Raw genomic sequence first — 506,416 nt, forward strand, 5'->3', positions numbered from 1 at the left:
GCGCCTTATTATGCTGTGGAAATGGGTTGGTGATTCCCGCAGCAAAATCTTTGTTGAAATCAGTTAAGGACTGTAATGTAATTCCAGTGGAACTGACGAAAGCGCCAATCCATGCTACAGTTGTACGGACTCTGACAAGTTTCTTCATTTCATAACATTTGTCATCAATGGAATTACTGGAAGTTGTCATGTCAGCTAGTATTGCATTAAAATTCCGGAAAAAATTCTTTAAGTGGTCACGTGACCAACAAGCTCTGAGCATGAAAACCCGGTTAATAAAGCATTGTAACAACCAACTTAAATTGATTATCCTCCAAACCGTTATATCCGGTACGTAGTCTAGTCCTACCCAGAAAGACGGGATGTACCGCAGGATGTTCAGACACGAAATCACCGTGGAACAAACACAGAACCATTTCCAAAAAGATGACTGACATTTCTCAAGGTTTGAGGATGTTTCTTCTCTATTTTCCTTATGGGTATCTTAAAAGAATACACCAAAGATCTGCATTGAGAAATGGATTGGTTTGAGGATACAACACATTGGAGAGAAGTTCAAACTGTCGGAAGTTTCCTGGATCGAAGTCACCTTATTTCTCATGTTTATGTGTATTTAGAGATTGTTGTATGAATTATCGATATTCTATTAACCACAAATCCGACCTCCTCAACACCCAGTCTTTTAGTACATCTGCCACAAATCCGACCTCCTCACCACCCAATTCTTCAGTACATCTGCCACAAATCCGACCTCCTCAACACCCAATTCTTCAGTACAATTTGACCGCTTCTCCAGGTGCTTTAGTATATCCGCTACTATCCTAGTTATCACCAATTTCTCTATAACTAAGTATAGGCACTATACACACAATATTTTTATGGACAAAATGATGAGTTAAACAACAGATAGAGTTGTTTCGTTCACTGGAACTTATCAGTTTATTGGACGTCCAACTGCTTCGTAAAATCGTTCCGCTCTATTTTTTACTTTGCCTCTTAATTCTGCCATTAACTAATATGATGCTTCTGCAACGAGTATTTTTATATAAAAAAAAAGTCTGCATAAAAATCAGCCCTTTGGGCTGTGGATGAACATAACTGGGTTACCGACGCTCAAAACGATGCTGTCTGATCTAAATCCATTGTTGTGTGTTATTTAATATGACATATATTCCCATTAACAGTGTAAATACACATGAAATCAAGGACCGGTATCAGATTGTTTGCAATCACAGTATAATCGCTTTAGTGTTTCATTCGTAATGTTGTTTGACATCATTTCTATTATGTCAATACAAGAACCTATCAATAAAGGAACGAACCTATCGATTGCTTCACCTACAGACAATACCCCTACTTTGCCTCGCCGTAATTAGAATTTATCCATTAATGGTATCTAGCTTCATAGCGTCGTTTTAAACTAAGCCCCTAGGAGTCATGGACTAGTTGTTTTGTGTTGATATATGTAATGCTCTAGGGTCGAGGAACCTTTCAAAGCAATTAATGCCATCGAAAATATTTCATTAATGATCTTGGGTGGTGTTCGTGAATTGGATGACCATGTTTATTCATGAGACGTTATTAAATAGAATTATAGTCCTCTGATGAATATAGGGTAGTGTTTGATGCGCTCAACTCCAATACACTTATAGACTGTCATACGTTTTACATTGTCTACCTTCCAGTCTACCTGAAATGAACGAAGCGATCTGCATCATTACAGGTGTGATATAATGGACATCACGACATGTTTTTGGTATAAACATTTTATCATTCGTGTGCCTGATAATAATTATATTGGGTTTCAATTTATTTACTATCCATTTCTTTTCACAATTTTTTTTAAAGAAAAAATTCTAAACTCATATGAGTTTTCCTTAGCTCTATCAGACCTTAACATGACATAAAATGATATCAACATTTCACAGAATATCATCATTATCATTCTGATATTTTTCTTACAGTGACCATTCATATCAAATGGTTTTATCAGCGGGAGTATTAAATATTTCCACATGTATCATTGTCGGAATGTTTTAGGTGTTTACCTCGTGTTTCATATAAAACTCTGAACATGGGAGTAACCGTCCTTTACACTGTCTAAAACCACAGGCGCATGCATAGAAAATGTCATTTTCATTTTTTTTTTTTTATATATTCATGTTTGTATATAACGGTTGTATGTGTACTCTGTTAAGAACAAGGTTGGCAACTCCGCCACGAGCGAAACGGCACCATATCTCACTTCAATTGACTAAAAAACACAGTTATTTAAACTGACACGGCGCATACTATATATACTACCGTCATCTAGAAACATTCATCTTTAACCTACCATGTCACTCAATACGAATTGTTACATCCAAAACACAATAATCCGTGAAAACATCGCCAAATTCCTCGAACAAAACACCATTTTTTAAACTGCTCTCTCAGCCTGTCCAGATTACTCATTTGCATACGGGGTTGAAAGGTCATGCGTTTATATAATCGATTGTCACCAGGTGCACTTGTTGGGGTCATTTCGGCATATCTTACCTTACAGGTGCATGTACAGGACGTCGTTTGTGAGATCACGGATTAATTAGATAGCATATTTGAATGTCAGTGATCGGCCTTTCCTTTCCTTCAACTGCGACATTTTGTTGAAACTTCGTTTTAAAATCGAAAGATTGCATGAAACAGTGCTCAATAACTTGTTCAAGAGAGGGCCTGGGCATTATACGTATACCATGAACTAGCAGTATCGGTTGAAATTTTTCGAAGATGTTAAAATATGGACGCGGTAATAGCTAATAGCTGTAAGATATTTTGTTTTCAAATTGAACTTGCCATCTATTTAGGGTTATGCCTATCTTCAATTAATTTTTTTAATGGACCACTACTAACTAGCTGTAAACATAGACCACACACAACACAATACCGAGACTGCTCTTATTAGACAATATAAAGTATTCTTGATGTGGCAAGAAGACTGCTTTTATGAAAAAATGTTCAACCGTTGAGTTTGGGGTAAAATAAGCCTATTTCTGAAAAAGGCTCCAAACTCACCAGTTTAACAAATTGACTTCAAAATGTTCATGTTACTATGATAAGATGTCTTCAAAGTACGATATAGGAGTATTGTTATTAACTGAAATGCCTCCTCTAAGCCATATTTATGTAATATTATTCTCAGCCGCCATTTGCATTTCAAGGTCAAAACAAAATAAGTGTTTATACGTACATACAGTAAAATCCGGTCAAACAAATGCTCCTATCCTGTGCTATAGACACTTGTGAACATAACAGCATGGCTATTTTTCAGGTTTGATCATTTTCGTGACTTAGAATTATTCCATGCTACATCTTACAACAAAGTTACTCTATAGAAGAAACTGGTAGCACCTACAGCAAATTATTGGTGATTGTAAGAAGCTACATGTCCAAACAAACATTTTGGTATATTACATCACATTTTTGTGTAAATCTTTAGGTATTTATTCTTATTTGAAATTCAACACTATTCTGCTATATAGATGACCCTTAAGAATAAGAGACTTCAGTTTTGAAATCAGCATTGTGGGACTTAATAACTTGATGATGGATCACTGATCACATAACGTACACATCGTTTGGCAGGTCTGAAGTATGATCTTCGTATTTGACGACGACTTGATATTTGTAAAATTTGTTGAAATAAATGAACCGGCCTGAAGTAAGCAATGTTGATATACGTTCCAGAAACCTGATGACAGCTAGTCTTATTCGTGATATACTCTTCTTTTTGTTCGTCATGATTTCAGCAAAAGTTAATCCTATAAATAAGCATTTTGTTCTACCTTTGTGGCAAAAGTCTGCTGATCCATTTACCTTTCTATTTTTTTTTCTAAATTTTCAAGTATGAAATGTCTAGGCCTACTACGTGAATGTGATTTCAGAATGGACATTCTTGACTTCGTTTACTTTTCCTGTGTACTACCACATTCGGTGAACGGGACGCTCACGTTCATAATGATAAACATTCGACGAAACTCTTCAAATAATCGTAAATTAGACGAAACTTTTCAAAGAGTGTTTTCCGGACAAAATACATGCGGAGATGACCCCAAAAAGTGCACCTGACGACAGACGATTATATAAACGCATAACCTTTCAACTCCGTATGTAAATGAGTAATCTGGACGGGCTGAGGGAGCAGTTAGAAAAATAGTGTTTTGGTTTGAGTGATTCGGCGATGTTTTCACGGATTATTGTGTTTTGGATGTAGCAATTCGTATTGAGTGACACGGCAGGTTAAAGATGAATGATTCCTGATGACGGTCGCATATAGTGTGCACCGTGCCAGTTTGAATAAATGTGGTTTTTTTTAGTCGATTGAAGTGAGATGGGGTTCCGTTTCGCTCGTGACGAAGTTTCCGGCCTTCCCTACTACAAAGTACACATACCACTGATATCATTTTTTTTTTAATTCTCATTTTCTATGCAAGCGCCCGTGTCTAGAACAACTAAAAATGAATATCAATAGTTCTGCTGACAATTGAATCATAGTTGATCGAGAATAAACCGACTACTTCATAACTTCTGGCGGGCAGAAACGAGTATTTGAAGCCTTTGTTTTGATAACGTCAAAATCTGCTCTACAAATAAACCAACAACATATTTGCATAATATTTTTCGTTTAATCGTAAGGATTAAGTTAGATGGTAAATCAGGTACTTGTAAAAGTAACCAGAACTGAAATTCAATCTACATCAGCGCTTTGGTATCAGTTATAATGTTAGTTTTGGATTAAACGTCAAATAACTAGGATCAATATCGTATGGGGATGTCTCTGGGACAACATCAGAAGTAAACAAAGTATACTTGATATAATATATACGAAAGATAACCATCCCTAGTTGTGAGGACAACTAATTATACTGCGGTAATCAGACATCAAAATACCAATCTATTATATTTTTTAACAATGTAGTTTAAATATTAAACTGCAACAGCAAGAAGAAATAGGTCAATACGACTCCCGTCAACTGCAACAAATATAAACGTGATATTAGGACAAGAGAAGTCAGAGAGAATTGATATTAGTACAAAATATATCAATAAAAATGCCTGGCTTATCAGCAAGTACAGATACAAAAATGTCAGTTTGAGAAGCATATAACTATTTTAAATAAAGGGCTACAACAAACAGAAACAGACCTTTCTTACTTTCGATTTATTAAAGAAAAATAATGTTGAAATAATAAATGTTAAACTGAGTATTGATAGACTCTTAGAAGGACAAGCTGTCAAACTATTTTATATATGTTAGATTGATTAAGACATTGGGACATAACTGTTCGAAGCGAGAGATATACAGAATCATAAAGTTGTGTATGACGTTTTCTAGAAATTCTACAGAAATTCCACTCACAGTGAGAATGAGCTCCTTAGTAATGGTTATTAGGCCCATTACTGTAAATCCTATAGCTGGTCCGTTCAGCTTGGACAGAAACAGCTGTAACTGCAACACACAGAACAACAGGTAAACAGTTTATTAGTGCTCTTCTAAATGTAACAACGAGTATATATAGAATATTGATATTTGATATGTCAAAGTATGTAACAAAGAATGTATCAATGTGAAATACTAGTTCTCCTATAGCACCATTTATGCCTGATCCCAATAATAACGCGACAAATCATATACATTGCAAGGGCGCGACCACGCCGCGGACTAACTTAGGTGTACTCTGATCAACGTAGTCGCTCTGAATGACCACGCCGTGCGCCTGCAAGTGTAGCGCAGACTACAAACGCGCCCCCTATCGGCACGCATTCGACATAGGATAAAATGATTTTCGTTCTAATTTGTCTCCTCAGCCGATCAAAATAATAATTTAGTAGTAAGGACAACATTTATGTATAAAAAAGTGTATTGATTATGTTTTCCAAAATGTATAATCTTTGAAAGCCGTGAATCCAATATTTATGACAGGAATTCCTTTGTTCATGGAATACAGCAATGTCCATAATTCGGAGTGTATTGCATGATAAGATAAGGTTTATTGATATAATAAGGTTCTCTTACATGAGTTCATATAAAAACACACACTTTAGAAATATATATGGTATATTACAATTAAACAGTTTATATTGGTAAAAGTTAAAATACACAAAACACTGCCATAATCGTTCAGGGCTTCTAATGAAATGATAAACAAATACACATATAACAAGATCGAAAGGCAAAATAAAAGTAATAACCTTAAAACCACATAGAATATTACGGTCTGCTTCTTCGATAATATTGTTTATAATCTAAACAAAATAACCTACATATGTAGGCTAGCATTTCATGAAACAATACCATAAACTTAGAAACAGCGTAAATACAGCCGTGCTCTTCATGGATATTGTAATTATCAAGCTTCAGTGTTTTCTAAGGTGTTCTAGTTTACATCCGTTATACTGACATGGTATATCTCTAGGGATATTGTAACTATCAAGCTTCAGTGTTTTCTAATGTGTTCTTGTTTGGTTTTAGTTTGTTTTTGTTTAACGTATTATTAACAGCCGGGTCATTTCAGGACGTGCCAGATTTTGAAGGTGGAGGAAAGCTGGAGTACCCGGGGAAAAACCACCGGCCTACGGTCAGTACCTGGAAACTGCCTCGCGTAGGTTTCGAACGCGCAACCCAGAGGTGGAGGGCTGGTGATAAAGTGTCGGGGCACCTTAACCACTCGGCCACCGCGACCCCTTGTGTTCTAGTTAACATCCGTTAATATCTGTTTTTTGGATGTTCTGGTTTACAGGACTTGTACTGGCATTGTTAATACATAGGGTTACTGTAGTTATCAAGTTTCGGATATATGTGATTTACCTGTAACGCTTCACTCCGAGACATATCGTCCATCTCCACATCAAATATATAGTCTAATGGAGAATGAGCCTGAAATCAACACAAATAATGTTTATTACATATTATATCAGAATATTGCAAATGATGGTTAAAATGGTGATACAACTAGTCATATCTTTGTCAGGAAAGAGAAGTTATCATGTCGAACGTTATTTTCCCATAGCCTCCAAAGAAACATTAAAAGGTCCTTCTGATCTATCTTGACCTAGCTGAGCAGGTAGCAAAACACATATACATAGATTGCCTCCAAAATTGAACAATTTATTTTTCTGTACTGTCGTTTTTAATCAAACACAATCTGTGCGTTGGACATGTTTGACATGCTGGAAAAAAGTAATTTGTCAGTTTTCAAAATTTCTCAGATTAATTATGTAGAAAGTATATATATGTATGGGAAGTTTTTTAAAGAAGTACAAAATAAAGACTGTGATTACAACTATACTAAATATTTTCCGAAAAAAAATATAAACCATTTATTGGCTATTACTGCTATGAGAATATCAGGCTTTGTTGTCAAATTAGTATAAGCATAATTATGTTTCCAGTATCTCTCAGGGATTTATTATAAAAACAAAAAAAAGGTAATATTTTCAGACCTCTTAGGTCCATGGCAGACTTGACTTGGATGTGTCTTTAAATAAACATATAACCCTTGGTTAATACAGGTTGGGAGGGGGTGAAATTAAAACAAACAAGAAAACAACACCAAAACAAATAGAAAAAAAACTGAGAAACAAAACTGTAACTTGATTTATATCAACATGACTGAAAAAATATGTCAATACATAGTATAATGATATTCTACATATAATAACGAAGTATCACAAAAGCTTACCTGTTCGTTGACCTGTGCCGCCGTGATTGACAATGAGGCTATAAAGCTGAAATTCATGACAAGCCAAAAGCTGAAGGTAATATATCCCATTACAGATATTGCCGAATTCGTAGCAACAATTTGATACAGGATGAAACATATCAGGAAAATATTGGTGCAAAAGTTGACGGAGATTAAATATTTGGTGTCCTGTTCCAGAATGACCACGGCTTTACACAACTGGAGATGTTTTAGTCGGATGTCCTTGATCTTCTGCCAAAGATTTATATTTTCGTCTTTCGTTAATTTACACAGTTCGTTTGTATAGCTTGAAAACTTATCTCTGAGAATGATAAATAAGGTGACCTGCAAACCAACGGGAAATGTCCACGCTCCCTTTTCAATGGTATGCAAAATAAAAAAGAAGATTTTAACGCCCATAATTTTATCTGGGAATGGATTGCAAATTGTTACCATGTATTCTGGATCAGTGGAAGTGAAAAATGCGTTAAAAGTAGTTGCCGATATGATGACAAACCACGCAAGCACGGCGATGACGATTGAACACCATCGAGATTTGTTACAAGAAGGTTTGAGGTGTACACAGCAGGTGTCTGTCATGAGCTTGTCGAAAAAGCTAAAAAATTCAGCCAGGCGATTGGGGGACCAACATGCTCGAAGAAGGAAAAGTCGATTCAAAAAGCACTGAAGAAGCCAACACATTAGGATGACTCTTGTTACAGTCAAGTTTGGGACGAAGTCTACACCGACCCAGAACGAAGGAACATATCGGACAAAGTTAACTCCGGAGAGCATCGTAAGACATACACAATACCACTTGACGAGGGCTATCTTCGGGGTGAGTTTAGACGCATTCTGTTCAGTATCAGATTCATGGTCAGTTGTTGGTGAAGTGTGAAAATATAAACCAAACACCCTCATCATATACAGAAGTGGTTTGATCACATGTGAAATTGAGGAGTATTTTCCACGGAAAACATTTTCATCTCCCTGTTCTGTAACATATGTTGCCATTCTGATATATCTGAGGGGAAATCTTCCTGCAAGTCGTAACGAACAGCACAGACGATGCCTTGCTATAACAACTCCGCTGCCGAGTTCGTCAATGCACAAACATTGATAGCACAGACAGAAAGCACATTACTGTATAAAAGAACAATGATATATTGTGAGTAGGAGATATAAAACCTGATCAATGAAAGCCGCTCGTAATGTCTCATATATCATGGAAGCTTTAGACCCCCTGGTGTGAACGGGAATCGGTCGCAAACACACAACCGTTAATGCCATTAACGTAATTATTGAACTAGAACATTTTTCTATTCATATCTTCCTTTCTTGACAAAATCAACATCATATACTTGTACGCATACATTAGCATCTTCATTCCTTGATCTAACACAACTGAGAATATCAACATTGAAACGATGAAGTAATCCTAACTTAACATTAATAAAACGAAGGCAATACGAACCATGTGTTCTGGACGGGTAAGCGTCTTGATTGAAAAATCTGGGTCAGATGCAAATCAAGGTCAAATCTGGGTCAAAGCATATTCTCAACATGAGTAAGGGCGGTAAAATACCAAATACGTCTGTCATGCTTATCACAAAGCTTGGTTGTTAGCCGGTTATGTTGTAAGCAAAGATTGAGGTACATGGCTCATAATGAAGATCCCATATGAACCTTTAAAAAATCTCTATTACTTGTTCAAGCGCATCAACCTTTAAGTGCACTTAGTTCCCATGTTTGCCAATGTTTGTTGAAAAAATGTTTTCGATCCAAATTTCAATCATGCTCATGATTTTATCTTCGGTAATTCTTCTGGGTCCTTGTCGTATGTTAACGATGCACGCTCCAGTGGAGTTCACGGCTACATATGCACTGAGATATCGCCATTCTCATACCTAGAAAAAAGAATGCTCTCACGAGAAAAAAACGTTTTCTCACTGGGGATTGCAGTGTAAGGAGTGGCAAAACTCAAACGTTTTGGATAGAAGAGACGTTTATAAAGACGGATGTAGAAGCTTGATTTAAAGCTCTTTGGAGATCTTCAAAATCCATATTCAATCATTTTAACTGATGGGGTCAACAGCATCCCAATACGTCAGCAGCTCTGACGTAAGCCTAAGAATAGATAAAGGCTTAGTTAAGCAACTTCTGCCTTGTTTATCAAGAAGGAATGTATAAAAGTATCAAAGTATAAAAGGAATCCGGTATAAGCAATGTAGACCCCCGTCCTTATCAGAAATCGGTATTATGGAAACTAATATATCGCCTGTAGGATAATTGCCCAGGGTATCAAGCAGGTATAACTTAAGTTACGGTATTAGGTGCTTTATCTGAAAACACAACCACAAATCTATCATGTAGATTATAAAGTGTGGCTTTAATATCGAGATCGAGACATACATGCATATGTTTTGTTTTCCTTTAGGATTTTAATCCGTTCATTCTTTTTTAAGCATTATGGACCTAACGGATGACCATTCTGACAGTAAATCCAATGTGAAATGTTCTCGTGAATCTTAAAAGTATCCTGAAACTCCTGTGTCATTGAAAGGAATTTGTATGGATATGATTTAAACTTTCCATTCATTAAATTTTGATAATACATAGATTGCCAGTTAATACGTATCCAACCTGACCTCAAATGTACGGAGTAGTGGAATAGAAACATGTTGAAGGAGGAATCATTCGTAGGTCATCTAAATTCAGCTGCTGCAGTGTTTTCTTATAATTGAAAGGTTTGGAAGCATCGGACGTCAAGTAATTATAAGAAACAGCAGGTATTATTCATTGAAAGAACGGTTGTATATCAGCTTGGATAAATTGATGGTGAAGAAAATTACTGTTGTTAATAGAATATAATTCCGTGTGGCAAATGCCACCTTCAAGAAATACCGAGTCGCCGGAGCACAGTGGCTATATGTATGGACAGGTTGTAAAATCGTACAAATGTACTTGTAATACCAACAATGAATCTAATACAAAAGCATTCAAACATGGTGGACACCAAATAGATTAAGTTGACACACCATCATATCTTTAAAGCATATCAGGTTGGAATATCTTTTGAGAATGACTGCGATGACGTTGTTGTCTCGGAACATTGCATTTGTTTGACTGCATCATGTACAGGACAACGAATCCAAACGGTCATTTCATCCATATGGCGAAACAGTGCAAAAAGTCTGATATGGTGTCCCTGTGGTGTTCTCAGTGTTGGGCTATGATATAAACGGATTTTTTCCCATTATACGATCAGGGAGGTTGAATTTTTGATACAAACAATAACTCTCTCCAGGTACACTGCAGAACAAGGAGCATTCTTTCATTGTCGTAATTGTCCTTTTGTACCACCTACATTTTCCCACACATGACACAATCAATGCCATAGGCAACGTTTGAGATTTTAGAAAGCATAGGTTCAGAGCCTCTGATACAATATTCTTCGTAGGGAAGCAACTGCTGTACTTCTTGTCAGTAATATGGATACTGTATGTTTTACCATTTTCGTTTCACATTTCGAAATATTAAAAACCTCTTATGAATCTGATCCGTGAGACAAATCAAAAGGTCAATTTCATGACCTTTATCTTTACCAGAGAGTAAAAACTTATGTAAAAGAATCAGAGTGAGGCCTGAACAAGGTTGGTAATTTCCTTGAAGACGATTCAAGGTGCCATCTTAATTCCAATAACGATAGCAGTATCCATAAGATAAGCCATTGACTCATCCAGAATGATGTTGTTACTATTCTTAGCCATACTTGATACTATCAAATTAGTTAGCGAAGGGCGTTCTGTCCACAAGCAGTTGTACTCGCCTTGTGGTAATTAAAAAACATATTAAACCTGCATTATGGAAGTATATTTTATGTCTAAATGAATATATCGTAGCAAAGTTATTTTGAACAATAAATTATTTTTCTCTTAGATCTGTAAGTGACACTTGCGTATATTTGCTATAAATATGTCACAAACCTTACAGATACCGACAACTTCAAGGTTATAAAGGGTCATAACTCTTATAATATGAGTAACATCATACCATACAAATGATACGCATCAAGCCTAAAAACTCTTCGTTGGAATCTCTGATAGCAATGCTCAAGCAAAGGGCAGGTAACTCGTATCAATATCTTAGAAACGCTTTAAAACACGTACCCCAATTATAGAGTTCCGGAGGATACGCCGAGAGACCCTGGCCTAGGCGGTACACAATACACATTTTCTCTCTAGTTTTGTATGGAATCCATTAGTTTGAATTACACAACAAACAATCAAATCAATTTAAGCATCAATATTAAACAAATGAAAAGTTTACAATAACAGATGAACAAATCATTTCATTGACGAAGACTCAACTCATATCGATGTCAACTTGACCTAGTTTTGAATGTACGCATTTACAGACTTATTTTTTGTGTCGACTGCAGTTTATCACATACCAACATTACTATAATTTATTTATATATAAAACACAATTAATTAAATCGTGGTATAGCTACACTGATGTGTTTATACTACTTCGTTAAGATATTTGAATCTATATACTTTCAGTTTCACTTGTTAAAAATTTAAGAATGGGAGTAACTTCCACTTAAAATGGTCATAATGGAAGATTTTACGTAAAATATCTTGCATAAATATAGAAGAATGTTCTGTTTTTAGTTTGAATATTAAAATTGGCCAATGCTTACACCATTTATACAAACAAAATCATATTCAACTTATCACGAGGCATTGAGTACACGTTTTTTGTACATTTAAAAAAAATGCAATTTTAGGACAGTGGATTTTCGTTTTTTTTAAATCGCATAGAAAATTTGTTTTTCAACCGATTTTTAATCTGTTTTCTGTTTTGTAATGAGAAAACATAGACAAACAAAATAAAATACAGTTTATATAAACACATATTAAGCATTGCTATCTCTGATTGCTGTCACGAGAAATTGATAACAAAACAGCCAAACAAAAACAGAGCAAACAAATGGACAATTGAGAAAAAAAACATGTTCTAAATAATGAATTCAAACAATAAATCAACACACAATCGAATGAAATTAGAGGACATCATAAAAGGTTACCTGTTCGTTGACCTGTGCCGCCGTGATTGACAATGAGGATATGAAGCTGAAATTCATGACAAGCCAAAAGCTGAAGGTAATATATCCCATAAGAGATATTGTCGAATTTGTAGCAACAATCTGATACAGGATGAAACATATCAGGAAAATATTGGTGCAAAAGTTGACGGAGATTAAATATTTGGTGTCTTGTTCCAGAATGGCCACAGCTTTACACAACTGGAGATGTTTTAGTCGGATATCCTTCATCTTCTGCCAAAGATTTATATTTTCGTCTTTCGTTATTTTACACAGTTCGTTTGTATAGCTTGAAAACTTATCTCTGAGAATGATAAATAAGGTGACCTACAATCCAACGGGCAACGCCCACGCTCCTATTTCAATGGTGTGCAAAACAAGGAAGAAGATTTTAAGGCCAAGATGTTCTGGAAACGGATTACAAAGTGCCACTATGTATCCTGGATCAGTGGAGGTCACCATGTAAAACACGTTTGAGCTTGTGGTAAGTATGATGACAAACCATGCCAGAATGACGGTGACGATTGAGTACCATCGAGACTTGTTACAGGTAGGATTGAGGTGTACACAGCAGGTGTCTGTCATGAGCTTGTCGAAAAAGCTAAAATATTCAGTCAGGTGATTGGGGGACCAACACGCTCGAAGAAGGAAAAGTCGATTCAGGAAGCACTGGAGAATCCAACACATGAGGATGACTCTTGATACAGTCAAGTTAGGAACGAAGTCTACACCGACCCAGAAGGAAGGAATATATCGGACGACGTTAAGTCCGGAGAGCATCGTAAGACATACACAATACAACTTGACGAGAGCTGTCTTCGGGGTGAGTTTAGACGTATTTTTTTCACTATCAGATTCAAAGGCGGTTGCTGATGGGTTGTGAAAATATAAACCGAAAACCTGCATCATGTACAGAATTGGTTTGATCACACGTGTAATTGAGGAGTATTTTCTACGTGAAACATTATCTTCTTCCTGAGGTTGTTTGAATTCCGTAACGTACGTTGCCATTTTTGTATGTCTAGCAAGAAATTGTCCTGTAATGTTAACTACACGGACACTGGCAAGTTACTACCACTCCACCGCCACCGAGTCAGTTAATACACCCAAGTTGATGTCACGGACACAAAACATAACTGTATGGAGGACCAATTCAATATATTAACGTCCATATTGTGATTACGATGAGGTTAAAAGCACGATCAATGAAACGCTAATGAAGTTCGCACTTTGACAATGTATCGCGATAGATCTATTGTCCCCTGATGCGATCTGTCTATCTAACCAATAATTACTTAAAACAGCATGCATGATCATAAACAAATATTATACGCACTCGTTACTCGATCTCTTCCTTTTGTGACAGAAAAACAAACATCATATTTACTCATAATTCAATCTATTCCCGTCACATGTACTCATTTTCCCTTCATTTTCTCTCCCGATAAAACAAATATGACATAACCTATGACTTGCCATACATGTATATAACCCATTAAAATTACTTTCTATTGTTAAATTATAAATAATCGTTAGATTGATGAATCCCTACCTAAGGTTAACGTGATGACATCTTAGCTCATTCAAAATAGTGTATTCCTCATCCGGACAAAGTTGTTCAAAAGGTGGTTAGACTTATCACAGTTTAACAATTTACCAGTACTTCTGTTTGTGGACAGCTTTGTCCAGGAAAACATCCTTGATAATATCATGTATGGAATAATACCAACATCATACTGGATGACGGATGGATGCCTAGTATAAAACGAACCTTATGTGAATCATATGGGTACTGGTAAACAGTCCTGACCAAATCAGTTATCTATATACTACAATATACCAGCTACTGAATACATGAGAAATAAAATATTTACTCTGATATAAATGAGATCAACTTGTGATCGACTTGAGAACATCTTAAGAAGATCTTGAAAAAAACCCAACTCCTGTTGGGAAACTGCACGTGCTGTGACGTTTCTGCCGAATAAGAAATTGTGCCATTTTCTTTTTGTTAATTTCCAGCTGATCCATCGTATCAGCTGTGAGCCGGAAAACACATACTGAGTTGTACTACTCCGCCTAAAAATAGTCTTTCAGATTGATTTTTTTAATTAAAAGCGCATTATTTGGAAACAGAAATATATTGAAAGACGGTAGACACATCAACAAGTGCTTCGTTGCTGTTGAAACTTTTGTAAGTCGACAATGTTATTGTTTACAATTTAAAATTGACTTTCGTTCAAAACATAAATGATGAGTAGTATATACGAGGGATGATTGTGAGCCTCGTATTTAAGGGGGTACTCAAGGATGTTCTTTTTAAGTCCTATTCTCTGACTATATAGGATCGTGTACCCAAGGACTGGTCTCATTTGGTTAGTTTATATCGAAGAGGTAGCACTCTAAAGTAAAGAAGACAAGCGGCTTTTGCAAAATGGACAAACTCGGTGAAAGAGCAGTGATCCAATATTTGCATAAAAAATGTTTAACACCTAAGGATATCCTTAATGATCTGGTAGCAACTCTAGAAAAAGACGCCCCTTCAGATGCTACAGTGAAAAGGTGGATGGCGGAATTTAAGATGTGTCACAAAAAGATATATAGCAAGTAGAGTTGGCATTTCACAGGAAAGAGTACATCCTTTCTGACCGATGAGAAATGAGAAAGCTTTCGGCCCGATGGGTACCGAGACATTTGACAGTTGATCAGAAGCACCAGGCATTATCGCGTGCTTATCTTTACCTTTTTGAGGAAGCTCCTGCCATCTTTCTTCAGAGATTTGTCACTATGGATGAAACATGGGTTCATCATTTTACCCCAGAGGCCAAACAACATTCGAAACAATGGAAGCTCCCTTGCTTTCCCCTGCCAAAGAAGGCAAAGATTGTTCCATCAGCTGGAAGGTTATGGCCTCGGTTTTCTGAGATGCAGATGGTATTCTGCTGATAAATTATCTCCAAAAGGGACAAACAATTAATGGCACATACCATGCTTCACTTCTGAGGCAGTAACGCTAAAACATTAAACTTAAGCGCCGCGGAAAGTTCACTATTTAAGGTATGTTATTCCATCAGGACAACCTTCCTCTTCACAAGTCTGTCATTGCCATGGCTACCATTCACGATTGTGGCTTTAAATTGATTATCCGCCTTATTTACCTGATCTCGCTCCATCAGACTTTCATCTATTTCCAAAACTAAAAAAACAGCTATTTGAGGCACCCACTTTCATTCTGATGATGATGGCATACATGCAGTGGATAACTTCATGAACATTCACGAAAAGGCGTTCTATAAAAGTGGCATTGAGGCCCTTAAACACCGCTGGCAAAAGTGTATAGATACTTGAAAAATAATACAATATATCAGACAAAATTCAAATCCGTCAATATGAGGCTCACAACATATCAACCATCCCTCGGAGATGATAAAAAGACAATCACACCATTTTTCCAGTGGCTGTCGTTTGAACAAAATTTCTCATCACTCGCTCGTGGACGAGATCTCTTGGCCGCCTGCTGTTGCCCCTCGATCTCATCCACGTGCTCACGATGAGACAATTGTTCTCACGACAACCACAGAAAAAACAATGTGATCATTGTAATTCTGGTAAAACTAACTTAGTAAACTTTTATGAAAATATAGCATCTTTTCCGACCTGCCTATTTTAAGGAATATCCATTTTAAAGTAAAGGAGAAATGAGATATTAACTAAACAAGTGACTAAGCTAATCACCATTTGAACAGCTGACCTAGTGTGTACATATGTTACTGTTGATATTTGTGGGAGGCGGCAAGAAAGTAGGAAAAGGGAATATGCATTAGGTTGCCAACGCTTTTTAAATATGCAAGGTATCATGAATGAGGATAAGTTTTAATAGTTTTAGTAAGTACATATTCAAATTCCATTAACTGGCCACCACATTACATTTTATCCCCTGTCCAACGAAGTTGGGGGGGGGGGGGGGGGGGGGGGGTGTATATACAAATGGGTTCCGTCTGTCCGTCCGGGTTCTCTTTCCGCACGATATCTTTTGAAGGAATGATCGGATTTTTATGAAACTTGTTTGGTAGAATTATTTCCTAAATTCCTTGCCCATGCTCGACTATCGTCATATTCCGCGCATATTTAATGAAGTTACTGTGACCTAATTGACTGATTGCTTTTTGCACAATATCTTTTGAAAGAATGATTAGATTTTGATGAAACATGCTTGGTAGACCTGTTACTAATTATGTTGATTACTTTCACATGAACTTGATGACTGAACACAAATACATGTAATCATTCTAAATGCTATGTCATGTGTTTCATGTTTTTTATGCAGTTTACCCACTTTAAATTCATGTAAAACAATATTTGCATGGGCGCGGTATCTTGACAACTATGTTCTTGTTATAAATCGTAATACAGTTTTGAAGTGTAGCTGATTGAACTGTGCGTGAGATTGCTGCCTCCTGTTGATACTTGGACTTCCGTATTGTATCGCTACACTAACACAGGGTATTATGTTCTTGGAATTATTTTAATGAATCTATGATGAAATATCAAAATGAACTGCAATATCAATGAGCATGGACAAAATGAAACGTTCAATACATTAAAAACTTGAAGAAAAACAAAGGAGGCGATTACAGGAGGAAAACACTTCAAACGATAACCACACGTTCTCTTCCGTCGCTATGTTTTAACACTATAGTTTTTTTTTTAAAGCTATGCCAATGTAAATAATATGCATGAATGCATTACGGAATATTTAGCAACATTAGTATGGAATATAAAGAGATCGGTTATTACATCAATATCAATACTAAATATACAAGTGTTGCACAATACAGAAAAACTAACCACACTACCTCTACCACAGAATATTTCGATATTTTTCACTCGTGATTCGCACTTGTGAAAATATCGATATTCTGTCATACTCGTGAAATATATGTTATATTAAACGGGAAACCATTCAATATCCTCTATATATTGACGATTGTTTTTTGCTAACTCATCAATATCGTAAAAATAAATATTATCTAACGACGTTCAACACGCGCAAAACAGATTTCTCGCGTATTCAAGATAAAAGAAAGTCTTCATACATTTTTATTGTATACATTTGTATTATATTGGTATATCAATTAAAACAGACGATGTTTTTGGATCTTAGATCCTAAAACGTTTAAGCATTACTAGCTAATATTTTGTCTTTTGAAAAGAATATGTTCTACATGTAATGTAATTAAATTGGTTGACAAGGCTCCACTCAATAGATGTTTTTCAGTACATTCACGGACTCTTTCATACAGATCTTTGTGGTATTGACATCGAGATCCAGAAATAGACGATCAATATGGCAGTGTTGGCCAGTCAAACACCGTTCAAAAATCAAGTCTGTAACTTAAGTGTTAATGGACGGTTAATGTTTTAAAACGCTTTGCTATCAGACACTTACCGATATCGAAAATAATAACAACGTCATAGTCGGTCACAATTTATTGATTTATTTTATTGTAATAATCATATTTCGGAGTCCGGTATTGAGGACAAAAGGTCCTGCACTGGTAATAAATGTATCTATCTATCTATCTATCTATCTATCTATCTATCTATCATCTATCTATCTATCTATTATGAAACATGGTTTTCAGGTTGGTGTGTCTGATAAAGGTGACAGTGTATGTACTTGTGAAGTGTCAAAGACCAAAGACATTCAGAGTCGGCAAAAAACCATTCACAGTCGGCAAAAAACCATTCACAGTCGGCCAAAGACCATTCATAGTAGACTAAAGACCATTCATAGAGAGCCAAAGACCATTCAGGGTGGGCCGAAGACCATTTATAATCGGCCAAAAACCATTAATAGTGGGCCAAAAACCATTCAGGGTGGGCCGAATACATGCATAGTGGACCAAAGAACATTCAAAGTGGGGCAAAGTGGGGCCATTCATAGACGGCCAAACATTATTCACAGTCGGTAAAACACTATTCACAGTCGGCAAAACACTATTCACAGTCGGCAAAACACTATTCACAGTCGGCAAAACACCATTCACAGTCGGCAAAACACCATTCACAGTCGGTCAAAGACCATTCATAGTCGGCCAAACACTATTCACAGTCGGCCAAACACCATTCACAGTCGGCCAAACACCATTCACAGTCGGCCAAACACTATTCACAGTCGGACAAACACCATTCACAGTCGGCCAAAGACCATTCAGGGTGGGCCGAAGACCAATCAAATTGGGCCAAACACCATTCATTGTGGACCAAAGACCTTTTATAATCGACCAAAAACCATTAATAGTCGGCCAAAAACCATTCAGGGTGGACCAAAGACATTCATAGTGGGCCAAAGAACATTCAAAGTGGGGCAAGGACCATTCATAGTGCACCAAATACTACTAAGTATCCATAGTGGGCCAAAGACCATTCACAGTCGGCCAAACACCATTCACAGTCGGCCAAAGACCATTCATAGTCGGCCAACACCATTCACAGTTGGTCAAAGACTATTCATTGTCGGCCAAAAACCATTCATAATCGGCCAAGCACCATTCACAGTTGGCCAAAGACTATTCATTGTCGGCCAAACACCATTCACAGTCGGCCAAAGACTATTCATTGTCGGCCAAACACCATTCACAGTCGGCCAAAGACTATTCATTGTCGGCCAAAGACTATTCACAGTCGGCCAAAGACTATTCATAATCGGCCAAAGACCATTCATAGTCGGTCTATATTCTGTTTATTGAATTTTGGTATTGGTAGACAAGTGTTGTGGTAAAGCATGTCAGAGGGAAAGAAAAACGCGAGAGAGTATAAGGAGATTTAATATACGATAGAGTGTTTTGGAGACTACAAGTGTAAACCATATCATTAAAATGAATCGAACACAGGAAAATGATACTTCTATAATGGTGATGGTGACCACAAAACATACATATACCATTAGGTTCTCTCGAAACTCGTGCTGGTCGTCAGCGGGACATTTGTCCTGGAGGTCCATTTTGAATAAACACACGTCTACCGTTGTAGATTCAACGCAGTGAAGTTGTGATAAATAAAACCTTTAATAGGTCGTTAAAATTCGACTATTAAAACCGATAATCGTGATTTATACCTCATTTTACTAACTTTTTTATTCAATATTGTTGTCTCCAACTTGCTAATTATCATAAATGTTGCTATATTGAAACAAAACAATGGAATTTCAGTATTTGTGATTAGTCACGTTTACTTACATTTATCAGAGGAGTTTTTTGTCGGATATTGGTTCACGCCCTGATAAAACAATAGGGACGGTAGCAAGCGCGGATATACAAAACGGATTTTTAAATCGTGCGTACTCTCCCGGAAGCCTGATTCAAGTCTTTTTTGCATAAACATATAATATAAAAGATTTTTTTTTCTTTTCGCGATGAAATATGAACGTTTTTGGTGATAAGAAATTTAGAAGAGGTAGACCTGCATAGTAATATTTCTTAATGTTTCTAATAAAATATATGTAACCCTTATAACTACTTTCTACATGTTTAAAACTTATCAAAATACACACTGGAAGATAGGAGACATAATTACAATGGTATCACAAGGGCGGGCCATGTGAAAAATGTCAACTCAATGATTCAAAACTTCAGTGGTTCCAATACAGAATTTTACATAATATTTTGACAACAAATTCATTGCTTTTCAAGGCAAATATTGTTATAAACCCTCTTTGCACATTTTGTAACTCAGAGTCCGAAACCATAACACATATTTTTTGGGAATTGTCAAAAAGTACAGGATTTATTGCAGAGTCTAGAAATACTTCTGGATGTACTTTTAATTCCTTTTACTATGAATAAACAGTCTTTTATCTTTGGACTCCCATCAGTTAGAAATGTGTATGATAAAGTTGATAATGAGATAAACATCATCATTAAACATTATATCTATAAAACCAGATGTCTGAACACTACCCTAAATTTAAATGCTCTTATCAATTCAATAAGAGAAAACCACAATGTCAAAGAGTATACAGCACACAGGGAAGGGCGAAGCTTCTCTTGAATGTTTTAACAAAGGGTGGGGGAAATGGGAAAAGGTTTTCCTTTTGTAAGTATTTATTACATTGAATATATTTTTTTCTCAAACTCTGTCTGTTTGCAAAAAGCCAATAATTTTTCATCATATATTTTCAGCAAGTATTTCTTAAAAGTGTTTTTAATTCAATTATCTTTTTTTTTCTTCCGAAGACCTGTTTATGTCTGAAATGTCTGTCTTGTGTTTGTCTGTTTGTCAATTTGTTTGTCAATCTGTCTGTCCTTCCAATTATCTGTTTGTGTTTGGATGACTTTATAGTTGTCCGTCGGGTGTCTGTCTGTCCTTTAGTCTGTCTAGTCTTTGTCCTAATAGATGTCTGTATGTGCTTATATTTTGTCAATCTGTCTGTCCTTGTAGTTGTCTGTCTGTGGTATCTGCCTGTCTCGTGCTTGTCTGTACCGTGTGTCTCCCCCTTTAATAATAATAATAAAAATACACATTTCTATTTTTGTTTGGATTTTACTTCACTGTACATGTATAGAAACATAAAATATTTCTTTCTCTAAGAAAATAAACGAATACAAACATAGTTATGTAAATGTCAGTCATAATGATGTGTGTATATATATACTTCCATACTATACAAATATTCAGATATGATTACTTGAATACGTATGAAAGGAAATAGTATGCAATGGATGCTTATATGTATCAAGAGTGTTTGAATTTGTGATATGAAAACAATTAATGTAGGAAAAAGGAACGAATGAATTGTCAAATTGTGTCATGTGTATGTTTTTTTTTTTTGAAAACTGAATAAAATATAAGTTATAAAAAAATATGTCAACTCTAGATCTATCACCTCGTGAAGGAACAATATTATTGAAAAAAATGACCACTGTAATAAAAATGTACCTTCTTCGTTCAAAATTAACTAGAATCTACCATTCAATATCGCTAGATAAAATTGATGCTGGAATCAGCTAGCGTGTTGTCTATATAGTTCCACGCTGATAATGGTAAAACTGTGTCATTCAGTTTTGTCGTCACGTAACCTTGTTCTCACTTTGAGAGTGTTAGATAATGTGTGGCTGATCTCGTCGTTGACCGTTGTCGGATATCCACGGTTGATTGAGTATCCGACGATGGTCGTTGATGCAGACGGGTATAATTTCGGTGATCTTTTATGAACAACGTGGGATTATGTCTATAGTTGCGCGTACGGTTTTTCTTTCATCTCGTTTCATATATATCTAGTTGTCTAACTGAAAACATAATTTCTAGTTCTAGTTTAGATATTTTTTTAGTTAGAACATGTTTCTGATCGTCGTTTTTTTATTCTTTATTTCTTTCTGTCTTTTTATCGTGGACTATAATCAATTCAAGACAGTGATTTTTTCATTTCTTCACTTTCTTGTTTTTTATTTTGCTTAGTTTTTTTTAATCATTTTATTTCGTTATGATGTTTTTCATGTGAGCTGCAGTGCCTTAATTTCAATAATAAGGTGACAGTAGTGAGTACCCGGATCACCAAACTTTTCGTCCGAACTGTTGAATCGAACGCACCCAAGAATATTACTTAGCGCCACCTATGAAAGTTCGTCTGCATTTCCCGTTATTATCAGTTTCCGCAGCATTCATCACATCCGTGTATGTTACACTTGCCTGGCAGTTAGCAGCTCATTATGTTGATATATAGTTTTGATTTATACATTATTTAAGCAAAAGTGTGCTTGCATGTTAACTGATGACAGTCTGTATCAGTTTTTGGGGACATCACATCACCTACAATGTACTGTCTGACTGTAGCTTTAACCCAGTCAATCTCTGTAATGTACGGTATAGAGCAGAGGAATGTAAACAAACTCTACCAAATATTTATATCTAAACATTACTCATCTGGCCTAAATAAACAATATAGACTTATAGACTAGCATTGCTCAAATTAAGTCTGTTGCTAACTTATCTGACTCATTTTATTTCTACCGGCCTATGACATCACTCTGGTTTGTGGTACAATTAGACGGAGTGAAGTTCATAGAAATCTAATGCATATTCTAGCTACAGTACCGTACATGTACAGTAGGCCTATTTATTGACTCAACGTTGTAGACATTCAAAGGTATATGATTCTATTGTATTATTTAGATCAGAGACCTATATACTAATAGTATATAGGTTTCTGTTTAGATTGAAAAAAAAATAATTTAAATTGCCCTGTTACATTGTATGTTGAAAAAAAATGTCAGAAATGATAGGTGTCATTAATAGATGAAGGATAAACTAATATGTGTATGGGTCACATACCAATGTTTTTGTTAAATCTATATGTCCTACCATCTAAATTTTCAAGTTTTCCAGAATTTCTATGGGTCCTAACAAAATAGACAGTGAAACTGTTTTACAGTGAAACTGGTCTTATGTCTTGTTTATTCAAAGTAAATTAGAAATTTAATCTAATAAAATATTACTGTACATTATATTGTATATTGATTGATTAAGATTTTTTTTTCTGTTTCAGATGTTAAGTGGAATGTTATTGTCTACACTGCCATGTGTTCTAGGATGGGTCCTGTTCAATGCAGATGTAACAGTAGCGAAACTTGGCATTGTGGAGGCAGTGATTCACACTTGCAGTATGAAAACATCTCAGCATGAAGAAGCTTTGAACGATTCTTGTCAAGATAGAATTGATATTATATTGAAGACATCAGTGAAATTAGTGAGATTTGAAAATTAATGTATTCTTTACGTATTGTACAAAATGCATTGCTGAAACATTTCATATTGAATGCATTTTTAAGGAGAACATTTTCAAAATATTTCATTTTTTTTTTTCATTTCTGAATATTTGAGAAGTAATCTTTCTGAATATTTGAGAAGTAATCTTTACTCATTATAAGTAACAATATCTTTCACTCACATGACACTCTGCAATACTCCAAATTGTTTATAACAGCAACACATCTAGGCCAGCTAATTTTCGGGTGATTTATTGATTTTCAATTCTGCCTAATCTCATGGTTCTTTATATCAGAAGGCATATGAAAAGAAAACAGCAAGAATGGAGACATCACAGCAAACTTACAATGATTCACTTTCAGATAAATGTTTTAATGAATATTATTTAGCATCAGACAATCAAATCATAAAATCACCCCTACTTATACCAATAGCAATACCATAATTTCAGTGATGAAAAAATATGTAATCCGGTTTTTGTGTTCTATATGCAGAAGGAATCTCAATTTGTCACTGTAAATAAAGTGTACAGTCCAGATGATCAGGAGGATGTGAAACTGCTTAATCCTTTATTGATATATGTACATCTAAAGAATGCAAGACTGATCTACCCACTCAAGTACTTACAGGTCAGTGTGTTCATTAGTGAGTAGGTTTGTGTAGGATAACGACAAAATTACACAGCAGAATCATTTATATCTGTGAATGTTTTTCAGTGGAAGATCAATGAATTTGATTATTTTCATTCTTCTGATATTTTTTGTATTTCAAAAGTTTTTAAGAAATGACAAGGTTACAATATTATTGAGTGCCAATCTTTTATTCGGTGTCAAAGTTGAAGGTTTGACAACATCAGTTCTCTGATTTCAATAAAGGCATAGTTATAGTATATTTGCATCATTGGACTTGTAACGGGGTATTGTTAGATCTTGTATTGCAGTGTATCGTAGAGGAGTGAAAACTACAAGTCTAATTTTAATTAGATTGTGAAGATACCGTGCATTTGCCTACATGTACATTTTTTCTCTCTCTTTTGTTTTTTATTTCCCAAACAGACAGTTAACAACAAAGCTTATGAAGTGTTCTTTCACAAGGACAACACAGAAAACTACCAAGGTTGTAAGGAAAGTTCCATCTGGAAAATGTGTGGGAAAATGTCTGGGTCTGATACCAACAAGGTAAATTATTTTGTTGATGAACAATTTTATGATCTCTAATTATTTTGGCTGTTTGCCTTACATTCATACATAATATTGTACATGTAAACCTAGAACATACATACTACTGTGTATGAATATGTTATACCTACAGTAGAACATACTTTACATGTATATCCAGAACATACATCTATAGACATGGTTATAAATTTAGGAGGGAAATTATAGACTTAGAGTATTGTATTTAGGATAAAGTGATAGAGAAAACAACACCTTTTCCTAGTGTGATAGATTTGATAAACCTGTAGTTATAATGGCTTCTAATCATAAAAGGCAATCAATATGCTTTTAAATGTCCCTTGACATAGAAAAGACCTTGAGATCTAGCAAGCTAGTTCAAAATCAAGGAAATATTTAATTAAAATAAAATATAAAAACCTGATAATACAGTTTCCAAACAAAAAGTGTCTGGATAATAGGACTACCTGTTTACCAATAACTCTTCATAAAGAAAATATCAATCTTCCCTTTTTGGATGGATGTTAGGACAGCCAGATTGGTGAACCAACGAGCAGAAAAAATATGCATGCTTTTAATATTGTATGAGTAGACTAATTGAGAGCTAGGGACCCTGAAGAATCAAGGTTGGAGGTGATTTCTCTACTGTCATATGTTTAGAGGACAGCCTGCTGTATCTTACTGCATGTTATAATATACTTCCTTGCAGGTTTGGGGTTGATTCCTCTAATGTAATCTATAAACATGTATTGAAGAGCTAAGACCTTCTGTATCCCACTGTTTGTCGATTGTATCATACAACTAAAAATCCAGCTTGATGATGTCTTACTGAATGTGTCTTGATGATAAAACATTGAAAATGTTTGATGATCTTTGTGTTGATGTAATTGGTATTACAGGGGTTTGGTGCTCCTCTATTGTTTCTATTGATGTTACAGGGAGTTGGTACTCCTCTATTGATGTTATTGGTATTACAAGGGTTTGGTGTTCCTCTATTGATGTTATTGGTATTACAGGGATTGGGTGCACCTGTATTGATGTTATTGGTATTACAGGGTTTCTTTGGTGTTCCTCTATTGATGTTATTGGTATATTACAGGGGTTTGGTGTTCCTCTATTGATGTTATTGGTATTACAGTGGTTTGGAGCTCCTCTATTGATGTTATTGGTATTACAGGGGTTTGGTTCTCTTCTATTGATGTTATTGATATTACAGGGATTTTGTTGCTCATGTGATGACTACAGAAATGACATCTCCTATCACATCCGCAGTGGACAGGACTGCAGTGACAAAATCACTCCCTGGCAGAAGGATCCTAGTGCCTACCACTCCAGTACTCATTGTCTCAGATATGACTCTGTCTGGTAGGCAGTTTTTATCAAATTATGTAGGAAAGACTGTGTGTAACTGTTAAATATAGAAAAGCATACAAATGCTATTATGCTATCACAGAGATATAAATTTTCATTTGACTTCTTGTTATATAAGAAGAAAATAATTCTTCTACTTGGACTATAGCTAGAAATATGAACATTTCAATGTTAAAGAATGATATATGTTAAAGAATGATTTAATTGTTCTGCAAATGTAATACAAAAATATATCAATACCATTTAACTAAAAGATTCCTAATTAAATCACTCAGCTGCAGTTTCTGTGATCAAAGGTATTTATAATCTTTCCACAAGGTACCATGTTTACGGGTTGAAGAAACCTTCAAAAGAATATGACATATCTGTGGAGATATACACATTCAATAAAGCAGAAGGCCTAACACCTGTCACAGAGAACAACATAGTGGTGGGAACGTCCTCTTCCAGTCTCCTCTCCAGTAACAACAAGGTATAGATGTCTATAGACAACATGGTGGTGGGAACGTCCTCTTCCAGTCTCCTCTCCACTAACAACAAGGTATAGGTGTCTATAGACAACATGGTGGTGGGAACGTCCTCCTCCAGTAACAATGAGGTATAGGTGTCTATAGACAACATGGTGGTGGGAACGTCCTCTTCCAGTCTCCTCTCCACTAACAACAAGGTATAGGTGTCTATAGACAACATGGTGGTGGGAACGTCCTCCTCCAGTAACAATGAGGTATAGGTGTCTATAGACAACATGGTGGTGGGAACGTCCTCCTCCAGTCTCCTCTCCAGTAACAACAAGGTATAGGTGTCTATAGACAACATGGTGGTGGGAACGTCCTCCTCCTCCAGTCTCCTCTCCAGTAACAACAAGGTATAGGTGTCTTTAGACAACATGGTGGTGGGAACGTCCTCCTCCAGTCTCCTCTCCAGTAACAACAAGGTATAGGTGTCTATAGACAACATGGTGGTGGGAACGTCCTCCTCCAGTCTCCTCTCCAGTAACAACAAGGTATAGGTGTCTATAGACAACATGGTGGTGGGAATGTCCTCCTCCAGTCTCCTCTCCAGTAACAACAAGGTATAGGTGTCTATAGACAACATGGTGGTGGGAACGTCCTCATCCAGTCTCCTCTCCAGTAACAATGAGGTATAGGTGTCTATAGACAACATGGTGGTGGGAACGTCCTCCTCCAGTCTCCTCTCCAGTAACAACAAGGTATAGGTGTCTATAGACAACATGGTGGTGGGAACGTCCTCCTCCTCCAGTCTCCTCTCCAGTAACAATGAGGTATAGGTGTCTATAGACAACATGGTGGTGGGAATGTCCTCCTCCAGTATCCTCTCCAGTAACAACAAGGTATAGGTGTCTATAGACAACATGGTGGTGGGAACGTCCTCATCCAGTCTCCTCTCCAGTAACAATGAGGTATAGGTGTCTATAGACAACATGGTGGTGGGAACGTCCTCCTCCAGTCTCCTCTCCAGTAACAACAAGGTATAGGTGTCTATAGACAACATGGTGGTGGGAACGTCCTCCTCCTCCAGTCTCCTCTCCAGTAACAATGAGGTATAGGTGTCTATAGACAACATGGTGGTGGGAATGTCCTCCTCCAGTATCCTCTCCAGTAACAACAAGGTATAGGTGTCTATAGACAACATGGTGGTGGGAATGTCCTCTCCAGTAACAATGAGGTATAAGTGTCTATAGATAACATGGTGGTGGGAACGTCCTCCTCCAGTCTCCTCTCCAGTAACAATGAAGTATAAGTGTTTATAGACAACATGGTGGTGGGAATGTCCTCCTCCAGTATCCTCTCCAGTAACAATGAGGTATAGGTATCTATAGACAACATGGTGGTGGGAACGTCCTCCTCCTCCAGTCTCCTCTCCAGTAACAACAAGGTATAGGTGTCTATAGACAACATGTGGTGGGAACGTCCTCCTCCAGTCTCCTCTCCAGTAACAATGAGGTATAGGTGTCTATAGACAACATGGTAGTGGGAATGTCCTCCTCCAGTATCCTCTCCAGTAACAATGAGGTATAGGTATCTATAGACAACATGGTGGTGGGAACGTCCTCCTCCTCCAGTATCCTCTCCAGTAACAACAAGGTATAGGTGTCTATAGACAACATGGTGGTGGGAACGTCCTCCTCCAGTCTCCTCTCCAGTAACAACAGGGTATAGATGTCTATAGACAACATGGTGGTGGGAACGTCCTCTCCAGTCTCCTCTCCAGTAACAACAAGGTATAGGTGTCTATAGACAACGTGGTGTTGGGAACGTCCTCACTAGTCTCCTCACCATTAACAACAAGGTATAGATGTCCATAGACAACATGGTGGTGGGAACATCCTCTTCAGTCCAGTAAAAACAATGAATAGTTGAGGAATCTTGAAATGGCACAATTCATTCATTTGTTAACTTAAAATATCCTTCTCATTCCAAACCCATGTATTTGTCTTTTTACATCCTGAAAGGTTTCTGTCAGCATCCTCAACATACAGACCAATCCAAAGAATGAGGATCCACTTAGCTACAAAAGAAATGTCATCTTAATTCCTCAACAGATTGGGAGGAAGGTGGACGGTGAACAACTTCCTCTTCAGTTACAGGTAAGTAATCTCTAGTAGTAGTGAATAAAGAAAATTGGTATCAGGAAATGCTGCTTATTTAAAAAAGATATTCCACTTCAGTTTGAATATTCAAAGATAAAAATAAAACACACACACAAATATCACATTGATCATACCATTTCTATTTATTGCAAATCATATTTTTAGTGCAGCTTCCTGATCTGGGACCTTTTCTGCAACTTTATGTGGTAATAGATTTTGATCAGTGATTGCCTAATGCACATTATATCTTTCACTACAGGGAAATGCTTCCGAGTTTTTGGTGCTGAATCGCGACCATTTAGCTCTGAGTGGTGGTGTGTGTGATAAAGTGGGCGTGTCTTATAAGGCCTTTGTAGACCAGAGACACAGATGTGGGAAACCTGCCCAGAGGTATACAGCCCATCAGAGATATATTGGCTTGCTTTGTTTTATTAAAGACAACCAAAATATAGTTTAAATGCTCTCACCAATCTAATATGGATGTGATTAATGCACTTATACAATCTGAATCAGTTGTCAGTCCCAGTAGAGGGAAACAAACACAAAAGTGTGAATTTACACGACAAAAAAATTTGCCCTTGTCATATCTTAGCATCACCCTGCTGCTTGACATCATGTTTACTGTTTTCAGTTGAATATCAATACAGTACTAAATTAACAAACAAAAAACATGCAGTAATATCACAAGACTGTAACTGTATAACAAGGTATTCATGTAATACAATATTTAAATAGTAAGCATCTTTATTGTCCTTATGATGTATTAAAATGCAGTAATTTATGTTTCCAGTTGTCTTTGGAACCAACCAATGCAATTCTGGCTACATGATATAGTAAGTACACATATATTACTACTGTTAGTTTGATATACACTGTGACACTTGATCAGAGATTTCATTTAACATCCACGAAGTGAGTGATATAAGGTGTTGACTTGTGTACATGAATATGTGCATTGTTTTCTTTAATACATTATCCTTAGAGAACAAGTGTGGTATTATTGATAGAAACAGAAAATTAGGAAAAAATCACTTGTTCATGCATGTACACCTGGTCCACTTTTAATTTGTTTAAATTGATATTTTATTATTATTCAGCATGATTCCTTTATTAGATACTTTGGTGTGTTTTAGGAGAAACAGCTACAAAGGAAACCTACTAAATACTTTCTATCAGGACTTGCTGAGATAAACAGTGATCCTCTTATACAACAACCTTCAAGTTTGGCTTTGTCTGTCATCTCAAAGGGAAGATTGACTGCTAACCTGTTCATTCAAGTCAAAGTTGGCAACACCTTCCCAGCCAGACAAGGGTAGGTCTGTGTATCTAGCTTGATCATCATCAATGCTGAACTGAACCACCCTGCCATCTCAGTGATGATTATTTCTAGAAAACACTGAAAAGTATTTCAATCAGCATGGTTTTATTTGGGAAGTTATATACAAAAAACTAGGTTATTTTAATCATTTGAGAATTTTGAAATCTTAAGTCTTGAATCTAGACACATTGAGCATTAACTACAGATGTTTCGTTTACATACAGAAGTTATTTGAATAACTTTAATTTGACCATCAATTTATTTTTCTATATCACTATAACAAGTAGAATGTTCTGATATAGGAGAACAGCACAGATTACAAAGATTGCTCACACTTATGAAGGGAAGACGAGCACTGTGAGTGTGTCTGTGTACAACCCTGGTCTGGTGAAGGAGACTTACACTGTGTCTCTACACTCCTGTAACACCAGTCGAGTCACATCCCAGGCCGCACATGTTGCTGTCCCAGCCCACCATTCTAGTGACGCTGTCTTCAGGTTTAAGGGTTTGGCTGGCCACCAATTGATAATATGTACAGGTATGTTCACGTAATACTGAGTAAAGTATGACAATGCTACAGATGGCTAATGCGTGGATTGTTATATTGTGACCAAACTAACACCACCATGTGGTATACTATTTATCTATTATAACCCTCACTTTAGTAAGGGAGTATATCATAATCAATTTGTACCTGTGTCTGTTCATTCATGTGTCCACTTTAATTTCTCTTTAACCCATTGACAGATTTAGTTAACACTCACACCACAACATCTCAGCATAAAGATTCTACACCTAATTAGATTTAGGTAGTCACGTACCAGTCAAGGCTAAAGATCAATAGTTGTAATTAACCACTTTAAAATATTGAGTTTGTGTACATATCTCATGAACTACTAAACATATTAAGTTCATATTACCGGGTAACACCATAGCATCACACCATCAAAGTCTACACCTCATTAGATTTTGAAAGTCATTGGTCAATGTTAAAGGTCAAAGGTCATACTTAACCACTTTTAACAATACAATATTCATGAACCCCTGTACAGATTTAGTTCATATTGAAACCATAACATCACATGACCATCAAGGTCTATGGTGACCTGATTAGATGTTGGTCATTAGTCAATACATGTCAAAGGTTACACTTGACCACATTTGAAATTAAGAAGCTTGTGGACAAGATATCTCTTGATCCCATTGACAGATGGTCACACCATATAACATCTCAGCATCTCTACACCTGTTTTAATTTTGGTGGTAATTTGTCAAGGTTTAAGGTCAAAGGCCGCACTTAATTATTTCCAAAACATATCTCAAGCAACCCCTGAATAGATTTATTTTACTGATGAAGGGAGGTGGGGCATATCTATGTGAGCCACACTCGCATTGTTTTTATTCAATTTACATATGGTTTCATAGTTTTGGGGCAATGCTTGTGTGTTTTTTTTACATAGAGCTTGAGAGTTTCAGGATGCTTGCATATTTTACATTGAGCTGGAGCATTTCGGGATGCTTATGTACTTTACGTTGAGTTTGAGTGTTTTGGGATGATTGCATACTTTACATACAGCTTTGGTGTTTCTACCACTTTATTAATTTCACCATTTTAACTGTCACTTACATCATGATGATAATTGCTACTTAAATCAGCTTATGATTATATGTATTCCATATATTATATATATATATATATATAATATATAGTACCTTATATTTGTGTCACTTTTGATTTTGATATGCATGCCACACTTGAATTTAGCCTTATTTGGTTTGGGCACATTTGGTGAGTTCGGTGTTTGTTTATTTTGGCAGTGTCTGTTTCTAACCACCTTCAGCACAACGTGAGTGAGCGAACCTTTTGGTTCAGAGAAGAAGAGACTTGTATCTGTATAGAGAACATCAGCTGTACAGTAAGTGATCAGCTGACAATATAAGTCAATCATCCTCAACATCTTGTAATGGAGAATCATCTCCTAGTTGTGGGGTTCATCATTTGAGGATTTGTGTGTTTATTGAAATGCACAATATCACTGAAAACAAATATACTATAATGATATTATTATGATAAATAAAAATTTACTATAATAATTGTATACAATGTATATTGTATTATACTAAAGTGTGAATATTTTACTGTTTGCAGTGCCAAAGTCAGAGGTTCCATTCTAAACTTTCTATAGAAGCTGGTGTTCTCCCTTTTGCCCAGACGTTACTACTCCAGGGCTACTTCTCCGGACCAGGTGATCGGAGATTTGTCATCCTCCTTATAGTGCTGCTGCTAATCATACTAGGTAATTTACTTCTGATAGCTAGTGCTGCTGCTAATCATACTAGGTAATTTACAGTAAGATATGATAGGTCTATATTCTTCTTTATTCAGTTATGAGCTTTAACACGTGTGAAATAAATTCCATATCCAAAAATCACGAGTCATGTGACCTGTTTCTACCACAATAATATCGGCTTGAATCAAAGGGAAATGTGGCTAAGTCTTATTTTGGCACCCGGTGATGATGATGTCAATATCAATTGCAGCTCCTGTCAAAGTTTGAATTCTAGACCAATCAAAAGACTGGAACATGAATATATCCTATAGTCAGGACATTTATACAATGGCTTGAGAGTGAAATAACACAGGGTATTGTGATAGAAATTATGATTATATCATTAAGTACACCTGTGTCTTTAAGAAAAATTTAGCAATGCATTAATTGAAACCTGAATACAAATATTCTACTCATTATTGATCAGAGGCAAAAGTTTGGTAGTACCCAGAGGGTCTGTCAGTCTGTTTGTTCACAATTTGTGATCTGTCATTGATTCTATTAATCTTTTTCAAAGACCTCTCTCAAATATTTTCTGTACAGTCGTTATAAGCCTGTGACTATGGTATTGTAATTGAAAAAGGATGTTATCAGGTAACTAATTCTTCTCTTGTCTCACTTTATCTTCAAGGCTTTGTGAAAGGTTTACTGAGTTTAGCCTTCCCAGTACAGATTGGCCAGTGTGGTCTGTGTCTGCTGCTTCGAGAGAAACCCCTGGATACTTACTATGAACGGGAGTTGGAACCATTTGATATAACATACAATGAGGAGGGCATTCCAGTTCATCCGGTAAAGTAAGTTCATTTTCAAGATAGACATAAGTACAGCAATATCAGCTTTCCTTTAAAATTTCTCTTCTAAAAATAGTGAATTTACTTTATGGCAGAGTAGTTTCAGGAATATTCCAATAAATTAAAATATGTGTTTGAAATGTTTGTATTATATACAATAAGTGTATAATACATGTACATTGTATGATGCTAGTTCATCTTCTTATTGCTGACATTTTGTTGTTGTTCATATCATCAAAATTTGTACAACTCTTTAAAACTTCATATTGGAGTAAATGACAGAAATATGGTGATTCACAATAAAAAAAATACAATAAATTGAATTCACAGTCATAAGCCATTACAGTTGCTGTCCAGATAAATAACTCTTGTATTCACAGTCATAAGCCATTACAGTTGCTGTCCAGATAAATAATTCTTGTATTCACAGTTACAAGCCAGTACAGTTGCCGTCCAGATAAATAAACAATTCTTGTATTCACAGTCATAAGCCAGTACAGTTGCTGTCCAGATGTGAACTGATGTTCCTCAATCTGTTTTTTGGGTTCTACATTATATTCATCCTTCCACATTATCTTCTGAACAAATGTAGACGACACAGACACCAACCACCATGTCCAAAGGTAAGGGAATAATCTAGTGGCAATAATACTTGAAATGTTATGGAGAATATGCCTTAAACCGGATAGATTTTCATTATTGGTGTTGTCACCTAATTATGCTCTCCTTGTACTTTTTCAAGAGTCTTCATTCAAATGTATGTTTTTTGTTCACATTTTCGCCTCGTTTTGTCAATTTTGAGTTAGAATTATAGTTGCCTTTAAAAATCCTGTGTTAATGTTATACTGTATATTTCTGTATCATTACTAGTAGGAGTATACCTCTCTTCTGTAGAATGTTACGGAAACTAAAGTGGATTCACCAGAGAAAACTGAGAGACTACAATCAGTCAAGCCACACAGTTTGTCCCAGATCAATCTGAAATCTTCTGTTATGTCTAAATCAGAGAAAGAGCTGGTGATGGAAATCTATAAAAAGCAAAAACAAAAACTGCTGGTATGTAAATACCCTCAAAACATAGATTTCTCTTTTTCCTTTTGTTTTGGATACAAATAAGTATGGGAAAAAAACCGGTTAGTGCTTTGTTCAGAGAATTAAATGTAATCCAGCTAATTGACACTCCGTACTGTTTTCTGTGGCAATATTGTTGATGCTCCGATTCACCTCATTATGCTGGTATTTAAATTGTGTATGGGTCAATGCACTATAATTAGAGTGTGGTAGAATATGTACAATAATAATTGTGGTATATTGGTTAAGGTTTATACAATTTTATTTTTAGCATCATAAAGAAGTTAGCAAGTCGTTGTCTAAAAATGAGATGGGATCATACCGATATGACATTACTCCTCCAGATTCTGGTAGGTATTTTCTACATTTATCTAGTCTTTACTAGTTTATCTAGTCAAGTTGCTTTGTTGAAAAAAAATCAATGAAATGAGAACAGAAAAAAGAATAAAATTAAATTTGAAAGACATATATAGGGCCATCCAGTAGACCCTTAAGAGTATGTTTTTGACTCCCCAAATTGATATCTGACTCTTGAGTTTGCATGAACGGACATGTCTATTTGACATGATTTGACCCTTCTGATTCAGTTATTTGACTTCTAAAATTGCTAAAAGTGAAGAGTCAACTGGATGCCCAAATGTATTTTTCTTGAAAAGTTCCTTGGTAACTATTGTTGGTCTATTGATTTTGCAGACATTGATGAATCTCCTAATAGAAGAATGACAAGAATTAAAGAAGCCCAAGGTAGTTATCTTCACATTTACATTAGCCATAGGCTGTCCTCTACACAACAGTCCAGGTAGTCATCTTCACATTTACATTAGCCATAGGCTGTCCTCTACACAACAGTCCAGGTAGTCATCTTCACATTTACATTAGCCATAGGATGTCCTCTACACAACAGTCCAGGTAGTCATCTTCACCTTTACATTAGCCATAGGCTGTCCTCTACACAACAGTCCAGGTAGTCATCTTCACATTTACATTAGCCATAGGCTGTCCTCTACACAACAGTCCAGGTAGTCATCTTCACATTTACATTAGCCATAAGCTGTCCTCTCCACAGAAGTCTAGGTAGTCATCTTCACATTTACATTAGCCATAGGCTGTCCTCTACACAACAGTCCAGGTAGTCATCTTTACATTTACATTAGCCATAGGCTGTCCTCTACACAACAGTCCAGGTAGTCATCTTCACATTTACATTAGCCATAGGATGTCCTCTACACAACAGTCCAGGTAGTCATCTTCACCTTTACATTAGCCATAGGCTGTCCTCTACACTGGAGTCTAGGTAGTCATCTTCACATTTACATTAGCCATAGGCTGTCCTCTACACAACAGTCCAGGTAGTCATCTTCACATTTACATTAGCCATAAGCTGTCCTCTACACTGGAGTCTAGGTAGTCATCTTCACATTTACATTAGCCATAGGCTGTCCTCTACACTGGAGTCTAGGTAGTCATCTTCACATTTACATTAGCCATAGGCTGTCCTCTACACAACAGTCTAGGTAGTCATCTTCACATTTACATTAGCCATAGGCTGTCCTCTACACAACAGTCCAGGTAGTCATCTTCACATTTACATTAGCCATAGGCTGTCCTCTACACAACAGTCCAGGTAGTCATCTTCACATTTACATTAGTCATAGGCTGTCCTCTACACAACAGTCTAGGTAGTCATCTTCACATTTACATTAGCCATAAGCTGTCCTCTACAAAACAGTCCACATAGTCATCTTCACATTTACATTAGCCATAGGTTGTCCTCTATACAACAGTCCAGGTAGTCGTCTTCACCTTTACATTAGCCTTAGGATGTCCTCTACACAACAGCCGTGTTCATATATGTATTGATCACATACTTTTGTAGATAAAATTGTACTCATGAAGATTTGATATCTACTCAATTCATAGATGAATTGCAATTAATCCAATATACCTAACCTGTCTTCAGTTAGGCCTATACTATCTGTTTCAAGTTTCAGGACGACAAACTGGACCCGATTTATTTACACACAAGCAGACCTTAAAGTCGTTATTACAGACAGATCCTGTCTACTGTAATATAGATGGTGAACCTTCAGTCTACCTCAAGGTGATAACAAGTTCTACCTCTAAACCATGGTTGATGTATAGAGTTAGTGTTATAGTGCGGTATTCCTAATTTTTTAGTCAACTTTTGTCTTCGAATAGCTTTCTCTAGTTCTTGAGTCAGACCTCATCATATAACAGAGATCATGATGGAAGAAGAGAATACGATAATGCTACTATTATGATTACCTTTGGGATCTGGTCCTGATCTTGTGGTGTACTTCATGTCCTTGTGTTAGCATGGAAATCACAGACTCTACAATCTTATACACATATGCACATCTCGACCAGATTACAAGATTTTGCAACCATGGAGACAATGTTTCATTAGCAGTATTTTACCATGATCAGTTATGAATACTTGTGTGAGAAATGCAAACCCTCTGGGCCTCTTGTTTACATTAGTGATAGTCTGATCTAGGTCTTGGCATACCAAATATCCAGTAACAGAAACAAAAGAATGTTCCCTTAAATTTGATAAGCCTCAGTGTTCTATTTTTAAAAGTAAATCATAAAATGTTACCGGTATCTTTATTTTAATTTTGCAGAACTCTGGTGATAAGTTCAGTCTGTGTGGTACCCTGGCAAAGGAAAAGAGAAAATTTGTCTTCCAGTTGGGGGATTATACATTACAGGTCAGATTATAGTGTTTAGCTCACTTACATGTAGGGGCCAGCAAGTTAATGGTTTCATATATAATTTCTGTTATTTGTTAACGTGTTCCTTAAAAATATTTTAAAGAACTGAAGAACAGGCCTTGATCTCTGGATAGTAACTTGAGACAAAGACAACAACAAAACATATAAAAAAAAAAAAAAAAAAATATATATATATATATATATATGTATAATATATATAATATTTAGATAAACCGACATACTGAAGTTCACGGATATATTTATAACAATATTGAATAACAAGTGAGTGATACATGCACATAGATTTTGGTTTATAAAAGATTAATGACATATTCTTTTGATTTTAGACTTATGAAAATGTTGGATATCCAAAGCTGTTGTCCAGACCACAGAGAATCATACATCCCATCAGTTTTACAATGTGTCTGACATCAGTCGGTGTCCACAGGATGATAACAGCTGAACCACTGTATCCATGTCTGAACAGGAAGTCCTGAGTAGTCCCACTGCTGTATCTGTGTGAACAGGAAGACCTAAATGGTCCCATCACTGTAACTCTGTCTTGACAGGAAAGCCTGAATATTCTCACTGCTATATCCTGTTAGATTTATAAATTTTCTAGTCAAAATCCTTGCCAATATTGTCTTGATAAATATATTCAAACACGATTGCAATTATGACCCTATAGTCCTATACAGAATTAATTTAAGTATTTTATTTTAATGAAATGTATTATGATTACAGTATTTGACATTTTTATTATTTGTTATTTAAAGTGCCATAGTGTTGATGTTAAATTTGACTATGTTTGTATTCTTTTGTGATTTTCATGAATTTTTATTTAAAGTGCCATATTGCTGATGTTAAATTTAAATTTGTTTGCATACTTTTGTGACATGAGTTTTATTTTTATGTCACCTGAAATGGGTCTCAAGTGACTTATTCTCATCACCTTTGTCCATCCTGCATCATTGGTAAAGAATTTTCATTTTCGGCTTCTTCTTAATGAAATTTTGCATAAGCCATCCATGGCCAAAGGTTAACCAGGATTGTGAATTATATGGTTCCCAACCCCCAGGAGCCTGAGGGACGGGACAAAAATTTGTTAAATTGATTGAAACTTCAAGATTCTTCTCAAAACTGAAATAAGGTAGAATAACCAAAATCATAAATTTCTCGATGGTGAGGTTTAACATTTATTTGCCCGAGGGGAGGAGATTTACACTTTAGGATAGTTTTTATAGGGAAATCACATTTTTGACCATCATTTTTCAAATATCTGTTGGAATTAATTCAAACTTGGAACTATCAGTATGTGATAGCAGTTTGATGCACATATTAACCCTAACCAACCCCAAGGGCTAATGGAAAGGACTAAAAACGGTCAGATCGAGAGAAATAGCAAGTGGTTACCTTTATCATATCTTAAATAATGAAATCATATCTTTAGCCCACCATCATGATGGTCAGATTGTGGGCTTGGTGTTCAAATCACCATTTGTCTGTCCATCCATATACAATATCCTTGTTAGTGTTATTTCACGGAAAGTTCTTGATAGATCTTTCTCATATTTCATATGTAGTTTCCCCTTGATCCCTACTGTGCAAGTTCCATTTTGAGATTGATCAGAAAACAAGATAGCTGACAGGCAGTCATTTTGAATATTGACAGTTGAATTGAAGTTTGTTATAGCCATTATAGCCATTTCTCAAAGTTGTTCATGGATCTTTCTTGAATATAATTTATCTGTTTGTCTTACGTTTAATTAATTAATCTGTTTGTCTTATGTTTAACTTAGTTTAAGTTGTTACCATATCTGTCAGTGTTAATAATGAATCTTAATCGGATTTTTTGTTTGTCATTGTTTTTATTCACATTACTTGTTTGACAAATCTTATGTTATTTTTTTCCCTCAGTGAACAAAGGAAAGTAATTAATGAAACATAATTAACCCTTTGTCCTTTTAAACAAAATATTAAAATACATGTATGTTAAATTATGTTTCTTTCAAGCTTGGTTATCATAGTAATGAATAGCACTTCATTTATATGTAAATGTTTTTATTCATCTGTTCAGTATTATTGAATGACCAAAGAAATATTTTTACTAAAAAGTGTAGTGTTGTGTTTTAAATATTTTTTGTAGATTTTTTAATGTTTCTAGTTAAATTTGATAATTCTTTATTGTTAATGTAATCATTCCTCTAGGCAAGACTAGATCTGATCAGTCCACATACATTCATCGATGTAAGAAACGTTTAGTGCAGATTGTTAATTCATTTACATTCCATATAATAAGTATACATCAAATTCACATGATTGTAATTTATCTATATATATCCCTATGAGTCTCCTGTGCTATACAAACTGTGTTTATTTTTCAATGTTATGGGAGATTATACAAATGTACTAAAGTCGTATGTTATATATAAGCCCTGTAAATGTAGACATATGGTAAGCAATACTCTACTTGTAAAGTAAATACTGTTGTTCAGTAAGAATACCCTCATTTGTAAATTCATCGTCCTGTAATAAGCCTGATTTGGAGTCTGAGTTTACCTGGTAGGCCCATATGTTGGCTGATTACAGTATAAATGCTGACTTCCATCTGGTTCATTAAAAATCAGTAAGGTATCCACCATCAGATGTTTAGAGTTACTGCCCTTTATTTCTCAAGCATTGTCATATGTATTTGTCCATCAAGCATGTTTTTATAAATTAGACTTGTATGCATTTTATGGACAAGAGGGATTTTTAGTTGCATTTGAATATTAATTTCAGTTAATCATTTGGTGTACATTTTGTGCAGGAAGATGATTTTGAGGAATAAAATGTGTCAAAGTAAGGATGTCGCTATTTTATCTTGTTTTTTATGAATAAAAATTAAATCAAGACTTTGCCATGAATATTTGAAGTTTGACAGTATAAGAAAACATTGCAAATATGAAACAGTAATTACTTTTTTATTAAAGTACCATGGCCAACATGAACACCACCATTTTACATAAAACAATTAGTACAACTGATTAAACCAACTTATATTGCATCACATTGTAAATTAAAAAGTGGAATGGATTCTCCCTACTACAGACACTTAGATATGCATGTGATTTGGGGAGATACCACTGTACATGTTACTGATATGATTAATACATAAATAAATCTCATCTATAATATCTGACAGGATATTCAAATGTAAATATATACACAACCTCAGATCAATGGAATGATGGAAGAAAATAAATTATTACTCCTGAACTTTGATTACAAATCTCATTCACTAATACTGATCGACTAAAGTTTGATGTAATGCTGTTTTAAACAAGAGCAACAAAATCTGTGTTGTGAACAGAAGACCTGTTGGCAGAGTTCCTAAGGTCAAGGACATTGAGCCCAAAAATAATAACCGAAAGTTTTTTTTATAGCACCTATAATCATAATAAATTTTTTATTAATGATTTTAAAATAAAGAAATATTAATAATTAATTTACTAGTCTCTTGTGAAGTAAACCATCACAAAATAAAATGCTACAATCAGAGTTTCACAAAGGTGCCTTCAAAATAAACAATATAAAAATAATTCAAAGAAATGAAGAATGGTTAGTTTGGACCGAGATTCATTGTCAATGTCAGTCAATGACAATCATGTAAAAATGAGATCACAGTACAATGAATGAAATTTATGTTGTTTTGTCTTGATAATTCCTGGTTCAAAATTAATACTTTATTTTTTATCAAAATATAATAAATCTGTAACAACAAGCTAGCACCAATGACCTAAACTTATAACAATGTGATGAAAGACCCCTATATATAAACACCCTACATCATATCCCCAAAAACAACACATCCAGGATGTGATTCACAGGAGACAATGGAACAGAAATAAGTTTGTTGATATATTGAAGACTAGAATGCATCGAGGCACGTTTTAAAAACTAAAAAAATACAAACGATTGGGATGACTTCATAGTGCATCAAAACTGATCAAAGATCCTTAAGATGAGAGCTGATGAGAATTCAGTTAAAACCAGCTATTTTTAAAAAGCAAAAAGCTTTTCAATATTTGATTTGTAACAATGACGCCATATATGACAATATAAATGGGAATAGTGAATGTTGTTTTATACTGAATTTCAACACTGTACCTAAATATTTATTCTGACAAAAGTCTAAAAGCGGAAAAGAAAAACATTCTAATGATTTCTATACCTTACTTCCCTACAAACTCTCCACATGCAAATACAGCAGGTAATATTATAGATACTATCAACACTTATATACAAAACATTTACCAAGAGATTTCTATCAAAAATGGTTGAAAGGGACTGTGACTCTCAGGCAAACTGCAACCCAAATAGTGGCATCCCAGTAGAAATAACTATGACTTAGTATTAATTAAAGATAGTTAAACATTTCCAAATATTACTTTATATACAGTGTTATTAGGTCTCCTGAAGTTAATCTTTGTCTTTTGATTTTTGCAAATAAAAGGATGAAGTGTTGTTATGTTTCAATATCACAATTTTAATAATTTACTCCTTAAAAAAATATATAAAAATCATTTCATAATATCAGCATATATATGATCCCTTTTCCATTCCGTGTCATTCATACTTTTTTTATTTCACCATTTCCGAAAATAAATTTTGTTGTTTTTTTTTTAAATCAAGAATGATTCATTCCTTAAACTCCTTATAAAAATTGATATTGCTATAGTTACTTCATTATAATAAAACTGCAAAAAGGCATGGAATCAAAAACATTTATACATATTTTACATTCCTAAATCAATTGATAATTTACTGCACTCAACATGTATTTCCCTTCTCCATATAATCGACCACTGAACATGTAATTTCATAACCAATTAATTTCAATAACATCACAATCTCGTTAAAAATATATGAAAATATATAATAGAGGTTAAAAAAATCAGCCTTATGAAATTAGAAAAATAGTGCATAATATTTGAAGTCATAATTTTGAGAGTTTATAAATCTTCCTTGAACCTGTCCTCAAATGTTTTTTCAGTGAAAGTGTCTATAAGATAATCCATGTAGCCAACCACAGGGTACTTCTTCTTGTACGTACCAACAAATACGTCATCTAAGCCCTTCAGGGAATCGTCACTCAGCCCACTCTACAATATAAACAAGGTAAACAGATAAATGGGCATGGAACGGTTCAGAAAGGATAACAGTTTAGAGACATTTCTACAGTACTGTTGTTCAGATCCCTGCTGTAAACATTTCTACAGTACTGTTGTTCAGATCCCTGCTGTAAACATTTCTACAGTACTGTTGTTTAAATCCCTGTTGTAAACATTTCTACAGTACTGTTGTTCAGATCCCTGCTGTAAACATTTCTACAGTACTATTGTTTAAATCCCTGTTGTAAACATTTCTACAGTACTGTTGTTTAAATCCCTGTTGTAAACATTTCTACAGTACTGTTGTTCAGATCCCTGCTGTAAACATTTCTACAGTACTATTGTTTAAATCCCTGTTGTAAACATTTCTACAGTACTGTTGTTCAGATCCCTGCTGTAAACATTTCTACAGTACTATTGTTTAAATCCCTGTTGTAAACATTTCTACAGTACTGTTGTTTATGTCCCTGCTGTAAAAATTCTTACCGTACCATTGTTTAAATCCCTGTTGTAAACATTTCTACAGTACTGTTGTTCAGATCCCTGCTGTAAATATTTCTACAGTACTGTTGTTCAGATCCCTGCTGTAAACATTTCTACAGTACTGTTGTTTAAATCCCTGTTGTAAACATTTCTACAGTACTGTTGTTCAGATCCCTGCTGTAAACATTTCTACAGTACTGTTGTTCAGATCCCTGCTGTAAACATTTCTACAGTACTATTGTTTAAATCCCTGTTGTAAACATTTCTACAGTACTGTTGTTCAGATCCCTGTTGTAAACATTTCTACAGTACTGTTGTTTAAATCCCTGCTGTAAACATTTCTACTAACAGTACTGTTGTTCAGATCACTGCCGTAAACATTTCTATAGTAACGTTGGTATGGTCCATGCTGTAAATATTTCCACAGTACTGTTGTTCAGATCCCTGCTGTAAACATTTCTATAGTAACGTTGTTATGGTCCATGCTGTAAACATTTCTATAGTAACGTTGTTATGGTCCATGCTGTAAATATTTCTACAGTACTGTTGTTTATGTCCCCACTGTAAACATTTCTACAGTACTGTTGTTTATGTCCCTGCTGTAAAAATTCTTACTGTACCATTGTTTAGATCTCTGCTGTAAACATTCCTACAGTACTGTTGTTTAGGTCCCTGCTGTAATATGTTAAGTACAGGCCTAAAATGTTACAATATCACTATCACTAGATACCTCTCAATAATTGTCTGTACATACCAGATCGTGGACCATGTCTTTCTCTTCCAGCGACCAAAGAGCTATGGCTCGACTTGCGTCACGTCCAACAAGGGCATGGTATCCTGCTCCAGGCCCGTAAAAATCTGACAAAATCAAACGAACATTGTCATTTTAATAGTTTCATACATTTTCATATATTTTTTACATAATTAATCTTAAGTGTGTCTGCTCTTACACATCATGAGCAAAATCTTATATTGGAATTCTATAATGCTCAGGATATTTCCACCAATTTCCCTTGTCTAAATTGTCCACAAGAAAGATATTTTTAAACTGACAATAGTTTTTAAAGTTATTAACTTATTAGGAAGTGTTCTAAAAAGGTATAAATGTCCCTTGAATGCAGAATGGACCAATGATGATTCTTAACTGAAGAAACATATAGAACCTGTCAATTTAATCTAGTGTACTTACAAGAGTGACCATGACGGACAGTGACTACAGAAAGCTCTAAGCTTTGAAAGAAAGTTGTAAGAGGTCTAAATAGCATTCTGATTGTACATTCCTTTGTTTCAACTTAGTCATTGTCAGTCCAGTAATGGTCAAGCAAATAAGTTCATGTTTCAGGGTGATAGTGTCACAAAAAGGTTACTGTTCCTATATATGGAAAATCTTTGTCAGTGCTCTAGTGACATATTTTGATAAAACTTCGCATAATGGTCAAGTATAAAAAACAGTTCACAATTTAGGGTGAACCAAGTCAAGGACAAGTTACTATTAATAGAAAACTTGTAAGAGGACCACCAAAGTCTAATAGTTGACCTCAATGATGTGATGTTTTGGTGTTAACATGGATTTGTAAATCTGCCCAGTGGTTCATCGATCATGAGACATCTTGTACACAAGCTTATCATGGATGGATGCACAACAGTGATTACTCTAAATCCTTCTTACTAAATGGGGGGGGGGGGGGGCATATAATACTAACAAGAGGCCCATGAGCCTTTAACGGTCACCTGAATTTTGATATATTTTGGTAGATTTGATTCCTGTGACGTTGAATACGAGGTAAATGTGTTCACTCCAGCATGCTACATGCCCAATATCAGGTCTCTGGGCCTCTTGGTTATTGAGAAAAATGTCATTTAAAGATTTTAGCATATTTGACCCCTGTGAACTAGAATGAAGGTCAAGGTCATTTATTTGAACAATCTTGATAGCCATTTACCCAAGCATGCTACTGGCCCTTATATCAGGTCTGTGGGCCTTTTAGTTATTGAGAAAGAGTCATTTAAAGATTTTAGCATATTTGACCCCTGTGAATTTGAATAAAGGTCAAAGTCAATCATTTGAACAATCTTGATAGCCCTGCACTCCACCATGCTATAGGCATAATATCAGGTCAATAGGCCTCTTAGTTATTGAGAAAAAAGTCATTTAAAGATTTTAGCATATTAGACCCCTGTGACTTTGAATGAAGGCTACAGTCCCAATATCAGGTCTCTGGGCCTCTTGGTTATTAAGAAGAAGTCATTTAAAGATTTTAGCTTATTTTACCCCTTTGACCTTGAATGAAGGTCAAGATCACTTATTTGAACAAATTTTGATAGCCCTTCACCTCAGCATGCTATTTGCCCAATATCAGGTCTCTAGGCCTCTTGGTTATTGAGAAGAAGTCGAAAATGTAAATTGTTTATGAACGGACGACGCACGATGACTGGCAAAAGGTGATTAGAAAAGGTCACTGAGACTTTGTCTCAGGTGACCTAATAAAAAAATACATAAATTTATTATTAAAGTCAGCAAGATCTTAGAAAAGCAACTCTCATGTTACAATATCATTTCATACCTTTTCCGTCTGACACATCAAACACAACACCTCGTACTGCCATCAAAAGGGGCTTTTTTGACTGGAATATAAAAAGTATGAAATAAGGACATTTACCCTTGTTAACTGAAAAACGAAAAATTAACGCTTTATGCTTTAACAAAAACACAAATTTTTACATCAGGGATTTATAAGGTAGCATCAATACTAGTACTTATTGATTTAATTTTTTTGCATAACCTTCCTAGAAAATCTGCATTGTAATAATTGTCTCAATGTTATTGTTCTTATTGTAATGAGGCCTGTTACATAAGTCCACTAAACTACGTAATCCAGCAGACTTTAATGAAGCTAATATAGAAGCCACAATATACCAATATTTTCCCACAAGTCGTAATACATCTAAACACGGTTCATTGGATATTAATTTCAACCAATCAAAAGCCAGCAAATGGCAGTTTTTTCCCCCAATCAGAATACATATATAAACATTGTTTCAGGTCTCGCATCCCATTACATACATGCATCAAATTTTCATCAAAATCAGACAATATCTGAATTTTGACCAATCGTACAGAAGCCACAGGTGGCCATATTGTGAATAAAAAATGGAGGCTAGCATTTTGATACAACAGCTACATACTTATTTTCATCAAACATTGTTGACAATGTCAATTTTTTTAGAGCCTGTGCCATACAAACATAAATATGAGAAGAATATGAAGAAAAATTTGTTTCACATTGTTAATTTAATTACACAAAATATATGAAGTACAAGACTCCTTATAAAATGTGCGAAGCCACTTCACCTTGTTGGCCTTTCACCTGATAGCCCTTAAATACATGTGCACATGATGCAAAAATGCTGCAATATGCATGCATAGCTGAGTCACTGCATTAAAAAAAATATGAAAGAATTCACAAGGAAGAAGTATATAAATACAAAATTGCATGAGGAACAAGATACCAAAACAACAATGATTTAACACAATTAATTAAATGATCAACTGATCTTATTTCAGTTCTACATGTCATGGACAAAAAGAGGCCCAGAGGGCCCGTATCGCTTACCTGATTGGATTTGACCAAACAATAAAATAATAAGATAATGTCCATGTTCAAGTCATTGATAGCTCTATTAGTTGTTGTCGAACAATGTTATATATGGTTATGGGGTGGGGATCTCAACTGCTTCAAAGATATAACAAAGAAACTATGTCCCTAGGGGTGGGGAAAGACCCTAGGGTGTATACAACAGGACTGTGTTTATCTCTTGGTGCACAGCAGTGCCATTTATGGTTATTGGGTGGGTATCTCAATGGTTTCAAAAATACAAGTAGTGATTAAAAGGATCTGTTCCTTTCCTCTAAGGATGTTTCTGGCCAAATTTGGTAAAAATCTATTCAGTACTGAATGACTAGTAGCAATTTAAAAAAAATGTTGGTGGACGTCGGACAAAGGATGATGTGCCATGGCATAAGCTCACCAGGCCTTCGGGCCATGTGAGCAAAAGATGATACACACTATTCTATGACACAAGCTGATCAATGAATCCTTTAGGATCAGTGAAATGGCAAGACAGTCATCATACCTGTCAGGTGGCTGTCATCATCATTAGGTGTCTAGTCATACCTGCCTGTGGCAACATGATTAACAGTACTCATGTGATAATACCTCAGGCAAACTTCATTTATAGTTTCCTTGTATTTTATGTTGATAATATATACTATTTTTTTTAAATTTCAATTCACTCTTTTACAAATTTGCCAACACCAATATCTATGAAATTTCAAAAATACCCTGGTCAAATAAACTTTACTGTTGTTTGCATGAAGATTTTAAAATTATGTATGACATCTAAACAAATATTAGGTGTAAATCAAACTTACATCTCTCCCGTCATATCCTCGAATCTCTGCTGCAGTAAACCTTTTTGCCTCTGCTCCTTCTGGACCAAGATCTACATCTATTTCGACTTGCTTGTAGGCACCGCCTATTAAAATGAACAACTTACATGTGAGCACAGAAGTAAGACATGTGCAAAATGTTTGAAGCTGTTTAACAGGGCAGATTGGATGTCACTTAAATTACATTTTGTAAAATTACGCATTCAAGATTTTTGTTCTTTTTTCATTATGTATCTGCAAATAGTTGATACCTTGACACACTCTAGATCTGTGCACTGAAAATTGAATCAAACTGAATTAATAGATTCCACAAATGACAGTAAGATATAACTATTCATTCCTCTCATTTTGACTTCAGCTCTTCAATCCAGTGCAAGTTGCATGTGTACATTAGTTGTAACCTGGATTGATTTTTATGAAAATAACCATTTTCAAATGATATACAATGATAGCAAGGCAGGATGTGTCAGCTATTGTAAGCAATAATGACATGCCTTCCATACCACCAACCACCTAGAATCTTTGTGACACTGAAGGAGCAACATGCATGCTCATTCCAATTCATTTCATCAATATCCAGATATTCAAAGAAATTCCCTTGGGCAGGCGAAATTCTAAACATTCTTAATCAAATATGAACAATAACCTCTTTAAAAAATTATTGCAGTGGAAACTGGTTAGCTATATTTAAACACATGCCAAGTTCCAATTCATTGAATGTCCTTTGCTGCTTGCAATCATATCTCCTGAGAACCGTTTCAGATATTTCTTTAATTCAGATGTGCTTAAGATCTTAATTTTGTCTGTTACTTCCTCTCATAGATCAGGGACATATAATCAATAAGAGAGTTCTTTTGACTACCAGTATTTTAGCCCATGATTCAAATTACCCTTTGTCCTGCAGTCCATCCCTAAACAATCTTTATTATCACTATTTCTTAAGAAGTGCAGGACGGTCCTTATATTAATTAGTTGTATCCATTGAATTTAGAATCTGACCAGGAAAACAAAATACCAGACAGGCAGTCATCTTGGATTTTGCATTTGAAGTTTGTTATTGCTCTTTCTTGAGAAGTATTAAGATATTTCTGAAATTTGATATGTAGGTTTTAAACAGATCATGATCAGGAACCCAATGATTACAAAGGTTCTCTTTGATCCCTTTTTGTGCATTGTTAATTTTGAGACTGATCTGAAAAACAAAATGGCTGGTAGTATAGGTTTGGTTTATTTGGTTTATTTTGTTTAACGTCCTATTAACAGCCAGGGTCCTTTAAGGACGTGCCAGGTTTGGAGGTGGAGGAAAGCCGGAGTACCCGGAGAAAAACCACCGGCCTACGGTCAGTACCTGGCAACTGCATGCCCCACGTAGGTTTAGAACTCGCAACCCAGTGGTGGAGGGCTAGTGATAAAGTGTCGGTACACCTTAACCACTCGGCCACCGCGGCCCCTTGGTAGTATAGGTAGTCAATCCATCTTTTATATTAGTTGAAGTTCGATATTTTGCAGAAATCATCTAATGTTAATTAATTGGTCTTTCTCAGATTTCTGATGTAGGTTCTCCCATTTACAAAATGATTGATAATTATGAGGAGAGAAAAGATTAGTCAAACATAGATCTGATTAAAGCTCATTCGATGGTAGGCACAAAGATGCCTTTGGAATCTCTTGGATCTTTTTTTTTTTTTTTTTTTAAGGTTCATATATGATCTATCCAATTTAAAAAAAAAAATCGTTTTCATTTGAAAATTTCCTTCCAATTTTTAGAATTTCGAAACTGAATTTTTTATTTTTCATTTCAATATAAAAAATATCATATAGATATTGCTGAAATCTATAGTTCATGTCGAATACTAAATTAGTCAAGTTCATTCTTAAATGATACAGTATATCTACAGTTTACACTTGTTGATTTAAACTAAATTTAACATTAGATATTCTACTTTTCTAAACCGGTTCTATGCCTATTGGTGTACTGAACAGGTTGGGCACATGTTAATTCATCACTTAATAAATAAATAATATATCACTATAACAGCTATCTATAGAATTACAGCTATATCAATTGACAATTTTTTTTGTATGAAAACACATGTGCACAAAAGCAACACCTGAAACTTACTGAGAATGTTTATAAACAATATTTGAACATATTGAAATCAATTTTGATCCAAACCAATAGAGCAATCATTTACTTTATATGAATGAAATCATTCCGATCGAATTATTTCCCGAATATTGTTTATAAACACCCTGTCAATTCCCATGTGTCGCTTTTGTGCGCATGCTTTCTTTATTGTCAGTTTGGTAGTAATACTGTACTCCAACTAAGCTAGACGATTACACGACGAAAAACGTATGACGGGCATCGTCGCGTCTGAGATGTCCATTGGCGCCAGAACCAAAAGAATACGGTTAGAAAAGCGACAAAGTATAACATGTGTCCAACCGGGTTAAACATTTCTTTGCGCACAAAACATCACATTTTAATACAAAGAAGCATTATCAGTGTTTCCTAATTAATAAAACAGCAAGTCTACTGTTGGGGAAAATGACGAATATGTTGGAATTCACGTATTTAAAGTAAAGTGATCACGAACAGCTGGTGAGTCAGCTGTGAGTGGTCAGCTGTGTTTATGTCATATGTTTGCATCGTGTTCCGACTAATGCACGGCCGATGTTACAATGACTTACAATATTTACATGCGGTCTTAACATATCTTACTTACCTGATTTTTTTGCTTTCTTGCAATATGAGGCGGAAAATAGAAGTGAAAAAACAACAAAAAACAATCCCACATTCATCGTCCTTCTACCGGCATCGGCCATATTTGACACGTGCTTGCCGAACTTTGTTGTAAACAGGCTTTTGATTGGTCGAAAACAATGATTCACCCAATCGGATATTTCGTTTGATCTTAGGGGTGTGAGCTTCCGGTACGGTTGATTCCGATGGTCTGAGAAAGACCGACTGAGAGGAGAAAAATCCTGCATCATCGATCATGGATGCTCAGGGAAGGAAAGTTGTCGTGTGCGATAATGGCACTGGTGTAAGTCTCGTCTATATTGACCACAAATTTGAATGTTTATTGCTCTCCGGATGCCAATATTTTGCCTTATTTACTTGACAGTTAGATACCCGGAAGAGAAACCGATTCAATATACAATCATAGCACAGGAAGTATTTGACATTACAATATATATAAGCTATTGTATTTTGGTCGGATTCACATATTTATCCTGATATCAGTTGCTACTTTGTCGATAAATGTGTGTTATATCCGAAAAAAATAAGCCCTCATTGACATAAGCCCAGAAATTAAAATAAATAAAGACCAGCAAATATAGGAAGATGAAATTGTACTTCGGAAACAAATGTTGCAGTACGTATACGTGTCCTATAGATAGCTTAGGCTATGCACAAAGCATGCATAATTTAATATATTTTATTTGCCAACGAAGATTTGATTGACACAGGTCTGTGATCCATAACAGGTACTATATTTTCATGTACTTTGCTTCACTGTGCAGCGTATGTACTTTGCTTCACTGTGCAGCGTTGATAAACACGAAATTTATTATTTCCCTATTTCGTAGCACGAGGATGGTTAGGATTCCCCTGTCGGTGATATCTTTTACAGCATTTTGAGTGGGTAAATTGATATATAAACAAAATAATAGCAGTAAGTATATGTGAGGCTGGACAGAGGAATAGCTAGTGATGCAACCGGAACCCCCTCAATATACTCCACTGTAATGAAGTAGGAGAGGGAAAATGCATCAGCTAGACATCTCGACTCTAGACAGACACTCGTACCTATCCAACTTCCTGGCCAATGGTATTCACAGCTACATGATTAAAAGTATTCTGTTCCAGACTTGGATTTAATTCTTGCATACGTATGTGTAACCCTGAAAAAATCTTAACAGCTTGTGCTTCCTGCTGACTCAACTAGGGAAGAATTTCTCTTCAATCAAATTTGGTAGAGTGTTAGGCTAGTCAGCCAGTGGTCCTGGTTTTATATCTAATGGGGGCATTCAGACTGAAAGAATAATGATTATAGTAACCACTGTATGCATTGCTACCCAACATGATGTTTGTAACCATGTTCACATACTGACTAGACTAGTAAAGCTGACTAAAACATTCAATGTGATTCAACGACCTCACATCCTGACACGTAATCAGGGCCTTTGGTCCTTTGATTAGTCAAAATCAAGCCAATTCGATATGTAAAAGTAAAGCTGATATAGATGCAGTAGACACAGTATAGTCATCACAATCACTGCCCTATAACATGTACCATTTCTCCTGTAATCTATGTTTGTTCTACATTCGTAAGAATTTTTTTATGTATGGAAATTATTCAGAGTTATGATTGATCATGTTGTATTAATTAACCATGATCAATGTTAGTTGCCATCGATATTGCCTCAATTACTATTGTAGTGCAGGGGATAGACGGATCATGGGCCATATACAAATTCTTAATGGCCTTCAGATAGAAGTTGGAGACTGTTGCATTGCATTGACAAAAAGCAAATGGCCCAAATGAATGTTTATAACTGGTAAATAGTCCATACCTAGACTCAGCCTTCCCAATCCCTGGTAGTGTTATTTTTTTTGTAATGTATTTTTTCAAAATATATGTCTCTTCTGTCTTTCAGTTTGTCAAGTGTGGATATGCTGGAGCCAATTTTCCTGCCCATATCTTTCCATCTTTGGTAGGAAGGCCAATCATCAGATCTGCAGAGAAACTTGACAACATTGAAATTAAGGTATTATTCTCACTTACATAGTAATCAGGTTATTCTGGTTTTGAAGAAAAAAAATGACCAATTTCATTTATAACTATAACAGCATGGCAAAGTTGTTCATTACATGTATTTAGGGTATTACCAATATGCATTTGAACAATCAATTCATGTAAATAGAATTATTTAGTATTTCAAAATATCATTCATGAAGCTGTTCCTTTGCTACAGGACCTGATGATAGGTGATGAAGCCAGCCAACTTCGTGCTATGTTGGAGGTTAATTATCCTATGGAGAATGGTATGGTTCGGAACTGGGAAGACATGGAACATTTATACAATTATACATTTGGTCCAGAGAAACTTGATCTAGATGCAAGAAATTCTAAGATTTTGCTTACAGAGCCGCCAATGAACCCAACCAAAAACAGGGAAAGGATGATAGAGGTGAGTTTAACATAACTCTGTCATATATGTAAGACTTGGATATGTTATCTGAGAAAATGTCAATTCTATCTTTTATGTCATTTATTATGTTGTTTACTCCCATGACCATCATAATATGTTTAAATCAATTGCTTGTTATGCATGTATGATAACGATAATTATTTTCATGTGTCTTTTTAAGTTAAAGTAAAATAGATTCCTTGGCGCTAACATTTCTCTGTGCTATCTATGATATAATTGATATCTTCTGTTTTCAGTACATGTTTGAGAAGTATGAATTTGCTGGTGTATACATTGCTATCCAGGCTGTATTGACACTATATGCACAAGGTAATATCTGTTATTCTCAATATCAACATCGAGTAGCTCTCACAGACCACTCAATCTCCTCCATTATCTTATAGCTCTTACAGACAACTTGACCTCCATTAATTCTACTGTATAAACTTTTGTCTTGACACCCAGACTTGTTCACTGAGATATCTTGGTATAAAAACAGTACTAAAATCTTCATACAGAAAGATGGTTTTTTTTTACTCTGACATTTTTGAAAAATAACTGTTTTCAAGGAATACTTTTAAATCAACAAGAGGTCCTTTATACATTTCACAATAACTTCTGTTGATGTAAATTGTTTTGTTTGTTTCAGGTTTATTAACAGGAGTAGTCGTGGATTCTGGAGATGGTGTTACTCACATTTGTCCAGTATATGAAGGATTTGCATTACCTCATCTCACAAGAAGACTAGACATTGCTGGGCGTGATATAACAAAATACCTTATTAAGGTATGAACCAACATAGAATCCACAGATTCAAACAAAATATTGAAAATTGTCTGGTTGGAGAATATGTGAAGTCTTATGTCGGTGGTGATGATTTGTTGTGACTGACTTGTGATGTTCCAATCATTTGTCCTCTAAGAAGTGCTGAACTGACAATGATATTCAACTCCTTTAAATTTGTAACTTAGTTTGAACATTTCTTTTTTCCTCCAAAGGTAAATATATAAATATATATGTATCATGTAGTAATATGTGCCAAAACATTCAATACAAAATGCCTAAATATTATTAGAATGTAATTTTCAAAATATCTTGTCATTTTCCTTTGATGCATTAAATGGTTTATATTTTAGCTTTTATTACTACGGGGTTATGCATTTAACCACACAGCAGACTTTGAGACAGTGCGTATATTGAAGGAAAAGCTGTGCTATGTAGGATACGATATTGAACAGGAACAGAAACTGGCTCTGGAGACTACAGTATTGGTAGAAACTTACACAGTAAGTATACAAAAAGGGCAGTGTCTGTGGTCTGTAAGGCTGTCACTGGAGACTACGGTATTGGTAGAAACTTACACAGTAAGTATACAAAATGGACAGTGTCTGTGGTCTGTAAGGCTGTCACTGGAGACTACGGTATTGGTAGAAACTTACACAGTAAGTATACAAAAAGGGCAGTGTCTGTGGTCTATAAGGCGGTCATTTGAGACCACAATATTGGTAAAAACTGACTAAACTCTCCAGGTTGATGAGATTATGTGGTCGTGGTGTGATATAGTTTTCAAACTTTTTGTCTTAATTTGGTTTGAAGCAAATTTGATTTGTTAACAGTTGGTCCGACACATCTCATGAAAACCAAAAATATTTTTCTATGTAACAAACATTCAAAGTTTAGTATAAATATTCCCGTTTCTGAAGTCAGTGATGATGATCTGTCAAGACTGATGTCTACTGATGTTTTTGTCAATAGTCCTCTAAGAAGTGCTGAACTGACATAGGTATATTAAAATGTTTGTCTTCGATAGGTATATAAGACAATGTTTTTAGGTAGGATATTATGGAAAACTGTGTATCTTCCATCTGTTAACAGAATTTTGTCCACAGTAATACTTTCTTACTAAATTTGAGACTTTGGAAACATGATCAGCAGCTAAAATAGTTGTCTGATTGCAATTGGAAACATGATCAGCAGCTAAAATAGTTGTCTGATTGCAATTGAGTTTTTCTTTTCAATAACTTTTTCCATTGAGTTAAATGCTTCCATAATTTTATATCAGGGAGGATTAAGTTAGCCTTTGGCTAACATTTCCTGTTTGGCTCTGAGGTCTTCCAAAATTGATGAACAGTAACTTAACATTCAAAGTTTAGTATAAATACCCACACGTTTTTTTATGTCGGTGATGATGATCTGTTAAGACTGATGTCTACTGATGTTTTTGTCAATAGTCCTCTAAGAAGTGCTGAACTGACATAGATATAATATATAAAAATTATTTTTAATTGTCCCTAATATCTTGTGAGAAGTATATGTGCTGAACTGAGGTAATTATAAAGCAATTCTTTGATGTGTAAGTTTGTCCACAGTAATACTTTTTTTTAATGAATTTGAGACTTTGGAGATATGATCAGTAGCTGATATAGTTGTCTACTTGCAGTTGAACTTTTCTTTTCTATGTTTTTCCGTTAAGTAAAATGCTTTGCATAATTTTATGTGTTAGAGGGAGGATGGAATATTAAGTAAGCCTTTGGCTAACAGTTCCTTTTTGGTTCTGAGGTCTTCCAACATTGATAAATAGTAACTTAACAAATGTAGGAAGTTCAGTATAAATATTCACGTTTCTGATGTCGGTGATGATGATCTGTAAAGACTGATGTCTACTGATGTTTTTGTCAATAGTCCTCTAAGAAGTGCTGAACTGACATAGATATATCAAAATGTTTGTCTTCGATAAGTATATAAGACAATGTTTACATCCTTACAATGAGTTAAGAGGTAGGGTATTATGGAAAACTGTGTATCTTCCATCTGTTCACAGAATTTTGTCCCCAGTAATACTTTCTTACTAAATTTGAGACTTTGGAGACATGAACAGTAGCTGAAGTAGTTGTCAGCTTGCAATTGAGTTTTTCTTTTCCATAACTTTTTCCATGGAGTTAAATGCTTCCATAATTTTATGTGTTGGAGGGAGGATAGAGTATTAGGTAAGCCTTTGCACTTGTGGGTTTCTGATTGATAGTCTTCACTATTCTCAAGAAGTTTTGAACCAATAGCTACTGTTAGTTAACAAACATTCCAAGTTTATAAATACTCGCGTTTCTGATGTCAGTGATGATGATCTGTCAAGACTGATGTCTACTGATGTTTTTGTCATTAGTCCTCTAAGAAGTGCTGAACTGACAGATAGGTATATCAAAATGTTTGTCTTTGATATGCAAGTTTGTCCCCAGTAATACTTTCTTACTAAATTTGAGACTTTGGAGAGCTTATCAGTAGCTGAAATAGTTGTCTGCTTGCAATTGAGTTTTTCTTTTCTATGTTTTTCCATTGAGTAAAATGCTTTCCATAATTTTATGTGTTGGAGGGAGGATGGAATATTAAGTAAACCTTTGGCTACCAGTTCCTTTTTGGCTCTGAAGTCTTCCAAAATTGATAAATAGTAACTTAACAAATGTAGGAAGTTCAGTATAAATATTCACGTTTCTGGTGTCAGTGATGATGATCTGTTAAGACTGATGTCTACTGATGTTTTTGTCAATAGTCCTCTAAGAAGTGCTGAACTGACATAGTTATAAGAAAGATTGTTTATTTGTCCCTAATATCTTGTGAGAAGTATATGTGCTGAACTGAGTTAATTATAAATCAATAATGATAGCCCGTCTTTGATGTCAATGGGAGAAGTGTTGGACTGAGAATTATTATTTTTGGTCTTTGATATGAACATCACTTGTGGGTTTATGATTGATAGTCTTCATTATTCTCAAGAGGTTTTGAACCAATAGCTACTGTTAGGTATCAAGCATTCAGAGTTCAGTATAAATATTCACGTTTCCGATGTCGGTGATGATGATCTGTAAAGACTGATGTCTACTGATGTTTTTGTCATCAGTCCTCTAAGAAGTGCTGAACTGACAGGTATATTAAAATGTTTGTCTTTGATAGGTATTTAAGACAATGTTTACATCCTTACAATGAGTTAAGAGGTAGGGTATTATGGAAAACTGTGTTTTCCATCTGTTCACAGAATTTTGTCCACCGTAATACTTTCTTACTAAATTTGAGACTTTGAAGACATGATCAGCATCTAAAATAGTTGTCTGATTGCAATTATCGAATTGAGTTTTTCTTTTCAATAACTTTTTCCATTGAGTTAAATGCTTCCATACTTTTATGTGTTGGAGGGAGAAAGAGTATTAAGTCAGCCTTTGGCTAACGTCTCCTGTTTCGCTCTGAGGTCTTCCAACATTGAAGAACAGTAACTTTTAAAACATTCAAAATTTAGTATAAATACTCACGTTTTTTATATTGGTGATGATCTGTTAAGACTGATGTCTACTGATGTTTTTGTCAATAGTCCTCTAAGAAGTGCTGAACTGACATAGATATATGTATATAGAAATTACTTTTATTTGTCCCTAATATCTTGTGAGAAGTATATGTGCTGATCTGAGGTAGTTATAAAGCAATAATGATTGCCCATCTTTGATGTCAATGGGAGAAGTGTTGGACTGAGAATTATTATTTTTGGTCTTTGATATGAACATCACTTGTGGGTTTCTGATTGATAGTTTTCACTATTCTGAAGAAGTTTTGAACCAATAGCTACAGTTGGGTAACAAGCATTCAAAGTTTAGTATAAAGACTCACGTTTCTGATGTCGGTGATGATGATCTGTCCAGACTGATGTCTACTGATGTTTTTGTCAATAGTCCTCTAAGAAGTGCTGAACTGACATAGATATATAGAAATTACTTTTATTTGTCCCTAATATCTTGTGAGAAGTATATGTGCTGAACTGAGTTAATTATGAAGCAATAATGATAGCCGGTCTTTGATGTCAATGGGAGAAGTGTTGGACTGAGAATTATTATTTTTGGTCTTTGATATGAACATCACTTGTGGGTTTCTGATTGATAGTCTTCACTATCCTTGAGAAGTTTTAAACCAACAGTTACTGTTAGGTAACAAACATCCAAAGTTTAGTATAAATACTCGCTTTTCTGATGTCGGTGATGATGATCTGTCAAGACTGATGTCTACTGATGTCTTTGTCAATAGTCCTCTAAGAAGTGCTGAACTGACATATATAGGTATATAGAAATTATGTTTATTTGTCTTTGGTGTCTCATAAGAAGTGCTGAACTGACATAGATATATAGAAATTATGTTTATTTGTCTTTGGTGTCTCATAAGAAGTGCTGAACTGACATATATAGGTATATAGAAATTATGTTTATTTGTCTTTGATGTGCTGAAACTGGAAGTTACATAAAAATAAAGTTTCCCTTTGTCTTGTCTATGAGCATCACTTGTGTAGTTCTTTGACTTTTGATTGTTGGATTCTGAATTAATTTGAAGCCATGTCAGTGGTGATGATTTGTTGAGACTGACTTCTGATGTTCCAATCATTTGTCCTCTAAGAAGTGCTGAACTGACAGCTATATTAAAGCAATTTTCTTTTGTATATTAATGCTCTTCAGTTATTATTATAAGAGTATAAATTAAGCTAATTACTTTCTCAAAGTATCAACACTTTTTTGTCACTAACAAGTTCTTGAAGATGTATGATGCAGTTGATCATTTTTAGCTCTGCTGTATATACCAGGGAGTATGTTGAAAGGTAGTAATATTTTGTAGAGTCCTGATCTGAGGCTAGCCATGTCAGTGGTGATGATTTGTTCTGTCTGACTCTTGATGTTCCAATCATTTGTCCTCTAAGAAGTGCTGAACTGACTTTGGCATAGGAATTTGTATCATTATGATTTAATGTATGGTAATGTGCAAAATATCTGCCACTGGCATAGAAATTTGTATCATTATGATTTAATGTATGGTAATGTGCAAAATATCCGCCACTGGTTTTCAAGTAAGAGCTGGTAAGCTGTACCTTATGATAGATATTTAAACTCATTAATTTGTTTATTTAATCAGATTAGCCAACCATTAGAGAACTTTAACAATCAAAATTTATAATAATCATTCCAGCTTCCTGATGGGAGAGTGATAAAGGTAGGTGGGGAACGGTTTGAAGCACCAGAGGCCCTGTTCCAGCCCCATCTCATCAATGTAGATGGAGTTGGTGTGGCTGAACTCCTGTTTAACACCATCCAGTCTGCTGATATGGACACACGACCAGACTTCTACCGTCACATAGTCCTGTCGGGAGGCTCCACCATGTACCCAGGTCTGCCCAGCCGACTAGAGAGGGAACTTAAACAGCTGTACTTAGAAAGAGTACTGAAGGGAGATACCAGTAGACTGTCGGTAAGTATATACTCCTAGCAAGGGACAATACCCTGAACTCTAGTGGATACTTGGTAGTATACTGGATTAGTTTGAGAGTTCATATGCTTTATTAATCATTCCATCAAAAAAATAAAACATTGATAAATCCAGACATTAAAATCACTTATAATGGCATATGGCTCTAAAATATAAATCAGGATCAGCAACTTAACTCAATCCTTGTTAGCTGTGCTGGAATAGATATTGGCCATTGTCGAACTAGACGTAATTAAACATAAAACAGTTCGCATTGGCTAGCCTTGGTTGTATACATTAAAATACATACCTTGTTAATTGCTTCACAGAAGTTTGTTTACCGTGACTTAGTGCTATAGATTCGGCGCCTTGTCACTAATAAGTACGCAATCATCGTTGTATCCTTAGATAGTAAGCATGGCTGCAAGAGATGGTCGACATTGTAACTAATTAGGACTAATAATCATAGATATAAGGAAGCAAGATTGGATTTGATATACAATGTCTCCAAAGTGGTATGGTATCACAAGTATATAATTTGTCCTAAACAGTAGATGTAATGTTTGGATGTGTCCTGGTATAGTCTGAACGTGTCCTGGTATAATGTGGGCGTGTCCTGGTATAATGTGGGCGTGTCCTGGTATAGTCTGAACGTCTCCTGGTATAATGTGGGCGTGTCCTGGTATAGTCTGAACGTGTCCTGGTATAATATGGGCGTGTCCTGATATAATGTGGGCGTGTCCTGGTATATTGTGGGCGTGTCCTGGTATAGTATGGGTGTGTCCTGGTATATTGTGGGCGTGTCCTGTATAGTCTGGGCGTCTTGTCAGTGTTCATGTTCTTGCACCACTTATGTCGTGTAGAACATTTGATAATGTATAGCTACATTAGAGACTTTATTGTGGTGAAAGAATTAATGTTTAACTGTTTTGGATGTTTTGAAAGTATTTGGATAGTTTAACTTGCTTGGCTATTCAAGATAATATTCCATAAAACCTAAATGTAAGAAATAGTAATGAAAATAATCTGTCATTTGTGAATCATGAATTTGTAATATTTCAGATGATTTATTTCATCATAGTTTCAATTTTTGATATATACTATGTTTAGAGAGACAAGACACTGTAGCAAAAGAGTTGTTTAGAAGACATCTGCTTTTGTTGTTCCTCTCTGCTTGTATACATGCTGGTCGTATTGATTTCTCTCATGTTTTTTCTTTTCTGTCTACTTGCCAGTCGAAGGTAACTTTACTTTTTTCATTATTAGGCATGTATTTTCTGTGATTAATTTAAAGTTTATTTTCATTTTTACAGATATTTTGTGCATGTGAATTAAGAGTGTTTCATTGTGCTGTGTGTTTTTGTCCCACAACTTGCACTTTAGATGTTGAAATTTTTGTTAACATAGCAAAATTTTACCTGATTTATTAATTTCAATTTACAGAAATTTAAGATTCGGATAGAAGACCCTCCCCGAAGGAAGCACATGGTGTTCTTAGGTGGTGCTGTATTAGCCGATATTATGAAGGATAAGGACAGTTTCTGGATGACCCGAGAAGAATACCAGGAGAAGGGCGTGAGGTGTCTAGACAAACTCCTGTCTCCTGTTACGTAAACAGATGATAGTGCCAATATAGATCACCATTCCAATCACCTGTGGATCCGACAGGAATGCATGTGTTCAACTTGGCATGCATGTTCTTTTCCTCTTCAAACATCATGTTATTTAATCTGAATTTTATCTTGATCAGTGCTACAGTTTAGAAAACTGAAGATAATTTATGTGGTTCTTTTTCGAGGAATTATGCAATTATATATTAAGTAATAGCTATTGATGATTTGATAAGTTTATTCTCGATTATGGAAACAGTATTTTCAGCAACTCCAAAATATCTGTTAGGAGTTTGAGGGGTGTTTCATCCATCTGTTTTAATACCTGGGTATTTATAATGAGAGAGAGCAGTGCTCCAGTTGAATTCTTCTATTTCTTACCTCAATGTAATCTAACCCGTTCACAATAACACGCATACTTAATGAATTCATTAAGACAATATTGACCACAGTTGCTGTTTTGCAATCATTCTATGTTTATCCAGGCAGTGCATGTATTCACTTTGTTCCAGCCCATCATTGTAACATTGTCATATTTCCTGTCAGAAAGAATGTGTTTATATGTGCATGTGATTGTCATCCAAGACCACAGCTCGCTTTCGTTATAGAGCATGTGTGCCAGTTTTGACTTCAGTCTGCCTGGTGTAGAAATCCCAGAGGATTTAAAATAGTAGGGTAAAACAATATTTTTTTTAAACATTCTCAACTGAAAGTAAACATTAATGTGTTAACTTCAAGTTCTGTTAAGACATCACAACATTATGCCAAGTCATATGATCCTTAGTGAGTGGCGTTTTTATGGTGCGACTGAAAACAGAATGTTTTATTTGAGAAAAACCAAAACTGAAAATCCAGTCTCCTAACCAAACACAAGGCATGAGTAAGAATGCTGTTCCTCTCGTCATTTTTATGACATCAGTTTATAATCACTACATGTTACTACATCAGGTATTGTTCTCAATAAATAATGTAACTCATCAACTTCCTAGTATTTACAGGTAAATAATGTAACTCATCACCTACTTAACAGTTACATGTAAATAATGTAACTCATCAAACACCTAGTATTTACAGGTAAATAATGTAACTCATTACCTACCTAATAGTTACAGGTAAATAATGTAACTCATCAACCACTTGGTAATTACAGGTAAAAGGAATTACAGGTAAATAATTTAACTCATCAACTACCTAGTAAATGCGGGTAAATAATGTAACTCATCAACTACTTAGTAATTACAATTACAGGTAATGATATATAACATATTGATTGAGGAACAAAGATATTCAGTCGTAACATTTAGTAATTATGAATGAGTGTATTCAATGTCTGCTTGCTTCTTCAGTTTACTTTTCTGTTTTACGTTTGGTGCAACTATTTGGTGCTTCCAGTGGCTTAGTGATATTTAAAACATCAGCTGTATGCTTGTCATCAGAATTCCAAAAGAAAAATCTGGATCACCTTGTGTAAGTGTGTTTTATCCTTCACATGTTGTGGTCCTACAGTAATACCTAGTGCCTTTGTGTGAGAGGATCACACCAATGTACAAGGATTGTACTTGATGCTGCTGTTTAGGACGAGGATAAAACCTGTTTTGTATTTAGTAAAGAACTGTGCGAAGCATTCCTCATACTCTTTCTGTCTTTTATAATGTTGTTCTGTTGGTCCATTGTCTATGAATACAAAATATTTATCTTTTTTTTTTCAAAGAAGAAAATAATTGGTTTTAAGTTTATCAAATGCTAAATACCAGGTATAATTGTCTCCTACATACCCATAATGCTATCATTAAGAAAAGAATGTTTACTATGTATTTCCTAATGGTACCAGTTATTTCTTTATGTTTATGTACAACCATATTTAATTTGTTTATGTTGTCTAGTTTGTATTTCAGCTAGATTAGAAACTACAATGTCTTATATGAATCAGAAAATTAACTCAGCGATGCTACATTGTACAGCATTACAATTCTTTGTGATTAACACCGGGTGTTCAATAGTCAATAGGATGTGTCCGGCCATACTTACAAATAGGGCACGTGAGGTTTTCTGTACTCATCGTAGACTATATGGCTACTCTCAATGCAAAACTTTAAATACATTTTCTCCAATAAGTTTTACAATCCTCAATGTGGTTTTTAAAACATTTGTCTTGTAAAAACACGGAGTTGTTGATAGAATACTATTGGCAGTTTCATCTTATCCATTTAATAGACTCTTTGTTTTTGACGATTACTTAAAAAAACACTCAATAATGTTTAATAGATTGCATATCTTTCAGATGGTAATAGATATATTTGAGGAAAAATCCAGCATGTTGATTAATTAAACACAAAAATGGGAGTCAATGCAATAAGTGATATAAACAGACGATATTTCTTGGGGTGCGATGCATCACAAAACAACAGCCAGTCGTGTGCAATGAAACCAGTATCTCCACCCACATGTTAAGTCCTGTGTCTTGTTTTATGTGTGATTATTTAATGCAGTTTCATGAATTTATGGTAATGTATGGATGAACGTATGTAGATTCATCTCTGTGATATATAAATATTATGAAGGCCATACATTTATGTAGTGTATGCCTGGATCTTTGTTGCCTATTTTAAAGAGAATGTAGAGTGTATGAAGTATAAGGATGTATATATAATTTTTGTATCATTATGAACAAATGATATAGTGTACGAAAACCATGATTAATGGCTCACTGTATAAACTAAACGACTTGGGGCGGCCATCAGGTGTTGTATATAAATTTTGTACATGTATTAAAAACCTTGATGGATTTGTCTGAAGTTGTTAAAACTAAAAATTTTGATGAAAAGATTTCATCAAAATAAAAATATGCTTTTATTAATGTATATGTGTTTCGTTTTTTGTCTCGTAGATAGGGTTTACTGAAAAGGCAGATTAATTGCTCTAGAGAATGAAAGTAGAGACATGTCATGAAATATGTCCAAAAGGAGACACCTGAAAACAATAACTAGAGAACAACAGGATCCATGACACAATGTTATCACGATTTATTATTCATTTCACTGAAAATGTTACCCGGCTATAATATCCACACATTGATCAAACCACAACAGGAACACTGAGACTGGTCAAAAGACCATTTAAGATGATGGGGAAATCTCCAGACAACAGGATGAGAATCATTGACGAACACCATTAGGGAATGAAGGTCATCGTCTATGTCAATATGATACTGGCCAACCTGAACAAAAGTGAAAACGCCAGAGAGGAGTGAAACGGAAGAAGATTTTCTATGTATTTTAGGATAAAATATTTGGCTCTACTCTGTGTTGGTAAAGTGACGGTAGATGGTCGATATCAATGAGTCTGTGGTGGGACAGGAGACGATGTCTGGTGGTAGTTTGTTCCACTCGTGTAGTTTTAGTTTTTCTAGTCGGGGTATTTGAATGGTGTATTTGAAAGGAGAGCTGATGACTGTCTGGAATACCTAGTAAGAGGAATTAGCCTATCGGGTTTCATTATAGCGACTTTGTTGTTTACGATATTTTATACAACATGATCTGACGAGCATCTCTTCGTCTGTCTGCTAGGGGCGCAATTCTAGGGGGAACCAGCATTTCGGACACTTTTTTTCTGGATGTGCGGTGATTGTACCGATATTTGTTCAGGATGTAGCGCGCAGCCCTGCGTTGGACCACTTCTATTTGGTCTATGTTGGATTGGATGTGGATTGGATCCGCGCCTGTGCAGGCATACTCTAATCATGGTCGTACTAGTGATTTGTATGCCTGCAGTTTGTCTGCAATCGTGTCCCGATAATGGATATATAAGGGTAATTTGGTCACACTATGGGAGAGTGACGCAGAAATATGCAGGACAATATTCAAGGGAATAACAAGAGCCCAAAGACACCGTCCACAAAAGAATGAGAATAGTCGACGAAGAGGATGAAGGCCATCGTGTTCCTTACAATAGATCTATATCACTGGAATCACTGGAAGACATCGATATAAGTCTTATTTGACTTCTTTGATGTATCTTGACGTTTTCCCACAACTAATGTTTGTCCATATGGACATTTCCATTATACATGTAGTTCTATCAGGATGTCTCCAATTTCAGAAATCCTCCAGGATACTGAAATAAAAACAGTTAAAACATTATGAAAATAACATTATAGTATACGTATTAGTAACAGCATTATACATTAGCTATTAAATGTCCATGTTATAACGGCACCCCTAAACAAGTTAATGGTAAGAAAGCATAGATCTGGGAAACCCTAGAGCAGCAAATCATCTGACAAATTACAAGACTTGCTACTGGGACGAAAGTTAATCGTTTGTCATACTGCTCGGTGAGGTGATAACGTCATGACCATGAAAATATTTAAATGTATTAAATTCTTCTCCAAGTATGCTCCCGGTATCCAGAATATTTAACGGTAAAGATTCCTATTGTACTTACTCGAGTTATTCCCCTTGTGTCGTTTGAAAATCTTAGCTAAAACCTGGGTAGTCACAGAAAATGTGAGGATATGTCTCGTTGTCTCTAAAGGAGAGCCATTTTGTCACTTACTCGACCTTATAAAAAAATAGTTGAAATTGTTATGGTATGACTGCGAAATGTGACGCTTACAGCACATAATTTTTTATCGTTTATAGGTCGATATCATTAATCTATAAATCATTGATAAGACATTAGGTATTTAAACGGAACCTTGAATGCACAGAATGAATGGTATTACTTCAATGACAGTCTAAAATTATTATAACTCGAGCTGCCAACTTATTGATTTAGGCGAAAGCAATACAAACAGCTGATGAAATGATTGAAGAATATCCGTAATATCTGATAATGGTGATCTTAAAATGTCACCTGTTTTGAGCATTTCATAATTTTCATTTTAACAGGAAATTATGTCCCAGTAACCAGCGCCGTATATATGAATGGCCTGTTCCTTCATTTGTCAACACCTTCCCGTCGTCCATGTTGGTGTTCTAGAAAATATTTGCACTCGGACTCTAATTGGACCCGAATCAATGACAAATGAAAAACCTGAAACGACAAGGGTCTTCACACTTTGACAGATAGACTTGGTAAGTTTTGTAAAATCCAACATGAATTTAGAGTGAAACTTTATCATAAGAAAATGCTTCTTTTCTCGAGAGAAATATTTTCTCCATTGAAAGTGTATCCCAGACTCCTGTTCCCACCCATTATATCATCCACAGTGCGTGTCCAATGAACAGCATCCAGAAGATTTTTGAATACATTTTTAAGTATGTTCGTTTTGTCCCACCACGTTCTTTATCTGAGCAGCAAATTGTTGATGGCACGACAATATTGTATCATTAGCTATAAGTATGATCACCAAACCGCCGTAAAACAGATGGTACCACGACAGTATTGTATGACCACCAAACCGCCGTAAAACAGATGGTACCACGACAGTACTGTATGACCACCAAACCGCCGTAAAACAGATGGTACCACGACAGTATTGTATGACCACCAATCCGCCGTAAAACAGATGGTACCACGACAGAATTGTATGGTCACCAAACCGCCGTAAAACAGATGGTACCACGACAGTATTGTATGATCACCAAACCGCCGTAAAACAGATGGTACCACGACAATATTGTATGACCACCAAACTGCCGTAAAACAGATGGTACCACGACAGTATTGTATGGTCACCAAACCGCCGTAAAACAGATGGTACCACGACAGTATTGTATGATCACCAAACCGCCGTAAAACAGATGGTACCACGACAGTATTGTATGGTCACCAAACCGCCGTAAAACAGATGGTACCACGACAGTATTGTATGACCACCAAACTGCCGTAAAACAGATGGTACCACGACAGTATTGTATGACCACTAAACTGCCGTAAACAGGTCGTACCACGATAGTATTGTATGACCACCAAACCGCCGTAAAACAGATGGTACCACGACAGTATTGTATGACCACTAAACCGCCGTAAAACAGATGGTACCACGACAGTATTGTATGGTCACCAAACCGCCGTAAAACAGATGGTACCACGACAGTATTGTATGACCACTAAACCGCCGTAAAACAGATGGTACCACGACAGTATTGTATGACACCAAACCGCCGTAAAACAGATGGTACTACGACAGTATTGTATGACCACTAAACCGCCGTAAAACAGATGGTACCACGACAGTATTGTATGACCACTAAACCGCCGTAAAACAGATGGTACCACGACAGTATTGTATGGTCACCAAACCGCCGTAAAACAGATGGTACCACGACAGTATTGTATGACCACTAAACCGCCGTAAAACAGATGGTACCACGACAGTATTGTATGGTCACCAAACCGCCGTAAAACAGATGGTACCACGACAGTATTGTATGACACCAAACCGCCGTAAAACAGATGGTACCACGACAGTATTGTATGACCACCAAACCGCCGTAAAACAGATGGTACCACGACAGTATTGTATGACCATTAAACCGCCGTAAAACAGATGGTACCACGACAGTATTGTATGACCACCAAACCGCCGTAAAACAGATGGTACCACGACAGTATTGTATGATCACCAAACCGCCGTAAAACAGATGGTACCACGACAGTATTGTATGACCACTAAACCGCCGTAAAACAGATGGTACCACGACAGTACTGTATGATCACCAAACCGCCGTAAAACAGATGGTACCACGACAGTATTGTATGATCACCAAACCGCCGTAAAACAGATGGTACCACGACAGTATTGTATGACCACCAAACCGCCGTAAAACAGATGGTACCACGACAGTACTGTATGACCACCAAACCGCCGTAAAACAGATGGTACCACGGCAGTATTGTATGATCACTAAACCGCCGTAAAACAGATGGTACCACGACAGTATTGTATGATCACCAAACCGCCGTAAAACAGATGGTACCACGACAGTATTGTATGACACCAAACCGCCGTAAAACAGATGGTACCACGACAGTATTATATGATCACCAAACCGCCGTAAAACAGATGGTACCACGACAGTATTGTATGACACCAAACCGCCGTAAAACAGATGGTACCACGACAGTATTGTATGATCACCAAACCGCCGTAAAACAGATGGTACCACGACAGTATTGTATGATCACCAAACCGCCGTAAAACAGATGGTACCACGACAGTATTGTATGACACCAAACCGCCGTAAAACAGATGGTACCACGACAGTATTATATGATCACCAAACCCCCGTAAAACAGATGGTACCACGACAGTATTGTATGATCACCAAACTGCCGTAAAACAGGTTGTACCACGACAATATTGTATGATCACCAAACCGCCGTAAAACAGATGGTACCACGACAATATTGTATGACCACCAAACCGCCGTAAAACAGATGGTACCACGACAGTATTGTATGACACCAAACCGCCGTAAAACAGATGGTACCACGACAGTATTGTATGACCACCAAACCGCCGTAAAACAGATGGTACCACGACAATATTGTATGACCACCAAACCGCCGTAATACAGATGGTACCACGACAGTATTGTATGGATCACCAAACCGCCGTAAAACAGATGGTACCACGACAGTATTGTATGATCACCAAACCGCCGTAAAACAGATGGTACCACGACAGTATTGTATGACACCAAACCGCCGTAAAACAGATGGTACCACGACAGCATTGTATGACCACCAAACCGCCGTAAAACAGATAGTACCACGACAGTATTGTATGATCACCAAACCGCCGTAAAACAGATGGTACCACGACAGTATTGTATGGCCACTAAACCGCCGTAAAACAGATGGTACCACGACAATATTGTATGACCACCAAACCGCGGTAAAACAGATGATACCACGACAGTATTGTATGACCACCAAACGCCGTAAAACAGATGGTACCACGACAGTATTGTATGACCACCAAACTGCCGTAAAACAGATGGTACCACGACAGTATTGTATGACCACCAAACCGCCGTAATACAGATGGTACCACGACAGTATTGTATGACCACCAAACCGCCGTAAAACAGATGGTACCACGACAGTATTGTATGACCACCAAACCGCCGTAAAACAGATGGTACCACGACAGAATTGTATGATCACCAAACCGCCGTAAAACAGATGGTACCACGACAGTATTGTATGATCACCAAACCGCCGTAAAACAGATGGTACCACGACAGTATTGTATGATCACCAAACCGCCGTAAAACAGATGGTACCACGACAGTATTGTATGATCACCAAACCGCCGTAAAACAGATGGTACCACGACAGTATTGTATGACCACCAAACTGCCGTAAAACAGATGGTACCACGACAGTATTGTATGACCACTAAACTGCCGTAAACAGGTCGTACCACGATAGTATTGTATGACCACCAAACCGCCGTAAAACAGATGGTACCACGACAGTATTGTATGATCACTAAACCGCCGTAAAACAGATGGTACCACGACAGTATTGTATGATCACCAAACCGCCGTAAAACAGATGGTACCACGACAGTACTGTATGACCACCAAACCGCCGTAAAACAGATGGTACTACGACAGTACTGTATGATCACCAAACCGACGTAAAACAGATGGTACCACGACAGTATTGTATGACCACCAAACCGCCGTAAAACAGATGGTACCACGACAGTATTGTATGACCACCAAACGCCGTAAAACAGATGGTACCACGACAGTATTGTATGACCACCAAACGCCGTAAAACAGATGGTACCACGACAATATTGTATGACCACCAAACCGCCGTAAAACCGATGGTACCACGACAGTATTGTATGACCACCAAACCGCCGTAAAACAGATGGTACTACGACAGTATTGTATGACCACTAAACTGCCGTAAACAGGTCGTACCACGATAGTATTGTATGACCACCAAACGCCGTAAAACAGATGGTACCACGACAATATTGTATGACCACCAAACCGCCGTAAAACAGATGGTACCACGACAGTATTGTATGATCACCAAACCGCCGTAAAACAGATAGTACTACGACAGTATTGTATGACCACCAAACCGCCGTAAAACAGATGGTACCACGACAGTATTGTATGACCACTAAACCGCCGTAAAACAGATGGTACCACGACAGTATTGTATGACCACCAAACCGCCGTAAAACAGATGGTACCACGACAGTATTGTATGACCACTAAACCGCCGTAAAACAGATAGTACCACGACAGTATTGTATGACCACCAAACCGCCGTAAAACAGATGGTACCACGACAGTATTGTATGACCACCAAACCGCCGTAAAACAGATGGTACCACGACAGTATTGTATGACCACCAAACCGCCGTAAAACAGATGGTACCACGACAGTACTGTATGACCACCAAACCGCCGTAAAACAGATGGTACCACGGCAGTATTGTATGATCACTAAACCGCCGTAAAACAGATGGTACCACGACAGTATTGTATGATCACCAAACCGCCGTAAAACAGATGGTACCACGACAGTATTGTATGACACCAAACCGCCGTAAAACAGATGGTACCACGACAGTATTGTATGATCACCAAACCCGCCGTAAAACAGATGGTACCACGACAGTATTGTATGACACCAAACCGCCGTAAAACAGATGGTACCACGACAGTATTGTATGATCACCAAACCGCCGTAAAACAGATGGTACCACGACAGTATTGTATGATCACCAAACCGCCGTAAAACAGATGGTACCACGACAGTATTGTATGACACCAAACCGCCGTAAAACAGATGGTACCACGACAGTATTGTATGATCACCAAACCGCCGTAAAACAGATGGTACCACGACAGTATTGTATGATCACCAAACCGCCGTAAAACAGATGGTACCACGACAATATTGTATGATCACCAAACCGCCGTAAAACAGATGGTACCACGACAGTATTGTATGATCACCAAACCGCCGTAAAACAGATGGTACCACGACAGTATTGTATGACACCAAACCGCCGTAAAACAGATGGTACCACGACAGTATTGTATGACCACCAAACCGCCGTAAAACAGATGGTACCACGACAAGTATTGTATGACCACCAAACCGCCGTAATACAGATGGTACCACGACAGTATTGTATGATCACCAAACCGCCGTAAAACAGATGGTACCACGACAGTATTGTATGATCACCAAACCGCCGTAAAACAGATGGTACCACGACAGTATTGTATGACACCAAACCGCCGTAAAACAGATGGTACCACGACAGTATTGTATGACCACCAAACCGCCGTAAAACAGATGGTACCACGACAGTATTGTATGATCACCAAACCGCCGTAAAACAGGTGGTACCACGACAGTATTGTATGACCACTAAACCGCCGTAAAACAGATGGTACCACGACAGTATTGTATGACCACCAAACCGCCGTAAAACAGATGATACCACGACAGTATTGTATGACCACCAAACCGCCGTAAAACAGATGGTACCACGACAGTATTGTATGACCACCAAACCGCCGTAAAACAGATGGTACCACGACAGTATTGTATGACCACCAAACCGCCGTAATACAGATGGTACCACGACAGTATTGTATGATCACCAAACTGCCGTAAAACAGATGGTACCACGACAGTATTGTATGACCACCAAACCGCCGTAAAACAGATGGTACCACGACAGTACTGTATGACCACCAAACCGCCGTAAAACAGATGGTACCACGACAGTATTTTATGATCACCAAACCGCCGTAAAACAGATGGATCACGACATTATTAGCTATAAGCATGATCACCATACCGCCTTAAAAGAAGTGAATATCTATGCGTCAAAATCGTGATTAAGACTCAAAATACGAAGAAAAGTCATATTGATATTAGATGAATGAGATAAGGTCCGGACACGTGCCTTCATTGAAGACACCCGATATGTAAAAAGTCACGTGTCTTCACCGACGACACCCGATATGTTAAAGGTCATGTTTCTTCACCGACGACACCTGATATGTAAAAGGTCATGTGTCTTCACCGACGACACCCGATATGTTAAAGGTCATGTGTCTTCACCGACGACACCTGATATGTAAAAGGTCACGTGTCTTCATCGACGACACCTGATATGTAAAAGGTCACGTGTCTTCATCGACGACACCCGATATGTAAAAAGTCACGTGTCTTCACCGACCGCACCCGTTATTTAATATGAATACTGGTTCGGTTCATATACATGTATGATATGTGCCTGACGATGTACTGAAATCCAACATTAAAGAAGTATGTTGTGTACCGAATTATGGGTGCTATTGAACCTCCCTATCTAGGGTTTGACCTATTTTAGTTTTCTTAGTTGCCTCCTAGGTATAAACACTAACGAGTCCTAGAAGGACGTATTATGTAGTTTTAACTCTTAACTTGTATTTCAAATTGCAACCATCTTGTATGTCTTTGGTACAATCCTTTATCAGGAACAAGGACATACAATAATATCTCCTAATATTTACCATTGTATGGCACTGCCACTATATAACCCTACCAATTCAGCTGCGAGTTCACCAGCCTATGAACTGCCAACAGGAAGTGATCTCTGCTACTGGTAAGCGGGGGAAATTTGAAATTGAAAATTTCAAAACAAAAATCGCATGACAAATAAAAAATCGCAGATGGTAAATATAAGAATTGAACGGCTTTCAGTTGGAATTCATAGTCAATATGAATTCCAACTGAACAGAGGCTATTTCAACATGAAGCGAATTTGCCTCTGTCCAGTTGGCATTCATATTGACTATGAATGCCAACTGAAAGTCGTTCAATGCTTAAATATTTACATTTACACTGCAGCCCCACTATATAACTTTACCAAGCTCACTTGGAAGTTATGAGTCCATAACTTCCAAATCTTTATTATGATGTCATTATTATAGTGACGTCATAATTGTCACGTAGGCGATAACGAAAGATGGCTGTTGAAAAGGCTGTTCCGTCTTTGACGATAATATTTTGTTCATTCATCGTCGGAGCAAAATTCCTGAATATAGTCTTTAAAAATCGTTGTCAAAAGTAAATATAAGCATTGAACTGCTTTCATTTGGAAGTTATGGGCTGATGAATGCCAACTGGACAAAGGCAAATTCAACATGAAGCGCTAGCGCGCTTAAATGACAGCATCATGGCGACCATAACATTGTCCTGTACTCTTGAACTGCATCGCTGGAAATCCCGTGTCGTAAGTGTGTCCGATAACAGTCGACAATCACCATAGACATTGTAATAATGGAAAAAAACAAACCCTTGAATATCGAATCAAGTAAGACAGTGGAATGAAAAAGATGTCATGAACTTTTCGGAGTAGAGAGTGGCACAGTTTGGTCTGATATGCATATCTAATACAAAAATTTGATCATACTCACGACGTTTCTTTTGCGTTCCTTTGGTATAGGGTATGGGCGTGGACAGATTAAACGTAAGCTCTGTAGAATTCTGTGCGTGTAGTGTCTCAATATGACGGTAACCTTGTTGGTAAGTATGTGTTAGATAAATATTAGTTAGATAACCACTATAAAAAGGTGTTCCGTAAAACCACGTTAAGCATTTTTTTTTGTCAATCGATCATTAGTACAAAATCGATGTCATTGACTACGATTATGTCGGCTTTGAGGGAACAAAATCTATAAAGTCATATTATCCCTGCGGTGTGGAAGCAGAAGCCAAGAGTTATTTTTTTTCATAGATGATATTAATGTTAGGATATTGTTCTGTTGTGATGGCGTCTTCCTTTTCCGGGAAAGGCGAACGGCTATATATGATTGTGAAATAGTGAAATATGCTTAATCGTAAACACGCAACTAAGACACACATGAATGAAATTGCGAGAACAATTGAAATTCAGGACGACAATATCTTTGTGGAGGTTGGTAGCAATGTCTTCCAAATCTGATATAACAACTGAACAACATAATTTTATTCGAAAAATACATTTTCTTCGGAACAACAGAACAAAAGAAATGAATTATTAAGAAAAAATTGTTGATGTAGTTTCATTTTAGAGATTAATAATTAAGTACTTACAAGTGTATATGCTTATGATAATTTTGTGAAAAGAATGACACATTAAAAAAAAATATTAAAGACTTTTAAAACTTTTGGGCAGTGTCGCAGTTTGAAAATTTAAATTAGTGTTTGGGATCGTTAGATTAGAAAATAGAGGATCATTTAATATATATTCCTCATAAACAAGTAACTAATTCTAAAGTATGTATTACGTCTATTGGTTTAAATCTAGATGTGTTACACCATTTTTGTTTATATTTATACTCCAAAGTAATTTCGATAACTCACGAAGCTTTTATCATCTGTTACGACTGACCAAGCACGTGTCCCGCGGACAGTCCTGACTGCCAACTTATACCAATAACGTCATCAACCGTGCGTAGGTGGCTCTACGGGTGCACGCCTGACGAACTCGTCTAAGACAAGAACAATCGTTTTGTTTATGTAAAAGTTCAGACATCCATCAATATTCATGGCGAAACAAAAATAACTGAGGGCATTTCAAACCTGTGATTCTAAATCAGCTCTAAACTACGTAGTTGTATGTTATTATTGTCCTTTACAACAAGGACTCCACAAATAGTGGGATAACCTTGTAATGTCGGATCTGATATCTCAGATTTTATACCAAGTGGTTCATCTCAGACTAATTTCCGTTGTCCAATTCTAAAAACAATATTTTCAAATTTGTTGACAGCTGACGATTTTAAAATAGTTTCTGTTTGCAGTATGTATAAGGCTAATCGGAGACAGCCATTATCGCTGTTTTTGTAATGCCCTACTAAGCATTACTTTCCCCGTGAAAATGTGGATCATATTCAGTCCTTGTCGTTGATGATTTTAGTCGATAATGATATTATCACTTGTGATGAGAAATTGTAGCTTTTCCGTGCCCGTTTGTGTTAATTTTATAATCCATAGTACACTATTATCCCACAAAGCTAAAATGGCATTGTTCTTATACGTCTGTAAACTGTCCCGTCAAATAATGACAATCATCAAATAATTGTGATATACTAATCGTTAATTTCATACTTCAGTATATCACGTGCTTAAGCTTAATGACATATTTTTTTACGTGTAAGTTAAGTTCTAAACAATTATAGATGGGGACGCTTATCCGTCCAGTACGCCTGGTCTTGTTCTCCTTGTACTTACCAATGGTCTCTGTACACATCTATAGTTTTTTTTTCTTTTTACACTCGTTTCATCGATTCTGAATTTGAATTACGGTTTATATTTTTGTGTTTTCTGTTGACGTTGTACAGCTGGAAGTTCTTTTGACTCTACTTTTGCTCTAAACTCACACAGCACAGACCAAGATTGAAAAGTGTGTCCATTGTAATAAACGACTAATATTGGACGTTCCAGAGGAAACATTAAACGGTTAATATCGGACGGTTCTGAGTAGACAATTAACAATCTTATATCGTATCCTATAGCTAATGATGTTGGGGATAATGACAAAATGGATTTTTTGTTGCAATATGACCCGCTGGTCCTATTACAGAAGCTGGGTACTTACGGGGACGACATGGTGACAGTGTTCGTATTAAATATTGTGAACGATATCAATAATTAGCTGTGTCAACTGCCAGAGGCGCGGTAACTTAGTTCATTCAAATTTCAGATATTCAAATTTTAGATATATTTATAAATAGCTAATATTTTTAGACTGCCTACATATGCTATGCGACCATGTTAAATCCCAACCGAATGAATTATCACTGTCAATTTCAATAACTGAATTACGAATTTATTATAGATTGAACATTTTAACCACAACCTGTTAAGCTAACAATGCTAGGATATCCTGATATCCTAATGATAATATTTTCTATGTTCACGTCCATAGATTTTCTGTACTGTTCTTTATGGCGTTAAATATCGAGGCCGTTAATTTGGACCTTACCGATGATTATTATATTACTATGAAGGGCTGTGCTCATCTGCAAGTAACCAAATTCAAATTATCACAAGGTAGACCGAATCGGGTTATGCATTTTTACCTGCCACAAACAATTATGTTTTATGAGGTTAAACATTGCCGAGCTCAATTTTGTATTCAGGTTGAGAAGACCTACTACTGTTTCATTTTTTCAAAGCGTTTCATAATCTTTTTGTTTTATATCAACTGATTACAAATATTCCACCCTTTTGATGACATCCTGCCAAATTAACTGAATTACGAGTTTAGTGAGCCCAGCCCTATCATTACTGAGTAGCCCTAGGAGGATAAAAAAGCTACATATAATCCCTTTTTTAAAAATTAGTATTAAAAGGTGTAATTCCACAATATGACGTCTACAATTTCATATCTGTTGCTAAAGTCAAATTGATGCTAATTATTATGTTTACGATTTACGAACACATCTTACGCATATAAGGGTGCATGATTATAGCGTCTCACTTTTAGAAATACCAGATATCATACTAAAATGATTCCTACTACGTCATTAACAACACACGCCAAGTTTATCTTGTTGAAATGCAATGTTCTCATAACTGGAGTAGTGTCACTGCGAGGCACGTTAACGAGATTTGAACACCTATTGAATTTGAGATACTTTAGTAGGATTATACGTCCCTGGTGATGCACTGTTTATGGTATCACCAATATAATTCAGTAATGTTTTTTTTTTTTTTTCTGTATTACGGTGAGTTTATGACACCGACATCTTTTTTTGTGAATTTTGCTCTTTGAAGAAAAAAGGAAGATAAATGGTTGGTTGAAAGTGAGCACTCGCCTCCCTTGGTCATGTCACATCGAGATTAATTTTAGCCAATATAGGTGAACCATTTATTGAATTGTATTGGTCCGTCGTCCTGTCCACATCTGTGGCTTGTCTTCAGCATTAATCTGTTGTGACAAAGTCTTCCAGAAAATAGGATATAAAAAATATATGAGATATTGAAGAAGACACGTGTTATATTCTCGCCCACATATGTATTAGTGACATCACAGACAATCTCCCTGGATCGAACGCGATACTGATCCCGAACGGAACCTTCCCGCTCCCAAAGGCGGTTAATATTGAGGTGTTGTCTACATCCCTTGGGATGCAGCTATTGATGATAATAACTCCTTCTCGCAGATACTATTTATACTGAGCAGTTTAACATAGATACTGACACACTTCTCTCTTCCAAATGGATGCTGACAAGGATGACCTCATCACACCAAACGTAATCATAAGAATAACTGCCCCGCAGTCAGACAGATGCTGAAAAGATAAATTTTCCAGAGACAAAGCTAACAATCGGGGAGACGCTTGACATTGTAAACTCCCCGGATGTACAGAAACAACAAGTGTGTACACAAGATAATTCGAACTAAAATATAAACATTTTTGTTTTATCACCAAAGACATCCGCCAGGCCAAAACCAGTCACGCCCTCAAACTGAGAATCGGTATAGTGAGAATGGAACCACCACACATATATCATGCCAGGATTTATATGGTATAAGGAAATGGAATTGTTCTCATTAATGAATGATAAATGTAACACGAAGACGTCCATTAAACAAATGAATATACATACAGTGATACCATTTTCAAACCATTAACATCCATTTTCTGATTAAATATAATGCTATTAGAGCCTACTTATAAACTTCTCACAGCAAAAGAGAATATTGGAAACGCTTATACTACATGTCAACCTTTCTTAATCAAAACAGATGCTTACGCTGATTAACGTGCCAGAGTCAAAGATATGCTTGTAACATTTATATCATGAAAGAGAAATGCATACTTTCAGTCTCCCCTCACATCGACACTATTGGGATGAAAGATCCTAAAGTCTCGCTTGAAGCCGTACCGACCATGATTATTTTCATCATCCTATACTTTCATTGGATAGGGATGTTGTTGCGAAGAGTGCCTATCGATTTAATTCTCCACCAGACATCATTTAACTTCATGTTTCCAATGGGACGATGCGAGAAAAAGTACTTGCCATTTCTAATCTAAAATTGAATTGCTCTTCCATATTGACAGCTATTTATAACTTTATAAGTTGTTTTACTTGATATTCATTTTGAAATGTGCGAAACCCAACTGAACGTGTTCTCGTGGTAAGTCATTGGACAGGTACATTTGATGGAGTGTTACCCCACACACAATACACTCTACCTACTGTATACGACAGATCACGTACCATGATAACGCGATGCTGGCGGCTCATATCTCACATTCTAAGGAATGTGTTCAGCGAGTCGTAAACTTAAAGGGCTCCCCTGGTACACAATAAAATCGCATGAGAAGGCTCCTACCTCGTTTTACGTAGTTCGACAAAATAAAATGATTAAAGACAAAGTTTCTTTTATCAAACACTCAGACCTATTTGTGTGATTAGCATTGGAAATACAATCTATGATGAACGATTCATAAACACCTGTCCCGGAGTAATCAAACGGCGGCTATAGTATTGCAGTACATTGTTAACAATTTCTCAGATATATTTCAAGCATAGAGCACTATATTTACGGTGCTGTGAATCATGTTATATGTAACTAGTTTGCGAATTATTAAACTGTTTAGCTTAAAAGAATAAGTGGTGTTTCAGTATGCAGTATGAGAGTGTGAATGAAGCTTAAATAACTTCGTTTTTATTTATTTACATGTAATGTGTTAGTGAGGCTAAGAATAATACCGTTAAGTAACAAAACATATTTAAGAATTGAAAAATGATAAAACGACAATCTGAACACAATGTAGATTTGCTTGAAATCTATGAAAAAATACGAGGAAAAATGACCAGATGTTCCGGAAGGGTAAGCGATTCTGCTTCATCGACAACACCCGCCGTATACATCTGTGTCAACTTAAGGACAACGGGGCTACCAGGTCTATCAACGGAACCACCAGGTATACCAATGGAACCACCAGGTATATCAACGGAACCACCAGGTATATCAACAGAACCACCAGGTATATCAACAGAACCACCGGGTATATCAACGGTATCACCGGTATATCAACGGAACCACCAGGTATATCAGCAATCAACGTGAAGAAAGTAGAATCCTTTCCGATGAGATGATGGTGTATGATAAAGAGATTCATTTTAACGAAAACATGTGCAAACATGCGTGTGTTAAAACATAGAAACATTTCCATTGGACGTCGTCCGTCATGGAAATCGTTCCCTATCACAATAGGTGGGTGTTATTCAACTCCCAATGCATTACAACTGTTGAATAACATTCAGTTTATACCAAATGTAAAATAAACTCTAAATGCGTTTTGATTGGCTGACAAGGTGACCTTTGAAAGGGACTAGTTTCTAATAACGTGGTTCAATGCAATTTGATTGGCTAACACTTGAAGGCCGCTTTACGATGTCCTGGAAATGATAACGTACAAGAAGTAGTTCGCAGTTGTTTTGTTATATTCTTAACAATATATAAAGATTTTCATCGTGTAACCTCTATTTATTGGGAGTAGATATTCAATGAACTATGATCTATTTAACCGTAGACAGTGATATCGAAATAGAGGTTACACAACGAGTGGTTGTTGCATGTGGTATTTCTTTCACTCGAATTAATTATTTTTCAAAAGTTACAAAAACACGAGCTTTAGCTTTAGTTCTCCTGTATTATTACTTACTTTGGCATACTCAGATTTAAGTACATCATTCGAAGCAATGATAAATTAGTACACCTATGTTGTTTGTCAGAATTCTCTAATACTAATGTATAGCAAAAGCATACAGGTATTACGTAAAAACCACAAAATATATATATATTTTATATAAATTTTCAAATTATTTGGATTGCAGTCTTTGGAATTTTGACATGCCTTACCAATTCTGTAGTAGACATACTATGATCCAGGTTTAAATGTAGACCCCGAGGGAATACTCTGACCTTTACATATTCTACCCAGCGAATTTCCCCCGACAATAACAATACTTCATGTTCTCAAAAAGATCGCTTCAGACGCATGGCGTTAGATAGATCTTATTTAAAGGTCGTAAATATTTTGATGTTCTGAAATTTCTACTGAAATGTTGCGCAGAGATATCTAGACGTCATGGTAATACCGTGAACAGTGACAAATGGCTACCTTCATCGTCACGTACGTGTTAACATAAATAGTTTTAGTAAGAAATAAATCTGTTAAAGAAAGTTATAAAATCAATCAAATTTAGCACCGATTCTGTCAGATATTCCACTATTTTGCCTCATTGCCTTTCAGCGAGTGAAAGTTATGTATTGAAAAAAAAATCACCATTTTTTCCTAAAACGATGAATTTACAACACTCCCAATAAATTTCACAATTTCCTTTGTCAATTGCTTCGGCTGTTTGATACTGGAGACTCGCTAGTCAGCCATGATCCTTCGCTTTCACAGAAACTTGCTATCGAATTACAGAGAACGTTTCAAGACAAGACATCTCTGTGGAATGACATTACCTCCGACCAAGAAAAAATGTAGATGATCTTAATTTGTACTTAGAAAACTAGCTTCATTTCACGAATAAGGAACTTGAACTTGAAATCAATAAAGGATCTGAAACATAGATTTATACTAAATATGCTGCCTTTCTATGTTTTTTTCACCTACTAGATATAGCTAAGCTACCTACATTGTATTAAATATATATGAACGTTGTCTTTGTTTCTTTCTGTGAATACTTTATGTGGAAAATCTTAACAAAAATGTCAAAAGTGAAAATATTACTGTGTTCAGTACACCTGCCGCTGAACATGTCTGTTACAAATTAAACGAACGTTCCGGATCGTGAATTATACATTGCGATAGTGAGGTATTATTATCGTTAGAGTGTAGTTGAATATCAAATATACGGCCAACAAACAATTGTACCTATCTCGAGATTTACATTTGTCACTTTTCCGACTTGACCACACTAATTCAAAGAATGCATAGTTTCTTACCTGTGTTGTTTTAAAACTACATTGACTGATGTACATCCGCGTTAGAACAATCAATTTAATCTGTTTTATTTTCCGTTCAATGCGTCGCTAAAAAAAACACATGTGCAGAGAGTTTTAATGAAACATTTTAGATAGAAATTCTGACGGAAGGAATCGCTAAAGCACCACACAAGGATCTTAGGTGAGCAGGGATGGACACATAGGAATGTAGTTTTTTCCATACGTGTCAACTCGTCAATATCAATATAGATATATGTCCATACGTCTCTAAACACCAACAACAGTAAAGATATATGTCCTTACGTCTGTAAACACCAACGTCAGTATAGATATATGTCCACACGTCTGTAAACACCAAGAACAGTAAATATATATGTCCTTATGTCTCTAAACACCAACGTCAGTATATATATATGTCCATACCTCTCTGAACACCATCAACAGTATAGATATATGTCCATACCTCTCTGAACACCATCAACAGTATATATATGTGTCCATACCTCTCTGAACACCATCAACAGTATAGATATATGCCCACACGTCTCTGAACACCAACAACAGTATAGATGTATGTCCACACGTCTGCAAACACCAACAACAGTAAATATATATGTCCTTATGTTTCTAAACACCAACGTCAGTATATATATATGTCCACACGTCTCTGAACACCAACAATATAGATATAGATATATGTCCATACGTCTCTGAACACCAACAAAAGTATAGATATATGTCCATACGTCTGTAAACACCAACAACAGTATAAATATATGTCCATACGTCTGTAAACACCAACAACAGTATAGATGTATGTCCATACGTCTGTAAACACCAACAACAGTAAAGATATATGTCCATACGTCTCTGAACACCAACAACAGTATAGATATATGTCCATACGTCTGTAAACACCAACAACAGTATAGATGTATGTCCATACGTCTGTAAACACCAACAACAGTATAGATATATGTCCATACGTCTCTGAACACCAACAACAGTATAGATATATATGTCCATACGTCTCTGAACACCAACAACAGTATAGATATATATGTCCATACGTCTCTGAACACCAACAACAGTATAGATATATATGTCCATACGTCTCTGAACACCAACAACAGTATAGATATATGTCCATACGTCTCTGAACACCATCAACAGTATATATATATGTCCATACGTCTCTAAACACCAACAAAAGTATAGATATATGTCCATACGTCTCTGAACACCAACAACAGTATAGATATATATGTCCATACGTCTCTGAACACCAACAACAGTATAGATATATATGTCCATACGTCTCTAAACACCAACAAAAGTATAGATATATGTCCATACGTCTCTGAACACCAACAACAGTATAGATATATATGTCCATACGTCTCTGAACACCATCAACAGTATAGATGTATGTCCATACGTCTCTGAACACCAACAACAGTATAGATGTATGTCCATACGTCTCTGAACACCAACAACAGTATATATATACATTTTTGTATATGTCCATACGTCTCTGAACACCAACAACAGTATAGATATATGCCCATACGTCTGTAAACACCAACAACAGTATAGATATATGCCCATACGTCTGTAAACACCATCAACAGTATAGATATATGCCCATACGTCTCTAAACACCAACAATATAGATATATATGTCCATACGTCTATAAACACCAACAACAGTATAGATATATCTATATGTTAGTCCACACGTCTCATAAATACGTTACAATAATCTGCGTTAATAATAACATATTTATTATGGAGATTTACAATACCGTTTATGTTCCGTCAGTAAAACATGTAACATTATCAAGCAATGCTACTTGCGGTCTATACCAGTAGCGGCTATTAGCCTGACTCTGTTATCTTGTCTCCTGTGGGTAGTTAGCGGTGTGGAGCATTCAGGTTCAATTGGTGTGATTTTCTATTGAGTGCTTCAGTATCTAAACTCGACAATATTAATGTAAATGTGTATTAATCTCTGGCGCAGAGGTATTGTCTTATACTGGACAAATGAGAACCATCGATAACATATTGTCAATTCTTTTTATGCGGATCTATGAAGCAATGTCAACGGTAGCATTTTGTCAGTCCTTAAATTCAAACACATTGTCAATTCAAGAAGGTGTAATATTCATAGTAAAACAATTTTGAAAGTTCACATTAAAAAAAATGAATACAATTTCTACATAAATGAAAGGCATTTTTAATATGCGACATAAAACATCATCACAGACTAAAGGTAAATATATCACTATGTTGAGATCTGATAAACATACAACGACAGTAATACACATTGAGCGGAATGTGGCACACAGTCAACAAAATAGTCACGTGATATAGAGCGACTCAAAACAGCAATGCAACATAATTATTTAATAACACATAGCAGCTAACATTTCCGTCTTTAGACAGTTTCGAGAGGATTTTTAGTGATCCGATCTTCCTTTATCACTCCAGGAGAGAGGTGAAAATAGTTTCAAACGTTTCAAAGAGATAATAATAAACGAACAGTATTTCCGGTTCGTAGACCAGTGGATGATAAAAGACATAATACCTATGCATACAGAATTGAGTTATTGTCTCCAGTGGCGATGAGATGTAATCAGCGTTAATGTATTTATTAATTAGATAAAGCGAATACCTGGTCGCTCAGTAACACCTCCATTCAAACCCACATATAGCACAAAGCAGTCAGCGTCCGATAGGACATCTTGGTTGTCGGAGGAGTATACGTCCACATAAATAAAATATATAACTTAATAAAGAACGGAGCACATGTCTTACTTAAAACTACTCACACGTTTGTTTTCATAACAAAATAAATTACTTTTTCTCACCCATGCAAAAATAAATTATGAATATTCTTCCTCGTGTTTTAGTTACTCCTGCGTCTCACATTTCTGTTCCACATATCCATGTTCAAACAGTCGATGTCGATACTCGTGCCCTCCGTATCCATACACAGGTTTGCACACTTTGCGCCATTGTAACTATGGCGATACGTCAGCACGCATGACGCGCAGTACTTCCGACAAATATGGACGCTCTCTTTTGAACGCTTATCCACGTCAAATCCTGTCTCGCATGAAGATGCTATACTTTTGCCATTTGTTTCTCCACAAATTTCTCGGCACATTCCTTCGTTAAATCTACCACCGAACTCGGCAGAGCACTTCGAACAGGTCGTCAGGCACATTCCGTAAAGTGACATACCGGAAGTAAATGAGACTGCGCACACTGTCACGACCAGAGCTGTCAACCACAACAGTTTCGTATCCATATCTAAAAAGAAAAAGGACGAAATTGTTTATAATAGAGGTCACATATGTAACATTGTCAGTGGAATGTTTAGGCACTATTCACTGACATTGAAAAAATGCATAAATGAATACAGGACGATTCCCAAACATATATTTCAATAGACTCACAGAACGGTTGTTAACGTGGAATTATTGACAGGGAAGATTAAGGTGTCTTTGTCTGCGCATTACGTTGTAATGACATTTAGAATGAGTTCAGAGGTTCATCATCCTGACAAAGGATTAAAGTGTGCATACTTAGTAAAGCTCTACGCCGGTAGTTTGTTTTGGATTGTTTTTGTTTAACGTCCTATTAACAGCCAGGGTCATTTAAGGACGTGCCAGGTTTTGGAGGTGGAGGAAACCCGGAGTACCCGGAGAAAAACCACCGGTCTACGGTCAGTACCTAGCAACTGCCCCACGTAGGTTTCGAACTCGCAACCCAGAGGTGGAGGGCTAGTGATACAGTGTCGGGACACCTTAACTACGCGGCCCCTCCACACCGGTAGACACAATTGGTAGAGTATTAGGAATTAAGACACACAATCAAAGATTCCATGAGTAAAGTGCGCGTGCTTAGTAAGACTCTACATCGCTTGACACAACTGCTATAGTTTTATGACTTATTTTTTTTTAATCATTAATGTTTATTAGTTATGTTTTAACAATAAAGCTTCTATTTCAGAAGTACAATGTCATTGTTACATTCCTTTTGTATTTAAACATATTTGTTTTGGTGATATCGTGTTTCAATGTCGGATTTAATATGTGTACATTGATATTTTCACTGTATAACCACTTCATGAATCATTATTGCCGAACAGCATTCGTCACGATAACTTTACAATTTTATCTCGTCAGAGGAACACTTTTATAACATACTTAAATTACACGAAAAACTGATACAATGTTTACACCATGTCTGACAACAATGCTCTATACGTTAACAAATTTTACATATAGAAAATAATAACTATTCAACTGTTCACACAACATCACGTGGGGTTTTCAAAATGTAGACAATTTAACACAAGAATAAGATTTATATAAACAGCTTCCGTGAACTCTCATAATATATCTGGAGGAGAAGCATTACAGCTGTCGTATTAATGATAAAATTAACAAAATAACTAAAAATAGAATTAATGGAATGTTAGCAGCTTACGATTTAAAGTTATAGCAATAAACATAACTTTATCAAGATTTACGAAAACAAAATATGAACGCGAAATGGTGAGCCTTAACAGTACTTTAGAAAAATCAACGAAACGTGAACGTCATGTTCTGAACCTTATTGATTAAAACAATAAACCGAAATATGAACGCGAAATTGTGAACCTTAATACTATCAGAATAAATAAATTTGAATGTCAATTTATGAACTAATACATTATCTACGAAAAGCCAAACAAATAAAAAAAAAAGAACGCTAAACAGTGAGCCAAAATCATATTAAAAAACTAAAACAAAATGTGAATTAAAAATGGTGAGCCATACCATTTAAAACCAAAATAATGCGAACATCAAATGATGGACGATTTTAATAATGTAATAAAATTATTTAAGAACAACCAACACCGTATCTAAATAGCACAACGAGGGAAAGTATCGTTTTCTGTATAGTAAAAAATCTTGCCATGTATTCTTAATAATACACAGTATTATCCTTAATATACCAATCCGATACAGTCTGTGAAACAATAGATCAGCTTTCTAACAATACCTGTCTGATTCAGTCTGTAAAACAACATTGTATCTTCCTAACAATACAAATCTGATACCTGTCTATGAAACAATATGATACCTTCCTAACAATACAAATATGATACCAGTCTGTGAAACAATATGAAACAATATGATATAATGTCAACTTACTACTTTATATCAGCACAACATCAAAACAACAATTATAGAGAGAAACCGGTTTAAAGTTTAGAAAAGATTATTAAAGATGAAAAATATGTTATTAACGAAAATCATATAATATGTATATCTAAAGCATGAACGTATTGTTAACTACTAGTAGTCAATAAACGATACTCACATGTAACCATAATCTATGTTGGCTGTGTACGGTGTGTGTATGCCTCCGTGTGACTGGGAAAGTCTAGATGGGAGGTGACTGTAGTAGCCGCTATTTATAGCACTCCCACAGCCAGTACACACTTAATATGCATAACACACATCGCCGGAAATCCAATTATGAAAACAACATATTTTGATTAATATTTCATTTGGGTATGGCATTGCCTAATTGGTTAGTATTTGTTCATATTAAACGGAAGTTGTATTACTATCAAACATGACACTATCATCCATCCTGATATTTGTACGTGAATTATTTATTTGTTTTAATTTAATTGTCTCGTTAATGCTGGGTGTCACGTCATGAGGTTGACAACCAGGACACAGCGTTTCAAATGACCGATAGCACGTAGCAGTTACGTCGTACAGTAACGTAGTATTTCAGGTAAAAGTTGAATATATCGCTATAAAAGTTAACATTGTGGGATAATAAGACCAGTAATTTGAGTAGATAATAGACTTTTATATATGTGATAAGTATACATTCATTTTATAGTATGTATAGTACATGTCGATTAATGGATATAAACTCTATCGTCCTTCTACGACTGACCTTTGATGGTAGGGACAAGAAGTGTGGGGATCCTTCAGGGAAATCAGAACATCTATAATCCCATAGTCAATCAATTTAATAATTACTTGTTACTTGCCGTCGAGCTCCTCAGCTCGGCAGCCTCCTTGGGCCTTTTGGTTATACTGGACCTTGTAGGATTGTAACTAGCTTGGTAGCTGCCTTGCCAGCTCTCATCTTTAAAGCTTTCATATCACGGTAATTAGCGATGCTTTCATAAACTCACAACTTCCATAATATTTCTATGATAAAGTTGGTGGTTAGTGGACGTAGTAAAACAGACCGTTGACGTAATACTGGTGTTATGGACTAGGATAAGGCGCCTGGGGGTATATTAAAACAATGTTCATTGTGGTACGCTTCAGTGACTAAAGGAAAATATCTTAATAAAAAAGATGAATGATAAAATACCTTTCGTACCTTTGATAGCGTGGCAGTGTTTGTAAAGCCGGTACTATGACGTACTAGTGATACAGCATTCTGTTATTATGCTTAGACCTGTCACTTATCCACTTGTATACAAACGTTACTTAATGGGACACATCAAAAAACAAAAACAACAAGAACAAAGCATATCTAACAAAAAATAACGATTTTTCAATTAGAGAAACTCTTTCAATTGAGAAAATATTAGGCAGCACTACTATTTAATCAAAACCGACGAAAATAAGTTATGTCTACGTTTCTACAACAGTGAATACCGACATTAAAACAAATTCGTAATTCTCAGTCAAGATCAGTAAAGAGATGGCAAAATGCGAACAAACATACAGATTTATAGGGAGAAAAAGGAGTTCCGGGGGAGTAAGTGTCTTCTGCTTCATCAATGAGACCCGATTTGGCATGAGATATGATGAACATTTAACAGCTGAAAGTATGGAACAGCGCAATGTTAACAAATGTCAGCTCAACAAGAGTCGAGTAAGATCAATCACTCTGTCTAAAATAATACTTTAAAACTCTCTCTCTGGTCAATTTTTTTTACTTATTCTTCAAAAATTGTGAAATAAATTGTAAATGAATGAGACTTCTACATTCTCTCCCTCAATATCCCTCTAATTATCACCCCATCTCTACTCTTCTTAAACTCACATTTTCAAAAAAATATTTGTGTTGTACAATTTATACTGTTTTAGGGAAAGGGCTTTATATAAGTTGGAAAACTTGTGCCCGATCCCTTTGTATATTTATGATACAACATGTTTAAACTAAAACCCGATTTACAAGTCTAAGTCCAATCCAGGTTAATTACATTCTCAAAATGGGAACTACAAATGCAGGATAGTGACAACGGAACCACTAGACATAGCAACAAACATAGAACACGTCCGTCTTCACACATACAGGAAAGTAGAGTGGTTAGAGAGAAACAAACATAGAACACGTCCGACTTAACACACACAGGGAAGTAGAGTGGTTAGAGCAGAGATCATGATGTCGAAAAATAATTTTAAAAAAAACCCTTTAGAATCTCTTCATACAGTTTAATTGTAAGCTGTCCCTGCTGGTTATAAGTAAATATCGAGGTAAGCGGCTGATGTTGAAGTCTGTCGTGTCATTGATTTCATGTTCTACCGGGTATATCTCATTGACATGGTAAATGAAGTGTTTGTTATTTTAAGATAACACATAGTTAATAATCTTTCGGTTAAATTAAAGGACTGTGAAAGGTCTCTGTTACCTGTTCTTCAATATAATCAACCTCGAATGACAACAACAAAATCAAATAAAACTGTTTGTTTCATAACCTGCTTAACATTTATTATTAATCTCTTGATAATAGTGTTAAAACAATTTGTTTTAATGATAGTTCACGAATTCCTTTAATATGACACTGATTTTACAAATTCCATTAAATTTCAAACTCAACATATCCAGTAAACACCCACTAATCAATCCATAAAGTACACGTCATAAATTGGCCAATTTAATAGTAGACGTGTTCAATGTTATATTGTACTGTAGGAACCATTTAGTAGCTCGCTAGACAATGGAGAGAGGTTTACATATCATCCACAGCACTCTAAGACAATTCCCTGTTGGTTAATGCATCTCTGACATTTGACGAGGATTTAAATAACAACATAATTTATCTCACAACTGACGACTTTACAACATCCATAGCAGAAAGACGTCACAACACTTATTTAAAGTTCTACAGCTGAACACGATTCTCACGTGTCGCTATAAATCGTACAGCCGAATGACTGAATGAAATTTTTTAAATATTATTTTGATTTTGGATTTAATAATATTAATTGTCTTTGTTCTTGTTTGAATGTCGAAATGATTTTTACATTAAAGTTCCAATAAAACGTATCTAGATTCATAGGTATATGTATTGGAACGTGACAAACATGAGGGAACAATTTCAAATACAATTAATTTTAAATGGTTATGGTGCAGAATGAATCGACCAGTCTTATAATGGTGTACTAATTATGTCACAATTATCCTAATATATATGCTACCATACTGCGGCTATACACGCCGTTAGGGACGTAAAGGTTTGGCCTACTATAAAGGTCATTCCTGCACACGTTATCATGTCTGTAGACCACGTGACCATCAATACCTTTACCCGTTTTTAAATGGTTTATTAATATCATTATCAAACAGAATTACAGTATTGAATATTGAATTGATAGAACGTGAGGAGCTCAGCTCTCGAGTATAAGCCGATGGACAGGAAGTCTAAAAGGGAAACACTGGCGTGGTCCATGGTCATTGATACGGCTGCTTAATGCGGCTTCGAAGTCGGAGCCGGGCCATCAATTAGACGCGTTTGCAAGTCGATGACAGTACACAGTACAACTGTTCTTCCAATTCTGTTGTAATTCATATAGACGGGAATTAAATAATGTTAATGATGATGTCATTCATCCATTACGTCTGTACTGTGAAAAGTTAGGTGTACTCGGCACCAAGGAACCCAACACGTAGTGATTATAAGCATGCTAAATATTCTCATTTCCTCGGTTCATCTTTGGGGAACGCGGTATAACTTTAATGCAATTGTCATTGTAGAAACAGGGGGCGTTTACCCACACGGAGCATTGGTCTATTAATCTGTACTTTAAGTACCCATATACATTTTATGTCTGGTAATGGTTTGATCGTTAGCTCCGTTTTGCGTTGGGTATCGGGTAGGATTTTGATTCGACGTTTTAATTGGTATAGAATGAACTAAGAGTTATGTACTTTTCGGCTTAATACTTGTTATTAAGTTGATAATATAGATGATCGTTGAACTCTCCTTCATATCAAAACAAAACAAAAACAACGTTTGCATTCAATGAATCATATTGCTTGAACAAACCAAACATCCTCTAAACCATGTTCAGAAACTGATGTTCACAGAATGTGACTTGACACCAATAAAACTAGGTACCAACATTGAGTGTTGATTTCACGAGGAAACACGTATGCCATGGCTACTGAACGAGACAAAAACAGACATTTCTCGAAATGTTTACATGTCCGAAAAGAAACGGAACGATTGTATTTCTAAGTTGGATATGATTATCACTGATAATACCAATTGATTTTCGCGGGATATTTTGTGCCTTCGTACATCTCCCTGGGATATGCTAGCTTTGTGTTAGCTACAGAAACCTGGAGAGCTTATCCTTCTTAGGTTCAATTTCCGGAATACCCTCAACACAAATTGGGTTTTCTCTCCCAAGGTTTAACGCACGTGGCCTTGTGTCTTTATGCGTCATTGTTGGTGTAGTACAGCAGTACACGGTCTTCACCTGGCCGTAACCGCTCTCATGAGATTTCTTTGGATTTTATCTTAAAAAATGACCTTTTATCTGCGTATCACTCTTCAAGTCATTGGGAGGAGTCTTCCGGACGCGCAGACAAAGATACACGTGTAGGAGGTCACGTGCGTGCATGTCAGTACCTCGTAATGTTAAAATGACGATAAAATAAAATGCGCGATCTTCAACAATACTCGTCTTATCCGTATAATAATGTTGATTCGTTTATGCAAACATCATCCGAGGATAAATACGAACGGATATATCAATAGACCTAAGTCTTTCAATACAGTTTGGCGTTTTCTATCCCATAAAAACAAATACGTGTATAATAACTATGTAAAAACTTAGAAAAATCGAAATATGGAACAGCGTATTATTAACAATGACTTGTTGCACGTGCTATCGAGGCGTGGACGTTATGCGGAAATCAAACTATCCTTTAATATGAAAAAGTTTCCTGGTGTTGTAAATGAGCATATTATTACATTAGATTAAGCACGTGGCGTGTTTTTAAGTTGTTGGCTATTTAAATGTGTTTCCGGACAGAATAATAAAGATATTGTGTGTGGTAAGTGTAACAACGCCGATAAAAGGGAAGTAGAGAGGGCGTGATCTTGAGAGCTTCAACAATACCCAAGGCCCTAGGATCAATAAACCAATAAGTTATTTTGTAGGTCGGGGTATTAATAAGAAATGTCACGTTAGCGTCCTGATTTCCGGGTCGGAGTAATATTGCACGTTTTGTCTACAAGGTAAACTGTGCATTACATCTTCGCTAGCACGCGCGGCTAGGAGCTTACTCATTGACCCTGGTAAAATGTCAGTCAGCACGTTTAATCATTTGGGGTTACGAGATAAAAGAAACAGTGACGTATTTTTACCTGATTATCTTAATCCTGTCGGATTAAAGATATTTCATAGGATATGATACAATTAAAACTAGTTTATGTTTTAGGCATCAAGGAAAAAGCTGTTGTGAGTTAGCGGTGTGATGTTGTACTCCCGGAGTTCGCGGTGTGATGTACTGCCGGAGTTCGCGGTGTGATGTTGTTTGGTGATGACTTACTCCCGGAGTTCGCGGTGTGATGTTGTACTCCCGGAGTTCGCGGTGTGATGTACTCCCGGAGTTCGCGGTGTGATGTTGTTTGGTGATGATTTACTCCCTGGGTTCACGGTGTGATGTTGTTTGGTGATGATTTACGCCCTGAGTGAGCGGTGTGATGTTGTTTGGTGATGATTTACTCCCTGAGTTAGCGGTGTGATGTTGTTTGGTGATGATTTACTCCCGGAGTTAGCGGTGTGATGTTGTTTGGTGATGATTTACACCCTGAGTTAGCGGTGTGATGTTGTCTGGTGTTGATTTACTCACTGAGTTAGCGGTGTGATGTTGTTTGGTGATAAATTTACACCCTGAGTTAGCGGTTGTGATGTTGTTTGGTGATGATTTACTCCCTGAGTTAGCGGTGTGATGTTGTTTGGTGATGATTTACTCCTGAGTTCGGTGTGTTGTATATTACGAGTGGTGGGTTTGGTGATGATTTACTCCCTGAGTTCGCGTGGTGTTGTGATGATTATCCGGTTCGCGTGTGTGGTGTGATTTACTCCCTGAGTTGGGTGTGTGGTTGCTGGCGATGATTTCTCGGAGTTGCGGTGATGTGTTGTTTGGTGATGATTTACTCCCTGAGTTCGCGGTGTGATGTTGTTTGGTGATGATTTACTCCCTGAGTTCGCGGTGTGATGTTGTTTGGTGATGATTTGCTCTCTGAGTTTGCGGTGTGATGTTGTTTGGTGATGATTTACTCCCTGAGTTCGCGGTGTGATGTTGTTTGGTGATGATTTACTCCCGGAGTTCGCGGTGTGATGTTGTTTGGTGATGATTTACTCCCTGAGTTCGCGGTGTGATGTTGTTTGGTGAAGATTTACTCCCGAGTTCGCGGTGTGATGTTGTATGGTGATGATTTACTCCCTGAGTTCGCGGTGTGATGTTGTTTGGTGATGATTTACACCCTGAGTTCGCGGTGTGATGTTGTTTGGTGATAATTTACTCCCGGAGATAGCGGTGTGATGTTGTTTGGTGTTGATTTACTCCCGGAGTTCGCAGTGTGATGTTGTTTGGTGATAATTTACTCCCGGAGATAGCGGTGTGATGTTGTTTGGTGATGATTTACACCCTGAGTTAGCGGTTTGATGTTGTTTGGTGATGATTTACTCCCGGAGTTCGCGGTGTGATGTTGTTTGGTGATGATTTACTCCCTGAGTTAGCGGTGTGATGTTGTTGTGATGATTTACTCCCGAGTAGGTGTGATGTTGTTTGTGATGATTTACTCCCTGAGTTCGCGGTGTGATGTTGTTTGGTGATAATTTACTCCCTGAGTTAGCGGTGTGATGTTGTTTGGTGAAGATTTACTCCCTGAGTTAGCGGTGTGATGTTGTTTGGTGATGATTTACTCCCTGAGTTAGCGGTGTGATGTTGTCTGGTGATGATTTACTCCATACGTTAGCGGTGTGATGTTGTTTGGTGAAGATTTACTCCCTGAGTTCGCGGTGTGATGTTGTCTGGTGATGATTTACTCCATACGTTAGCGGTGTGATGTTGTTTGGTGAAGATTTACTCCCTGAGTTCGCGGTGTGATGCTGTTTGGTGATGATTTACTCCCTGAGTTAGCGGTGTGATGTTGTTTGGTGATAATTTACCCCCGGAGTTCGCGTTTTGGTGTTGTCTGGTGATTTTTCTTAACAGACTGAATCCGCGAAACATTAACATTTTTACGACAGATACCTCTCCCGCATATAGAAAATGTGCCACACCTATATACATCGTGTTATCAGATCAATCTCTGATATACATTTTACGTGTTAAAACACCCCCAGCACTGGTTTACGGGACACGCGACGTATCAAAGGATACACGATTTACGTCAGACAACTTGTTTACACTCATAAAACAAACAAATCATGTTTATTGTGTCGTTACTTCCGTGACAAACATGTCCATGTGTTGAGGCTATTACTGTATACCTCACTAACACCACGGTCAGATTCTCTGTTAAAGCTGCATACTACCAAACAACCTACAATTCTAGGTGGACACATGTATTAATGGCAATGCAAGATGCTCATACACGCTCTCCTAACATTAAAATGACCCTTGGACTTGACGCTTGACCAGGGAAATCCTTGCGACATCAGTGTATAAAAATAACTCACCGCGTTTATTTTTATCGATAGATTTGTCACGGAGTCGAGAACGAGGCTGCAACAGCATAAACTACACATATGACCGTTGTTTACATATCGAGTATACGTGAACTTGCCTAATAATGCTTTCATTTGAACATATTACTTTAGTAGCGAAATATTCCCGGAATAACTGATTAATATAAACAAACATACAATTAAATACTTAACTTTAAAATATAGCAATATGCATACAACAAAACATCGATACAATTCAGAATGGTGAAGTTGACAATGTTCGAGGAATACGGTAAAGCTTACTAGACGTCCGGCGAAATCGGAATTCGAGTCTAGTTCTTTTTCTCTTGCCAATTTCCAACGAATATCAATTCTTTTCCTATAGAAATCCTGAGGTTTCGCCGATTCTAGTCCCTTCCACGTTTCTTTTTGTCAGAATGCACCAGTTGCATTGTGGGATTAATTAATTTGCATAAAATCTTGGTCCGTCGGTTTTGGGATTTTTCTGTATAATTTCATAAATACACAGCTTCCTCTAGTTTTTTATTCACAATAATTTGTTAGGTATGTATTTAATCTGAAAAATGTATTTAAAAAAAAATGATAATAATAATAAATATGAATCCTATTTTCACCTTAAAAAATACATGCATTTTTCACAACAATCATTTACATTCCACTTGATTGATTGAGTTAATATCTAACAGGAATGAATAACATTGCATTTCATACATAGGGTTCATATTTTAAAATCAAATATTGTGTCTTATTCTTGGATTATACATTGTATGAATGGAATAAGTAATTTTAACATTTTTTCACACGTGGTATCATTTCTGCAACACCGGTGCCAGATTGTAAGACAGAAGATCAATCATACCTTGAATTTTCTATCGATATGATAAGAAGTAAACTAGATCGGTACCATAAGTAAGTAACCTACAGAAATCTACGGTAGTTCAACACTAGCAGGTCATGGGATGACAGGAAAGTTAGACTCTTAGGATTCAAAAACTGACGCTTTTAAAATCCATACACCTGTTTTTATGTACATTAACTGAATTTCGGTTAGATTTTGTAAGATGTGACGATGCGCACGATCTTAAAGTTGTTGATGATATCAATAATGACAAGGCCGTCCTTGGTTGCCACACCGATTACTTGACTAAGTGCCAACTTTTCAGATTTAAACAACAAAAAACTGTTTAGTGTAATACATGCCATATTCAGATTGGTGATTGCTTAAATGGACTTTGCCTTCAAATAAGGCCGGTTTGCATGGCAAGAATACTATCGTTTTCATTAAACATAAAAGCAATGAATAAATTTGAAAGCTTAAAAATATATACACTTATCTGAATCAAAGATACTACTATATTTGGAAATAAAAATTGTTTATATGTTAAAAATGCTAAATTATGGAATATATTTCGATAATATTCATTTCTATGTACCACAAAAAGTTAAACAGCTCTTTGTAAATTAATTAAAGTATTTAAAGGTTAAATGCAGCTGTAATAGACAATTTATTTTACTTATCAGTTTGAATTTTCTTTAAAACGGGAATATTGAATGGGCTGCAAAAATTGTCATCAAATGTCTTTCTATTTATGGTAGTTTTGGGGTCCTTTCTGTTTGACAATTCAGATTTTAAAGTGGACGTGATTGAAAACAAAATGTTTGTGGTAGAATTATTGTATATCATAAACTCAAATTGATATTTTGCCTCTTTGTCACGGGTGAGTTTAGTCAGTCTACACATTAAGAATGAACATCATTTCATGTCCGACTACGACCAACAGATGGGCGAGTATTGTAAAAATACACAAAACAAAAATCAAAATAAACATTCAGATCTAATCATACCCTCACATCTCTATGGCATACAAGGCTTGTAGTAGGTTGAATTTAATGAAAATTTAGATTTCGCAGTTTGGCAATGCTCCGAATAATAATGACGTTTTGACGAATCTGTCACATAAAGTAAACAAAGTTTCCTTCGCAGTAAATCAAAGCATAATCTAATAAAACTTCCATATAAAACAAACAATGACGTTTTATATGCAATCTGTCTCCAATTTCAGTCCATATTTCTTGATATTCTAGTGATATAGACCAAGATACTAGCAAGCGCGTCGGGGAAGTGTCGATGGCCGCCATTTTGACTGTCTGATCATGTGATTATTTCCACGTTATCGCCAAATTTAGCCGAATCTCGTCTCGCATTTGTAAACAAAAATTGGTGAGAGGAAATGATTAAATACGGGAAAGAGGAATACCCTGAATAGCCAGGATAAAATATTTGAGTAAAAGGGATCGTTTGTATACCGCCAGGAGGTATGGCATTAAAGGAAACGGATTAATATTAGTCTTATACTTGTTTCCGAATCCTATTCACATTATGATTGTATGATTGTGTATTGTATATGTATGAATTGAATGAATAAAATAAAGTTTATATAGAGGTATGGCATGTATGTAGAATCGAGCCATGTTGCGGGCGGAGTTCGTGAATAATCCTGCATGGGTTGTGTTGTATCGTGGTTTGCTGCTTCAGATAATAATATAAAAATTCAAAATATATATATTTATATATATATGAACACAATACTCTCGTATAGAATACAAAAATCTTATAAATAATTGCAATTTTAACGGGGACTATATTTTAACGGGGACTATATTTTAACGGGGACTAAATTTTAACGGGGACTATATTTTAACGGGGACTATATTTTTAACTCGGGCGGGAAGGGGAGAGGGCTATGATTTAGAAAGAAGCAGGAAACAATACCAACTTAGTCATGACCAGTCCATTTATTATTTAGTGGTTTCAAATTATTTCTTCCTCGTCCATACTATTGTCATTTTAATGATATTTCAAAGTTAAAAGAAAGACAAACTGGAGTTAACATACAGTATAAATACATAAATACATTTATAAGTGCCGATGACTGCTGTTGAAACGAGGACAATATTTCGGCACGTGTCAAACTTGCGTGTAGTGAGAGGCCAGAAACCATCTATATTTACGTTTTGACGTTTTACGAGTTTGTTATATTCCATTCCGCTGTAAAATGTTGACGTGTCATATGCTCCTTTAATATGCCTCGATGTCACTCCCCGGCTCTCATTTTGAGAACCTGATATTATTTAGGTTTGGTCAAGGTGTGTGGCTTCAGTGTAGCTGAAGCTAAGACGTTTAGCCTTTCAGAACACCAGGTGTTATTTTCCTCGTAGATTTCTAGAGGTCTCCTCGCACACGTTTCATTTGTCAGCGTTAGGCGATCGTTTCATTGATTATATCAGTTTTATGTAGGTGTCGACATTATTCAACTATTTTTCAGTAATAGTATACTTGTGTGGCAGACATAATATTTTCGTTATTCTGAAAATATTGGTATTTCCAGTGGTATATTGATTTTTCAAGAAATTGACAAGAAAAACAAATATCTTTCTTGGAAAAATATTTATGCAAGAAACACAATAACTAGTTCAGTGCATATTATCATTTTGTGAAAACTTTCATCAATAAAATTACCCGTTGACGGGTTAATTGGTCTTTTTTCAAACCGATTGTCTAATTTTGGAACGAGCAAATGTTTTGTTGTTAGATCTATGCAAGGATTTGAAAAAAAGAACCAGAACTAAACACGTGTGTAACATTGTTTGGTTGGACATGCATTGGATCATGTATCAATATGAATAAATCATTTATGTTATAGTTAGTAGTATGCTAGTATACAGAATATTTATTACTAGATTTTTTATGTTTAATGTTAACATTGGAAAGCAACAGGGATTTATATCGGATATAAACGTATCTTGAGGAAATAATCATTGTATGACATTTGTATTGATTATACAAAACCTGGGTCCTATCCAGGAAAGATACAACGAAAAAAAAATGTTAATAAAAGTATTAATAGGATAGAAGTATAGGCATGGTTCAAATAACGATTTTTTCAGATTTAAGTCAATTCATGTTCAGCTTGAACCACATATACTTATGGAAACTAGGTGTCGAAATTCCCCCAGTATTATGAATATATTCATCGTATTCGTAGAGTACATACAAGTTCTCCCTTGCTTAACAACATGGAATTGTGTCGTTACTGTGGTGTGTTATACAGTGATACTATGATACATGTAATTCTTCACTGTGGTAAACTGCGGATGTTCGAGACGAATTCTGGTGCCATTTGATCCGAAATATGGGTATCAATTTCTTTATATATTACATGATTCATCAGACTTTGATTCAAGTAATATTTTGTTGGGAAGTATATCTAATTATGAATGGTCAACGAAGATATGGAATATTCCAGATTCACAAATTTAAGACTATGGAATGTTTAAAATATGTAAACGACTTAATTATCAATAATTACCCAAAGCCTTTTTACTTGTAAAACAACTATGTACATTTATATGATCCTGCATGCTGTTTGTACTAATATTCTGTTCATGAAATAATCATTATTTAGATGAAATAAAGAGAATAATATAAAGCAATTTTTCCCTGTTATTTTTCAATTTTGTGTTAGTTTATTCACACCATCTCGATTCCGACCTAGTCCTCTGCGCGTCACATCCGGTTGATGTCCTTAACGTGTAACCACAGGTCCTAGCCTCGTCTGTCAATACACCCAATATATAATCATTGGGTGTATTGACAGACGAGGCTAGGACCTGTGCATGAAGCGCCGTCTCCTTAAGATATTTTGACCAGATGGTATTAACTATTCAGTGCCATGGTGCTGTGTTATCACCGTGATATACAAGGATGAGCATTGTCCATTTCTGTTTTTCTTCTTCCTTGGTTCTTCTTCTTCTTTCAATTAATATCACATTGTTTGTTCAACTTCATGGTCTTTATGGATTACTAATCTTGTCTCGTGATTGATATTTTGCTTTTCTGAACATTTTTCATAGTTTGAAAACAATTTTAAAATCCTGATAAATCATTTCTGGTAAAACTAACTTGGCCAAATTATATGAAACTATAAAACTCGTCGGTTTCTTTCTACTTGACCATTTTAAGGAATACACACACTCAGGTTTTGAAGCAAAGGAAAAATGAGATTTTCACTAATCACCTATCGAACAATTGGGCCCAAAAAGTCAATGTCTGAGATAGAGAGCAAAGTTATGCATGCTGTACATAAAATTTAAGTATGATCGGCCCAAGGGAACTTGAATTATCGAACGGAAACAAATTTTCTATTTTTAGTAATAGTGACCTTGTCATTTGACCTTTGACATTTGGACCTGAAAAACAATCCCCAGCAAGATTTCATGGTTAGAAAGATGTGTATGAAGTTTGAGATTGATTGGCCCAAGGAAACTTGAGTTATAACACAATTCTATCTCACAGAAAAACTTGAATTATAGCAGCACAATTTTATCTTGTCAAATATATTTCTGTCTCACTTGATTAATTCAGAGAAATATCGATGCTTTCTCCTACTGTTGTTCTGGTTTCTCGAAATGGAACAACAAAGTGTTAGAAAATCTTTTAAAGCACGAGCCGTAAAATAGTTTGACAGAATCATGGCAGTCTTCAGTCTGTCCTATAAATCCTGCACCATTCTACATCTCAGTAAGGTCCACCGGGACTCTCAGAAACTGACGATCGAAACATTGTTTATAGTATCGTAAACAATTAAACACAAAGATTTAATCATCACACGCAGTCGTTTCTAAATACAGTTTAATTATTGGATATTAAATGACAACATTTATATGGTGGGCGTTACCGACGTCAGTACGCAGTCGTGTTGTGACGCAATGTTACCAAAACTACACTAGAATCGTGATTACTTCTAAGTATATTTGCCTTAGAACATTTTTTTTATCATTTTAAGGAATTTCTTTCAAAGCCATGTCAATGTATTACTTAGTCAATGCAGTTGTTATCTTCATATTAAATACTATTTATATATGATGGATCGAAATTTGTTTTGGCCTTATACTCTACCATTTGTGAAATATCTTTCATAGCATGGACAAACCGACGATTGATTTCACAGAAACAGGATCCCACTTCCAGGTTTGATCAGTGTTAGGATAATATATACAAAGTAAAATTGACTCGAAATACCACTTATGTAACATGGCCATAAAATCTTTTAGAAACTGTCATTGAATTTGAAGCTTTAACGAATACTTTTTAACAACAGCCTACTTATGCAATACCAATACAATATGAGAATGTTGTGGAAGAAGACAACTTCAAAAAGTTTACTCATGTGTATATAATTATTTTCTTTGTTTTCATGGTAAATACTCAAATGTGATTGGTCGAAAAATTCTTTTCATTCTTCTATGAAAGAAATTCCGAGAATGGCGCGAAAAATGTGACATCACAATACGACAATTGACGTTGCGTATTGATTTGAGAAAAAGAATCCCATTTAAAAACCAGTGAAATTGTACATAAAACATGTTTTAAATTAGAAAATCATTTTCAAAAATTAATTATACGCGTTGATGTCAATCATTTTTTTGTTTCATCGGGGTATGAAACAAATTTTGTTTGCAAACTTCTGTAAGAATCCGCTACGCGGATTCATACAGTTTGCAAACAAAATTTGTTTCATACCCCGATGAAACTAAAAAAAAAAATGACATCAATGCTTAAATATTGGTACTTTACACCCCTCCCCCCCCCCCCCCCCCCCCCCCCCCCCCCCCCCAAAAAATTTAATCAAATAGTTCATTTGTGATTTTAACTAGTGGCTTTATGTCTTTAAACGGAAGGTCATAAACAAGCATTGAAGATATGCAAATAGAATGGCTAAAGAAAAGCAGAATGATGAATGACATTACTCTCCCCAGAGGAGAAGGCAGATTTTTAGAATGCTAAATGTTACATTATCATGGCCTTTGAAAATAACAGAAAGAGAGAGAAAAAATAAAGCTTGCATAAGGCACTGAAATTCACAGGATGTCTGGTTAACTGAGAGCAGAAATTGACTGTAAACAAGGCGAATGAAGCAATTGTTTATACTGTATATATACTAGCAGGTCCCAGTTCTATCAATATTCCTTAACTTCAGGAAATTCATTATCTTAGAATTGTCCGTAAGAAAGCATTACGGAATATAAGGAAACAATCCTTAACTAAGATGTTTTCCTTAAATCCAATAATAAGAAATATTAAGATTTCCCGCAGTTAAGGAACGATGATGAAGTCAGTCCCTGGCAGTATAGGTTTTAATTTTTAATTTTTGATATTCTAGGAGAAACACATCAGTATCAGTACCTTACTGAACAATACAGAATTTGGAGTGGCACGTCTACAGACTTATCGGTATGGTCATCACTGGGATGTATATAAAACAAACTATGTAGAAACGTTTATATATGGAATATGACGTAATAACCACCATTTATAAGGATCATTTATTAACTCGATGTATGAAGACTTAAGACGGGTGTTGTCGGTTGTTTCGAGGATACGCTAATAAGATACGGACAGACTGTAAACACATGAATTATTTACTGATGTTTTTGTGAGATGTACCCAAGCCATTAACCAAGTCAGACACAGTATTAGATCAGGATAGATATGTTGTATAACTTTATGGCCTCCGTAACGAGATGACGGCAACGAAAACCTTGAATTAAGTGATGGTTAGCAATGCATTGACCAGTTAACCTTTCTGTAAAAGTCCCTGAGAGATGATGGACCAATGTTGATAGTTTTCAGGTGAGAGATTCAGATCGGGAGTTCTTCATATTTCTTTATAGGTAAAGATCATTGCTGTAAATGTGTACATGGCGCACGGCTTACAATCGTTTGTCTAACATTTTATAGTTATTAATAGCCTGACCAGTTCCTCACATACATTGTTCGTCGTTATCGAAACTGTTTACCATCGTGCTTAGTACTGTTCAACATTGGTTATTCTAAGACTTCAGAATTAGAACCAATGGAATGTGGATTTTAAAGAACTCCAGAGACCTTTTCATCAATCTTGAAAGTTTGCTCCTGAAAATTGTTTCTACCGTAAAAATGATTGATTTCCCCGCTTGCACACTACCGCTCCAAATTCAACGCAGATCATCGAAAAACTGCGATGTAAGTATATGGTTGTAAACGTTACTGGAGTCTATTTTGTGAAACTTGCCACTTAGGCTACTATAAGATATTCTGAGGATTAGAGCATGAGAATTTCTTTCTTTCTTCGTTTTCATGGTAAGATTTCCCAACAGACTATTGGCATGTCCATGGGAATGAGAGCTGATCAGAACAGACAAAACAGACTTTACAAAGTCGTCTTTCAATTTCACCTTTAAATGTTTTGATATGTTGTCTAAAAATAGCAAAACAATTAGTAATGAAATCGAAGACGCCAATTCTTCCGGAGTACTTGGTTCTATTATCAACCGCCCAATGAAGTTGACGGAGGATATACAAATGGGTTCCGTCCGTCCGGACTCGCTTCCCACACGATATCTTTTGAAGTAATGTTTGGATTTTGATGAAACTTGCTTTGTAGACTTATTACGTTAATTCCTTGCTGAAGTTCGATTATCGGTATATTCTGCACATATATAATGAGGCTGCTGTGATCTGATTGGCTGATTGCTTTCCGCACGATATCTGTTGAGGGAATGATCGGATTTTGAAGAAACTTGCTAGGTAGACTCATTACCTAAACCCCTTGCACAAGTTCGATTATCGGCATATTGACTGCGCATATTTAACGAGGCCGCTGTGATCTGATTGGCTGATAGCTTTCCACACGATATCTTTTGAATGAATGACCGGATTTGATGAAACTTCCTTGGTAGATTTGTTACTAATTATGTCGATTACTTTCACAGGAACTTGATGACAGAATACAAATACAGGTAATGATTAAAAATAAATGTTATGTCATGTGTTTCATGTATTTATGCATGTTGCCCACTTTAATTTCATGTAATACAATACTTGCAAGGGTGGGGATCTTGACGACTATGACCTTGCTCACCTTGTACTGAGGTATTATTAATAACCTAGATTAATTTAGCTTGACAGGGAGAATATCACCTGCATGGACCACTGAGTCTCGAAAATCCACAACATATGGAAAAGGACTTTTTTTCTTCCTTTTTTTTACGATAAAAAATATTCAAATATATATTTCCCCACTAGTAGATATGCGAAATATGTATATGTGTATGACCTTGATAAGTATATATATATATACTTATCAACCGATAGGAGTTGCCAAGGCTCAGCATCCCAAACAATATTGTGCAACATTGTTGAAAAGGATATCCGTTCTATCGACATTTTTGGTTTATGTTTTTTTACCCTCATTCTGGTTCTCATTACCCCTGTTCTTAATTTGAAAACGTACCATTACTTATTCATATCGATTTATTGGTATTCTTGATTCAACAAAACTTTAATACATTTACCTTTCTGGATTTCTAATTTTTATTTTGTGTGTGTATGTGTGTGTCTTCTTCTTCTTCTTCTTCTTCTTCTTCTTCTTTGTTTGTTAATTATGATTGACCTCGAATTTTAAGACCGATGTCGTTGATGCAGTGAAATCGATTTCATTTTTACCTTTCGTGAAACACGGTCTGATCATCAATGCCCTCGTGTAAATCATGTTTTAATTTTCTCTCGTTTCATCGATTTTTGGTCAAACTTATGTTTTCATATTTGCCCGTATGCTATTGTGGTATATTCACGGCTGTGTATGTTTACTTATTGTCATTTTCCCCCAGTATAAATTTTCGTTTTGGAACATCATATAAAGAGTACAATAACATATTTTTATATAACCTTATGATAGTTTATTGGCAAAAATATCGCTTCAATCCGAGAAGGCAAGAAAATCAAGCTAAGTGAAAATTAGGAATAAAAGATTATATCTTGACTATAAAGTACAGACGGATCTAAATATTTTATCAAATCGCCTGCGCATCCAATAAAGATGTTATATATCTAAATTGAATTTTAGAATTTGTTCGAAATTTCCACTTTTCTTATCAAATTGAAATTGTTTACTGCCACTTCTGTTCTATTGCTACAAATCGTCTCTAAAACAGTTTCTAAAAAATATCTACAATACTGACGATTCATCGTGCAATATTGACATGCCTTGTGCTCATCCGTCATATTTTCGTCTGCAGCCATCGAAAACGTCAGATATATTTTCTAGATCAGGTATCTTATTTTGAAATCTGTACGACTTCACAAAGAAATTGATTTTATTAGCGTTTCTGTTTTATCACAGAGTTGGACTTGAGGAGAAATTCCTACTCTGATTGCCCACGAGATTTTTATCAAACGACTGACAGGCTTCAGAATGCCATCGTTACATGCAAGTTTCCTTTCTGTCTGTATAGAATTTTCCAATTCCTACATTCTAGGTGACATAGTGGCAGGAGCTAGGATCGCTTCGCACACATTCGATGGCTTTGATACGGCGATTTACCGGTGATCTTTTGAACTTCGTAGAACATGAATTGACTCGGCAATATTTTGTGACTGTTTGATTAATGATTAATTATGATAATTAATGATATCCCTGATAACATTTAGATTTCTATTTCATTAGCTCCGTTACATTTTTTCCTTTCGGAATTTCAGCGAATCAGATTGAAGGTTATAAGTGTAGCGTAGTGGATGGCAGTCACCTGTGGTATCCGACGATACACATAACCATGTTCGAGACGAAGTAAAGGAACAACAAAGAATACCGACATACCTGTTTAACGAAACCATAACTCCAACTGGAAGTCGAAAAAATGAGGGCAAGAGTGAAAATTAAGAAGTACAAGAGCCTTCTGCTTCATCGACGACACCCGCCATACAAATCTAGGTCAAATCGACGACACCCGCCATACAAATCAAGGTCAAATCGACGACGCCCGCCATACAAATCAAGGTCAAATCGACGACACCCGCTTTACAAATCTAGGTCAAATCGACGACACCCGCCATACAAATCTAGGTCAAATCGACGACACCCGCCATATCAATCTAGTTCAAATCGACGACACCCGCCATACAAATATAGGTCAAATCGCCAACACCCGCCATATAAATCTAGGTCAAATCGCCGACACCCGCCATATAAATCAAGGTCAAATCGACGACATCCGCTATATAAATCAAGGTCAAATCGACGACACCCGCCATACAAATCTAGGTCAAATCGACGACACCTACCATACAAATCTAGATCAAATCGACGATACCCGCCATACAAATCTAGGTCAAATCGCCGACACCCGCCATGCAAATATAGGTCAACTCGACGACACCCGTCATACTGATATAGATCAAAATAGGTCAAATACAGGCCACATTCTCAAAATAAGAACAAGGGTGGTGACAGTGAAACCACTTGGCATATCAACAAGCATCTTACACGTCTGACTCTATCCAAATGAAATCATAATGCCGGTCATAAAACTTTCTCATGGCCTCCATCAAACTGTATCTCTGGAAACCTTGTGTTGTTTATTTCTTCGTCAGTAGCTGGCATCTGTTACGGAAATCGTGACAATTGGGACAAGCCTATGGACATCAAATCAACAGAGACATTTCACATATAAACAACGTAGAAAGGGGAAGAAAGGATGTTATTAACCAGAAACTGAATATTAATAATTGGGAAATTGAAATCATCACGACTTATGGTTGGTCTACCTACGTCCTGCGATCTTGCACGCATCACACTCTCAAAATTGCACTCAGTCCTTCTGTCGATAGAACATTCTTGGGTCGACTTGACTAGTAATTTGGCTATCATGTTCAAACTTAAGAGACCAATGTATATATTGATGGTGATGTGTCACTCCCGAGTGGGATACAATTACCGACTTTGTTATTCGGACTATCCCGTGTTATAGTGTCATTTAAAACCTAACATCCTTGGACGTTAGTTTTATCGACTAGGCCTAATAGCGCCCAACAGAACAAGCGGTCTGCGAGACGTGGTGGTCACTCAGCGATCTGCGAGACGTGGTGGTCACTCAGCGGTTTGGTTTGGATGATATATGGAGGTTTGGGAGAATTTTCAACTGAATTGTTGGCTCCTCGGAATTCTAGTCGGATATTGAAGGAAGCATAACGAACGAATTCGGCATATAATGTTCAATGGGGTCAATGAGTGTAAACAACATGTTTGGTAACTTCTCGTCAGGTGACTCAAATCCTGCCTGAGATATCGTCCCCACCTGGTGGATGTTAAACTCCGGCTCTGTATTGTTGAGAGATAATACCTAAACATATACAGTCAAACTTCGATGTTTCGAAGTTCAAGGGACTAACAGAAAAACTTCGAAACAGCGGGACTTCGAATTATTCATGGTTGACAATAGATCGATGTTTTCTTGATAATGACCATATCTGTTAACGTTACATGGCCTCAGTGTCTTCGTGTTGATCGTCGCCTGTCAGGCTCACATCGAAAAGTTTAGTTAATTTATACCTCAAACACAACAAAATAAAAATTATTTTCATTAATCATACCTAAGCATTTTATTAATTAAACAAAATATGTATCGGTTACAAAACACTTACATCGCGTTTAACAGATAAAGCAAAAGAAGTACAATGCACACTTACGTAAGTCGTTAGGCTTTTCTGCTAAAGACACGTGCGTTTACGTTATGTGCATATGAAATACGGAATGCCGATTGGTTGGAGAATGCATGATTGAATGACAAATAATCGATTTACTTGGATATTTATGTATAAGTTTGAAACGTGACACTTTGAATATGAGTGAAGCTATCGCTAATTGTTTGTGTTTAAAATTGGTCCGGTTGTTTTACAGTTCCGTAAAATTTACTTACCGACCGCTGATTTCAATGGCGGCGGAGATTATCAGAGACGACTACCGAAATGTTTTACCGGAGTGATTAAATGTCATGGCTTCTAAATACACCTTTTATCTATCAATTTGGTCTGATTATTAATTAACCCCATGACCGAGAGTGACAACACACGCTATCGTTATCCCTATTGTCAGTCAGGGCATTTGGGGGAGAGGTGTGAAATCTTGCCGCAGGGGTCACGACAAACACCTGTCCAGTGGTCAGTACAGGTAAATTTTTTGTTCGAATCATGAGATGTCAATTACCTATAATATCATAGCTAACGGGTCATGAAAAAAGTTCGATACATCGAAAACTTCGATTTATAAAAATTCGAATCATACATAGTTTCGTTAGTAGTGTTATATAGTGAAAAATTCGGGACCAAGCAAAAAGTTCGATACAGCGAGAAATTCGAATCAACGAAGTTCGAATCATCGAGGTTTGACTGTATTAAGTTTCCAACATTCGGTCGATTTTAATGTTTTATATTAGAAACGACAATTCCCACTGCGTACTACATACCATTAACGTGGAGGAAACAATTCTAAATATGGCTAAAATATTTCCCTTAATGGACAGTCGGGTTCTGATTACACAGATACTTAGTCGATCACAAACTCCGATTATTCTTAACGACAAATTATGTTATGGTTGACCATTAAAATCGATAAACATTTAAACACATTACACGTCACGTGTATGGCTGTTATTATCATAGGATTGTCCAAATGACGCATGCGTCGTGCTCAAACAGTCGCACTTGCTTACCCGATGCAGCATTTTTCACTTAGAGTCTAAAAAGATTAATTATGATATCAATCTAACTAATTAGTATTTTTTTCTCTCTCTCTCTCGATAAACGACTTTAAAGATTTTTTAAAACATGAACCTAAATTGCAGATTACGACCATGACGAGAAATTGGCAAGCAATCAATAAAAATTGGTTCAGATGAAATTCATCAAAAATTGAGTAGTGGAACACATGATGTCCAACTTGTTGACTACCGAAAAGAAGCGAAAAATGCTGATGGTTGAGAATTAAACGGCGAGGAAAGAGAGTCAATACTTCACCAGTTAATAACCAATCAGAGATCATATCCCACACGATATCACACTGAATTCTATACCTGGTTATGTTGTTTTAATTAACCCTTATAGATGACATACTCGTGTGTAAGCATTGACCATAAAGTTTGTTCAATAATCACTTAAATATGCCTACATATTCGAAGTATCATACTGCTACTGTAAATGTCTTAGATTTCGTGAGTTATTTATTTCGCAAACTTAATTCCACAGACAAATTCGCAAACACATGATTTCGCGAACGCTGAACTAACCGAGCCATGGACTCTTTTATTGGTAGCCGATAGCTTGGCCGCAATGCAAAGGTTTTATTTTCTTATACCTAATCTAATTTGGATTCCTGGTTGACTCTCCTCGCGTTTTAGCGTGAAATTAAATCCCACGCGAAATAGAAGTGATTCACAGTATTAAGTATTTTCAGTAAATAAAAACTGCAGTGACGCATTGCTCACTATATTTTGATGAATCCATAATGATGTCATGGTGATGACATCAGAACTACGCTGTCCATGGTTATCTAATTAGTTGACAGGATTGAGAACAGTTTGTTAGACAGTGATCATCATGTTTATCAACATTATCATTTACATTAACATTATTTTGAGCGTCAGTATTATGTTCGTGCCATGTTTTGTACCGTCGTCGTGAGTAGTATTGGCCTGTCGGGACACTCACTGCAGCCGTACCACTGCATTGCTTACGTCATGTGTACATCACGCTGCTACTTCCGGTAGCGGGCCCATTATTTACACAGCACGACAACACATATGGCGGGATTAAGAGGTTTGGGGCGTGTATCTTTTTCTCTAGATGTAAGTATACATTCAGAAAGACCTCTTCATCAACACGTTAGGCGACAATAAATATACATGATATATGAACGTAAAGAGATGCTAAAGCGGAACGATTTCACTTTCTGTCTCAAAACACACGGAAATACGACCATTTGGTAGGAATACTAAGACCTATCTTGACTGGTGTCTGTAACTTTGTATATGGTGCACATCATTAGAGGAACCAAACAGTTGTCTGCCATTCTGTTTTGGATGACCTTGTAACTTTTACTATCATTGAACAGCAAGTGGTTTTGTTGTTTTTTTGTCTATTTATGTATACATGGTTTTTATCTCAGAACTTTCTATATGTGTCTTGTTTATTTTTTAATACTGCCATTTTGTACAAAGTGCTATGGTAATACGAGACATCATTACCACTCACTCTGGCCATTTTAATTTCATTCTCGCTTCAGCTTTCTGATATCTACAGGTGTCTTGCACTGCTTCCATGACAGGTAAGCTAGGGTATCCTCGCGCTCCATGGCAATTCAAAACCAGCACGCGCTGTAAGTGTCGCGAGGGGAGTGCGAGATTACTTTGTACTTCCGTTTAGTGCCATTGAATACGCCAATTTATACCTTTCGCCAACATGCCAGCAATGTCCTCAAGGATGTGTTAAAGTCAAATGGCCAAAATTTCCTTTATTAGTTTTAATCTGGTGACGATGGTTTGAACGGCTATTTTTAAGAAGAAACTCTAAACTCTAAACTCCGTTTGCAACAACAAAAAAACAAACACAAAAACAAAAAAAAAACAAAAACAAATACAAGAATAATAATATTAATGAAAATGCCGTGTACTTTTATCCCTTTATTTGATTTACAATGTTGTGATATTTTTATCTTGTCATTAACATGTAGCTTTTCCTAGTTGATTTCCGGGTGTTTGATTTCCGTCACAAGTTGGTTGACCCGGACACATCTGAGTTTGACACATTATTATTGGTTTATGTAAAATGTATTCATTAATCTATATATACAGTTTCTATGACTAAATTTGTATTCCGAGGTGTTATTAATTTGTCTATTTATCTTCCATTACAGATATAAATTATCCAAAGGTTCAACGTTTGTGACGTTATAATAAATTTTTGGAATTCTTATATCTATACATGATCTCTTGTTTGAAGCAAATTTTCAAGTCTATGCCTGTTTTGTCCAGTCTATGCCTGTTTTGTCCAATATATGCCTGCTTTGTCCAGTCTACGACTGCTTTGTCCAGTCTATGCCTGTTTTGTCCAATATATGCCTGCTTTGTCCAGTCTACGCCTGCTTTGTCCAGTCTATGCTTGCTTTGTCCATTCTATGCTTGCTTTGTCCATTCTATGCCTGTTTTGTCCAGTCTATGCCTGCTTTGTCCAGTCTATGCCTGTTTTGTCCAATATATGCCTGTTTTGTCCAGTCTACGCCTGCTTTGTCCAGTCTATGCCTGCTTTGTCCAGTCTACGCCTGCTTTGTCCATTCTATGCCTGTTTTGTCCAGTCTATGCCTTTTTTGTCCAGTCTATGGACAATTCAATAATTATAAAGGGGAGACTTATTGCTATTGTTCCGCTATTACTTTTGTTATATTTGAAGGAACGAAATGAACCTGGCTGCAAGGGTTGTAGAACATTGTCAGTATTTTCAGAAGGGCGCCGTGGAATTAGTTGCCGGTGGTCAAGATTTAAACATTCCATTTGTTTGTGTATCGTGACTCTACGGATCAGACACTGGTTTTAACAAAGTTTCCCTGTCCAGTGATTGGTCGAAATGTGTATGTACATGTGTATCAGTAAACCACAAACACTGAGGACTTCCGAATCCATTTCTAACAAAACTGCTATTACTCCCTTGCTTCTGACTCAAAGTTAAATTATTTGATTAATATTTAATGATAGAAGAGGTACTCGTCAAATGAATATACAATCGTAATTTTCTGGAATAAAAGCTATGTGTCTATGATTATTTTATAACTCCGAGTTTCCTATGTACACAGTAACCTTAATTTTACTTTGACTACCGGAGCTCAGACAGATGTACGTACGACCAAGGAAAACGTGTTCAATATTTTGTGTAACAAAAAGCAATAACTCCTAAACATCACGTGACATAAGATCCTATGGCACACTCACTGCTGAGCTCTAAGTGTAAACCAATTACTTTCAAGACTATAAATGATTCGGATTTTCACTCTTGTGTTATTATTACCCTCTCAAGTGCTAAAGTAACCCAGATGATTACTTCAGCTACATACAGTACTTAAGTGTGTCACTTGAGGAAAGCAACACATTTGTTTTACCACCCTTTGGAAATTAACGCGTTTGAAATATCACAAATACCAAAAACTGGTCGGGTGTGTCCCTGCCCCATCACCAGTCGGATGAATCACGTGGTTATGACGCAGAAAAGACGGACATGTAACATGATTAGAATATGCGTTTTGAAAACGACAGCTTTAAATATGCATTGATTGCAGAGTTATAAATCTACAAATCTTCCCGTTGATGATGGGTCGATGGTGGAAAAAGCGTTTCCGTGTATCTGCTGGACTAACGAGTGATGAATCGGTGGTCGTCTGCTACCTAAACTGTCCGGCCATTAAATCTCTACCTCCACAATAAAATGAAATAGAGGCATCACCGACGTTTATTTCTAGCTTTACAAACTCACATTACTGAACGCCATAAAATATACGCTGCCAAACAGATTCGTTTGAGGGTCATTTGATTCGTTACGACAGATTTACCATCTCTGTATACCGGAAGTGACATCACGACTGGCACTTATATATTAGCTGTCACGGAGCTTGTATACTAAATGCTGTATTAATTATTAACGTTGCATGTTCTGTCATCAAATGAAATTAATGGTGCAGGCAGATTTTATATAGACACTATACGGCCAATCGTGATTGGTTTAGTACTACAATTCCTCCTGGGTATGAAACATATGCTGCTAAAATATTGCATTTGAAATCTGATAATAAACATCAATTATATCTAGCAATATCGTTAACCAGCCAAGCGGTATACTGTATACATATTGGTGAATTTCTCTTCCTCGTATCAAAAGAGACCTGGTAGTTAGCTTGAGAGTTGATTTTATTACTTCCGGTAGTTATAATTAGAGAGGTTTTGTATTTCCTGGTATTTCATATGTAATTATGACTAAAATATATTTCAAAACCATGTAATTAAGCTTCTACAGCCATTACCCGAAATCAGATATGAAATTTACATGATAAATACGAATACATTGAATACTCAGTTTACTTATCACCTGTAAGCAGATCGTGATTTCTTGATTGTGACGAAATACCATTTTATGTCACCATGCAGGATTGAAACATCTTCTATAATATCTGGAAGATAACTGCTACATTTAACTGATTTCGTTTTCACAAATGTAGCTAATTTTTTATTTGATCTACCTTATCGATATAACTATGTAACAACACAGGACCGCTGATGTCGTAAAGTCTTCGTTATAACAAGAAAATCAGGCTCTAATGATACACTACTGACGGTAAATACGATTATTATACAACATGGGCAGCATGTCTAAAATATAACACTAACATATAGTATTAAAGGAAAATAATATTTTCGTGTAAAAAAATCCCCGTATAGTTCCAACTACATACCTACAAAACGTAAAAATGCCACCAATTTAACACAGCTTTACAGATGTATTAGAAAAACAGCAGAAAATACCAACATAATAACAAAATCGTAATTCTAACTCAAACTCGATAAAACGGCCATATTTACATGGAGACTCGTGAACAGGTACAAATAAGACCAGGTGTTCCGGTAGAGTAAGCGTCTTCTGCTTCATCGACAACACCCGTCAAACAAATCTAGGTCACGACGACACCCGTCAGACAAATCTAGGTCACGACGACACCCGTCATACAAATCTAGGTCACGACGACACCCGTCAGACAAATCTAGGTCACGACGACACCCGCCATACAAATCTAGGTCACGACGACACCCGTCATACAAATCTAGGTCAAATCAACGACACCCGCCATACAAATCTATGTCACGACGACACCCGTCATACAAATATATGTCAAATCGACGACACCCGCCATACAAATCTATGTCACGACGACACCCGTCATGCAAATCTATGTCACGACGACACCCGTCATGCAAATCTATGTCAAAACGACATTGTTACTTGTTACATCTGTAGTCGAAATCTATTACGGATATCTTGATAATGGAAACAGGCCCTTGGAAATTGAATTAACTGGGACATGTAAACACCATAGGGTGGGAAGTGTGGATATAACTACCAAGAAATGGAAATACGTTTTTAATAAATATCGAGGTAAGTGGATGATGTTAATCACGAACATTACGATAAAGGAGAGAAAGCGTTGAACTCTGATGTTAAAACACCACAACACGGAGAAGCAGGAATGCGGCAATCCAAAAATGGAAAGTTCACTATTGGTTTGATATAAGGATAGAACATCTGATCTACATGAATTGCACACAGAACAAACTTATACAACACTTTGAGATGATATTGAAAATCAGACTTAATTTCCGCTCATGTTTGATACACTGCAATACAGTATTACAATGTATCGTAGAGTATCGTAGGAAGCGCAAGTTGCAAGTCTAATTTTGATTAGATTGACATACATATATATCCTTACATACACACTTACACCCTCACATACGCATACACTTACTTATTGAATTAATATTTGATGAGTTTCTTATTTCATTTACACCCATATCCTAACATATTTATGCTTACAATTAATACGACATATGACATTTAAGATAAGTGACAGGAAGAAAAAAAAATGATAGAAACTAAGGGAAGAATTATTGTGATTTTGTATAGCTATAGTTACTTACAGATATATCCTAGATTAATTATTTTATTTAAGTAAGAGAATCAAAAGATTTGGAGTTGATGAGATGTGGAGAGTAACGTCAGGATGTAGTTTTAACTATATGATACCATGTTGATTATTTCCCAGTATTTACTCCAGGTATTCGTTAATTTTCTTTGTAAAAGGAATATACAGGAGATTCAAAATTTTGTAATATATCCTACACTTTCTGGCACTTATACACCTTTGGAGTTACAGAAAGTATTTACAGGACTAACTAATATACCATATCTAAACAAACTAGAATTCGTGGTAAGAATATAATGATTTGCGATATTGAATCTATTTAGTATTCTTTGATAATTTGTGTGGAATTTTGTATATTCGACTCCTTTCTTACCAGTGACAACAGTGTGTTTTGTTAAAAATATCATCAAAAGAATTTCGTTAATACTTTGGAGAAAATCTGTATATTTGGAGGATAACTGGTATGATATTTTGGGATAAGAGGTCTAGAAGTCATTTGCGATCTGCGACCTTTGGACCTGTAGAAAATGTGTACGTACAAATGTAATTGATATCTTTGGGAAAGTTCTTCGAATGAAAAAAAAAATGCTGCAGTTGTTTAATTACCTTCCGGTCCTCACAATTCTCCTTTAGATATATTTCCATTTCCCTTTATTGTTGTAGTCTTTTAACCCACAATGATTTAAGGAAGTTTATAAAAACATTTCAATTAAAATTTTCAAATTTCCCTTACTCTAAACTCAAATCTTGAACAACAATGTTTTTTTGACTTTGTGAGTTTTACTCTCCCATAAAATCAAAAGAATAACTAATTTATTTCCTTTATCACCATTTCACTGGGGTTTGGAAGAGATATAAATAAGTGGTTAAATTGGGATATCATTAATGACTTCGTATGAATTTTCAAAACTAGCCAAGAGAAAGCCAGTTTGTTTCCACGGAAATGTCAATACTCTGTTGGAAGATCGGCTAACACAACAAAGATATCGTCCACCAGGAATTGAATCATTCTCACAATTTTATTCTCAGTATAATTCATCCTGGCACGTTTCCCTTTTTTCACGAAATATGCCTCGGCGTAATTATATATTGGTATTACGATCGCCATGAGAATACTCAAACCAACAAAGCATTCTACACCAAAGTAAACAGCTCATTCATGAATTCAGTAGCAAAGGTGACCGTTAACTTAGATCAGGGATGGGTTATGGTATTGTGCAGACGCCGGATTCATCAAAATGCCCTGAACTTTTGTGTCTCTAAAGACTTTATCCTTGAATATAATAATGCTTTATGAAGGGAAAAAATAAGTTTAGGAATTTTATTCAGTTCTTTTTCTCACTTAACTCAGAGATCAAAGTTTTACAGTATTTTGAGTTAAACTGGAAATGCTTAAAGCTGTATGCTTTTACAGGGAATGTTGATAAGGGTCGTTCAAAATCCACATGATTCATATATAGTGATACTGATAGTTGAATGCTTGATCTAGTGTGTCTTCGGGTGGCAGATCATCATCTTGACGAATTGTTTTAGAAACATATAGTGACTCCAGTATTTCATACCCGATATAGCACAAATACATGAACCATTATGTTTCTTGATATCCTTCTGAATTCCACACTTTGGTCCCCAATATCACCGACAAGTTTTAGAAGGACGAATAATGTTAACCCAGCTAGTTTAACAGTTACAGAAGTATTCAATGTTTCCCACGACACCCAGTATTCAAATGCTAATCGCGACACTCAGTATTCATATGTTTACTACGACACTCAGTATTTAAATGTTTACTACGACACTCAGTATTTAAATGTTTCCCGCGACGCGCAGTATTCAAATGTTCATGCAGTGATGTCGATGTTGCCTTCAATCTCCATTTTGTAACCGCACTAATGAGATGGTCTACATATTAGGGGATAACGCCGATGTATCGTTTATATGATTCTACACATCGTTCTAGATAATCCCCAGTTGATGTAGATTATAGTTCCGTCAGAAATCCTCTGAGTAGATTAATTGACATCAATGTGGAAAGGTTTTTAGGAGACACACAACAGACCGTTAATGACCTTGCTTAAACTGGCGGTCCTATTTTATCCACGATAGACCAAATATATACACAGTTAGCTGGTCAAATATCACAGGGCACATCAAAGGTCATAGGGCCTACCTAAGGTCACAGGAATTAAATGGGTCTGAATAACGACACTGCCAATAATTGTTTTACAACGATAAAAATACAACACGCTATTCTGGTTTAGGAAAAGGAGGTATAAAACGGGTAACAAAGAAAACGGAATCATCCCAGTGTGTTTAACCTTGACCTATATACTCCACGTGTAGAATCCCTGGTTACTCTACAGAGATTAATTACAGCATGTCGGGGTTACAACCACCTCGTTCACAGGAAAATGTCAAAGCATGCTCTTTTATCGAATTTGAATTCTCACTTTGATAGTAATGGTACGATTCGGAATCACTTCGGTGTGCTGTGTAAGAAATGTCGAGGTAGTAGATCAGGGTAAGGCAGCGACAAGTGTGTACTAGTACGCATGATCTCTCAAGGTAACAATAACACAGAAAAGACAATGGAATTTATTTTAATGATCACAATACGTTAGTTTATGATTCGGAATCTCCCACTGAATATTTAAATTTGACATCACAGTTTCGTCAAATTGGTAAATAAAATAGGATTAATACCAATTAGTTGTTCTGAGAAGTAATTGATCTGGACTGTATAATGACAGACGGACAGTTGTACTAATTGGGCAGATTTTGGATATAAATAATTATTGTCGTGTAAATGATATTACGGTAAATTTGAATTTCTAGCAAATGTCTTATTTGACCTATAATGAATAATCAAACCTGGACAAACACAATCGGAAGAGTTTATATAATAAGGAGTGTTAACCATAAATGGGTCGGCTGGAAGCAGCTAGTATATATACCGGGCTTACAACTCGTCCTCCAGCTTCTGGGGGTAATAGCAATATTAATGCTTGTACTCTGCAGGTTTTTAAATTAGCGCAGTTCATCATTTTTGATATGGCTACATTTTCGTACCAAGTGTCGCACGTAAAAATACGATAGTAATCTTAGGTTTATGACTTATAAATGGCCGCGTCAAACTTCCGAGGACTAATGACGATTGCATTGATGATCACTGCAAATCGATAACAACACTTCTGCAGATTTTAGCTAGGACTAATCATATTGTGATATTTTTCAAACAAAACTTGAAAAGCATTTGGTAAAGTAAGTATGTGGCATTATAGACCATATTTTGTTGCACTGAAAACCACCGATAACTTAGAAGTGTCTATGTAAATAATAAGACAAGTTTGAATTTCGGCAATTAGACAGTTTTGAATGTTTAGATTTAGTATTCTCCCATAACAGCATTGGCCTAACCATGTGTGTTGGAATATATTTTAAAAAAGGTTCGGGTCCTCATTAACCGGAAATAAAATGGAATAACAATTTGAGATTAGACAGCCTACTAAAATTTTAAATATTATTACAAACGTGAACAAGTGAATCATTCCTGAAATCAACCAGTGTCAGCAGAAAGGCCAATATCTCATGTGACTACAGAAGTACACGAGATGGACACTTTTGAACTAGATTTACATGCGCGTCCCTGGAATTCTCCATTGACATCGGTTCTTGTTAAGAAATCAATTCCATTTTAAATCCCTTTTTACAATGGACTCTAAAGGAAAACTTTAACACACACATGATCATGTGATTTGAGCAATTATATCGTCATTTCTGAAGGGATGGTTACGTAACCGGAAGTAGCATGACGTCACCACAGTAATCCAGTTTTTATCACTTTACAAATGTCATTACTGAGAGTTCGAATTTGATCATAAGAAACACGGGTTGAAAATGGATATTACAAAATCATGCCTATTTAGATGGAACTATATTCTGTCTGCGTAGATGCCTGGGAAGGGCCGTGTCACAACTATCCGGCAAAAATATGTTTTTCTATTGACGTCACTACAATGCAATAATCACGCAGTGTCTAGACAAATTCGCCGAGAGTCGCTAACGCGATTTATGGAATATGATTAGAAACATATTGTTGTTATCACCTCATGAATGTTGAAAAATAGAAACCATTACTTAATTGATCTCGCTGTCATTACTTTTTCATAAAAACATTTCACATTTATAAATAAGTTGGCAGCTGAAAAATGGCATTCTGACTTACCTGTTTACAGTCAGTGTTGTATTAAAACTGTTGCTATCCAATGGACGATAAGGTCGGCACTGTTCGTCTTGGATGATTCTGTGGCTTACTCGAGTTTTCAGGAACATTTCTCCGTAACCCGTGGCGCTCGATAGCTGTTAAAATCAAACTCCCTTTTGGGATTTCAGAGATTGACGAAAGCTGGCGATGATTGGACGATGGAGTTACTAAGCGATGCAAAGGGTCTGATGCGAATGTCGTTAGCACGGTCAACACGGTAGGGATGATAGACTCTTGCCTCTTAGAGACACGGTCACAAAGCTGTGAACCAGATGCACTATTTACTGGGACACGGTCACAAAGCCGTGAACCAGGGGCACTATTTTCTGGGATACGGTCAAACCACTGTGAACCAGGGGCACACTTTACTGGGACACGGTCACAAAGCTGTGAACCAGGGGCACTATTACTGGGACACGGTCACAAAGCTGTGAACCAGGGGCACTATTACTGGGACACGGTCACAAAGCTGTGAACCAGGGGCACTGTTACTTTGACACGGTCATAAAGCTGTGAACCAGAGGCACTATTTACTGGGACACGGTCACAAAGCCGTGAACCAGAGGCACTATTTACTGGGATACGGTCACAAAGCTGTAAACCAGGGACACACTTTACTTGGACACTGTTTAGTAGTATTCCTGTACTGACACTGTGACATACTCTGGTCCCTATATGTTTAGTAGTATTCCTGTACTGACACTGTGACATACTCTGGTCCCTATATGTTTAGTAATATCCCTGTACTGACACTGTGACATACTCTGGTCCCTATATGTTTAGTAGTATTCCTGTACTGACATTGTGACATACTCTGGTCCCCTGTACTGACACTGTGACATACTCTGGTCCCTATATGTTTAGTAGTATCCCTGTACTGACACTGTGACATACTCTGGTCCCTATATGTTTAGTAGTATCCCTGTACTGACACTATAACATACTCTGGTCCCTATATGTTTAGTAGTATCCCTGTACTGACACTGTGACATACTCTGGTCCCCTGTACTGACACTGTGACATACTCCGGTCCCTATATGTTAAGTAGTATTCCTGTACTGACACTGTGACATACTCTGGTCCCTATATGTTTAGTAGTATCCCTGTACTGACATCTGACATACTTCAACCCTATATGTTGATTTTGTTCCAAAGTTAAGGATTCCTTTGTTAATTTCGTGTGTAGTATGTTGAGAGATAATACTCGTGAACAATAAAGGCCGCTTATGCCATCATTATAAAAACATAACGTACACACGCGACGCCTCCTTAATACGAGCTATGGCCAGGAGCGTCTTTTTATGTCAGTTATGAATATCCAACCAACGCTCACAGGGTGTTAATCGAGAAATAGTTATCGGTCATTAGAGAAGGTACAGGGATTGCCATTCACAAAATGACCGACTGAATGTCTTATTTATGTTCGATACAACTGATATCTGTAATGGCATTCAGCCAGCCCTCAGCTGCCTAAATAGTAAAATAAGGCTCAGGATAAGATATAACATAAAGACAATAGGACCAAATACCTACCAAAATGACACGCCGACAAAATATACTCCCTAGCTCTGTAGCTGGCACGCCAATACAGTTGTCATTTAGGCACGCGAATACAGTTGTCATTTCCGCACGCGAATACAGTTGTCATTTAGGTACGCGAATACAGTTGTCATTTAGGCACGCGAATACAGTTGTCATTTAGGCACGCGAATACAGTTGTCATTTAGGCACGCGAATACAGTTGTCATTTAGGCACGCGAATACAGTTGTCATTTAGGCACGCGAATACAGTTGTCATTTAGGCACGCGAATACAGTCGTCATTTAGAGGAAACAGGACGTGAATGCAGACATGTGTACGAAACTCTAAATCGATAAAACGAGGACTATCAACAAAAAATAAAATCAAAAGAAACCCTTAAAACAGCGAAATATAAACTTAATAGAATAGGAAAGCAAGGGTGTTACTATCTAGAAGTGGAAAATAAACAAAAATTGAAACAAACGCGCTTGTCATACAGCTTAGTTGTAATATAGAACGATATACGCGGTTGGTGCTGCAGAGCTTGTAGTGTGTTTTGATGCTGAAGAGCTTGTAGTGTGTTTTAATGCTGAAGAGCTTGTAGTGTGTTTTGATGCTGAAGAGATTGTAGTGTGTTTTGATGCTAAAGAGCTTGTAGTGTGTTTTGATGCTGAAGAGCTTGTAGTGTGTAGCTTGTAGTATGTTTTGATATAAAGTTGTCCGGGACATATCTGAACAAGATATAGTCTCATACTTCCTTAATTAAAGAAGCAAACGAACCATTATGATATCAGTTTAAAAGTAAACAGAAAGGCTTCTCAAGGTCCTTGTTACCTGTTCTGATAAGATCTTCAATATAATCAGTCTCGTATGTAAAAAAAAAAAAAAAAAAAAAAAAGTGTCGGCCAACAGAGGAACACAAATTATTCCCATGGGCATTTCAATAGTCTGTTGGAAGTTATTGCCACCAACTAAACTGAGATGTTGTCAAGTAGAAATTAGATATTTCTCGCAATTCCGCCCTCTGTATATCTTTGCCTCCTCGTCGTGTTTTACGAACTACGCCCAAGGGTGGTTTACATCAATGAATTAGTACCGCTATTGGTCTCTTGGGAAAAAAGAGAGTGAAAGAGGTCCAGTTGATTCGATATTCAAGGGCTTGTCTCTATTATCACGACTTCCGTGACAGATGTCGACAACTGACGGACACAATAGAAACACAAGGTTTCGAGAGATACAGGTTGATAAAGGTTTCGAGAGATACAGGTTGATAAAGGTTTCGAGAGATACAGGTTGATAAAGACCATAGTTTTATGGTCGACAGCATACTCTCAGATGGAAATATTCTATTTCCCTATGAATGTGACGTCAGACGTGTTCTATGTTTGTTGATATGCCCAGTGGATCTGTTGTCACCGCGTTAGTTCTCATTTCAGGGATGTGACTTAACATTTGACCTGTCGTGCGTTTGTACCAGTTGTACCGGTACAAGTATGCTGTACTCATAAATTAAAGGAACGCGCTGTACTAGCAGAAACGAACCGGTTCCCGTGGATCGTTTTTTCAAACGTACCACTTGGATCCAAGATGGCGGAACTGTGATTCTTCATTTGTCATGCAAATGTACTTTTTGTTAAAAAACGAGACGGTGATTGTCATTTGAGATGACTTTAAAAAAACTGTCTGTAAATGTATGCCGGAACTATTATGGTATTGATTTTACAACCGTTATGTTTTTAAAAAGGGAAAAATATAGGTTTTTTATGTTTGAAGCGAGCGACGGCAGCCATCTTGAGAACTCACTTGAGATTCATTTGCGTTTCATTGCATGATACCGTACACATCCGGTACAATTGGTACGAACCCGATAAAGGAACAAACGACTAGACTGGTACAGTGTGTCTTCAATAAACACCTGGTCTTAATATCACAAACGGACAAAAGTATCACAGCGTCAACACACACACGGACAAAAGTATCATAGCGTCAACACACACGGACAAAAGTATCACAGCGTCAACACACACGGACAAAAGTATCACAGTGTCAACACACACGGACAAAAGTATCACAGCGTCTACACACACGGACAAAAGTATCACAGCGTCAACACACACGGACAAAAGTATCACAGCGTCTACACACACGGACAAAAGTATCACAGCGTCTACACACACGGACAAAAGTACCACAGCGTCTACACACACGGACAAAAGTATCACAGCGTCTACACACACGGACAAAAGTATCACAGCGTCAAAACGCAGTGATAATAATAAAATATATTACCTGTAAGTGATCGAGATCGGGTTATCTCAGTCGAGGGCTAAGATTCTGTAACATAATCCCAACCGAGGCGTATATTATAGCACCTTATGTACCAGTTAGACAGTCCTGGCAACTTGACGTTGAGCATCAAGACGACAGTTACCTCGCGTAAGTTCTACACGCGAGACCAATATAAAACGATATTTGCGCCATTGTCAAGTTTATGGCGTGGAATTGGACACTTTCTGAATGAGTACTGATTTTATACTACTATTGCTAAAAACTCATCGCCCCTTAGCGACAATGTTAGCACTATGGCGACTGTAATTTTAACCGGCGAGAGATTTTTCAGATCTTTATTGAGCATTAAAAGCTTGCTTTCATGTTATCAACACCGATAACATAAAGACAATGCGATTTTTATATGATTTATTAAGTTACACCACATAGTTTGTGTCGAAATTGTCCACGTGTCACGCGAAAGACACGTCACCACGAATACTCAATTCATGTACACGAGATTGATACCCGGACAATGTTATGTAGATTGATTCCGGGACAAATGACGTTCGGTTAATGTCTGAACGAATTCACGTGATACTGATAGTCGATGTCAGTTGATACTGATACTTTGACAATGTCACGTAATATTGATACATACAATGTCACGTCATATCGATATCTACATCAATAGCTGGATGATGTCGCGTGATATTGATACCTGAACGATGTCGCGTGATATTGATACCTGAACGATGTCGCGTGATATTGATACCAGAACGATGTCGCGTGATATTGATACCTGAACGATGTCGCGTGATATTGATACCTTGACGATGTCACGTGGTATCAATACCTGTACGATGTCACGTGTATAAAAACATGGATGATGTCGCGTGATACTGATACATTGAAGATGTCACGTGGACGATGTCCGATATGTACACGTTAACGTCACGTTGTTAGTTGTATTGTTGGCGTCTGGAAAAACAATGTCTCGTTCGAATTCGTTGGTTTCGCGCAGACGTTGATAGAAACATCCATTTTGTTTCGATTTTATTGTGTCTCTGTGATATACATTTTTGTTTATTTTTATGTAGGAAACTTAAGTAGACACCTGCACTGCTCGCGGTAACCAATAGTAACTTACTGTTAAAAAGTCGCCAGGTATCTGTAGTTTATGAGCGAGATGTTCCAAATGGAAACTCGATAATAAAACTAAGTAGAACAGTGTAGTCGCCGAAGTGCCGGAAGTTATACATATTTCTGTTAATTTTCAAAGATAAAAACACAATTCTACTTCACACACAAATCTATATTTGTGGCGTTTACACTATGTCTATCACTCGTAAGAATTTATTTTATCGTTTATTTTAAGTTGTCGTGTTGTGTTTCTTGAGCATTTCTGTTATTTATAGTTTCCTTGGCTATCAGAAACAGTGAGAATTGATTTTAAGAAGAATTTTGATTTTGTTCGCAATCAATCAGCTGAAAGTCAGTCGTCGTGTGATATCGAGTATGATGTATGGCGGCTGAGTGTACATACTACACGATGACAAGATGATTAAATATACCGTATCTAATCATCGCTATATACTGCTATACTTAATTACGTATTGTGCATGTATCAATTATTCTACACGGATACTAAAGGTCGCTTTAGAAGTATTAAAAACCTATCTGAAATCCTGATATATTGCTAGAATATATAGCGAAAATTGGCTTTTTGAAGGAAAGAAGTTGTCTTTGAAGAGAATGGGTCAATTACGACAAAACACTAACAATTCATGCCTCTTTCATTCAAATAGAAACACTTAAAATCGGTGTAAGTCACTGAGTGCGTGCAAATTACGGTAGGACCTGGACGAAAATAGCCCCCCATCCCCACCCCAGGGCCCCCACCACAACTACCTACTCCTCAACCACTGCGGTATGTCGTAAATCTCTACTGCACGTGATTTACGTGACAGGTAAACAGAAATATGCTTTTATGTGGTACTTATGACAGTAATCCGTGGTTAGAGGGTCAATCCCAGCCCCCCTTCTCCGTATCCCCCTCACGCTGCTGTTTGACGAGGCTACACAGTACACTAATTTATATTTATCAAATTGTTATTTTTTTCATTTTAAAGTATGGAATATTTTCTGAGTAAAACTAATTACACGTCTGCCCGGAAATAACGTAAAATATAAATTCACATCCATGGGCGCCTGGTCACAGTGAGAGGTCCACACTCTACCAACCGCCTACCAATATGGCCTCGCATTAGCCTCTCAAAAACAATTAGATTTTTATTGTTGATACTACGATTTTAAAAACAGGAAACATTGATAGCATTTGTTTAAAGATGGAAACACATTTCGACCTTATAATTACTTACACTTCCGTTAAGTAAGTAATTTGAAAAAATCAATGACTTGAGGGTTTATCACAAGTCATACATGTTGTTAGATGTCAACCAATGGGAGTTTCCAACACTTTGCTAGCAAATTGTATGTGGAGCGAGTTGCTTTCTGAAATGCCAACCAAACTATAGCTATCTCAGAAACAGTGTAACAATCCTTCTCAGCCAATACTTCGACAGCAGCAATGATCTCTTTGGTGTCGAAACAACTGGCCTTCATGGTCGTGTTTCCATTTTCGTATCAATATAGGCCTATTACCACTCTAAAATGTACTGACACCTGGTGAATGAGAATTAAGAGTTCTCAGTGGGACGACGGAAAAAATACAGGTGCGAATTTCAGATTCTAGTCCCAACGTTCTTCCTTCGACATTGGGATAATGAAATGCATCATATTCACCTGAACATTATTACAAATGTTGTCAATACCATTCCTGATTACCATAGTAACACAATGTTATATATCGATATCTAGTCACTCCTGATTACCATAGTAACACAATGTTATATATCGATATCTAGTCACTCCTGATTACCATAGTAACACAATGTTATATATCGATATGTAGTCACTCCTGATTACCATAGTAACACTATGTATACATCGATATCTAGTCACTCCTGTTACCATAGTAACACTATGTATATATCGATATCTAGTCACTCCTGATTACCATAGTAACTCTATGTATACATTGATATCTAGTCACTCATGATTACCATAGTAACACTATGTAAACCTCACAGGATTCATTCGGTGCAAATAGCTTTGCTTTTAGCGAAGGAATGAACGTAAATAAAAGTTAAATATGTCTATAAAAAAGAACAAACAAGCAAAAAACAACAAGAAAAACAAAAGCAAAAACTGTGAGTTGCACCTCAAGTCAATATATGTATACCACGAACCCCTACACCAGCAGCATCTAAACTTAGTTAGATTTCGGTGACCATCAGTCAAGTTTAAGGGCAAAGGTCACACATAAGCTTTGTAATCCCCCGCTAATTTTGCTTTCATTAATGGTGTTATTGTCTTAGGATGCGAGAAGATGCCGCGCACCTGTGATAAAAGAATCAATATCGGAACTGAGCTGTCAACGGTGACCATCCCTGGAATTCGTGACGCGAGACCTGGCCTCATCGTATGTCCCCTGTCGTTAAACTTGGCTGATTGAAATACACTTGTCATTTGTAACACCCGTGTTTGATTAGATTTATTCTTCTTCACTTGATAGACAAATGTCCAAATAGTGTCGGTATCGTAATCGTCCTCGCGCTCACGTTATTTCGATATTTTAAATGGACGTTTAATGTCGTTTGTATGTGAACGTGCCATTTGTATTCCAAATATGAACAAACGTCAACATTACCATCCCGTCCTTACCCCTACAGTTAATGTAAACAAACGTCAACAATACCATCCCGTCCTTACCCCTACAGTTAATGTAAACAAACGTCAACATTACCATCCCGTCCTTACCCCTACAGTTAATGTAAACAAACGTCAACAATACCATCCCGTCCTTACCTCTACAGTTAATGTAAACAAACGTCAAAATTACCATCCCGTCCTTACTCCTACAGTTAATGTAAACAAACGTCAAAATTACCATCCCGTCCTTACTCCTACAGTTAATGTAAACAAACGTCAACATTACCATCCCGTCTTTACCTCTACAGTTAATGTAAACAAACGACAACATTACCATCCCGTCCTTACCCCTACAGTTAATGTAAATAAAAGTCAACATTACTATCCCGTCCTTACCTCTACAGTTAATGTAAACAAACGTCAACATTACCATCCCGTCCTTACCCCTACAGTTAATGTAAACAAACGTCAACATTACCATCCCGTCCTTACTCCTACAGTTAATGTAAACAAACGTCAACATTACCATCCCGTCCTTACCCCTACAGTTATAGTAAACAAACGACAACATTACCATCCCGTCCTTACCCCTACAGTTAGTGTAAACAAACGTCAACATTACCATCCCGTCCTTACCCCTACAGTTAATGTAAACAAACGTCAACATTACCATCCCGTCCTTACTCCTACAGTTAATGTAAACAAACGTCAACATTACCATCCCGTCCTTGCCTCTACAGTTATAGTAAACAAACGTCAACATTACCATCCCGCCCTTACCCCTACTGCTAGTGTAAACAAACGTCAACATTACCATCCCGTCCTTACTCCTACAGTTAATGTAAACAAACGTCAACATTACCACCCCGCTCTACTACTACAGTCGATGTTAGGTCATCGTAACTGGTTCATACCTGCGAATAAAATTATCAGGTGTTGAATATTTCACCGAGTGCGAATACTTTAAGGGATACAATTTTTGATAGTGTTTTTTTTTTTCATATCCATTTTTGCTCGTTGCCGTGGACATAGGCCTACCGCATGGTTAACATGTTAGTAACTCTACACGATTCTTTACTGGTGTGGCTCCGTATAATCAATATGTCCGCTTTATTGGCTTATTAATCAACATGATCATAATATATCACAATGCAAACACCATTAACTTGATTGGTCTTGATAATGACGGCCAAATGGTCAGCGGATACATACAATATGTCCCCGCACGGTCGCGCGACCTCGTGTACGTCCCTAGGGGATGGGTTGACACGTGGTGTGGTCCTCCCCGGGGGTGTAATGTGTCGGTAATATGTACGTGCTACGCACCAGATATTTCCACGAGCTAGGTAATTAGCTGCTCCAATTTCATGTTGACAGTAACAAAGCAAACGACAGGATTGATTAGACATTGAGATTGACTGTCATTTGTAGTTGTTAGCGAAGTGTAGCGCCAGACAGATAAGTGAGGATTCAGTTACACAGCTTCATAGTCCCAGCATCTGATTAAGTAGGATGGGTTTTTTATGGAGATCCATATGTAGCATTCAAATTCAGCTAAAACCGCCATAGATTGAAAACTGATCTTCATGCCTTTCACGATTCTCAATGTGGCATCATATAATCTCTTACAGTGCTCACAACATCTCTGTCATCCGAGATTTCTCATCTCTTACAATACTCACACCATCTCTGTCATCCGAGATTTCTCATCTCTTACAGTAATAACACCATCTCTGTCATACGTCATTTCTCATCTCTTACAGTACTCACCATCTCTGTCATCCGAGATTTCTCATCTCTTACAGTACTCACATCATCTCTGTCATACGTCATTTCTCATCTCTTACAATACTCACACCATCTGTCATCCGAGATTTCTCATCTCTTACAATACTCACACCATCTCTGTCATCCGAGATTTCTCATCGCTTACAGTACTCCCACCATCTCTATCATCCGAGATTTTTCATCTCTTACAGTACTCATATCATCTCTGTCATCCGAGATTGGTCATCTCTTACAGTACTCATATCATCTCTGTCATCCGAGATTGGTCTTCTCTTACAGTACTCATATCATCTCTGTCACACGAGACCTCTCTCTTACTGCAGTACTCACATCGCCTCTGTCACCCGAAATCTCTCACCACCTACAGTGACCACATCGTCTCTGTCACCCGAGATTTCTCACATCGTCTCTGTCACCCGAGATTTCTCACATCGTCTCTGTCACCCGAGATTTCTCACATCGTCTCTGTCACCCGAGGTTTCTCACATCGTCTCTGTTACCCGAGATTTCTCGCCTCTTACAGTAATCAAATCGTCTCTATCATCCGAGATTTATCACCTGTTACAGTACTCGCACCATCTGTCACCCGAGATTTCTTATCTCTTACAGTACTCACACCATCTCTGTCATACGTCATTTCTCATTTCTTACAGAACTCACACCATCTCTGTCATCCGAGATTTCTCATCTCTTACAGTACTCACACCATCTCTGTCATCCGAGATTTCTCCTCTCTTACAGTACTCACATCATCTCTGTCATCCGAGATTTCTCATCTCTTACAGTACTCACATCATCTCTGTCATCCGAGATTTCTCATCTCTTACAGTACTCACATCATCTCTGTCATCCGAGATTTCTCATCTCTTACAATACTCACACCATCTGTCATCCGAGATTTCTCCTCTCTTACAGTACTCACATCATCTCTGTCATCCGAGATTTCTCATATCTTACAATACTCACACCATCTGTCATCCGAGATTTCTCATCTCTTACAGTACTCACACCATCTCTGTCATCCGAGATTTCTCATCTCTTACAGTACTCACACCATCTCTGTCATCCGAGATTTCTCATCTCTTACAGTACTCACGCCATCTCTGGCATTCGAGGTTTCTCATCTCTTACAGTACTCACGCCATCTCTATCACCGAGAATTCTCATCTCTTACAGTACTCACATCATCTCTGTCATCTGAGATTTCTCATCTCTTACAGTACTAACACCATCTCTGACATCTGAGATTTCTCATCTTACAGTACTCACATCATCTCTCTCATCCGAGATTTCTCCTCTCTTACAGTACTCACATCATCTCTGTCATCCGAGATTTCTCATCTCTTATAGTACTCTGTCGCCTCTTACAATTATAACATCGTCTCTGTCACCCGAGACCTCTCTCTTACTGCAGTACTCACATCGCCTCTGTCATCCGAAATCTCTCACCACCTACAGTGACCACATCGTCTCTGTAACCGGAGATCACTCACCATCTACAGAACTCACATTGTCTCCGTCACTCGAGATTTCTCACATCTGATAGTTTTCAAATCGTCACTGTCACACGAGAACTTTCACCTCCTGCAGTACTCACATCGCCTCTCTTACACGAGATTCCTAACCTCTTTTAGTTCTCACATTATCTCTCTCACCCGAGACCTCTCACCATCTACAGTCCTCGCATCGTTCATCTCTGTCACCCGAGATTTCTCACATCGTCTCTGTCACCCGAGATTACTCACATCGTCTCTGTCATCCGAGATTTCTCGCCTCTTACAGTCATCAAATTGTCTCTATCACCCGAGATTTCTCATCGCTTACAGTACTCACACCATCTCTGTCATCCGAGATTTCTCATCTTACAGTACTCACACCATCTCTGTTATCTGAGATTTCTCATCTTACAGTACTCACACCATCTCTGTCATCTGAGATTTCTCATCTTACAGTACTCACACCATCTCTGTCATCCGAGATTTCTCATCTTACAGTACTCACACCATCTGTCATCCGAGATTTCTCATCTCTTACAGTGCTCACACCATCTCTGCCGTCCGAGATTTCTCATCGCTTACAGTACTCACACCATCACTGTCATCCGAGATTTCTCATCTCTTACAGTACTCACACCATCTCTGTCATCTGAGATTTCTCATCTTACAGTACTAACACCATCTCTGTCATCTGAGATTTCTCATCTTACAGTACTCACACCATCTCTGTCATCTGAGATTTCTCATCGCTTACAGTACTCACACCATCTCTGTCATCCGAGATTTCTCATCGCTTACAGTACTCACGCCATCTCTGTCATCTGAGATTTCTCATCTCTTACAATACTGACACCATCTCTATCATCCGAGATTTCTCATCTCTTACAGTGCTCACACCATCTCTGTCAACCGAGATTTCTCATCTCTTACAGTACTCACACCATCTCTGTCATCCGAGATTTCTCATCTCTTACAGTACTCACACCATCTCTGTCATCCGATATTTCTCATCTCTGACAATACTCACACCATCTCTGTCATCCGATATTTCTCATCTCTTACAGTACTCACACCATCTCTGTCATACGCCATTTCTCATCTCTTACAGTACTCACACCATCTCTGTCACCCGAGAATTCTCATCTCTGACAATACTCACACCATCTCTGTCATCCGATATTTCTCATCTCTGACAATACTCACACCATCTCTGTCATCCGATATTTCTCATCTCTTACAGTACTCACACCATCTCTGTCATACGCCATTTCTCATCTCTTACAGTACTCACACCATCTCTGTCACCCGAGAATTCTCATCTCTTACAGTACTCACACCATCTCTGTCATCCAGTATTTCTCATCACTTACAGTACTCACACCATCTCTGTCATCCGAGATTTCTCACATCGTCTCTGTCGCTCGAGATTTTTTTACCTCTTATAGTTCTCAAATTATCTTTGTCACCCGAGACATATGTACTTTCTAAATTACTCATATAATACTGTCGATATCACTCGAGCTCTTTGATTTACCTAATACGGTATACCTATTGTACTCACATCGTCAATATCATACGAGATATTTGAACTTCCCATTGTACTCACATCGTCAATATCACTCGAGATATTTGGTCACGAGGTGTAACAGAAAGCGTTCAGAGCACTAGTTGATTTCTCATCATTGACGTTATCGGAGTCGATATATGTCGGTTCACCTGAATATTAGAAGCTATGAACTATATTGACACCTATGATTTTACTCTCTCTGTCTTCAATTGTACCTACATCCCTATATATAATCGGATATTCAAGGTGAAGGTCATGGACGATATTTGTTGAAGAATAACAGCCGAAAACAACCTAACGCCTTGTCCAGTGACAGTTGTGACCTTTCACCTTACGTCCTGTCTCCATACATCGACAGTTGTGACCTTTCACCTTACGTCCTGTCTCCATACATCGACAGTTGTTACCTTCACCTTACGTCCTGTCTCCATACATCGACAGTTGTGACCTTTCACCTTACGTCCTGTCTCCATACATCGACAGTTGTAACCTTCACCTTACGTCCTGTCTCCATACATCGAGTTGTGACCTTTCACCTTACGTCCTGTCTCCATACATCGACAGTTGTAACCTTCACCTTACGTCCTGTCTCCATACATCGACAGTTGTGACCTTTCACCTTACGTCCTGTCTCCATACATCGACAGTTGTGACCTTTCACCTTACGTCCTGTCTCCATACATCGACAGTTGTGACCTTTCACCTTACGTCCTGTCTCCATACATCGACAGTTGTGACATTCACCTTACGTCCTGTCTCCATACATCGACAGTTGTTACCTTCACCTTATGCCCTGTCTTCATACATCGATAGTTGTGACCTTCATCTTAGGTTCCGTTTACATACATCGACAGTTGTGACCTTTATCCTACGTCTTGTCCCAAGAGTGACTTTCAAATTAACGTTCTTGATTACCAACAGACCCGATCTTCACCCTATGCCCACTCTTTTTGTCTTTGAGAAGATAGCACTAACGACTTTCTCGTCATAACAGCAGTTTGCCAGGCACATGTTTTAACACCGATTGAGCGTTTCCAAGACAAACGCGATGTTCCCCTGTGTTGCATGACCGTCCACCTCTCACACGGGCGACTACAGGCGTACATGTATTTAGTAATTTTATTTTTTGTTAAAAATTCAGATCTGAATATATCTAAATGAAAAGAACTTTGGCCATCTTTACTAGCTTCCTTACAGGACTGACAGAGTACTCTCCCGTGATTTTCCTGATGGACAAGGAAAGATAACTTCTGACAAATAAATAGGATGTGAATTTAAAGAGTAATTTCACATAAAATTTGTATAAGGGAAGGTGCGAAACAATCTGAACTATTGGTCAACTGGAATTTGGATGTTCGGCAATCGCTCATGTTTCACGACTTTTGGTGTTACTTATTGGGGTACAAAATCGGACACCTATACCCCGGCTCGTGCACTGTAAGTAACTCAGTTTTGGCTGTATATACCATATCAAACGACAGGATCCGTCTTTTTTTTTTAAAGTTCGTTGTCCATAAATGTAACACGTTATGCTTTCAGAGGCTAATAATGTATTCTCAGTGACGTTTGATATCATGTACATCCTATTCACACTACTGTATTTTTAGATTGTGTAATTATACTGTTAAAATGCTGGGGGAAAAAAACGAATAAAAAACACATGAGAAAACATTTCCGACACTTCTACAGTATGTGGTGTCTTCTGAAACGCCAGTTGTAACATCCAAACTGTAGGACTATTTACGGTCCCAAGTGAAAAGATGGACAGACGTACGAGCGGAAAGGTATTCCTTTCCTGATTTTTAACTACTTTAGGTATCGTTCAATGTTTTAGATACAAATGCTATGGCCAATCATGCTTTATAGTGATCCTGTACCTTTTATCTATTATCATCCCCTCGACACCAATCCGAATGGTCCAGGTTGAAAACGTTCGTCCCTTAGTCACAGGTAAACCAAGATGCGCTTCTATCAGTAAATCTAACAACGGTGTCTCCGAGGAGGTAACAGCTTCGCCACAGAAAGTCATGTCTAGTTTATACCAAAGGTCAATGAATGTCATCAAATGTCACAGGTCAAATTGGTCATCAATTATCCATCAATTTTATTTTGCATGTTTTGCGACAATGTGAAGTAATGTCAAATGTCAAGATATTGGTTACCAAAAGTGGCAGGCCAAATAACCAATGAATCAAAGTGTGTGGTATATATACCTTTCATTTACTCATCTTATATCAAAGTTTTATCATAGATCACCAAAGGTCAAAGGTCAATGTTGTCATCAATTCTTGTCAATGCTGTATACTTTCCATTTGCATATATCTCTATACTACAGTGTATCAAGTTATTTCATCAATTATTATCCCTGGGGTACACTTTTCATTTATAACACTAACTTGAACAGCATTGTTACCATTCTATCAACAGCTATGGCTGTTTAAAAAACCGCCAATGCCGTTTTGGGAGGTTGCAGAATATCTTGCGACAGCGTGGAGCTGATGCCAACTATCTAACTATTATTATACAAATGTCTGTGCCTCACTGAAGCATACTACTGAAGACACCACTTCCGGTCACCTATAATGCCTTCCTCACAATGGTGAACTCTCAAATGAAGGCCAGATATTAGGGCATCAAAATGACACCAGGTAAAAATCCCAAAATCTACTCGCCTTTAACAATCGCTGTGCTCATACCTTCAAAGATATGTCAAGGTCAATATCTATCACCATAGGTCATATCTTGCACAGAGTTTCTGTTGAAGGTCAATAGTCAACGAAGACGGATCAACTCTTACACCAGGAATTTATGGCAAAGGTCAACAGATAGGTCCTAGGTCATTCCTCATATTTAGTATCAATGTAGTAAACGTTCCATTTATCTATAACACAAAGTTGTACCAAAGGTCATGTGTGAAATCTTAATTAAAATAACACCTAATTTGAAGTTGCAATTGAGATCAGTCGGATAAACAAACAAAATTGGAGGTGGGCACGTTTCCAACTTTTTCACTAGAATGACCATCACATACAGGACAGCATATATAATGGTGTGACCTTCTCTCACCTGTCAACGGCTTTTAATCTTATAGGCCTACTCCCAATGATTTTCTCTTCCTTCTGCATCTTGCATGCAAGGACTAAGGTGTGTAAAACCATTATCTTGTCATAAGATCATCAACCAAAACAAAGATAGCATTCTCAGTACTTTTTATTAACACCACTGCGACCAAAATTACTACAAATTTCTGCAATGAAGATCTAAGAACTTCAAGAAAGATAACAATGATGGAATCATTATGTGTCAACAATTCATTTTTATAATTGAAAAGCAATATAAGCACTCGCTAGCACAAAAATGATGTCTGTACAATTTGCTTTTCTGTCTAGTTACAGCACAAAATCTGCTTACAACAATACCAGTACATCTGATAATTATTGGCCCATTCCAAATGTTATGATTTGATTTGTATGTACAAGTAATCAATTATGACAAATCACATGCAATATTAATCCCAAAAATGACTTCACAGCAGTACTACAAATGACACGCATGATTTTAAATGTGAATTGCCCTATACAAGATTCCACCGACACCTTGTAACAGTCTGTGTCCAATAAAATATCACATTGTCATTAGCTTTAATCCACCAAGTTATTCACATCATGTTCCATCACAGTAAATGTAAGAAGGCCTCCTTCAGAAAAAATCAAAACAAAGAATATCCAGAATTGGAAAAGAAGTGCAGTACTTAAGTTTCCTGTACAAATATAAATATATATATTAAAGATAGCATACAATAGTGAGGTTTCTCCCACGACCTTGTGTACTAAATGGGGGATGTATACAAGGAATAATAAAATAAAACTCTATAAAAGTTTAAATGGCATCAATATCGATCTCTGGACCAGTGTCCACGGGCGCGGCAGGTGCCTCCGTCTGCTGTCCAACCCTTCCTGAGGTTGAATACACAACCTGTGAACAAAACAAAAATTCAAGTCAGAAATTTTCAAAGTGCTACAATACCAGCTACAGAATTTAACCATTTCTGTTTTGTAACAGGAAATAGGCCTAACGAGTGCATTTTACAAAGTATATTTTTACCACATTCATACTTAATACATACACATTATCATCATGTGGAAGGGTATCACTCGTGTCAGGCACGGAAAACAAAATCATATCAGTGTATATTATATGTTTTCATATCACCAACAAGCAGCAGTTGCAGAGAGTCCAAAGCATTTTGTCGAAAAATTAACTATGAACACTTTGTGTTCAAGCATATCCTTTAATATTTCACGGACATACATAGAAATTTCTGCGTATTAAAGTAATTGTGGTTATATGATAGATCTTGAGGAGGAAACTGATGGCAGAGTTAATAATTATGGTAAGCAATATCCAATATTAACAGAAAATGGATAATTATTCAGCCATATTAAAATTTGGGTTGTGCTATCGAATACATAACACATGAACTCCAATGCGTAACCTGTCACTCAAACTACAAACCTCAATATTCTCATCCTCTTCCCCGCTTTCACTTTCCTCCTCCTCGGCTTCCTTAAGCCATTTAATGAAAGGTGCAGCTTTCTCGTGTATTTCCTGAACCACTTTCTTGTCCTGTACATACTTCTTGGAAACCTGTCAACCATTAAGTTACAGTGTTGAATTTAAAGTACTATGTACGTATTTTATAGATAGTGATACAGACTTGAATTAACTCTAGTCTCAGAGTAATAATCAACAAGTCCACTACCCTTCAGAGCTCTTTCACCTGATATCTGATTATTGGAATATACTCAACTGTTGAACTTACAGATTACAAATAAGAATGAAGATTAGATATTGTGATCATTGGATCCAGTTATAAATTACCTTCTTGTCCCAGTCAAGGATAATTTCCTCCTCTAGAATATCCGAGTCGTACAGGGCCTTAAGAATATGTGGCATTTTGGGTAGCAACAATTCAGCATGCACTTTCCCCACCAACTGCTCCAGTCCTCCCATCAGGTATTTTTGTGCTTTGTGGTTTTCATGACAAAACTACAAATCAAATATGTTTAGATCACAGACAAAAGTCAAATAGCAAAACAATAAAACAATTATAGATACAAACAAGTCAACTACTACCTTTTGTGGCCCAACAATGGATCACACAGACTCATAGAACCCAAAGTTCTTCATCAATATTTCTTAGAAAAGCAATCCATACCCTTAAGAAAAGACGGCGATGCTGTTTGATCTGAGTCAGGATCTTTGTGTCCAACAGCAGTTCTACCAGAATCAGAACGCTTTTATCCTTAACTTCCAGTCTCTCTGCCTCTGCTACGATGTCCTTCTCCACGGCAGCCATGTTGTTACTGTCGCGCTTGGACTGCAAAGTTAAGTATTTTGTTAAAGTAACTAAGAATCTGAGTATTACATTTTTTTTATCTACACTTGAAAACATCACTGATAGCTCAATAAAGTATTCATGGTTCCTAATGGAGAACCCTATAATGCAATATTTGTAGTGAAATAATGTTTTAAAAACAAGAGGTGCAAAGTTCCATCAGGTCAGGTAAGGATTATTCAATCATAGAATTCTGTAGGGGAATCCAAATGATATTTCTTCATACCCCGATGTAAACCAAAGCACTATACAGTTGAAAACCAAAGCTTTCCAGGAATTTCAACTCTAGTTTCTGCAGTTCAACAAAAAAATATCATGACTCTCTGCTCATAATGTAATTAAATTTAAAAGTCATCATGAAATACATTTTAACAATGGAATATTTATCTATGCTCTATCCGATAGCCAATGTAATCATAACAGAACCATATAATCCAAGATAGCAAAATTACCACAATTATACACATAAAAAAACCATTGATTTGACCTCGAGAATAGATAGATTAATACTGTAATATATGTACATAAATGAACAGCAAAATGGACTAATGTCAAGCAAGTGATGCATTTTTTAATGAGAAATAGAACTGTTGAGTCCTCACTTTGCCAAAAACGTTTCAGAATAATAAGTAATATTTGACGTATTTCATAATCTGAAAAGTTACTGGAAATATATAGAACTACCATCAGGTCAGAAACGGATTATTCAATCATAGAATTCTGTAGGGGAATCCAAATGATATTTCATCATACCCTGATGTAATCCGATTCATTATACAATTACAAAACCAAAACTTTCCGGGAATTTTACTTCTGTTCCTGCAGTTTGACAGAAAAATATCAGAACCCTCTACTCATTAAAAAAAAAATTTAAAAAAAAAGAAAAATTAAGATGACACATTTTAACAATAGTATTAATTAACAAACAGCTGAGGGTCAATATTGTTATGCATCCAAACAAATTGATCATGTTGTAAAAGAATGTGAAGTTAAGTTTCCTATATGATATAAATTTGTAAGAAAATGTTTTCATCTTTGCTCTATCTATTCAATATGCTTTGACCCTTTAGATTTCAAAGAAATGGTGATGACTACTGAAATTGCTAAAAGTCAAGGGTCAACTGCAAGCCCTGTGTTAGTCAATACAATAATAATGGAGCTGTAGACTATGATAGCAAAGATTGCGAAAAGAAAGCTTAATACTGTAGTATACAGAAATGAACAGCAAAATCAACCAACATCAGTACAACTACTGAGACCTTATTTTGCCAACAATGTTTCTGATTAAGAATGGTAATAGTTGATGTATTTCATGATCCGAAATATTACTGGGAATATACACAGAACTACCATCAGGTCAGAAAAGGATTATTCAATCATAGAATTCTGTAGGGGAATCCAAATGATATTTCATCATACCCTGAATATAGTCAGTGATGTAAACCGATGCACTAAAAATTAAATATTTCATAGATTTTTATTGAATGTAATTTTAGTCAAATTAAACTGCATCATAAAGTAAATGATGAGCTTGATGTTTACCTTCACAAACTGGTAAAACATTTCCAGTCGGTCATCTTGAGATTTTTCTAGGTCATCTGACAAGGCCATAATCTTTGCAGCATCACTGAGTTCTTCCATCCTTTGTTTAATGGCATCTGCTGTTATATCTTCATCTGGAATCCAGTCTTCTCCATCATCATCTTGATTATCCTGAGGACAGAGTTTTATAAATCATTTTTTTCCCCATCACTTGAAACTACATATATCTATCAGGACCGAGGGTATGTTTTTGACTTCCCAAAATGAGTTCTTCTTTTAAAGGATATGTAGTACTTTTCTGTTTCATTCAGATTTGCAATTGACTTCTGAAATTGTGAAAAAGCTGAGGGTTTGCTGAAAATCCTGTCCAAACTTTTACATTTATGACACTATTTGTTGAACACATTTTTTAAATTGTATTGGTAATGCCACTGAAATTTCCTTCTGAATTCACTACCTTGATTTTTCTTCCAAATAAACCCTTCTAATCGTGTTCCAAATGAGGAAAAAGCATTGCATCTCAATATTTCATACATGCAAGAAGTGGCAGCAGCGGAAGCCATTACATTCTTATTTTTCAGACATGGTACTTACAACTTCAGGTGGGGCATCCACAACTCCCCCACTTGCACGCTGAGCTGCCATCTGTTCCTGAGCATTTGCCTCAGGGCTAGCACGATCCTTCTCATCAGCATCCCCATTCACATGTTTCTTGTTAGATTTCTCTTTCTTGCTTTTCTTACCACCTTTAGTTGGTGTAGCAGCTGATGGATCCTACAACCATAATAAAATTTCATAAAACTTCAATGTAACCTACATCCACAAATATACCATTCATTACTCGCATTCAGACTTAAAATAAATTAATCCTTAGTTCATGAAACAGGCGTTGTCAGAAGACAACAAAGTTTGATGAGGGGGTTGAAATTCAGAATAAGGTGTCTAAAAGGTAAGTAGGTCAAAGGTCATGGCCAAGGCAAACAAATGTAGTACCATTAGGAAGGTCTTGTGACAAGGAATACACATGTGAGAACTTAAGCTGTATCTTCATCAGTATTGACACAACACTGTTTTGTAAAAACCTAGGACTTCATCCTGGCGAGCAAAGAAAGGAACCAAATATGCTTACAGTATCAATATTCTGAAATTATTACCAGAAAATCATTATTTGCCCATTTAGTTTCCTTTTGATCAACAATATAATTAGAAAGAAGATAAATGTTAGTTTGTGTAAAAGTGAAAACTTACAAAATCAGGAGGGTTCTTTAAGATGAATGTGGTCAGTTTATGTCTCATGTCAACCTGGCCTGAAAAGCCACAAGCAATGCACCGCTGGGCAATAGTCGTCTTCTTCACTGTCTGTAATAAAATTTAATAAAGACTACATCCAAAACGTTCACTGTGTGTTTGGTTGTTTGTAAACAACAGTTTTTCCCCTGACTATTTTATTTATTTTAAGTCAGTCAAGTTGTTATCGCACAACAGACATGATCTTTCTTTTGATTGTTTTTCACATGATGTACTTGAATGAAATATTGGTCAAGACATTCTCAAACACATGTATTTCAATGCATTTCAGTACACAATGTCAAAGATCAAATTCTATCAGTATGCATCGCATCCTCTGAACATGATGTATCATAAATATATTCTTATATTGGCTTGAAACAAATTTCATAACAAATGCACACATATCCTATCACATGATTTGTTTGAAGCAGACGTGTAAGAAATTAAGCAACACCTTTATGTTTTTATAAAGATCAATATGACAAAAGAACAAATCACCAAAAGGATTTAACATCAAATGATGTAACACAAACACTAATTTTTATTTATTAACACTGTCAAAACACGTTCGATACTTACAAATTTAGTTTCTGGATTTGAACATTCTGGACAAAGCACAAATCTTTTAATGAAGCCATCTAGAAGTAACTGAAGCTTTTGGGCATCATGTGAACCGTTAACAATGTATCGCTCATTCTTGTAATCAAATTGAGTTTGAGCGCCAAGTTCACAGCCAAAATATTTGGTGGGATCTGGAAAAAAAGAATAGTTCATTATATTCTTATTTTTCTTTTAAATGTGATATGTACAGAATTCAAGTAAATGAAAGCAGTCAAGATAAAATTTGAGACATTCTAGGACATTGCCATGCCATCTTATCAATCAAAGGGCCAAAGGCCCCGAGAAACGTCAGGGTCTGAGGTCATATGATAAGAAATCTAAAATTGAATTTTATAGTCAGTTACATTTGTATCAGATGAAATGTCTTAATCTGGTTATTCCTATTCTATATATATTCAAGAAAACGTGTATAACATATTTATCTGCTGACAACTTTCCAATAGCTGAGTATAGTTCTTTCCCTATTTCTTTAATGCTTGTGGAAGATTATTGATAAACTCCTGAATCTGTAAAGCTGCTTGTAAACTTTGAAAAAAATCAACTGAACGACAAATTGGTCTATTAACAGAACATGTTGTACTACCAAAGATAAATTCCACGATGTACACAGCCCTAAGTTTTTTAAATTTCATTTATGCTATAAGATGTTAATTAGGCCTAGCAAACATCTATTTTATGACCCCTAGTAACATATTTTAACTCTGATAGAAAATTGCGGTCACGTTGTCCGACGAGACATATCTAGTTTTGACATTGACGCCAGTACATCAGTCACGGATCATAATCATTAGATTCCTTTCAAATAAACAAATAATAACCTTATTTAATAAAATCCTCACGAAAAACGGCAATGTAGTTTGTTACAATGTTACAACTTGCCTTCAATTCCTGGTGATAATTATTGCATATTCTAGCGACATACAAATGAATATGAAACTGCAAACGGTCGTTGGTTTCGTTACATTAGACATAACCGCCATTTTGGCCGATTAGTGATGAGTCACGTGACAGCTGAAGTTATCTCCTGGAATGCTCGGGTGCATTTTTGACTACGTAAATAGGGTTGGTTTTAGGCTTATATGAAATGTTCCTGCATATAAACTCAGGATGAACATACGAGTCCAAGACATGTGGATAGTTTCTCTGTGAATGCATGTAAATTTCCACGACGATCAAACTGATTTTTTTACTTTCGTTTTCAAGACAGGATCGGGACAGAACTACGTAATCCTACGCCGACAAAATTACATATACTGACGAGGAAAATGTTTATATTTATACTCTAAAATAGTCTAGAACATTCATATTTCATTTTGAATAATTGCAGTAAACACGGTTTACATCAGTTAAATCGTGTCAATAATTGCTATCAAAATTGGAACTATATTAGGCTGCGGATGTATATCATTTGTATGACAGAAACCGGAAGTTGTTAGCCGGAAACATAAGTGTCACTAACAACATTTTCCTACCACGACTATAACGGCAGGTGCCAAAGGCATCATATGTTAAAAATAACCAGATAAAAATTACTGAAAACCACTGTTAATACTTACATGTTGGTGGTCGGTCCAATGCTTTGGCGACCTCAACCATATTAACAATGACTGTTTTAATTCCATTGCCCTTGCCTTCAACCTGTTGTTTAAATCATAATGTAAAATTAATTTTCATTGTGGATATAATTAAATATACATAATCAGGGCATCCAGTAGACCCTTGAGAGTATTTTTTTGACTCCCCAAATTGAGATTAGACTCTTGGGTTTGAAGGGACATGTCTATTTGACATATGTTTTGACCCTTCAGATTGCTCAGAAATAGTGATTTGACTTCTGAAATTGCTAAAAGTCAAGGGTCAACTGGATGCCCTGATAATGAATTATTTGAAACAGACAAGGACAAATTAATTATGACCTAAACTCTATTATATACAGAGATGAAAATGGACTAAGGGCAAAAAGGCTGAAAATTAGATTACTCAATCTTTTCAATGGGAAAAATTACAAGTTTACATTTTAATACACTGATATTCTCAAAAAGGCTGAAATCAGCCAATCGGCTGAACATTTTCATCTCTGTATATATACACTTGTTCAAAAACATGATAAAACAATTACCTTAGCTAGGAGACGAGGCATCTTGTACCTGTAGAAAGGGTCGGTGACCTCACTATTGATGTTGAGGCTAGCCATTGTGAATTACTTGTGTTAGACGACCTGTGCTTTCTGTGAATTCCACTGCCCGTACAAAACAAATGGCAACAATACCGTTGGAAATTCATAAAACTAATTAAAGGGTCTATAGTTTGATCCGAATGTGTGGAAGCAATCTTTCCTTTGTGCCACGGCAATGGCCCTGAAACAAGAGTAGCAATGAAATGACACATTGGTATAAAAGTACACTGGCTCATTTCAACTTTAATTGGTATCATATCTGGTTAAATGACAGGAAAGTTATTTGTTTAAAGATTCCTTTGACTTTAGGTTTAGAATAAGATAAAACTATCAAACCTTGATGGTTAAAATTCTTTTGAACAAACATAAAGATTAGTAATGAGACATGCTTGGTATTGTTGAACCGTTATGACAATATATGTATGTTTGTATATGTACTGTCATCAAATTACTTCAATGTATTCAATAGAATTGTGCAATAGCCGTTAAAGTTTTCAATCCCAGTCGAGTATATATGACAACTGCCATATGGTCAGTAGAAGAGGTGAATTCTATTAAAAAAAATCATACATCAAAAGTTTATTTCATTGGAAATTTCTGTTAAATCAAGAATACCCAAAATTGATGATGACGCACAGAATAACAAAAATATTTCATGTGACAATATGGTAAATGTATAAAATTTATCTCTAATCTTAGTCTAAATTATTTCGAATCAAAATTCTTTTTATTTATTTTTTTCGATACGCAATTGCTGGTGATTACCCAATATCCTTACTTTATTCAGAACGGAATAAAGAAAAGAGTAATTTCATGGATGACGTAAATATCAAGTCAACATAATAAGTTCCGTTCAGCATATTTTATCGACAGCCAATGGTCTCTGCCTCTGGAAACGCGCCAAAAATTCTCACACTAACTAATTCATTGAATATTTTCAAACATCAGTCTATCTTTTAGCTTACCTTCAATATGTGAGATATATATAAACTGATCATACGAATGAAAAATGTTTCGTCAAATTATGATGAAAGTTTAAACCAAATGAGCCAATCCCATGTCCACGTGTTTTCAATATGGCCACTTTGTCGCGACAAAGTAACCTTGAACTGGATTTATAATGAGAGGAAATATTCCAACACCAAAGCAAAAGATTTATGTTTCAAAACTTGTTTCATTTTATGTATAATGTATACTCACCGTCAATACTCAAAAACGTCATAAAAAAGGTTGTCAAAGTGGTGTTATATGAAAAAGATATCCGGAGCCGAGGTAATGCCTACGCAGGTTGCTGGGACTTGTCCCAATATGTCGATATAAAAACGCCCCGACGGAGCCAAGATGTTTCGTCAAAATCTGTGAAAAGACAAAAAATTGTTGTAAAAAGTCAACTTCTGTAACAAGGCAATTTTTTCGAAAAATAAAGGACTGTCAGACAACAATTTCAACAAATTATTACGAACACGTTCGACACTCACCCAAGAATTCCAACTTGTGCTGGTCACGAGATCCCGGATGTAGACTTCGTTCTCGAGAGAATTAAAGTTCCGCGATAAAATGCGAGATCTAATACATTCCGCCATATTGCCAGGATGGTCACACGGGAAGGGGAGTGAGGAACCTCGACAGAAAGATCATTCCAAATAATCTGAAATGCAGACTTAAAAATGTGCGATGTGGATTGAGAAATCGCAAATGTTATGTGCGTTCGTGAGTGGATCGTTCAGGTCTATGATCTGGCAATATAACTGCAAAATAAGACAAGTCCTTACGGAAAAGTGTTTTTGACAGATTACCACCTCATCAAACGATTTGTTTACCAAATCTCGAGCCATCTCTGCCTCCTGTTATTTTTGACAACTTAGGTGGGTTGAAAAGAAAAAATGTTAGCCAGTCATGTCTCCCTTTTATAGTTTTAATATCAGTAATTGCGTGTCCTTATAGTTTTACCGGTATTTTTGCAAACAGGTGCTCTTGGGACCGTTCGTCAGCCGTCTGGTTGCATTGGGCACGTGAATTTATCGCTACTGTATATATATATAGCCTAGGCATTTAGCTATACAAAACTGGCGAAAAACAACATTTTTTGGATTAAAATGCATGCGCGTAAAAGCTACACATGAAACTCGCTGGGGGATGTTTATAAACATTTGAACATATTGCATTGAAATTTTAAACGGAATTTATTCTGATGAAAACTATACTTGCAATATGTTCAAATGTTGTTTATTGACATCTGCACGCATGCATTTTTATCAAATGAATCTTATATTTTCGTCAAGTCACATTTGAAAATGTCTTTTTCGAATTCCTCTTGCCCGACCCTATGTTTTGAACTTGCAAAGCTATATAATAGTTGGTAAGGATTTTTTTTTCAATAATGAAGATATTAAATGCTTATGGAGGTATGAATACATTGTTTAATACACTCTTATAATTGAAATAAAAAAAGAAAGAAATTGGAACAAAAGTAAAATGAGAGCTTATTATTATCAGACTGGAATTGTTAAATGGTATCATGTAAAACAAAATGAAAAAAAATCTTATGACAATATAACTTCAGACACTAAAGAATTTTAAAACATTGAATATATAAACTGTCAAAAACTACCAGAAGTATAAACCAAAAAGAGGTTGCTTCATTTAAGGAATCACTGAGCAAAACAGACATTTTTTTAAGAAAATCCTGCCTCGTCGATCATGTCTTGATTAATTTCCTGCCATGTCGTATTGACATTATAATCTAAATTCTTGCTCTTTTATCAGGGTTTATGTTAGTTTGTCACACACAACATTCGCTGACAAACATATTGTAAAGAATTCATCGTCTAGCGCTGATTTCTGCTTTAGCATTGTCAATATTTTAGACGAAAAAAACCCAAGCATGGCAGTGTTGTGGATGTCTTGTTCGTTCCCCATTAAATGTCATCAGCTCTGAACCTCAAACCTCTGTGGTTGATGCAAATTACAGATTGCAAATTTTTTTAAAATCGAAACGAATAAAAAAAAATTATGTAAAAAAATATTCGAGTCTGCAGGATTTGGTGGGTCGGTCGGGTAAGGGGAAACACATATTTTAATTGTGGCCTTGGTTTGGTATAGTGATATATAGCTAAAATTGCTGTTTATTTATGTTCTTTTACTATAGATATAGTTATTCTATTTAAAACACTTTATCAAGTAGGGCGAAACCACAAACTTGCGTATGATATGCAAACTAGCCTATTATTTGCAAGTTGGAGCAATGTATGTATTTCTAAATACAAATAGCCAAATCACTATAAACGTTATTTTCCCAATGTATTTTTGGTGTACGGCGTATTTTGTTTAGTCGCGATACATCACAAATTGCAAAAATAAAATGTATTTGCATGTGGGAAAGTATCAAAAAAAAAAATTTGTGGTTCATACACAGGCCTACTTTCAGCATCAACTATAGTGACTATAAAGATGACTACCCAAATCAGCTGAGCTTATAATTAACTTTATCACAGGTGTACATGTTGTGGAAGCTACAATTGGGTTCCATGTGCACCAATGTAGTAAATCCTTGTAATGTATGTTGGACATACTTACCGTATTTGACCTAAGCAGGGTGCAGGTAATTGACTGTGGGGTTGCCCTTATTAAGAGTAGTTATTCTGAAGTTTTATGAAACGGACTATACCTTATAGCAGAATACCCAAGGCTGTGGAAACTGTAAAATATACAGTCATAAAAATATTTCAGATGAAGATATCTATTCATTATCATATATTAAGCTTAAAACATCACTTGAATATTCCTGTAAACTTGTAAACCATGCCAGCTGATCTTTAGACCGGAGAATCGTGTGTTCCGCCATTTATGTTCAAATGGAACTCTTTTGTGTTCTATATATAGACACAGGTGATTTCCCAGATCATATCAGACATCGTTTTCTTTGACCTAATAATTGATTCACAATGTCTTTTACTAGCTTTCTGTTCTGAACAAAAGTTATTTATCAACAAGAATGAAGTCTTTTACTTTATCTTCATATAAAGATGGCAAGTTATTATTTGTATGTGTGTTTAGTTTTGGGTGCTCTTTGCACTAACATGTCATCTGTAGGAATAGACAAAATGTGGCGAAAACTTGTCTTCCAGTTACTTAATTTGCTGAAGAAAATTGAACACATAGAGTAGCAAAACATTTCACATGAATTATTACTTTTGAACACCATTTTGACACTCGGTCAAAGATTTATTTCCTTGAAAAAATGTAGGGTGCCCTTATTAGGTCAAATACGGTATTTCAGTGTAATTTGGCGAAAATAGTTTCCTTGCCAATCTAGGATATATTACAAATATTACATACATTGAGAAATGACCTACATGCATGTGACATTATACATTTGTATTTATGTTTATGGATATGAATGGTATCTCACATGCATTACCATAAACCCTTAAAATTGATATGATATGACAACTTAGTGTAGTTTAGGACATACTGTACTGGCAAATATATACCATACTCACTGATGAATGTATGTATTGAAGTACATGAATTAAAATAGTAATGCATTTTAGAGCAATAAAAGCTGATTAATAGTACCGAAGTCTGGCGTTGTTACACTAGAACTTATAATTATACCCAGTCGAGGTGTTAGCTGAAGGCTGGGTATGTATATTCTTACTCTACCTCAGGTCACCAGACAAGTACTTATCATTTTGTTCATGAAAAAAGATCCATTTATGGTTATCACAGAAGAAGAATATCAAAATTGTCGTCAGTAAATTAACTATTTTTGGAACGCTTTTACGTCACCAATTATCTCTTTTTGATGTCGGTTCCTGAGATGGTTCACAGACTGATCAAACTATAGCAAAAGTGTACTCATTTTGGTTACATGTAACAGTAATTCTGCATTTGGGCGTGTGTACAAGAAGTTAAATTACAATGTCCATGTCAAGTCACTGTGGCTCGACCATAGATTTCCTTTGGTCCAACTACAGCATCTAGACTTCACTTGCACATTTGTCACCATTTGGAAGCACATCAGTGTTTGGTCGTTGTTTATACAAATATACCGGGTATATACATTAGTTGAAAAAGTCTGACTATAGTAAATAGTTGATGCTCAAAGAAGACCCGATGCTGATCTATGAAAAGTTCTTGATTTTCAGTCTTGAATTTCGGTGTTATGCTTCCAAAAGTCTTGGAATTTGGACTTGAAAAGTCATTGAATTGATGTCTTTTGAGTTAAAATAAAATACAAAAGATAATTATTTTACTTACATATTCACAAAATCTGCATAATCAATGTTGTGATTATGAGGTATATTCATTCTCTTTTTTTTTAGTGATTGTCACAGTTGATGTGTATTTAATTGTACTATGATATTGTTATGCAATAGAATGTGTTGAACTTTTTACTGTGTTATATAACTGACTTAATTTCAACAAAAGTTGATCACTTTCCCAACTAAGCTAAAAGTCTTAAAAAATTCCTTGAATTTAATGACATGAAAGTCCAGGAAAAATCTTGAAAAAGGATTCAAATTTTCTATAAACCATAAAGTTGCAATATATACTTCTGGTTCAGATACATCAAGTTTCTAACTAACCAATCTTTTCAGTATTAAATATATCTTTCAATGTATTTTTTTCACCAGGTAGTAAATTATGCAACTTTTGATCATATATAATATTGCAGAGGTTATTGTTCCAGCAATTTTTGCTGTTGTTAGTAACAGCCTTTGATTATTAGAGTTGAAGTGATCACTATTTTGCAAATCTTGATTTTCCCATCTTTTTTGTAAATGCAAAATGGCAGAATACAGACTGACCAGTAACAAACTGTCTCTGATGATTATATATATATAGTTCATATCCATACAATTATAAATTTGGTGTACCTAACACTCCATTTTACAACCATTTTAGCCTTGGTTACTTTGTTTACCATAAATCTTGTTATTCCCTTTCAGTTGATGGCATCAGGATGTAAAAATAGGATGAAAATGTTTTTGTTTCAGTATCCAGATCAGGTTGTTTTCAGTCTCTTGATTAGGTCTTTACAGTATTGATCCAGATCAGGTTGTTTTCAGTATCCTGATCAGGTCATTTTCAGTCTCCTGATCAGGTCGTTACAGTAAATTAAAGATGTCCGAGGTTTTTGGTTTCTGTTGCACGATATCACATAAAACTAATGAAAAATATAAGAATAATCCACTCCAAGACTGAATTTAATGTAGTTTTATTTAACAGTATGAGCTATTGTGAGGAGATTAGTGTAAATTAAAAAAAAGGTAAGATAGGCTTCATATTATCAATGTTTATAAGGACTTTTTTTAATAAATGAAGTTGCATGTGTTGAGACTTGTTTGGAAACTAATAACCAGTAGCTGAGTTAATGCCCAATTTAAACCAATAACCAGTAGCTGAGTTAATGCCCAATTTAAACCAATAACCAGGAGCTGAGTTAATGCCTGATTTAAACCAATAACCAGTAGCTGAGTTAATGCCTGATTTAAACCAATAACCAGTAGCTGAGTTAATGCCTGATTTAAACCAATAACCAGTAGCTGAGTTAATGCCCAATTTAAACCAATAACCAGTAGCTGAGTTAATGCCTGATTTAAACCAATAACCAGGAGCTGAATTAATGCCCAATTTAAACCAATAACCAGGAGCTGAGTTAATGCCTGATTTAAACCAATAACCAGGAGCTGAGTTAATGCCTGATTTAAACCAATGACCAGGAACTGAATTAATGCCCAATTTAAACCAATAACCAGGAGCTGAGTTAATGCCTGATTTAAACCAATTACCAGGAACTGAATTAATGCCCAATTTAAACCAATAACCAGGAGCTGAGTTAATGCCTGATTTAAACCAATAACCAGGAGCTGAATTAATGCCCAATTTAAACCAATAACCAGGAGCTGAGTTAATGCCTGATTTAAACCAATAACCAGGAGCTGAATTAATGCCTGATTTAAACCAATAACCAGGAGCTGAATTGATGTCTGTTTTAATGCTCCCAGTATTAATCATTACTGCATGCTGATAAAGTATTTCTTAATCATACTGTATTAAATTGTTATATATTGCACATGATGTGACATAACACACTAGTGCTAAAAAATATTTGAAGTAAAGTAAAATATGTACCTATACAGTATGAGTTTCCATTGAATCCTCTCTATCTTTTTGAAACACTGAGAGCGGTGCTATCATCCATTTTCATCCACTGCATTGAAATCTGTAAATTTGTCTGCTAGATATATGAAGTAAAGATAAAAGAAGTACCAGGTAGTTGTATTTGCTGCATACATTATTGTTAATTATAATCAGATAGGGTATACCCATTTGATAATAGTTTTGTAAACAAACATGCAGGTTACCAAATGGACCTTCTATTTTTAAGGGTGATGATCATATAATTGAAGATATTAGAATGATGTCAATGTCTTCTGGTTTGCTTCTTTTTCATTTCTTTGCAGATTATTTTTCCATCTCCAAAAATGAAAAAAAAATACCTGTAGAAAATTTTTTGTTTGCAAATTATTTTTTAGAAAAGTAGTAAATATTCTCAATATCAAAGACTGCCAATGTGTGTCCTCTTTGTCCTGTAATTTGAAATATTTGTCTTGCTATAACACTATTAAACGGCTTTAAGTAGACCTTTGAATTTAAAATAAAATTCTGAAGATCAAAACATGTCAACTATATGTGCTGTCAAAACTCTTATTATAATCATAGATATGAAACCTAGCAATGGGTAGAGTAATGTAGGTGGTATTCCTATTATTGACTAATTATTAAAGAGTGAAATCTTGTTAGGGATACTACACACCCTCAACTTAGTCAAGGGCCTACTGAACGTCCTTCCTGCTATTATACAATAATACAATATGACATGCAGATAAAGACATTAAAGATATTTCTGCTTGATTGTTGTTCTGATCTGTTGTATTTCTGCTTGATCATTGTCCTGATCTGTTGTATTTCTGCTTGATTGTTCTGATTTGTTGTATTTGTTTTACTGGTTCCCTCCTTAGTTCTCTACTCTCCAACTGGACTGTTCTCTGCTCAGAAGACAGTAGTGGATACCAAGTGGATTCTCATTGGTTAATTTCTATATCCAATGACGTATTCATTGCTAATTTTAGACACGGAAAACCCCAATGCACACGAAGGGATAGATTTCGGAATAAAGATTAAATGTACTTTTTGGCTGCTGAACAAATCAAGAGGATATTAAGTTTGGCTTAATTAAATGCCTTCAGGCAAACCGTGTCTAATGTGCATAAGATGATGGCAGCTATATTGACCCTTTTTGCTACTTATCCTCTTTGTAGAGCATGCAAGGGAGATAACTGAAGAGGGTGCCAGTAAACTGTATTGTTTTGATCGGTTGTAATTTTGGTGTCTGGATATATTACTGCATGATATATATATCCTGCCATTTTCAGGCAATGTATACCTGCCTTTAACCTGAAAGCATGGACACCTCACAGTCAGCAGGGATGTCTGAAGAAGATAGGTAAAACTAATTATCTATATCATATTAATATAGCAAATATATGCTTATTGATCTGCCCAGTGCCTAGAAAGCTTACAATTATAGCAAATTGTTAACATTGTATATATCTGTTGCAGCTTATTTTTAGACAGTTATCCAGTGAATTTGTTTTATTTTTCAATGTATACCACTAGTGTAATATACGCTGGAGTGTTTTTCAAAGGCTGATCATGAGCCAGCATAAAACAATTTTCATGTCAAAATATGAACGTTACACCTCATAAAGTTAAACCACTGTTGATTTTGCCTTCCACAATTTGACATTAAAACCAGTCAAGATGCAAGTTTTCTGAGATATGTGAAAAAGCATTTTGAATTTGGTGTCATTTCATGAGATTAAAATAATCTTATCTTTTTAGGTCACCTGAGACAAAGTCTCAAGTGACCTATTCTAATCCCCTTTTTTCCGTCGTCGTCCGTCCGTAAACAATTTACATTTTTGACTTCTTCTCCAAAACCCCTAAACCAAATTCAATGAAATTTGGCTGGAAGCTTCTATGGCTAAATATAAAGGTCAACCAAAATTGTGAATTATATGGTCCCCACCCCCTAGGGGCCTGAGGGGCGGGGCTAAAATGGGTCAAATTGACTAAAACTTCAAAAATCTTCTTCTCTACTCTCAGATATGGTGGAATCAAACACTCTTCATAGATGGAAGGGTCTTAAGGTGCTTTACCAAAATTGTGAATTTCATGACCCAGGGGTCTCAAGTTTGCCCCTGGGGAGGGGGTAAAATTTAGTATAGTTTATATAGGGAAATCACATTTTGGACTCTAATTTGTTTGATTTCGATTTGAATTCATTCTAACTTGGTTAACATTATCAGCATGGGATGACAGTTTGATGGCATGCACATGTTGGCCCTGACTGACCCAAGGGGCTAATGGGCGGGGTTAAAAAGGGTCAAATTGACAGAAATTTCAAAAATCTTCTTCTCTTCTCTCAGATCTGATCGAATCAAATACTCTTCATAAATGGAAGGGTCTAAAGGTACTTTACCAAAATTGTGAATTTCATGACCCTTGGGTCTCACGTTTGCCCCTGGGGAGGGGGTAAAATTTACTATAGTTTATATAGGGAAATCACATTTTTGACTGATTTGTTTGATTTTGATTGGAATTCATTCTAACTTGGTTAACATTATCAGCATGGGATGAAAGTTTGATAATATGCATATGTTGGCACTGACTGACCCCTAGGGGCTGATAGGCGGGGCCAAAAAGGGTCAATTAAATTAACTGAAATATTTCTAATCTCAGGTGACCGTTAAGGCCCATGGGCCTCTTGTTAGGTCAAAGGTTAATTGAGTGCACAAATATTGAATGCCTAATTAGGAAGAAGGGGAGACATGTTTTTGTTCATAAAAACATTCCCAGGTTTTGAGACCAGTCTATTTTTAAGATGACCTCATTTTCAAGATTTTGTGTATGACAAAAAGAAATGTTTGCACTGTGACTGTATAGTGTCAGCTATTTGTATATACTAGTAGTCTTTATAGTTAGATGACTATTTGTATATACTAGTCTTTATAGTTAGATGACTGTCAAGGTCCATAGGCATTTTGATCCTATATGATTGTTGTCTTTCTAGTGGCCATATTTCTTAATAGATTTTAATAAAAACTGATGTTTGTTTTGAATGATAATGTGATCAGTCAAAGGTCAAGGTCACTTTTTTACAAAAAAGTAGAATTTGCACCATTATGTTCCCTTTCATCACATTAGGGGTCTCATTTCTGGAATCATTTTGGAAAAGCTTCACTGTTGAAATTAGAGGGGTTAGGGCGTAATAAGAAGGTGGTTTCTGATGTTTTATAAGTATAGCTTTTTAAAGAAATCTGTTGATATGATATTTTTAAAAGGCTGATCTTTGAAATAGAGTTTCATATGTGTAAAATTCTACCTTCTATTACTGTATTACTGTGAATCTGTGTTAGCTATGAAATTCTGTTGAGGACTGCTATAGCTATGAAATTCTGTTGGGGACTGCTATAGCTATGGAATTCTGTTTTGGGGACTGTTATAGCTATGGAATTCTGTTTTGGGGACTGTTATAGCTATGAAATTCTGTTGGGGACTGCTATAGCTATGAAATTCTGTTGGGGACTGCTATAGCTATGGAATTCTGTTTTGGGGACTGTTATAGCTATGAAATTCTGTTGGGGACTGCTATAGCTATGAAATTCTGTTGAGGACTGTTATAGCTATGAAATTCTGTTGGGGACTGCTATAGCTATGAAATTCTGTTGGGGACTGCTATAGCTATGAAATTCTGTTGGGGGACTACATATGTTATAGCTATGAAATTCTGTTGGGGACTGCTATAGCTATGGAATTCTGTTTTGGGGACTGTTATAGCTATGAAATTCTGTTGGGGACTGCTATAGCTATGAAATTCTGTTGGGGACTGTTATAGCTATGAAATTTTGTTGAGGACTGCTATAGCTATGAAATTCTGTTGAGGACTGTTATAGCTATGAAATTCTGTTGGGGACTGCTATAGCTATGGAATTCTGTTTTGGGGACTGCTATAGCTATGACATTCTGTTGGGGACTGCTATAGCTATGGAATTCTGTTTTGGGGACTGCTATAGCTATGAAATTCTGTTTTGGGGACTGCTATAGCTATGGAATTCTGTTTTGGGGACTGCTATAGCTATGAAATTCTGTTTTGGGGACTGCTATAGCTATGAAATTCTGTTGGGGGACTACATATGCTATAGCTATGAAATTCTGTTGGGGGACTACATATGCTATAGCTATGAAATTCTGTTGGGGACTGCTATAGCTATGAAATTCTGTTGGGACTGCTATAGCTATGAAATTCTGTTGGGGACTGCTATAGCTATGGAATTCTGTTGGGGACTGCTATAGCTATGAAATTCTGTTGGGGGACTACATATGCTATAGCTATGAAATTCTGTTGGGGGACTACATATGCTATAGCTATGAAATTCTGTTGGGGACTGCGATAGCTATGGAATTCTGTTGGACTGCTATAGCTATGGAATTCTGTTGGACTGCTATATATAGCTCTGGAATTCTGTTGGACTGCTATATATAGCTCTGGAATTCTGTTGGGGACTTTGATAGCTATACATGGTTTCTATATTGGGGACTGCTATAGCTATGGAATTCTGTTGCAGACTGCTATAGCTTTGGAATTCTGTTGCGGACTGCTATAGCTATGGTATTCTGTTCGGATTGCGTGTGCTATAGCTATGAAATTCTGTTGAGGACTGCGTGTGCTATAGCTATGGAATTCTGTTGGCGATTGCTATATCTATGGTATTCTATATTGGGAACTGATAGCTATATGGTAGTCTATATTCGGGACTATGATGGCTATGGTAGTCAATATTGGGGACTGTGATAGCTATGGTAGTCTATATTGGGGACTGTGATAGCTATGGTAGTCTATATTGGGGACTATGATGGCTATGGTAGTCTATATTGGGGACTGTGATAGCTATGGTAGTCTATATTGGGGACTGTGATAGCTATGGTAGTCTATATTGGGGACTATGATGGCTATGGTAGTCTATATTGGGGACTATGATGGCTATGGTAGTCTATATTGGGGACTATGATGGCTATGGTAGTCTATATTGGGGACTGTGATGGCTATGGTAGTCTATATTGGGGACTGTGATAGCTATATGGTAGTCTATATTGGGGACTATGATAGCTATGGTAGTCTATATTGGGGACTGTGATAGCTATGGTAGTCTATATTGGGGACTGTGATATCTATGGTAGTCTATATTGGGGACTGTGATAGCTATATGGTAGTCTATATTGGGGACTGTGATATCTATGGTAGTCTATATTGGGGACTGTGATAGCTATGGTAGTCTATATTGGGGACTGTGATATCTATGGTAGTCTATATTGGGGACTATGATAGCTATGGTAGTCTATATTGGGGACTATGATAGCTATGGTAGTCTATATTGGGGACTATGATGGCTATGGTAGTCAATATTGGGGACTATGATAGCTATGGTAGTCTATATTGGGGACTATGATGGCTATGGTAGTCTATATTGGGGACTATGATGGCTATGGTAGTCTATATTGGGGACTGTGATAGCTATGGTAGTCTATATTGGGGACTATGATGGCTATGGTAGTCTATATTGGGGACTATGATGGCTATGGTAGTCTATATTGGGGACTATGATGGCTATGGTAGTCTATATTGGGGACTGTGATAGCTATGGTAGTCTATAATGGGGACTGAGATGGCTATGGTAGTCTATATTGGGGACTGTGATATCTATGGTAGTCTATATTGGGGACTGTGATAGCTATATGGTAGTCTATATTGGGGACTGTGATGGCTATGGTAGTCTATATTGGGGACTGTGATAGCTATATGGTAGTCTATATTGGGGACTATGATAGCTATGGTAGTCTATATTGGGGACTATGATGGCTATGGTAGTCTATATTGGGGACTATGATGGCTATGGTAGTCAATATTGGGGAGTGTGATAGCTATATATATATGGTAGTCAATATTGGGGACTGTGATAGCTATATATATATGGTAGTCTATATTGGGGACTGTGATAGCTATATATATATGGTAGTCAATATTGGGGACTGTGATAGCTATATATATATGGTAGTCAATATTGGGGAGTGTGATAGCTATATATATATGGTAGTCAATATTGGGGACTGTGATAGCTATATATATATGGTAGTCAATATTGGGGACTGTGATAGCTATATATATATGGTAGTCAATATTGGGGACTGTGATGGCTATGGTAGTCTATATTGGGGACTGTGATAGCTATGTATATCGGGGTTGTTGGTGTGGGTTGCTACTAAAAAATACATAAGAATTAGATAGCAAGATTGGTTTATGCTTTGTATGCTATGCTTTTATATGGTACTGAAGTTTAAGAGGAATACAATTGATCATAGAACACTGAAAAATCCAAACCAATCGAGAACTTTAGTCTTATGATGAAACCAATATACATATTTGACAATACACTAACAAACTTGCAGCTATATGTTAACATAGTAATTCTGTGGTCTTTGTGAGCTTTAGGACCTTTGTGTGTAGTACGCATTCAGAGACCACTTGACTTGGGTGTAGACAATAGACACAGTGGTTAAACTCGGAACTACGATCAATGGTAGATCCCACAGCAGCAAACTTTCTTCTTCAACCCAGTCATGTGCAGACTGAATACATTTACATTTTGTTTTTATGTTCATTTCCCAGAATATTATTGATATTGACGTACAGGAATTCACTGCCATGTTACAGGGTTAGACTAATCTTCTGTGGTCATTTGCAGCTACAAATACATTCATGATCGATTGCCATCCTATTTTTGCAATTTACACATAAAAAATTGCACATGCTATATATTTCCTTAGCAATAATAGAATATTCATTGGCATTTTGCAAATGACCTTAAGGAGAGTTTCTTGGTGAAACCAAACAACTCCAATGATATCTCTTCAATGTACACATACACTGATGACCGTACTTCCCGTGGAAAAATCCCGAATATTTTTAATGGAATGCTGATGATGTTTTACCATTCCTTTGTCCGTTTTGAATATGTTATATTCTTATCAGTATGGTTATGGATCTTTTACAAATGACATTGGAGATCAGTGTTACATTATTGTACATTGATGAGCAATGTGATATTGATGTTTGAGCCTTCATGAATGACACAATGAGTGAAATGTTTCATTTGTGTATACTGTAACATATTATGTATACTCCATAAACATAAATTATTCAAAAGGTGACATCATACCCCAGTACAGAGCCTGCCTGGCTCCTGGATCAATACATAGTTCTGTATAGTACAAAATCAATAGCCAGCATCTGGTTGTGTGGAGAGCATTATAATATGTGACTAGCTTGCTGCAAGCTCAGGGATGGTAGAATCTGGGTCCAGACCATTCACAGTACAGGTGACACATCATCCCCCAGCTTTTTCTTACCTGCCCTAAATAAACTGCAGTGGCAAAACTTCTCATTTCTAATGAAAAGGGAAATTTTCCCAAGCACTTTTGTTGGTTGTAAGACAGTATATGACAATAATTGGCGATATTTATTGACGTTGTCACTACTTGCTACCCCTTGGTAAGCATGAGTTTGGGATGTCCTGTATTCTTGTGGACTGCTTCTGCCATGGTGGCTATCGTGTGGATCCTTAGGACGTAGAGGCGATATTGGAGTAAACCCTACCTCGCGTCATGGAGACAGAAACTGTTAAGGCCTACCGAATGTAAGTCTCCATAGATCTCTACCTCTGTTTTTCTAAAGTGTGGGTCAGGATGTGTCGTCTTTAGAAGGTTATCCAACCAGTCTCCTCAGCCTATGCTGAATCATGCATAATCAGTGATGTCGTAATTTGTTGCTATACACTCCTGTATTAGACATGATTGTGGCGATTATTTTTTCTGAGAGATTTGTTAGATATGGCTATCGTGCACTACCTGCATAGGTGTATAATACATTGTGATTTTGACGGGCAACATTAATCATATTTTGTACATAAATAGGACATAAACATTCATGATGTGGGTTGTGCTTGCACGAGTAGGTAAAATATGACGATAGTATAACGTCTTGTGATGATACGATTCATGAAAATCATACTTTTTATTCATCTTTTGAAACTTGTCTTTATGTGTATTCTGTTGTGTTGTGTGTATACATTAATGAGAATGTTCATCAAGCGTATACAGTATATATACATGGCTTACCTGCCTGGCTGGTAAGGTGTTTTATATTCTCCCTGAGGTATGACCAGTAGTTGAGTCACCACCATGGTATACATATAGGACTCTGGTTTAGGTTGCTGCAGCCTATATTGAAGCACAGACTTTTATTTGTTCAGGTAAATTATAATCGACAATAAGATGTAAATATCAACCTTATGGCGTTGTCATAGAAGTGTATAATCAACCAATCAGATTCATCCACTTCCTCCTCACCTGATGCAACTACGCGAGTAATCACAATAAACCATTTTATCCGACAGCCTGAAAGGAACTTAACTCATAAAAGGAAATTACATTGACTTCACCATTTCTTTATAAATCATCATAATTTATATCAGGAAAATTCTTGTCTGTAGGGATATATATAGTGTAAAGAGGATTAATAGTCCCCAAGCACTGTTCATTTAAGCTGAGTATATATAGGGAAATCGGGGGGGACATTAGCTTTGCTTGGTTGTGGGGAATTAGCTCCCCTGATTCCAAGTCTGGTTCTGGTATATAGGAGCTCCTTCATGTCATTAAGGAATAAAGTGTACAGTCACTTCATGTTCTTACAGTTATTGCTTAAAAGTTGGTTCTCTATCACAGATTGTCACATACATTTATGTATATATTAACTCTCTCTCTCTCCCCAAAAATTAAACATATGGTATTTCATTGGTTAATAAAGTAATTTTAGCTATTTAAGGCAGGGCTACATATTCATATTACTGGTAGTACCTTGTTAAATCATTGCTTCCTAATTTAATCTGCCTATATACATGTTAGGTTAGGACCTTTGTTGACACACCTTGTGTCCTGTATATTGTTTGCCTGGAGACATGCCAGGTTAGGACCTGTGTTGACATACATTTCGTCCTATATTTAGTCTGTCTACATACATGTCAAGTTAGGACTTATGTTGACATACGTTGTGTCCTATATTTAGTCTGCTTGGAGACATGTCAGGTTAGGACCTGTGTTGACGTACATTTCGTCCTATATTTAGTCTGTCTACATACATGTCAAGTTAGGACCTATGTTGACATACGTTGTGTCCTATATTTAGTCTGCTTGGAGACATGTCAGGTTAGGACCTTTGTTGACATACATTGTGTCCTATATTTAGTCTACTTGGAGACATGTCAGGTTAGGACCTGTGTTGACATACATTGTGTCCTATATTTAGTCTGCTTGGAGACATGTCAGGTTAGGACCTGTGTTGACATATACCGGTATTTGTTGAAGCAATTAAGCCACATTCATTGCATTAATTGAAGGATTCAAAGTTGTCATTAGGTAAAAACTAGCCAATGGCTTAAATTACCTTTTAAAAGTTTCTGATCTGTCTGCACTTTTTAAAGCCCTAAGCCCTTTATCTTGCACTGCAGATTTGTCACTGTCTAGAACTACATATATCCTGAATTATACTGGATAAAAAGAAATACTTGAGTCCCATATTTAATATTATTGTAACATTATGATATATGCATTATTATGCTGTGTTAAATAGTTGGTAGGATTATTCCTGTTTTTGGCCAGACTGTCTAGATCTGCTGCTAGATTTATTTCGGTCAAAAAGGACTAGTGTTAATTTTCTACTTGGCACTTTTCCGGAAATAAATTATACTTTTCAATGAACAAAATTATGGTCACATTTGTATTGCCTTTGTGAATATTATCAAATAAAATTTGAATTCTGTTTTAAATTTAATGGCAATTATGGAAGAAATGTGTAAATATTGTAAGAATATACTGTACACAAAAATAAGTTAAATAACCCAGAAATCTTCCAAGTTTTGGATTTGATATTCGTCCAATGTATTATTTAATTATTTCTCCTTGTAACATGATCTCATAGCTATACAATATGATTTATCACAGGTTTCCTCTTTCAAATATCCTTTACAACATATTTGGCAAGATATAATGGTACATGTACAGTCCTAGCTGAGGTATTGTGCAGGTGTTGACTTCTGATTCTCAAGTTCTGCGAAGGTCAATCTAGCTCTATGCCAAATCTTATAGATTTAATATAAAAGGTGTTAGACTTCAAACCAGTGTGTGTTACAATAATATATACTCGTGGTAAATACACTAATTCCCTCTGTACACAGCATTAGGTTATACTGCAAGGAAAGTGTGGCTAGCTAGTGAGTGTGAAGTGGTGGGACCACAGTGTAATTCCTCCATTGCCCCCTATATAGCTAGGTATGAATACTTACTTAGTGTCACTGATATGTCCTAGAAAGACAAAACACCTGTATGGTGCAGTTTTAATTTTCCTCTCTCTCTCTCTCTCTCTCTCTCTCTCTTTTTTTTTTCTTTACTGAATCTTTCTCTTAATTTGTATTGAAATGTATAATGCATGTATCTTGAATGTCTTAGCTTGTGCAACCTTCAACTCCTCATACTCCCCAAAGTAATATTGATAGTGTAACGACGTTATTGTTGACTAATACAATGTAAAAACTCGTACAATGAAGCAAGTGCTCTCTGTCTATAGTGATTTATATAAAGTTGGTAAAATAGAGTTTAATTGAAAAAAAAATATGATAAGATAGTCAAGAGTGTGAAGAAAACCAGATGTAAATACAAATGATTGCGAGTTTTGTTTGAATGCTGTAAGCTTTGCTATCTTGGTATATATCATCATCTTCTGGACTATTAGCTAGAGGTTTCTATACACTTTGTATCTGGATAATATAATACACTTTTTAAGAATTTTGTTTGTTTGTTTGTAATTATATAATGTTATGTCAGAAGAAGAAACTGTTTATTGGAAGTGTAAGAAAACATTTGCAACAAATAAATAAGCTTTGTAGTGGAAGAAAGATTTTTAGCTCACCTGCCCGAAGGGCAAGTGAGCTTATGCCATGGTGCGGCGTCCGTCGTCCGTCCGTCCGGCGTCAACTTTTTCATTTAAACAACTTCTTCTCAATAACCAAGAGGCCCAGGAACTTCATATTGGGCCTGTAGCATACTGGGGTGAAGGGCTTCCAAGTTTGTTCAAATAATTAACCTTGACCTTCATTCAAGGTCACATGGGTCAAATAGGCTATAATCTTCAAACGACTTCTTCTCAATAACCAAGAGGCCCAGGGACTTGATATTGGGCCTGTAGCATGCTGGGGTGAAGGGCAACAAAGTTTGTTCAAATAAATGACCTTGACCTTCATTCAAGGTCGAATGTGTCAAATAGGCTATACTCTTCAAACGACTTCTTCTCAATAACCAAGAAGCCCAGGGACTTGATATTAGACCTGTAGCATGCTGGGGTGAAGGGCTACAAAGTTTGTTCAAATAAATGACGTTGACCTTCATTCAAGGTCACATGGGTCAAATAGGCTATACTCTCCAGACGACTTCTTCTCAATAACCAAGAGGCCAAGGGACTTGATATTGGGTCTGTAGCATGCTAGGGTAAAGGGCTACAAAGTTTGTTCAAATAAATGACCTTGACCTTCATTCAAGGTCACATGGGTCAAATAGGCTATATTCTTCAAACAACTTCTTCTCAATAACCAAGAGGCCCAGGGACTTTGTATTGGGTCTGTAGCATGCTTGGGTGAAGGGCTACCAAGTTTGTTCAAATAAATGACCTTGACCTTCATTCAAGGTCATATTGGTCAAATAGGCTATATTCTTCAAATGACTTCTTCTTAATAACCAAAAGGCCCAGGGACTTAATATTGGGCCTGTAGCATGCTGGGGTGAAGGGCTACAAAGTTTGTTCAAATTAATGACCCTTGACCTACATTTAAGGTCAGAGGGGTGAAATCGGCTTAAATCTGTAAACAATAATTTTGCGATAGCCAAGAGCCTCCTAGACCAGATATTAGGCCAATAAGATGCTAGAATGAAGGACTAGAAAATTTATTAATATGAATAAACCTAGCTTACTATGATAATCAGCATAGTATCTGTAGAAATGACCTCAATCAACTTCAAAGTTGCTGTAGAGCCAGGTGAGCGATACAGGCCCATTGGGCCTCTTGTTTAATGAGGACAATAGTTAACTTAGTTTAAAAGGAGAGGATTCAAATCCAAATTTGAGCTGATAAGTTTAGAAATAATGCTGCCATGTAATTCCCTTTTATTGTATACAAGATTTTACAAAGTAGTAAATATGAATCGTTTGTGGAAAGTAAGTTTTGCCATGACATATCCTAAGATGGTTAGGAAATCCCATATTGGAACTCCTTATGAATTCCGCAGATAAGTAAAATAGGTTTAGAACTCCGTGTTTTTGATTCAAGGTGCGTGGTTCAACAATTCCTAGCTGCGACAGCAAACTGTATGTTGTTAGTGAGGTAGTCATCAGCTACTACAAGGAGACCCTTCTCAAAATAATCCTGGCTGTTCACAGGGTGATTAACCCAACAAACAAAAGTATGTTTGAAGGTGACAACTAATGTTGTTGTCTCCCCTACAGAACCAGGAATATTTCCTGTAGAGTGGACATCAGAGAATTGATAAGTAGGTTTGATGCATTCTCTTCAAATATTCATGACTGTACGTCAAGAACAAACTATTGATTCATACAAATGAATGCTGCGGTATCACAGACAATCTATCTGTTTGGGTTTTTAGATAAACCCACTACAATACGTAGTTGATGTTTGTCATGTATCCCGATCAATGAGTAACCCTACTTAGAGATATAACTCTCCTGGAAGTAGGTAGCTATAAGCTAGCACATTTTCTACAACGCAAAATGGGCAGTCAATTTAGAAATAATGTCAACCCTGGTTTTACATGAAAATTTTAGCCTGATTTTCTTTTGAATTTTTCTATATTAATTTTATCATATTGATATATTTAGGTCAGATTACAATATATTTTATAATAGAATGTATAGTTGGACGGATGTTGAGTGAACATTCCACAAGTGACAGTCATTGTTGCATCTCATGTACAATATACTTAGACATAAGTCTCATTAATATGGAAATATACCATTAAAGTATTATGTGTAAACATGCTTTATCTACTAATATGACTTGTCAAGACTGATGAGTGATATACTGGCTGAATATTGACTGTGAACTGCCATCTTTTTCTATACATAGATCTAGTTGCATGTATGACAGGAGGGTGTGATCACTTTTTATATCTATGAAGTTTAATTACAGATAAATCAGAATTGTTTAACAGCAAAAATCTTCAATGTAAAATTTGATTGGTAATGGCTGCTGTGATATTGATACGCTTCAATACCATCAAGATGTTTGATGAGGAGGTTTTATTGATCTGTGACGTAATTAATAGATCAGCCCTACTCATGCTGCCCTTTATAGAATATCAACTTTGTCAGGAATGTTCCAAACCATACATGCTATTTAAGTGTTATTACTGATTGATTATATACCTGGCTGTAGACGTAGAGGAGGGAGGCAGAAGTACATGGTCACTAATCAATATTTCCTATCCATTATCTTCTCTTTTATGGAATTCGAACGTCCAATCCAATGTTAATAACAAATTACCACCCATCTTTTGTATAATGGAGTGGGTCATGTGACCTGGCTGTTGTGAGGACACTTGCCCCTGTTGACCCTTTGTCTTCCTCTGTCCTCATATGACCCTGGCTGTTGTGAGGACACTTGCCCCTGTTGACCCTTTGTCTCCCTCTGTCCTCATATGACCCTGGCTGTTGTGAGGACACTTGCCCCTGTTGACCCTTTGTCTCCCTCTGTCCTCTTATGACCCTGGCTGTTGTGTGGACACTTGCCCCTGTTGACCCTTTGTCTCCCTCTGTCCTCTTATGACCCTGGCTGTTGTGAGGACACTTGCCCCTGTTGACCCTTTGTCTCCCTCTGTCCTCATATGACCCTGGCTGTTGTGAGGACACTTGCCCCTGTTGACCCTTTGTCTCCCTCTGTCCTCATATATATATGACCCTGGCTGTTTTGAGGACACTAATCCTGTTGAATGTATGCTCTAAACTACAATATACATACTCTATACCAGGTACATTGTTTCAGTTGATTGAGATTCACTGAATTATTATTTACATATAGGAAGAAATTTATCTGATTTTAATAATATGTCTAGAAGTTCCTTTGTGCTTGACCAATCTCTCTATTTCAATGTAAAACAGTAATGTATTCCTAATGTAATCGTACTTTCCTGCTGTCTCTGTAACATAGTGTAGACCCTTACGTGCTTGCTAACAGAATGTGCTGCTATCCATGATTCCGTACAGCATGAATTATAATGTATTAAAGCCTAATTCTATCTAATTCCCCGTAGTCTGTCCCTGCTTGTTTTATATATGATTATTACTATAACTTTTTGTTAAAAGCCTGTTGTAAAGCTGGTGTCTCTCCAAAAAACTTAAAACGGGGATCTTTCATCAACGTCATCTTCAAAGAGGTCTTTTTTCTTTCTTTTTCCAGAAAAAAGATAGAAGAAATTGGCAAGATGACTGCCCTTTCCCAGGAGGAGATATTCTGTAATACCAAGACCATTATTCAGGGCCTTGACACACTGAAGAATGAGCACCATCAGATACTCAATGGGCTTCTTTCCTCCATGAAGACCATCAAACGGGAGAATGGAGATACCAATCTAATGGAGGAGAAGACAAACAGACTGAAGAAGTCACTGGAAACAATAGAACTGGGGCTTAGTGAAGCTCAGGTAAGTTGAGTCTTAAACAATAGAACTGGGGCTTAGTGAAGCTCAGATAAGTTGATTCTCAAACAATAGAACTGGGGCTTAGTGAAGCTCAGGTAAGTTGATTCTCAAACAATAGAACTGGGGCTTAGTGTAGCTAAGGTTAGTCGAGTCTCAAACAATAGAACTGGGGTTTAAATTTAGTGAAGCTCAGGTAAGTTGAGTCAAACAGCAATAAGATCCAAGTCTCTAAGGTTTATTAAATTGATAAAAATCTTGGAAATTTAAATATAATCTAATAACAGATGATCGTGTCTGTTTTGTAAAGATAACATGTACACTACATTGAAATAACACTCTAGTAGTGTGATATTTACATATATCCCCAGAGACTGTAATGTATATGGATTATTTGTCATCGCAGACTGTTAAAGTAATATGCTAATTCCAACAAAGTGATTAGCCACCTCACAAGTCCAGTCAGACTTCCCTCACGTATAGGTGAAGTAATAAACTCTTTTACAAATCAACAGAAGGGTTTTCAATTCTGAAAAAAAGTACCAGGCCTTGTTAAGAATTCTCACAATAAAAAGTTTTGTAATGTTGATATACCTGGGGTATCAAGTATACAATTAATTCTTCTTTTGTCATAAAAGTCATAGCAATGTAATACCGATACATAATGTCTCTACAACTATCACAGAATAACAGCTATCATCATCTAAAGAATAAGATTTTATGTTCAGTTGGCAGATTGAACATGACCTTGATAGTCTTGTCTGCAATGTAGACCGATAGTTGCGTTGGTAAAGTCTTGGGGAGATATGACAATGTACTAGAACTTTTACCTTACATTAAGTGTACCAAGACAAAAAAAACTACAATTGTTTGGAGAACTCAGATAAATGGCGCATTATTGACCTCGGCTTAAAAAATCAATAATGGTGTGTAACAGGCTCGTTAACATCCGATGAATGACATCACTACACGTCCACTCGCATAGCCTGCCAAACAACATCACTACACGTCCACTCGCATAGCCTGCCAAACAACATCATTACTCGTCCACTGGCATAGCCTGCCAAACAACATCATTACTCGTCCACTGGCATAGCCTGCCAAACAACATCATTACTCGTCCGATCACATAGCCTGCCAAACAACATCATTACTCGTCCGATGACATAGCTTGTTAAACAACATCATTACTCGTCCGATCACATAGCTTGTTAAACAACATCACTACACGTCCGATCACATAGCCTGCCAAACAACATCACTACACATCCGATCACATAGCCTGCCAAACAACATCACTACACATCCACTCGCATAGCCTGTCAAACAACATCATTACACATCCGATCACATAGCCTGCCAAACAACATCACTACACATCCGATCACATAGCCAGTCAAACAACATCATCACGCGTCCACTCGCATAGCCTGCCAAACAACATCACTACACATCCGATCACATAGCCAGCCAAACAACATCATCACACGTCCGATCACATAGCCTGCCAAACACCATCACTACACATCCGATCACATAGCCTGTCAAACATCACTACACATCCGATCACATAGCCTGTCAAATATCACTACACATCCGATCACATAGCCTGCCAAACAACATCACTACACATCCGATCACATAGCCTGCCAAACAACATCACTACACATCCGATCACATAGCCTGCCAAACAACATCACTACACATCCGATCACATAGCCAACCAAACATCACTATACATCCGATCACATAGCCTTCCAAACATCACTACACATCCGATCACATAGCCTTCCAAACATCACTAGACATCCGATCACATAGCCAACCAAACATCACTACACATCCGATCACATAGCCTGCCAAACAACATCACTACACATCCGATCACATAGCCAGTCAAACAACATCATCACGCGTCCACTCGCATAGCCTGCCAAACAACATCACTACACATCCGATCACATAGCCAGCCAAACAACATCATCACACGTCCGATCACATAGCCTGCCAAACAACATCACTACACATCCGATCACATAGCCTGTCAAACATCACTACACATCCGATCACATAGCCTGCCAAACAACATCACTACACATCCGATCACATAGCCTGTCAAACATCACTACACATCCGATCACATAGCCTGTCAAACAACATCACAACATATCTGTAAACATCGATTACTGCACTGTCTGTAACCATAATTTAATCGTCAGACATTGCATCAATAAATGTTAGTCTGGTAAGAAGAATTAAAGAAGACAAACAATTTTCTGATTTCTTACAATTGTACTGTAAATAAAGTAAACATTTACAAGTTGATTGCCTGTAATTGATCATTGATACTAGTATTTATTAATCTCAGTGTAAACTAATTATTATATGCCCCGCCATTAAATTGGGGGGGGGGGGGGGGGGGGGGGGGGGGGCATATAGTGTTACCCATGTCTATCCTGTCGCGGTCGTGTCCCGTCCCGTCCCGATGCAATGTAACTAGCTGTCTCGGGAACTGCTAATGCCATTCTCACCTAACTGTTTCAGGGTGTCAAGTGGCAGCAAGGGCATTTATCTCTTACAGACATTTTCTAGTTTATATTCTGTTGGGTACATTGTAATTAGTGTGCTGCAGATTTAGACTTATATCCTCGTGACATGTTGTAGATAACATGCTTTGATGTGTGCTGTGATGAAATGGCACATCACACAAAATTTTGTCAGATCATTTTTTATCATTTTCAGTCTTTGTTAATCACAATACTATTACTGAAATGAAATTATTCTCTAAAATTCAAAAGAAATCACAAAGGAAACGACAAATAAAAAGTGAAAACATGTGCAATGCCACCAGATAAATACCTGCTCTACTTCTTTCATGTATATGATTAACCATATGATGTGGTAGTATAGAGCATGCCCCATTTGTAAAATATTTCTGTTGATAAAAATGTATTTCCTTTTCAGGTAATGATGGCACTTTCTAATCATTTACAACATGTGGAAGCAGAAAAACAAAAACTCCGAGCACAAGTAAGAAGGCTGTGCCAGGAAAACGCTTGGCTTAGAGACGAACTAGCAAACACTCAGCAAAAACTACAAATGAGTGAACAGAAAGTAGCCACAATAGAAGAGGAGAAGAAACATTTGGAATTCATGAATGAAATGAAAAAATATGATTCATCTGATCCCCAGCAAACTAGTGTGGTAAGTTTGTCCACAGTCTCATAATAGTTATAGATAGTTGTGTGTGCTTCACGACTTTACACATCAAAACCAAATCACATACTTTTTCCTGTTTTCCTTCGGTCATACTGTCTTTTATTGCAAGAACAGCTGCGTAAGATATTAATCATAAAGAGAAATTGTATATTCTATCTAAGTTTGGCCCTCTGATACTCTATGTAAATCATCTGTACAATAATAAACTTAGTCACAGGGAAGAAAATACCGAAAAAACGTTATACAGTATATACAATGAAAATTGCTCTATGAAGGAAAATCCCAAACAAACATTAAATGAAATGGAAGTCCTGTGGCTATAACCAGATATATAGCCAATGGTCAGATAAACCTACTCGAGGAGAAGACTTTGCTGCTATATTTGAATGGCTTTTTTGTTTGCCAGTCTTTACCACGCTCAGCTGGAGGGGTTGGCTCAGTGGTAAGTGTTTTGGCCGTGTGGTTTATACACACTGGGTAAATGTTGGGTAGATGGACTTCATTTAGATTTTGGTTACTATTCTACTAACACTGTGTGTTGCTGTTGAACTGCACCAAAAGAGAGATTTAGGCTTGGCTTTCACATATTTCTCAAGAGATAATGTTTTGTTTACTTAATCACTATGTATAAACATAATTATAGATGAACTGTTTTATTTTCATTAACAATATTTTGAAATTTGAAAAGTTCATGAAAAGTAATTGACTGACGAAAAATTGAAAATTGATCAGTTACACAACCAATTTGTATTAAATATAAATGTTTAATTTAATATATTTAAGTTATTTTCTGTTAATTTCTGCTTCTAAAACGCTACTCAGAAAGTGTTGTTTAGGTAGATTTACTCTGTGGATTTCTGGTAATGAAGAGAAAGAGAATATTATTGATATAAGATATACTCTAATTATTTGGTAGCATACCAAATTTTCAACACAATGAGGTTCTCCTGGCCAACTACTCACTGACCAACAATTAAACATCCCTAGCTAGCTGATTGTCGACTATAGAATAAATTAACCAATTCACATCACTGTTTAGAACAATTTAATTTCTTTGAACAACCTATATAAATAATCTTGAAATTGAGATAATGGTATGTATAATACAAGTATATATTTCTCAGTCTAAACAATGGATAAAATCAAATCAGTACTGATCTACAGTCTATGATGGCATTATACTGGTATTTTCTAAATTAAAATCTATCAAGTGTAGACAATGGTTTTCTACACATGATTTTTATACAATTTTAGGGATTTCTTATACTTTTTACGACTATCTCTGAATTCTTTTCTCTGATGGACTAATACAAGTGGGGAAACATCTAATATTTACTCTCTTGTGACATCTAACAGGTACTACTGTGTGGGAATTTAATAGATTTTTACCATCTTTAACTTGAATTTCAAATTTCTTTACTTTAACTTTGAAGCATGATACTTTTTCTGAGTTCTGAGTAACCAGACTGACATTTTAGAACGTTAATCAACCAACTTTTTCTCTGTTTTACAAATTTTTCAATGTGACAGATCGATGATCTCAAAAAAGGAAAGAAAAAAAAGCATGGATTTCAAATCTCTTACCATATTTCCAAATATCTCTAGTTAGGCTAGTGTTTTGTCTCTATAAAAAACTTGTGTTTCAGGAAAAGCCCTGCAAGCTTAGGGCAATGGGCCATTTCAAGGCAATGTTAAAAAGATAAGGAAGGCCTCTCTATGTCTATTTTGAAACAAACAAAAATGGAGTGGCCAGTTTGACTTTTAAGGGGCCCATGGCTATAAAGTTTATGTTGAATGTTAAGGGTTTTTTGCACAATTAAATTGTGGTTTTGTCTCTCTTACGAAGAAAGTCAAAGTGAGACCATGATGTTACTTCTGGGTGGACAGCAGTACTAGTGTCGTCATACTAAAAGTTTTGTGTCTAAATCTGTTGTGCAAAACAACACAAAAACTTAAACAAAACTTGTATTAAAAACCTCAGATTTTACTTCTATATCATATCAGATTATTTTCTTCTCTTTTCAGAAAGTGATTTTTGGGGTAAAAATGTCTTTTAATAGGTGAATTTTGAGAATTAGTGATTTTGCAAACTGTGGTATTTTTTTTGCAATGCATCAATATTGACACGTCTGTAATATTTACAGGGAGGTTTTTGGTTGTTACAGGAAAAAAAATTCAAGTTAATTTTCAATTAGAACGTATGATCATGACATCTTATGAAGTATACCGACAAAGTGGGACCTGCGAGACAAATAATTACATGTTATTCTTGTGGTTGTGAAGGCAGTCATGGATATTAGTGTTAATATCATATAGTGTGGCTGTTCTGTAGTATTTATACATTACCATAGATTGTATGATCATTACATTCCAAGGTTCACTAATGAATTTTTAATTCTGTGTATTATGTGTATCAGGCACTTAGCTTTCCAGAGATGTACCATCACTAGCTACTTGCCAATTGTGTGTATATTGTTATTTCCTGTTTTTTAACTCAATTTTCCACATATCTTATGGAGTTTTGGTACTAGAACATCTGAATTGAATTTTTACCTCACCTATGAGTCTGATTTGTTTGTTTACCTACTGCACATATCTCAAATCTGTAGAATATATGCTAGCTGGGTACGGCTTTGTGATATGCATGAGGTAAACGAACATCAGGTGATGTGTGAAACAAATCAGATAATACATAGTCTCGCTATGTCTGGGTTCCATGAGGTCTCTATTCAATCAATGACTGCAAAAGGTGATTGATGTGACAAACTTACTAATGAGATGGCTGCTTCAACACCAAAAAATATACCGGATGATGTCAGATTAGCACCCTTGTATAACCTGGCATAGCTTTTCACTTTAGTTGTAAGGGTACCGTAACTACAGGATTTGCTATGGCCTAACTCGTAAAATTATACACAGCTGTTAGAACCTAGGCTTGTGGTACACTTCCTTGCTAAACCTGTTGATTTGGTCAGACCTTGTATAATGATCGTTATTGAGTGTTGACCCTGAATTGGTCAGACCTTGTATAATGATCTTTATTGAGTGTTGACGCTGAATTGGTCAGACCTTGTGTAATGATCTTTATTGAGTGTTGACCCTGAATTGGTCAGATCTTGTATAATGATCTTTGTTGATGCTGAATTGGTCAGACCTTGTATAATGATCTTTATTGAGTGTTGATCCTGAATTGGTCAGACCTTGTTTAATTATCTTTGTTCAATGTTGATCCTGAATTGGTCAGACCTTGTTTAATTATCTTTGTTGAGTGTTGACCCTGAATTGGTCAGACCTTGTTTATTTATCTTTGTTCAGTGTTGATCCTGAATTGGTCAGACCTTGTTTAATGATCTTTGTTGAGTGTTGACCCTGAATTGGTCAGACCTTGTTTAATGATCATTGTTGACTCTATACACCTGTAGTATACTCATGTGTTACAGCTGTTGATTTGGTCAGACCCTGTATAATAATGAACATCGTTGTTGACCCTGAAGTATACTCCTGTGTTACAGCGGTTGATTTGGTCAGACCCTGTATAATAATGAACATCATTGTTGACCCTGAAGTATACTCCTGTGTTACAGCTGTTGCTTTGGTCAGACCCTGTATAATAATGAACATCATTGTTGACCCTGTAGTATACTCCTGTGTTACAGCGGTTGATTTGGTCAGACCCTGTATAATAATGAACATCTTTTTTTGACCCTGTGGTACACTTTTGTGTTACAGCACCAATCAACAGAAGAAAAAGAACAGGACCAGTCCACACAGTCACTAGAACTTGGCTTTCCTGATGATGATGAAGATTCCCCTCAACCTGAAGGTCAGTCATCTTTTTATACTCTAATGGAATATATCTTGATATAATATACAATATAATTGATAAATATACAATTGTCAGTGTTAAAGTTGTCTTTCCACTCTGCCAGGAAGTTAGTAAACCAATGGCACAATATTGCTGGTACACTATAATGAGAGTGGGGAGAACTCTGAGGTGTGTGTGTCCTTCAGGTTTTCATTCCTAGATTACAATATAATTATTAATTATTATAATTTCAAACTTTATTTCAAGTTTTAGTAGTTATTACGTTTCCAATCTGAAGGTGTTTCCAACACTGATAAAATATGTGAAAGATCCTTCATCATTCAGAATTAAGGTAAAAAGAAGAGTTTTAAGTAAACTTTCATCAGTATTGTACATAATATTTGATTTCTATGTTGTAGTTCTTTCCCCCTCCCAACCCAGTGCAATGGCTCAGGCCGCCAGTGGGGGTTATGAAATCCCCGCACGGTTACGCACTCTCCATAATCTAGTCATACAGTATGCGTCCCAAGGCCGATATGAGGTGGCAGTGCCGCTCTGTAAACAGGCCCTTGAAGACTTGGAAAAGACCAGTGGCCACGATCATCCAGATGTAGCCACAATGTTAAATATACTAGCACTTGTATACAGGTAAGTTGATACAGTGTAATGGGTATATGTGTGGTAAGAAGTTAAATTAAGAACAGGGCATCATTTTAAAAGAAATGTTTATATATATATATATGTGCATTTGAATAAGGTAAACAAAACTTCAATCTTAACTGAAATTGTTTCTCAGACAATTTTGTGATAATTAAATTCAAAATTTCCTTTTAAATATAGTATAAGATTGTTCCTTTGATAATTCAAAGATAATGAAGTTAAATTTAAACTTTTGGTGAAAATTAAAACAGAAAAAAAATGTACCTTTTTAATTTATTTCTAATGATTAACTAGAGAGGATTATATATAATACTTAGATATTCTTTTGTATTGTTTCTATTTGAACACTTAGTTATACCTGGTATATAGATCATTGCACCTGTTACTTTGCATGGCCTAGTTCTGTAGGGACATGCACCATCTTCCCTCAGCTACATCCAGTGTTTTTTATCGTGCTGGTATTATGTGCTATTTGTCCATTTTGGTTTAAAGAGGTAGGTCATAATTATAGATCCGTTTTGTGGTAGTGTTAATTTACACAAAGAGAGATGACGATGGCTGAATAAGAGGGGGGAGGGGATGCTTTTCTGCGATAAGATATGTTTGAATAAATCAAATCTATATAGATTTTCAATGTTATAGTCTTATATATCTATTTAGATAGTTTTCTGCCTATATGACACCAAAGTCAATATCTACAGGGAAGAAAGCAGTTTAACAATAGATGCAGTAGGTTTTTTGTATAGATCTGGTCTTCAGCTATTGCTGGTACAAATGTATGAATAGAACATTCTTCTGACACTTTCACTTGAATGTTGTCATGTTATGTATCATTTATGGGTGGCAGCTGGTGTGATTTATTTAGAAAGTTATTGATTTTAGCTGTGTACAGTGACAGTACTGTGATAACCTGGAGCTAGGACAAGTGACAGATGTTCACACCAAACATCACACACAGTAGTTAGATTGGTCACTAAAAAAATCTACAACTTTCAATGAGAAAATTGATGTATGTGCTGCAGTCTTGCACAATCACCCAAACTCCAGTCACCTTTTGCACTTAACCATGATGGAAGCCGCAGGACTCGAGTGATCTCCCTTACCATCAGTCTTTATTGTAAATCACTTGGCAACTTAATGGCAAGAGTTATCCTCTTCCCTGTTCATTCTTCAAATTTGATTTCAGGGTTAACTGGGCTTGCTTAATCATGCTTACCATTACTGTTGATCATGGTAAATGCCACTGTTCTAGAGTTATCTTACTTACTCTCGATCTTAATCAAGTATGGTCTCTACGGTGTCACTTCCTTCCTCACCACTATCATACTCAGCTTTACATGTCACTTATGGCTTCATTTACCCCAATCCTGTCACTCTTCATTAATGTCAGGCATCAGATACACTCCTCTCAACTTAATTGCTAGTTTTAAAACATTTAAGATGTCTGTCAAATGAAATTCTGTCCTAATTATCAGGTTTAATCATATTTGGAATCATTGAGCTAAATTTGTTTGCCTCTCTACATTTGAGTTGTATCAATCTTCATCATTTCAAGGAGTCATTTTCTGTCCACTCTCCATCATGTGAGGTATATCACTGAATCATTGTTAACCCCGCTCCCTTCCCCCCTTTCTGACATTACTTGTCATGGAATATGTCACTGATCTAGAGTTCTCCCCCTTTCTGTCACTCTTCATCAAGGGACATGTCGCTGATCTAGAGTTACCCCTTGCATCAGTTTTCCTGTTAAATGCCTCTATAAGAAACGACTGGCTTCCTGTCACCTGTAATCATGACATATGCAAGAACTTCACCATGTTGTTCCCATGCATGTGCTGCATGTCCATTTTATTGTTCCAGAGATCAAGGCAAATACAAAGAAGCGGGTAATCTTTTACACGATGCATTAAAAATCAGAGAAAAAACTCTGGGCTCTGATCACCCTGCAGTGAGTGTTGAGTTTGTGCCCTCCTCCCAACCTTGTCTCATCTCCTGTGCTACAAGTGTGCATGATCTAACATCATGGTTTTGAAGTATGAAGTAAAATCTCACTTTTACTACATTTACTTCAGAACCATGCCATTATAATCTGCCAAATTTGAACCCTTAATTTCAAAACAATACAAATTTAAAGCAGCATTTCTGAAGTATCGTAAGAGAATGTATGTGGTTGAGATTTGGCAGATTATGCTGTTAGCAGCAGCTAGGCTTGGACTAAGGCACTAACATTAGATAATACTAACTCGAAGGTAGATCTGTAAGGATGTTTTAACAATTTCAGAGACCAAGGAAAATACAAAGAGGCGGCAAACCTACTGAATGATGCCTTAGGCATTCGAGAGAAAACCCTGGGATATGACCACCCTGCAGTGAGTCTATACAAACTAGCTCTCCATGTTGTCACTGCATGCAGACTGGAACATATCCCATATCATTTAATTTCATACAATTTTAATGTCATTTTGAGTTCTCTGTTAGTTAGCCTTATTTTTGTTAAATGAACATTGATAGTTTCGACTAAGGTCTATTCCAAAATATATATTGTTTTTTACGTTCAAAAGGAAACAATGGACATAATTTTATGTTGAACAGATTACATTTGTTTGATGCTTAGCATATTAATGTTTGCCTTTCAATGATTAACTCTCTTTTTCTTTCTTTCATCTAATGACGTGTGTGGTGTGACTATAGTGTAGACTGTGTGTTTGGTTTTTGTGTGAATTTAGTGTAGATTCTGTGTCAAATGTAGACTTCTATAATAGGATTATAGTGTAGATTTGGTGTCCAGCTTTCAGTTTATCAAAAATTACAATGTAAGACAGCAGATTGTAGGATGTGACCTATTGAACGACTGGACTTTCTGTCTAAGGACTTGAACCTCTGTCTAATTGCTTCACCTTTTGTCTAATGACTTGACCCTCTGTTTAAGGACATGTTCCTCTGTCTAATGAACTGACCCTTTAATAACTTGACCTTCTGTTTGAGGACATGACCCTCTGTGTAATTACTTGACCTTCTATCTAATTACTTTGCCTTTTGTCTAATTACTTGACCTCCTGTTTAAGGAGATAACCTTCTATAAAATTACTTGACATTCTGTCTTAGGATAAACCTTCTGTCTAATAACTTGACCTTTTGTCTAAGGATGTGACCCTCTGTTTAATTACTTCACCTTCTTACTAGACATGACCCTCTGTATAATAACCTCTGCTCAAGGACTTCACAGTAACCATGAAAGGAAGCACACTTTTCAAAGTAATGTCCATGTTGCCGCTGCTGTTTGTGATTAATTGAGTGTTGGTTTTACTCTGAAGATTTCGTGTAATGTTTGGACACAAAGTAGGGTATTGTGTAATAATCTTTACATCTTATAGTGATCTCATCTGTACAGAACCATAATGTTTTATCTTAACATTTGTCATGTAATTATTTCATCTTTACATTTAACTCATTATTATTTCATCTTTACATTTGTCATGCAATCATTTCATCTTTACGTTTGTAACAAAAAAAGATATAGTTCAGTTCTTTTGTTATGTAAGCTTATTACTATTTACAAAATGGAAAGGTAGATTTGTCATTTATACAAAATATTCAAGAGTCAAAAATGAACTTCCATAAGCAAACAATTAGTAATATTATTACTGTTATATATACATGTAATAGAAATGTTTTGATTATTGATTTCTGACCATTGACACAAGGATTTCTCTGCATTGTAGGTAGCAGCCACATTGAACAACTTAGCTGTATTATATGGAAAACGAGGCAAATACAAAGAGGCGGAACCCCTGTGTAAAAGGGCACTGGAAATTAGGGAAAAGGTGTTGTATTATTGATAAGTCCAAATAATTCACAAAGTATTTATGTATGTAATTAAAACTGAGAAATTCATATGCTTAATATATGCATTTTGGTGTAAAATAATTAACTTTAAAAAAAATAATTAAATAATTGATGTCTTATTGAAATGAATATCCAGTAGTCTATGTTTACTGCTGTATATAGAAGCTACATAGATTGAAAACAGCTATTCAGCTTTAATGGTTGAATCTAAATTCTTACATACAACTTGAGTGACTTGCGGTTTAAGTTTGTTATTTGTGTGACTGCACTAAGGGAATCTGTCCTAAGTGTGTTGGTTATCCCCATGTAATCAGTGTAGGCTATAAGAGCGATACAGTGCAGATATTGATTAACTTGCGTGCTGCAGTAAATATTTTTTTAAGCCGTCTAGACACACTGCAGCACTTCTCCAGGTAGATACTGCGTCACCTAGTCTGGTACACTGTTGGCTTGGTATTTTGTATCTTCACCAGACCTCTTGTGCCCAGTTCATATTTGTTAGAGTTGTTATTCTGTATCAGACTTAAATAATGATAATTATGCCAATTCCAGGTACTTGGAAAAGACCATCCAGATGTAGCCAAGCAACTTAATAACTTAGCTCTACTGTGTCAAAATCAGGGCAAATATGAAGAGGTACGTTATATAAACAAACAGAATACTGAAGATGTATTAATATATTTATGAATATTGCTCATTCACTGTTTTAATCTCAATGAGTTTCCTAATACTTATGAGAGCGTATACTGGTTGTGATGTTGACTTTATTTTAGTATGATTTACATCTCGACTGATGTTGACTTTAGATTTTAAAGTTTTTCATAATTTCATTGTTAACACATATGTTGGTGAATTATGTATGTAGACCTAATAAATAAACATGTGTGTCGCTCTGTCTATGCTCACGCTGGCCCAGGTGGAACAGTACTACCAAAGGGCCCTGGATATTTACGAGGGTAAACTGGGCCCTGATGACCCAAATGTTGCTAAGACAAAGAATAACTTGGTAAGAGACCCTCCTCCATGTCTATATGATCCGCATGGAATCTCTCTGGATGTTGTAGTTGTACAATTTTTGGTGTATTTTTCTTTCCTCCATTTTTGTATGCACCGCTTATTTACAACTTTTCTTGTTGTATCGTTTGTGTGTTCAGTTCCAGGAAGATGGATAGCCGCCATTTTTGTTGTGCCAAAAGACCTTGCCTGTTTATTTTACTTTTCTTTGCAGTGAAGTCTATGTACTTTGTACCTACTTCTCAGAAAGCTCTTTTGAATGTTCTGTGTGGTATTTGAAAATTACATAAAAACAATGAAAAAATCTAGTCAGGCAGACACAGTCACCTTTTCTGTTCTAGAAAGTATATTTAGAATTCTTTCCTTTAAAATGTCCAAAATTTCATATACGTCTAGTTCAATATTGTAATATTCTGGTCGTGTACACTGACTTTCTGAGATGTAGATATATCGCCAAGGTTTGAGCGAAGCCTTGGAGGGTTGCTTCTGGTGTTAATAGCTTCAGATACAGCATGCATGTCTGACTCTGGTCTTGTGTAATTGCTTGTAATTTGCAGGTGGAACACTATTATAGAAGAGCATTAGATATATATCTGAAACGCCTTGGTACAGATGATCCCAATGTAGCCAAAACCAAAAATAATCTGGTAAGGTTGTGGAACGGGAAGGATGTGTATATGCTAAGCTTGGTCTCTTTATAACACTGACAGGAGAAACAGTTCTGTGAGATTTGTAACCAAAACTCAGAACCAGTTAAATTCTATATTTGGTCAAATTAATACTGTAAAGTGTGTTACTTTTTAATCAGATAAGTAAAAAGCACCTGCTTGATATACTTAAGAAAGAAATTTTACTTAGTATCTCTTTGAAATCAGTTTGAAGTGATTGATATTAAAAAGATAGGATATCTGCCATAGCAGAAGAGCTGGTCGATCTTGTGTTGCACATTTGATGTTTGTTAGCTATTGGTCGTAGTAGGTTGTACATTTGATGTTTGTCTGGTCGCAGTAGGTTGTCAATATGCATGTACTTTTTGTACCTTTCTGTTTATTTCTCTGTTATCTATATAAAATCATGTATACACTCTTTATTATAGATTATTTCATCCTAATTATAACCTGTTGTTACATTATCTGTACTGATACAGACAATTCATCAATCTTATATTTTGTAAGAAATAGTTTTTGTTCTAGCTGATTATAAATGTTAGAGAATGATAGAAATAATATTTGATTTTAAATTTTGGTCAATTTATACCTGATATAAATACCTAAGAAAATGCTGTACATATAATGTATGTTAAGAATCATACTGTGGCTTCAACAAGCCTATCTTATTCGTTAAAGTCAGGGTAGGCTATGAATTTCAATCACTGAGTAAGAAATCTGTTGATGTTTTGCTCAATCATTTGGTTTGTGAGATTGTCACTTTTCAATTAAAGGCATCGGCATACTTAAAACAAGGAAAATACAAACAGGCCGAAGCTTTATATAAGGAGGTCCTCACCAGAGCACATGAAAAAGAGTTTGGTAAAGTTGATGGTGAGTTCACATTTACTCAGTTTAAATCTGCCTATGTATTGGAAAGCTTATCAGTTGTACAGAGGAACCTTGAGACTCCATTTTTATTATAGAGAAAAATAATCAGAATCTAGCTAACCACTATTTGTATTTATATTGTAATAGCTTATTTGCAATTATAGGCTTTGCTTTATATCTATATGTATAATTAATAGAAGAAGAATAGTAAACGTTAATCCCTGTGTAGCCTGTTTCTGAAAATGAACACAACACCCAGTATTTATTGTAAAAGAATGAGACCATGCTAAGTAAAAGTTCCAGGTTAAGACTGTCTAGGTTAAATTGTGTGTGGATGGTAACTCTGTGCTGTATTACAGGAGAGAACAAACCTATCTGGATGCAGGCAGAGGAGAGAGAGGAAAATAAGGTAAACAAATCTTCATCAACATGACACACTTATGTTGGAACAAGAGTGACACTGTTGCCCTTACATAGGAGCTATACTGTCATGTACAGGTTACACCCTTACAAAGGAGATATACTGTCATGTACAGGTGACACCCTTACATAGGAGATATACCATCGTGTATTGGTGACACCCTTACATAGGAGCTACACTGTCATGTACAGGTGACACCCTTACATAGGAGTGACACTGTCGCCTTTAAATAGGACTGACACTGTCGCCCTTACATCAAGTGACGCAGTCTCCCTTTCGTAAGAGTGACACTGTTGCCCTTACATCGAGTGATGCCGTCTCCCTTTCGTAAGAGTGACACTGTTGCCCTTACATCGAGTGACGCAGTCTCCCTTTCGTAAGAGTGACACTGTTGCCCTTACATCGAGTGACGCAGTCTCCCTTTCGTAGGAGTAACACTATTGCCCTTACATCGAGTGACGCAGTCTCCCTTTCGTAAGAGTGACACTGTTGCCCTTACATCGAGTGACGCAGTCTCCCTTACATAAAAGTGACACTGTTGCCCTTACATCGAGTGATGCAGTCTCCCTTTCGTAGGAGTGACGCAGTCTCCCTTACATAAGAGTGACACTGTTGCCCTTACATACGAATGACACTGTCGCCTATGCGTAGGAGTGAAACTGTTGTGTACAGGTTGACACCCTCTAATGAACTGGTGGATATGACACTGTAATGTCAGTGATGTAGGTAGTAGACTATGATAATCCATGTGTTTTATGATAATTGGTAAAGGGAATCACAGTACTACCTGTAGCTTGTTCTGTTATGTCAGCTGTGCTTGGTGGCAAGGTGAAGCTATTGATATACTGACTGGAGGCTTTGTAACATGTTAATACTGATTTTTCTTGCTGTATTAATTAACATAGAGGTAAAATCAGTGAATAAATTCGGTTTACTTTCTATGTTGTGAGTGATATAAATCTGAGCTGTACACAGTCAACTTATCCCCATATAAGAACACATTCCCATGATGTTATTGTCTGTCTGGTTGATAACACCGTCCTGTAAAGAAGGTTGGACAAATCAATATTAGAAAAAAAGATTAATATTAAATAAGAAATGGATGTATGTTGATGCATGATTATAGTAAGTGTTTTAATATATCAGTGTATAAGGAACATTCTGCAATTAATAGGGAAGTAAAAATTACCTGTCATGAAGCTTGATCATAATTTGCTAATGCTGATCATGTTCTGTATATAATAATCATAGTAAAATCTCTCTCACCAGGTGAAAAAGGTATGTGTTGGGATAGTCTTGGTTGGTACTTATAGAAATATGCCTTGCATTATAATTACTAGGAAAAATTCCTTGCAATCCCAAACTTTCTATCAAGTTGCCTAAGTCATGTCTCCATTCTGAAATATTTTCAACTGTTTATTTATTAAGAACCTATTCTTACTGTCCACTCTCAGTAGTTAAACCTTCTGGTGAATAATTCAAGTGTTTTTCCTGCCTATTTTGGGAAATTGCCACCTAGTGGAAATTTGGAATTGTTTGTGCAGCAAAAGTGTAACTTTAATAAGGAAATGGAGAATACATTTGCCAGATTTCTGATCCTGGAACAAAAAATACAAGATTTAAAAGATTTTCGGAATTTTGATGACTTCATTCTTATTGGGGGGAAAAAAAAATCACACACACAATAATGAATGGGGACTTAATATATAGGCAGGAAAACACTGAATTTCACAGTACAATAGTTTCTGTTTGACACAACTAAAGAGTGAAAATGAGAATGTGTTACTTTTAAGGTGACATAAGAAAATTAAACAGGTTGTGTTTTACACAAATTTCTCATATATAATAATAAAAGTACTACTGTAACCAATTTGAGAATAAAGTCAAGTTATAGGATTGTTAACCACAGTTGAATACTTAGATCCAACCTTTGGACTTTAAATGTACTTTCAGGTACATGTATAAAATGTGTGTTTTGATCATTCTACCAAAACTTGTTAAGGGATGTGGGGCAATTGTTGTGTTAAGGACTTGTATCAGATGTATTTACACCTATATATAACATACCTAATCTCTACACCTGTCTGTTATAGACCTGGATATACAGACTTAGCATGGCCTTTATACTAACACCCAGGATTGTTAACCTTCCCCATTTCTTTGTTGCTGACACCACAGACATTCAGCCACTAGGTCTGAAGATTATACAAATTTTATTGCTGCTGATATACCTAGTGTTAATGCACAGAATGATCTCCTACCCTCAGCTATTATGATACTATAGACAATGGCTCTGAAACCACCAAGTTAAAATACGTTTTTATGTTACATTAATGGAATTGCCTTTTTGATGTTACATTGGCTTGGAATAGCGACTTGTTGTGGTATTAGAGCTATTCTGTACCAGGAATGTTCATGCTTCAGTATATATACAATGTATAATAACTATAAACAGATGTCCTTGTCTTTTATAGGCATGTTAAGCTTGCTTCTTCAGGAGGCTGTATTTGTTAGCTTTAACCACAGCAATGTGCTGTGTATTACAGTCGAGGATGTGTGTTGGATAGACTGGGTACCAGTGTCAAGCCAATTTGAATTTATTATAAAGGTTTTAATGAGAGGAGATTCATAATTTTTAATCAAAGTCAAAGATAAAGTTTTCTTTGATAAATTTGTGAGTTTTGATTTATAAATGTCTTGTTAAACATATATGATATTTTGATTGTTCTGAAGGTGATACCTGGTTTGACTGTATCCATACTGACAGAAATTTAAACCTTTGATTCTTTGTTTCAGGGTAAATACAAAGATGGAACCCCTATGCCTGAGTACGGAGGTTGGCACAAAGCTGCCAAAGTAGACAGGTAAGTTTCGGTACTTATTTATTCTGTAGAACTCCTCGGTAAATTAGTTTTCTAAAGCTGAGTACACGTACAGAAATCAAAAGGTCTTTATCTTCCGTAGGTCATTTTCAATATATAGATGACAATGACAGCAGCAATATGTTAATATCCACAGCCCCACGGTGACGACTACCCTGAAGAATCTTGGTGCGCTCTATAGGAGGCAGGGAAAGTACGAGGCCGCTGAGACACTAGAGGAGTGTGCCATGAGGTCCAAGAGAAATGTGAGTGTTTTATCTATGCATGCTCTGCGTACTCGCTATATACCCCAAACCTTTCATACGATTCGACCACTGGAAGTCACATCAGAGAATTAATTGAATATTCTGTGTGCTTTGAGGTCGCTTTACTTTTAAACATATTGTACCAGAAATAATATTTTTGTATATGTTATTTATTGGGAGTTGGGTGGACAATTATTGGTCGAGATTAAGATTTGTATGGAAGTTTGTTATTTCACCTTATTTTGTTTCTTTAGTGTGTCTATCTGTAATTTAATATGATGATAGGTGTAGGTTGTTATGGATGTGACTTCCAGCAGGTGTTTAGTTAGATATTCATTGTAGTTAAGACCACAGGTGAGAGATTATATCTATAATACCTGTATGGTCCACACAGGACTCCTTAATCCTGTCGCCGGTGCCCCTACAGCGGGCCCTGGACAAACACAACTATGTAAGTACGGTAGACCAAGACACGCTAGCTGCCCGAGGGCAGACTGGCGTGTGTTACTGCAGCCTGGAACTCTCCTCATCCAAAATGACGAGAAAGGCTGCAGGTCTGGTAGCTAATAGCTTTGGATTTGTGTGGCTAACTGTAACAGCAGGCGTCGTAGGATCACAGCTTGTAGGAAGGGTTCTATACAGCCTGACCAGGACATTGGTTGTTATATAAAGTCTGATACTATTATGTTTATGTGACAAGGCAAGGCAAGGCTCAGCAAGTGACACAGAAGCAACTTCACCTACCAGTATGGAATTCTCAGTCAGGACATTTTCCTTTCAAATCTATGTAACGTCTGAAATGATGATTCCACTTAAAACTGCATTGTGTACATCACAATTCCTATATATCAACATAAATATTTATTACAATGCCCCACCAAGTTTATTTTTTTAGTTGAAAGTTTTACGTTACTTCTGTACGTTTTTGCCCCTGTCTGGCTTTGACGCGGCTTGTTTTGGTTTTACGCTAGGCTCTGGATGTAGTTAAACAGACCAAAATTGCCGAAGTTCTAGGCAGTGACTATAAGGAACACCCACCAAACAATCAGGTCCAGGGGTATAGACGTCGCTCTAACAGCAGGGACCGAATTCCCCGTCGGGACCCCGTGGATAGCATTGATAATGGTGATGGTGAAGATGTGAGTATAGGTCTCTGATGGTCAGGGAGGGGCTCTGAGTAGGGCCATTCGTCAAGTAATTCACAGCCAGTGTCCTTTGTGAAATAGGCCTCCAACACGATGAATTCTTCCAAAATTGCAGAACTAATTGCTTGGGCAGTAAATCAAATTCTACTAATACTGTAACATGCTTCAGTCTACATATGACAACGTTGGGACTCCAGAAATGTTTTCTGTTTGCTAAAAGTGTAATTATACAAATATTAAAATGAAAAGTAAAATAAGTTGGAACTATTTCCCATTTGTTTCACAAATAAATCTAGAATATTGTGGTCAAACTGTCCATGGGCTATTATAAGACAAATGTCCATCTATTGGCTCACTCCCATCTTTGTCTGTTCCTGCACCCCCTCGGAATGATAACCTGGTAGTGGGATTTCTTCCAGTTTTAGTCCACCTTAGCTTTACCTTGCTTGGCAGAATATCATTAACAATAAAAATAATTTTCCTCATAGTTTTCCTCATAGTTCCAGAGCTTATTTTACTGCATGGTAGTTTTGGGTTGGTTTTTTTTTCTTTCTCTTTTTTTTTCTTGAAAATTTGGATGTTGGGGATTTTTTTTATATTGAAATTTTGTTTTTTTGATCATTGAGAAGATTTATTTCGAAATTTAGGCAGCACTTTCCAATTAGAATTTATACATGATATGCAATCTTAAAAAAAAATAATGTAAACATTGGTATTGTAGGCAAACATTTTTTTTTACTGCAGAGGGCAGGGGTCACTAAAACGTGCTTATCCCTCTCCGTATATTTACTATAGAAGTATCTCAGATAACTGTCCTTAAATTTGTTCTGTTTATCAGTAGATAAATAATGTATGAAGCTTTAGTATGAAACCAGTCCGATATCATGATCAAAGCATGCCTGTTTGGGATTGGGATTTGCATGAGGAACACAACCAATTACCTACTACAATCATTTCTAGTTATGATAAATTTGCCTGCTTATACAATGAAATGCCTTGGTAGATTTTGTCAGTAGACTGGGTGAACATGGCTGTGTATTACTTGCCTCCATCTGACCTAGGACCAAACACAGTTTTGACTGACCAGCTTTAGCCTCCAGTAGACTGACCCCTTTTGCACTTACCTCTGATCCCTATGTCCACCATATTAGCTAACATGTACCGCCTCACTACCCCATTCTCATCAAGCACTTTGAAGACTAAGATCACCATCAGCATCGCCTAAACAGACTGCATGCATGTTGATTGTTAGTAAACACAATAAATACAGAGTGACAGTTTGATTTCACCAACATTAAATTAATATGTGAGGGAGCTGTTCTTGTCCCAACTTCTGTACTTCGAAGAAAACTACATGTAGGAGTAAATTAAACTCTTCTCGTCAAAGGTTGACTAGTTTTTACAGACCTCTGTTGCTGTACTTCTGTTTTTGAAGATAAATGCTGATGGTAGTCTAGAATTTCTTGTGTTGTTGTATTTCTGTAAATTCTTTTGTAAATTCTTTTGTAAATGTATGATAAACTGAGAATGTTGTAAATAGTGGAGCACTAACACCCTGCGGGCTTCCCTGCATGATCATCTTTTGTTCTCTAACTGAATCATCTGTGTTGTTGGTAAAAGTCTACAGTAGAATATCTCTATAAGTTGTCGCGTTCTTCATTGACTCCTTATATGTATAAGTTCTAATATTTTTGTTTTATTTCTGTTTTGATTTTCAAACGGCATCCTTCACTTTGATGTAAGTTTCAATAATTATTTTCCCTTTTTCTTTCTATACTGCCACCAAGACTTAAGTAATAATTTGATTTCCTGTTAATCTATTTTTAGGAGTAACCATTTGAATATGTTATCAAAATTATTTTTAGTGAATAACTGAAAAGTCAGTTCAAAATCTGATATGCTTTTAGAAAATTATGACAAACTGTCACAATACAGGAGCAGGCTTTCATTCTGGAAACAATAAAGATTTCATTGGCTCCAAGTGTTTTTTTTAGTGGATCACTAAATGCTGGCATCCTGCATGCAGAAATGGTCTGTCAAAGACTATTGTCAAAGAAATCCGTACAGGACACGCAAATTGTTACGGTAGCCTTGGAAGCAGAAACAGATTTAAATGTCCTCTGAGTTAAGGGATAAAATTATTAAATTTTAAAAATCTTTTAAAAAAATCTAATAAAAAAATTATAATCTGTTTAAAAATGAACACAAAAAAGAGAGTGAAATATAAAAAGGAATTTTTCCAGTCAATGGTAGTGGGTTTTGATGCCATTTCTGTAAAAAACTGACATCTTTAAAATTTCCTCTCAAGGGGAAATTAAAGCGCAGTGGCTCATTTTCCAAACTGAGAGCTTCCATAAGACGAAGCAGTGCTAAATTGGTGCAGAAATTGAAAGGAAAAGGTCCAGGGGAAGAAAATTCCGGCAGGTAAGCAAGCGACTTTGTTACTACTTCTTCGCTAAGAGGAAGTGTATTCTCACTAGACCTTGTGGGTGTCAATGCAAACCTGGGCCACAGAAAACGTCTCTTGGTGTTAGTAACTATGCCTAGCCTTGCCTTGCTTATGTTATAGGTAGTTTCCTTGTAAATATTGTCGACAATATGTATGCGACAGGACCCTACGCTGTGTTGAGGACGTGGTATTTACCTTGTATTAATGTATACTATTGAGGATGTGGTATTTAATTTGTAAAAACATATATTCTTTACAATGTATAGATATTGTAGAGAATGTGTATTTATCTTTCCAAATATATAATCTTTACGAATTGTTTTGAGGGTATGGGATGCCTGGTACAAATTATTATGTTGTTATCTGCTAGTTTTACACAAGGTATTGCTGTGTACCAGTTTATGTGATATTGTTGGTGGAAGAATTTATTTTGCAATGAATCTTGTTTGACACATCAATATGCTACTGTATTTAGTGTAGATTTTAAAAAGAACTGGTACATTGAAATATCAGGCTTTGTTAACTGAATTATGATTGATATTAATTTCCAAATTAGAAATAACTAGTAGAGTGTCAGACTTTGGTTTCACAAAGTATATCATCTGTCATTGTTTCCTCAAATTGCCCTATAGGGAAATCTTCACCTTCTAAGGACTCCCACTTAGGGAAATCATTACAGAAGTTTCCCAGTAGGGAAGTTTCCCAAACTTTAACTTCCATGTCAAATTTCTTCATAGTTCAGGAGGTAACTGTTGACCAATCTTTGTGAAGCCAAGACCTGGTTGTTACATCTGGGTGTAGTTTTGGATTTTGTTTTTCCTTTTATGTTATAACTTACTGATTTGTGTTAACATAATAAATACAATATGTATGTACATAATCAAAATACTAGAATATTAACATTGTTCTGATATAGACTTAACAGGTGTATACATCACACTAGCTTACATATACTAGCAAGGCAAGGAATTAAGTCTTTATTTCTTTGTTACTTTCCCCCTATTTGTCTATTTTATTTTCTTACTTTGAGATTGTTATCTTTTTTTTATTTCAACCTTTGATATAAAGTTCTCCTTTTTTGCTTGCTTTTCTACATTTTCTTCGCCTCAACAGTTGGTATGACACACCCATACCCCATTACTGGAATTCGTCCGGGTCAAGGTTTGTGTCTCGTCTCATAATGCTTTCACTATCAGACTCTCCAAATCATTATCATCCTCCCACAATCAGACACGGCTAAATTAGCATTATCCTTTTAAAAATCAGACTTTGCTAATTAGTATTATCCTCCTACACCACAATCATACTGTCTAAAACTTAAACCATCAGACTTTCCAAATAAACATTATCATCCAACATTCAGACTTGGCTAAATTTGAATTATCATTCCAAAATCAGATTTGGCTAAATCAGATTCATCTTTTAAAAATCAGACTCTCCAAATTAGCATTATCCTAATTCACAAACACTGCTTGTGGAATGATAAAGCTAATTTGGAGAGTGATTTTCAAGTTAGCATTATCCTCCCAATGTCAGACTGCTGAATGAACATTATCCTCCCACAAATAGATTCTCCAAATTAGCATTATCCCTCCTAATCAATCTCTCCACATTGGCATTGTCTTTCCACAATTAGAATATCCAAATTAGCTTTATCCTCCTACAATCAGAATATCCAAATTAGCTTTATCCTCCTACAATCAGACTCTGCTAATTAGCATTATCCTCCTGCACTCAGGCTAAGCTAAATTAGTATTATCCTTCCGCATTCAGACTCTGTTTAAATTAGTAATATCCTTCTATTAGTAATATCCTTCTAAAACCAGACTTGACTAAAGTAGCATTATCCTACCACATCCAGACTCTCTAAATAAGCATTATGCTCCCAATATCAGACTGCTAAATTAGCATTATCCTACCACAGCCAGACTCCAAATTAGCATTATGCTCCCAATATCAGACTGCTAAATTACATTATCCTCCTACAGTCAGACTCTGCTAAATTAGCATTATCCTACCACAGCCAGACTCTCCAAATTAGCATTATGCTCCCAATATCAGACTGCTAAATTACATTGTCCTCCTACAGTCAGACTCTGCTTAATTAGCATTATCCTTACTAATCAATACTCTCCAAATTACTTTTGTCCTTCCACAATCAAACTCACCAAATTAGCTTTTTCCTACCTAAATTATACTCCAAATTAGCTTTGTCCTTCCACAATCAGACTTGTAATCCTTCCACAATCGGATGGCTAAATTAGTTTTTCACTGTCAGCATTATTTTCCAAAATGAAGTAATTGATTTTTCCTGAAAGCTTCAGATCTTTCAATCACTTTGACCTTAGACCTTTTGGTATATTACAAAATGTAATTCCATTCTAACATATTGTTTTACAAGATTTAACATATTACCGGTAGATGTATCTGTATCCAGAATAACAATGCCTGACTGTACAACTTCTATCTTGAATAATGTAGTACAATGTTATGTACTTCAGCTTCAATAAAGTATTGTTGTTTTGTTACTTATATTCTATATTGTACCCTGTATACCAGCATTTAATCATTACACAATTGTTTGAACATAGACATGATACACAGGCGTCTGTGTATGCTGGTTTTCATAGTACAACCAGATATTATAGGACTCCCTGCATACTGGTAAATCATTAGTCAACACTTCTGTTCATACCTACTGTTCATTTTGAAAAGCATGTAACATTTTTCACCTGTTTAAAAGGTACCTGGAAATATTTGTCATTATGCTTTGTAAAATCTTCAGTGTGCTAATATATATGTTGATGGAATTTTTTTTTTTTATTTTTTTTTTGTGATGAGGAAGAAATATATGTACCAAGCCCTGTCAGGTAACCATCACACACGGACTGCATCCAAAGTCGTCTTGTCATCTCGTCTTATTAAAATGGGGAAATGTTGGGTGTTATACAGCTAGTGTTTGGTACATTTCCAATTATAATCAATTATTGATTATGGTGAATTCCCTGTCATGAGTTGATGACTCCAGAGAAAACTGATTTTAAAAATATTAGATTGATAAGTTAAGAGGTGTGTACATTTACAAGTAAATTAAGATTATAATAGAAGTCAGCCAATTGAAAACGATGAAACATCACGTTAAAACGTTTCATTGATCAATGAGAATTGATGATTTATGTTTAATCTATAATCAATTATGATTTTGCTCTCAACTCCGAGCACTAAATTCATGTATAGCAAAGCTATCGAGTCTTAAATAGAAACATATCATTGCTTGTCCTGTGTATTTAGACCTGTAAACCAGGATATCACCATTACAAACCAAAATGCACACCTTTATTTCAGAGAATTGGGATTATTTTCCAGATTGATTTGGATTCATTTGGAAAATCAGATGTGAACTGGTGAATTAAAATATTTGCTTTCTATTGTTAAGAATGTTGCAATGATAGCCATGATTTTAGAGCTGTTTATGAATCTGTCTTTGTTTTACAGTGATATAAAGAGTGTAAAAGAATAAATATGGTCATACCTCAGAAAAAGACTACAAAGAAATTTATCCTCTGATTAACTTTATTTAAAAGACTAAAATCAAATCAGATGGACAACATATTTATGTTCTTGTTACAAATATAAATCAGTAGAGAAAGTGGTACTACATGTCCCTACCGACCACTTTAAATATCAGAGGTAATATCCTTAAAGCCTATGTTATTACTGAACTATAGATGTTTTATATCGTCTCATTCTTATGTTTTGTAGTATGAAAAGGGCAAGCTCCTTGTCGGTTCTCAACAACTTAAACAGTAGCAGGGATGATAAACTGAGTGTAAGTATAAAATGTAGGAGGGATGATTGAGTGAAAGTATGTACAGTAACAGGGATGATAAACTGAGTGTAAGTATAAAATGTAGGAGGGATGATTGAGTGTAAGTATGTACAGTAACAGGGATGATAGACTGAGTAGTGTAAGTATGTACAGTAACAGGGATGATAAACTGAGTGTAGTATGTACAGTAGCAGGGATGATAGACTGAGTGTAAGTATGTACAGTAGCAGGGATGTGTAAGTATGTACACTAGCAGGGATGATAAACTGAGTGTAAGTATGTATAGTAGCAGGGATGATAAACTGAGTGTAAGTATGTACAGTAGCAGGGATGATAATCTGAGTGTAAGTATGTACAGTAGCAGGGATGATAGACTGAGTGTAAGTATGTACAGTAGCAGGGATGTGTAAGTATGTACAGTAGCAGGGATGATAAACTGAGTGTAAGTATGTACAGTAGCAGGGATGATAAACTGAGTGTAAGTATGTACAGTAGCAGGGATGATAATCTGAGTGTAGTATGTACAGTAGCAGGGATGATAAACTGAGTGTAAGTATGTACAGTAGCAGGGATGATAGACTGAGTGTAAGTATGTACAGTAGCAGGGATGATAATCTGAGTGTAGTATGTACAGTAGCAGGGATGATAAACTGAGTGTAAGTATGTACAGTAGCAGGGATGATAAACTGAGTGTAAGTATGTACAGTAGCAGGGATGATAATCTGAGTGTAAGTATGTACAGTAGCAGGGATGATAAACTGAGTAAGTATAAAACATAGCAGGGATGATTGAGTGTAAGTATTACAGTAGCAGGGATGATAAACTGAGTGTAAGTATGTACAGTAGCAGGGATGATAAACTGAGTGTAAGTATGTACAGTAGCAGGGATGATAATCTGAGTGTAAGTATGTACAGTAGCAGGGATGATAAACTGAGTAAGTATAAAACATAGCAGGGATGATTGAGTGTAAGTATTACAGTAACAGGGATGATAGACTGAGTGTGAGTATGTACAGTAGCAGGGATGATAGACTGAGTGTAAGTATGTACAGTAACAGGGATGATAGACTGAGTGTAAGTATGTACAGTAGCAGGGATGATAAACTGAGTGTGAGTATGTACAGTAGCAGGGATGATAGACTGAGTGTAAGTATGTACAGTAGCAGGGATGATTGAGTGTAAGTATGTACAGTAGCAGGGATGATAGACTGAGTGTAAGTATGTACAGTAGTAGGGATGATAAACTGAGTGTAAGTATGTACAGTAACAGGGATGATAGACTGAGTGTAAGTATGTACAGTAGTAGGGATGATAATCTGAGTGTAAGTATGTACAGTAGCAGGGATGATAGACTGAGTGTAAGTATGTACAGTAGCAGGGATGTGTAAGTATGTACAGTAGCAAGGATGATAAACTGAGTGTAAGTATGTACAGTAGCAGGGGATGATAAACTGAGTGTAAGTATGTACAGTAACAGGGATGATAGACTGAGTGTAAGTATGTACAGTAGCAGGGATGATAAACTGAGTGTAAGTATGTACAGTAGCAGGGATGATAAACTGAGTAAGTATAAAACATAGCAGCGATGATAAACTGAGTGTAAGTATGTACAGTAGCAGGGATGATAATCTGAGTGTAAGTATGTACAGTAGCAGGGATGATAAACTGAGTGTAAGTATGTACAGTAGCAGGGATGATAAACTGAGTGTAAGTATGTACAGTAGCAGGGATGATAAACTGAGTGTAAGTATGTACAGTAGCAGGGATGATAATCTGAGTGTAAGTATGTACAGTAGCAGGGATGATAAACTGAGTGTAAGTATAAAACATAGCAGGGATGATTGAGTGTAAGTATTACAGTAACAGGGATGATAGACTGAGTGTGAGTATGTACAGTAGCAGGGATGATAGACTGAGTGTAAGTATGTACAGTAACAGGGATGATAGACTGAGTGTAAGTATGTACAGTAGCAGGGATGATAAACTGAGTGTAAGTATGTACAGTAGCAGGGATGATAGACTGAGTGTAAGTATGTACAGTAGCAGGGATGATTGAGTGTAAGTATGTACAGTAGCAGGGATGATAAACTGAGTGTAAGTATGTACAGTAGCAGGGATGATAAACTGAGTGTAAGTATAAAACATAGCAGGGATAAGAATCTGAGTGTAAGTATGTACAGTAGCAGGGATGATAAACTGAGTGTAAGTATGTACAGTAACAGGGATGATAATCTGAGTGTAAGTATGTACAGTAGCAGGGATGATAATCTGAGTGTAAGTATGTACAGTAGCAGGGATGATAATCTGAGTGTAAGTATGTACAGTAACAGGGATGATAAACTGAGTGTAAGTATGTACAGTAGCAGGGATGATAATCTGAGTGTAAGTATGTACAGTAACAGGGATGATAAACTGAGTGTAAGTATGTACAGTAACAGGGATGATAGACTGAGTGTAAGTATGTACAGTAGCAGGGATGATAAACTGAGTGTAAGTATGTACAGTAGTAGGGATGATAATCTGAGTGTAAGTATGTATAGTAGCAGGGATGATAGACTGAGTGTAAGTATGTACAGTAACAGGGATGATTGAGTGTAAGTATGTACAGTAGCAGGGATGATAAACTGAGTGTAAGTATGTACAGTAGCAGGGATGATAATCTGAGTGTAAGTATGTACAGTAGTAGGGATGATAATCTGAGTGTAAGTATGTACAGTAGGAGGGATGATAATCTGAGTGTGAGTATGTACAGTAGCAGGGATGATTGAGTGTAAGTATGTACAGTAGCAGGGATGATAGACTGAGTGTAAGTATGTACAGTAGCAGGGATGTGTAAGTATGTACAGTAGCAGGGATGATAAACTGAGTGTAAGTATGTACAGTAGCAGGGATGATAAACTGAGTGTAAGTATGTACAGTAGCAGGGATGATAAACTGAGTGTAAGTATGTACAGTAGCAGGGATGATAATCTGAGTGTAAGTATGTACAGTAGCAGGGATGATAAACTGAGTGTAAGTATAAAACATAGCAGGGATGATTGAGTGTAAGTATTACAGTAACAGGGATGATAGACTGAGTGTGAGTATGTACAGTAGCAGGGATGATAGACTGAGTGTAAGTATGTACAGTAACAGGGATGATAGACTGAGTGTAAGTATGTACAGTAGCAGGGATGATAAACTGAGTGTGAGTATGTACAGTAGCAGGGATGATAGACTGAGTGTAAGTATGTACAGTAGCAGGGATGATTGAGTGTAAGTATGTACAGTAGCAGGGATGATAAACTGAGTGTAAGTATGTACAGTAGCAGGGATGATAAACTGAGTGTAAGTATAAAACATAGCAGGGATAAGAATCTGAGTGTAAGTATGTACAGTAGCAGGGATGATAAACTGAGTGTAAGTATGTACAGTAACAGGGATGATAATCTGAGTGTAAGTATGTACAGTAGCAGGGATGATAATCTGAGTGTAAGTATGTACAGTAGCAGGGATGATAATCTGAGTGTAAGTATGTACAGTAACAGGGATGATAAACTGAGTGTAAGTATGTACAGTAGCAGGGATGATAATCTGAGTGTAAGTATGTACAGTAACAGGGATGATAAACTGAGTGTAAGTATGTACAGTAACAGGGATGATAGACTGAGTGTAAGTATGTACAGTAGCAGGGATGATAAACTGAGTGTAAGTATGTACAGTAGTAGGGATGATAATCTGAGTGTAAGTATGTACAGTAGCAGGGATGATAGACTGAGTGTAAGTATGTACAGTAACAGGGATGATTGAGTGTAAGTATGTACAGTAGCAGGGATGATAAACTGAGTGTAAGTATGTACAGTAGCAGGGATGATAATCTGAGTGTAAGTATGTACAGTAGTAGGGATGATAATCTGAGTGTAAGTATGTACAGTAGGAGGGATGATAATCTGAGTGTGAGTATGTACAGTAGCAGGGATGATTGAGTGTAAGTATGTACAGTAGCAGGGATGATAGACTGAGTGTAAGTATGTACAGTAGCAGGGATGATAAACTGAGTGTAAGTATAAAACATAGCAGGGATAAGAATCTGAGTGTAAGTATGTACAGTAACAGGGATGATAGACTGAGTGTAAGTATAAAACATAGCAGGGATGATAATCTGAGTGTAAGTATGTACAGTAGCAGGGATGATAAACTGAGTAAGTATAAAACATAGCAGGGATGATAATCTGAGTGTAAGTATGTACAGTAGCAGGGATGATAAACTGAGTGTAAGTATAAAACATAGCAGGGATGATAATCTGAGTGTAAGTATGTACAGTAGCAGGGATGATAAACTGAGTGTAAGTATAAAACGTAGCAGGGATAAGAATCTGAGTGTAAGTATGTACAGTAGCAGGGATGATAAACTGAGTGTAAGTATGTACAGTAGCAGGGATGATAGACTGAGTGTAAGTATGTACAGTAGCAGGGATGATAGACTGAGTGTAAGTATGTACAGTAACAGGGATGATAAACTGAGTGTAAGTATGTACAGTAGCAGGGATGATAGACTGAGTGTGAGTATGTACAGTAACAGGGATGATAGACTGAGTGTAGTATGTACAGTAGCAGGGATGATAAACTGAGTGTAAGTATGTACAGTAGCAGGGATGATAGACTGAGTGTAAGTATGTACAGTAGCAGGGATGATAGACTGAGTGTAAGTATGTACAGTAGCAGGGATGATAAACTGAGTAAGTATGTACAGTAGCAGGGATGCTAGACTGAGTGTAAGTATGTGTGGCATCACTTGTTCAGTATATTGAGTGTAAGTATGTGTGCACCATTTCAAGAAAACATACTCTTAACCATGACTTTAAGTAAATCCAACAATAGCTAGAAAAACAAAAACAAACCTTTAATAGAGGTCAATGAAAAAGGAGAATAAAACCAAGTCATCTGGAAGGGTAAGTGTATCCTGCTTTATTGACCACACTCTTTCAATTAATGTCACTTTCTCAAATTAAGAACTGAGGTAGTGGCAATGAATATTATATTTTGATGTTACTCAGGGTTTTTGGTGGTGTTAAATGTTAGTACAGCATCAAGTTCTAGTCAGTTGTTGAATATATGCTTAAAACAAATACCCTGGATATCTATATTCTATACTTAACTTAGTTTTAAGGAGTCATTATCAAATTTGAGTAATTGTGTTAGTTCACTCATCTGTCAGGCCAGTTACAACAATAGAAGACATTTTTTAAAGCATGTTTACATTGTGTTATTACAGGAAAGTCGGCGATCCTATGGTGACTTAAGTACGCGTGGACGGACAGCCAGCTCAGACCAGCTGACGAGTCGACCCTTTTGATGTTAATCGTGATTAAATAACACTTAAAAACAATGTACAGTGCATCCTCCATCTCATCATTGTCAGCAAACGTGTCATCCTCATCGCACACACTGGTCTCGTTGGCTTCAAGGCTTATTGGTTTTGTCGCCGTCGCAGTTGTCTTCTCTTGCCGTGCTGTTTGTACTACTCTTGTGACATCTGTACACAGGCTTTTACAATGTATATCTTCCTTACATTGTATAGAACACAGTTCAGTGTTAAACATTGTATTACAATAGTGATACAACGTCTGTAGAAAGAATACAGTATGAAACATGTATTTATTATAGCACATTTTAACATCTATCATACTGACCACGGTAAAATTGATACTTAGTACTACATGTAGCAAAAATTGATACTTTGTTCTACAGTGTTGGTGCATCTCTATAACACTTTGTTTTCTCTAGTATTATATATACTCGTTTCTTAAATCACAATAAACAATTATATAACTGTATATCAGGGTATTATAACTAATCTGGTAATACTGGTATATTACTGTCTGCATTAGGTTGTCTTTTACTTGTGCATGGATGACAAATATAATGTTTATTGTGTTGAGGTCAGACAGACAGATACACATGCACTTGTAGACACCCAGAAATGCTGTACTGGGCTATAATAGTGTGTTAACAAAAAACTAAGAAATTACATTCCGAACAATGATATATAACTATGGTATACATAATCAAGGTTTACCCAAAGAAAGATTGAATCCATTTTAAAATTTATTCAGTGTGGGGTGGTTAAAAAGAAAGTTATTTATTCTTTTTGAATTTATTTCATTTAACTTTGATTTTAGTAAATTTTATTTAAAGCCATCTTGTTGAACTTGAGTACGTAGGTATCACATAATGGTGAAATTATTTTAAAATTTTCACCAAATAGCACAGTGACCTTTCCTCAGTACCAACATGAAGCTGTCCTGACTCAGAAACTTGTATTAGTAATTTTGTTTCTTTTTAATTAATGAATTGATTATGATTGGTTCACTGGTGTGAGGGAATAAATACTTGCATGCCTTAAACATTATGTTGTGTGCAATAAAATATAAATGCGGATATTTTGAGTGAAAAAGAAGTTTGAACAAACCACGTTGTAATACAGCTCCTCCAGTAATCACCTGTGAATTAAACTTTTAAGAGAAATATACTAATAAACCAAACTGATAGTATTTAATTTGATTTAGAGTTTTAACAATGAACATGTTGTGGTCTGAGTCAGGACACAGGTGAAATGTGGAGGCTCGGTCACTGGGCACCTAAAAAACAGAGTTCTTTTGTTGAAATTATGAAAGACACTGCAGGAAATTTACCAAGTGCTTATTAGATATGTATGTATCTCGTTAGTGTTGCCACACTCAGACAGTGTGTTCTACAGTAGATTTGTGATGACTGATGCTTTAATTCATCTTTACGTTAGTGCAATACAAGTGTGACATTAACAGCCCGTGGCTGTTTCATCTGTAGTAAATCTGGACCAGTCGGTCAGGGATGAGTTAGGACTCCCATAGTAACACACTCGTAGGCCTCTAACTAGGCTGTCTCGTCCACCAGTCTCCAGACAAGTACCAACAACTTGTGTAGAAGTCATGAGATGTATGGTATCAATTCAGTACTTTGTTATCGTTGATGTATTCAGTATGACTTCCACCACAAATCAAGGTTATTGATGAAATGTAATTCCTGTAACAGTATGAGGAAATGTTGATCCTTATTATACTTGACATTTTGTATGGCTTTTTGAAAGATTATGACAGGATTTGTTTTGTTATTTATATTTAAAGGCTGCTTCGAGTAGATTATTCTTCAGGAATTGGTATTTGTTTGTCTTTATAAAGGCTGTTATCATATGTCACTTCATCATCTACCTAGATTATCTTAATCACTTGATCAGTGAAAAGCTCCCTGGTCCTTTACTTCAAAACTATGTGTATTCCTTAAAACAGGCAGGTTTGGAGACACTGATGAGTATTATGATTACATGAAAGTATGTCATGTTAGTTTTACCAGAAATGATTTTATCAGGATTTTAAAATTGTTGTTTAACTGTGATGAGCCTAATCACCTTGAACAACTGGGTGCTGGAGATAACTTAAAAATCTTACCCTTGGATTCCAACCTAGATCCACTTTGGTCACCTCACTCTTCATTTTTCATTTTTCATTGATACTTAAAATACATGGAAGAACAAAAAGGTTTTTTTTTTTTTTGTTGGGGAGGGGCGGGAGGGGGATTTGTTGTTTTGTTGTCATGGTGACTTGGAGGGAACTTTTTCTTGCAGTGTGATACTTACTGTTTGAAGATGAATGAATTATATAGAAGATTCTTTAATTAAAATTAAATATGCCCATGACATGATTATTTAAACAGAAGTCTGTATAGGTAAACATAGAAGATGGTTTACTATCCTCTGAATCTTCTCATTAGTCTAAATGTTCATTGCTCTTAAGATTCTAATATTCACAGGATCAGTTTTCATGTTCAATATTGCAATATATGGATTGGAAGGCTATGTTAAACTTGGAGGTTTTGAATGCATGCGATAAAATATACCAATCTGAGACGGTAAGGTAGAAGTTGTCTGCCCTTGTTGCATAGCTATACAGTAGAATGTATTAATGAGACGTATAAAGGGTCACAACTCTATTCATTATGATGCGGTAGTTCACGCTCAGGCTTAAGATTAGTTGTAAGTGCGAGTGTCTGATCACAAAGAATGTATGAGTGGGTGGAATTATATACAATTTAATGCAAATATTATAATCTTTGTGTATGTTTTGTTATGGAAGTTGTAACATAAAATGCTGGTGATTTTTGTCATTGTGATAATTATAGTATTCCTTTTCAAGGAAAGAACAAATAGAAACTGAATTCCTTGATGAAGAGAAAATGTTGATCATTGCTTTGGTGTCTTGTTATTTTGTGCAGTATAATCTAAATGATGTGCTTTGGAAATCTGAAGCTGTTGTAAGAGCTTCAAAATAAAACCTGTAGTGTGTATCTCACCTCGCCTTTTTTCATTATTTTGTTGTGGGGTTTACCTTAATCCTAATTAATGATGTTTAGTTTTGATCTCATCTTTTAAATTATACCTTGGTTTTATCAATATTTTGTACTACACCTAAACTGGGGCTCGTAAGCATTGAAAGAAGTTAAAATTCACACTACTAAAAAAACAGTTTATTTTCTGTTGGTCAACACATATTGTCGGGTTTCTTAGTAGTCCTAGAGATACGATTCAAAGTTAAAGGTACAGCTATATATGTTGGACGTAATTTGACAACCATACAATGTTTGTATATAGTTTTACACTGCATCTAATGCAATATATATGTGTAGCCTTTACGAGGTGGTAATGTATGCAATATCACATATCTATGATAAACCTGTAGGTTCTAATCCCATCTAAACATACCAATATATATCAGACTAAGTAAAACATTTATATTGGTACCAATTAAATTCACATAAAAGAAATATGCATGTAGTTAAACTATGATATTTAAAAGAGGGAAAACAAAAATGGCATACATTGACACTGTTTGTCGAGTGTTCATCAGTTGTGAATAGAACCGGCTGCTACACTGCATGTTCACTGATCTAGCTTCCCACAGTGTTTTTTAATTCTTATTATGATAACCGATTTGATTGGTTGTATGCTTGTAAATACTACCACCATTTGAATGGGTTGCTATTTTTGTTGATGGTATGATTGAGTTGTTTGTAAGTTTCAGTTGCCGGCTTTCTACCTCTGTGTATTAATGAATGGAATACAAACAATTCTAGCCAGTCTTTTTTGTCACCAACTGCCAATCATAGCTGTGTGTATGGTTGAATGGAAAACACACAATTCCATGATTAATTTATTAAACTACATTTGGTCATACACGTGTCTTTGTTATTATTTTTGTAGATGGTATACAGGTTCTACTCAGAAAACAAACTGTTTCAGCATATATTTTGTATATATGTTGCATTGTTTTGAAGATAATGAAAATTAACTTGTTATACAAAAGTAACATTTTAATGTCTAATGAAAAGCTGAAACTTGATTTATTCACTGACAGCATCAAACATGACTTTTAAGACAGACTTCAGTATCTGACCTGACATTGGCTACAAAGTTATCCACATTTACTGCAGATTTTACCAATGCACTGCTGTATAATGTCATCTGTGGACACTACATCTATATATTGTGTTTGTGTTATTGGCATTTAATTCCTGAACATTGCTCAATACAAACTTTGACATCAAGGGGAAAGAACTCTACAACAAAATTAATCTAGACAATGCTGCTTCCCAATTAAGATATCAAACGAGGACAACATGCCTATATTATCTCACCTATCTGAAGGGGAAAAAAGAGCTTAGTTCATGGTGCATCATCAACTTTGTCTTTGTATCCATCAACTCTACCGTTTTGAACAGTTTGTTCTCAATTTTGAGACCCAAGATCATGAGTATATAAGCATACCGAGATGAAGGGCTACCAAAGTTGTTCAAATGAAACATCTTGACCTATTTTTAAGGTAACCAGTTAGCCTACTGTCATGTTGGAATGGCAAAGCATTCACATAGATGCCCGGTGTTGAGCACTAGCACTGTAGTACATACTTGCCAACTTTCCCGATTTAGTCGGGAATTTCCCGATTCCAGACTCCCTGCCCCGTCTCCCGATCGTATAGATAAAACATAGTGTATTCTCCCGATTTTGGAGAATATGTCTTGATAACCCCGTATGGAGCCCCTATTCATCTTGTTAGATTCACTTAGGCCTATGACAGGTAACGCTTGCTGGCTGTTGAAAGACATATGTGTGGGGCATTGGTCAGTTAACTGACCTGCTCACAGACCGTAACGAAATTCTGAAACTTCACTGACTGCAAGGGTGACAATACCCCGATAAATAAACAATTAATTAAAACCAATTAAGCTGAGGACGCGTGATGGTTTTGTAGCAGGTCAGTCATGGTTGATTAAACGCTTGTAAATGGCTTCGTATACTGCCTTTGATGTCAAGCGCATAAACGACCTCTACTCGACAGTATATCTCGGACAGAAAAAGTGAAAACAACACTGGCAATGTTATCAACGGAGTATCGAATGTGACAGATTACTTATTGAAATGTTAACTACATTTAAACATTGGCTGATCTTTAGATAATTAGCACAAGGAAATAAATTCACAATAACGACCATATAGACCGAAGGCCTGGTTGCCGGTAGGTAACGTCGTTTCAATCACCGTATCATCAGCATACTTAGTGTCAATTAGCAGAGACTTATTTTGGCAGAAACTTTCCCAATTCACATTTTGAACGACAAAAACATGTCCACAAATATTCACTTTCTTAAACTAAATACTGTCATGTTAAAACTTTGATTTTAAGTATCAGTCCCCACCTACAAAGCACAGAGTTGTAAGCCTATAGTGATTACAACTGCTGGTACAGCCCTTTTTATTTTTTTTGTATTATTGTCTTTGTTGTAATCCAAAGAAACATTTGAAATTTCATTCAGATATTATATTGTACTCTAGATATTTATCGTGACATTTTAGGTATTTTCTTTTGAAGTTTACTGCCAGAGAGAAAGCTTGATAGAAAGTGATATCATTGTGATAATTTGCATTTAATTGACTGACATCTATCTTACAACATACTTTTCATAACATATCTAAGTAAATACTTTTATTTAGAGTGAACAGTGAGTTAAATCATTTCCAGAAATAATTAAAAATGATGTAATTTTGCAGCTATTTTTTGTAATTTGTTGCTTATATAATTATCTTTCCAAACTTAAATAAAAAAGATCATTGGCCAAGTTTGAAATAAGGTTTTTTTTTCACCCTTTTTTTCAGTGAGGGAAGGAAGCTTAAGTGATCATGCAAGGAATTTATTTTCCAATAGCAAATTATCTCCCCCTTAGTTTTTGTTTGCTATCTGTGTCGCGCGTGAAATGTGTTTTCCGGTCAAAAATGTCGCTCACGCACTTTCTCCCCCATGAGAATTTTAAAAAGTTGGCAAGTATGGTAGTAAAACCATGAAAAATGCATTTATTCTTTGGATTAAAATTAATACCGCTTTTAAATACCATAATTTGCATGGAATTGATTAACATTGAACGAAACTTTACGTGAATCATTAGACTTCCAAAGAAAGAATTATTTATTTTGCGTGACCTTATATTTTGTCATTACATTTGCTTGGCCTTTTTTCACGAGGAGATAACTCTATACCGGAAGTGTTATGGGCAGAAAAATGGCGGGAGAAGGAGAAAACATCGAGATGGCAAATACAGAAGAAAATGCCGACGACACGCCAAGTCAGGACCCCGATGTTTGTGATTCTTCAGCACAAGAGTCCAACTCTAATGAGAGAACAATAAAACTTCCAATGTCAAGAGTGAAGGCCATAATGAAGAGTGATCCCGACGTTTCTTTGGCCAGCTCTGAGGCGGTAGTGGCTTTGGCTAAAGCAACCGAAATGTTTATACAAATGTTATCTAAGGATGCTATCAACAGCACTATGCAGAGTAAAAGGAAAACGCTACAGCGTAAAGACTTAGATACAGTGATAGACACCAGGGATTCCTATTCGTTTTTAGAAGGAACGTTAGACGGTCCTTGACGAACGTCGACACAAACATAACGGCGGGGTCTGTGGAACTCTCGCCCTCATTTTGCGGTGTCGAACATTGAGATTCCCAATGCGGTTGTTGACGAACTGCGACGCTGACGGTGCTTACATGTCACAGGCGGTCATCTCTGCTAGAGGCCTATGCAGTGACGTGTCGCACAGACCTAAGCATCTGTTAAAAACTGAATAATAGAACAACACATTTATTAATGTACCTTGGTATACGTACTGTACATGCAGGCGGAAATGAACTCAAATTTGATATACAGTGACGTGTGAGACGGAGAGTTTAAACCACGTGACAGTGTATAAATAACTGATAAATAGTAATTCCTGTGATTAATATGTATAAAAAATGTTTACAACAGAAATATAATATAGTCTTGACTCATGATATATAGTCTTTGTTGTACTCGACAAAATATTACAACCATATGGTAAAATTACATCCTAACCAATTACCAGTAACGGTTGGGAACTCCTGGAAATGTTGATGTTTTATATAAAAGCACATTCATGATCAATTGTAAAAAAATATTTTCAAGTTCTTAGGAAATTGAGACTAGACTTTCTAACAAGTTCCCAAATTGTTAAGACTTCCATAGGTACCGTTGCCCCTGCACCAATTGAATGTCTATAAGAATAATGATAAAACTAATTTTTTCCACAAGCATCTAAAACAATTATCGTTGTATATATAACTAGTGGAACTGGACTGGGTCAATCGTCTGCGACCAGGCCAAGGTAGCTAGATCAATATGGTAGAGCATCTGGCTAGTGTTCGGAGGTTCCGGGTTCGAACCCTGGTCTGGTCGTGCTTTTCCCCTCTTCTATAACATATAGCGCCCAACTAAAATACCCACGGAGGTGGTATCGGGTCTCATGCATGTGTGTCTTCGTGGTCAAAGACTTTGTTGAAGGAGGGAGGAATATAGCAGAACTAGACTGGGTCGATCGTCGCTGACCAGGTAGCTCAATTAGTAGAGCATCCAGCTACTGTTCGGAGGTCCTGGGTTTGAACCCCGGTCTGGTTGTGCAATTTTCCTCTCCTATTACATAACATTAACATGTTGACAGTATAAATCATTTTGGCTGGAATGATGCTTTGCATATGAAAGCCTTTCCTTCTCTATAATTCATTTGGTATTTGAGTACTAGATAAGTAGGCCAGTATAGTCCTGGTGGAAGTATCAAATCTATAGAAATGTGTCGCACACAAGGGACCCTGAAAAACAGGTGGAGCTTGAGAATATAACCCGAGTAATATAATATCATATACAGAAGAAAACAAATAAATATGTAAGAATTCTATATTAATTCATGGATTTGAATACTTCATTTATTTGATTAAATATGGGGTAAATATTTCATGGTTGTTCCAGTCAGAAATAGTTTGCCGATAGTAAATTTCACTTAATACAGACTTAAAATATTCTGCAGTATATTTGATCATGTACATTTGTATGTGTATAGCTACATATATATTTGCTAGGTATTTATTTTTTGAGCTGTATTCAAATGTCGCGATTACAGAAAATATATCCCATGTGAATGAAGGAACCTGGAAGTCCCTGGCACGGTTTCTTGAAATTATGGAAGGATGATCATGATCAGTAACAGGAAATTCTCAAATTATTCCCATAATGTGCAGTTACGAAAACGAAGAAATTCTTTGCTGCAAGCTGCAGTTGTGCATGCCCATAATCTGAACTGATTTAAAAATTAATTAGATAAACACTGGGGGAAAATGTTAATTTGAATGTGTCATTACAATGGAATTTTGATTAGGAAACATTATGTCTGGTGTAGAGGATAATGTATAATCCTGTACCAGAAAGATGTCACTAAATTAGATATCTGCTTGATTTTTTACTGTTTTGCCCCAGGAGAACTGAGGTTTTATGAAGTTTAATCCTTATTAGCTTTCTATAAATGGCATCTTTGAAAAATAGCTTGTCAATCATCCTGGATTTTTTCGTTGGCCTTTTGGGGCCAATTGAAATTATTTCATATTTTCGCCAAATTCCCAAAATTTGCAGATTACTCTTGAAAAAATCTTTCCCAATTCACCAACTTTCTTACCAAAATGAGACAAAAAGGCCCTATACAAAAGCAGTGTGAAAAAGCCGTGTCATCAGATGGTAATCTGGCTCACAAATAGACACATGGTACAGTATGTTCACCATCCATTGTACATCAATGTTTTGGCTAGCAACTTATTTGGATGGTGTTGCTCATATTTATGACAATGACCAAAAGGGTCGAACATGTTTAAACTTGCAAGAATAATCTTGAAAACTCAAAAAGCATTATAAGTTGCAGACAGTTCAAACATCATAAACTTCATCAATCTTCTTTTCTAGTTCTGGATGATCCAGTTGTAGGTACATGTATCAGTAACTGGGGTAGGTTGCTATAAAGATTCTTTATAAAATTTCAAGGTCACAGTCTAGGGGTCAAATATATGTACAACAGACTACCGAGGGTATAATGACCTAGGGTCATGCAATTAGCCAGCAGTTACATAGTAGATAAAAGTGATGGAACACAATAAGTAAAACTTAATAATCTATTGTTCAATTTCCAGCAAACTGTTTGACCTTGACATAAATGACTGCAAGCTTATTTCAGTACATTGTTGCCTGTAGGTGAAGGTATGTTTCAAGTTCCACAAGGTCTTCTGTAGTCTTCATATGGCCTGGCAGAGGGTATAAAACCACATCATAACACAAGCTTAACAGATAAAACATCATCACTAGGTTAAAACAAGAGGCCCATAGGGCCTGGATTTAAACAAATATGAGCTGTTTCAGAGAAGAAGTTGTTCATATCAATTTAGCCAAATTGACCCCTTTTGGCCCCACCCCTCAGCCCCCTGGTGGGGTCAACTCTAAAAGGAGGTGGTGCATGGCGGCCCACGGCCGAATCTTATTTTATGCATGATATTATGATAGACTTTTACCAAATACATGTCATTTTAGACACTAAAATGAAAATTGGCAAATGCTGTATACGCAGCGCCACCTAACATGATTTCTGTAAAAAATGTGTACCCTCCCTTTTAAATTAAATATATTTCTTGTACAAAAGTACTTGATAAATTTCATATTGCATTGATAGTCTCATGTGATGTTATATTATATAAAAACGTGTGTTTAGCATGAATTTGTATAATAGAAAGTGTAATTACAGCTTTTTCAGCAAAATTTTCAGTTAAAAATTTACCTTCTTGAAATTTTCTTTTATTTGTTAAGTAGATAAAATGTAATAATCGTTGGAGTACTATCAAATTTTGCTTTTAAAAAACATGTTTGCATATTAATCTTAATACACAACCAAAAAAAATCATAAAAAATTACTGGATAACAAAAGATTTTTGCATACAAAGAAAGGTGATGAAGTAAATTGTATTAAAAAACCAAGGGTTAAAAAGGAGCACCCTGTCTGACACAAGCAGTAAAGTCTGATTGCATTGTTATTTTTGTTGGATTTTTAGCATTTGCCTCTATTTTCAGTACTTTCGGTACTTTGATATGTTGTCCAAAATTGGGGGTGTATGCATTTAACAATAATAAAATCTTGGCATATCCAGTAATTCACCAAATAAAGTTGTTTCATTAAATGTTTATGAATATCCATAGATTATTTCTAACCGGAAATTTTGATAGTACTCCATCAATAACTTTGTGGTATTAGACTTTAAATGAAAAGTTAAAAACAATGATTTTCACAAAGATGACATCAAATTAGGCTGAAATTTAATTTAAGTGTCACGGAGCGTGATGATTCATATACAAAATTAAACCTTAAACAAATGGGGTGAATTTGTTTCACAAATAGGAAATAAAAATATGTTCTATAATAATTAGTGGTCAAAACATTAGCTTCTTATGCAGTTTGATGGGGGAATAATGAAATCAACAAAAAAAGAATATATACATTGAGAATTGGAAATTAATTCCTCCCACATAATCGGGGATATTATGCTTTTGACAAAAATATGTTTCCGGGAAAAAAATCGCTGTGGGCTGATTTAGCCCTCCTATGCACCACCTCCTTTGTACAATTTTGAATCCCCACCCCATGACCATGCTACCATACAAATGTGAATGATATCCATTGCTTAGTTTCAGAAAAGAAGTTGTTTATATCAATTTAACCAAATTGACCCCTTTTGGCCCCGCCCCTCAGCCCCCTGGGAGTTGGCCCTGTCATTTGTTAGCTCACCTGGTCCGAAGCATAGTGTCTGTCGTCCGTCATCCGTCCGTCTGTCGTTCGTCCGTCCGTCAACAATTGACTTCTTCATAACCACAGATCAGAATTTGACCAAATTTGGTCAGAAGCATCCCTATGGGGTGGGGACTCAAAAATTGTTCAAATGGTGGGGCTGACCCCCCCAGGGGCCTGAGGGGCGGGGCCAAATGTGGTCTATTGGGCTATATTGATATAAACGACTTCTCTGAAACTGAGCAATGGATATTGCTCATATTTGCCTGGTACCATCGCTATGGGGTGGGGATTCAAAATTGTACAAATGATGGGGCTGACCCCCCAGGGGTCTGAGGGGCGGGGCCAAAAGGGGTCATTTTGGTAGAATTGATATAAACAACTTTTTCTCTGAAACTAACCAATGGATATCTCTAACATTTGGCTGGTAGCATTCCCTTAGATTAAGGATTCAAAATTGAACAAGAGGCCCAGAGGGCCTGTATCGCTCACCTGGATTTCATGAGATATGAAACAAGAATGAGGATTAAGTATATTTGTCACTGGTATTGCTATGTCAGTATATCATAGGCATTTGATATGGGTACGTGAGGTTTTAATGCCAAAAAATGCATTAATCCTTCGGACCAGGTGAGCTAATGAAAACTATGCAATTCTTTAACCTTGAGATCGAGGTCAGTGTCCTAACAGATCAACACTTATTAACAAGACAAGGTTATATATATACTGAAAACTGCACTACTTTGACATTGAGATCAAGGTTTTCCCATATAAATTGTTAAGATGTGCCCTTGTGTTTCTATATATATTGTTAAGCCCTTGTGTTTCTATATAAATTTGTATAAAGAGATGTGGTGGAGTAGTCCAATGTCCTGATGGTGCTGGGCGGTGAATAATTCGGTAGAGGAACTTATATAAATTTGTTAAAATGTGACCTTGGTTATTCTACACTACCAGGTATTTAATCCAATAGATAATCATATTCCACTAAACCCTCAACATCTGAATACAAAACAAACACCATAAAATCATTACAAAGAATTTATTATACGAAACTTTCACACGATGATTATGGATTTGTCACTGCAAACTACAGATTCTCAAACCTTTTAAAGAGAACATGGTCATTTTACTAATACCTGTACTGAGAAACATTTGAGTTGTTAGTTGATGTCCTGTATAAAATGTCCGATAGATAAGACAGTATTGGCCGTGAGAACACCTGATGTCAGAGCTGATACACATGATGCTGACAAATCTAGAACTACATCCGAATCCATTACAGGGATCCTGGAATATCCAGGCTGGTAGAGTTTTGGACCCTGTCTGTTCAACAGTACCAGAAAATTCACCCAGATAAAACAGTTGAGAAAGGTTTTGTTTGAAGGCTCCACAGGAACACTCCAGGGCTACATCAGTGTTGGAGTTACTGCCCTTTGGTAGGCACCAATGATGACCGTATTCCGAGTCGGACATATGGTCATGTCCGTCATTCACTGTTCCTATAGCAATCTTTTCCAGAGTGTTGGTGAAGACTTTACAAGCCTGCATTAGAGACTGCATTGTACAGCCTGTCTTCTTCATAATGTCCACTCTGTCTGCTTTGACCTGAAACCACGAGAGTAATGTCGGATACCACAATATCATACCAAAAACAGGGCGGAACAATATACGTCCATCAAATTTCATATATGTAGTGTAATTTACTATCTTGCATTGAAGTCAAGATTTGCATCACCTTACGTATGGCATGATTTAACCCTCAACTTTACTTTCATTACAAAGTCAATGTTTAGTTTTCTAACAGTTTGAGAAATACCATGGCCAGTGATCAGGAGTTACAAAAGTAGTCTCCAACTCATTAAACTCAAAATCAAGTTTCAAAGAAATCATTCGAGGATCTCAGGACAAAATAAACAGAAGAGAATAACTTAAACAAAAATAGCTAAATCAAAATGCTTCTCAAGAAAACAACTATATAACATGATTATAAAGCACAACAAGTTTCAAAGAAATAATTCGAAAACGTAGCTCAGGACAAATAAACAGAGGAGAAAACTTTTGCGAAAATAGTTTAATCAAAATGCTTCTCAAGAAAACAACTACATTTTATTGTTTTATTTTTATATGTATATATATATATCATGATTATAAAGCACAACAAGTTTCAACGAAATTGATTGAAAATGTAGATCTCCAGAAAAAGAAAAGTTTACACAAGAAGGATGGACAATGTAATATCATAATACTATTGTCAAATTTGACAAAAACAAATAAATGAAATGAAGCAAACTGTAATTTTATCAGCAAATCCACTTCACAGAGGATTTGTGCATAAACCAAATAACCAAAGGCAATTTCTGTAGAATAAATCGGTTTTATACAGCATGTACTAGTGAGGCATTCCCCCTGGATGTTATACTGTAAAAGTGGAAATGTTTGCGGCGTGGAAATTCTCACTTATTTCGCGACCATTAAATCGTGAAATTATCTACACACGAACATAATAACACATGAAAATATTGACACGCGAATATTTCTACCAAATAAACTAATTACAATAAAATCCAAGAGGCAAGTTTCAAGTGGTATACCATATGTCGGCATTCAAGCGTCATATCGCCCGTAATGTGTACCGTTGTCATGGTCGGTCAAGAGACATGAATGGATATATATACTAATTTAAGTAATGTGTAAAATGATAGTATTTTATCTAGTTCAGTGTTTATTTATCATTAAATTTTCTTCGTTTCACGATAATTGTGATCATTACTACGTTAACGTTGCTGTACAGATAAATCCCGGAGCAGCTTGGCCTTTTGTGGCTAGAGACCCCGAAACAGCACAGGTTTCATTTGTTACACAAAACATAAACTTACTTGTAATAGAAACGTAAAGTCTTTGCACGGTGATATGTTTTAGCTGAATCTGACAACTTCGATACATTATTGCAATGAATGACTCGTTTAATATAGCAAAGTATACATAAGCTGTTGCGTTTAGGAAAGGGCTACTGTAGAAATAGGTACTGTATATATGTTGGAGAAATAGGTCAGACATCAATATGTCTGCTTTTAAATTGCCCAGTCGTATTTAAATATCTAACATATTTGATACCTACAAAATTAACCATCGCTGATTGAGACACCTGCGTTTGTTTTGACTGGACATGAATGCTTCTCACAGCACTCAGCATAACCAGACCGCCGATCCTTTAAACTTTACCGTGGGCGGCACCTCTACTTAGCGTAAGCGAGGAGGTTTACATGTTGACAGGTAATACCATAATTGGCAATAATTAAGAGATGTTTAGTCGCAATTAAATAATCAAAAGACTAAGTTAACACTATATTTGACAATACACGCATGATTTCTTGATTAGTTTGCCATACAGCACGAGTACTGATATCGTACATCGTGATGTACATTGTCGGGGCCTAAATTTAGTTGCAATCAGCTACCTCGTACGTGGTGTACTTTTCAACGCAAAAAACTGCATCAATGCTAAAATGTGTGACATATATATTTTTTCTGTCACAGACGTACTGCAAAGATCACACATACAAACCATTAACCTATTGATCAAAGTATTGGTATTTTTACTGGGCCGATCGATGCGAGCTTTCAATGGAGTTTTCCGGAAAAAAATCTTACATTACGTACATGCCCACTGACATGGCAGCGCGAAATATTTTTTCATCATGAGTGACAGCGCAAAAATATCCACACCCTGAACAGTTTGGAAGCTGACTAAGCGAAAATTTCAACTCGCGAAAATATCCACTTTTACAGTATATAAACATGTCTGTGTTTATCTTGTATGAATGGGAGTCTACGGTTGAAATGAGGTAGTAAATGGTTGAACAATAACCTCCAAATTATCTTAAATTACCAAAAAATAAAGTATATCATTGGTTCAATGTACCTTCTTTTTAAGTACAGCTGAGAGGTGTGTCTGCCAGCAGCCTGCTCCAAATAGGGCGTGGGGTGAGTGGACAAGTCGACGCAGAGACAACAGACAGGTAGAACACAGGGTCTGAAAGTAATGTAATACTTCATCAACAGCACTTCTCAATGCTACACTGCACACAAAATTGCTTAAAGCAAATGTCAGTACATTGTATTTTAAATGTACAAGTTATTATTGTTTCAAAGTCTAATATATCCACCGGATGAACAAACAAGAGATCCCAGAGGGATCTTGGCGCCCACCATTGAATGATCTTTATAGGTTCCATGTCAGATTGATCTTTTCCCTACTTTTCCCTTCCTCTAAGTCTTACTTATCTGTGTAAATTCAGAAACAGCCCTCGAGTACTATTCAAACAAGGGGAACCTATATATAGAATTTAAGATTTAGCTATAATGGCTGTCTGTCGGCCATGTTGTTTTCGTATTGGTCCCAGTATGCAAAACTAGGCACTGACGGGAACCTACATATGAAATTTGAAAAAGATCCCTTCAGTACTTTCACAGAAATAGCGATAACAAACTTCAATTGTCAAAATCCAAGATGGCTGCCTGTCAGCCATGTTGTTTTCTGATTAGTCTCAAAATGCAATATGCATAACTAGGCACTGAGGGGAACCTGCATATGTAATTTCAGAAAGATCCCTTCAATACTTTCTGAGAAATAGCGATAACAAATTTTAATTGTCAAAATCCAAGATGGCTGCCTGTCAGCAATTTTATTTTCCGATTGGTCTCAAAATGCAATATGTATAAGTAAGCACCAAGGGGAACCTCCATATGAAATTTGAGAAAGATCCCTTCAGTTCTTTCACAGAAAAAGCGATAACAAATTTCAATTGTCAAAATCCAAGATGGCTGCCTGTCGGCCATGTTGCTTTCCGATTGGTCTCAAAATGCAATATGCATAACTAGGCACTGAGGGGAACCTGCATATGAAATTTCAGAAAGATCCCTTCATTACTTTCACAGAAATAGCGATAACAAACTTTAATTGTCAGAATCCAAGATGGCTGCCTGTCGGCCATGTTGTTTTCTAATTAGTCTCAAAATGCAATATGCATAACCAGGAACAAAGAGGAACCTACATATGAAATTTGAGAAAGATCCCTTCAGTACTTTCACAGAAATAGCGATAACAAACTTCAATTGTCAAAATCCAAGATGGCTGCCTGTCGGCCATTTTGTTTTCCGATTGTTCCCAAAATGCAATATGCATAACTAGGCACCAAAGGGAACCTATATATGAAATTTGAGAAAGATCCCTTCAGTACTTCCTCAGAAATAGCGATAACAAACTCAAATTGTCAAAATCCAAGATGGCTGCCTGTCGGCCATGTTGTTTTCCGATTGGTCCCAAAATGCAATATGCATAACTAGGCACCAAAGGGAACCTACATATGAAATTTGAGAAAGATCCCTTCAGTACTTCCTCAGAAATAGCGATAACAAACTCCAGTTGTCAAAATCCAAGATGGCTGCCTGTCGGCCATGTTGTTTTCTGATCGGTCCCAAAATGCAATATGCATAACTAGGCACCAAGGGGAACCTACATATGAAATTTGAGAAAGATCTCTTCAATACTTTCTCAGAAATAGAGATAACAAACTTCAATTGTCAAAATCCAAGATGGCTGCCTGTCGGCCATGTTGTTTTCCGATCGGTCCCAAAATGCAATATGCACAACTAAGCACCAAGGGGAACCTACATATGAAATTTGAGAAAGATCCCATCAGTACTTTCTCAGAAATAGCGATAACAAGAATTGTTTACGGACGGAGGGACGGACGGACGGACGGACGGACGGACGGACGGACGGACGGACGGACGGACGACGGACCACGGACGCAGGGCGATTTGAATAGCCCACCATCTGATGATGGTGGGCTAAAAAACCTCAATGCTACGATATCTGCTTTAACAGTGTATAAATTAAATCCAACACAGATTTAAGGATATTTTTCTCTACAGACTGATTGATCTGGGGCTGCCTTCTCTCTTCTGACTGGAAGACCTTCGGCTGCCTTCTCTCTTCTGACTGGAAGACCTTCGGCTGCCTTCTCTCTTCTGACTGGAAGACCTTCGGCTGCCTTCTCTCTTCTGACTGGAAGACCTTTGGCTGCCTTCTCTCTTCTGACTGGAAGACCTTCGGTTGCCTTCTCTAAAGACTGATTGATCTGGGGCTGCCTTCTCTCTTCTGACTGGAAGACCTTCGGCTGCCTTCTCTCTTCTGACTGGAAGACCTTCGGTTGCCTTCTCTAAAGACTGATTGATCTTGGGCTGCTTTCTACCTACAGACTGATGAACCTTGGCCCTACATCTCTACAGACTGATTAACATTGGCCCTACGTCTCTACAGACTGATGAACCTTGGCCCTACATCTCTACAGACTGATTAACCTTGGCCCTACATCTCCACAGACTGACGAACCTTGGCCCTACATCTGCACAGACTGATGAACCTTGGCCCTACAACTCTACAGACTGATGAACCTTGGCCCTACGTCTCTACAGACTGATGAACCTTGGCCCTACATCTCCACAGACTGATGAACCTTGGCCCTACATCTCCACAGCTTGATGAACCTTGGCCCTACATCTCTACAGACTGATGAACCTTGGCCCTACATCTCTACAGACTGATGAACCTTGGGTTGCCTTTTCCCAACAGACTGATGAACCTTGGCCCTACGTGTCTACAGACTGATGAACCTTGGCCCTACATCTCCACAGACTGATGAACCTTGGCCCTACGTGTCTACAGACTGATGAACCTTGGGTTGCCTTTTCCCAACAGACTGATGAACCTTGGCCCTACGTGTCTACAGACTGATGAACCTTGGCCCTACATCTCTACAGACTAATGAACCTTGGCCCTACGTCTCTACAGACTGATGAACCTTGGCCCTACGTCTCTACAGACTGATGAACCTTGGCCCTACGTGTCTACAGACTGATGAACCTTGGCCCTACGTCTCTACAGACTGATGAACCTTGGCCCTACATCTCCACAGACTGATGAACCTTGGGTTGCCGTTTCCCAACAGACTGATGAACCTTGGCCCTACATCTCCACAGACTGATGAACCTTGGCCCTACATCTCTACAGACTAATGAACCTTGGCCCTACGTCTCTACAGACTGATGAACCTTGGCCCTACGTCTCTACAGACTGATGAACCTTGGCCCTACGTGTCTACAGACTGATGAACCTTGGCCCTACGTCTCTACAGACTGATGAACCTTGGCCCTACATCTCCACAGACTGATGAACCTTGGGTTGCCGTTTCCCAACAGACTGATGAACCTTGGCCCTACATCTCCACAGACTGATGAACCTTGGCCCTACATCTCTACAGACTGATGAACCTTGGCCCTACATCTCTACAGACTGATGAACCTTGGCCCTACATCTCTACAGACTGATGAACCTTGGGTTGCCTTTTCCCAACAGACTGATGAACCTTGGCCCTACGTCTCTACAGACTGATGAACCTTGGCCCTACGTCTCTACAGACTGATGAACCTTGGCCCTACATCTCTACAGACTGATGAACCTTGGCCCTACGTCTCTACAGACTGATGAACCTTGGCCCTACATCTCCACAGACTGATGAACCTTGGCCCTACATCTCTACAGACTGATGAACCTTGGGTTGCCTTTTCCCAACAGACTGATGAACCTTGGGCTGCCTTCTCTCTATAGACCGTGGCCCTACATCTCAACAGAATGAAGGATCTTGGCCTGCCGTCTTTATAGAAAAAAGGACCATGACCCACAGTACCTCTCTATACAGACAGAAGGACCATGACCCACCGTACCTCTCTGTACAGACAGAAGGACCATGACCCACCGTGCCTCTCTATACAGACAGAAGGACCATGATCCATCGTACCTCTCTACAGACAGAAGGACCATGATCCACCGTACCTCTCTTTACAGACAGAAGGACCATGACCCACCGTGCCTCTCTATACAGACAGAAGGACCATGACCCACCGTACGTACCTCTCTACAGACAGAAGTACCATGATCCATCGTACCTCTCTACAGACAGAAGGACCATGACCCACTGTACCTCTCTCCACAGACAGAAGGACCATGACCCACCGTACCTCTCCACAGACAGAAGGACCATGACCCACTGTACCTCTCTCTACAGACAGAAGGACCATGACCCACCGTACCTCTTTATAGACAGAAGGACCATGACCCACCATACCTCTCTCTAGACAGATGAACCATGACTCACAGTACCTCTCTACAGACAGAAGGACCATGACTCACTGTACCTCTCTCTACAGACAGAAGGACCATGACCCACCGTACCTCTCTCTAGACAGAAGGACCATGACTCACTGTACCTCTCTCTACAGACAGAAGGACCACGATCCACCGTACCTCTCTATATAGACAGAAGGACCATGACCCACTGTACCTCTCTCTACAGACAGAAGGACCATGAGCCACTGTACCTCTCTATACAGACAGAAGGACCATGACCCACCGTACCTCTCTCTAGACAGATGAACCATGACTCACTGTACCTCTCTACAGACAGAAGGACCATGACTCACTGTACCTCTCTCTACAGACAGAAGGACCACGATCCACCGTACCTCTCTATATAGACAGAAGGACCATGACCCACTGTACCTCTCTCTACAGACAGAAGGACCATGACCCACTGTACCTCTCTATACAGACAGAAGGACCATGACCCACCGTACCTCTCTCTAGACAGATGAACCATGACTCACTGTACCTCTCTACAGACAGAAGGACCATGACTCACTGTACCTCTCTCTACAGACAGAAGGACCACGATCCACCGTACCTCTCTCTACAGGCAGAAGGACCATGACCCACCGTACCTCTTTATAGACAGAAGGACCATGACCTACTGTACCTCTCTCTAGACTGAAGGACCATGATCCACTGTACCTCTCTCTACAGACAGAAGGACCATGACCCACCGTACCTCTTTACAGACAGAAGGACCAAGACCCTTCGTCACTCTCTCTACAGACAGAAGGACCATGACCCACCGTACCTCTCTCTACAGACAGAAGGACCATGACCCACGGTACCTCTCTCCACAGACAGAAGGACCATGATCCATCGTACCTCTCTACAGACAGAAGGACCATGACTCACTGTATCTCTCTACAGACAGAAGGACCATGACTCACCGTACCTCTCTCTACAGACAGAAGGACCATGACCCACCGTACCTCTCTCTACAGACAGAAGGACCATGACTCACTGTACCTCTCTCTACAGACTGAAGGACCATGATCCATCGTACCTCTCTCTACAGACAGAAGGACCATGACCCACTGTACCTCTCTCTACAGACAGAAGGACCATGACCCACGTCACCTCTCTCCACAGACAGAAGGACCATGACCCACGTCACCTCTCTATAGACAGAAGGACCATGACCCACCATACCTCTCTGTACAGACAGAAGGACCATGACCCACCGTACCTCTCTCTAGACAAAAGGACCATGACCCATCGTACCTCTCTGTACAGACAGAAGGACCATGACCTACTGTACCTCTCTCTAGACAGAAGGACCATGACCCATCGTACCTCTCTCTACAGACAGAAGGACCATGACCCACTGTACCTCTCTCTACAGACAGAAGGAGCATGACTCACCGTACCTCTCTCTACAGACAGAAGGACCATGACCCACCGTACCTCTCTCTAGACAGAAGGACCATGACCCATCGTACCTCTCTGTACAGACAGAAGGACCATGACCTACCGTACCTCTCTCTACAGACAGAAGGAGCATGCCTCATCGTACCTCTCTCTAGACAGAAGGACCATGATCCATCGTACCTCTCTACAGACAGAAGGACCATGACTCACCGTACCTCTCTCTACAGACAGAAGGAGCATGCCTCACCGTTCCTCTCTCTAGACAGAAGGACCATGACCCACTGTACCTCTCTACAGACAGAAGGACCATGATCCATCGTACCTCTCTACAGACAGAAGGACCATGACCCACCGTACCTCTCTACAGACAGAAGGACCATGACCCACCGTACCTCTCTACAGACAGAAGGACCATGATCCACCGTACCTCTCTACAGACAGAAGGACCATGATCCACTGTACCTCTCTACAGACAGAAGGACCATGATCCACCGTACCTCTCCACAGACAGAAGGACAATGACCCACCGTACCTCTCCACAGACAGAAGGACCATGATCCATCGTACCTCTCTACAGACAGAAGGACCATGATCCATCGTACCTCTCTACAGACAGAAGGACCATGATCCATCGTACCTCTCTACAGACAGAAGGACCATGATCCATCGTACCTCTCTACAGACAGAAGGACCATGATCCATCGTACCTCTCTACAGACTGAAGGACAATGACCCACCGTACCTCTCTACAGACTGAAGGACAATGACCCACCGTACCTCTCTACAGACTGACAGGTATGAGATATGATGTTGTGTCTAACATTTTACGTTGTGACTTTTCCCTTCCAGGAAGACAATTAAGTTGATAAGTTCTATCAATATCTATGTGAGTGGTCTGAGTAGTATTTCTTACCTTTAGTTCGGACAGCTGTTCCTCGTCTGGACTGTACAAGATCAAGCTTACGACACACTTGTCTGCTAAAGGTGAGAGAAGCAAGTAGCTCTTGTCTTGTATAATCTGATGTTCTACAGCAGTCACTTTTCCAAACCATTCCACATCCAGACCATGAAAAGATCTTATAGGAACAGCACCTGTAAAATAACATTTCATATAGATCCTCAAAACAGATTTGATATACATCCCTGTTACAGATTTTATACACATTGCTTGTAACAGATTTTATATAGTCACACCCCTGTAACAGATTTTATATTGTCACACCCCTGTTACAGATTTTATATAGTCACTTCCCTGTTACAGATTTTATATAGTCACATCCCTGTAACAGATTTTATATAGTCGCACCCCTGTAACAGATTTTATATAGTCACACCCCTGTAACAGATTTTATATAGTCACACCCCTGTAACAGATTTTATAGTCACGCTCCTGTAACAGATTTCATATAGTCACACCCCTGTAACAGATTTTATAAAGTCGCACCCCTGTAACAGATTTTATATAGTCACACCCCTGTAACAGATTTTATATAGTCACACCCCTGTAACAGATTTTATATAGTCACACCCCTGTTACAGATTTTATATAGTCACACCCCTGTAACAGATTTTATATAGTCACCCCCTGTAACAGATTTTATATAGTCACATCCCTGTTACAGATTTTATATAATCACACCCCTGTAACAGATTTTATATAGTCGCACCCCTGTAACAGATTTTATATAGTCACATAGTATTTGTTTCTACCTGAAACATCCTGGATATACGGTGTCATGATAGCACCAAGTCTCTCCACCACCACAATGGACAGTTCTTTGAATCGCTGTTTCAGTCGAGGATGAACTACTCGCTGACAAAGAAGAATTCCCACATTATTCGCTGCCAATTTTTCGCAGAATTCCTCCAAAATGTCCAGTAAAAAGTATTCTGTGTCCACAGACACATCAGACTCAAACTGCATGCTGCCTACCTCCTCTGTATCACCAGACATTGACGCTGTTACCAAGGCAACTAGGACGTGAGAGGAATCACTTGTGGCCGTTAATGTATGTATGTTTTGTTTGGAATGTGACGCTATTTCTGGGCACTGAAGAAGGAGTCCATGAAGAACGGAGGATTTCTCCATTGATTCCCCCTCTATTGCCACCATGTTAACACAGTCGGACAACTGCTGCACGGCATTACAGTTGGGTAGCGATGACAGGAAACTCTCCAATATCAGGTTACTATATAACCTCATGTGTTTCATTGAGAATCGACACTGAGGTTTGGAAATAAGGATGCTTTTTACCACTGATGACATTTGTTTTAAATCTGAGAACACAACATCTGTCTGAATATCACTATTACCTCTGAGATATTCTACACACATACCCAGGAAGATTTCATATAGATCAGTTAGTATTCTCCTGCTTGTGTCTAGCTTTAATGATTCCAATATCAAACTGAGGCTGACTGACATCAACAAATGTCCACCATCACTAAATGTTTTTAAATGTCCCTGTGCAGTGCTTACAATCAATTTTACTACAGGATTGGAGAAAGACATTGCATTCAGTAACCTTGATGAAGTAGAGGTCATAGTTAAATGGCCTCCAACTGAGTTTTGTACCATTTTGACTTTGCCCGAAGGTCCTCTTGAAGAAGATGTTATTTGTTCCATCAGTATTAAACCGTTCAATATCTGGTCATTCTCCAGTGTAAGGGGATTTATGTGAGACTCTGTCTTTGCATCCACACGATTTGTCGTCTTCGACTGTGATTGCATTTCTGAGTTTGGTGACAATCCTGATGATGAATTTGAATGTGTAATGTATCAACTGACAGCTCTAACCTCATTCATTTCCAGTAACCTGTCAAAAGAAACATTGATAGACAAGTCCTTACATTGTTACTTATGTCAGCAGGAAAAATCCCATCACCCAATCTTCCTCCCACTTTGGTGACTTTGAATTTATCTGGGTCACATCCTGAATCATTGTCTGAAGATTTGATTAATTTGAAACTTTCAAAGTTAATTATTAACAGTTTAAATGTTTTAAGCATTAATAGACCCATGTCGCCTTTCCATGTATCTGCTAAACTGTTACATATTACATATATTTCTCAATATTCTGAAAAAGTTGTAACTAGTTGAAAATGAACAATCTTCTGTTGAAACATAGAAAACTTATTTTCTGTAAAAGTATCATTTACAGAAATTTACTACAACCTAACAATTTTTGTTAAGCTCAGAACTGGAATAAAACTAAAAACAGGTCTAGGCTGATGTTCAATCCATCGATGAGTAGACAAAATTTTGTTGAAATTAAATACTAAAAACACAGAACACCACTGTAAAAAAATTAACTTTACTTACATTGTTAACTTGTGGTCTACCATCCCCCTAAAACTTCTTTTCTGCTTGCTCTTGACGCTCTCTCCTCCTTTTTGCATCAACTCTTTTCTGTAGTTCTACCACTTCTTTGTATTCCTTAGGAGTCCCAAACCATTCTTCACCATTTTTATATAAAGCATATAGTCCAACACCTACAAACACACCGTAGGCCAGGAGTCCCCTCGCATTCTTGGTTTTTAATAATTTTGATAACGGTGTCTTTGCCTCGTTCATTCTGGAATATTCAGACTTTTCAGTTCTGTAAAATAATCAAAAAGAAATATTTAACAATATGAAACATGTTGCCCAAATGGCAGCCCTTTCGTCATTCATCTGTTTTTAATTTTAACTAAATGTATGTTTATGGAAGCATATTGAACAAATAAAATAAAACGACCATGTTCATTCCAGACAAGAGAACCATGGGCCTTAACGGTCACCTGAGTTCTGAATTACATAATGATAGTTGATGCTTTTGTTCGAAAATTTTAAAAGAATCTTAACACATATGACCAGTGTGACCTTGAAGGTAGGTCAAGATTTGTTACTCTCATTCAATTTAACAAACTTTTTAACAAACAATTTGTTATAAATCAAAGCATTTGACCTCTGTGACCTTGAAAGTACATCAAGGTCATTCATTTAAACACCTTCGGTAGCCCTTTATCCCAGTATGCTACTGGTCCAATATCATGGCCATAGGCCTCTTGCATTGGTTAATGACAAGATGTTATAAATAAGATTTTACCATATTTGACCACTGTTACATTGACAGTAGGTCACAGTCATTCATTTGAACACCTTTGGTAGCTCTTTGTCCCTGCATGCTACTGGCCCAATATCCTGACCCTAGGCATCTTAGTTTATGAGTAGTCATCTAAAGATTTTAACACATTTTACTCCTGTGACCTTGAAAGTAGACCAAGGTTATTGATTCAAATCAACTTTGTAGTTCTTGGATCATTCCAGCATGCTACTGGCTAAATATGATGACCATGGACCTCTTGGTTAAAAGTCTAAAGTGTACATTGTTTACACCTGACAAACGGCGATCACAATGGATCACTTGTGACTATGTCTTAGGTGACCTAAAATTGCGATCTATCACCCCTGCTTGCAGACAAGATGCTTCAAGTACTAAGGAATATCAAACAAAACTTCTATCAAAATATCTGTACTACATGACACTTATCCGATATTTGGGGCCTATCTGCAATAACAGCCTAGCAAGAGTAAATGTTTAGGTGTTTTTTTTTTGTATTTTAAAAGCTACCAAATGAAGAAACACCACTGTGAGACTAACATACTGCCTATTGGCACTGCATTGTCCTTATAATATACACTTGATCAGTTTCATTATTTACTGGTAACTTATCACAGAGATTAGTGTTTGGAATTGCTATCAATTTCATAATCAATCATCACCATTAATCAAAGGTCAATTATTGATCGATCATGAACAGAAAGGGAAATATTTATAAAAATGTTAACCAAAATAGGGGAAAATGTTGTGGATATGTTTTAAGGCATCTAGGTATGTTTTAAAATGTTGTTTAAATGCATTTTTATTTCAATTTACCAGTGATATTGTTCATTTATTAATTTTTGAAGTCAGCTGTAAATCTTGAAAATTTTCATGTTATAGTCAAACCAGGATCGATCATAAAATTTGTGATCAATCAATTGTAGTCAGGGGTAAAATGACTAATCATTGATTAAAATGATTAATCGGAACAACACTAACAGAGATTAAGTGAAATCTACTGCCCTATAGAGTAAAAGATCACATCTAGATTAAATAGCAGATTAGCAGTCGTCTAGAAAGTGCTGTCAATGACTTTGATCCATAACGGTATCCTGGGCTTCCTAACACCCCTTTGGACATTAATGATTCAAGCCATTTGAGCTAACTGGCAAACAGAAAAAAGTATTTGAAACTTTGACTTCAACACTAAAACCTTGCAACCAGTGTTCAGTCCAGTCAAGTTATGCTATACATTCATCCAACAGGTTTGGAAATCTCTCTGAAAGTTAAGGAAGTATCAATTTTGTGAGACCTTTTTGCATATATTATGATCGAGTGCACCCAGGGCTTATTTTCACTACTTTGGGAATGGGGCCTATGGCTTTGGGATTGGGAAAAAAGGACATAATGGTAAAAATAACATGTAGACACAAATATGGATCTATGCTATATTTATTTAGACTCTAGAGAATTATCTCCCTTTATCAGGCCAGAATAACCAATAAAACGTAGACGTGACGGCACCATCCAGATTTTTGGAGACATAATTTTTTATAGATCATTTGATTGGGAATTTTAACTGGTCGGATTGGGAAACTTATCCAATTTTGCCGTGGGGAATGGGGCCGAAATTCGGCCCCAAAAAAAGCCCTGGCACCCCATTTAAAACATCCAAATTTTGCAAGAGTTTTTTATAAGATACACCAAAATCCAATTTCTTTACAGTATGTTTTATATATAGCGCAAAATAGAGACTGTCTTGAGTTTCTGAGGGAGTTTCCAAATCCAAAAGTTAACCTCTTCATATCTTACCTGAATTAAGACACAAGATATCAGTATATACCTACATGTATAACATCTTCGTATTAGCCTTAGTAACAACCAGGCCAAAATTCGAAAACACGGGATCTTCGAACTCTTGACCACAGGGGCATGTCTAAGTCTTATATTAAAGATTAGCCAGAAATACCTTTATATAACGACTTAATACATTTTTTTTTGTAGGTCTATTTCTAAGGCTAGACATGCCCTTTATCCAGACAGACACTTTTACCAATCACTTAAATAAATAAATACACAAATTACATTTGCAGTGAAACAAGAACGCTAGACCCAAATGTGTTTGTTATGAATTATAATTACGATAATAATCCATATTAGGGACAATATACAAGTGTATACGGACTGTACAAACCCCTGTGCTAGACCGGTCCACCGGCCAATCACAGCCGGTTCGTTACAAAATAAGTGTACTGTACATCATTTGTAACAAATCCCTGTAGGTCAACCCAGTCAGCTAAAAATTACACATATGAATAGTCGTATCCTGGAGTCTCAATCCTGATGTTTACCTTTCAATTCCTCACCTTGAAGCTTCTCATTGACATGCGGCTGTACTCGTGTTACAGAAAAAGCTTTGCACAGACCAACCAGCTGATAAAGCGTTTGTTGGCTCCTGATTTCATGTAGGGTCCGAGTTATTCCGAACGTGTTGCCGCTTTCCGATGATTGGAAGTTATGCCGCTAAACAGAATATTTACAAAATTCTTTAAGGTATTTGGTGATTTAACATTGATGTCAGGAATTATTACAAGTGTGTAGTTAACCCATTAATGGTTTATCTGCCATATCACTTCAAATTTGTCTAAAATAGTTTTTTTTAAAAACTCTAAGCTTACAGTACAGCTTACTGTTATGTTACACTGTTTGACTGTACAGTGTATTGACAGTAAGGCACTGGCCTGTTATCAGTTGATGCTCTCATTTGCCGCCAATATTCCAAGTATCACACTATTCTAAATGTGATGTGCCATGGGTGTCGTTTCTTGATTTAAACACCAAGCTAAGGATATCACTGATTTGGATAATATTGTGTTAATGTAATTCTAACTAATTATTTATTTTTAGTATATTGTAGCAGGGACATATATATCTTAATATTATACGTCCCTGATTGTAGTATTTTTCTATATTAGTGTACTATTTTTCTATTTTCTGTTATACCATCTTCACTTTAGGAATTTTAATAGCCCGTCTATCTGTTGACCGTTGGATGGGGGGGGGACACGTCGGGATGCTAATCTGTGAAATAATCAATTCACCACACCCTTGGATGGGGGGGACACGTCGGGATGCTAATCTGTGAAATAATCAATTCACCACACCCATGGCAGTAATCGGCTGTCTGGCTCCCGTTCATGTTTATTGCCCCTGTCAGAGAGGTATTAATCGCCTCTCATCCCTATTACCCACTACAAATGGCTGGACCCGTCTGGGAGCTCCAGCAATGCCCCATCTATGTTACACATATGGTCAACATTTACTCGCGGCTAATTGTTTTTCTAAGTGTTAAGTACATTGTTATTTCCACATTTAAGGCACCGGTGCGGAGGGCTCCTGTACAGGTGCGCACCGCTCCTGCAGGGCTCCGGCGCTCCCACACCGTTCCCGCAGTGCTCCTGCAGGTTTTGGTATAAAAGGGGTGAAAGCGAGAGTGGAAGGGGAGTTTGAGTTTTGCGTGCCTAGGTGTTACTTTGTTGGATGTTACTACGTGTTTTGATGAAAGCGAGAGCAGTGTTGCTAGTTATATATGCTCTGTAAACTGGAACTTTACAACGGTGTTGAATTGTGTTTCTTGATGACCCACACTACTTATTTCTAAACTCGGGTATTGTGGCGGGTGTCTGATGCTACCTCGAGGACACCTAGGCTACCGAGGGCTGCGGGACTTTGATTATAGTTCCCCGGTTATTTCTCTACAATATTTTTAGCAGGTTTTAATTGTACATAGGTGATATGGTCGCCTTCTAGCTTCATGCTAGGGGGAATTTCCCTTAAGCTCAGTCGGTAGAGCGACAGACCAGTAAGCTGAGGGTCGCTGGTTCGATCCCCAGTGGCGACACACTACTCGCTTTCCTGTTACATATTATTATTACACTGTATGTTATTTTTAATCAGCAGTGAGAAAGTATCACACTATTTTAAATGTGATTTTAAGTAATTATTTATTTTTAGTAAATATTAGTTAGACCTACATTGTATGTTATTTTTAACCAGCAGTGAGTGATGTGAACGATGTAGTTTTTTGCTATCGTTTGGATTTATATACCTTTGATTTTGCTCTATAACCTGACATGGGACCCATTCAAAAACATGTTGCTAGCTGTTTTGATATTTAATACCTAAAAAGCAGCATACTCCAAAATAACCTAAAATTCTAGTTGTTCGCATGTATGATGGCAATCCAAGATGTTCATTCACACTCTACTTACATAAAAATGACCATTGGACTGGACACTTGAACATGGAATCCTTGCGATATCAGTGTATAAAAATAACTTGCCGCATTTATTTTTATCGTAAGATTTGTCACAGAGCCGAGAGCAAGGATACAACAACTTAAACTACACATATGCCTATTGCTTGCTTACATATGTATAAAGTATACATGAACTTTCCTACTAATAATGCTTTCATTTGAACATCTCAGCAAAAAAATCTCATAATGACTGATCAATATAAACAAACTTACAACTAAATACTTAATTTTAGAACATAGCAATATGGGAGTATGAAGCTTTAAATGTTAATAGACCTATAAGGTGGTTGATACTGAAATTTGAACCCAATCACCAATCATTAACATATACATGTATAATAACTGTGGAATTGGTCAGATTTATACAACATTTATTTTTTCATACTTTCATATAATCGGTAAGAGATATATATAAAGAATGATTGATGGTAATTCACTGATTTATAATAAGTGTTTTATTGTTTTTTAAAGGACAGCATTAAAAAAAGTGAGAAGTCAGAAGAACATCTGTTCTGTCAAGAACTCCTGTAGAATGATATTTATGAGATACTTTATTTGCTTTTATTAAACATTATGATTCTTTTTCAAACCTGTATGCGATTCAGCTGGATGAAAAAAGAGCACTTCAGGCAGAGTTCCATCGTATAGGTTCCAAACCAGGTCCACAGAAGTGGCTCCCAGAGGATCAGTTGTCGGTAAGTAGGGGTGGATACACATGGCCATGTCTCAACCAAACCAGTTACTCAGTCTCATAGTGATCCTTGTCCGTCTCTGTACTCGGTAATTACCCATTACTCAGTCTATATTATTCCTGATCTGTCTGTCTCCATAGATACCAATAAATCAGTGTAATAGTGTTCTTGGTCTGTCTCCATAGATACCAATAAATCAGTGTAATAATGTTCCTGGCCTATTTTAATAGATACCAATAAATCGGTGTAATAGTGCTCCTGATCTGTCTGCCTCCATAGATACCAATAAATCAGTGTAATAATGTTCCTGGCCTATCTCCATAGATACCAATAAATCAGTGTAATAGTGTTCCTGGCCTATCTCCATAGATACCAATAAATCAGTGTAATAGTGTTCCTGGTCTGTCTCCATAGATACCAATAAATCAGTGTAATAGTGCTCCTGGTCTGTCTCCATAGATACCAATAAATCAGTGTAATAGTGTTCCTGGTCTGTCTCCATAGATACCAATAAATCAGTGTAATAGTGTTCCTGGTCTGTCTCCATAGATACCAATAAATCAGTGTAATAGTGTTCCTGGTCTGTCTCCATAGATACCAATAAATCAGTGTAATAGTGTTCCTGGTCTGTCTCCATAGATACCAATAAATCAGTGTAATAGTGTTCCTGGCCGATCTCCATAGATACCAATAAATCAGTGTAATATTGCTCCTGGTCTGTCTCCATAGATACCAATAAATCAGTGTAATAGTGTTTCTGGCCTATCTCCATAGATACCAATAAATCAGTGTAATAGTGCTCCTGGTCTGTCTCCATAGATACCAATAAATCAGTGTAATAGTGTTCCTGGCCTATCTCCATAGATACCAATAAATCAGTGTAATAGTGTTCCTGGTCTGTCTCCATAGATACCAATAAATCAGTGTAATAGTGTTCCTGGCCGATCTCCATAGATACCAATAAATCAGTGTAATATTGCTCCTGGTCTGTCTCCATAGATACCAATAAATCAGTGTAATAGTGTTTCTGGCCTATCTCCATAGATACCAATAAATCAGTGTAATAGTGCTCCTGGTCTGTCTCCATAGATACCAATAAATCAGTGTAATAGTGTTCCTGGTCTGTCTCCATAGATACCAATAAATCAGTGTAATAGTGTTTCTGGTCTGTCTCCATAGATACCAATAAATCAGTGTAATAGTGTTCCTGGCCGATCTCCATAGATACCAATAAATCAGTGTAATATTGCTCCTGGTCTGTCTCCATAGATACCAATAAATCAGTGTAATAGTGTTTCTGGCCTATCTCCATAGATACCAATAAATCAGTGTAATAGTGCTCCTGGTCTGTCTCCATAGATACCAATAAATCAGTGTAATAGTGTTCCTGGTCTGTCTCCATAGATACCAATAAATCAGTGTAATAGTGTTCCTGGTCTGTCTCCATAGATACCAATAAATCAGTGTAATAGTGTTTCTGGTCTGTCTCCATAGATACCAATAAATCAGTGTAATAGTGTTTCTGGTCTGTCTCCATAGATACCAATAAATCAGTGTAATAGTGTTCCTGGTCTGTCTCCATAGATACCAATAAATCAGTGTAATAGTGTTCCTGGTCTGTCTCCATAGATACCAATAAATCAGTGTAATAGTGTTCCTGGCCGATCTCCATAGATACCAATAAATCAGTGTAATATTGCTCCTGGTCTGTCTCCATAGATACCAATAAATCAGTGTAATAGTGTTCCTGGTCTGTCTCCATAGATACCAATAAATCAGTGTAATAGTGTTCCTGGTCTGTCTCCATAGATACCAATAAATCAGTGTAATATTGCTCCTGGTCTGTCTCCATAGATACCAATAAATCGGTGTAATAGTGTTCCTGGCCGATCTCCATAGATACCAATAAATCAGTGTAATATTGCTCCTGGTCTGTCTCCATAGATACCAATAAATCAGTGTAATATTGCTCCTGGTCTGTCTCCATAGATACCAATAAATCAGTGTAATAGTGTTCCTGGTCTGTCTGTCTCCATAGATACCAATAAATCAGTGTAATATTGCTCCTGGTCTGTCTCCATAGATACCAATAAATCAGTGTAATAGTGTTCCTGGTCTGTCTCCATAGATACCAATAAATCAGTGTAATATTGCTCCTGGTCTGTCTCTGTCAATTGCTATATGCCTGTTCTATCTCCCTGCGTGCTGTAAAAGGCAAGTTATTGTGTCCCTCTTACCTACAGCGTTGGGGTGGGGGTTCTCCATTATCTTCTATTCAGGGAGCAAAGGATAGCCCTAGTTCCACTGTATCCCATTGTATCCCATTGTATCCCATTGTATCCGTATCCCATTGTATCCCACTACATGTTGATAATGGAAGGTGACTAAAAGAGCTTGATTGGTAAGTTGAGAGTTTTGTCTATGGGAAGACTAAACAAGTATGACATGTATCATTTTCTGTAAGGATTTTCCTGTCTTTCATGGACACAATGAAACCTTAATTGGCATGAAGAAAGTAGGACACAGTGAACTAATTTTTATATATTACACTGGCCCTTTCCGCAGCGTTTTATTTTGGAAATTTTGTGAATTTTAATGTTTTTTTGGGGGAATAAAATTATCAGTTTTCATCTCCCAATGAACAAAGAAAGTGATCTAGAAGTAAACTCCATTCATTTGTATGCACGGATAAACAGATTTGTACTGTCTGGGCAACAGGTACATATCTAATACATGTACATTAAATTAAACTTTCATCAGTTATGCACATATGGATGCTTTGCTGAATTTCAGTTATGAAATTGATGTACATGCAGCTTGATATATTAAAATTGTGCCCTGACCCTAGACCTGTTGATTTTTCAGAAGAAGTCATTTGAATATTTTGACTTGTTTTTTTACCTCTGTTCTTAAAGAAGGAAATTAAGGTTCTTCATTTGAACAACAAATGCTACTGGCATCATGATGACTTTGCTTCATCTAGTGGGTTAACATGCCATACTAAAACAGTTCACATAAAAGACAGACCCCGAACAGTGCAATATATCTGCCACAAGAGATTTAGGACCAGAGAAAATCTCCACTCACTTCATCACTTACAGTTCTGATCATTATAAATCCTACCATTGTCAAATCTGTGGAAATTTGTACTCGGTCGAAAGCGGCTTTAAATCACACCAGCATCACATACTGTAGAAAAGAAGCAGATTAAGTGTTATATCTGTGAGAAAAGTTACTCAAGCAAGTCAAATCTGATTGTACATATTAGGAAACGTACACAAGAGAAACCCTACACTTGCATATGAAGTCTGTAGGGAGAAAAAGACATGTGCAAGTACTGCACACATGTATAAATACTCGGATGAGCGTTAATGTAAATGTTATAAATGAATATAAAAGTAAGAAAACTAAAAAATGGCCACTACAGTATGAAAGAAAAGGCTCAGACTGCAAAAAAAGACATTGAGAGTACTAAAACCCAACAGAGACAATCTAAGGCAAAGGTGCACATTGTAGAAAAGGCACCATTGGTCCTTAAACTCTGCAGCGACAGTCTAAATGCAAAGGCTCATACACTGGGAATTAGCTGCTGATTCCATTACATGATAATTAGATGATGGGTATTATAGACTCCAGGACATTATAAAGTGAAAGTATGCAGTGTAGTTATTCTGTAACAAGTAGCTATGTACTACTATAGATTACCTCTCAAAATAAATATTGTATTTTATTAACATAGTCATATTGCAAAACATTGTCATATATTGGTTTATTTGCAAATTCATTGAAATTAGTGGTCTTTGTACGTGAGTGACTGTACTTCAGACTTCAGAAAATTTGAATTTCCAGTATTATTTGATGATGGAGTTGGAATAAAGTGCATGGAATCATCATGCTGAAATAAGAAAGGAAGAAAATATTTCCAGGTACCTGGTATCTACCTGGGTAAATATCTGGTACGTCACACTGATATCTGGTGGGGTCCTGATCACAGATTATTCAAAACAAGATGTTTCATTGTAAATTGTCATGGAAATACAGAGGCACCCCTTGTACAGCAATATTTCACCATAACTTCTTGGAACTTAAACCTCTTTATAACAAAACAGTACCAATGAATGACCTTGTCCTACTTTGAAGGTTACTGGCACATGTATCGGGTAAGTTTATAGTTTCTTCTGAATAAGTTCATTATAACCAATCTTCCAAAATATTTGGCAATATGCTCGCATGAACAACCTTGATGTAAAGAGGCACCTAGGTCAAATATATTAATTCCAGGGTGATTACAGGTGTTTGGAATCTGCTTGTTGCATTCTTTTGTTTTCTTTTTCAGGAAATTGAAGACTTATTGCATGATATAATTCAGAAATGTTTGAATGACAAAGGGAAGACAGAGAAGAAGTCAGAAAAATCTAGTCAGATTATAACAGGTTAGTAAGTCAGACTGAAAGGGAGGCTGAACGATCCTGTCTGATTATATTAGATTAGTAGTTTGGGTTGGAGGGAGGCTGAAACATCCTGTCACATTATATCAGGTCAGTAGTCAGAGTGAAAGGCCCCATCAGATTATATCAGTTCAGTAGTCAGAGTGAGAGGCCCTATCAGATTATATCGGGTTAGTAATCAGAGTGAGAGGCTCCATCAGATTATATCAGGTCAGTAATCAGAGTGAGAGGCTCCATCAGATTATATCAGGTCAGTAGTCAGAGTGAGAGGCCCCATCAGATTATATCAGGTCAGTAATCAGAGTGAGAGGCCCCATCAGATTATATCAGGTCAGTAGTCAGAGTGAGAGACCCCATCAGATTATATCGGGTCAGTAGTCAGAGTGAGAGGCCCCATCAGATTATATCAGGTTAGTAGTCAGAGTGAGAGGCCCCACTGATTATATCAGGTCAGTAGTCAGAGTGAGAGGCCCTATCAGATTATATCAGGTCAGTAGTCAGAGTGAGAGGCCCAACTGATTATATCAGGTTAGTAGTCAGAGTGAGAGGCCCCACTGATTATATCAGGTCAGTAGTCAGAGTGAGAGGTCCCATTAGATTATATCAGGTCAGTAGTCAGAGTGAGAGACCCCACTGATTATATCAGGTCAGTAGTCAGAGTGAGAGACCCCATTAGATTATATCAGGTCAGTAGTCAGAGTGAGAGGCCCCATCAGATTATATCAGGTCAGTAGTCAGAGTGAGAGACCCCATCAGATTATATCAGGTCAGTAGTCAGAGTGAGAGACCCCATTAGATTATATCAGGTCAGTAGTCAGAGTGAGAGGCCCCATTAGATTATATCAGGTCAGTAGTCAGAGTGAGAGGCCTCATTAGATTATATCTGGTTAGTAGTCAGAGTGAGAGGCCCCATCAGATTATATCAGTTCAGTAGTCAGAGTGAGAGGCCCCATCAAATTTATCAGGTCAGTAGTCAGAGTGAGAGGCCCCATCAGATTATATCAGGTTAGTAGTCAGAGTGAGAGGCCCCATCAGATTATATCAGTTCAGTAGTCAGAGTGAGAGGCCCCATCAAATTTATCAGGTCAGTAGTCAGAGTGAGAGGCCCCATCAGATTATATCAGGTCAGTAGTCGGGGTGAGAGGCCCCATCAGATTATAGCAGGTCGGTAGTCAGAGTGAGAGGGCCCATCAGATTATATCAGGTCAGTAGTCAGAGTGAGAGACCCCATCAGATTATATCAGGTCAGTAGTCAGAGTGAGAGGCCCCACTGATTATATCGGGTCAGTAGTCAGAGTGAGAGACCCCACTGATTATATCAGGTCAGTAGTCGTGGTGAGAGGTCCCATCAGATTATATCGGGTTAGTAATCAGAGTGAGAGGCCCCATCAGATTATATCAGGTCAGTAGTCAGAGTGAGAGGCCCCATCAGATTATATCAGGTCAGTAGTCAGAGTGAGAGGCCCCATCAGATTATATCAGGTCAGTAGTCAGAGTGAGAGGCCCCATCAGATTATATCAGGTCAGTAGTCAGAGTGAGAGGCCCCATCAGATTATATCAGGTCAGTAGTCAGAGTGAGAGGACCCCACTGATTATATCAGGTCAGTAGTCAGAGTGAGAGGGCCCATCAGATTATATCAGGTCAGTAGTCAGAGTGAGAGACCCCATCAGATTATATCAGGTCAGTAGTCAGAGTGAGAGGGCCCATCAGATTATATCATGTTAGTAGTCAGAGTGAGAGGCCCCACTGATTATATCAGGTCAGTAGTCAGAGTGAGAGACCCCATCAGATTATATCAGGTCAGTAGTCAGAGTGAGAGGCCCCATCAGATTATATCAGGTCAGTAGTCAGAGTGAGAGACCCCATCAGATTATATCAGGTCAGTAGTCAGAGTGAGAGACCCCATCAGATTATATCAGGTCAGTAGTCAGAGTGAGAGGCCCCATCAGATTATATCAGGTCAGTAGTCAGAGTGAGAGGGCCCATCAGATTATATCAGGTCAGTAGTCAGAGTGAGAGGCCCCATCAGATTATATCAGGTCAGTAGTCAGAGTGAGAGGGCCAATCAGATTATATCAGGTCAGTAGTCAGAGTGAGAGGGCCCATCAGATTATATCAGTTCAGTAGTCAGAGTGAGAGACCCCACTGATTATATTAGGTCAGTAGTCCAGAGTGAGAGGCCCCACTGATTATATTAGGTCAGTAGTCAGAGTGAGAGGGCCCCACTGATTATATCGGGTCTGTAGTCAAGAGTGAGAGGCCTCACTGATTATATCGGGTCTGTAGTCAAGAATGAGAGGCCCCACTGATTATATCGGGTCTGTAGTCAAGAGTGAGAGGCCCCACTGATTATATCGGGTCTGTAGTCAGAGTGAGAGGCCCCACTGATTATATTAGGTCAGTAGTCAGAGTGAGAGGCCCCACTGATTATGTCGGGTCTGTAGTCAGAGTGAGAGGCCCCACTGATTATATCAGGTCAGTAGTCAGAGTGAGAGACCCCACTGATTATATTAGGTCAGTAGTCAGAGTGAGAGGCCCCACTGATTATATCGGGTCTGTAGTCAGAGTGAGAGGCCCCACTAGATTATATCAGGTCAGTAGTCAGAGTGAGAGGGCCCATCAGATTATATCAGGTCAGTAGTCAGAGTGAGAGGCCCCATCAGATTATATCAGGTCAGTAGTCAGAGTGAGAGGCCCCACTGATTATATCAGGTCAGTAGTTGGGGTAAGAGGTCCCATTAAATTGTTAATGTCAGTAGCCAGGAAGGCTAAGCGATCCTGTTGTAGGTATGTAGCTAGTGTGAAAGATTTTAAATTTTACATAGTTTATTCTAATGTTTGTGTGGTTAGAGGACTTTTGTTCAAGTCCTTAAGTGGTAAACTATAGATTTTACGAATATTGATGATCATTTATTAGACTGAGTTAATTTCTCTAATAACTGAAGTTGTGTTTTCTTTTTATAGGAAACACTGTGAAAATAGGATGTGTGTTAAAGAAGTCACAGTCTGGTGATCTTTTGTTAGAGGAAAACAGTGATGGTGGTAGGTAATTTACATTACTCAAATGAAGAAATGTGAGATCAGAAATAATAGTTTCATATCTCAATCAACACTTGTAAATTTATGGATCTGTAATAATGTGTTCTGCTGGTTAAAAAAAAGTATACTGGTTTGCTGATTAATTTCACAGATTTGTAAGAATCTGTCTCCCGATCATTGTACTGACAGAAATTGATAGTGTATGTGTCTTTCAAAATCTGCCTACCGATCATTGTACTGACAGAAATTGATATTGTATGTGTATTTCAGAATCTGCCTACCGATCATTGTACTGACAGAAATTGATAGTGTATGTGTATTTCAGAATCTGCCTACCGATCATTGTACTGACAGAAATTGATATTGTATGTGTCTTTCAGAATCTGTCTCCCGGACATTGTACGGACAAAAGTTGATTGTGTATGTGTATTTCAGAATCTGCCTACCGATCATTGTACAGACAAAGGTTGATTGTGTATGTGTCTTTCAGAATCTGTCTCCCGAACATTGTACGGACAAAGGTTGATTGTGTATGTGTATTTCAGAATCTGCCTACCGATCATTGTACGGACAAAAGTTGGTTGTGTATGTGTCTTTCAGAATCTGTCTCCCGAACATTGTACTGACAGAAATTGATAGTGTATGTGTATTTCAGAATCTGTCTCCCGAACTTTGTACGGACAAAAGTTGATTGTGTATGTGTCTTTCAGAATCTGTCTCCCGAACTTTGTACAGACAAAGGTTTATTTTGTATGTGTATTTCAGAATCTGTCTCCCGGACATTGTACGGACAAAAGTTGGTTGTGTATGTGTGTCCACTAGAACCAGGAAGTCCTAACTGTGGATCAGAGGTAACAACTACGAACTGCTCTGACTGATGTTCACAGACTCCTCAATAAGAACATGCAGTAATCATACCTATTATTGTCAGTAACAGGTTTACCCCATCATAAATATAATCACAGTCAAGTCCTGTTTATCGCTAATCACACAGGAACAGATCTACCTGATGTCATTTTGTAGCATTAATACATTTGTTTCGGATTCCGTATCCTGCTGGTTATTTTAGGAATGGATATCATTTTCCCTCACCTTAGTTTGTATGTTTGTTGATCAGCCATGCATAAAAAAAACGGTGTGATAGGTTTTCCAACAATTTTGTAACAAGACAACAAATCTACCTTTTTCTCTGTAACTTTGGCCTTTTTATCTCAGTATTCATATTTTGATGTGGATAAGACAGTAATGTGTTGTAATTATAATTAAGCCTACAAATACTATCTGTCACTATTCGTTCTGAAATTAGCAAAACAAATCTTTTCACGAATCTCATCAGTGTATTATTTTTGGTTGTGTCCCTTTAATCAAGGGGCTGTATTGAGTTGTACAGTATTAAGAAGTTTTTGCAAGTGTCACTTTTCTATTCCTCATTGATGTCTTGGATTGTTAGAATTGTTTGTTTGTAAATTATTGTCATCATGCTTGGTCAGTTAATATTATACACAAATTGTCGCTAATATACATCCAGGTGTGAAAATATTTTGTACCATATTCACATCACCACATACAGTCAAACCTGTATTTAGCGGCCACCCAAGGGACCGACAGATATTGGCTGTTTAAGACAGGTGGCTGCTTAAACCAGGTTGGCCAGAAACGGCCTGTTGTTTAATTCTTTTTTCAACAGTTTATAGAATTTATCATATTATAATTCACTTATTGATATTGATAACAATATACCGTGTACAGTGTATTTTGAAATGAAAACCAACAAAGATCAAAGTTTTGATGAATTTGATAAAAAAAATACCTGGTCATGTTATCATCGGGAATGTCTACTTCCGGACAAAATGGCCGCTTAATACAGGATGATACAATGACTCGAGGCAGGTTTTTGTGGCCATTGGCCGCGTAAGACAGGTGGCCGCTTATTTAAGGTTCATTATATAGTGTTTTCCATTGGGCAGACCACAGACTGGCCGCTTAAGGGAGGTGGCTGCTTATTCAAGGTGGCCGTTAGAGCAGGTTTGACTGTAGTTCTAAATTAAGCACAAAATTTGATCTAGAACAATAGGGTATGCCAAGAATGGTTATTGGTTGCTATTCAGGAGGGTATGGGTTAATTAATTAGTGTGATTAAAATCAGTGACTCGAACTCTTAAGTAATCAGTTATAACCAGCTGTATGGATTTTGTTCTGTCCAGAGCCAAAGAAAATATGACTGGGCTATCGCCCCATCCATGAACGTTTTATGGTTTCATGCACAATATTCCTAAATTGTTGCTTAATTATAAATAAATTACAACCAAGTATGCATCATATCCACCACAACATTCGTAAAATATTTCAAACAATTTCTTGGATTTATGTGAATAACATTGATTATTTTTGCATTCCTATTCACTGCAAATACAATTTCTGTGTTTTCATGATAGAATAAATTTACTACAAGTTTTTCAACAGTAGATAACTTTTAAAATGTATTAGATATTTATAGATTTGCTTGTACATAAATATATACATTCTTTATAGAAAGATTCAGTGGAAATGATCCTGTCAAAATCCTGTTTCTTTAATCCTGCCGTTCCACTGTCTGGCTACTTTTCACTTGATTATCAGAGCTTGACTGTATCTGGTGTATAGGTAGCAGTGTACAGTAAAAATGCCAAATTCTGAAAAATATGGCACATGTTTTAGATATGTAAACATTGCCAGTTAACCTTACATATAACCTCTAATAAAGTATATATATTTGAAATCTGTACAACATTTGCAATTTTAATAGAACTCTGAAGGATAAGTAAACTGATATTTTCTGTCATTTTTAGAGCTGTGAATACCATGGTAACAGCTTAAAAAATTCTCAAAAATTGCAAAATATTATGATATTTGACCCAAAATGGCACAATTCTCTACACAATTTTTTTTCTGAAACCTATTTAAAATTAAATATCTCTATCCCAAAGACAGAATTAATCTTGTTTGGACATATGTTGTAAATTAAGTTTTTCCGCTATCTTACCTTTTCTGTGGGCTGCCATTTTGCGCTGTAGGCAAAACTAAATTTCCTGTGTAAACACACGTTCGGAAAATCCGGATATTTAAAATCCGGAACCAATTTATTGATTTTTGTTTTAATAAATGTGAAGCCTGTATGTACTACTTCATACTGAATATACCAATTATAGTGTACATTTATTTTTTCATTTTTTATGCATATCATAATACAGGAGTTATTTGCTTAACAAAAAAATTGCCCATGGCCAGGCTGTCTTACTGTGGTGTGCTACCTTATACATCACTTTTTTAAATTCTAATTTTACTAAAAACCCCATGAATGTCTAGAACATGTTCCGACGAACAAAATGACATATCCGGTTACTGTGTATCTTTAATAGTCATCGAGTATTGCTGATTTCCCTGAGAGGTGTATTTTGACAACTTTTTCTCCCAATCCAGTAATAAGGGGAGGTAATTTTAAAGATGAAAACTCCCATAATTCTGTATATCTCTTGAATAAAGTTGTGTTTTGAGTTGAATGTGGTACTTTGAGTCTCTGTGCATGTAATCAAGCAAAGAATACTGTACAACTATCAAATTTAGCCTTGTAATATGACGTCATAGTTACCATGACGTCATCAGTAACTATGACGTCATCAGATGGTATCTATGACGTCATAAATACTCAATGGTGTCATAATAAATAACCAAATTCCTTTCCAAACCTCAGCTTAGCAACACATGCAATATTCTAACTGATAAATCATGGCATGACATCCAAGATTTCAAAATGTCATGCCTATGACATCACAATCATCTGTTTCCACCCCGGTTATTCAGATATGTACCAATGATCATATGAAAGTGTCCGCTGATCCCAATTTATGCGGAAAATGCTATTTTTTCTGCTTTACCTAAGTGAATGACCATAATTGACAATATTGCATCAACCGTACACTCAAGCCATTGAAATTACATGCTTACCATTGTATAAATAAACTGAAAATAATGGTTTCACCAAATATTTCAAAAAATAACACTTACTGTAATAGTTTCCATGGATACGGGGTAATAAATCGGGTAAAACTAACCAAAATTCAGTCTATATGGTTTGTTAGATACCCAATAAGTTATATTGGGTTTGTTATAAAACATAGAATATCTTTTCAATTTACACTGACTCATTAACATTATGCTTAATTAACCCACCCTTAAAATGGGTAGATATGCGAGTTACCTCCCTTGATTCCTCTAATATGACAAGCCAGATAATAAACAAGTTTTAGATTGTTTTTATGCATTTTTGAGCAATAATGAATTAAAATGAAGCTTAATCAAGCATAATTAAGCACAATTTCCAAAAAATAACATTTTTCAGCCCTTATAAGGTAGCAGTGTACAGTAAAAATGCCAAATTCTGAAAAATATGGCACATGTTTTAGATATGTAAACATTGCCAGTTAACCTTACATATAACCTCTAATAAAGTATATATATTTGAAATCTGTACAACATTTGCAATTTTAATAGAGCTCTGAAGGATAAGTAAACTGATATTTTCTGTCATTTTTAGAGCTGTGAATACCATGGTAACAGCTTAAAAAATTCTCAAAAATTGCAAAATATTATATTTGACCCAAAATGGCACAATTCTCTACACAATTTTTTTTCTGAAACCTATTTAAAATTAAATATCTCTATCCCAAAGACAGAATTAATCTTGTTTGGACATATGTTGTAAATTAAGTTTTTCCGCTATCTTACCTTTTCTGTGGGCTGCCATTTTGCGCTGTAGGCAAAACTAAATTTCCTGTGTAAACACACGTTCGGAAAATCCGGATATTTAAAATCCGGAACCAATTTATTGATTTTTGTTTTAATAAATGTGAAGCCTGTATGTACTACTTCATACTGAATATACCAATTATAGTGTACATTTATTTTTTCATTTTTTATGCATATCATAATACAGGAGTTATTTGCTTAACAAAAAAATTGCCCATGGCCAGGCTGTCTTACTGTGGTGTGCTACCATACCGTTACACAGCTGATTACTACTCTATTGACTGAGTTATATGGGTTTTTTCCTCCCTGCAGCTATACAAGGCAATGGCAAGGAATGAGAGTGGAAGTAAGATGGTGAAGATCAGTTCCTACTTCAGTAAGGCTGGGGGGACTGGTACTCATGGTAGAGGCCAGGCTACAGGGGCCACATCCTCCACAACATCCTCATCCCAGGACCAGAAAGATGTCATCAAGAACATGTAGGTTTGCATTAATCTTGTCACATTTGTTGTTTTAGAATAGATACCTGATCATATTTGACCCAATATGTTTTTCTGTAGAGAAAGCTGGAAACAAGATGGATATAGGAAGTGAGAAATGATAAATAAAGGTGGGCAATATTAGTCTGGGAAGTGAGGTGAAAGGTGAGGAGAAGACTTCCATGTATTAAATTTGTTGTCATAAGTCGTCATGAATGACATTATACGCATTTTTAGAACCAGAAGGCTTAGGGTCATAGTTGCCATATTTAACAGTATAGGTAGCTATAGGGCCAAGGAGAGCCATGAATGGTTTTCAGATATATGAACTTGATTTTACACAAGTCATATAAAACATGAGATCACAATACTGTATTCAATATTCAATAGCTAGGATTGATGGCTATCAAGGTTTATTTAAGTGACCTTAACATCAAGGTAGATTTGTAACCTACAAAGGCCTTTTTGTATGCAAGTACATTATGTAAAATTCTGGAGTGTTTATTGAAATTGAGTCTACGCAGAATTATGCCCTTTGTCCCCTGGTCATAGTTCCAAATTTTGTATGTGAGTAACTATTAAGTAATTATATTTTGTAGATTTAATAAACAAAGTTTGTTATAAAGTAATACTTTAGCTGTTACTGTAGTATGTGTTTGAAATTTTTTTTAATTTGGACAGAATGAAACGAGGAAAAATGTCAAAGCACAGCAAGAAAAAAAAGTCATCAGCTGGAAAGAAAGAACAGCAGAAAGACACAACACAGAACACACATACTACTGACCAGTTAAAAAAAAGGACATCCACAGATGACAACATTAAACATAGTATAAACAGCTGTTCTAAGTTTCCTCAGACTTCAGCTTATGTGGACATTCAAAGTGATGACGAAGATTTGGAAATGGAAGGTTCCTGTGTCAGTATGTATAGACATAAATCTAAAATTGATAACTCACGAGAGAAGAGCAATTCCATGGCCACTAGAAATACTCATGGTACAAGTTCTTTCAGTACTAAACAGGCTGATAATGTAGGCGAGGGGAGACATTCTATAGCCTCAAATAACACTGGAAATGCTTGTGTTAAAAGTGCTCTTGGAACCATAACTGTTTGTGATGTTTCTTCATCTTCTTCACTGGACTGCCCACCTGATGATGAACCCACCATTACTGTGTATAGTGCAGAACAGGTACAAGAGCTCAACTTACTGGTGCAGCCTTCCTGTCCTGCTACCTCTGTGACAGTAGACAGGTGTGAACCAGTAATGACTACCTCAGACCCCAGTCCGGAGTCAGGACAAGATGACTCCAATGACAGTATATTACCTTCTTATAGTTTTATACAGCAAAAACCTGATGCTAGGTCTGTCTGTGAGGACAATAGTGAGTTAGACAATAATTTAGATGTAGACAGCGATCCTCTTTTTCATCAATATGTTGATGTTGGTGTTGACTTTGATGACATTAGATTTAGTGATTCCTCTTGTGATGATAATTCTCCGTCTAAAACTTCTCCCTGTAGGACATTGGAGGGACAGGACAAACCTCCACCAGACAACTTGGACTCGGATAGTGCTGATTGTCTTATCGCTTTAAAGCGACGCATGTCTAGAAAAAGAGTTTTACCCAACTTCCCAGATGAAACAAAGTCTGATGAAGAAATGCCACATAAAAGACAAAGGTGTGATTCAGATAAAAAATCTTCAAATCGGGCTAATGTAACAGATGATCCTAATGTGCAAACAATGACTACTTCTATATCTCAGTCTGCTGATGACTTACCATCACTGATGAGAAGTAGACATGTGCGTCGATCTCCACGAAAGTTTAAACAGGCTACCCTGAAATTACAGGGCGGGAATCTGGCCATCACAAAGAAACAAACTTCCAAACCACGTGTATCTCGGCAGGACGAAGAGGACTTCATGATGATGGAGGACGAGGAATCAAAACGGCTAAGATCAGACCTCCGCCGGGAAATAATACATGCTGAGTGAGTTATTATCTCATAGTAAATATTACTGTAGGGAGTTGTATCATTACAGATATAGCCGATAAATACTCTCAGATATAGCCATCCATGGATGTAAAAGTAATAAAAGCTTGTGTTATACATTCACACCAAACATACTGGTATACTGCTGGTCATTCGTGATGAGGTAAATCACCAGTTATCAGAGGATTAAACTTAAGGTCAATGGAATATGAAGCTTTAGATAGCATTGACATCGTAAAACAAAAAGTATCAATAGTATTGTATGTTAACTTTGCACTGTGTCTATAAGTCAATGAAAAAATGAAAAGTTATGGCTAGCTAACATGTTTTCTTATACCATCATTTTAAAAAAGGTCAGATACTGTTGTCTTAATCAATATGTATCTTGTTCTTCAGAAGTGTAAAAGATTTAAACGAACAGCATGTGTGGTTCCTTGTTCAAGAAAATAAACGATACTTGAAAGATATTTTTGAGGGCAAGGTAAGTCTTTGTTTCTTTAATGTTATGTTGGATTATTTAGATAGCCATTGTCTGTTTTTACCTACATTACTATGAACATGTAGGGAGAAATTTAAAATGAAATATTGACATTGTAGGGTAAAAACACAGCTTCGTTATCTAAGGTTTATGATAATATGAGTTTATTTTTAAATATCAGATATGAATGAGCCAGGTAGGGGAGAATCATCATATGTTGTGTGGTTCTATGAGGCTCAGACGATATCTAGGCATTGTTTTCTCAACATGTACATGAAAAATGACAATGTAGTCTGGATATTTCACAAAATTCCCTTGTATATATAACTTGATTGATCAGTTGATGATCAGACAGTTTGACAAAGATAAAATCTAAAACATATAGAGTGTTGTAAAGTCAAAGAGATCCTGAGGACATTGTTTTTACCACATTACACAGTAGAATATCTGGGTGGTTTTTAGCTCACCTGGACCGAAGGTCCGGTGAGCTTATGCCATGGCGCGGCGTCCGTCCGTCCGTCAACATTTGCTTCATATCGCTACTAGTCAAAAAGTTCTTATTGGATTTTGACCAAATTTGGCCAGAAACATCCTTGGCAGAATGGGAACAGATTTTGCATAAATGGTGATTCTGATCCCTGAGGGGCCAAAGGGGCGGGGCCAAATATGAGAAATAGAGGTAATTCCTCTAAAACGCTACTAGTCATAAAGTTATGAATGGATTTGAACCCAATTTGGTCAGAAACATCCTTGGGGGAAGGGGAAGAGATTTTGCATAAATGGTGGCTCTGACCCCCGAGGGGCCAAAGGGGCGGGGCCCAATAGGGGAAATAGAGGTAATTCCTTTAAATCACTACTAGTCATAAAGTTATGAATGGATTTGAACCCAATTTGGTCAGAAACATCCTTGGGGGAAAGGGAACAGATTTTGCATAAATGGTGATTCTGACCCCCGAGGGGCCAAAGGGGCGGCGCCAAATATGGGAAATAGAGGTAATTCCTCTAAATCTCTACTAGTCATAAAGTTATGAATGGATTTGAACCCAATTTGGTCAGAAACATCCTTGGCAGAATGGGAACAGATTTTGCATAAATTGTGGCTCTGACCCCAAAGGGACCAAAGGGGCGGGGCCCGATAGGGGAAATAAAGGTAATTCCTTTAAATCGCTACTTGTCATGTAGTTATGAATGGATTTGAACCCAATTTGGTCAGAGATATCTTTGGGGGAAGGGGAACAGATTTTGCATAAATGGTGGCTCTGACCCCAAAGGGGCTAAAGGGGCGGGGCCAAATATGAGAAATAGAGGTAATTCCTCTAAATCGCTACTAGTCATAAAGTTATGAATGGATTTGAACCCAATTTGGTCAGAAACATCCTTGGGGGAAGGGGAACAGATTTTGCATAAATGGTGGCTCTGACCTCCGAGGGGCCAAAGGGGCGGGGCCCAATAGGGGAAATAGAGGTAATTCCTTTAAATCACAACTAGTCATAAAGTTATGAATGGATTTGAACCCAATTTGGTCAGAAACATCCTTGGGGGAAGGGGAACCGATTTTGCATAAATGGTGATTCTGACCCCCCGAGGGGCCAAAGGGGCGGGGCCAAATATGGGAAATAGAGGTAATTCCTCTAAATCTCTACTTGTCATAAAGTTATGAATGGATTTGAACCCAATTTAGTCAGAAACATCCTTGGGGGAAGGGGAACAGATTTTGCATAAACGGTGACTCTGACCCTAAAGGGGCCAAAAGGGCGGGGCCCAGTGGGGGAAATAGAGGTAATTCCTTTGAATCGCTACTAGTCATCAAGTTATGAATGGATTTGAACCCAATTTGGTCAGAAACAGGGGAAGAGATTTTGCATAAATGGTGACTGACCCCCGAAGCGCCAAAGGGGCGGGGCCCAATAGGTGAAATAGAGGTAATTCCTTTAAATTGCTACTAGTCTTAAAGTGATGAATGCATGTTCTATAAACAATTCTTGAGGTCTTTCAGACCTTAGAGAGTCTGGACTTCATTAATCTTTAAAGCCGTTCGGATTCCCACACTATAACCATATATAGCATTGTTAGAGTTTTACAAATAAAACAAATTGAATATGAACATTATTTCGACATTTGGTCTAATCCAACCAGGTGAGCGATACAGGCCCCATGGGCCTCTTGTTTTACCTCATTACACAGTAGAATATCTGGGTGTTTTTTACCACATTACACAGTAGAATATCTGGGTGGTTTTTACCACATTACACAGTAGAAAATCTGGTTGTATTTTACTACATTACACAGTAGAATATCTGGGTGGTTTTTACCACATTACACAGTAGAATATCTGGGTGTTTTTTACCTCATTACACAGTAGAATATCTGGGTGGTTTTTACCACATTACACAGTAGAATATCTGGGTGTTTTTTACCTCATTACACAGTAGAATATCTGGGTGTTTTTTACCTCATTACACAGTAGAATATCTCGGTGGTTTTTACTACATTACACAGTAGAATATCTGGGTGTTTTTTACCACATTACACAGTAGAATATCTGGATGGTTTTTACCACATTACACAGTAGAATATCTGGGTGGTTTTTACCACATTACACAGTAGACTATCTGGGTGATTTTACTACATTACACAGTAGAATATCTGGGTGGTTTTTACCACATTACACAGTAGAATATCTGGGTGGTTTTTACCACATTACACAGTAGACTATCTGGGTGATTTTACTACATTACACAGTAGAATATCTGGGTGGTTTTTACCACATTACACAGTAGAATATCTGGGTGATAGTTCCTTTCCTGTAGACCTAGGTAACCTGAATGTTTTATGAACCAAATTCTGTGGAAGATTTGTAATTTAGAAGAAAAAAAATCTTTTCTATTAAAAAAAAGTTATATTACCAGGCAGTAACTTTATTTTTGTGTTTGGACAGATTCCATGTGAAAGACATAAGCAGTTCAAGCAGGGTGGGAAAACGAGATGTAAGTACAATATACGATGCAGAGCATTACTGGATTTAGCTTTGTTTAACACAAAGTGTCAGGGTTTATGTCATTATCCATTGTCAATATATTACATGTATAAGGTAATTAAGGTAAAGGTCATTAGGAACAAAACTGTATTAAATGTTTCAAGACATCTAATGAACCATGAGGTGTAAAGACGTAGTTTCCACTCTGTCTGTCCTGTACATACATATGTAGGTATGTATGTAACACCAAAGTTTGTCAGCACTCTTTCGTTTACATTCCTTGAGGGATTCTGATCAAACTTCACACAATTATAAAGGACCATAATATCTCGGACTAGTTTGAGTTTCAGGGTTGTTGGGACATGGGCAAGGTCACCTTTAATATCTTAGAACAATCATTGTCAGCACTCTAGAGGCTTTATTCCTTGAAGGATTTGGATCAAACTTGTAAATGAGCATAATACCAAAAGCAACTATTTGTATCTATATATGTGTATGTCAAAACTCATGTGACCATTGAGGCCTGTGGATCTTGTTTCCTGTACAATTGACATATTAATATATATAGGTAATTGGAGTGTTTCTGTGTTAATACAAGTCGATTCTTCTAATCACTAACATTGATTTATCTTATGTTTATGTGCTGATGATATCATCTGCTGAATTCTCTGTCTATGATGTTCTTTCTCAGACCGTTTGAACTACCAGGTTTACCTCAGTCTCTTCACTGATGAACAGCAGGATGTTGTCATGGAAGCACTTATGGCCATATTTTGTAAGAAAGATCACGGGGTAAGTAAAGGATGATAACTTGAGAGAAAATCAAGCTTATCAGAAAATGTAGATAATCATCGTGGTGCGAAAATGTTTAGGTAAAATGTTTCCAGTTCAGAATCATTTTATAAATAAGAACATGTGTGCTTTTATCTCGCATGACCCAACAATATTTGCGAAAAGAAATTACCTTGATCCATATTCAAGGTCACAGGGGTCAATTTTTAGCCCACCATCATCAGATGGTGGGCTATTCAAATCGCCCTGCGTCCGTGGTCCGTCGTCCGTCCGTCCCTCCGTCCGTCCGTCTGTCCGTCCCTCCGTCCGTCCCTCCGTCCGTCCGTAAACAATTCTTGTTATCGCTAATCCTCAGAAAGTACTGAAGGGATCTTTCTCAAATTTCATATGTAGGTTCCTCTTGGTGCCTAGTTATGCATATTGCATTTTGAGACCAATCGGAAAACAACATGGCCGACAGGCAGCCATCTTGGATTTTGACAATTGAAGTTTGTTATCGCTATTTCTCAGAAAGTACTGAAGGGATCTTTCTCAAATTTCATATGTAGGTTCCCCTTGGTGCCTAGTTATGCATATTGCATTTTGAGACAAATCGGAAAACAACATGGCCGACAGGCAGCCATCTTGGATTTTGACAATTGAAGTTTGTTATCGCTATTTCTCAGAGAATAATGAAGGGATCTTTCTCAAATTTCATATGTAGGTTCCTCTTGGTGCCTAGTTATGCATATTGCATTTTGAGACCAATCAAAAAACAACATGGCCGACAGGCAGCCATCTTGGATTTTGACAATTGAAGATTGTTATCGCTATTTCTCAGAAAGTACTGAAGGGATCTTTCTCAAATTTCATATGTAGGTTCCCCTTGGTGCCTAGTTATGCATATTGCATTTTGAGACCAATCGGAAAACAACATGGCCGACAGGCAGCCATCTTGGATTTTGACAATTGAAGTTTGTTATCGCTATTTCTGAGAAAGTACTGAAGGGATCTTTCTCAAATTTCATATGTAGGTTCCTCTTGGTGCCTTGTTATGCATATTGCATTTTGAGACCAATCGGAAAACAACATGGCCGACAGGCAGCCATCTTGGATTTGACAATTGAAGTTTGTTATCGCTATTTCTCAGAAAGTGATGAAGGGATCTTTCTCAAATTTCATATGTAGGTTCCTCTTGTTGCCTAGTTATGCATATTGCATTTTGAGACCAATCGGAAAACAACCTGGCCGACAGGCAGCCATCTTGGATTTTGACAATTGAAGTTTGTTATCGCTATTTCTCAGAAAGTAACGAAGGGATCTTTCTCAAATTTCATACATACGTTCCCCTCAGTGCCTTGATATGCATACTGCATTTTGAGACCAATCAGAAAACAACATGGCTGACAGGTAGCCATCTTGGATATTGACAATTGAAGTTTGTTATCGCTATTTCTCAGAAAGTACTGAAGGGATCTTTCTCAAATTTCATATGTAGGTTCCTCTTGGTGCCTTGTTATGCATATTGCATTTTGAGACCAATCGGAAAACAACATGGCCGACAGGCAGCCATCTTGGATTTTGACCATTGAAGTTTGTTATCGGTATTTCTGAGAAAGTACTAACGGGATCTTTCTCAAATTTCATATGTAGGTTCCCCTTGGTGCCTAGTTATGCATATTGCGTTTTGAGACCAATCAGAAAACAACATGGCTGACAGGCAGCCATCTTGGATTTTGACAATTTAAGTTTGTTATCACTATTTCTGAGAAAGTACTGAAGGGATCTTTCTCAAATTTCATAAGTAGGTTCCCCTTGGTCCCTTGTATTGCATTTTTGGACCAGTCTGTCCTGAAAACAACCTGGCAAACAAACAGCCATTATCGTTAAATCTCAAATTTCTTATATAGCTTGGATTCCCTTGTTTGAAAAGTACTGGAGGGATGTCTCAATTTGCACAGATTAGTAAAATGAAGGGAAAAGTAGAGAAAAGATCAATCCGACATGGAACCTATGAGATCATTCAATGGTGGACCTCATTACACAGTAGAATATCTGGATGGTTTTCACCTCATTACACAGTAGAATATCTTGGTGTTTTTTACCACATGACACAGTAGAATATCTTGGTGTTTTTTACCACATGACACAGTAGAATATCTGGATGGTTTTTGCCACATTACACAGTGGAATATCTGGGTGGTTTTTACTTCATTACACAGTAGAATATCTGGGTGTTTTTTACCACATTATATAGAAGAATATCTGGGTGGGTTTTACCTCATTAAATTGTAGAATATCTGGGTGTTTTTTACCACATTACACAGTAGACTATCTGGGTGATAGTTCCTTTCCTGTAGACCTAGGTAACCTGAATGTTTTATGATCCAAATTCTATGGAAGTCTTGTAATTTAGAAGAAGAAAAATCTTTTCTATTAAGAAAAAAAGTTATTTTACTAGGAAGTAACTTTATTTTTGGGTTTGGACAGATTCCATGTGAAAGACATAAGCAGTTCAAGCAGGGTGGGAAAACGAGATGTAAGTACAATATACGATGCAGAGCATTACTGGATTTAGCTTTGTTTAACACAAAGTGTCAGGGTTTATGTCATTATCCATTGTCAATATATTACATGTATAAGGTAATTAAGGTAAAGGTCATTAGGAACAAAACTGTATTAAATGTTTCAAGACATCTAATGAACCATGAGGTGTAAAGGCGTAGTTTCCACGCTGTCTGTCCTGTACATACATATGTAGGTATGTATGTAACACCAAAGTTTGTCAGCACTCTTTCGTTTACATTCCTTGAGGGATCTGATCAAACTTCACACAATTATAAAGGACCATAATATCTCTGACAAGTTTGAGTTTCAGGGTTGTTGGGACATGGGCAAGGTCAAGAACAATCATTGTCAGCACTCTAGAGGCTTTATTCCTTGAAGGATTTGGATCAAACTTGTAAATGACCATACTACAAAAAGCAACTATTTGTATTTATATATGTGAATATCAAAACTCATGTGACCATTTAGGCCTGTGGATCTTGTTTCCTGTACAATTGACATATTAATATATACAAAAATGTATAGGTAATTGGAGTGTTTCTGTGTTAATACAAGTTGATTCTTCTAATCACTAACATTGTTTTATCTTATGTTTATGTGCTGATGATATCATCTGCTGAATTCTCTGTCTATGATGTTCTTTCTCAGACCGTTTGAACTATCAAGTTTACCTCAGTCTCTTCACTGATGAACAGCAGGATGTTGTCATGGAAGCACTTATGGCCATATTTTGTAAGAAAGATCACGGGGTAAGTAAAGGATGATAACTTGAGAGAAAATCAAGCTTATCAGAAAATGTAGATAATCATCGTGGTGCGAAAATGTTTAGGTAAAATGTTTCCAGTTCAGAATCATTTTATAAATAAGAACATGTGTGCTTTTACCTCGCATGACCCAACAATATTTGCGAAAAGAAATTACCTTGATCCATATTCAAGGTCACAGGGGTCAATTTTTTAACATTCCAACAACTTCTTCTAATTAACTCAAAGGCCTCGAATCAAAATTTTTGGCAGGTAGGTTTCATGAAAGGACACATAAAAAAAGTTTGCAAAGATGAATTACTTTGACCTATGCTTCTGATTCAAGAGGTTAATAAGTGCAATCTGTCATACCCTAGGGATTAAGAGAGAAGTTCTTCCCTGTTAAACTGGGATGCAAACAGAGAAAGGTGGGTAATATGTAATAACATGTTAACTTGTTGCAGTTCCTGGATTACGTGATGAAAGTAATGTTGCCAGAGATTCTCATCAAGATCTACATGGAGGTCACCGGCTTAGATCATGACGAGGTAGACGAAATCATGGCTAGAGGAGGTAAATAGATGGAGATCTGGTGGCCAAGAATGGAAGACTTCACAGCTTTAGGAGAAAGATATTGGATATTGTCACTGGAATATAGAAGACTTCATAGCTAGATGAGGAAGATATATGTCGTATATGTCACTAGAATATGGAAGACTTAGTGGAGGAAGATAGAATCACAGGGATGCAGAGAATTTCACTGTTGAAGTAGAGGATGAAGTCATGAGGAGATATTTACATCTAGAGGATGTTGTGTAGTACATGTATGTGGTTTATTTACCAGGGTTTGAACTCTTGTACCAGTGATCATTCATGTCTCCCAAACATACAAGACAGTAGATCAAAATTAACCATGTCAAGATGTTCGGCAAGACTCTAAAAATCTTTATTTTAAGTGTTAGTTGTAATGCAGTGGGAATAAGTGCATATAGGTTATGAGTTATGTTTTTATATATATTTAGTTAGGATATATTAATGACATTTTGACATTTCACTTTTAGTACTGAAACAGATAGATGGCTATATTGTTTTGAATATTATATGTATCTTAGGAATTCTGAAGCCAAGAGGACCCAATCTCTGTACCTGGTGTACAAGTAACACTCAGTTGTCTGTGTGTTCTCTACAGATTTCATGTTGACCTATATCTAAGTGTTGATCATGAGATTCATGTTACAATGGTCTGTTTTTATTCTCGAATTTTGTTATCCATGTTTTCCTTTGATACATGTTCATAAATCACAATGATAGAATAAAAGTTGTGATATCAACCTGTCTACTGAATCTTCAGGCCTTTTAATTTGTTTACTGAATCATACAGGCCTGATAGGCCTTTTGCTTACTGAATATTGGACTCAGTAGGCCTTTTGTTAGGTCATCTGAGAAGAATTTACTGAAACCTACAGACCCAATATGCCTTTTGTTTACTGAATTCTACAGACCCAATATAAAACCTTTAGCACAGTGTCATGTCTTTTGTAAACTTCTTACTTTTGTCCCAAACATTCTAAACAAAGTTGACAGGGATCCTGATATTTGTCAAGTTGCGTGCAGAAATGGAGGCAATCAAGTTTGTTTAAAAGAAATAACCTGGACCCACTTATGAGGACACACATGTCAAATGTATTTAAATCTTGCAGCACCATCTTTCGAATAATAAAATGGCCTAGAGGCATGGTATAGGGCCAATAGCATGATTGGTTGATGAGATAATAAATTTGATCAAAGGCAATACTTTTAAGGTCAAACAGTTGAGCGATACATGCCCATTGGGCCTCTTAATACAGGAATAAGTCTTCTTTCTCTTGTAACTGGTCAGTTTGTATGTGTTAATACAAAATAAATGAGTATTCAGTTTTTAATGAAGAACAAATAAAAGATTGTCAACAAAATAGTAAAGTCTTTAGAGCTTCCTTGGCATCATTTGGCAATTAATACTTTGGCAAATTCTGAAACAAAAACAAATTGTATGTTAATATGTGATAAAATAATGTTTCTGCTCTTGTTATATAATATTCATGTTCAAGATGGTTTACAAAACCTGGAAAAATTACAGAACTTTTCCTAAGACCTGGCTACCAATCTACCTTATTGTCTTCTGAAAAATGATAATTTGCTGATAGGTGAATACTAGTGTTCAAACCCCACGTGTAGATTATTTGATGCTTTGAATGAAAAGATCTTTGTCGTGATGTGACTAAAACTTTAATCAAGCCATCATGCTATGCAACATATTGTAAATTCTTCACCAATTTTCTTTAAGAACATCTGTGCCTATTCATGGTCATTAGAAGTTACAACTGACTTGTAGTACAAAGAGTCTTGGTATTTTTTTAGGTTTGAAATAACTATAGAAAGGTTACAACGAAAGCGAGCGAGTGCCTGAAGGGTGAACAATTCAACACAATTAAATATTGTATGATATTCTTATTGTTTCATCATTTATAGAAGAATTACTACAAAATAATTTCTTTATTGAGCTAGTGTTTTAAGATGTCTGTGATTTTACCTTGGTAGTTGATATGTCCGTCCCCACTAAGGTCCGCCTCGCGTATCATGTCATTCACTTCCTCCTCCAGTAGTTTCTCGCCCAGATTTAACATAACATGTCGTAGTTCAGCAGCACTGATGTAGCCATTTCCTTCTTTGTCAAATACTCTAAACGCATCAATGATCTCATCCACTGTACTCACATTGTTGATATGTCTGGCGAACATTGCTACAAACTCACGGTACTCGATCTTACCAGTACCTGTCAAAACAGGGAAATCGACAACTTCTAAGTCGGAGTCCACAACTGACTTCCTTAATAACCATAGATAGTCCTTACAGGTAATGTATATGACACTAGAATGTATGTTTACAACTGCTGTACGATACCTACCGTCAATGTCGGCCTCCCTGGCCATCTGTTTAACCTCCACTTCAGATGGATTTATTCCTAGGGACCTGACAAGCGAGCCCAGGTCCTTTGTAGTCACTCGTCCATCCCCATCCATGTCAAACAGACTGAAGGCCTCTTTAACCTCTGTAACAGGAACGTCATTAGTATATAGGCAAGATGATTTCAGACGAATTTAGTGTCAAACACTTTGTTCTATCACTTAACTTTTCCTGGGTCATGATTGTGATGTTTTAATTAAGTCAAACCTATGAAAGACACAAAGAACTTTTACCAAAATTGTTGTTAAAGAACTTTGCCAAAATACTTGTTTGAGAAGATAGTAAGAAACTTTGCCAAAATAGTTGTTTGAGAACCTACAAAGAAGGTATTACCAAAATAGTTGTTTGAGAACTTACAAAGAAGGTATTAACAAAATTGTTCAGAACGTAGGGATCATATGGTGGGCTAATCATTTTGCCCTGTATCTTTGGTCCGTCGACTGTCTGTCTGTAAACAATCCTTGTTATAGCTATTTCTAGATGGATATTCCTCAAACTTCCTGTGTAGGTTCCCCTTTTTCCATATTTGTGCCCAATCAATTGAGATTTTTGGTCGGAAAAACAACATGGCTGACAGGCAGCCATCTTGGATTTTGGGAATTGAAGTTTGTTATCACTATTTCTTGAAAAGTACTGGAGGGATATTCCTCAAACTTAATGTGTTGGCTCCCTTTGGCCCTTTTTTGTGCCAATTTAATTGAGAATTTTGATCAGGAAAACAAAATGACTGACTTGTGGCTATCTTTGATTTCGAGAATTGAAGTTTGTTATTGCTTTATTCATGAAAAGAAGTGAAAAGATGTTTCTCAAACTTCACATGTATTGCACTTGTTCTTGTTATCAGATTATTAAGAGGACAAGAAGAAAGAAGTAAAAAGTAGAGACAAGATCAGTCTGACTTAGAACCAATAAAGATATATTGATGATGGGTGCTGAGATTCCTCCGTGATCTCTTGTTTATTTAGGAAAATTACTTGTCTTAATGAGACATGCAGTACATTACCTCGCAGTTGTGAGTCTGTCAGTTTTTCACCCTGAAATAAAAATGCATATAAATAACTATCAGGATAATGAAAGTCTTTCCTTCAAAGCAAATAACATCTTCAGAACAAAGATGTGGGCCCAATTACAATATATCTGAGGAGACATACTATTGACAGATTGCAGTACAAAGAAATATTCAAATGGATGCCAAGAAGCTAACAAGCAGTACAAGGCGCCTTTCTCACCAAAGCTCCTTAACTTAAAATACCCTATTGGAAAGCATTATAAGATTTTAAGAAAAGATCTTAATTAAACCTTAAATTCTGTAATGCTTTCTTTTCGGAAAGTTTAAGTTAAAGAATTACCTTAAGTAAGGAATATTTATGAAACGTGGCCCAGAAACTCTGTCTTTTGGAGAAATCACTTGTTTACTCTTAAGTTAGTGAAAAGTTAGTCAGCATTTATCTGCAGTATGTAGTTCATGATAACCACTTTGTCTGCAGGAATAAGTAGTATAAGTACACATGCTTCCCAAGGAAATAATTGTTTGATATCAATGCATGTACATAAAGTTAAAAATTATATTTGGTAGATTAGAAGTAGATTCAGTGGTAATTAGGTGAGAAGCAGTTTCATGGAAATATTGGCACTTACCATTTCAAATAATGTTGTTAACGAAACCTGAAATAGAATTGGATGATATTTAGTATGGAATTAGTATATATTTAGTATGAAACCAGTATATAGATAGTATGGAATTAGCATATATTTAGTATGGAACCAGTATATATTTAGTATGGAACCAGTATATAGATAGTATGGAATCAGTATATATTTAGTATGGAATTAGTATATATTTAGTATGGAATCAGTATATGACAAGTATGAAATCAGAATTAAGTATGGAATCAGTATATGACAAGTATGAAATCAGAATTAAGTATGGAATCAGTATATAGTTAGTATGGAATTGGTATATGTTTAATAGGAATCTGTAAATGTTGAATATGGAATCAGTATATGTTCAGTATGGAATCGGTATATGTGTAGTATGGAATCAGTATGTATTTTGAAACCAGTATATGTTCAGTATGGAATCAGTGTATGTTTAGTATGGGATTGGTATATGTTTAATATGGAATCAGTGAATGTTTAGTATATAATCTGTATGTGTTTAGTATGGAATCAGTATATGTTTAGTATGGAATCAGTGTATGTTAAGCATGGAATCAGTATAATGTTTAGTATGGAATGGGTATATGGTTAAGCATGGAATCAGTATATGTTTAGTATGGAATCGGTATATGTTAAGTATGGAATCAGTATATGTTTAGTATGGAATCAGTATATGTTTAGTATGGAATTGGTATATGTTAAGTATGGAATCAGTATATGTTTAGTATGGAATCGGTAAATGTTAAGTATGGAATTAGTATATGTTTAGTATGGAATCAGTGTATGTTAAGTATATAATCTGTATGTTTTAGTAAGAAAGCATTGTATGTTTAGTATGGAATCAGTATATGTTTAGTATGGAATCTGTAATCAGTATATATATAATATAGTGGGAATCAATTACAAACGTATTTCAGTAATAGAAGTGGGCAGTAATAATTTCATAGTAGAGAGTGTCCGTGCGTACACGCAGAATCTCAATTTCGTCATCATTACTCAGGTACTTCATTTGTGCATACAGGATCCCACACTTGTCCTCAGATTAATAACGGAATCATATAATATCACAACCTCGTCCTCAACACATTATACGGTAGAGAAGGAATAGCAAACTTGTCCCTAACACTTTGTAAAGGGACTTACAGAGGATCGCACACTCCTCGCCGTCATAATGATGATGCATGTATTTAGAGAATTACAAACGTATCCTTAATACATTGTAACGGAATCGGAGTATTACAGTTTTGTCCTCAATACATTTTTTTGTATGTAGATAAAGAATCGTAAACCTGTCGTTAATACATTGTAACGGAATCGGAGTATTACAGTTTTGTCCTCAATACATTTTTTTGTATGTAGATAAAGAATCGTAAACCTGTCGTTAATACATTGTAACGGAATCAGAGTATTACAAATTTGTCTTCAATGCATTTTACTGTCTGTAGATAAGGGACCGCAAACTTGCCCCAACACTTATAGAGGAACACAGTGGATCGCACACACTCTCTAACTTGTATGTTATAATCCATACATTTAGAGAAAAATTACAAACGTATCCTTAATACCTTTAACAGAGCGGTAATTGCATCATAAACTCGCCCCAAATATATTATAATGCATGCATACATAAAGTGGTTCAGCCAAGTCGACTCGTCCCCAGAACTTTGTAATACAATTATATATTGAAGGTTCCAAACTCGTCCTCATACAAAAATACCGCCAGTTGTACTTTGTCGTATATTTGAAACATTGTTGTGTCTGGCGTCGTATACTTGTTACAGTAACAACTTCACACATCACCCTGAAAACATTTATGTCACTTACCAGATCTGTGGAGTTAACCCGTCTCCTGTAAACACGCTAGGATGATTGGGTCCGTAGTCCAGTATCCCCAGTAATCAGTACCTTTATCTATTACTGGCTACAACCTGTCACACGGAAACAACAGTACCGCCCGGGCCTGCTCGTTTTATCTAAAGCTGTCCTTATATGATTATCACCATGACGTTCCCAATTCATCTCTCATGCTGCACCAAATGCAAAGTTTCAACATCTTCCCATAACAGGTGTACAGAGGATTTTTGTATTTAACAAATTCGTGGTATATTGTACAGTATGACGGATGTACAACAATCCACACATTTATCACATAATTTTATCACATTTGGTGTGATTTCCGTACTCTCATCAATCGTACAAGGAAATATCCAAAGCAAGCCAGGACGGCGTATTTCCGACTTCCGAGGGACCTGGGCGAGGACCGCCAGAGTACGTTACATAGAGGACCGACAGGACGTTATAAAGAGGACCGCCAGAGTACGTTACATAGAGGACCGACAGGACGTTATAAAGAGGACCGACAGAGTACGTTATAAATATGATTGCCAGAGTACGTTATAAGGAAGAGAAGGTGGTGATCTATGGTTGCACGCGGTGGCCTCATTGTCTGACCTTACGAGCCGACACCACTCGAGTAATATTTTAGACACGATATATCCGTCTAGTGCCTTGAGTGTTGCACCATGATCAGGTGATCGGCCATCAGAACCCGTATTGTTTATTGATGAGGAGAGATGGTCATACATCTCCCGCTATAACACTATCGCTTGCCTACCTCACACAAAACTGCATCCTGTAAAATTAGATTCAGCACATGATAAATTCTCGCTGTATAGAATCATCCTTCCATCGTTTGCAGTAGTTCCCTTCACCTGGTGAGCTATAATATTGTAACACGTCCGTGTACAGATGGACTTATCGCCGAAAAATATATATTACACAGAGGCTAATCTATACCTTGTACATGCAGAATGTGACTACTACAAATAGACACAACGCAAGCATAAGACAGGTGTAACTGTGACCACAGGGAACTGGTCCGACTTCCCAGCCCACTATCTATATATAACCTAAATGTAATATAGTATCTTGTAATACATATGGGCCATATACTATATTAATGGACCGTGGATAAGGCATTCGTGCTAAGTTCTTGTTGTGACCTCTTTGACTTTCATCGAATCAACTGCCAATTGATCTTAACTAAATCTAGAGTAAGCTCAACTATGAATAGTTCATTATGTGAAACACGCAAAAGAGATGGTTGGATTGTCCTTCACGATTATCATGTATTCACGATAACTGGTTGGACCCCCGGGTCTGTAAAATTAATTGATGGCCGTGAGATCTTCCAACAGACTATTGCATATCATTGGAACAAACCCGGCGTCCCTGGCTCTTGGCTGACTTGATTTTATTTTACCACGCTGATTATATTGAAGACTAATTGGTACAAATAATAGAAACCTTGCAGAGTCCTTCAATTTCACCTATATATTAACGACGGGTTATCTTTGAATAACAAGAACTCTGTTGACTGTCTTGGTCTGGTATTTCCTGCAAAACTTGAAATCAAGGACACTGCACTCTCTTAAACTTCGGCTGCTTACCTAGATCTTACAACTGAACAGTAAAAGAATGATGATTTCAATATCTAACTGATTTTCTATTTCTAGATAGTAATATGCCTACTTCCCCTACCTATGGTGTTTACATGTCCAAGTTGATTCGATTTTCAGAGACTTGTTCTCTTTGAAACTAGTTCCGTGACGAATATCGACTACTGAACGAAGATACATATTGATTAAGAGTATGGGATAGTTTTATGGTCCGTCGATATCATGATCTCATTTTGAAAATATTCGATTTCCTTATACGATATGAAGTCAAACGAGTTCGATAATTGCTGATATGCCTGGTGGTTCCGTTGTCAGCATCCTGTCTCTTTTTAGAATCTAACATTACCCTGGTTTAACCTAGATTTGCATGACGTGCGTCCACAAGAGGCAAAAGACGGTTAACATTCCGGGGCACCTGGTCTTCTTGTACCTTCCATATTATGGTCACCGTCATCTTGTTGACTACATTGCCATATTGTGGTGTGCACATTTAAAGTTTTAAAATAGTGTATACAGCGTACTTACCAATAACATCTTTAAATTTAGTTGAATGAGAGTATTGAATATGTCAATGCTCTCGGTGGCAGCAGTGTTAGTGGGCAAGGCGTTCCAGACTCTGGTGGTTCTTGGATAGAATGACCCTCTTCCTATTGTTGTTTGCGTGGAAGGTATCTGTAAAGATCGATCATGCATATTGCGTGTTTCCTATCTGGTGGTATCAACATATACAAGTCTGTTGGTAATCTGGTATAGCATGGTGTGTCGTGATCTATTTCTTTCTTCAAGTGATGTCCAGTTCAGTTGTTGAAGTAGAGAACTACGCCACCGACGGGTGATCTAGCGGTAGAACACAAAGCTCCGTGACCGAAGACTAGTTCGAGTCCCGGCACGGACGCTGTGTTGGATCCTTGAACAGACTATGCCTTTTCTTCTTCGTTGTGTTCCAGTCGATTCAGTTGTAAATGAGTATGTATGTACGCTTTTCGCGCCGAAATGTCAGCGCCGTCTGTATGCTCCCCGTACAGTTGAGAAAAGCATGATTGGCTGGTTGCTGAAGGCCCAATAACCATGGATACAGGTAATTATTTGTGAACCGCTTGAGGTGGCTATGTTGTGATAAAGTGGTATATAAAACTCAAGAATTTATTATTCCATATGGGGAGATCGGAACGTCAATGGCAATTTGATAAATTTCAATAATACAATAAACAACTGAGTTGGGGGTTTTTTTCGTAAAAACTGCCCGGAAAAAAATCTTTTGAAAATTTTGATATTTGTTTTTTGACATTAAAGTTCCTGTCGGTTATGTGTCAGTAACTTAACAGATTAAGACAGGGAAATATATATTCATAACTCGTATTCATTACTTTCAGAATTTCTGGTGAATTCTATGATAAGTATTTGTTGTTATTTCATATATGTACGGAAACGTGAAATTATAATCAGTAAAACAGTTAAATGCCTAGGCCCGAGTTTCCTCTGGTGTAGGTCCCCTTCATATCATGGTGTCAGGGCAAGAGAAAACTGGGCTATTAAATGCCATAATTTTTCGAGTCATTCTGCGTCTTGTAGTTTCGGTGATATTGCCAATTTTGAATTGTTTTCGTCAAAACTTTTTTTTAAATTTAGAATTAGATTATATTTCCTGCTCCATTAATCGGTTGGGCATTTACCTCAGTAACCTCTATTTTCCAGGGGAAACAGAATGTAAATATTAGTCAATGTATATCCTCTGTACCCTCCACTGAAAACCTGTCTCTTATTCCCTGTAGGAACTCAAGACTATAGTCGTATCAAACCTAATCCGAATGCTTCTGGTGTTTTTCGGCCTTTTAACAAACTTCTTATAGTCGGTCCATATCAGATTTTTAAAAGGCTGATAAAACACCAGAAACATTCGGATTACATCATACACAGAGATGTTTTCCTTGTCATTAAACTGCTATCCGAGTAGCACAGCTATTGTATTATGATTGCCTTTATGAAGGATATTTTATATGTTCATGGCATGGAGTGTTTCATTACCCTCGGCCATGAACCACGAACAGTTTCTGGAAACTATTTATTTATTATCATAGTCCAGAGACCTATATTAAATAGTTTAATTAGTATATAGGTCTCTGCATAAACTAAAACTATCTTAGGGCGAATTTGTTCTCCTAAAACCAGTTTTAGTTTCGAACCGGTTCTGTAAACTTTCCATTTGTTGAGTAAACCAGTTTCAAACCACATTTAAACTGAAACCGGTTCATTCATTTGTTTCTGATAAACCTAAACTAGTTTATTAAACCATTCAAACCACCACCGGTTGTGGTTTGGAAGGTTTCGTTTCTGAAAACAAGATGGCGAATGTTGTCAACACACATGCAGAATGTGCTCTTGAAGTGCGCTACGTGCTCCAAATTTGCCAGCTATGGCTTGTAGTGTCATTTGACTGGACAAATAAAATATAAATTATAAATATAATAATTGTTTTCCCATTGGTATGACAGTTTTCCCTTGTGTTTGAAAGAAAGTCTTGCTAGAACTGCATGCGTTTCCCTGTCATTGAATTGTGGAAGTATGTCTTCAACATAATTTGGGATTCGGGGGATTTTTGTGCGTTCATGAGGTATTAACGTTTCAAATACTGCTCTGAAGCTTTTTCTCCCAAAGACACCATATTGAAAACTAGAATTTCGCATTTGTTTCTCAAGAGCAAACTAGTTTTAGTTTACAAACCGTTTTGAAAACCAGGTTTAAACCATAAACCCAAACCTAAACCAGTTTATTTGCAACAAATTTGCCCTTACACGTTTTATATCTTCATGTAATATGCTCACGATATTTGTTTTCTAATTGTTTAGTTTCCTCCATATTGCATACAATAAAATAATCGTAATTTATAGCTCTACTATATATATATATCTATATGTATAAATTATGTTTTTATAAGAAAAGGGAAATATCGGATATTGTATGAAAAATCATCTATGTTGTTATATTCCCTTTTGCTGGCCCCAATGAGATTTTTATCCAATGAAATTTCAGCATAAACGACTGTTGCGGAGCCGTCTGTCAATGGCGGCTGTTTTGATTATTAGAACAAGTTCAGGCTCATCATTTTATTTTAATATCTCATGTGTTATGTTACTTTAAAATCTACAGCAAATTAATTGCACCATTTTAATGCATGCACAGAGTTGGTCACAAACAGGACTGATGTCATGTTCCACAGTCCTTGTACCCAAGCAAATCGTAATTCAATTATTATCATTTGTTGTTGTCGGTGATTTGTAATGAAAACAAAGGTGTTTGGCAATTTGACACCTTCACTGCAGACAGCTTTGACAAAGTCTGTTGCTGATTTCAAGACAGACCTTTTTTGTTTGGCAATTTGGCCCTTTCGATTATTTTTTTGTTCATAAATTATGCACGAATTAAACAAAGGAGACAATGTCGTCTTCGTGTGGCCGAATGTGTTGCCTCCAAAGTTGAACATGAATGAACATGTCTGAAATCCCGTCACTGGTAAAGGATTCCTATGAACGACGTGACCTAGAAACACCGGGTTAACGGATTTCTGTTTTACCTCACTGAACTATTCAGGAAATGTAGACCGAAATGTACCAAAATGTGACGTTTTGTGATTAGAAAAATAGCATCATAATAACTCGATATGAATTTGTGAGGAAATGAAAACAAGGCAGCTGAGGCTTCATTTTTAGCCTGTTCGTGGGTAAGTGGTTCTTCCAAAATTTATGAAGAAGTAATAGCCATATATGACAGGATTATTAGGTATTAAGAGGATTAATATGAACTGTCTGATGGCATTTAATGTTATCAAATTACCATGGCTTCTGCTATAGTTTGCATTTTAGATCGAGGGTCGTCCTATAAAGGGAAATGTCCAGATTGTTTTGGAAGATTTGACATATATACTATTATGGTGGACTGTCATTGGAAGTTTGCAAAATGTGAATAAACTTGTTTGTTATCATTAGTATGGGTGTTAATTAAATTCAACTGACAAAGTAAATTTTGCAAATCTTAATCATAAATGCATGTACATATATGATATGTCAAACAATAGTTTTGCCATATGAAGAGGAAAATATTGGTGATTTGTGGAGTTGAATTTTGGTGGTAATGGGGGGGGGGGCTGAATAATCAGTTAAAACATGTAAAATATGTTAGCCCTGATGTTAAGATTTAAAAAATATTGGAGATGGGCCGTGCAGTTCACAAATAATTTCACGTATTATGATTGTGTCGCTATATTTCAACTTCTTCAATTTTATTATATTATATTGATACAGGGTGAAGAATTTTTAACAATGGATGACAGAATTCATCAATTAACAGACAACTTACAGGTGAGATACAATTTCTGTCCTCAGGTTCATAGCTAGAGCATTTCCAACAATATTGTCAGCAAAATGTTTTCACTTTATTATTTTAGGTTAGTCTTTGCTGATGGCATATCATGATCAGTGCAGAATAAACTTTAGTGCATTTATAGATGCTCTACAAATCAATGGTTTACCTGTCAGTTCTTAGCATGATATTTGGTGGCACTTTTATAGGTAAAACACCATTTTATGCTAGGACAAGCTACTTGAACTGTTTTATGATGGATATATAATTTCAGTATTTTACAGGGATTGTTTTATCAAGTGCTAACTGCTAAACTAAAAAAAAACACCTGTCCATGTCTGTATGTCCTGTGTTTTAATGTTCTACCTACATATTTGAAGCTCCCTTGTTTCGAAATAGGGTCAGCATGTACACAGTTAAAGCATCAACTCACTAGAATAGCCAAGTTTTTGTGAACTGAGGACTGTACTTCCAACAATATATTTTTATTTGTGGCGTTAACCCACCTGATACAGTACACATATAGACTAAGTACCTACTCCTGTTTATTATATACACCATCAGCTGGGATATTGGAGTTGTGAGGGCAGGACGTACAGTACGTTCTGTTAAAAACAATGTAAGAAAGGCTTCAGAAATCAAACCTAGGACACGTATTTGAAAAACTAGAGTGTGATTTTACTGATTTATGGTATGACTTTGCTGCCAGATCCATAGAAATAACTAAGTGGTTTATATCGTACACTTACCCACAATTCTCTCGTAATAGATAGTCTCTACTAGTAATATTTCTCTTCTATCTGTAATTAGGGACCATGATAGCTCAGTCAGTTAGAGTACCAGCCACATAACCTCAGTTGATGGTCCGAGGGGCATGGTTTGATACTCCCTATCCATAACCGTTTGTATTTCTCAGGAAACTGAAGTTGTGACCTAGCTTGGACAAGAAACTTTACCCTAATTGCTCGAAATGACATGTGACGGGCCTCCGATATGTTTAGGGAGATAATCACCAACTACTGCCTCAAAATTACCCTGGCTGTTCACGGGGCAATATACCCAAGAAATAAACAATCAAACTACTGTAGGTCACAATAATTGTAAAACATACTTGTCTCTCTATCATAATCTAAGCAACATATCTATGTGTGTGTGACATGGATGTATTGACCCCTGTGAGACATTTAATGTATTTCTAGCTGCATCCTTATTACTTTGAAGTTGTTTCCTTTATGAAATCATCTTCACTAGCCAAGGCTTCTGATTCAGATTACGCTACACTCCACAAACCCTTGGCAGATATAGTCGTGCTTAAACCCTCGCGCCCTGGAATCCCATCGCGCCCTGGAATCCCGGGGCATCCAATTGCAATCAAATCGCGTTTTACATTCAGGCTTGGTTTCATAGTAAACAAAAATTGCGGCGCCCAGTACAGAGCTACTTTGTCTACTATGTCATGGCATTTTACCTTAATACAGAGATGTACAATCTTTGGAAAAACATTCACAGTGTTTGATGTTTTGATAGAAGTTGTTGATCACATATCTCATCAAAATGACGCAATCCTCCATGTGTGTTTGTAAACAACATCGATTAAGTACATTGGTTACAGAGTGTTACGCTCGTTTTAATTAATTGAAAAATTTCATTCGTAAAGGCTGGTAATTTCTCCGCTAGAGGGCCAGAACTGACTACTATATCTGCCAAGGGTTCATGGAGTGTTACATTATCAGAAGCCTTGGCTAGCGAAGATGTTTATGAAACATGTCTGATTTTGATTTCATGAAACACTGCTTGTGATTTAAATTTCTGCATGAGATAATCATTTACAATAAGTACTTGTAAAAAGTTACTGATAATTCAATATAAAATAGGCACTAACTATTAGGGTACATCCCTGTTACCTTATGTACTCTGTTGAAATCAGAGTACATCTCTCCTAGACTGATGTATACCCAAAATAAGGATGCTAAATGTACTTACTGAGATGTATGAGGTGATACCTGGCTATCAAGTATCGTTGATATATGAAATAATTTCAATAGGAATGGGGCCCATCAACGGCCCCAAAAAGCCCCCCCAAAAAAGCCTGCAAAGTATAGAAGGAATCACAAAATCTAACTTCTGGAAAAAGTCTTCTTTTTTTTTGTGAAATCGTATTACATGACAACTATCATGTACTTCAAAGGTATTTAAGAAAAAAATACTTACTTAGTCGAAAAGGAAATTAATACCAATAGGAAAAATCATGTGTAAATGCCTTCAAAACAAACTTGATTCATTTTTTATAACTACCTATAACCAAGATCCTATAATTATAACCTTACATTTGGACAAAGTGTATAATAATTACATCAAAGTGCCGTGGAGCAAAATAAGAATTAATTTCTTAGATGTCCTCACACATTTTGTCTATCTTACAGTGTTCTTTTATAGAACCCTAACTTTTTGTAAATGTTCCCCATTAACTTATAGTTTGGTGCAAATTGACCCGGACTGTTTACTAGGTATACTCCTTTGGCACTTGGCAGATCTTACGACAAAATTGAAGTTTTCGCTGCTACATTTTGATTGGATGCCGTTAGATTTAACCACATCCAATGCAATGGGAACTTCAATTTTGTCGTGAGATCCGCCAAGGATGAAAAGGAGAGAACCATATTGAACACTTTGGCTAGTGAAGTTGGTGGATGTCATGAATAAGTATATATCATATAGATTTTACTGTGATAAATTAATATTTACTTTGAATGAAGCAGAGTCTTCCTATTGTCAAATTTTGGTTTTTAAAGGTACAACTACAATCTTGTTTCCTTCATCATTTAGGTGTTTATGTCATGTATCAGATTACAGTGAACAGTCTTCAGCATTTCACACCTCAGACTGTCTAACATTTTGCATAATGGAGAGTTTTCGGCTAAACACAATGTATCTTTGTTGTAATGTTATTTGTCAGGTAATAAAAAAAAAAAAAACTTGTACTAATTAATCTGCATCTAATACACAGCATAGATATATATGTAGCCATATTCTTGACAGAAATATGAACTGAAATTATTCTCACTGTATAAAGAAAAATGGAACAGTTCTCCCTTATCTGAATAACACCTGACTATGACGTAGCCTGAATGAATTACTTTCAAGTCTTGTTTTATTGTGACCACACACAACACTGAGTCAGTTTGAATAGGCTATGTATGGTTGCTGTGAAATTATAAAGTTTTCAGCATTGTACTACCTCAGTAATTTTAGAGTCAACATATACCGGTATATATATAGTTCCTATTAGCCATATCAAACAAAATTTTGCATTCAGGTTTCCTCTAGATCCCTGATGGGTCTTTATCCTTACCAAAATATAAAAGTACACATGTCCATAAGATATAGTAAGTGGCCAAATAGGTGTGTTTTGTTAATTGTTAAACTCAGCAGGAAAAGGATCAGATTAATTTCATTCTTAATAATATAGATGTAGATGAGAATAAAAAATCGCTTTTACATTTTGAATTAGAAATGTTGACGATACATGAATTTAAATGTTTTTGGGCTTTTATAAGGTAATTGAAATACCATTATACACCTGCATTGAATAATGGTGTGAATCATGGTAATTAAGTTAGAACGGCTGCAAATTTAATATTGAGGTCTGTGTATAAACTGATATTTAAAGTCAGTGTATTTAGACATGAAAAGTGATTTAAAAGTTGAACAGACTTATCATTCTCCAGTCTTTTGTTGTTTAATTCTATTTACCTGTGCGTGAATGTTATTGAATGGTTAGGTCAATAAGATAGTTGTGTTTAATGCATCCAAAGTATTTAACTGTTCTTTATAACACTTCTCCTAAATCATTAACAATGAATGTTTTCATATCTAACTCGGCAAATCCGTTCGGAGAAAATGTATAGGAGGGTCCAATGTGTATTTTGATTGAGGCAGTGAAGCTTAGTGTGTTGATTTGACCTGTTTTGTGGTAAGTTCTTGGGAAGGTAGCTGTACAATCAGTTCTGGAAATATACATTTTCTAACAGATATTAGATGATGGAAACATAAAAATTGATTGCAATGGGTGTAAAAAAATGATTAAATATAATATATGTGATGAGGTGGATTGGTGTGTTACCATATTGTGGTGGATAGATGTGTTACCATGTTGAGGTGGATTGGTGTGTTACCATATTGAGGTGGATTGATGTGTTACCATGTTGAGGTGGATTGGTGTGTTACCATGTTGAGGTGGATTGATGTGTTACCATGTTGAGGTGGATTGGTGTATTACCATGTTGAGGTGGATTGGTGTGTTACCATGTTGAGGTGGATTGGTGTGTTACCATGTTGAGGTGGATCGATGTGTTACCATGTTGAGATGGATCGATGTGTTACCATGTTGAGGTGGATTGATGTGTTACCATGTTGAGGTGGATTGGTGTGTTACCATGTTGAGATGGATTGATGTGTTACCATGTTGAGGTGGATTGGTGTGTTACCATGTTGAGGTGGATTGATGTGTTACCATGTTGAGGTGGATTGATGTGTTACCGTGTTGAGGTGGATTGATGTGTTACCGTGTTGAGGTGGATTGGTGTGTTACCATGTTGAGGTGGATTGGTGTGTTACCATATTGTGGTGGATTGGTGTGTTACCGTGTTGAGGTGGATTGATGTGTTACCGTGTTGAGGTGGATTGATGTGTTACCGTGTTGAGGTGGATCCATGTATTACCATGTTGAGATGGATTGGTGTGTTACCATGTTGAGGTGGATTGATGTGTTACCGTGTTGAGGTGGATTGATGTGTTACCATATTGTGGTGGATTGATGTGTTACCGTGTTGAGGTGGATTGATGTGTTACCATGTTGAGGTGGATTGATGTGTTACCGTGTTGAGGTGGATTGGTGTGTTACCATGTTGAGGTGGATTGGTGTGTTACCATGTTGAGGTGGATTGATGTGTTACCATGTTGAGGTGGATTGGTGTGTTACCATGTTGAGGTGGATTGATGTGTTACCATGTTGAGGTGGATTGGTGTGTTACCATGTTGAGGTGGATTGATGTGTTACCATGTTGAGGTGGATTGATGTGTTACCATGTTGAGGTGGATTGATGTGTTACCATGTTGAGGTGGATTGATGTGTTACCATGTTGAGGTGGATTGATGTGTTACCATATTGTGGTGGATTGGTGTGTTACCATGTTGAGGTGGATTGATGTGTTACCATGTTGAGGTGGATTGGTGTGTTACCATGTTGAGGTGGATTGGTGTGTTACCATGTTGAGATGGTTTGATGTGTTACCATGTTGAGGTGGATTGGTGTGTTACCGTGTTGAGGTGGATTGGTGTGTTACCGTGTTGAGGTGGATTGATGTGTTACCGTGTTGAGGTGGATTGATGTGTTACCGTGTTGAGGTGGATTGATGTGTTACCATGTTGAGGTGGATTGGTGTGTTACCATGTCAAGGTTATGACATCATGTCTCAGTGTGATGTCACTATATAACTGCTCTTCTAGTGTCCCATTATGTGTTGGCACGGTGTCCATAAGACCCTAAACCACAGGGGCATGTCTTATCTTATATCAAGAAATTGCCAAAAATACCTATATATAAAGTCTTTATAGGTATATAGGCATTTCTGGTTATTTTTTAATATAAGACTAGACATGCCCCTGTGCCTGAACAAAGTAGAAATCCAAAGAGTGCACACTCCTCTGACACAATTCCCATCATTTAGTTATGCAATATCACAACTCACTAGGTCTTAGGCTCGTGTCCCAGGGTTTTAAATATTTATATGGTGTAATGTGCCATAAACTTATGTTTATCCTGGTAGATGATCTTAGGACTTATTAACCATTGATACCTATTCAGTTAGTTTCCTGTGTGGTTAGATAATACTGTGATACAGCAGACTCCTCATGGCTGGTTGTCTGCAAGCTTGGCTTTCACCTTTCAATAAGTAAAAGTGTATTAGACATTTACACTCAGTGAGAAAACAACACTTAATATTACACAAGTATTACACATGTTTTTGAAAGCTGTAAATTTGATGTTCAGGAAGTTGTGAATTAGATGTTCTGAAAGTTGTGAATTGAAATGTCTAGGAAGTTTTTAATTGGATGTCTAGAAAGTTGTGAATTAGAGGTTTGGGGAATCGTGAATTAGAATCTGATGTTCTGAGAGTTGTGAATTGGATGTTTGGGAAATTGTGAATTACATGTTCTGAGAGTTGTGAATTGGATGTCTAGGAAGTTGTGAATTGGATGTTTTGGGAATCGTGAATTACATGTTCTGAGAGTTGTGAATTAGATGTTCTGAGAGATGTTCTGAGAGTTGTGAATTGGATGTTACAGAGTTTTTAATGGGATATCTGGAAAGTTGTGAATCAACTCTCATTGATGAGTCACTGATTTATGGTGTAACATGCATATGATAAATAGTTAATAGCCTTCCAGTTTACTAAACATGTACTATACCAACAAGACATGATACAGATAGCTTATATCTGTACTATTGATACTTGACATACTGTGTGAAAAAAATCAACTTTAATTTCATTTGCTCTGTTAATATACAGTACTTAACTATAGTTGAACTAAATATACAACTTTTTCAATTGTTTTGAACTGTGTCTACCATTTTCTCACAATATCTGTGTATTCATTGTAGGGTACGACACGGAACCTGCGGTCGTTGGATCGTATGCTTGGTACCTACAGGGATGTAGGTAGGGAACAGAGAGGTGCCGTAGACAAGGTAGGTTTTAAAGGTTAAATCCCATGAAATGACTCACACTTTCACACTCTATATTTGATCCTTATGTTCCCTATTGCATTTTGATATTAGTCAATTTATATTTACCTAAACACAGTAGTTAATGATTCAGGTAAAGAATATAAGGATTTCTCAGGTATGTTGCTGTGTGTATTTATTTTGGTCCGACAAACCTGACTTTGGATGTAAAGTTATAACTGTCGTGTGTATTTAAGATATTACTATGTTACCGTTTTATGTTGAAAGTTCTAAGTGTGATTAGTTATATGTAAGATTACTAGAGTTTTGCTGCCATTTGGGACATTCATGCATTATTAATTAGATAATTACATCTTTACTCTGTCATCTGGTCTCTGGCAGGTGTCGGGTTGGGGTGACACAAAGTTGATAGGTGTTCAATCAGATCTGTTACACATTAGTCATGTACTCTAATGTTTTATATCAATGTTTGTACTTAATTGTGTTTTCAACATAAAATCACCAAACAGTTAAACTCTATGATGGAAGAAAAAATTTTGATAAGAATTCTCTTTGTTCAGCAACAATTTAACTTACTCAACGTGTATTGTAAAAATGCTATCTGAGTTATTGGGTACAGTGTATGTTATTCAGGTTGATTTATTGACTGATGTAAATGTAAAATTACTCATCTAAAATGTTTGAAATATGCCGATCAGATTTCATTTTGACTTACTGATCAGCTGAGGGTTTTAGTTTACTGATTACCAATCCCATCACAACATGTTAATTTGTGTTTACCAATCCCATCACCTGTTAGTTTGTGTTTACCAATCACATCACCTGTTAGTTTGTGTTTACCAATCACATCACCTGTTAGTTTGTGTTTACCAATCCCATCACCTGTTAGTTTGTGTTTACCAATCACATCACCTGTTAGTTTGTGTTTACCAATCACATCACCTGTTAGTTTGTGTTTACCAATCCCATCACCCGTTAGTTTGTGTTTACCAATCCCATCACCTGTTAGTTTGTGTTTACCAATCACATCACCTGTTAGTTTGTGTTTACCAATCCCATCACCTGTTAGTTTGTGTTTACCAATCCCATCACCCGTTAGTTTGTGTTTACCAATCCCATCACCTGTTAGTTTGTGTTTACCAATCACATCACCTGTTAGTTTGTGTTTACCAATCCCATCACCTGTTAGTTTGTGTTTACAATAATTGTGTATTTGTAATCAAGTACCAAAGGATATACAGAGCCTATTAATAAAAAATATTTACAATGACAGATGATTATCAAAACCAGTAACATTAATTGTGACCTATTAAACCATTTACCTGGTATAAATGTTTGAATGATTACAGTAATGTGTATTTTTTGTACACAGTTACGAGATGACTTAAGGGTAACACAGAGTGAACTCGAGCGGGAGAGGGTGAGGAGTCCACTACACCGGGACTATGGGGTAAGTCAGCCACAGTATCATATAAAGCATTTAGTGGGTCTAACTCTGAATCTGTGGTACCATGAAGTTTTGTACAGGTTAACCTGAATTATATATGTTCTACTGATGTGAACGGAGCCATTACATAGAATATGGATCCTAAGTAAGAAGCTGGTTAAGAACACAGTGATTCCTACAGCCAATCTGGCCCCTCAGCCCTAACACCTGTTTTGTATATATTGTTGTAGTGGTGGTAGATTATAAGATAATCCTTTTATTTATATTTGTAAGAAAAATATCAAGTGTGTCACTCTGATGGTCATGTACCAGGTGTAGAAATGCACTTTTGCATCTTCCAGGAAGTTTGTTCTTATTAAAATCATGGATTTGATATGTGTGTCAAGAAATTATTTCAAAATATACAGAAAAATACCAGATAATAACATTGTAGTCGGGCTATCATTTCATGGAGAGTCAAGGGAATCAAATAAATCTGAAGTGTTAAGCAGAGATTAAAGATGGGATGATTAAAGTGAGTGAACCAGTTGTCACTGATTTTCTCCTATTATTGTCAAACCTATAAGTGCAGTGGTATATAAATAAATCACATATGCTCGACTGCCTTTATAAATATTTAAATCCGCCGGTAATTAGCCTCTGTGATTAGGTAAGTAGGTGGACGAGTTAAGGCCTGACCTGTGGCAGGGCTACCTGTGCTCCAATGTCATTCAGGAAAATTTTACTGACCTGTGTGGTCAGGCATAGTCTAAACATGGATATCTTACCTTACATTTGGAAATATCAGCCAGCATGATAGAACTCAGGCATATATAGGGTATCAATGGAAAGTTCTGACCAGGTAAATAGAGTTTTCTCTATAGTATCTGTTGTGTGAAAATAATGACTGTTTGGACGGTATGTGTATAGCTATCAACAAAATTGTTTATTTGATTACTTTCATTATTTATTTATGCCATATCATTATGTAGCTGGGTTTTAATATATCATTGCTGATCAAATAGCACAAAATGAATGTGCTATTAAATACCTGTACATATCAATGATTAATATTTAGTCCATTTACACCTGTACAGCAATTAATATTTAGTTCATTTACACCTGTACAGCTATACTGTGTACAGCAATTAATATTTAGTTCATTTACACCTGTACAGCTATACTGTGTACAGCAATTAATATTTAACTCATATGTACACCTATATCAATTAACATACATGTACACCTGTATATCTACATAAATAGTATTTAACCAATGTACACCTGTATATAAATAATATCAACTGTTGTACAACTGTACATCTTTATAAATAATATTTAACCGACATAAACCTGTACAGATACATACACTGGGTACAACAATTGATATTTAGCTTAAGTACACCTATATACAATGTATCTACATAAATAGTATTCAAACAATGTACATATGTAAATGATATTTTACCAACATACACCTGTACATCTTTATAAATAATATTCCACCAATGTACACTATTCATGGTTATAAATGATATTTAACCTATTTACAACTGTACTACTCTAAAGAATATTTAACTGATGTACACCTGTACATCTCAATAAATAATATCTATATTATGCCCCTGTTCATATCTAAATAATATTTAACTTGTGTGGACTTGTGTATTGCTATAAATAAGACTAAACCAATGTACACCTGTTCATAGCTATAAATATTATTCTTAACCAACATACAATGTATATGAAAAATATTTTTACATGTATGTGTGAATGCCATTTTTGTCAACCAAATGCTATTACATCTTTCTGCTCATTCATGGAAATTATTAGATGAATAAAAAAACAAATATGATAAAGTTCCATACATGTACTTTCATGGCCAAAATAAATTAGCATTTGAATGAGGTTTAACATCTGTATAGTGCCATCTTATTTAAACACAAACTTTAGACAGATAAAAACCAATGATACCACTGGTTAATGTCTTTATGGTCGGGAGTTGGCATGGCTGGACAATTATACACGTTACTGGACAATTTTCTGACAGTAAAATCCATGTGGACATATCCTCAATGGGAACAGTTAATATCAGACACGCCTGAATGACCACGACTTTAACTTAGTTACTTATAATTCAGGTTCCAATTCATTTACAGTAATATTGGTAACAGTTATAGACTGTACAGCATTCAGAGGCGTTAGTCAGGAATAAAGCTACACATATAAACACTTACAGTCAGGGAACACTACATACACATCATGTATAACTTGTATGAAGAATATTGACAAGTTTTTTCTCACTGACTGCATTTATCATACTGGTGTGCTGATTGTATTTGTCAGAGTGACAGCGAGTATGAAGTATCACCATTGGCAAATAGACGACGACGAAAGCGGAGATCCACTGTGAGATTTGCTGATGACATGAACAGAGAGTTGCACGGACTACACAGGTCTTTCCGAGATTTATCTAACGACCATTTTGATCTTGAGACAAGCTTAAACAGGGAATCTGAGAGACGAGACAGGTAGGTACAACCTGATTCAAGTAGGTACATCCCAGTCCAACTTGTACTCTTCAATCTGAGCATCTAGTTACTTCCTTTGTGATAAGACATCTTGTCATTTCCTGATCTTGGGATCACTGAATCACTGGTTGACATCAAGTTAAATCGTGGCGGACTTCTGTTGATGTATGGTGGTATTTTCCCAAAAGAATTCTTTCACTCTTGACTGTCTTCCGTGGAATAGATAATTGTTTTTTGTTACAACAGGATAACCAGTTAGAAGTTACTAAACCAGCTATATTGTAGCCAGCCCTGATCTGTGTTAACATATTTACTTTACAGAAATGATTTGGAGTCTAGGAGGACTATGATATCATCTGTTATAACTTATTTACTTTACAGAAATGACTTGGAGTCTAGGAGGACTATGATATCATCTGTTATAACTTATTTACTTTACAGAAATGACTTGGAGTCTAGGAGGACTATGATATCATCTGTTATAACTTATTTACTTTACAGAAATGACTTGGAGTCTAGAAGGACTATGATATCATCTGTTATAACTTATTTACTTTACAGAAATGACTTGGAGTCTAGGAGGACTATGATATCATCTGTTATAACTTATTTACTTTACAGAAATGACTTGGAGTCTAGAAGGACTATGATATCATCTGTTATAACTTATTTACTTTACAGAAATGACTTGGAGTCTAGGAGGACTATGATATCATCTGTTATAACTTATTTACTTTACAGAAATGATTTGGATTCTAGAAGGACTATGAGGGAGATATCAGATAATCTGAAGCGCCTTCCTCACTCTGACCCGGTGGCCATGCGTGTAGAGGAGAGACTAGCTGCTATTCAGAATGAGCTGCGGTCAGAAAGGCAGTCACTCAACAGATACGATGAACTGGTTAACCTCTCCACAGACCTTCGGCAGGTACGTCCTAGGCAATGGCAAGCAGATTTTCACTGTCATCTTGAAAACTTGAAGCTCAATACATACTCTGTACAGCTTTAGATCTGGATTTTGGTCCAGATTCCTCGGTACATATTAACAAAGTCCAGGACTCCTACCTTACAGGATCATTCCTGCTTGCTGGTGTACAAACACCAATTTCCCAGTCAATAAAACAATAAAACCCAGGACATGTAGGTAAGGACAATACACCCACACGTCTGTATAAATAATAGGGTCTGTTTTTCAATAATACTTGTGTATGGCAATAGAAGTATAATACTATAGTTTGTATTTTGTTTTTGGTAATTCAGCACATTGATGGTATCAGTACTCACTCTGTAAGTAAAATTAGTAGTTTTCAGTAAATCAGATATACTTTTGGTTGTAGTATAAACATTTGCTGCATGTGGTGACTTTTTTGGGTTTATTGAAGTGTCATAGTAACTAAGGGGTGCATTTAGAAGTTTTGATTGTTTTCTGTGATTTAAGACAAATATCAAAAGCACAAAATTATAAAACTAAAAAATAATAAATATCCATCAAAAGTCAGATATCCTGCTTAAAATATGTAAGATAGGTTAAATTTCTTTATTATGCATGACTAACTAACTAGTACTAGTTGTTTTCATTCCATAGGTTAACCTCTTATGTTAGTACCCTAACAATGCTTAGAAATAGGAAACTTTATTTGACTTGAGTATCTGAATTTCTTAGTATGATCACAATAAAAAAAATTTTTTTCAGCTTTTATTAACCAAGCAGAGTGTTGCTGCTGCTGATTGTTCCATCAGATAATTAATATGAGTTTGTTTAGATTACAAAGCATGTCATTTTTGTCCCGCCTCAACGGAGGACTACTTTTCCATTGGCGTAGTACCAATGTCAGTGTCAACATTCACTGCAATTAAAAATTACATTCAAACCATTTTCTCGAAAATTCTATGAAATTACAAAACAAATTTGGTCAGAATTATGCAAGAAGTCAACTGACTAAAGGTCAAGATCAAAGGTCAATGTCAAATTTTGTGTCTTTTCACTGAAGAAAATTTTTGGTATAACGATCAGAAATCAAAGTCACTGGGTCAAATGTCAAGGTCATTTGGGTTCAAATTATTTAAGGCTTAGATTAAAAATACCAAGTGAGTATTATACCAGAATTTTCATTTCTGTTAGACCGACAAATTTGGTGGAAACACATGTCACAACATAGTATATGTATAATGTATTCTACTTCCTTACAATTGTTTTTAAAGTCCAAATGTCAAACATCAACCTCTGTGATATGGGCAGATGGTATTTTGATGATTATTGGTGACATATTGCCACACAACAGGTCTGTCACTGACCTATCAGTGTCCTAGTTGTTTCATTCATGTATTCATGTACTTAATTCTTGTATTTTAAGGCCTAGTAATTCTGAGAGTCAAACATGGAACATTGTATTTTTGTATTTCTCCAAACAGACCCTATACAGGAACCTGTGTGTGATATTCTTGTCAGTCCTAACACTGTCAGAACACTGGTTTACTGTCACAGGAGTAATACTTCAGTGACTTAATTCCTATATAACATCGTTACAGGCACTGAATACACATCAGCACCTACTGACACAGCCATCACGGTCAGCCATGGACGAACGACTCCAGACACAGTATATCCAGGCTGAGTCACAGAAAAACAGGGTAAGAATCTGTACAGTGGAATATTTAGGTTAACAACAGTTACTGCTTGTAATACTTAAACATTTAATATTGTTTAAATACAAACTTGAAAAGATAAAGATTTATTTAGATGAGTGGGGTTTGTAATTTCTACATTGATGGAAGTGATGACAGGCTATGGTACTGCCTGACACTTAGTGTTGGTATCCACCTAAATATTTCTATATAAAACCTATTTCACTTGGAGAATTCTGTTTTTTGTGCCACTGATATGGCATTTACATGATCATTAGAAAGTCCATTTCTACACAGGGCATTCTTACAATGGAAGAGTTCTGGTAGTAAAACTGATTTTTCCTTTCTCCAGATTGAGTCTGAATTAGACGCTGTTAAGAGAAAGCTGGACCAAACAGCAGGAGGTAAAGCCGCTCTAGAACAGCAGGTTGGTGACCTTCGGGCACAGCTCAACCGCATGGAGCAGGAACGTTCACGAATGAAAACCCACCTCGAGGAGAGTCGATACGAGGAGGAGGTCCGGGATAGACGTAAAAAACAGTCCTGTAAGTAAGGAAGCATGGGGAATACTTTTGTTTGGTTCTTGATTTTTTGTAACTCTCGTATTCACTTGCAAAAATGTTGATAGTGTATTTGACACAACGTTCATGTCTACAATGTTCCCTCGACCTACTACCATGTGCCACACTCGATATTAGCCATTTACCTGCAGTCTCCACATGAAGCTCTCCACATACATGTATAAATATAGACCATATGGCATATGAGCTTCGTGACAAAATATTTTAATGGTAATGTTTAAATCTTTATACTATCCCCATCCTTGTTTTGATACCCAACATTAGCAAAAATGATAGATGGCATTATAGCGAGGGTGGACTGTGTTATAGCGAGGGTGGACTGTGTTATAGCGAGGGTGGACTGAACATAGTAACTATTCTAGCTACTAATTATTTCCCTTCCATCTGACAGTGGAGGAGGAGAGAGACCGGGTGCGGAGGTCCCTAGAGAAGGAAGTGATGGACCTACGTGGCCAGCTAGCCAGGTCTATGGGTAATCACAGTGAAATGGATGAGTTACGCAGAGGGATTGACCGGAGTGAACGGCAACGGGCCCAACTTTCCGACCACATAGAGGTAGGATTTAACCTATACCCTTAGATGAAGGATGTTTTTAACTTGATGGTCAAATAGTAGATTTCTCTTTATTCCAAGAAGCAAATCTGTTCATCCTGTACATTTTAAGTATAAAAAAAAACAATGAGTTTTCTGAATTTTACCTCTTGGCGTTGTCCTTATTAATCTGAGTCATTAACTGTTATAGGGTTTTATATGTGGTAGATTTTATGTTAATTATGTAGTTCATTTGTATCTTGACAAGAGATATTAATCATAGCTATTGGAGGTTTAAAAAGAAATATGTAGCAATCAATAACACTTATTGTGAAGCACATAAAATATTTGTATAAAATGAAGTTTTCTAAACACAGGTTTCTGTACCTAGTAATTTTATATTCTCCCAGTATAGAACTTTTCCTTGGTGTTTTATGGGATGTATTTTCCTCTCCATTGCAGACACTAACAAGAGACCTAGAGAACAGAGAGAAACAGACAGCCAAACTTATCACTCAATTGAAGGAGACGTCAGATAAGTTTGAGGAGGCCGATCGCCACAAGGGTCAGCTGATGGCCCAGTATGAGGACACGATGGGACGTCTTAAGGAGTGCAGCAAGGAGCTGGAGAAAACCTCTACTGAGCTACGGGGCACACAGGGTTCTCTGTCTGATGCAGAGCGAAAGAGGGATGAGTTTAAGGGGCGTGCACAGGAAACTGTCAGACAGTATGTTATCACAAGTCTTGTTTTTTAAATGCCAATACCACATAACAGTTTTTGTTTTTTTTACCAGTCCAGGTTTTGCTATTTTTAAGTGACAAATTTTAGGCCTATATTAACATTTGCAGGTCCGTCAAGATTTATGTAAAACTGATGAACCAATTTGTCCGCATAAATGAACAGGCCCAAAATTTTAACTATTGATGTCAACTACACAACTAAACATTGTCAATATATCTGTTTGTGTTCTAGATGTTTTCAATGTTCTAGACATTGTCAAGATATTGGTTTGTGATCTAAATGTTGTCAATATATCAGTTTGTGTTTCTGAGTAACAACAGTCCAGAACAGTCCTAACATGAGCTGTTTGTTGTAGATGGAAGCTGAAGACAAAGCAGCTTGAGAGAGAGGTTGACCGTCACAAACACGGAGCCAACACGTTGATGCAGAGGAATGAACAGCTAGTGAAGGAGTTAGAGGGCATGAGGCACCAGTTACACCACCAAGGGGTACAGATGGACAACCTCAAACGGGAGCTAGGCGACGCCTTGGTCAGTATCATTTAACTGTAGTTTCTGAGCTAGGCGACGCCTTGGTCAGTGTCATGTATCTAGTGTCTGAGCTAGGCGACGCCTTGGTCAGTATCATTTATCTGTAGTGTCTGAGCTAGGCGACGCCTTGGTCAGTATCATTTAACTGTAGTGTCTGAGCTAGGCGACGCCTTGGTCAGTGTCATTTATCTGTAGTGTCTGAGCTAGGCGACGCCTTGGTCAGTATCATGTATCTGTAATGTCTGAGCTAGGCGACGCCTTGGTCAGTGTCATTTAACTGTAGTGTCTGAGCTAGGCGACGCCTTGGTCAGTATCACTTATCTGTGGTGTCTGAGCTAGGCGACGCCTTGGTCAGTATCATTTATCTGTAGTGTCTGAGCTAGGCGACGCCTTGGTCAGTGTCATTTATCTGTGGTGTCTGAGCTAGGCGACGCCTTGGTCAGTATCATGTATCTGTAGTGTCTGAGCTAGGCGACGCCTTGGTCAGTATCATGTATCTAGTGTCTGAGCTAGGCGACGCCTTGGTCAGTATCATTTAACTGTAATGTCTGAGCTAGGCGACGCATTGGTCAGTATCATGTATCTAGTGTCTGAGCTAGGCAACGCCTTTGTCAGTATCATTTAACTGTAGTGTCTGAGCTAGGCGATGCCTTGGTCAGTATCATGTATCTGTAGTGTCTGAGCTAGGCGACGCCTTGGTCAGTATCATTTATCTGTAATGTCTGAGCTAGGCGATGCCTTGGTCAGTATCATGTATCTAGTGTCTGAGCTAGGCAACGCCTTTGTCAGTATCATTTAACTGTAGTGTCTGAGCTAGGCGATGCCTTGGTCAGTATCATGTATCTGTAGTGTCTGAGCTAGGCGACGCCTTGGTCAGTATCATTTATCTGTAATGTCTGAGCTAGGCGATGCCTTGGTCAGTATCATGTATCTGTAGTGTCTGAGCTAGGCGACGCCTTGGTCAGTATCATGTATCTGTAGTGTCTGAGCTAGGCGACGCCTTGGTCAGTATCATGTATCTGTAGTGTCTGAGCTAGGCAATGCCTTGGTCAGTTTAATTTATCTGTAATGTCTGAGCTAGGCGACGCCTTGGTCAGTATCATGTATCTAGTGTCTGAGCTAGGCGACGCCTTGGTCAGTATCATTTATCTGTAATGTCTGAGCTAGGCGACGCCTTGGTCAGTATCATTTATCTGTAGTGTTTGAGCTAGACGATGCCTTGGTCAGTATCATGTATCTAGTGTCTGAGCTAGGCGACGCCTTGGTCAGTATCATTTATCTGTGGTGTCTGAGCTAGGCGACGCCTTGGTTAGTGTCATTTATCTGTAATGTCTGAGCTAGGCGACACCTTGGTCAGTACTGCATATCTGTAGTGTTTGACATGGACAAGTGATCGTCTCCGTACAAAATGAGGGTTTTAAAAGTGATTATTGAATGTCATATCCATGTTAATTCATATTTGGTTTATGGTTTGTTATGTCAAATTTATGAAAGTAAATATTTAATTTTGTCAGGCGGTGAGAGCAGCCCAGGATGAACAGATCCGTCTAAAGGATGTGGAGATCAACGAACTGAAATCTGTTCGTATGGACCTGGACCATGAACTCCGTGACTCTCGTACTGTCTGTGATAGGGTAAGTCCAGAGTATAGACCTCGACCGTGACTCGTACTGTCTGTGATAGGGTAAGTCTAGAGTATAGACCTCGACCGTGACTCGTACTGTCTGTGATAGGGTAAGTCTAGAGTATAGACCTCGACCGTGACTCGTACTGTCTGTGATAGGGTAAGTCTAGAGTATAGACCTCGACCGTGACTCGTACTGTCTGTGATAGGGTAAGTCTAGAGTATAGACCTCGACCGTGACTCGTACTGTCTGTGATAGGGTAAGTCTAGAGTATAGACCTCGACCGTGACTCGTACTGTCTGTGATAGGGTAAGTCTAGAGTATAGACCTCGACCGTGACTCGCACTGTCTGTGATAGGGTAAGTCTAGAGTATAGACCTCGACCGTGACTCGCACTGTCTGTGATAGGGTAAGTCTAGAGTATAGACCTCGACCGTGACTCGTACTGTCTGTGATAGGGTAAGTCTAGAGTATAGACCTCGACCGTGACTCGTACTGTCTGTGATAGGGTAAGTCTAGAGTATAGACCTCGACCGTGACTCGTACTGTCTGTGATAGGGTAAGTCTAGAGTATAGACCTCCACCGTGACTCGTACTGTCTGTGATAGGGTAACTCTAGAGTATAGACCTCCACCGTGACTCGTACTGTCTGTGATAGGGTAAGTCTAGAGTATAGACCTCGACCGTGTCTGTGATAGGGTAAGTCTAGAGTATAGACCTCGACCGTGACTCATACTGTCTGTGATAGGGTAAGTCTAGAGTATAGACCTCGACCGTGACTCGTACTGTCTGTGATAGGGTAAGTCTAGAGTATAGACCTCGACCGTGACTCATACTGTCTGTGATAGGGTAAGTCTAGAGTATAGACCTCGACCGTGACTCGTACTGTCTGTGATAGGGTAAGTCTAGAGTATAGACCTCGACCGTGACTCGTACTGTCTGTGATAGGGTAAGTCTAGAGTATAGACCTCGACCGTGACTCGTACTGTCTGTGATAGGGTAAGTCTAGAGTATAGACCTCGACCGTGACTCGTACTGTCTGTGATAGGGTAAGTCTAGAGTATAGACCTCGACCGTGACTCGTACTGTCTGTGATGGGGTAAGTCTAGAGTATAGACCTCGACCGTGACTCCTACTGTCTGTGATAGGGTAAGTCTAGAGTATAGACCTCGACCATGACTCGTACTGTCTGTGATAGGGTAACTCTAGAGTATAGACCTCCACCGTGACTCGTACTGTCTGTGATAGGGTAAGTCTAGAGTATAGACCTCGACCGTGTCTGTGATAGGGTAAGTCTAGAGTATAGACCTCGACCGTGACTCATACTGTCTGTGATAGGGTAAGTCTAGAGTATAGACCTCGACCGTGACTCGTACTGTCTGTGATAGGGTAAGTCTAGAGTATAGACCTCGACCGTGACTCGTACTGTCTGTGATAGGGTAAGTCTAGAGTATAGACCTCGACCGTGACTCGTACTGTCTGTGATAGGGTAACTCTAGAGTATAGACCTCGACCGTGACTCGTACTGTCTGTGATAGGGTAAGTCTAGAGTATAGACCTCGACCGTGACTCGTACTGTCTGTGATAGGGTAAGTCTAGAGTATAGACCTCGACCGTGACTCGTACTGTCTGTGATAGGGTAAGTCTAGAGTATAGACCTCGACCGTGACTCGTACTGTCTGTGATAGGGTAAGTCTAGAGTATAGACCTCGACCATGTCTGTGATAGGGTAAGTCTAGAGTATAGACCTCGGCCATGTCTGTGATAGGGTAAGTCTAGAGTATAGACCTCGACCGTGTCTGTGATAGGGTAAGTCTAGAGTATAGACCTGTCTGTGATAGGGTAAGTCTAGAGTATAGATCTGGATCAGGATCTCTCTTTCTCTTGTACTGTCTGTGATAGGGTAAATCTAGAGTATAGACCTCGACCGTGACTCATACTGTCTGTGATAGGGTAAGTCTAGAGTATAGACCTCGACCGTGACTCATACTGTCTGTGATAGGGTAAGTCTAGAGTATAGACCTCGACTGTGACTCATACTGTTTGTGATAGGGTAAGTCTAGAGTATAGACCTCGACCGTGAATCGTACTGTCTGTGATAGGGTAAGTCTAGAGTATAGACCTCGACCGTGAATCGTACTGTCTGTGATAGGGTAAGTCTAGAGTATAGACCTCGACCATGACTCGTACTGTCTGTGATAGGGTAAGTCTAGAGTATAGACCTCGACCGTGACTCGTACTGTCTGTGATAGGGTAAATCTAGAGTATAGACCTTGACAGTGTCTGTGATAGGGTAAGTCTAGAGTATAGACCTCGACCATGACTCGTACTGTCTGTGATAGGGTAAGTCTAGAGTATAGACCTCGACCGTGACTCGTACTGTCTGTGATAGGGTAAGTCTAGAGTATAGACCTCGACCGTGACTCGTACTGTCTGTGATAGGGTAAGTCTAGAGTATAGACCTCGACCGTGACTCGTACTGTCTGTGATAGGGTAAGTCTAGAGTATAGACCTCGACCGTGACTCATACTGTCTGTGATAGGGTAAGTCTAGAGTATAGACCTCGACCGTGACTCGTACTGTCTGTGATAGGGTAAGTCTAGAGTATAGACCTCGACCGTGACTCATACTGTCTGTGATAGGGTAAGTCTAGAGTATAGACCTCGACCGTGACTCGTACTGTCTGTGATAGGGTAAGTCTAGAGTATAGACCTCGACCGTGACTCGTACTGTCTGTGATAGGGTAAGTCTAGAGTATAGACCTCGACCGTGACTCATACTCATACTGTCTGTGATAGGGTAAGTCTAGAGTATAGACCTCGACCGTGACTCATACTGTCTGTGATAGGGTAAGTCTAGAGTATAGACCTCGACCGTGACTCGTACTCATACTGTCTGTGATAGGGTAAGTCTAGAGTATAGACCTCGACCGTGACTCATACTGTCTGTGATAGGGTAAGTCTAGAGTATAGACCTCGACCGTGACTCATACTGTCTGTGATAGGGTAAGTCTAGAATATAGACCAGGACCGTGACTCATACTGTCTGTGATAGGGTAAGTCTAGAGTATAGACCTCGACCGTGACTCATACTGTCTGTGATAGGGTAAGTCTATACTAGGGAGTGATCATATAAGTTGTCGGAAGGAGTAAGTTTGAGTAGGGATCGGCCGGAATATCTTTGTAGTCTAAGCTGGGAGATATGTTCGTACTGTGTCTTAGATCTCGTGTAGGTAAGTCTAGACTAGGGAGATGAACGTGTGACTGGTACTGTCGTGATAGGGTGATGTTAGAGTATAGACCGGGACGTGACTTGTTACTGTGTGATCAGGGGGAAGTATAGTAGACTCTGACCGGATGATCTTGTACTGTCTGTGATAGGGTAAGTGATAGTCTAGGGTTATAGACCATCGACCGTGACTCGTAGTGTCTGTGATAGGGTAAGTCTAGAGTAAAAGACCTCGACCGTGACTCGTACTGTCTGTGATGGGTAAGTCTAGAGTATGCAGACCCGACTGACTATATGTTCTGGGATAGGGTAAGTCTAGTATAGAACAGGGGCCGGGGAATCTACGTCTGTGATAGGGTAAGTCTAGAGTATAGATCTGGATCAGGATCTCTGTGACTCTAGCATCTGTATATTTTTTGTTATGAGAATACTTGTAATTTGAATAGCTTTAGTGCATAAAACATTTATGCAGTATGCAAGACTGACAAGCAGTAATTTTATTCTGAGTAAACTATATAGATAATGCCTGTTACAGATGGAGAATGAACTCAACACAGCCCAGACACGTTCATCAACTCTATCAGAGGAGAAAAACAGACTGGAGGAGAAATTGTCATCTGTGGAAGCAGCACACCTTCTCTCACAGGACCAATCAAATCAACTACAGGTAGGTATACCAAGGGGAGGTCATCGTTTACATCTAGGTCTGCTCCAGGGGATGTAATTATATATAATCATTTACAGCTAGGTCTACTCTTAGGGAGATGATCATTTACAGCTAGGTCTACTCCAGAGGAGATAATTGTTTACAGCTAGGCCTACTCCAGGGGAGATAGTCGTTTACAGCTAGGTCTACTCTGGGGGAGATAATCGTTTACAGGTAGGCCTACACCAGGGGAGATAATCGTTTACAGCTAGGTCTACACCAGGGGAGATAATCGTTTACAACTAGGTCTACTCCAGGGGAATCGTTACAGCTAGGTCTACTCTGGGGGAGATAATCGTTTACAGCTGGGTCTACTCCAGGGGAATCGTTACAGCTAGGTCTACTCTGGGGGAGATAATCGTTTACAGCTAGGTCTACTCTGGGGGAGATAATCGTTTACAGCTGGGTCTACTCCAGGGGAATCGTTACAGCTAGGTCTACACCAGGGGAGATAATCGTTTACAACTAGGTCTACTCCAGGGGAATCGTTACAGCTAGGTCTACTCTGGGGGAGATAATCGTTTACAGCTAGGTCTACTCCAGGGGAGGTAATCGTTTACAGCTAGGTCTACTCTGGGGGAGATAATCGTTTACAGCTGGGTCTACTCTGGGGGAGATAATCGTTTACAGCTAGGCCTACTCCAGGGGAGATGATCGTTTACAGCTAGGTATACTCCAGGGGAGATAATCGTTTACAGCTAGGTCTACTCCAGGGGAGATAGTCGTTTACAGCTAGGTCTACTCCAGGGGAGATAATCGTTTACAGCTAGGCCTCTTCCAGGGGAGATAGTCGTTTACAGCTAGGTCTACTCCAGGGGAGATAATCATTACAACACAACTGGAGCAAGTGAATGGGAAGATTTTTCATTTATCTTTGCTTTGTTGATAATACGTCATATTGATTTTATTAGAGTTAAGTTGTCATAATGTGTGTTTTTTATTTTCAGCAAGAACTTAAGGAATTAAGCTCAGTCAAGGCAGAGTTTGCCTCTCAATTGTCCCTAGCCAATGGTAAAATCCATGTAAGTACTGTTTTTATAATTAAAAGTTCAAATTAGGTAAGTAGAGGTCAATCACAACCAGCAGAGAGGCCTATATGTCCTGAAAAACCGATATAGGGCAAAACTGGTTGACTTGCAATGAATTGATGAACTCAGCCTCTTCACCAGTTGCAACTGACCCCTACTAGCTCTCTTATCCATCAATCACTTTGTATATATTGAAGTAACCAGAAGGAAGTCTAAGGAACCCTGTATCTGCCTTCGAAGACAACCAGTTTTGGCTCTATTTCCTCTGTTTTTAATTCTTCCAATTATTATAAAATATTGACCAACAACGTATGTAACATTGAGTAGCTCACTCTTTAGGAATAACTAATTGTAATTGTAGGACCTGCGGCACAACTTCGTGGAATTACAACATCGGGAAAAGGCGGCCAGAGAGGAGGTGAAAATCTACCAGCGACAACTGGCTGAGGTAGGTTAGCTCTACATGGGATACTGTTAGGCACACAAAAAAAGTACCTGTTTCCACTATTACCCTCTCGACCCTATATTTTTGTGCCTACCCTGAAGAAACCTGTAAAAACTATTTTAAAAATAAAAAGATTTCCCAATCTAAGTACCCTATTTTTTTCGGCATGTTAATGGAAACACACATATTATTATTTTTGTTTTTATTTTAGGTTTTACATGCACTAATTCTACTTCTATCATTAAAAATTGTTTTTCTGCTATAACATTATAACTGTGTGTTATCTTATATGTATGATAATTTGGTTTCTCATAGGACCACATTTAATCTTACATTCTTTGTTTATAACTTGTGTTGATATGGTTGGTTCTAACATTTCAGGAACGAGAATCGCACCACAATACTGTTGAAAATATCAAACAAGAACTGAACGAAGTCAAGGTAAATGATTTGTTTACTAAGTAAACAATAACATGGTATTGTTCTCTAAATAAATAATAACATGGTAAATCAATGTTAGTCATTGTCACTTCACATCACTATTAAGTTAAAGAGAAAATGGCCATATTTCTGCAAAAGACAAAATACATACGTAGATCATACTTCGGTGGCCATATTGTGTTGCTACCGTACACTAGGAGGCAGTAGTAACACAGTCATTAGAGTATCGGACTACTGCACTCTCGCATAAGATCTGAAGTGTGTGGTTCATTTCCCACTTTCTCAGTAAGCGGATAGCTTAGAACATCCTATTCTGTCGTGTGTCGTTTGGTTTATTCTGTCGTGTGTCGTTTGGTGTATTCTGTCATGTGTCGTTTGGTGTATTCTGTCATGTGTCGTTTGGTGTTCAGTGATGTAGACACCAGCTACTGAAAGGAGACCCTACCTAGGTAATAGCTGTTCACAGGGCAACCAGTAAACACAGACTTACTATATGATAGGAATGTATCTTGTGTTTGGTGAAGTTTGAGAACTCAGTTATCTGAAAAGCTTTCATGTTTTACTAGGTTCGAGAAGCTCATGTAATGCAAGATATACAAAGGAAGATGAAGAGGGGACATGCTGAATACGAAGCAACAATACAGGCTCTAAAGGTATGTGGTTAGTGATGTACAGAGTAGCAACAATACAGGCTCTTAAGGTTTGTGGTTAGTGATGTACAGAGTAGGAGGCAAACATACAAATATGGAAAGTTTGTCTTTACTTAGTGATTTATGCATATGATAATGATTTCAGATACAAAATATATGTATATTGAATATCAATTATAAGTGTGAGTAATTTTAGGCATGAAGTGCGGGGACAGCTAGAAAATATGTATGGTCATGATGTATTTACGAAGTAAGGTTGATATCAATGTTTTATTGAAATAAATGTGCTGTGTGAACTGAACAATGCATTAATCTAAACTGTGATTCCATTAAAACTCTGACCATGCTTACTCTATCCAGATGGAGTTAGGAGAAGAGAAGTCCTCCTCCAAAATCTACAAACGTAACGAAGAGAAGCTACGTCAGGAGGCAGAGCGACTCACTCATGAAGTAGAGAGGTAACAACCATCATATATCATCTTTGTCCAGCTCACCTTTCTTAGATCTACATCTTTTCTCAAAAGCGTAGTGGTAAATTTCTAAAGCTTTAATTTGTTGACCCAATGCACCAAATCCTGTATGATTTATATAATGTCCTTCTCATGAATATTTGTAGATTGGAAGAGGAGAACACCAACATACTGAGGAGACTGGAACATGCTCACCAGGAATTCCAGACCCAGGTATACTAGTTAACGGTATTCTATAAAGGATTGGATCAGATAACCTGAGATAGTCCTACTTCTAAAGAGTGTCATCCCTTCATCTTACCATCCATATACCCGTTTGAATTGTCTAAACATCTATTTCCCTGTTGTCTGGGTTGTCTAACCATCCATTTCCCTGTGGTCTGGGTTGTCTAACCATCCATTTCCCTGTGGTCTGGGTTGTCTAACCATCCATTTCCCTGTGATCTGGGTTGTCTAACCATCCATTTCCCTGTTGTCTGGGTTGTCTAACCATCCATTTCCCTGTTGTCTGGGTTGTCTAACCATCCATTTCCCTGTTGTCTGGGTTGTCTAACCGTTGAACTGATACAAGGATGCTGTTCTCATTGTTGATTATGGTACTACAAGCATGTTTTCCATCTTGAAAACAACAAGTAAAGTGCTGTTATCTACAGCTGTCACTGTTAAATCTCTCATCTTTAGAACATACTACTTCTGACAGCTAACATCAGCAGTGTTAAATATTGTTTTGATCAGTGGAAGAATCCTTTCATTCATTAGTCATACCCAACATATACACGTATTATATTACCGATTTCTGTCCCTCTCCTCCCATTGTGATGATTATACAGTAAATTCAACATTCCTGAGATTACCAAGTTTGATGCAATTAGTAATTTACTAATGATTTATACACGGTTAAGTCAGACATATTACCCGATACCCATTTAAATTGATTTAATTTTTATATCCGAAACAACATCTGTTAATTGTCTAATGTTCATATTGTAGATATTCTAAACCATTTGCATGTATGTACAAATTTGAATTGACATATGTCAGTTGAACGAATGAGATACATGTGCCTATATGATCCAGGGAATGTTTCACTTGGCATAATTGTTTTTCCTGTACACATAAAATAAAAGTCTGAAAATTTCAGGTTGATTGGAAATTTTCCTCTACCTTTTATGAACATGAAGCCTAAGATTCCACAACCTCCAACCATGTCTCATTTTATCCTGAAGATCAATCTTAATGCCACACTTAATTAGAATGATCAGTTAGTTGTAAATCAGTTAATAATCTTCTCTTGGCACCATCGAATCGAGCATGGTTGGAAGGTCATGGACGGTACAAACTAATGTCTAATGTTTTGACCTGTAACTTGTAGCTTGCTGCCAAGATCAGCGGGAAGCGTTCACGTTTGATGAAACAGCTGAGTTCAAAACACTTTGGCCCTGTTGTATGTTTGTTAGATGGCTAATCATGTGTGGTGGCTTGGTAGTGTTGGTTCTGTGGCTCTTACATAATATCACATTCTTTTTTACTTGGCTGTACACATTGTTCTACTGTAGTATTATTTTTCAGCGTGGCATTCACATGGACAGAAGATAAAGGGTACTTGTCGTTAGCGAAGTCAGTTTCATAATCTTCATTCCGATCCAAATTTAACACCCATGCTCAGAAAATCCACATTCCACAAAATTATGAACTCCATTATATTGATTCTCCTTGCCTAGTGAAGTGGCATTACATACTTTGAGATCGTGTTATGATGTCACAACAGAGATATTAGATATAGAGCCAGGATCACTTTGAATTAAAATGATGTGAAACGTGATATTTATTTCTACCAGAAGCTCCATACAAGAAAAAGTTCTCAGATTTGTTTCATAAATTGGAAACTCGTGACAGATCCTATCTATATTTTTATAGTGTTGATAAAATGTCATGGGTATATTTCCTACTTTCAGTCACCTAGATTACAATGACACCTTCACCTTTGAGTGTGAAATGTTTAGAGTTGAGACAGTCACCAGTGTAAATGTTAAACAGCAGCAGTTTCTGTATTAAAACATACATTTCTTGTTTTACTGGATCACTTGCACTTTTACAAAATCGTGACTTGAGAAAATTTGTAGTTTTGATATTACCAGTGGTACTAGTGATATGATTTATGTTTATTTGAAATAATTGGGGAAATTTAGTTCTCCTGATAAGTGATTTGTACTCTATGTCAGGAATGGCATGTAGAATATGAAAACTTACTTTATTTAGGTTTTTTTTTTGTGCAGTCACGGAACTTAGTACATAGAAAAGGTTCCAATCCTGTGTGGCTAAAATACCAAAGTGTAGGTGGCGCTCTAGTAGGTTGTACTTGCACCCCTGCAGATCTTGCAGGTACTAGTACTCTACACTGTACATATATCACTTTGAATAACCTTGGATTTTGCTAGGTTGGATATGGACATATTTGGATTACATAAGTATAAGGAGTTTGATTTTTGCACTGTGAAGTTAATGTATATGCAGATCATTGTAAACAGTTTTGATACAAATTCTTTAGTTGCACACCTTTTCTTCACCATAAGACAGTTGTTAGTAAATAGAGTTTTTCCATTCCTTCATATCTATCCATATGGTAAATCGTCAATTTTTATATCTTCAATTTTGCTTATCCTAAATGGAAGTTATGGACTGTTCAATAATGTTGTAGTTATTTAGGTATTTATATATTCATGTAAGACCTTGTACCAAAGACATTAAAGTATTTGATTGTTTAGTTCTTTTAATTAGTTTCTGTTACAATAATTACCTCTGTATTAGAGGTAGATGGAGTTTTGTGCGATTCTGTTGTTCAGTTCTTGAGATTCTGTTATAATAATTATCTGTGTTTGTTTGAGGAGTATATATTTAGACTCTGTTTTTCATTTCAGACTCAGATGGCAGAGAGTGATATGTCGCGGTAAGCTTTATTAGAGCTTTGCTTCAGATAAGCAGGTGTCCTGTTGTAATCAGTGTTTCTGAAGATTACCTCAGAGCCCAGAAATCTAAAATTTTACATGAATATTCACTCCTAAGTAGATAGGATATTATATGAGATTATAAAGTAAATGTCAGGAGCCTAAAATCCAAGATGGCTACTGATTAAGATTCAGATTTACAGGTGAATTATAACAGGTGATATATATAAAAGTTGTACAAATTTGTATACTCAATGGTGTCTAATGGTATACAGGTTTTGTAGGCTAAACCATAAAAGCAATTGATTTCTAATATGAAATCTTAATTTGATAGTGTGTTTTGAGTTATTTGTTCCAAGGAATTTTACTTCAGAAAATGTATTCTGATCTTAACACTGTTGTAGGGTAAAGAAATATGAAGATGAACTATTTTTACTGAAGAATGAGCTGAAGAAGTCCAGAGCTGACCATGATGTAAGCATTAAGAGGATTAAATCATTTCTTTCCATCTAAAGTTTTAATAGTTATTTGAAAAAAAAATGTGTTTTTCAAACAAACATCTCCGATTTGGTTGAGAAAATCACAGTTTAATTTCCCAATCTGATCCTCTTTGTTATTAACCCAAAATGATTTGTTTCAATTATCAACTCTAGCTCATTCTTATACACAAGCTGTTTTATACTGTTGTAGGGCCTCATGTATGATACATATTTTTGAACTTGATAAATGCTGTTGTAGGACCTTCTGTATCATTACTTTGATGAATAATCTATAGAACTGCATGTATGATACACAGCATTCATTACCATGATGAATACTGTTGTAGCACCAATTGTATATAATATGTGTTGTTCATCACCTTGATAAATACTGTTTAAGGTTCTTTGGAATGAAAAATGGCATTCACTAATTTGATGAATGTTGTAGTAGGGACTCGTGTATGACACACGGCATTCATTACCATGATGAATACTGTTGTAATACCTAGACATCCATGTATGATACATTGTATTAGAGCTTTCATTACCTCGATGATTACTGTTGTAGTGTCTTGTGTATGATATATCATACACAGCTTTTATTACCTTGATGATTACTGTTGTAGTGCCTTGTGTATGATACACAGCTTTCATTACCTCAATGAATACTGTTGTAGTGCCTTGTGTATGATACACAGCTTTCATTACCTTGATAAAAACTATTTTAGGGTCTCGTGTATGATATGGTATCAGAGGTTGACTCCCTGATGGAGCTGGCTGCAACGGGTTCCATGGAGAAACGTCAGACGGTGACTGCTGTGAAGGGAGCCCCTAATGGTCCCAACACCACCACAGCAGACATCAAGAGTAAGATGAAGTGGCTGCGACAAGAGTTGAGGGACCGGATCAAGTATGAACAGAAGATGCGCAAGGACTTACGAGAGGCTCTTACTTGTAATGACAATGATCGCCAATTCCTCCTCGCAGAACTCGCCAAACGGGAAGATGTCTTGGACGAATTATCCACTGCTAAGCAAGGTGCAGTGTATGACTCTGTAGATAATAGATTCTTTCAGTAGTCAGATAATTCTCATTAATATCATCCCATTCCTCAATAACGCCACAAGCTTGATATATCATTGGTGGCTTGTCAGTGGTGTTAACTGTTATCACCTGTCCCTCCATCTACCTGTCATCATTTACCACTGCTATATATAACTTCTCATTTGACTATACTGCTACTTTAGAACATGACAAGCACTCATTTACAGCTGGCTATGGTCACATGTATATTAACCGTTTGAAAGTGAGGAAACGGCTTTAGAGAGATCTCAATAAATATAATTTAATATCATATTTAAAAAAAAATCTTAAATGGGTCATTAACCCAATTTTAAGGTTCATACCTTTACATATCAACCTGATGATGAGTCATTTGTTGTATGTTTAACGTGTTGCTGCCCACTTTACAGGGAGGATTCTACAAATGCCATACCTTGGCAAGCTGTTACCTGGTACTGTTCTTGTAGTGTGCAGTTTCACTCTGTTGTCTTTGCCATTTTCCTCATGTTAAAGAAATAAGGGATATGAGTTTAAACTAATACTTTGTTCTGTGAGAGGTGACACATTGGTATATCAGAAGTCTGTTACAAAAAGTATTCAGTAATTTCTTTAAATATTTATGATTGTGACATCAATTTTCTAATCTGGTTTTGCATTACCACATACCAGTAAGGACATCTCAGGATAATATTTTGTGATTTTAAATAAAACTTCTGGTTATGGGATTACAAAATGTGTAAGTATTCATTTCTATATTGATTACTTAATTGAATCACAATCTAGATATATAAAGTTTATGAAAAAACATGTAACAGTCTGAAGTACAATAATTTAGATAGTTATTAACAAACTAAGTGCTGGGTGCTGCAGTGTATGTGTTGTGACCTACTAGTGTCCCAGACTTACGAGAAATGACCATGACCATCTATTTCAAGTCAGACAGCCTAGACTTACAAGACATGACCACGACTATCTATTGTTACCATCAATCAGTCCATGCATGTACGAGACACATGACTGTCATACCCTCCATCAGTCCATGCATGTGTTTTAAGCCACACTGTCCAGAGACATACAAAACGCGAGTCTTACCCCCCATTATTAACGCATGTGTTGTAAGCCACACTGTCCAGACTTACGAGACATGAGTCTTACCCTCATTGGTCAATGCATCTTTGTAAACCACACAGCCCAGAAGTTTGAGACACATGACAGACTTACCCTCCATCAGTCTATACAAATTTTGTGGGCCAGACAGACAGGACTTACGAAACACACAACAGCCTTACCCTCCATTATTAACGCATGTGTTGTAAGCCACACTGTCCAGACTTACGAAACATGAATTTTATCCTCATCGGTCAATGCATCTTGGTAAACAGCCCAGATGTACGAGATTCATGACAGACTTACGCTCCATCAGTCTATGCAAGCTTTGTGAGCCAGACAGTCAGGACTTACGAAACACACAACAGTCTTACCCTCCATCCGCTATGCATGTGTTTTAAGCCACACAGCCCAGAATTATGAGACACACGACAGTCTTACCCCCCCCCCATCAGCCATGCATGTGTTTTAAGCCACACAGTCCAGACAAACCATCCAATTTCCATCGTTGATGCATGTTTCACCCACCATCCTTTCACACAAATCCAATCACATATTCATTTCAGGTATGTTTAAGATGTAATGTATGACAGAGCAAACAGCCTGTCTAGAAGTATTGATGTTATCATTCACACTGTCACTAGAACTATATTGAGAGACACATACTTTTATCCATCATTTTGTAACTGTTACTGGATGAGCTTTTGTGACTTGCTAGTCCTATGGAAAAGAGGTGTGGTTAGATGTGTATATTTAAATGAGCATTTAAAGGCAGAGCCTTTGTGTTATCATGCTTTTTGTTGTCTGGTGCTGGTACGTAGGGTATGTTTACACTTAATGGTGTCGGGTTATTACACCAGGAGCTTTGACGCATGACTTATGGTTCAACACATCGCTTACAGAAGAAAACTTGTTTCCAATACAAACTCCTTTTTTAAGATCCTGTGTATATTAAATGCCTTACACAGAATTTCTAAAAAAATTCTTTTTATCAGGTTGGAAGTTTCAATGATTCCTGTCAAATTTACCCACTTTTAAAACTTGGGATGATTATTGTCTGTGTAAGATATTTTTGTGAAAAAGTACAACAAACTTGTTTCAGTAAATATTCTGATTGAAAGTATTTTGGTAAAGGTCTGTACATAGTTAAATGTCAGTTCAGACGGACTAGATAAAAATACATAATTAAATGTTAATTCAGACAAGCTAGATAAAAAAGACGTTGAAATTAGATTTAAGTACGTACATATATTGCTTGTCGAAATTGCGTTTGCTTTTTCCTGTTTTTGTCAGATTGCTCTTCAGTAATCTTTGCTGAGCATATCTTCTGTTTGTACTGACTGTCCATTGTTGTTACAGAGCTGGCCTACAGAGACCTGGATAATGTACAGGCTGTAGAGAAACTACAGGTACGATTGGCTTCTCATTCAGGATCATATCACTCTTAAACAATATATTTAGATACTAGTGTTTTTAGGAATATTTAGATAAAAACTTGGTTGATATATTCAAAAAAAAAAAAGTTAAATCATATCATTCTTGTTTAATATTACAACAACAATCATATAAATTTGACTAAATTGTATCATTTTTCTTTTATTTCCTTTCAGGAACACATCCTTGATTTAACTGATGAATTAGAACTTAGAAAAATACGAGAAGAAGAAATCTTAAGAGCTCAGGAATCTGATAAACAGCACATCATTGAAGATTTGCATGAACTCAGAGTAAGTCATTGTAAAGACAGTACCATTGGTTAATGTTAATTTTGTTCTGTGAAGAAATTCATTAGTCTGTCCCTAACATGCATGATTATTTTGAGATTTTATGAATTAATTTGTAGCTCAAGGTCAGGTTAGGCCCATACCTAATCACAGTTTAAAACAATTTTATAAATCCTGTTAAAACATTTCCGGTAAAACTAACTTAGCAAAATTTTACAAAACTCATGTCACTCTTCAGTCTCTTCTTCCTGCCTATTTTTAGGAATACACACACACATACACAGGTGTTGAAGAAAATGATAAATTCTTTTGAAAAACTGGGGAAGTTACATAATCAGTGTCTTGTTAATAAATACAGTTATCACATTACCACAAACTTGTCTGTTCTGTCACATCATACAACTGTGTCATACATAACTAAGACACATGTAATGATACAATTGTGACATCATAAATAAATGTCATTTGGATTGCTCTGTAGCGGAAAATTTGTGTCCAAATTGAAATTTGTCTGTCCTGTAGAAAAAACAATATTTTGATGATTTTCTCATTAGTATGAGTTATGTGATTATTCTGTCATTCTTGTCAATGCAACTTGTTAGATTGAAGTCATTTGATCAATTCCGTACTGCAATAACATTGATCTAAGATGGGTTTATGTCTGAATTTTTAGGTCACCTGAGACAAAGTCTCAAGTGACCTATTCTAACCGCCCTTTGTCCTTTGTCGTCGTCCGTTAACAATTTACATTTTTGACTTCTTCTCCAAAACCAATTTTGATGAAACCTGGCAGGAAGCGTCCATGTCCAAAGGTCAACCAACATTGTGAATTATATTGTCCTGTTCCCCCAGGGGCTAATTATGGGTGGGGTCAAAAATGGTCAAATTAACTAAAACTTTCAAAAATCTTCTTCTAAATTCCCAGATGTGGTAGAATTAAACACTCTTCACAGATAGAAATGTCTTAATGTCCTTTACCAAAGCTGTGAATTTCATGACCCTGGTGTCTTTTGTTTCCCCCTGAGGAGGGGGTTAAATTTACAAGTTTATGTAGGGAAATCACATTCTTGAGCATTATTGTTCCAATTGCTATTTGAAATAATACAAAATTGATTAGAATTATCAATATGGGATGCCTGTTGTAAACTATGTGTATATTGGCACTGACTGACCCCCAGGTGTTTATGCGCGGGGCCAAAAAGGGTCAAATTAACTGAAATTTCAAGAAACTTCTTCTCAAGGCCTAATAATGTAGAATCAAATACTCGATCTTCATAGATGGAAGGGTCTCAAGGTTTTTTACCAAAATTATGAATTTCACGACCCTAGCGTCTCATGTTGGCCTTTCGGGAGAGGGTAAACTTCACTATAGTTTATATAGGGAAATCACATTTTTGACTATCATTTGTTTGATTTCTATTGGAATTCATTCTAACTTTGTTAACATTATCAGCATTGGATGACAGCTCAATGTTATGCACATGTTGGTACTGACTGACCCCCAGGGGCTAATTATGGGCAGGGCCAAAAAGGGTAAAATTTACTGAAATTTCAAAAAGTTTCTTCTAAAAACTCAAATAGAGTACAATCAAATACACTTCATATACAGAAGGATCTTCAGGTGCTTTACCAAAATTGTAAATTTCATGACCCTGGGGTCTCATGTTTGCCCCTGGGAAGGGGATAAACTTTACTTTTATAGTTTATATAGAAAAATCACAATTTTGACTATCATTTGTTTGATTTCTATTGGAATTCATTCTAACTTTGTTAAAATTATCAGTATGAGATGACATTTTGATGGTATGTACATGTTGGCCCTGACTGTCATGACCCACTATGCTGATGGGCAGGGCCATTGAGGATCAATTAAATTCATTTCAAAACTCAGGTGACCGTTAAGGCCCGTAGGCCTCTTGTTAACTGTTGTAAGGGGGAACTAAAATTTTCTGTTGTTTATGCACAATGCAGCTCAGTTGATCTAAATGTGTTTTCTTTTGCAGACTGTGCAAGAGGAGAAAGCTAGGATAGAGGACAGATATCTACGTCTGTCTGAAACAATGAGGGCCCTTCAAGAGGAAATAAAATCAGCAAATATTGGGGGAAATAAAGTAAGGAAAAACATATTTTCAAAGTTAAAATTATTAATCACTATATTCACAATACATATGTACTGCTATAAAAAGAAAATTGTTTCCGTTTAAAAAAATAACAAAACATTCGTTAACCTTGATGTTAAATGTGATTTATAGGCAACAGAGTTTGAGCGTGAGAGGAATGCTGGAAATCTACGGAAGTCCTCAACACCAAGGAAGAAGAATCAAAGAGTTCGGATTCATGAGGGTCCAAAGCGCCCAATCACTCCCCCGTCAAAATTCAAGAAGGGCCAAACTCCCCCAATGGCATTGTCGGAGGAAGAATTCCAGCAACGTTATATGTCTCAGAAGAACTGCTAGCAGTATTGAGCTTCATTCTATTTCACAACACTGTTAACATTCGTTTATTAAATATTTTCTCAGAAAAGGGACTGATCAGGGTTTTTTAGAAATTAAACAGTTGAATGATGGAGTTAAACGCAGGTCCCTTTAAAAATCTACTGGTAAGGATTGACTGCTTTACTTCCTATAATAGAGACCAAGTCCAGAACGAATGGGACATTGTGGTATTGGGGGTTACAAGTGTTGTGTGACGACAACTGCGGGTATTTTTTTTATGAAGCACATGTGTACATAAGGGCATTGTTTAGCCTGCCGACATGATGTAAATTAAATTTTTCCCGTTCGACATACAATTTCTAATATCTAATACATCATTCTGAGTGATTTCAAGATCCTATACAACATTTCGAGAGATGTCAAAATTTCCAGAGATGTAGAGATCTTGTATAACATTGCTAAAGACAGTAACACCTTACTTCATTATTTTATTTGGATTGATAAACAGCTTTATTCTTTAAAAGTTTTACAATTGTCACATATGAATGATATTAATATGAGAATCTGAATTCTGCTTTTTAAGTTTGCCTTTACCAGAAAATCGTTTTGGATTTCTATTTCATAAAACATTATAATTTGGTGCTGCTTGTTTCACTAAAAACAGAAAAATTAAGATAAATTAAGAAAAACTTCCATGAGCCATTAAATATGCTTGTAAGTAGCAAGGTAGTTGTAAACTTAGCCGCCAGTAGGAAATCCATAGTCAGGGCGTCAGTAGAAAAACCTTAGCCAGGCCGCCTATAGGCCAGCGTGTATATGTTGTCTATGCCATATATACATGAAATGTAGATATGTTATTTATTTTAGTGCTGATTTGAATGGGTGATGTGGATGTTCATTGGTTGTGATTGTTTGTAAGTGTCCTCAAAGTGGAGGTTTACCGCCATTGAAATATTAGGAAGAAGTAACCTACCTCTTAACTATCTGGTGGTCTGGGGTGGAGAGGGGATAAACATTATCAAACAAATCCTTGTTTATTTATGTGAGAGCAAGTTCTAAAGCACAGGTGTGAAATCTATAGCATGGGTGTCAGATCTTGTACATCATTGTTAAATCTGCAATAGAAGTGCAAGATCTCGAATACAGGTGCAAGATCAGTAACACAGGTGCGAGTTCTGTAACACAGGTGTGACATTACTTATACAGATGTGAAATCTGTAGCAAAGGTGTCATACCACAAAAGTGAAATCTGTAGCACATGTGTGATACCACAAAAGTGAAATCTGTAGCACATGTGTGATACCACAAATGTGAAATCTGTAGCACAAGTGTGATACCACAAATGTGAAATCTGTAGCACAGGTGTGATACCACAAATGTGAAATATGTAGCACAGGTGTGAGATCTCTTAACAGATGCAATATCTCTAATACAGATTTGAAATCTGTAGCACTGGACCGAGATATGTAACAAAGGTATGAGATCTCTTTTATACAAATTGCAGACTGCTAATACAGTGCGAGATCTCTAATACAAATATTGCAGACTGCTAATACAGTGCGAGATCTCTAATACAAATATGTGGTCTGTAAGAACTGTTGAACATCAAATGTTTTGTATGTTGGTTCTGTAGTGCAAATGTTGTTTTGTATGTTTTCACAAATTATTTGGGTTAGTTAAAGGCATTCCTGTATAGGATCCGAGTGATCACAAATTGTTGTGAACTAAGAGTGCCTAATGATATGTTTTGTATGACAGAAACTGTGATATGTTTAAGAAATTTGTTGTGCGAGAAATGATTTTATTGTCTCATCTTTTGACAATGTTTTAGGAACCATTCCAGTATTTCTAGGTTTAATGCACATTTCTTTTATCTTATACTTCTCTTATACTATATTAAGTAACAAATGTATTTTAAAAGTCATTTTTCTACAAAATCATGATACCTTCATCTGTTTATAAAATCTTTCTTAGAAATGAAAGGAATCTCTTAGAAGTGTATTTTGTAAGCTTTTACTTTTCCTCTGTGATGTTCTACATATCAAATGCTCTAAGCTAATTGGCATTCCTCTACAAATTTATATTGTAAATCTATTTGGTATCATCAAATCAAATTTTATATACAAATATACAATTAAAACATATATATATATATTGTACATCTTGTTTGTTTTATTGATTCAGTTATTTGTCAGTCAATCAAAACTTTACATCACAAATCGGAATTAAATTCATATACTAACAGTGCTAATGTAACTTAAAGTAAAGTAAATGAAACTATTGATGGTCAACAGTGACAGAATTAAGAAATCACAAAAAATATATCATCAACATAATTATGATTCAGTGCTGTATAGAAACCAACTTAACAGTTGATCAGTATTAAAAACCCTAAAGTTAGTGTGTTTAGATCATTCGTTTCAGGACACTTACCATAACAATTCTTTAGTGATTCAAATAGCTTCAAATACAAATCTAGTTTTCATCATGATTCTGTCCCAAGATATTATTAGTCTCTAAGTTGGTAGTCTATTTAACAGTTAACAAGGTAACATCCAGGACAAGGGATCCCACAAGAAGAAGCCCATGGGCCTTAATGGTCACCAGAGTTTTGAAATATTTCTGTCAATTTTACCCTTTTTGACCCTGCCAATCAGTCATGTGGGGTCAGTCAGGGCCAACATTTGCATACCATCAAAGTGCCTTTCAAAACGGTTAATTCTAACGAAGTTGGACTTGCTTCAAAAAGAAATCCAACAAATGATATTCAAAAAAGAGATGTTATTATAGAGCTCCCAGGGTCGTGAAATACGCAATATACCAAGCACCTTAAGACCCTTCCATTTATGAAGAGTATTTGATTCTACCTTATCTGGGTCTTGAGAAGACGTTTTTGAAATTTCAGTCAATTTGACCCTGCCCGTCGTCCCCTGGGGGTTCATGAGGGACTGACATGTTCATACCATCAAACTGTCATCCCATGCTGATAATATCAACCAAGTCTGAATGAATTCTGATATAAATCTAACAAATGATGGTCAAAAATAAGATTTCCTATATAAAACTAGCTAAGTTTACCCCCTCCACATGAGCAAATGAGAGACCCCAGGGTCATGAAATTCACAAATTTGATAAAGCACCTTAAGACCCTTCCATCTATGAAGAGTATTTGATTCTACCCTTTTTGGGTCTTGAGATTATGTTTTTGAAATTTCAGCTAATTAGACCCCTTTTTAGGAGTCGGTCAGGACCAATATGTGGATATATACCATCAAACTGTCAATCTTTTCCAACTCATCCAGTATCTTGTTGATATATCACTACATGTACATACAAAGTTACATTATATTTGATAGTAACACCAGTTTTCATGTTCACAAGGTCCAGTAATAATACTATTACAAAGTTAATGTAAAATAATTTCCATCTCCGTTAATATTTACTCAAGTTATTTTGTTCACAAGGAAAAGTTAATGCATGACAACAGACAAAAAGCTATCTGAATAGTTCACAATGAACTATTTCTTAAAATTAGTTGCAGGACAGATCCCAGCAAAAAAAAAATGTTTATGTGCTTTTGAATATTTGATTAAACTGTTACCTGATCTGTTGGAACTACTGATGAATACCATAAAAACCACATGAAATACCAAGTTATATTTTAATATAACATTTTATTTGGATTTTATATACTGCAAATTTAACATACAGACATGTTAAAATGTACAGTAGCACATTATAAAAACATAAGAAAAGCCGAAAATATCTAGGATTCATACATCCAAATCATAAATATTATACAAAAATACATACATTTGTACTGGGGAAATTGAGAAAAATTTCAGCAAAATTTCTATCATACTAATTACCTATAATTGGTAAGTGCAAATATACTAAGTTGAGAAATTTTGGACAGAATGACTGCATAATGTTTCCAAAAGCTTTATTTGATAACATTATTAAGGCTTAAAAAGCTGAACTCATTTCCTTGGTATTCATTTAAAATATACATTTGTATATTCGACAATATGTACACCACAAATACAGTAAATACTCGGACCACAATGACCTCTCATGTTGACTTCTGATTCAAAGCTAGATATTTATTAAGATTAGATTTGCATATCTAATGAGCTGACTCCGACACAGATAATCCATACCAATACATGTACAGGTAATCACAATATCAACATCTCTACATTTTATCATTATAATTAGGAATTGATATATATGAAAGTGCAGTGTAACTTCATACATGTAACAGGGAACATGATAAATTAATTTCAATGCCTCCACAGGATACAGCGATGTTTGAGAACGTTACATGAAATATAATTCCCCATATCCCTACATCTGTGCCAGTGTAAAAGAGAGCATGATAGATCCAATTTATTTGAATGCCTCTACTAAGGGTCTAACTGGTGACCTCTGGACTACTAGGCTTTTGCTCAACCCATCCAACTAAACAGAAGCTTTAGCTGAATGGTATACTAGTATTTACCAGGTTTACATACATGTACATATTGTACACATACAAAAGTATATATACAATGAATATACATGTATATGTGTGTAGTTTTTGATTCTACGAATCCCATGTAGAGCCTTCCACAATCCAAAATCGACATTTCAGATTCCACAGATTCCGTGAATTGACTTGCACATTTTCCAAAATGATTCTTTCAAAATCCACAGATCCTGTGCTGTGAAGCCTTACACAATCCAAAATTATCCTTTCTGATTCCACAGATTGACGTTAAGAACAGAACATCTTCTCACTTCCTATCACATCAGAGCTTTAAAGCAAATGAGGCCCCACATGAGCATCCTTGTTCAGCCTGAGGATTGTTGATAATTCGAAAAGCGGACCTTATCAATTCTTGATGATAATCAATTGTACATCCCTTCAAAAAGTCTAGAGAATCTGTATCCACAACAACTTTAGCTCCATCCTTTTCAAACAAACTGCAACAGACAAGACATCAATTTCACTGAATCAACAAAATAAAGACTAAAGGGCCTGATATCTAATGCTAAAATATAAAAATAATTACCAAGGTATTTTGAGTTTTCATTTTGACCTTATTATAGTTATGTTTCAGGAATGATATCAAAATATTTCTAATACAGTGATATGATTCATTACAGAGAATATATTTGACCACTGTGAACTTGAAATTAGGCCAGTGACATTGGTATGAATAAACTTCACATCACTCCATAGCAGGAGCCTTGGGCCAAACAGGGTTCCCAGTTTCCCCTAGAATTTGATTCTCGAAGGAATAACTATTTCTTCCCTGTGACTAGGAAAATAGGTCTTGGTCATGTATATGGAGGGAATTTTCATAACACTTCATCCTTAGTGCCTGCTAGCAAAATATATGGCCTATTGGTCTTTTAGATCTAGAGAAGATTCTCAGGGATTTCCCCATCTGAAACCTTGAAAAAAGATCAAGGTTAATTATATCCGGAAACTCTGTCCAAGAATAACATTGGCAAATTATACTGCCTCTGAATCTTCTGGAACTTGAAAAATAGATTTTTAACATATTTCACCCCTGACCTTGAAAATATGTAGGTCAAGGTCACTGACAAGGAAACTTCACAACACTCTATTACTGGTACCAATGGCCAAATTATCAGGTCTCCAGGTCTTATGAAACTAGAAGATTTCATAACACTCTGTCCTAAGTATCTATTGGAAAATAGTGGGCCTCTTGGTCTTCTGAAACTTATAAGTTTCTTTAAGTTTTTAACATATTTGACCCCTGTGACCTTGAGAATTAAGTCAATGTCTTTCGTATTTAATCTACTCCGAGTACCTTCTGGCCAAATATCGGTGACAAGTTGCTTATATTTTTCTAGAAGAAATGCTGAGTATTTCATAGTGGACAAGGGTGACTCACAATCATTTAATCTGAACCAAACAGACTCAGCAATCACTATACCCCCTCTACTAAGCATAAAACTCAAATATAGACCCAAAACTTACTGATCATCTTCTTGGAGTGTTGTATCTAGGTCAAATTTATACTGAAATCCTGAACATCCACCGCCCTCTACGATGACACGTAGACAGCCATTATTGTCCAAGGTTTTTAATCGCTGAAATATTCAAAATGTGTTTCTAGGTAAATTAAAATAAATCAACACTGTCACTGTATTTAGATACAATTTATTCCATAGAAAATATCATATGCCCATATCATCAAAGGAACCAAAGTTTTGAAGACATTGCCAAGAAATCTTATTATGATAATTACTCTACATATGTTAATAGCTCAATATCTTAACAATTTTATTGTTCATTCTTTGAAATAGGGGGACCCCATTAACCTACCCCTGTTTTCATTCTTCTGCCTTTATTAATAAATCAATATTGGAGAATCTTAATAAAGTACAAATAAATGAGACAGCTCTAGTTGATGCACACAACAATGTTAAGCGTTGATTCATAAAATAGCCTGAATGTTTGGTTTGGTTTGTTTTTGTATAACGTCCTATTAACAGCCAGGGTCATTTAAGGACGTGCCAGGTTTTGGAGGTGGAGGAAAGCCGGAGTACCTGGAGAAAAACCACAGGCCTACGGTCAGTTCCTGGCAACTGCCCCACGTAGGTTTTGAACTTGCAACCCAGTGGTGGAGGGCTAGTGTTAAAGTGTCGGTACACCTTAACCACTCGGCCACCACGGCCCCTAGCCTGAATGCATGTGATTATAGTTTACAAATATATGTCATGTTGGCTATACCAGCAGTCAGTTAAATGAACTAGTGATCTATTCACCTAAAAAATCGAGCGATGCTCTAATGTCTTACGTGAAACACGACTCCATTCATGGGTCTACCTCATGCCGCTTTACAATTAAACAACAATATGGAAAAAAATAAATACTATGGGCATATCTAATAGATTTTTGGCATCGGATGTAGTTTATGGGGATATGGTTAGGTGTTATAGAAATAGTTCTACAAAGCTAATGTTCTTTGTTTTAACATATACGACTTTAAATAAATCTTCTTGTATCTTGTATGAAACACGTTTGGAGCAAAAAAAAGTTTCGGGGAATCATCCGACACCTTACCTTCACACAGCTGTCACTTAGCTGTATTGTGTCAGGGGATATTTCCTGTGTCTGCGTTGACAGACATCTCTGAATGCAGTATTGCCTTCCCTGTGACCCAGTCTTGCTCCTGAAACTTATATTAAGTTTAATTTACTGTTGTTAATATGTGAATAATATAATATAGCATTTTTACGAATTTTACATAATTATCAATGAGTTATTTTTTCATTAAAGTAATTCACGTTTGTTATCAAAATATATGTAAACAATAAATAAACACCCAACCTTACAGCAGAGCTGAATGGAATTAAACACATATGACTAGCCACATAATGGCATATGGCCATACAGGGATATTGCAGTACCAGTACGGCAGCACTAACTTGACTAAGTTTACTACAGTAATGTTCACCGAAAAGTTATCATGACGCAATTTGACAAAGAACGAACATTACGAGATATATAAGTGGCATTGCAGTGCCTACACTGTTGCATACTACACGTTTAATTAATCAATCAATTATTCATTGGGTATACACTCACCTAGCGTCTACAGTGCATCGCTTTGTAGCATTTATGACCTCTGACAAAATCCAAAATCGTCTGCAGGCAGCCATTACTGCATTTTCCCTTAGTCACGACGGCGCTTGAGGCATATATGTTGCGTTCAAACGTTTAAATGATCCTTCATTTTATGAGTCTGCGCTGAATATCATTAACATATAGGCCTAAGCCTATAACCTTTTATTTTGAAGTAATGATAAAATTGCATTTAATTCAGATAGAAATGTAAATCTGTATTTAAATGCTTAAATTTATCTTTCTTTTTTTTTATGATTAAATATATATGTCTCTGATTATATATCTCTTAAATACAGATATCTTTTATTTAAATACTGATATGTGCATTAAAAAGAAAATATGCAATTCTATCAGAGACATATATACAGAGAGATTGGCAGCTCTCTATTTGCCCTTGTGTTTACATAGTGGCCCCTGACCTTCCCACAATCCTTTGCGGTCGCTCGGTTCAGTCTTCACTAGACGCCATATTGGAGAAAACTTGAAAACCAGACACATAATTATCGATAATTTCTATTTGAAATCATCAGCAAGATCCAATTATGTGCTTTAATTTTATTAATATCAAAGTGCAGAATCGTCATCAATATGAAATATATCACAATTTGCTGTCCAAGTGTTTGTATTTTGAGTATGAAAGTCAAGCACAACGCAGGAAAGATCGGCGGGAATCTCCAATTTTCGAAAAGTCCCTATGGGGTTTTCGAAAATACGGATAAATGACAACAATGTGCATGATCAATAAGACTATATCCCATAAGTATGATAGTTTTTGGTTAATGTGGTAACTTTTGTAGTGGCCTAAATAAAACGATGTGCTTTTTGTGTGCGTTTAAAATTGGCGATGTTTTGGTCTGACGTAATGGCGGCTTAATTACAAACTTGGACATGTCGAATAGGACCCAATGGATTTTCGAAAATACGGATAAATGACAACAATATGCATGATCAATAAGACTATATCCCATAAGTTTGATAGTTTTTGGTTAATGTGGTAACTTTTGTAGTGGCCAAAATAAAACGATGTGCTTTCTGTGTGTATTTAAAATGACGATGTTTTGGTCGGACGTAATGGCGGATTAACCAGAACATGTCGAATAAGTTCCAATACTACGATACACACATGCGCATAGCCCGATTTACCTGCGCTCGCGTGTGTTTGATAGGAGACAGGACGCTCTCGATAAGGGATATGCTTGAGTGGTCACGAATAAAGGGAGCCACTATGTGTACGGGGAAATAGCGATGTTACTAATCTCTCTGTATATATGTCTCTGATTCTATTAAGGATACAGTTATTTCTTTATTCATCAAATAAGTGTAGAGTTATATGAATGGAGATGAATGAAATCTCGAATTTTAATAAAGATTTCTCTTTACTTTAAAATAATTTATCTTTAATTTGTCGATAAATTTTAATACATAAATCTGAATTAAATGGGATGAATCCCAAACGTTTTACCATAACTTCCATTACATAGGCCTGGAATCTATGTAAATTGCCCATTGTTATACCAAAAATAGATTAGGTCCATGGCAAAATGGCAAAATGGCAACAACAAAAAAACCACATACTAGTAAAAATTATTACGTTTTAATATATGAACCATGCATCTAGTAATAAAAAAGGCGGGGAAGGGGGGGGGGGGGGGGGGGGGGGGGGGGGCACTTGCTCGTCTACAGGCGGAAATCATACGGATCTGATCCTAAAGAAGTTGGTTTAGTTTAGTTTATTTTGTTTAACGTCCTATTAACAGCCATGGTCATTTAAGGAAGTGCCTAGTTTTGAGGTGGATGGCAAGTGATAAAGTGTCGGAACACCTTAACCACTCGCCATCTCGGCCCCCAAAGAATAAAAGAATTATGATTTTACCTCTGAACGTCCAGTATCAAAACTCCTCTATAAATAAGAGGCCAACAAGGCCCATGTGACTTTGTAAAGGGAAACGGCTAGCTGTGTTGAAAATTTACGCTTCCGTTGAAAACAGATTCTGGGCTACGGTCCATTTTCCAGTTGTGACCAGATGGAAACTGACCGTTGAAAATGGCCCTCTTCATATTCCTCTGTTCCAGATTTTCAATACTACAGGCGATCATGGCTCCTTACCGTTAAAGTACCTATACGTATGATTCACGAAAATAGAACTTGATAATAATTAGAGACAGGTCCGGTCACACTATAACTTAAAGACAGGTCCTTGACACTATGTGACGTAGTCATGACTGGGTTATAACTTAGAGACGGGTCCCGTGACACCATTACACGAGGTCATGACTGGGTTATAACTTAGAGACGGGTCCCGTGACACCATTACACGAGGTCATGACTGGGTTATAACTTAGAGACGGGTCCCGTGACACTGAGACGAGGTCATGACTGGGTTACAACTTAGAGACAGGTCCCGTGACACTATGAGACGAGGTCATGACTGGGTTATAACTTAGAGACAGGTCCCGTGACACTATGAGACGAGGTCATGACTGGGTTATAACTTAGGGACAGGTCCCGTGACACTATGAGACGAGGTCATGACTGGGTTATAACTTAGGGACAGGTCCCGTGACACTATGAGACGAGGTCATGACTGGGTTATAACTTAGAGACAGGTCCCGTGACACTATGAGACGAGGTCATGACTGGGTTATAACTTAGGGATAGGTCCCGTGACACAATGAGACGTGGTCATGACTGGGTTATAACTTAGAGACAGGTCCCGTGACACTATGAGACGAGGTCATGACTGGGTTATAACTTAGGGATAGGTCCCGTGACACAATGAGACGTGGTCATGACTGGGTTATAACTTAGGGACAGGTCCCGTGACACAATGAGACGAGGTCATGACTGGGTTATAACTTAGGGACAGGTCCCGTGACACAATGAGACGAGGTCATGACTGGGTTATAACTTAGAGACGGGTCCCGTGACACTATGAGACGAGGTCATGACTGGGTTATAACTTAGAGACTGGCCCCGTGACACAATGAGACGTGGTCATGACTGGGGTATAACTTAGAGACGGGTCCCGTGACACTATGACACGTGGTCATGACTGGGTTATAACTTAGAGACGGGTCCCGTGACACTATGACACGTGGTCATGACTGGGTTATAACTTAGAGACGGGTCCCGTGACACTATGAGACGAGGTCATGACTGGGTTATAACTTAGAGACGGGTCCCGTGACACTATGAGACGAGGTCATGACTGGGTTATAACTTAGACAGGTCCAATGACACTATGAGACGTGGTCATGACTAGGTTATAACTTAGAGACGGGTCCCGTGACACTTTGAGTCGTGGTCATGACTTGGCTATAACTTAGAGACGGGTCCCGTGACACTATGAGACGAGGTCACGACTGGGTTATATCTTAGAGACAGGTCCCGTGACACTGAGACGAGGTCATGACTGGGTTATAACTGAGAGACAGGTCCTATGACACTATGAGACGAGGTCATGACTGGGTTATAACTTAGAGACGGGTCCCTTGACACTATGAGACGAGGTCATGACTGGGTTATAACTTAGAGACAGGTCCCGTGACACTATGAGACGAGGTCATGACTGGGTTATAACTTAGGGACAGGTCCCGTGACACTATGAGACGAGGTCATGACTGGGTTATAACTTAGGGACAGGTCCCGTGACACTATGAGACGAGGTCATGACTGGGTTATAACTTAGAGACAGGTCCCGTGACACTATGAGACGAGGTCATGACTGGGTTATAACTTAGGGATAGGTCCCGTGACACAATGAGACGTGGTCATGACTGGGTTATAACTTAGAGACAGGTCCCGTGACACTATGAGACGAGGTCATGACTGGGTTATAACTTAGAGACTGGCCCCGTGACACAATGAGACGTGGTCATGACTGGGGTATAACTTAGAGACGGGTCCCGTGACACTATGACACGTGGTCATGACTGGGTTATAACTTAGAGACGGGTCCCGTGACACTATGACACGTGGTCATGACTGGGTTATAACTTAGAGACGGGTCCCGTGACACTATGAGACGAGGTCATGACTGGGTTATAACTTAGAGACGGGTCCCGTGACACTATGAGACGAGGTCATGACTGGGTTATAACTTAGACAGGTCCAATGACACTATGAGACGTGGTCATGACTAGGTTATAACTTAGAGACGGGTCCCGTGACACTTTGAGACGTGGTCATGACTTGGCTATAACTTAGAGACGGGTCCCGTGACACTATGAGACGAGGTCACGACTGGGTTATATCTTAGAGACAGGTCCCGTGACACTGAGACGAGGTCATGACTGGGTTATAACTGAGAGACAGGTCCTATGACACTATGAGACGAGGTCATGACTGGGTTATAACTTAGAGACGGGTCCCTTGACACTATGAGACGAGGTCATGACTGGGTTATAACTTAGAGACAGGTCCCGTGACACTATGAGACGTGGTCATGACTGGGTTATAACTTAGAGACAGGTCCCGTGACACTATGAGACGAGGTCATGACTGGGTTATATCTTAGAGACGGGTCCCGTGACACTATGAGACGAGGTCATGACTGGGTTATAACTTAGAGACAGGTCCCGTGACACTATGAGACGTGGTCATGACTGGGTTATAACTTAGAGACAGGTCCCGTGACACCATGAGACGAGGTCATGACTGGGTTATAACTTAGACAGGTCCAATGACACTATGAGACGTGGTCATGACTGGGTTATAACTTAGAGACAAGTCCCGTGACGCTATCAGACGTGGTCATGACTTGGTTATAATAATTAGCCGTTTTGCCCAAAAACACAAAATAAAACATACAAGCGGTGACGACCACGGCAGTACAACAAGAAACATGTTCGTATTTAGGATAGTTGAACATCTTACCTCCGCAATTTTGTAAATGTAATATATTCTGTATAACTATGTATTATTGCTACCTATATGTAGGCTGTGTTGCACTTTGAAATATGACAAGAAAGCAACTTGTACCCGTTCCATTGTGAGTCAATGGAGACTGTAAGACCATCTACCTGTCCCTCTGTGATATGTCTAACCATAGAGGGTGTTAGACCGTCTACCTTTGTGATATGTCTAACCATAGAGGGTGTTAGACCGTCTACCTTTGTGATATGTCTAACCATAGAGGGTGTTAGAACGTCTACCTTTGTGATATGTCTAACCATAGAGGGTGTTAGACCGTCTACCTTTGTGATATGTCTAACCATAGAGGGTGTTAGACCGTCTACCTTTGTGATATGTCTAACCATAGAGGGTGTTAGACCGTCTACCTGTCCCTCTGTCATATGTCTAACAATAGAAGGTGTTAGACCGTCTACCTTTGTGATATGTCTAACCATAGAGGGTGTTAGAACGTCTACCTTTGTGATATGTCTAACCATAGAGGGTGTTAGACCGTCTATCTGTCCCTCTGTCATATGTCTAACCATAGAGGGTGTTAGACCGTCTACCTTTGTGATATGTCTAATCACAGAGGGTGTTAGAACGTCTACCTTTGTGATGTGTCTAACCAATGGAGGGTGTTAGACCGTCTACCTGTCCCTCTGTCATATGTCTAACCATAGAGGGTGTTAGACCGTCTACCTTTGTGATATGTCTAACCATAGAGGGTGTTAGAACGTCTACCTTTGTAATATGTCTAACCATAGAGGGTGTTAGACCGTCTACCTTTGTGATATGTCTAACCATAGAGGGTGTAAGAACGTCTACCTTTGTGATATGTCTAACCATAGAGGGTGTTAGAACGTCTACCTTTGTGATATTTGTGATATGTCTAACCATAGAGGGTGTTAGACCGTCTACCTTTGTGACATGTCTAACCATAGAGGGTGTTAGACCGTCTACCTGTCCCTCTGTGATATGTCTAACCAATGGAGGGTGTTAGACCGTCTACCTTTGTGATATGTCTAACCATAGAGGGTGTTAGACCGTCTACCTGTCCCTCTGTAATATGTCTAACCATAGAGGGTGTTAGACCGTCTACCTGTCCCTCTGTCATATGTCTAACAATAGAAGGTGTTAGACCGTCTACCTTTGTGATATGTCTAACCATAGAGGGTGTTAGACCGTCTACCTGTCCCTCTGTGATATGTCTAACCAATGGAGGGTGTTAGACCGTCTACCTTTGTGATATGTCTAACCATAGAGGGTGTTAGACCGTCTACCTGTCCCTCTGTGATATGTCTAACCAATGGAGGGTGTTAGACCGTCTACCTTTGTGACATGTCTAACCATAGAGGGTGTTAGACCGCCTACCTGTCCCTCTGTGATATGTCTAACCATAGAGGGTGTTAGACCGTCTACCTGTCCCTCTGTGATATGTCTAACCAATGGAGGGTGTTAGACCATCTACCTTTGTGATATGTCTAACCATAGAGGGTGTTAGACCGTCTACCTGTCCCTCTGTGATATGTCTAACCATAGAGGGTGTTAGACCGTCTACCTTTGTGATATGTCACCATAGAGGGTGTTAGACCGTCTACACGTCCATCTGTGATATGTCTAACCAATGGGGGGTGTTAGACCGTCTACCTGCTCCTCTGTGATATGTCTAACCAATGAAAGGTGTCAGTACTGGCCTTTCCTTATGATTTGAAGAAACATTCAAGCTGAGCTGAACAAATTATGATTAAATTATTTATGGAATTCTGATTGTAGCGAGAAAATAGCTTTTAATGTGATTAAACAAAGATTTTATGATGTTTATCAACAGGAGCTTTTATCTAATAAGTAGTGATATTTCTAAAGGTAAAACTATATCAACATGTTATTGATCAATTCTCTTTACAGTTCTACTTGTGTAAGCCTATAGATGACCAGTATAAAATACAAATAGCTAGATTTAGATTAAGCTCTCACAATTACAATACAAAACAAGGAAGATACAGAAATCGGCAGAGAGAGCAAAGAATATGTACATTATGTCAAGATAGTGATATTGAGGATGAATGTCATTTTATTCTCAAATGTAATTATTATAACAATATTCGAAGTACATACATTAAGCCATATTATTATAGAAGACCAAGCATTTTTAAGTTGATACAATTATCAAGTGTTCAAAATTTTTCTGAATTGAGTAAGCTAGGAAAATTCCTTTATTTAGCGACAAAACAACGTAATAACGCCATTTAATTGATTAATTTACTATATGTTAATCTATTTATAACGTACATGAACTATTGTATATTATCATAATGACGTTATGTTCATTTTTATAATATATAGTAATACTAAGTGTACGTATACATATATGTGTATGTTAGAGTATTAAGCGTAATGGACATGTACTTTTGTAATTGTGTCATACTATATAACATTGTATTGTGTATTGTGTCATACTATATTACATTGTATTGTGTATTGTGTCATACTATATTACACTGTATTGTTTTGTCGTGTTTTCTCTCTGATGTGTAGTTGAAAAACACAACGAAATAAAAGAATCTGAATCCTCTATTCGCCCCAGTTAGCCAAGTGCAGGTGTCACCACGGGATGCCACCCGAGGCGATTTAGAATCCACAGTATACAAATGTATTTACCGGTAGGGGCTGGCGATTGCCGATTGCCAGGTAGCTCAATGGTCAGTGGTGTCTGGAGTTGAAAGGTCCCGAATTTGTGTGATCTGTTCTCTGTGTCTATTACTGGAAAAATACTTCAGTTTTTAAGGCTGAAATTAGGTAAATATTTTTTTCGAATCAAATAAATTAAGAACTGCTTGAATATGTTTGATCTGATGTAATTGTATATTGTATGTCATAAGGGATTATTTCTATATAATATTCTGCATTGAATCTCTACTGCACGTTTGCTCTGTTATACTGACGGGCCAATGGCCTAAAGTTTCGAATAAAACTTGAAACTTGACCAACGCTTGTAATGAGGTACTTGTCATGGGAAACGTGGACCTGTGATGGTCAGGTAGCTCAGCGTGACCAGGTATAGCTCGGTAACAGCATCCGTCGGAGGTCCGGGTCTGGTCGTTGTATTCCCGTCAACCAGTTACAAATGTGTTCTTACGTTATCGAGATGATACTTTCTCTAAGGTTTGGAAATACAACTGGTTCTCACATATGTCGCTATGACGAGCGACAAGCAATATAAGGCCGGGCGATATCAGTGGAGTTTCTACTACAATTTTATTTATTTTTCATTAACCATCGACTAATTTATCCGTACCGATTTCTCTCTCTCGAAAATACACAATGTTGACATACAGTATCACGTATATAGTGCGACAACAGCAGGCAACCTTCAAAATAATGGACGGGTCAAAATCGATCACTGCTTTTTAATTTCTATCCACTATTGGCTTAAGTGTTTGACGTATGTGTCCAAGTGATGACGCACGCGGTGGATTCCAGCTTACCTGTAATAAGAGGTCAGAGGTCAGTCACGCATTATCTATATAGAGCGAGTGCAGATGAACTCTGTATATAGAGTGTGTAAAGGACTTGTAAAATATGACGGGCATTATCACATAAGCGATGATAGGTAACTTATCAAAAATCTCTCTACAGTAACCAGGTGATAACAAGGAGGCCAGCTATACCTCCTTTATTACTTACCTTTATCAACAGAACCATATCATTAGCTGTGACGACGATGCCGTCGTCGTCGTTACAATTACGAGGAGGTCGATGATGATGATGATGATGATGATGATGATTGGTGTTGGTGGTGGTGGTGGTGGTGGTGATGATGATGATGATGATGATGATGATGATGATGATGATGATGATGATGATGATGATGATGATGATGATGATGATGATGATTGGTGTTGGTGGTGGTGGTGGTGATGATGATGATGATGATGATGATGATGATGATGATGATGATGATGATGATGATGATGATGACGTGATAAAACATACATAATGATGATCTTAAACATCTTGATGATACTGGTTACCTTTTTGTTTATGTATCTGCATTACGATAAAAAAAAAAAACACGAAAAAATCAATATATATATAAATCACTAATCCAACGTTATTAACGAACGTACGTAAAAACTATAACTGAATCTGATATGAAAGGTACTATTTATATAAGCATAACTCATTTAGTCCTAAACAAAAAAAGAGTAAAAACAATACTTGGGTCATTAAAAAACAGCAATATAAATTGCTTTGCCCGCGTTAGATTTGAATACATGATGGTGATATCTGAAGTAACCTAATGATAATAATGTAAATATATTCCTTTGTATAGCGCTTGTGTTACTTTTCCATACATTCTCCTGGCTAACTGTTCTGCTTATTATGAAAAGAAATAATTAAAGACATTAAAACTTCAATGATCAAATTTAAAAGTCGTCTGTGTGGTCATTTTCTATGAAAAAAAGGAATTTCCATACATAAAGATAAAGGTTCGTACAGATTTTTTTCTTACTAAGCGCATGCGCACAAGCCCTGTAGCATATTCCTTTCCATTACCAGGACTTCCGTGACTGCCTGCCAATTATTTGGAGATGGTCTGGTCCTCTGTGGCCTGTGTAAGTGTGTTTTGTGTTTACACGGGACGACTGTATCGATAGGAGGCTATAGTCAGGTCCAACCAAACCTCGCCTATGACGGATTTTACCATCCACGATGGCAAATGTATTCAATGGATCCATGAAATTAAAAATTTGCGAAGCAGTTGACTTGAGGCCGACTGACTTCGCTACGCGATTGAATCTGGGTGGTACGAAAAATGTACAGCTGATCGACCCCTATATAGCGATAGATGTAGATGACTTACCTATCGCTAAAACGACCACAAAACCTAAAACGTTAAAACCAGTATGGAACGAGGATTTCTGCTCGTCTGTTCACAATGGGCAGACTATAGGACTTACAGTATTTCATGATGCCGCGATACCACCCGATGAGTTCGTGGCCAACTGTTCTCTCACATTCGAGGAAGTGAAAGGGAGACACCGTGATTTGTGGGTACGTATAAATTGTTGTTTTATTTCATCACAGTATGACGAGTCTATAATGTCTTTGGTCGCCTCACGAGTCATCGGATTGTGTACCGTACATAATTCTCCTTGGATGTTGATTTCCAAGATGGAGGCACGGGGAAAATGAAGCGAGGACTCCTATGGTAGGGTTTAGCCGTTGTCTCGGGATTTGCTTGTTACCGTTTGCATGTACGGTCATTAATATTTTGTAGAATGCTTTATGATATTATATAGAGACAGGAAAACGCGATATGGTGCTTGGTTTTATAACGCTGATATCCATTTTCCAGGTTGACCTAGAACCCAATGGGAAGATACACGTCGAAATAGAATTAAATGGATCTTCGGGAGGAGGTAAATATTCCTATGATTTCCCATATCATTAGCATATATTCTTATTTATTAGCTCTATTTCGACACTTTACCGTACACACGGTACACAACCTACCCGATACAGGAATTACCTCTACACAAGTGCTGCTGCATTTGATGAAAACATGGATGCAAGTTCTAAAAATGACCTGCATAGCAGAAGATGCTCTCGCCTAGAGTCTGTGACGTCTGTTGGTTTGTCGCAACAGAATCACTCGCTTATGCTAATGAGTTTTCTTGCTGTATTCCAAGCAATACAGACCCATACCGTTCAATACTGGCAAATTCTGTATGGCTGAGGACCAAATATAAATGAGTTGGTTTGGGAATAGGTCTTTCTTTTTTTAAATGAAATAGAATTTGTTTCTGGGTGTATATGCAGACAGCAGCTTGTTGTAGAAACACTCATGTTGCTAAGCAATACAGTATTGAGATGTAACTTAGTTAATGATTTTTAAAGTAATCATTGTTTAAAGATTTAAATTGATTTTTGTGTTTATGTCGGTTTTAGTTAAAACTTCAAAATTAATTATTTGAATATTTTTTTTTAAATCTTATGATATTAACATCTCGAAATTTGTTAGTTTTCTGTCTATTGGCTAGGGTGTTTATAAGTATAGTAAAATTATTTTTGAATTTGATTAATGCTTTGATGAAATTTATAACTGAATTACATTGTATAAATTATGTGGCTTTTATCCACCATTATAGTTTAAAAAGAGTATTAAGAGATAAAGCTAACACAGATCTGCATTTTACAACCAATTATCTAATTAGCACTAATATGGAATTGTAGATGGTATACATTGTAATTCAATGTGATACATTGTAGTATGTGTGTATTCCCTGTACTGTTACATTGTAGAACATTGTTATTATACTTCCTAACACACACTGGTTGCCAATGTTTACATTTACATTTGCTGACTCACCTATTATTTTATTTGCTGATTATTGAAGCAACTGTGTAGAATATAATGCAGGGGAAATATACTTGTTTGTTGGCTTACATGTAGTTGTGAATGTTTACGTTGGTGTATATATGTGTGACCTCACTAGATGTGTGTGACCTGTATGTATAGCAGGCTAGGTCAGACATGTAAATATGTTACCTATATAGCGGTATACACACACATGTCGGTGCTGCTACATCACTAACATTTCATAGCTTTATAGGTATATAGTACTGAATTATGTATGAAAAAATAGCTAGCAATGGCCAGTGAGTGTATGGTCGAGCTAGTACCCACTTCCTCACTAGAGGACAGCCAATCGGTACCATTACTGTCCCAGTGGGCTGTTGTTGTGTATGTCAACATTAGCTGTATTACTGGCCACTGAAGTTTATATGATCAGGAGTAATCTGTAATACAAACACCAGACCACAGTATTTGTTTTCTTTCATTCAGTTAATTCATAATTGGATTATACATTAAAGTTAACACTTTTCAGTCAACCATAAATGTCTATGTTTTGTAAACCTAAAATCTTATTAATATTTCTTAGAAAGAAAATTACAATAATGAAAAGAGCAAACAAGATGATAAAGCTTTAATCAAGACAAGTAAAAAGCAAAAGTTGTTTTTGCTGCCTGTGAACAGACTCTTAATTGGGTGATGAAGTGTTCATACATGTGTGGATGCACACTTGCATAAACATAGAATTTATGATGATTTAAAAGCACATTTCTTCAGAGGATAATTAAGTAGTTGAAAACTTACGTATTTTGTATGCAGCCATCAGTTTTTATCTACTGATGTTGGTGTCAAATACATAGAAGATATTCATTGGTTTCTAGTTAAACATTTACTTTACAAGTATAACATACTAATTATAATTTTGTATTAAAAGCAAGAACAATAAAAAAGTACTGAAGAGACACTTGATGATAGCACAATGAGAAAAATGCAGGTGCTCCAGAAGGGTGAATGCCTTCTGCTTCATCAACAACATTATAATTTAAAATTTACACTTGTGTAAAAGTAGGTCAAATCCATGTGGATTGGCGTGGTATATAGGAGTTATGTATTGTTGTGGGGTGGAGCTGATGTAAAAGTAGGTCAAATCCATGTGGATTGGGGTGGTATATAGGAGTTATGTATTGTTGTGGGGTGGAGCTGATGTAAAAGTAGGTCAAATCCATGTGGAATGGGGTGGTATATAGGAGTTATGTATTGTTGTGGGGTGGAGCTGATGTAAAAGAAGGTCAAATCCATGTGGAATGGGGTGATATATAGGAGTTATGTATTGTTGTGGGGTGGAGCTGATGTAAAAGTAGGTCAAATCCATGTGGAATGGGGTGGTATATAGGAGTTATGTATTGTTGTGGGGTGGAGCTGATGTAAAAGAAGGTCAAATCCATGTGGAATGGGGTGATATATAGGAGTTATGTATTGCTGTGGGGTGGAGCTGATGTAAAAGTAGGTCAAATCCAGGTGGAATGGGGTGGTATATAGGACTTATGTATTGTTGTGGGGTGGAGCTGATGTAAAAGTAGGTCAAATCCAGTTGGGGTGGTATATAGGAGTTATATATTATTGTGGCGTGGTATATAGGAGGTATGTATTATCGTGGGGTGGGGCTGATGTAAAAGTAGGTCAAATCCAGGTGGTGTCATTGTTCTCTTATAACAGGTAGTTTCATACAATCATGTGACATCATTAATTGGTGATATTGTAAATAGCCTTCAAATGTCCAGCAAAATACAATGTATTATTTCATAGAAACAAAGCTTGAGACTGTTCATGGGATCAATATCCAATCTGGAAAATTTTGAAAGGTTGTAGGTAGATAACTCATTCCCTTTTCACCAATTCAAGGTAACTATTTGATTCCCTGACTTGTGAAAAGGTGTCGAGTCACGATCACCTGCCCGACAGTGTGGATTTTCTCAGGATTTTCCAGTTTGCTTTTGATATATGGTATACACCTAATTAGGTATTGTAGTGACTTATTATTGTGATAGGTTGGTATATAGAAGTTAGGTATTATTTGTCCGTCTCTGGTGAAACAAGGGGGGACTAAAGGTTTTCTGTCTGTCTCTCAGTCCATCAACTCAGTTTTCTGCACTTATCTCAGCCATGCTTCATTATATATATTGGTTAAAGTTGATATGTAACTTCAGTATGAGTAGCGACAGATCAAGGTAGAGTTTCAGGCCTTTGGGTCAAGGTTAAGGTAACTGTTACTATTTTTAGCAGGGACAGGTTGGGGAAATGTTAATAGGTAATACCCAGAATATACTTGTTGAATATTTACAATGTACCATACATTTTTAAGACTGCCACCCCTTGTACAACTGGCGTGGTAAATATAACTTGATATACCTTGTTAAAAAAATTAATATTAATTATAAAATTACTGTGAAATAAATGAAGTTTCAGTTTTGTACTTTTAAATGATTATAAGGTATCTCAGTGTTATTGTCTTTATGTTAGAATAATTTCATAATCTTTCTGTTTATTTATTGCTGCCTGTCAGCAGGGACACATGTACACCTTCTGACAAAGGATTTTAAGAAATTTCATGAAAAGAATGAAAGACCAAAGACAGAAATATTGATTTAAATCTGTGATTGTATAAAGCTTAAGGTGGAAGGTCAAAGTGAGGTGGAGCCCAGGGTGAGGTGGTATATACATGCAAATTAGGTATCATTGTGGGTGGAGGTCGAGGTTGGGTGGGATGGTACATAGCTAGGAGTTAGGTATTATTGTGGGGTCAGGGTGAGGTAGGGATGGGACATTTGTATACAGAAGTTAAGTATTATATTATATAGGAGTTAGGTATTATTGTGGGGTCAGGGTGAGGTAGAAATGGTACGTTTGTATACAGAACTTAAGTATTATATTATATAGGAGTTAGTTATTATTGTGGGGGGTCAGGGTGAGGTGGGGATGGTACGTTTGTATACAGAACTTAAGTATTATATTATATAGGAGTTAGGTATTATTGTGGGGTCGGGGTGAGGTAGGGATGGTACGTTTGTATACAGAAGATAAGTATTATATTATATAGGAGTTGGGTATTATTGTGGAGGGTCAGGGTGAGGTAGGAATGGTACGTTTGTATACAGAAGTTAAGTATTATATTATATAGGAGTTAGGTATTATTGTGGGGGGGTCGGGGTGAGGTGGGGATGGTACGTTTGTATACAGAACTTAAGTATTATATTATATAGGAGTTAGGTATTATTGTGGGGGGTCGGGGTGAGGTAGAAATGGTACGTTTGTATACAGAAGTTAAGTATTATATTATATAGGAGTTAGGTATTATTGTGGGGGGGGTCGGGGTGAGGTGGGGATGGTACGTTTGTATACAGAACTTAAGTATTATATTATATAGGAGTTAGGTATTATTGTGGGGTCAGAAGTTAAGTATTATATTATATAGGAGTTAGGTATTATTGTGGGGTCAGAAGTTAAGTATTATATTATATAGGAGTTGGGTATTATTGTGGAGGGTCAGGGTGAGGTAGGAATGGTATGTTTGTAAACAGAAGATAAGTATTATATTATATAGGAGTTAGGTATTATTGTGGGGTCGGGGTGAGGTAGGAATGGTATGTTTGTAAACAGAACTTAAGTATTATATTATATAGGAGTTAGGTATTATTGTGGGGTCAGGTGAGGTAGGGATGGTACGTTTTAGGTATTATTGTGGGGTCAGGGTGAGGTAGGAATGGTATGTTTGTAAACAGAACTTAAGTATTATATTATATAGGTTAGGTATTATTGTGGAGGGTCAGGGTGAGGTAGGAATGGTATGTTTGTATACAGAACTTAAGTATTATATTATATAGGAGTTAGGTATTATTGTGGGGGGGGTCAGGGTGAGGTGGGGATGGTACGTTTGTATACAGAAGTTAAGTATTATATTATATAGGAGTTAGGTATTATTGTGGGGTCGGGGTGAGGTGGGGATGGTATGTTTGTAAACAGAAGTTAAGTATTATATTATATAGGAGTTAGGTATTATTGTGGGGTCAGGTGAGGTGGGGATAGTATGTTTGTATACAGAAGTTAATTATAAGTATTATATAGTATTATATAGGAGTTAGGTATTATTGTTGGATGGACCTGGAGTGTATATAGCAATTAGGTATTATATTTGTTTAGTTCAAAATCAAGTTCCAAGTTATTTAAGTTTAACAATCAATTGGCTGAAATATTGAAATACAGTTTAAATAATATTTTGCATATAATAACTGGTTGATTGAAATAATTCAATTTTGAGAGTATATGCTCTTGGAACGGTGATGAAATTGTAGAAATTACCAGATTTTGCAAGTGCATTTTAGCATTGATCACATTCTAGTTTGTGACAGGGTCAATTTTTACCCATCTTGGTTTATTTGCTGCATTGATATAGTGAAAGTCAACAGACCATGTTGTATCATGTAGTTATATGCAAAACTATTTGCTATTTTTAACAAAATAGGGATTTAAATTGTTATCAGTCCTGGTATGTAAATAGCTTGAGGCAGTGGTCATGCTTTGGTTGTTCCTTATAGTTAATATTATCGTGCGCGATTTTCATTGCGGGATTGTCTATTGTGTGTGGTACTTCAAATCAATTTCTATCTTCATTGGAATGTGTGTCTGGAAAGTGACTTTCTGTAGATAGGAATCTTTGTGTTATTGAACTAACTTACAAGTGATTTGTATAGATATATGTAAAGTACACATTGAAACACCAGTATTGTGAACATTATTTACTGTGGAATGACGTAACCATAAGAAAAAAATACATATCTGTGATATATCTGAACCAGTGTCGGCAAACATGCCTGACAATTATGTTCCGGTGTTTTGAGTATTCAACTTCATCAATGACTCCCTTCATTGAATTAAACTCCCATGATGTATTTCGAGGGAAAGATGTTTATTCTGATAAAAGTATACTACATTTATTAGTTCCCCCATTGAAAACCGGGGTGGGTGGTGGGGTGGGGGTGGGGGTATAGTTATATCCCCGCAACGAAGTTAGGGGGGGGGGGGGGGTATACTGGAATCAGGTTGTCTGTCCGTGCGTCCGTCTGTCTGTAGACACATTTTGTCCGGACAACTCCTCCTAAACCGATGGGCAGATTCCGATGAAACTTCACACACATATCAATGATCATGTGTAGATGTGCATGCCACTTTCTTTTTCTCAAAATTATGGTTGCTTTGGCAACTGGTCACTATAAACAGGTTTTCCGATAAGAACCATAACTTTAAGTTTGTCAGGACAACTCCTCCTAAACCGAAGGGCTGATTTCAATGAAACTTCACACAAATATAGAGGACCATGTGTAGATGTGCATCTCACTTTCTTTTCCTCAAAATTATGGTTGCTATGGCAACTGGTCCCTATAAAGAGGTTTTTCGATAAGAACCATAACTTTAAGTTTGTACGGACTACTCCTAAACTGAAGGGCCGATTTCAATGAAACATCACACAAATATAGAGGACCATGTGTAGATGTGCATCTCACTTTCTTTTCCTCAAAATTTTGGTTGCTATAGCAACTGGTCCCTATAAATAAGTTTTTCGATAGGAACCATAACTTTAAGTTTGTACGGACTACTCCTAAACTGAAGGGCCGATTTCAATGAAACTTCACACAAATATAGAGGACCATGTGTAGATGTGCATCTCACTTTCTTTTTCTCAAAATTAGTTAGCCTCAAATTAACAGTTCCAATTCACCATTGACTCGTGCAGATTGCTGGGGTATTAGTCAGCCATCCTGGCAACAGTTCTAGTTTTGTGTTGTGTCCGTCTGTCCTTTCACTGTCCTGTCTGGGTTTTATCTCCTACACTACTTGTCACTGGAACTTCATCTTCTGTATCTGTACATGTGCATTCTAGGCATCGGGTAGGGGACTGTAAATTGTTATTAAGTTGTTTTAAATTCAAAAGCAATAATATAATGGAACGTGTTATATCAACTTTAATAATCAGTCTTGTTGGCCTGGATGGAAGCGCACTATATGGGGTCTTATAGTGGTAGGAAACCAGAGTACCTGGAGAAAACATGTGGTCAGGCATGCGCAGGTGACAGGCAATGCCTGTTTTCATTTATATAATGATGATTATATAATTAGAAGAAAGCATTTTTTCTCTGGTAAGGGGAAGCAAATCAAATTATTTCTTTTTCGGTGTCATAAGCGATAGTAAATGATGAATGATCATGGCATCAGTAAATGTGAGATCATGGCCAATCATCACGAAAAAGTTGAATTTTCTTTTGTATAGATCTACAATCATACATGTGTGCTATTGATGGAAGTATCTTTTGCACGTAAGGGGACACAACTCCAATTAGTTTTCATTGCATGTAAGGGGACACAATTCCATTTAGTTTTCAATGTCGCAACAATGGTTACATAATGTTTGACCATGGAGGATTGAGATAAAGTTTAGATCTGCAATGACACTTCACTGACCTGTTCATATGCAATTGATGAAAGCATGTCATGAGTAAGGGCAAGTAACACAAGTTTTTAATGTCATAACATTAATTTAATCAATATAACATAAATGTAGTGGGAGACAAATTAATCTCATTAATGTTTACTGTATCAATACTAAGGCCATCTATCCATATGTACCCAATATATAAGTGTACAAGGTAAAGCATTATTTGTTGTGGGTACAAAACTTGAAAACAAATACATACAGAGAATAAATGTCTGCTACCTCTGAATTTGACAGTCCTAGCAGACTTTTTGGATGGTTAGTTGGTACAGAAGTATCACATTAGTCTTTCACATATACAGTGGAACTTCGTTAACTCGAACTCGGATAACTCGAATACCCCGCTTAACTCGAAGTACATCGTCGGTCCCGGTCGAATTCTCTCTTTATCTTAGTAAAAAAAACTTGGAAAACTCGAACTCGGATAACTCGAAAAACTCGGATAATACGAAGTGAAAATTTGGTCCCAACAATAAAAATCCTATTTGAAATGAACGAATAACTCAAAGTATAATTTTCTTTGATCGGTGGTAAACGCAGACATTTTTTAAGAGCTAAATTCCGTTTGTAATACTGAACATATCGGCACTACATGCTATTATAAGTGTTTCATAAATTCATAAAAGAAATTGTCGGTTGAATCTTATTACAACAAGTCTTGGTGATAAAAAGTACTGCTTTACTTACATCAGGTAATTTCCTAAGGCAGTCGCCGATATTAGTACACACGATCACAGGTACTTGTGGACATGATTATGATGTTTCTAATTCAAATGTTTCATTATAGACGATTAAATTATTGTATTACAATCGCATGCTTAATTTGTAAAAAAAATATCGTACCTCGGCCTTATAAATACTAAAAGGTATGCAAGTAAAAGATCGAAAATCTAGGTCATCGCCTACCCTCTCGAGGAAATCCTTGTTATCCCTGAAATATGCATTGTTTTACTGCTGCAAGCCTTTGTGTTGTCGATTCAGAAATTATTTTTCTTCTTAGCTGGCCATCATTTATTAACTGTTGTGCACGCATTGCTCGGAAATTTGTATCCGAACTCAAATTAAGCTACGATCACAACAACCGTTCAGTGTTCCTTTACGGAAGTGACGACAACACAGCTAGTAATGGCGTTAACACCGATGCAGTCCGAAATTAACATTTAAATTTCGCGGATACAATTTACAAAATAATATTTTGGACTGCATCGAGTGTTAACGCCATTACTAGCTGTGTTGTCGTCACTTCCGCGATTGTAATACAATAATTTAATCGTCTATAATGAAACATTTGAATTAGAAACATCATAATCATGTCCACAAGTACCTGTGCACACGATAGTCAACAACTCATCTACCCGCTCGCTCAAGTGGAACTAATCTCTGACACACCGGTAGATCTACCCGGCTGATGTTTTTACAGGTGTAGAAATGAAACAGTCACCGGCGCCTATTAAATCTTTAAACTGCTGAAACAATAGCGTAATTACTGCCGAGGTGTTCAGAGTACAACTGTAACGGTCAGTGCTGTCTATTAAATCGGATAAAACGTCAACTCAGTCACAGTAACATTTTATACGCACATGCGCAGCCCAACTTCCGGTGCTAATACACATGGAAATGGCGTGGTTATCAATTAAAAGTAAGTAGGCCGATCAAACAGTATTTTATATGTCCAATAAAAGGTAGTGGTTCGGTTACGTTTTGCATGCAATCTGTGTTAAACTTAAACGGTTATTTGATTTGACATGAATAACTTGTTATTTTGTTGAATTCCGTTTTATCGTTTACCTTTTGCAAACATGACTTGCACATCAGATCGTTATTGAAGTGACTAAGTGAAAGAAACTTTATCGTGACTGTATATCAGCAAAACTACACCAAATTACAAGTGACATAACAAAACATTACATATATATTTACATGTATTGACCAGTCTTCACACTAAACTGATGAGCGACAGAGCGGAGTTATAATGATTATATAATATTGACAAATATTGACCAAACTTTTCACCAAAAATGATAACTCGCTTAATTCGAACACTCGGATAACTCGAAGTTTTTTCATGGTCCCGTCGACTTCGAGTTAACGAAGTTCCACTGTACATATATAGAAAATGTTGAAGTTGATGATATGCAAGTAAAATATATATAAAACTGATAACCGACAAAAGAAAACGTTACTATGCACCTGAAGATCTAATACAGTGAAAGCGCTAGTGCAAAATGTAACATCTTTTGTCAGTTATCAGTTTTATTATATATATATATATATAACTAGATGGCCCAGTTGGTCGGTGGCACTATATAGCAACACGCTTGCCTTTCACCCAGATGGCAAGGGTGGTGGGTGGCACAATATTGTAGCATATACTTGCCTTTCATGGTAGGGTTTTGATTCCTTGTTCAGACGTGGAAAGGTAACTAAGGGGTCATATCACCTGCCTGACCACTTGCGTTTTCTCTGCAGACCCTGGCTATTCTTGCTTCCTCCCACAACAAGACCCCTCACACTCTTCCATATACGCCAACAAGAGTGATTAATGATAGGTTGATGAAGCTCGCTTCTCAATTGTTCTAAAATAAAGTTTACATTTTCAGCAGATCATGATCAGTCATTGTAATGAAATCAAAACTGGTCATTGTTTTGACCTTATTCCTGCAGTTACTTACTACATGTTTTATATAATTATTATATCCTAATCCTACTGTCGAGGGAAACGATTACAAATCTCACATCACATTAATGACATCCATGCATCCTACCGGCAAAAAGGCTTGTACTTGCATATAGTGCGCAGTGGATTTTTTTCATTTGTCAAATTTAGAACAAAAGTGTGTACTATATATATATATATACGAATATTTACGGTAATGACAAAATGGAAGAAGGCATGTAGTCAAGAATTAAACATCATGAAGGTGATGATGATGGATTATTGTTGTGTACCTTACGTAAATATCATAAAACACAGTCATTGAATATGCATGTGTTTGTATTGTACAATATATAGTGTTATGTGTAGAGTACAAACTACATTTGTGAAATTCGAAGGGATATAATTATATATGATATAAAAGATTGAAAAGACATGTACTTTACTTGTATTAGATTACGTACATAATGACTTGAGTTAATCTTAAACGTAACTGTTTAATTTTGAACTGATTGTTAATCACAAGAAGATATCTTGGTAATTAAATCTGAATTTTAGATATTTTTACGAAAGTGACATTGGAACTGATCATGATATGAAAGTTAAATTTGGCAAGTAAATTAGAGAAGGAATACTGATAGACCTGTAGACTGTACATAGCGGCCGGTGGAATTTGATCCAAAATTAGAAAGATTTAGTAGTACAAGCACCAGGAATAGTAACAATGATTGATAAACTTAGCACAAGGTCATCTGGGTTATGCAGTGAACAGATTTTGATAATTATCCATTGCTAACTCCACCGACACTGCCAAATCTTTGTGGTAACAAACAGAAAATATCTTTTATTATGCTGTATATGCTATCTGGATCTCTGTCAAAATCTGTACAATTGCAAGTGAAGTGTTTGCTAAACTTTGTCTATGAAGTGCTGGCTAATGGATTTTATATACAGTGCATTCCGCTTAATCGGGTTGCCTATTTGCGGGGACTTTTTACCCGATTAACCGACTTACCCGATAAGCCGAAATGCACCTCGCCATCTTGGATTTGGTCCGTAATGGTAGTCAGACTTGGGTCGATTTTGGATGAAAATATTTGCGTTACCCGATAAGCCGAAATGCACCTCGCCATCTTGGATTTGGTCCGTAATGGTAGTCAGACTTGGGTCGATTTTGGATGAAAATATTTGCGTTATTATTGTTAATAAACGGTGTTTTTGTTTGTGCTTTTACTGATGTCAAATTGTCAGAGTACTAATTGTATAAAAATGTGTGTATTAAAATAACAAAACCTTAATGATTTTCTTATTCGCGGCACAGTACAATCGTAGCACCTCAAATCGGGGGGGGGGTCATGCATCCCTGTTTCATCCGTGTGTTCCTAATTTGACATACGATCTAAGGACTCGCCGACAATTACATCTAAAATCATTTATGTTTATCATAGAGACATTCTTATGTTCGCTTTGAAGTTTAAAATATTCCATATTATTTCCAATTACCAAAGCACAGAGATCGAAGAAACCAAGTTTATTTAGGTCGTTTCATGTGGTATAAATTTATACGAACTTGACACTGGCAGGCACTGATAAAACAACACGAAATCCAATGTAATGTTTTTTATTAACCAGTTCTAATCCTAACCTGAATAGGAATTATGAGCTAATGTCGGGAGTCTGTCCTTTTACTGCTCGCTACTGATTTTTAACTCACCTGTGTTTCGGTGTCGTCACATTTCCCCGTGGAGAACCCCTCACTTTGGATTCGCCACATACAGTAAGCGGTGATATCAATCGATCTGTAGCAATATCAGACCCAGGTAAAAACCTATTGTTTTGGTTTTTGCTTCGAAGATTTTACATCCCAGACGTAAAAGTTTAATTGTCTAGTCGCTTAATTATGCTTTTAAAACCCCATTACGTTTTGCCTGCTGCTGACTCTAAAAATAACATTTAATTTTACCCACAATTCTTAGTCGACTTCCTCTTGGGGGAAAAACCACACGAGGCAGAATCAACAACAACACAGTTCTGAACATGACAAAACCCCGACATAACATTACCGTTTAAGGTAATATTTAACTGTTTTTTAACATTTGAACCATCAAAATTACACTATTTGTTGATAAATGTCTAAAACTTAAAGAAATACGCGATGACTTTCGTGAAAATCGGAGCATTTCTATTTTTTGTCCCGATTGTTCTATTCGAATAACCGAAAAATACGACTTTTCCAACCCAATTAAACGAATTTTTTTAACATGATTTAAGAGAAAATGGTTTTGGTTTTTGAAATTTTACCCAATTAAACGAAATACCCGATTAAGCGTTACCCGATTAAGTGGAATGCACTGTACATAATTATTATCCCCTCGCGACGCGACGAAGTCGGGGAGCTCGAGGAAATTATATAATGTCATTTCAGATGTTTACCTTTGGTTTTGCTCTATCAACTTCATTTTTAAACAGATTTTGATCAAACTTCATAATTATAATAGTCTAGTATGAAAATACGAAATATGAAAAGACGGAGCCTAGGTGAAGGTCACTATTATTGTTTGAAGGAAATCTTTTGTCCTCCCTAAAGCAACTTCATTTGTATATGGATTTTAAACAAACTACTTCTTTTGGTCAAGTATGATAATACCTTGAACAAGTTTACCCCTGGGCATATAGCAGATTTTTTGGTGGGTATACTTGATACGTGAACAAATTGGTATCATTTGCGATATCTGAATAAAGGGGTTTCCCGATTAATTTTGAACCAGCCCTTGATAAGCTTTTCAATTTAACCTATTGTGTAAGCGGGAAGTTGTTAGATATCACACAGCTTTTCACATTTGTGGTAATTATAACCGAGCTCTTGTTACATTATGTGACAGATATTGTCGCATATTCTGCAATTGGGATAATCTTGATGTTTTGGAACATTTTACATGTTGGAAAATAAGAACAATTATCATGAAAATTACATAACAAGACAAATGCAATGTAATATATGTGATGAATTCTAAATAATGCACAGAGATACAGTAGAAATTATAATCATACAAGGTGTTTCATTGGAACACTGTGTGGGCCTACGGCACACAAGAACACACATTATGTAAATGGGTTTATGTAATATTGGCTAAGGATGTCCAGTGTAAGGGTCCATGAATTCTTACATGTTCAGATTGCCAAGATGCTGGAGGAATATTGATGTGGCCCTACACATGCACACTGGCTATACACAGTGCTCTGTCTGGCCGTCTCTAACACCAATCGTTGTATTGATTTACACAGGGTTAACACTGCAACATGCCATACAGCCATAATGTTCCCTCCGATAAAACAAAATAGGTCTTAAAAATCAGTTCAATTCAGACTTAATGAAGACTGACTGCTATTTAAGCCATGTCTCCCAGTTTGAAGCTGGAAACATACATTTATAGACTTATAAGGGTCCGAGGACAATTTGGTGAAACCATGCATGGACACTACCTCTATTTTCACAACATGCAAGTTCTAAATCTATGGTTCTCATGTGGTGAAGGCCTTGTGATCTTACACAAACATTCTGTAATGAAATCTGTAATGAAAAGTCACATGACCTTGTGTGACCTAACTGTCAGTATATAGCTAGAGTAATGAAACATGACCATGTGACCTAAATAACAGTCTGTAAAAATAAGTCACATGATCTTGTGTGACCTAATAAGTCTGTGTATAGGGTAATTTCACATGACCTTGTGTGACCTTACAGTGTGTGCAGGGTATTCACTTGACCTTGTATGACCTAGCAGTCTTTGTAGACTGAATTCACATGACCTTATGTGACCTTACACAAACAGTCTGTATAGGGGAAAGTCACAATCTGCATAGTTTATGGTAGACACATGACCTTGTGTAACCTTACACAGTCTGTATAGTTTATGGTAGACACATGACCTTGTGTAACCTTACACAGTCTGTATAGTTTATGGTAGACACATGACCTTATGTGACCTTATATATAATTACACAGTCTGCATAGTTTATGGTAGACACATGACTTTGTGTGACCTTACGTATACACGGTCTGTATAGTTCTGGCCATGGTAGACACCTGACCTTGTGTGACCTTACACGATGTGTATAGTTCTGGTAGACACCCGACCTTGTGTAACCTTACACAGTCTGTATGGTAGACACATGACCTTGTGTGACATTATACACAGTCTATATAGTTTATGGTAGACACATGACTTTGTGTGACCTTACGTATACACGGTCTGTATAGTTCTGGCCATGGTAGACACCTGACCTTGTGTGACATTATACACAGTCTATATAGTTTATGGTAGACACATGACCTTGTGTGACCTTACACAGTCTATATAGTTTATGGTAGACACATGACCTTGTGTGACCTTATACACAGTCTATATAGTTTATGGTTGACATGTGACCTTGTGTGACCTTACACAGACCTTGTATTATTACACAAACAGTAACAATACCAAGTTGATTTTCCTATTTTCTGTGGAAAATGTTCATGTTTATTGTATTGCCTTGCAATTGGCTGCAATAAAAAGTCATGACTGTGTCATTTTCCCGATGGCTAATGCCATGTGGCATTATCGTCAACATTTCGCTTTAATTAAAGTTTTTTGTTTATATCTATTCCCCAAAGATTAGTAACTTTAACCAAACTTTGTATATAGTTAGATCACATAGTGGGCATCCCATGATCAACACACCCTTTATTTACAGAATATTATCCAGAATATATGGTCATTTAACTTGAAATTAAGGATGCTCGGAATCTGGACTTAAAATTTTGTTTTAAGCTCAGTTTCCCAATAAGTATCAATATTATTTCAACCAAACCTGGGATATAGTTCCATGGTAGTTCACCCTACAGATTACACAAATTTTTATTTATTTATTTATATTTTATTCTGTATTTTTTGGGGTTAAAAAGAATTAAACCTGTACATGCCATTGCACATACATTTACCTATCATATGTAGATCTGAGAAAGCTAGCAATAAGAATTGTTCTGAATGTCCCCTGAATAACCTCTGTTCCCCTTAATTACCACTGAAGGTCCCTTGAATAACCACTGGTCCCCATGAATTACCACTGAAGGTCCCCTGAATAACCACTGGTCCCCTTAATTACCACTGAATGGCCCCTGAATAACCTTTGGTCCCCTGAATTACCACTGAAGGTCCCCTGAATAACCTTTGGTCCCCTTAATTACCACTGAAGGTCCCATGAATAACCTCTGGTCCCCTAAATTACCACTGAATGTCCCCTGTATAACCACTGGTCCCCTAAATTACCACTGAATGTCCCTTGAATAACCACTGGTCCCCTTAATTACCACTGAATGGCCCCTGAATAACCTTTGGTCCCTGAATTACCACTGAAGGTCCCATGAATAACCTCTGGTCCCCTTAATTACCACTGAATGGCCCCTGAATAACCTCTGGTCCCCTTAATTACCACTGAAGGTCCCATGAATAACCTCTGGTCCCCTAAATTACCACTGAATGTCCCATGAATAACCTCTGGTCCCCTTAATTACCACTGAAGGTCCCTGAATAACCACTGGTCCCCTAAATTACCACTGAATGTCCCTTGAATAACCTCTGGTCCCCTGAATTACCACTGGTCCCCTTAATTACCACTGAAGGTCCCTTGAATAACCTCTGGTCCCCTGAATTACCACTGGTCCCCTTAATTACCACTGAAGGTCCCTGAATAACCACTGGTCCCCTTAATTACCACTGAATGTCCCTTGAATAACCACTGGTCCCCTTAATTACCACTGAATGGCCCCTGAATAACCTCTGGTCCCCTTAATTACCACTGAAGGTCCCTTGAATAACCACTGGTCCCCTTAATTACCACTGAATGGCCCCTGAATAATCTCTGGTCTCCTCAATTACCACTGAATGGCCCCTGTATAACCTCTGGTCCCCATGAATTACCACTGAAGGTCCCTTGAATAACCACTGGTCCCCTTAATTACCACTGAATGGCCCCTGTATAACCTCTGGTCCCCTTAATTACCACTGAATGTCCCCTGTATAACCTCTGGTCCCCTTAATTACCACTGAAGGTCCCCTGAATAACCACTGAAGATCCCCATGAATTACCACAGGTCTCCTGAATTCGAATAACCTCTGGTCTCCTGAATTACCACTGAAGGTCCCCTGAATTACTTACATGTACCACTAAAGATCCCCATGCATTACCACAGGACCCCTGAATAACCACTGCATGTGTATGTACATGCATTGACCTGATGATCAAGATAAGTAGGAGTTCAGCATAGTCAGGATGGTCTGGTGATACATATTGAAACTGAACATTTGTGGAATTTCAGGAGTGGTCATGTAATATGTTCAGTCTTTAGTGGATAGATTGATACTACTGTTTATATACAGCACAAGTTCTGGTAGAGGAGAAACAATATAGAAGTAGTTTATTTACTAAACTGTATAAAGGGAAAAGAAATCAAACAAGGTGAATTATAACTTGTATAGTTTTTGTAAATGATTGTGAGGGAAAACAGTAGTAGAGCACATTCCATTGGGCCATTGTAACTATGTGTGTGACATGCTGGAATGTCCGGGGGCTACTGTTGTTAACTATTGTTGGTATGTTTGATAGGGAAAACCAGTCAGACAGGAATTTGGGGGAGTAGTTACTGGAAATTTGATTTATCATTGGTTTGAATTTTAACTGGATTCAATAGTTATGTTAACATTGATATATCATTGTTATAAATATTAATTTCATACAACAGTTATATATTAATTATTCAAACATTAAAAAAAAAAAAAATAATCCTCTTTCGAAACGAAATATTCCCTGTGGAAACTTTTCATGTAAATATTAATTTGTAATGTAGAATTACATCAATGAATTTATCTAATGTGTTGACAATTGTGTGTAAGTATTAGTCAAGTAGAACAAATTGATTGTATGCAAATTTTCAAGTTTTATTTATGAAATTTCTTTAATTGTATCAAATATACGAAAGTGTCATCCCAAGGTCAGTACTAGGATCATCATTTTATAGCCCCCAAATTCTATATTGATTCACAGGCTAGATACTCAAATATCATTGATTAAATTTATTACTTAATTGTAATTAACAATATTTTTTTTATTTTATTCTAAAAGAAAAACTAAGTAAGTTATTACAGTGTTAATTAGTCACTCTATTTATGGCCTGGATGGAATCATGTGAGAAGTTTTTGTAAAGGAGGAAACCAGAGTACCCCATTAAAGTCTGTGGTCGTTGGTCAGGCACACGAACCCCTTGCATATATACATATTCCTTTTCATATCTGATGCTAGATTCTGACCTCGATCGCTGTAGTGAATTATGAATGTGCAGCTATGTGCACTGTGCCACATGAACTCAGCCTCCCATTATCATTGATAAAAGAATGCACCAAGTAGATTATATAGCTACCCTAATGTGAATACCTTTTTTCAGGCACATAAGATAAAAACCAATCCTTATATTTACATTTAAAATCACATGGTTTTATAAAACATAAAGAAAAAAACCCAGTGATGAGCCAAATTATCCCAGAAGCACTATGTTGCACTGCTGTTGCATCATGAGGACAACATGTACAGTATAAACAAAAAAAGTTTAAAGAAGGAATATTTTAATCAATGTTTTTATTCAGTTTTGGCTCGCCAGGACAAATTAACAGTGCAGAAAAGCTATTGCTATACCCCGTCGTTGGCATCTATAGGTTGCAAATTTTGTAAAAAAGTGTTGTGTCAATACTAGTGAAGATACAGCTTAAGCGTTTGACATGCATTGGTATATTTGCAGACCTTGACTGTTACCTTAGACTTACTATTAAAAAACTTTAACCTTGGCCACTGCAGGTTAACTGTACGAGATAGGGCTTTCATATTTTACATGTGCATGTGTGTTCCTGGTAACAAGCCTTTTCCATTGGTATATGTGGACCTGCAAACCTTGACTGTGACCTTTGACCTACTTTGAAAATACTTTAACCTTGGCCACTGCAGTGTTCATGCCAGCAGTTGCAAATGTCACATTTTGCGACAAAAAATCAGATTGTTGATGAAAATATGGCTGGTGATTGCTTAAAAAAATCATCAGTTGTTTGCCAAAAGATCACATATACAAAATCAAACAAATTCTTGATAAATAATGTAATACTGGTAAAATTTGACCTGATCACCTTACACAGTTGATTGCCATCCCAGTAGCTATAGGTAATTAGTGTCACGCTTTTGTCTACCTATATCCAATAACCTTGCAATTGGCATCAGCTTGGCTTGCGAGACACACATCGAGTACAAATACCTTGACTTTAAAGGGACAATTTAGTCAAGCATGCTTTTTATAATTCAGACAGAATCGATAAAACATTTATCCAGACAAAAACATTTGCGGTCAATAATTATCTCTATGTAGCCAATGTCCATTATGGTCAGTTTAAGTTTTGGGAAAGCCCACATCAAATATAGCTATACTCCAAATATAGTGCAACTTGTTGCGCCCTCTGGCGGGAACAGAGTTGGTTGTAAGTGACGACACGGTAGATCTCACGTATACAAAAAAATGTACTTATTTCTTTGGATTTCGATTTAACAACATGCGTGGCATACAGTTGTTGCATGTATCATAATTGATAGATTCAATGATGATTTATTGTTTTGACAATTCAAATCGACCAAACACAGGTTTATTCCAGGGTCACCGAACGGGAATTCGTATTCATGTAATTGTGTACACACATGTATGTATACGGCCGATATGTATGCAGAAGAAGATTGCATTTTCATTTGTGTACGAATGCAAACAAAAGCTAACACCCACCTAGGTGATTTATTTCATCCATGATGTAATCATAACAATACTTATAACAAGTAGGTATGGAATTATGATAATGAAAGTTGTACAGAACAAAAATATCGCACCTCAACATTATTCCGTAGGCCGATCTAGGTCAAGTCTCGGCAAACTCGCTCGCAACTGTATGAAATTCTTCATTGTTGTCGCAACCGTTCGAAAAAACTCACATCTGTTATATTCATATCCTAACAGAAATTCTCCATATATTTTGTTTATCCATTCACTGTCTATGTTTGGTACGAGACCCGCAACCTATGTAGTTAAAATATCCAGTAACAGCTTCAAATGCAAACCAATGTTGTTTACAGTCACAAGACGGGGCTGTGCTTGCACACATGTATACAAAGTGTGTAGAGACGACTTGCTCATTTGCATATAAATCGTATGGTTATACGATTATGATCCCCCTTACAATTAATTAAAAAACGCATGGAAAACATAAACTTGTATCAATATATGACCAAGGATAGTTTATAAGGGGAACTGAAGTTCACTTTCATGAAATAATTTGTGAAATGATAAAAAAGTAAACAAACTTGACTAAATTGTCCCTTTAAACGTCATTTACAACATGGCGGTAACATAGTCATACAAAAAAAGTAGAAAACTGTTTTTGTGATTTTTAAGCAACAGCACATGTTCCTTTGACACTGGTTCTTGACCTGATCTACATAATACCTGGTATCAAACAGTTTTATAAGATCTGATCAATCAAATGATGATTTTGGGTCTATGTTCTTCAAAATCATTTGATATTGAACAATTCAGAACTCGGATTGTCAGGATGAACAGTAGCTTAATAAGTCTGTTACTTTGTTATCTTGATATGCCAAATGCAAGTTATCCTTGTTTTGGTTTATACACCAGTGAAGGAAAATTAATTGACAAAAATGATTCCACTGACCCCAAGGAGATGTGAGGAAATTTGAACATTCATGGCTACAATATAAAGACAGAGAGCAATGTTTTGTGACGTGTACATTCACAAGTGTGCAACAGCAGGGAACTTTATATCTATTTCTGAACTGTATAAAAATTGATGCATTTATAATGTATATATGACAGTGATAACAGTAACTTGTGCCATTTAGCATGTTAATGCAGAAAATTGTATTTTAGAATAAGTCCTGTCAGATTTGACAGTGAATGATTTTTGGTACATTAAGTACGATATTGCAGAGAACTTGGAATTATTTTATGAAAAAGTGTAATTCTTCTCAGAGCTTTCACCGAAACGGGATATTAATTTGGGTTCGGCCATCCATCTGTTGCACTTTGTCTCCATGCAATAATTGCAACAAATGTGAATAGATTTTCTTCAAACTTGGTAACAAGGTTTAAAACTTTAAGGGCTCTGTCAAGATTGATTGCCACTTTTGGTGGACTTTATTTAACACAGTTATGGCCCTTTGATTAACTAAAAACATCGTTTTCTGTCGTTTCCTTAAAATAAGTTAAACTTTCAAGCGATACATTATGACTCAACATAATTTATCATTCAGTCAAGCTATCATATTTATAAGGCCACCCTTAAAAATAGCTTGGTTTGCTGTAACCCGACAAGGGGGTCTTACATATGGGTAGGTAAGTAGGGCTGAAATTGTTGTTTATTCAGTTCTGAAAACAGATTTTCAACCTTTAATATGAAAACAAAGCAGAATATGGAAATCATTATTCATTTATGTTCTTAAAAAGAAATTGACCCCAAAAATAAAGAAATTGGCAATAAAACATCTGTTTTTATCTAAAATTTGGCGACAATTTCAAAAGCTGGTGCACCATGCATGTGAACCCTGCCATTGTATGTCAACTGTATGCAAAAGAGCTGTTGTATTTGATGTGTTTTCCTGGTGACAAGACCTTTCCATTGGTATAGACATGCTGACCTTGACCATGGCCTTCGACCTACCTTGAAAAAAAATTAATTCAGAATTTCAACCCACTAGGCAAGCTATGATGTTCCTGACAACTCTTGTTTTGAATATTTAATATTCCTATTTCATGCCAGTGAGGTTTTAATTTTTTTTTACTTTCAGAATTGTTGATTACTATCTTCTTAAATATGGGAATGCTTAACATTTTTAGCTCACCTTGGTCCTTCGTATTTTGCAATTCATTCTTCAAATGCTGGTTATTAGCTCACCTGGACCGAAGGTCCGGTGAGCTTATGTCATGGCGCAGCGTCCGTCGTCCGTCGTCTGTCGTCTGTCGTCCGTCGTCCGTCGTCCGTCAACATTTGCTTCAAATCCCTACTAGTCAAAAAGTTCTTATTGGATTTTGACCAAATTTGGCCAGAAACATCCTTGGCAGAAGGGGAACAGATTTTGCATTAATGGTGACTCTGACCCCCGAGGGGCCAAAAGGGCGGGGCCCAATAGGGGAAATAGAGGTAATTCCTTTAAATCGCTACTAGTCATAAAGTTACAAATGGATTTGAACCCAATTTGGTCAGAAAGATCCTTGGGGGAAGGGCAACAGATTTTGCATAAATGGTGACTCTGACCCCGGAGGGGCCAAAGGGGCGGGGCCCAATAGGGGAAATAGAGGTAATTCCTTTGAATCACTACTTGTCATAAAGTTATGAATGGATTTGAACCCAATTTGGTCAGAAAGATCCTTGGGGGAAGGGGAACAGATTTTGCATGAATGGTGACTCTGATTCCGGAGGGGCCAAAGGGGCGGGGCCCAATAGGGGAAATAGAGGTAATTCCTTTGAATCGCTACTAGTCATAAAGTTATGAATGGATTTGAACCCAATTTGGTCAGAAAGATCCTTGGGGGAAGTGGAACAGATTTTGCATTAATGGTGACTCTGACCCCCGAGGGGCCAAAAGGGCGGGGCCCAATAGGGGAAATAGAGGTAATTCCTTTAAATCGCTACTAGTCATAAAGTTACAATTGGATTTGAACCCAATTTGGTCAGAGAGATCCTTGGGGGAAGGGGAACAGATTTTGCATTAATGGTGACTCTGATTCCGGAGGGGCCAAAGGGGCGGGCCCAATAAGGGAAATAGAGGTAATTCCTTTGAATCGTTACTAGTCATAAAGTTATGAATGGATTTGAACCCAATTTGGTCAGAAAGATCCTTGAGGGAAGGGGAACAGATTTTGCATTAATGGTGACTCTGACCCCCGAGGGGCCAAAGGGGCGGGGCCCAATAGGGGAAATAGAGGTAATTCCTTTGAATCGCTACTTGTCATAAAGTTATGAATGGATTTGAACCCAATTTGGTCAGAAACATCCTTGGGGGAAGGGGAACAGATTTTGCATTAATGGTCACTCTGACCCCCGAGGGGCCAAAGTTGCGGGGCCCAATACAGGAAATAGAGGTAATTTCTTTAAATGGCTTCTAGTTATTAATTTATGAATGGATTTGAACCCAATTTGGTCAGAAAGATCCTTGGTGGGAAAGGGAACAGATTTTGCATAAATGGTGACTCTGATCCCAAAGGGGCCAAAGGGGCGGGCCCAAAAGGGGAAATGGAGGTAATTCCTTTAAATCGCTACTAGTCATAAAGTGATGAATGGATTTGAACCCAATTTGGCCAGAAAGATCCTTGGGGGAAGGGAAACAGATTTTGCATAAATGGTGACTCTGACCCTAAAGGGGCCAAAGGTGCGGGGCCCAATAGGGGAAATAGAGATAATTCCTTTAAATCGCTACTTGTCATAAAGTTATGAATGGATTTGAACCAAATTTGGTCAGAAAGATCCTTGGGGGAAGTGGAACAGATTTTGCATAAATGGCGACTCTGACCCCCGAGGGGCCAAAGGGGCGTGCCCAATACAGAAAATAGAGGTAATTTCTTTAAATCGCTTCTAGTTATTAATGGATTTGAACCCAATTTGGTCAGAAAGATCCTTGGGGGAAGGGGGAACAGATTTTGCATAAATGGTGACTCTGATCCCAAAGGGGCCAAAGGGGCGGGGCCCAATAGGGGAAATGGAGGTAATTCCTTTAAATCGCTACTAGTCATAAAGTTACGAATGGATTTGAACCCAATTTGGTCAGAAAGTGCATAAATGGTGACTCTGACCCTGGAGGGGCCAAAGGGACGGGGCCCAATAGGGGAAATAGAGGTAATTCCTTTAAATCGCTACTAGTCATAAAGTGATAAATGCATGTTCTAAAAGCAATTCTTGAGGTCTCTCAGACCTTAAAGAGCCTGGACTTCATTAATCTTTAAAGCAGTTCGGATTCCCACACTTTAACCATATATATAGCATTGTTAGAGATTAACAAATAAAACAAATTGAATATGAACATTATTTTGACATTTGGCCTAATCCAACCAGGTGAGCGATACAGGCCCCATGGGCCTCTTGTTTTAAGACAAGTAGTTCTGTTTACATTTATTGCCGATATTCTTGTTGATTAGCTTCCTCTTGAGACAATGAATGTAAGTGTCAATATATGTTCATTAACTGTTAAAATATAGCTGTTATATCAACTTCTATTACAATTTATGGTATTTTGAATCCGTATTATTACCCCCTGACAACAAAGCCATTGGAAGTTTTTATAATCAATGTATGCTGACTGATCATGAAGAGGTTCTGATCCAAGTTTCTTACAACAGTGAAGTATATATCACCTTGTCATTATGAGCAAGTGTGTGTTTCAATGAAGGACACTGATATTTACTAATAGGTGTTTGTGTCTTTGCTATAGATTTCAAAATTTCTGAAACAATTTCCCTCAAACTAGAGTAAATACTAGATTCTTAAATATAGTTTGTGTAAGAGTTCACTCCAATTTACTGTCTACTGTTATGAAAAAATATCATTTTACGATTGATTTGTTGAGAAGAAAACTTGTACTGAGACTTGGCTGTAACTTTGTCATATATATTAGCGCAGTCGAGAAGAAAACTGAGACTTGGCTGTAACTTTGTCATATATATTAGCGCAGTCGAGAAGAAAACTGAGACTTGGCTGTAACTTTGTCATATATATTAGCGCAGTCGAGAAGAAAACTGAGACTTGGCTGTAACTTTGTCATATATATTAGCGCAGTCGAGAAGAAAACTGAGACTTGGCTGTAACTTTGTCATATATATTAGCGCAGTCGAGAAGAAAACTGAGACTTGGCTGTAACTTTGTCATATATATTAGCGCAGTCGAGAAGAAAACTGAGACATGGCTGTAGACTTGGCTGTAACTTTGTCATATATATTAGCGCAGTCGAGAAGAAAACTGAGACTTGGCTGTAACTTTGTCATATATATTAGCGCAGTCGAGAAGAAAACTGAGACTTGGCTGTAACTTTGTCATATATATTAGCGCAGTCGAGAAGAAAACTGAGACTTGGCTGTATCTTTATCATATATATTAGCGCAGTCGAGAAGAAAACTGAGACTTGGCTGTAACTTTGTCATATTAGCTGTCGATAAGACGACTCTGGTATTGAGACTGGAGTGGTTGGCATGGCCGGGTAGTTAATTTGATTAAAATCCTATAATTAGGGGACCTGTCTTTCGATTTAGAGGTTGATCTCTTGCTGGCCGGTTGTATGTTTATTCTCTAAAGTACATTTCATACTTCTTTACATGTAATTTTTTTGTATATATCATTATCAGTAGATGATGTTGCTAGGATGATATAGCTAAATAGGTACTGTTGACAAGGTTCAATATATAATAGACCAGTACACGCAACGAGATCACATTGTTTGTAATGTGTTGTTTTCATAGTCATAAAGTACATCACATTTACATAGTGGACCATTGATAGCTATAATGTCGGCATCATAAACAATTCTTGTAAATAAGTTATAACTTCCTTTTGGGTTGTACACTATGTTTCCTTTTAGGAAATTCATTGTTTTCAAAATTTTGTTTGGCTTTTGTCTCACTTGAGATACATAGTGTCACTTTAATTGCGGAGGTGTCACCAGATTCTTGCTCTTTAACTAATTAATGTTGTATGTAGTTTAATCACATTGTGGTCTAGATCTGGGGACTGGAAAGTACAGGGACGCTAGCTAGGAATCTGGTGGTCTAGATCTGGGGACTGGAAAGTACAGGGACGCTAGCTAGGAATCTGGTGGTCTAGATCTGGGGACTGGAAAGTACAGGGACGCTAGCTAGGAATCTGGTGGTCTAGATCTGGGGACTGGAAAGTACAGGGACGCTAGCTAGGAATCTGGTGGTCTAGATCTGGGGACTGGAAAGTACGGGGACGCTAGCTAGGAATCTGGTGGTCTAGATCTGGGGACTGGAAAGTACGGGGACGCTAGCTAGGAATCTGGTGGTCTAGATCTGGGGACTGGAAAGTACGGGGACGCTAGCTAGGAATCTGGTGGTCTAGATCTGGGGACTGGAAAGTACGGGGACGCTAGCTAGGAATCTGGTGGTCTAGATCTGGGGACTGGAAAGTACAGGGACGCTAGCCAGGAATCTGGTGGTCTAGATCTGGGGACTGGAAAGTACAGGGACGCTAGCTAGGAATCTGGTGGTCTAGATCTGGGGACTGGAAAGTACAGGGACGCTAGCTAGGAATCTGGACTTACAAGATTTGTGTTTAACCATTTCTATAAAAGTATCAATGATATTCAAGCTAACCTGGAATATATATATATACTTGCATTGTAGTATTGATATCTCAATACAAATTTCAATCTTTCACTGTATTTTGGGGTTTATAATTAATGCTTCTCCAATTGATTTAAAAATTAGTTTGTTGTCAAATTAGAATGAATTCTATAATATATCGGATGTATGTTCTTCCCACTTTTCCGAAAGGGTAATTTTTGACCAAAAAAAAAGAGATATTTTGGTGAAATTTGATGATAAGCTACTTTAAATGTAATCTTATTTTAGCATTTTTCAAGTATTGCGCTAAATGATAATTGCGCTAGTTACAGTTTATCTACATTGGTTTTATGTCAATCATTGCTGGTGCTCCCAATTCATCATTCTGCTAATCTGTTTTAATTTGGTTTTGCTCTAAGATTTTAGTATAAATATTTCAAATTAAGTACGATTACAGTATTTTGCAAAATGTGATATTTGTTTTGCAATGCATCAATTTTTACACAGTCATGTCTACATGATGTATACAGGGTGTTCCATAAGTGGATTTTTTTAAATTTTAAATACTGAAACTTTTGTAGAATTTGCTTCAAACTATTAAGGAAAGGAAAGACATATGCCCTGGTAATAACATTTAATTCATGTTACATTGTATATAGCAATGATTGAGTTCCTAGAAATGCGTCAATTTTGAAAGAACATGCAGTTGGTATAGTATCCATGTTTTCATTTTAAAGTAAGAACTCTTGGATTACAAGACCAGTAAAAATAAAATAAACAATTGATGCAAGAATGAAGTGAAATACACATGTTGTCCTGGTGTTACTTTCCACATGGAGCCAATCATTAAATGATCACCTGCAGTAATTATAAGTAATCTGAACATTATAGAAACGTAATCGTAAATAGGGTCAGGTATATCATTGCATGATAAGCAGCAACAGCTGACAAAGTGACCAAAGCTGGACACACCCAGCTTCTATACCGTATTTTATGAGCACCTGGCCCAGACTTAGGGCAAAATATCATAAAATGAATAAATATCAATAAACACTAGAGCATCTTTGCTAAAATATCATGAAATAAATAAATATCAATACACACTAGAACATCTTTGCTATATATTTTAACTTCATCAGGTGACCCTCTCTTTATCTGACAGCCATGCCCACCGCATATTTTCTTCTGTGTGATAGCAATAACTCTTAATAAATACCCAAAGGTCTCTAAAAATACTGTCCTTTCCCGTTTTTACCATGGAAACACCAAGTAAACAGAAAGGACATGAGAGGGGTTGAAGAGACATTCCAGCATTCTGATGATTTTCAGGTGTTTTGAATGATAAAAATACATAAATTTGCATAAGTTAAATTGTGATTTTTAATCTTTTTTTTAAGTGAAAATTTTTTGTTTATAAAGTGGAAAATTCAGAAAGGTAACTAATAATTAGGAAGAAAGTCCGGCCCACGAATTTATGGAATTAAAGAAATAATTAAACAAAATGAAATGAATGGTTAACAGGCCTCAGGAAATAATCAATTTAACAAATCAGATGTTTCTAATGTAAAATCAATATGCTTTGCTATACTTAAAGAATTACAAAAAATATTAATTAAAAGAAATCCTTTACATTTTTTTCATTCAAATGTACAGTTTATATATATATATTCTTTATATACAATATTGCTTGCTGGTGTCTTAAGAGTTATCTCCCCTCTACATGGGTTTGTCTAGAGTTATCTTCCCTCTGCAGAATAAGGATGGGTTTTATAACTGGTCAACTAAAGTACACATACATGTATGATGGCTAGTGTGAAGAGCCCTTCTAAAGACTTGTCTGAGGTTTTGCAGTACATAAGTATGTTTGTTGGAATGTAGATAGAGTTATCTCCCCAACATAGACTAATCCCAGATTTAACATCTGGTCAACTATGATACGTGTGCATATAGGTTCCATTGGGCCATTTCTCAAATACAAATTGTCCCTGGTTTTTCGCAATTTGAACACAAAAATCCTCAATTAATTGCCAACATTTAAAATCCATTTCCAGATTTTTACCAGTCACTGATTTCATGTTTAGTCTGTGCTGTTGTCAAAATCTGACACATTAGAATGTTTACATGATCTGATCAATATAATCTCCAGATTCAGACTGGTCAAAACGGATCACTTCTATTACTCCAAAATAGTTTTTGGTGACCTTGGGGTAACAAAAATAATTCAGAGTGACCTTGAGGTAACAATGGTGATTGCCAGTGACCTTAAAGTAACAGGAATGATTTCTAGTTTGACCTGTCATTAATTAATATAAATGACATTGATGAGATGCATACATTCTTAAAAAGCCCTTGAATACTGTTGTATTGCATTGAAAAGCATTGAATCCTGGTCTGTGCCATGGAAAAGTCCTTGAATATTCCATTTACTGCTCCATATATAGAATGTTGTTCGACATAATAAGATCCCCAATAGGTGTGCATTTGAGAATATCTGCAGTAACAGCCTTCATTTGATATATTTAAAGTTCATTCAATACCAGAATTTACCCCTGTTTCCCCATATTTAGTCCCAGTGAAGGTGTTTGTGACTACCAAGTTCTACCTCCATTTCCCCATATTTAGTCCCAATTCACAATGAAGGTGTTTGTGACTACCAAGTTCTACCTCCATTTCCCCATGTTTTGTCTCTGTAAAGGTGTTTGTGACTACCAAGTTCTACCTCCATTTCCCCATGTTTTGTCTCTGTAAAGGTGTTTGTGACTACCAAGTTCTACCTCCATTTCCCCATGTTTTGTCTCTGTAAAGGTGTTTGTGACTACCAAGTTCTACCTCCATTTCCCCATGTTTTGTCTCTGTAAAGGTGTTTGTGACTACCAAGTTCTACCTCTGTTTTCCCATGTTTAGTCCCAGTGAATTCGAAGGTGTTTGTGACTACCAAGTTCTACCTCCATTTCCCCATGTTTTGTCTCTGTAAAGGTGTTTGTGACTACCAAGTTCTACCTCCATTTCCCCATGTTTTGTCTCTGTAAAGGTGTTTGTGACTACCAAGTTCTACCTCCATTTCCCCATGTTTTGTCTCTGTAAAGGTGTTTGTGACTACCAAGTTCTACCTCCATTTCCCCATGTTTTGTCTCTGTAAAGGTGTTTGTGACTACCAAGTTCTACCTCCATTTCCCCATGTTTTGTCTCTGTAAAGGTGTTTGTGACTACCAAGTTCTACCTCCATTTCCCCATGTTTTGTCTCTGTAAAGGTGTTTGTGACTACCAAGTTCTACCTCTGTTTTCTCATGTTTAGTCCCAATGAAGGTGTTTGTGACTACCAAGTTCTACCTCCATTTCCCCATATTTAGTCCCAATGAAGGTGTTTGTGACTACCAAGTTCTACCTCCATTTCCCCATGTTTTGTCTCTGTAAAGGTGTTTGTGACTACCAAGTTCTACCTCCATTTCCCCATGTTTTGTCTCTGTAAAGGTGTTTGTGACTACCAAGTTCTACCTCCATTTCGCCATGTTTTGTCTCTGTAAAGGTGTTTGTGACTACCAAGTTCTACCTCCATTTCCCCATGTTTTGTCTCTGTAAAGGTGTTTGTGACTACCAAGTTCTACCTCCATTTCCCCATGTTTTGTCTCTGTAAAGGTGTTTGTGACTACCAAGTTCTACCTCCATTTCCCCATGTTTTGTCTCTGTAAAGGTGTTTGTGACTACCAAGTTCTACCTCTGTTTCCCCATGTTTTGTCCCAGTGAAGGTGTTTGTGACTACCAAGTTCTACCTCTGTTTCCCCATGTTTTGTCTCTGTAAAGGTGTTTGTGACTACCAAGTTCTACCTCCATTTCCCCATGTTTTGTCTCTGTAAAGGTGTTTGTGACTACCAAGTTCTACCTCCATTTCCCCATGTTTTGTCTCTGTAAAGGTGTTTGTGACTACCAAGTTCTACCTCCATTTCCCCATGTTTTGTCTCTGTAAAGGTGTTTGTGACTACCAAGTTCTACCTCTGTTTTCCCATGTTTTGTCTCTGTAAAGGTGTTTGTGACTACCAAGTTCTACCTCTGTTTCCCCATGTTTTGTCTCTGTAAAGGTGTTTGTGACTACCAAGTTCTACCTCCATTTCCCCATGTTTTGTCTCTGTAAAGGTGTTTGTGACTACCAAGTTCTATCTCTGTTTTCCCATGTTTTGTCTCTGTAAAGGTGTTTGTGACTACCAAGTTCTACCTCCATTTCCCCATGTTTTGTCTCTGTAAAGGTGTTTGTGACTACCAAGTTCTACCTCTGTTTCCCCATGTTTTGTCTCTGTAAAGGTGTTTGTGACTACCAAGTTCTACCTCCATTTCCCCATGTTTTGTCTCTGTAAAGGTGTTTGTGACTACCAAGTTCTACCTCCATTTCCCCATGTTTTGTCTCTGTAAAGGTGTTTGTGACTACCAAGTTCTACCTCTGTTTCCCCATGTTTTGTCCCAGTGAAGGTGTTTGTGACTACCAAGTTCTACCTCTGTTTCCCCATGTTTTGTCTCTGTAAAGGTGTTTGTGACTACCAAGTTCTACCTCCATTTCCCCATGTTTTGTCTCTGTAAAGGTGTTTGTGACTACCAAGTTCTACCTCCATTTCCCCATGTTTTGTCTCTGTAAAGGTGTTTGTGACTACCAAGTTCTACCTCCATTTCCCCATGTTTTGTCTCTGTAAAGGTGTTTGTGACTACCAAGTTCTACCTCTGTTTTCCCATGTTTTGTCTCTGTAAAGGTGTTTGTGACTACCAAGTTCTACCTCTGTTTCCCCATGTTTTGTCTCTGTAAAGGTGTTTGTGACTACCAAGTTCTACCTCCATTTCCCCATGTTTTGTCTCTGTAAAGGTGTTTGTGACTACCAAGTTCTACCTCTGTTTCCCCATGTTTTGTCCCAGTGAAGGTGTTTGTGACTACCAAGTTCTACCTCCATTTCCCCATGTTTTGTCTCTGTAAAGGTGTTTGTGACTACCAAGTTCTACCTCCATTTCCCCATATTTAGTCCCAATGAAGGTGTTTGTGACTACCAAGTTCTACCTCTGTTTTCTCATGTTTAGTCCCAGTGAATTCGAAGGTGTTTGTGACTACCAGGTTGTACCTCCATTGACTGGCTCTTTGTGTATTTACTGTTCCCCAAACTACTGTGAGAATATTTAGCATACTAGGATGCAGCAATGTGGGAGTACTGGTAGACCCCTACCTCACCATTATTATTATGTACCAGGTCAACAAGGTAGCGGCCAATTAGCCAGGAATTAGTCAAAACAAGTGCTTGTTACAGCGACAAGCCTGTCCAATAGAGATTAGTGTAAATCTAGGACTTGATTCCTGTCCGTTTACAGTAGTCTGTAATGCTTCTTAATTCACTGTACAATAAAATTTCAAACAGTTATAACTACAGTTCTCTATATATAAAACAAACAGTTCAAATGCATACTAATTATTTACATTGTAAATAATAGATATATATATAATTATATACATTTTGTGTATACCTAATAATATACATATTGTATACATGTATACCTAAATAAATATAATATAACTATAAACATTTGTTATATACCTAATGTAATCATATATGTACATGCATGTTTTGTATATACATAATGTAATCATATATGTTTTGTGTACATTGTATACCTAATATAATCATATACATTTGGTGTATATATTTTTGAAATAAGTATACATTTGAGTGTATTTTAATGTAAATAGATACATTGTATGCATACATCTTATAAACATTTACATTGTATACAGTTAAGTGTATTTTAATGTAAATAGATACATTGTATGCATACATCTTATAAACATTTACATTGTATACAGTTAAGTGTATTTTAATGTAAATAGATACATTGTATGCATACATCTTATAAACATTTACATTGTAGTTTATGATGTTAACCTGCTGTAGTGATGTCAAAAGTACAACAAGACAGAATTAAGATAGGACAAAGATATAGCTATGTACATATAAATACAATGTTTATATATACTGATTTTCCCCTTTTGTTTGCAGCAGCGTTCCCTGTGGAGCCCCAGAAGGAGCGGGTGTTCCGGGAGCGGGAAGGGTTGCCCCTACGACGTGGGGCTATGCGTAGACGGGTACACCAGGTTCACGGACATAAGTTTATGGCAACACTCTTCAGACAACCCACATTTTGCTCATTATGTAGAGACTTCATATGGTGAGGAACACTGCGTGTAACTATATGACTCTGAATAACCTTGAATAATGATGTGTTAATAACTAATTTTATTCAAAAGACAACAATATATCACAACATGCTACAGTGTATGAAATCTGATGGAAAGAGGCCATTACTGATGGCATTGTGACCTTGACCTTTGTGTGATTGACCTTTCCATTGTTTGTGTGATTGACCTTCTCCATTGTTTGTGTGATTAACCTTCTCCATTGTTTGTGTGATTAACCTTCTCCATTGTTTGTGTGATTGACCTTTTCCATTGTTGTGTGATTGACCTTCTCCATTGTTTGTGTGATTGACCTTTTCCGATGTTTGTGTGATTGACCTTCTCCATTGTTTGTGTCATTAACTTTCTCCATTGTTTGTGTCATTGACCTTTTCCATTGTTTGTGTCATTGACCTTTTCCATTGTTTGTGTTATTGACCTTTTCCATTGTTTGTGTAATAGACCTTCTCCATTGTTTGTGTCATTAACTTTCTCCATTATTTGGGTCATTGACCTTTCCATTGTTTGTGTAATTGACCTCCATTGATGTGTCTTTGATATTGACCTTTGTTATTTTTGTAATTGGTTTTATTTTACAAAATAAGACAATTTAATGATAACTGAAGGCAAACATAAAGATGAATGCTCTGACTTGACATTAGAGTTTAGAATTAATTGTGAAGCACAAACACGAAAACTAAATTTTTGATCCAGAGTTTGGTCTTTGACCTTGAATCATTGATTGTAGCTAGCCCTGACATTTACCATGGGTTTGTAGAGTAAATAAAGGCTATAATCTGGATGTAGTAACAATTGACAGTTCATCAAATGATGATGTATATATATTTATATACAGGAAGTCAATATATGACTGCTCATGAAGTACAATGAACGAGTTATAGGTATATTAAAATTTGACATTTGTACACTTGAAACTCGAGTGAAAATTATACCATGTAATGTCTGCTTTGTTGTGCTTCATGAAACAGGTTTAGTATATGCATTAAGATCACTCAACCGTAACACATGTTAGATGATACGGTATATTTGTATGCAGTAATGCAGGCGGACACCATGGTGTTTATACTAGTACTGGTTGACCAAGCTCTAGGTATCCGACAGGCTAACTGTAGACTACAGCAGGTGTCGCATTCTATAGGAGCTGATGGGTAGTTAAAGATCAGTTTTGTGTGTACACATATACATACAACTCTCACCACACTATGCATATCCTACAGCATACAGTTCTCACACACAAACTTCGATATGTGTAACCCCCTTGCACATACAAACTTTATACATATACACAAACTTTATATGTATAAATTAAACCCTTGCACACACAAACATAGATATGTATAAACCCCTCACATACACAAAACTTTATATGTATAAACCCCTCACATACACAAACTTTATATGTATGAACCCCTCACATACACAAACTTTTATATGTATAAACCTCTAACATACACAAACGTTGATATGTATAAACCCCTCTCACACAAACTTTATATGTATGAACCCCTCACATACACAAACTTTATATGTATAAACCCCTCACATACACAAACTTTATATGTGTAAACCCCTCACATACACAAACTTTATATGTATAAACCCCTCACATACACAAACTTTATATGTATAAACCCCTCACATACACAAACTTTATATGTATGAACCCCTCACATACACAAACTTTATATGTATGAACCCCTCACATACACAAACTTTATATGTATAAACCCCTCACACACACAAACTTTGATATGTATAAACCCCTCACATACACAAACTTTATATGTATAAACCCCTCACATACACAAACTTTATATGTATAAACCCCTCACATACACAAACTTTATATGTATAAACCCCTCACACACACAAACTTTGATATGTATAAACCCCTCACACATCCCCACACACATATATACATACACACCCTTTCCCCACTACAAATAGACATCTCACACATAGGCATATGAAATTGATTCATAATGGAAATTTTAGATAGACTTTAATTTTAGTATGTACTATTACAAAAATATGTGATCTCTAGTCCCGAATCAATTAAGTATGATAACTTAATATTAAACAATGTTTAACCATAAATGCTATGGAATATTTCTTAATGTTTTCCATTAATTAACTTTTTATTCATTCCAGGGGACTATGGAAGCAAGGGTATCAGTGCCAAGGCAAGTAATTAATCTGCTGGGTAACTGGGTAAAGTGTGGGGACAGGGAAAGCAATGTAAAGTGAAGGGGAGGTGAAGTGTGGGGACAGGGACATCAATGTATAGTGAAGGGGAGGTGATGTATGGGGACAGGGAAATCAATGTATAGTGAAGGGGAGGTGAAGTGTGGGGACAGGGAAATCAATGTATAGTGAAGGGGAGGTGAAGTGTGGGGACAGGGAAATCAATATATAGTGAAGGGGAGGTGATGTATGGGGACAGGGACATCAATGTATAGTGAAGGGGAGGTGATGTATGGGGACAGGGAAATCAATGTATAGTGAAGGGGAGGTGATGTGTGGGGACAGGGAAATCAATGTATAGTGAAGGGGAGGTGATGTGTGGGGACAGGGAAGTCAATGTATAGTGAAGGGGAGGTGAAGTGTGGGGACAGGGAAATCAATGTATAGTGAAGGGGAGGTGATGTGTGGGGACAGGGAAATCAATGTATAGTGAAGGGGAGGTGATGTGTGGGGACAGGGAAATCAATGTATAGTGAAGGGGAGGTGAAGTGTGGGGACAGGGACATCAATGTATAGTGAAGGGGAGGCGATGTATGGGGACAGGGAAATCAATGTATAGTGAAGGGGAGGTGATGTATGGGGACAGGGAAATCAATGTAAAGTGAAGGGGAGGTGATGTGTGGGGACAGGGAAATCAATGTATAGTGAAGGGGAGGTGAAGTGTGGGGACAGGGACATCAATGTATAGTGAAGGGGAGGTGATGTATGGGGACAGGGAAATCAATGTATAGTGAAGGGGAGGTGATGTGTGGGGACAGGGAAATCAATGTATAGTGAAGGGGAGGTGATGTGTGGGGACAGGGACATCAATGTATAGTGAAGGGGAGGTGAAGTGTGGGGACAGGGAAATCAATGTATAGTGAAGGGGAGGTGAAGTGTGGGGACAGGGAAATCAATGTATAGTGAAGGGGAGGTGAAGTGTGGGGACAGGGACATCAATGTATAGTGAAGGGGAGGTGAAGTGTGGGGACAGGGACATCAATGTATAGTGAAAGGGAGGTGAAGTGTGGGGACAGGGAAATCAATGTATAGTGAAGGGGAGGTGAAGTGTGGGGACAGGGACATCAATGTATAGTGAAGGGGAGGTGAAGTGTGGGGACAGGGACATCAATGTATAGTGAAGGGGAGGTGATGTGTGGGGACAGGGAAATCAATGTATAGTGAAGGGGAGGTGAAGTGTGGGGACAGGGAAATCAATGTATAGTGAAGGGGAGGTGATGTGTGGGGACAGGGAAATCAATGTATAGTGAAGGGGAGGTGATGTGTGGGGACAGGGAAATCAATGTATAGTGAAGGGGAGGTGATGTATGGGGACAGGGAAATCAATGTATAGTGAAGGGGAGGTGATGTATGGGGACAGGGAAATCAATGTATAGTGAAGGGGAGGTGATGTATGGGGACAGGGAAATCAATGTATAGTGAACGGGAGGTGATGTATGGGGACAGGGAAATCAATGTATAGTGAAGGGGAGGTGATGTGTGGGGACAGGGAAATCAATGTATAGTGAAGGGGAGGTGATGTATGGGGACAGGGAAATCAATGTATAGTGAAGGGGAGGTGATGTGTGGGGACAGGGACATCAATGTATAGTGAAGGGGAGGTGAAGTGTGGGGACAGGGAAATCAATGTATAGTGAAGGGGAGGTGATGTATGGGGACAGGGAAATCAATGTATAGTGAAGGGGAGGTGATGTGTGGGGACAGGGAAATCAATGTATAGTGAAGGGGAGGTGAAGTGTGGGGACAGGGAAATCAATGTATAGTGAAGGGGAGGTGATGTGTGGGGACAGGGACATCAATGTATAGTGAAGGGGAGGTGATGTGTGGGGACAGGGACATCAATGTATAGTGAAGGGGAGGTGATGTGTGGGGACAGGGAAATCAATGTATAGTGAAGGGGAGGTGATGTGTGGGGACAGGGACATCAATGTATAGTGAAGGGGAGGTGATGTGTGGGGACAGGGACATCAATGTATAGTGAAGGGGAGGTGATGTGTGGGGACAGGGACATCAATGTATAGTGAAGGGGAGGTGAAGTGTGGGGACAGGGACATCAATGTATAGTGAAGGGGAGGTGATGTGTGGGGACAGGGAAATCAATGTATAGTGAAGGGGAGGTGATGTGTGGGGACAGGGAAATCAATGTATAGTGAAGGGGAGGTGATGTGTGGGGACAGGGAAATCAATGTATAGTGAAGGGGAGGTGAAGTGTGGGGACAGGGAAATCAATGTATAGTGAAGGGGAGGTGATGTATGGGGACAGGGAAATCAATGTATAGTGAAGGGGAGGTGAAGTGTGGGGACAGGGAAATCAATGTATAGTGAAGGGGAGGTGATGTGTGGGGACAGGGACATCAATGTATAGTGAAGGGGAGGTGATGTATGGGGACAGGGAAATCAATGTATAGTGAAGGGGAGGTGAAGTGTGGGGACAGGGAAATCAATGTATAGTGAAGGGGAGGTGATGTGTGGGGAGAGGGACATCAATGTATAGTGAAGGGGAGGTGATGTATGGGGACAGGGAAATCAATGTATAGTGAAGGGGAGGTGATGTGTGGGGACAGGGAAATCAATGTATAGTGAAGGGGAGGTGAAGTGTGGGGACAGGGAAATCAATGTATAGTGAAGGGGAGGTGAAGTGTGGGGACAGGGACATCAATGTATAGTGAAGGGGAGGTGATGTATGGGGACAGGGAAATCAATGTATAGTGAAGGGGAGGTGATGTGTGGGGACAGGGAAATCAATGTATAGTGAAGGGGAGGTGATGTGTGGGGACAGGGACATCAATGTATAGTGAAGGGGAGGTGAAGTGTGGGGACAGGGAAATCAATGTATAGTGAAGGGGAGGTGAAGTGTGGGGACAGGGAAATCAATGTATAGTGAAGGGGAGGTGAAGTGTGGGGACAGGGAAATCAATGTATAGTGAAGGGGAGGTGAAGTGTGGGGACAGGGACATCAATGTATAGTGAAAGGGAGGTGAAGTGTGGGGACAGGGAAATCAATGTATAGTGAAGGGGAGGTGAAGTGTGGGGACAGGGACATCAATGTATAGTGAAGGGGAGGTGAAGTGTGGGGACAGGGACATCAATGTATAGTGAAGGGGAGGTGATGTATGGGGACAGGGAAATCAATGTATAGTGAAGGGGAGGTGAAGTGTGGGGACAGGGAAATCAATGTATAGTGAAGGGGAGGTGATGTGTGGGGAGAGGGACATCAATGTATAGTGAAGGGGAGGTGATGTATGGGGACAGGGAAATCAATGTATAGTGAAGGGGAGGTGATGTGTGGGGACAGGGAAATCAATGTATAGTGAAGGGGAGGTGAAGTGTGGGGACAGGGAAATCAATGTATAGTGAAGGGGAGGTGAAGTGTGGGGACAGGGAAATCAATGTATAGTGAAGGGGAGGTGAAGTGTGGGGACAGGGACATCAATGTATAGTGAAGGGGAGGTGATGTGTGGGGACAGGGAAATCAATGTATAGTGAAGGGGAGGTGATGTATGGGGACAGGGAAATCAATGTATAGTGAAGGGGAGGTGATGTGTGGGGACAGGGAAATCAATGTATAGTGAAAGGGAGGTGAAGTGTGAGGACAGGGAAATCAATGTATAGTGAAGGGGAGGTGATGTATGGGGACAGGGAAATCAATGTATAGTGAAGGGGAGGTGAAGTATGGGGACAGGGAAATCAATGTATAGTGAAGGGGAGGTGAAGTGTGGGGACAGGGAAATCAATGTATAGTGAAGGGGAGGTGAAGTGTGGGGACAGGGAAATCAATGTATAGTGAAGGGGAGGTGAAGTGTGGGGACAGGGAAATCAATGTATAGTGAAGGGGAGGTGATGTGTGGGGACAGGGAAATCAATGTATAGTGAAGGGGAGGTGAAGTGTGGGGACAGGGAAATCAATGTATAGTGAAGGGGAGGTGATGTGTGGGGACAGGGAAATCAATGTATAGTGAAGGGGAGGTGAAGTGTGGGGACAGGGAAATCAATGTATAGTGAAGGGGAGGTGATGTGTGGGGACAGGGACATCAATGTATAGTGAAGGGGAGGTGAAGTGTGGGGACAGGGAAATCAATGTATAGTGAAGGGGAGGTGAAGTGTGGGGACAGGGACATCAATATATAGTGAAGGGGAGGTGATGTGTGGGGACAGGGAAATCAATGTATAGTGAAGGGGAGGTGAAGTGTAGATGTGGGGACAGGGAAATCAATGTTTAGTGAAGGGGAGGTGAAGTGTGGGGACAGGGACATCAATGTATAGTGAAGTTACATTAACACTCTTGAAACAGTAATAATTTTTTTGTGACCTTGTGTGATTTAGGATCAGTCTTTGTGATTTTTAACCTGTTGGTATTTTTTCAGTGTGTACATGTGTAGTTCACAAACGATGCCACCAACATGTTGTCACAAAGTGCCCGGGATCCAAAGACTCGGCACCAGAGGAGGTAAGTTGTAGGGATCTTAACCTTCAGTATCAAGTGAGATAGGCTGTAGGGGTCTAAACCCTCAGTATCGGGGGAGATAGGTTGTAGGGGTCTAAACCCTCAGTATCAGGGGAGATAGGCTGTAGGGGTGTAAACCCTCAGTATCAGGGGAGATAGGCTGTAGGGGTCTAAACCCTCAGTATCATGGGAGATAGGCTGTAGGGGTCTAAACCCTCAGTATCAAGTGAGATAGGCTGTAGGGGTCTAAACACTCAGTATCAGGGGAGATAGGCTGTAGAGGTCTAAACCCTCAGTATCAGGGGAGATAGGCTGTAGGGGTCTAAACCCTCAGTATCAGGGGAGATAGGCTGTAGGGGTCTAAACCCTCAGTATCAAGTGAGATAGGCTGTAAGGGTCTAAACCCTCAGTATCGGGGGAGATAGGTTGAAGGGGTCTAAACCCTCAGTATCAGGGGAGATAGGCTGTAGGGGTGTCAACCCTCAGTATCAGGGGAGATAGGCTGTAGGGGTGTCAACACTCAGTATCAGGGGAGATAGGCTGTAGAGGTGTAAACCCTCAGTATCAGGGGAGATAGGCTGTAGGGGTCTAAACCCTCAGTATCAGGGGAGATAGGCTGTAGGGGTCTAAACCCTCAGTATCAGGGGAGATAGGCTGTAAGGGTCTAAACCCTCAGTATCAGGGGAGATAGGCTGTAGAGGTGTAAACCCTCAGTATCAGGGGAGATAGGCTGTAGAGGTCTAAACCCTCAGTATCAGGGGAGATAGGCTGTAGGGTTCTAAACCCTCAGTATCGGGGGAGATAGGCTGTAGAGGTCTAAACCCTCAGTATCAGGGGAGATAGGCTGTAGAGGTCTAAACCCTCAGTATCAGGGGAGATAGGCTGTAGGGGTCTAAACCCTCAGTATCAGGGGAGATAGGCTGTAGGGGTCTAAACCCTCAGTATCAGGGGAGATAGGCTGTAGAGGTCTAAACCCTCAGTATCAAGTGAGATAGGCTGTAGAGGTGTAAACCCTCAGTATCAGGGGAGATAGGCTGTAAGGGTCTAAACCCTCAGTATCAGGGGAGATAGGCTGTAGAGGTCTGAACCCTCAGTATCAAGTGAGATAGGCTGTAGAGGTGTAAACCCTCAGTATCAGGGGAGATAGGCTGTAGGGGTCTAAACCCTCAGTATCAGGGGAGATAGGCTGTGGGGGTCTAAACCCTCAGTATCAGGGGAGATAGGCTGTAGGGGTCTAAACCCTCAGTATCGGGGGAGGTTGATTATAGGGGTCTAAACCCTCAGTATCAGGGGAGATAGGCTGTAAAGGTCTAAACCCTCAGTATCAGGGGAGATAGGCTGTTAGGTTGTAAACCTTCAGTATCAGGGGAGATAGGCTGTTAGGGTGAAAACCCTCAGTATCAGGGGAGATAGGCTGTAGAGGTCTAAACCCTCAGTATCAGGGGAGATAGGCTGTAGAGGTCTAAACCCTCAGTATCAGGGGAGATAGGCTGTAGGGGTCTAAACCCTCAGTATCAGGGGAGATAGGCTGTAGGGGTCTAAACCCTCAGTATCAGGGGAGATAGGCTGTAAGGGTCTAAACCCTCAGTATCAGGGGAGATAGGCTGTAAGGGTCTAAACCCTCAGTATCAGGGGAGATAGGCTGTAGGGGTCTAAACCCTCAGTATCAGGGGAGATAGGCTGTAGAGGTGTAAACCCTCAGTATCAGGGGAGATAGGCTGTAGGGGTCTAAACCCTCAGTATCGGGGGAGATAGGCTGTAGAGGTCTAAACCCTCATTATCAGGGGAGATAGGCTGTAGAGGTCTAAACCCTCAGTATCAGGGGAGATAGGCTGTAGGGGTCTAAACCCTCAGTATCAGGGGAGATATGCTGTAGGGGTCTAAACCCTCAGTATCGGGGAGATAGGCTGTAAGGGTCTAAACCCTCAGTATCAGGGGAGATAGGCTGTAGGGGTCTAAACCCTCAGTATCAGGGGAGATAGGCTGTAGAGGTGTAAACCCTCAGTATCAGGGGAGATAGGCTGTAGGGGTCTAAACCCTCAGTATCAGGGGAGATAGGCTGTAGAGGTGTAAACCCTCAGTATCAGGGGAGATAGGCTGTAGGGGTCTAAACCCTCAGTATCAGGGGAGATAGGCTGTAAGGGTCTAAACCTTCAGTATCGGGGGAGATAGGCTGTAGGGTTCTAAACCCTCAGTATCAGGGGAGATAGGCTGTAGGGTTCTAAACCCTCAGTATCAGGGGAGATAGGCTGTAGGGTTCTAAACCCTCAGTATCAGGGGAGATAGGCTGTAGGGGTCTAAACCCTCAGTATCAGGGGAGATAGGCTGTAGGGGTCTAAACCCTCAGTATCGGGGGAGATAGGCTGTAAGGGTCTAAACCCTCAGTATCAGGGGAGATAGGCTGTAAGGGTCTAAACCCTCAGTATCAAGTGAGATAGGCTGTAGGGGTGTAAACCCTCAGTATCAGGGGAGATAGGCTGTAGAGGTGTAAACCCTCAGTATCAGGGGAGATAGGCTGTAGGGGTGTAAACCCTCAGTATCAGTGGAGATAGGCTGTAGGGGTCTAAACCCTCAGTATCAGGGGAGATAGGCTGTAGGGGTGTAAACCCTCAGTATCAGGGGAGATAGGCTGTAGGGGTGTAAACCCTCAGTATCGGGGGAGATAGGCTGTAGAGGTGTAAACCCTCAGTATCAGGGGAGATAGGCTGTAGGGGTCTAAACCCTCAGTATCAGGGGAGATAGGCTGTAGGGGTGTCAACCCTCAGTATCAGGGGAGATAGGCTGTAGGGGTCTAAACCCTCAGTATCGGGGGAGATAGGCTGTAAGGGTCTAAACCCTCAGTATCAGGGGAGATAGGCTGTAAGGGTCTAAACCCTCAGTATCAGTGGAGATAGGCTGTAGGGGTGTAAACCCTCAGTAAACTATCCATATCAGGGGAGGCAAGTTTGTACGGGTCGAAATCGTCAGAATCAGGGGAGGTAAGTTTGTAGGGGTCGAAATCCTCAGTATTAGGGGAGGTAAGGTGTTTCTCAATAGATCCTTAAACCCTCCATAGCAGGGGAGGTAAGTTGTTTCTCAATAGATCCTTAAACCCTCCATAGCAGGGGAGGTAAGTTTTTAGGGGTCGAAATCCTCAGTATCAGGGGAGGTAAGTTGTTTCTCAATAGATCATTAAACCCTCAATATCAGGGGAGGTAATTTGTTTCTCAATAGATCCTTAAACCCTCCATAGCAGGGGAGGCAAGTTTGTAGGGGTCGAAATCATCAGTGTCAGGGGAGGTAATTTGTTTCTCAATAGATCCTTAAACCCTCCATAGCAGGGGAGGCAAGTTTGTAGGGGTCGAAATCCTCAGTATCAGGGGAGGTAAGTTGTTTCTCAATAGATCATTAAACCCTCAATATCAGGGGAGGTAAGTTGTTTCTCAATAGATCATTAAACCCTCTTTATCAGGGGAGGTAATTTGTTTCTCAATAGATCCTTAAACCCTCCATAGCAGGGGAGGCAAGTTTGTAGGGGTCGAAATCATCAGTGTCAGGGGAGGTAATTTGTTTCTCAATAGATCCTTAAACCCTCAATATCAGGGGAGGTAATTTGTTTTTTATAGATCATTAAACCCTTAGTATAATCAAGGGAGGTAAGTAAGTTGGTGCAATGCAAGGCGAGGTCTTCTTTCCCTTGAAAAAAGCTCGAAGAATTCAATTGATCTTCACAGTTATGGGTCATGGGATGTTCAAATTAGATATGACAAAATTGTTTTCTTCATGAAAGGATGACCCATATAGATTTTGAACGATTAACGTCACTTAAGGTCATATTTAAAGTTAGATCCAAGATAAAATGTTATGAAAGAACACTTGACAGTGAGCTTTACTGTTAGATTAAGTTGTGCCACAGACGTAGATGTAAGACAAACAGAACAAGAAAAGGGGGTCAAGGATGGGGGTTTGGGGTAAATATCATATCTCGACCCAGTATAATACCTTGACACAGAACAATATCTCCACCCATTATCTTCCTTGTTGAAGCCCATTCTTTCTATCAATAACTAAGTAAGCATAAATATATAATTTATTATATATTAGAAAATACTTTCCAAAACTCAGTTGTAAAGGATTTTTGTGATATGTTTATTCTTTTCTTTTCAGACATCGGGTACAAGATTTAATATAAATATACCACATAGGTTTAGCGTACATAATTACAAACGACCAACATTTTGTGATCACTGTGGGTCCTTGCTGTATGGATTGTTTAGACAGGGGCTTCAGTGTGAAGGTAAGTATTATCCTCACCATAAACGATGATTATGTTGATAAACCTTGTAAAATATATCCAATAACTCACTGCTGGTTGTCTGTTGTTCCCTTTCTCTCAATGGCATCACAGAAATCTCTCTTTGTCCAGAGTACACACTGTTTGAAAAACAAAAGTACTCAAATCCCTTTGTTCCAGTGAGATATATATTAGAAAAGACATGTATTTCATTGATTTGTATAATGTGTCTTTTGGTGAATTATTATCACATTTCCACAATTTTTACAATAGGAAAAATTTGTATAATAAACAGGCAGCAAACATTTGGTAATCATGGTAACTCCTCAGACTTCTTGATCAGATTACAAATCAAATATATCACAAATTACTATTTTTCACATAATAAGGAAACACTGTAAAATATAAAAGGAATTATGTATTGCTTTACATTGTTTCTTTAGTTTCTTACAAATATTACAGAATGAAAATACAGAATGTAAAAGAAAAAGTAATCGAAGATGTGTTTGGTGCAATATCTTATGTGTCTATACTTGTATTTTACAGCTTGTAAATTGAATGTGCACAAACGTTGTCAGAAAAATGTGGCAAACAATTGTGGCATCAATACACGAGACATGGCACAGATTCTTCAGGAGATGGGCATCACATGTGACAAACTGTCTCAGAAACCCAAAAAGGTGAGCTTCACATTTTTTAAAAAGTCTTAAAAAAACCTAAAATGTGAGCTTCACATTTTACAAACAGTTTCTTATTGTACAAACAGTCTAAGAAACCCAATAAGGTGATCTTCACATTTTACAAACAGTCTAAGAAACCCTAAAATGTGAGCTTCACATTTTACAAACAGTCTTAAGATACCCAAAAATGTGACCTTCACATTGTACGAACAGTCTTAAGAAGCCCAAAAATGTTACCTTCACATTATACAAACAGTCTAAGAAAAGGGAATCCCAACAGAAACATTTTCATAACAGAGAACTCCAAGTACATGATATACATATACTACTCTAACACACTATATAACAAAATACCTGTCTATAAAGACCTCTTGTTTGTGCTTCCAACCTTATATCATTCATATTAATTGAACCTCCATATAAAGGTCATCTTTTGATCCTTTGAGTGGCTGTTATAAACAGGTTTGACTGTAGCTTAATTCTACTGTTTTGTTTCAGGCACCAATAGCACCAGATTCACCACATAAAGGATGTTCTTCAGAAAACAATCTGCCTGTGATACCAGGTAGGTATCAATAAATGATCGAAGGATGTCAACTAAACATTTAAATCAGACTAGATAACTGTTTGATTTAAAATGGATCACATAGCAACTTTCTAATGGCAGGTCTGATGGGCAAGGTGAACCATCTGATGTTATATACTATACATATAGCTACATGAGTACAAGCTTATTTCTGATGGGCAAGGTAAACACTATAATGTTGTATGACATTGATCAAGCTTATTTCAGACTCTGATGGGCAAGGTAAACCCTTTATGTTATACTATATAGGTACAAGCTTATTTCAGACTCTGATTGGAAAGGTCAGCCCTATAATGTTGTACTACATGGGTACAAGCTTATTTCAGACTGATGAGCAAAGTAATCTCTATACTATTGTGAACTACATGGTTACAAACTTATTTCAGACTCTGATGGGCAAGGTAAACTCTCGGATGACAGGTCCAGTAGGGGGAGGAGTCCTTCACAAGACCGCTCACAGCGAAAACGAGCTGACAAGTACTCACAGTCAGATTTTCGTTTTATTAAAGTTCTAGGAAAAGGGAGTTTTGGTAAGGTAAGTTAGCAGATCACATTCATATCGAGTTTGAATGTAATGACAAGGAAGAAGAACAGTTAAGTAATATAACAAAAACATCAATATTGTTACTTTTTGTGAGTTAAAGGTGTATTCTAAAATCCTGAAAATAGTTTCTTTTCAATAGCATCCAAGGTATTCTTTGCAAGAAAGAGTATCTTGAAAATAAGAATGGTCATGAAAATAAAGTTTAAGTACTTTATCACAATCCTGGTTTGTAGATTTCAGTCATGTAATATGTTTATTGAGTTGACATTTCAGTTCTGTAAAATTCAGTATTTATGATGTTGAATTGTGTGTCTTTTGAATGGTCTTTTAAATAAGGCGTTATTGAGATATTGGTTTTTTTCTCATTACAGGTAATGTTAGCAGAAAAAATAGGTACAGATGAAGTATATGCAGTAAAGGTCCTTAAAAAGGATGTAATTATACAGGATGATGACGTAGAATGTACTATGACAGAAAAACGAATCTTAGCGTTGTCGGCCAAGCATCCTTTCCTCACAGCACTTCACTCCTGCTTCCAGACTAAGGTATACCAGCTACATGTGTGTCGATTCAGAGAATATAAACTGCTAAACTTACATTGATGAAACCAGTATCATAATCATTGAGTCACTTTCTCCGTTGTAAGTGTTTAAGAATTATTTATATTCAGCCTCTATCTGATAATGATTAAAACAGAGGTAATTTGTGTTGCATCACTTTTACATTATTTTTGTGATATTTCATGACAGTTTAAAAAAAAGTTAAAAAAAATTATCATTTGAAAAAATGAAGTTTTAAAGCCTAGTGTTAATGGGTACTTTTTCTCCACTTTCAGGACCGACTATATTTTGTGATGGAATTTGTAAATGGTGGTGATCTAATGTTCCAAATTCAAAGATCCCGCAAATTTGATGAACTTCGTGCGAGATTTTATGCCGCTGAAGTGACGCTTGCACTGAGATTTCTTCACCGACATGGGATTATATATAGGTGGGTGAAATCTCTTTTTGGGATAAAAATGATTTTAAAGTGAATATGTTTAAATGTTCTGAACTTAAACTGAATCAGTCTTTTTGAGAACGTTACCATGACTGTGTTCTTTTCTATTTTTCCAAAAAGAAGGACTCAAAGTCCCAAGTTTCCACGATAACCAAGTTTCCATCTCCTATTTTGCAGAATTTGATTGATAATTATGTAAACAAAAATAATATCTTAAATGATACCACTTTCTACATATTTTTGCAGAGATCTGAAATTAGATAACATTCTTCTGGATGCTGAAGGCCATTGTAAGATAGCTGATTTTGGAATGTGTAAAGAAGGAATGTTTGAAACCAAACTGACACAGACATTCTGTGGAACTCCTGATTATATAGCACCAGAGGTAAGTAACTCACCAATGCTGTTTGGTATATTATTCCCGTCCGAACAGTTTGTCTAATTAGTATTCCAGTCTGAACAGTTTGTCTAATTAGTATTCCAGTCCGAACAGTTTGTCTAATTAGTATTCCAGTCTGAACAGTTTGTCTAATTAGTATTCCAGTCTGACCAGTTTGTCTAATTAGTATTCCAGTCTGAACAGTTTGTCTAATTAGTATTCCAGTCGGAAGAGTTTGTCTAATTAGTATTCCAGTTTGAACAGTTTGTCTAATTAGTATTCCAGTCGGAAGAGTTTGTCTAATTAGTATTCCAGTCTGAACAGTTTGTCTAATTAGTATTCCAGTTTGAACAGTTTGTCTAATTAGTATTCCAGTCCGAACAGTTTGTCTAATTAGTATTCCAGTCTGAACAGTTTGTCTAATTAGTATTCCAGTCCGAACAGTTTGTCTAATTAGTATTCCAGTCTGAACAGTTTGTCTAATTAGTATTCCAGTCCGAACAGTTTGTCTAATTAGTATTCCAGTCCGAACAGTTTGTCTAATTAGTATTCCAGTCCGAACAGTTTGTCTAATTAGTATTCCAGTCTGAACAGTTTGTCTAATTAGTATTCCAGTCTGAACAGTTTGTCCAATAAGTATTCCTGTCCGAACAGTTTGTCTAATTAGACAAGAGTTGTTGGTTTATAAAATAAGGATGGAAGAAGTGGAAATTTTTACTCTCTGGTGATCCCTGACCAAGAATTTCAAAACTAGCTGGTTTCGTTCATCACAATCAAAACAGTTGGACCAGTTGGACCAGACTTGATTGTTAAGAAATAAATATGGACCTGGTGATTTTATGTAGTGTTCAGACGAGCATTGATAAAGACTTACAAGGCCTGCATTAATTAACATCTGCAGAGCCATCAAGATGTAGGCTTGAAATATTAAACATTTAAAAACAGACAAACTGGTTTGTCCACATAAACAAACAGGCCTCTTTATTACAGTTGAAGGTCCATTTGGGTTTTTACCTGAAATTTTACAACTAAAATAAATGGTGAACCAGACTCCCAGATCAGAGCATATTGGGAATATTGAAGTTATCTAGTGAATACCCAATCGTTTGTCTCTATGTTATGTAAGATGTATTAGTCTCTCAGATGTTTTATTGAATTTACCACAGAGGTTACAAAGGGGTTACCTCCCTTGTCAGTATTATAATTTTGTATGGTAGAGTTGTCACCCTTGTATACGTTGTAAAAGTTCTGTCTTGTTTGTAGATCCTACAGGAGCTGGAGTATGATGCCTCTGTGGACTGGTGGGCACTAGGTGTCCTCATGTACGAGATGATGGCTGGTCAGCCTCCCTTCGAGGCAGATAATGAAGAGGATCTGTTTGAGTCTATTCTCCATGACGATGTATTGTATCCAGTGTGGCTCAGCAAGGAGGCTGTCACTATTCTCAAAGGAGTAAGCATACCATATATATTAGGACTATTACCAAAGGAATAAGCTTATCATATAAGCTACTATTCTCAAAGGAATAGGATTATTATAACTTACCTCCCGCTCTGTAACAAGCTGGCTTTATTCTGTCTAAAACCTGTCAAGATTACTTGGATTTGAAATACCAAATTTAATTTGAAATATCACGAGGATTTGCAAAACTTTAATTTTTTGATAACAGCATTCATGTCCAACAGTCCCATTTATCTTTCTACCATAATGGTTATTTTCAGCATCTGTTATGGCACAATACTTTGTGATTTTAATAAGATATTGGATGAAATTCAACTGCAATATGTACCTGGTAGAATAGAAAATATTGAAGATAGCTAATTTTTGCTTCTGCCAAGTCTGTATAAACCATAATGACCTCATGAAAGGTCATTGACTGATAAGTATGAAATAGTTAGCTGTGATAATTGATCAACCCTCAGAGCCCAGGACACATTCAGATGAAGTTGTAATATCTAAAAATTAACTTTTTCTGGTTTTATTTTTCATCAGTTCATGACCAAAAATCCTGCCAAACGACTTGGCTGTGTAAGATCTCAAGGCGGGGAGAAAGCAATCTTAGTTCACCCCTTCTTCCTGGACAAAATTGACTGGGAGGGGCTAGAGCAGAGGAAAGTGAAACCACCATTCAGACCCAAGATTGTAAGTCTGTTAATCTACACACAGTTGTAAGTCAGTTACCATACCATGTTAATTGTCATACATACACACGATTGTATTAATTATCATACCTACACAAGATTGTGTTAATTGTCATACCTACACACGATTGTGTTAATTGTCATACCTACACAAGATTGTGTTAATTGTCATACCTACATACGATTGTGTTAATTGTCATACCTACACAAGATTGTGTTAATTGTCATACCTACACAAGATTGTGTTAATTGTCATACCTACACAAGATTGTGTTAATTGTCATACCTACACATGATTGTGTTAATTGTCATACCTACACATGATTGTGTTAATTGTCATACCTACACAAGATTGTGTTAATTGTCATACCTACACAGGATTGTGTTAATTGTCATACCTACACAGGATTGTGTTAATTGTCATACCTACACACGATTGTGTTAATTGTCATACCTACACACGATTGTGTTAATAGTCATACCTACACACGATTGTGTTAATTGTCATACCTACACACGATTGTGTTAATTGTCATACATACACACGATTGTGTTAATTGTCATACCTACACACGATTGTGTTAATTGTCATACCTACACAAGATTGTGTTAATTGTCATACCTACACAAGATTGTGTTAATTGTCATACCTACACACGATTGTGTTAATTGTCATACCTACACACGATTGTGTTAATTGTCATACCTACACACGATTGTGTTAATTGTCATGCCTACACAAGATTGTGTTAATTGTCATACCTACACACGTTTGTGTTAATTGTCATGCCTACACACGATTGTGTTAATTGTCATACATACACACGATTGTGTTAATTGTCATACCTACACACGATTGTGTTAATTGTCATACCTACACACGATTGTGTTAATTGTCATACCTACACACGATTGTGTTAATTGTCATACCTACACACGTTTGTGTTAATTGTCATACCTACACATGATTGTGTTAATTGTCATACCTACACACGATTGTGTTAATTGTCATACCTACACATGATTGTGTTAATTGTCATACCTACATACGATTGTGTTAATTGTCATACCTACACACGATTGTGTTAATTGTCATACCTACACATGATTGTGTTAATTGTCATACCTACACAAGTTTGTGTTAATTGTCATACCTACATACGATTGTGTTAATTATCATACCTACACAAGATTGTGTTAATTGTCATACCTACACATGAATGTGTTAATTATTAGCTCACCTGCCCGAAGTTTGTGTTAATTGTCATACCTATACACGATCGTGCGTGTGATCTTTGTTTCTTTAAACTGATGTATTAAAATTATGTTGTAAATTTCTAAAAGTGTTGAATGGACTGAAACTAGAATGACTTATAGAGAAGTAAACTTAAGAAGCAACTTAAATATATAGGATTGTTTTTTTACATTGTGTGTTTATTTTTCAGAAATCAAAGACAGATGCTAACAATTTTGACAAAGACTTCACATCAGAAGAGCCGGCATTAACCCCTGTTGACCCATCTGTGGTCAAAGCTATTAACCAGGAGGAGTTCCGGGGGTTCTCATTTATTAACCCAGACTATGGAAAAGTGTTTCAGTCATCGGATATCCATTGACCGAGGTCTCCGAGGGACATATTGTGTTTTAACCCTTTTTCCCCTTCCCCATAACTCCCTACCCCTCCAGAATTACAATCTAGGTGAATAATGCTATTTCCATGTCTTTCTATAGTCCTGTAAGATGTGTGACGAACATCTGTCCAGTCTCTGTTGAGCTCTCTCCTGTATAACTCGCAAGCACATATGTTTTTATTTTGGTCAAGGAAGTCAGGTTGTTATCAAGTGGAAAGAAGTTAAATGGCAGATCAGTTTCTATTTGGTCTGCTGTCATTAAGGTCGCTCATGTCAAAGCCTTCGAAAAACAAAATCACACATATTTTAAGTTAATTAAATCAGAACTTTTTTGTTCAATTTGTTACAAATTCTTCAAAATCTTTTCTTGATAATTTGATATGGTATTTTTTCAAAAATATTTTTGTAGCCATTGAAATGAAAAGTATTGTAATGAGTTCAAGATGATTGGCTGCAGTCAATCAAATAAGGGTTATATTTTAGTCAATTGTGAATGCTTGGCTGCAGCCAATCAAATGTAGGATTGCAGTTTAGTTAGTGCTGAAATGATTGGCTGCAGCCAATCAAATCAAGGATTACAAAACATCAGTTCTGATTGTTTGTCTGCAGCAAATCAAACGTAGGGTTACATTTGAGTCAATTCTGAATGCTTGGCTGCAGCCAATCAAATGTAGGATTACATTTTAGTTAGTTCTGAAATGATTGGCTGCAGCCAATCAAATCAAGGATTACAAAACATCAGTTCTGATTGATTGTCTGCAGCAAATCAAACGTAGGGTTACATTTGAGTCAATTCTGAATGCTTGGCTGCAGCCAATCAAATGTAGGATTACATTTTAGTTAGTTCTGAAATGATTGGCTGCAGCCAATCAAACCAAGGATTACAAAACATAATTCTGAATGATTGGCTGCATCCAATCAATATAGGGTTACGTTTGTATACAAGGGATTTGCAGCAGGTGCATGTGGCAGCTAAGAGCCACATGCTCCCTACTACACTGATTGATAAATCGTAAACCTTGGTGACATGTGATAATTATTGTGTGGTAATACTCAGTTAACCTGGTATTGTTATGTGTTGATATGTTATTCCTGGTTTTTCTGTTTGAGACTGATATTATGTTTATTTTATTCTGTTGTTTATTTTTTAAGATATTAAATTCTTTTTGTTACTGAAGGCCAGACATTGTCTAACTTTTGTTATATGTGGTTGTGTCAGGTGATCTGAGAAACCAGTACTAGTGTTTTATATGACGATATTAAAGAGCAAAGAATAGAAACATATGTGCCAGTGAACTATACCAGAGTGCTGATTCCTTTTTTTTAAACTTAAATCATGTCATTGGTCCCATTTTAACTCGTGATAATATGTATAGAAATCTAGAACATTTAAATGAGTGCTTCTGTGTGACACAGATTCCCTGTTATGAGCTTCTGTGTGACACAGATTCCCTGTATAACGTGTGTGTTGGCAGGCATGAACAACAGACTTACGCAACAATAAATCGGATGTAGCACTTTTTTCTCTCCGTTGGACAAGTGGATCGCCTGTGTTTTCTATTTTGGCCTGGTGTACGCATTTGTGTCTCCTCCATGTTACTGGAGCATCCATCCGGATTAGCTGAGAGTGTGTGTGGATTGTGCATTAATTTACATTGGCTTTCTTATAAATCAAGGATTGTGTGGTGAAACATAGAAAGCTACCTAGTTTACAGTATTTCTTAAATTCAACCTCATTCGACATGATTCATCAGTGAGTCGGCCATCTTTGATATTGTGCGGCTGTTGATCGCTTATATTGACTTTCATCACAACTACCACCATTAATCTTCTGTATAATGAACATATTTTGGATTAATTTTACGTATCATCCCAGGTTTCTGTATTATTACTGAACGTTGGAGTGCATTCCTCTCGCATATTGTAAGCAGACCTCCCCCCAATAGGGAGACACCTCAAAATTCTGTACAGTCATACACTAATGAATAACACTGAACGGATGTTTACAGCATGTAGATTAATTTCATGGATGAGTGAGGTAGTTGAACACAGAAATTGTTTATTTAAAGGTTGAGTGATTTGACCCCATTTTCCTTAGTTTTGTCTGTTCAGTGACATGTAAGTAGTAAGTGGAAACAAGACATAAGCTGATCAGGAGGGTGTGAGGTCACACTATTTAAAGGTTGTTGCACATGGGATGGAGGCTGGTCAGGTCCTTATAGGATGGAGGTTGGACCTCCACATGGGATGGAGGCTGGTCAGGTCCTTATAGGATGGAGGTTGGACCTCCAGATGGGATGGAGGCTGGTCAGGTCCTTATAGGATGGAGGTTGGACCTCCACATGGAATGCAGATTGGTCAGGTCCACAAGGGATGCAGGTTGGCCAGGTCCAATATCGGATTGAGGTTAGTCAGGTCCACATGGGATGGAGGTTGGTCAGGTCCACATGGGGTAGAGACTGGTCAGGTCCACATGGGGTAGAGATTAGTCAGGTCCACAGGGTATAGATTGGTAAGGTCCACATAGATAGGATGGAGATTTTTCTGGGTATATCTGATGGAATATTAACTACAGTTTATAGTGAAATTTGGTGCCTGTATTTTACATTGATATCAAACTAATATTAACAATTCAGATATCGGTTAACTTTCTTTACAGCCAATCAGATCTGTATATTACCTGGGCAGGTATAAATGAGGTATAGAATCTGTATATTACCTGGGCAGGTATAAATGAGGTATAGAATCTGTATATTACCTGGGCAGGTATACATGAGGTATAGAATCTGTATATTACCCGGGCAGGTATACATGAGGTATAGAATCTGTATATTACCTGGGCAGGTATAAATGAGGTATAGAATCTGTATATTACCTGGGCAGGTATACATGAGGTATAGAATCTGTATATTACCTGGGCAGGTATAAATGAGGTATAGAATCTGTATATTACCTGGGCAGGTATAAATGAGGTATAGAATCTGCATATTACCTGGGCAGGTATACATGAGGTATAGAATCTGTATATTACCTGGGCAGGTATAAATGAGGTATAGAATCTGTATATTACCTGGGCAGGTATAAATGAGGTATAGAATCTGTATATTACCTGGGCAGGTATAAATGTGATATAGAATCTATATATTACCTGGGCAGGTATAAATGTGATATAGAATCTATACAGGATGTTACCTGGCTAAATTTCCTTACGGGGACGCATTTGTTTTGTTTTTACACTTAATCTATTTGATATTTGTTTATTGACAAATGAGTTAAAAAATTGTAACTTTGCAAATGCACGTTACCTTGCTAGTTTGATATCGATAAACTTTGATGACCTTGGCATACTGGTGTGACCTCTATAAACTTGTGAGACCTTGATAAAGTAGTGTGACCTTGGTAAGCTTGCATGACCTCAATTCCGATGTCACAGGGGACCAACTGTGTAACATCTAGAGATAGAATGCCAAGTGAGCAATACAGGCCTATAGGGCCTCTTTTATCTTGGCCATCAGGAATTTTGTATTTTTTGATGCATGATATAAAATGATGGGTTATCTGACAGTTCAGTAAACATCGTTTTCCCATTACTTAAACATTCATTTATATATCATTTATTCATTGTTCATCCCATTTAATTTTTCACTTATCATACTTCATCATATTAACTGACTCATCTAATGATTGATGTAGTCGACCTAGTTTTCATTTTGCAATTTTAAGAATATACAAATTTTACATGTGTGTGTATATATAGGTATTTTGTACATAGACAAGTAATATATGAATTTTTTTGGGGGTAAAGATGTGTGTGTAAAAGTGCGTTGCAATAGTGCTCTGGGTATATTTGTGTGACAGTGTTTATCTGGCAACTGGAAGGGTAAATCTGATGCCATGTGAGAAGTGATGAATGCTTCAGTGAGGTGAGAAAATTATCAGGTGTGTAAGCATTAAAAAGTTAGATTAGGACAGCTATTACTACAAATAACGCTGTAATGGAACAAATCACTAAAGATACAGGCTGTATTGAGTACAAGTCACTATAGATACAGGCTGTATTGAGAACAAGTTACTAAAGATAGTCTGTATTGAGTACACATACCTAAAGATACAGGCTGTATTGAGTACAAGTCACTATAGATACAGACTGTATTGAGTACAAGTCACTATAGATACAGACTGTACTGAGTACAGGTTACTATAGATACATGCTGTGTTGAGTACAGGTCACTATAGATACAGGCTGTATTGAGTACAGGTTACTATAGATACAGACTGTATTGAGTACAGGTTACTATAGATACAGACTGTATTGAGTACAAGTCGCTATATATAAAGGCTGTATTGAGTACAAGTCACTATAGATACAGACTGTATTGAGTACAAGTCACTATAGATACAGACTGTACTGAGTACAGGTTACTATAGATACATGCTGTGTTGAGTACAGGTCACTATAGATACAGGCTGTATTGAGTACAGGTTACTATAGATACAGACTGTATTGAGTACAGGTTACTATAGATACAGACTGTATTGAGTACAAGTCGCTATATATAAAGGCTGTATTGTGTACAAGTCACTATAGCTACAGGCTGTAGTGAGTACAGGTCACTATAGATACAGGCTGTACTGAGTACAGGTTACTATTGATACGGACTGTATTGAGTACAAGTCATTATAGGTACAGGCTGTATTGAGTACAAGTCACTATAGATACAGACTGTATTGAGTACGAATACCTAAAGATACAGGCTGTATTGAGTACAAGTCACTATACAGACTGTATTGAGTACAGGTCACTATAGATACAGGCTGTATTGGGTACAAGTCACCATAGATACAGACTGTATTGAGTACAGGTCACTATAGATACAGCCTGTATTGAGTACAAGTCACTATAGATACAGGCTGTATTGAGTACAGGTCACTATATATACAGACTGTATTGAGTACAAGTCACCATAGATACAGACTGTATTGAGTACAGGTTTCTATAGATACAGGCTGTATTGAGTACAAGTCACTATATATACAGGCTGTATTGAGTACAAGTCACTATAGATACAGTCTGTACTGAGTACAAGTCACTATAGATACAGGCTGTATTGAGTACAAGTCACTATAGATACAGACTGTATTGAGTACAAGCTAAGTTGATTGAGATAAAGCTTTCCATTTTTTTTTTGCTTTTAAAAATAATTGTAAATTTATTAGGTGTGTGTTATTTACTATTGCCAATTATTACCAAGAGTGTATGTGTTTGTGTATATACGAAGCCATGGCCTCTTTGGCAGCAACGTGATATTATCTTTGTGCTGTTGTGTTAGATGATGATAATCATCATTTTGAAGAAACATTCTGCAGGTTAGAATACAAAATCTTGTAAAACATTTTGTATTGATGTTTTCCTCTCTTTTGCTTATGTAAGTTGTGCAATTGTCAAAATACCAGTTGTTCATTAGGTGTTACATTCTGTTAACATCCAACTCTAGTCGACGATTCAGTATAGTAAACTACTTGCATATATTATCAAAACTGTTTGCTATTAAGGGTCATGTGTAGTGTGACATCAATACCAAATTTATTTTTAGTCCATCAGGTAAGGTATGAGTACTGGATACCCGATATAAAATCTACCTGTAGTCCATTAGGTTAATTAATACATTCTATGGATACCAGAATTAAAATCTACCTGTAGTCCATCAGGTTAAGTAATACAGTCTATAGATACCCAATATAAAATCTACCTGTAGTCCATCAGGTAACGTATGGCTGTCTATGGATATCCGATGTAAAATCTACCAGTAGTCAATTAGGTTAAGTAATACAGTCTATGGATACCAGCTGACATAAAGATTGATTGTAGTTAATCAGGTTAAGTATAACAAAATGTTTATAAAAATTCTGGTTTTGATTGGTTTCAGGGACGTCTAAATATGAAAACTAGGGAGACTGACAATTTACAGGTGATACTTTACCTTGTTGAAATGCTATACATCTTTACATACCCTGTTAGGTTTCTTATAGCTGTGTAGAGTGTTTCTGCTCATCACATATGTCATTTACCATATTTATCCTCAAATTAGCCCCTCCCCTAGTGTACAGTTTAGTAATAAAGGTTGGGGAGGGTTTATTTGTGAAGTAGTGTTAGCTTACTATTTCAAAATTCTGAGAGAAAAAAAATAATAAGAAGGGGGCTTATTTGGGGGCAGGGGCTTATTTGCGGATAAATACGGGTGATGTAAAATATTTAGTCCAATGTGACTACCATATAGAGATTAGAGTATTCTACATTTTCATTTGAATGTTATCTTAATCAGAAAAGTCTTACTATTTGAATAGCTTTTTAACCAGGCCATATAAGCTCTATTATGTGTTTTATTACGATTTCTCTTGGTAAGATTTACGCTGTGGCTATGATATTTAAATACACTAGAAATTGTTGGAATTTGGTTTACAAGCATTCCACAAGTTTGGCTTTAACAATATATGTTTCTGTAGCTTGCATAGTGAAACAAACATCCTTAGAAATAAATAGAGCAGTGTAGGGGTAAAATTAAGGTGATACTTACTGCTGCTGATGTCTCTCCTACATTGGTTCTGTCAGAAGAGTAACCCACATACCTATGTGAACATTTCTCTGCGTTTAGTCTAATAAACAATGAACAAGTTGTAAAATAAATCTCAAGGTATATATTTTACATATTATGATTGAACTGAATAATCGTTCATTAGGTTGTATGTCACATACGATTGAACCGTATAGTCGTTCATTAGATTGTATGTTACATATGATTGAACCGAATAATCGTTCATTAGGTTGTATGTCACATACGATTGAACCGTATAGTCGTTCATTAGGTTGTATGTCACATACGATTGAACCGTATAGTCGTTCATAAGGTTGTATGTCACATACGATTAAACCGAATAATCGTTAATTAGATTATATGTCACATACGATTGAACTGATTAATTGTCATAAGGTTGTATGTCACATACGATTGAACTGATTAATTGTCATTAGGTTGTACGATTTAAGACCTTTCTGAGTTTATCATATTGATTGCTCCCTGAATTTGTTTGACGTTCAGAGTTGATAAGGCTCATTGGGAGTGACGTGTTAGTGTAAAGAGAAGGATGGTTAATGTAAAAGAGGCTGTATTATTCCAAGCTCTCCTTGTATTTGATGCAGCATGTTAATCTAGTCATGTGTAAACAGCTGGAATTGCTGATATGTTCGTTTCTAAAGATAAAAATCCTAGTATTTCTCACCAATGTGTAACATTTCCATTCTATCCAATAGTCAATCTTTTAGAATTAAGAAGATATTTAAACTAGAATATTGAAATGATCTTTAAAAGGTCACTGATTTTGTGCAATATATAGACAGCATATTTTTGTGCCATATTGTGTTTGTTACAATACAGACATTATATACCTGGTTCATACAGGCACGTGTTTGTCTGTTACAAGACAGACATTATATACCTGGTTCATACAGGCACATGTTTGTCTGTTACAAGACAGACATTATATACCTGGTTCATACAGGCACGTGTTTGTCTGTTACAAGACAGACATTATATACCTGGTTCATACAGGCACGTGTTTGTCTGTTACAAGACGGACATTATATACCTGGTTCATACAGGCACATGTTTGTCTGTTACAAGACAGACATTATATACCTGGTTCATACAGGCACATGTTTGTCTGTTACAAGACAGACATTATATACCTGGTTCATACAGGCACAATTTAATGTCTCCATTACTTAAGTTTGGTTTGGGAAAGAATTTAACTTCATGTGTCCAAAAAAAATTACAGGTGCAAATTGTGAAAAAAAATTATTTATGACACTTTATGAAATTATGGATCTTTAATGTTGGTGTCTGTGATTATTATGAATTACGTGGACAAAAACTTTGCATTTATATTTCAGTAATAGCATCAAGATATGCAAATTTGCTTTGTTTTTCCTGAAGTCAACAGTAATATGAACAGGTGGATTCTGCTAAGATTAGAACCGGAAACTTTCTTGGCCAATTAAGATATTGTCATATCACTACAGAAACTTTTATAGCCATGCAATACATAGTGCTATCCCTACCGAAACCTACATAGAAAATTACCCCTGAAGTTCTAACCTAATACGATTTTAAAAGTTAAGACCCTATTGCTAAGGATACCATGCAATATATTACTGTCATGGCAACAACGCCTTCCTGTCACGGTTGAATTGTCCCTGTAGTGCAGTGTTGTAATGCAAATACATTGTATAGCATTTCATCATTATGATACAATAAGGCCTGAGCAAAGGGAGGTAATCCTGATGTTGTTGGTTTGTTTAATTGTTGTTGGCTATTGGTTAGTATTATGTCAAGCTTGTTGAATCTGCTTTGTTATCTAGTCAGTTTGAGGTTTGATCAGTAAATCAATAGTTTCTTCAGTTGTTTCCAAAGTGCTTCCTATTTATATTAATAGTTACTGTGCTGTACGTTTTTTCTTTCACACATTGTGTTTACAAAGCTGCAAGAGTGAGAATGAGGTTGTTTTCTCGGTATTTTTGTCCCAGACATGCGGTACATTTTTGCATCCAAGTCTGCATTTATGTATTGTGTAACCTTCTTGGTGAGTTTGATCTGTAGCATAATATAACATGACAATCACGTCTGAATTACCTTTTCATTGCGACACCGGTCTGTGCAATACTTACGTCACTAAATCCTTCTGTGTATGTAGGGCATTCTCTTTCTGGCAGTACACAATACTGCTATCAGTTCATATCTGCTGAACAGTTCAGATGTGTTAGTGACTGACTGAATCAGAATGTCTTACTTCAACTGTTGGGACTATCAAGTGTCTACTATACATGTACAACAGTCTAGACTAACCAGTGTCTACTGTACATGTACTTCTACAGTCTAGACTAACAAGTGTCTACTGTACATGTACTTCAACTGTCTAGACTAACAAGTGTCTACTGTACATGTACTTCAACTGTTGGGACTATCAAGTGTCTACAGTACATGTACAACAGTCTAGACTAACCAGTGTCTACTGTACATGTACTTCTACAGTCTAGACTAACCAGTGTCTACTGTACATGTACTTCTACAGTCTAGACTAACCAGTGTCTACTGTACATGTACTTCAACTGTATTACTAACATGGGTCTACTGTACATGTACTTCTACTGTCTAGACTAACCAGTGTCTACTGTACATGTACTACAGTCTAGACTAACGAAGGTCTACTGTACATGTACTTCAACTGTCTTCACCAACATGGGTCTTCTACTGTACATGTACTTCTACAGTCTAGACTAACAAAGGTCTACTGTATATGTACTACAGTCTAGATCAACCAGTGTCTACTGTACATGTACTTCTATAGTCTAGACTAACAAAGGTCTACTGTACATGTACTACAGTCTAGATCAACCAGTGTCTACTGTACATGTACTTCTACAGTCTAGACTAACAAGTGTCTACTGTACATGTACTTCAACTGTCTACACTAACATGGGTCTACTCTACATGTACTACAGTCTAGACTAACAAGTGTCTACTGTATATGTACTTCAACAGTCTAGACTAACAAGTGTCTACTGTACATGTACTTCAACTGTCTAGACTAACAAGTGTCTACTGTACATGTACTTCAACTGTCTACACTAACATGGGTCTACTCTACATGTACTACAGTCTAGACTAACAAGTGTCTAATGTACATGTACTTGAACTGTCTAGACTAACCAGTGTCTACTGTACATGTACTACTGTCTAGACCAACCAGTGTCTACTGTACATGTACTTCTACTGTCTAGACTAACCAGTGTCTACTGTACATGTACTACAGTCTATACTAACATGGGTCTACTGTACATGTACTTCAACTGTCTAGACTAACCAGTGTCTACTGTACATGTACTACAGTCTAGATCAACCAGTGTCTACTGTATATGTACTTCAACTGTCTAGACTAACAAGTGTCTACTGTACATGTACTTCAACTGTCTACACTTACAAGTGTCTACTGTACATGTACTACAGTCTAGACTAACATGGGTCTACTGTACATGTACTTCTACAGTCTAGACTAACCAGTGTCTACTGTACATGTACTACAGTCTAGACTAACATGGGTCTACTGTACATGCACTTCAACTATCTAGACTAACAAGTGTCTACTGTACATGTACAACAGTCTAGACTAACCAGTGTCTACTGTACATGTACTTCAACTGTCTAGACTAACGAAGGTCTACTGTACATGTACTTCTACAGTCTAGACTAGCAAGTGTCTACTGTACATGTACTTCAACTGTCTAGACTAACATGGGTCTACTGTACATGTACTTCTACAGTCTAGACTAGCAAGTGTCTACTGTACATGTACTTCTACAGTCTAGACTAACAAGTGTCTACTGTATATGTACTTCAACAGTCTAGACTAACAAGTGTCTACTGTACATGTACTTCAACTGTCTAGACTAACAAGTGTCTACTGTACATGTACTTCAACTGTCTACACTAACATGGGTCTACTCTACATGTACTACAGTCTAGACTAACAAGTGTCTAATGTACATGTACTTCAACAGTCTACACTACATGTACTTCAACTGTCTAGACTAACAAGTGTCTACTGTACATGTACTTCAGTATAGATCAACCAGTGTCTACTGTACATGTATTACAGTCTAGACTAACCAGTGTCTACTGTAGATGTACTTCAACTGTCTACACAACAAGTGTCTACTGTACATGTACTACAGTCTAGACTAACAAGTGTCTACTGTACATGTACTTCAACTGTCTAGACTAACAAGTGTCTACTGTACATGTACTTCAACTGTCTAGACTAACCAGTGTCTACTGTAGATGTACTTCTACTGTCTAGACTAACCAGTGTCTACTGTACATGTACTACAGTCTATACTAACAAGTGTCTACTGTACATGCACTTCTACAGTCTAGACTAACAAGTGTCTACTGTACATGTACTTCAACTGTCTAGACTAACCAGTGTCTACTGTACATGTACTTCTACAGTCTAGACTAACCAGTGTCTACTGTAGATGTACTTCAACTGTCTAGACTAACATGAGTCTACTGTACATGTACTTCAACTGTCTAGACTAACAAAGGTCTACTGTACATGTAGTTCAAATGTCTAGACTTACAAAGGTCTACTGTACATGTACTACAGTCTAGACTAACAAGTGTCTACTGTACATGTACTTCTACAGTCTAGACTAACAAGTGTCTACTGTACATGTACTTCTACTGTCTAGACTAACATGGGTCTACTGTACATGTAGTTCAAATGTCTAGACTTACAAGTGTCTTAATTGTACATGGACTTCAGCTTGTTCAGACTTTTGAACAAGTGTATGTATTTATGACCAAGGATATTTTAAACTACATGTTTGTCGTTTAGATAAATGGTCTGTCTAAACTTGTGGTTACCAGTAAATTCTACAGTATACTGACTCAATGTTACTATTATTAGAAACAGGTTATAAATGTCATGATGGTATCTACCATATGCAGTACTTTTTAAAATGTTTTATGTTTCATCTTATGATGTATAAGTAAAACAGTTTAATTTCCTGTCTAACATAACAATTTAGGACTTATATTTTGGAAACCATGTGGTTGTAGGAACCTGGAATCTGGTATTAACCTCACTGTTGTCTTGGTTACCAACTTTTTCTCTGGATCATTGCACCCCATATCCACCCTAATAAAGTCAATAATTAAAAAAAGATTTTGCAACTGGGAAAAGACCCAATATTTTATTTACTTGCAATATTTTGCCAATGTGTTCATCTATTTTGTAAACAAGAAAACCAGAAAATGAATCTGAAAAAGTAATTTGTCCTTTCCTGGTTCCTGATAGGATTAGAATTCCCCCTTTCTGTTGATATGGCTGGTTGATTTACATGTACTTTATTGTTGTCTTGGATTGGAATCCAGACATTCCTTGTTATTGAAGTGTTATTTTGTTTTGTATGATTTTTAATTTCCTATTTGTTATCCAGTAATTGAAAGTTGTATGTATGAGTCTTGCTGAACCCTCAACAATGTTGAAAGATTAATATGTTTACTAAGATATTTTGAATTAGAATCCTGTCAAAATTTCTTCAATATAGCCGTGCTATGGTAGCTATGGCCATTTGTTAACAGATTAATCAGTAGTATATACCCACCTAATCAATCTGTCATGCCCAATCTAGACGGGGAGTGTCATGTGATATTATATTGATTAGGACAGCGTCGAGTCTTTCTGAAATCTAGTTGTACCAGGTATATATATCTGTTTTGTTTGGTCGAGCAATACAACTTCACAGTTTCTTGTACAGGGCCTTGGAATGTGTCGTACAACTTTTACACCATTCACTTCATAATTCTTCTTTTCATTTGGACACATGAGCTTTGTGTACAAGTGGTTTACATAGTGATCAATTTGATATTAATACACACTAAGTCAGTACATTAAGACATTTCTTCAAAGCTTCCATGGGACAGAATCAAACAAGGAGAAATATCTGAAGCATTATCACAATACTGAATCTCATTGAAGCCAGTTCTTATGGAAATGTTTTTATTTTCATCATCGATACTGTTGTTATTGGAAAAAAACAACACTTGTGGTTGAAAAATATATATGTATAACTACTACTACAATGGACGACATGCTATTGAGAATCCAGTTGAGATGTATTTGTTGTTAATTTTGTTTTGCTTCCGCCACCCCCACAGTTGACATGTTGGATGGTCCATTCATTGTTTCGGATCAGTTCAACAGTTCATCAGTGGGTAGGGTGGGACCAATACATAAGGCATACTTGATATGATTTGCAAAAGTGTACAAGCTTCTCCATGCCATCAATACTTACTGAATAATGTCTTAGAATAAAGAAATCCTACCAAACTTATTGTTGTCATGCATTTTATTTATTCTCTTTCGTTATCCCAGACATTGACCTTAGGATTACAGTGTCCTTGACCCTTATTAAAGGTTGTAGGAGTCAAGTTTGTTCCAGCACAGAAACTGGTCCTTGTGATCCATTGAAAGGCAGAGATTTTAGAGTAATTACCAGGTGAATGACACCCGCCCAAATGAACATCTGACTTCTGATCAGCCTCAAAACTCATCATTCACAACAAAGGACTTTACTAAATATGGGAAAGTTAAGTTTTTCTCAAGACACAGAAATAACAAGAATTGACAGATGCCTCAGGATCAATTATAATAGCTCACTATTTGATAATACTGTAAATCACTTATATTTCGCGAGTACTTAATTTCGCGAACTCACCTCATTTCGACTTATTCGCGAATACATAATTTCGCGAATTCTGACCTAAAAATGACTTTAAATTCGCGAATGACGTTAACAGGTCAGCGATATTTCCATGTTGGTAGCCATTTTGTTTATGAGAGTCATATGACGGTACAAGAAAAGTCATGTGATATTGATGTCTGTCTATACTGAATTGTATGTACCTACCTGTATACGCCTCTAGGCTATATACAAGTGTCATGCCCGTTCATATATACAGAATGTAGTTTTTTTGCATTATTTCACCGACATGACAACGCCACAGATCTCCAATTAAAAAAAAATAGTAACCAAAGATAATTTGCCGGTCCAAATTACGGAAACAGTGAACAAACATGTATGTGAAGTACCACATACATGTAAGCTTACATAAACAACAGCGCGGGTAATGAAGTACAACGTCTTCTGGGTGTTTTGTGTGTGAAATTTTGGTGTTCAGTGATATAAAATTAAACTCTGATATAATCTATCATTCTATTATTACTTAAATGGTGATGTCTGTTCACCAACTAAAGATTACGATAGATTCAAAATGGACGCCACTCATTCTTGTCATTCTTATATAAATATTCGCGAGGGATTTGAATTCGCGTTTGACTCTCCTCGCGAATTAACGCGAAAATAAATCCCATGTGAAATATAAGTAATTTACAGTAAGCTAAAAATTTTATTGGACAACACAATGAAGTTTACTTTTAACCTCAATGTGACCTTGACCTTCTGTGTGTGGATCCAGAAATGGTATGGGACCCATCAACATACATGGAATTTCATCAGCCTACTGTAAGTAAGTCAGTTAAAGCCCAAACATCTCGGACAAACAGGAAAGGACAACAAATATTTTACTATGTGCTCCAATTAAATACATGAACAGTGGTAACAAAATTAGCCTGATTTGGACTGCTATTAACACTCAACCCATTTTCCAGGAAGCTATACAACCAGAAACATTTCCTCTGCACCAGAAGTGTGTACATGTGTCATTTAAAATCTATGGTAAATGAAATCAATTGAAGGATTTACAAATGTACCAGGTATCTTTTATACAATTTTAAGCCCACCATCATCAGATGGTGGGCTATCAAATCGCCCTGCGTCCGTGGTCCGTGGTCCATCCGTCCGTAAACAATTCTTGTTATCGCTATTTCTCAGAAAGTACTGAAGGGATCTTTCTGAAATTTCAAATGTAGGTTTCCCTTGGTGCCTAGTTATGCATATTGCGTTTTGAGACCAATCTGAAAACAACATGGCCGACAGGCAGCCATCTTGGATTTTGACCATTGAAGTTTGTTATCGCTATTTCTGAGAAAGTACTGAATGGATCTTTCTGAAATTTCATATGTAGGTTTCCCTTGGTGCCTTGTTATGCATATTGCGTTTTGAGACCAATCTGAAAACAACATGGCCGACAGGCAGCCATCTTGGATTTTGACAATTGAAGTTTGTTATCGCTATTTCTGAGAAAGCACTGAAGGGATCTTTCTGAAATTTCATATGTAGGTTTCCCTTGGTGCCTAGTTATGCATATTGCGTTTTGAGACCAATCTGAAAACAACATGGCCGACAGGCAGCCATCTTGGTTTATTGGCAATTGAAGTTTGTTATCACTATTTCTGAGAAAGTATTTAAGGGATCTTTCTCACATTGCATATGTAAGTTTCTCTTGGTACCTAGTTATGCATATTGCGTTTTGAGACCAATCTGAAAACAACATGGCCGACAGGCAGCCATCTTGGATTTTGATAATTGAAGTTTGTTATCGCTATTTCTGAGAAAGTACTGAAGGGATCTTTCTGAAATTTCATATGTAGGTTTCCCTTGGTGCCTAGTTATGCATATTGCGTTTTGAGACCAATCTGAAAACAACATGGCCGACAGGCAGCCATCTTGGATTTTGACAATTGAAGTTTGTTATCGCTATTTCTGAGAAAGCACTGAAGGGATCTTTCTGAAATTTCATATGTAGATTTCCCTTGGTGCCTAGTTATGCATATTGCGTTTTGAGACCAATCTGAAAACAACATGGCCGACAGGCAGCCATCTTGGATTTTGACAATTGAAGTTTGTTATCGCTATTTCTGAGAAAGCACTGAAGGGATCTTTCTCAAATTTCATAAGTAGGTTCCCCTTGGTGCCTAGTTATGCATATTGTGATTTGAGACCAATCAGAAAACAACATGGCCGACAGGCAGCCATCTTGGATTTTGACAATTGAAGTTTGTTATTACTATTTCTGAGAAAGTACTGAATGGATCTTTCTGAAATTTCATATGTAGGTGCCTAGTTATGCATATTGCGTTTTGAGACCAATCGGAAAACAACATGGCCGACAGGCAGCCATCTTGGATTTTGACAATTGAAGTTTGTTATCGCTATTTCTGAGAATGTACTGAATGGATCTTTCTGAAATTTCATATGTAGGTTTCCCTTGGTGCCTTGTTATGCATATTGCGTTTTGAGACCAATATGAAAACAACATGGCCGACAGGCAGCCATCTTGGTTTATTGGCAATTGAAGTTTGTTATCACTATTTCTGAGAAAGTATTTAAGGGATCTTTCTCAAATTGCATATGTAAGTTTCTCTTGGTGCCTAGTTATGCATATTGCATTTTGAGACCAATCTGAAAATAACATGGCCGACAGGCAGCCATCTTGGATTTTGACAATTGAAGTTTGTTATCTCTATTTGTCAAAGTACTGAATGGATCTTTCTCAAATTTCATAAGTAGGTTCCCCTTGGTCCCTTGTATTGCATTTTTGGACCAGTCTGTCCTGAAAGCAACCTGGAAAACAAACAGCCATTATCGTTAAATCTAAAATTTCTTATATAGCTAGGATTCCCTTGTTTGAAAAGTACTGGAGGGATGTCTCAATTTGCACAGATTAGTAAAATGAAGGGAAAATTAGAGAAAAGATCAATCTGACATGGAACCTATGAAGATCATTCAATGGTGGGCGCCAAGATCCCTCTGGGATCTCTTGTTTGATAAAGTGCCCAGTGTGACCTTTGACCTTTTAAGCTTGAAGGATGACCCACCAAAAAGCAACCTTTACCTTAGGAACTTTTTAAACCCTTATTGCACATCTGCATATCACAGTATAACATATTGTAAATTTCAGAAGGTTAAGCCCTCATTAACTACCATAGACAATGCAGTTTTTACAGTATACTCTTGGTTCTATTTTAGTAACAGTGACCTTGACATTACAAGCTTTTAAAACACCTACTGCACATCCTAACAACAGAGTGTAACACCATGTGATCATGAAGTTCCAGAAAGATTTCTGGAAATGAATCTGCTGATGGATAGACAGAAGGACAAACATTGATGGACATGACAATTACAAAATGTACTAGAGAGCACCCACAATGCAAAGATAAGAAATGCCAATTTTATCTGACAGTTTATGTTTGGATAGGAGAGGGGAAGAGTGGGAACCAACCTCTGAGCCAGTGGGCTTCTTCAAGACGACTTAATAACAACATTTTCATCCTAAAGGAAATGCTAGTAATTCCTCAGAACAAACAAATGTAAGTCCCGAGCACTATTTATACAAGATTTTAATGACAGCATCAGCCTTGTAAATTGAATTCATTCCTAAACACCAACGTACATCACAATACATGATCTACTGTACTAACAACATATAAAAATACACCACGACCATGTAAAACATCCAGGATGTTGTAAATGGCCAAAACAAATCATAAAAACAAATCCAACACAGTACATGTATATTAATATATATTCTAATTTTGTACTTCATGATCGTAGAAAATAAATATAAAATGATACGTAAGCACGAGAAACATCCAGTTAGTCTCGTTTAAATAGATGACGGACAAATAATTAAAATATTCTTTTACAAAGACGGAAAAGATTTAAGGTTATACTTAATAGCCTACAACAGCGGTCCTGATTATCACTCTGTGAAAACCTGCAACATTGTTAAAGTACTTAAACATGATGTTGGTTGTTCAGTCCATTAACATATTAACCTGGAATTTACAACTAACTACATGTATTAAAACCACTGTGAACATAACTATAGCATCATAAAACAATATTCTGAGATCCCTTTCTCAGTCAAACATCCATCAGATATAATCGCATCATAATGTTCTTCATAAATATCAGTTTACTTAAAATTAAATAATGGTGATGTTCTATATCATATTGTTAATCTGATTTCTGATCACAGTACTGCCAGTCTCTATTCCGATCATTAGAGATCTGAGCGTTCTGATCACGTTACTGCCAGTCTGTATATTCCAATCATTAGAGATATAAATGTTCTGATCACAGTACCATCAGACTCTATTCCGATCACTTAGTGTTTTGAGTGTTCTGATCACAGTACTGCCAGTCTGTATTCTGATCATTAGAGATCTGAATGTTCTGATCACAGTACTGCCAGTCTGTATTCCGATCATTAGAGATATAAATGTTCTGATCACGTTACTGCCAGTCTCTATATTCCAATCATTAGAGATATAAATGTTCTGATCACAGTACCATCAGACTCTATTCCGATCACTTAGTGTTTTGAATGTTCTGATCACAGTACTGCCAGTCTGTATTCTGATCACTAGAGATATGAATGTTCTGATCACAGTACTATCAGACTCTATTCAGAGTGTTTTGAATGTTCTCATCACAGTACTAGTACTATCAGACTCTATTCTGATCACTTTGAGATCTGAATGTTCTGATCACAGTACTGCCAGTCTCTATTTCGAGTGTTTTGAATGTTCTGATCACAGTACTATCAGACTCTATTCAGAGTGTTTTGAATGTTCTGATCACAGTACTGCCAGTCTCTATTTCGATCACTAGAGATATAAATGTTCTGATCATAATCTCTGTGAACAATTCAGATCATTATCTGTAGCTGGCAAGTAAAGTAACTATAAATACAACTAGTCGTTTAGTGAACTCAATGATTCTAGCATCTGTCCTGGTATATTTAGTAAAAGCAATCAAGTCTTTTGTTTCTTTAACGGGTAGTCCTGACGTAGGGCTCGTCTCTTTAAACAGGCCTTGGTCTTGTCCGAGTCCTCCTTATTGCTTGATCTGATGATAAAGCTACTTCCTGGGAAATCCCTCGGTGAGGATGAACTCTCACCCTCGCCTTTCATCTTGGACAGCTCTGTATACACATCTGAGAACTTCTGATCGTATTCAAGAATTTTCTTGCTTAAATCACTGATCTTTTTATCGTGTTCCTTAATAAGTTCCACATGTTCAGATATCACTTTGGCTTGGGTTTGAATTTTCCTGTTTTGTTCAGAAATACGTTTGCTCTGTTCTATATGACGATTTTTCCAGTCTACAAGTTCTTTTTTGCACTGTGTAATAGTGGAGGTATGAGATTTACATTGCATCTGAAGACGCAGGACTTCTTGTCGCAGAGGGTTGCCTCTCATTGGACTGGTTGCTAAAGCCATCATTGGCGATGTGGATGGACCTGAAAAATGACAAAAAGTTGAGTTTTTTTTTACTTCCTAAAATTCTTATACATCTCCATAGAAGATCTTGGATGGAATTTGCCTATTCCGACATTTTGTTTCACACAGACCTAGATACATCAAATTCCAGGACTTTTTTTCTGTCTTCATGTTCAAGGGATTTTCCTATGAATTTTCAGAAATAATGATGAAATTGAAGTGAAATTTAGAGTTATGTAAAACAGTACAAAGTTTGATATATTGTCCCATTGATGATCATATTGACACTGTTGTGTTTTTTTTTATCAAAATCATATTGACAATGTTTTATCTATGGTTATACTGACAATGTTTTATCTATGGTCATATTGACAATGTTGTCTTGATCATATTGACAATGTTGTATTTATGATCATATTGACAATGTTGTCTTGATCATATTGACAATGTTGTATTTATGATCATATTGACAATGTTGTCTTGATCATATTGACAATGTTGTATTTATGATCACATGATCATACTGACAAGTTTTATCTATGATCATATTGACAATGTTGTATTTATGATCATATGATCATACTGACAAGTTTTATCTATGATCATAATGACAATGTTGTATGTCATAATGACAATGTTATAGTTATGATTTTATTGACAAATTGTATTGATGATCATAATGACAATGTTGTATAAGTCATAATGAAGAAAATGAATGTATCTCAGTTTTGTTGCAACGCCGAAGATGAAATTTTCGTGGACATTTGTAGTAAAATAAGACTACCTTCACAAAAGACAAATTTCATGACTCTTAGGCATTTATGTCAAATATAAGATTTTTAAGGCATGCCACTGGATTCCATAGGTTGAAAATCAAGGACTTTAACCATGTTATACTGTCATTATGTTACAATCAACAGATTAAATTGATACAAATTGGTGGTGCAGTATGACATGATTTTATCAAAGAGAATGATGGAAACATTTGTCAACAGTACTGGGAATAATAATGGGTGGACAATGTGCCATTCATTCACACAAGTTTTACCTGCAATGCTATGTTGGGGTTCGGGACTAGCTGAACAGTGATCACCAAAGGGGAAGGGAAGTGTGACAGCTGGCAGCCGAGCTTTGAGGGCTGGAGAAATCTTCTCCTCAAAATGTTCCATGGCCATGGAGGATATGTCACGTAGCTCCTGGAGAAACTCGTGGGCGCGTGGAGGCTGGTCTGTTCTCTGTAGGGTAGCGAGAATCCTCCGCAGTTCGTCTAGTACCTACAGGTATGAAATATCCATACAATATATATGTGTATATAAAATATGTCTCAGCCAATATGAAATTCAATATGAAATTGCATAAATCATTCCACACCTGTATAAGGTGTTAATGCATCATTTTAAGACACGTTTAACCAGAATAAAGTGCATGCTCATCAATCTTTAATAAGTTACCAATAGGAATTTTCATCTTTTTCATGTTGGCTGACATTGAGAATTGATGATCCTTCTTGTGTAGAAAACTTGAAAAGTGTATACCTGTGTAATTTGTGCACACTCATGGACATGTCTATATGTTTATCATGTTTATTAGTACAAACCTGTCCTGGGATGGGCCCCATGTCTATATAGTTATTGTATAATATATATTTCTCTCGGTACAACGTTAACTACGACAGGAAATTCAAATCTATATCTTCGGATCACCAACACATAGTGTATATGATACATTGTGCTAATAAATAGATATATAACTTAGCAACACAAATGACGAAGGAAGACAACTTTTTGACTCGTGCCCTGACCGGACCTCGAACTCACAATCTACGGCACCCAATCGCCTAGCCAGAAATACCCGCAGCTTATACCACTGCGCCACATCGACGTTCTTAATAAAGAATGTTTCAATGGCGCAGTGATGGTCGGCCCGATACCTTGACATGATCATTGTGGAAGTCGTCTATATAAGATGATATGAATACCTGGATCGCAATGTATTTACATACATGGATACGAATTGTACATATTATATATATTTCTCTCGGTACAACTACGACAGGAAATTCAAATCTATATCTTCGGATCACCAACACATAGTGTATATGATACATTGTGCTAATAAATAGATATATAACTTAGCAACACAAATGACGAAGAAAGACAACTTTTTGACTCGTGCCCTGACCAGACCTCGAACTCATGATCTACGGCACCCAATCGCCTAGCCAGAAATATCCGCAGCTTATACCACTGCGTCACATCGGCGTTCTTAATAAAGAACGTTTCAATGGCACAGTGATGGTCGGCCCGATATCCTGACATGATCATTGTGGAAGTCGTCTATAAGATGATATATTTACATTCCTAATGTGGTTTGCTGATATGAACATACCAAGTGAAAACAATAAACATATGACCATGAATACACTATGAAAACCGTATGAAAACATTGTCTCTTGTGCAAATCACCTGATTAATCGGGTCATATTAATACGCCATCAAAAAAAAGTCTGCCTTTCAATTATGAAAATATTGTGTTTTTGTTGCAATTTGTTCACATAAAATAAATATGATTTGAATTGAATGATTGTATTTAATATTATTTTTACTTTAATACTTCTTTCTTTTTGTTTTATACAAAATTAAACAAAAAAGACCGGAAAATGCAGAACGGCATTAAAACAATGGCTTGGTGCATAGGCGGGATGTCCCGGCTGTTCTAATAATTTGACGTTTCGTCGCATACATGACAAATTTTTCTTTTTAATCAAATTTCTCGTTTTCTCGATATAAAATTTTTAAATCAAGTTTTGTAAATATATGAATTGAATAGATTTTTTTAATTTTCATTGCGGCTATGAATACCAGTAGCTATAGCAACATATCCTCCGAGGCGCGCTACCGCACGCCACGGGATATGTAGCTAGCTACTGGTATTCATAGCCGCAATGAAAATTAAACAAATCTATTCAATCCATATATGAATACCTGGATCGCAATGTATTTACATACATGGATCTGAATTGTACATATATTATATATATTTCTCTCGGTACAACTACGTCGTATATAATATATATATAGTACATACCTTTCCTGGAATAAAGCAGCAGAGCCCCATGTCTATATAGCGGGTATACGTCATGCCCAGCAAAGACAGACGTGTTTCTATGGCAGAGAGAATGTCTACATGACGAGCCAGAGGATGGTTTCGTCTCTCCGATTCTCTGCGTGGGAGCTGACTCTTTACTCTTTTCTGTATCTGAGTGTGTTGTTTATCAACCTTTGTAAAACCATGGTTCAGCAACTGCTGGCAGAGCTTGTTAATGGTCTGACACACCTGTGTGGAAACAGCCTTGGTTTAACTAAAGATTTATAATCATGCTCTTATTAATTATCAGTGTTGATCCAATGCTTTATTCAACCTCAAATGCATCCTTTAACTCAATGTTACTGAGGCTTCATAAAGTGCATGGCATTCAGGCCCTGTATTTGTGTTATGCAGTAATTAATGACACATGTTATTATTTTACTGAACAAGTCAGAACAACAACATGATAATGATGTTTGATTTCAAGCCAGAAAATACAAACTACAAACTAAAAACACATGGTATATTTTACCGGTATGCATCAATTGAAATATCATATACTTTTTATCTATGGCATTTCTCAGAGGTTGATTATATTATTTATCTCTTAAAAACACTATATATAACTATCAACCTTATAACCTCCAAACTCATGCCACAAGAAGAACAAGTTCTATATCCTATTCAATTCAGTTATTCATTTTAATTTCTTGCGAATTCATAAAACGCAAGCCCACTAGAATATGCATCTGCACCATGGCCACGACTTCAACAGCTGTTTATAATAAGTTAAATTCATTCTTGGTGCAGGACTACTTATCGAAGTTACTAGTATTGACAGTCTGTGTACCTAGTATTCCATGAAAATTTATACTTGGTAGGAGGCCTAGGGCTCCTATACCATTAATAGTTATTTACCTTACATTATATAAATAGCTAATTCTACTATATATAGCTAACTTGGAGTCTGATGAACTTGATAGGTATCTAATTAAAATAAGTAAATATATAGGAAACCTGGGTTTCGAAACTATAAATATACTTAATATACCATTACAGTACAAGTTAACTTTTGAGTTTTTAATTGTTTAATATTAGTTAAACTAACCAAACATCAGCCACCATTGTATAGGCCAGAAGTTTACTTAGTTTAATTAAATGTCAGATCAGCCAATTAAAACAAAATTAACTATGAATAAAATAAATTATTATCAAGGGAACTGAACATACTCATTCGAGTAGACCCCGAAATAAGACTAGATATTCACACCGTTCTCATACTGTAGACACATACAGTATAGGCCTATATCTGCTACATCCTTTCTTCCCACATACACAACTTCCAACATACACAAATTTAAAGCAATAATAATAAAATCACTGTAAATAACCCTCCGACACCTTTGCACTGAAAAAGAAAAATATTCATCAAAATGGTGGCGTTTTCTAATAAAGAAGTAGAACGAAATCTGAGTTCTGAAGCTATGAATCATAAAAATGAACGTTGACACAGTTCCAGCTGACTCGGACAGGAAATTCAATCTACGTCGCCGATACTTACATTACGAGATTCGCTTATTTCGTTGTATGATAGATATGAAATGATGTTGTACAAAATTTCTTCTGGAAGCTCTAATAACGTGAGCGGCTTGTTAACAAGAAGAGGACTGCTTTCACCGTCTGAGCTACACTGAAACATCTGACAACTGGTGGAAGCCATGTTTAACATTACTAAAGGGAGGCCACTCTAAACTAAAATTTATATCCGGACAGACATCTACACAGAGTTATCGCTCTTCTCCTAGTGTCACCAATATCCCACACAGTAGGCCGATCACACCGAGTTTGAATGATATCACTGAATAGGGAATTCAAAGTATTTGGCACGAACTCCTAACCCATGATCCGTAAATATACCGATATTTAGAGATTATTATATGGCCGTTTGGATATCACACCCCTTAATTATCAGCATGAGGAATATAAAGACTCGAGTGTTAATAAGGGATGTGATATCGAAATGGTCATATTATAAGCTTTTTATCATAGTTTTTTCTTTCTTTCCATATTTATGTGCAAACCCCCCCCCCCACCCCCCCCCCCCCCCCCCCCCCCCCACCCCCCTCACCCCCAACACCCCCAACACCCCCCCCCCCCCCCCCCCCCCCCCCCCCCCCCCCCCCCCCCACGTTTCATTTTCCGGAACCCAGACCCCTCGCCAAAAAAAAAAAATTCGCCTCGCGCGCTCGCATTACCACTAAATTACTGCCCCCCCCCCCCCCCCCCCTTTCAAATTCCTGGATCCGCGCCTGGGAAGATGTCATTGAACATGCCATTGAAAAACAAGAGGTTCAGCAATTGACTACAAGGAGAACCCTTCTCACAGCCCCTGAGATTGGGACCAGCTCTAGTCCGATGCTGTCTGTCTCTGAGTTAGCTGCTAATCAGCCTCACTGCAGTTTCATCCAGTCCAAAGACTTGCAACTTCTCCAGCAACAGATTATGAGAAAGGTAGTCAAAATCAAAGACAAGACAAGTCCATCAGAATGGCTGTAATAAAGCGGTTGTTGTCCGAGGTCTGACGCCAATCCTCAAGAGGTTTCAGAAAAGTAGACTGACACCCAAAGTCTCGTCTGAAAGCCGCTATGGATCGGGTCAAATATAGCCAATCTAAAAATGAACCTAACTGGTCATGTGAAATTCGTTTAAAGACCTTAGACATGGTAGGAAGGATACGGACTGGACGATAATTTTCTTTACAAAGTGGGTCATGCTTCTTAAAAATTCGGAATGATTTGTGCCTGTTTCAGTTGATCAGGAAACCTACTTTCTGAAATACAACTATAGTAAATATGTACACGAGTTCCAACATTTCACAGCATTTATCTAATGTGATTTTAATACCGTTTGTAGTTTTTTGTACTTTGTGTCTATTTCACGTAAATTACTCCAAATAACAACGGTTCTATATCCGAAGGAATAAGTTATAACATCCATGTTTTTTGTGTCGGTTTCCCCCCAAATTTTTACATATGTTGTCTCCGACTCCTTCTTGTATTTACAAATGAGTATGTATGTAAAAAAAACTCCTTGAATTGTTTTGAAGTTTTCATGATATAAATGGGAACAGCTATCTAAAAACCTTTTTTGTCGGTTTTGCGTGAATCTCGTTCATTATAAGATTTCTCATAAGTTTTCCTTTACGACAGAAAATTAATTGAGATATCTTAAATGCTTTTTAATAATAAGGTTTCTCATAAAATAAATGACATATCTTACAAAGAAAAAAAATGATGAAATATTTTGATACACAAGAGGATTCATGTACGATATTTGATACCTTTATATTTCTATGTTATATCTTTTAAGGAAGTGGCAAACCACAACCACAAGACCGTGCACTGGGGCCTACGTTGTTTGTTCTGCACATTAATGACCTTCAATGACCTGTCACATGTCGTCTATGCCAACGCCCTACTGTTTGCCAACGATATAAAACTGTATAAAACGACAGGGTAAATGGAGATTTTCTGTTTACATTACAACAGTAGCGTTATCAGAGGAAACGGAAGAGAAAGTCCGTGGAATAATTGTCGATAATAAATTAATCTTTAGAAATCATCTACAAGCAGTCGTAAACAAAGCAAACCGAATACATGTACTTGGAGCTATACGAAGATCATAGATAACTCTTAGATAAAAAAAATCTGCTTACTGTATACGGCTTTAGTTCGACCCCATTTGGAGTATGGACCAAACATATGGAAACCATACAAACAACAGGACATTATCTGTTAGAAAAAAGTTCAACGGTGAGCTATGCAATTACTACCATGATTGAAAGATCTTTCGTACGAAGAACGATTGCGTCGCCTTAAACTCCTGTCGTTACTATACCGACGTAACAGGGGCGACATGATTGAAGTTCTCAAAATAATGAAAGGAGGCTATGAGTCAACAGGATCTTGCAGATTTTTGCCAGTAAAGCAAGAGAGAAGGGCCCAGAGACATTCACTCAGCCTAGATAAATAAAGAAGTAGACAGGAATGGAGGAAATTAAAGAATTGTGGACAGGTGGAACTCTTTACCAGAAAATGTAGTTCAAGCCCCAAATTTATTCAGTTGCGAAAACCGCCTGGACAAATTTTGGAGTAACGTCACAACATAAACATTAATATAATTGTTTTAATATTATATGGACTACGATATGAATATAGAGGCAATTATGCCTACGTTTAGAATATACTAAGTTATACTATGGTAGAATATCTTATATACGGTATAAGATATCTTACATCATTTGGTTAAGTTCTGGATCTACATTGCTCCATTAATGAATGACAACTTAGCTTGCAATTACATTCCAAAGCTTTCAATTCTTGGTGCAAATCATTATAAATATATCCTATATATAATGTGTGTGTGTGCGATTCCCTCACAATTACTTCTCTGCCTCTCAAGGCTAATTCAGACACCACCCCTACCAATAGGAGTAGTAACTGTGATTAATGTGAGAATGAGTTTCTCACACCAAAGAAAGAAAAATGACCCTAGGAGCGATTACTGAGAATGAGATTTAGAAATGAAACTTAGAATTAAATTAAACGCATCCATGCTGGACAGCACAGCGCGGATTAACCGAAACCCTACTAATATCTATAACGTTTACAGACCGACCAATGATGTGAAGACTGCATCTCATAATGTTGGTACACATTCAACGGAGAGTGACGGAACATAGAAAACATTGTAATCAACTTGACATTTTAACTAGTATACACCAGCATATCAGCTCTATAGAAGTAATTCGAAACATTGCAAGGAACTACAGGATATTGGAATGAACTCATAAGTAGGACCAGGATAATAGAGAGACAAGTTTAAAAACAAAACGCACAGCAACAAGACTTATTTGCGCCATATCAAAGGATGTACCCCAAAATATTCCTCCCCAGCAATAAAGGACCTCCATCGATTATAAGATCGGATACCAACCATGACAAGACTTTGAACAAAGATGCAATCGGGACAGACGATATCAAATGTTCAGCTAAGAGGAAGCATTTTCTGCATTAAGTCGATCTGGTGGAAAAATGAATTATCTAGTCATGTAGAAGCGTCTGAGGATATGTGAGGATATGATATCTCCAAGACTACAGGCTGGAATGGTGTCAATGATCCAGCTCGAAAAACCCGCATATTCCCTACCATGAGTAATGCAGAACTGATATAGACAGAGACACCTGGGCGCCACCATCAAATGAGACAATACTCCATGCATATATCAAAGCTAGGTGTGACCTCGACACCAACATCCTTTGTCATATGAGGACGGGTGTCAAGGAGACATCAACAGTCATTGTCATATGAGGACGGGTGTCAAGGAGACATCAACAGTCATTGTCATATGAGGACGGGTGTCAAGGAGAAAGCAACTGCCATTGAGTCACAGAAAGACAGCAGTGAGGAAAAAGTGATAGAGTCCAAGTGTTGCAATGTCCCCTAAAAGGAAGACACATACTAAGTTTCAAACTGATGTAGCAAGTGGTAGCGTAATACTGTCCCAATAAAGAGGTAATTACGAAAATGTCCTATGTACAACAGGCCATAACTATATACATACGAGGATAGATCCAAATAACCTCAATAGTACCTCATGGAAGTCTAACAGCTAGTTTGCCGAGGTAAGACAGATCTTGTTTAAGTACAAATTACCAGATCTAGTACGGTTACTCCAAAACCCGAGCGCTCCCTCGAACTGGAAAGAGAACTTTCGAGGAAAAATTACTCCTATTGGGAAGAATGCCATAAATCAAAGGTAGAATCGCACAGTTCACAGACTCAAGCTAGTTACAGGAACCTATATCTCTAATAGATAAGCAGGCTTTCAACAAAAACAAAGTTTTAGCGACTTGCATTCTGTGTAAGGACGAAGCAGAGACGAAAAAACACTTCATTCCGAAATGCTTTAATCTACAGATGATCAGGGACGCAATATTGAAAAAAATCAGGCATTTGTGCAGAGACATTACACCACCATTATAATGGTATACTAGAGAATCAGTTGCAGCTCATCATTGATGATGAAATTCTACCATTTAATTATCCAGTATAAAAAAACTTGACAGTTTGACGTTTAAAATGCTACGTCACAACAAGGCATCTCAAAGTTAGATGTTTCATTGGACACGCCTAGTACTCTAAAACGAAAGTAAACAGTGGGTATAACCGAGAAACACAGGTAAGGATGAGCTTCCCGATAATCTCGATATGAGTCACAGGATATCTCAAAGTTCGTAGTTTAACTTGACAGGCCTACTCCAAAACGAAAGTAGACAGTGGGTATAACCGAGAAAGGCAGGTAAGAAGTGAAAAGGTAAATTTGTCTTAATTAGGCATATTTTAAATACATTTGTACTTCCTCTGGCATCCCCTCTAAAATTGTCTATAGCTCGTATTATCGAAAAATAATTTGACGGGATAAAGCTTAATATAATATAGACGTTCGTGATAAATAAACTACATACCCGTTAGTAAATTATGGATTAGGGTTCATATGTACCAGACATAAATCTGGCCTAGTCACAGGTATATATACTATAAGAACAATAATCTGAAGTCTACTTATTTGGATGTCGAACATGTATATTCTTCATCGGTTCAGTTCGGGTTAAATAATAAACAAAATATCAACGCTCCTTGAAAACGTACCGGAAGTGAAAGTGAAAGTACATTTATGCCAGATTATTTACTATTTGTACTACTATAAGGAATTACAGATGGTGAGTGTCTTCTGCTTCATCAACGACAATCGCCACGTAAATCTAGGTCACATTCAGGTCATGTCACGCTTAGACTGTTCCTGGGGTGTAAGTCGTATAACGAAACCACCGACGCACACTGACACACATAAAACACGTGCAGATTAAAACAGCACAGGGTAGTAAAATACTTCAGAGCTAGATGACGGGGTAGACCATACCACTTTCCCTTGGTCCTCGGCAACATGAATCTCTCTAAATCCTACGTTGTAAGTTTTTAATCGGATATCTATCGATACAGATGTTTATCAAACGTATTTTTCTGTTTTAGATATTACAGATTTTAAAACACTATGCAGTCCAACTGGCAGGACGACCTTTCATTACTGGAGAGTATGGACTATATGTTGACTAATGAAGTGGACTGTGATATCTCATTTAAGCTTGGGAAGGCGGGGTTAGATGTAGTCCCTGCCCACAAGTTTGTCCTGGCCAGTAGGAGTTCAGTATTTAGGGCTATGCTGTACGGCCCCCTGGCGGAGAAAGGCTGTTTAGTGGACATTCCAGACGTAGAAAGCGACATCTTCAAATGTTTTCTCCGGTAAGTAAATTATAGATGGTCAACCATTTTTTTCTTTGTACATTATAAAGAATGATGTGATATCGACAGCTACAGAGTACAACAAGATGATATCTACATTTTCAACGAAAAAACTTCAGAATTACGATCCGTCGACAAACTGCATACTAGTACATTTTGTATAACCAATCAATGATGAGCTTTCAATTAAATACAGGTCATCGAGGTATGTACCGACCTGGACTACTATGTCAAAGTAACTTACAGCCAGAACGTTGAAGTGAAAATTCTTTTACAAAATCTGTGCACAGGATTTATAGCAATGATCGGCAATATGTCTATACATAGGTACGATACATACCTTTTATATTCTTGATTTTGATGTTTGTGATCATGGCCTCGATTTCAAAATTTACTCTCCCAACCATCTGTATGTCACCTAGATGTCACGAATAATAATGGAATCTATATAGGAAAACAATGCTGAATTCTAAAAACTATCCACAAATATGCACATATCTAGTCATGTAATACCAAAATGATTGTCTGGATATGTGGTTTCTCAAAATGTCCGATAATTTGCCGAAGATGCTGACATTTTTTTTGAAGAATTATTTTGTTGTAAGGTTCAGCAGCGAATAATTAAAGGTCATATAAATAATCAAACCTGGAAATAACAATATCTACGGCATGTTGACAAGTGTCTAAAGCACTAGATTCTATTTTCACTAGCGGCTGTAATTAATATTACACAAATATGACATCAAGGGAGGTAATTCAATTGATAAAAATACTTCTATTGGATGCTATGAAGACATCTGGTCAGTAGGATGTCTACAAGACATATATTGCAGTTAAAATGTGGAGTTTGGACTTATTCCAGTAATATGCATCTTTAACGTCGAACTCAGCGGTGAGCATTTTTCCTAAAGCAATCTTCTTGCCATGTTAAGTGTTCTTTAAAACAGTAAGAGCATTTTTCGGCATAGCCGTCTAATTTTCTTTTGGCCCCGGATATGACGCGACAGGTGGCGTTCTGGTCAAGATGAAGTATATGTGATTGGTCAATGTAGCGGTCAATGCAAAATGCAGATATACAGTTAAAAACAAAGTTAAAGGGACCTCACGGTAAACCAATATTTATTTTGTATTTTTTATCATATTATTGGGTATATCTTTTTAAAAAAAATAACCTTCTGAACAATGACCATTCGAATTCGATGATGTATGTACATAAAAACATCAATTATCAATTATTAAAATGTTATCACTCTGAATATGCAAATTTTGTGACATATACGATAAACGCATGCGCACAACAAACTAAAACACATGGAAACAAAAATGGCTTCCAATGTGAATCGACTGGGGGTGAAAACGATAACAGCTTCCGCAATGAATAGAATAACAGGAAAATGGGTCAAACACAATCCTAGAATTAAACTTGGGAAGCAGTACAATAGATTGTAACAGTTCAAACATGAAAACAACAGTAATACGGACGCCGCTCGTATTCTGCTTGATTGTTTGATATTAGGTCATGATAATCTCGGTAATATTTACACAAACTCGGTATTTACAGATAGATATGTTTGCCGTAAGTATACAGAACGTGTTATTTAACATTTAAACCACTGTGTATAATGTCGTTATCCAACTAACCCAGGTGGAATATAGATATCGCCTTGTAAACTATCGTGTGTTTGTGTTGCCACGATTTCAAAACAGTCACGTAATGATCTAAAAATAATTTCCGCGCTAAATTTAGAGGGGGATTCCCAACTAAATCGAGTGGTCAAGCTGGACATAGGGATTGACTGTGAACATTGGAACATCACAGAAACATAACTGGAAAGGAACAAAACGCGTACATTCAGGGAAAATTACAACGTTTTGACCGTGATGTCCCTTTTAAATTGAATGCAAGCTGAATAAGTGGATGCATCTATTCAAATGACACATTTGCAGTCTTATTATCACCAAAATGATTCAAACTGATATAATTTTGTTATCCCTGCTGAAACTACGCATTTATTGATTACATCGTAGTTCGTTAATTTATTTCACCAGTAGTTTTACATTATAACCACCAGCATTAAAACTATGCCGTTTATCTTTTTTAAAGATATTTCTTGTTATATTTGAAATGCCTTCCTATATGCTATATATTTGTGGTATTATTTAAAATTTCCATTTGCATTTCAATGTCAATGTAGAACAATGAGTATATGTATATGTAATCCTGGTAAATACTAGCTGGGTCCGTGTAAGACTTAACAATTGAACATTCATTTTAGAAGTCTTACACGGTCCCGGGTTCGATCCCTAGTGTAGTGCAGTGATTTAAATTAAATTAATCATGCACTCTGTTACATATATATACTATATATAAACTCAAATCTGGTAAAACACCTGCTCTTATTGTATATTATAGACACTTCTAAGCTTATGGTAACTTTGTGCAATATATGTGATACACATGACCTAATTTTTCGCATTATTGTCTTTCTTTTTGATGAACAAATAGCTTACCAAGTTACAAGTCAACAGCAAGGCCCATGACACATACTAACCATTGGTCAAGTTACTTCTGTTAAATTGTGCAATAGTGGTGATTGATTTAAGCATTGAACTGTCATCCAAATTGTATTCATATCGACTGTATACTACCATTTGGTAACAGTTAAATGCTTATATTTACATTCATGAAGACTTTTTTTATTGATTTATTGTAGCTTATGACGCGTTTAAATTTGCCGCTTATCCTATCACTGACATCATCAAGTTCAAATACCGGAACAGCCGAAATTTCCTGAAGGAATTATATAGTCCCTCATGTCGTTATTAATAGCAAATACACTAAAATGGTTTATTTCATACACTTTCGTAGATATCGTCAAATAATCAAAGCCGTTTTCTGCGCAATTGTAAACGGATATCATTTAGAAGTGATGCGGTGATGAACAGGTATTGCACTGGATAGACTCGAATTTTCGGAAACACTTATGTTTCTATCGACTGGATTTACTTTATTTTTAGAAGAATATCAGCTTTTAAATTCTAAATGAAAGTCGTCTTGACAGTAGGTGAAAACGATTCCAAGAATATTTCGTTCGAAACAGATTCCAGTCTAACCGGTCACATCAGTGTCGCTAACTTAGCAGGCGATGTTCAACTTTACAGGAACTCGATTTTGGAGTAAAATAGGCCTTTGAGTGAATAACCACAAAACTAAAATCCAGTGTCCATACACAACCGGAAACCATGTCGATACTCGCGATTTTTCACAAGTTTTTTTTATAAATGCTGGACCGTTGTCGTGCCACGACAAAATTGTTAACTTCGTTTAGATCAAGAATGGCGATTCTAATAATTTTGTGTTGACTACATTTTACTCTCATAACCTGTGAAGTTACTTCATTTTTTTGTGGTTGCTTACGCAAATAAATGCAAGCATTCGAAAGCTCTCTAGGCCGAAAGTAACTGGCGGCTATTGTTTTAATCAAAACAGCACCTGGGGCTGTATTCCTACTCTGACCGAATGACTGTAAATTGTAGTATACAGTCTCATAGCTTCAATTTGGTTTACTAACGACATAGGCAAATGTGACACAGAATGTAAATAAAGTCTTGTAAAATAATACTGGGTTTTCTATTTAAATGACCCCGAGCATTATATGATTTTACAACCATTTTACAAAATACATTTGTAAAATCTAATTGCAGATATGTGTACACAGACAACTGTGCGATAACCTCGGACAACGTGACCGCTCTGATGTATACAGCCCATAAATATAATGTCAGACGTCTGGTCAAGGAATGTGGTCAATTCATGATGGACAACATGTCGACTGCCAACGTGTGTACCATAATGGAGAACGCCCATTTGTTTGACAATCGAGAATTACGTCAGAAATGTTTGGAGTTCATAGAGAAGCATTGTAATGGTATCGTTAAATGCAAGCTTCTTACAGCTTTAGGCCCGGAATGTCTAGGTAAAGTTCTCAGATCTGACGAACTTGATGCCAAAGAGGAGGACATCTTTGCTGCTGTTCTGTCGTGGGCTGATTGCCGATGTACTGAGAAGTGTCTAGAAGTGAACGGCTCCAACAGACGACAGGTTCTGGGGGATCTTCTCTACTTAGTCAGGTTTCCGCTGATGAGGCAGAGAGCGTTTGCTTCCATCTCCGAAGCTAATGAAAATATGCTCTCTCTTATGGAACAAGTTGTTGTGTTACGTGGCTACGCAACCGATAACTTCTCTAAGTCGCCATTTTCATCGAAAATGAGAAGTGCACAAGTGCAGACAAAAGAGTACACATGTTTTAGGTTTCAGGGTAATGACATTTGCAAAGATAGCAGCTCACGGTGGTCTAGTACTGCTACAGACGTTTTGATGTTTAAGGTCTCTGAACCCGTGAACATAATTGGACTGATTCTCTTTGGTTGTAAAGAAGGAAGCACAACGTACAACGTCCACATGGAAATCACGGAACTCGGTCAAAAGGTCGACACAATGGTGGATTCGACGTCAACTGAGAAAACTTTTCTGGTGAATTTTACTGAACCTGTTGCTGTAAATCATGATATAAATTACACATTGAAAGTGTTTCTTAATAACGGCCCTGCAACTTATAATGGGTCAAAATGGAAAATCGAATGTAAATAGTGGAAGCATTAAATTTACATTTTCTTCGTCATCTGTATCATCAAATGGAACAGATGTTTCCAAGGGACAGATATATGGAATCAAGTTTTCAAAACGTTGATACATTGCAGGTTTGAGCTGTACTATAGTCACACCTCTAAACTGTAGTTTTACCTGTATATTCCAGATAACTGTATATACAGGGACTACAGTTTTACCTGTATACTCCAGATAACTGTACATACTGGGATAGTTTTACCTGTATAATCCAGATAACTGTATAATCCAGATAACTGTATATACCGGGACTGTAGTTTTACCTGTATAATCCAGATAACTGTATATACCTGGACTGTAGTTTTACCTGTATAATCCAGATAACTGTATATACCTGGACTGTAGTTTTACCTGTATAACCGGATAACTGTATATACCGCAACTGTAGTTTTACCTGTATAATCCAGATAACTGTATATACCGGGACTGTAGTGTTACCTGTATAATCCAGATAACTGTATATACCGGGACAGTAGTTTTACCTATATAAGCTAGATTACTGTATATACCGGGACTGTAGTTTTACCTGTATAATCCAGATAACTGTATATTCCGGGACTGTAGTTTTACCTGTATAATCCAGATAACTATATACCGGGACTGTAGCTTTACCGGCATAACCAAGAAACCTCTCCATACAATAACTGTATGTACATACCTTGACTGTAGTTTTACCTGTGTATAGTTGTAAATACTGATGTTGTATGTATCATTCTTTGTATTTTGTATGTTAATGTAAAAAGTACGGGACTTTTTATCATATATTTTATTGTTGATGTTCACATGCTGGTACACAGTGGGATGCATGAAACTTATTACAGCATTGTACTACATATTGTCTAACTATTGTTCTTCAGGATATATACCACAAAAAATATGACACCCCTATCGATTTTCTTTTCATGTACAGTTACTTATGTTTAAAAACAGCCACATTGATAACAAGAATTTGTAAGACATGTATTTCAATTCAATTAATAAAAGTTCAACGCTGTGATGAGATCGGTCCACTTCTTACTTGGTCGGGGCTTACCCAGGGATACGGGGGTACATCGTTACACCCGTGATATTACACGACCGAAATCATCGATCTTTCGCAGTGTTAATGCTGTCTATGTTCATCTCTCTTTCTCTTACATTAATTCAAAATTAAAAAAAACAAAACAATTGAGAACAAACATGATAATTAGTATGATTTTATGTCAATGAGGGAAGTGAGATATCCGAAATAACATATATCTGGTCTAGTTCAGAATAAAAATATCAAAGAACTTTTTGGTGTTTGACTAGTATATCAAACCTTCTATTTAGGAACAAGCTCGCTACCTTCATTGAACAGTTGTTTATTTTTACGTCATCTCCACGTGTAGGTAATTCCTACAGTCAACCCTATGAAGGTAACATTGATGTATATCACAGTTAAATGTGCATATACAATGCATTTATTCCGTTTCATAGTTGTCTGTCGGATCTGAAAGTATTGCGCATGCTCGAACAACTATTCAACACTCGATATAACTTGCCATGCACTAACAAAATATTACTGGTCCCTCGATCAGACAGCAAGTTTAAACTAACATCGCTATATCATTGGCTGACCAACATGCGTCCAAAACACCAATCTGGCATTATGAAGGACATCAAATAGAACATACGGTTCCTACTAAATATCCATGTGCATTGTGTAATCTAGACATTGTAGACCTTAGACACGATAGGAAGGATACGGACTGGACGGTCATTTTATTTACAAAGTGAGCGGTTTCTCTTAAAAATAACCTGTACCTGTTTCAGTTTATCTGGAAACTTACTTTCTGAAATACAACGTGAATCACGTTCATTATAAGCTTTTCGTTTTGACAGAAGATTAATTGATATATCTTAGATACTTTATAATATAAGGTTTCTCATAAAATAAATACAATATCTCATAAAGAAAAAAACGACGCAATATTTTTATACTTACACAAGCGATTTCATATTTTTTTTTTAACATACGATATTTGATACCTTATACTTTTCAATATATTGTCACTATATAGTCTGTTTGAGAGCTCTGGCTTTGATGTACGTTTAAATGTCCTCCATCATGCGCTATATACAATTACCAGCGTATTATTAAAACACAAACCGGAACTACATATACACTATCCAGGATAATTAATTTTTACGACTAATAATGCTTGTCTACATTATTTGTTATACAAAATATGCCATGTATCATTTTGTTTGCCCAAAAGCACGCGACCGTGTTCCGGCTGTTCCAAAGACTAACAAAAAATCTGCTGACTGTCGGTAAGGCGGGAATTATGAATTTTAGATATGACTTATAGCATTTAATAAATAAAAAAGTAAAAGGAATGTTAATGTAAGCGTTGAACTGTTTCTAACGCACATTATGTTGTTTGCTTGCAAAGCTCTAGCATTCAAATATATCATAAATACCATACAAAAACAGTTTAATGCTTAGATATTTCTATATTATATCTTTTTAAGAAGTGGCATAACACAAGTTAATTCCCTGGGAACTTCGTTGTTTGTTCTGTACATCAATGACCTGCCAAATGTCGTCTATTCCAACGCCCTGCTGTTTGTCGAAGATAAAGGTAAAAGTTCCATCCGGCCAAATGCAAAACAATGAATTTATTAAAGAAGAATAGATCCAACAATTAACATTTATATCAGGATGTTGATGGTCTGAGAAAAACACTAACGTTATCAGAGGAACGGAAGAGAATGATTGTTGATGATAAATTAAACTTTAGAAATAATCTACAAGCAGTTGTAAACAAAGCAATAGCAATAGAATAATTGGAGCTATCAGAAGATCATACACACACTTGGATAAAATAAAAATCTGCGAACTGTATAAGGCTTTAGTTCGACCCCATTTGCAATAAAGAGAAAGCATATGAAAGCCATACAAACAACATTGATCTGCTAGAAAAAGGTTCAACGGCGAGCTATGAAATTACTACCAGGAGTGAAATATCTTTCGTATGAAGAACGATTGCGTCGTCCTAAACTCCAATCGTTACTATACCGACGTAATAGGGATGACATGATTGAAGTTCTCAAAATCTTGAAGGGAGGCTATGAGTCAATAGCATCAAGCGGTTTTTTGCCAGTAAAGCAAGAGAGAAGGACCCAGAGACATTCACTCAGCCTGGATAAATCAAGAAGTAGACTGGAATGTAGGAAATTAAAGAACTGTGAGCAGCTGGAACGCTTTACTAGAAAATGTAGTTCAAGCCCCAAATTTAATCAGTTTCGAAAACCGCCTAGACAAATGTTGGAGTATTTGCTTTAATAATATACTGACTACGATCTGAATATAGAGGCAATTATGCCTACGTTTAGAATATACTAAATTATACTTTGTTAGATTATCTTAAATACGTTATATGATATCTTACATAATTTGGTTCAGTTCTGGATCTACATTGCTCTATTATTGAATGACAACTTAGCTTGCCATTGCATTCTAAAGATTTCTCAACTTGGTGCAAATCATCATAAATACATCATGTATATAATGTGTGTGTGTGTGTGTGTGTGTGGGTGTGTGTGTGTGTGTGTGTGTGTGTGTGCGCGCGCGCGCGCGCGCGCGCGCGCAATTCCTTCACAATTACTTCCCTTCTTATCAAGACTAATTAAGACATCACCCAGATCAACAGGAATTGTTAGTGAGATTAATGTGAGAATGAGTTTAAGAAAGAAAAATGACCATAGGAGAGATTACTAAAAATGAAATTCAGAAACGAAACTATACATATAGGTTCGATATATACCTTTTATATTCTTGAGTTTGATGCTCGTGATCATAGCCTCCATTTAAAAATTCACTCTCCCTATCATCTGTAAGTCACCTAGATATCACGAATATTAATTGAATCTATATACGAAAATAATGCTGAATTTTTAAAACTAACCACAAATATGCACATATCTAGTCATGTAATACCAAAATGATTGTCTGGATATGTGGTTTCTCAAAATATCCGATAATTTGCAGTAGATGCTGACATTTTTAGTAGGACTACTTTGTTGTAAGGTTCAGCAGCGAATAATTAAATGTCACACAAATTATCAGACCTGGAAATAACATCTACGGCATGTTGACAAGTGTCTATAGTACTAGATTCTACTTTGACTGGCGGCTGTGATTAATATTACACAAATATGACATCAAGGGAGGTAATGCAATTGATAAAAATACTTCTATTGGATACTATGAATATATATGTTCAGAGACAGTAGGATATTTTCAAGACATATATTGTAGTAACACTGGAGTTTGGACTTATTCCAGAAATATGCATCTTTAACGTCAAACTTGGCAGTTGAAAATTTCCCCCTAAAAACAGTATTCTTGCCATGTTCAGTGTTCTTTATAACAGTCTCTTATAAGAGCATTTGTTATGTTTGAAATGCCTCCCTTCATGCCTTATATTAGTGGTATTATTTAAAATTTCCATTTGCATTTCAAAATCATAGAATAAGCGACTATATGTACAATGTATATGTAAATCAAATTTGGTCAAACAACTGCTCCTTTTGCGCGCTATTGACACCTGTGAGCATAACAGCATGGTAATTTGTGCAATATATGTGATACACATGAACTAATTGTATTCTCCTGAAGCATGCATTTTTTTTCGCATATTTTTTTTTTTTTTTTAATGAACATACAGCTTACCTAATTACAAGTCAACAGCATGGCCCTTGTCACATACTAACAAGTTACTTCTGTTAACTTGCACAATAGTAGGGATTTATAGACGTGTAAAATAATACTCGATTTAATATATGGATTTCCCCGAACGTTTTATGATTTGACAACCAATTTACCAAATACATTTATAAAATCTAATTGCAGATATGTGTACACAGACAACTGCACGATAACCTCAGACAACGTGACCGCTCTGATGTATTCGGCCAACAAATATAATGTCAGACGTCTGGTCAAGGAATGTGGTCAGTTCATGATGGACAACATGTCGACAGCCAATGTGTGTACCATAATGGAGAACGCCCATTTATTTGACATACGAGAATTACTTCAGAAATGTTTGGAGTTCATACAGAATCATAGTAATGATATCTTGAAATCAAAGCTTCTAACAGCTTTAGGTCCAGATTGTCTAAGTGAGGTTCTCAGATCTGACAAACTTGACCTCAGTGAAGAGGACATCTTTGCTGCTGTTCTGTCATGGGCTGATTGTCGATGTACTGAGAAGGGTCTAGAAGTGACCGGCTCCAACAGACGACAGGTTCTGGGGGATCTTCTCTTCCTAGTAAGGTTTCCGCTGATGGGCGCCGATAGCTTCGTGTCGTTCTGTAAACAGAATACCGGTCTTTTACAATCAACGGAGGAGATTCAGCTATTGAGAGGACACGTTACTAATGACTTTTCGGGGGCTCCATTTCCCTCTAAAAATCGTCATCGTGTTAATAATTGTTACAGATTTAAGGATGTCACAGAGACTGGTAGATGGGCGTACATAAAGCCAGATACATTACAGTTTAAGGTGTCAGAAGCTGTTGACATTGTTGGTGTTATTCTCTTTGGAAGTCCGAGTTCCTCGTACAGAGTTTGTGTAGGTATCGTAGAACTCGGCCAAACTGCTGACCTGACGGTGACATTGGGGTCAACCGAGAAAACCTTTAAGGCGACATTCTATGAACCTGTTGCAATCAAACCTGATACATACTATACGCTGAAAGCAGATCTACAAAATGGTCCTTGTGGTCCCAAGGGTGAAAACGGAATGGCACGTGTTACATGTAAATCCACAGTGTTTACCTTCCAAACTACTCCTGGTAATAACAACTCTACCTCCGACAGTAGAGGACAGATATACGGCATCGTTTTCAGAAAAACATAATGCGAATAAATAAATTTTTAACAGATCAGCATTTGGAAGCCATGAATAAACTGAATATTTCATAAAGATGACAAAATTTTGAGACATGTCCTACTCGTGAAACATATATGATATATAACTTGAAACCGTTCAATTATCTACATTTACTTACGACGTAACCGGCAGGGAAAGCTTACAACTACGATAATTAAGAGTAATGATTTCAATTAATAACTTATTTTCAATTCCAAGATAATTACACCCCTGTTTCCAATACCTACGTATCCCAGTTGATTTCGGAACATGTTTCCATTATAGCCAGAGAAATGTACAAACTGTAGCAGTCGGCAAATTCCATTACCTGTTGGCATGTCCATCACTGTTTGTTTTCGATTATATACATTTTGGTGGAGTTAAAAAATTAAGGTGAAGAGCAGATTGAGACCCAACCTTTAGGTGGAGATCAGGTTGATCCCAAACTGTAGTGAGAGGCAAACATTTAGGTGGAGACCAGGTGGAGACTAAACTTAAGTCGGAGACAAAACTTTATTCAGAGGCCAAACGTTGGTCAAAGACCAAGCTTTAGATGGAGACCAAACTTAAGTCAGAGGCCAAACTTTAGTTGGAGACAAAACTTGATTCAGAGACCAAACGTTAATCAAAGACCAAAGTTTAGGTGGAGACCAAACATGGTTCGGAGAACAATATCTAAATGGAGGCCGAACTTTAGATGGAGACACAGCTTTAGTCGGATACCAATTTTAGGCAGATACCAAACTAAAGGATGGAGACCAAATTTTAGGTGGAGACCAAACTTTAGGTTGAGACCAAACTTTAGGTTGAGACCAAACTTTAGGTGGAGACCAACTTTAGGTTGAGACCAAACTTTAGGTGGAGACCAAACTTTAGGTGGAGACCAAACTTTAGTCAGAGAACAAACTTTAGTCAGAGACCAAACTTCAGATGGAGACAAAACTTAAGTCAGAGACCAAACTTAAGTCAGAGACCAAACTTTAGATGGAGAACAAACTTACGGTGGAGACCAAACTTTATTAATCAATTGGACCAACATAAAAACGCAAAAAGAAACATTGTATAAAAACAAGCTATGTATAACAATATTTGTCCTCAATGATACTAGACTACAAACACTCTCTCATTGTATACTGTATATATATCATATTGTTAATGAGGATCCTCAATACATTGCTTTATGAAATAAATCAACCATCGAACAATTGACATCTTTTAGTACGATTACTATACAAGTGACAATATACAAACTGATATTATATACTTTTAATCTAAATGACAATTTCCATTACCTAGCTGATAAATTTTAAAACAAAATATTGTTTTATGAACCTGGCGATGTGTATATATATTAACCTCATTCTGTTCCGTTAGGACTACACAGTTGCAGCTTGGTAGATGTAACGACCTTAGGTAAATGTTTACACTGACTGTGTCATGGAAACCCATCGATGTGAATTAACATATTGATGAAATATCTAAACCAAAACTTATTAATTTTGATGTTGACAACCAAATGAAAGCGGAATAAACTAAGGGAAACCCTAAGTTAAATGAATACAACGACTAAATGTGTGTTAACGGTCCGTGATATCTCTACGTCATACGTCGATTATTGATGTCCTATAAATAGACATGTGTCAGGCGGATACACGTTCTAGGTTGGGTATCTATCATAGGCAAACCAGAGTGGCCAGGTAAGTACAGTAGGAAGTAACAGGGTATTTCTTTATAAGGGATTTACATACAGGGAACAAATATACAGCCAGAAACTCCAGTAAGGAGGATTACCTAAGTACAAGTCTTTCTAATGTTTATCATTCACAAAGCTTTCCAGTCTTACATATCATTACTTCCTATATGTATACCATAGTTAGTCGGCTAGGGCCATACTCACAACAAACCAATCAAAACGCAACTGACATGGTTGGTCGATTACATATCGGAGTGTCCCTAATGTCAACAAAACTGCAAACCCCCCATTACGATGTATTTATAGGATAAAGTATGCGTAGTTTGTGGATTCCCCTTTTGTTATAAAGGAAATAACCCGGAAGAAAATTAAAGGTCTTATCCTACTTGATACCTGACTTGTTACAGTTTGGTAGTTTCCCAATATTTTATTATTTGATCGAATACCACTTTGAACACTGGTTGTAATCGTTATCAAAGAAGAAAATAATCCTGACAACAAAACATAAGGATTCACCAAGAACTGCTTTCTATAAACTAAAATCTGATAAATTATGAAATTGATGACGGTCTCTTCCTATCGTGAAGCTGGTAGGAAGTTGCCACATATGATTTTTGTCTGTTATACAAAAATGTACGTAGATACTGACAATCCATCTCGGAAAGCATTGCTTATTACAAAATGACAACATAATCTATAATAAATATTCTGCTCTGAACTGAACCTGAAAGATACTAACAACTTGCTACCATTAACGGAAACCCTATATCTAACACACTGAACGTAATTTAACGTGTCATTGTGGATATTCCAGAGTAACACTATGGAGTCCAACTGGCAGGACGACCTTTCATTACTGGAGAGTATGGACTATATGTTGACTAATGAAGTGGACTGTGATATCTCATTTAAGCTTGGGAAGGCGGGGTCAGATGTAGTCCCCGCCCACAAGTTTGTCCTGGCCAGTAGGAGTTCAGTATTTAGGGCTATGTTGTACGGCCCCCTGGCGGAGAAAAGCTGTACAGTGGATATTCCCGACGTAGAAAGCGGCATCTTCAAATGTTTTCTCCGGTAGGTAATATATTCATGGGAACCCAATTTCGTTTTCTACATCCTAACAAGTGTGATATCGACAGTCAGTCATGAACAAGAGTACGAATACATCATGTGGTGAATCAGTGCACAACCATTCATAGATGAGTGGGTTAATATCGCGATTTTGATATATAAACTATACGCGTGGGGGTAATTTTCGCGACCGATTCACCAATACGTAGTTCGAGATTACGTAAAATGATATCAAAATAATACGCTTGTGCGAAATTTCGCGATCGAAAGGACTCCGCATGATTAGTTTAAATTTTCCCCTCGTGTAAATTAACACGTTTAAAGCATTCAGAACATTAAGCTGACATCTTTGTCTTAGTAGCATTCAATTAATACGTTAAATTGAAAACCACGAACGATGACGCAAACACAATAAATCATCTCCGTGTTCTCGTGTATGAAGCCTGTAATATGGCATTCACTATCGCATGGCTTTGCGTACATTGGAATGATAACTCAAGCCAAATGAAAAGTCATATGACAGCGATGTGTCTCTATATTCTGACCCCATCAGCAACGTATACATGATGCATTCTTGACATAGTGTCTAAAAGGCGGGCTATTGTCGCATCTGCCAATTGTCGTCAAACTTTTATATCCAAAAATTTAAAGACACGCTTTCAATTCCTAAATTGGTGCACTCGTATGCAAATGTCGCTCTATATGGCGTAAAGTGAAGTTATCAATGCACCAATTCATTCGGGACACAAATAAGTCATCGAGGACTACACATGAGGAAATGAATAAATAGAGGTTACACAACGAGTGGTTGTTGGATATGGAATTTATTTCACACGAGTGAGTTATTTTTTCAAAGTTACAAAAGACACGAGCTTTAGCGAGTGTTTTTTGCAACTTTTAAAAAATAACTTACGAGTGTGAAATAAATTCCATATCCAACAATTTCGAGTCGTGTGACCTGTTTCTACCACAATAATATCGGTTCGAATCAAAGGGAAACGTGGCCAAGTATAATTTCGCGTATGCAAATAAAGTGTACCGGGACCCGGTGATGTGACGTCATTAGATTATTGATGACGTCAATAACAATTGCAGCTTGGGTCAAAGTTCACCGTGTTAGCCAATCAAAATGCGTACAGAGTTTATACCACGTGTGGTTTAAACAGATTGTTAATCAACAGCTGTAATGATTAACTGATGGTCTGAGAGTTGAATAACACAGGGTATTGTGGTAGAAAATGAATTTACTAATGATAAATAATGATGAATAACTTGTATGTATTTAGTATATTTTATCATATACATTCACTATTTAGTTGATCAATTAATCTGCACCCGAAAGCAAGCTATTCCAGTCGTTGAACCCAAACGACTGAGCATAACTTTACTTATTCGGGTTTTAGATGAAACAGAAAACGTAAATACATATGTTAAACTCTTTGTATATGTTGTCTGTGGTCGGTTAAGATGCCAAAGCTTTGCAGACAAGCGCTCAATTTTGATAGATTTGTCTTCAAAGCTCTGGCCTCACCTGTATAGTACCTATTGTAGTATCACTTACATTAATGTGATCTTAACACAATGTTTCCAAAAATTACTTGAAAACATATTTAATTGCAGATATGTGTACACAGACAACTGCGCGATAACCTCGGACAACGTGACCGCTCTGATGTATACAGCCCATAAATATAATGTCAGGCGTTTGGTCAAGGAATGTGGTCAATTCATGATGGACAACATGTCGACAGCCAACGTGTGTACCATAATGGAGAACGCCAATTTATTTGACAATAGAGAATTACGTCAGAAATGTTTGGAGTTCATACAAAATCAGTGCACCGAGATCGTGGAATCCAAACTTCTCACAAGTTTAGGCCCAGATTGTCTAGGTGAAGTTCTCAGATCTGAAGAACTTGATGCCAAAGAGGAGGACATCTTTGCTGCTGTTGTGTCGTGGGCTGATTGCCGATGTACTGAGAAGTGTCTAGAAGTGAACGGCTCCAACAGACGACAGGTTCTGGGGGATCTCCTCTACTTAGTCAGGTTTCCGCTGACGAGTCAGAAGACGTTTGCTTCCATCTCCGAAGCTAATGAAAACCTGCTCTCTCTAGAGGAACAAGTTGTTGTGTTTCGTGGCTACGCAACCGGTAACTTCTCTAACTCGCCATTTTCATCGAAAATGAGAAGTGCACAAGTGCAGACAAAAGAGTACACATGTTTTAGGTTTCAGGGTAATGACATCAAAGATAGCGGCACAATGTGGTCAAATAATTCTAAAGATGCTATTATGTTTAAGGTCTCTGAGCCCGTGTACATAGTTGGACTTATTCTCTTTGGTTGTAAAGAAGGAAGCACAACGTACAACGTCCACGTGGAAATCACGGAACTCGGTCAAAAGGTTCATACAACTGTGGCATCGACGTCAACTGAGAAAACTTTTCAGGTGAATTTTACTGAACCTGTTGCTGTAAATCGCGATACGAATTATACATTGACAGTTTTTCTCAATAGGGGTCCTTGTACTTATTATGGTGAAAATGGAATATCGAATGTAGATAGTGGAAGTATTAAATTTACATTTTCGTCGTCATATCTATCAACAAATAGTACAGGTGTTTCCAGGGACAGATATATGGAATCACATTTTCAAAACGTTGATACATTGCAGGTTTAAGTTGTATTGTACTCGCACCTCTCCACTGTAGTTTTACCTGTATAATCCAGATACCTCTCCTTACAAGAACTATAAGCTTACCTGTATAATCCAGATACCTGTACATACTGTGACTGTAGTTTCAACTGTGTAATCCAGAAACCTGTACATACGGATACCGGGACTATATATTAAACTGTATAAACCACGCATATTTGCATACAAGGACTGAACCTGTTGCTGTAATTCGCGATACGAATTATACATTGACAGTTTATCTCAATATGGGCGTATTATGGTCAAAATGGAAACTCGAATGTAAGCAGTGGACGTATTGAATTTACATTTTCTCCGTCATCTCTCTCAATAACAGATGTACACATTGGACAGATATATTGAATCACTTTTTCAAAACAGTGATACATTGTAGATTTGACCTGTATAATAGACACATCTCGCCACTGTAGTTTTACCTGTGTATACTAACAGTTTGTATTTTTTATATTAATGCAAGTAGTACAAATAGGCAAAGGTAAATATCTACCTATCTTTATTTAATGAATACTAGTGCATATAAAGGTATTTTGATGTACTGTTTTGTATATTACTTATCTGAATATCAGCAGAAATGTAAAACTTACTGTTTATGAGTCAAGCATATTTTACTATGCAGTATAAAAAAGAAATAGCAAGTAGGCGTTCATAAATACTGTAGGTCAGGAAAACGAGCTCATATCCTTCGGAACAATTTAGAAAAAAGTGTTATGGATACATAATATGGTGTTTTAGTATCGAACATAATCATAAATCAATCTCAATTCATTGACTAAAATGTAGGTTCTACGAAAACAACCGCGTGCTTCCCGGTTAATCGTAAATTAATTTCTTTGCATATTTTTACATCGGTTTGAAGCTTCCAAAAGTACCAATTTCAATACTCAGCTAAAATAAGTGATTTCATAACTTGGTTTATGCTCTTATATTCCGGATCATCCGTTTACATATTAAATTTCCGGATTTTCTGAAAGTGTGTTTACGGCGGAAATTTAGTGTTGGTTTACAGCAAAAAATGGTACCTTGCATATCAGGTAAGATAGCAGAAAAACTTAATGATGAACGTCAGTGAAAAAAAAGATTGATTCTGTCTTTGGGATAGAAATATAAAATTTCAAATAGGTTTCAAAAAAAAAAAAAAAAAAAAAAATTGTGTTGGGAATTGTGTCATTTTAGGGCAAATATTTATATTTTGCATCTTTAAAAAAGTTTTTTGAATTTGTTACCATGGCATTAAAAGGTCTGAAAAACATGGAAAAATAGGTTTACTAATCTTTCACAGCCGTATTAAAATTTCAAATGCTTTATAAATTACAAATATATATACTTTAGTATATGTAACATGTAGGGTTAACTAGCTATGTTTACATATCCAAAACATTTGCCTCATTTTTCAGAATTGTATATTTTTATTGTACACTGCTAAAAATAAATAAATAAATAAATAAAAATTCAAAACTTGTTTAACACCGAACTTATCATATTAGATGGATCTGCTCATTTTAAAGGTGGTTTTATAAGCATAATGTTAAATAAATCAGTATTAATCGAAAAATTGTAACAAACCAAAAACAACTTATTTGGCATCTCACGATACGTATAGACTGAATTCCGGTTTATTTCACCTGATCTATTACCCCGTATCCATGGAACAACCTGGTTAAGGAAGTGTCATTAAAAAAAAATATAAAAAAAGTGAAATTTTTTTCAATTTATATATAGACCATATATAGAAATATAAATATACTCTTCATCCCGGTCCCTCGCTCAACATGGCGATCTATGCAGACATCATGTAGAACTATTTCCGAGGTGTGCTCCGTAAATCGCACACTTCTGTTGTTACTTATTTAAAGTTAACTTTGGCTTGTATAAAGGAAGGTTTTTATAACATTTTAGATGTATAGTAATTATTTAAAACCTGTATTTTTACCACGTATTTCCCGCACTATTTCGCGGAAGGAATCGTCTAGACGTAGCGATTTGGTTGTAGTAAAAATGAGCGTTGACCCTGAACTTTTGGGTCACGTCTTCCATGGCGATTTTCCTCATATTATGAGGAATTGTCCCACTCATCTGATAGGCAGCCGCATCACAAATCTCTGATACAGCCGAGGTTTGATGAAGGGTACCGGAATCGACCGAGGTTAGCCGAATGGAATTATCCTCATCTGATGAGGAAGTCCTCACGAGATGAGGACCTAAGTCTATAAAAGGGCGACATGCCATGCATTTCGTCAGTTCTGGCCTGTTGGCATTGGATGAACATCGATCCAAACTCATATCGCAATCGGAATAGATGCAATGTTAGTACGTGCGTACTTATCACACAGCGGATTATATTGTTTTGCAGTCAGATAATACTTATGTATTGGAATAATAGTGTTTAAGTCTATATAGAGTACATACTCTATATAATATAAATAATATATTCATTGAGATAATCTGTGGATCTTTTTACTGGTACACAAACCTAAAAGTTGGTGGCCTACAAGAGTGTATACTCTATATGGAAGAGGTGTGGTACTGGTGTAATTATTTTACAGGTTATTATATTGTGTGGCTGAATTACTATTAATTACTATCTTAATAGTAATAGTTATTTAGGATTTTTACTGGTATACATACCTAAAAGTTGATTGCCTGCAAGAGAGTGGAGACTCTTTGTGGAAGAGGTGTTATACTGGTATTTAAAAATCCATTATCTTAATATAATTAAAACTCACTGAGTTATTTGACTGGATTCGCTGTCTGATGATAAAGTCGCAAAGTTTGAGTCTATCCTTATATATATAAATTATACCTATTATTAAAGTATCAGATATTAATGTTGAACTATTTAATTATTGTAATTTGAGTATTTGACTCTTTTATAGATTAAATTATTGGTATACTGAGCTATTAATTTGGTGTTAAGTCTAGAGATATGTCATCAAATTTGAGATATCCAGTATTTTGACTGGCTGTGATCTATATATTAGTCAAGTCGTAAAAAACTCCAGAGTTTCTTATAACAATCTTCCATTTTAATGATGACAGAGAGGGAGTCGTTCAGTAATTAAGTGTGAATTCAAGTTCCTGTGGAAGTAAAGTATTGTCCATTATAATATAATAACCTCTATTTATTCCAATCGTTTATGTGTAAATATCACTTGTTATTGTTATGTTGATGATGATATATAAAATTATAGATTTTCAATTTACTTCTGGACTTTTAGTCATTTTTTTTCATAGTTAGTATTTCGAATACAGCGATTTGAGATGGATACCGACTCTTAGTCAAAATCCGGTAACGATATATTGGATCAGAGATGATCACTTGGTTGTTGGAGGTGGTTTGATACCACGGCAGTCCTGGTCAGACTTGTCCCACACGGAACAGGGTTTCAAGCGTGATATCACTTAATGAAACGAATAGGTGATATTACTTTAGAATCAATACAAACGACTGCTCCCATATAAGACATGTTACACATGATGGAATTGGGGAGCATACAGTTTTCCAACTTTTATAAGTGATATCACCTATTCGAATCAAATTATTGGCGTTTGATTAGCATATCAAGCCATTCTGTTGAACAACAAGCTCGCTATCTAAATTGAACAATCGCTACTAGTCATAAAGTTATGAATGGATTTGATCCCAATTTGGTCAGTAACATCTTTGGGGGAAGAACAATGTTGCATAAATAGTGACTCGGACCCCCAAAGGGCCAAAGGGCGGGGCCCAATAGTGGAAATAGAGATAATTCCTTTAAATCGCTACTGGTAATAAAGTTATGAATATATTTGAACCCAAGGGCTTTCCCCACCCTAAGTAACTTAGTTTCTTTAAACACAATCATGTTGTAAAAACAATCCGTGAGTTCCCCACACTATAACTATATATAGCATTGTTCAAGATTGACAAATAAAGCTACGTATTAACGAATTGAACATGAACATTTTTTGACGTTTGGTCAAATCCAATCCAATCCCTGAAGCCAACCCAATGAAGGTAATATTGATGTATATAATATAATGTATATACATTGTATTTGTCTTTTTCATATTTGTTCATCAGATCTCTCTTCTAATGTTGATGCATCATCTTAGATAATCGAGGGGTTACGATCACATAGCGTAAGTGATCCTAACCCCTAGATCAAGGATGGGTGACCCGTATGTATGGCAAAATTCGAAAAAGATATCGCCAAGAAACAATGGAAAGACAGGCCATTGTTAATAAAACTAAAGAATCTGGAGGATAAAAAAATCTTTATTCAGAAACAAAGATTTTGGGGGATGAAGATGCTTTTAAAAATATAAAGATCAGTAACGATTTGACAAAAGTGGAAAGGGAACAGGAGCAACTATTATGGGAAGTTAAAAAGAAAAGAGATAAGAATACGTCGGGGGAATTCATCTACAAAGTCTGGGGCCCCCATGGGCCTGGAAAGTAATAAAAAAGTACGACAGGAAATTAAGCCGAGCAGAACCCTTCGTATGCTTTTATACCAACGCGGGTAGACTTTTAAACAAATTAGAAGAGCTTAAAATAAAATTATATCTGAAAAAAAAGTTTAGATATAATTGGAATAACAGAGATATATCCCCAAAACAGCAGATTTTTGCCTAGTAGAACTGAACTCTTCAAAGAAGGATTCGATCAATATTTAAATAAAAATTCCTACAAACGCGAGGTAGCAATTTACGAGAAAAAAAGCACAAAGCTACCGAAGTAAATATGAGTACTTTGTATTTTGACCAAACTCAAACTTACTGCAAACGATCGTCCTTTAATTGGTTGTATAAATAAAAGTCCTAATACTGTTAAGCAAAATATGGACAACCTTTATAATCTGATAAATTCCACGTCAACAATGTCTAGTGAAAACCCACATCAACTTATTAAACTGGAATCCATATTCATTAAATAATGACCAGGATGTGAACCAACTGTACTGGATTTAATAATTACTAACGAAGAGGAAATGGTGAAAGATATAGTACACCAAAGCCCACTCGGCCACCGTGATCACTTCGTTCTGAAGTACAAATATGTTATAGTCAAAAACCTGATAAAGATTTATACCGGGGAAATTATAACAAGGGAGACTGTGATTGCATGAAAAAAAATTAGTTGGGACGAGATTCTGAAAGGGGACGTAAACACAATATACAACAACTTTTTTGGAACTGGTTCACACATGTATGGATAAATATATTCCACAAACAAAACAACAGAGGAAGAGAAAAATTGGATGTATTCCTCTAACTAAGGAAGTTATACAGAAAATATATAATAAAAAACCAAAAAAAAACCCAACAAAAACACTGGGCTTGGCTAAGATATATGGAAACAAGATGCGAGGAAAAATATAAGGAATACTGTAAGCTGTGAAATCAAATCAAGTGCTTATTAAGGAAATCTAGACGGGAAATGGAAAAAAATTCACTGCAGAGAATATAAAAGAAAACCCTAAGAAATTCTGGAAATACAGCAACTCAAAAAGAAAAGTGAAAACTGGCATATCACAATTAAAAGACTTGAATGATTGTTTTCAATGGATCATCATGATAACCAAATAAAAATATATAATTGGATGCATTTTATATTTTATGCAGGTGGATATGGTATTATAAACACCAATGCAATAAGACTGCCTTAATTATTTGACACAATGATTGCTGTTGAATGTCTACTGATTGGTCAGAACTCATTCAAAGGTATGTAAGTAAAATTTGACAAAAGGAATATGCCGATTCAACAAAATGACAACTAATTGTAAGTGCTTTCTTATTGACTGAAATATTGTTCAAATTTGATATTTAGATTTATTTTAACAATACAAGTAAACAATATAGCAGCGTTGAGTGGCTTGTGATTGGCCGACATTTAGATTTTGTTGTTCAACACCATTCAACACTCTTAGCTTAATTGAACGAAATAGCCACAGTTATTGGGACACTACATGTACTATATATGCTCAGTATCATTTACAACTAGGAGATAGTTTTTGCAACTTTAGTAACATATCTCCTCTCTGATTTTTAATAGGTATCTTTGTAATTTGATATGTATGATTATGTTTTCCTGTGCAGCATTTCAATGAGAAGAATTTCAAAAGAGGATTTTTTTTGTTCTTCGTTTATTTCAGTGTTTGATTTCACCGAAATATCTTCGTGCATTTGCTTTAAAAGGACCATGGCATGTAGTTTATAAGCAGCAACAATTATTGTTACGTTTCCATAAACAGTTATATGCTTACGCAACTTGTTGAATCCAAACTCCAGTTTGTTCAAATAAAGCTAACCCCGACTCATCTTGAACATCTCACAGATATATGTAAAGTAGAAAACACACCTGAAAGGTTCCTATAAACAATTTCTTTATTCCAGGATGAAACATCTGTTGCGACATTTTAACATTTTGCAAATAAAGTTTCATTACGGGAATATTTTGTCTGGAGTGGAAACATATTAACATTTGTTTCAGTCTTTTTGTTTGAAATAGGTTTCTTATGCAGTATAAACAGAATTAACTGTAAAAATGCTTCCTACTTTTCTAAAAGGGTGTTTTTCTTGTGGTGTGACGTTGATGTGTACTTTTTTTGTTTGTGTGTATTTATTGTATCTGTTTTTCTTCATCTGCTTATTTATCCTTCCATTTGGTTTTTTCAGTTGGACATTCCGTTATTGCCGTCACTTGACTATTGACATAATTGGACAACGTTAAACGAGATCCTCTTCGAGAATATTCCGTTTTCTAAATGTTAATAATCGCTATATGTTAATGTATTTGGTAAACTTAGGAACTTTAGTCAGATACCAAACTTTAGTCAGATACCATACTTTAGGTGGAGACCAAACTTTAGTCAGATACCAAACTTTAGGTGGAGACCAAACTTTAGTCAGATACCAAACTTTAGGTGGAGACCAATTTTTAGTTAACTTAAGGTGAAGACAAAACTTTAGGTGGAGATCAAAGTTTAGGTGGAGACCAAACTTAATTAATGAACAGGACCAACATAAAAACGCTAAAAGAAACTTTGTAAAAAAAAAAGAGCTATAACAATATTTGTCCTCAATGATACTTGACTACAAACACTCTCTCATTGTATACTGTATAAATAGGATCCTCATTACATTGCTTTATGAAATAAATCAACCATCGAAAAGTTGGCATCTTTCAGTACGATTACTATACTAGTGCCAATATACAAACTGATATTATATGCCATGAATCTAAATGCCTAGCTGATAGATTTAAAAAAAAAAAAATTGTTTTGTGAACCTGGCGATGTGTATATATATCAACCTCATTCTGTTCCGTTACGATTACACAGTTGCAGCTTGGTAGGTGTAGCGACCATAGGTAAATGTTTACACTGACTGTGTCATGGTAACCCATCGATGTGAATTAACATATTGATTAAATACGTTGTATCTAGACCAAAACTTATTAATTTTGATTTTGACAACCAAATGAATGCGGAGTAAACAGAGGGAAACCCTAAATTATATGAATAGAACGACTAAATGTGTGTTAACGGTCCGTGATTTCTCTACGTCATACGTCGATTATTGATGTCCTATAAATAGACATGTGTCAGGCGGATACACGTTCTAGGTTGGGTATCTATCATATGCAAACCAGAGTGGCCAGGTAAGTACAGTAGGAAGTAACAGGGTATTTCTATATAAGGGATTTACATACAGGGAACAAATATATAGCCAGCAACTCCAGTAAGGAGGATTACCTAAGTACAAGTCTTTCTAATGTTTATCTATCACAAAGCTTTCCAGTCTTACATATCATTACTTCCTATATGTGTACCATAGTTAGTCGGCTAGGGCCATGCTCACAACCAACCAATCAAAACGCAACTGATATGGTTGGTCGATTACATATCGGAGTGTCCCTAATGTCAACAAAAACTGCAAACACCCCATTTACGATGTATTTATAGGATAAAGTATGCGTAGTTTGTGGATTCCCCTTTTGTTATAAAGGAAATAACCCGGAAGAAAATTAAAGGTCTTATCCTACTTGATACCTGACTTGTTACAGTTTGGTAGTTTCCCAATATTTTATTATTTGATCGAATACCACTTTGAACACTGGTTGTAATCGTTATCAAAGAAGAAAATAATCCTGACAACAAAACATAAGGATTCACCAAGAGCTGCTTTCTATAAACTAAAATCTGATAAATTATGAAATTGATGACGGTCTCTTCCTATCGTGAAGCTGGTAGGAAGTTGCCACATGTGATTTTTGTCTGTTATACAAAAATGTACGTAGATACTGACAATCCATCTCGGAAAGCATTGCTTATTACAAAGTGACAACATAATCTATAATAAATATTCTGCTCTGAACTGAACCTGAAAGATACTAACAACTTGCTACCATTAACGTAACCCTATATCTAACACACTGAACGTAATTTAACGTGTCATTGTGGATATTCCAGAGTAAACACTATGGAGTCCAACTGGCAGGACGACCTTTCATTACTGGAGAGTATGGACTATATGTTGACTAATGAAGTGGACTGTGACATCTCATTTAAGCTTGGAAAGGCGGGGTCAGATGTAGTCCCCGCCCACAAGTTTGTCCTGGCTAGTAGGAGTTCAGTCTTTAGGGCTATGTTGTACGGCCCCCTGGCGGAGAAAAGCTGTACAGTGGATATTCCCGACGTAGAAAGCGGCATCTTCAAATGTTTTCTCCGGTAGGTAATATATTCATGGGAACCCAATTTCGTTTTCTACATCCTAACAAGTGTGATATCGACAGTCAGTCATGAACAAGAGTACGAATACATCATGTGGTGAATCTGTGCACAACCATTCATAGATGAGTGGGTTAATTTCGCGATTTCGATATATTAACTATACGCGTGGGGATATTTTTCGCGACCGATCCACCAATATGTAGTTCGAGATTACGTAAAATGATATCCAAATAATACGCCTGTGGGAAATTTTCGCGATCGAAAGCACTCCGTCTGATTGGTTTAAATTTCCCCCTCGTGTAAATTAACACGTTTACAGTATTCAGAACATTAAGCTGACATCTTTGTCTTAGTAACATTCAATTGATACGTTGAATTGAAAACTCACGAACGATGACGCAAACACAATAAATCATCTCCGTGTTCTCGTGTATCAAGCCCGTAGCATGGGAATTCAGTATCGCATGGCTTTGCGTACATTGGAATGATAAATCAAGCCAAATGAAAAGTCATATGACTATGGCAAGCCAAGTTGTCATTTATTCAAGGAGCAATGTTGATCCAGGATTTTACAAAATTATATAAGATATCGTATATAATTATATAAGATATCTTATAAACTTTATAAGATATCTTACATATTAAATGATATATCTTCTTTTATTTTCTTTATAAGATATCTTATATATATAATATATAAGATATCTCATAAAAGATTTCAATTAATAACTTATTTTCCATTCCAAGATAATAACACCCCTGTTTCCAATACCTACGTATCCCAGTTGATTTCGGTACCTGTTCCCATTATAGCAAGAGAAAATTTCCAAACTGTAGCAGTCGGCAAATTCCATTACCTGTTGGCATGTCCATCACTGTGTGTTTTCGATTATATACAGTTTGGTGGAATAAAAATTTAAGGTGAAAGCAGATTGAGACCCAACCTTTAGGTGGAGATCAGGTTGATCCCAAACTGTAGTGAGAGGCCAACCTTTAGGTGGAGATCAGGTTGATCCCAAACTGTAGTGAGAGGCCAACCTTTAGGTGGAGACCAGGTTGATCCCAAACTGTAGTGAGAGGCCAACCTTTAGGTGGAGATCAGGTTGATCCCAAACTGTAGTGAGAGGCCAACCTTTAGGTGGAGATCAGGTTGATCCCAAACTGTAGGGAGAGGCCAACCTTTAGGTGGAGATCAGGTTGATCCCAAACTGTAGTGAGAGGCCAACCTTTAGGTGGAGATCAGGTTGATCCCAAACTGTAGTGAGAGGCCAACCTTTAGGTGGAGACCAGGTTGATCCCAAACTGTAGTGAGAGGCCAACCTTTAGGTGGAGACCAGGTTTATCCCAAACTGTAGTGAGAGACCAACCTTTAGGTGGAGATCAGGTTGATCCAAAACTGTAGTGAGAGGCCAACCTTTAGGTGGAGACCAGGTTGATCCCAAACTGTAGTGAGAGGCCAATCTTTAGGTGGAGATCAGGTTGATCCCAAACTGTAGTGAGAGGCCAACCTTTAGGTTTAAAACAGATTATAATTGCCATATATTCATGTTTGCTCGAACACGACATCTGCTCCGTGCCTAGCCGATCGTGATCGCGACAGAGGGTTGATTGTGAATGCTCCACGTGCCTTCCAACAAAACGGAAGTTACCTTACAGAGGGAGCAGTCATTCTAGAACTTTTATGTTTTGCCGGTCTCACGATAGTCTCGTTCTTTATAAGATATCTTATAAACTTTTCTTTATAAGATATCTTATATCTTTTATGAGATATCTTATATACTTTATAAGGTATCTCATAAATAAAAGTTTATAAGATATCTTATAAAGATATAAGATATCTAATATATTTGTATGTTTATATATATACTAATATATTTATTGAGATATTTAATATATTATATAAGATATCTTATAAACTTTAAATAAGATATCTTATAAACATATAAGATATCTCATAAACATATAAGATATCTCATAAACATATAAGATATCTTATATAATTTGGTAAAATACTGGATCAACATTGCTCCGCGAATAAATGACAACTTGGCTTGCCATATATGACAGTGATGTGCCTATATGTTCTGACCCCATCAGCAACGTATACATGATGCATTCTTGACATAGTGTCTAAAAGGCGGGCTATTGTCGCAACTGCCAATTGTCGTCAAACTTTTAATATTTGAAAATTTCAAGACACGCTTTCAATTCCAAAATTGATGCCGTCGTATGCAAATGTCGCTCTATATGGCGTAAAGTGAAGTTATCAATGCACCAATTCATTCGGGATATAGATAAGTCATCGAGTTCTACACACGAGGAAATGAATAAAATGAATTTACTAATGATAAATAATGATGAAAAAACTCGCATGTATTTAGTATATTTTATCATTTACATGCACTATTTAGTTGATCAATTAATCTGCACACGAAAACAAGCTATTCCAGTTGTTGAACCCAACAGAGCATACCATGAACTTTACTTATTCGGGTTTTAGGTGAAACAGAAAACGTAAATACATATGTTAAACTCTTTGTATATGTTGTCTGTGGTCGGTTAAGATGCCAAAGCTTTGCAGACAAGCGCTCAATTTTGATAGATTTGCCATCAAAGCTCTGACGTCACCTGTATAGTACCTATTGTAGCATCACTAACATTAATGTGATCTTAACACAATGTTTCCAAAAATCACTTGAAAATATATCCAATTGCAGATATGTGTACACAGACAAATGCACTACAACCTCAGACAACGTAACCGCTCTGATGTATACAGCCCATAAATATAATGTCAGGCGACTGGTCAAGGAATGTGGTCAGTTCATGATGGACAACATGTCGACAGTCAACGTGTGTACCATAATGGAGAACGCCAATTTATTTGACAATCGAGAATTACGTCAGAAATGTTTGGAGTTCATACAAAATCAGTGCACCGAGATCGTGGAATCCAAACTTCTCACAAGTTTAGGCCCAGATTGTCTAGGTGAAGTTCTCAGATCTGAAGAACTTGATGCCAAAGAGGAGGACATCTTTGCTGCTGTTGTGTCGTGGGCTGATTGCCGATGTACTGAGAAGTGTTTAGAAGTGAACGGCTCCAACAGACGACAGGTTCTGGGGGATCTCCTCTACTTAGTCAGGTTTCCGCTGATGAGCGCTGATAACTTTGCCATTATCTCTGAGCAGAATACCGGTCTTTTCACATCAAAAGAGGAAATTGAGTTATTGAGAGGACAAATAACCAATGACTTCTTGAAGACATCATTTTCATCTGAAAAACGTAAACAGAAAACCTACCCTCAGGATGTATGTTACAGATTCCAACAACACGACATTAATCACGGATGGAAATACACGAAGCCAGATGCATTGCAATTCAAGGTGTCAGAAGCTGTAGACATAGTTGGTGTTATACTTTTTGGCAATTCGAGTTCCGCGTACAGGGTTCGTGTAGATATCTTAGAACTCGGCCAAATGACTGACACTACTGGGACATTGACGTCAACAGAGAAAAGTTTTCAGGTACTGTTCAACAAAACTGTTGCTATCAAACCTGATACATATTATACGCTGAAAGCAGATCTACAAAATGGCCCTCCGGGTTACAGAGGTAGGAACGGAAGGACAAGTGTAAAGTGTAATTCTACAGTGTTTACATTCCAAACCGCACCATCACCTAACAATGGTACGTCTAACTGTCAAGGACAATTATACGGTATCATTTTCAGAAAAAAATGATACTATACAGTTGATTGTTTATGACACATCAGAGAATGTCGACAATAAATCAAGACCGTAATTCAAACTCAAGATCGTCAAGCCTAGGGCAAAATATAAACAGATACAGATTTGCATGGAGCTCCTTGAATAAGTATAAGGAGATTAAGACTTGGCGTTCGGGAGAGAAAGCGTCTGCTATTTCGACAACGATCACCGTGCAGATCTAAGTTGAATTCGGGATTATTAGTGACATTCTCAAAATGAGAACTTTGGCGGAGACAACGGAACTATGCGGCATATCAACAAGCATCAAACACGTCTTACTTCATATCGCAAGAAAATAGAACATTTCCAAATGAGAGCATGCGGTCGACTATGAAAAATTATTTTTTCGTATGTAGGTATCCTATGTTTGCTTGATAGGTTGAAAGACCGATAAACAGGATACTAATATTACAATGACGATACCGGATAAATGATCACTGATCAAAAGGGTATTGACGTTACTGAAGTTTTGGTACATTTTAACAAATGTTCACTCCAGACCCCGGTTTCGTCAAAGTACTATAACTTAAGGCAAGTCATATGCTTGAAATGCTCCTGAGAAGTCAACAATGATTTCTTATTGAAAAGTCTTATATTAAGAAATATTGACATACAGCGATCGAAGGGAAGTAAGTCTTGAATCATATGTAAATTGGACTCGCTCAAATAACATGGATCATAGGGGCTATTTAACACAGACATGAAAACCTAACTATTAGTCTGATTACAATTGATAAGATGAGGCATAGAATGAACTAAACATATTTACACAGAGACAGAAGGAAAGGTACAGAATGGTGCATTTCTGAAGAAAAGGCGTATTGTGACGAATTCTGACAATTAAATCTAGGTCCAAAATCAAGGAAAGGTTACTGAGATTTAAATCTAGGCCATGTCCAAAAACAAAGATTTCTGACATGTAAATCTATATAAAAATTCAAAAACAATAATAAAACAAAGATTTCTGACATGTAAATCTATGTAAAAATTCAAAAACAATAATTATTACTGACATGTAAGTGTCGTCGGTCAAGTCCAAAAATAAAGATTTCTGACTTGTAAATCTATGTCCGTTTCTAAAAACAATAATTAGATCTATTACTAACATGTAAGTGTCGGTGAAGTCCAAAAGTAAAGAAAGATTTCTGACTTGTAAATGTAAGCCATGACCAAAAACAAGGAAAGATTACTGACGTGTAAGTCAAGGTCAAGTCCTAAAAATATATGAGTCAAGTCCTAAAAAATAAATAAATGTAGACATGCAGATCTAGGTTAACTCTAGAAATATAGATCAAGTCTAACAACAAAGAGAGGGTAAATCTACGTTAATTCTTAAACCAAAGACAGAAATCTGACTTATAAATGTAGGTCAAGTTCAAAAACAAAGATTTCTTACATGTTAATCTAGGTCAAGTCCAAGAACAAAGATTAGTGACATGTAATTATAGGGCAAGTCTAAAAAAGGGGAATAAAGATAAAAATTATATATATATAAACACGCACAAAAAGAGAGAAAACTGACATGCAAAACAGAATCGTTATATTTGCTTTTTGTTTGTTTTAGGGGTTTACCCTCCTCGTAACAGGTAGGGTCATATGAGAAACTCTTTCCTCAATGAATTTGTATGCATATTATTTTATATAATGACAACATATTTAGATATATTCCCGTATGTTTAATTCTCATGCTAAATTATCAACTTCTATATAAAAGTGAGCCTGAATTTTAAATGAAATACACATGTATATATAATAATACAAAAGTTCACCCGGATTGTACCCTACGTTATTAATTTCTTATGTTTGTTTTAAACTCTGTTCTGGACAATCAAAACATAATGATTCTTCTGGAGATTAACTTATTGACAGAAATTATTTGAGGACAGGTAGTAGAGAAAAGTCTGGTTGTTGTTGAATACACCCATGTTAGTTTGTATACCACGTTAAGTAGGAACTTCACAAGCTAATAATGTTACCTTAGCGGTTTGTCACTTGACGCAATAAACTTTATTACATCTGAAATGTTGGTCACGTTCTCTGGGTCGTACACCCGGCTGTACAGTGGTAACAAATGTCCTACTTTTTATACCCACAATAAATAAAGGCATAATAACACTGACAACTCATTGTTGTTTCTAAGGCCGTGTTATGGTCATACTTGGGTTTTTTGTCAATGGTTGTTTGCTCGATGAACTAGGGGATATGAAATGTATATTTCATGTTTGTACAATAAATATAAAGTTGATGTGAAGTACTTGTGTGTAATAAGCTATGATAAATTGTCCTCCTAGATCGGGGTAGTCTTGGCTTACCAGTCCACCGAGGTGGCTATCTGACATCGCCAGGGTAGTACGGCGAGTATTTACCAAATACTTATATACCTGACTGTAGAAGAATCATGTCCGACATAAATTCTTTGGTTAAAATACAATAAAAATCCAATAAATATTCAAGTTAAATATATTTTTTGTTGTAAATAATTATTCTATTATAAATATGATTAAACCATATCTTATTTAGATAATAAAGGAGAGGTGCCAGTTTGGGCCATTCTGTGGCCAATCAGTGATAAGGTTTGTAGGAAGATACTTTAGGATCAGCTGCATATGGTTTTCTATTTAAAACATTAGATTTTTCTTGGGCTCATAGAAATTTTAGGAGTCAAAGGTCACAAAATGCAAAATGTAAATTTCATTGATCGGGCTGATACAAATTCAATATTGGAGAAAACGTGATGTTTGTGAAGTTTCGGTTAAATAGGTTACAGGTTCCGAAACATAAGTTGTCGAAAATGTAAAAAAAAAAAAGGAACAATAAGTAGGTTATTTTACGTTTGGTTGCAAATACTAAAGAAAAATGATCAAGACTCTTTTATAAATCACCCAGTAGTAACATTTCAAAAATAATCCTCCCAGCATTGGGATGAAAATATATGTTTTGTAAGTTGGTGATCATTCAGAGCCCTTGTGGTCTAATGACGTGGGGCCAAAAGTGGTCACCTAGTGCATTTTCTGATTAAATAAACTTCATTCGTGAAACCACAAGTCTAACTTTAATCAATCAAGGAGTAATGACTTTTTGTTTTTTTTAATTTTTACAACTTGGATCTTGGTAGTAAGATGACCTATTTGCCCATTGTTAAGAATAAGATCATGCTGTTGTCGTTCAAGTCCATATTCTTAAAAAAGGCCTTAACAGATATCTGACCATATATAAACAAGCTAAATAGACCTATTGGTGTAAACTGCAGCCCCAAGGTTTGTGGGGGTCCTTTCTGGGCCCCCCTCACAACCCTTCCCACCCCGACCCCATCCCTATCTAGTAAGCAAGGTGTGCCATATGATAGGTTAGATTCTGCTCTCATCTACACAGGGTATATTTGCTACCTTTGGTCAAAATTGGACTAACGGTATTATGAATTGAGCAGTCACGAACGTAAAATTAAGTCACTTTGACATATAATGTACTTTTTTCATATTTTTGTCAACTTTTGGTTTCTAAACCTGATACCTTATCTAGCAGAAACTTCAAAAAATCAGTTTTACTTCAATATTGAATTTGTATCAGCTCGAACAATGAAACACGCATTTTACCTTTTTGACCTTTGACCCATGAAATTTCTAGGAGCCTAGAAATAATCTGATGTTTTGAATAGCATATCATATGCATTTGACCTTAAAGTATCTTCCTGCAAAATATTAGCCTTATCATTGATTGGCCAAAGATAGGCCCGAATTGGCATCCCTCCTTTTGCTTTGTATACAGTCTATGATTACAACCAACTTCCCTGGCCAAGGATGTTCAATACGATACTCTCCATTGGCTTGCGAAGTTGCTTTTCAACATAGACAGACCATTGTGTCTCATCTGTTCAAATGCTGCTCACAGTTTGTTGATTTTAAGCTAGACTTTTGTTTACAAAATATATTTACAAGTTTATATAAACCATCTATATGTGTGTCTCTAATTTCGGTCATTGTACAAATGAATAGAGAGATGTGTCTACCTGTAGGTCTACAAATTCTTGCATACTCGTTACCGTTTTCCCTTCTATCGGTCTGGCTTTAGACAAGGCGATTGTCATTTAGTGTGAAGACTTTGTTTCTAATCGTTAGCAGAGTTGTTATTAATGGGGATATCTCATTGTCAAATGTTAAGGCTGTGGTTCGACAGGAGTCCATTGTCGGACTCTCTTATTCATCGTCAATGTAAATTGTACAATGAAAGTCAAGACGTACAAGTTAACCTCTAGTGATACCTCACTCTACCTTACTATTAGTATCCCTTAATTAGAGCCGAAATTTTAAATAGTGACCTTAACAAAAAATTCACAACGGGTTGCAAACATGGCTTGACTCAGTAAATTTCACCCCAACTTAAACCGAAACCTTACTAACCACAAATCCCACTTCTTAACCGAAAAAATGATGATTAACCGAAACCCTAATTAGCCGAATATCCAATTCTTAATTAAAAAAAAAAACAAAACAAAAAAAACAACAAACTAATCAACATCAACTCCATTTCTTAACAGAAAAACAAACTAATAAATAACTGACACCCTACTTATTAACTGAAACCCTACGAAATAACTGAAACCATTTTCATTAACAAAATCCCTAACACTAACTAAACCCTACACAATAACTGAAACCCTACTCATTAACCGAAGCCCTGATAATAACTAAAACCCTACACATGTACCAAGACCGCACTAAATAACAAAAACCATATTCATTTACCGAAACTTATACTTTATTTCATATAAAGTTATTCAGTAGGATTTTGGTTGATGAGAAAGGTTTAAGATATTTAGGTAGGTCTCGGTTAATAATTAGGCTTTCAGATATTTAGTAGGGTACCGGTAAATGAGAAGAGTTTAATATGTTAAATAGGATTTCCTTTACTGAGTAGGGTTTCAGTAATTCTGTAGGGTTTTGGTTCATGAGTAGGGTTTCAGATATTAAGTAGCACATCCCCTTGTACAATAGTTTATACTAGACGGTAAGAAGTTAACCCCCTTGTACAATGGTTTATACTAGACAGTAAGAAGTAAATCCCCTTGTACAATGGTTTATACTAGACGGTAAGAAGTTAACCCCTTGTACAATGGTTTATACTAGACAGTAAGAAGTATACCCCCTCTTACAATAGTTTATACTAGACGGTAAGAAGTATACCCCCTTGTACAATGGTTTATTATAGACGGTAAGAAGTATACCCCCTCTTACAATAGTTTATACTCGACGGTAAGAAGTATACCCCGTCTTACAATAGTATATACTAGACGGTAAGAAGTACACCCCCTTGTACAATAGTATATACTAGACGTTAAGAAGTACACACCCTTGTACAATAGTTTATACTAGACGGTAAGAAGTACACACCCTTGTACAATACTTTATACTAGACGGTGAGAAGTAAACCCCCTTGTACAATAGTTTATACTAGACGGTGAGAAGTATACCTCCTTGTACAATAGTTTATACTAGACGGTAAGAAGTATACCCCCTCGTACAATAGTTTATACTAGACGGTAAGAAGTATACCCCCTTGTACAATAGTTTATACTAGACGGTGAGAGGTACACCCACTTGTACAATAGTTTATACTAGACGGTAAGAAGTACACCCCCTTGTACAATAGTTTATACGAGACGGTAAGAAGTATACCCCCTCTTACAATAGTTTATACTAGACGGTAAGATGTTAACCCCTTGTACAATAGTTTATACTAGACGGTAGGATGTTAACCCCTTGTACAATAGTTTATACTAGACGGTAAGATGTTAACCCCTTGTACAATAGTTTATACTAGACGGTAAGATGTTAACCCCTTGTACAATAGTTTATACTAGACGGTAGGAAGTTAACCCCGTTGCACAATGGTTTATACTAGACGGTAAGAAGTATACCCCCTTGTACAATGGTTTATACTAGACGATAAGAAGTATACCCCCTTGTACAATAGTTTATACTAGACGGTGAGAGGTACACCCACTTGTACAATAGTTTATACTAGACGGTAAGAAGTACACCCCCTTGTACAATAGTTTATACTAGACGGTAAGAAGTAAACCCCCTTGTACAATAGTTTATACTAGACGGTAAGATGTTAACCCCTTGTACAATAGTTTATACTAGACGGTGAGAAGTATACCCCCTTGTAAAATAGTTTATACTAGACGGTAAGAAGTTAACCCCCTTGTACAATGGTTTATACTAGACGGTAAGAAGTACACCTCCTTGTACAATGGTTTATACTAGACGGTAAGAAGTATACCCCCTTGTACAATGGTTTATACTAGACGGTAAGAAGTTAACCCCTTGTACAATAGTTTATACTAGACGGTAAGAAGTTAACCCCTTGTACAATGGTTTATACTAGACGGTAAGAAGTAAACCCCCTTGTACAATGGTTTATACTAGACGGTAAGAAGTAAATCCCCTTGTACAATAGTTTATACTAGACGGTAAGAAGTAAACCCCCTTGTACAATGGTTTATACTAGACGGTAATAAGTACACCCCCCTTGTACAATGGTTTATACTGGACGGTAAGAAGTAAACCCCCTTGTACAATGGTTTATACTAGACGGTAAGAAGTACACCTCCTTGTACAATGGTTTATACTAGACGGTAAGAAGTAAACCCCCTTGTACAATGGTTTATACTAGACGGTAAGAAGTTAACCCCTTGTACAATAGTTTATACTAGACGGTAAGAAGTACACCCCCTTGTACAATGGTTTATACTAGACGGTAAGAAGTTAACCCCTTGTACAATAGTTTATACTAGACGGTAAGAAGTTAACCCCTTGTACAATGGCTTATACTAGACGGTAAGAAGTTAACCCCTTGTACAATGGTTTATACTAGACGGTAGGAAGTAAACCCCCTTGTACAATGGTTTATACTAGACGGTAAGAAGTTAACCCCCTTGTACAATGGTTTATACTAGACGGTAATAAGTACACCCCCCTTGTACAATGGTTTATACTAGACGGTAAGAAGTAAACCCCCTCGTACAATGGTTTATACTAGACGGTAAAAAGTAAACCCCCTTGTACAATGGTTTATACTAGACAGTAAGAAGTATACCCCCTTGTACAATGGTTTATTATAGACGGTAAGAAGTATACCCCCTCTTACAATAGTTTATACTCGACGGTAAGAAGTATACCCCGTCTTACAATAGTATATACTAGACGGTAAGAAGTACACCCCCTTGTACAATAGTTTATACTAGACGGTGAGAAGTAAACCCCCTTGTACAATAGTTTATACTAGACGGTAAGAAGTTAACCCCCTTGTACAATGGTTTATACTAGACGGTAAGAAGTACACCTCCTTGTACAATGGTTTATACTAGACGGTAAGAAGTATACCCCCTTGTACAATGGTTTATACTAGACGGTAAGAAGTTAACCCCTTGTACAATGGTTTATACTAGACGGTAAGAAGTAAACCCCCTTGTACAATGGTTTATACTAGACGGTAAGAAGTTAACCCCCTTGTACAATGGTTTATACTAGACGGTAAGAAGTATACCCCCTCTTACAATAGTTTATACTAAACGGTAAGAAGTAAACCCCCTTGTACAGTGGTTTATTCTAGACAGTAAGAAGTATACTCCCTTGTACAATGGTTTATACTAGACGGTAAGAAGTATACCCCCTCTTACAATAGTTTATACTAGACGGTAAGAAGTTAACCCCTTGTACAATAGTTTATACTAGACGGTAAGAAGTAGACCCCCTTGTACAATGGTTTATACTAGACGGTAAGAAGTTAACCCCCTTGTACAATGGTTTATACTAGACGGTAAGAAGTATACCCCCTCTTACAATAGTTTATACTAGACGGTAAGAAGTTTACCCCCTTGTACAATAGTTTATGCTAGACGGTGAGAAGTACACCCACTTTTACAATAGTTTATACTAGACGGTAAGAAGTAAACCCCGTTGTACAATGGTTTATACTAGACGGTAAGAAGTACACCCCCTCTTACAATGGTTTATACTAGACGGTAAGAAGTATACCCCCTTGTACAATAGTTTATACTAGACGGTAAGAAGTAAACCCCCTTGTACAATGGTTTATACTAGACGGTAAGAAGTTAACCCCTTGTACAATGGTTTATACTAGACGGTAAGAAGTACACCCCCTTGTACAATAGTTTATACTAGACGGTAATAAGTACACCCCCTTGTACAATAGTTTATACTAGACGGTGAGAAGTATACCCCCTTGTACAATGGTTTATACAAGACGGTAAGAAGTTAACCCCTTGTACAATGGTTTATACTAGACGGTAAGAAGTACATCCCCTTGTACAATGGTTTATACTAGACGGTGAGAAGTATACCCCCTTGTACAATGGTTTATTATAGACGGTAAGAAGTATACCCCCTCTTACAATAGTTTATACTCGACGGTAAGAAGTATACCCCGTCTTACAATAGTATATACTAGACGGTAAGAAGTACACCCCCTTGTACAATAGTTTATACTAGACGGTGAGAAGTAAACCCCCTTGTACAATAGTTTATACTAGACGGTAAGAAGTTAACCCCCTTGTACAATGGTTTATACTAGACGGTAAGAAGTACACCTCCTTGTACAATGGTTTATACTAGACGGTAAGAAGTATACCCCCTTGTACAATGGTTTATACTAGACGGTAAGAAGTTAACCCCTTGTACAATGGTTTATACTAGACGGTAAGAAGTAAACCCCCTTGTACAGTGGTTTATTCTAGACAGTAAGAAGTATACTCCCTTGTACAATGGTTTATACTAGACGGTAAGAAGTATACCCCCTCTTACAATAGTTTATACTAGACGGTAAGAAGTTAACCCCTTGTACAATAGTTTATACTAGACGGTAAGAAGTAGACCCCCTTGTACAATGGTTTATACTAGACGGTAAGAAGTTAACCCCCTTGTACAATGGTTTATACTAGACGGTAAGAAGTATACCCCCTCTTACAATAGTTTATACTAGACGGTAAGAAGTTTACCCCCTTGTACAATAGTTTATGCTAGACGGTGAGAAGTACACCCACTTTTACAATAGTTTATACTAGACGGTAAGAAGTAAACCCCGTTGTACAATGGTTTATACTAGACGGTAAGAAGTACACCCCCTCTTACAATGGTTTATACTAGACAGTAAGAAGTATACCCCCTTGTACAATAGTTTATACTAGACGGTAAGAAGTAAACCCCCTTGTACAATGGTTTATACTAGACGGTAAGAAGTTAACCCCTTGTACAATGGTTTATACTAGACGGTAAGAAGTACACCCCCTTGTACAATAGTTTATACTAGACGGTAATAAGTACACCCCCTTGTACAATAGTTTATACTAGACGGTGAGAAGTATACCCCCTTGTACAATGGTTTATACAAGACGGTAAGAAGTTAACCCCTTGTACAATGGTTTATACTAGACGGTAAGAAGTACATCCCCTTGTACAATGGTTTATACTAGACGGTGAGAAGTATACCCCCTTGTACAATGGTTTATACTAGACGGTAAGAAGTAAACCCCATTGTACAATAGTTTATACTAGACGGTAAGAAGTTAACCCCTTGTACAATAGTTTATACTAGACGGTAAGAAGTACACCCCCTTGTACAATAGTTTATACTAGACTGTTAGAAGTTAACCCCCTTGTACAATGGTTTATACTAGACGGTAAGAAGTAAACCCCCTCGTACAATGGTTTATACTAGACGGTAAGAAGTTAACCCCCTTGTACAATAGTTTATACTAGACGGTAAGAAGTAAACCCCATTGTACAATAGTTTATACTAGACGGTAAGAAGTTAACCCCTTGTACAATAGTTTATACTAGACGGTAAGAAGTATACCCCCTTGTACAATGGTTTATACTAGACGGTAAGAAGTTAACTCCTTGTAAAATAGTTTATACTAGACGGTAAGAAGTTAACCCCTTGTACAATAGTTTATACTAGACGGTAAGAAGTAAACCCCCTTGTACAATAGTTTATAGTAGACGGTAAGAAGTTAACCCCTTGTACAATAGTTTATACTAGACGGTAAGAAGTTAGCCCCTTGTACAATAGTTTATACTAGACGGTAAGAAGTAAACCCCCTTGTACAATGGTTTATACTAGACGGTAAGAAGTATACCCCCTCTTACAATAGTTTATACTAGACGGTAAGAAGTATACCCCCTTGTACTATGGTTTATACTAGACGGTAAGAAATACACCCCCTTGTACAATGGTTTATACTAGACGGTAAGAAGTACACCCCCTTGTACAATGGTTTATACTAGACGGTAAGAAGTACACCCCCTTGTACAATGGTTTATACTAGAGGGTAAGAAGTTAACTCCTTGTAAAATAGTTTATACTAGACGGTAAGAAGTTAACCCCTTGTACAATAGTTTATACTAGACGGTAAGAAGTAAACCCCATTGTACAATGGTTTATACTAGACGGTAAGAAGTATAAGCCCTCTTACAATAGTTTATACTAGACGGTAAGAAGTTAACCCATTGTACAATAGTTTATACTAGACGGTAAGAAGTAAACCCCATTGTACAATAGTTTATACTAGACGGTAAGAAGTTAACCCCCTTGTACAATGGTTTATATTAGACGGTAAGAAGTACACCCCCTTGTACAATGGTTTATACTAGACGGTAAGAAGTAAACCTCCTCGTACAATGGTTTATACTAGACGGCAAGAAGTTAACCCCTTGTACAATAGTTTATACTAGACGGTAAGAAGTTAACCCCTTGTACAATAGTTTATACTAGATGGTAAGAAGTTAACCCCTTGTACAATAGTTTATACTAAACGGTAAGAAGTACACCCCCTTGTACAATGGTTTATACTAGACGGTAAGAAGTTAACCCCTTGTACAATAGTTTATACTAGACGGTAAGAAGTAAACCCCATTGTACAATAGTTTATACTAGACGGTAAGAAGTTAACCCCTTGTACAATAGTTTTACTAGACGGTAAGAAGTACACCCCCTCTTACAATGGTTTATACTAGACGGTAAGAAGTTAACCCCCTTGTACAATGGTTTATACTAGACGGTAAGAAGTACACCCCCTTGTACAATAGTTTATACTAGACGGTAAGAAGTTAACCCCTTGTACAATAGTTTATACTAGACGGTGAGAAGTACACCCCCTTGTACAATAGTTTATACTAGACGGTGAGAAGTATACCCCCTTGTACAATAGTTTATACTAGACGGTAAGAAGTTTACCCCCTTGTACAATAGTTTATACTAGACGGTGAGAAGTATACCCCCTTGTACAATGGTTTATACTAGACGGTAAGAAGTAAACCCCCTTCTACAAAGGTTTATACTAGACGGTAAGAAGTTAACCCCTTGTACAATGGTTTATACTAGACGGTAAGAAGTATACCCCCTTGTACAATGGTTTATACTAGACGATAAGAAGTATACCCCCTCGTACAATGGTTTATACTAGACGGTAAGAAGTTAACCCCTTGTACAATGGTTTATACTAGACGGTAAGAAGTAAACCCCATTGTACAATAGTTTATACTAGACGGTAAGAAGTTAACCCCTTGTACAATAGTTTTACTAGACGGTAAGAAGTACACCCCCTTGTACAATGGTTTATACTAGACGGTAAGAAGTATACCCCCTTGTACAATAGTTTATACTAGACGGTGAGAAGTATACCCCCTTGTACAATGGTTTATACTAGACGGTAAGAAGTAAACCCCCTTGTACAATGGTTTATACTAGACGGTAAGAAGTTAACCCCTTGTACAATATTTTATACTAGACGGTAAGAAGTTAACCCCTTGTACAATAGTTTATACTAGACGGTAAGAAGTACACCCCCTTGTACAATAGTTTATACTAGACGGTAAGAAGTTAACCCCTTGTACAATGGTTTATACTAGACGGTAAGAAGTTAACCCCTTGTACAATGGTTTATACTAGACGGTAAGAAGTAAACCCCCTCTTACAATGGTTTATACTAGACGGTAAGAAGTTAACCCCCTTGTACAATGGTTTATACTAGACGGTAAGAAGTACACCCCCTTGTACAATAGTTTATACTAGACGGTAAGAAGTTAACCCCTTGTACAATGGTTTATACTAGACGGTAAGAAGTACACCCCCTTGTACAATAGTTTATACTAGACGGTAAGAAGTTAACCCCTTGTACAATGGTTTATACTAGACGGTAAGAAGTTAACCCCCTAGTACAATGGTTTATACTAGACGGTAAGAAGTACACCCCCTTGTACAATGGTTTATACTAGACGGTAAGAAGTACACCCCCTTGTACAATAGTTTATACTAGACGGTAAGAAGTTAACCCCTTGTACAATAGTTTATACTAGACGGTGAGAAGTACACCCCCTTGTACAATAGTTTATACTAGACGGTGAGAAGTATACCCCCTTGTACAATAGTTTATACTACACGGTAAGAAGTTTACCCCCTTGTACAATAGTTTATACTAGACGGTGAGAAGTATACCCCCTTGTACAATGGTTTATACTAGACGGTAAGAAGTAAACCCCCTTCTACAAAGGTTTATACTAGACGGTAAGAAGTTAACCCCTTGTACAATGGTTTATACTAGACGGTAAGAAGTATACCCCCTTGTACAATGGTTTATACTAGACGATAAGAAGTATACCCCCTCGTACAATGGTTTATACTAGACGGTAAGAAGTTAACCCCTTGTACAATGGTTTATACTAGACGGTAAGAAGTAAACCCCATTGTACAATAGTTTATACTAGACGGTAAGAAGTTAACCCCTTGTACAATAGTTTTACTATACGGTAAGAAGTACACCCCCTTGTACAATGGTTTATACTAGACGGTAAGAAGTATACCCCCTTGTACAATAGTTTATACTAGACGGTGAGAAGTATACCCCCTTGTACAATGGTTTATACTAGACGGTAAGAAGTAAACCCCCTTGTACAATGGTTTATACTAGACGGTAAGAAGTTAACCCCTTGTACAATATTTTATACTAGACGGTAAGAAGTTAACCCCTTGTACAATAGTTTATACTAGACGGTAAGAAGTACACCCCCTTGTACAATAGTTTATACTAGACGGTAAGAAGTTAACCCCTTGTACAATGGTTTATACTAGACGGTAAGAAGTTAACCCCTTGTACAATGGTTTATACTAGACGGTAAGAAGTAAACCCCCTCTTACAATGGTTTATACTAGACGGTAAGAAGTTAACCCCCTTGTACAATGGTTTATACTAGACGGTAAGAAGTACACCCCCTTGTACAATAGTTTATACTAGACGGTAAGAAGTTAACCCCTTGTACAATGGTTTATACTAGACGGTAAGAAGTTAACCCCCTTGTACAATGGTTTATACTAGACGGTAAGAAGTACACCCCCTTGTACAATAGTTTATACTAGACGGTAAGAAGTTAACCCTTTGTACAATAGTTTATTCTAGACGGTAAGAAGTACACCCCCTTGTACAATAGTTTATACTAGACGGTGAGAAGTATACCCCGTTGTACAATAGTTTATACTAGACGGTAAGAAGTTTACCCCCTTGTACAATAGTTTATACTAGACGGTGAGAAGTATACCCCCTTGTACAATGGTTTATACTAGACGGTAAGAAGTAAACCCCCTTCTACAATGGTTTATACTAGACGGTGAGAAGTATACCCCCTTGTACAATGGTTTATACTAGACGGTAAGAAGTAAACCCCCTCGTACAATGGTTTATACTAGACGGTAAGAAGTTAACCCCTTGTACAATGGTTTATACTAGACGGTAAGAAGTTAACCCCCTTGTACAATGGTTTATACTAGACGGTAAGAAGTATACCCCCTTGTACAATGGTTTATACTAGACGGTAAGAAGTAAACCCCCTTGTACAATGGTTTATACTAGACGGTAAGAAGTATACCCCCTTGTACAATGGTTTATACTAGACGGTAAGAAGTATATCCCCTTGTACAATGGTTTATACTGGACGGTAAGAAGTTAACCCCCTTGTACAATGGTTTATACTAGACGGTAAGAAGTACACCCCCTTGTACAATAGTTTATACTAGACGGTAAGAAGTTAACCCCTTGTACAATGGTTTATACTAGACGGTAAGAAGTTAACCCCCTTGTACAATGGTTTATACTAGACGGTAAGAAGTACACCCCCTTGTACAATAGTTTATACTAGACGGTGAGAAGTATACCCCCTCGTACAATGGTTTATACTAGACGGTAAGAAGTATACCCCCTTGTACAATAGTTTATACTAGACGGTAAGAAGTTAACCCCTTGTACAATGGTTTATACTAGACGGTGAGAAGTACACCCTGTTGTACAATAGTTTATACTAGACGTTAAGAAGTACACCCCCTTGTACAATAGTTTATACTAGACGGTAAGAAGTAAACCCCCTTGTACAATAGTTTATACTAGACGGTAAGAAGTTAACCCCCTTGTACAATGGTTTATACTAGACGGTAAGAAGTATACCCCCTCGTACAATAGTTTATACTAGACGGTTATAAGTACACCCCCTTGTACAATGGTTTATACTAGACGGTAAGAAGTTAACCCCCTTGTACAATAGTTTATACTAGACGGTTATAAGTACACCCCCTCGTACAATGGTTTATACTAGACGGTAAGAAGTATACCCCCTTGTACAATGGTTTATACTAGACGGTTATAAGTACACCCCCTCGTACAATGGTTTATACTAGACGGTAAGAAGTACACCCCCTTGTACAATGGTTTATACTAGACGGTAAGAAGTATACCCCCTTGTACAATGGTTTATACTAGACGGTAAGAAGTACACCCCCTTGTACAATGGTTTATACTAGACGGTAAGAAGTAAACCCCCTCGTACAATGGTTTATACTAGACGGTAAGAAGTTAACCCCCCTTGTACAATGGTTTATACTAGACGGTAAGACGTAACCCCTTGTACAATAGTTTATACTAGACGGTGAGAAGTATACCCCTTTGTACAATAGTTTATACTAGACATAGTTGTCGTAATGTTGAAATCCTCATTAGGCTTAAATGCTTCTTCTGAAACATTTAAATACATAAATATTTTCTGGTATGAACATACTTATGTTCGTTGAAATGTTGACGTATACTGATGAAGTGTAATTGGTACAGTGTTAAGAGTATAGAGTTGGTACAGGTGAAAAGTGAGTACATGGACTGATAAATCATGATTAGTCATAACACGAGACTTTGAGGGATGGTTAAACACATGCTAGTTTAGTTTTTTTTTTTATGTATTAACATTTTCAGAGTTGACCACGTCCTGATGGAAAATACTCCAGGTATACTCTACCATGTTACAGACGGAATGTCTTTTAGACCTTGACATTGCCCTTTACTTGAAGATTTTTTGTTTGTTCCAAAGTTTTTGTTTTGTTGTTTCGTATAAGAGTAATGTTACATGTACCCTGTCCACAGAGTCAATGTTTTTCTGTGGTATTCCAGAGATGGCAGTCCAAGTCCTCCTCTTGGTTTGGGGTTTGTGTGGTAAGGAAACCTGTTTGGTCCAGATATGTAAAGAAATGACAAAAGTTCTGATTATTCAACCAGGTTCCTGTTTGCGTTTGCTACACATTTTGAAGTGAATTAGAATTTTCCGAAATGTCATTCATACAAATCAGGATATAGTACGGACCCCCTGTCCTGGGGTTATCGCTGAAAACAGATGTCTGAATAGATTCTTGACCATTGAATACAGCTAAACTCGGATATGAGGTCCTGTTGAGTTTAAGTCTAAATAGAAGACATCATTTTGCTTGGCAGCCTCTGTATATCCAGTTTCATTAAGAAATCCTCAGATTGAACCGTACTGCTCTTCCCCAAATTTCACGGAACATTCGGAAGGCAGGCCGTATTGCTCGGTGTCTCCCTGTTTATAATATCCCCGTGAAGTAATAAAGTCACCGAAACAACCTGTCGCGCGATCGGCCACACAATACACAGTCTTTTGACAGAGTTAGCGGTGTGTAAAGTCCAACACCGTTAATGAAGGCAGTTGTAAGGCCAGCGGGATGCTAAGGGAGGTGAGAATTCACCACAGGTAGATAGTAATATCTACTGTGAACACCAAATTGGATCAACCGGTATTGTCTGCCTACTTATCAGGGATTTACATTGATGGAGTGGACACTTCGTGGACGGACACATCATTGACAGGAACTAACACAGGTAACAGGTAAGTTTTCTTAACAATCTGCATCCGGTACAACTCAGATTCCAGCAGGATTTGTCAGGTGGATCGGGAAAATTTACACATGCAATTGTAGTATCATTCGTTTTATTTTACGTAACGTTTATAACCATGTACCAAACTTTGTTTGTTAATGATCTGCAGTGACACCAAGGAACGCCAAGTATTAAAGTCTTACGTAAAAATATATGTGTGCGTATGTTTGGGGTTATAATTGAATACATAAAATCCATGTTAAACTTGCTTTAATGGTAAAGAGTATTCCTGAGCTACAGCACAATACATTTTCATAGAGCCATGCTATTCCAATCTTGTTAAGATTTACATAATATTGTTATACATTACAATTTGAAAATTACTTGCGATATCCCTCCCCTTTATATCAATTAATTATCGTTGTATGGACGTCTTATTTTGGGTCCGACACCTGTACAGTACATAGTCCTGTGTCCGACACCTGTACAGTACATAGTCCTGTGTCCGACACCTGTACAGTACATAGTCCTGTGTCCGACACCTGTACAGTACATAGTCCTGTGTCCGACACCTGTACGGTACATAGTCCTGTGTCCGACACCTGTACAGTACATAGTCCTGGGTCCCACGTCTGTACAGTACATAGTCCTGTGTCCGACACATGTACAGTACATAGTCCTGTGTCCGACTCATGTACAGTACATAGTCCTGTGTCCGACACATGTACAGTACATAGTCCTGTGTCCGACACCTGTACAGTACATAGTCCTGTGTCCGACACCTGTACAGTACATAGTCCTGTGTCCGACACCTGTACAGTACATAGTCCTGTGTCCGACACATGTACAGTACATAGTCCTGTGTCCGACTCCTGTACAGTACATAGTCCTGTGTCCGACACCTGTACAGTACATAGTCCTGTGTCCGACTCCTGTACAGTTCATAGTCCTGTGTCCGACACCTATACTGTACATAGTCCTGTGTCCGACACCTGTACAGTACATAGTTCTGTGTCCGACAACTATACTGTACATAGTCCTGTGTCCGACACCTGTACAGTACATAGTCCTGTGTCCGACACCTGTACAGTACATAGTCCTGTGTCGGACACCTGTACAGTTCATAGTCCTGTGTCCGACACCTATACTGTACATAGTCCTGTGTCCGACACCTGTACAGTACATAGTCCTGTGTCCGACACCTGTACAGTACATAGTCCTGTGTCCGACATCTGTACAGTACATAGTCCTGTGTCCGACACCTGTACAGTACATAGTCCTGTGTCGGACACCTGTACAGTACATAGTCCTGTGTCCGACACCTGTACAGTACATAGACCTGTGTCCGACACCTGTACAGTACATAGTCCTGTTCCGACTCCTATACTGTACATAGTCCTGTGTCCGACACCTGTACAGTACATAGTTCTGTGTCCGACACCTGTACAGTACATAGTTCTGTGTCCGACACCTGTACAGTACATAGTCCTGTGTCCGACACCTGTACAGTACATAGTCCTGTGTCGGACACCTGTACAGTACATAGTCCTGTGTCCGACACATGTACAGTACATAGTCCTGTGTCCGACACATGTACAGTACATAGTCCTGTGTCCGACACATGTACAGTACATAGTCCTGTGTCCGACACATGTACAGTACATAGTCCTGTGTCCGACACATGTACAGTACATAGTCCTGTGTCCGACACCTGTACAGTACATAGTCCTGTGTCCGGCACCTGTACAGTTTATAGTCCTTTGTCCGACACCTGTACAGTACATAGTCCTTGATCAGACACATGGACACTACAAAGTCATATGTCTGACTCGTCTACAGTACGTGGTTCTAGGCCCCGACACCTGTACAATAAAAAGTCCTTGTACGACTCCTATTAGATTAAATAAGACACATGTTAAAATGACATCCGCACGCGGACTAGTGTCAGAAATAGAGCATCAATATGGCCTGGGCCACTCTGTGATCAAAATACTTTCTGGAACGAACACTTTTAAATCAAGCGCACCATGAGAAAGTACATTCTGGTACTATTTATGATGTTTTATTTTGTCAAATATCCAAAAAGCATTGAAACATTTAAAAAAAAAACCCGTTAATGTTGTAATTAAAAAAAAATCTACTTGAAATATAGGTATTTTCCTAGTTCGTTTTTCGAATGAAATGAGAATCTCTATACCGAATGTGTAACACGGCACCTTGTTGTGTGACCTATATATTATTAATATCACACTCAATGTACTCACAGGGAACGTCTTAATATTTCATACAGATTCGATAGATTATAAAAAATCCTGTCTGAAATGCCATCAAACCAGTAATAAAACATGATTTTGTGGCGATGCATTAAATATTCATTACACTGATCACACGCGTAATAGTTTTTTTCAGGCGATCTTACGATAAATCACCGCCAGATGTTTACAGGAATGTTTACAGCAATGTTTACAGGAATGTTTACGATAAATCATCTTTAAAGGTTTACAGGTACGATAAATCAAAGCCATGGTCTACAAGAATTCTTAAGATAAATCAACGTTAGAGATTTACAGGAATTCTTGTTAAATCATCGTCATAGGTGCACAGGAACGATCAATCAAAGTAAGAGGTTGCAGGAATGCTGATGACATATCAACGTCCGAGGTTATAGTGGGAGTTATCCTCCCTCTCCAGGTAACATTTCATTTTTGTGAGTAAATAGTAATCATCCTGTCTAACACATACGTGACGTCATCACTTCGAATGTCACTTCATATTGATAAGAAGAGTTACGGAATGATTTTAAAGACGGAGGTCAAGTAAAAGAAGACAAACATCTAATGCGAATGAAGATTTAATAGTATACAATGTGTGTACAGATGTTAATTACCTATATACAGGTATTCATTATCTATATACAGGTGTTGATAATCTCTATATACAGGTGTTGATAATCTCTATATACAGATGTTGATAATCTCTATATACAGGTGTTGATTATCTCTATCTACAGGTGTTGATAATCTCTATATACAGGTGTTGATTATCTCTATCTACAGGTGTTGATAATCTCTATATACAGGTGTTGATAATCTCTATATACAGGTGTTGATTATCTCTATCTACAGGTGTTGATAATCTCTATATACAGGTGTTGATAATCTCTATATACAGGTGTTGATAATCTCTATATACAGGTGTTGGTTATCTCTATAAGCAGGTTGATAATCTCTATATACAGGTGTTGGTTATCTCTATAAGCAGGTTGATAATCTCTATATACAGGTGTTGGTTATCTCTATATACAGGTGTTGATAATCTCTATATACAGGTGTTGGTTATCTCTATAAGCAGGTTGATAATCTCTATATACAGGTGTTGATAATCTCTAAAAACAGGTTGATAATCTCTATATACAAGAGTTGGTTATCTCTATAAGCAGGTTGATAATCTCTATATACAGGTGTTGATAATCTCTATATACAGGTGCTGATAATCTCTATAAGCAGGTTGATAATCTCTATATACAGGTGTTGATAATCTCTATAAGCAGGTTGATAATCTCTATATACAGGTGTTGGTTATATCTATATACAAGTGTTGATAATCATTATATACGTGTGTTGATTACCTTTATATACATGTGTTGATTATCTTTACATATGTGTTGATTACCTTTATAAACAGGTGTTCATTATCTATGTATACACGTGTTGATTACCTTTATATACAGGTGTTGATTACGTTTATATACGTGAGTTGATTACCTTTATATACAGGTGTTGATTACCTTTATATACAGGTGTTGATTACCTTTATATACCGGTGTTGATTACCTTGATATACAGGTGTTGATTACCTTTATATACATGTGTTGATTATCTTTACATACGTGTTGATTACCTTTATAAACAGGTGTTCATTATCTATGTATACACGTGTTGATTACCTAGGTATACAGGTGTTGATTACTTTTATATATGTGAGTTGATTACCTTTATATACATGTGTTGATTACCTTTATATACAGGTGTTGATTACCTTGATATACAGGTGTTGATTACCTTTATATACAGGTGTTGATTACCTTGATATACATGTGTTGATTACCTTTATATACAGGTGTTGATTACCTTTATATACATGTGTTGATTACCTTTATATACATGTGTTGATTACCTTTATATACGTGTATTGAATATCTTTATATACAGGTGTTGATTACCTTTATATACATGTGTTGATTACCTTGATATACAGGTGTTGATTACCTTTATATACATGTGTTGATTACCTTTATATACATGTGTTGATTACCTTTATATACATGTGTTGATTATCTTTACATACGTGTTGATTACCTTTATATACAGGTGTTGATTACCTTTATATACAGGTGTTGATTACCTTTATATACAGGCGTTGATTACCTTTATATTCAGGTGTTGATTACCTTTATATACATGTGTTAATTACCTTTATATACATTTGTTGATTAACTAGGTATATGTGTGTTGATTCCCCTTTTATACGTGTTATCTATTACTTATTGATGCAGGTGTTGATTACCTGTATATACGGGTATTGGTTACCCATACAAAGGTGTTGATTACCGATATATACTGGTGATGTATATAGTCAGGTGATGGTTGCCTATATATGGGCGTTAAATATCTGCATGTAGAGGTGATGATTACCTGTTTGTACACATGTTGATTAATTATATGTACAAGTTCCTAATCACCTCTTTATAAGGTTTCCTCTGAAATTGTTTTATTCCGTCCCAATAATTCTGCTGAGATTTTATTTGCTTTATATTAGGACCCACTCATATTACTTAAATTGTCATTCGTCACTCGTCTATGCATACATGTATGTCTGTGTTTACCGCACAAGCGACAAACTATGTGTCGGTATCCTAGAAGTGATTTAATAAAAGTAATTAGCATTTTAATTTACATGTCTTCTGCATGATAATTTAACGCTAATAAATCATGGTGCGTCCAGAGTGATTTCTCGTATCTCTAAACACTGGCGCCTGAGTGAGGATATTCACACATTTCCCACGCCTTTTACTAAGATTGCCGACGGCGACGGAGTTTATATTGAAAGAATCTATACATTATTTCCGTAAAGTAACGAACAGATGTGTTGCATGATACTGTTAATTAATATAGTCCGACCAGAACGACCTGTCGTGTTGAACTTTGATTAGCATATTGATTACAGACGAATCTATAGTCCGAGTCTATAGTCATTTAGCGGAATAGGTACTTTGTACATATAATGTAACAAACCTTATCATCAGCTGCATAATTTGTATTTATACCGGTCTAGATTTAGCAACAAGACTGTTAGCATGTGAAAATTGATCACATAGTTACTTTTTTTTGTAACTTATATTTTTTTATTCAATACAATGATACATGTACATGTTAAACAGAGCACTTTGTGACATCTTCACACAGCATCTATGTACTTACATTGGTACAGCATACGCACACACAAAGAAGAAATTCTGTATAATGATTATTACACCACTACATAACAGCACTCGTACATCTGCTCATACATTGGTACATAAGCACACACATACATAGGAAATTCTGTATAATGATATTATCACACACACTCTGATTATGCAGTGATTATTACCGGTATATATGGTATAGCAATACTCCAGGCATGCAAAGAGATCATTGTACGCAAAACACCAATATATACATTATGATTACACACCATACAATAGAACGTAGTTAAAAACATAGTTACTTGAATATGTGTAAACCATGCATCAAAAATAGATGATACAATTCCTGTGTTGTCAATATAAAACTGTAACAAAAAACCGAATGTTCCGGAACAGCACCCTGCTGGACACATTAATATTCCTAATCAATATGTTTTGTTATCACACCTGTGCACAAATAGAACTACCCACTTTGAATATTCCACGAAAAGGTCAACGCGACAGGTCATTCTGGTTTGACTATACCACTGAGACAATGTCATAGATAAAAACAAGGAAACTCATCTCTACATAACAGTGTTATCAACCTCTACACAACACAGTGTCACCAACCCTACATAACACAGTGTCATCAACATCTACATAACACAGTGTCATCAACCTCTACATAACACAGTGTCATCAACATCTACATAACATAGTGTCATCAAGCTCTACATAACACAGTGCCTCAGCCTCTACATAACAGTGTCATCAACCTCTACATAACACTGTGTCATCAACCTCTACATAACACTGTGTCATCAAGCTCTACATAACATAGTGTCATCAAGCTCTACATAACACTGTGTCATCAACCTCTACATAACACAGTGTCATCAACATCTACATAACATAGTGTCATCAAGCTCTACATAACACAGTGCCTCAGCCTCTACATAACAGTGTCATCAACCTCTACATAACACTGTGTCATCAACCTCTACATAACACTGTGTCATCAAGCTCTACATAACATAGTGTCATCAAGCTCTACATAACACAATGTCATTAACCTGTACATAACACAGTATCAACCTCTTCATACCACAATGTCATCAACATCTACATAACACAATGTCATCAACCTCTACACAACACAGTGTCATCAACCTCTACATAACAGTGTCATCAACCTCTACATAACACTGTGTCATCAACCTCTACATAACACAGTGTCATCAACCTCTACATAACACTGTGTCATCAACCTTTACATAACACAATGTCATCAACCTCTACATAACACAATGTCATCAACTTTTACATAACACAGTGTCATCAACCTTTACATACCACAGTGTCATCAACCTCTACATAACACAGTGTCATCAACATCTACATAACTCAGTGTCATCAACATCTACATAACACAGTGTAATCAACCTCTACATAACAGTGTTATCAACCTCTACATAACACAGTGCCATCAACATCTACATACCAACGTCATCAGCCATAACATAACACAGTGTCATCAACCTCTACATAACACAGTGTCATCAACATCTACACAACACAGTGACATCAACCTCTACATAACTAAGTGTTATCAACCACCACATAACACAGTGTCATCAACCTCTACATAACACAGTGTCACCAACCTCTACATAACACAGTGTCATCAACATCTACATAACAGTGTCATCAACCTGTACATAACACAGTGTCATCAAGCTCTACATAACACAGTGTCATCAACCTCTACACAACACAGTGTCATCAACCTCTACATAACAGTGTCATCAACCTCTACATAACACAGTGTCATCAACCTCTACAAAACACAGTGTCATCACCCTTTACATAACACAGTGTCATCAACCTCTACATAGCACAGTGTCATCAACCTCTGCATAGCACAGTGTCATTAACCTCTACATAACACAGTGTCATAAACCTCTACACAACACAATGTCATCAACCTCTACACAACACCGTGTCATTAACCTCTATATAACAGTGTCATCAACCTCTACACAACACAGTGTCATCAACCTCTACATAACATAGTGTTATCAACCTCTACATAACACAGTGTCATCAACATCTACATACCACAGTGTCATCAGCCTCTACATACCAGTCTCATCAACCTCTACATAACACAGTGTCATCAACCTCTACATAACACAGTGTCATCAACCTCTACACAACACAGGTCTACACCTCTACAAACAGTGTCATCAACCTCTACATAACAGTGTCATCAACCTCTACATAACAGTGTCATCAACCTCTACATAACAGTATCATCAACCTCTACATAACACAGTGTCATCAACCTCTACATACCACAGTGTCATCAACCTTTACATAACACAGTGTCATCAACCTCTACATAACACAGTGTCATCAACCTCTGACATAGCACAGTGTCATAACCTCTACATAACACAGTGTCATCAACCTCTACATAACACAGTGTCATCAACCTCTACATACCACAGTGTCATCAACCTCTACATAACACAGTGTCATCAACCTCTACATACCACAGTGTCATCAACCTCTACATAACACAGTGTCATCAACCTCTACATACCACAGTGTCATCAACCTCTACATAACACAGTGTCATCAACCTCTACATAACACAGTGTCATCAACCTCTACATAACACAGTGTCATCAACCTCTACATAACACAGTGTCATCAACCTCTACACAACACCGTGTCATTAACCTCTATATAACACAGTGTCATCAACCTCTACACAACACAGTGTCATCAACCTCTACATAACATAGTGTTATCAACCTCTACATAACACAGTGTCATCAACCTCTACATAACACAGTGTCATCAACCACCACATAACACAGCGTCATCAACCTCTACATAACACAGTGTCATCAACCTCTACATAACACAGTGTCATCAACCTCTACATAACACAGTGTCATCAACCTCTACATAACACAGTGTCATCAACCTCTACATACCACAGTGTCATTCAACCTGTACATAACACAGTGTCATCAACCTCTACATAACACAGTGTTATCAACCACTACATAACACAGTGTCATCAACCTCTACATAGCACAGTATCATCAACCTCTACATAACACTGTGTCATCAACCTCTACATAACACAGTGTCATCAACCTCTACATAACACTGTGTCATCAACCTCTACATAACACTGTGTCATCAAGCTCTACATAACATAGTGTCATCAAGCTCTACATAACACAGTGTCATCAATCTCTGCATAACACAATGTCATCAACCTGTACATAACACAGTATCAACCTCTTCATACCACAATGTCATCAACCTCTACACAACACAGTGTCATCAACCTTTACATAACACAATGTCATCAACCTCTACATAACACAATGTCATCAACCTTTACATAACACAGTGTCATCAACCTTTACATACCACAGTGTCATCAACCTCTACATAACACAGTGCCATCAACATCTACATACCAACGTCATCAGCCATAACATAACACACTGTCATCAACCTCTACATAACACAGTGTCATCAACATCTACATAACACAGTGACATCAACATCTACATAACACAGTGTCATCAACCTCTACATAACACAGTGTCATCAACCTCTACACAACACAGTGTCATCAAGCTCTACATAACAGTGTCATCAAGCTCTAAATAACACAGTGTCATCAACCTCTACATACCACAGTGTCATCAACCTCTACATACAACAGTGTCATCAACCTCTGCATAACTCAGTGTCATCAACCACCACATACCACAGTGTCATCAACCTCTACATAACTCAGTGTCATCAACCACCACATACCACAGTGTCATAAACCTCTACATAACAGTGTCATAAACCTCTACATAACACAGTGTCATCAACCTCTACATAACACAGTGTCATCAACCTCTACATAACACAGTGTCATCAACCTCTACATAACACAGTGTCATCAGCCTCTACATACCACAGTGTCATCAACCTCTACATAACACAGTGTCATAAACCTCTACATAACACAGTGTCATCAACCTCTACATACCACAGTGTCATCAACCTCTACATAACACAGTGTCATCAACCTCTACATAACACAGTGTCATCAACCTCTACATAACACAGTGTCATCAACCTCTACATACCACAGTGTCATTCAACCTCTACATAACACAGTGTCATCAACCTCTACATAACACAGTGTTATCAACCTCTACATAACACAGTGTCATCAACCTCTACATAACACAGTGTCATCAACCTCTACATAACACAGTGTCATCAACCTCTACATACCAGCGTCATCAGCCATAACATAACACAGTGTCATAAACCTCTACATAACACAGTGTCATCAACCTCTACATAACACAGTGTCATCAACCTCTACATAACACAGTGTCATCAACCTCTACATAACACAGTGTCATCAACCTCTACATACCAGCGTCATCAACCTCTACATAACACAGTGTCATCAACCTCTACATAACACAGTGTCATCAACCTCTACATAACACAGTGTCATCAACCTCTACATAACACAGTGTCATCAACCTCTACATACCACAGTGTCATCAACCTCTACATAACACAGTGTCATCAACCTCTACATACCACAGTGTCATCAACCTCTACATAACACAGTGTCATCAACCTCTACATAACACAGTGTCATCATCCTCTACATAACACAGTGTCATCAACCTCTACATAACACAGTGTCATCAACCTCTACATAACACAGTGTCATCATCCTCTACATAACAGTGTCATCAACCTCTACATAACACATTGTCATCAACCTCTACATAACACAGTGTCATCAACATCTACATAACAGTGTCATCAACCTCTACATAACACTGTGTCATCAACCTCTACATAACACAGTGTCATCAACCTCTACATAACACTGTGTCATCAACCTCTACATAACACTGTGTCATCAAGCTCTACATAACATAGTGTCATCAAGCTCTACATAACACAGTGTCATCAATCTCTGCATAACACAATGTCATCAACCTGTACATAACACAGTATCAACCTCTTCATACCACAATGTCATCAACCTCTACACAACACAGTGTCATCAACCTTTACATAACTCAATGTCATCAACCTCTACATAACACAATGTCATCAACCTTTACATAACACAGTGTCATCAACCTTTACATACCACAGTGTCATCAACCTCTACATAACACAGTGCCATCAACATCTACATACCAACGTCATCAGCCATAACATAACACACTGTCATCAACCTCTACATAACACAGTGTCATCAACATCTACATAACACAGTGACATCAACATCTACATAACACAGTGTCATCAACCTCTACATAACACAGTGTCATCAACCTCTACACAACACAGTGTCATCAAGCTCTACATAACAGTGTCATCAAGCTCTAAATAACACAGTGTCATCAACCTCTACATACCACAGTGTCATCAACCTCTACATACCACAGTGTCATCAACCTCTGCATAACTCAGTGTCATCAACCACCACATACCACAGTGTCATCAACCACCACATACCACAGTGTCATAAACCTCTACATAACACAGTGTCATAAACCTCTACATAACACAGTGTCATCAACCTCTACATAACACAGTGTCATCAACCTCTACATAACACAGTGTCATCAACCTCTACATAACACAGTGTCATCAGCCTCTACATACCACAGTGTCATCAACCTCTACATAACACAGTGTCATAAACCTCTACATAACACAGTGTCATCAACCTCTACATACCACAGTGTCATCAACCTCTACATAACACAGTGTCATCAACCTCTACATAACACAGTGTCATCAACCTCTACATAACACAGTGTCATCAACCTCTACATACCACAGTGTCATTCAACCTCTACATAACACAGTGTCATCAACCTTTACATAACACAGTGTCATCAACATCTACATAACACAGTGTCATCAACCTCTACATACCAGTGTCATCAACCTCTACATACCAGCGTCATCAGCCATAACATAACACAGTGTCATCAACCTCTACATAACACAGTGTCATCAACCTCTACATAACACAGTGTCATCAACCTCTACATAACACAGTGTCATCAACCTCTACATAACACAGTGTCATCAACCTCTACATACCAGCGTCATCAACCTCTACATAACACAGTGTCATCAACCTCTACATAACACAGTGTCATCAACCTCTACATAACACAGTGTCATCATCCTCTACATAACACAGTGTCATCACCCTCTACATAACACAGTGTCATCAACCTCTACATAACACAGTGTCATCATCCTCTACATAACAGTGTCATCAACCTCTACATAACACATTGTCATCAACCTCTACATAACACAGTGTCATCAACATCTACATAACAGTGTCATCAACCTCTACATAACACAGTGTCATCAACCTCTTCATAACACAGTGTCATCAACATCTACATACCACAGTGTTATCAACCTCTACATAACATAGTGTCATCAACATCTACATACCACAGTGTTGTCAACCTCTACATACCACAGTGTCATCAACTTCTACATAACACATTGTTATCAGCCTCTACACAACACAAGTGTCATCAAACTGGAATAAAGGACGTCCTCAACCTTCACACAACCAAATTTGAAAGAATGAAATCAACCTATGCTAACAAGGTTTCAAAAACCACAGCACGATGTCCTCAGCTGTCATACAGGATAGTGTGGTCTACAATACCAAGCACATCAACAGAACAGTGTCATTAACCATTACACAGTCACAACACCCTTTATAAGCACTGTAACATTAGCCTTCACCAGTGACATAAACTTTCAAATAACACAACACATTCACACAAATCTTCATACAACACAACACAGTCACACAAGTCTTCATACAACACAGTCACACAAATCTTCATACAACACAACACAATGTCTTTAACCATCACACAGTGACAACATCCTTTACAAGCACGGTAGTATTAGCCGTGACGATTGGCACAAACCTTCACACAACACAACACAACACAACAGTCTCGCAAACCGTCACACAACGCAGTGACACAAACATTACACAACACTGTCATCAGCCGTCACACAACAAAGTGTCCACAACATTTACACAACAGAGTGTCACTAGCCTTCACACAACACAGTGTCACTAGCCTTCACACAATACAGTGTCACCAGCCTTCACACAACACAGTGCCACCAGCCTTCACACAACACAGTGCCACCAGCCTTCACACAACACAGTGCCACCAGCCTTCACACAACACAGTGCCACCAGCCTTCACACAACACAGTGACACCAGCCTTCACGCAACACAGTGACACCAGCCTTCACACATCACAGTGTCACTAGCCTTCACGCAACACAGTGACGCAAGCATACACACAATCCCAGTGTCACAAGCCTTCACACAACACAGTGACACCAGCCTTCACACAACACAGTGACACCAGCCTTCACACAACACAGTGACACCAGCCTTCACACAACACAGTGTCACTAGCCTTCACACAACACAGTGACACCAGCCTTCACACAACACAGAAACACCAGCCTTCACACAACACAGTGTCACCATGACACCAGCCTTCACACAACACAGTGACACCATGACACCAGCCTTCACACAACACAGTGTCACCAGCCTTCACACAACACAGTGTCACTAGCCTTCAAACAACACAGTGACACCAGCCTTCACACAACACAGAAACACCAGCCTTCACACAACACAGTGTCACCATGACACCAGCCTTCACACAACACAGTGACACCATGACACCAGCCTTCACACAACACAGTGACACCAGCCTTCACACAACACAGTGTCACTAGCCTTCACACATCACAGTGTCACTAGCCTTCACACAACACAGTGACACCAGCCTTCACACAACACAGTGACACCAGCCTTCACACAACACAGTGTCACTAGCCTTCACACAACACAGTGACACCAGCCTTCACACAATACAGTGTCACTAGCCTTCACACAGCACAGTGTCACTAGCCTTCACACAACATAACGTCCACACAACACAGTGACACCATGACACCAGCCTTCACACAACACAGTGTCACTAGCCTTCACACAACACAGTGACACCAGCCTTCACACAATACAGTGTCACTAGCCTTCACACAACACAGTGTCACTAGCCTTCACACAACACAGTGTCACTAGCCTTCACACAACACAGTGACACTAGCCTTCACACAACACAGTGTCACTAGCCTTCACACAACACAGTGTCACCAGCCTTCACACAACACAGTGTCACCAGCCTTCACACAACACAGTGTCACTAGCCTTCACACAACACAGTGACACCAGCCTTCACACAACACAGTGTCACTAGCCTTCACACAACACAGTGACATCAGCCTTCACACAACACAGTGTACATCAGCCTTCACACAACACAGTGACACCAGCCTTCACACAACACAGTGACATCAGCCTTCACACAACACAGTGTCACTAGCCTTCACACAACACAGTGACACCAGCCTTCACACAACACAGTGTCACTAGCCTTCACACAACACAGTTTCACTAGCCTTCACACAACACAGTAACACCAGCCTTCACACAACACAGTGACACCAGCCTTCACACAACACAGTGTCACTAGCCTTCACACAACACAGTGACATCAGCCTTCACACAACACAGTGACACCAGCCTTCACACAACACAGTGACACTAGCCTTCACACAACACAGTGTCACTAGCCTTCACACAACACAGTGTCACCATGACACCAGCCTTCACACAACACAGTGACACCATGACACCAGCCTTCACACAACACAGTGACACCATGACACCAGCCTTCACACAACACAGTGTCACTAGCCTTCACACAACACAGTGACACCAGCCTTCACACAACACAGTGTCACCAGCCTTCACACAACACAGTGACACCAGCCTTCACACAACACAGTGTCACCAGCCTTCACACATCACAGTGACACCAGCCTTCACACAACACAGTGTCACTAGCCTTCACACATCACAGTGACACCAGCCTTCACACATCACAGTGACACCAGCCTTCACACAACACAGTGTCACAAGCCTTCACACAACACAGTGACACCAGCCTTCACACAACACAGTGACACCAGTCTTCACACAACACAATGACATCAACATTTAAAACAATACGGTGTCGCAAACATTCACACAACATAACGTCCACACAACACAGTGACACCATGACACCAGCCTTCACACAAACCCAGTGTCACTAGCCTTCACACAACCCAGTGTCACCAGCCTTCACACAACACAGTGCCATCAACATTTAAAACAATACGGTGTCGCAAACATTCACAGAACAGCTATTATTAAAACCATGACTGTCATTAATTGTAGTGTATATATATGGCATCACCAATGGCTGCAGTATTTCCTAAACATAGCGATATAACTACAGATTGATTGTAGTGTCCAGCAGCGGTCTAGAATCAGGAAGCGGACACCGGATGTACAATAATAGCAGGCGGACATTACGACAGACGAGATAACCATTGTGTCAGCGTTAGGTGTTTAAATGCTCGTAGTTTGTACCTCACCAATACATTGGACGACGTAATTAATATCGATTAGGAATCGCCTCCTCCCTAATTGGAAACAATAGTTAATCAATGTGTGTAGTAATAGAGGACGCCTGTATGTCAGTGTATACGGCTTGGTTACCCTATAGACTTGTCTGGTCGCCCCCTCCTCCACACGGCTGACCAGCACGCTGTTAACATCAGTTGTTACACGCAGCACGCCCAGTCTAATTGAAATTTTTAATGGGTTTCTTCGCAGGTAAAACGAGTCGACTTTGGGTCAAAGTTGACCGAGAAAGGCATTATGGGATGTAGCACTAGCCGAACTACAAACATGGAAGGGACGAAGAATCCGCTGTCATCTGTCGACAAAACGCTAATCAAGAAATCCTGGACAGAGTTCACTAACACTGGCAGCCTGGCTGACATAGGGACGCCCATGTTTGTCAAGTAAGCAATCAAACTATTGTTAACACAGTTTGTAAAACATCATTTGGAAATTAAAAGGTCTTGATTGCCGGAGATTATACTCTAGTATCGGCCTCGTATTTATATACTGTACAAAACACATGTTTATACACCATGTTTATAAACACTTAGGTAGAGACATCAGATAGTCAACGTCAATCAAGGCAAAGCCATGTTTTGTTTCATTTTACAAGTTTTCAAACATTTACAATTTATGTGATAGCATATTGCTGTCTTATTGAAGGTATATATTAATGGTCCTAGGCAAGTACCACGTAAGTAACATTCTTGTGCAGTCGTGGAGATTAACTTGTATAGTCGTGATGATAGACTTGTACAGTCATGGTGATAAACTTGTACAGTCGCGGTGATAAATTTGTACAGTCGCGGTGATAAATTTGTACAGTCGTGGTGATAAACTTGTACAGTCGTGGTGATAAACTTGTACAGTCGTGGTGATAAACTTGTATAGTCGTGATGATAAACTTGTACAGTCATGGTGATAGACTTGTACAGTCATGGTGATAAACTTGTACAGTCGTGGTGATAAACTTGTATAGTCGTGGTGATAGACTTGTATAGTCGTGGTGATAGACTTGTATAGTCGTGGTGATAGACTTGTACAGTCATGGTGATAGACTTGTACAGTCGTGGTGATAAACTTGTACAGTCATGGTGATAAACTTGTACAGTCGCGGTGATAGACTTGTACAATCATGATGATAAACTTGTATAGTCGTGATGATAAACTTGTATAGTCGTAATGATAGACTTGTACAGTCCTGGTGATAAATTTGTACAGTTGTGGTTATACACTTGTAGAGTCGTGGTGATAGACTTGTACAGTCGTGGTGATAGACTTGTACAGTCCTGGTGATAAATTTGTACAGTTGTGGTTATACACTTGTATAGTCGTGGTGATAGACTTGTACAGTCATGGTGATAAACTTGTACAGTCGTGGTGATAAACTTGTAAAGTCGTGATGATAAACTTGTATAGTCGTGGTGATAGACTTGTACAGTCGTGATGATAAACTTGTACAGTCATGGTGATAAACTTGTACAGTCGTGGTGATAAACTTGTACAGTCATGGTGATAAACTTGTACAGTCGTGGTGATAAACTTGTACAGTCGTGGTGATAGACTTGTACAGTCATGGTGATAAACTTGTACAGTCGTGGTGATAAACTTGTACAGTCGTGGTGATAAACTTGTATAGTCGTGGTGATAAACTTGTACAGTCATGGTGATAAACTTGTACAGTCATGATGATAAACTTGTATAGTCGTGGTGATAGACTTGTACAGTCGTGATGATAAACTTGTACAGTCATGGTGATAAACTTGTACAGTCGTGGTGATAAACTTGTATAGTCGTGGTGATAAACTTGTACAGTCATGGTGATAAACTTGTACAGTCGTGGTGATAAACTTGTATAGTCGTGGTGATAAACTTGTATAGTCGTGGTGATAGACTTGTACAGTCGTGATGATAAACTTGTACAGTCATGGTGATAAACTTGTACAGTCGTGGTGATAAACTTGTACAGTCGTGGTGATAAACTTGTATAGTCGTGGTGATAGACTTGTACAGTCGTGATGATAAACTTGTACAGTCATGGTGATAAACTTGTACAGTCGTGGTGATAAACTTGTACAGTCATGATGATAAACTTGTACAGTCATGGTGATAAACTTGTACAGTCGTGGTGATAAACTTGTATAGTCATGGTGATAAACTTGTACAGTCATGGGGATAAACTTGTATAGTCGTGGTGATAAACTTGTACAGTCGTGGTGATAAACTTGTACAGTTGTGGTGATAAACTTGTACAGTTGTGGTAATAAACTTGTACAGTCATGGTGATAAACTGAACAGTCGTGATGATAAACTTGTACAGTCGTGGTGATAAACTTGTACAGTCGTGCGGATAGACTTGTAGTCATGGTGATAAACTTGTACAGTCGTGCGGATAGACTTGTAGTCATGGTGATAAACTTGTACAGTCGTGGTGATAGCCTTGTACAGTCGTGATGATAAACTTGTACAGTCGTGGTGATAAACTTGTACAGTCATGGTGATAAACTTGTATAGTCGTGGTGATAGACTTGTACAGTCGTGATGATAAACTTGTACAGTCATGGTGATAAACTTGTACAGTCGTGGTGATAAACTTGTACAGTCGTGGTGATAGACTTGTACAGTCATGGTGATAAACTTGTACAGTCGTGGTGATAGACTTGTACAGTCATGGTGATAAACTTGTACAGTCGTGATGATGAACTTGTACAGTCGTGGTGATAGACTTGTACAGTCGTGATGATAAACTTGTACAGTCATGGTGATAAACTTGTACAGTCGTGGTGATCAACTTGTATAGTCGTGGTGATAAACTTGTACAGTCATGGTGATAAACTTGTACAGTCGTGGTGATAAACTTGTATAGTCGTGGTGATAAACTTGTATAGTCGTGGTGATAGACTTGTACAGTCGTGATGATAAACTTGTACAGTCATGGTGATAAACTTGTACAGTCGTGGTGATAAACTTGTACAGTCGTGGTGATAAACTTGTATAGTCGTGGTGATAGACTTGTACAGTCGTGATGATAAACTTGTACAGTCATGGTGATAAACTTGTACAGTCGTGGTGATAAACTTGTACAGTCATGATGATAAACTTGTACAGTCATGGTGATAAACTTGTACAGTCGTGGTGATAAACTTGTATAGTCATGGTGATAAACTTGTACAGTCATGGGGATAAACTTGTATAGTCGTGGTGATAAACTTGTACAGTCGTGGTGATAAACTTGTACAGTTGTGGTGATAAACTTGTACAGTCGTGATGATAAACTTGTACAGTCATGGTGATAAACTGATACAGTCGTGCGGATAGACTTGTACAGTCTTGGTGATAAACTTGTACAGTCGTGCGGATAGACTTGTAGTCATGGTGATAAACTTGTACAGTCGTGCGGATAGACTTGTAGTCATGGTGATAAACTTGTACAGTCGTGGTGATAGCCTTGTACAGTCGTGATGATAAACTTGTACAGTCGTGGTGATAAACTTGTACAGTCATGGTGATAAACTTGTACAGTCGTGGTGATAGACTTGTACAGTCGTGATGATAAACTTGTACAGTCATGGTGATATACTTGTACAGTCGTGGTGATAAACTTGTACAGTCGTGGTGATAGACTTGTACAGTCATGGTGATAAACTTGTACAGTCGTGGTGATAGACTTGTACAGTCATGGTGATAAACTTGTACAGTCGTGATGATGAACTTGTACAGTCGTGGTGATAGACTTGTACAGTCGTGGTGATAAACTTGTATAATCGTAATGATAAACTTGTACAGTCGTGATGATAAACTTGTACAGTCATGGTGATAAACTTGTACAGTCGTGGTGATAAACTTGTACAGTCGGTGTGATAGACTTGTACAGTCGTGGTGTTAAACTTGTACAGTCGTGGTGATAGACTTGTACAGTCGTGGTGTTAAACTTGTATAGTCATTGTGATAAACTTGTACAGTCGTGGTGATAAACTTGTACAGTCATGGTGATAAACTTGTACAGTCGTGGTGATAAACTTGTACAGTCGTGGTGATAAACTTGTACAGTCGTGGTGATAAACTTGTACAGTCGTGGTGATAGACTTGTACAGTCATGGTGATAGACTTGTACAGTCGTGGTGATAAACTTGTACAGTCGTGGTGATAAACTTATACAGTCGTTGTTATAAACTTGTACAGTCGTGGGGAGTAACTTGGATATCGTGGTGGTTAACATTTATAGTCGATGGTAAAGATATTGAGAAGCCAGACTACGTTTCTGCCAGTTATAGGATTGTAAGACTACTTTGTAGCCATTACAATACTGTTATAGAGTTGTAAATAGATATTGTTTACAAATAAATAAATAGCTTTTATGAATGTTATACTTGGATGTTTATGTATGACATTGTTGTTTTATCCGGGTTGGATAGTGTTTATTTAAGCGTTGTGTATATTTAGGTAAGTATATAAACAGAGACTGACCCAACACTCAGGACTCCAGGGTTGTATTGACTTTTCCTTGTTTACGCCCATTGTAACACAACAGCTACTAGACGTGCCCGGAATCTGGGGTTTCCGTAGTCCTTGAATCAGGTAACCACAATTCGGCAGACTCTTCCATATATAGCGTAGACAATGAAGCTTAAGCGGAAAGGAAGACCTTTTTTTTTATATAAATAGTTTAAATGTCTTTTTCACTCTCTGATGAGATGTAATTGCGATAACATAAAATGTCATTGTTTTGTCAGTTTTGTCTGTAAAGCTGTGACGTTCGTCCGGTCAGTTATGTCTGTAAAGCTGTGACGTAGGTGTGATGTTCTTCCGGTCAGTTATGTCTGTAAAGCTGTGACGTTCGTCCGGTCAGTTTTGTCTGTAAAGTTGTGACGTAGCTGTAACGTTCGTCCGGTCAGTTTTGTCTGTAAAGCTGTGATGTTCTTCCGGTCAGTTATGTCTGTAAAGCTGTGACGTTCGTCCGGTCAGTTTTGCCTGTAAAGTTGTGACGTAGCTGTGATGTTCGTCCGGTCAGTTTTGTCTGTAAAGCTGTGACGTTCGTCCGGTCAGTTTTGTTATTGCATCTGTGTTTTCAGCTTGATGCATTTTGTCCGTGCAGCTTTGACGACCGTCAAGTCAGTTTTGTCCGTACAGCTGTGACGTCCGTGCAATCCCACCAGTTGTGTCGTAACAGCTGTGACGTCAGTCGAGCCAGTTTTTTGATACAGTTGTTACCGTCTATTAATCAGAATATCATCTTTGCCGGCAGCACTTTTACTTTGATTTGTTTTCAGTGACGTCACATATCATAACTTCAAAATGTCTACATCCAGATTGGTATCCCCATAACATAGGATTTCAAATTATTCCACCTACCCCTTATCCAATACACACAAAGTCTCCATATGACGTAATTTCCTCTTAACTTTTGGTGAAATACAGACCTGCTGTGTTTCAGAATTAACAGTGAAAACACATTCCTATCGAGTACCCCGACAGGAATCGAACCCGTGTCCCTGGCTTGATAATCCCGGCTCTACCTTCTGAGTCAGAGAAGCTTGTTTCTTCAGCGGAGTGATAGAGTGTATTTAATAATATACGTGTGTATTCAAACAACACCGATCTGCTCCTTTTACATGGTACATTATTTTTTTTAATATTTCGCCGGGGTATCCTAGTGCCAATCATTCATGAACAAATTGCGGCTCATTTTGGCGTTTTTTTTTACTGGTTGTGTTCGTTATACTCTCCTCTTGTTGGGCAGTGGTTCACGTGCGTCGGCCATATTGTTTGTTTTCGTCTGGTCGATCGGCTTAGTATCTCGTTGTCAATTCATGTAAATTGCCTGTATATAGAAACCTCCCGATTTGTTGTTGTGTTTTTCATAATAAATTGTCTTTTGTTTTTGAATATCTTTGTTTATAATTATTGTTTTTTGACACGACGCTTGTCCCGCGTTTAGGCATTGTTTCTGGGAGTCGCTTTACGTTTCCGGTAAGAAGGCATTGTCCAGTCCTACAAGTCAACGGAGGAATACAAGGCTATGGTTCAATTCCTTAGGTGGATAGGGGATGGTCTAGGCTTCCGAGGATCCTCTCGGTTCTTTGACTGGACAGGTCGAATCTTCTTTGTCAAGGCCGAATGCCGAATTGAAGGGAATTGTCCGTACGCCTTCTGATAGAGGCTTAAGCCATACAGGAGGAAGTAAGAACGGCTTTGCTTCCCAAAGAAGAGGTACCGTGTTGTGCTTGCGTTCCGGGTTTCTACTTCAGAATGCTTCAGGGTTGAAGCAATTGGACAGCCGATTATCGATCTCATTTTTCTCAATAAGCATGTGGATTATCCTCTCCCCAGGATGGAAACTCAACGAGACAGCAACGCCTTGATACAGAAGGATTCGTGGGCTATCTCAGTCCATCTGAAAGACCCTTATATGTACTCGTATCTTCTTCAAAAGATAACTGAAGCATCTTTGTTTCACTTACGATGACAAGGTCCGACCCATGCTTTTCCGGTTGAAGACAGTACCTTTGGTATCCGCAAAGCTTCTGCAGGTGTTCGTGGAATTTCTGCATACTTGAAGTTTATATGTTAACATAATTACGGTTCAGACCATTATCCGTCTACCACTTGAGATGTTTCTGAAAGCCAGGTATTTTGCTTAATTCAATATATATATGTATACATATTGGGTCATCAGTTTTCTGGGGTATCTCAACTTGCAGGCAGATGTAGTTCCCTTAGTTAAACTTCACATCAAAATTCAATGTCACCAAATGTTTCTACTTGCAAAATGGGTTTATCGTTCATGGAATGATTTGGAGGTAATGCTTCCCTTCGACCAGTTGATTAAGCAATGGAGGGTCATTCAGGGCAATGCTTCTTTGTCCAGGTCGACTTCCCTATGACCCTGTACACGGATCCACACTTCCGTGACGGGTTGGGGACGGACTGACTGGAAACTGGAAACCACGGACGGACTGGTCGGGCCGAGTGGTCTGTTCCACAGCTCACACAGCACATCAATGTACTCGAGATGAGAGCAATTGTTTTGGCTGTACATTGCGCTCGACTCGAGGAATGTCGCAGTCCAAGATGGTTTGTGTGGCTATCGATAACTACGGGCGTCATGTATATCACGCTATGCCTGTCCTGGTTATCCACATTCTTCTTCTTTGACATGAATTGCAGCAGACTATTCTAGTCAAGCATCTTCCATGAATATATATATTAAGTGGCAGCTGAACTCTTTAATTTTCTATGGCATCTGTCCGGCTTGAGACATACTCAAGGGGACGTTATTGGTACTTCCGTGAACAATGAGCTCCCTTCCTTCGTCCTTCCAGTGCCGGATCCAAAGGCCTTATATTTTCTCTAATTTGAGACAAAATTAGTGTATACGAATGTCCTAAAATCTAGTGTGTTCTACAGCATTCGTGTCGCCATCTATAGTACAGTTGTGTGATCGCACAACGTTCCAAAAACATCGTGCGCACACCGTGCAGACAACGTGCGCACAAATGTACGATGTGCGATACAAACCGCACAACTGTGCGATGTAAACCGCACAGCTAACGATAGGGTTATAAATATTACGGAATAACTAGTTATACGAAAATATATACGAAAAAAATTAAAATTATGATATAAGATGGTCGCTTTTATATATACGTGCTGCGTAACAATTGTTTTCATTCATGGAACATGTATGACCTGTTAATTTTTGCCATTTAAGTACCGTCATTTTGTCTTGCAAGTATTCGTGATGTTATCGACGGCCTGGTGATACATCTATACATGTACATGTACCAGAATCGTAGACGGACATCACTACGATTATTTATCTTACTTAATACATAACTTACATATATTATGTATTTTTAAACACAACATAAATGTTTCTATTCAAAACAAGTCGTTTTATCTGTTGTTTAGTTCTACATGTATTAAATAGCCTGTATATAATCTCGCTGAATACACATTTCTTCGACTCGCCAAGGCCTTGTGGTGTCCTCGACGACGTCCGAGCAAATTATATAAAGTTCTTTAATAACTTATTTAACTATACATCGGTATTTAGTTTCATTCCTAATAATAATTGTATATATTTCACCAAAAATATGGTAATTAGCTGCCTCGTAAAATGTTAATCGTTGTATATCTTTTACAATCGTTCCACACGTTTAAATAATTAGATGACGCGTTCCTCATTTTATATCGACCACGATACATATCGGACATGTACCGTTCCAATCGCCCATCGTGCGCACATTTACCTGCACGATCCGTATCGCACATATCGCACATCGCACATCGTGCGTGCGCACATCGCACATCGTGGAACGTTGTGCGATCACATAACTGTAGCTCCTCTGTGGAAAAGGCAGTCTTGGTTCCAGGAGTTAACGTCTCAAACGGCGGCTGACCCTCTGATTCTTCCTTACTTCAGGCGACAGACCCTCTAGTTCTTCCTGACTTATGGCGGCAGACCCTCTCGTTAGTCCTTACATATGGCGGCAGACCCTCTAATTATTCCTGATTTACGGCAACAGACCCTCTAGTTCTTCCTGACTTATGTCGACAGCCCTCTAGTTCTTCCTGACTTATGTCGACAGACCCTCTAGTTCTTCCTGACTTATGTCGACAGACCCTCTAGTTCTTCCTGAATTATGTCGACAGACCCTCTAGTTCTTCCTGAATTATGTCGACAGACCCTCTAGTTCTTCCTGACTTATGTCGACAGACCCTCTATTTCTTCCTGACTTATGGCGACAGACCCTCTAGTTCTTCCTGACTTATGTCGACAGACCCTCTAGTTCTTCCTGACTTATGTCGACATACCCTCTAGATCTTCCTGACTTATGGCGGCAGACCCTCTCGTTAGTCCTTACATATGGCGGCAGACCCTCTAATTATTCCTGATTTACGGCAACAGACCCTCTAGTTCTTCCTGACTTATGTCGACAGCCCTCTAGTTCTTCCTGACTTATGTCGACAGACCCTCTAGTTCTTCCTGACTTATGTCGACAGACCCTCTAGTTCTTCCTGAATTATGTCGACAGACCCTCTAGTTCTTCCTGACTTATGTCGACAGACCCTCTAGTTCTTCCTGACTTATGGCGACAGACCCTCTCGTTAGTCCTTACATATGGCGACAGATCCTCTAGTTCTTCCTGACTTATGTCGACAGACCCTCTAGTTCTTCCTGACTTATGTCGACAGACCCTCTAGTTCTTCCTGACTTATGTCGACAGACCCTCTAGTTCTTCCTGACTTATGTCGACAAACCCTCTAGTTCTTCCTGACTTATGGCGACAGACCCTCTAGTTCTTCCTGACTTATGTCGACAGACCCTCTAGTTCTTCCTTACATATGGCGACAGACCCTCTAGTTCTTCCTGACTTATGTCGACAGACCCTCTAGTTCTTCCTTACATATGGCGACAGATCCTCTAGTTCTTCCTGACTTATGTCGACAGACCCTCTAGTTCTTCCTGACTTATGGCGACAGACCCTCTAGTTCTTCCTGACTTATGTCGACAAACCCTCTAGTTCTTCCTGACTTATGGCGACAGACCCTCTAGTTCTTCCTTACATATGGCGACAGACCCTCTAGTTCTTCCTGACTTTTGTCGACAGACCCTCTAGTTCTTCCTGAATTATGGCGGCAGACCCTCTAGTTCTTCTGACTTATGTCGACAGACCCTCTAGTTCTTGCTTACATATGGCGACAGACCCTCTAGTTCTTCCTGACTTATGTCGACAGACCCTCTAGTTCTTCCTGACTTATGGCGGCAGACCCTCTAATTATTCCTGATTTACGGCAACAGATCCTCTAGTTCTTCCTGACTTATGTCGACAGACCCTCTAGTTCTTCCTGACTTATGTCGACAGACCCTCTAGTTCTTCCTGACTTATGTCGACAGACCCTCTAGTTCTTCCTGACTTATGTCGACAAACCCTCTAGTTCTTCCTGACTTATGGCGGCAGACCCTCTAGTTCTTCTGACTTATGTCGACAGACCCTCTAGTTCTTCCTTACATATGGCGACAGACCCTCTAGTTCTTCCTGACTTATGTCGACAGACCCTCTAGTTCTTCCTGACTTATGGCGGCAGACCCTCTAATTATTCCTGATTTACGGCAACAGACCCTCTAGTTCTTCCTGACTTATGTCGACATACCCTCTAGTTCTTCCTGACTTATGTCGACAGACCCTCTAGTTCTTCCTGACTTATGTCGACAGACCCTCTAGTTCTTCCTGACTTATGTCGACAGACCCTCTAGTTCTTCCTGATTTATGGCGACAGACCCTCTAGTTCTTCCTGATTTATGGCAACAGACCCTCTAGTTCTTCCTGACTTATGTCGACAGCCCTCTAGTTCTTCCTGACTTATGTCGACAGACCCTCTAGTTCTTCCTGACTTATGTCGACATACCCTCTAGTTCTTCCTGACTTATGTCGACATACCCTCTAGTTCTTCCTGACTTATGTCGACAGACCTTCTCGTTAGTCCTTACATATGGCAACAGACCCTCTAATTATTCCTGATTTACGGCAACATACCCTCTAGTTCTTCCTGACTTATGTCGACAGACCCTCTAGTTCTTCCTGACTTATGTCGACAGACCCTCTCGTTAGTCCTTACATATGGCAACAGACCCTCTAGTTCTTCCTGACTTATGTCGACAGACCCTCTAGTTCTTCCTGACTTATAAGATTTTCTGTTTGAACCTCAGTCTTAGACGATGCATGTACCTCCGGAGTTTATCTGCCTTTGAACGCGTTCGGGAGACCTCAGCTCGCATCGAAGGGAGATTCACCCCTTCGTCCTGTTCTACCGGATAATGGTGTTTACTATCACTGTTGTAAGGCCTAGTCTTAATCTTTTTGTACTTTACCAACGGTCTACGTATTAATAATTCCGTTGTGTATACTTTAACCTAGAATTCGAGTTAGAATGACAGTGTTTTATTTACTCGTCTTTATTCTCTTGTTTCTGTTCGGTCGAGGTTATTCGCGTTTATATACATTTTACCGCTTACCATTTAATGTATAATTCCTTCAAATTCTATCTCACTCTCACATATTCTGTTTTCCGTGATAGACTCGTGCTATAAGTTTAGCCATGCTTACGGTATCAGTCTTGTGGCTTTGTTTTAGCTTACATCAAAATATACCACAGGAACATTGCATTTAATCCCCGAAATCAAAGCACACTTTTGTTCGCCAAGGTATCAAGGAACATGTTGTTGTCAATAACTTGTCAGGTGATTTGTAATAAATAACAAATGGCGACTTTCTTTTATACCTTTCTTTACCAGATTGTTCACAGACTACCCGGATGTGAAGACAATATTTTCGTTCATGAAGGAGGGTGGCGGATCCATAGAGAGTGAGGCAGTTCGGAACCACGCGGAGGGGGTGATGGGCGTAGTTGGCACAGCTGTAGAGGCTATCGACAACCTGGACGGTTTAGTCCCAACTGTTAGGAGTTTAGGAGCCAAACACTACACGTACGGGGCCCAGGCAGCACATTTAGGGGTAAGGCATGAGGAGTTTAGGGCCCAAAAACTACATTTAGGGTAAGTCATGGAGAATTTAGGTCAAAACATTTACACGTACGGGGCCCAGGCAGCACATTTAGGGGTGAGGCATGGGGAATTTAGGGCCAAAAATTTACACGTACGAGGCCCAGGCAGCTCATGTAGGGAAAAGGCATGGGGAGTTTAGGGTCAAAAATGTACACGTACGAGGCTCAGGCAGCATATTTAGGGGTAAGGCATGTGGAGTCTAGGGGTCAATATTAAAATATCACAAGGTCATGCTAGCAGTACATTGTTTGTAGGAAATGTGCTTCGGCCGTTATCATCATTTTGTTGTTCTAACAAATATCTTTAAAAAAAAACCTCTCATTTTTTCTCAACATTAAATTATTGGTGTTGTTATTAAGTTGTTGATATGCAGTCTGTTCAGTTGTTAAGGAAACATGGGTTCTTTTCGTTCACAGCCCGTCGGCGAGTGTTTGTTGTACGCCATGGAGAAGGAACTCAACGAGAAGTTTACCTTGGAAACAAAAGCTGCATGGTTAAAATTGTACAGCACCATCAGTGTGGCCTTCCAGGAAGGACTGGAGGAGGAGGGACGTAAACAGGGGTGAACTCTATAGACAACCTTCTAACATAAACAGAAATGAACTGTGTAGCTGACCTTGTAAATAGGAATGAACTCTAGTTGACCTTGTGACGTTAACATTGATGAACTCTGTAGTTGACCTTGTGACGTAAACATGGATGAACTCTGTAGTTGGCCTTGTGACGTAATCAGGGCTGAACGATGTAGTTGACCTTGTGACGTAAACAGGGCTGAGCTGTCTAGTTGACCTTGTGACGTAAACATGGATGAACTGTGTAGTTGACCTTGTGACGTATATAAGGCTAAGGGTCATCGGTGTTCGTGAGTTAGTGTGGTTGTTTAGTGTCGGTGCCTGGTGAAGCGGAACAGTCTGTGATCCATTTTAGTTTGGTGTACTCCCTAATGTCAGTAAATGTTTGATGCGACCGAGAACCTAAGTCTGTGATATAACCCATCAGGTGCGTGACTGTATAAACAGTGTTGTTTACCTTTTTATAAGACAAAGGTGTGTTCCCTGTTTCTCAGCGTATCATTAATAAACCTAACCCAAACAAACTCATTGTATCTTTTTTTGTTCAAAATACCCGGGGCCAGTTTTTTCTCAAAATGTGATAAGGTTAACATTTGATTAAGAAAATATCAGTTCCCATTTACTTCCAAACCTGAGAGTGTGTGTGTTCCCTAAAATAGGCAAGTAGGACGAGTGTGATTAGTGTTGTAGTTTCATCAAAATTTGTTAACTTTACCTTCATCAGAACTTGATTTATTGGGATTTTGTTAAACGTGATTAGATTTTTCACCTTTTGAAAACTGGGTCTAGGTCGATTTCGTGTACATTGTATATCAACAACTTTGTCATACAATGTACAACTGATGTCCTCTACCGTAAACACAACTAACATCCTCAATGTACACAACAGATGTCCTCTACCGTAAACACAACTAACATCCTCAATGTACACAACAGATGTCCTCTATCGTAAACACAACTAACATCCTCAATGTACACAACAGATCTACCGTAAACACAACTAACAACCTCAATGAACACAACAGATGTCCTCTACTGTAAACACAACTAACATCCTCAATGAACACAACAGAGGTCCTCTACCGTAAACACAACTAACATCCTCAATGTACACAACAGATGTCCTCTACCGTAAACACAACTAACATCCTCAATGTACACAACAGATGTCCTCTACCGTAAACACAACTAACATCCTCAATGTACACAACAGAGGTCCTCTACCGTAATCACAACTAACATCCTCAATGTACAACAGAGGTCCTCTACCGTAAACACAACTAACATCCTCAATGTACACAACAGATGTCCTCTACTGTAAACACAACTAACATCCTCAATGTACACAACAGGTGTCCTCTACCGTAAACACAACTAACAACCTCAATGTACACAACAGATGTCCTCTACCGTAAACACAACTAACATCCTCAATGTACACAACAGATGTCCTCTACCGTAAACACAACTAACATCCTCAATGTACACAACAGATGTCCTCTACCGTAAACACAACTAACATCCTCAATGTACACAACAGATGTCCTCTACCGTAAACACAACTAACATCCTCAATGTACACAACAGATGTCCTCTACTGTAAACACAACTAACATCCTCAATGTACAACTGGTGTCCTCTACTGTAAACACAACTAACATCCTCAATGTACACAACAGATGTCCTCTACCGTAAACACAACTAACATCCTCAATGTACACAACAGAGGTCCTCTACCGTAAACACAACTAACATCCTCAATGTACACAACAGATGTCCTCTACCGTAAACACAACTAACATCCTCAATGTACACAACAGATGTCCTCTACCGTAAACACAACTAACATCCTCAATGTACAACAGATGTCCTCTACCGTAAACACAACTAACATCCTCAATGTACACAACAGATGTCCTCTACCGTAAACACAACTAACATCCTCAATGTACACAACAGATGTCCTCTACTGTAAACACAACTAACATCCTCAATGTACACAACAGATGTCCTCTACCGTAAACACAACTAACATCCTCAATGTACACAACAGATGTCCTCTACCGTAAACACAACTAACATCCTCAATGTACACAACTGATGTCCTCTACCGTAAACACAACTAACAACCTCAATGTACACAACAGATGTCCTCTACCGTAAACACAACTAACATCCTCAATGTACACAACAGATGTCCTCTACTGTAAACACAACTAACATCCTCAATGTACAACAGATGTCCTCTACCGTAAACACAACTAACATCCTCAATGTACACAACAGATGTCCTCTACCGTAAACACAACTAACATCCTCAATGTACAACAGATGTCCTCTACCGTAAACACAACTAACATCCTCAATGTACACAACAGATGTCCTCTACTGTAAACACAACTAACATCCTCAATGTACACAACAGATGTCCTCTACCGTAAACACAACTAACATCCTCAATGTACACAACAGATGTCCTCTACCGTAAACACAACTAACATCCTCAATGTACACAACAGATGTCCTCTACCGTAAACACAACTAACATCCTCAATGTACAACATATGTCCTCTACCGTAAACACAACTAACATCCTCAATGTACAACAGATGTCCTCTACCGTAAACACAACTAACATCCTCAATGTACACAACAGATGTCCTCTACCGTAAACACAACTAACATCCTCAATGTACACAACAGATGTCCTCTACCGTAAACACAACTAACAACCTCAATGTACACAACTGATGTCCTCTACCGTAAACACGACTAACATCCTCAATGTACACAACAGATGTCCTCTACCGTAAACACAACTAACATCCTCAATGTACACAACAGATGTCCTCTACTGTAAACACAACTAACATCCTCAATGTACACAACAGATGTCCTCTACTGTAAACACAACTAACATCCTCAATGTACACAACAGATGTCCTCTACGGTAAACACAACTAACATCCTCAATGTACACAACAGATGTCCTCTACTGTAAACACAACTAACATCCTCAATGTACACAACAGATGTCCTCTACTGTAAACACAACTAACATCCTCAATGTACACAACAGATGTCCTCTACCGTAAACACAACTAACAACCTCAATGTACACAACAGATGTCCTCTACCGTAAACACAACTAACATCCTCAATGTACAACAGATGTCCTCTACCGTAAACACAACTAACATCCTCAATGTACACAACAGATGTCCTCTATCGTAAACACAACTAACATCCTCAATGTACAACAGATGTCCTCTACCGTAAACACAACTAACATCCTCAATGTACACAACAGATGTCCTCTACTGTAAACACAACTAACATCCTCAATGTACACAACAGATGTCCTCTACTGTAAACACAACTAACATCCTCAATGTACACAACAGATGTCCTCTACCGTAAACACAACTAACATCCTCAATGTACAACAGATGTCCTCTACCGTAAACACAACTAACATCCTCAATGTACACAACAGATGTCCTCTACCGTAAACACAACTAACATCCTCAATGTACACAACAGATGTCCTCTACCGTAAACACAACTAACATCCTCAATGTACAACAGAGGTCCTCTACCGTAAACACAACTAACATCCTCAATGTACACAACAGATGTCCTCTACCGTAAACACAACTAACATCCTCAATGTACACAACAGATGTCCTCTACCGTAAACACAACTAACATCCTCAATGTACACAACAGATGTCCTCTACCGTAAACACAACTAACATCCTCAATGTACACAACAGATGTCCTCTACCGTAAACACAACTAACATCCTCAATGTACACAACATATGTCCTCTACGGTAAATCAACTAACAACCTCAATGTACACAACAGATGTCCTCTACCGTAAACACAACTAACATCCTCAATGTACACAACAGATGTCCTCTACCGTAAACACAACTAACATCCTCAATGTACACAACAGATGTCCTCTACTGTAAACACAACTAACATCCTCAATGTACACAACAGATGTCCTCTACCGTAAACACAACTAACATCCTCAATGTACAACATATGTCCTCTACCGTAAACACAACTAACATCCTCAATGTACACAACAGATGTCCTCTACCGTAAACACAACTAACATCCTCAATGTACACAACAGATGTCCTCTACCGTAAACACAACTAACATCCTCAATGTACACAACAGATGTCCTCTACCGTAAACACAACTAACATCCTCAATGTACACAACAGAGGTCCTCTACCGTAAACACAACTAACATCCTCAATGTACACAACAGAGGTCCTCTACCGTAAACACAACTAACATCCTCAATGTACACAACAGATGTCCTCTACCGTAAACACAACTAACATCCTCAATGTACACAACAGATGTCCTCTACCGTAAACACAACTAACATTCTCAATGTACACAACAGATGTCCTCTACTGTAAACACAACTAACATCCTCAATGTACACAACAGAGGTCCTCTACCGTAAACACAACTAACATCCTCAATGTACACAACAGATGTCCTCTACCGTAAACACAACTAACATCCTCAATGTACACAACAGATGTCCTCTACCGTAAACACAACTAACATCCTCAATGTACACAACAGATGTCCTCTACCGTAAACACAACTAACATCCTCAATGTACACAACAGATGTCCTCTACCGTAAACACAACTAACATCCTCAATGTACACAACAGATGTCCTCTACCGTAAACACAACTAACATCCTCAATGTACACAACAGATGTCCTCTACCGTAAACACAACTAACATCCTCAATGTACACAACAGATGTCCTCTACCTATAAACACAACTAACATCCTCAATGTACACAACAGATGTCCTCTACCTGTAAACACAACTAACATCCTCAATGTACACAACAGATGTCCTCTACGGTAAACACAACTAACATCCTCAATGTACACAACAGATGTCCTCTACCGTAAACACAACTAACATCCTCAATGTACACAACAGATGTCCTCTACCGTAAACACAACTAACAACCTCAATGTACACAACAGATGTCCTCTACTGTAAACACAACTAACATCCTCAATGTACACAACAGATGTCCTCTACCGTAAACACAACTAACATCCTCAATGTACACAACAGATGTCCTCTACCGTAAACACAACTAACATCCTCAATGTACACAACAGATGTCCTCTACCGTAAACACAACTAACAACCTCAATGTACACAACAGATGTCCTCTACCGTAAACACAACTAACATCCTCAATGTACACAACAGATGTCCTCTACCGTAAACACAACTAACATCCTCAATGTACACAACAGATGTCCTCTACTGTAAACACAACTAACATCCTCAATGTACACAACAGATGTCCTCTACTGTAAACACAACTAACATCCTCAATGTACACAACAGATGTCCTCTACTGTAAACACAACTAACATCCTCAATGTACACAACAGATGTCCTCTACGGTAAACACAACTAACATCCTCAATGTACACAACAGATGTCCTCTACTGTAAACACAACTAACATCCTCAATGTACACAACAGATGTCCTCTACGGTAAACACAACTAACATCCTCAATGTACACAACAGATGTCCTCTACTGTAAACACAACTAACATCCTCAATGTACACAACAGATGTCCTCTACGGTAAACACAACTAACATCCTCAATGTACACAACAGATGTCCTCTACCGTAAACACAACTAACATCCTCAATGTACAACAGATGTCCTCTACCGTAAACACAACTAACATCCTCAATGTACAACAGATGTCCTCTACCGTAAACACAACTAACATCCTCAATGTACACAACAGATGTCCTCTACCGTAAACACAACTAACATCCTCAATGTACACAACAGATGTCCTCTACCGTAAACACAACTAACATCCTCAATGTACAACAGATGTCCTCTACCGTAAACACAACTAACATCCTCAATGTACACAACAGATGTCCTCTACCGTAAACACAACTAACATCCTCAATGTACACAACAGATGTCCTCTACCGTAAACACAACTAACATCCTCAATGTACAACAGATGTCCTCTACGGTAAACACAACTAACATCCTCAATGTACACAACAGATGTCCTCTACTGTAAACACAACTAACATCCTCAATGTACACAACAGATGTCCTCTACCGTAAACACAACTAACATCCTCAATGTACACAACAGATGTCCTCTACCGTAAACACAACTAACATCCTCAATGTACACAACAGATGTCCTCTACCGTAAACACAACTAACATCCTCAATGTACACAACAGATGTCCTCTACCGGTAAACACAACTAACAACCTCAATGTACAACAGATGTCCTCTACCGTAAACACAACTAACATCCTCAATGTACACAACAGATGTCCTCTACCGTAAACACAACTAACATCCTCAATGTACACAACAGATGTCCTCTACGGTAAACACAACTAACATCCTCAATGTACAACAGATGTCCTCTACCGTAAACACAACTAACATCCTCAATGTACACAACAGATGTCCTCTACGGTAAACACAACTAACATCCTCAATGTACACAACAGATGTCCTCTACTGTAAACACAACTAACATCCTCAATGTACACAACAGATGTCCTCTACCGTAAACACAACTAACATCCTCAATGTACACAACAGAGGTCCTCTACCGTAAACACAACTAACATCCTCAATGTACAACAAATGTCCTCTACCGTAAACACGACTAACATCCTCAATGTACACAACAGATGTCCTCTACCGTAAACACAACTAACATCCTCAATGTACAACAAATGTCCTCTACCGTAAACACGACTAACATCCTCAATGTACACAACAGATGTCCTCTACTGTAAACACAACTAACATCCTCAATGTACACAACAGATGTCCTCTACCGTAAACACAACTAACATCCTCAATGTACACAACAGATGTCCTCTACTGTAAACACAACTAACATCCTCAATGTACAACAGATGTCCTCTACCGTAAATACAACTAACATCCTCAATGTACACAACAGATGTCCTCTACTGTAAACACAACTAACATCCTCAATGTACAACAGATGTCCTCTATCGTAAACACAACTAACATCCTCAATGTACACAACAGATGTCCTCTATCGTAAACACAACTAACATCCTCAATGTACAATAAATGTCCTCTACCGTAAACACAATAATTAACAATTTTAATTTCGTACAAATCTTTATTTCTTTATCTTATACATCTGTATATGTATATGAACATTTTAACTCACAGGCAGAAAGACATGGTACGTTAAAAAAATACAAATCAATTTGATCCGACTAGATTTAGAGATTGCTCTTAATGCTTCTCACTTTCAAATCCATCCACAATTCACTAGTAGGTAGCAAAATACTGGTAAATAGATTTAGTAATGCCAGAGAGGTACCGGACAATAGGTACACGTATAGTGAAGTCAGAGGTATATCGGACAATAATCAGTGACGTCAGAGGAGTATCCTCAGCAGGGTATGGGAAATGTAGAGGACAGACTGGATTGTCTGTCGTAATGTATCTATTCTCCACTAGGCCACACCTCGAAAATGAAATAAAATAATAGTATTCGTGAACGCAACCTAGCGGAGAAAAACACACTATGAAAAATCCAGGCTTAGCCAGCCGTTAAATTAGAGGGGTTTCGTTGAATTTGTTCAGTTAGGTCAGAGACGGGTGTCAGATCTATCTCTTCCCAGAATTGTCGTTTCTTACACCTGTAGAAGAAGGGAAGAGCCATCTATCGATTGGTCAGACGCAAATCCTAGAGCCAATCAACTTTTTTTAAATCCAATGGTGCAGGGGTGTTATAACCCTTGGATTGTGGGGTAAATAGAAAGGTGGTGATAATGTGGTCAGTCGAAAGTGAGGCTATAGGTCTTGTTTGGTGTATATGGATTTAATTATGAAATATGCCTAATTGTTTTATTAAATTATAAAATAGTATTTTATGACATGAGTTAAAAATATGGCACAGTGGTATTTACAATAGCTAATCAACAATATAAAATTATATACAAATGGCTTAACAAAAAACAACCGCAACAACAAGCAAACATATGATAATGGCAGAATCAATTATACCACTCCACATACATACTACATCAATTCGATAAAATGAACAATAAGTGTAAGATACGCACGCGATCAATTTAAAATCACTATATATAAAAGTTTGTTTACACACACATTTTTGCTCACGTCACCAATATTTCGGATACATAGCTTGGGCTCCGCCCATATTCCCATAGAGCCCAAATATTCATGATTCTGTGTCATTATTATCTGTATATAAAGCAAACAAAGCACGCAGCATTTAAGGTATATATTATATTAAAAAATGAAGGAAAGTAGTAAGTTTTTTCTTGCCATGGGACACAGAGCAAAAACAAATACTATTTCCCTGATAAATATTGCTTTTTATAGTCACACAATGGCAAGTGTTATATTTTGGAATTATTTCCCAGTAATATTGCAACCATCAAATGTACAGTGTCCAAGGGGAGATAACTCTACCACTGTAAAATAGTTACACTCAAACTCTATTGCTCATATTCCTTCCTTACACCTCTTTGGGGGTAAATTCAACAAACAGACACGATGTCTGTGATTATCATTTTTCTAGTAACAGAAGGACTCTTTCACAAATCATCTCACAAGACTTAAATTCACAGTGATGTAACGTCAGACTACTTAATATTCTGTCATAAAACATCACCAAATATGTATTTCATACAAATTTATACTAAAAAATTGACATGCAACTCCATTTATCTGGAATGTTATTTATAAACTGTTAAAAAAATGCATATAAATTCTGTTGTGATACCCTGTTATAAACTAAAGACATTCTATCAAATTTAACTCTCGCTCTGTGTCTTGAATATTAAGATATCTTCAATAAATATATGAAACATAACATCGACTTTGTTCCATAGATAAATGTATAGTTGACTACCTTATAATTTTATTCTAATAAATAAAAAATAAAGGTCACCATTATCCCGTTACAACTAGCCCAGCAATGCTTAACTAAGATACACAACCACTGTTACACTAACAGGTAACCCACAACTGTTACACTAACAGGTAACCCACCACTGTTACACTAACAGGTAACCCACCACTGTTACACTAACAGGTACCCACCACTGTTACACTAACAGGTAACCCATCACTGTTACCATAACAGGTAACCCACCACTGTTACACTAACAGGTAACCCACCACTGTTACACTAACAGGTAACCCACCACTGTTACAATAACAGGTAACCCACCACGGTTACACTAACAGGTAACCCACCACTGTTACACTAACAGGTAACCCATCACTGTTACACTAACAGGTACCCACCACTGTTACACTAACAGGTACCCACCACTGTTACACTAACAGGTAACCCACCACTGTTACAATAACAGGTAACCCACCACTGTTACACTAACAGGTAACCCACCACTGTTACAATAACAGGTAGCCCACCACTGTTACACTAACAGGTACCCACCACTGTTACACTAACAGGTAACCCACCACTGTTACAATAACAGGTAACCCACCACTGTTACAATAACAGGTAACCCACCACTGTTACACTAACAGGTAACCCACCACTGTTACAATAACAGGTAACCCACCACTGTTACACTAACAGGTAATCCACCACTGCTACACTAACAGGTAACCCACCACTGTTACACTAACAGGTAACCCACCACTGTTACACTAACAGGTACCCACCACTGTTACAATAACAGGTAACCCACCACTGTTACAATAACAGGTAACCCACCACTGTTACACTAACAGGTAACCCACCACTGTTACACGAACAGGTACCCACCACTGTTACACTAACAGGTAACCCACAACTGTTACAATAACAGGTAACCCACCACTGTTACACTAACAGGTAACCCACCACTGTTACACTAACAGGTACCCACCACTGTTACAATAACAGGTAACCCACCACTGTTACACTTACAGGTACCCACCACTGTTACACTAACAGGTAACCCACAACTGTTACACTAACAGGTAACCCACCACTGTTACACTAACAGGTAATCCACCACTGTTACACTAACAGGTAACCCACCACTGTTACACTAACAGGTACCCACCACTGTTACACTAACAGGTAACCCACCACTGTTACACTAACAGGTACCCACAACTGTTACACTAACAGGTAACACACCACTGTTACACTAACAGGTAATCCACCACTGTTACACTAACAGGTAACACACCACTGTTACACTAACAGGTAACCCACCACTGTTACACTAACAGGTAATCCACCACTGTTACACTAACAGGTAACACACCACTGTTACACTAACAGGTAACACACCACTGTTACACTAACAGGTAATCCACCACTGTTACACTAACAGGTAACACACCACTGTTACACTAACAGGTAACCCACCACTGTTACACTAACAGGTAACACACCACTGTTACACTAACAGGTAACACACCACTGTTACACTAACAGGTAACCCACCACTGTTACACTAACAGGTAACCACCACTGTTACACTAACAGGTAACCCACCACTGTTACACTAACAGGTAACCCACCACTGTTACACTAACAGGTAACCCACCACTGTTACACTAACAGGTAACCCACCACTGTTACACTAACAGGTAACCCACCACTGTTACACTAACAGGTAACCCACCACTGTTACACTAACAGGTAACCCACCACTGTTACACTAACAGGTAACCCACCACTGTTACACTAACAGGTAACCCACCACTGTTACACTAACAGGTAACCCACCACTGTTACACTAACAGGTAACCCACCACTGTTACACTAACAGGTACCCACCACTGTTACACTAACAGGTAACCCACCACTGTTACACTAACAGGTAACCCACCACTGTTACACTAACAGGTAACCCACCACTGTTACACTAACAGGTAACCCACCACTGTTACACTAACAGGTAACCCACCACTGTTACACTAACAGGTAACCCACCACTGTTACACTAACAGGTACCCACCACTGTTACACTAACAGGTACCCACCACTGTTACACTAACAGGTAACCCACCACTGTTACACTAACAGGTAACCCACCACTGTTACACTAACAGGTACCCACCACTGTTACACTAACAGGTAACCCACCACTGTTACACTAACAGGTAACCCACCACTGTTACACTAACAGGTACCCACCACTGTTACACTAACAGGTACCCACCACTGTTACACTAACAGGTACCCACCACTGTTACACTAACAGGTAACCCACCACTGTTACACTAACAGGTACCCACCACTGTTACACTAACAGGTAACCCACCACTGTTACACTAACAGGTAACCCACCACTGTTACACTAACAGGTAACCCACCACTGTTACACTAACAGGTAACCCACCACTGTTACACTAACAGGTACCCACCACTGTTACACTAACAGGTAACCCACCACTGTTACACTAACAGGTAACCCACCACTGTTACACTAACAGGTAACCCACCACTGTTACAATAACAGGTAACCCACCACTGTTACACCAACAGGTAACCCACCACTGTTACACTAACAGGTAATCCACCACTGTTACACCAACAGGTAACTCATCACTGTTACAATAACAGGTAACCCACCACTGCTACACTAACAGGTAACCCACCACTGTTACACTAACAGGTAACCCACCACTGTTACAATAACAGGTAACCCTACTGTCACACTAACAGGTAACCCACCACTGTTACACTAACAGGTAACCCACCACTGTTACACTAACAGGTACCCACCACTGTTACACTAACAGGTACCCACCACTGTTACACTAACAGGTAACCCACCACTGTTACACTAACAGGTAACCCACCACTGTTACACTAACAGGTAACCCACCACTGTTACACTAACAGGTAACACACCACTGTTACACTAACAGGTAACCCACCACTGTTACACTAACAGGTAACACACCACTGTTACACTAACAGGTAACCCACCACTGTTACACTAACAGGTAGCCCACCACTGTTACACTAACAGGTAACCCTACCGTCACACTAACAGGTAGCCCACCACTGCTACACTAACAGGTAACCCTACTGTCACACTAACAGGTAACCCACCACGGTTACACTAACAGGTAACCCATCATCAAACCGTCACTATCTCGCGCTGAACATTATATTTCTTCTTCACGCCGCATTGAGGAATGATCAGCAAAAACCTGTAACAAATGAACAGTGATAATAGAGTATATGACAATAACATCCAAACCAATCGTGGCCATTTATGGTAAGCTGATAAATTGTCAGTACTTTATTTGTCAGAGTATGGACATCATATTTGTATTATTCTTTGTGAGGTGATAAAAAGTCAGTACGTTATTTGTCAGAGTATGGATGTTATATTTTTATTATTCTGTGTGAGGTGATAAACTGCCAGTACTTTATCTGTCGGAGTATGGATATCATATTTGTATTATTCTTCACCAAAATAACCATAAAGACGAAGTAAGATTATGTTGATGTGCATTCCTGTAACCAGTGTTGTACATTATCTGTCTGCATTAATATGTGTTCTCCATTATAGGTTCGGTTTAAAATCCGTTCAAAATAAACAGCATCGTAAATGTTTGCCGGTATTTCACAGGGTCATTCATCATGGGGACATTATCGTTAACGTGATATTAATTGGAATTAAGTGTGGTTCGTGTAAAATTAGGCCGAAACGTGTCCATCAATTCTACGGTAGTAGTATTCCATGTATACTTACATCAACAATAGACAGGATATGAAGGAAAATGCCGCCATCACAAAGAAGACAAATCCTTGTAACAGGCCGACAGTGGCATTATAGATGGCGTTAGCGATCACGGTGCTCACCATGTTCCCGATCGTCTCCAGAGCGGCGGCCCCCGAAAACATGGCCCCTAAAAAATTAAAAGGCCTGCTTTTGTGGAAAATGTTAGGATATTTTAGATAAATATGAAATCATATCCGCCATTGCTACTTTATTGGATTAATATCACAGGTTTGATTGAAGTCAATCGGATTAAAACAAAACACAACTTTACCTTGTTTATCATCAGGTGTCATTTTGGACATGATAGCTCTGACCATGGGCATGGTTAATACGCCTCCCGCTCCTACCACAGGTACTGTAAAGGGAAGTAACTCACACTAGTACGACATATTATCGGAAATAATTCAGATGTCATTGGTATCTTCTTCCTTCTTCTTTTCAATTGATATCTATACAAAACCACAGCAATATATACAAATCATCAACGATAAATAACCTAATCTGACAAACAAATAATAATACAGTAATATTAAAAATCAATTGAACAATAAAAAAAACAAAAAACGCGGCAAAACAAAAAACAAGCAAACTGGACAACATGTAATAATGTCTATGTAAATAATCATTAAGAATATTACTTATATCAATTTCTGCTAGTATGCGATGTTCTGACGTTAAATCGTCACAACTCACTGATTTCATCAAAATAACATAAACTAACCTATATAGAAGCTGGTATCCGTGGTGACGAAGCCTTCCATTACGAGGGACGCTGTAGCAGAGAGTGTCCCGAGAATGGCGATCGCCTCGTCCCTCATACAAAACTGGAGCAACTTTATAGTTAACAGACAGATGACTTGCTGGACACCACTACGTATCGTGCCGTAGTAGCCGATGTCCAGAGGGTCCCAACAAAACGGAGAGCCCAGCTGGAGAAGGGTTTCTACTGACGGTCGTCCGAGGATTATCAGTGTTGTCAAGAAAAACACGATCAGACAAACTATATACTTCCATCTCTCCCTGCCAGGAGCTCGTTTGACATAAAATGAGAGAGCAACCCCGACATATTTTGTAACATGTGAACACTTCAATCTGTCGGTTGTGATCTGAGCAGAGGGAACACTTTCAGGTAAAACAAACATGATCATGATAAGACACAGGACCAGCAGCCCTGCAGAAAAGACTATGGTCCACGTGAAGCCTATAGATTCAATCAGGAACCCTGATACTAAAAACCCGAGGAAAGAACCGAGGCCGAGGCTGACCTCAACCAGAGTGATAGCAAACGATCGCTTGTCATTGGCAGCCGTGTTGTCCGCCATATAGGCATAGCTAGCCTGTAACATTCCAAGGAAGTATCCGAGCGAGCCTTCTATAAAGAACGCAATCAGGAAAAAATAAACATCTATCTGAAGATACATAATAATCAAAACAATGCTACATCGGAGAAATGAGCCGATAGTGGGTATGATGAATAAGAACTTTCTACCGAACTTGTCGCTGAAAGTTCCAAACACAAGATTGGCAAAGATGGCGGGGATTCCCCCAGCCAGAGAGAGGTAGATGTTGAGCTGGGCCGCGGCTTCCTGAACGTGAGCTTGTTCCTTGTTTTGTTGGGATTGGTTGACCTGACATTGGTTGGAGTCGGCTTTAGACCAATTAGACCAGTTTGGATACAGGGAATTACCGATAGCATGGTACTCGTATTGGCTAACATTGGCGAATGCTGTCACAAACGAGAACATATAGATGAAGATGATTGGCAGGACGACAAGACGCTGGAGGTCCATCTTTTTCTCGTCATCCGTACCATCACTTTCTTCCTCCACATCCATGCCTTTAACGTCATCGGTCGTCGATCCGTAACTATAGTCACCGCTATATGAATGCAACAGCGGTTCCCGATCGTCTGCCATTGTTCCGTATTTCCGGACTCTCAGTGTATACGGCTACAGATATACTCGTCTACTCCCACACAGGTCATGTCAGCCTAAAACAATAGGGTAAAGGGTCAATGGTGTCCTCAGATTTACACTGTACCTAACAAAGTTAACCTAAATATAGAATACGCAACGGGAGAGGAAAATGCAACTGTGCTGTGAAGTGAGGAGGTTCCATTATACTTTCTTGTGTGTTTTGTTCATCCTTTTTGGTAGGTTTTCAGTCCCCGAGGTTTTTCGTAACCTGTTTGCTCCGTTTTAATTCATCAACATGTACATGTCCTTGATTTTCTTTTGAAATGTAATATTGAAAATTATGAGATTTATTGAAAATCATAAAATCTATTGAGTTATGAGTCCCCATTCAGATTTTGCCTGAGTTTTTGATCGCCTACTACCATCAACACAGCGGCTGTATAAAAACTGTTATATCAAAATATTTTGGTTCTGCATCGGGATGGATCTAATCTAGACTGGCCCCTGTCTCTAGAATTTTAGAATTATAAATAAAATTGAGCTTTATGATTTTGGTCCCTATGATATGTCTGGTTTCAAACTAGGGGAAGATAATCTAGTGTTAGAATTTAGCTTGGCAATTTCTGAACAAAAAGAACTTTGGGTCTGGTGGTCAGTCTAGATCTTATTCAAATCCGTGATTTTGTCTGTTTATTGAATTTTGGACACCAGATCCACAAGCCTTAAGGCTGTGCTTAAGTACAAAAATACCCGCTATCAAACACCACTTTTCAGACAAAATTAACAATTTTAACAAACGTGGTCACGAGTGAACATTGTATACATAAGTAACACAGGGTCACTATAAATTGTCTTCATTACTGTAAAATATCCGATACATTTGAAAAAAAAAAACCGTGTTCCGGGTAAAATACCTTAATTTATATTAGAGTTACGTCCCTTATGTAAACAATGAAGATTACACTACCGTGAGTAAATCAACTATGACATTAAAGTCATACGGTATGATTTACACGTAAACAATAGATTATCTTGTCACATCAAACTCTACAGATAACTGACCGATCTGTCGACCAGGTGGTGTTAACTGGCGGTAATACAGTGATATGGCCATTAACAGGATGTGGAAACTTAACACTAAAAGTCCAATGTACAAATAAATATTATTGATTCCAATCAGCATTACAGAGTGTTTCTATATGTCAGTAATATACGTATACTATATAAATATACATACATGTACAATACCTTTAAAATGAAGCAGGTGTCAGCTGTAGTCCATAATGTACCTGGTCACTCATTCCTACACCACGGTATAAACCATGGACGTATTTACTACCGGGTCGCGTGCTGGTCCGTCACCTATTGTTACAGCTCCGTTAAGGTAGCTTACTCGTTATGTCTGAACACCGTGTCTGGTGTAGGTATAGCGATTACGATACCGAGAGTATGACTAATGTCGGATCAAACTGCTTTATATGATATACACTAATTTCACTGTAACAGGTGCGTGCTAATCAAATATTAAATATGCTAAACGATCTGAACATGTGTCGTTAACAGATGTGCATATCGCTGTATATGATTTACCTTTATACAGATAAATGTGATATGCATATTACTTTCATTTTTAGGGTTTTGATTTAACCATTCACAATAAAAAAATAAACTGGTACATTAAAATGCATTCAATACACTAATTCCTTCGATACTTTAATATTCTAACAATCAAAGTTATTGCTTGTCATGTTTTAAAGGTGTGCAAGATACCAGTATTTTAGATACCAGTATTTTACACTTTTTACACAATACAAAGGAGGAAGTAATTCTTTATCAATCTCTAATTTTCAGAAACACTCAGTCAACCAGCATTTTCCCAGTGGTTGATATATTTTTCGGGTCATGTAAACCAGTTTTAACCAAAATCAAAGAGTTGAATAGTTTTATAATTAAGCCATGTTTTAAAAGTGGGAAAGATGTTTCACACTGTTGGACAATACCAAGGGGAGGTAATTCATAATGGATCTATTTTTTAGAAACACCCAGTTCACATTCACATTTTGCCGGTGTTTTTTGCACGGCCGGTCAGTATGTCTTTTGCTCGAGAATCAAGTGACACAATTTAAGCCAATCAGACAGTGTGACAAAAACGATTTTATAATAATACTTTTTATCGGGAATCATTTGACATCATTCTAGCCAATCAGAAAGTGTGAAAAATATGAATTTATAATAACACTCTATTATTTACCTTTCTAGTTATGTTAATAGCACTTTTTATGACATACCTTTATCGGGTGTACATGTGTATATTAATTACCTTTGTTGTATGCTAATGATCACTTATACATATATATATTACTTACCTGTATTGGGTGTTGATATCACTATATTACTTACCTTTATTGTGTGTTAATATCACTGTATTACTTACCTTTATTGTGTGTTAATATTGTAACGCCCAGTTGCGCCTCGTCTGGATCCTCTCGTCAATATAACGAGTCGTAGTCACTGACTACTACCTTTGAAGATTTATGATACCGCTACCAGTATAGGTCGGTTCCGAGAACCAAGGTTATCTGTTGTGGTCCACTTAGGTGTTTCCTTATGCGATGGAGAGTTATCTCCACTAAGACTAGTACTATATTGGCGCTCAGGTTATTATAAGACAGGAACACTGAGCGATGCTCTAGATAAAACTGTAATTCCCTAAGTTTATGTGAAAGAATAACCAGTAACTCCGATAAACAAGTCAAATGTTGATTATTGATAAAACAATAGTTAAATTATGAATCTTTACATAAATACAATCTCACACACTCAACTCCTAGCTTATCCATACACAATGGCCAATAAATTAATTCCACAAAGTCCACCTTAGGGTAAGGAAACAACGTTCACACATTAATGTAATAGGAAAACTTGATAATCAACAGTATATATATATATCTAACAAATAGCCACAACAAAACTTGGATGGAATGACAGTTATAAAGAGTAAACAGACAGCGGTGATGACACCGGCTTCTGCCCTAGAATGATAGGATATAATTTATAAGTTCTTGTTTAACACTTAGAATTCGAATTTCCCTAAATAATAAAATAACTAGTATAAGCCTTACTGCATATATAAGGAACTGACCACGGCGGATATCGGAAAACTACACTAAAAACCCGGTCTAGGTCGTCTGCCCAACTGAGGATTCGCCGCTGAATCCGGCCTTTTATACTTTTTCGGCGTATCCTCAATCCCGCCCCTTTTACCTTATAAGGAATGGAATCGCATCCCCAGGCATCTTCGCCCCGCCCCTAATTACCATAAAAGGAGTGGTCGCGTCCTCAACCGTATCTCCAAAACTCCCCAAAAACATCCCCAACCAAATCACCGTCGTATCCCCCATACTATCCCAACCGGCAATAATATGCAAATAGTGCGCTTACGCCAACACATATAGTTCTACCCAATAAGTTCGTAATAAAATACTGGGAAAATATCCAAGTCAGAAACATTATGAAGTTTATCATAACAATGCATACAAACATTTTCTAACTATAATTTAGCTTTCAAGAATGTCGAATTCGTGAAATAACTGAGTTTGTAGTATGTTCACTGTTCCGCCATTTACAACAGTTGCTCGAGGGAAGCAGATGAACGCTGCACAAACAATCGCTCAATATAGCGAGATTAGCCCGTTTACCAATGAGAGTATGGATCAATAAGGTTTCTGACCAGGTATTTAAACTAACTTAATATGACTTGGCTCAAAAACCATGCCTATAAACTTACACTTGTTCGGATATCAGATACCTCTTTGGCTTTGTGTTGTGAATGTAAACAAAGATGGCGGCGACCCTATATTTAGGTCAACACCACTAGGAATACACAAAAATACTAGAAAAATATTTAACAAGCTCCGATCGAGCTGAAACTTTGTCAACGTATCACTCGAACATAATTTTCATTATTTTCAACACTCCCTGATTGTAGTAAACGTTATTTACAATAAGAAACCAAAATGCTCCCGGACACAATCAGCTGATTTTACGATCAGCTGATCTTACAAACAGCTGAACAGCAACACTGAGTTTACAAACTAGTTCCTGTAGAAACAACTTTTAACTCTACAACCTAGGCCTATATGACCAGCCATATTCCAGCATTTATACAATAACTTTCATCTTTACAAACCACTTTTAACTTTATAACATAGAGAATTCACACAATTTATCCAGGCTGCTCAAAAATACTATAACACTAATATAATTAAGGTTGGTAGGGCACAACAGTGTGAAAATAACCATAATAAATATCCCATAAAGTGCTACCAATTAGACACTTTTTCGACTTTGTTACAATATCACTATATTACTTACCTTTATTGTGTGTTAATATCACTGTATTACTTACCTTTATTGTGTTAATATCACTATATTACTTACCTTTATTGTGTGTTAATATCACTATATTACTTACCTTTATTGTGTGTTACTATCACTATATTACTTACCTTTATTGTGTGTTAATATCACTGTATTACTTACTTTTATTGTGTGTTAATATCACTGTATTACTCACCTTTATTGTGTGTTAATATCACTATATTACTTACCTTTATTGTATCTTAATATCACTATATTACTTACCTTTATTGTGTGTTAATATCACTGTATTACTTACCTTTATTGTGTGTTAATATCACTATATTTCTTACCTTTATTGTATCTTAATATCACTATATTACTTACCTTTATTGTGTGTTAATATCACTGTATTACTTACCTTTATTGTGTGTTAATATCACTATATTACTTACCTTTATTGTGTGTTAATATCACTGTATTACTTACCTTTATTGTGTGTTAATATCACTATATTACTTACCTTTGTTTGGTGTTAATATCACTATAATACTTACCTTTATTGTGTGTTGATATCACTGTATATTTCTTACCTTTATTGTGTGTTAATATCACTATATTACTTACCTTTATTGTGTGTTACTATCACTATATTACTTACCTTTATTGTGTGTTAATATCACTGTATTACTTACTTTTATTGTGTGTTAATATCACTGTATTACTCACCTTTATTGTGTGTTAATATCACTATATTACTTACCTTTATTGTATCTTAATATCACTATATTACTTACCTTTATTGTGTGTTAATATCACTGTATTACTTACCTTTATTGTGTGTTAATATCACTATATTTCTTACCTTTATTGTATCTTAATATCACTATATTACTTACCTTTATTGTGTGTTAATATCACTGTATTACTTACCTTTATTGTGTGTTAATATCACTATATTACTTACCTTTATTGTGTGTTAATATCACTGTATTACTTACCTTTATTGTGTGTTAATATCACTATATTACTTACCTTTGTTTGGTGTTAATATCACTATAATACTTACCTTTATTGTGTGTTGATATCACTGTATATTTCTTACCTTTATTGTATGTTAATATCACTATATTACTTACCTTTATTGTGTGTTAATATCACTGTATTACTTACCTTTGTTGTGTGTTAATATCACTATATTACTTACCTTTATTGTGTGTTAATATCACTGTATTACTTACCTGTATTGTGTGTTAATATCACTATATTACTTACCTTTATTGTGTGTTAATATCACTGTATTACTTACCTTTATTGTGTGTTAATATCACTATATTACTTACCTTTATTGTGTGTTAATATCACTATATTACTTACCTTTGTTGTGTGTTGATATCACTGTATGTAACGTACCTTTGTTAGGTGTTAATATCACTATATATTACTTACCTTTATTGTGTGTTAATATCACTATATTACTTACCTTTATTGTGTGTTAATATCACTATATTACTTACCTTTATTGTGTTTTAATATCACTGTATTACTTACCTGTATTGTGTTAATATCACTATATTTCTTACCTGTATTGTGTGTTAATATCACTATACATGTATTACTTACCTTTATTGTGTGTTAATATCACTATATTACTTACCTTTATTGTGTGTTAATATCACTATATTACTTACCTTTATTGTGTGTTAATATCACTATATTACTTACCTTTATTGTGTTTTAATATCACTGTATTACTTACCTGTATTGTGTGTTAATATCACTATATTACTTACCTTTATTGTGTGTTAATATCACTGTATTACTTACATTTATTGTGTGTTAATATCACTATATTACTTACGTTTATTAGGTGTTAATACTACTATGTTACTTACCTTTATTGTGTGTTAATATCACTGCATTACTTACCTTTATTGTGTGTTAATATCACTGTATTACTTACCTTTATTGTGTGTTAATATCACTATATTACTTACCTTTATTGTGTGTTAATATCACTGTATTACTTACCTTTATTGTGTGTTAATATCACTATATTACTTACCTTTATTGTGTGTTAATATCACTGTATTACTTACGTTTATTGTGTGTTAATATCACTGTATTACTTACCTTTATTGTGTGTTACTATCACTATATTACTTACCTTTATTGTGTGTTAATATCACTATATTACTTACATTTATTGTGTTAATATCACTATATTACTTACCTTTATTGTGTTAATATCACTATATTACTTACCTGTATTGTGTGTTAATATCACTATATTACTTACCTTTATTGTGTGTTAATATCACTGTATTACTTACCTTTATTGTGTGTTAATATCACTATATTACTTACCTTTATTGTGTTAATATCACTATATTACTTACCTTTATTGTGTTAATATCACTGTATTACTTACCTTTATTGTGTGTTAATATCACTATATTACTTACCTTTATTGTGTTAATATCACTATATTACTTACCTTTATTGTGTGTTAATATCACTATATTACTTACCTCTATTGGATATCCGACTTTAAACTTTTTAGCAACCCGGCCGTTTGATATCTGATGACCGTTGGCCATTGTGACATTCTGACCTCTGTTATAATCAGCGGAGTGATTAGATAGCCGTGTCCATCCATTAGTGTTGACGAATTAAATATTAGTTTGTGTTATAAGACAATGTGTAGGGACTCCCATGGAGACACCAAGCGAGTTACAGAAGTAATATTTGCCAACAGTTAAATATCGCAGATGTTCAGTGGACGGAAACACATAAAGGTATTTTTTTAGTGACCAGAAGCTTGAAGAAGTTGAATATACCAGATACCACACGCGGTGTTGTTCCGCTGCTAGTTTATTTAGTTAGCAATGCAAAACCCACAGCCGGACAGGTCTCTAAAACGGGTACATACCGCGGTAGATAGGTGCAGTATTACATAGCTGACACTAGTGATTTTATTGTGACGTAAAATCAATATACATAAGGCACGAATAAAACTGGCGATAGCCTAGGGTAGATGTTCAGACATCAAACCATGACAAGCGGAGAGATTGTGACATCAAGCTGCTAGCACAAAGATTGAAATGCGCTAGAGGACAAAAATAAATGGATTAATGAATTAGTACAGGCTAACGTAATGCACATGCGTATAAAAAGCTAAATGTTTTACAAAGAAATGAAAAGTGCCGACAGACCATTTTAGCAATATTAAACTGATGCAAACATGTTATATACGGGTTTTAGCGTCTTCGTAAAGCCTGTGGGCGAAGACGAAGACAAACGAGGTGGACCGAAAGACTGGAGAGAAAGGTTACAAAGGGACTGTTTATTCTATGTGACTTACCTATAGAACAACGTTAAACATTGAAATATCGATAAGCATCAGTACTGTATTAAATCTTATGGAACAAATATTAGAGGATAAAGAATGTGACGAAAATCTTTAACGTAAGGATCGAATGAAATATCTATACCATATTAATATCGGAAACAATCTGGGTATTTCAAATTTTAATAAAATTAATCATGTGTTTTTGTTATACTTATACATATATTTATTAATTGACGAATAGCAACAAACAATACGGAAGACTCAGGTGTACTCTTCACCACAAGCAATAGGGAAGACTCAGGTGTATTCTTCACCACAAACAATAGAGAAGACTCAGGTGTACTCTTCACCACAGACAATAGGGACAATTCATGTGTACTCTTCACCACAGACAATAGGGAAGGCTCAGGTGTACTCTTCACCACAAACAATAGGGAAGACTCAGTTGTACTCTTCACCACAAACAATAGGGAAGACTCAGATGTACACTTCACCACAAACAATAGGGAAGACTCAGATGTACTCTTCACTACAAACAATAGGGAAGACTCAGGTGTACTCTTCACCACAAACAATAGGGAAGACTCAGGTGTACTCTTCACCACAAACAATAGGGACGACTCAGGTGTACTCTTGGCCACAAACAATAGGGACGACTCAGGTGTGCTCTTCACCACAGAAAATAGGGACGACTCAGGTGTACTCTTCACCACAGACAATAGGGACGACTCAGGTGTACTCTTCACCACAAACAATAGGGACGACTCGGGTGTACACTTCATCATAAACAATAGGGAAGACTCAGGTGTACTCTTGGCCACAAACAATAGGGACGACTCGGGTGTACACTTCATCATAAACAATAGGGACGACTCAGGTGTACTCTTCACCACAAACAATAGGGACGACTCAGGTGTACTCTTCACCACAAACAATAGGGAAGACTCGGGTGTACTCTTCACCACAAACAATAGGGAAGACTCGGGTGTACTCTTCACCACAAACAATAGGGAAGACTCAGGTGTACTCTTTACCACAAACAATAGGGACGACTCGGGTGTACTCTTCACCACAAACAATAGGGACGACTCAGGTGTACTCTTCACCACAAACAATAGGGAAGACTCGGGTGTACTCTTCACCACAAACAATAGGGAAGACTCAGGTGTACTCTTCACCACAAACAATAGGGATAATTCAGGTGTACTCTTCACCACAAACAATAGGGAAGACTCAGGTGTACTCTTTACCACAGACAATAGGGAAGACTCAGGTGTACTCTTCACCACAAACAATAGGGAAGACTCAGATGTACTCTTCACTACAAACAATAGGGAAGACTCAGGTGTACTCTTCACCACAAACAATAGGGACAATTCATGTGTACTCTTCACCACAAACAATAGGGACGACTCAGGTGTACTCTTGGCCACAAACAATAGGGACGACTCAGGTGTGCTCTTCACCACAGACAATAGGGACAATTCATGTGTACTCTTCACCACAAACAATAGGGACGACTCAGGTGTACTCTTCACCACAAACAATAGGGACGACTCAGGTGTACTCTTGGCCACAAACAATAGGGAAGACTCAGGTGTATTCTTCACCACAGACAATAGGGACAATTCATGTGTACTCTTCACCATAGAAGATAGGGAATATTTTAGGAAATTTCAGATCATACAATATAATAATACAATGATATGATTGATAGTAAAACAATCATCCTACTATTTTAGCACCCAATAATAAAGTATAACAATTACACGCCTTATACAAAGGGACACGATATTACACTGTTTCCACGTACTTTCATACATTGGTATAATTGTCAATATCCATACAATGTTCATACGTACTTTCATACATTGTGATGATAGCCAATATCCATACACTGTTCATACTTACTATCTTACCTTGTTATACATTGTAATACTGTATATCCATACACTGTTCATACGTACTATCATACCTTGTTATACAATGTAATACTGTATATCCATACACTGGTCATACGTACTATCATACCTTGTTATAATACTGTATACCCATACACTGTTCACAGAATAACACTCCTCCTACGATGATATACTGTATTGCGTTTTACAATACTATTACTATGTTATAATACACAATATTACATTCACTCATACAGTGGGTTCACACAGCGGTATAGCTGGCACTGTTGTATCCATCTTACAGTACAACCCTATAATGATGTTATTACAGTATCATGCATGTATTATACTACAAAATAAAATTCGATAACTTTCCGACACATTCCCATCTATCTGAATTTTGAGGTTATTTAACAGCATTTCGACCAGGTCAACATCTATCATGCATGATGATGTATTCTATATTCTAAATCAGAGATCCTAGTACTACGAGACAAAAGTTCTATTTGAATATATAAATTAGGATCGTCTGTGATTAATACAATTTACAGAAAAGGTTAAGATTTCCCCCCAACGGGATGCATTTCATCAAACGAATTGCCGTAATACATGGTGGCTGATTTCGGTCATGTAACATTAGCCCCCCCCCCCCCCCCCCCCCCCCCCCATGGATTCGATAAAAGTATCCCACCATTGCGACAGAATTTTTGTGTCACACTATCGCTAATTTTTTGTCGCGTGGCGCGTCCATTTGTTCACATGGCGCGCTGTCAATTTGGTTTTCTTCGCTTTGCGGGGCTGTCAAAGCTACAAAGCGACGTGGCCGAATTCAGCCACCATAGTTATATAACAGCATTGCATACTCCGTGATTACCAACAATACCTATGTACAGCTGTAGGTAAATAACTATGTTTACGTTACCTATATCGAACGAATGTTTTATGTATCACCGTTAGACAGTTAGTTACTGGTTAACGACTTACATATCACTACACCCCATTGCTAGGTCTCACCGACTATAATGATGATAATAATAACTAGAAATTGTTTCGGAACAATTTGACGGGCTTTTCACTATTTAGCATAAATGACCTAAAGGCTTGGTATTTCCAAACATAAAAAACTATTTTAGAACACTTGATAGGTCATCCACATTCTAGTTTTGATTAATCTGGCATCTGAGATATAACATTTCAACAAAGGAGTGGACGAAGGGAAATAACTCGTAGAGCCTTGTACGAGTTATCTCCCCTCGTCCAACTAACGTTATATCTCAGATGCCGTTATATATCAGATGCCAAATTAATTCAAAATGGCGTTCCGCGTTAATGGTAAACGTTACCGAAACAACAAAAAACATGAAAATCATCAGAATAACAGTTTGAATCATACTTAAATTTCTTTTTTTGGAAAAAGATTAAAAATGAAGATTTTCTAAAAATAGACTTATTTGACCCCATAGCGTACGCTTTTATTTGACCTCTGACCCTAAAACTTTTAGTGAGTAAAAGCTAGTGCCAGGCTTTAACTACAAATAACGTAATTACCTGACCCCTGTAAAATGAATACTTTTTGAATTATGGGCATTTTAAGCTTATTAATACATGACGTCATGGCGGCCATCCTGGATTTCAAATCAACTTAAAAAGTAACATAATTTTGCCAGGACAATCCAAGGATAATTTCAGCTAAGATTGAGCTGAATGCCACTTGTGGAACTTGAGAAGAAGTTTAAAATGTAAAACTATTTTTAATATAGAATATATAGGGGGAAATTCAAAATGGCGTATACCGGAAACTGTATGTGTCACAGAAAAAAACTAAACACATCAAATTCATCAGAATGACATTCTACATCATACTAAGAATTTTTTTTGGAAAAAGATTGAAAAATGAAGATTTTCTAAAAATAGACTTATTTGACCCCATAGCGTACGCTTTTATTTGACCTCTGACCCTAAAATTTTTAGTAAGTAAAAGCTAGTGCCAGGCGTTAACTACAAATAACATAATTACCCGACCCCTGTTAAATGAATACTTTTTTAATTATGGGCATTTTAAGCTTTTTAATACATGACGTCATGGCGGCCATCTTGGATTTCAAATCAACTTAAAAAATAACATATCTTGGTCAAGACAATCCAAGGATTATTTCAGCTAAGATTGAGCTGAATGCCACTTGTGGAACTTGAGAAGAAGTTTAAAATGTAAAACTATTTTTAATATAGAATATATAGGGGGAAATTCAAAATGGCGTACAACAGAAACCGTATGTGTCACAGAAAAACTGAAAACGTCAAATTCATTAGAATGACGTTCTGCATCTTATTTCGAAAAAATCTTTGAAAAAGAAGGAAAAATGAAGATTTTCTAAAAATAGACTAACTTGACCCTCAGGCGAGCTTTTTCATTTGACCTCTGACCTCAAAACAATGCATTATTAAAAGTTGGCCCCATATGAGTCCTATAATAATATATCTTTGAAATTATTTTAACTGTTACCGTTTTGGAGTTATGGCCACTTAAGCAAAATGAGATATGACGTCATGGTGGCCATCTTGGATTTTTTGACGTACTTGGAAATGTTGCTGTTACCCCCTTGGCTTATACCATACAATATAATAGAAAGATCATTGGTATACCTCTTAAACTTTTAGGAGATGTATTGCTTACAAACTAAAGTGTAGAAGAATAATAATAATAATAATAATAATAATAAGAAACAGAACAAAAACAATAGGTCTTTTCACCTTTTGGTGAAAAGCCCTAATAATATACAACATTAAAATGTGTAATTTGCAAATTTCGCTACTGCGCTTCACATTACATAACAAATCGTTTCAAAGTGTTACACCATATACAGAACAATTACATGACATTATTATATGTACAGGACGTCTGTGTAAGAGTCTAAAAGCAGACGTTAACAAGTTTAAACCTCCTTTAATTTAGCCAGGCCGGTTTCGAATTCCTGGTATCAGATGGTAAGCTGTTCCAAAATGTCACCGCTACCTTTCCAGAGCACCAGCTATCACGTATAACAGGGAATCTGTTTCCGATCATAGTGAGTCAGTCAGTGTTCTGTCGGCCCACTCACTTCAGCAACAGGTATATATTTAATCATTTTCCTCTCACTTGTTTGTCTGCATTCTTCCTCCTGAGTAATCCATACAGCACACTGAAAGTTCACAGAGATAAGGCATAAATCAGGATATGGACATTGTCAGTGTATCAGTATTCATGTTGTATTTACATTACGTCAATAAATCGGGATATGGACATCGTCCGTGTATCAGTATTTTATGTTGTATTTTAACATTACGTCAATAAATCGGGATATGGACATCGTCCGTGTATCAGTATTTTATGTTGTATTTACATTACGTCAATAAATCGGGATATGGACATTGTCAGTGTATCAGTATTCATGTTGTATTTACATTACGTCAATAAAAAACAATAAAACAACGAGAAATTTTAACATATAAACTTAATTATAAATAATTACAGATAAAAAGAACGAACTAAAGATCACACACAATGACACCTGAAGTTTTGGAAGGGTAATAGTCCCTTTCTTCATCGACGACACCCACGCTGTGAAAGGGTCAATTCCAAGTAACGCGCTGCCCTTAAAGTTATATTTGGGCTGGTAACTACAGGGCGTAATGACGACCATCGAACACGTCTAATTTAATATCACACAAGGAAAGAGAATATTTTCGAATGGGATAAAGATGTCGCTTATTAAACTTCCCCATGATCTCCGTCAATCTGAATATCTCGCCTGCTTGCAGGTAAGGCGTGGAATGGTACCTGTCGCTCCCATGGCATGATCGTAAGAGGTGACTTAATTTTGAATATTTCTCTTCTTTCTAAACAACTTTCTTCTTCCCAATGACTCACTTGACACTGCCTCACTTTTGGCATTTAGTTGAGCGTTCGCCTCTTTGAGGAAAGTTGTTGGTTATGTCCCCTGACTGGGGCATACCAGTATCTCGAAAATTGATAATTTCTACTCCTGCTAGCAGCCTCCCAAAACACGTACACACTCACCACACTCATGCATTTTCCACACCGGTTTGTTTTTGTTTAACGTCCTATTAACAGCCAGGGTCATTTAAGGACGTGCCAGGTTTTGGTGGTGGAGGAAAGCCGGAGTACCCGGAGAAAAACCACCGGCCTACGGTCAGTACCTGGCAACTGCCCCACGTAGGTTTCGAACTCGCAACCCAGAGGTGGAGGGCTAGTGTTAAAGTGTCGGGACACCTTAACCACTCGGCCACCGCGGCCCCTACACCGGAGAAGCCGCTCTAATTAACCATGGCTGTTGAAAGGTCGTTAACAATACAAAACCAAACCAAACATTTCTCGAAACCTTATATTGGAATTAAATATTGTAATAACCCATGTTTCAGGTATATTTGTAGAAATTGCTTAGTAAAACATGTATCGAGTCAGATAAGCTGGTGTTCTATTTGTAAAACAATTAACGAATACAATATACCCATCCATAAAAGAAACCTTGAAACTGTGTCAGCTGAATCATCTGGTCATCAGGCATACCCATTTCTTTCTGTAAAATGTAAAAATGCAATATTGTTTGTATATAAGATTCAGGAACACTTTATTCTACTTACACAGCCATTACGGTCGCAGCAAACAAGTATGCGGCCAATACAAGAAAGGCGGCACCTCGGAACACATCCACGGTCTGTCCATAAATAGCACTGGATGCCACTCCGCCAAACAGAGAGCAAAACGTTTCTACGATAGCTGTCCCGGCAAACATAGTTCCTGAAACAGTTAAAAATACACCAACACCCATGTTTGGACTGATCTTCTTTTCCCTAACTATCATTCTGGAGGTCTTTTGAATCCTAGTATCAGCGGAGTATCAGTATCATAGTCCTGACAGGAGAGAATATATATATAACGACGTTAAAAAGCTATTACATCTTATAGATTTTCAGATTTTATTTTAGTCATCCAGACACATTGATATGTGTAACATGGATTACATCATGAAACAACACATGACAAGATGAACAGTAGAACAGTGTAGATTTTTTAGAATTAATTTTAGACCATAAATGTAGAATATGCATGTGTATCATATATCTATATAACAATACCTACTCTAATCTTATAATTAAAGAGTTGATCTTGAATAAATACATACAGTATAGATATTACACATCTTGATTGAAATGTGAAAAAGAATATACTAAAAGATCTAACTACATGTGTACTGTGATACCTTACACACAGGTACCCGCCACTCGTTATAACACACAGTAACCCGCCACTCGTTATAACACACAGGTACCCACCACTCGTTATAACTCACAGTCACCCGCCACTCGTTATAACACACAGGTACCCGCCACTCGTTATAACTCACAGTCACCCGCCTCTCGTTATAACTCACAGGTACCTGCCAGAGGTACCCACCACTCGTTATAACACACAGGTACCCGCCACTCGCTATAACACACAGGTACCCGCCACTCGTTATAACTCACAGGTACCCGCCACTCGTTATAACACACAGGTACCCACCACTCGTTATAACACACAGGTACCCACCACTCGTTATAACACACAGGTACCCGCCACTCGTTATAACACAGAGGTACCCACCACTCGTTATAACACACAGGTACCCGCCACTCGTTATAACACACAGGTACCAAATTCAAATTCATTTGAATTTGAATTATAACCATCCGGTACTTACCTTGTTTCTCCGGTGGCGTTAGACGTGACATTACTCCCCGAACTACCGGCACCGCCATGGTTCTAGCGAAGCTTAGTACCGGAACTGAAACATTTATAGTCTAGTTATATAAGGCCATAGCTGACCTGCAACTCCTTAGTTGCCACGACAACGGCGACTTTACAAATGATAATGACTAAGTAAGAGTTTTCTACATAGAAAGTATTTAAAGTTTTTTCTTGACACCGGGAACAGAAAATGTGAAACAAAACACTATAAGCTTCCAGACAGTAAACCTGTTATACAATTCTGATGTCTGCAGTAACAAGTTATACATATGTCTAAGAATTTAATGAAATACTTCATAGATGTTATTCATATATACTTTTTTTCATTAAGCACCCCAGATGCAAGACTTCCAAAATCTATCTTATCTTGCAACGGATTTATAAGAATAACCTTAAGATCTTCAACTCAAACAACAATAAAACTAAATAAAGACTAACAAATGTATAACCATAACTTAGACGGTCATTACCAATAAAAATGATTCAAGACAGATTTCGTCAAAACTGAACCTCTTCCCTTCTAAAAATAGATGTATACATGTTGCTACAGAAGAGAACATATGAAAAACGGTTAAGGCTCGGGATATTTAATCCTATATTGATTTCACAATGTATTTATCAATGCTACAGACTCACCAAAGAAAAGCATAACAGTATTGTAAGAAAATGCCTCCAGGACAAACCCCGCGAGATTGGACAGGTTAGCAAGGATAGCTATGATACTTTCGTCTAAACATCTTTGTAGAGGACCGAAAAGCAACATCCCAGTGACAAACGGTAGACCGTTGCGCACGGCCATATAGTTGCCAACCTGTACCGAACTCCAACAAAATGGTGAGTTCAATCCATACAGAGTTTCTATTTCATGTGATCCGACCGCCGACTGGATGACGAAGAAATACATAAGCGTACACACCAGAAACACCTTCCGTTTTCCATTGAGGGCGCTATCTTTAAAGTGAAAAACATAGACGTCAACAGCAAGTTGAGCGGCAGATTTAGTTTGCTTTTCCTTTGGATTGTGTGATGTTTCCTGTACGAAAAACCACAGCAGTATTGGAAGGACTGACGAACAGGAGCTAACTACCATGGCGATTGTGAAACCTTCGGCTTTTATTATAAAACCGGAAGTGAAACCTCCAATGATCAAACCGAATCCCAAGGACAACTCTGTCATGGCGATTACAAATGTTCGCGTCTTACCGGGTTCTGTGACGTCAGCTACTATGGACATTACGATGGACATCGCCAATACCCAACCTCCTCCACATCCGTCAATGAAGGTAAAAAGAATGAATGTATAAATATTCCAATCGAAGTATGTACCTAATGTAGTTAGAACACATTTAATCATGTTTCCCATAAAAGTGATGAGGAGAATGGGCTTTCTACCATATCTATCGCTCAATGAACCGTAAAAGAAAATACAGCAAATCGCTGGTATCCCTTTTGCCAACACTAAGTAGATGTTGAGTTGTGCTGCAAGTTTCTGTACGGTCTGTTGGTCACGGTAGAGCTGCGAGGTGGTGTTAATTTGACATTCTGCCTCATTAGTGTGAAAACTAACATTCGGGAACTTAGACTTTCTAAGATAAGCGTATATATATTGTGCAGTGACGAGTTGGGTAAGCATAAAACTATAAATAAGAGACACCATTATAAACCCGAGTAGTCCAAATCTTCCCATCAGCTTTCTTCTTGACCTTATTACTGTAACAGTTTGGTTTTCTGCATTATTAGGCGACTCCTGTTTTCCTATTGAGCTAGCCTCAGTAGAAACCTTTCGTACATCTGAAGTCTCTAATGGTAATGGTTCTTTACTGTCCAGAGTCTGCAGCGAGTAGGATTGGCGCCGAGCCATACCTGCAAGAAGGTGAAACTAAATAGAGGAAGTCATACTTTGTACCTGTACACCGTAATTAAATCATTACATGCTTTTATATAGTAATCTGTTTCATTTTATTTGTAACTCGTTTTTCGCTGGTTTACTTAATAAGATATCACAATAGTGACTGTAATAAGGGAGCAACCAACCAATTGAAAAAAATATATTTTTGAAACAGCCCCTGTGTATAGAAAGTTGAGCCAAGGATAAAATGTCTGGCGGCCATTGATTGGCCAGTATGTTATGAAGCGAGAAAGTAGATATGTAGCCCGATAGTTAACTATCAATAAGAAATGTTGATATTAATTTCGTAAGTCCGATTGTTTTTTCCCCTAAAGTTCAGGTAATAACAACTAACAGGTAAACATTTAAGATTTTTGATAACATTTACTGCGAAATCCACCCATTTTCAAAATGGCTACCCTGGAGAAAATTTGGGCTGAAGGGTCCAACTTTTTTTTTCGGCATAGCCGTATAATTTTCTTTTGGCCCCGGATATGACGCGACAGGTGGCATTACTGGTCAAGATGAAGTATGAGATTGGTCAATGTAGCGGTCAATGCAAAATGCAGATATACAGTTAAAAACGAAACAAAGTCAAAGGGACCTCACGGTAAACCAATATTTATTTTGTATTTTTTATCATATCATTGGGTATATCTTTTAAAAAATAACCTTCTGAACAATAACCATTCGAATTCGATGATGTACATATGTATGTACATAAAAACATCAATTATCAATTATTAAAAGGTTATCACAATTCGCTGATCAACAATCTGAATATGCAAAATTTTTGTGACATATACGATAAACGCATGCGCACAACAAACTAAAACACATGGAAACAAAAATGGCTTCCAATGTGAATCGACTGCGGTTGAAAACGATAACAGCTTCCGCAATGAATAGAATAACAGGAAAATAGGTCAAACACAATCCTAGAATTAAACTTGGGAAGCAGTACAATAGACTGTAACAGTTCAAACATGAAAATAGCAGTAATACGGACGCCGCTCGTATTCTGCTTGATTGTTTGATAGTAGGTCATGACAATCTCGGTAATATTTACACAAACTCGGTAAGATTTCCACAATCTCGGTAATATTTACACAAACTCGGTAATTTCAACACAAACTAGGTAATAGTCCACAAACTCGGTGATATTTATACAGTCTGTACCAGTACATTGCTTCTGTCACTATACTATATGAACAATGTTTACACGAAATGATTTAAAAATAATTTCCGCGCTAAATTTAGAGGGGGATTCCCAACTAAATCGAGTGGTCAAGCTGGACATAGGGATTGACTGTGAACATTGGGACAGCACAGGAACATAGCTGGCAAGGAACAAAACGCGTACATTCAGTGAAAATTGCAACTTTTTACCGTGATGTCCCTTTTAAATTGAATGCAAGATGAATAAGTGGATGCATCTATTCAAATGACACATTTGCAGTCTTATTATCACCAAAAATGATTCAAACTGATATAATTTTGTTATCCGTGCTGAAACTGCGCATTTATTAATTAGAATGTAGTTCGTTAACTTATTTCACCAGTAGTTTTACATTATAACCACCAGCATTAAAACTATGCCGTTTGTCTTTTTTAAAGATATTTCTTGTTTTGATCTGGTGTTATATCAGACCCTAAACTTTTGTTATAAACCATAATTGTCATATTGAATTCAAGAATTTGAATGAAATACTCCAAAACGTTAACACTAAAGTCTATGGGAAAACAATTGGTTGGTTGGTCTCAATAAGATACAATAGAACATATAACACGTTTTCTATGTGTAATGGCTATTTAATAAAGATAATACACGTACCTTGACTTGGATGTTGTGATGTTGTGACTGACGTTTACTACGAGTCCTACTGACACACAGGCAGCATTACACTTACGGATGTCCTATCGTTATCTTTGATTATATGTAACTACGCATGCCGTAACGAGATACCAACCTCAACAACAGGCTTTATCCCACTATTTAACTGATTAGAAGACCTTGTGACAGGTGACTAATTTGTTGAATGTAGAAGTGTATTTGTATATAATTCTTGTGTGTTGGCTCTGTGATATAATTAGCCCCTGTTGTGACATATATAGCGTAGCCTTCTATATTGACTCTGTTGTATATCATGCCCTTTGTCTTGACACTGTGGCCTATTATGTCTTTGTGTGTTGACTCTGTGGTATATTCAATCATGTGTATTGACTCTGTGGTATATTTAGTCCTGTGTATTGTCTCTGTAGTATATTTAGTCCTGTGTTTTGACTCTGTGGTATGTTCAATCCTGTGTATTGACTCTGTGGTATATTTAGTCCTGTGTATTGACTCTGTGGTATATTTAGTCCTGTGTGTTGACTCTGTGGTATATTTAGCCCTGTTTTTTTACTCTGTGGTATATTTAGTCCTGGAGTGTTAACTCTGTGGTATATTTAATCCTGTGTATTGACTCTGTGGTAGATTTAATCCTGTGTTTTGACTCTGTGGTATATTTAGTCCTGGTGTGTAAACTCTGTGGTATATTTAGTCCTGTGTGTTGACTCTGTGGTATATTTAGTCCTGGCGTGTTGACTCTGTGGTATATTTAATCTCGTGTATTGACTCTGTGGTATATTTAATCCCGTGTTTTGACTCTGTGGTATATTTAGTCCTGGTGTGTAAACTCTGTTGTATATTTAGTCCTGTTTATTGACTCTGTGGTATATTTAGTCCTGTGTATTGACTCTGTGGTATATTTAGTCCTGGTGTGTAAACTCTGGTGTATATTTAGTCCTGTGTATTGACTCTGTAGTATATTTAGTCATATGTATTGACTCTGTGGTATATTTAGTCCTGTGTATTGACTCTGTGGTATATTTAGTCCTGTGTATTGACTCTGTAGTATATTTAGTCCTATGTATTGACTCTGTAGTATATTTAGTCCTGTGTATTGACTCTGTGGTATATTTAGTCCTGTGTATTGACTCTGTGGTATATTTAATCCTGTGTATTGACTCTGTAGTATATCTAGTCCTGTGTATTGACTCTGTGGTATATTTAGTCCTGTGTTTTGACTCTGTGGTATATTTAATCCCGTGTATTAACTCTGGTGTATATTAAGTCCTGTGTATTGACTCTATGGTATATTTAGTCCTGGTGTGTAAACTCTGTGGTATATTTAGTCCTGTGTATTGACTCTGGTGTATATTTAGTCCTGTGTATTGACTCTATGGTATATTTAGTCCTGTGTATTGACTCTGTGGTGTATTTATTCCTGTGTTTTGACTCTGTGGTATATTTAATCCCGTGTATTGACTCTGGTGTATATTTAGTCCTGTGTATTGACTCTGTGGTATATTTAGTCCTGTGTGTTGACTCTGTGGTATATTTAGTCCTGTGTGTTGACTCTGTAGTATATTTAATCCTGTGTGTTGACTCTGTAGTATATTTAGTCCTGTGTGTTGACTCTGTTGTATATTTAGTCCTGTGTTTTGACTCTGTGGTATATTTAGTCCTGGCGTGTTAACTCTGTGGTATATTTAGTCCTGTGTATTGACTCTGGTGTATATTTAGTCCTGTGTATTGACTCTATGGTATATTTAGTCCTGTGTATTGACTCTGTGGTGTATTTATTCCTGTGTTTTGACTCTGTGGTATATTTAATCCCGTGTATTGACTCTGGTGTATATTTAGTCCTGTGTATTGACTCTGTGGTATATTTAGTCCTGTGTGTTGACTCTGTGGTATATTTAGTCCTGTGTGTTGACTCTGTAGTATATTTAATCCTGTGTGTTGACTCTGTAGTATATTTAGTCCTGTGTGTTGACTCTGTTGTATATTTAGTCCTGTGTTTTGACTCTGTGGTATATTTAATCCCGTGTATTGACTCTGGTGTATATTTAGTCCTGTGTATTGACTCTGTGGTATATTTAGTCCTGTGTGTTGACTCTGTGGTATATTTAGTCCTGTGTGTTGACTCTGTAGTATATTTAATCCTGTGTGTTGACTCTGTAGTATATTTAGTCCTGTGTGTTGACTCTGTTGTATATTTAGTCCTGTGTTTTGACTCTGTGGTATATTTAGTCCTGGCGTGTTAACTCTGTGGTATATTTAGTCCTGGCGTGTTGACTCTGTGGTATATTTAATCCTGTGTTTTGACTCTGTGGTGTATCTAATCATGTGTATTGACTCTGTGGTATGTTTACTCCTGTGTATTGACTCTGTTGTATATTTAACCATGTGTATTGACTCTGTGGTATGTTTACTCCTGTGTATTGACTCTGTTGTATATTTAATCCTGTGTATTGACTCTGTGGTATATTTAGTCCTATGTATTGACTCTGTGGTATATTTAGTCCTGTGTATTGACTCTGTGGTATATTTAGTCCTGTGTATTGACTCTGTGGTATATTTAGTCCTAGTGTGTTGACTCTGTGGTATATTTAGTCCTGGTGTGTTGACTCTGTGGTATATTTAGTCCTGTGTATTGACTCTGTGGTGTATTTAGTCCCGTGTTTTGACTTTGTGGTGTATTTAGTCCTGATGTGCTGATTGTGTTGTATATCTAGTTATTTCATTTCCATTTGAGTTGACACTTTGTTATGCATGTTATGTTATTGTTTGTATATAATAAAATAATGTCTACTGAGTGTGCCCGAAAATATCATTTGAAATCTATATTACACATTCAAATGTGACTTAGGAATATTGACAATATCAATTGAGAACACACATGTAACACGTGTATTGCAGTAGCTGTGCACGTTTCACAGAGTTCCATACTGTAAAATACGCGTGTTACATTATCTAGGGTTAAGGCGTGTTTTCAATTCTGAGCCAGTTGTGTATTTGGATACCTACAGGGGATCACAGTTATACTTTGATCCTTTCATTAGATGTGTGACTATAACAAACTATGTTTACACTGACGATAACACACAATATTCTGTTATCATCTTCAGTAATACCAGGCAGATGTCAGTATATAGGACGATCTAGTTGTCACTGAGTATTTATGTACTAACACCGCTTGTTTGTTTGTTTGTTTGTGTTTAACGGCCACGGTCATTTAAGGTATACCCGGAGAAAACCACCAGCCTACGGTCAGTACCTGACAACTGTCCCACGTAGGGTTCGAACTCACAACCCTGAGGTGGAGGGTTAGTGATAAAGTGTCAGGACACCTTAACCACTCGACCCCCACGCCCCACTAACACCGCAACTATGAGGATTGTAATCAATTTCAAGATGTAACCATCTTTTTTGCGAGAATCTAGAAAAATCGGATGTATATTCGGATATCTGGTTTTACTATTTTATCCCAATTCCATTCGTCCGTCCGCCCGATGCAATATAGGGTTAACTTTATTTTAGCAAAATTGATTAGGTTTACAATTGAAATAAACACGTGTGATGCAACGTTAATTTTCTAGTATTCATTTCATTTTTGGGTCTCATTTGAAGTTAGAAATTAATTCTATGAAATTTAATACTATTCGGGACTTTAAAGTATATTTAAGGATTTTATCAAGTATCAAACCCCGGCAGTGCTGCAAATGTTGATTTCATGCATTTTGTCATGTAATATTGAGGCAAAGAAGTTGATTTTTGAAGTTAATTATTACTCTGAAAAACATACATTTACATTATGAATCTGTTCTGGTTAAAAGTCAATTTTCTATCCCTACTTTTTAAAAATGTTATTCCTTATTCTACAGATATATAAAAAAAGCATATGTCGGTGTGCTCGTTTTTGAGCTATTATTGATCAAAGGTTAGAATTAAACATGATATGCGAGTTTACGTGAATTCTGCTGTTTTGCCCATACACACTACAAATCAAAGCAATACATGTGTTACTAGATATGTATGACAATTCTTGGAATTGACAAAACTAGCATATTCTTTAGAAATTTAGAAGTTAAACTGATCTAGCCAATTATTTCTAATTAGAATGAAAATTTATATAACCCCTATCCCTAAATCTTTAGGTATAAATACAAAATTTTTCACAATGTTTGCTAGATTTAATGGTTAATGTAAAAAGTTCTGACAAGATATTTTGCAGATCACATGGGAAAAGGTTTTTCTTTTGAAAACTGATATAAAGATATAGGTCAATGTGCTTACTTTTTTTGTCCTTAACTAATGTTTGTTATTTTTCACGAAAATATTTTTAAGTGATCCAGTTACACTGAAATATGAAAATAAAATGCAAAACCTGTGTAATTTTCCATTTTGTTATTGATAATTTTCGTTGTATTGAACATTGCAGTTTTACAGCAAAAACGAATTAGAAACATTCAAAATTGCCATTGCAATAATGGATTCAGTGAAAACCGTCCAAAAAAGTGAGATTTCAGCTCGGTACAAATTGCAAGAAATAGTCTTTTATTCAAATTTTTCTAAAAACAAATCTACTTACATAAGAAGTCTGAAATTTGACACATTTTTCAGATACAATTTTGCTATAAAATTGCCAATATTTTGTTATACATTGCAACAGTTTTGTATGCAAGATCGAAACGAGACTTCAACGTGACTGAAGCCCAAAAGAACAGATTCTTAAATTTATTTTTCTTAAAAATATTTAAAGCTTAAATTTTTTATTCCCACATCCTCTTCAATCAATTTTTAAGGGGCTAGCATCATCAAATTGAAATCAAGCCAATTCTGTATACTTTAGTCATAATTCATGACACATACTCATTTTTTTTGCAATTTACTAGATACCACTTGACATCGGTTATATTTGCTCATTGATTGTTGGTATTAAGCATTTTGTGAAGCTGTTGCTATCCTATCTGTGTACATAGTTCACGTATCCTAAAATTAAGGGCACCTGGTCCGAAGAACAATGGCTCGGCGTGTGTCGCCCAGTAACAGGCGTCAGTCTGTCAACTTTTTCTTAAAAATCGCTACTAGTAATGAACGACCCAGCGGATTTTGATTTGGTCAGAAGAATCCTTGGGGAAGGGTAACCGATGTTGTATAAATGTTTGTTCTCGGCCCCTGTGGCCTTATTAACTATGCCCAACCTTAGCATATTCTTTAAAATCCTTCTATCATAAGAATGTCAGGATTCTGTTCATATTTTTTTCTGAAGCATTCTTGAGAGAGGGGGAATTAAATTTATATAAATGGCGTGTCTCGGGCCCCGGGGGAGTCCAATAGAGGAAATACAGCATACATTTCTTTCAATCATTCTTTTTTAGGAATAAAATTAATTGTTCCATATTTGATCGAAAGCATAGTTGGTAAAAGGGAAACCAATTTCAGTTTTCAATTTTGTGAAAACAGTAAACAAAAAACGAGATTTACAGATATATTTTCATATGCGTTTTAGCAATTATGATTGGTCGTATTTCATGAAATATTACCAATTTGGTTAAACAACATCAAAATGAGGCATGCTTGTAGTTGAAACCTCACAAGAATGAGTACAACCTTTAAGCAGAATTTGTATGTGGTTCATCATTAATGTCAATTCATAAGATTAAGTACTCTTTCTAATCTAGAGTAGAGATTAAATTGGTCTTATGATAAACTGTTTTATTGATAAAACCCCAAGTCTGTCAGCTAGCTGTACATAGGATTTACCTCAAAATAACTTAGTTTGATAAATTTCATATCCGTGCTGTATATTTAGCCTCCGTATCAAAACGGATCTGACCATGATAATAATTTATAATCCATATTTGATGCTTTGTTAGCCTGATCTATTATTAATACATATCTGGACCCATAGAGGAATAAAAGAAATAAGTCTTTTAATGGGAAAATATAATAGAGAGCTTGAAGTGTGACAACGCATATGACTAAGGCCGAACTGTTGCTGTTACGTCGGGAGAGAAGACCGAGATATGGACCCTGTGTAAGATTGTCTGTAGTGTCATTTATTTAAGCTTCTGTGTGATATAATTGCCATCTAATGCTATCATCAATATTAAACAGAAAGAGTTAGGGGTCTTGTCTGATGGAATCTTTTATATACAACAAAGCACAATCAGAGTAACTCAAGAACCTTGTCACTTGTTCGAATAAACAGGTTTATCCAAGTTGGATGTCTGTACGTATATGGATGATTCTTCTGTTGCTTTACATTTGTATTTGTTCAAATGCTACCAACAGTAGGAAATGGTGAATAAAAAAAGCAGATCCCTGTCAAATTAAGCACACGTAAACATGTCACTTCCAAGAACAAAACAGTACATAGTTAGATATCTTAAATGTCTACCGTTATTCAATGCACATTATGTACATGTATGAAGTAAAAGTTTCGAGATTGTTAAGCAAGTGCTTTGTTAACGTTATGCAGAGTTTGTTTCTTGAACTTTGCCGGTCTGTCTGCCTTCAGTCGTCACTTCGGCGGTCTATCTTCCTTTAGTCGTCATTTTGCCGGTCTGTCTTCCTTCAGTCGTCACTTCGCCGGTCTTTCTGTCTTCAGTCGTCACTTCGTCTGTTTGTCTTCCTTTAGTCGTCACTTCGGCGGTCTGTCTGCCTTTAGTCGTCACTTCGCTGGTCTGTCTGCCTTTAGTCGTCACTACGCCGATCTGTCTTCCTTCAGTCGTCACTTCGGCGGTCTGTCTGCCTTTAGTCGTCACTTCGCTGGTCTGTCTGCCTTTAGTCGTCACTACGCCAATCTGTTTCCTTCAGTTGTCACTTCGCCGGTCTGTCTTCCTTCAGTCGTCACATTGCCTGTCTGTCTTCCTTCAGTCGTCACTTTGCCTGTCTGTCTGCCTTTAGTCGTCTAGTGAGCTTGTAAAGGACACTGGAATTTAAAAAAGTTGCATTATTGATAACACCACAGGCGTAGTATAGTGCAAACATGCGCGTCTTTAGTTGAGAGGGAAGTTTTGGGCTCCTGGCGGAGACATGCGATAGTCTCTAAAAACGCCTGGCAGAGACATACCATTATCTCTAAAAACTCCTACTTAACGCTTAGTATTTTTGAAGTGGGATGACTTGTTATTAGTATGTGACCGGGTGGGTGTCCTACTTGGTGCTTTCGGTAGTAAACGTTAGTGAGGTAGACACACAGTAGCTACACGCATTCAGACGACACACAGAGGAGGCGTCTTTAATGGTCATCACCGTTGATAGGACGTTAACTCATAACCAAGCATAAACACGTGAATGTGCTGGCAACAAGTCATGCGGCGTTAAAAACATATGATGGACATTCAATGATATAATTTACTTTATGTTCAAACGAAGCTTATTAATCTCTGCTATTGTTAAAAATCATGTCTTAATTTTTGTTTTATATACAATACTTACAGGGAAAGAATAAATGCCACAAACAGATATCCAGAGAGGACAAGGAAAGCAGCACCACGGAACACCTCCACGGTCCGTCCGTATATGGCGTTGGCCGCGACGCTTCCAAACAGGGAACAGAACGTCTCCACGATAGCTATTCCAGCAAACATACAACCTGAAAATGATTCAACGATATGTAAAGGACGTAATCCCCACTGACCTTACACCAAAATGATGGCGTTGAAGAGGACCAATTTTGTCATTGTCATGAATGTCGTCAGACACGTGTTTCATAATAATGTTGTCATGTCACAATACATTTATAACGTTGCCAAAGTGTATAGTAGAGAAAAACCTACCGTCTGAGTCTGTATTATACTTCACTTATATTCTCATAAATATGGGTTATATTATAACAAAAACTTGCACCTATGGCTAGGTCATAATAAATCAATTATAACCGTTAATTATCATTTTGTATGACACTCGTTTAAAAGTGTGCGGCATAGCAAATTATCTCGTTTGATAGATCCTACATATAAAACACGAGGACTGACATGATTTGACTGATGGCATTAGATCATGTTTCTACTTTAGCTTGCTGTTATATGAGGACAGACACATGTCATAACGCACAAGTACTCATCTCGTCATAACGCACAAGTACTCATCTCGTCATAACACACAAGTACTCATCTCGTCATAACACACAAGTACTCATCTCGTCATAACACACAAGTACTCAACTCGTCATAACGCACACGTACTCATCTCGTTATAACGCACAAGTACTCATCTCGTCATAACACACAAGTACTCATCTCGTCATAACACACAAGTACTCAACTCGTCATAACACACAAGTACTCAACTCGTCATAACACTCAAGTACTCATCTCGTCATAACACACAAGTACTCAACTCGTCATAACACACAAGTACTCAACTCATCATAACACACAAGTACTCAACTCGTCATAACACAGAAGTACTCAACTCGTCATAATAGGTACCCGCCACTCGCTATAACAGACAGGTGCTCAACTCGTTATAAAACACAATTATTCAACTCGTTTTAAGACACAAGTACACACACAGTTAAGTTACCCGCCAATCGTTATAACCATCCGGTACTTACCTTGTTTTCCCGGTGGCGTTAGACGTGACATTACTCCCCGAACTACCGGCACCGCCATGGTTCTAGCGAAGCTCAGTACCGGAACTAAAATAAGAGGGCACATTACCTTGAAACCAAATTAAAAACAACGCCATACCTGCACCGATATTCTTCATTTCAAGTTGTAAATGATGAATTTACTGGCGAATTTTCCTTTATAACGATAACTCATTTTTAGATCACGTTTATAGTTTCTCGTTGCTTTTGCAGAATATTAATGGTCTTTCGTACATATGTATGCCATTAGACGGTAAAGTCATCCTTCACAAATAGGAATATATCTGTATGAGAATATAACAGACTCACCAATGAAGAGCATAACGGTATTATAAGAAAACGCCTCCAGGGCAAAGCCCGCCAAATTGGATAGAGTTGCGATGGCGGCTATGACACATTCATCTAAGCATCTTTGTAGAGGGCCGAAAAATAGCATCCCAGTGACGAACGGAAGACCGGTGCGGACAGTAATGTAGATACCGACCCGTACAGAACTCCAGCAAAATGGCGAGTTTAATACATACAAAGGTTCTATCCCATTGGCACCAAAAGCCGACTGGATGATGAAGAAGTAAATTAAGATGCACACCACAAACACCTTCCGTTTCCCATAGAGGGCGCTATCTCTGAAGTAAAATACATAAATGTCAACAGCAAGTTGAGCAACAGATTTCCTTTCTTTTTCCTTTGGCTTGTGTAATGTCTCTTGTACAAAAATCAACAATATCACGGGAAGGAGCGAACAGCAGGCGCTTACTACCATGGCGATTGTGAAACCTTCGGCTTTTATTATAAAACCGGAAGTGAAACCTCCAATGATCAAACCGAATCCCAAGGACAGCTCTGTCATGGCAATTACAAATGTTCGCGTCTTACCGGGTTTTGTGACGTCAGCTACTATGGACATTACGATGGACATCGCCAATACCCAACCTCCTCCACATCCGTCAATGAAGGAAAACACAATAAAAATATAAATATTCCAATTTAGGTATGTGCCTATTGTAGTCAGAATACATTTTATCATGTTTCCTATAAATGGAATGAGGATAATTGTCTTTCTCCCGTACTTGTCACTCAATGAACCGTAAAAGAAAATACAACATATCGCCGGTATTCCTTTTGCCAACTCTCCGTAGATGTTGAGCTGAGCTACCAGCTTTTGTACGGTCTGTTGGTCACGGTAGAGCTGCGAGGTGGTGTTAATCTGACATTCCGACTCGTTAGTACTGAAGCTGACATTAGGAAACAAAGACTTGCGAATATACGCGTACATGTACTGGACAGTGACGAGTTGAGCAAGTGTGAAACTATAAATGAGCGACATCATTATAAACCCAAGTAGCAGAAATCTCATCACGAGATGTTTACTTGATTTTACCTCAGCCACGGTTTCATCTTGTGTATTGTCTGGGGACCTGTTGTCGACATCTTTAGAGAATGCAGTATTTGGATATTGTGTTTCTGGTACGGTAGTTCCGTTAGCGACATAGCGAGATCCTGGTGATCCTGTCTCAGCAGAGTAAGTGGTTTTATTTGAAGTTACTGTTGGTAAGGTATCTTCACTCTCCAGAGCCTGTAGGGAATAAGACTGACGCCAAGCCATTACTGCAACCGTCACCAACCTGGAGGATGAATTCAGACCATTCACGTGATTGTAAGTAGTATAAGGGATTCACTATTAAGGTATGATGTTGTGACTTATTATACCGAAACTAAAACGCAATCGAAAATTGCCCGGTTTACGGAAAATAAAAGTGTAATGGGATGTTATAATGGTGTAATTTCATTATTAGAAACCATTTTGTTGTCTTTTGAAAACAATCCATCCATGAACGTTTAGTAAACCGGGTAATTTTTAATTGCGTTTCTATTTATTCTCAGTATAAGTAATTATTTCTTTGGATATGCTTGATGGCAATACATTGACTAACAGACTGATTATGACATATTTTCTCTGTTTACAATGATAATTATGACGTGATTTTTTTTTCTAATTGCCTCAGAACCTCCCATGTATCAACTGTTAAACCCTGTAGCATCGGTGACGAATCTAAGAAGAACGAAAAAAACTTGGTTGTGTCCGTGAAACTTTTCACCATTTCTCTCTCATTTGTAATAAGTATTATGAACCACGTTGAGTTCTCAAGGATGCACGTTTTGATAATTATCACAATAATTTCTTTTGTCTAGCTGTGGTGATTACGACGAACAAACCAATGCAAATATAATTGAGTGTAAGGCTGAGTTTGTCAAAACATTCAAATGGATTTTCATATATGTATAATATATTCTTATTTGCTATTTGATACCTGTTAAATATTGGAATCATTTTTTATGACTGCTCTTCTATGTCCCTTCTATTTCCCTTTTCCCTGTTCTCCCCTATCTCCTATGATGTGATGGTATACATTACGTATGCTATGCCAGTATACTTCTTGTGTTGTTTTACGTTAAAAAAGTAAGAACAATCTTTAACTGGTGGACCAGTTAAGGACCTCAGTTTGCATTTTGAAAAATATTCTAATTTCTAGTTATGCAACTGATTTGAATCTACAAGCCCTACTACATCTAATGTCCATGACTGGCACCAAAATTCATGGATAGGGGACTAGTGGCTGATACGACATTGTCGGCTTTTTTGGTCAGTATTTCATTAGTGGAGATAATCCTGTTATAGACTCTGATTTCTAGGCTTTCCATAAGTATACATTTTGAAAAAAAGAATAGAATGCATATACAATTATATAATAACTCTGAAATATCGTCCTTACTTTTTAATTCCAAGTGCGTTTATCACATTCAATAGTTCACTGTTACTCTTCAAATATAAAATTTCAAATAAGATATATAAATATGCTCATGGAGTTATGCCTATTATTCAATGACGTTTTTTTTTATTGAAATTGAAATCAGATGTCCGTCCGTAAACAATTCCTGTTATCGCTATTTCTGAGAAAGTGCTGAAGGGATCTTTCTCAAATGTCATATGTAGGTTCCCCTTGGTCCCTAGTTATGCATATTGCATTTTGGGACCGATCGAAAAACAACATGGCCGACAGGCAGCCATCTTGGATTTTGACAATTGAAGTTTGTTATCGCTATTTCTGAGAAAGTACTGAAGGAATCTTTCTCAAATTTCATAAGTAGGTTCCCCTTGGTGCCTAGTTATGCATATTGCATTTTGGGACCGATCGGGAAACAACATGGCCGTCAGGCAGCCATCTTGGATTTTGACAATTGAAGTTTGTTATCGCTATTTCTGAGAAAGTACAGAAGGGATCTTTCTCAAATTTCATATGAAGGTTGCCCTTGGTGCCTAGTTATGCATATTGCATTTTGGGACCGATCGAGAAACAACATGGTCGACAGGCAGCCATCTTGGATTTTGACAATTGAAGTTTGTTATCGCTATTTCTGAGAAAGTACTGAAGAGATCTTTCTGAAATTTGATATATAGGTTGCCCTTGGTCCCTAGTTGTGCATATATCATTTTGGGACCAGTCGGATAACAACATGGCCGACAGGCAGTCATCTTGGATTTTGACATTTGAAGTTTGTTTTCGCTATTTCTAAGAAAGAACTGAGGGATCTTTCTCAAATTTGATATATCTGTTGTCGTTGGTCCCTAGTTGTGCATATTTCATTTTGGAACTAGTCGGATAACAACATGGCCAACAGACAGTCATCTTGGATTTTGACAACTGAAGTTTGTTATTGCTATTTTACAGAAGGTACTGAAGGGATCTTTCTCAATTTTCATATGTAGGTTCCCCTTGGTCCGTCGTGTTGC

General features: G+C 37.2%; 23 protein-coding genes, 2 long non-coding RNA genes and 11 other non-coding genes across 53 annotated transcripts in view; 24 read left to right on the forward strand and 12 right to left on the reverse strand.

Moving 5' to 3' along the window:
* The window catches only part of LOC117323793, a 1,595-nt gene extending 568 nt beyond the window's left edge, over window positions 1–1,027 (reverse strand). The window contains exon 1 of the mRNA XM_033879244.1: window positions 1–1,027. This exon is cut by the window's left edge and continues 568 nt beyond it. Coding sequence (XP_033735135.1) covers window positions 1–262 — 262 coding nt within the window. The 5' untranslated portion in view covers window positions 263–1,027.
* Window positions 1,028–4,664: 3,637 nt separating this feature from the next.
* Window positions 4,665–13,608, reverse strand: LOC117323794 (gustatory receptor for sugar taste 61a-like). Its single transcript, XM_033879246.1, has 4 exons — window positions 12,811–13,608; window positions 6,845–6,913; window positions 5,396–5,485; window positions 4,665–5,009 (listed from the first exon to the last, which is right to left on the reverse strand). The coding sequence occupies exons 1-4, from the start codon at window positions 13,057–13,059 to the stop codon at window positions 4,956–4,958; spliced, it is 462 nt and encodes a 153-aa protein (XP_033735137.1). The 5' UTR covers window positions 13,060–13,608; the 3' UTR covers window positions 4,665–4,955.
* A 9,770-nt stretch (window positions 13,609–23,378) lies between these two features.
* On the forward strand, window positions 23,379–39,843 carry LOC117323795 (hapless 2-like). Of its 3 annotated transcripts, none has more exons than XM_033879247.1 (20): window positions 23,379–23,575; window positions 24,090–24,224; window positions 24,651–24,773; window positions 25,987–26,135; window positions 26,460–26,613; window positions 28,615–28,749; window positions 29,012–29,142; window positions 29,543–29,585; window positions 29,886–30,064; window positions 30,373–30,608; window positions 31,889–31,986; window positions 32,220–32,367; window positions 33,032–33,194; window positions 33,676–33,814; window positions 34,086–34,247; window positions 34,534–34,612; window positions 34,956–35,006; window positions 36,248–36,363; window positions 36,908–36,994; window positions 37,345–39,843. In XM_033879247.1, the coding sequence occupies exons 1-20, from the start codon at window positions 23,387–23,389 to the stop codon at window positions 37,492–37,494; spliced, it is 2,667 nt and encodes an 888-aa protein (XP_033735138.1). In that variant the 5' UTR covers window positions 23,379–23,386; the 3' UTR covers window positions 37,495–39,843. The 3 variants fall into 3 exon arrangements, with proteins under 3 accessions (XP_033735138.1, XP_033735139.1, XP_033735140.1); XM_033879248.1 differs by having other exon boundaries at window positions 36,254–36,363; XM_033879249.1 differs by lacking the exon at window positions 34,956–35,006 and having other exon boundaries at window positions 36,254–36,363.
* Window positions 39,844–39,944: 101 nt separating this feature from the next.
* On the reverse strand, window positions 39,945–50,096 carry LOC117323797 (neuferricin homolog). Its single transcript, XM_033879251.1, has 5 exons — window positions 49,813–50,096; window positions 47,066–47,169; window positions 45,198–45,258; window positions 43,388–43,491; window positions 39,945–42,141 (listed from the first exon to the last, which is right to left on the reverse strand). The coding sequence occupies exons 1-5, from the start codon at window positions 50,078–50,080 to the stop codon at window positions 41,992–41,994; spliced, it is 687 nt and encodes a 228-aa protein (XP_033735142.1). The 5' UTR covers window positions 50,081–50,096; the 3' UTR covers window positions 39,945–41,991.
* LOC117323796 (actin-related protein 2) lies at window positions 50,019–63,018 on the forward strand. Its single transcript, XM_033879250.1, has 8 exons — window positions 50,019–50,133; window positions 51,752–51,862; window positions 52,070–52,285; window positions 52,543–52,615; window positions 52,935–53,071; window positions 53,422–53,571; window positions 58,274–58,552; window positions 59,993–63,018. Exons 1-8 carry the CDS (start codon window positions 50,086–50,088, stop codon window positions 60,161–60,163), a joined length of 1,185 nt encoding a protein of 394 aa, XP_033735141.1. The 5' UTR covers window positions 50,019–50,085; the 3' UTR covers window positions 60,164–63,018.
* On the forward strand, window positions 53,153–53,220 carry LOC117324707. Its single transcript, XR_004532042.1, has one exon. It is a non-coding gene; the product is annotated as a small nucleolar RNA SNORD61 (small nucleolar RNA).
* LOC117323798 lies at window positions 53,734–58,031 on the forward strand. The gene is made up of 2 exons (XR_004531836.1): window positions 53,734–57,378; window positions 57,505–58,031. It is a non-coding gene; the product is annotated as an uncharacterized LOC117323798 (long non-coding RNA).
* Window positions 53,992–54,062, forward strand: LOC117324710. The gene has a single exon (XR_004532045.1). It is a non-coding gene; the product is annotated as a small nucleolar RNA SNORD61 (small nucleolar RNA).
* On the forward strand, window positions 54,468–54,538 carry LOC117324703. Its single transcript, XR_004532038.1, has one exon. It is a non-coding gene; the product is annotated as a small nucleolar RNA SNORD61 (small nucleolar RNA).
* On the forward strand, window positions 54,919–54,989 carry LOC117324705. The gene has a single exon (XR_004532040.1). It is a non-coding gene; the product is annotated as a small nucleolar RNA SNORD61 (small nucleolar RNA).
* LOC117324708 lies at window positions 55,397–55,467 on the forward strand. Its single transcript, XR_004532043.1, has one exon. It is a non-coding gene; the product is annotated as a small nucleolar RNA SNORD61 (small nucleolar RNA).
* LOC117324704 lies at window positions 55,781–55,851 on the forward strand. The gene has a single exon (XR_004532039.1). It is a non-coding gene; the product is annotated as a small nucleolar RNA SNORD61 (small nucleolar RNA).
* LOC117324709 lies at window positions 56,129–56,199 on the forward strand. The gene has a single exon (XR_004532044.1). It is a non-coding gene; the product is annotated as a small nucleolar RNA SNORD61 (small nucleolar RNA).
* On the forward strand, window positions 56,949–57,019 carry LOC117324713. Its single transcript, XR_004532048.1, has one exon. It is a non-coding gene; the product is annotated as a small nucleolar RNA SNORD61 (small nucleolar RNA).
* Window positions 57,298–57,368, forward strand: LOC117324712. Its single transcript, XR_004532047.1, has one exon. It is a non-coding gene; the product is annotated as a small nucleolar RNA SNORD61 (small nucleolar RNA).
* Window positions 57,655–57,722, forward strand: LOC117324711. Its single transcript, XR_004532046.1, has one exon. It is a non-coding gene; the product is annotated as a small nucleolar RNA SNORD61 (small nucleolar RNA).
* Window positions 57,953–58,020, forward strand: LOC117324714. The gene has a single exon (XR_004532049.1). It is a non-coding gene; the product is annotated as a small nucleolar RNA SNORD61 (small nucleolar RNA).
* A 19,312-nt stretch (window positions 63,019–82,330) lies between the features above and the next one.
* LOC117323799 lies at window positions 82,331–85,556 on the reverse strand. The gene is made up of 2 exons (XM_033879253.1): window positions 85,487–85,556; window positions 82,331–83,425 (listed from the first exon to the last, which is right to left on the reverse strand). The coding sequence occupies exons 1-2, from the start codon at window positions 85,494–85,496 to the stop codon at window positions 83,019–83,021; spliced, it is 417 nt and encodes a 138-aa protein (XP_033735144.1). The 5' UTR covers window positions 85,497–85,556; the 3' UTR covers window positions 82,331–83,018.
* Window positions 85,557–132,561: 47,005 nt separating this feature from the next.
* Window positions 132,562–141,950, reverse strand: LOC117323801 (eukaryotic translation initiation factor 5-like). Its single transcript, XM_033879257.1, has 12 exons — window positions 141,875–141,950; window positions 141,597–141,752; window positions 140,340–140,577; window positions 139,777–139,858; window positions 138,179–138,351; window positions 137,558–137,668; window positions 136,904–137,083; window positions 136,310–136,480; window positions 134,588–134,749; window positions 134,251–134,418; window positions 133,885–134,016; window positions 132,562–133,344 (listed from the first exon to the last, which is right to left on the reverse strand). The coding sequence occupies exons 3-12, from the start codon at window positions 140,412–140,414 to the stop codon at window positions 133,249–133,251; spliced, it is 1,350 nt and encodes a 449-aa protein (XP_033735148.1). The 5' UTR covers window positions 140,415–140,577; window positions 141,597–141,752; window positions 141,875–141,950; the 3' UTR covers window positions 132,562–133,248.
* A 31-nt stretch (window positions 141,951–141,981) lies between these two features.
* LOC117323800 (kinesin light chain-like) lies at window positions 141,982–196,638 on the forward strand. Of its 3 annotated transcripts, XM_033879254.1 has the most exons (21): window positions 141,982–142,261; window positions 148,841–148,911; window positions 162,101–162,344; window positions 165,303–165,542; window positions 165,964–165,999; window positions 169,287–169,380; window positions 169,782–170,010; window positions 172,304–172,391; window positions 173,745–173,846; window positions 174,421–174,504; window positions 175,440–175,529; window positions 176,324–176,423; window positions 176,780–176,829; window positions 178,111–178,119; window positions 179,638–179,705; window positions 179,860–179,968; window positions 180,940–181,107; window positions 183,422–183,537; window positions 184,676–184,723; window positions 187,325–187,391; window positions 192,646–196,638. In XM_033879254.1, exons 2-21 carry the CDS (start codon window positions 148,871–148,873, stop codon window positions 192,724–192,726), a joined length of 2,064 nt encoding a protein of 687 aa, XP_033735145.1. In that variant the 5' UTR covers window positions 141,982–142,261; window positions 148,841–148,870; the 3' UTR covers window positions 192,727–196,638. The 3 variants fall into 3 exon arrangements, with proteins under 3 accessions (XP_033735145.1, XP_033735147.1, XP_033735146.1); XM_033879256.1 differs by lacking the exon at window positions 148,841–148,911; XM_033879255.1 differs by lacking the exons at window positions 141,982–142,261; window positions 148,841–148,911 and adding an exon at window positions 155,098–155,221.
* Window positions 196,639–198,986: 2,348 nt separating this feature from the next.
* LOC117323802 (DNA polymerase epsilon subunit 4-like) lies at window positions 198,987–199,789 on the forward strand. The gene has a single exon (XM_033879258.1). It carries the CDS (start codon window positions 199,004–199,006, stop codon window positions 199,382–199,384), a length of 381 nt encoding a protein of 126 aa, XP_033735149.1. The 5' UTR covers window positions 198,987–199,003; the 3' UTR covers window positions 199,385–199,789.
* A 4,858-nt stretch (window positions 199,790–204,647) lies between these two features.
* LOC117323804 (McKusick-Kaufman/Bardet-Biedl syndromes putative chaperonin-like) lies at window positions 204,648–219,794 on the reverse strand. 3 transcript variants are annotated; one of them, XM_033879262.1, is made up of 6 exons: window positions 219,700–219,794; window positions 216,586–216,862; window positions 214,974–216,079; window positions 214,177–214,355; window positions 207,546–207,656; window positions 204,648–205,228 (listed from the first exon to the last, which is right to left on the reverse strand). In XM_033879262.1, the coding sequence occupies exons 3-6, from the start codon at window positions 215,992–215,994 to the stop codon at window positions 204,701–204,703; spliced, it is 1,839 nt and encodes a 612-aa protein (XP_033735153.1). In that variant the 5' UTR covers window positions 215,995–216,079; window positions 216,586–216,862; window positions 219,700–219,794; the 3' UTR covers window positions 204,648–204,700. The 3 variants fall into 3 exon arrangements, with proteins under 3 accessions (XP_033735153.1, XP_033735155.1, XP_033735154.1); XM_033879264.1 differs by having other exon boundaries at window positions 219,715–219,730; XM_033879263.1 differs by lacking the exon at window positions 219,700–219,794 and adding an exon at window positions 219,543–219,699.
* A 3-nt stretch (window positions 219,795–219,797) lies between these two features.
* Window positions 219,798–245,987, forward strand: LOC117323803. Of its 3 annotated transcripts, none has more exons than XM_033879260.1 (11): window positions 219,798–219,901; window positions 222,272–222,361; window positions 226,695–226,791; window positions 229,773–229,850; window positions 230,613–230,698; window positions 234,945–235,111; window positions 235,793–237,103; window positions 237,503–237,587; window positions 243,823–243,871; window positions 244,549–244,649; window positions 245,108–245,987. In XM_033879260.1, the coding sequence occupies exons 1-11, from the start codon at window positions 219,866–219,868 to the stop codon at window positions 245,222–245,224; spliced, it is 2,217 nt and encodes a 738-aa protein (XP_033735151.1). In that variant the 5' UTR covers window positions 219,798–219,865; the 3' UTR covers window positions 245,225–245,987. The 3 variants fall into 3 exon arrangements, with proteins under 3 accessions (XP_033735151.1, XP_033735150.1, XP_033735152.1); XM_033879259.1 differs by lacking the exon at window positions 243,823–243,871 and adding an exon at window positions 240,523–240,571 and having other exon boundaries at window positions 219,799–219,901; XM_033879261.1 differs by lacking the exons at window positions 243,823–243,871; window positions 244,549–244,649 and adding exons at window positions 240,523–240,571; window positions 241,253–241,353 and having other exon boundaries at window positions 219,830–219,901.
* A 319-nt stretch (window positions 245,988–246,306) lies between these two features.
* On the reverse strand, window positions 246,307–251,424 carry LOC117323805 (calmodulin-like). 2 transcript variants are annotated; one of them, XM_033879266.1, is made up of 6 exons: window positions 251,130–251,424; window positions 249,285–249,311; window positions 248,650–248,680; window positions 247,588–247,731; window positions 247,213–247,455; window positions 246,307–246,652 (listed from the first exon to the last, which is right to left on the reverse strand). In XM_033879266.1, the coding sequence occupies exons 2-6, from the start codon at window positions 249,285–249,287 to the stop codon at window positions 246,624–246,626; spliced, it is 450 nt and encodes a 149-aa protein (XP_033735157.1). In that variant the 5' UTR covers window positions 249,288–249,311; window positions 251,130–251,424; the 3' UTR covers window positions 246,307–246,623. The 2 variants fall into 2 exon arrangements, with proteins under 2 accessions (XP_033735157.1, XP_033735156.1); XM_033879265.1 differs by lacking the exon at window positions 251,130–251,424 and adding an exon at window positions 250,928–251,087.
* Window positions 251,425–255,814: 4,390 nt separating this feature from the next.
* Window positions 255,815–292,696, forward strand: LOC117323807 (centrosomal protein of 128 kDa-like). Of its 3 annotated transcripts, XM_033879267.1 has the most exons (27): window positions 255,815–256,481; window positions 257,062–257,118; window positions 263,784–263,870; window positions 265,240–265,317; window positions 267,640–267,824; window positions 268,566–268,752; window positions 270,354–270,455; window positions 270,802–270,994; window positions 271,422–271,585; window positions 272,024–272,289; window positions 272,660–272,834; window positions 274,349–274,468; window positions 278,223–278,354; window positions 279,341–279,415; window positions 279,783–279,869; window positions 280,248–280,307; window positions 280,874–280,960; window positions 281,318–281,415; window positions 281,574–281,640; window positions 284,346–284,374; window positions 284,777–284,846; window positions 285,580–285,889; window positions 286,324–286,365; window positions 288,380–288,429; window positions 288,631–288,747; window positions 290,748–290,855; window positions 290,997–292,696. In XM_033879267.1, exons 2-27 carry the CDS (start codon window positions 257,080–257,082, stop codon window positions 291,198–291,200), a joined length of 3,132 nt encoding a protein of 1,043 aa, XP_033735158.1. In that variant the 5' UTR covers window positions 255,815–256,481; window positions 257,062–257,079; the 3' UTR covers window positions 291,201–292,696. The 3 variants fall into 3 exon arrangements, with proteins under 3 accessions (XP_033735158.1, XP_033735159.1, XP_033735160.1); XM_033879268.1 differs by lacking the exon at window positions 286,324–286,365; XM_033879269.1 differs by lacking the exons at window positions 255,815–256,481; window positions 257,062–257,118; window positions 263,784–263,870; window positions 265,240–265,317 and adding an exon at window positions 266,023–266,155.
* Window positions 292,697–293,327: 631 nt separating this feature from the next.
* Window positions 293,328–298,876, reverse strand: LOC117323808 (iron-sulfur cluster assembly 2 homolog, mitochondrial-like). 2 transcript variants are annotated; one of them, XM_033879272.1, is made up of 4 exons: window positions 298,786–298,876; window positions 298,261–298,369; window positions 297,172–297,284; window positions 293,328–296,144 (listed from the first exon to the last, which is right to left on the reverse strand). In XM_033879272.1, the coding sequence occupies exons 1-4, from the start codon at window positions 298,857–298,859 to the stop codon at window positions 295,970–295,972; spliced, it is 471 nt and encodes a 156-aa protein (XP_033735163.1). In that variant the 5' UTR covers window positions 298,860–298,876; the 3' UTR covers window positions 293,328–295,969. The 2 variants fall into 2 exon arrangements, with proteins under 2 accessions (XP_033735163.1, XP_033735162.1); XM_033879271.1 differs by having other exon boundaries at window positions 298,261–298,375.
* Window positions 298,877–308,282: 9,406 nt separating this feature from the next.
* LOC117323809 (calcium-independent protein kinase C-like) lies at window positions 308,283–367,966 on the forward strand. The gene is made up of 15 exons (XM_033879273.1): window positions 308,283–308,773; window positions 309,078–309,141; window positions 340,721–340,889; window positions 343,069–343,100; window positions 347,526–347,608; window positions 351,752–351,881; window positions 352,425–352,558; window positions 353,057–353,123; window positions 353,531–353,679; window positions 354,060–354,233; window positions 354,524–354,678; window positions 354,934–355,072; window positions 356,330–356,518; window positions 357,059–357,208; window positions 358,653–367,966. Exons 1-15 carry the CDS (start codon window positions 308,432–308,434, stop codon window positions 358,821–358,823), a joined length of 2,148 nt encoding a protein of 715 aa, XP_033735164.1. The 5' UTR covers window positions 308,283–308,431; the 3' UTR covers window positions 358,824–367,966.
* Window positions 367,967–368,679: 713 nt separating this feature from the next.
* LOC117323810 lies at window positions 368,680–371,790 on the forward strand. Its single transcript, XR_004531838.1, has 2 exons — window positions 368,680–369,425; window positions 370,037–371,790. It is a non-coding gene; the product is annotated as an uncharacterized LOC117323810 (long non-coding RNA).
* Window positions 371,791–375,743: 3,953 nt separating this feature from the next.
* On the reverse strand, window positions 375,744–382,468 carry LOC117323811 (F-box only protein 28-like). Its single transcript, XM_033879274.1, has 4 exons — window positions 382,297–382,468; window positions 380,736–380,984; window positions 378,697–378,922; window positions 375,744–377,668 (listed from the first exon to the last, which is right to left on the reverse strand). The coding sequence occupies exons 1-4, from the start codon at window positions 382,462–382,464 to the stop codon at window positions 377,181–377,183; spliced, it is 1,131 nt and encodes a 376-aa protein (XP_033735165.1). The 5' UTR covers window positions 382,465–382,468; the 3' UTR covers window positions 375,744–377,180.
* A 5,328-nt stretch (window positions 382,469–387,796) lies between these two features.
* Window positions 387,797–417,591, forward strand: LOC117323813 (BTB/POZ domain-containing protein 6-like). The gene is made up of 2 exons (XM_033879276.1): window positions 387,797–388,097; window positions 415,596–417,591. Exons 1-2 carry the CDS (start codon window positions 387,850–387,852, stop codon window positions 416,617–416,619), a joined length of 1,272 nt encoding a protein of 423 aa, XP_033735167.1. The 5' UTR covers window positions 387,797–387,849; the 3' UTR covers window positions 416,620–417,591.
* LOC117323812 (BTB/POZ domain-containing protein 6-like) lies at window positions 400,300–404,423 on the forward strand. Its single transcript, XM_033879275.1, has 3 exons — window positions 400,300–400,384; window positions 401,195–401,451; window positions 403,069–404,423. Exons 2-3 carry the CDS (start codon window positions 401,204–401,206, stop codon window positions 404,123–404,125), a joined length of 1,305 nt encoding a protein of 434 aa, XP_033735166.1. The 5' UTR covers window positions 400,300–400,384; window positions 401,195–401,203; the 3' UTR covers window positions 404,126–404,423.
* Window positions 412,761–460,647, forward strand: LOC117323815 (neuroglobin-like). 4 transcript variants are annotated; one of them, XM_033879277.1, is made up of 4 exons: window positions 412,761–412,875; window positions 448,193–448,383; window positions 459,282–459,501; window positions 459,968–460,647. In XM_033879277.1, the coding sequence occupies exons 1-4, from the start codon at window positions 412,864–412,866 to the stop codon at window positions 460,115–460,117; spliced, it is 573 nt and encodes a 190-aa protein (XP_033735168.1). In that variant the 5' UTR covers window positions 412,761–412,863; the 3' UTR covers window positions 460,118–460,647. The 4 variants fall into 4 exon arrangements, with proteins under 4 accessions (XP_033735168.1, XP_033735169.1, XP_033735170.1 ...); XM_033879278.1 differs by lacking the exon at window positions 412,761–412,875 and adding an exon at window positions 432,641–432,878; XM_033879279.1 differs by lacking the exon at window positions 412,761–412,875 and adding an exon at window positions 432,654–432,871.
* Window positions 460,648–472,172: 11,525 nt separating this feature from the next.
* On the reverse strand, window positions 472,173–481,907 carry LOC117323816 (solute carrier family 46 member 3-like). 3 transcript variants are annotated; one of them, XM_033879284.1, is made up of 5 exons: window positions 481,796–481,907; window positions 473,711–474,979; window positions 473,261–473,344; window positions 472,960–473,116; window positions 472,173–472,411 (listed from the first exon to the last, which is right to left on the reverse strand). In XM_033879284.1, exons 2-5 carry the CDS (start codon window positions 474,903–474,905, stop codon window positions 472,339–472,341), a joined length of 1,509 nt encoding a protein of 502 aa, XP_033735175.1. In that variant the 5' UTR covers window positions 474,906–474,979; window positions 481,796–481,907; the 3' UTR covers window positions 472,173–472,338. The 3 variants fall into 3 exon arrangements, with proteins under 3 accessions (XP_033735175.1, XP_033735173.1, XP_033735174.1); XM_033879282.1 differs by lacking the exon at window positions 481,796–481,907 and adding an exon at window positions 476,154–476,357; XM_033879283.1 differs by lacking the exon at window positions 481,796–481,907 and adding an exon at window positions 476,143–476,357.
* Window positions 481,908–482,508: 601 nt separating this feature from the next.
* LOC117322698 (S-antigen protein-like) lies at window positions 482,509–484,326 on the forward strand. The gene is made up of 2 exons (XM_033877637.1): window positions 482,509–482,569; window positions 482,858–484,326. The coding sequence occupies exons 1-2, from the start codon at window positions 482,509–482,511 to the stop codon at window positions 484,324–484,326; spliced, it is 1,530 nt and encodes a 509-aa protein (XP_033733528.1).
* Window positions 484,327–487,305: 2,979 nt separating this feature from the next.
* LOC117323817 (solute carrier family 46 member 3-like) lies at window positions 487,306–494,073 on the reverse strand. Its single transcript, XM_033879285.1, has 5 exons — window positions 494,028–494,073; window positions 490,942–492,168; window positions 490,259–490,342; window positions 489,159–489,315; window positions 487,306–487,696 (listed from the first exon to the last, which is right to left on the reverse strand). Exons 2-5 carry the CDS (start codon window positions 492,164–492,166, stop codon window positions 487,639–487,641), a joined length of 1,524 nt encoding a protein of 507 aa, XP_033735176.1. The 5' UTR covers window positions 492,167–492,168; window positions 494,028–494,073; the 3' UTR covers window positions 487,306–487,638.
* A 4,600-nt stretch (window positions 494,074–498,673) lies between these two features.
* On the reverse strand, window positions 498,674–504,250 carry LOC117323818 (solute carrier family 46 member 3-like). The gene is made up of 4 exons (XM_033879286.1): window positions 502,933–504,250; window positions 502,588–502,671; window positions 501,468–501,624; window positions 498,674–500,958 (listed from the first exon to the last, which is right to left on the reverse strand). Exons 1-4 carry the CDS (start codon window positions 504,227–504,229, stop codon window positions 500,907–500,909), a joined length of 1,590 nt encoding a protein of 529 aa, XP_033735177.1. The 5' UTR covers window positions 504,230–504,250; the 3' UTR covers window positions 498,674–500,906.
* Window positions 504,251–506,416: the final 2,166 nt, after the last annotated feature.

This window comes from Pecten maximus, chromosome 3 (assembly GCF_902652985.1).
Source record: "Pecten maximus chromosome 3, xPecMax1.1, whole genome shotgun sequence".
NCBI classification, from domain to species: domain Eukaryota; kingdom Metazoa; phylum Mollusca; class Bivalvia; order Pectinida; family Pectinidae; genus Pecten; species Pecten maximus.

Excerpts from the sequence above, each read along its gene's own strand:
- LOC117323794 (XM_033879246.1), bottom strand. The coding sequence starts at position 13,059 with ATGAAGGATATCCGACTAAAACATCTCCAGTTGTGTAAAGCTGTGGCC. Across the intron at positions 6,914-12,810 it reads CGGCACAGGTCAACGAACAG|GCTCATTCTCCATTAGACTA; the intron begins GTAACCTTTTAT and ends TGTTGATTTCAG. Across the intron at positions 5,010-5,395 it reads CTAAGGAGCTCATTCTCACT|TTGACGGGAGTCGTATTGAC; the intron begins GTGAGTGGAATT and ends TATTTGTTGCAG.
- LOC117323795 (XM_033879247.1), top strand. The coding sequence starts at position 23,387 with ATGTTATTGTCTACACTGCCATGTGTTCTAGGATGGGTCCTGTTCAAT. Across the intron at positions 29,143-29,542 it reads TGTGGGAAACCTGCCCAGAG|TTGTCTTTGGAACCAACCAA; the intron begins GTATACAGCCCA and ends TTATGTTTCCAG. Across the intron at positions 30,609-31,888 it reads CCAATTGATAATATGTACAG|TGTCTGTTTCTAACCACCTT; the intron begins GTATGTTCACGT and ends TTATTTTGGCAG.
- LOC117323797 (XM_033879251.1), bottom strand. The coding sequence starts at position 50,080 with ATGATGCAGGATTTTTCTCCTCTCAGTCGGTCTTTCTCAGACCATCGG. Across the intron at positions 47,170-49,812 it reads CAAGAAAGCAAAAAAATCAG|GCGGTGCCTACAAGCAAGTC; the intron begins GTAAGTAAGATA and ends TCATTTTAATAG. Across the intron at positions 42,142-43,387 it reads AAGACATGGTCCACGATCTG|AGTGGGCTGAGTGACGATTC; the intron begins GTATGTACAGAC and ends TTTATATTGTAG.
- LOC117323796 (XM_033879250.1), top strand. The coding sequence starts at position 50,086 with ATGGATGCTCAGGGAAGGAAAGTTGTCGTGTGCGATAATGGCACTGGT. Across the intron at positions 52,286-52,542 it reads ACAGGGAAAGGATGATAGAG|TACATGTTTGAGAAGTATGA; the intron begins GTGAGTTTAACA and ends TTCTGTTTTCAG. Across the intron at positions 53,072-53,421 it reads TAACAAAATACCTTATTAAG|CTTTTATTACTACGGGGTTA; the intron begins GTATGAACCAAC and ends TTTATATTTTAG.
- LOC117323801 (XM_033879257.1), bottom strand. The coding sequence starts at position 140,414 with ATGGCTAGCCTCAACATCAATAGTGAGGTCACCGACCCTTTCTACAGG. Across the intron at positions 137,084-137,557 it reads TAAAGAACCCTCCTGATTTT|GATCCATCAGCTGCTACACC; the intron begins GTAAGTTTTCAC and ends TTATGGTTGTAG. Across the intron at positions 136,481-136,903 it reads TGGATGCCCCACCTGAAGTT|GATAATCAAGATGATGATGG; the intron begins GTAAGTACCATG and ends CTCTGTCCTCAG.
- LOC117323800 (XM_033879254.1), top strand. The coding sequence starts at position 148,871 with ATGGACACCTCACAGTCAGCAGGGATGTCTGAAGAAGATAG. Across the intron at positions 179,706-179,859 it reads AAAGCTGCCAAAGTAGACAG|CCCCACGGTGACGACTACCC; the intron begins GTAAGTTTCGGT and ends TAATATCCACAG. Across the intron at positions 181,108-183,421 it reads ATAATGGTGATGGTGAAGAT|GGGAAATTAAAGCGCAGTGG; the intron begins GTGAGTATAGGT and ends TTTCCTCTCAAG.
- LOC117323802 (XM_033879258.1), top strand. The coding sequence starts at position 199,004 with ATGGGCAGAAAAATGGCGGGAGAAGGAGAAAACATCGAGATGGCAAAT.
- LOC117323804 (XM_033879262.1), bottom strand. The coding sequence starts at position 215,994 with ATGCAATCACAGTCGAAGACGACAAATCGTGTGGATGCAAAGACAGAG. Across the intron at positions 207,657-214,176 it reads AACAGCTGTCCGAACTAAAG|ACCCTGTGTTCTACCTGTCT; the intron begins GTAAGAAATACT and ends CATTACTTTCAG. Across the intron at positions 205,229-207,545 it reads CAGCTGTACTTAAAAAGAAG|GTCAAAGCAGACAGAGTGGA; the intron begins GTACATTGAACC and ends TCGTGGTTTCAG.
- LOC117323803 (XM_033879260.1), top strand. The coding sequence starts at position 219,866 with ATGCCGCTAAACAGAATATTTACAAAATTCTTTAAG. Across the intron at positions 237,588-243,822 it reads AAGATATTTTTGAGGGCAAG|ATTCCATGTGAAAGACATAA; the intron begins GTAAGTCTTTGT and ends GGGTTTGGACAG. Across the intron at positions 244,650-245,107 it reads TTTGTAAGAAAGATCACGGG|TTCCTGGATTACGTGATGAA; the intron begins GTAAGTAAAGGA and ends AACTTGTTGCAG.
- LOC117323805 (XM_033879265.1), bottom strand. Across the intron at positions 247,456-247,587 it reads CAGGGAGGCCGACATTGACG|GTACTGGTAAGATCGAGTAC; the intron begins GTAGGTATCGTA and ends CTGTTTTGACAG. Across the intron at positions 246,653-247,212 it reads CGGACATATCAACTACCAAG|AATTTGCCAAAGTATTAATT; the intron begins GTAAAATCACAG and ends TTTTTGTTTCAG.
- LOC117323807 (XM_033879267.1), top strand. The coding sequence starts at position 257,080 with ATGGATGACAGAATTCATCAATTAACAGACAACTTACAG. Across the intron at positions 265,318-267,639 it reads CACTACACCGGGACTATGGG|AGTGACAGCGAGTATGAAGT; the intron begins GTAAGTCAGCCA and ends TGTATTTGTCAG. Across the intron at positions 278,355-279,340 it reads ACCAATCAAATCAACTACAG|CAAGAACTTAAGGAATTAAG; the intron begins GTAGGTATACCA and ends TTTTATTTTCAG.
- LOC117323808 (XM_033879271.1), bottom strand. The coding sequence starts at position 298,859 with ATGGCTGCCTGCAGACGATTTTGGATTTTGTCAGAGGTCATAAATGCT. Across the intron at positions 297,285-298,260 it reads TAAGTGACAGCTGTGTGAAG|CGATTAAAAACCTTGGACAA; the intron begins GTAAGGTGTCGG and ends TGAATATTTCAG. Across the intron at positions 296,145-297,171 it reads ACACTCCAAGAAGATGATCA|TTTGTTTGAAAAGGATGGAG; the intron begins GTAAGTTTTGGG and ends TGTCTGTTGCAG.
- LOC117323809 (XM_033879273.1), top strand. The coding sequence starts at position 308,432 with ATGGCAAATGTATTCAATGGATCCATGAAATTAAAAATTTGCGAAGCA. Across the intron at positions 340,890-343,068 it reads TTATGTAGAGACTTCATATG|GGGACTATGGAAGCAAGGGT; the intron begins GTGAGGAACACT and ends TATTCATTCCAG. Across the intron at positions 353,680-354,059 it reads GAAAAGGGAGTTTTGGTAAG|GTAATGTTAGCAGAAAAAAT; the intron begins GTAAGTTAGCAG and ends TTCTCATTACAG.
- LOC117323811 (XM_033879274.1), bottom strand. The coding sequence starts at position 382,464 with ATGTTAAACATGGCTTCCACCAGTTGTCAGATGTTTCAGTGTAGCTCA. Across the intron at positions 380,985-382,296 it reads AAATAAGCGAATCTCGTAAT|GTGTGTCAGACCATTAACAA; the intron begins GTAAGTATCGGC and ends GTTTCCACACAG. Across the intron at positions 377,669-378,696 it reads ACCCCAACATAGCATTGCAG|GTCCATCCACATCGCCAATG; the intron begins GTAAAACTTGTG and ends GTCATTTTTCAG.
- LOC117323813 (XM_033879276.1), top strand. The coding sequence starts at position 387,850 with ATGCAGTCCAACTGGCAGGACGACCTTTCATTACTGGAGAGTATGGAC. Across the intron at positions 388,098-415,595 it reads ATCTTCAAATGTTTTCTCCG|ATATGTGTACACAGACAAAT; the intron begins GTAAGTAAATTA and ends ATCCAATTGCAG.
- LOC117323812 (XM_033879275.1), top strand. The coding sequence starts at position 401,204 with ATGGAGTCCAACTGGCAGGACGACCTTTCATTACTGGAGAGTATGGAC. Across the intron at positions 401,452-403,068 it reads ATCTTCAAATGTTTTCTCCG|ATATGTGTACACAGACAACT; the intron begins GTAGGTAATATA and ends ATTTAATTGCAG.
- LOC117323815 (XM_033879277.1), top strand. Across the intron at positions 448,384-459,281 it reads GGGACGCCCATGTTTGTCAA|ATTGTTCACAGACTACCCGG; the intron begins GTAAGCAATCAA and ends TTTCTTTACCAG. Across the intron at positions 459,502-459,967 it reads CCCAGGCAGCACATTTAGGG|CCCGTCGGCGAGTGTTTGTT; the intron begins GTAAGGCATGAG and ends TTTCGTTCACAG.
- LOC117323816 (XM_033879284.1), bottom strand. The coding sequence starts at position 474,905 with ATGGCAGACGATCGGGAACCGCTGTTGCATTCATATAGCGGTGACTAT. Across the intron at positions 473,345-473,710 it reads GGATACCAGCTTCTATATAG|TACCTGTGGTAGGAGCGGGA; the intron begins GTTAGTTTATGT and ends TTCCCTTTACAG. Across the intron at positions 472,412-472,959 it reads ATATCCTGTCTATTGTTGAT|GTTTTTGCTGATCATTCCTC; the intron begins GTAAGTATACAT and ends CATTTGTTACAG.
- LOC117322698 (XM_033877637.1), top strand. The coding sequence starts at position 482,509 with ATGTTATATACGGGTTTTAGCGTCTTCGTAAAGCCTGTGGGCGAAGAC. Across the intron at positions 482,570-482,857 it reads CGAAGACGAAGACAAACGAG|CAACAAACAATACGGAAGAC; the intron begins GTGGACCGAAAG and ends ATTGACGAATAG.
- LOC117323817 (XM_033879285.1), bottom strand. The coding sequence starts at position 492,166 with ATGGCTCGGCGCCAATCCTACTCGCTGCAGACTCTGGACAGTAAAGAA. Across the intron at positions 490,343-490,941 it reads TACTGTTATGCTTTTCTTTG|TTCCGGTACTAAGCTTCGCT; the intron begins GTGAGTCTGTAG and ends TAAATGTTTCAG. Across the intron at positions 489,316-490,258 it reads AACGCCACCGGAGAAACAAG|GAACTATGTTTGCCGGGACA; the intron begins GTAAGTACCGGA and ends TAACTGTTTCAG.
- LOC117323818 (XM_033879286.1), bottom strand. The coding sequence starts at position 504,229 with ATGGCTTGGCGTCAGTCTTATTCCCTACAGGCTCTGGAGAGTGAAGAT. Across the intron at positions 501,625-502,587 it reads AACGCCACCGGGAAAACAAG|GTTGTATGTTTGCTGGAATA; the intron begins GTAAGTACCGGA and ends AATCATTTTCAG. Across the intron at positions 500,959-501,467 it reads GTGGCATTTATTCTTTCCCT|TGTCCTTTACAAGCTCACTA; the intron begins GTAAGTATTGTA and ends TTTAAATTCCAG.